This window comes from Equus caballus, chromosome X, assembly GCF_041296265.1.
Source record: "Equus caballus isolate H_3958 breed thoroughbred chromosome X, TB-T2T, whole genome shotgun sequence".
NCBI classification, from domain to species: Eukaryota; Metazoa; Chordata; class Mammalia; order Perissodactyla; family Equidae; genus Equus; species Equus caballus.
Window position 1 is genome coordinate 3,401,555 of NC_091715.1, and position 576,716 is coordinate 3,978,270.

General features: G+C 38.2%; 1 protein-coding gene across 10 annotated transcripts; it reads right to left on the reverse strand.

Moving 5' to 3' along the window:
- Positions 1–63,580: 63,580 nt before the first annotated feature.
- On the reverse strand, positions 63,581–359,132 carry NLGN4X (neuroligin 4 X-linked). 10 transcript variants are annotated; one of them, XM_023633866.2, is made up of 9 exons: positions 358,747–359,115; positions 327,685–327,852; positions 324,519–324,608; positions 285,254–286,056; positions 181,901–181,960; positions 178,136–178,288; positions 79,852–80,037; positions 74,828–75,617; positions 63,581–67,189 (listed from the first exon to the last, which is right to left on the reverse strand). In XM_023633866.2, the coding sequence occupies exons 4-9, from the start codon at positions 285,723–285,725 to the stop codon at positions 66,340–66,342; spliced, it is 2,511 nt and encodes an 836-aa protein (XP_023489634.1). In that variant the 5' UTR covers positions 285,726–286,056; positions 324,519–324,608; positions 327,685–327,852; positions 358,747–359,115; the 3' UTR covers positions 63,581–66,339. The 10 variants fall into 10 exon arrangements, with proteins under 10 accessions (XP_023489634.1, XP_023489636.1, XP_070114218.1 ...); XM_023633868.2 differs by lacking the exon at positions 358,747–359,115 and adding an exon at positions 358,218–358,508; XM_070258117.1 differs by lacking the exon at positions 358,747–359,115 and adding an exon at positions 357,879–358,026.
- Between the last annotated feature and the right edge of the window lie 217,584 nt (positions 359,133–576,716).

The window sequence follows — 576,716 nt, forward strand, 5'->3', positions numbered from 1 at the left end:
TGAAGTGGTTCCAGGACAGCAGGTGCTGTTCCTCCTTCTCTATATACATAATTTCATATTCCATGTCATCTCCTGCTCATGGACAAACAGTCTAATTGTCACTAGATCATTTTCATACTTCAATATGTAAATATCTATGGCAGAGTTCAAAGGAGACGCTTCTTGTGCAGAAACGTGTTTTCGGGGTACTGTTTTTTCCAAATTTTGAGTATACTTTCCTTTTATTCATTATAAGATGCCCATGGGTTACAAGGGCAACAAATGGCATTTAAATATGTCAGTCAGGAAAAGGCCTGACAAAGAAGATTCGTGCGTTCTTTGCGTTCATTTATGATGTTTTAGGACAAAGCTCATCTAAACATGTGTGTGTGTGAAATTTTAAGATCTTCTTGTGTATACAATTGGGGGATGGACACAAATCGACTGAGTACCTAGATAAGGGCATTATCTGCCTAACCTAAACATTTATTTAGAAGATTTTTTTTTATATAATCAAAAAACTGGTAAATATAGTGCAGTTAAGAGAGATTTATAATACTGCACAAACTTCATTTTTAAGCCTCTGTCTGAGGGTCCAGATAGAATCAAATATGTTTGCGTTCTTTGAAGAATATAAATTGTTTCCATTGTGGGTCATTCTCTGGGACTTTGTTAGTCACTGTCCAAGGATCAGAGATAAGGACTGTGGTATGAAGCTGATATGAGAGGAATGTACACTGTTGATAAAAATCAGAGTGCCCTTATGATACTAATGGTGCTATCAAGCGGCTCACTGATACAAATAGCTTCACAGTCTCTTTGGAATCAAACAACTTCACTTTCTCAGAGAGAAGTAATTATCCTGTCTGACCTTCCTTCCAAGCTGTGGCCAGGCTTCCGAATATTATGCAGTTAGCTTCTCTCGGGCTTTTAGGAGCTTTCCTTCAACATGTCTCCTGGAAACCACAAAGATTTTTAGGATTCTGCTTTGGAAGCCTGACATTATTTACCACTCAGACCAGGGAGAATGAAAGGGAACTCTTGATCTCTCATGTATCTTTCTGCTGTAGTATTTGTGTAGACATGGGTTTCAGGAGGAAATTTATGGGTGTGGATTCCTTCTAAATAGTTTCCCTCACCAGTAACGTGTTCAAACTTGATTAGTAATGAGATGACCTATAAGAGTACATTCTTAATTGTGGCCCATTCTGGCTCAAAGTGCCCTTTGCTAATCAACCCAGACTGTTTTGGAAAATGTTGGTGAGTCCCTCCTAAAGGGGAATTTAGCAAGTTTCTTAACATTTGTCCTAGTTTTCGTAAGTCATATGTAAATATTTACTTTTGTTCTATATTTACTTTTCTGACCCGGCCAATATTATCATTCCTTTGCTTACAATGAATGATGCTAAGCTCTTGAGAATTTTGTAGCAACTTGAGAATAGACACAGATTTAGATATACATTTACAAATATTAGGTGACACACACACAGTTAGGGATTTGGCATAAATGCCAAATGTTGACCCACCTCTCTCCATCAACAGCCTCAACTCTCCTGTTCTCCCATCAACCCCACTCCATATTAACACGCACACATCACTTTCCTAAGTCAGTGCCATGCCACTCATTATTTGCTTTTCTTCTCAGGCTTGTCAACACATACGGCTCATGTGGAGCCAGGGGTCAAGAGAAGTGACAGCTGGAATTTCTGAGCTCATGTAATTAGTCCTCACCCTTCAGAGGAGAGAAAAGGAAATTAGAATAATGTGTGCTGGGCCTGTAACTGAGCCCCATGGGTGAAGAGATGGTTAAACTAGAAAGAATTCTTGTTAAAAAAAAAAGAGAGAGAGAGAAGAAGAAGAAAGAAAAAAGAAATTGTCTCTGCCCTAATGGCATTGAGGGAGACAGAAAGGAAGCAAGAAATTCAAATGTAGTTTAAGTTCTAGTGTTGGGGAAATACTGGCTTTGGACACTGCTAGCTACCCCTATACTGCCTTAGTGGATCGTAGGAAAAGTTATAATCCATGCCAGCCTATATCCTCAAAATAGGCTAAAATTGGATAATGCATGTCCAAGTTGCTGCCTGGTATAAAATGGGTACCTCGTTAAAAGTAATTCCCATTTCTTTTCTTTTTTACTGATTGTACAAATTCAATAAACCATATAACCTGACCTCACCCAGCCCAATGCTCTAGTAACATAGAAATATTAGATCAGAGAGAAGGCAGACTTTCTTCAAAGATGTTGGCAACACCTGGAGGATAGTTTTTACAACCACTCCTCCATCTCCTGTATAATTGGGAGTATTTTCTATGATACTGGCAACATCCTTATATAAAAGTTGTAAACTCCTGAAGAGAGAGTTCAAGGGTGCCCATCATGTGGATGTCTGTCTCCTTCTAGGCGATAATCATATCCTGCTGGAATCCTATTTCCATGCTTGCTCATGCAGCGCATGGCTGACTAGCCCACTCAGGACGTCCACGCACATCAGCCATACTCTTGAAGTGTCCATACTATTATGCACCACAAAATAAGTTGGTAAAAATGAATGGAGAAAGACTTCCAGTTTCTGCTACGACATGTAATTAGCTTGAAAGTGTCCCAAACTGAAATTGAGAAAAGAGAATGATAAAAAGCAACAATAGAATGACCAAGAATTGCAGGACAAATCCAAAAGTTGTAGCTTACTCGTACTTGGAATACCAAAAAGAGAAGAAAGAATGGAGTGAAAAAAATATTGAAGTAATAATGACTGAGAACTTACCAAAAGCAATGACTGAGATTGACCACATAACACCAGGCAGGACAAATATCGAAAACTACATCTAGGCATTTCATATTCAAAGTTTAGAAAACCAAAAATAAAGAAAATCTTGAAATAAGCCAGAGAGTAGGGGAGAAACACTTTACTTGTATATAGACAAAGATAAGAATTAACAGTGGATTTGTCATCAGAAACCATGCAAGCAAGAAGAGAGTGGAGCAAAATATATACAGTGTTGAGAGAAAACAACCACAAATACAACATTTTATATCTGGTGAAATTACATTCCAAATGTGAAGGAGAAATAGACTTTCTCATAGAAACAAAAGCTGAAGGAATTCATCGACACAGACCTGCTCTGCAGGAAATGCTAAAAGAGGGTTTTCAGGTTGGAAGAAAGTGATATAGATCAGAACCTCAGATCTGATAAGGAAAAGAAAGCTTCAGATAAAGAATAAATGAATGTAGAATAAAATAGTTTAATATTATATGTGTAATTGAGCTAATAGACAACTTTTTACAGTAATTATAGTAATATATTGGGTGATTTTAACATGTAGATAAATGAAATAAATTATGCTATAATGCACAAGAGAGAGGAATTAGGAACACTTTGTTATAAGTTACTTTCACTCTACATGAAGTGATACAGTGATAATGACGGTGAATGTAAATTAGTTGTGAAGGTATATTTAAAATTCTAGAGAAATGGATACATTTTTAAAAAGAAGCATAATTGACGTGGTAAGAGGAAAGATAAATAGGAATTACATAAAATGCATAATTAAAACCAGAGAAAACAGGAAAATATGGAGAAAAGAAAGAACAAGTCACAAAAAGAAAACATTTACAAATGTGGTAAATAATCTTTCTATGTAAATAACTCCTTTAAATGGAGATGGTCTAAATATATCAATTAAATGACAGAAATTGTCAGAATGGATAAAAAGAAGACCCAAATATGTTGTTTTCAAGAAACTCGCTTTAAGTATAAAGACACAGAGAGGATGAAAGTTAAGGTAAGGAGAAAGATAGACTATGGGAACGATAATCAAAAGAAATCTAGAGTAGCGATAGTAATTTCATACAAAGCAGATTTCAGAGCAATGAAGATTGTCAAGGATAAGTATACGCATGTAATGACAAGGAGGCCAATTGTCTAAGAAGACATATGGTCCTTATTATGAATGTACTTAGCAACAGAACATCAAAACGCATAGGGCATACACTGATAGGACTGCCAGGAGAAAGAGTCAAGTCCCTTATAATAATTGGAGAACTTCAACACCCCTCTAGTAACTGAGAGAGCAAACAGGCAGAAAGTCAGTAAGAATGTGGCTGACCTGAGCCGGACTGTCAATCAATTTGATCTAATTGACCATAAAACACACCCTGAAAGATTTAAAATCATAGAAATCACGCAAAGTATGTTCTCAGAAAACAACAGGATTAAACTTAAAATCTACAAAAGGAAGATAGCTGGAAAATCCACAATTCAGAAGAACACATTAGTCTAAAGAAAAGTTTCAGAAAAATTAGAAAAGATTTGGAAGTAAATCAGAATAAAAAAAAACTTGTCAAAATCTGTGAGATGCAGTGAAAGCACTGTTTAGAGGGAAATCTTTTACTAAATTCATCTATTAGAAAAGAAGAAAGATCAGCAATCTGTAATCTAGGTTCCTAGCTTGGTGACCTAGAAAAAGAACACTAAATCTAAAGCCAGCAGAAGAAAAGAAATAACAAAAAATAAGCACAGAAATCAATGAACTTGAAAACAGGAAATCATTACAGAAAATCAATGAAAGTAAAAGCTGGCTATTTGGAAACATCAATTAAATTGACAAGCCTCTAGCCAGGCTAGAGGCCATAAATGTTGAGTCCATATTATGTGTATAATGTGTGTCTATATACATTGTATATATTTATAGACGTAAGTATAAATGTAGTTTTACATGACACATATTTTATATTTAATATGTATAAATATTTGTATATCATTTAGATACATAAATATATATTTATATGCAATACATTTGAATATACATACTCATATACATTGTACATAGTGTATATATACACATGATATACATATGTATACACTTGCATGTGCAACAACGAATCACACTTCATGTTTTTATGATACCACCCGGACTGCAGCCTTCTGAATTTTGTGAGGCAAATCCATTCTAACCATATATATTGAGCATTGACATCTGCCAAAACGTATCAGACAGAAAGACGAAAGGAACATTTGTGCTGATTCCAAGTCATCCACAATCCAGTGGACAGAAAGAGCCTTTTCTGTATTGTCAGGCTATGCACATAGATGGATTTCAGGTGTGGTAGAAAAAAGACTTATGAGATTAGGGACTAAGGGCAGGCCCCAAGTGCCAAGTTGAAATAAACCAATATTCAGGCCAGCCCTGTGGCTGAGTGGTTAAAGTTCTGCACACTCTGCTTTGGCGGCCCGGGTTCGCAGGTTCCACTCATCAGCCATGCTGGGAGGCATCCCACATGTAAAGTAGAGGGAGATTGGCACAAATGTTAGCTCAGGACCAATCTTCCTCAAGCAAAAAAAACAAAGAGGATTGGCAATGCATGTTAGCTCAGGGTGAATCTTCTTAACAAAAAAAACCAAAAAATTTTTAAAAACCCCAATATTTATTGATTAAGGGCCAGTTATGTGCCAAGTGCTTTCTATGTTTTATCTCATTCTATAGTTTTTATAACTCTTGGAGATATCATTACCCCAGTTTTACTGGCAAGGAAACAACCACACAGACCACTGACATGAAGCCAGGAATCAAGGATTGCTTAGTCGGGCCATTATTTAAATCCAGCTGTGCTTGCCTATAACTGCCATGTTCTTCCCTACACCAGTAGGTTCCAACACGTGTTCATGGGAGATATGATGTCCCAGTGAGGAGGGAGCCCCAGCGGCCAGAGCAGAATGAAGACAAGAACTAGCATATACCCTGATTTATCTGTTGCATGCATTTGGCTCAGCATAAAGTTCAGTTGAGAGACAATATTGCTCCTACATTTACATTTGGAATCCACCGCACGGCACAACATGAAGGTGAGAGAGACACTTCAGACATCCATCTTCACCTGGGTTTCCTTGTCCTTTTAGAATTATTCAACCCCTGCTCTCTGCATAGTATGACATCATGCTGTTCATTTTAGGAGAATATTTTTAACCTTCAGTGTCCCCACTCAATGATTTATTGTCAGTTAATCAAAATACACTTTTCCTTTTTTATTGGTTATTATAGTCATGTTTCCATGATCCCTGAGTTCCAAACCTACGCTGGAAATACTAATGACTGACGATCCTCATCAGAACTGTCTAAATGTGCACCATGGTGATCAAAATTGATTCTATGGATAATAGCATTTAAATTGTTGGCTAATTGCACTACTCTGATGGATTTTAGTTTTACAGGAAAAAAGTATGTACACGTTTCACTGGCTGCCCACTGCCTTACATGAGGTAGATTTTGGACTCTGCATTCAAAATCATTTAACCCTTATATGTTTATCCTCAGAAGAATTGTTCACATGCAATACAGTCCATTCCCACCATTGCCCCAGTGTAGAATTAAAGATGAACTCTATTAAAACAAAACAAAGAAAAATGCATTTTTTTCTTAAAGAATTGAACACTAATAATTCACTTTCACATTCTTCAGTGAATTCTCTCACCTAATCTAACCTAAATTGAATATGAAAAATGCGCCATTTACCTTGGCAGTTTATCAAATAATCTCATAGTTATTAGTTAACACAAAACATACACAAAATTATGTGGTTTAGGTAAAAGTTTCTTTTTCTCTAGGAGAGTGAAAAGAAGGAAGGAAAGAAAAAAAGATGAGAGGCAAGAGAAAAAAAGAAGAATCTCTGGAAAAATAATGAGAGAAGAAAAAACAGACACACCTGCATGTTTCTCTCCAGATGTCACATGATTTATCTGTCCTGGCTTTGTGAATGAGTTTTTAAGATGTGTTTAACTGAGGTCGTGATATCCTCCAATTGGGCTGCCGTTGACTCCACACTGCTAATTCCACCTGCCTATTGAAAAGTGATTTCTTCCGTGTCAGTATGTCTGAAAAAATACGTAAGGTATCTTTAAAAAATGTCTAAAATGTTTTTGCTGAATGAAAGGCAAGTTTACACCTACCCCAAATTATAATTCTTGGAATATCAGTTAATTTTATGGCTTTTTGATCTTTGATATTCCAAAATTATGATATAATGTATAATATATAAATTTAGGTAGAATATGATATTTAATTATAGATGTTTCATTATGATAAATAATTTATCTATCTAGGTACCTATCTATCTACCATCTATTTGCTATATGTCTACCAGCTATGTAAAGAAAATTCACTTTCGACTTGAAAGTGAATTCAGCATGCAGGTGTCCCCGGAAAGATTTTCACCCAATTTGGAGAGTGTTTGAGACATTCTGACCAAAACTACAGGAAATGTGTCACACCAGAAGCCATTTGAGGGGTTCTGAGGGGACCTGCAAGGGACATTCACTCAACTGCCTTTGCAACCGAGATGGACACAGAACAAGCAGTGTCCGCTCTGGTAGGGAGAAATGCGCCTGTTTTCAGAGAGCCTGGACGAAGAAACGAACCTGGAGGTTCTTATAGAAGCCCCATGTTGCAGGTCTCACCAGGGAGTGAGCTCTGATTTGCAGCTGCTCCTGACTGGGCTGGTTCCCTCTCTGTCCCCTCCCTCCACAGAGGCTGCCTTGGGGAAAGGAGCAACAGGATTTATTTATGAGGCAATGGCAAATGATTCTCCCAGGCAACGTTGCCATGGCCTGCTACTCAGTAAATAAAATGCAATCTTTTCAGTCTGCCGGTGTTGCCTTGCAGAACTAATATCTACCTGGAGGCTACAGACTTCTACGCAATTTTGACCAGGAGGCGATATATTCCAGATTGGATGATTTGGACACAGAATGCCATATTCATGAAATAATGGCCGGGGTTACAATGGTTTATGTTATAACTCTATCTCCCGTTGTTTAAAAAAAAAAGTCTTTCTCAAAATAAAGATATAGTAGTATCAGATCAAATGTGCCAGACAACAGACAGAAACACGCGGGTCCAGGAACAGTGACAAATGAGCACAAGAGATTGTTCAGAATTTAGAAATATAAAGAGCTTGCTTGCTGCAGATGTTCATGGATTTTAAAGCAGGAGATGAGCCTGGAAATAAACACATGAAAGCAGGGGACTTTAGCCTTCATTTGTTCTCCCCTTCAAGTGAGACACCTTCAGAATTGGTGAATTAAATTATGGGGTTGCAAACCCAAATGTAATGACATATTGTGCACCTCAAGACCTCTTGCATACAATCGAAGCAAACAAAAAGTTCAGCTCAGATTATGAAACTAATTACCGGATGGCCCCTCTGCAAACAGCCACTCTTGAGTTTCTGAATGTGAAAAAATGGGCACCAAGTTGGATTTTAGATCTGTGGGAACTCATGTTTTCAGGTCTGACCACATGCTCTTTGCTGGGGTTTTCAATTCATCTTATGAGTACACACACAGACACACACACACACGGTAATTCATATATAATATAATATGTGCTCCAGATATTTCTGCTTCTGTCCTAACAGATATTTGCCTTTAGAAATAGCCTTTGCATACTATTTGAATCTAAAGAGGAAGGAATAATAAAGACAGTTACGTATTTGTGGGAAATACTATGTGTAATTTATTTATTTTTATTTATTTTTTATAAGGAAAAGATATCTTTTTTTCTGCTTTTTCTCCCAAATCCCTCCAGTACATAATAGTATATTTTTAGTTGTGGGACCTTCTAGTTGTGGCATGTGGGATGCCACCTTAACATGGCCTGATGGGCAGTGCCATGTCCGTGCCCAGGATCTGAACCAGAGAAACCCCCGGCCATCGAAGCGGAGCATGTGAACTTAACCACTCGGCCACAGGGTCGGTCCCTAATTTATTTTTAACTAAATCTTCGCACCCTTGTCAGGTGGCAAAATTAATAAGTAGAGCACTTTAGAGTCTGGAAAGCTCTTTTGCAATGCTTATGTCCAGAATTATCTTTTCAAACGTGGGGATCTAATGCACCTCCTGTTTGTCATGACTCAGCCATAAGTCTGTAGGCAAGTTTCTTCACCCTTCTGGTGTTCCCTGTTCTTGTATATAAGGAGGTTAGGTGGATAAGAATTAACATGTGTAAAATATGGGATGTAATATCTGGTGCATAGCACCTATAAAGATGATGATGATGATAATGATGATGAAGAGCAAGAGGAAAAATATGAAGATATTGAAATATTTTGTTCTCTTGGGCTGAATTCCCTGGAATTAGCACAGCACCCGTGTGATTTATTGAGGGTGTGGTATAGTTCAAGAACAGCTTCTAAGGGACTAAGGGAAGCGAGAAGGGCAGGGCAAGATGTTAAGCAAAGTTGTAATTTCCGTTGGAGTCCAGCTTCACCTCACAGAGAGCTCTAGGGTGTGGAGAATATCTCAAGGTTGTCCTGCTTGGAGGTAAGGCTAGAGTTTGGCACCCTCTTATTAAGCAGTCACTGATTTTGGACTAACCCGGGGGAGGAGTGTATAACCTTTTAGACATTTCCAGGCAATGTAGCACTCCTCAGTCTAGGGCAGCATTTCTAAACCAGGGCTGCTTTTGCCTATCAGGGGACATTTGACAATATCTGAAGACACTTTTGGTTGTCGCCCATGAGGATCCTACTGGCATCTAGCAAGTAGAACCCAGGAATGGTACTGAACATCTTACAATGCACAGAACGGCCCCCACAACCATGAATGATTCTGCCTCAAATGTCAATAGGCCCGAGGTTGGAGAACCCTGGAGGACATTTTTCTGGAGAAGAATGAAGTTCTGTGTGTTTAGCAGCCAACACACGTGGCAGCTGGTGAATATGTGCACTGACCCAATGAAGAGAACCTGGAGGGATGATAAAAGTATCCACTGGAGTCAGTTTGTATAGGGCAACTATTTCGGAAGAGGAACTCTGTTCTACAGTGGTTTCAAACAAATCTCAAGATAGCAATTCTTTCAAGGTAATGAACTTATTTTTTAGTCCATGAATGGTTTCAAACGATAGATAGCAAGCTGATGCTAACCCAAGGTAGGCAGAAACTGCATTTTGCCAAAGACATAGCACCAACTGCAAAATTAATGGAAGTGCTGCTGGGAAATTCTGAAGGAGCTGACGTGCCTTGAGGAAGTGGTGACAACTCACTGCTGTGATGAGGTCTCTTTGTAAAGTCCGGCTGTTTAATCCCCTACTGCTTTCATTAACATAATTGAAGGGAGGATTTATATATACTGTGCTGGTTAAGTGGAATTAAAGAGAGTAATTATATGCTGCCCTTCTTGGAACATTAATTTGGTCTTGGAATTCTTAAGAGCAGTGAGGGAGCATGCTTAAATATTATTCATAGTATACTTCTCTGGTTCTCTTGAGGAAAGGAATGATGGATTCAGTGCATTTGAATTACTAACGAATCCATAGTATTTTTCTGTGCATTTAAGTAGTGAGACTATTTCCTGTTTTTCTCCAAGATTAATAGATCACAAACAGGAAAAATAAAAGGAAGAATACTTCATGGGAGGTATATTGGCAGTGACTTGCCAGAATGATGTGATGGCTTAGTTTTTTTCTATGTGACCTGGAAAATACACAATAGAAAGTAGAATAATGCCTTGATTTTTATTATTAAATGATGTTCAGGTCAATTGCCCCAGATAATTTCTGATTTCACTTATTTCTATGCCAACATGTTAATTTAAAAATATGTATTAAATAGATAATGTAAAATATATTAAAATAAAGATATATATATATATGAAAACTAATTGTTCCCTGGTTCTTAAAGGGAAATGTTTTTGTAAAAATATATCAATTTCATTAAAGAACTAAAAATGGGAACTATTACTAATGACTCTAGTTCAAGAGTAAAAAGAAATAAGTCAGCAGGAGGTAGCACGGCAGGCAAGTGGGAGACTCTTCTTACAAAAGTATTGATGCAATCCAAGAAAAAAATTTGCTTCAAATTTTATCATTTTTTAAACTTATGAGACTCGAGTTACTTGTGTCTCTCTCCAAATGACCTGGCTGTTCTCAGAAATCTAGTTATAAAAGTTTGAATTATGGTGTGTCGTTTGCTAGGATGTTCTACTCTAGACAAAATTCAAAGTGGTAGGGTTGCACAAAAAGTGATGTCATGAGATCACAGAAAAAATAATAATTCAGAAGGACTGAGATGAGAAGGATCAGACATAAGTGAAGCTGAAAGACATATACTGGGTACAGGGAAAGGAAGGAGTCAAAAAAAATAAGCCTGGGGAATTGATTGCCAAACTATTAAAGTCATCTTCCAGGGAGAATTAACACTGATTTTTTAAAAATTATTTTATTGAGGTCATAATACTTTATAATATTGTGAAATTTCAGGTGTACATTATTATTTGTCAATCACCAGATAAATGTGCCGCTTTACCCCTTATGTCTACCTCCAAACCCCCTTTCCCTCTGGTAAACACTAATCTGTTCTCTTTGCCCATGTGTTTTTTTATCTTCCACATGTGAGTGAAATCATGCGTTGTCTACTTATTTCACTTAGCATAATACCCTCAAGGTCCATCCATGTTGTTGCAAATGGGACAATTTTGTCTTTTTTATGGCTGAGTAGTATTCCATTGTATATGTACACCACATCTTCTTTATCCATTCACCAGTCAATGGGCACTTGAGTTGCTTTCACATCTTGGCTATTGTGAATAACTTTGCAATGAACATAGGGGTACATAAGTCTCTTTGAATTATTGATTTTAAGTTTTTTGGGTAACTACCAGTAGTGGGATAGCTGGGTTGTATGGTATTTCTATTTTTAATTTTCTGAGGAATCTCCATGCTCTTTTCCATAGTGGCTGCACCAGTTTGCATTCCCACTAGCAGTGTATGAGGGTTCCCTTTTCTCCACATCCTCTCCAGCATTTGTTATTTTTTGTCTTGGTGATTATAGCCATTCTAACAGATGTAAGATGATATCTCACTGCAATTTTGATTTGCATTTCTCTAATGATTAGTGATGTTGAACATCTTTTCATGTGCCTATTGGCCATCTGTATATCTTCTTTGGAAAAATATCTGTTCATATCCCCTACCCATTTTTTGATTGGGCTGTTTGGTTTTTTGTGGTTGAACTGTATGAGTTCTTTATACATTTTGGAGATTAACCCCTTGTCAGATATATGATTCACAAATATTTTCCCTGGGAGAATTAACACTTCGATTTTAACAGGTGAATTATAACTACTTAGTAGCTTAAAATAATCTGTGTTCTTGACTCAAGTCTCAATATAATCAAGCTTCTTGATTGATGTTTGATCGTCTTGATATAGTTAAGAAGTGTTTGTGAGCATGGTTGGCATATCGGGTAGCATGTGAACATCATCCTATCTTGGTGATGGGTCTGGCTCCTGACTCCTAGGTGGCAGGTGTACAAAATTGACTTCATTCATTCACCTGCACTTCATCAGATAGCAAGGGGAGAGGCAGGGGGCTTTGGGACACAAACACTGTAATTAGATTTAGAGGAGACCCGCACATCCAATAGGATGTCCTTCAAATGAACTCTCCTGGTCTTCATAATCACTGGGAAGTTAAAATAGTAATGACATGTGTATTTGCGGAGAAAAAAAACGGGGGGCCAGCCCTGTGGCGTAGCAGTTAAGTTTGCGCACTATACTTCAGTGGCCGGGGATTCACGAGTTCGGATCCTGGACGCAGACCTACATACCACTTATCAAGCCATGCTGTGGCAGGCGTCCCACATTTAAAGTAGAGGAAGATGGGCATAGATGTTAGCTCAGGGCCAATCTTCCTCAGCAAAAAGAGGATTGGTGGCAGATGTTAGGCCAGGGCTAACCTTCCTAAAACAAACAAACAAACAAAAATCAAAATGAAAGGAGTCAGATGAGACTGACCACGAATAATTGGGGCTATGGAACATTTTAAGTGGACATCGCTCAATCTACAATCATTTGTGCTTTTTCAGAGCAGGCGCCCACGCTGATGTGATGGTTAGCTTTATGTGAAACAAAAGGCTGGCTTCCGAGAGGTCAGGACTTATTTGCTTATGAGTTTCAAGTAAAGAAAGTTCCACTTGAAATAAGCACAAAGGTTTGTCCCATCATTCACAATTCTGAATAAAAGTCATAGAATTTACTGAAATAAAAGCTGAACACAACTCAATTTTGATGGGCCTTATATTTAAACTACTTTTTGATAATCGTAGTATACTCTTTTGTTATCATTTTTCAAATGGCCATAAACTTAGCAGCACCGCCCACAGGGAGCAGAGATTGATTTTTCATGAATTTATGGTTTCAATCTGAGTTTACCCACTGGATTACTGTTTACTGTCTGTTGTAATCCACAGGGAAAAAAGCTTTTATTGTTAATGATTCAGGTCACATATTTCTTGGTCAGCCGTGAAGTTTTATCTTGGGAATCATAACTTTTCATATAGTCTTTGAAAGTCACAAAATTCTGAAGGAAAGAATGATAAAGAAGGAAAATCAATAGACTCCACTAATCTTTTCAATATTTACTTAGCACCTATTGTGTGTCAAAAAACTAAGCAGTGGGGATGAGAAGAACCAGCTTCTAACGCTTAAGTTCTCATTCAACCAGAACCACTAATAGCACTCAGCATTACTAGATGGATCCTAAAAGGTATTCTAAGTTACTTTCTAGTTTTTATGAGTCCTGGCGCTCGTGTTGATATGCTAATTTGAACATGTTGGTTGATCAGTGGTTTTCTGTAGTCCACTGGGTGAATCTAGGCATGTTTTTACTTGGACCAAAGTCCTGGCTCTGGTGGGCTGCGCCACTGGATAATTTACACAGTAGTAACTGATTCGACGGCCTCTGATGCCTGATGGAGGTCCCAGGAGGAGACAGATTGCCAACTCTAGGGCAAAGGGGAACAGAAGGCATCTGAAATACATACCACAGAATTTTAATGGACTTCTCCCACTTGGAGATGTGTGAGTTCCTAATGTGTATGGTGTTGATTGAGTGGTTTGCTTGATTTTTTAATTTTCTAAAGGTAGAATTCCTCAAAGCAAAACATTATTTATAAATTGTATCTATATTAGGGAAGCTTGTATCATTTATATTTTTGAAATATCTGGTTATTGTTGAAGGGCTTCAATGTCTTGTTTAGGAGCATGGACGTCCAAGCCAAACCTCCCAAGTCCAAATCGTTGATACAACACACCCTTGCAGTGTGAGTTCAAGCCAGTTACTCCACCTCTTTGTTCCTCATTGTCCTCATCTGCAGAATCTGAATAGACCACTAACTGCCTCATAAAGGCTACTATAGAGATCAATCAGATGGCTAAATGTATGTAAAGTGCTTAGAAGAGTGACTGGCTCCTATTAAGTGCTATAAAGTGTTACCATAACCATTATTACCATCATCATCATTATCCTGTCGACACTAGGAGTAACGTCCTGCCTTGGTTCCGGGTTTAGTTCATTCATTCAACCCACAAATGTTTATTTCACTGACATTTGTGTCAGGTACCATGCAACTTAGAAATAAAATGAGGAGTTAGAACTTGCATGCTTGGAATGGCACTAGGAATGTGCTTCTAAAGAATAAAATATGAGAAAATATATGAGATATGACAACACTTCTGAGATTAAGTTATACTAGACTCTGTTTATTACTGACTATCTCTCATGGCACCCATCCTCGGCTACATACTCAGTACACATTCACCCATGGACATGTGCCATTTGAATCCTTACGTCCACCTCAATCTATCCTCTGGCTCATTTATTGCACTGTTGGCTGTTTTATCTTTCTCTCTGACTAGAATGTGATGTCATAAAATGCATGTGTCATGTATCTTTATGCTCAGCGAGTGGGCAGTGCTTAAAACTTGTTATATAAATGTGTGAATAAATAAATGAATGGTAAAAAGACAAAAGGTAGTGGAGGGCCCTCTGAAAAGCTATGTTCAGAGACGTATTTTCAAATCTTAGCCAGATCCATGCCTCGGCCACAGAGTAATAGCTGCACTTTATTGAATAGCTACCTTGTGCCAAGACTTTCAGCTTCATTAGCTCTAATTCTCACAATGGACACTCAAAATAGGTGGAGTTCAGTCAACTGGCCAAGAATACACAGCTAAGAAGTGCCAGCATTAGGCTTTGGATCCTGGACGATCTGGCTGTGAAACCTGAGGGATTATAATTCATACATGATTCTTTTAAGAGATAAGAAAATAATTCGTTTAAAAATATATTCCTATATACGCAAATCACCATCTCTAAATATAAGGCAATAGTAAGCCAACTGTAAGGAATCAATGGACCTTTTCTTTTCTTTCAATCTCAGCACCTGTTCTGACCAATATTTTTGTGACCTTATTAATCCGGGTTATACTTTGTGTGATAAAATGGCTATTGAAACGTATAGGTGTTCAAGGTCCAAGTCTCTTTTCTCACCAGCAAACATTAACACCTTACATGACAAAAGTAACAAGTAGGTTAATTAGCCAGTGTTTTAAAAATACTTTGTGCTGCTGCCTAATTCTAATTCTTTTCTTCAGTGTGTGGTGGAGAGCAGAAAAAATGATGAGTTCTGGGAACACTGCCTGGAATATTATCAAATTAGCCTTGTCCTGTTCAGTGATTTACAACCTGTGGGACTGCAAACTTTCAGACCATTTGTGTTCCAGGGATATTCCCAAATTTCCACCATTGTATCAATTTCCCTTTGATTTAAAATGTACATTGGTGTTAAAGTAAGATTTCTTTAATACACGGCACAAGCTAAAACCACCATTATGGCTCATTTTGTTTCTACGTAAATTTAGGGACTATGGCACTACCACATAATAAAGGAAGTTGGAAGTTAAAATCATGATATCTGAAATCATTCTATTTGTCTTTTAAGAGGGGTATTATAATTTATTGCATATTTATCTAATTTTCACAATTCATTTGATTCTTTCTCTCACCCTTATTTTGTTGGACTTAATTTATCTCGTATATTAGAGGCATTAGAATCATTAAGAAATAATTCACACCACAGGTAATAATGAGAAGTTAATATGCTCCAATAAATTATCTTTATTTCTTCTGAAATTATACTCAAAGATATATGCTATGTGCCACCAGTCAACAAAGTAAGAAAGATACTTTCCTCCAGGCGCACAAAACACAAACTCGACAAGCTATTGGAGTTTCATGGAAGTGAAAAATTAAAGAAGATGAGTATAAGTAAATTGTCACTATTTTTCAGCCCTTTATGAAGTAATGGATCTAGACAACGATTATCAAGGTCTTCTAACACCTCCAAAAGAGAGACAACCATGCACTATGTAGATCCTGATGGAAGAACTCAATGCCACTTATGAAGCAATCTTGCTAAAAATTAAGACTTAAATCTGATCAAAATCCTAGATCTTGCCTACAATTGCAACAGAGACTCTGTGTACCTGTTCGGGAGCTCTGAAGCTAGAATCAGAGTTCTCTCAATTGAAGTAAATGGCCAAATGCTTTTATCTTCACACCCATCCATCATTGGCCAAGATCCACCACTTGAGGGATGTGCAAACTTGAGGGTAGATAATGCTCTGAAATCTAGGACAATTTTCAGAAAGAGATGAAGCTGAGAGAAGTGAGAAGGTAAAATTTCCAGAAGATGAGAGATGAGTGTGTCACTCTGAAGATGGGATTAGTTAAGGTCACCACAGTCTCTACCACCAACCCATGATAACTCTTCCATGGGAAGCTCTCCCAAGCCTGAGATTTTCCTTAATAAACTCACGGCGACCATTCAAGGCCAATTTAAAGGGTATTCTGAAGGTTACATATACGGTATATAAGGTAAGAAGACCAAAGGAATATGAACGAAAGAAGAAGTTGGGAGAGTGTTGTTTTCGTGTTAATACGCTTTATAGTCTCGTCTAATAGTTATTTCTTCTCCATGATTTATTTCAAATTGGATATGACTTTGTTTATTCTTTGTTAGCTTTAATCAGAAAGGATTTCAACTATGTATCATCTTTTCCCCACCATCATCCTCCAGGCATTAATGATCTAGGAAGGCAAAGACGATTCTGAAAATACTAAAGAAAGAGTGGATAGTATTGTCACTATATATTAAATTTTAACACACCACCCGTATGTTTCTAGACCCACAATCCTGTGCCTATGCTCTCGAATTAAGCTGTTCAAAATAGCAGCAATGTACATTTTTAAATACTTATCTTCAACACCATTTCACTATTTTATCTCATTATATGGACAAACATAGACATTGTCAAAAAATCTGCAAAGGACCAAAAAACCCAAAGAAAAACATAATCCTCTTCTACTCCTTAGAGATAACAATTTGTTTTATATATATATATATATATACCTCCATGCTTTCTCTATGGTTAGAAACACATATTATGTGATGTTTTACCATAATATTTATATGCTCTACACATTTTTTGAAATATTCCTTTTTTCAGTTGATAAATAATATAAGCAATCTCCTTTGCTATTAGATGTTTTTCTGTATTATCACAGTAATTGATGGAATGCACAGATATATATATAGATGGAATATGTATATATAATATATACAAATAATTTATACAACTCTCTATTGCTATATATTTGGAAAGATGAAGTATAATTGTGTGATAATAAATATCTTTGCTGAAATCCTTAATCCTTCTTCCATCATTTCCTGAGAAAAATCCCTAAAATGGACTGTATCACCTATTTTTTTTCCAAATGACAACTGTGTAGAAGTCTCTTCCAGAAAGGGCAAACCAAAAAAACACAATGCAGCAAATCTCACTAAACTTGAATTAGGATAGATAGCTCTTGTCTATGAGTCTCAGGAAAATAGATGTTTGGGCTTAAAAAATTGTGATGTGTTAACAAATGTACTGGATTTTGATTATTTTGAATGAGAGCAATATATATTATTTTATGTATTTTTAATTATTTCACGGAAGTTTGGAGAAAATTAATATGTAAAATAAATTTAAGGCATTTACACTCTACTTTTCCTGTGAACATTTAAAAGGTTAAAGACCACTTACTATGTATCAGTTTGTCTGTAACAGGAAATTAACTACACACGCAATTAAGGCCTCTGCTTGGAGTTCCCTCTGACTTTGAAGTGCTAATAAAACAAAATTACTTAAGTCCAGGAAATAAATTAAGAAACGTAAAATGTTAATTAAATTCAGAAACAGAACTAATAGGAAAACCAATGTGAAATGGAAATTAAACAAGGGGAAATAAATGTATGTATATTTCTGTTTAGATCGCAGGGAAAAAGAATCCAAATGAAGTACAGAATTAAAAATAGATCTTTAAAATTGCTTCAGGTGATTTTGCCTACTTTTAATAAATTCAATCATGGTTTCTGAGAAAGTAAATAAGCACCCAATTACAATGATTTTGTGGATGTTTCCTTCACAAAACTAAAGTCCCATAATCACATCTAATTAAAACGGAAAATCAGCCTGTTGTGAGAGGTGAGTGAAGTGCCTTTTTTGGATGAAATTTGGTGGTTAAGATCATTGAATAATCACTAAATTCTTTTCCAGAAATGAGAATCATAATTCTAATTAAACAGAAGCTATGTAAGTAAGGTCTACCATGTTATCCTCTCAAGGGGGTCAATCCATGATAACAGTTCCATAAATTTATTTACTTGCTTTATATATAAAATATATATTATATATAGCAATGAGATATATATTCCAATGAGATATCTATATCCTTATAGGAATTATACATATATATATCGGTATATATGCACACAGTCATGCACCACATAATGACATTTCAGTAACAGCAGACCACATATATGATGGTGGTACCATAAGATTAGTAACATATATATATATAGCTATGATATATATGTATGTGTACATATAAAGCAATAAGATATATTTATGTGTGTGTGTATAGAGAGAGCAGTGAGAAACAACGTGGCCACCTATTACATCATGACATCATGATGTGTTTCCTTAGGAAAGTATAAATATATAAGTATAATCAATTTTTTATTCTAAAATTGTATATATTCCTCTTCCTACTGAATCCATTTCCTTTCATATTAATTTTTTAGGGACGGTATTATTTTTGTGTGTGTGTGTGAAGAGGTTTTTCTCTGAGACAACATCTGTTGCCAATCTTCCTCTTTTTTCCCTTGAGGAAGATTAGCCCTAGGCTAAAATCTGTACCAGTCTTTCTCCACTTTATATGTAGGTCACCACCACAACATGGCTGCCAAGCAGTGTAGGTCCGTACCTGGATCTGAACCCATGAACCAAGTCACGGAAGCAGAGCATGCCAGACCTAACCACTTCACCATGGGGCCAGATCTGGGGATGGTAATATTTTAAAAATTAAGAATTAAGCATACCTGCACAAATTATATTCTAAAACAAGTGTATGTGTTCATAGTGAAATTTCTGAAGCCCTGTCAATTAGTTTAGAAATACCCTCCCTTCTTAAGGATAATATATACATCTGTCAGTCTGAGAAAATGGGTGTAGGCTGAAGGCATTTCCTGTTGATTCATCATGATGGACATTCTGGGACATATCCTGGAGGGGTAGAAATAATATTGGCTCATTGAAAACTGTCGCTCCTCATTGAGGGTTCTGATGGGGCAGGGGCATATGGAACATCAGTGCTTTCTACAGTGTGTTATTACTCAGAACATTCACTTAAGGGAATTCTCTGAGGGAAAACACTAGGGGTATGTTCTGGAGTCAAATAAGATTTGTGGATTTGCAATATACATTAGAATATTAAATCTCTGAAATATCTTGCAGGAAAGAATCTTGCTCTCCTTTGTCTTTCCCTGTATTTACACACTTATTTTTAAAATGGAGAATTTTCTCCTCATTAATAAGTATGAACATACCTTTTTGAGAAATATAGTAATAAAATGAAAAAATTGCTGAACTGAGAATAAAAATAAAATGAAATATTTGTCCTCAGCTTTCTCCTGTATATATTAAGTGGGTTGGCTAAAACACTTTGTAAGTTTCCTTTTACATTTGAAGAGTTGTATCTGATGATAGTAATTACCTGATTTGATGCTAATTATTTTTTTCTACAACATAGCACATAACCACATAGCCCTAACTTTGTTTATTTTGCATTAGGCAGATTCATTTCTGATAATAGGATATGTCATCTGAAAATGTGTTAATATTTTCTTTCTTCCACATGACCATACCTTTCTCCAATTTAGTAAGAACACAATGAAATGCGTCCTTTAGAGTATCTTCAGTTGAATTTTGAAATCTATCCATTAATACTAATTTTACCAGTTGAAATTTAAACATCATGAACACACATGCATATAGAGATCTTGAAAAGATCTAAGACTTTGAAATCTCCCATCCTTCTGGAAATTGCCAAAAGAACATTGTCTTTAGTTTCAAATCTGTTTCTCTTCTGGAAAAAGAAAACTGTGAGAAAATGAAACAGTCTAATTAACTCTCAGGTTTGTGGGAGACACATGTGAAGTTAAAAAAATGTGAGACGTGGCACATTTCTGTCTGCATATATAACACATCTTGTCATCCACATGCAAGGTTAGTTATTTCCAAATATCTCACCTGGAAATGTAAGTCAGCTCTCACAAAAGTATGCAATGATGCTCAATTTAAACGTTATTTTAAGTGAAGGAGTGGCTGAGGTTTTCTTACAAAAGTGCATAAAACAATTGGTTTTACCAAGTTTTTTATTCCACTGCACACAGCATTGATTTAGATTGGTAACAATGATAATTGATTAATATCTAACTTGACTCCAAAGCAGTCTAACAATTCCAGCGTTTCCAAAAGGTTTGGGAAAATATTTAAGGGAATGTATTAGAGGCAACTGTCCATTGTTGGAGACAATTACTGTCACAGATCTATAGGCAAGTGCTGTATCATCTGATCTAGCAAGGTTGATAATCTAATGCCAAGGTGTTAAGTAGGAGAGGTGATGAAATCAACATCTGAAAGAGGTATCTGCACCCCCATGTTCACTGCAGCATTATTCATAATAGTTAAGCTATGGAAACAGCCTAAGTGTCTGGATGAATGAATAGATAAAGAAAATGTGAGATAGATAGATAGATAGATACACACACAATGGAATATTATTGGGTCTTTAAAAAGAAGGAAATCTCGCCATTTGCGACAACATGGATAAACCTGGAGGCCATTATGCTAAGTGAAATAAGCCAGACATAGAAAGACAAATATTGCATGATCTCATTTATATGTGGAATTTAAAAAATATTGAACTCATAGAAGCAGAGAGTATAATGGTGGTTTCCAGGGACTGGGGGTGGGGTAAACGGAAAGATGTTGGTCAAGGGGTACAAAGTTTCAGTTACGCAAGGTGAATATGTTCTAGTAATCTAACTTACATCATGGTGACTATAGTTAATAATACTGTATTGTATATTTGAAATTTACTAAAAGAGTAGATCTTAAGCATTCTTTGCACACACAAAAAATGGTAACTATGTGAGGTGATAGATATGTTGATTGTGGTAATCATTTCACAATGGATACATATTTCAAATCATCATATTGTACACCTTATATAGATAAAGTTTTAATTTGTCAATTATATCTCAATAAAGCTGGAAAAAAGAATAGTACATTGCACCAGAGCATCTTAGCAGGATATATGTGTCACAGATTTATATCCAAATCAATATGGTAGGAGATTTATAATAAAACACTCACACTCTGTCATAAAGGTCATGGAAAGAAAAATCCCAACAAGCAGAACAAATGGTATTTCCAAGAATTATCAGGAATCCTGATATGATTATTTGCCCATTTTGGAAGCATTGGTTCCACATTTTTGATCTTCCATTGATTCATTAAGTGACTTCAGCAAATTCATTAAACTCTGAGGGTCTCTATATCATCACTGCAATTTGTCAGTTCTTCCATGAAGTTGTTAATCCTGCTTTAGGGTAGGTGAAGCCTACAAAGTCAAGTCACCCAGATTTACTATCCTCACAGAGAATACTGATTCTCAGAGGTATAATCTGATGAAGGTAGACCCAATATCCCAATGCTCGTCTTCTGACTCTGAATTCTATGCTCCTCCTGAGATCTCACTTTTCCTTCAAGCTTCCATATTTTGTGTAAATGTATGCCCTTTGCTTGTAGATATCCCATTTCCCTTTCACATCAATTCATGATTTCCTGTTTGGAGCCATGGAAGTATCAGGCCAGTGCCTCAGTCTTGGACATTTCCATATCCAATGCCTGACTCAAAACAGTTTATTCAATGAGTTAATGCTAATCATGTCTGATAGCCCCTTACCGATCAATCTCTCAGAGCTTAAGTGTATGTTTTATATTTGTTTATCAGTGAATATTTTATTGTCCAAATTACACAAGAAAGCACTTGAGGAAGGAAGATTCAGTAATCATCCCCAATTTTTCACTCTGCTGCCATGAATTATACATCCACAACCTTGCCATATATCTTCATCCCTTTGACTTTGGGTTGGACCATACGAGTTTCTTTGGTCAATGGAACATGAGTCTATATGATATGAAGAGAGGATGAGAAAGTGCCTGCACTGGTAGGCTTATGCTTGACTTCCAGTGATATGCCACTCTCTCCTCCTCCCTGGACTCCAGAATAAATAGAGATGAAACACACCTGACACAAACCACAGCCTTGACCCTAGATACAGGCTGGAGCAGCACATTCAGGCTAGCCATATCGACCACCACTTTCAGGGTTTGAAAGTAAGGTCATGTAGGAGACTTTTATAGCACAGGTGCCAAATAGAGTGCTTATAAATGCATTCTGAGGTCATAGACACACACTTTCAAGGAGTGGCTTTTTCTCTTCACACCTTGTATAGAATATCAACCTGTACTTTTGCCCTAATAAGTAGCCGCTTCAAAGCAGGAAAACGTATTGGTGACCAGGATCTACCACTGTGTTTCCAGGAGATCTGATGAGCTAGGTTAATGTATATGTAATCTATCTGAAGTCTTCTTAGCTCTTGAGCATGTGTTAACCATTTTAGCTTTGGCATTTATAAGTATCAGCCATAAGAGAAGGGAAGAGACTTATGCATTCTTTGAAGGCACAGGCAATGAGTGTACGTAAGTAGCTCACCTAAGTGAGATATTTTCATGACTTCAGAATTGTGGCCAGCACCGGATGTCATGTTAATGTCCCTTTCCCCTCAATTATGTGGCAGCCGCTGCCTTTAGGTTCTTAAAGAAAACATCAGTACAAAATTTAGTCTGAAACATTATCTGAGAAAGCAAGTACTAGGCTACAGCACCTCCTCCTCAATTTTCCCTGGACGTGATCTCCTTTTCCAAGCAACTGCTGATAAGACAAAGGCCAACTCCTCCCCACTATCCAAGTCCGTCTTCAATTGGGCAAAAACTTCCTGTCAATGAGGCAATCTTTTAATCTACTTTGGAAGGCAACATCTGTCAATATTAGAAACCAAAATGGGATTTCTCCAAACAAAAAAAGGAATCTCTAATTCAGCTCGTCATCTACTGAAATCAACCAAATCATGCATTTTTGAATGGCGTACACATCTCTTTTTCAAGAAAACATGAGCAAGTTCATTGGAAAATCTACAACAGAATGATTCACCTAATTATCCTAAGGACGTGCGGATAACCATTGCAGAATTTCACAAAATATTCTCCTCAGATAAGAAGAAGTCACCTGTCCCAGGACAAGCAAGAAATTAGTGGTGTATAATCTTCACTTGACCACCTGTTGGGTATATAATGCTTCAGCTGTCACTCTGTGAAAAAGGCCAAAATTGGCACTGAAATCAGCTTGATTTCTCTTCCACTCAAGTACTACCCAGAGTCCATTGAAAACTGGACTTCAGTGTCAACTTGCTGTTTGCTAACACTGAACAGGTAACTAAGGCATATGGCATAAGGCATAAGGCATAAGGGTCATTTTGAGGAACAACCTCCAGCCCTTAAATAAATTTAAACTAAGACACATAGAGAAAGCTGATGAGGCTACACCATCACACTTCAGCTTTATGTGATGTGGTTCCAGTAGTTTATGCAACAATTACGCCCTTAGTAAATACTCTTTAATCCACATGATCAACAAGAGAGGGAATGCTTTCAATAACAGAGCAGCGAGCTAACCAATCACTCCCTGGACAGAATTCAAAATGGAGTCTCATGCTTTTTAAGAGCAAGTCATGAAATTATCAACAGTTTTGGTTGTCCAACTGAGGCAATGTCATTCTCTCTTCTTGGTTATTAATAAAGACAGAGAGTATCAGAGTGACAGGGCCTATTTTTTTCTCTGCCATTTTGCAATGACAGAGGCCAGCTATAATCTCTTCCATTCAAAGCTCCATACTCTCTGTCTTTACCAATGATTTGGTTTCTCTTTTTGAAATTGTACTCAATGGGAATATCTTCTTCTTGGTACTCTTTGCCATCACAGAGTAAGTTCAACAGTGAGCAGCTTAAGAAACATGGAGATTTTGGCACTTGGAGTCCCAGGTTAAAATATGGATAATTAGAATATCCATGATTAATTAAAAAGTATGTGAATTTAGTGGCTTTCAAAGAACTAGGACAATAGAGTTCAGAGTTACAAAACCTGCATGGGCCAATAGATCCCTGAAACTTTCTAACAGAAAGATGTCAGGGGTGGGCCCATCTTTGTTTTCCCTTAGCCAGAACCAAAAGACTGGAATTATAGTCACCAGTCGTTAATAGTTTCAGAAGTTCTATGATTAAGTGATTTACATATCCCCCAACTATGTACCTCAGCAACGTCCAATAGAACTTTCTGTAAAGATGGAAATATTCTACCTCTATGTCACCCATTGTGGTAGGCATGAGGCACATGTGGGTCTGAGCACAAAGTGTGGCCAGTATGAATGGAGACCTGGATTTTTAATTTTTATTTAATTTCAATAGATTTCACTTTCAAAGTAAATAGCTACATGTTGGATGCACTGGACAATACAGATTTATACTTTTTCATACTTTTTTTAAATTGCAGGACTCCTTTTTTTCTAAGTAGAAATTTGATACTAGGAATGCTTAATGATGTATTTGGAGGAATGGAAATAATTTTACATAAAGGTAAGGAATAATTCAATACATTGAAAGTCCCTCATTTTATCAGTTCCTTTCCCCCAGGAAAATCTTTACTATTAAGCTTATGGGTCCCACATCAAGCCAGTATTATCCACTTGAATTATTTCATTCTAAATCGTATATTAACTACAAGGACATAATCACTGATTATACAATTGTCCTTGAAATGGAAACTTGCACACCATAAAATCCTATTTGGGACTAGTAGGGATATATAATTTATGCCAAGGAGAGGTTAGAATAAACAGGGCAATCCAGAATGAACCAGAGCATGCGACTGAGGTAGGGAGTGACAAAGTGGAAGGAAGGAGGTAGTCAAGAATATCAGCTAGACTGAAGGAGTATTCAGCTTGGTGGATTGATTGTAATCTTGGCCATGGTTTTCACTTTTCTTTATATCCATGCCCTTCCGATGTAAATTCCTTCTATAAAGATGTGCAATCTATTTCCCCATCTCTCTCTTGAATCTGTACTGTCCTTTGTCACTCCAGACAAATTGTCCCATCTGGGGCTATCCTAGACCAGGAATCCTTCAGTCAACTGCCAGCCAGCCTCCAGGAGGACAGCCAATTGGCTTGACATGTACTGGCCAAAGCCATGGAGCAGCCCAGCCCAGAAGAACCAGGCAGCTGAACCCACCCTAATGGATAACTCAAAGAATGGCAAACTAAATAATAACGGTTGCTGTTTGAACAGCAGCAGATGTGGAAGAAACAGACAAGACTGATGTTTAGCTAGGCAAATTTAGTCAAACAAGGAATGACATTAGGCAGTGTTTGTGTTAAAATAGAACTATAAAGCATCCATAATTCAGTTAGGAATGCCAGAAAAGAGGGAAGTGTGTGGAAGAGAAGTGAATTCAACCTCTGGTCCTGGGGAAGATGTCTTTTTCACTTTTAGAGTGTCTGAGCTGGGAGGGTATGGTTTCCATCTACTCTTAAATAGAGAGGGTCATAGACACTATAATTCCCAAGAGATTCTCCTTCAACAGAAAATTCCTAATACCTTTTATCTTCATCCTACATGTGCATTCTCCAATTTATAAAGTGTTATATGCCACATTCCACTTTTGTAAAAATATAATTATTTGAACTTTTTAATATGTGGGGTTACAAAAGACTGAATGCATTCCTAAGATAGGAATTTTGAATAAAACCTATTAAAATAACTTTATGGAGACTTGAATAAGCAGGGATTACAAAATGGTCTGTGAATTGAAGCCTCTAATGTGGAAAGCTTTAAGTAGCCTCTTTCTTCTACATTGCTAGGTCATATAATACTGAATACCAATAAAAAAACTTCCATTATTGTCCTCAATGGTTAGACCTTACATTATGTCATAAATACAAAAGACTTCAGCAGGTTCACAGGTATGAATTTCTATATAAGTATACAAGCATATGTGTGTATATGTATAAGTAAGTATATACTGTATATAAGTATATACATTATAAGTATATAGATGTATATATGTAATATATATACACAAATATATATGTATACTTGTATATGTATAAATACTATATAGAGTATATACTATATAAATATATATGTGTGTGTGTATATATATATATATATCTCCATGTACTTATACCAAAAATTATACCAAAACATACCAAAAGAGAAACATAAGTTAAATATAAACTTATATTTCTATACAAGTATATAGACATATACATATAAAGTATGTATACTCACATACATTATATACTTGTATACATACACTTATAAATATGCTTATATAAAATATTCATATATATAAACCACAATTGGTTAAATGAATATCTTCCCTCATTTCCTTTTTGGTAAGCATTCAATTTAAATTTTATATTTGGTCTTCTGCTTCCATTGAGTATATAGAAAGTAACAAGAGAAAATCACTCTTACTCTATCAACCAAAACAAACTAGGTATGGTTCAAATCACATTTATTATAAACACATCTGAGATTTGAAGAAGCCAAGAAACCTACTTAAATTAAATTATAAAAGAGATGAGCTGTTTGTATGAGAGAAATGACCAATGGCTATTCTTATCCCTGATGGAATGAAAGAAGAAGTGGGAGAAGGCAGACAGCAAGAAGACAAAGGGAAAGACTCGTTCAAAAGTCAAAATTGCAACTAACTTTCTATAACCACGTAGGCTGGTGAGATGCATTAGAATTCTGAGGAGGGTCAGCCAAAAAGGGAATCTGCATTTCACACTAACTCTTAACACCAGGTCTCTGTTGAATGTACAAACAGCGTGCGCATGCCAGGGGGCAGGGGGAGACAGTTGGTATATGTCCCCTACAGGGTATTCAAACCTCTCTCAGGTATCACATAACCACACTCTGAAGGCTGGAGCATGGAACAAGAGCGTAGAGAGTTACTCCAAAGCATTCCTGATATTCAGAGATCGTAGGACAATGGTCCTCTAAAGGCTGGGGGAAAGGCATCAGTGCAAGGGAGCTCTCTCAAAAACACAAATGTAGAAGCAGGATTAGAGAACAAAGGGAAAATCCTTAGCAAATCTAAAAGCTGTAAATAAGAGAGACCACCCTGGAAAGAAGTCATGCAAGTGCTCAGCTGTAAAGTATGCTGAAAATAAAGCCTAGAGCATGCTCTTAAAACATTTGAAGCTGTTAGTAAATTAAATCAAACCAAAGCTGCAAAAAGCATAGATTTCTTTAAGCCAGAGGTCAGACTGACTCAGACTCACACTCTAGGGGCTTGATAGAAAAAATGGACACGTTTTTCCCTGTAGTAAAAGATTATATTTCACATTCTACTATTCTTTTATGCAGAATTGCTGGCATGCAAATCAAAGATCAAGAGAAATCCAAAGAACTAAAAATGTGTAACCCATTCTTAATAGAGAAGACAGTTAATAAAAGCAGACCCAGAGATGGTCCAGATATTCAAATTATAAGGCAAAGTATTTAAAATAACTAAGATAGATAGATAGACAGATAGATAGATAGATTATAGTAGATAATGTAGAAGATGAACAAAAGAATGAAGAGTGGATATTTTGATAGAGACACAAAAACTATAAAAAGTCACCACAAGGAAATACTGCAAATTAAAAACTATAGTATGAGAAATGACGTATTCACTAAATTTGTTCAACAGGAGACTGAAACAGCAAAAGAAAAAGTATATGTACTTTTGACACATCAATAGAGAAGTATTCAAACCAATAAACAAAAAATTTAAATAAAAAAATTAAAAAAACCAAAATGGAGCGTGTGACATCTGATGGACAATACTGAATGCTGTAATATATGTACATTCGAATTTCAGAAAGAGATGAGACATGGAACGGGGCAGAATAAATATTGGAAAAGAAAATGGCCAAAAAATTCTAAAGTTGATAAAATACATCACCCAAACAAGGCAAGAAGCTAGACAGTCCCCAAACAGGATAAATATAAAGGAAACTGCAGCCGCCACACCATTGTCAAACTGATGAAAACCAAAGTTAAAGATAAACTTTAAAGCTGTCAGAGAAAGAAGACACATTATATTCAGGGAAACAAAGAGGGATGAAATCTGACAATTCACCATATACAGGGGAACTCAGAAGATAATGAAATGAAAAGTGCAAATTGCTGAAAAAATTGTTCCCCAGCAGACTTGCAATGTAAGAGATGTTAATTACGAAGCATTAAAATGTAGGAAATAATGTAGTTCTAAAGGGAGAAATAGGAAAAATTCACTCACATTTAATAACAGATGGAACAAGCAAACAAATATTCAGTAAAAATATGGAAGATTTGAACTACATTATCAATGAAATTTACCAAATTGACATTATGTAACAGTATACCCAGTAACTTTAGAATATACATTGATTTTCAAGTGCACATGGAACATGCACTAAGATTAAGTGCTGCACCTTAAAAAAAAGCTCAAAGTTCATTAAAGGATTGAAATCATACTGAGTATATTCACTGACTAAAAGGATATTAAATTATAAACTAATAGCAATTAAATTGGTGAAAAGTCTCCAAGGCACTTTAACAAAGCACGAGCAGTGTATGTGGGTGTGTGTGTTTTGTGAGAGAGAAAGAGACAGAGAGAAACAGAGAAAATCGATATATTTGGAAGCAAGAAAATATTTTTAAAAACCTGGAAGTTGAAGAAAACATCACAAGAAAAATTAGAAAATATTGACCTGTGTGACGACGTAAAGACCACAAATCAAATACGTTGGATGCAGATAAATAGTGCTTAGATTTAAGGAAAAGTATTAAACAAGCAAACTCAGATTCCACATTAGCAAGCCAAAAGAAGAAAAGCAAAAGAAAACTAAAGCAAGTTGATATTAAATGATAAAAATAAATACAGAAATTAATATTTTAGAAGACATGCAAAATCGAGGTATAAAGATTGTTAAATGCTTTTCTGAAAATTTAATAAAATTGATAAACATTTACAAAAAGTGATCAAGAAAAAGAAAGGAGACAAATTTTTAATGCCAGGAATGATAAAGGGATCACAGATGTTAAAATGATGATTAGGGCATACTTTGAATGGCTTTATGATAATAATGGAGGAAACAGATAAAAATAAGCATTTCCTTGAAAGACACAATTTGTCAAAACTAACACAAGGAGAAATAAAATTGAAACAGATATATAACTATTAAGTTAGTTTGATACATAATAATAAAAAATACCATAAAAAATCTCCAGGTCCAGTTAGATTTATTGGTAAATTCTCTAAAACATTTAAAGAAGAAAGGATACCGATACTGCATAAACACTCCTGAAAAATAAAAATAGAGAACAATTTCCACTTTGTTCTAAAAAATCTAGCATTACCTTGAAACCAAAATCTGATAAATACATTACAAGAAAGGAACATTATAGAACAATAACTTCATGAATATAGATGCAGGAATAGTTAACAAAATATTAGGCAATTGAATTCAGCAACATAGAGAAAGGTTGTTGCATCACTGCTTTGAAAATGAAGAACAAAAGGCGGATAGCAAGACCTACCATACTACTACTATCAATACAGTGTCATTGTGGCATAAAGATTGATAAGTAGACTACAGGAAGAAATAGAGTATCCAGAAATAGACCCAAGCATATTTAAATGCTTTCAATAAATGATGTTGGAACAACTGGTAAACTGTAAAAAATGTGAGCCTAGACTTCTACCTCACAGCATCTAATAATTAATTCTAGATAGGATATATACCTGAATTTAAAAGAAAGAATCTGGAAGAAAATATAGGAGAGTTTCACTTTGACCATGGGGTAGCAAGATTTCTTGGACAGGACACAATAACAACCAACTATAAAAGAACAAATGGAAAAATTATACTCAATCAAAATTAATGACTGCTTATCAAAGATACCATTGTAAAAATATTTAGGCTAACCATAGATGGACAAAATTACATATATATAACATATTTGTTAATATATTTATATTTGTTATATATACGTATATATAACAAAAGACTCATATCCAGAATATATAAACAACTCTTACAAATACACAATGAAAGATAAACAATGCAATAAAATGGCTAAAGACTTGAATAGGTAATTCACAATTCAATACATAAAAATTACCAACAAGCACCTGAAAATTTGCTCAACATTAAATTGAAACCATATCTATTAGAATGGTCTAAATTATAAAGACTGACAGTTCCAAATATTGGTGAAGACCTGGAGCAACTGGAATTTTCATACACGGTGAGGGAGTACAAAATTGGACAACCTTTTTGGAAAACTATATGGTAGTTTCTTATAAAGCTGAAAGTATAAAAACCGTATGACTCAACAAGTCCAAAATAACATGAAGAAATACTTCCATATGAAAGACATACACACAAATGTTTATAGAATCTATATTTGTAATAGCCAAAACCTGGAAACAACCCAAGTGTCCAACATCAGAAGAAAAATTACAGCGTCTATTGCCCAAGGCAGTACTAACATGCAATGAAAACGAGTGATTTATTGATACACACAACATTATGATGAATCTCAAAAATGTCATATTGACTTTAAACAAGACAAATATATGGTATTATCTAATTAATAAGAAATACAAGAACTGGGAAAACTTTTCCAGGGCAACAGAAGCTAGTCAATCGTTGCCTCTGATGGGGAGTGAACTGACAGGGCATGGGTGTGTGTGAGGACCTTCTATGGTAATGGACATGTTCCGTGCATACATTGGCTAATTGTCATATGAATGTATACAACTGACAAAAAGTATCAAACTGAGTCCTTAAAATCATGTGTTTTTTGTGTGCAAATAATACCTCCATAATTACGTATACTTTAATCCACATTCAACGCCTCTTTATAAAACCTGAAAGAAAATTACCTCTCTCAACACAAGGTGATGAAAGAAAAAAAGACAGAAACACAGAAGCAAATGACTTAATATCTAGCACAAATTCTATTTAAGAACCAAATGTAAACGAGTGTATCAACTGTGATACACTTGAGATTTTAGAATGAGAATTAGCTTGCAAATACAAAAAAAGAAAAAACCCAAACCTTCCAGTCTGAACCCTACCAATATCTCTGGGGAAGTTTCCATTCTTCGTTGGGTTATATTTTTCTACAAATGATATGTAAAACATATTATTTTATCTATTGGCATGTTCTGCTGTGTTTTAGGAGTAAGAAACAAAAAAAAGTGAGAATGATTGTGATCTCTTGTTCAGCCAGTAGCCAAAAGATGTATGGAATGAGTGGCGATTGGTGAGAGCAAGTTTACTTCCAGATTCAGATCCTATTAAATCATATCCCATTTTTATTCAGGCAATGTCAGCTTCATATATTTTAATGTACTCTAATTGAATGCTAAAACAAACCACAGAATTTAAATGGTTTCTTGTTCAATTTGTGATGACAAATGTGAAATCACTAATTATTTCTGAGTAAGCTGGGTGTTCAAGGCTCCAGGGAGAACATATCCCTGACCTCCTGCCAAGTGTGGGCTGTAGCTGATATAAATAACAGACCTGTTTACCAGTGACAGACAAAAATGGAACTGCGGTCCTAGTTACAAATGTCAGAGAACAATCTGTTGAGACAAGAGACAAGCAGCGATGCAAAGATCAAGTTAAAAGGGTCTGTCACAATCCTCATCACACATTACTTTGCTAAGAAAGTATAGGAAAGCATTTCAGCCTCATTTGGAAGCATCCAAGTTTTCAGATTTAGTATGTCTTGAGAGTTTAAGGGGAAAGATCCACTTTCATGAATTTTCATGAAATGAGTAGGCTTAAAAATGAACCACTACCGATTTAACGTGGAATATCACAGAATTCTCAAATCTAAAATGCACTCAGGAGATCCACAGCATTATATTGTTTTCAAAGAGCTGAAAGTTTCACATTTTTCTCCCAAAATAATTACAATTATTTAAGATGTCTACCAAATGGAAAGATAATTTTTCTAGGCTATCATGATTTTGTAGGTAAGATAATCAAATTAGATTAACAATTGAGTCCTTACGTCATGCATTTCAATATGTATGACATTATATATGACATTTCATCATGTCATACATTTCTAAGTGTGCACTTGTGTTCATCTAAAGAGTCATTAAATCATCTATTCATGTGCCAGAGAGTCTGATGCTCTCAATTAATTTTAAAAGAGAAAAATAAAGAAAAGATATTTTCATAGCATCATTAAGAAAATAAGCAACCGGATTTCTTCTTTATTACCAGTCTATTACACATGTCTTAAGTTAGTGGGTGAACAAAATAAACAAATTTTGTTTCATTTTTTGATTAGTTCTATTCACTGAAATTTAGTTTTTTGGAATGAGTTTGATGGTGCAAACAGTGAAATTCAAATCTTTACTTCTTCATCTATCTGCAGTAAGTGTCATTTATCTGGAATCATTAATCAATGAGCTCTTCCACTCAAGTCAGTTTTCCAAACTCTAAACATTTTGGAGGGAAACACTTCTGAAAAAGCAGGTTATAATTTAATGTCTTCTTTAAATACTCAGTGCTGCTTAAGCGCGTTTTTCAAATTGTGTTTTCAGATACAATAGTCCCATAGGGTATTATCTGATGTAGAAAATTTATTGCATAACATCTATTAAAACCCTGTCGAATTGCTGCTTCCATAAATACATTTTCGCAGATGCTAACTCAACTTATTATCTTAAAAATGGTATCTCAATAAGGTACGATACATGCACAATAGAATGCATACGTCTTAAGTACGTAACTTCATGAATGTGGACGAACAGATGTATCCTTGTGAGTATCACGCAGAACAAGATATAAAACATTTCCATCATCCCAGGAAGGTTCTTCATGCCCATTTCCAAAAGATTCACTATTTCAAGATAATCGTGGATTAGTTGTGCCTGATCTTGGACTTCCTATCGCTGGAATCACTCAGTAGATACTAGTGGTGTTGGGCTTCTTTCACTGAACAAATACTTTTGAGGTTCATCTACGCTATTGTCAAATCAATACTGTTTTTGTTGGTTTGTTTAATGCCTGAGAGGTACTCCATTCTATGAACATGACACTGTTTCTTTATCTTTTTAACGTTTTTTTTCCAGTTTAATTTCACTTATTCTTGTTAACTCAGGATCACAATCGTGAAGATCATTGATTGTATAGTGTGTTATCAAACATAAAAGAAACATTAATTTTGAACCATCATGCTAATCCATCTAATTGTAACTGAATTATCTACGTGTATTTGATTTTAATATTGTAAGAAATTACAATATGGAACAACTCAAGGAAGCAGACATGAAATCTAAATGGTCCAAAGTAAAGTGGAATCCCCTTAATATTACTTAAAATATGTATTTTTTCTATTGACTGAATATTCTTAGACAGAACTTGGTAAAGAATCTGAAGTCTCAAATCAGCAACAACAAAAGCCAACTCGCCACTGTGGTACCCACCGGGAACCGACTGAAGAACCCATTGGTGTTGGATACTACTTAGGACTTTTACCTAAGAAACATCCACCTTTGGAAACTTCTGTTTGAGCATTCAGAGCTGCATATTATTCTTATAACATCGACATGAACACTAAGGCCATGAAAAATCATTTTCTTTTATGTGCAGACATTTCAAGGAATACTGGTAACACATTTTCATTGTGAATCATTGCTGGTAGTTATTTCTTTAAGTTCGTCTTTCTCCCAAATTAAGAAAGGCAGCTTGTTCTTCCAAGGATATTTTATTTTCTGAAGGGAGCATTCTTAAGCAGTGATCCACATACAGGCTGAAAATCCCTGAAGTTGTCTTACATGCAATGGCACATATGTATATTTTTCTGATCAAGGTAAATAATTTTGGTCAGATACTCATCGGTATTTGTGACTCAAAAGATGTGAATAATTGCTGCTTAAATGATGATATCTTGTCTAACCTTGCTGATATCATGAGAAATGTCAAAAAAAATAATTTCTTATAATTTAGGAAACCCATATGTCAATTCCTAAAATAAAGACTAGTAATTACTGTTTTCAGATGGTAGCAAAGATTTCTGTAAAAGCAAAGATTTCACCTTCTGATAAATCCTTTCAAGGTTCAGAGTGTTCAAAAACTAAGTAGAAAATTTAAAGAAAACAAAAGCTTTCGCCAAGTTATTGAATCCATGCAATTGCACAACCTTGGTTTCAGACTGTCTAACCACAAAGATGTACAAAGTACATCCCTAATGTGATTTTATGTTGAGACAGAGCAGAAAAGTCATATTCATAAGCTTCTTTTCAGAAGGATATATAATAGTTTCATTAATATTATAATTTCATACTTAGAAGGGGGCATTAAAATATTTTTCAATCTAATTTTATTTCTAAGAGCTAGTTTACTCTGACAGTCCACTGATTTAGGATAAAGATGGTTAAATTTCAATCTGGTCTTTACAAAAATAACAAGTGAGAACATTTGGGATTACAAATCTTGTTTCAAGAGCCGCATCACTTGAAGCTGAAATTAAATATGTACATGTTAATGATTTATTTTACACAAATCAAACTCACATAAGTGATTTCATATTAACATATGTACAAGCAATTTGTTCTTATTGACCCTAATAGGTTTATCAACTCTCATAAATGTTGACTCACTTATAGGACACAGACACACACATTCTTTTAATCATGGAAATGTAAGAAGTCTCTGAATGAATTCAATCTGGGGTGAAAGAAATGACTATAATTTTAATACTAAAATTGCATTTTTTATTTCCTAGCAAGGAGAAAAAAGATGTGAAAACAGGTATTACCTTAGATCCTTTGGTTACACACTCCCCAGGGGAGAAATAATGGGTTGATTTTGCTAGAACAAATGATACTTATTTAGATGCTCCTGAAGCATCTCAAATGCTTAAGAAATTACATGAAACATTTACTTGTGAGCAGCCAAGTCTCCTTTGTAAACAAAAGTGAGGAAAAAAGAACAAGGTATCTCATTTAGGAATAACAAACTCCTTCTGATGTGGCCATACGTCTGTAGCCCTACTTAGCTCCCTTCCTGAAGAAGCGGCTTATGTCTCAGCCATGCCTAACGGCCTGTGGCAGCCAACTTCATTCTTGGAAAGAATGTCATATTCGTGGATCCCTTCTCCTCCTTAATTCATTGTCTTTCCTCCAAATTCACCTTAGGCTCACTTTCTCCAGAAACAGTGCCCTGATCCTCTTTTCTATCCCACTCCAAGCTTTGCTAGATGACAATCCTCTGAACTTCAGTTCACACACCAGGTATACTTAAATTACGATACTTTCTCCATTGTGTTTCAACTGTTTGTTGGTTCTTAACCTTTACATTGTAGACTGTTTGAAGGCAGCCCTGTATTTCTCATCCCTTACATACTTAGTCTCAGCACAATGTCTGGTCATTTGCTAAATACTGTTGGCCATGAGTTAAAAAAACAATGAAAAATAATTTCACTATCTTACCTTCATAGTTTAAGGACATTGAGAAGATTATTTAATTTCCTGGCAATTTATCTTGTTTTTTGAAAATCTATTCCTGTTCATCAAATCCATATTTATTTACTATGTTGAAATTTTGACATCTGCATTAATAATCCTTGAAAGAAAGCAACCCTCAGATGAATGATTTTTGTTACATTGACAATTTGAGTTGCAATAAAATCTGAAGTATAGATTAGTTTCTTAAAAAAATCTATCAAGTGCTTCAATTGCTTTAAAGAAAGACATAATTGGGACCATTTTTTTTAATTAGTATTCTTTTTCTTCCTTTCCTTGATCCTGCCCCAATCTGTCTTGTAGTTTTGTATTTTTCAGTGAATTTCTCCTATAGTTTTTTTTCTTTTTTTCTAAAGATTGGTACCTGAGCTAATAACTGTTGCCAATCATTTCTTTTTAATTTTTTTTAAAGATTGGCACCTGAGCTAACAACTGTTGCCAATCATTTTTTTTTTCTTTCTGCTTTTTCTCTCCAAATCCCCCCAGCATATAGTTGTATATTTTAGTTGTGGGTCCTTCTAGTTGTAGTACATGGGATGCTGCCTCAACGTGGCCTGAAGAGTGGTACCATGTCTGCACCCAGGCTCTGAACCAGAGAAACCCTGGGCCGCCATAGCGGAGCATGCGAACTTAACCACTGGGCCATGGGGCTGGCCCCTCTCCTATAGTTTTACTTTCCATTTCATAGATTTCTATTCTGTTTCAGATTCTTGACACTTCACTTTTCAATTACTGCATAAATGCTTTTGCTCATCTCTCTATGCTGTATCTCACTCTTCACCTCACAATATGTATTCCTTTCTACATGACACTCCAATGTTTAATAACTTTAATTAGTCCTCATTATGAAATTCCTTCCATTCAAGCATTCCAACAACCTTGGCATCATAAAATGGTCTCAATTTACCACTCAGGTTACACATAATGCCTTTAATGAAACCTGTACAGATTGAAATGCCTTTGGCTGAAAGTAACAAAAATCCCCAGTTCAAAATGGCTTTAACTATGAGAATAATCGTATTATCCTACAAAGAATTAACTACCAAAGCATGAGGCTCCCATGTTGACAAATCCAGTGACTCAACAATACTTGCAAAGACTCATGCTCCTTCCATCTTTCCACTCTGCCATCTTTCTCCTAAAGGTAGCTCCTTTCCTTTCCCAAGATGGCAGTTCCAGTCCTACACACCATACTATACATCATGGAACAATACAATAAATACACAGTACACACAATAACGTCTAGTGGTAGAAGAGAAGCTGTCTCCTCTTGCCTTCCCCAGAAGTCCCACAATATAAGCTATTTAAACTTTCTATTGGTTTTAGATTCTCACTCCTAAAGAATCTCAAGAAAGAGTGGTGAGATGTCTGAGAATGACTTACACCGAGAATAATCATCCTTGGATCAAAGAATAGGATCATGATTCTTTGAAACATGTTAGGATTGGGTTCATATCGAGAAATACCAAAATTATGAAAAATATCTTTTACTTGCCTCTTCAGACCCATTGTCTATTCTTCTCTCTCCCTTGTGGCTGAACCGTATGGATTACATCAGTGGGCTCCTCAGAGAGCTGGAAGCCTGGTTGGTAATTCCAACAGAAATCTCTGGCAGGAAAAAGGGAGTTCGTGTTTCTAAATCTGTGAAGTGGCCTTATCATGATTTTTCAGAAGGTCACATCACAGCTACCCCTACCCAAAGCTTCCTCTTTCGGGCATTGATAACCTCTCTCTTTCTTCATTTCTTTGGACCTAGTGACAGCTCTGCTGCTGCTAGCCCTGGGTTCCTACACTAACATTTGTGGTTTCACTATTCCCTTAAATGATTTGTAAAGAAATCCCCCTGCAGTGCCTCCTGCTACAAGAGTTCCTCCACAAAGAGAAAGAAGAGTTTGCTAGTTGGTAGGGAACCAACAGTGTACTATGCTTCTGTCTTTAATTACAGTTTCTTGATCTTGGATTTTGTGTCTTCCCTACTAAACTGTAAACTGGAAGTTCTCTATCTGAAGCCCATGAGTGTGCACATTTTTGTATGTATGTGCATTAGGGCATTTTTCTGAAAGTCCACCTACTTTTAGTCAAGGAATAATCATGGAGATATATGCCAAGTAAGCTCTTAGCCACAAGACGGAGTTCGTACATAGTTTCTTAAAGTTTAATACCCTTTATGATAAATATTTTAAAGTCATGTATATGTGTTATACCGACTTGGCAACTGAATGGGAGTCACTTTTACTTAGAAATATTTATTTAGAAATATTCTTCACTCATTACCTTTAAGCATAAATAAGTTTCCTGTTTCTATATTTCTGAATATAATTCAGTTTAATTACCAAATTACTTACTATTTAGAAGAGCTTTCTGAACTCCTTACACTATGGCCCATAACTTAGACATGGCATTTGTAGGGTATTATAAAAAAAAAAAATTGCTATGCATTTACATGAAAAATGTTTAAAATAATTAAGAGATTCTAATCAATAGAATTAGCATTCAGAACACATTAGAACACAAAGCTTGGAGAAAATGTTACCAGAAATATATAAAGGGCAGTGATTATGCTAGGAAAACTTTCCAGTCAAATAAGTCAAGTTGCAAGGCTATACTTAGGGAATTAAAAATGCAGACAACCCTATTTTGTGAGTAAATTAAGATTAACTTTAGGGATTACTATAACAAAAAAGAGACCAAATGTGTAGACTGCAGAATTAAAGTTCATACAACAAAATCTAAACGCTACTGTCAAGGGAAATCATATAAAATGTAGCCAAATTACTGATTTTAAGGCTTAGAATAATGTAAACTAACATGTTCATATAACCAAAGCATGATTAGTTTTTGGGTCAAAAAGTTTTGAGAACCTTTACAGAATATAAGTTCTCACTAAGGAGGTGAGTGATAAATGATTTGGGAGGGTTTGGGAGGAAATTACTTTTTAATGACAAAGGCATGAGGAATGATTTGAAGGTTATTTCATGCTCTGTTCTCTATTTTGAAAATAGTTTGGAGAATAGCTTAATGGCAACACTCGACCTGATTGGACCCAGCTGTGGTTATAGATAAAGACAACACAGTAGAAAACAGCTGGAATTTATGTCAATGTGATAATTCTGAACTAGTTCCGGCGTCATTAAATGCTGTGTTAATCGAATGTGAAATGGGTCTTTGAGATGCTGTGCTGTGTTTAATTAAGACTTAACTCTTCTTTTTTCCAATGTCACTTCTGACATTCTGAGTTCAAAATATCACTCTATATAATAAATTAATCTATTAATCACAGGAACTGGTGTGGATATGTCCCAAGCCTTTATCCTTCACAGCAAAATTCTATTATACCAGAAATTACTACTGCTATTTTGGACAATCGCATTCACAAGCCCTGGTGTGGGGAAAATAATAGAACTGCCTTTTATCTAGATAGCAATTGGAATTCTTCTTTTAAGTGGTTAGATAGTAAATACATTTGGCTCTAGCTGCAAACTACTCGATTTTGCCATCATAGTGAGAAGGCTGTCATAGATAATACATAAACACATGGGTATAGCTGTGTTCCAATAAAACTTTATTTATAAAAACGGGGTGGGTTGCACTGGACACCTGGGCCTTAGGTTGCAGAGCCCTGATAGAGAAGATGCAAAAATCTACAATGCCAACATCATTTGTTTTTATGAGGTCTGGAGGTGGAATGAAGATTGCTTTGTTGATTAAAGAGAGTTGGAACTGTACCCTGTGGTCCATCAAAATGAGTGCAATACATTTCCAAAGGGGGCTTTAATCTCTTACATGATGTCCAGGTATTCTACGCTTACTCTCTAATTTCTGAAAATTCTTCAGTTCTCACTAAATTGCATTCTGAAATCATCAAATGTTAAGACTTACTTGGAAGTCCACTTGAAAACACTCCAGCGATGGGTGTACTTTGCTGAATTTTAACAATATGTTGTAACGACTGAATTGTCTTCTCAGTATATTAGCAACCACTGAAGACAGGACCAAAGCATAAGACAGTCAGTGCATTCTCGAAGACCAGATTCCCCCAGACATCATACTACTGCATTTTGAGTTTGCCAAAAGCTGTCACAAAGTTCCCATGACAGAGCAGGTAAAGCACTAAGGGATCTATTTTTGACACGGATGATCTGTCCTTTGTAAAACTTTTTTTCTTGAAAGGTGATAGCTTGTGAGCTTACATGTAGAAGGAAAACATAAAGCATTTTGCAATACCAACACTATTTTTTAATAAACCCCAATTAGGAACACATTCTTGATTTATTTTTTGTTCAAATGTCTACCATTCCAAAGTGTACTCCTTTAATATAAGGATATTATCAATATTTTGTTTAGCAAATAGTATGTGTGGAAACACAGACCCTTTGGTTTACTTTTATCCTTAAACTGTTACTGTGCACCATGACATATCGTGCGTGTGTGTGTTTATGAGTGTGTTGTGTGCGTGTGTGTTTTGTTCAACTCCCCACTTCTGTAACTCTTGAGAAAACTACTCTTAGGCTGCTGAGATCTCCATCCACAAGTGCAGAAACCCAGAGCTATCTTCGAGTTACTTCCCGTAGGGTGACCATTAGCGCATATGAAAGTCTATCCTCCTTGATTAAAACTAAGAACAATCTTGATTTACACTTCAGAGTTCCTGCAGATCATGCTGAGTCTGAAATGTTATGTTACTACCCTCCTTTCTGGTTCTCCCTGGGGCACTTCCTCAACATGACACAGGATTTCTCCTCTCTTGGCTCGCTTCTTTACTCCACCTATTATGGTTAAACCAATACTATAAATTCTCTAGTAGACAATTAAATACGAATCACCGGATTGGGTGAGGTTTAAAATTTTCAACCATGAGACATGTTGACATAATTATACTAAGCTAGAGGTTAGTTTTCTTAGATTAAAAATATGAAGAATCACAGTGCTAAAAATTACCAAATTATCATCCTCTTTTTCAACTTGATCTCTGGAATTTGGGAGATGAAGTAATCAAGTGCTCTTTCTGGGGCTGGAGTGTTGTGGTATTTTGAGGGAATAAAATGGACTCAGCTCTTTTATGCAAAGAACGCTCGTGCCTGGCTGGTTTGAAAGAACCATGTCAAAATGATTGTGTCAAATTTTAAATTTGTTCTCCTTTCATTGGTAAGACATATGGGAAACGGCCATGGTGATTTGCAGAATAAATCCACCTTTCAACTATGTCCATGTCCTAGCCTTCAGAATCTGTGAATACCTTAGGTTACATGGCAGAATGGTAGTGAGTTTGCCAATGGAATTAAAATTGATAGCTGACTTAAAGACAGGGAGATTATCCTGGATTATTTGAGCGGGCATCATGTAATCACTTCCTTAAATGTGGAAGAGGGAGGCAGAAGTTAGTATCACACAGATGATATTGTGAGAGAGATTCAAATGCTCATGGCTGACGTTGAAGGTGTAAGGGGCCATGAGCCCAGGAATGCAGGAAGCCTCCAGACTCTGGATAGGGCAAGGAAAGATATTCTCTTCTACAGACTCCAGGAATAAACATAGAACTGCCAACATCTTGATTTTAGCCTCACGAGGCATCCAGAATGCCAGAACAAGATATACACTTGCAGTGTTTAAGACACTAAGTCTGTGGTAATTTGTTACAGCAGCAACAGGAGATTAAAGCAGTCATCACTGAGCCTCGTGCAAGCCCTCACCTTCTCCCAGAGACAAGGGTTAATGATCGGACATGTGATGATGATGATGGAATGAGATGGGATGAGCTTCAGGGGTGAATGAAGAAGTTAAAGTTATTTTATACACTAGAGGACTTTCTTTCTTTTTTTCTTCCTGGAATCATCCATCCACCCTTTGGAATTATACTAGTTTCCATCTACTTACAATATTTAATTAGGAATCTTTTTTACCTTATCATCAAGGGTCGAGTGAATGATTCAGTTAGGTCAAGGTATCAATGTCTCCCATCTCACATCTATTAAATGGGTTATTCGTGGGAGCCGAGCATGGACTGAATGAAACCCACCAGAAACAAGCAAACTCTGAGACATCTGTGAGCACAGCGCCAGTGGTTCAGGGCTCCACCTGAAGGCTGCGTGGAGGAGCTTAAATTGACACCATCTGTGGAAAAAGGCTGCTACCAAGGTAAAGACACAGGAGAGATGATTCCAACTTTGACTGAAATTAATGAGTTCAGTTTTATGTGAACTTGAGGTAAAGGCAAAGCATTCACATAGAAATGTATTTTCAGCAGTAGAATGCACAGTACTGAAATCTGAGAGAATGCTGAGCACTTCAGATGGAATCTTAGGTGCCTGCTGTTTGGTGGTACTGTGAGTAGTACTGTGCTGGGTGTCAAGTTGGAGACATTCTTGGTGATATTGTTTCATGTGAGGTGGTAAATGCCTATGATAGAATTCAAAAGTTAAGCAAAAACAAAGAATACTCTAGAGTTGGTTCCTTTTTTTGAATAATAGACTTAAAATTATAGAGAACTACTATTTCCATTTTCCATGGAAAAATTACAGGTGCAACACATAATTTAAAGCAGGAATGAAAAGGTATATCTATTTTGGTCCTCGTTTTGCTGCTTTTTTTTCTTTAAATAATCTTAATCAAGGTTTATATGTTAGTCCAGGCACTCTGAGAAACAGACAAAACAGGATTAGATGTGCAAAATATTTATTAGGGGGATGCTTGTGACAGAACATGGGGAGGGGACCAGGAGGTACTGGGGGAGCCATTGGACCGTAATGAGTGTCTGACCCATGGAAGGAAGGAAGTGTAGTGGTGAGGAAATATCTTAGCTTGCAGCACAGTTGAAAGAGTTCCACAAATGTGTCAGAAGGTTCTCAAATCAGTCACAAATCACTGACAAAGGCATCCTGTGACACCCAGAAATAAGCTTGCCTTAATCTTCCTGATACTTTCAAGCACTGAAAAGAAGCAGACCCTGCAAGGCTTACATTTGATTCAAATGCAGTGGTATGATAAATTCCAGAGCTCAGCAGCTGGAACCCTCAATCAATAGTGCTCTCAAAGATGTGCCCGATACATTTTTATGGCTGCCATAGCTGGCTGCCACTCACTTTTAACTTCTCATAGTTAGTCATGTCCTATGAAACTAATTTTTATATTTTGGAAACATGAATTTTAGTGTTGCTTTGGATTAAACTCAAAAGAGTTCATCTGGATGGGAGTCAAATTATAACCACCGATGGGAGTTCTTAGCTGAGTCTCACTAAACCAACTCTTTACATAGAGAGGGTGGTACGCAAGATGTTCTCAGCAGCTCACTGGGGAAAGCCTCTGTGTCTCATCTTGGTTCTGTAAGTAACGAAAGAAGAAGTGAAGGTGAAGGATACTTAGATTGTTCCCTATGGAACACCTGACTCTCCTAGATCAGGATGCTAGCCCTCCTGTATCGGGCCCTGAGTCTCCTACCTGCGGGTTCACAAACTGGGCTCGTCTGGATTCCACAACTATTTCTAAGCGAGATTTCTATAAAGAGTTTTCTCATCCTTTATGATATGACCTTTTGAATATAGTAGAAGAAAAACCTGGTTATGTCCCTTGAAGAATCTCAATTTCTTTGCATTCAGAGAACTGTTGAATTAATTGTTAACAAAAAAAGATTAGTATGATAATGGTGATGATAGTAATAATGGTGGTTATGGTGATGATGAAGTTAATGATGATGATGATGATGGTGATGATGATAATGGTGGTGACGATGATGATAATAATGATTCCGCAAGAGAATGGGAATGTATACATATTATATATTATATATGTATACATAATATATACTGCAATATATTATATATTATACATAATATACAATATATATTATACAATATATACTATATATAATATACAATATATATTATTTATATGTATCATACATATATAAAATGTATATATATAATGTGTGTGTGTGTGTGTGTGTATATATATGTATATATATATATAGGAGGAGATGAGATAAAATGAGTAGAAAGTAATAACCAAGAGAATTTAGAAAAAAGGAGTAGAATGAAGGAGTGAGGGTCCCACATTGTTAAATATTGCTTAGCACCTAGGAGAGAGCTGCCTAGGTCATAAGTGTCGTAAGTTGCCCTGTTAATGCACCTTTTCTTTTAGTGTTTGGACACCTAGTTTTTCTGAGTGTTATTTACATTCCCCAGATGGTGGCTCGTGAAAGTTGGTATTCCAACCACAAAACTTTTGTGTTGAGCACATTTACATGTGTTTTGAAGCAAACTGTTCATCTGAGTAGAGACTCTCACAACATTCCTTGAGTGAATTACTGAGAACTTGGAGAAATTCTCTCTCTCCCCACCATTTCTAATATCTTCAAAGTTTTTGTTAAGTTGTTCCTCTTTCAGTTGAAACTGTCATTGTAAAGTCTACTTGAGAACCTAAGAGAATATAACCTAGATCTGCAGTAAAAGATCTATATGATATACAAATTTGTGAGGTGAATAGGTTTAAAAAACTCCCACTGTCTTAGTCCATTTAGGATGCTGTCACAGAATACCATAGATGGATTGGCTTATAGACAACAGAAATTTATTTCTCACAGTTCTGGAGGCTGGGAAGTCCAAGATCAAAGTGCTGACAGGTTCAGTGTCTGTAAGAGCAGAGCTTGTTTCCTGGTTCACAGACAGTCATCTTCTAACTGGGTCCTCACAAGGAGAAAGGAGAGAACTCTCTGGGGTCTCTTTCATAAGGGCACTAATCCATCATGAGGGCTCCACCCTCATGACCTAATCACCTCCCAAAAGCCCCACCTCCAAATACCCTCACATTAGGGATTAGATTTCAACATATGAATTTTCTTGGAACACAAACATTCAATTCAGTCTCTAGCACCCACTGAGCAGCCTCATTCATTTTGTAGTAATTTTGTTACATATCAAATGTATACATAATATCCTCTTTGGCAAGAAGGAGTGACATTCTCATAGTACAAATTGTCAATAAGTCCAAAGAAATTGCTTCCTTCTCAGACAACAGTGATTTCCTCAGACTTCGAGCTCTTTATTTCATGCCTTTTATATTTTTCAGAATAAACAGCTGGTAGGACAGCAACATTCCCAATCATTGAAGCTTCATCATGCCTGGCTCAACACTATTTCTTCATCTAGCTAAAGAGAAATTTCTTGATTTGTCATTTAATCTTCTGTAATTTATAATCTACTGAAAATGGCATAACTCATAGTATCTGCTAACTGTGGATTTTGTGGTATGTATAGTTTCTGCTTCCTTCCTGTATATTATAAGTAGAATTCTGGAATCTTCTTAAAATCAGTCCTGCCTTAAGATTAGTTTTTGATATACAATATGCTAGTACTCTTAAAGTGAATCAACAGATCCAGCTTTTAGGTCCTAACACAGCCTTTGAGTATCTGTGGAAACTCTTAGGGCTCTGTTTCATCATTGGGAAACAAAAGAGGTTTACGTGGCTCCAAATCCTGATATTTGAATTAATATTCATTGTAGACTTGAATGCAATGTCTTCCATGTGACTCAAAATGTACTCATTCAATCATCCATCTTCTTTACACCTTGAAACGTGAAACAATACCTAAGTAACGAGGGAATGAATTACCATAGGAAAAAGAGCAATAATTTGGGGGCGCTACAGATGTGAATATCAACCTCAAACTGGCCATAGAAGAGCTCTGTAACTTTAGGACATACATCATCGCTCTGAATATCTATTACCTCAGATGTACGAAAAAGTTAATAATACCAACATGATAATATGATGAGTGCTAGATGATAAAGTGGAAGTAAAGTTTCAGGCAAGTAATCGGAGCCTATTAAGAAGCTTTTCTTCTTATTATTGAGAAGATGAAATAATGACCTCATCATGGCTCTCCAGTTTACTCTAATGGAAATGGGGAATTGAAAGGCAAATATTTAGCATTGTCTTAAACATCTTTTTAAATTGTGAAGGAATTTAAGGATTTTGGAAGTCATGCATGCCATCAATGATTCTTTGAGGCTGTTCACTAGAAATATAAGTGAAAATTGATCCCCTCATTGAGAACCATCAATAGATACTGATAATAATTCTCATATTTCCTCAACATGTTGAAGAAAGAGTGTCATATTCCCGATATTGTTGTCTCATTGCACATGGATTATGGCCATGTTAGATTATATCATTACACAATCAGAAAACCTTCATCCAACATGTAACAATAGTGGAAATTACATAATCATCAATGCTTATTTTTTCCCTTGCAGATGCTTCAGGTTAGTTCAACAGACAAAGAAGAGTCTACCATAAGCCAGGCTGGGCAAGGCTTTGAGACAAGACATTGTTCATGGAGCACCTGAGCTCTTAGAGGACCAAATCAAATATTCAGAATTGATTTGCAGCCCAGTAGACTTCTTTTATATTTCATTAAATATAGACATGAAAATAATCTGCAGGAACAACACCACCATTCAGCTTTCTGTGGACAAACCTCAGTTTATGTGCTTCTGCACAAGAAGCCCCTTTTATGCTGATGAAGAATAGAAGAGGACACATATTGACTCATTATCCCCAGTGGATAAGCTCTCTTTATTATATGATTTAGTTTGATTATATGATTATATTGTTATATGATAAGAAGGGAGACCAGAGCTCTCTCCTTCTCCACACACACAAAGAAGAGATCATGCACATACACGAGGAAATGGTGGCCACCTGCATGTCAAGATAAGAAGACCAAGAATGAAACCCTAGTTTGCTGACACCTTGATCTTGAACTTACCAGTCTTCAGAACTGTAAGAAATAAATGTCTCTTGTTTAAGTCACCCAGTCTGAGGTATTTTGTATACACAAATTATATACAATTATATTGTATATTATATACAAATGTACCCTTCTAAATAAAAATTTTAAAACTTTGACATTTAAGTAGACTCCAACTAACTGTACGTGGCCAAGATGAAATTATGTTTGTGTTCATTGTGTAGGAACATACAAGTGGCACTGAGATGTTTGCATGGCCATAACCGACATGAAATTTACAATAATTAAAAGAGTAAATAATCATTATAATAAAATTTATAAGAAAATGTGCTATAGAATAACAATGGGACAAGAATTCTAGAGAAGGTGTCACTGTAACTTTATTTTTAACTTGAATTATCTCAGAATTGAGGTGTCTGATTATATACTGATAACAGACTTAAACTTCACTGTGAATTTTACAGAGAAGAATGAACGGTGTTTCTTTCAAATTAGACAGTGGGTAGGTATCATTTCTCATTTTTTTGTATCAATTTGTAAATGTTTTTCTTCCTGTATTACTGTGTGCATTATCCTCCAAATTTTTAGTCATTGTTACAAATTTGAAAACTTTGTTTTTATTGGTAGTATCAATAGTAAATTTCATAAGGTATTGTACATTTCAAAACAGTTGCTATCCTGCAGCTTTGGTTTCTGACAAATATATCATTTAAGATCACCCCTGAATCTTGACGCCGTTATGATTACTTTTGATGGTTGTTATTGATTTGTAAGCTCACAGGATTGATCCATTGAATTTCCATGTCATAAAGAAATGGTACTTCAGTTGGTTTCACAGTCAATGAAAATATTAGAAAGTTTTCCTTACTGTTGACAATTTTCAACCTCAAGTCTTAAAGCATATTTTATGAGATTCTTTTGAGCAATCTAAATTGAGTAAGAGAACAGCAACAATAACAATAACAAAATTATTTTTGAAATCATGTGACCAAATATTTGTAAAATTTTAATCTTAAAATAAATTTAATCTCATGGAAAGTTGCAAAAATAATATCAAGAGTCCTTGCATACCCTTCACCTGCCTGTCTCTAATGTCAACATCTTGCGTTGCATTTAGTTTGTGTGTCTTCTTCCTCTCCTCCAAGCTCTGACAGTTCCTTAATTTTCACTTGTCTTATTTGACTTTAACACATTAGAAGAGTACGGATCAGTTATTTTGAGAATGTCCCTCACTTTGGATTGTTTGACATTTCCTCAACATGTTGAAGAACGAATGTTATATTTCTCACACCATTATCTCATTGCATGTGATCCATCGGGTATTAGTTTTGGTGGCTCCAAAAGGAGCAAAAGGAGTGAGTGAGTTTACCATCAGATTTTATCTGGAAAGGGCGAAGGGCAGGATCAATTAGTTACTATCTTTACAAGAAAAGATTTGGGGTTGCGGCAAAGAATATGGAAGAACCATTCCTTTCTGTAATCCTTGAAGCATTTTTATGGGGGTGTGGTTAACATTCTTCAGCTTCTAAATTCTATATGAGTAGTTTAGAGTCCATCATTTTTATATATCCTTTGATTATCTTTTGGCCTGTGGAGATACCATCAACAGAGGATGCCAGGCTGAGAGGCAGACATAAACTGGGGGCATCCTTTATCTCTGTTCACTTCTCAACCTCACCCAGATAGTATCAAGCTGAAGGGTTTGGTAAGCTCCCTGTGGAAGTCTGATTCTAAGATAAACCTTGATGAACCCCAGATCCTGGTGTTCACATCTTCGCATAATTCTGTCCCATTGAGTGCTGGCTGTCTCAGTGATTTCCTTCTAACCTGCACAAGAGGGCAGATGTGATAGGATGTCACTTTTGTGATTAGTTCAAAAAGACTCTGATTTCTGTCTTGCTAGCCCTCTCTCTATCACCTTCTCCACTTATAAGGTTTGATGAATTAAGCAGCCATGTTAGAGAGGTCCACACAACAGGGAAATTAGGGTAGCCTCTGGCCGATTGTAATGGACTGAATGCTTGTTTCCCACCCAAATTCATATGTTGAAGCCCTAAATCCCAATCTGATAGTATTTGAGGTGGAGTCCTTTGGAAATAATTAGGTTTAGATGAGGTTGGGGCCACCATGATGAGTCACTGCCCTTATAAGAAGAGAGACCAGAGCTCTCTCCTTCCCCATGCACACAAAGAAGAGATCACGCACATACACAGGGAAATGGTGGCCACCTGCATGTCAAGATAAGAAGACCAAGAATGAAACCCTAGTTTGCTGACACCTTGCTCTTGAACTTACCAGTCTTCAGAACTGTAAGAAATAAATGTCTCTTGTTTAACTCACCCAGTCTGTGGTATTTTGTTATGGCAGCCTGATCAGGATACAACACCAGTTGAGATCTTTAATCCAACAACACCCAAGGAACTGAGTTCTGCCAACAGCTTGATTGAGCTTGGCAGTGGATCCTTCCCTAATCAAGCCTTCAGATGAGACTTCAGTTATGGCCACACCTTGATGGCAGTTTTGTGAGAGACCCTGAGACAGATGACCCAGCTAAGCCATGCCTGGACTCCTAACCCACAGAAACTGTGAGATAATGTGTGTTGTCTTAAGCCACAAATTTGTTATAATTTGTGATGAAGCAATAGATGACAACTCATAAGGATGCAGGATGCAAGGAGCAGGTAGAATCATGAGTTTCAGTTGAGAGGATGATTGCTGGCCAATGTTTTGAAAAAATAAAGTCCAGCAGATAATTGTCCAAGGCAGTAAGTCAGAACTGGAGAATGTGTTACAAGGACCCAAAACATGTCTCATTATTTGCTCAAATATCTGAGTCTCTTCCATTTCCTATTTCATTTCTGTCTTATTTGACTCATCCCCAATACTGGCAGAAGCCAACCCCTGAGTTCAAAGTATCTTGTTTGCAAATGCAGCCCTCTGGAATTCTGGTAGTTACTTAGGTCTTTCCTGCCATTCTCTTGAATATTTGCTTTCAGTGCTCTTGCCAAAAGTTAGAAAATGAAAGAGGATAGTTTTGACGCTGGAACAAAATGATTGGTCCCTACCACTGGGTGTAGAAGATGGGTCTTATATAGGAAGGAGCTAGAGGGATCTGGATTGGAAAAACTGCTACTATTGCTAGGAAAGAACTGTTCTGGAGTGCAAATCAATAATTCACAATCTTCATCTGATAAAATTATTGTTAAGTAAGTCTTTCCAGTCAGGAAGAGGAGTCATTCATTCATGAGGCTATGAATAAAATCTGGAACAAATTTATGCAAATAGTGATTTTGCTCCTTTAATCAAACTTACTCTGGTAGGTGATAGCACTCAATAAAACATTAAATATCTCCCTTCCTTCCTTTGATGTTCTAAATCTCTTGTTCGTTATGGCTATAACACGCTCAATGCAACTAACTACATGAGAATCATATAGAACTAAATTATGATAAGAGGACTTAACTCACTTTAGCCCATTAAATAGCAAAGGAGACTGTTCTCATTTATATTTCAGTGGGCTATATCTGTGCAGAGCACAAATGTCATCACCGCATTTAGCAGGAGGCTAAGAAGAGATGTTAAGGAGGTAGAAGAGGGCAGTTTCTTTCAACCATCGCAAAAGGCAGAATGAGGAGAGTTGGTCTTAAATTCAGCACAAATGAGTTAAGCAAATTTCATTAAAACATTTGGCATGAGGAAGTGTGGCCAAGTTCTGGAAATCTTCACATGGCAGAAACGATAACCCTTTCATTTTCAACTGCACATCAATAAAAAGATGAAAGACATATCATTGCCATTACACACGAATGAAAAGGGATGCTGAATGATATTTAACTATTCCATCACAGTTTTGGATTATAAACTGTAAACCTAATAAAAGAGAAAGAAAAATTAACTTATATTTCAAAGATTTAGTCGGAGAGAAATCACAGAATATGTGAAGCCTTACCTGGCCCCTACTTCCTTACTCCATTTCAATAGATTTGCTAGAAAGATGATGATAAGTTCGAAAATAATTGAAGAAATTAATTCATATGAGAATATTTTTTCCAGTAATTTTGCAACTTAAAAGAGGCCCATTGAGAGGAGGCAGTTTCTCATAAAGGGATGACTTGTTATAATGTGATTTCAGACATCTGTGTCCTGTCAATCAGAGCAGGAGATGGGGGCAGGGGTTTCTTTGGTGCTATGCCCTAGTAGCAAACAATGTGACCAAAAATACTGTTCCAAAAGAGTGACTAAGTTAAAGGAATCAGCCCATGGCCATTATAAAGAATAAAAGCAGATCATAGTACATTATTTCCTTGAGAGCATGTGTTATTCTATGGTCAAACCACAGATTACACTGTTGGTATCTGTCCAATTCAAAACTGCATCAAAACATGACATATGTTAATAACTTTGCTTTCTCAGTCCAAAAGTCCATGATCAAAAAAGGCAGGCCAGTGTACACCTTTGAAACAAAAACATTTGATTTAGGAATGAATATCCTCACCAGGACAAGGGAGGGATATCTAGCTGTATTTTACAAACATCTTTTGGGTGTTCATCTTTAATCCCCATGCCCTTTGATTTATTTTTCTTCCATCTACTTAAATTTATTTCCCCCACTATAAGAAACTTTAAGGGTAGATTCACTCAGCAATAACAAGACAAATAGCCCCATTAAAAAACAATGAACTAAGGATTTGAATAGACTTTTTTCCAAAGAAGAAATATAAATGGCTATTAAATACATAAAAAGATGCTCAATATTGTTAGTCATTAGGGAAATGCAAATCAAAACCACGACCCCAGGGTGGCTGAAATTAAAAAAAAAAAAAGATGATAACATGTGTTGACAAGGATAAAGAGAAATTGGAACCCTGATACAGTGCTGGTGGGAATGGAAAATGGGGCAGTTGCTTTAGAAAGCAATTTGGCAGTTCCTCAAAATGTTAAATTCTGGATTCTCCACCTACACATACTACTTGAACAATGCGTTTCTTCAGAAATGACGTCTAGGCACTTCTAAATCTGGTGCAACCATCCGTTCTCTGGGTTTTAAATACCATGTACTGTTGAAGCTTGCTAATTTTACCTCTTCTCTGAGCTCTGGTGTCAGACACTTGACCTAGGCACTCAGATATCTCACAAGATTCCCCGTTTCTCGTGTTCAGAACAGATATTTTGATTTCTTCACTAGAGTTCTTTTTTCCCTTCCTAATGACAAGAATGCTTACTCGCTTCTGCTCATTGAGTAAACTTTTGGTTTATTCTCTTCCATACCTGCCCTTGCCCATCCAAAAGTAAGCCCCTGAGCTTCCACGCCCAGAACACGGATGGAAGCCATCTGTTTCTCTTCTTCTGTACCATTTCATGCAAGCCACCTCCTCCCCTCTTGGCACTGCTGCCTTGACTTTAAACTGATTACCTCGGGCCGGCTGGTGGTGCAGCGGTTAAGTGCGCATGCTCCGCTTCGGTGGCCCAGGGTTCACCGGTTCAGATCCCTGGTGCGGACATGGCACTGCTTGTCAAGCCTTGCTGTGGTAGGCGTCCCACATATAAAGTAGAGGAAGATGGGCATGGATGTTAGCTCAGGGCCAGTCTTCCTCAGCAAAAAGAGGAGGATTGGCAGCTGTTAGCTCAGGGCTAATCTTCCTCCAGGAAAACAAAAACAAAAAACAACTGATCACCTCACTGACCATCTTGCCCTCCCCACTCATCCTCTGACCTCTGCATGCTTTCTTGACCTGTTGATGCATGCCTCATGTCACCATTCTGTTTAAACCAGTAGTTTCCCAGTGACTTTATAGGAATCTATCAATCTCTCACCAGGACTACAAGGTCATAGATTTGGCTCCTGCTCACATTTACAACCTCACCTTTTGACCTACCCATTCCCTCTGCATTCCAGTCCCCCAAGATTTCCTTCAGTTCTTATACAGGTCCTGACCTCCTCTAATGAGTGCTCTTCTGTTTAGACATTTCCTCCCTCCCTGCCTTTAAACATTTTCAAGATGGGCTCCTTCCCATCCTTCAGGATTCAGCTCTGCCAAACTGTCACTTTTCCTGGCCAGTTCCAGTCCAAGTATGCAGGCCACTCACCTATTTTATTCCATCACCAAATCCTGTACAATTAAGAACACCTCAGTTTGAAACTGCGATTCTTTATCCTAATTCCTACTGTATACCTTCTCAACTAAACTGTAAACTCTTCTTCTCTCTGAAACTTAGTGTGTCCCAGAAGCTAGCAGGAAATCAGGCACATAAAAATCACTAAATAAACATCGCTTAAATAGACTGATTTTAAGAAAGAGCTTTTGGTACAAATCATTTGGCACTTCAGGACATTAGTCTCCTCAGCTGTAAAAACAAGAACATCTCATAAAGGATCACGTGTCAATATATTCTAACAGTACGGAATTCTTTTAGTGGTGCCATGCAATAAATTTCATGGTAAAATAGAATTTCAAAGGAAATTTCCAATGAAAAATGTAATATAAACTAGGCATTAGAGCTTTTATGGAACACAATCTTTTGTATGATGCAAAATTCACGTGTCCCAATTGAGCATTCTACATCGCATAATTCACTTCTTTCAAGAGCCGTAGTTGAGAATGACGTAGTTCTGTATATTCCTCTTCCCATCATTTTGAAATAATTATCGTCTTTTCCTAGAACCGATTTTACAAGAACTAAATACAATAATTCTCCAATTTGTATTGAAAGCAGTAGAAATTTCCCCAGTTTGAGACGCTGTAAATTCCCAATATACTATTTTGGAGATTTTTTTTAACTTTCAGAGGATGTACCATGAATCCAAGGACATTAACAAAATAGACATGCATATACTCTTGTTAAAAGTTCCACTTCGCTGCTGATTGAGAGTAAAATCCAAGTTGGGTTGTTGCTTCTGTTTCTTCCGGGAAATTGAATGAAAGAAGTGTTCATTGAGCTGGAAAGGATTCTACAAAACCGTAGAATCTTCCTCTTTAAAATAAGTTCAACTGTCATATGGCTCTACATGCAGGATGGTGATAAGTGCCTTAATAGAGCTTTTGGAAAGATTGATGGAAAGTCTTGTCATCTGAGTTACATTTCCTACGTCAACACACTCCCTGTGTCACATCATCCACCATCCTTTTCTCTTCTTTTCCACCTCAAGCTTTCACTGTCTGCTGACATAGAGCAGACAGCACCACCTACTGGGTCACTTGCATGGCTTCACAGGACACGTTGAATTTATTTGTACTTTTTCTCTGTTAAAATATTTTTTCTGATTGTAGTATTAATATACATGCAGTTAAAAATAGGGAAACCTAAATATGTTTACATTATTATTTACATTATTTATATGACATTATTTATGTTATAATCCTAAAAACACATGAGGGAAGAAATGAAGAATGTTAAGTAATTTATCCAATGTTAAGCAGCCAGTAAGTGTGGGAGCTGGAAATTGAAATCAGTCTGGTTTGACACCAAGTTCTCTCGCCTCGCACAAAATATTGTCTCCAGGTGAGAAAAGTGGAAGATGAGAGAATCATTGTCTAATGTTCTTATAATAACACTTTTTCCAAGGACCTCGATCAACTTCATAGAAAGAATTTTTAATGGCTTAGTAAAACATGTACATATGTAAAACATATATATGGTAAAATTTATATGTGTATATTCTTTATATTTATAAGTGTATAATATACATTTATTTATATATTTACATATATAAACACATACGATATATATTTACCATATACAGTATATGTTTTACACACACACACACCCCCACACACACTTCCTTAGCCATACATAATATAGTCTCTGTGTGTGTGTACGTCCTTCAAGTAAAAATATTTTCTAAAACAGTGAGCGAAATTTAGCCTTTGATTTTCCTCCAAGAAACAATAAAGACGTAGATCCCAACTGGATTGAAGAAAATTGACCTCAGTTATAGCCTTTTTACATTTGCAAGTACTGTCTTTTATGTTGCTGGAACAAGGATGTGAAAAATGAGAGATTTGCCACATTGGCTGTCAACAGAGCTCTAATCTGGTATTTGTTCTGCTTTGATGGAGGCATAATGCCATTATCTAGACCCCAAGTTTCAACAAGATGCTAATACTAAAAGACTAACTGCACACCCCAAGTATTTCCTTTTAAATATTTATGTAGGCTTAAGTTACTTTGATATACAGGATAAAGATTGTGCTTATCTAAAGATCATTCAAATAGCCCAAGGAAAGTAAATATTTATGTTCAAATACTGTCTATAGCATTTACAAGAGTAAATCAGAGCAAATATACAATTGTTATGTTTCAAAAGAATAGTTTATATGCTCTACAGACCTTTTTCTCCCCAACAATTAGTTACGAATGTGTATATATATATATATTTATACTGAATATGTGTGGGTGTGTGTGCAATATTTACTATATATTATATACTATATATGTGTCAGTATTTTTGTATAATATATAAATATACAGCCATCTTAGATAATAAAATTATATATAATTTAATTTTTATATATTATATATAATATGCATTACAGCCAGTATAACAATATATATATATACACATGTATAGTATACTTACTACTATATATGAATATATATGTATACACACATATGTAAAGACCTCTTACTGATCAAGAAATTTAAGGAAAAATTTCTAATCACTTTTTGTTCCATAAAAATCTTGCAAAATTGCCCAAATCATATTTCTCCATGTCATCACTTCTCTTTCTCCTTGCAGGCAGATTATTAGGATTTCAACATCCTCCTGTAGTGCCTGTGAGTGTGGATATGTGTGTGATAATCATAGGGATGAAGGGTTGGCAGTTGCTCCTTAACATTCACATCCCCTGCTTCCTTTAAGATCAGATGTACCATGTCTGGGCTGCCTCCCACCTACTCAATGCAACTTTCTCTCAATTTGTTTTATGGCCTCCTCTAAATATAGTTCAGTATTATATTCTAAACGTTCTCATATTCTCTTTTTCCTTACAGTGTGTCTGCACAGTCTCCCAAGAGGTGTCTTTCCTCCTAAGGTAGATAAACAAAGCATGCTCTTGTATTTGTGTATATCCTCACAGGACCTAGTTGAGTGCTAGATGTAAAGATGCCAAATGAATAGAGAGAAAATGAAAAACAAATGATGCCAGGCTGTTAGCAGAGTTCCCAGAAGTCGGCAGGATAGAGTGATGGTACCACTTTCTTCACATACTCCCTGGGAACAAACTTGAAAAGGAATCAGATTACCCAGGACCCTGTGAGATTTATATGAGTTTATAATAAATTCTCAAATCTGCCATTTTGTTTTATCTTTAAGTGGATTCTGGGGTGCAAGCAGCAGAAACACAGTCTCTCATTAGCTGATGAACACATGGAAATTAAGTAACTTGTTCAAGGTCACTTGACCTTCATTTGGCCAGAGGAGCAGAAAAATTCAGACCTGATTTTGGTCCACAGCTCCCGATGCTTCACTCTTATTCAGACACATGGCTTGTAGGTTAACTAACCAGCTTCCTTAGCACAATGATACACAGCTTTCCCTTGGGAGGTTGAATGTGGATTTATTCCCATCAGTGACAAAGGAAAACTGCTTTTATTTTACTTATTGATGTTTCTCTTGTGATTATTCATTGATAATAAAAAATACATGTCCTAAAATTGCTGGCCTTATTTACAATTCTGCAAGAAAGTGCCTTGTCATTTACTCTTCTGTACACACATCTTAAGAAATACCAATGAGACCACCGTTGGTATCAGCATCCACTCCTCCCAAGAAACACAGTATCTATGCTCCTTAGGCTGCAAAGTAGTTTCCACTAATAGCTCAGTCCTAAATAAGGGGTCAAGGGGAAGCTGGAGCAAGGTGCATTTCCCTGTTTCCCCTCATTGGCACACTTCAGATTATATGGCCTCTACCATCTATACAAAGCGAGGAGGCTAACAGCTAGTTTTAGATTGAAAATGTGCACAGTAAAAACAGACATTCTGCATAACCGTATTCTATATAGTACTATTATTTTAACAATTGACCCTTAGTACTATATGTTCTGTGCATTAGGCTAGCAACAACTACACTTTTTTTTTCCATTAAAAATCTATAAGGTGTTGTTCAGACCACAAACTGCATTACACTTTCTCTTCAACACACTTCTTTTCAGAGTGCTGTTGACACATGTCCGTTCCAACAAATTTACAGTCCTCTCCAATTTGATTCTTCTGGCTGGAGGAAGTGGCCTTCCAGTCCAAATTGGATTTGTTATTGGAAAGAACGGGCAGGTGGCGTACCTTGCTCTCTGTCATTTTGTCGCACTATTGGTCTTATGGAGCAATCATTAAAAATTTAGGATGAAATAGAATAGGATTCATGACAAATTTATGTGTATGCCTCATATGAAACTCCCTTCTGAGGTGATTTTGCTATTACAGTTCAAAAAAAAAAAGAAAAAGAAAGATGCTATTCCAAATAGGATGTGTTGTAGGATGAAGAAAAATGACATGAAGTGCAGAGCATAGGAACATAGGTTTGGGTTTTGTGGAAGTAGAATATTCAGTGAGAAAAATCCCCATAAGATGTTCAAAGGAATGAGTACTGAGTTAATTGAAGGGACGAAGTACCACTGTCATCCACTTATTTCTAATTTCCTCTCTTATGTAGCCTTCATTGGAGTTCATGATATCCTTAATGAAGTGCCTCAATACCCTACAACAGGGCTAAAATCTAGGGGTAAGGGAGGAGTTGTGAAATCTATGGGCATCCAAATAGTGCTTGAGTCATGAAAAATCTTTGCATGTATAATGATGATTTGTCTTTGATTTTGGATGTTCTTGCAAGTTAAAGAGACCCACTAGGCAAGAGCTGTTACAAGGCTAAACTGCATCTGGAACAGGAAATTTCAATCAGGAATGTTCCTTCTCTGGCACTCTCTTTCTACTTCTTCCCTCCTTCTCCTCCCAGGGTTGTGTGCTTCCTCTCAATTCACATCATCTTGTCGTGTATTTGACTTGATCTTGCTACTGCAGGGGTCCTAAGCTAACCTCATGGAATCTCTCTGCCTTCACCTCTGCTTCAAACATGCCCATTTTGTGTTCCTTTTCTGTTTTTATTGTGAGAGACTCTCGTTCATCTGGATCGCCATTATTATTATTATTATCATCATTATTATTTTGTAATGGAGGCGTTGAGCTTTTCTTACTGAGCAGCCCACAGGCTATACTGATGGAGAAAAATTGGGGGAAAAGAATTAACATTTGAAAAAGTGATTAAATCTAAGAACCCCCCCCCCCACACACACACACACACACATTCACTGCATGATCTGCCTCTCTATCAAGACAGGAAATAAGAGAAATGACTTAAAATATGCATGAAATTGAACTATTGTCCCAAATTATATTGAGTTCAAGACAACTACTACAGCATACGACTGTGTGGACATGTAGCAGGGGGGGCTCCCATCTAAGATAAATAAAGGTGACGTGGGCTCAGTCATACACTGTTTGCTAACGGGATTATGGTGGTATTTACTTATATTAATTGTATGGTGGGTTGATATAATGAAAGTCAAATTTCTGAGGATAATTCATAGAAATCTTGTATTATGTGGTTCCAATGTTTCTCTCAACGTAAGCAGGCAATAGAGTGTGATGTGGTCAATGAGAGAATTAAATATAAGGCACCTACAGCTTCTCGGTGTAAACACCAAGATGAGAATCCATGCATTCTAGGAAACGTGGCTCCAAAGTGGATGCTCTTTCTATTAAATTATTTTTCCAAGAGTTCCAATTTTTCCAAAGAGTCCATAAACCCAAGAGTTCAAACTCCTTCGAGGACAAAGGTAAAGGTAAGATTTAATTTTCATGGCCACAGCTGAAAGTCACATTTCGTCTGACTTTGTACACTAAAACACTTACAAAGATAGCATAATTTTGAAGTCACAGACCATTTCTTCAAAATCAGAGAAGACAAAATCATCCATTTCTCTCTTTAGCCCAAGGCTGGAAAAATATTTCCAGGGGCCATTTTAGACAATAACTGTCATCTGCTAATTTTTTTTATAAAGGGAATGTTAATTTGTTTTTCCAGCACACACAGATCACCAAACGCTCACATACTTTTGCATACTTTCTGAACACATGATATCAATTGTTATTTTCTCTGGTCATCCCAATAATTAGTTCAAAATACAAAATGTTAGTTGTCCACATGACATAATATCTTATATATGCCCCCAATGAACAGAGAGACACACCTTAAAATGTTAACTTGTGCCTTATTTCTGAGAGTGCATGGGATACACGTAAAAGTGATTGCAAAACGATTTGGAAGAACAAGGTTAAAACTTCTTAGGTGATGAGTAGCATTTAGGTCTGTAATAAAAATGTACCTAAAGGGAGTCAAAGGTGACCAGATGCCCCCTTAATTTCTCTTTCTGTTAGGACTATGCCAGCTCATAAATTAGAATGGCAGAGGTAGGGAGAGACAGGATGGAAAACACCACATATAAACATGTGATAGATATTAAAGAGGGGATTAGTTTTCCTAAATGACAACAATAAACAGTAGTAATTTTTTTTCCAGAAACTGGGATCTGGTCTCAGTCAGGGTCTGGTTGTTATTCCAATGCCATGAGGGCAGAAGAAGGAGCTTCTGAAACAGCCATGCGGGATTGGCCGCTGCAGTCAGATCAGATAATGAAGGTTCCTCATGCTGCCTAAGTCTGGGGAAATGGGGTTCCTGCTGCACTTGTATGGGGACAGCTCAGTGCATTGGGGCTCACTCGGTTCTTCTCACAGGCACATATTTCACAAAACCTGTGCTGAGGCCACGCCATTTAGGTAGCGAGTACAGGAAAATCTTTGGCTACGAACAGGTTTCTCTCTGCTTTCTCGTCATTCAAACGTCGCTTCTTTCAAAACCTGGTTTTATAACACGTTTGGCAAACATTCTGCAGAGGCACCCTTTTCTTTTCCTATGTGATAAATTATTTACAATGTGTCCTTGTGTGACTCTCTCTCCTTTTTACTCTCCAACCTTCATATGCCAAGTTCCTGTTCTATGTTCACCCATTCAGGTGAGATGCAGGGAGAGCAAGCGTTTGAAAATGTTATTTCAGCAAAAATGAGATCCCAATATTTAATGACACGAAATGGACCTAACATCGTAGGAAAAACAATAAGAAAAACAGATAAGTTACTTTTTTAAAATAAACTGACACTCCTCAAGATTCTATATGCATTCTGAACCTAATCTGTTTGTGTGCACCAGTGTGGGGGGGGGGGGGGGTGGGGCGGTGTACATGAAAAGAGTTTTAAAAGTTAAAGCTATCAGTTTTCTCAAGGCATAGAGAGATGACAGTATTTTTTTATTTTCCAAAATCCCTCTAAGGGCCGTATGTTTCCTACGGACCAGGTACATCAGATGATAGCTGATAAGCACTCAAGAGCAAAACTGACTTTACCACTGAGACATAATAATGCTTCTAATATTGGAAATGGGGCACCATCTGATTTCCCGGTTATTATGGGACATGTTTAGGGGTGTATTTTCTGGTGCCAGTAATGTATCTTCCCATTTTCTTCCTACATCAACAGTAACACTCAAGTCCAAGGTCCTGCATTCAGGACCTGGCAGGAGGGGCTTAGAAGAATTTTTCTGCCAAGGCTTCTCCTAGCCCTAACCCCTGGCCATTTTTCTCAATTCCCAGCAGCCTGCGGTCAGTCCTCTTGGGAGCTAATGACTGCAGGAGCTAGTCTGAAGACTTCCCTTTAGTAGATTCCACCTGTTCCTTCGGACCAGGTTTTTCTCCTTTTTGGCCAATTGTGCACTAGAAGGCAGTGTCTCCCATTTTCCCTAAAGCTCTGGCCTCCAAAAAACACAATTATTTGTAGGTTTTCTAAGAATTTGTGCTGATAGTCACTTTTCAGAAACATAGGATTGTAAAAGACCTCTCTTTGTATATCCATTTCCATAAATATAATAATGAGAATCTGCAGAGAAAGTATCACTTTTACTTCCGTTGCAGAAGGTAGATTTTTTTCTTCCCAATCAGGCAGACCAAAATACGTGAAATAATGAGTACATTTCAAGGAAGCTCTGAGAAAGTAAAAACAGGTCTGGCATGTGTCAGCTAGTAACTAGCCTGATAATCAATGGCTAAGTCATGGAGCGGGTGGCCCGCACTACATCTAAAAATAATTCAAGACAACCTCACATGAAGGTCATCCACAACCATCAAGGGATAAGACAAAAACAGGGACAGTCTGTAACCACTAAAAGTGACCCAACATTGTCTTTTATTCCAAGATTTCTTTAGTGATAACTCTAGCCATCCTCTGTTCCTCTTACTTCCAGCTGAAAGTTATTGACATCCAATTATCCAGAAAACAACCAATCCAGAACAAATTCTTGCTCCATTTAGCCCTCCTAAAACCACACAGCATAAGCCCAAGCCCTTGTCTACCCATCTGAACTCCTCAGCCAGGTGGCTCACTGGTCTTGCGTGTGCCTTGCCTTTGCTGCAGCAAGTTACCAAACTTGACTCAAATGTGCTCAGGGTCATCTTTGATCATTGCATTTTATCACTTCTAGAATGTGCAGCTATAACTATGCAATGTTTGGGTTTTTTTTCACTTTTTGCTCACTCCTTATCCCTATTCCCACTACCTTTGAAAGGATGATAGTAATTCATTTCTCAAAGAGATTGCTCTAGCTGCCTACTTAACTCTTTCTCTGCACCCAGGACCCCCTGATTCAGACCATCCCCAAGCTGCTTCTAGAGTGAATGATCTCGAATCATGCTCCCCAAAACACTTGAGGATAGTTGGGAACCAGCAAGATCTGCATTGCTTTGAGGGCTTGTTAGAAATGTAACTGTCATCCACCCAACCCCTGTTGAATCAGAATCTGCACTGTAGCCCAATGTCCAGCACATTCTTGGAAGAGTAATCGTTGAAAAGTCCTGCTAACTATCACAAATATGCTCACACCACTTTTGTGCAATCTTTCATCGCCTCCTGCTTGAATTCAGGAGAATGTGCAAACTGTGTATCTTGTGATTTGAGGCATTTTATCAGCTGGACGATGTAAACGTCATTTCCTACACCTTTCCAAACAACACCTTCTATTTTTGAGCCCATGACAAAAAAGCCATGGTTCCCCAAATTTCCTGTCTTCACACTTCAAAGGCACAATTTATGTCTTCCAAGAGCACCCACCACCCTTGTTGCATGAGCATGGACTCCCACATATTTGGAGACACATGGCTTGGGGTAGCATCCTACAGAGCGCTCTCCATTCTTCCCAGATGAAGTTAAGGGTCTGTGTCTAGACTTCCACTGGGTACCATCTCCAACACCCACTGCCACTCTCATTGCTGTACTTCCCTGTCTTCCACTTTGAGTTCTAGAATGGTAAAAGCTGTTTATTTCATTCTTAAGGCCAGCCCCAGCACAGGGCTGGGATGAAGGAGATGCTGGGTAAAGGTTTACTGAATGAATGAATGAGTGAGCGAAAGAGTGAGTGAATGAATGAATGAATTTATACATTTTTACCATTCCTCAAGTTATTCAGAATGGCCAAGAATGCATAAAATGGTGCAAAAAATAATGACTGCCTCTCTGCCTAAAATTTACTAAAGATTCAATTTTAAATCCATGACAATTTTCATTAAACATATATGTATACTATATATGCATATAAAACATTGCTTATATATTTATAAAATATTTATAGATATGATACATACTATGTATGAGATAATATACATATATTTACGTGTTGCATATATAATGATATATATACATAGAAGTAAAATATACATATTTACTATATGTAATATATAAAATATGTATATAAATAAATGTAGAAAATATATATTACATATTGTATAATATATATGGTATATATTATACGTGATTTTATATATAAATGTTTGTTTCATGTAAATATTTTATATTATTTCTATATTTATTTCTAATTATAAATATAATTATATTTTCTACATAAAATATATTCATATATTTGTATTATAATAAATTAAAATAATATGATATATTATTATTATTTAAATAGATTATATTTATTATTATTTACATATAATATATATCCTTTGTGCCTCACATACAGGAAATGACCTGAGTCCCACATCTAAAACAATTCAGAGTTCAAATATAGTAACAGTCACAGTATTTACTGTTTTTCTTTATCTGATAATTAGCTAGTATTACCATGACGTGCGTGAACTTGACTTAGCAATTTTTGCCATATCCCTTATTGGTGAAAAGTTTGGGCTCTGAAGACACACTATCTTGCTTTGAATCTAAGTTCTGCTTCCTCAAAGCTTAGTTTCCCGTTCTCAACTTCTTCAGTTGTCAAATAGGACTAACACAGGTGCCTGCTCCTTAGGGCCACTGTGAATTGCAAGTTAGAAAAGGAATGGTGACATGCACAGTAAGGGCTTGACAAATTAGCTCTCATTGACGGGATAGTAATTTTCTGCCTCTTGAATTTTATTTGGTAGAATTTTTTGCTGTAACTTGAAGATATACTCAGATAAGGCTCTCTGAAAGCTTTAACGCATTTTATGTCAAACACAACTCAAAACCCAGCAACATAAGAATCGACTGTGGTAGAAGTAATGAATCCAAGTGTTCCACTGCAGAAAACATCTTATCATGAGTTTCACCATCCAGGGCTTCCTTTTCCAGTGTCAGGCCAGTAGAAGTTCCCCAACAGTGGCATGAAAACTGTGCCAGGACAGACTGTAAGAAACCGATCTGTTACAAACTGAGTTTTCCATTTATAGTCTATGTCAGATGTACCACTTAGCTTTTAAAATTAAAAAGGCATTCAAAGAAGGAAGGAAGCAAATGAAATAGGCCACCTACAAAAAAGAACGGACGCATAATTATCTGCACAAAGCATTAGAAAATACTGTGATATTTTATTATTAAAAATGCTGCTGAAAAGTTTATACATATGTGTCCAGCCATATATATCTTCTATCATTACTTAAGGCAAAATCAAAAACAAAATCGCAAAATAATAACCCAAGAAACCATTAAACCCTGCGTGCCTTTGAAGGTCAAGAATAAAAGCCTAGGAAAGTGTTTTTTTTAACTTATTTTTTTCTCATTTTTTTCTATTTTTTCTCTTTTTTATAGATAGCAAGTATATTTTATTCTCATAGAACTCTATGAAGATTCTATAACTTCTTTCCATGTAGAAATAAGATATTATTTAAGGTGTATTAAATTGCTTTTGAACATAATCCTCTGTAAAAGCTAAAGTTATTCACTTAACAAGAACTCTTTTTTTTTTCCTTATCCAAATATCACAAGCCTGATACATTACTGTGCATATTGCTAGCAGAAGACAATTGGAAATACTAAACAAATACTGGAATTCACATTACAAACATACTGGACCAACATTGATGCCAAGCATCACTTCCTTTGTGGTTTCATGGAGAGCTTATTTGCCATAGCCCAGCTGGGGTAATACATAGCTTGCAGAAATGGCCTGACGATAGCTTTAGAAAATGATGAATGGGGGACAAAAATCTTATCCATGACACCTCTAGCTGCAAGAAAGGAGTGTTGCTTCACTGTGTGCAAAGTTGGGATTATATTTCACATATGTATATACAGAGAATCACTCTCAAATTCAAATCAAGATAAAGAACAGAATTTATTGTGTGACTTTTATATGCATTTCTAAGACCTGTCTTGTTCTAGAGGGCATTTTCAAACACTCTGATATCTATCGCTACAGTTTTAGTTTAGGGGTTCTGTATTCAAAGGTGTGTGATGGGGCAAGGAAGTTGGACTACCTTTGTGGAGAATGCCCAACTTAGCAATGACTTTCAAGACTGGGTTTCTAGAATAACCACAATCAAGCCCAGAGACATTATCTTCAAATATCTTTGGCTACTATTTCCTGGTGTTGCAATAATTTTTAAAAGGCAAATATAATCAGTTATTATTTTTTCCTTCCATTTTATGACGTTCAAAACATTCCTTAAGGTAAATTGAAAGGACAGTGAGAAGATGACAAGTTGTCGGAGGGACAAATATGTGGTCACCAAGTTGTCAATTTAAAATAAGTGAATAATTTCCATATGTAATCCTGACAGTGAAGCTAACCTAACTTCCAGGAAAATCCATGCAAAGCACTTTAATGTTCTGTCTTTTTTGTTTTCTTTCTATAATATTCATTGATCGGTGACTGATACACAAACCCACAAAAAGCAGTATTTTTAGACAAGCATATGTTTTATCCCATAAATGATATAAAGAATTAAAAAAACCCTGCTTACTGATAAATAAGGGATTTACTGCTTCAAAAAAAAGGGAAAGACACATGGCCTCCTTCAATCTGATTAGCTAAGCTGAGCAGGTACTTCACCAGCCAAACTCTTCCGCAGCTGCTGGGGAACACAGAGCCGTATTTACTCGGCAGGGCATGGCCCCACGAAAGGCAAGCTTTCTTTCCTTTTTGGCAGGGTCCTGGGGTGGGAAGCAACTCTTCCTAAACATAGTCAGAGAACCAGGACTACAGAATGAGATTTGTATTTTGTTTTTCCTGCTGTCTCTCTGCATGTGCGTGTCTCTAATTCAGAAAGCTTTAAAGAGACTCCACGTTGGGGATCCATCTTTGTGTTGCAACTTCATGAAGGCTTAACACACAAAAATGAAAGTTTCCTAAAACAACAGTCTCCTAAAAATGCTGTCGCATGCACTTGTGCAACCAGAAAAGGGGAAAGAGCCCAGTCACACAGAGGGTCTGGGTCTGCTGTGTGACACCACATCTTCCTACAAATGAAATGTGTTAGAAAACCCCGTGTCTTCATTTACCACAAGTAATTAAGAAGAAAACCCTCCTTTGTCCTGGAGGAAACAGAGGTGATATGACTAATGTATATATATATATTTATATACATACAGACCACAATGGAAAGCACAATCTTGCTAAAAGCTCTTTCAAACTGAAAACACCAATAAAAGCTTTTTTGTTCATTTTTTGTTTGTTTTCTGTGTGTGTTTTTGTTTAAACTCACAGCTATATACATTTTTTTTTACAAAGTTTCTTAAATATAGTTCAGGCTGGCAAAACATCTCTTTGCACAGAACTATACGTATGTTACTGCATAGTCAGTTCTTTTATTTTAATAATAAAATTCTACTTTTCCTTCTCTCTAGATTACAGCTCCATATGCTGGGTAAAAGCCCATAAACTCTTTCTTCACTCAAGTAGAGCCATCCATCATATGGCACATAAAGAACTTTTTTTTCCAATCATAATTTAAAAAAAAAATTTTGTCCCTGGCTGAGTTCCAGAAGTGTCAGCTTCTATTGTTATGTTGGAAACAGGAAACATCCAGGTCCTTGAAAAGGTGATGTCCTAGTCACACTAAACATTTGCTGGAGTGGTGGAGATCTTAAAGCAGTATTATAACAGCAATGTATACTTTTCACATTTCATAGGGTCAGAAGTTGATGTTGTCATACTGGGAAATGCCAATGGGATGGGTCTGCAGGGACACAATGATGACTCTTTAACTTTTTTGTCCTAAGTCAGTGGGATGGAGAACATTCCTTGTGTAAAGATGTTGCTTCTCTCTTCTTTCTCTCTTCAATGTTGCTGAGAGGAGGAGCAGAGGGAAGGAAGGGAAACGGCAAAGCTATACTCTAGTGGTTGAATGTCCGTGGGGTAAATTTGTACTGTTTTGTCCTCCACTGAAGGTATTGAAGGTGTGCAAAGGCTGCATCCCCGTCAGTGTGTTTGGAATCATGGTGATGGTGTTTGGTGTCATAAGTGGGATGTCATCTGGGGACCTGCGCAGCGTGAGAGTGTAGTCTGGTGGACAGGTGAGCCTCAGTGTGTCATGAGCTTGGAGGGATTCACACTCATGATCGTGCTCCAGCTGTTTCATCTGCAGTGACATGATCTCTTCATTCTGGATGTGAGCAATGTCATTCGTTGTATTTCTCTGAGGACTGGGGCGCCTGTGCGTCTCATGGCGTCTCTTGTCCTTCTTGTAGTACAGCGCAGCAAATGCCAAAATGTTCAGGAAGAGTAAGGAAGCCCCTACGGCGATGGTGACACTTAATTCAGTGGAATAATCCCGTTTGGTTTCAATGAGGACGGTTGTGTCCTCAGGCCCTGTTTTATGAGGGTCCTTGGAGTGTTTGGGATTGTTAGCAGGAGTGATTGCTGGGCGTTTGGTTGTTGGCCATATCTTGGCAGGAGATCGCCGGGTTCCATAGGGAAAGGAGGTCATGTCAGGAGGAGGGACCTTTGTGGTTGTTGAAACATACTGGAATATCTCATTCAAGTTGTGCAAGTGAGGGACAAGTTCCAACCAGAAAGCCACTTTTGTAGCTCGATAGTGATCCCTCACTCTGGGTTTCAGGCCAATATGCAGATATAGCTGGTCTTTGGGGTTATACTTGGACCAGGCCACTTCCTCAAAGCGATTGGGTTTTGTGTGAATGAACTTGGTATCCTGAGGAACTGGCTGATTAGGGTCACTGGGGACAGAAGGAAGAAAAAAGAGAAAGAAGGTCACATTCTTCCACATGTGACAAGTAAATCTCTTAATCAAATAAACCAGGAAATTATGATCAGTTAATCACACATGTTTATTGATGAGCACCAAGTACCCAAGTAGCAATAGATACATCCTGCTTTCATCCAAACGAGGCTACCATTTTGTCTTTTCCCTAAAATCCCCTCTAAACTTTATTTTAAAAATAATTTCTGATGGCAGTATTATGGCGTTTTCATAACATTTCTACTATTTTTAATTGTATCAAATTATCTTCAACAATGAAGAAGGAAAACAAAATGTGACTAAGAAAATTTTCAGTCTCTCAAGTTGAACTACTTTTGAGCCATAAATTCCAACCAGCGGTGACTAGCCCCACAAGGACATTTGGCAGTGTCTGGAGATGTTTTTGATTGTCATAAATGGAGAGGAGTGTTATGCATTCATATGCATTCCACCCATTTGTAGAGGCCAGGGGCACCGCTGAACATTCTCCAATGCACAGGACAGCCCCTCACATGCGAAGAAGTATTGGGTCTCAAATGTCTATAGTATCGGAATTGAGATATCCTGATTAGAAGCTATTGTTCAAAAACTGGGGCATTCTCTTTCTTGCTTAAGAATTGCTTCCGAGGTCACTGAATAGACATTGCAGTTTTAACAACTAAAATATGTTAAAAATCCAATCAGAATAGGCTTTTGTAATTTAAAAATGCTAATAAATAGAACTATGCATTATTTGTTTGCTCTCTATTTGAAAGAGAAATACCTAAATACTTGAAAATCTTTTGAAGACTGAGTCATGTAAGGGTCAAACAACACTCCACTAATTCTAAGAATTTTGATAACATAGTACTTTTAGATGTGGTGAAGTTAACATGTTTAGGAGAAGTAACACAGTGCAAGAAATTGAGGGTTTTTGTAGATGTTAAGTGCACTTGGCAATTACGAAGAACAAAGAATTGTCTTGTTATTTACAAAAGTGGGCACAGGCAGAAGGAGAATCATCAAAATTAAAAGACAATCCACAAAACATTGTGCTTTAAACATCTTTGCAACTAACTCTTTCAAGATAGCAAACAACTCCCCAAAGATATCGAATTCTCATTTCTTCCAATTTTTTAGGGTTGGTAAAGTGTAAAACAGATTTCATCTTAATGTTTATTTGTTTAAAACAATTTGGGATTACGCATGGAAAAAGTCCCCTAGTGGATAGCATTGAACATTCAGAACGAGTTGAATTTGCAGCACCTGAATCCGGTGCCCTGGGTGCTGTACCTTCTACCTTCCAGGTAACAACTTCTTGGCTGCACTTTTCCAAGGCTGCCTGCAGCCACTGCCTATTTGCTCACATGCCAGAAAGCTGGGGGACCAGAAGGTCCTACTTGAAGATTTCAAGTCTACAGATATTACCAGGCACTGTGCAGGCTGCAAACAATATACTTGACCAACAGGTGCAACATCTGCTGAAGGAAGGACTTTAGCCCTCCATCAGAGGCTGCCAAAATCTCTTCCATGTATTAACCTCTGCTGCTTTCCCTCTTTACAGCTGTGAAATCTTGAGCAAATTCTTTGGCTTCTCATAGCCTAATCTTCCTCATCTATGGAATAGATAAGAACATTGGCATTGGAAGTGATGAAGGTTAAATAGTAACTACAAAATTCCTGGCATAGAGTAAGAGCTTCATAAATATTATCCCTTTCTGCTAATATATAAATTAGAATACCCAAAAACTTCTTAGAAAGAGAAGACTATAAAGTGTACTAAAGTACACTATAAAGTATATAGCCAAGGTATATACAGTGTGCAATACACTGTATATAGTATATGCTGTATAAAAGTATACTGGATACCACTGTATGTACAGTATACTATATACAGTATATCATATATGCTGTATAAAAGTATGCTGTGTACCACAGCATGTATGGTATACAATATACCATATATGCCATATACTGTATAAAAATATACTGCATACAAGAGTGCATATGGTATACTATATGCTGGATACATATACAGAGATATATAGATATATGATATAAAATATGATTATATATGTGGTATACAAGAAAAATAAAATTTACCTCTTAACTGAGTATGCACTAACTGCTGTGCTTTTATTTTACTAAAAGGATGAAAAAACAAGATATAAAATTACAGGTCCTAATGCCATGAAGTTTCTTATTTCTGTGTTCTACTATAAACATTAATGTATTTAAAGTAATCTGCTTTTTATTTATTTTCTAAATTGTTGTATGTTTTTAAAATATGTTGGATTCAGTACAGCACCTCATGTTTCTTTGAGTCTTCTGAAATAAATTTTTTAAAAATTCCTATTTAATTGGAATCTGCCATGGAAACACGTGTCATCAATTTTTACTGCTCTAAAAGCAACGAAAGGTAGTAAGGATTCCAACTAGTTTTCCATTGATCTGATTTCACTGCAATGGGCCTATTAGATGTATTGACCTTTTATTAAGGAGCAGGCATTTGGGAAAGAGAGTGTTCTGTTCATGCAGATATTAGGCTATTTTTGATGGAATTCAGCATATATTTGAAAGGTAAAGAACCACATTTATTTTGTTCTCAAAGAATAGAGCAGAGGATTTTGAAAATCCAAGTAAGTAAGCTTTAGCCTGATACAGTCTATCTATTAAAGCTCTTGGAGATCCACAGTCAGAAGCCGTAAACCAAGATAAACTCACGGAGCTTATGAAATCCCATCATTTTCCCTTGTCAAACACTCCAAAAACTGTATGATCTCAAAGTGGGATATCAGCATCTTGTTTCTAGACTTTACTTCAGCATATAGTATGTTTTAATTCCCATGAGTAAAACTGATGATTATAACGAATAAGGATAGAAAGAAACAGACATGTCTTCTCTCCCTACTAAAAGCTTCCATGCGTATCTTCAGCCAGATTTCCCAATGCCTAACACATACGTTTTCACCTGTCATATTTCATTTGAGACACTATCTTGGCAGCGGATAGTTAAATGTGTTTCTAAGATTTTGTGGTTCATTTTATTTGCTAGAGATAGGTAATACAATCGATTTCTTTAAATGTATCAGTAAACCCTCTGACATGCTCCTTTCAGTGGTATAAGGTTCTCCTTACATGTGAAACAATGTCGTGGTTGACTCTTTGTTACTGACCTCTAACAAGAAAATGACTTTATGCACCAAGAATATGTGTTTGGTGACTCCTGTACAACAAGTGGAGATGTTCATTCACTCAGCTCAAAAGACTTTTTGGCAATAAAGGTCACTTTTAAAACCAGATTTATGCTGCAACTCTCTCTAAGCCATCCTCCCTAAGTGTCTCTTTCCTGCTTTTTGCAAAGATTTTTCAAAGGTTGAATATAAATTAATCATAGGATACCAGCAAATTCAAAAGTAGAGATGGCATCTCAAGCATATGTACACCAAAGTCCTGTGAACAAAGTCAAAAAATCAAAATATACGTTGGATTCAGTGACCATTACAGAACTATCCTTCCATCTCTGAATTCTAGTAGCATTTAAGGCCTTCACTATACAACGCATCCTTTGATTGCTTAAAGTGCTACTCGTGACCATACCTTCTATAGAGGCCAAGTTTCTCTCTTGTTCCCTTTTTATGCACTTCTTTCCACAAAGAACTCAAATTGCATTGGTGTTTGATTAATGAGCACCTTAATTCTGTGGACCAATTAGGTCTCATTACCCAAGAGATTTTATAAGACAGATTTTAATTCTTTGTATTCCTTTGCAAGCATTGAATTAGTTTTAATTTTTCCTTGACATTACTTCTCATTTATCAAACTCTCAAAGTCAGCCTCATTTCTATACCAGTACTTAATGTTTTGGCCTACATTGTTCTTTTCCAGCATCATTTTGTTTAGTCTTCTAAACTGGATTGTTGAAACAGCCTCCAAGCTACAAAGGAACTCTCCTCTGTCCTTCCTCCCTTCCTTCCTTCTCCTTCTCTCCCTCTCTCTCTCCTCTCTCTTCCTTCCTTTCTTCTTTTTTCTTCCTTTTCTTCATTCTTTCCATGCTTTCCACATGCACATTCCCAACATTATTTTTCTGTGCTCCACAAAACACACAAAAAAGTTGGCGTAACAGATATATGTACATTTAAACCTAGAGACAAGGTCAGAACCGTTAGCTTTTGGATGTATGAAAAGAAGTATCAGTGTACACTTTGTCTTGCCAAATTTATGAACAATTAGGAACATCACGGTACTGTTTGTGAGGTGTAAAAGATTTGAAGTACCACCAAATGATAAGGCAAGTCCTGATGCAACGCAATCCTGTCTCCATAGCAATGTGTTGTGATAGCTGATAGCAAGATATTCTTATAATCAAACTCCTATTTCTCTAGTGCTTACAGGGAGCATTTGAAGTTACTGACGTGTTCCCTCATATTCTATGGGTCATGCCCTTAGTATGTGTTCTGGAGAACAGAGTTAAACATCTCACCTCACATAGAGAGATATGATCTATCCTATGCTGTTCCCTTACTGGAACCATTTTGGCTCATTCTCCTCATGTGGACTACATTGAAGCTGCCCCTTGGGGACAAGGATATCCTCCTCTGCACAGGGCTGATCATGCCACTACCCTATTTAAAATAAATAACTAGCAACTACCTTTCATCCTCTCTCATCCATTGACAAAGATCTAAATCACTAGACTCTGCCCATCAGCTCAATTCCCTGTTTTCTTACTAAACCAATTGTCATTGAAATGTTTCCCCCTATTTCCTTACATTTGCAATGCAGGTTAGAGAAAGTTCTGAGCATCTTTCTTTAAGGATGACTTGGGTCATTCCAACTACCTTCTCTGAATTAATGAAATTAAGAAAACTCACTGCACTGATATCCTTAAGTATGATTTCAGCTCTGCTCCACATGGACTGCAGGAACAAAAAGAGTTCCTGTTTGAATAAAGTCCAGATTCTTCAGACCGACACCCAAGGCCCTCCATTATCTATATCCTGTTGCCTCAGTGAGATCTCTATCTGAAGTTTTGGACGCTGGTGAGATCAGAACTATTCCTTCAAATTGAAGTCCTTTCTCCTTCCCCATCTGTTCTAGCTACTTTAACACCTTTATGAAAGCCAAATCACCCTAAACACATACCGCTAATGGCCACATGAATATGTTTAGCCAGTGACTAATCGCGGGCTATTTGACATCTCCATGTCTGTGTTCTCCATGTAAGGAGCACGAGCCGCAGGCACTAGGCAACGTGATTTTAGGAAATAGAGTTAGGGCATTAAAAAGCACTCAATAACTGAATATTGTGGTATTTTCAATCCTGGCTCAGCCTTTGATAGGTCCCGGTGAAAGTATCCACTTGGTGCTAGCAGTTCTTTACCATCTGATGACACTAATTAATTGCCTTCATCTTTTGCTTTCTTTTAACAATGAGAGAGCATCAGCCTCAGAGCCTTTGGCAGGCAAGAAGAGTTAAAAAGAATTTAATGGCTTTATTTGGATTTCACAATTTTTTTAATTGTTGAGTTAAATTGATGAATGATACCAACTTCCCATTTAAGAAAATCATATAAAGTTTATTTCCAACATATGTAAGGGGGAAAAAAGTATGTGTTAAAAAAGTTTTAACAAAAGTAAGTCATGACGGTGTGTTTAGATATTATGTAAAGAATGATATGTTTGGATGCCAATGTAGTGAGGAAAGAATGGGCGTCGCCATAGTTTGGGAAATGCCCATATGAGTCTTTTTGCTTCGAGAGAATGCCAAACTTTGCAAGAGTAGGCATCACTTATCTGAGTTCTATGACACAACTGGGCATGGTCTTGCCTCTAAAAGACGTTATGAGTTGAACTTTTCCCTCTCAAAGTAAGATATGCTGAAGTCCCACCCCTAGTACCTCAGAATATGACCTTATTGGAAATAGGGTCATTGCAAGATAAGATGAGGTCATACCGTAGTAGGATGCACTTCTAAACCAATATGACTGGCACCCTTCTAAGAAGACAACCATCTAAAGACAGACACACAGAGAGACTGCCATGTGATGACAGAGGCGGAGACTGGAGTGATGTAGCTACAAGTCAAGCAATGCCAAAGATTGCCAGTAAACCTCCAAAAGCTAAGAATTGTGAAAATATTCCCCTAAAGGTTCTAGCGTGAGCTCAGCCCTGCCGACAGCTTCATTTTGGACTTCTAGCATCAAGAAACGGAACAATAAATTCATGTTGTTTTAAGCCACAGTGTTTTTGATACTTTGTTACAGTAGTTTTAGGAGTGTTATAAACAAAAGTTACTTAAAATTACTTGTAAACTTGATTTTAATTATTTCCTTGTTGAAGAAAGAACCTACTGGTGACAGGCAAGCATCTCTCCCAAGTGGTTGTACCTTCTCCCTTCTCCATTGCCCTAAGAGCCTTTCTTTGACCAAATTTGCAAAATATGATGCTTCAAAGTAGGCATCGATACGATACATTTTCCACTCAATAAACATGCCATACTTTTGCTAAGACAAAAAAATATTCTGAAATCATTTCTCACCAAAGAATATTTGGAATCATTGTAAAGAAAGATATTGCTAAACCCCTGAGCATGGGAACCTTCAGCATCTCCCAATCCTCTTACTAGAGCTTCATAAGTTCCAGGCAATGCAGGGCTGCTGCAGTGGGGGAGCCTAACTCCGCCATCCAGCATTCCGCAGGGAGATTTACCACCCCTCAGAGCTATGGGCATCTTCATTTTTAATTCAGTACAAGAGGCTCAAGGTTAATGACAGAAGCACATGCAGGTAGAACAGAATGATACCTCATTAATTTCCACAATTATGCTATTAGACAAGAGAAAATGCAAAAATGCCATGATATTTGTAGCTATTTAAGATGTTGGGGAGCCTTTTCTGTCATTGTTTGCAGAGAATCTGCTCAGCAGAATATTGGTGGACCCTGTTGTATGTGTAGCTCTTGTATATTTTCTACTACATTTAATCAATGAGCTTTCCTTAGATGTATATAGATAGATATCTTGTATATATACATATATGAAATTTACATTTATTTATGAAATATGTATAAATGATTTATAAATGAATAAATATATTTGTAAATATATGTAGATATATGAAATAAATCTCATAATTATAGAGAAATACTATCTTGTACATGCATATAAATATATGTATACATATTATATATATACACACAGAGATTATTTCTCTATAGTTATTATGAGATTTATTTCATTCCTGTGGCTACACAATAAACACAATTAGTTATGTGGCCCGTGTATTTTGATAACCCTATTATTTACCAAATGAGCTAAAGTCCTATTTAGATTTGAAACTCTGGGATCAGCTTTCAACAGAATTGCCAAATATGTCTAAATCCTGCCCCAGCAAGTAGGAAACAGAATTTTCAATATGCAACTAGCACTCTGGTAAAAATCTGGTTTGACAAAAAAAATTTAGGAGTGAAAAAAACACAAGGGCCCCATAGATTTTGGGGGAAAGTGACTGTTCTTGTGTGTGCATGTGTGTGTGCGCCTGTATACTGTGGTGTATTCAGTCATGGAAACACACTTATATAGAGGAAGCAGACAAGCTAGAAGGAGGGAGATAACCTGATGTGGAAAACAACATACCCGGTTTTGGCGAAATTTGTCCAGTACGTCATGACCACTGCACTGAGCATAACATCATTCTTAGAGAAGTTACAGCTGAAAAGTTCAGTAGGGCCAATCATGGGGATCCCAAAGACATAGGGTACTTCGTCGCCATGGGCTGAGTCTGCCCAGCTGGGCTTCATTTCGCTTTGGCAGTGGTGGTAGAAGGCATAGAAATATGTTGGAGACCCATACTGAGCGTGCAGGTCAGCTGTGGCCACAGCGGGGGCCACCCACTGGTGATCAGTAAAGAGAGCTACCAGAGTTTTCCGTCGAGTTTCAGGGTTTTCCTTATCTGCCCAGTCTGTGTACATGAATTTGATGGTCTCCCGCAAGGTGTCTTTCCCCTCTGGATAGCCATAAAGGTTGTCCACAAAGTTGGACACAGAGAAGTCAAAGTCATTGGGCGTCACGCCATCTTCATTGTCTACAATGCCGTCAACAAACTTCAAGCCTTCCCCCTGGTTGACACCAAGCATGATGTCATAATTAAGGAATTCCCCCTGCTCCATCAGGATCTGAGGGTCGTCTGGGATGACATCCCCATCAATGACAGGGCCAAAGGAAATGTGGTATGTAGCTGGGGTGATGGTCTGCTGAATGAGCTCTTTATAGTTCTTATTCCGAAGGCATTCCACCATGTCTGTGGTATCCAGCATGTTGCAGCCGACTTTATCTGCCAATATCCGAGTGTACTTGGCAGGCTGGTAGTTCACTGCCCAGCTGGACAGGGCAGTCCCGCTCTGGATGATCGCCTTCTGGAATAGACCTGCAGGTGCAAAATTGTGGACATGCAAATGAAAACCCAAAAGATAGAAAAGCAGCTTTTACTTAGCAAAGAAGGCTCAGATTGTCTCTCAGGCATGTGAATTTCTGGATACAGTGGCATTCAGCTCTTTCAGGATCTCCTTCACTCATTTCCATCTCGTTTTCCCTACCCTCCCCCTCCTGCAGGACACTGGTTTTATGGGATGTTCTTACACACACACACACAAATGCTGTTTAAGAAAATGAAACTACATTTACACTTTCACTTCAGTAAAAGCATGCAATCTCTTTATCCTTCCACAATTTAGAGTAGTCTTTGCTTGCTCATCCCCAGATGCTATAAATAAAGCCTCTCAGAGCAGTCACATCCCCCATCCCCTAAAAATATGCTTTGTGGCAATAAGAGGTCAAAGGACATTTGTCTCACTGGCAAAACCATGTACCACTTCATTACGGGAAAAAACATATCCGCTGAAATAAATTTCAGGGTATAAATTCAGAGATGTATTTCTGTGTCCACCCTCGATATACTAGAGGTATTAACATTTTACAGTTAAAGTAAATTAAATTAGCTATTCCTAAAGAAATCCTCACTTGGATGCGCAACTGAAATGTATTTTTCAAAAAATCATTTATTTCAAAATTGATCCATCCAAAGCCTAGACTTTTGTATAATTTATTCTGCCACATATTAAAAACATATGCTTGGTGAGAAACTTGAAAAATCTTGAGCAATTTTGCAGGGGAAAATTTGAGGAGTAAAATTCTGTGTAGTTTAAAATTCTCCATCGGGTCAGTCTACCACATGAATGTCTCGAAGTAAAGAAACAAAACAAAACAAAACTCTATTTTTAACTACTATAGGACAAGAGACAATGGACTATAAAATCATGGCCTTCAGTTTTGTGTCTCTTCCTGCCCTTTCCTTGAATTCCAGCATGATCTAGCTCTGACGTCTCCTGAGTTGCTGGAAGAATAAAGCATTCAAGCTGGGAGTCCAGAAGTTCACGCCCTGTCGATTTTTAAGGTCATGCAAGCAGTCAAGTATGAGGAAAACATGATTGCAATCAGGAAGACGTGGTTCTAAAGATTGGAGGATTGCCCAAAGATGACACACAAGACTGAGACTTTAAATTGATCTGGCTTTGCCCAACACATCATCAAAGTCATTTGGGGGCCAGTTTCCCAGTGTTTATAGTTCTGTTCGAAATGTGCAAGTATTGACTTGTGTGTTTGGCTCTAAAGATTAATGTTTTAGAACACCTTAAAGAAACACTGTCAATATTTGATCTATTGAAGACACTTATAAATTAAAACAACCAGAATTAGGAAAATGTTGCTAGAGGTTACTTTTTTTTCCCCCTCTCACAACTATTGGCCATGATTGAGTTAGCAGTGTATATATATTTGTATGTTAGGGAAGTGATATAACCCAGGATGAAACTCTAAAACTTCGATAAAGAAAAAAAACTACCTATAATTCATGCTAGAAAATGCAAGTTACCCTAGCATTTTAGTATAATTCTTTCTTGGCTATTCTCCCTCACCAGATTGGTCTGTTTTGTATAACTGTGTCCAACATATGCATAGCTTTTACATTGCATTTTCCAGGCTATTGTATACCTTAAGCACAATTCTTAAAACAATTATTGTTCCTTTGAATAAATGCACATGTTCTTTATAACTTTCCTCTGTTTTTAATCTTTTAGCTTTTCATTTTACTCTTTGCTATGAGAAGACGGTGGTGAATATCTTCATGAAAACAACTTTTCCTATGTGTGTATTGATTTGGTTATACTATATTGCTAGAAATGGAATTCCTAAGGCCAACTGCCTAGGTATTTTTGTAATTCTTGATTCTATTACCGGGTTGTTTTTGAAAAGTTGCTTTGCAGAAATGACCCATGCAAGGCATTGTCACAGAGTGTAATCATTTCCAATCTGCTGATTTAAGTAATTAATAGCCTTCTTCCAATTAATTTTGGCTCATATGTGTTTGGTTATTACTGAAGTTGGTCGAGACTGCTTTCTAAATCTAGAAGTGTGTATTGATTAAGAAATGAAAAAGTCTTTTCTAAAATGCTATAGTAATCAATATTATCAATGATTCAACTGATTATTCACTTTTTCCTTTTTTTTCTAAATAAAGGGTAATATAATTATAAGCCTTTAATTCCACCTCTCCTTAGCCATTATGAAATAATCTACAGCCTTGTCACCGTGATTTGGCTGATGGTTGCTTGTCTGTTTCCTGCATGGAGCATCCTATTGAAACATGAGTTGCGAATCTCATTACTAGGGTGAAAATGTACTTGTCAAATCGGTGCCTATGACTACCTAAAATTTCTACTCCAGCTGAACATTTTTACTTCCTCGGGCCTGCTAAATACCTTCAGAGGAAATGTGAAGCTCAACAATACAAGTTGAAAGTGAAAAGGCAGTTGGTAAGTAAAATATCAAATATGAGTGGCAATCAGGGATTTCCTAATAGTTTCTCTTCACAGATATTCATAAATTCATAAGTCAGTTTATTCCACCTAGAAGACCAAGACTACATCTATTCTTCCCCAATCTTTAATAGGTAAAGAATAATGGGAATAGGTTTGAATCCAGGTCTAGGAAGCCTGGTTTCTTCCCTGGCTCTATCACTTGCTGTGTGACCTCAGGCAGGTCATGCAACCTCTCTAAGCCTCAATTCCTTTATGACAGTTTTGGGGTAGGTGGGTTTCAAGGTTCCCCTCAGTGCTGCAGTTCTTTGATTTTATTTTATTAGAATTCTACACAATTTTATTTTTTAAATCTTTTATTTTACCTTTTGTTCCCTTTTCTAAGACTCTTTAAAGAAAAAATAATTCCTTAGAGTTTCAAGTGCTTTTGATGTAAATGGTTCAAATGGGTATGGTGTAATTCTTAAACCAACCAATGACACAGAAGGAAATATAACACAACCTTGACGATTTGGATTCTTATTATGAACATTCATTTGCACTTGCCAAGGTATTCCAGGGCTGGTTTTCCTGTTTCTTTCTTTGTGGGGAGAGCCGAGATGTTATTACGGTGTTTCCAGAACCGACTGCATCCAATCCCTATTGACTTCTCTTTTAAATCTCCCATCTGATATTTCTTGGAACTTCCATCACCAATGGACAAGAGGCGATCACCGTGAGTTACCCCTGGGTAAAAACCTCAGGCTCTACTGCAATATGTTGAATATTACTTCCAAGTGTACGCCCAGTTTGAGTTTTCATTATATTCATGTATTTTTGCTTTTCCCCCTCCTTCTGCTTTGCTATAAGCAGTTCTCCCAGGATATTAGCAAGGCCGTGGTGGGGGGAGGAGGGAGTATGGAACCTCTACAGGGATAGGAATAAGGAAGGGGACCTGGTGGTCACAACCAAGCTCTGCATACTGGCCCCACCAAGCAAGCCTCTCAGCTCCTTGTACATCTGGCTTCCAGTTGGGTCTCTTGCTGTAAATTATATTTCTCAGTAAAAGAGAGAGAGAAATGGAAACACTATTGTCTACTTCTACATGAATACAACATGTTCTTAACATTTCCAAAAGATTTGAACAATGAACATGAATCAGAGAAGTGACTTTTAAAATCACATGGCCACACACCTTGTTCATTATGAAATCTACAAATCTGCATCCATTATCCAAATACTGTGGATACTCCTTCAGATTACATTTACCAAGTTGAAATTAGAAATTAATAAATTTTAAAGTTAACTAAATAAAGTCAGAAAGGCGAGCAAGTGTTGGCCTTTCTAAAGAAGTTATTTTGCTCCAATTGTTGTAACCAACATCTAATTGTCATAAGTGTTAAAATAGTTAATAATATTGTACTGTATATGTGAAAGTGGCTAAGAGAGTAGATCTTAAAAGTTCTTATCACGAGACCAAAAGCTTCGTAACTATGTGTGGTGACGGATGTTAACTTACTGTGGTGATCATTTCTCAACATATACAAGTATTGAATCATTATGTTGTACATAATGAAATGAATATGTTACGGGTCAATTATACTTCAATTTAAAAAAAAATGGAAAGAAAGCTGAGTTACGAGAATGTGAATATATGTCATTTGCAAGATTTTCTGTGGCGGTTTCAAGAGAATTCTGGCAACCTCACCATGCGCTTTGGGTATGAACCATGCACCTTGGATGTGAACTGTGTGTGTTCATTCCTCAGTCCTGGTGGTCCCTGGCCCACCATGAGGCTGACTTTATTACCTTCTGAATAGTGGGACAAGGTCAAGAGACTGACACAAGAGGCTCCCGCGCCTGAGCCGAAGATGGTCACCCTCTTGGGATCCCCACCAAAGGCGCCAACGTTCTCCTCGATCCACCGTAGCGCTTGGATTTGATCCAGAAGCCCATAGTTTCCCTTAGCTGCCTGGTCACCGGTACTCAAAAACCCTACAAGAGAACACAGGATATTTTAGATTGTCAACCAGAAAAAGTACATAAACATCGTCACTGTTTGAAAAGATACCTCATGGTTGACGTTCATTCTTTTCTTCCTATAAATGAGAAGCAACATTGAAGAACAATTTCATGGCAGAAAGGATGTAAATAGGACGTAAATAATAGTTAAAATACTTATTGTTTTTGTTGACACTATGATAAAATGTCTCATCTGTGAGTATGTATGGGGCTAACATACAAGGCAAAGTCAATCTAAAATATTTAAACCACATGACAAGACCAGGGACTCTAAATTTTACTAGATTCAAGTTATCATTCCTTTGCATATGTTCATTTTCCTTGGAAAAATACAGAAGACTCCTAAAAGAAGTTTTTCAGGGAAAAAAAAGTATATGTGTGGGGCCAGCCCCATGGCCGAGTGGTTAAGTTCGCACACCCCACTTCGGCGGCCCAGGGTTTCGCCAGTTCCACTCCTGGGAGCTGGCATGGCACCGCTCATCAAGCCGTGCTGAGGTGGTGTCCCACATGCTACAATTAGAAGGACCCACAACTAAAAAATACACAACCATGTACCAGGGAGCTTTGGGAGAAAAAGGAAAAATAAAATCTTGAAAAAAAAAAAAAAAGTGTATGTGTGTGTATGGGGGTGAGGATTTGTGTGTTGGCATCTGTGTATAAGAATGTGTACATGTATACAAACGCAGGTTTTTCCCATTGAATTTATTATCAATATTTTAATTTAACTAATTTTAATGCTTAAGTTTCAAATTACAGATATAATAAGATCTCACTCTTAGTTTAGTATGCTGTATTTAGTATATTTTCCTATATAGAAAATAACTGCAGTTACATACAAAAACATAATTCTTTGATCTTACCCAAAAGCCAATGCATATTCAAATCTCCCCAATGTCCTCAAAATAGCATAAGCTGGTACACTGAATTTTAAAAAGGAGGATTCTGTAAATTGAGGGACTAGATTTCACTCAAGGCATCACATTTTAATTCTGCCTTAAAAGCTACGTTGGGCATGTATTGTAGCAAAGTGATCGTTTTAGATATCTTTCGCATTCCCTGTTCCTCTCACTTTTAGAAAGATCTCGACCTGGAAACACTGCTTTCCTCTGACAATTGAAGTCATTTTGCTGGAGAGACATACACTCTCCTAGTCACATTCAGAACTATAAATATTTTCTAAAGCATTCTCCAAGCTTAAATTATTGCACAAACTTTAATCCGACTTTATGTCCAAATCTGCTTGGATAAAGCCTTCTGAAAAATAAAGAGTCATAAAAAGTTTTTACCATTTCACATTCTTATTTGCCCCTACCCAAAATACCCAATTATGATCATTTCTCTTTCTGTACCATTTCTTTAGTCTCAGGGGTATGCCATTCACTCATTTAAATTAAGGCTTATTAAGGTCCTATGGCCACCTACCGAAGCGTGTATATGAAGATAGACTGATTCAGGCCCTGAAATAGCATGAATCAGATCCAATTCCTTCATACACATCCCTAAAGAAAGCTGATAGCATGCCAAGAAGCTCTTGAGTGCCAGCTTCTAAAATCTAAAACATAATCAGTAAAAGATGAAGGCATATGCCAACTGAGGGGGTGAGCCTTCCTTCCCTGAGCTTTCCTGGGGACCCGTGGAAAATGCTCTATGTGAGCCAAGAGGGGATCAGAAATGAATGGCCTGACAAGAACGAAAGCAGCAGGAAGGGGTTTTTTGCTCTGAAATTACAATAATCGAGACTCACAATCTCCTGAACCTACAAATACATGCAAGATGACAACTGCCAGGTTATACATTTACGGCACATCCCACAGATCCAGCCCTCTCTAAAATTCATATGGATTGAGGTGAGTAGCTATGATTAGTGGAAATATTCGGATGTTACCAACCCCTCCCTTATTTAATTAGTGATTACTAATTAGCGTTTCATGCCAGCGAATGTTCTGTAGCTCCAGTATTCATCACTAAACCTTTTACACAGTTTCTCATAAAATAAGTCATGCTTTGCTTGGGAGAAAAGCCCCTTTCATGCGGTTTTATGTCTGAAAGGGGCTGATAATGGCAGTTTGGGTGTCGTATAATAACTGCAAGAGAAGCCTCTCTTCCCCCATTAAGGAAAGAGGTGATTAATTCCTAAAGCCTTCAGTAATTTTCTGGCAAAACTGTTCTGTCTTTAACACATTCCTCCTCCATCCGCCTCTCTCCCTCTCTCAAGTCTCTCAGAATGACTGGTGTGAGGATTTGCAACATACGGTAAATCACTGGCCTTTATTAACGCAGAACCCCTCCCTCCCTAGCAAAACGTGACTGTTGTAACCTCTCAAATGGCAGGCTAATTAATCTTATGTACCCTGGCAAATCTTAGTTCTTCTAAGAGCATCCTATTGAAAGGTTTGATCTTTGTGATTCTGAATTCCTTCCAAAAGTCCCGAGGGAAACAGCTCTCCATGCATCTCTGAAGTTTAGAAAATGAACGTGGTTCTTTTGAAGCTGGTGTTTCCATAGTTTCTGCCATGGAATCTTCATTTATTGCAACATCTAGGAATTTTCTTTTTTAATCTAAGTGATTAAGAGAGCAGAGTTTCCACTGCAGGTACAGAATGAATGCAAGCAACTTTATTTTCTCTACACGAGCACATTTCTTTCCTATTCTGATTGTCAAAATACGGTGTTTGAAATAATCCAAACATATGATGTGTGTGTGGGTTTATGAGCATGGAATCCTATGAACAACAAAATGATAGCTGCTAATCAATTTGGAAGCAGCCACACACCCTACCAAAGATGAGTGCTAATAGAAACCTCTTTAGAAGTCTGTTCCCAGGGAAGGATGTAAATTTCCATACATGTTCTAGATGAATTAATCGAACCGGCCCCTTGACTAGATAAAACCAGAGATGTCAAATAAATGGCTCGTTTCATTGACAAGCATGCTCAGCTCCAAACCCTGTAAGCATTTCAGCTGATAAAACATTTGGTTTTTGAGATTTACTGTCTCTAAAATGAAGCTTGTAAATCGGCAACCTCTCCCTCCCAACAACTGAATGATGAAGAGAGATACAAAAGAAACCATTTGAATTCAGACATATTCGTGACTAGATTGATGTGCAGTTTCATTAAATGCACTGGAAGGGACAAATATATATACACACACACAAGAGCTAAGCTCAGTCGTTGTGTGGTTACTTTAAAATGCAGTTCATAGAAAAGATGCCTAGAAAACAGAAGTCACAGACTGGCCAGCTGTCACAGTGGTTTAAGTTCGCACGCTCCACTTTGGTGGCCTGGAGTTCACAATTTTGGATCCTAGGCGTGGACCTACACACTGTTCATCAAGCCATGCTGTGGCAGGGTCGCACATACAAAATGGAGGAAGACTGGCACAGATGTTAGCTCAAGGCCAAACTTCCTCACCAAAAAAACCCCCCAAAACCCACAGAAGTCACATTCCCCCCCTGCATGTTGAATGAAATGGGTATCAAGTAAAAGTGGGCACTGTATTTGGTCTTAAGATTGCTACTAGAATAGAAAGGATCAGGTGTTTTTGATAGGTAATCATAATCTAAAGGTTTCTTGTTCTTTTGAATTGCAGGTCATGTGGCTTTCTATGCACTGCAAATCAGTGCCAAGAAACCCACTGGGGTCAGGTGTGTTTGCCATTTTGTTCATTTCTAATGACTTTAAAGTCACAATCCCTTTTCTTTTAGGAGACAATTCATTACATAAGCACAGTAGGTATTTTCTGGGTGACCATTAACCAGGAGATAATTACAAAGTGAATATAGAAGGATGCTTTTATATTTTTAGTGTGTGTATTCACCTGTAATTGGTAGAATTAATTAATTCTTTGAGAAATGCAGTGGAGACTCTAAATTAATTATTATTAACTATACCTACACATATATGTATATGTAGGTTATATATGTATAAATATACATATTTGTATAATGCATATGTATAAATATACAGACACATATTTGTATACATATACCTATATGTATAATTAGGTCACTCTGTGAGAGTATACATTTATATATAAATACATGATACATATATATATATATATATATATATATATATGTGTACAGAGTAGCATGAAAATTTGCAATATAGGGCAAATCACTAGCCTTTATTAAATCAGAACATCTCCCTCTTGTGTGTGCACTTACATATTTAATTGAATGGAGTAAAAGCAAAAAAGAAATGCTTAAATAAAAGTTCTTTAATAAGAACAGATAGAATTTACTTTAGAACATGTAAATGAGCCCGAAAAGAAATCTGTGTGATGAGAATTAGAGAAGAGGTATAAAAACAAACACCAGTTCAATAAATGCAAATCTACATTCTTTGGGGTTTATAGGAAATCCTTCACTGAGTGCATTCATTACAAGGAAAACTTAAATTTTCTTATTGGAATCATTTCAACAGATCATTCAACAAAAGTGCATATACTTATAAAGGATGGGTTGGAAGAAGAGAAAAGCTATATGTTCAAATTCTGTAGGTCTGAGAGGCAAAGCTGATTGAAATTTAATGTCTTACTTTTAGTTTTTATTTTTCTTTAAAATGACAGGACTAATAACTGACCCTCCTTCTAGTATGTCTAACTGTCACATCAATATTGCACAGGGTCAAATTCCATTTCCACTATCAGTAGGATAAATCTAAGACAAGTATGAAGGACACATGATTTCTACAGCACAAATTTCCAAAATTGGCGCCCATTAAATTATTAATGGGATTCCTTGCATTATTTCCATAAAGTGTATTATATTGCCACACAATTATTTCGAGTGAGGCTATGCAGGAATTTTAAAATACTTTAGTTGAAATTATATTGATTCACAAAAATAAAATCGATTATATTTTAGAAACAAAATATAAAATAATAAAGTTTATTACACAATATAGATCAAAATATGAAGATAATTGCTAAATAAGTTTTACAGTGATGAAAATTTGGGAATGGCCAGTCTGGAACCAAATGTCCTTTGAACCAACTTTAGATTTTTTTTCAAGGCAAAACCTCATACTTGAACATTTCTCCACATTTCTTGATGGTTTCCCTTCAGTTGGCTGTCAAATCCTTTTGGTTTTATTTCTCAAATAGGTCATACACCTTGTCACTCCTCTGTGTCCACATCCCTGTGCCTGAGATAAGAGCTTAAATTCACTCCCTCATCCTTGCTGCTTCCAATCCATTTCCACACCAACAATCTAATCATGGCACTCCCCAATGTATAAAAATTGACAAAATCCGTGAAAATGAAAACTTGAAGCCCTTTAACACAGAAGTTCTATTTCTATGACTGCTTTCTATGAAAACATCTTATTTGAATGTACAAAAATAACTACTCAGGGATCTACAATTTTTATTGACTGTAATTTTGAAAACAAGGGATAACACCTGTCTCAATGTCCACGGATAGCAGATTTGTTGCACGAATTCTGTTGGCTGAATCCATATAATGGGAGACTTTTATTTTGTATAAAATGATAAGGAGTAATTATATGTGGGGACATGGAAACACATTTAAGATCGTTCAAGAGAAAGCAGCGAGTTGCTGAATATCATGTCATATGATCCCACCTTTATTAGCATAATAAAATGAGTGTCTAAGATATAAACTCTGGAAAGAAATCAAAGAGTTAATAGTATTTCTTTCTAGGAGTGTGGTTATAGAGCATTTTCATACTTAATTTTAAATATCTGTTTGCATTCTGTTCACAATTTATAGCTCCTTCTTTAGGAATCACACATAGACACACACAACACAGCAAGTGTGTTTTAAAGTCAAATTCCCATTAGTGGGAATTCCAGGGCCATTCCTTGTGGTCCCAGCTCCACATCTCTGGCCATGCCCTACATATGTCTGTTAGTCAACAAATCTACCACATTACTTGTGAACGCCCCCCAGGATATGCCTTGCACTCTATGTCTCTTTGCCTTTTTATATGTAGTCTCCTATATCTAGGAGGCTCTTCACAGGGCTGTCATGAGCCTGTAAATTGCCTTGCATGCAGTGCCAAAATGTGCCTTCCTCCTGTAGATATGGCCTCACTCCAAGCTGCACCACTTGCCAATGGAGCACAGTGCCACCTGTAGACCAACCTCATCACCTCCCTGCTCCAAGGAACTGCCATTACATCTCTTTCCCTCCACCAATGCAGATCCCTTTTCAAAAATTTCCTGATTGTCTCAATTATCTCAACACAGTAAATGCTTTAAATGAATTTCTATTATAGAGCTTACCACTTTTTATGAAAGGTATCGGCTTGTAGGTCAATAGCAGAGTTATTGCTTGCACTGGATTCAGAGTCTATGGTGAAGCCTCAGGCATGTTACTTCGGATTTCAAAGCCCTAATCTTTTCAAACACGAAATTGAGAAGAGTAGCTATTCCATAGGAGTGCTAGGAACTCATTGGACGACACACATAGAAAAGCATTGCACCTGGTGTACAGTGTAGGCTCAAAAATGGTCACTGAATAAACTGACTTCCTTGATATCAGAAACACTGCCATTTAGTTCTGTTTCAGCTACACATGGCAAGTATGAAGAGGTGTCCTTTAAATAAATGAAATGGGTCCATAGAGAAAATTGATTACTAGTCTACGTAGACTCTGACATTAACATTATGCAGATGATAAAGAAAGCTATATGCTCTCTGACTGCAGATGCTGTTTGTGAATAATTTTGCATGAAGGTGATGCATATTTATTTTGCAAGGCAAAAAATACATCAGCTTTTACTCACGCTGTGAAAATTATGGAAATGCTTATTCAATCAACATTTATTTTGTACCAACAATGACCCAAGCAATGTGCTAAATACTGGGGAAAAATGAAACATTTGAGTGGATTTCTATGTATATCTTGAGAACTTACACAAAAATATTTTTACACTTGTAAGCTTCAATTCGTTAAATATTTTCAACAATATTTTAAGTATTAATATTTTAAACAATATTTAAAACATTAGAACTGAAAGTTATATGTTTTGCCATCAAAGTATATTTATAAAACACACATAAGATACATGTTTTGTACCTAAATGGTATTCAGGGCACTGTAAAGTGTGTATAAGAAACAAGATGACTTACACAACACTATGTTACAAATATGAAACATAATTTTCATAACTCCTTTTAAAGTGCACTAATTCAACATACATTGCTCTGTTTCCATATCCTCTTCTATCCTCAACTACAAAACAAGCATGGTGACAGTGACGGTGATTTTTCCTAGCACTTAGAGTTAGATGCTATCTGTGGACAGACAAGAATTAATTTGCTTGTTTTTATTTTTCCACAAGATAATCAGAATTGAATGAAATAAGGACAGTACATTCTTTTTCAACTCTATCAAAATCCAGTGTCATCCACCAGCTCACAGATTCCCAAGCTTTCCAACATTGGTTTTCTCTGGCAAACTTGGAGCACAATTAAGAAGATTGTTTTAGTTAAGAAAAACAACAAGAAGATCTTAGATGAATAACACACACGAGTAATAAGTAAATGTGATGTATAAAAGAGCTAAAATCCCGATGGAACGATTAGTTTCAATAACAGAAAGGTTACTGAAGAAGATGATATTTTCCAGAAATGAGTGAGGGGAAAAAAAAAAAAGAGAGACTAGACTTTAAGCAACTCTAATTGTGCTGTTTCTCCACTTAAGAACTTTTATCTCACAAACTTTTATGGACTTCAACAAAGAAATTCTCCAGATTCAAAAACATCAACTCTTCTATGTACAGACAGCATTAGAGTCATGTTTGGTCCCTTGAATTTTGGCCATTACTCTTGGGTTCAACAAAATGTCATTAATCTTCCAATGGCCAAAAAACAGAAGCAGAACAAGTTGGAGTCAAACGTGGAAAAAGTACAGATTTTAAAATAATGAAAGTGTACTAGAGATAAAAAAATTAACAGGCATATGGGGTTAATTTCAACAGATCTTTATGGTTGCCTGTAATGTTCCAGACACTAATTGTGCTTGTGAAAACACAGGAATGAATGGGAAAAACTAGATCTTTAACTGCCTGAAACTCATACTCTAGCATGGGTAGATAGATAATAAACAAGTAAAAATTAAATCATGTAGTATTTTAGCTTACGATTGCTGTTTACAGTAACAAATTACCACAAACCTAGTGCCTTAATAACATATACTTCTTATCTTAACAGTTTTGGAATTCAGAAGTCTAAAATGCCTCTGGAGGGATGGGTCCTTCTGGCACCTCTCACAGAGAATCTGTTTGCTTTCCTTTTCCAGTTTCTAGAAGCCACCCACATTCCTTGCCTCATGGTTCCATCTTTCAAGCCAGTAGTATAGCATCTTGTCTCCTCTCGAACTCTGCTTCCAACTTCAGATATTCTCTGGTTCTGACCCTCCAGCCTCCCTCCTGTAAGGATCTTTTTGATTACATTGCACCCACCTGGGTACCTGAGGATGATCTCTTCATCTCAAGAGCCTTATCTTAATACATCTGCAAAATCACTCTTAGCACATAAGTTTACGATGTAATCCCTCTTACCCCACACACTCAGGTTCTGGAGATTTGGATGTGGACGTAGGTGGTGGTGGGGGTGGGGGCTGTTATTCTGTCTCCCACAGCTTGTTTGTCTTATTCTGGCTGAGTGTGGTACATTATCAACAGTTCTATGACTATGGCAGGCAAGCTGAATCCAATCCAGCATTCTTCGAATGCCAAATGGCGGTCTTTTCCCATCCTGCCACTATCACAAAAGGAAAATGTTAGTAAAACGCCTTCAAACGATGACCTGGAATGAGAGGACGAATGTAAAAGCACTTCATTTGTTATAAAGCTCCATGTAAATGTGAGCTGCTATTCTGAACTTGCGCAGGAAAATACTTATTAAGGGCTTTGTAGTCATGATGATTACGAAAAAAGGGCCAATATCCCATTTTGTTTAATTTATCTTTAGCCAAAAGTACAATCCCTATTTTTAAAGCAGTAAGAGTTTATCCAAGTGCTTTTGTATATGAGGCATTTCAAACAAGACCATACATAATAAATGTAAAAGATATTTTAGTTAAAATAAAGAGATAGGCGTGTGGGTGTATCAAATGATTTCAAAGGACAAAGCACAGACTCATTTCATTACCATCACAACAGTTTCAAGGATGCCAAACTTGATAGACACGGGCACAAAGAGCTACAAGTAGGGACTCAGAGGGAAACGTGTTCGTTGCTTTTCCCTGGCGCTTCAGTCTGATGACTCCAAGCTGCATCTCAATATCTGACTCAGCTACAGTGAAAATGAACCAGAGAGAGAGGTGCCACTGAGAACCTCCAGGGGCAGGTGTGCCTTCGTCTCCTGAACTCATTTGTTAGGGGCAGCTCTGCAATCTGCATTGTGTTAGGTGGGTGAGCTGGGGCTATCCTCTCCCAGCCCTCATGGTGCTTAGAGTCAGGAGGGCTGGGCTATCTCAGAATGTGGGTCAAGTGTACGTCAGCATGACTCTGGGTTCTCAGTAAAAATGGAAACACGTGGGCTCCATCCCAGACCACAGAATCAGAATCTCTGGTGGTACAACTGAGGAGTAGATGCTAAAAACCAAAATCGATTCCCAATTTGAGGAGCGCTGCTCTCTGCAATTGCAGTTGGCAGCTGTAGCTATCTGGGATTGATCTTTTAAGAATAAACTTAGCACAACCCAGGTAGTACTTTCCCAGGTTCAAGAGTGTAGGCAGTCATTACACATAATGGGCAGGGTCTGCCTTTAGGGAGGTTGTCTCAGATGTCAGTATATTATTCTTAATGTCATGGGTGAATCCGTCAGGCGCTGCAGAAGAAAAGGACACTGAGCCTTCCTTCACCGCCCCCTCTTTTATCACCGACCCCATAACTGCTCTTCATAAAGAGGCAGAAGGAAAAGGGAAAAGCTTTCTCCAGCCAGAAATATAAAAATCTCGAAACTAAATGTGTTTCTCTCTTTTTTATTTTGCTTTGTCTGCCAGAAGTTGTGAAGTCAAATTTATGCTCAACTCGGGTATCTGAAAGTCTCTGTTCCTTTTGTGTCTCTGTGATGGACTGTGGTCTGTATTATTTGGGGTAAAAAATGTGCGGGGTACTATACTCTTGGCTGTCTCAAACTGTCCTTAAATGGAGCAAAAGTTATATACATATACGGAGATATAGATATGATAAGGTATATACATGTATGTGTAGGCATATACTACACATTTTGTTTTAATCATTTCTAAGTGTACAATGCAATGGGATTAATTATATTCACAATGATGTGCAACCATCACCACTGCCTATTTCCAAAACTTTTTCATCACCCCAAACAGAAACTTGCTAGCTACGAAGCAACAAGACTTCCTTGGGAAATACTTTGAATCCTGGTGCCCATATGACGTGTTACCTACACACTGAGCTAAATCCACTTAATTAGGTATGACACCTGTATTTAATGACCAATGATTTAATGACACTCCCTACCATTTCTACTTGCATTGGACTGAATGTTTTTCTTCCTCCCAAAATTTATATGTTGAAATCTGAACCCTCAATGTGATAGTGTTAGAAGGTGGGGCCTTTAGGACGTGATTAGTCATGAGGGTGGAACCCTCATGAATGGTATGAGTGTTCTTATAAAAAAAGAACCCAGAAATAGCCATGTGAGGATAGAATAAGAAGTCAGCAGTCCTCGCTCTGGACCTGCAAAGTGTCCTCACCAGAACCCAAGCATGCTGGAACCCTGATGTTCCAGCCTCCAGAAGTGTAAAAAGTAAATGTCTTGTTCGTAAATCACCCAGTCTACAGTATTCTGTCATAACAGCCCAAACAGGCAAAGACAGCATGACTGCCCTTGCTGGCGAGGAGATCTGAACATACATTTCTCCAGGGAAGAGCAAGCGTCCTTTAACACGTATGCAATAGCGTTCCACTTGGAAGACCCCTTAAAATTATTTAGTTGTTACTGTTGTTGCTCTTTTGTAATCTACATTTACGTAAGTAAAGCAACTGTGAAGTGTGTTTACCTTAAGAGCAGAGAGAAAAGCGAATTATGGAAAACAGAATACTTTTGGTCTAATTATCCAAGATGGATTTGAATGATAAAAATCAAATAATATTCACCACCCTAGTGAGACCTCAGGTCAGCCAAGGTGTTTCTCTGTCCACAGCAATTTGCTGAATGTGGAATCATGGCTGACTTTCAACAGGATGCCTATGAAACAAGGCGTAATGCTCAGTTTCCCAGAAAGGTCCTATTATATTGAACATATTTTTTTCATAGCTAAATTCTACACTCTTACACTTTTAAATATTTTCAAGGCAAGGAATAAAATGGAAAAGAAATTTTCTAATTGACCATCACATTTAAATAGAAACTTCAAATAACACCTAACCTCTTTATGCAAAACACTTTATAATGTACAAAGTCCATTTACATGTTATTTTATTTGTGCCACTGAAACTAAGGATCCTTTCAGTCACCAATATTTCTGGCTTTATAGGTTATGTTTGCGGCTGAATATATATATTATTTTAAAAGCATTGAGTAGCACCAAATAGTTGAATAATAGTGAGTTGTTTCACAAGTAAACAGCTGATTCTCAGCCAAGTTTTTTTTATTACTTCTCCCCTGAGCGCAAATTACCTATCTGATAAACTGGGTTAAAAGATTTTTTTCTCTACCCTCCCCATCCACCCTAAACATTTGGAGATCTTTCAAGAAATACTCACACCTTAGCCCCAGGGGTAGAGATTCTGAATTAGTTCTTTTGGGATAGGGTGTAGGCACACATATTTTTTAAAAATTTCATAAGAAATTTTAATGAAAAACATAATATGGTCCACACATCTAAAGAGAAAAGAAATAAAAATAATGACACTGTCTTTTCTGTAATAAAATCTTCTTTCCATTTTTTTATGTCACTGATACTTTACAAAATTAGGTAAATATTCCTGTCTAGCAGCATTTCTCAAAGTTTAGCATAAAAATCACCTGGAGGGCTTGTGAAAACATCCGACCCTGAGCAGCCCCTACCCCAGCTTTCAGACTGAGGCGGTCAGGGATAGAAACCAGAAATGTACACTTCTAACAAGCTGCCAGTGTGATGTCACTGGTAGTCTGTGAACCACATTTTAGTTATCACTTCTACAGAATACCCAGAGTTGTAGAACACACTGGATGATTCCTACTCATGTCTTGTATTTCATCCCACTATATTTCCTATAAACTAGTCTTTAATTCACAGGTTTGATTAGATTCATATAGCCATTGTGGGTAAGAATGCTTCATAGAGAATGCTCTGTACTTCATATTGTATCCCATAAGAAATTATACGGCGCCCGATTGCCTTATTTTTAGTTATCGTAAGAGTGATTGATAATTGTATTCCGGTGGTGACTAATCCCACACTTTATTAGAAACACCTCCTAAGTGTTTCAACTGATGTTTTACAAACCACTGGTGATTATCAACTTGATCTATGACTTCATTTGGGGTTTCATAAAATGGTGATTGCATGATATTCCTTCTGCATTTATTATCTGGAATTCCACTTTCACGCCTCAATGTTTTTAGTTACGCTGAAATTCAGTATGGACAAGGAAAGTGAGAAAAAAGCATGATTCTTTTATTTTTCAGTATTTAGAGAAATGTGATTGTGTCCTAGTAATATGACCAATGAGTACTTTTTTAGAGCAGTTTTAGGTTCACAGCAAAATTGAGAGCAAGGTACAGAGATTTCCCCTATACCTCCTGCACCCATACATGCACATCCTCCCCCGCTGTCAACATCACTCACCAGAGTGGTATATTTATTACCAAGGATAAACCTACATCGACACATCAGAATCACCCAAAGGTCATAATTAACATTAGGGTTCACTCTTGGTGTTGTAAATTCCGTGGGTCTTGACAAATGTATAACGACATAGATCCACCATTATAGTACCATAGAGAGTATTTTGACTGCCCTAAAAATCCTCTGTGCTCCACCTATTCATCTCTCCCTACCCCCAACCTCTGGCAACCATAGATTTTTTTACTGTCTCCATAGTTTTGCCTTTTACAGAATGTCATAGAGTTGGAACGTAGCGTTTTCAGATTGGATTCTTTCATTTAGCAATATGCAGTTAAGTTTCCTCCAGGTCTTCAAATGGCTTGATAGCTCATTTCTTTTTAGCACTGAATAATATTCCATTGTCTGGATGGACCACAGTTTATTTATCAATTCACCTCCTGAAGGACATCTTGGTTGCTTCCAAGTTTTGGTAATTATGAATAAATCTGCTATAAATATCCAGGTGAAGGTTTTTGTGTGGAGAAAAGTTTTCAACTCCTTTGGGTAAGTACCGAGGAGGGCAGCTGCTGGGTCAGACGGTAAGCGTAGGGTTAGTTTTGTAAGAAACTGGTAAACTGTCTCCAAAAGTGGCTGTACCATTTTGCATTCCCACCAGCAATGAATAAGGGTTCGTGTTGCTCCACATCCTCACCAGCATTTGGTGTTGTCCGGGTTCTGGATTATAGCCATTCTAATAGGCATGTAGTAGTATCTCATGGCAGTTTTAATTTGCATTTTCCTGATATATAATGTCATATATTGATGACATGTATGATGACATATGACATCAGATGACATCTTTTCATATGCTTATTTGCCATCTGTATATCTTCTTTAGTGAGGTGTCTGTTGATGTCATTAGCCTCTAATTGTTTTCTTATTGTTGAGTTTTAAGAGTTCTTTGTAATTAGTTTTTATATTGAGTATCATGATGAATGCATGAGTTGTTATATATTTGTCTTGTTTCAATTCAGTATACGTATTCTTCTTAGGGACGTTGAAATTGTTCCATTATGGCCAATGAGGGCCCTTGCAGTTGACTTTTAGGGTCCTTGTGCTTCTATGGTTCCCCTGTTTTATATATGTACTTATACATATACATACAGATGTACATGTACACATACATATATACATTAACAATGGTTTTATTTTGCTGAAATAATTTTCTTTTTTATGCTCTTTGAAATTCTAAATTTGTGGCATTAATGATACATTGTTTCAGTAATCAATTAGAAAAATGTAAAATATTATACCTCAAGAAAGAAGATATCATCTGAAACAGAATTCAGACAGACAGTTCACACCTAAGGTATTTTACAGTCTTAGGATAGTTTCTAGAAGCAAGAAAAACGCACTGAAAGGATTGCTGTAGAGTTTCTGCAGCCAACTTTTGATCAACTGTACTTTCTATAGCAAACCTGGGAAACTACTGGGAGCAAATTATCTGTGGAGATGTAGCATGTGTCAACAAAGTTTAAGAAAAAGTCATTGTTTGGAACTTAGCCTAAAGCAAATATTTCTGTTTTATATGTTTTTCTAACAGATGGACAGTATTGGCAAATCAATATTATTCTTGCCCATCTCCTCAAAAATGTACCTAGGGGAGCATAAAGATAGGTAAAAGAGAATCTACATGAATTCTTGCAGCACTAAAGCAAATCCTTCAATAAGGGACTGCTCCTAACATGAGTCTGTGAACTCAACATGACACATCTCTGATGCTTCCACTACCAACGATCTGATACAATTCCCGTCTGTACCTTTAAGGTATCCCTTGAGCTCCTGTTTAAATTTCCCCAAGCATAGTGCAACTTCCCACTCAGATGTCCTACTTTCCCCAAAAGCTCAAAATTGAGCTAACCACCTTTATGTCCCTCAAACTGGTCTTCTTTCTTACGTCTTGGGTGCGTATCACAACCATGTTCCTAGCTCCTGGGTTGAAACATTCTAATTCATATTTTTGTCAGTTTCTCTTTTTAAAATCCCAATATTTGGTTAACATTTGGATGGCATTGATTTTTACCCTTAAAGCATTTGTCGCATCCATCCCTTTTTTCCCATTCCCAAGCCCATCTCCAACTCCAGAGCAAAGACCTTTATCTGCAGCTTCCTAGTTATTCACCGCCCCCCGCCCTATTCTAAACTTTCCTGAATGCCTTTGCTTTGTCCTCAGGCACTAAATCTTGCTGGCAGCTTCTTTTCCTCAGAATTCTTTAATAGTTGTGTTAAGCAAACAAGGTTAAGCTCCTGGTCTTGTCTTTCAAAGCCACACACACAAACTTGTTTTCTCAACTAATATTTGTTTACTATCGTCCCTCTGTTCAACCAAGTTAGTCCTATAAACTATATGTTCTTAAACTCGTATTATGTCCATTTTGTGCTCTCGTTAAATGAGTGTCAAATGAACAAATAAATGTCCTCTTAACAGGTGACAGGTGAACCCATCTCCCTTCTAAATAATCGCTTTTCCAGTATCGGGGTAATTTGAGTGGAGGAAGGGGATAGAGGTTGATTAAGAGGATGGCAGAGGTGATTAAATTTATAAGGGCATACACAGGTGTTTGTTGTTCAATAGACAACGAATATATTTGAAATGTTATTCATTGATTGTCAACAACGTATTTGGCAAGAATGTGTGGCATAACACGTATGGCAGTGACTCCCAGCTGAAAATTATGTCTCTGAGCTCTACAGAAGCCCAAGTACCCTATCTTCCAAGCGATATGGATAGAGCTTGCGAACTGGAAACGTGAATCCCCTTTCAAAAATGTCACCTTAGCTTTGTCATAAAGTTGACAACTTTTCACCTTACGTGAGCTACTAATTAACCTGCTAGGTGGAAAATGCAATGCTTGTGATTCATCAAGATTTGTTTTAGAGACAGAAGCCTGTATTTTGAAACAAAATGTATACAAGATTTGTTAATAAACTACTGTATATTAACTTTTGTTTAATAGGTACATGTTATATATCATAATATCTTATTAGATATATAAACATATACTACAGTGATATTTTATATAATTTAACTTAAGCTAATATGTATAATCAGCAAATTGTTTAGAAAACTCATTAAGTAGGCTTTTCTTTGTAGTTATAGTCTGGAATAAATTAATTCTTTATAGCCTAATATAACATAGATATCGATTTTATGGACAGAGTGACTGGGGGGTTTACCAGCAATAAGAAGTAGAAATGACAATTCCCAATTCTTATGTTATCAGAGAGCTAAAGGCAGAACTACTATAAGAGGGTCCATGGATCCACAAAGGCCATATCGTGTGGGGACCAGTTAGATATGCAAATCCTCGGGTCACACCTCAGAGCTACTGAATCCAAATTTTGGAAGATAGGCTCAAGAATCTGCATTTCAACAAGCCCTTCAGGGGATTCTGATAAATGCTAAAGCATGAAAAGCATTCTGGTAGAATGTATTGATCATAGAAATAATTATAACCCCAAATGATCAATCTGGATAAATATATTAAGACACCTGACAAATCAATTAATTGAGTATAGTTCCGTGAACTAGAAAAAATATTTCAGCAAGAATGTCTTCAGACTTGTGAATAAATATGACTTATTATATTCTGTGCTGTTGGGGGAGGCAGGATGCTCCCTCTTCCATTTAATACCTGAAACTGATATTTGTATGAGGTCAGAGGGAATGAGCTGTGGGATAGCCATTTATCAATAAACATTTCTTAATCTGAAAAAGTTCATTTACCAATATCCTGCTCCAAATATTATACTTATGGTATAATATTAGAAGCTTTTCCTCTAAAGACAGAAAAAGTCAAAGACACACCGTCTCATTTCTAGCCAACATTGTATTCAGATGCCCTAGCCAGCTCTGTAAGAAAAACAAACAAAAGAGAGACAGGAAATGAGGATTGGAAATAGTAGCTATTGATACTGACAAATCATATTTTCTATTACAGATGAAACCCAACAGAATTGGAAAAATTATTAAAACTAATGACAACATTCAACAAGGTTTCTAGATACACCATGAACATATGAAATCCAATATTATTTCTAAATATCAGCAACAAAGTTTAGGAAAAAAAATTTTTTTAAAGATGTCATTTACCAAAGCAAGAAAATATAAAAACTGTATAGTTGTGCCAGAGAAAATATAAAACTACTTGTTAAAATTTTTCTTCAGAAAATTTTGTCAAAATATTGTCCAAAATTTTCCAAAGCTCATGGAATTGTGTACTTAAGTGGATTTTGTATGTAAATTGTATTTTTAAAAGGACATGGAAGTTTGCCGTCATCTGATTAAAAAACAAAAACAAAATTTAGACAATCCCTAGTCCAGTGAAAATAAAGAGCGATGGAAACTCACGTGCTATTCCTTGGAACATAAATGTGTCCAACCATTTAAAAAGTTTTGATGTTAGTATGTGCATCTAAACATACACATAAACTATAGTACAGTAAATCTCTTTATAGGTAAAGAGACTTGTGCACTTTTTCAACAAGGGACCCACACAAAATGTTCATGGCTGCAATGTTTACAAAAAGTCCAGTTGCAGGAAAAGAGGAAAATCCAGTGTGCTGTGACCATAGCATGGGGTTCTGTATAGCAGCAAGGCTAAGTGAACTGCGGTTTCAAATATCACCATAACTGAGTACCAAAAACAGAGTGTTCAGGGAAAATGCCAGTGAAGAAGAATATATGATGATTCAATTTCTAAAGGACCAAAAACGGACAAAACTTAATAAATTATTAGGATCATGCTGGTAGTGACAATTTTGCAGAGGTAAAACTTAGCAAAAGAAGGAAATGATGAATAAGATTCAGAAAGGTTATTATCCTTAGGGTGGGATGAAATGATATGTTTAGAAGGGAGAAGGGAGGGATCCAAAAATCTTCATTGTATTCTAATTGTACTTCAGGTTTGGTATCGGAAGATGTGCATTTAATTATTCATACCCATGTATGAAATATTCTCTAATAGTGAAAAAGAAAAAAAACATTAAAATTATCTTTAATAGCTGGAACCAGGACTGCATGCAGCAGCTAGAGATATAAAAAAGATACACCCATTTTGTACTTCAGGTCAAATCCAGCAATTCGACAACCAGCATAATCACCAACCTTAAATATTCTAATCCTAAGAAAGCAATGAGTTAAATTTGTGGTCTAGTTCCAGATAAAATAATTATTTATCTGGAATGAAGAAAATATGTATTCTAATTCTTTCATAGTCTTGTTCCAAATGCTATTTCTCATTAACTAGAACAAGGGAAGCTAAATAATGAAGTCTCGATTAGTATTTATAAAGGTATTTATTAAAATGGTTTTTAAAAGTAACGATCAACCATTCTCAGTTGCCAAGGCTGGAGAAATTATTACTTATTATAAATTTTACAAGTGGTTTCCAGACTTGGCTGAACAGCTGGGATGTATTTTGCAAGAAATTTCCCAGCTAAACCTCCTGGGGACTCTGACCTATTGACAGTGCTACTAGAACTGGTAGATGGTAATTATTCAAACTGTACGCATAGCTAAGAGAAACCATACATCTTCTAAGGGGATTCTTCTGTGTATGCAGAACTATCTTAATAGAGGCACAAGTTTACTAGTGTTTGTAACAGAGGAGTAAAACTCATCTTAGGGAAAATACTGATTTTCATAGTATTCTTTCTTAAATCACAAGTGGCAGAGGGTGAATTCCAGAAGAAGAGCAGATTATAAATCTGCTTTAGCAGGTCAGCAAGTTTGATCAGTTGGAAGATGAAATATCCAGAAGAAAATCCCCAGTTTTAGGATGTCCAAAAGGTTGTTATCAAATAGGCTAGGAGATGTTCAATTTGGAAGATTTATCTTTCCATTAGTATGCTAAAATTCTCCCAGTTTCTTCTCAAGTTATAATTTAAACCTAATAAACACCACACACACACTCCTCTCCACACAGTTGAGTGGATTTCTGTATAAACTGAGAAGTAGCTGAGTTTCTCATGTTGGTACCCAAGGTGGAAAATACACCGTGCATAAATGGAAGTAGAGAAATTGGCTCCAGAAATAACCATGTTAACCAGAGTCCCCACCCATACTCTACAAGAAATTTGGAGAAATGTTTGGGGAGGAGTTAGGACTTCCACATGGAGTGAATCTTGGACTTGAGTCAGCGCTCTCTCCATCCACTAAGGGAATGTCCATTCCACTGGGCCAGGTATCTGGGTCTCTTCTGCTTATGACTGTATCCAGGTGCCTGGCATGGTTCCTGGCACACCACCCATAGTCCATAAATATTTGTTGAATGAATGGATTTTCAGGGACACAGAAGCACACAATTATCTCTTGATCACACAATTATGTAATTGGGAATACCACAGGTCAAGTCACATGTATTTCACCTCAGAATTTGTATAGAGGTCAACCATGAAACTTTAACACCTGGTTCTCTAGGAGCTCAGCCTTTTTCCAAAACTACATGTGAGAGTTTGTCCAAGTCTGTGCATCCGTAGGGCTGCAGGGCTGCAAATCCCACATCCACCTTCCAGGACCAAGACACTCATTTGCTCACGACAGAGTTAGGGACACATTTTGGGTTCAGATTAGTGGCTAGGCAGGGTCAGAGATTGGGTTTGGATTATGATTCAAGTGAGAAAAAGGTCTTGAGTATGGATTTGGATTCCTTCCAGGTTCGTTCATTGTCCAGAATCAAGGGGTGAAAGGTAAAGGGTGGAAGATAAAGGGTCAAGGGTTAAGATAGGTTTAGAGTATGGATTCAGGTTCAAGTTAGGGTAAAGTTATATTTCTGATTGGATGTTGCCTTAGGGTCAAAGGTCAATGTTAAGATCAAGGGATCATATCCGTGTTAGGGACAGGGTCAAAGGTCAGGACTAGGACCAAAGGCCATGGATCAGAGGCTCTCTTTGGGAGCTGGGTTTGGTGTTTGAGTCAGGGGTCAATAGTTAAGGACTATGGTCAAAGGTCAAGGGTAAGTTCAAAGGTTTATATTAAAGTTAGGGGTACATGTTTGGTTAACTTTTGAGTTTGGGTTCAGGTTTAAATTCATGTTCAAGTTGGGGTAGGATAAGGTATCATATGCAGCTTCCAGTTAGAATTTGAGATTGGGATTGAGTTCAGGTCCACATTCACTCGTTGGGTCAGCTCAATGGTCAAGAATCAAGGGGACAAAGTCCAGGGCTTAGTTTCAAGATTGCATCTTCTGGTTAGGGTTGGTGTTAAGTAGAGGTTTCAGATTTGGGTTCTATGTTCAGATCAGAGGTCAAAGGTCAGGTTTCATATAGTGGAGGTTAGTGTCAAGAGTCAAAGGTCAGAGGTAGGGTAAATAACTTGCATTTAGTTTAGGGATAGATTTCACGTTTGAGTCTGGGTTTTTGTAGATGCAAATTCAAACTTAACACATTTTTTTTCATTGTAGTAAAATATTCATAACATAATCTTTACCATTTTAACCATTTTAAACGTACAACTCAGTGGCATTAAATGCTTTCACAATGTGGTCCAACTATGACCCCTTTCTACTTCCAGAACTTTTCCATCATCCCAAACACAAACTCAATATAATTTACCTTTCTGTATGTCTATACAAGTATACACATGTGAATACACTCTATATAGATATATAAACAAAATGTGAGAATATATAAGTATATACATATGCATGCATATGTATACACATATGTATAGGCATGCATATATACACATACATGCACATACGCTTATTTATTCGTTCAATCATTCATTTTTGTACAGCATGTAATGATAACAAATGACCATTTCTTTAGACAAAGACATCATTCACGTGTGTCAAGTGTTCTGCTAATGTAAACTGGTCAAAGGTCAATGTAAAGAGAAAATTTATACATGCATCTCAAGTGTCCTGGTATCAGGATTTATCTGAAAACCCATAGAAAGGGGTTTATAAGTGCCTCTCAGTTCCGTTGCTAAAGATTGCCTCCTGCAGCACTGATTATTTCTAGCTGTTGGGATGTTTGCAAACCTCCAAAGTCCTCCCAGGAGAATTCTACTCCAGGATTACAAGTTTTTCACAACATAAATGTTAAAGCTTAGTTTTTGAGTTATTCAACACACCAATGTAGAGACACAAGTGGATGTGGGTGGATGCAGATAACAGATTTTGCCACCTCTGTAAACGGAAATGCATAGACTGCAGATGGGTCCCAGCAGATGTACTAGAACACACATATGGGGCAGAGAGAGGGGCATGAGAGTCAAGGTGCTTGGGGGATTTGCAGGAGTTGACAGGAAATTTGCAAAACACTGCGCACACAGGAAGGGAAGGTGCAGTGCTTCATATGAATACGTAAATATTTAAATTTGAGAGAGCCAAAGTATTTACAATAAAGATATTATGAAAAATCTGATCACTCAGATGAGGCAAACACACCACACACACACACAGACACACATATGCGTGCACACACACATATACAATCTCTGTAGCTCCTATAGGGCTGGTCTAGGGTCAATTTTCTCTCTTAGCTACAAACAGGTCAAGACGTCCATATTCCATCAAGTAAATTGGCTAAATTACTCTATTTACAGAACGTCCATTTCCTGGTATCTTTTGTGCTCCAAAAACAAAATTCACTTTTTTAATAATCTTTCCCCTACCCTGCCTAATTATTGGATGGTTGATCTCTTTCCACTTTTCTGTTTATAGAAGTATGCAGAGGCTATTAAGCTTTTCTCTTTTCCATGCATTTTTTTCTAATTATGACTTTCAATCATAATGATGCAAGAGATAAGGATCCCGTGTGGTGTTCTCAGTTTCCAGTTATGTTCCAAAATTAAAATAACACAAGAAAAAAAAAATACCAGGAAGAATCACCTAAAATAATTTGGTTTACTCAGCAACACTGACTGTACAGGACGTGGTGCACCAGAAAGCTCCCCGTTTTTAAGTACCTGGGTGCTCTTTCTGCTTCAATGTTAATTTTTTAGTCTTCCCTAGACACCTATGTTTCCTGCCCAGGTGCGTCAGCATTGAAATACAGGTGGAAGCCCAACGTCACTTGAGAATGGCCAAGTACATGCAGAAAAATCCAAAATGTCATCTCATCACTTTTCCTACCTCAGCTCAGCCATCTGGAAGGTGACGAGACCACACTGTTGCAACATTAAATACACTGAAATACACTGTTTCTCATACCATTTCTTCTATTAAAGGCTGCATTTCATTTAGAAAAAAAACATTTCTAATACTCATTTATGGAAATAAAGTCATGCTTTTCAAGGATTAAATCAGCACCTATAACTTTATTTTAAATTTATTCTACTCTTTTATATCAATGATGGATTTAAATGTCATTTTCATATCCTATAACCACATTTTTATTACAATTTCTACTTTAGTCTAATTCTTAACTGAACTGAAATTTAAGAGAGAACTTTTGAGGGCTAAATAGATGAGGTCAAACCCTTCCTTAGAGTTTGTCTTTAATTTACTCTCTTATAAGAAGCTAATTTTGTTGCCTTTAGTAAAATGGCTTAATAGCTATTGTGCTGTTAACAAATGAGGGGAAAATGATAGAATCATATCCTTGGAAGATTTGGTGCTGCAAAGGATTTCTATTAATGTTCAATAGACTAAGAAGAATATATAACATGGGGACACTTTTTCGTTCTATTCTCTAGAAAAAAATATATTTTAGCTGAGTAAAATGGGATCTACAATTAGAAATTACTTTAAAATACTTTTCTTCCACTATTCTGTTATAATCTACCGTGGCACTGGAGAAGCTACTAAAACATGACGGACAAGAACACTAAATCAACAAAGCCCGGCTGTTGCTTGAGAAGTCTGCCTGAGATGGCACACGGTTATGGAAGTCTTACACTGAGAAACACAGATACAGTCATGTGTCGGTCAACAACACAACAGAGAGACATTCTGAGAAACGCGTCGTTAGGTTATGTCGTCACGTGCACATCGGAGAATGTACTTACACAACCCTGGATGGTGGCCTACTACATACTTAGGCTTACGGTGCTAATCTTATGGGGTCACCATTGTCTATATGGTCCATCATGGATAGAAACGTCAACGTGCGGTGAACGACTGGATGCTATGCTAACATTTTTTAAAACTATTGTTATGAGAGGCAGTTTAAAGACCATTTCATCTTCAAAGCATTTCCTAAGAAATTAAAGTACCAGAGTGGCCTAAGCAAGAACTCACACCAGCAAATTAATACAAGGGAAAACAAATATCAGGAAAGTTCTATAGGTCAGATTGAGTTTTACAAATTCTCTGTCCTTACCTAGCTGTCTCAGGTTGCAAAGACACTTGAATACCATAGGTAAGGATCCATATAGAAGATAATGGGACACTAACTATGAATTTCAGTGAGGAAACACTGTAAATATCAACAGTGTGGACATCTGGGTCAGAGCATTAGAAAAAAGTCATTGTAACTTTCTTCCTAAGAACATAGGACTTCCGAAGAACAGGATGATCTCTCAAGGTCTCCCCGTGTTCTTTGATGTGATTGCAAGCTGATTAAAAATGCAAAGATTGCCAAATGGCTGATTTATGAAAGAAAATGCATCCACCTTTGCTTCACAGCTGGAAATTGATGAAGGGAAAAAAATTTAACTTGTGATTACCCAAAGGAATGGAAGAAACAAGATGGGAATTAAAGGGAGTGAAGTTATCAAGACCCTTTAAGGTGAGATAAAAATTGCACCCTAAATAGAAATATTAAAGTACCAACTGCCATATCACTAGAGTGGGACAATTTCAGCGTAAAGAATTTTGAGAAAAAGGAAGTGCTTAACAGACAACAAAGTTAAGGGATAAAAGGATCTTGGTATTTTGAGTCTTTTAAATAAGAAAGCACAAGTAATTGGGGTGGTGGTCAGCCACATCAGAGATGAGTGGAGAATTTATTTGTCCTTGACTCTAGGTAGTGCCATCTGAGGATTATTGCTTAGACTGGGACAGGATGTGAAACTAATGGCAAAACCTTCCTCCACTGGGCTCTTCTTAGGAGAGTCTACTGGGTGAGTAGAGACCAGGCGGGTCTGGTGGCTACCTAAAGCCAGTTGTCAAAGTCATTTCAACCAACCTCAACAGTTGTTAATATAGGGGAATGTAGTAAGCAGAATTCTAAAGACCCCTCCCCAAGATTCTTGTTCCCCTGGTTACTCAATCAAACATGAATGTAGGTTGTGAAGGGACTTTGTAAATGTAATTAAAGATACTAAGCAGCTGACTTCAAGGTAAGTAGATTATTCTGGAATGTCCAAGTGAGTCCAATATAATCACATGACCCTTAAAAGCCAAAATGGAGACAGGACAATCAGTCAGAGAGATGCAATAGAAGATGGACAAGGAGAGAAGAGCCAGAAGGTAAGTCAGACTGATTCAAATCATGAGAAGCTGTCATTGTGGCTTTGAAGATAGAGGAAGGGGGGCCAAGAGACAAGGAGGGCTGACATCCTTTGGAAGATGAGAATGACCCTAGCCAAAAGCCACCAAGGAAACAGGAACCTTAACCACACGGAACTGAATTCAGCCAACAAACCAAACGTTCTTGGAAATGATTCATTCCTAGAGTCTCAAATAAGGAACATAGCCCAGCCCACACATTGATTTAGACTTTGTGAGGCTTGACATAGACAAACCATCCAAGTGACTCAGACTTCTGATCTACAGAACTGTAAGGTAATAAATTTGTGTTGTTTTAAGCCATTAAGTGCAGGGTTATTTGTTACAGCAGCCATAGGAAACTCATACAGGGAAGTGCAGGCAGTGCTAATCCCGTGGATGAACCTGAAGTTGCAAAGGATGGGATTTGGAGAAATAATTGTTAGAAATGCTCAGAAATATACTTCCATGGAGTCTGAGACTCTTAGTACCCACTAAGTGGTGAATTTTCCTTGTAAGTTAAAGAGATAATTTAAATACATAGAGTGACCAATTCTTACTAAGTCACTGTGCCTTCCCAATTAGATATCCACCCTGACAGAATGAATAACACGCGTACCAGCAGCTTGCAGTAACTGTTTGGGAACAAAACTATCCTGTTACTATATGCCTAACTGGTCATCCCTGGACAAGATCTCCAGGGACTAAAACAGGCCAGGGAGGTTTCAGAGGAAAATCCAACTGTGGGTATCATCTCTGACCATAAAGGTTACAAATTCATGATTCCATATCTTCTCTACATGATTGAGGTGACCCAGAATTTTAATGAAGAAGTCTACCTAGTTTGGGGGCACCCTGCCTGTAAGGTCAACCTTAAATCTTCACTGAAAAAGTGTGGCTCAGATCATCTGGCTTGTCCATGAAATTTCTATTTTGTTACAATGCAAAGAGTGGCTGTCAGTCTTACTCAAGGTGGAAGGCTTCCCTAACTTCTGCAGAACTCACAAAGAGTAGTGCTCTGAAACCCTTTGAGACAATTATGCATGCTTTGTTGTGGAGCAGTGAGCTGTTTTATGCTCTTGTTTTGTGCCTATCTTTTACAGGCTGCCCTCACCAGCACCACTGAGCAGCACCCTAAAGCTGCCCTTCATAATCAGTTTACATCAAAACAAATGAATAGAGCACACAAATCCACATTACTTAGGAAGACATCTGCATCAGTGGATCACCCCAATCTCAGAAGCTCTCTTGGTCTGAAAGAAGAAATCAGCCAAAGGAGAAATGCTACTGAAGCTCTTTTTAAGCTTTATTTTTAGTAGGATAATAGCAAATAGTATGGAAAGACCAATCAATTTGAAGCCAGAAGATAGAATTTAGATCCCAAGTTTTGTTGATTAGTGGCTGAGAATTCCTCGCAGGTTATGAAACCTTTTTTCATCATGTAAAATATGAGGGTAATAATAACATCTTCATCACAAAGTTGCTGTTGAGGACAAAATGAGGGAAAAAGCAGGAGAAAGCGTACTCAGTGCCATAAAGCCTTTGGAAATACTACCTATTAAAAGGAAATAAAAAGCAACACTGATAATAATAAAAAAGGATGAAAGTATATTAGAATATGTACTGGGCATCTCTCTTCACTGTCCAATATTCCAGACTCACAATAAGTAATGATAAACGCCAAATAGAGGGAAAAAGGGAAGCTCATAAACAAGCAGAGTAATGCTGTGAGAAGACAAGTATAGCAGTAAACAGTTTAGAGGATGCCTGGAGGCAGTGACAAGATTGATGGGTTATAGGTCAGCAAGCATCCTTATAAGAAACCACTGTGAGGAAGCACTGATAGTGAACTCGCTGGGAACAACAGTGAAACGGATGTAGAGCATGATTCAAACTCCCAGACTAGAATAAAATGGCATATGCTTCAGAAAGGAAAAGTGACATATGATTCATTTTGTGAAAGGTCCCAGCAGAAGAAAGTAGGCTGCCTGAATGCCTTGTTGGTCAGCCTGGAGCAATCAAATTTGGAAGTGAGTTTGACGAGGGTAAAAACATATTTGACATTAAAATGCAAGAGCATACACACAAATAGACCATTTCAGGGTCATGGTGCATGTGTTGAATCAGGAAGCAGGTGTCCCCAGGGAATGTAGTGGGCGCCATGTTGTCATTAACATGGGAGATTCTGGGGAGTAACTTGCCTGATATTCACCTCTCTGCTCCAATCAGAGGTTGCACAAACACACAGGAACACATCACTCATGAATTCTATACAACCAAGAGTTTATTTCTTCCCATGATCATTTTTAAATCAGGCATAAACCATGTAAGGAAAAAGCAGTCCCAAGCTGTACTTTGTGTTCATTAATATCGTCCTAGACCAGTAATCCTCAATGACACTAGTGATGTTTGAAGATGGATAATGCTTTGCTGTGGGGGGCTGTCCTGGGCATTACAGCAGCATTCCTGGCCTCTACCCTCCAGATGTCAGTAGTACCCCTCCTTCCATCTAGCTGGGGCAACCAAAAATGTCTCCAGATATTGACAGAATTCCCTGGTTAAGAACCACTGCCTAGAGAACTAGACATCTATTTAACTACTGTATTCCTGTAACCGACTTTCCAAAAATGTACCTATCCTTTATTGCAAGTGTTGAATACTATTAGACAACTAAAACTTTTTTTATAGTCTTGGCCCTAAAGAAAAAATAAGACAGCATGACACTATTGTATATGAAGAATCAAATTAGTAAGTAGTGCTTCTATGGTTTCTAAAGAATTCGATCAGCTAGGAAACTAGCAAAGCCGAAAGAAGTGGTGAGAGAGAGAAAGACTGATTGACTTATTATACGCACAAGTAATAAAAAAGAATTGAACATTAGGAGAGTGTCCTAAGGTGAAACTTAAAAAGAAAGTATGTAAATATAGTGGATAAAGATATATCATTTAGGATTAGGCAAGAATTCAGAAGCATAAGGGAAAATTTCCAAAGTGTTCCAGTCTGAGGTACAAAATGCATGCAAATTCATGAAAAGTTTGAAAAAGGAAATTTGAAATTTTTTAAAGAAACACAAGTAGCTTCGAGTGACTTTAGACCCTGGGGATGGTTTGATATTGGAGGCAGAAAATCTGTGTTCCATGCAGGGGAAGAAGGTATATTAGATGGATATAATGACATTTTGAAGGAGCAGGCATTTTTCAGAAGCTGATGGCATTTTGTATATATATATATATACATAATATATCACATATATCATACACAAACACGTGTGCATATGTGTTTGAGAGGGTCAAATGGGAAAATAACATACATTTATGAAAATAACATACATTCTACAAGAAGATATAGATGTCCTATCTTTATGTATGTCTTATCCTTAGAATGCAGATGTTTTCAGAATAACTTGAGCCTGAAAATGGAAATACGTGTCTATAAGTAGAAAATAAAATAAAGATGTAACTTAAATACCTGTTAGGCAGATGGAGATTGAAAAGAATTTGAAGGATATTTTCTAACCTTACAAAGCATTCAAGAATAGGTGGGGATGAACTGAACAAAAGAATAAATAGACAGACACATAGTAATAGAAATGAGAGAAAACTAGTTTAAAATTCAGTCTGAAAGGAAAGATATCAACAAACCGGGTTTCATAAATTGTTTTCTGTGGAAATATGTTTTTCAAAATTCATAATCTAAAGATAGATCTTTATGACTCAAACAATGGAAAAGGCATGGATTATAAGACAAAATAAAAATGGCATTCACGATTTACCTTTGACTAACAAACAGAAATCTATTATTATAATTTCATCCTTGACCTTTTGCTATACAATGGAGATTTACTATACTAAGATTACAAACAATATAAACCTTTGAAATTCATGTTAACTATCATGTTCTTTAGGAAGTTCTAATGACAAATATGTTCATTGGGATGCCATCTTTCTATTTTAAAAGACAAATACAAGTTTACACAAAATTGTACAATGCAAAAATCTATATTTTTTTCCTGTAAGAGTCTAGATAAATGACTCTTTCACTGGGTTCTCTTTATCCATCCCATTTTGCCAGCCTCCAATTTTCTTCCCTGTCCTTCAAGCTGGTGACCTCTCTGCATGGCCTTTCTAGCTTCCATCTACCATCTTGTCACAAAGCCAACACCATATAATTTAGGTTTTTGTTAGGACAGCACATCACTTCTGTTTCAATGTCTGTTCTGTTTAGCTAATGCTGTGTAACAAACCATCCCAAAATGTGAAGCTTAAAACAACAGTTTATGATCATTTCTCATGATTCTCTGGGTTGACTGGGCTCAACTAGGCAGTTCTCTATTGAGATCTCCTGGGTTCTTCTCATCAGCTAGAAGCTGGGGATGGAATCATTTGAGGGCTTAATGAGGTGAGATGCCCATGATGGCACACTCACATGGCTGGCAATTAATGCTGGCTGTTCACTGAGAGGGCAGCTGAAGTTATCCATGGGAGTATGACACATGGCCTTCCTATTTGGTTTGAACATCTTGCAATTTGGTGTCTGGATTCTAAGAGGAAGTGCCCCAAGAGGGAGCATTCCAAATGGCCTGAGTAGGAACTGCATGGCTTCTTATGACCCAGCCTCAGAATGCCCAGCACTTTACTTCCAGAACATCTTACTAGTGAAGAACACCACTGAGACCAGAACAAGATGCAAAGAGAGAGGGTTCAACTCCATTCCTAAGTTGGGAAAGCAGCTGAATATTTGTGTCAATTTCTATTTATCACATCCAGCATGTTAAATCTGTTTAATCATATGTGATGATTCTGATCGATGAGTAGCAGAACCTATAAGAAGAATTCACCTATTGACTCAGATAAACAGAATGCTGTGATCAATTAGTGATCTCTATCAGGTGCAAGGATGACTGGCCTATCAATTGAAGACCCTGATTTATTCTAAAGTCATCTCTTTATACTCAGGGAACTTGAGAGTGCAGATGAGTGACTGGCCCTCAAACTGTTCCAAATCATACATCATATGCGAAATTGTACACACATCGTTGATCAAGAATAGAACCCATGGGGTCAGCCTTGTTGCACAGTGGTTGAGTTTGTGCACTCTGCTTCGGTGGCCTGCAGTTCTTGGGTTGGATCCCAGGCACGGACCTATGTATTGCTGATCAAACCATGCTGTGGTGGCATCCCACATACAAAACAGAGGAAGATTGGCACAGATGTTAGCTCAGGGCCAATCTTCCTCACCAAAAAATAATCAGAAAGAAAAAGGAATAGAACCCAGGCCTCCATCAAGTAATCATGTGTGTTCAAACATACTACATTAACCATAAATTTCAACTGCAATACCGTTGAAATATTTTAGATTAATTTCCATAGTAGTAATAAGGATACAAATGGAATTTGACATTAGTTCATGACTTTTTTAAAACAAAAAAATAAATAACAACAGTATACACTGTCATCCATTACACTCGTGGATAAAATTTTTCATACTTCAACTCAATTAATGGAGTTTATCCCTGCTATGTTTTAGGCTCTGTTCTAGGCATGACAGTTGGATTGCCAGTGAAGAAGGGATGCATTATGCGTCATGGAGTTTACAACCCAGAACAGAAGCCAGATATACACTAGAGACCAAAGGCATGGGAAATGTGAAGTAGACATGCAAGGTGTTTGGAGGTTTAATCCAGAAAATCTAGAGTAATGGCACGGAAAGAGGCAGAATGGCTTGGCAAGGAATAGATCACTGTGAGTCTTGAATACCATGTATTGGAATGAGTACCCAATTATAAAGGGATTCAAAGACATAGATGAGTTTTGATCATCTATTGTTTAAAAGATCATCTGGTCATTCTAGAAGCCAATTAATTTGGTGGGACAGGAGTGTATGTCTAGAAACCAATCAAGAGGTCGTAGCTGAGGTGTAAGTGAGAAGGGATGGTCGAGAATGGTGGAAGTGTTCAGACTCTAATACCACGCTTTCCAATACGGTAGCCATAACTACATGTGTTTATTGAGCCCTTGAAATGCAGCTTGTCCAAATTCAGATGTGTTGTAAGTGTAAAATACACACTCAATATCAAACATTTGGTAAAAAATATGCAAAATATACAATTAATAATTTTGTCTCTATTACACATTACGTTAATAATATTTTGGAAATATTGGGATAAACTAAATGTATAATTAAAATTAATCCTACTGGTTTATTTGTACTCTCTTTACTGTTGCTACTAGAAAATTTAAAGTTATGTGGGTAGTTCACACAACATGCTATGGACATTGCTACTCTGGAGGAAATTTGTGGTTCTTAGATGTCTTGGTTTTCTACAGTTTGCAGAGGTTTCCATATATAAATAACTACATGTAACAGTTTAATGTATGTCACACAATGTTGGTCTATTTCCAGAGACTTTGGTGGCAATGATTCTTATTTTATTAAGGAGATGGAAGCATATAACAATGAAGGCTCCAAAGTTACCTACACAACTTGTTAACGGGAACCCCAAGCACTGAGCAAGCAGGCCACAAAGGTGCGCTGTGGAGGACGGGGGAGAAGTTCTGGAATTGATTATGCTCTTCGATCACTGTGACCTTGAAACTTCTGGTCATAGCAAGAACTATGGAAGTGACTGGGGTGTTTTCTGATCTGCCTTCACTCTGGCAAAATCTTTCCACTACTCTCAGGGGAGGATGGAGGAGGAATGCCCCCACCCAAGGTGAGTGGAAGAAGACTCAGATTGGCTGTGCTCTTTCTACTGCATTTTTCTAATGTTTCTGTCACTGCAAACCAGAACAAACTCTGAGAATTGTCATTCACTTTTAACAATTAGCATTCACCTATATCCAAAATAATATGTTTTTTTCTTTCTTGACAGTGAAATTTACAATGATTCACAGTGCTTTGAACTAATTATTCTTTTACAGAAGATGCTCATTCGCTTTGTATGAGTACTACCTGCCCCAAATTCTCAAGTACCAGGAATGTCATATTTATTTATGGCTCAATAAAACAAGAGCTTCCTCTTAGTCCAAGATTGCACCAGAGTCTGGCCCCTTGCGTTTCCTGTTTCTACTCCAGAATCCCAAAGAAGCCATTTGATTCATTTTTCTGACATTTGAGGAATTTGACAATTGATCAGATGGACCAAGAAAATTAGAAATATAAAAGCAGCTTGTTTGTCCTACCTGGTAGCCAGAGCATTGAGTTTAGACAAATGAAGCCCTGCTCTCCATAGTCCGTCTGTTGGGAGAATGAAGGTGCTGAACAGCACATGACTCAGTGTTTGTGGACGACTCCATCCCTTCCCAATATTTCCTGCTAACAAGTCCAACCTCTGCCAGAGCAAGCAGGATGAAGCCTGACAGTCAACTCCTGGATTTAGCGGCTGAGAGCCCAACCGTAAATTTGGCAAGAGGAGTTTAATGGAGTGGTGAGGGATACCTCCTGATTGGAGTAGATTCAAGGGAAGATAGGAGGAGAGTAACTGAGACCCAGGGAGAATTCTTCAAAGAGTAGGAGACTGATGCTGTAGGAACAAAGAAATTAGGCCACAGTGGGTAACCAAAGTGAGGCAAACTATAGTCATACAGCACATCATGATATTTCAGTCAAGAATGGACCCCTTATATGACAATGATACAACAACATTAGTACTATATAGCCTAATTGTGTGGTAGGGTATACCTTCTAGGTTTGTGCAAGTACAATCTATGATGTTCACACAATGATGAAATTGCCTAACAAGGCATTTATCAGAACATGTCTCCATCGCTAAGTGACACGACTGTATTTGCAAATGGGAAAAATAAGGGGATGCTTATGTGGTATTAGGTATGTCCAGTGGATATAAACAAATAGATGATGTGGGATTTGGGGGAGGATAGTGGCAGCAATGTTCTTGAGTAAATGCAAGAAGGATGGGCTTTCCTACTAAGATCATCCATGGTTGAGTGTCTTTTCCTGTATAAATTGCCTATTTTTATACTGGATTGCTGATAGATGTCTTTGTGAGTGGGTGTTTATATCTGTAACATATATGTCATACAACAGATTATATTTTAGTGTAAGTTATTCCAATTTCTCTGGAAACAGTAATATAGGAATCGCACCAAGGTGTATCAGTCAAAGTTCTCTGTTAATCTGTATTGGTTAAATTGATTAAAGCAATCTAGTTTAAGCAATTGGCTCCTATGATTGAGGGTGCTGGCAAGTCTGACATCTGTAGGACAGGCTGGGAGGCTGGAAACTCAGGCCGGAGTTGATACTGTAGACTTGAGGCAGAACTCTTTCTTCTTTGAAATACCTTGTTTTGCAATTAAGGCCTTGTCTGATTAGATGAGGCCCACCCACATTATGGAAGGTGATCTGCTTTAGTCGAAGTCAACTGATGTTGGATAGTAACCACATCTATAGGATACCTTCAGAACAACACCTAGATTAGTATTTCCTTAAATAACTGGGTACTAAAGTCTAACCAAGGTGTCACATACAATTGAGCATCACACTGGATAAAAATGAAAATTCCTTCACTATAAGTGAGCTGTCCAAACTTGCGTGCCTCTGGCAAATTACTAACCAATACTACATAAAGGAATGCCTGCTGGTTTTCACCTTGAAGTTTCCCACGACAGACCGTACATCCAAGTGCAAAGACCATGCCGCACCACACACCTAAAGTAAATTTGTATCTGGCCTGCACTCTATATTTAATTTTCATTGTTCCAAGATTAAGCTGCAAATCTGGTAAAAAATCACTGTGCCTATTTTTCTGCCAGTAGGTTAAGAGAACAACAGAGGTAACCTTGGTGTATTCATATAGATAATATAAGGTCACAAGCTCAGCTTAGCACTATTCTTTTTTGTTTTTTTGGAGGAAGATTAGCCCTGAGCTAACATCTGCTGCCAATCTTCCTCTTTTTTGATGAGGAAGACTGGCCCTGAGCTAACATCCATGCCCATCTTCCTCTACTTTATATGTAGGACGCCTGCCACAGCATGGCTTGCTGAGCAGTGCCGTGTCCACACCCGGGATCCAAACTGGTGAACCCCAGGCCGCCGAAGTGGAATGTGTGCACTTAACCACTGCACCATTGGGCCAGCCCCAGCTTAGTGCTATTCTGAGAGATCTTTTGAGTCACGAGTTCAGCTTAGTGCTATTCTGAGAGAAAGTTACCTCTTTCACTACCAAATATCTTTTAAAGCCCAGTAGTTGGGAGCCCCATCAAAAACCCAAGTCAAAGACACCATCGTGTTTATTTAAAAAGCAGCTTCTAGAATTAAAAGTTGAGAGGTTTCTTTTTCTTTTCTTTCTTTTTTTTTTTTTTGCTCAGGAAGATTTGCCCTGAGCTAACATCTGTGCCAACCTTCCTCTGTTTTGTATGTGGGTCACCACCACAGCATGGCTGATAATCCAAATCCATGAACCTGGCCACCTAAGTGGAGAGCACCAACTTAACCACTACATGACTGGGCTGGCCTGGAGAGCTTTCTATTATAACTTAAATGTTCCAAATCCTGTTGACTAGGCTGGAATATTGCTCTTCTCTCTTCCTAGTTTGGAAATGCAATGAGTGATTTTTATACTGGGAGCAAAAGGGTGTTGGACCATTTGGTGTGTGTTTCACCATGCTGTCATCACCCATGATAGAAATGTCCTGAGGAAGCCTAAAGCAGACTATAGCCTGATGGCCTCACTCCCCTTTCATGGAATGTGAACTGGAATGAAACTGAAGACACTGTCTTTGCCAACAGACTGGGCCCTGGAGAGTCTCTGGTGGATAATGGCCATATGTGCTCAACCTAATAAAGTCGCAATTTATGCCCGCACCACAGAGCTTGGAGAAGAGGAAAGTGTTGGTGTTTTGCCAGGGATTCCAAGCAATGTGGACAGCTGTCATGAAAATTGAAATTCTGAATTCCATTTTCCCCTCAATTATCTGGGAATTCTAGAGAGAAAGCCAATTTTCCGGAGATTGTGAGGCATCTGGGGAAGAGAAAGGACTGAAGAATCAGCTCATAGTAACAGCAATTCCCAGTTAAATGTTTCCATGTTACTATTTCTTGGCTTCTCTCTCTCTCGCCTTATAATGTTCCTCAACTGATAGTTGAGTTTTAAAACAAATAGCAGCTATCTGTGCCTTGCTCAGAATCTAACACTTCAAAGGTCTTTGGGGATTATTCGTGCACTTCTTCCTCCTGCTTTTTAATATCTGTTTTTATTTTTTAATTGGATATACACAGGTAATTATCACAAGTAGAGATCCAGCTTCAAACAATACTACCATAAGTAATATCTTTAGATTCCCACTGGCAGATGACCACTCTATTATCAGATAACTTCCTAGTGATTTTTTCAACCATTAAAATACAGGAATATAATTATGTCATAGGTGGTCTCAAAATTGATGAAAGTGTTGATTAATTCAATCAGGTATTTTCAATATAAGATTATTCAAAAACAAAATGTACAAACTTGCAAAGGTGCATTTTGACTTCATAGCATCTAAAGCAGACCCTACCATTATCAGCTTATCATATTTTTATAATATTTCCCAAATGAAAATACTTACCCTCTGGCAACACCTCAGAGTTTAGCTCAAAATGACCAGATTGTGCTATTACAATCCAATTAGCAGCAGAAGAAAGCCCTTTATTTCTTTATCAGTAATTGATATAGAAATCGTTCACCAATTTTAGCCACAGCTGATGTGTCAGGTAAGAAAAGAAAGGTATCCATCACCAATGAGAACTGCAAACTCCAGTCTTGTACAGACGGGTATTTAAAGCTTTACCATCGTCTAAAACATATCTAGTCATAAAAAGAAATATATTCTTTAAGAAGTAAAGTTTTCGCTGAACCAGTGGAAAAAAAAATCCAGTGATTTTTATCCTCATAGGGAAGAAAAAAAATTTAGGCTCAGGGTTAATATCTCAGAGGAAACAAGGCCAGTCAAATAAAAACCAGTTCCCTGTGCTAGAATCAAAAGAGGTTCTGAAATAAAAATACAATATAATATAAAATAATCATATAGTAAAAAAAATATTTAATCAGAACATTAACAAAATTTTCAAAGTACTGTTCTCTCAGAAATGCATGCTATAACGCTACCCTGGCAAAGAAAACTGCACTAAACTCTCGCTTCTGGTAAGACCGGTCTTAAAAATCTGAACTATTTCAATATTTATTAAATTAAAAAGAGAAATACAAGATCAAACAACAGACAAAAATCCTCTCTAGGGGCAAACCTACGCCACACTGCTCACAATGATTTTAAAAACAGTGGTTGTATAGTTACTTGTTTGAAAACCAATGCAAGATATTTGCAGACAGTCAGGACATTAAAAGCAGGCAGAGTCAAAGGAAATGAGCCAACTGTAACCACGTGCCTTCCAAATACTGTCACCATGTACCCTTTGCTGGATATCATGAATGAGGATTCCTGCCATGCTGGAAATCAAAGTGGAGAAAATAGAATGATTACTGGGCTTAATTTTTTTTTTTTTTTTTTTTTGCCAGGGAGCAAAAGTTTTAAAGATAATAGCATAAAAGCTAAACGAGGATGAGCTGGTGTTTACACCAGCAAACATATTCTAAGACATACGCACATTAGGTATGGAACAATAAAACAAGTAACAGTTTATTGGTGGTGTTTTGGGGAGGTAATGGCCATAAATCATATGTTGGGTAGAAACTGAAAGGATGAGAAAAATTAGCAGCGTTGGAAGAGACTAAGAATCACCCAAACTCTCTCTCCCCTCTCCTGTTTCTCTGTCTCGTTGTCCTTCCACCACTTGAAACGTGCAGGGAATTAACAGATTAAGCAACAACTGGAAACCATGGAGGCAGGACACATAGTTTTCTGCAGGGAAGTAGGGGAAACCTTTGAAAAACTGATATAAAGTGAGAAAACAATCCACTATGTATTAGTTTTGGATGGCTGCAAATTTAAACATGACAAACTGTATCCTGATCTGTTTTAGTCTTGTTTATTTTTGTTTATTATTGTATCTAAAAGAGAGTTGAAGAGAAAGCCACTTTGGCTAGAAAAGAACTGCCAGTTTTGCCATCCTATTATCGGCATTTCTTGTTTGTACTGTGTGTTAACACATGAGAAAAGCCAGTGTGTGTGTAGAGGGAGAAGGAAGAGAGAGGCAAACGGATACAGAGAGGAAGCTAGAGAGAGACAGAGACAGAAAGAGACAGAGAAAAAAATAGTGACAGAAAGAGAGACAAAGAAGAGAGAGAAATCGTCATTTGTAAGGGACACCTCAAAACTGCCTTCTCATGCACCCACAAGCATCCTTCCCGAACCCTGGTTTTTAACAAAGGCAAGTTACTGACAAAAATCCAATACATTTTATAACCACTTGCATTTTAATGCACAAATAAATAAAATAAGATGTGCTTTATGACTCCCTCTATTTGGAATGGACCCTGCTTTCATGTGTTGCCATCTTTAGCACCAGAATTCCTGGGGGAAACTACAGGGAAGAAGAGGGCCCAGACCAGGATTTATAAGGTTTTCACACAAGTACGGTTTCACTAACTCTCACATTTAGCGTATATGGCATTAGGATATTGCCTTTGCATTGATACCATCAGTATCAAAGCTCCCACAGTTTTTGTTTGTTTTTTTTGTTTTTGCTTAGGAAGAAAATTTGTCACGATACAAAATATTCATTCAAACCTCCTTAATTCTACACCACAGCCCACGCCAGTACCTCCCACATGTACACCCAAGCAGCCATTGGTCAGTTCCACCCCATTTTCAGATCCTGTTAGTGGACCAAACAGAGAAAGTTATTGGTGAAGTAAAATTGCAGATGTTGCAAAGATGGCAGGATTTAGTGAAGTTAACAAGAGAGCTGAAATCACCTGCTGAACTACTGAAAAGTAGAGATGTGGGTGAGTCACAAGTCACATCCAAGAAGCAAACCATAGCAACAACAGGGACGCAACAGCACTGTCACTCTGGGTTGTCGAAGAATTTTCATAGTTTCATGTATAACTTGACCTTTCTTAAATATGAGATAAACAGAGTTAGAGTTTCATCTTTTCAAAAGCGTTTAAGACCAACGTTTTCCCCATGATGGAGGAGAAGAAAATGTTGGTTCTTTTTTTTATTTTTAGAGTGAGTTCCTTTTAAATGGACTTTTTCTGGTTTTTATTACTCTGGGGTAATGAAAACCACTTTTATACATTTAATATAACAATACTTTTTGTCTTCTCTCCCACGAAAAAGTTTCTATTTAACCAATCTTATATACATCTGAGGGACATGTGGAATGCAGTTAAGATAACTCCTGAGAAACTCCCTCAAACTCTGTGTCTGTTAATAGTGGAGGGTGTGGAGTAGTGAGGGAAAAAGTTGAACATTTCAACAAAAAGAGCATACAAGCATTTCACAAGAGTAATCATAATTCCATAACTTTTACAGACTTCTGGACAAAAAGGAAGATTATATTGTTAAATTTATCAGAGTGAGTTTAAACATATTATTTTCCCTAAAATCAGTGTTATTATTTATGTATCTATCCATCCATCTATTTATCTATGTATCTGTCTATATGTATATCCACCCATCCATGCATCTACCCATCCACCCATCCAGCCATCCATCCATCTTTCTTTCCACGTATCATTAAATGGAAGCAATGGAGATTGAGGAAGAACAGGGAGAATGACTAGCAATACAGAATGATTAATATCACACAATCCCAACCTCCCCGTTAAGTATCATTAAGTGTCATTAAGTGGATAAAAGCATATTGTTGCTACCTGAGGTTGGTGGAGCTATGCTAAGGCCATGGACTGTATGGCTTTTGTAGATCACACTGAATGCTTAACATACTATTAGTATAACCGTAAACATAGTTTTCCAAAATCATTAGGCCTCCTAAATTTGTAATGGAACATGAATATTTGTACCATTTTAGCTCATATTCAACACTGCTATCTTATCCTTTCCCTGAATTTGATTTTCTTCCTGTTCTTACTTGGTCATAGTTTATTTAAGATTTGCCTACAGCAAATGTATGCAGCATTTCCCTATCCAGAAAGGATGTTGTAGAAAGCCAAGAGATACAGTATATTGCAATTTTATATAACTTGGATAAGTTTCATTAGATTTAGCCCCTGGGACAGCTGTGAGCCAAACTGTAAAGTCAACGTTGTGAAGCTGGCTGAGCCAATCTTCTTATGTAGAATTCTTAGGTTCATTTTGATAGGTAACAGAAACCCCAGAAGACAAATGACGCAAAACTTAGTTGTTCTTCCCCTCTGCCCATATTCCATCCTATAAATCTTAAATCCAAATCTGTCATACATAGAATTTAGACTCCCATTGCAGACACAAAACAGTTACGTGAATTAGTTGGTCTACAAACTTTCAAGAGGTCCAACCTCCATCTTTTAAATCCTCGAACTCCAAAATTTCTGAGGGTGGCATCAGTAGTGTTTTCCAAATATTATGGTAGACATCAAAAAATGAGAAATTTTCCTTAATCAATGGATTTGCATAGAACTAGTGGGGCTTCAAGCCATGGGTGATGGGGCCATGTCAATGATATGGGCAGCTCTGGATTTGTATACCTTGACCATGCAAAGTATGGAGATGGACTCTAAAATATTTTGGGCAATCCACATATCTTGAATATCTTTAATTTCACCAATGGAGTCCATCCTAATATTTGTCATGGCATGACAAGTAATTCATTTTGCATACAATGTATTTCTGACATGCTAATTACAAACAGTTCAGTTGATTGCACTGTGGATAGCTGAAGGACTAGGGTGTGAATTTTCTGATGTAGGGCTAGCTGACCACTCCTGGAGTGTGGACATGCCATTAAAATAATAGTGTCCTCCTTAAAAGAAGTAGCACATTCATAACATCATACTGTCTATGCTATTTTTTTTATCAACTTCCCTTTTAGCTTTGTATATACCCTGTGCTTCACATCATAAAAACTACAGGGCATGAGACAAGGGTGGGCAAAGAAAATTGTCAGATCATCCTTTAAAACCTAAATATGAAGTATTTTAGGAGGTTGGGATTCAAGACCCTCAAGGAGTGTTTAGTTCTTTGTTGGCGATACTTCCCTGTTTTACATGATTTACATTTCTACGTGAGAGCACTGACAACCCCGCATGAGAAAGATCAGTCTGCATTTATCAGTAACAAAAAGTTACTTATGGAGACCTGAGCTAATTGGCATTGTATGTCCAATCTATTCCAATGACATTATTACGTGTCGTTGAGATTACGAAAGGAAGCAGCTTCTGATTATTTATAGACTTTTCACAAAGTGCAAAAGTATAGAAAGAGGCTTTTCATTGCAACATTGTCCATAAATGCCCCTAAACAGGGAAGCTGTCAAATAAGTTATGGTACATCTATTAAGTTGATTACTATGCAATTCTTTAAAAATGATTAACGTCTATAAACTTCCCTACTAAGATATAGATTTTTATTGAATAAAACAAGCTGTAGAGTAGTATAATGTGATTGCAATTTTTTGAAGACACTGAAACCAATTGTGTATAAATGCATAAATGTGTGTCTGTGTGTGGTGTAGCTGTACAATGGCTGTATATGATTCAAGGAAAAAATATACAGAAAATACTGATGGAGGAACTTCACCATCTGTGTCATGCGTTTCTATATTGTTTGAACACGTTAAGGACTGAATATATTTTAAAGGGATATGTTAAAGGACTTAATCAAATAATGCTGTAATGGAAGTTAGAAGTAATGAGCTATGGGAATGCCAACGGATGCCCTATTTTGATTGAGAATGAAGAATAATTTATCTTTATTATGCTGTTGTCTCTTAAACATCAGTAAAATAATATAAACCATGTGTCAGAAGCTTAATTTAATATCTCTTCTATTTGCACATTAATTGGCAGCCTTCCAAAGACATGATTCTTTAAACCAAAATAATAGCAAAATTGAGGGGGAGTTCAGGTAAAATACCATCTTGGAAGGGGAGGTTTTTACAATGCAAGGGTATATTCATCTTTTAAAACATGGCATCATTTCTTATCATTCCTAGCCAGGTTGCCATCTGAACCTGGTCATATGGTCCAACAATTAGTTCATAATTAGTGTAAATGTTCTACTGTTTGAAAATTTCATACTTTACTGTGGCGTTTTCCATAACTTACAATGTCATTTCAAAACTATTTTATTCTGAAAATGCTTAAAATTTCCACATTAGTAATAAATTTCAGACTTTAGGAGGGAAATTTTATTGTATACAAATGTACACTAACACTGTAGAATCTTTCTTGTGAAAATAAGTTAAAATTTTGAATAATGATTTTTGTAACAAGAGGTTGGCTTTCAGAATCTAACAGATATTTTGGTAAACTTATAATAATGGAAATGAAAAGGTGTGAAGTTCTCAACAGAAACCTATTGTCACTTCATTAATAGAGTCTTTGACTTTTAAAGTAGTTCTTATTTAAGTAAACTATAATAATTCCTTCAGAATTTCAACTTCGTTTTCAACAGGGATAGATATGCTTTCAAAGACATGCTAAATTCTTGAATTTGGAATTCACATACGTAGAAAACTAGCATAGGCTGGATGGATATCAAATCTATATTTTAACACCATATCCCTTTAAGATCTAAAAATGAGAATGTTAACTTGTTTTATATTAGGTTCCATGACATTTTCTGGAATATTCAATTCCATAAAAGTCAGCATAGCCATTTACATAAGACACAGGAGTTTAAAAAGAAAAAGCTAATTCTGATTTACTAAAATGCCAATGTCAATTTGAAATCCTATTAAGGTTGGGAAAAAAGTCCTTTGCCATGGATACTGAAAAACATGAGTCATCTCAAACTTTAACCATGTTTTTACATTTTTTTGAACCTCTGAGGTATCTTGAGGATTTATCACCTGAAAGTCTTACAACACAAAAGTCTTAAGTTAAACTACTCAAAGGTAGTGTCCACGGACAGGCTCATTTCAACTATGGATGCACACGTAGGAACGCAGCGCCTCTCCAAGACATGTGATATGCCAGAGAAATTTGAAAGGTTTATTCTCATTTCACCCCATGCCATCTTATATCTGTTTTCTCTTCTGTTTTATATCAGGTTACTCTGTCTCCATGTTCATGTAAATGTGAATCAAATGTTCATTTTGTCTTGAGTTCTAGGGAGAGGAGTCCCCAAACAATAATATGAACAAAGAGTAGTTATCCATATTAGCCGATAAGATAATCCAATTATTTGCCATTAAGTATTTATATGTTTCCATAGAAAAGGAAAGCAGAGTCAAATGGATTATAATAATGCCTAATGCTGTGGTACTGGAACTCTCTGGTTGAAGTATATGTAAATCGGAAGGACCATTTATGCAGCATCTTATAAGGCAGATAGGACAGGAGTCATTGCAGCTGAAAAGTGGCAGAATATGTCCCCCCTAAATATGGTCTTGGGCATATAGATTATTTTGAGCTAATTCTTTTGAGAAATAGCAGACCAGAAGCTCTAAAAACACAGTATAAATTACTCTTTTGTAAAGAAAATATACATTTATAAGGGAAATCTCCATTTGTAAGGGTGTCTCCCTCCCTGTACCAGGAAGACAAGGCTGGCTCTAAATCACAAGAAACTCTCATCGATGGAGAAGGCACCAACTTAAATCTGCCAAACAAACCTCACTTTTCCTGGTCACCTCACATAACTGGCCTCCCCCACAAGCTCCTCCCCTTTGCCTTTAGCTGAGGATTGTATATAAGTCTCAATTCTAAGACACCTCTTGCTGAGTTACATATTTCCCTTGGTATCTCCCATGCATATATGAGGTATTTGTATCAATAAACTTCTGTTTCTCACCTGTTAATCTGTCTTTTGTATTGCAGTGGCCCCAGCCAAAAACTTAGAAGGATAAAGGGAAAAAAAAAAAAGATTTTATGCTCCCCCACACACTCATTTTAAGACTCAAGAGACCAAGTTCTGAGTAACTTTCCCAAGATCACATAAAGTCGAGATGAGACTGTGGGGGATCAGAACTTGCCATCCCAAAATGTGTCTCTTTGGCTTGATTATTTTCAAGAACAAAAGACTCTGAAAGAAACTCTAACCTTCCCTCTTAACTGTCTAAAAGAATTTAAGATAGAAGGCCTGTTCTAGGAAGGAGCTAATACCATAGATTAACTATGGTATAATATGAACTAAGTGTCGTAGACAGGGAAGCACTAGCAAGGCCCATTTTTATCAAAGTTCTCTCTCTCCTCATTGTCTATAGATGGCCCAAGAAACGTTTGGTTTTCAAACATTTGCTTTTTCACCTCCATATAAATTGCTTTCCTCCACTTTGGAGTCCCAAACCACTACCCTAACATCCTCCTTTGTCTTTAGCTGAATATGGTATTTAAGGTGGTGGCTTTGGCCATCTTGGCCATTCAGTTTTCCTGGGTTTCTCCCAGGAAGACATATTATTAAACTTTGTTCGATTTTCTCCTGTTATTCTGTCTCATGTCAATTTAATTCTTAGACCAGCCAGAAGGACCTAGAGGGGAGAGGAATAGTTCTTCCTCCTATAGAGATGTACAGCAAATCCAAAGCCACACTTTTGCTAGTACATCATGAGAGAATTAAATATCACTATGTACATTTGTTTTCTGGATAAAAAATAACACAGATAAGTAATAGTTGAGAACTAAAAACACACTTGAGTGCATTTTCATCAAAACAGTAGAAGAGTTTATGAATTTCCATAGCTTCCCTCGAACATCTTCTTATCTCTATAACAAATGTCTTAAAAACAAAAGTAACAGGAATTTTATCTTAAGACCAATACACATAACTGCATTTAATAGAGTGTGAGGGGATATCCTGTACAGTGGCAGAGGAGGGCAGCACTCCCAGTCCTGGATAACTTGCTGGGTATGCAAAAATAAATGAGAGGAAATCCTGTCCCTGGAGGAATCTTCAACTTCAAGGGCTGGTAGCACATTTGGCTTATGGAAGTGTCGAACATAAATCATTAAAATACAATGCAAACTTACTAAAGTAATAGTCATTATACTGTATGCATGGAATGGTACAACTTATTCTAGTCCTAGATATCCTAAAAAAGATTACAACTAAAATAAGTGCTGGCTGCCACCTAAAGAATGACAGAAGAAAAAGTGAAGCAAGCTTGAACCGGCAAATTAATGCCTCCAAAGAAAAATGCAGTCCCACCATTGTTTTTCATTTTAGACGTGGGTTTTTTTCTACCAAAATGCAAGTAAGATGACATATATAGCTCTACTAATGCAATGCAACTTCAAAAAGAAGAGGGAATTTCTAGATAAGGCATTCAGTAGTAATAGTTAAAATTTAGAAAAATGTGAGAATATCCCCATTATCTACACAAAATTATCTGATACACATAGAACACTGAATAGGTCCAAATCAATTATATGCAGCTGTGTTACGTGGACCATGAGGGTAATGAATACATACAGTGAGTTAAAGGAAGACCTAGGCAGGGATTAGTTGAAATGTCTCTTATGAACATCCTATGTAATTGCTGTAGACTGAACGTTTTGTGTCCCTCCTAAAATTCATATATTCAAACCTATTTCTCTAAGGTGAGAATATTTGGAGGTAGGGCCATTGGGAGGTAATCAGCTCACAGAGATGGAGCCCTTATGAATGGGAGTAGTGTTCTTATAGAAGAGACCCCACAGAGCTCCCTCACCCCTTCTACCATGTGAGGACACAAGGAGAAGTCAACCATTTATGAAACAGGAAGTGGGATCTCATCAGACATTGAATCTGCCAGCACCTTGATCTTGGACTTCCACCTTCCAGAACTGTGGAAAATAAATTTGTGTTGTTCCTAAGCCAACCAGTCTATGGTATTCTGTAATAGCAGCCTGAACAGACTAAGACACTAATTGAATGGTTTATCAGCATGAGAAAGAACTATAACAGGACAGGTCATTTACACACAGTGAGTGCCTACAGCAGGGTTTGGTGCATTTGACAATTAGCAGTCAATATATGGAAAGCCCATGCAAGCATCACACATCAGGCTTCTAATCTCCACATCCAACTTGTCTTATTTTGGGGTTACCCTAAAAGCATATGAAAAAAGCACCGGGGTGCAGGTACTTTATTTGGATGGTACTTTATTTGGATGGGGGGGAAAGTCAATAAAAGAAGTATGCATGAGTGTGTTTCTAACATGGCCAACTCGAGCTCAGTTCCTCTGGAAAGTCTCTAAGGAACTCTGTAGAACACACCTCAGAATTGCCCCAGGGTTTAACAAGAAGCAGGCTAAGTGAGGCATTTCTCCACCTGCACTTTTGGTTGAGAGCCATTTCTTGACCCTGTGGTTTTATTTCCACTGCACTTCTGGGTTGTGCCTGCATGTGGTATGGTCAACAGCTTCAGAGGGAGCCCTGTAAAAACAGACCACTAGGGTACACATGTTTTGTGTGTGTGATGGGATGACAGTGAAATGCTGTGTTGGAACTGTCAGCTAGGAAGGTGCTGAAATCAGGGCAGAGAGGAGATGAGTGCTAGACCAGAAGGCTTGCCTGCCACATTCCTTCTCTGATAGGCATACCTGCAGTAGGTAAGTGATAAAATGAAAGCTGGGAGAAGGTAGTCACTGATCCAAATTCAAACTTTTAGTAAGTGAGGAAACCTCATTTCAAAGTAAATGTTCTACAACTCCATGTAAATAGTGACCCCCACTAGGTGACAGTGCATTAGATGTGTAGGTATTTTAAATGCTGTCACTCAGTTTAAATGGCTTTGAATGACACTGAAAAGTCTATTTGTGTTACCTAAATCCCACAAAAATCCAAGAAGCAGCTCTTGGTCCTTGTATCACCAGACTTCAGTTTTAATATCTTTTTCAGTTGATAAAATTTAATGCCTCATTGACTGCAAGGAGCCCTGGGGGGAATGCGGCAGAGTGTGAAGGAAAACAAGCCACATGCCAGGAGCCCTGCAAGTGTTATTGATCATTGATCAGTTTCTCCCCAAAAACTGAAAAGTTATGACGTTGAAATTTTCTTCATGGTAGTTGCAGAAAAAAGCATCCAGTAACATTTGTTCATTGGAACTCTCAAAAGGGGAAAATGTGGTATATACTTTATTTTTATTGTTTGTTTTAATATGTTCTCATAAAATAATACAGACAGTTGGGAAAGTAAAGAAACAGACTTTGAAGGTGAGTAAGATGCTGAGTAATGCATCAGCTTAACTTAAATATTAATACACACTTAGTAAATTAATCATTTTGACTTTCCACTCCCAAGACTTAACTTTTCAGAGCATACTCTGCAGCTCCTGTACAAAGCTGTTCTGTTCCTATGCTTCACAGCACATGAAAATTCAGAGAGAGAGTAGATTTATATTACAATATGTAAATATTATACTTACAGCATAAATGGAATAGCCAATGAGCACACTGCACCATAGAACACGGAAAAGTGGTAATTCACCTTTTACCAGATTGGCCTCTTATTATCAATAAACAAATATACTTAAAACCAAATAAATACAGACAAACATCTACATGCTATAATGTCACACTTAATTATACTCTTTAAAGATGATTTTGTGCCATGTCAAAGAGATAAAAGCATGGCAACTATATATAAAAGTTTAATTTTGAAATGCCCCCTTCAAGACAATTTCAACAGCTTAAGTAGAAGATATATCACTTAGTAAAATGTCAAGGTTCAACTGAATTTCCAGAAGGCAAACTAAAGTTCTTTGGGAAATTGGTCATGGCACAAACTGTATATTAGGAAAAGTTGTTGAGAAACTTGATTACTTAAAACTTGGAAGGAAAAGGCAGCCTTGTAATAAAACCTACATCTGAAAGTGGATGAAAAATCTGTGGGATCATTTCCATTTTTACTATTTCCATAAAACACAGTATCACTGCACATTTTTCATCATAACTGTAAATATGGCAAGCTGATGGCCACTAATGCCATAAAGATCTCTGTCAAACCAGAGATAAATTCAGTCAGTTCTCTGAGAAAAAGTTAGAAAGGACTTGGGCTGACAGAATGAGGCCATTTTATCAAAAGGGAAAGAGATGAGATACCACTCATGTAGGGTGAGTTTGATGCAGTTGAGGTCTCCCATTCAATCTTTTCTAGTACCTTGAGCCAGGACAAAAAACTAATTTTTACAGCAAAACATATTGAGGATTTATTTAAAAATATTACCAAAACTGGTGATTGTCAGCAGAACTTTCTTTAAATCTTCATTGTGCAGTTCATTTATTTTTTTATAAACCATCTAAGAGCTCTGACATGTTTCATCATAGAAGCTCCATATGGGGGTAGGATAGGAGAGAGGTGTTTCTTTTCCCTGTGCATCCTCGGCCCCCCATCTGGTTTGTTCTGGGTGTTTCTGTAGTAGCACATGAGAGCTCCCTGACAAACTCCCAAGACCAAAAGCTAAGGAAGCTGAAGGAATTGAGAAAAAAGCAGAATCATTCCACACCTTCTCCTTGTGGGCATGACACCTCCTTGTCACTCAGTCTTGCTCACAGGAGCCAAATGTCTGTAGTTCTAAGACAAGTTTGCGTCTTTATCTGCACCAGCAGTGCTATGCCCGGGTGACACACATGGGAGAGAAGCAGACACACAGACTGACTTCCTCTCCTTCATGCCTCAGAAACATGCCCAAAGAAAATCACTTGGAATTCACACAGAAAAAATAATTCCCTGTAAGGCTTTAAATGTTAGACATGAAGTATCATCAAGCCGCTCCTCACTTCTTACTATTCCCAGGTACTGAATGAGGTATGATTTGCTAAGGACTTGGACCCCCACCCCCCATCACACAACATCCCTAGACCCTCCCCCCTTTATCTAGTTAACTCCTGGAAGTCCTCAAATTTACAGCCCAGAAACCTGATTTCCATTCTTGGTTGGCTTGCCCTTCCCTCCAGATTGCAAAAATGTATTTATGGATATGCCTCCCCATCAGACTATGACCTGAGTCTTTGAGAGGAGGAGAAGCCACAAGCTAAGTGGCTGATCAATATTTTTTTTCAATAAAGGAATCAATGAATCATACTAAAAGGAAACTGGAAAATCCCTCATATGGTAATTTATTCTGACTCTGGGCTCACTTTGCCCTCCTGTTCTAGATGTTTCATTCTTTTCTGAATGGAATGGAAATAGGAATTGACGCTCTAAATGGACATTAGGATAGAAAATAAGCTTAGTGGGAAATTGACCTTTTTCCCCACTTCCTCCATCAAAGAGCATGATTTTAATGTGGCTTGGTGTATTTTCAATTTGCTTACATGTCCTAACACTCTGTTTGGCTTGTTTGTACCAGTTGGATCTGGTTGAGCTTTCTTTGATTATGATGGGGATCAGGACATACTCCTCCCAAAATATGGCACTGGCACATTGAACATTTTAAGCTGAAAGAGTTTGAGAAAGTGGCAGAAGCAGGAAGGTCCCTCTGACCTGCCCCACCCTTCTCCTCTGAAACAGGTCATAAAACCCTCATGTGAGAATTGCCCTCTCTATCCCCAGAGGAGAGGCTCATCCTTATCGCTGAAGACAAAAGGATGCCAAGAAGAATCCCAACAAACATGTCTTGCTAAGTTTCCCCCAATTTACTACACTTACCTCTCACTCCTTAATGTGTCATATTCCTCCATGATTGCCCACTCTTCATGAAACCCAGCATAAAATACACAGGCTCAACTGTTTCTCCAGGTCTTCATTTCCTTATGAAGGCTCCCATGTCGCATAAAACTTATACTAACTAAATCTGTATGCTTTTCTCCTGTTCATCTGTCTTTCTCAGTTTAATTTTCAGACCCAGACAGGCACCCTAAGAGGTTCGAGGAAAACTTTTTCCTCCCCTACAACTGTGAGTGCTTGTCTATGTATATATGGCTTATCTAAAATTGCAACACATTTGGAAAGAAAATGAACTCCTGTGAATGAAACCATGCATTGAGTGATCTAGTAGTCCCTGAGTTGCTTATGAAATCTAGGTTCCAAACACCCTGCAAAGAACAGATTGCCATTTTTTTAAAAAGGTGCATTTTTAAACGACTAAGTTGTTCTGGACCTTGTAAGGTCCAGCCCCCAAGATTTAGAGGCACTTAAAGGACATACAGGAAGTGCCATTCTTGATTTAGCGGAATCACTACCACGGAGCTGTGCCAGGAGGACCCTCATTCACTCAACCTCTGGAGCTGCCCAAACCTTTGTGCGCTGGGCCTCTCAGTGTCTCCCTCAGCTCCATCCGCCTCTTCTCTCCACACCTAACTTGGCCATTGGTGGCAGCTCAATGCCGACATGGAGTAATTTCACATGATTGGAATGACTGAGAAAGAAAATAAACATCTGTTTTTAAGTCCTTTCCAGGTAACAATAACTAAATTGTGGGAGAAGCTTTAACTCCTACCAGTCTCAATAGGAGTTTCTTCCTCTCTCTTGGAATCAAAGTATTTTCCATCAGAATCTCCACCATTTTCACTCTCTAGCTTTCTAGGTGGTCTTTTACCTACAATTTATTATTTAGTATCATTCTAGGCTATCAATAAACATCTTATTTTGTTCCTGAAGCAATTTATAAAATCCTGACTCTTCTTTAAGATTTTTTTTCTTCTCTGGATCGAACAGGAAGACTCCTTCAGCTCTACCTCAAGGAAGGTGCTCTTCTTACCTTCCAACTTTAAGTAATATGAATGACATATTTACATCTAATAATGCATATGTCTTACCTAAGTAGGAACCTCTGCTTTCAGCTGTAGCTTTTTTTTTTTTTTTTAAAGATTTTATTTTTTCCTTTTTCTCCCCAAAGCCCCCCGGTACATAGTTGTGTATTCTTCGTTGTGGGTTCCTCTAGTTGTGGCATGTGGGACGCTGCCTCAGCGTGGTCCGACGAGCAGTGCCATGTCCGCGCCCAGGATTCGAACCAACGAAACACTGGGCCGCCTGCAGCGGAGCGCGCGAACTTAACCACTGGGCCACAGGGCCAGCCCCTCAGCTGTAGCTTTTAACCTTGAGAAGGCAGGGCCATACCTGAATTTAATTTTCAATCAATACAACTGGCAATAATTAGAGTAATGATGATGGTGGAGGTTTTGATATTAAAGCCTGGACTTAAAGAATCTTAGAATGGCAAAGAACCACAGACTCACTTCATTCTAACTCCTCGTCCAAAATGAGAATCCTCTGTGTACGATCTTGACTATTATCTGTCCCGCTGCTGTTTAAATACCCTCAGTGATAGAGAATTTGCTGTCCCCTGAGGAAGCGTATCCCATGGCTAGAGAACTCAATTATAAGAAATAATTGATAGTCATTAGAAATAACTAATAAATATTAGAAACAATTATTAGAAATTAAATTTCTATTATTAGGAATAATTATGGGAGATCTCATAGACCAGACAGAATCTTAGTTTGGCTCTCCCAAATAATGGACCAATCATCATAATCCTGCCTCTCATTTAGTTCCAAAAATCACTGCTGACTAGACATTTGGACTGTTTGTCTCACTCACCGGATCTAACTGTCTCAGCAGATGAATGTCGCCCTTCTTTCAGGTTAATAATACCAAAGCTGGACAATGACATCTTCTTCATAGGCACCCTCCTTGGCCCAGCCTCATGAGATCTCCCCAACTCAGACCCCATCTGCGCCTTGCTCTGTGCATTGCTGACCAGCTGTTGAGCTTTGGGTCCATGTTTCTTAAGTCTGGAAAAATCATAATGAAGCCTATCCACTAAGTCTTAAAAAACCATGAAGTTGCAGTTGCAAGGATTTTCAACTGTTCCTTTTCACACCAGCTATAAGAAACCTGAAGTCATGTGTGTGAATCATTACCTCATCTCTGACTTTAAAACAGTGCCTAAGAGAAGGATCAAGTCACAGCGGATCCAAGGACAAGGCACTGTACTTTCACTTCCGAGAAACGCCCTCAGAAGGTAGATGCTAATTCAGCAAATGGGAAGGGCACAGATAGTGATGTCAACCCTGAGTCCTAGCAGCCACAATTTCCTCAATGACACTTTCCTTTTTGCAAGAGGATGACACATTTCCTTAATCAATTTCATCTCAACTAGCCATAGCCTCATTTGGATATGATTTTCACAATAACAGACATAATAGGCTTGGGGGAAATTATATTAGACAGAATTGGTCTTTAAACATGGCCTTCCTGCTGTGTTTCCATTCAGCATGTTGCGTTCTGGGTCAGAGGGGTGAAAATATTAATTGAATCATGACATGTGTCCTGAAAGCAAAGATCATTCTTAGTAGGTGGAAAAGTGAAGTAGGACATTCCTTCAAGAGTAGAACTTTGATTTGTTTTAGAATGTTTTCCCCTCCGCCAGATGCAAGCTCATCCTTAAAGGAAATTAATTGATTTCTATTCTGAGAGCAATTTGAAACATCTTTTAGATAATGATAATCTAGAGCATCACATTGTCTCAATAAACACTAACAAATCATAAAATGGTTTAATATATAGAAGTAATGTAAAAGGTAACAACTCAAAGACACATTGGTGTGTGTGTGTGCACGTGAGTATATGTGTGCATGTGTGTGTCCACATGGTCTTACCCTATTCACTTGATGCATTACAAGGTCTTCAGACTCAAGAGACAAAAAGGCAAACTACCAAACTAGGAATAAACAATTTGGAACATGTACCCCATTTATCATATTGATTTGACCCAAATCTAGTCACTGTGACTTCCCAACCCAATCTCCGTGTATTGTTTTGCATTTACTCACAGAAATTGGTGGGTTTTTTTTCTTTGCCTTAAGCTAACATCCATTCCAGTTCCAGACTTCCTCTATTTTGTTTGTGGGTCACTGCCACAGCATGGCCGATGAGTGGTGTAGGTCTGCGCCCAGGATCCAAACCTGCAAACCTGGGCTGCTGAAGTGGAGTGCACCAAACTTTCACCACTAGGCTGTGGGGTTGGTCCCTGGAAACTGGCATTTTGAGACTAATTCCTTAGTATTATCTCTCCTATACTAAGAAACAAAAGTCACCAGAAGTCCAAAGAAAGAGCTTACCACATATCTAAACAACAATCCTTTACTAAACATATTAAAAGGAAAAAACTTGGCAAAATATTAAAAGTAATGTAAAATTAATAAAGTTAATATGGAATAGTCAACTGTATCTACTGCCTATTCTGGGAAAACTTGAATATATGATTCTTGTCAATTATGAAATATAGACACACATGTTTGGCAATATACCAAATTTAAATGGAAGCCCCTGAAAGGAATCCTCATTCTGTGTGGGTGGTAACATCCATGGTTGGCTGTGCCAGTGTAACAGTGAGAAACCTAAGAAATTCCATCTCTGTATGAGAGAGTACTGTATTATCTCTGTATTAGATAACCATGTCAACATGTGTTTCTAAGTTCCTGCCAGTATTTGTGTCAGCATTCATCTACCATCAATCCTCTGCCCCTCATTGTGACATCACAGAGTGGGGAAGGTAAGCAGAGGAAAAGAAAACTTTGACAGGAGCGAAAGGTTTTAAAGAGAACAGAACAGGATGGCTGGTGAGCAGGCTTTAGAAGAAGACACTTGGCTATTTGTGCAGGAATGTACCACCCTGAATGGAGTTAAGCTGTTAACTCCAGGAGAATTGGACTCATAACAAGAGGTATTATTTTAATCCCTATGGCAACCTGCAGTCACAGATGGGAGGCAGAAGAAGGAAGAGGACCTTACAAATAAAGTCCAAAACTGTGCTTATAACCTACAATCTTGCTCAGGCTACTAAATATTTCTGCATCTCAGTTTCCTCATCTGTGCAAATAGAATATATCTCAGAGTAAGATTATAAGGATCACATACAACACTCTTGCTTAAAACTTGTTAGAAAACTCTAGAACTGAACACCAATATGAGGTGCAATTATTTTTAAGAGTAAGTGCCACAAACCAAAGGGACATAAATGATTTTTACTTAGTTCTACATAAAATCGGAATTTATGGGAAAGTTAGCTGAGATAAGAGATCATTAAATTTTCAGCATACATGAAAACAATCAGATTTCTAGTATATAAAGAGCTCCCACAAACCACTAAGAGAAATTTCAATTACATTATGAAAAATGAGCAAAGGATATGAGAATTAATGGAAAGTGATACCTAAATGGATTTTAAACACATGAACAGCTTCTCCACCTAATTCATACAAAAGAAACAAATTAAAAATTGTTATTTATCTACTAAATAAAAGAGGGGTCAGCAAACTATGGTCTACAAGCCAAATATGGCCTGCCACTTGCTTTTGTAAATAAAGATTTATTGAAATAGAGCCATACCCATTCATACACAAATCATCCTATAGGGGCTATCACACTACAGTGCCAGATACGGGTAGTTGAGACAGAAACCATATGGTCCACAAGTCTAAAATATCTACTATCTGGCCCTTTACAGAAAGTTTGCTGACCTGGGATAGACACAAACTACATGTTTTATAATATCCTGTGTTCGCAACAATGCGGCCAAGATGCACTTTCACAAGTTGTGGTTAGAAGCTAAATTGGTTAAATCTCTTAAACTCAATATTCCAATATCTATGTAAATTTAAAATAGATATGAAATCCAACCCGTACACAAAGGTTCACGAAGTCTCTTTTTACTGTGCCATGGTTTACAGCAGCAAGTGTTTGGAAACAACCTAAATGTCCAACCATAGCAAGACAGTCAATGAATCGTGGTCTGTCCATACCTTGGACTGTCGTGGGACCTTTCTGTAAATGAGGTAGATTCATATGTGTCACAATTTTTTGTTATTAAGTGGAAAAGGCAAAATGTAAAGGATGGTGTATTACACTGACATTTAAATGTTATTTAGATGTGAATGTCTCCAGAAGGATCCTGTAGACAAAAGGAACAGTGGTGGTTTCTGAGAGAACTGAGTGAAAGGTGTGTTGGAGTGCAGGCAGATATTTCTCCATATGCCTTGTGTTATATTGGATTTTTAACCACGGGTACAATTAATTTTTCAGAAATAAGAACAAATACCTGGTCCGCTTAAACGAAAAACAGTTTGGATCTGGACATCTGAAACACATTTGTGGATGCAGCGGAAGCAGCAGGCTTAACAAATAGTACATTTTTAAAAGAAAGACAGTGGTCAGGGCTGGCCGGTGGCACAGCGGGTAAGAGCACACATTCTACTTCGGAGGCCCGGGGTTCGCCAGCTTGAGTCCTGGATGAGGACATGGCACCACTTAGCAAGCCATGCTGTGGTAGGCGCCCCACATATAAAAGTGCACGGATGTTAGCTTAGGGCCAGTCTTCCTCAGCAAAAAAGAGGAGGATTGGCAGATGTTAGCTCAGGGCTAGTCTTCCTCAAAAATAAATAAATAAAGACAGTGGAGTTCAATCCAAAGTCATGAAATGAGTAAACGGAGGTGACATTATAGCTGAGGAGACTTAAAGGAAAGTAAGAAAAGAGGAAAGAGAAACCATGAATTTAAAGAGAAAATGAGCACAGGAGTTTGACTGACATAACGATAAATTTAAATTTCTTCTGCATGATAATGTGGATCAAGACTTAAAACAATTAAGCTGAGTGTATGGCAATTCAAATTCACCAGAGGAGAAAAGGTGTGTTCATGGGGAACAGACCGCAATGAATCAAAATCCCCTGAAATATTGCAAGGATGTTGCACAAAATGGATTAATTATAATTTAATAAAAGTTGTAGATGTGAATATCATTCTACGTGAGCCATCTTGGTAGAAGTAATGTTAACAATTGTTTAGGAAGGCTAAATATCATATAAATTGCTTGATAAATGATAAATATTATGTGTTAAAAGAAAAAGTCTGCTATTTTCTGTTTCTTAGATGAAACTTCATATTTTTTATTTTTATTTTTTATATTAGGTCAAGACTTTCATTGAAGCAACAAGGATGTCCTAGCCTCAGAGTCCCTCTCGCTTTTCTTTTCCCTCCTCCTAAGGCTCACACTACCCACGAATGAAGCCAACTCCAGCCACTCTTTATTGAGCCCACAACTGAACTGTCCCTTTGAAGAACATCTGTTGGCAAAAGAAAGAAGGGTATGCAATTAAAAACTCCAGCAAACACAAAGCAACATCTACGGATTACCATGTAATTTCAAACCAAGAACATCTTCTGGTAGCTATCTTCCCCGATGTTAATAATTACAATGTTTCCAAAAAATATAGTCTATGATTATGAAGCCACATTTTAAGTTGTAGACACATGAAACCGTCCTTTGGGTACGTGAAAACTGACTCTGTCTTGCCTAGTTACCAAAGGCCAGCATTTTGAGACTGAAAGATCCCAGCTGTGAAGACTAAGCTAGGGCTCCTCTAGTAAAATGAGTAAAAACAAGAAAAACGTAAAGGTTAGGGTTCTTCATGCTTGTCATTCTGTGAAAATATAAGGCAGAGAAAACTCATTTGGTAACTAATAGAACTCCTTATTACAAATATGTTTCTCTCCTACTGTGAAATCACTTAACTCATTTTTTGAAATGGAGTAATGTACACTGAAGATTCTTACCCTTTCATTAATGGGTTTTTCTGCTCTCTTATTGCTCTCAAAACAGAAAGTAAATGGCCCTTTTTATGGCTGATATGCTTATATTATAGCATTTGGAATTTGAACAGAACACCTCCAAGCTCAACACTCTTTACTTTAGACTTCACAAGTGGTTTTGCTTTTAAAGATCTGTGCATTAGCATGTTAAAGATACTTCATTCTAAGTCTGCATAGCCTTTTCAGAAAGGTAAAGAAAAATAGTAAAGTCCACGCTCCCTCACTCTCCTCTTACATAGAAACGGGTCCTATGGAAGGATGTGTGGTTCTGTGTTTTCCTTATAATGATAATAGAGAGATGAACAATTCCATAAAACTTCTGAATTTTTCCCACTTGCCCATGGATACTCAAATTTTTTAAATGTGTCCAATAGCATTGCCTCATGTCTTTCTCGTGAATATGATGAATATTAGTAAACACATTTTAAAAAGATCTACATTTTTTTTCCTCAATAAGTGGTCTTTCATAGTGGAGCACTAAATTCACTCGAACAGAACTGAAGTAAAGAGAAAGGCCCAACATTCTCCCATAAATCCATTTCTGTTCCAGTGAAGTAAGATTGCCTTTTACAAGGTAAATGATTATGTCATTTAATTTATTTTCCATTTAATTGCATAGATTATACAGAAGAGAATGTAACAAAAGTAAAATTGTTTCACTGTTCATTAGTTTGTAAATATACCAGACCTCACGGGGAGAGTGAGGGTTGGGAAGAAATACTGGCCAATTTTACACCTCAATAAAGGTGAAAAAAAATACTGTTAGGAATACAAACATATATCCACACATATTGGGTAGAAAATCTTTACTCAAAAATTTAACCAATATTCCTAGATAAATAATTTTCAAATAAAGCAGATACTCTTGAATTTAAAAAAAAAAACATATTCTGTAAGAGATTCCTGATAATCACCAACTTTGTGCTATATTTTTATCCTCCAAAGATTTCAAACTATTAAAACAAACTTCTGAACCCATCTCACCTAAAAAGTCTCCAATGAATAATTACGAGATTTCAAAACAAAGTTCAATAAACAAATCAAATGATCAAACATACTATCAATAGTATGCTGTATACTATTTTTTGCATGATTTTTTTTAAAATGCTAACAAAATAGAAAATTTGATGAGAAAAATTCACCACATCTTTTTGAGTGCAAACTAGATTTAGTATTTAAGAATATTTATCTCTATTTAAAGAGACTCTCTTTATGTTGCTTTAATAGTTCACATTCCATAATTTTAGGCTAGAAATAAACACTCATTCAATGTAATTCTTGTCACATAAAAAAATAGTATAAATCCTTTCACTGAAGCTACACAGTTCCCCATCTGCCCCAAGGATATCTGACAGTGTCTGGAGAAATGTTTTATTTTACCAACTCAAAGAAGTAGTAGTGGGGTGGTGCTATTCATATCCAGTGGGTGGAGGCTAGGGATGCTGCTCATTATCCTACAAAGCACAAGACAGCTCCCACCACAAAGAATTATCCAGCCCCAAATATTAATAGTGCCAAGGTCAACAAACTACAGATTTATGTAGATGTGGTTCAAAAACTAGAACACCAGTCACAATCTTTTCAGGACTGTGCAAAGTAACTTGCTTTAAGTATCACTCTTTTCCTTGACTGCCCATGAAGGGGGAGTGTTGGACGCATCGAGGTCCATTGGGAGACCACCAGACACCACTTGTACCATGCACATTGTGGTGCTGGTTTAGCTTTCACCTCTGCTCCCTGATCATTTGTCCCAAGTGCCTTCTCCATGAAGAACAGTCCCTAGGCAAACACCTGGTGTCCAAGTCTGATCGGGCTGCTATAATAGAATACCATTTATTGGGGGGCTTATAAACAATTATCACTTATTTCTCACAGTTCTGGAAGATGCAAGTCCAAGATCAAGGTGCCAGCAGATTCAGTGTCTTGTGAGAGCTCTTCCTGGTTCATAGGTGGCTATCTCCTTGCTGTGTCCTCACATGGTGGAAGGGGTGAAGGAACTCACTCTGGGGTCTTTCATAAGGGCACCAATCCTATTTATGAGGGCTCCACCAGCATGGCCTAATCACCTTCCAAAGGCCCCACACCTCCTAATATCATCACTTTGGGGGTTAGGATTTCAACATAAGATTTAGAGGGAACACAAGCATTCAGTCTATAATACCTGGTGAGTTGCTCTTGCTTGAAGCAGATGCTCTCCAGATGTTTTCTGAAGGATGTATGCACAGATCATAAATAGGACTTCAGTAAATACTTGCCAGATTGGAAAAGAATCATTTTCAGAGACACACAGTGCTACTGAGAAAATTCAATGTAGTTGACTCTTCCATTTTTCCCCCAAGAATATTCTAGTTAATGGAAATTTTATGATGCAAGTAACCCTGTTTTTAATCAAGTTGGAGAGTAAATACTTCTCTTACCTCATTTGATCAACTTTCTTTAAAAAAGGAATCCAAATCAAACCAGTACAAAATAAACAATGTGACATTGACGCAGGCATACTGAGTGCTCCTGTCTAATTTGTATGTCAGACATGTCTTAAGCCAGAATTAATTAATAGGCAAAACAGATGTTTCACAAAATTCTACCAAAATTGTTTTTGTCTGATAAAATGTTAGTTTCCTACTATTGTTAAGGACCAATGAAAATCTTAATAACCTTGAATCATCCCATGAGTGTTCCCATAAACAGGATGCATATACGTATGTCTCCCATTGGCGTAGGTCTTCGTTAGTGTTTCCCAGGGATAGAGCCCAAATTTCAATGCACAGACTTTACACATATTTTTGTCAGATTTATCACTACAAAGTTTATCTTTTTGTGAACCAAAAAACCTTTCTGTGATGAATTGGAAATGAAAGATAAAGAACCAAATCAAAAAGTCTAATTATCCATGACAGATAGTTGAAAAGTGTTGTTGTGCTATCAGATTTTCTTGAGAAATATGAACATTTTGAAATTTTCCCATTTCTAAAGTATTTGTTAACATTCTCATAACATCTTAGTTTGCTCTTCTTTTTAGTTTTCATTGAAAAATTGATAAAATTTCAACTCCTGCTCCGCTGAGCTAGTTTACAAGTTTCGTGTGTGTGTGTCTGTGTGTGTGTGTGTAGCGTGGATGTTTTCTTTCAATTGAATTGAAATTTACCACTATTAAAGCATACTTGATACTGAAAATTTAAAAAGTTGGTTTGCATTAAGAGTAAGGCAACTAAATTTTGAAAGGATATCAAGCAGAGTCAAATATTCAAAATGATCCATATAAAAGCCTAATTTACATTCAAAGAAAATCATATTATTTTTAATATCCCAAGAATTTTAACTTTGGCATAAAACATGCCATTATTCTTTTACGTTGTGCACAGATTCCAAACGTAAATTTACTGCTATGGGACTGATCAGTAGATCTATAATCACAAAGACTGTTATTTATTGATTAATTAATATGTACAAGGAAGCTTGCTACGTTCTTTACATGCATTGTCTCATTTATTTCTCACAGTAAATCTGCAAAGTAGCTATCAACATTGCCATATGATAGATTTAATTCAGACATACTCATGAACAGCTGGCAATAACTCTGTCATTAATCTTTAAGGTCACTGATCTTACATAACATTATGTAAATGTAAACGACAGCATTTTGATGGGAAAAATTTAAATATCTGAATTTTAAACGAAACACTGGCTTTAGTAATTTCTGTTTAAAATATTCATGAGTTTATTTCAAAATAAACTCATAAATAAAATGCTTTTAATAATGCATTTTAAAAGATCAAACACTCATAGCCAAACTCAGATTTCTCAGGAAATACTCAGATACTGATTTAAAAGTATAAAGAACCTTGTGAAAAACCAAGAGTATGACTCTGTTTCACAGATAGCAGTTAATAAAAATATCTTCTCATCCATTACTCTAGCAGTCGCATAAATCCTAATTAAAATCCAAGTTGCATGTGCTGTCTTGTTAAATGATGATTAACTGTCAGAAATTTCTTTGAAGTTTGAGTTGTTAGGAATAAGACTGCCTATTTAATGCCTGTAAAATAAAATAGTAATTCCCTGAATTCTGGACTACTCTTAAGAGAATATAACTCTAATAAAATATTTTACATTATTTTGTTAAATTTATATCTCCTACCTTCTCATTTGTGTTAAAATTAGAAGAAATCAGACATCTGGATCTTATAGTGGCAGATCAGGTAATTCAAACGAACACCCTTATTGAGAATAAATTACAATTTGCATGATTAAAAAAATCTTTAAAAAAATGTCAATGCTAGTCATTCTTAGAGATTACAGCCCCAAAATTGATGAGAAAGTGATGATCCACATAGGCAGACCAGTAGGACACCCAGCACACAAAGTAGCTTTGCCCTGAAGCATTTTCCATTCTGGAAGAAACTGCTGTGTAAGGGCCCAATGTCAAACCCTAGTCTCTGTTAATGGTATGCAATCTGATAAATTCTCCTTAACATTTTCCTCCCTCTATGCATTTCACCCTCAGGACGAGCATGAAACCCAAGTAAATTCAGAATGCAGGTGCTTGTAGCCCACCTCCACAACAACTAAATGATTCAGACAACAGCAAGTCATGATGGATGAATGAACCTTGACGTGTAGAATTGTAATGGCCATGGGTTGTCTGTCCTGGAAGAAGTTGTCATTAAGCCAAGTATGAATCTATTGCTATAAATATTTTCTTTTCAAATACAATGCCCAGTTCACAAAGATGACCAAGCACATAAAGAAAAACAACAAGAAGCCACTAGTAAGACTCAGCAGAAATAAGTTACCAGAAAGAGAACCCTTAAAAATGCAATGATCAGACACATATAATAAACCAACTTTTTTGAAGAATGTTCAAAGAAGAGAAAAAAAATGGAAAATTTTCACATGGAGTGAGAAACTATTTAAAAAGAGGGGAAAATACAGTATAAAATACCAAATAGAAATTCTAGATCAGAGGATCAGAGGAATGAAAAAGATTTAAGAACTAATGGGTCAGCTTAAGGGCAGATTAGATAAAGCCAAAGAGAAAATGAGTGCACTTGAAGAGAAGTGAGAAGAAAGTATTCAGAATATATCATGGACAGATAAAAAAGAGAAAGAACATAGAAAAGAAATTTAGAAATAGGGAGAGAAAAACGTCTTCATACTAGACATTCAGAAAGTGAAACACTCATAAGTGATTGAGATAATGGAAATACAAGATACAGACTTTAAAATAACTAGGAAGAATCTATTGAAGAAAATATAAAATTGAAAACTTCAAAAACATGGAAACCATAAAGAGGAATAAAAATTAATTCTAGAAGTGTAAAGAAAATACGTAAGAAAATTATGAATTGGATGTGTTGGCTTAACTGCACATTGGATAAAGCAGAAAAGAGAATTAGTGAAATAGAATATAAGTCTGGAGAAAAAATAATTCAGAATTAAGCTTGAAAATAAAATTAGATGAAAATACAAAAGAAAGGATAAAAATGGAGTCACAGGGATAAAGTCTAAGCTATCTGCAAGTAGACTACCAATAGGAGAGAAGAAAGAAAATATACCAGCAATATTTTCAGAGGTAATGGCAAAACATTCTCAGAATTTAAGAAAAACGCCATTGAAAAAGTTGAAGGTAACCACAATGAGCTATCACCTCAGACCTGTCAGAATAGCTATTGCCAAAAAGACACGAAATAATAAGTGTTGGTGAGGATGTGGAGAAAAGGATACCCTCGTGAATCATTGTTGGGAATGTAAATTGGTGCAATCACTATGGAGAACAGTATACAGGTTCTTCAAAAAATTGAAAATAGAACTACCATATGATCCAGTAATACCACTTCTAGGTATTTATCTGAAGAAAATTAAATTACTAGTTCAAAAGGATATATGTACTCCTATGTTCATTGCAGCATTATTTACAATAGCCAAGATACGGACGCGACCTAAGTGTTCATCAGTAGATGAATGGATGTGGTACATATATATATATATATATACACACAATGGAATATACTCAGTGATAAAAAAGAATGAAATCATCCCATTTGTAACAATATGGGTGGATCTAGAGGGTATTATGCTAAGTGAAATTAGCCAAATAGAGAATGAATATTGTATGATTTCACTTATATATGGAATCTAAAAAAACCAAAACAAATGAACAAACAAAACAAAACAGAAACAGACTCATGGATACAGAGTACAGACTGGTAGTTGCCAGAGGGGAGAGAAGGGTGGGGAATGTCTAAATGGTTGAAGGGGATAAGAGGTACAAACTTCCTGTCATAAGATAAATAAGTTATGGGGATGTAATATACAGCATAGAGGATAGAGTCAGCAATATTGTAACAACTTTGTATGATGACAAATGGTTATTAGTAATATCAGGGTGATCATTTTGTAGTATAAATAAATGTCAAATCACTATGTTGTACACCTGAAACTAATATAATATTATTATGTCAATTATACTTATATAAAAAAAGTTGAAGGTAATTAGGGAATTCTAATCAGACAAATTAAAAGTATACAACACCTAGTTGTATCACAGCAAAACTGCAGAAATTCAAAAGGCAAAGAATTGTAAAAGCATCCATTGGATTGAGATGTAGAGAATGTACTATTTTCAAAGGAGGGACTCTTAAACTCATAGCTAAATTCTCTATAGCAGCAGTGTAATCCAGAGAATACAAGAATGATTTCTTTGAAGGCTGAAAGGAAATAATTGCAAATTAAATTTCAGTGAGGATATTCTTCAAGAGGAGGGTACCATAAAGACGTTTTCAGGCAAGTTAACAGAGGTTTTCAACAACTCACATGCTTTGAAAACACGTTTTAGATCATCATTAGATTTTTGTTAAGAGCAGGCTCACAGATAAAGTTAGAGGCACCAGCAAAGTGATGTAAGGATATCAAAATGAATTTTGACTAAATTAAATAAACACATATTTCCTATTAGATTCCTAAAAAACACACAAAAAGTCAAATGGCAGTAACAGTGGGTAAGTTAGATGGATGAAGACAGAGCTAAATTATACCAGTTATATAGTATTTTCAGAGAAGTGGCAATTGTGTTAATTAAAATTAGTGACTACGTTAAGGATCTGTGTTGTAATTTCTAGCATTCTCCATTAAAAGAAAACAGGCAAAAGGTTTTAATATCTAACGTAGTGGGAGAGGGTGAACAAGGTAATCGAATGATTAAAAAAAAACCAAGCAATTCACAGGAAAACAAGAAAGGAGAGGAAAACTAGAAGTGGGCTAATAAAAGCACAAAGTTAGGGTAGAAGAGTTAAACGCAAATACATCAAAAATTAAACGTAAATATAAGTGAATCTACAGTTCAAAAGCAAGGATTATCAGACCCCAATATATGCTAATACAATTAAAACATGAATTAGCACAAAGGCGGGAAGTAAAAATATCGAATTGACACACAATAGAATTACTACCAAAAACATTACAATATTAATATCAAGCAAAACAGACACTAAAACATAAAGCAGTAATAGAAATAAAAAGATTAATTTCATAATGGTAAGAAATTCAATTTCCCCCAAATTAATAAACATTCTAGATTTATACACCAAATCAATAAGCCCATAACACACACAACATAAAAGTTTAGAAAAATATAGAGAGAAATGAGAAAATCCATAACCATTCGGGGAAAATTTAATAGGCTTATTTTAGTAACTGATAGAACGTACACACTATCAATAAAATTATAGAATATATGGACAACATAATTCAACAACTTGAGTTATTAGACATACACAGGATATTGCAATCCACTTTTGCAGAATAAACACTTTCCTCACGGATGCAAAACACATTGAAAAGAAATAAACAAAATATAACTAGAAAAAAATATATTTGCAAACTAAACAGTTCTCTCTGAAAAAATTTACGAGTCAAAGAAAAACTCATAATAGAGCTTACCAAGTATCTTATCTGAACAATAACAAAAGTACCACTTATCCAATTTGTGGAATGCAGCTAAAGCATTCCTAGAGCAAAATTTACGGATATATATTAATATATTAGAAACTAGGATATTTGCAAATTAATAAAATAGGCTTCTATTTCAAGAAGATAGTAAAACAACAGTAAAATTAAATAGAAGGAAATAATAAAGATACAAACAGTAATTAATAAAAAGTTAAATCAACATATAGTAGAGTGAAGAATAAACCCAAAAGTTGGTGGTGGAAAGTATAGCCAAGGAGATAAACAAGTGAGTTCTACCCATAAAAAAGTGAAGACATATATTTTTGGAATGAAAACAAAGATCACCACTGTAAGCTTGCAGACATAGAAAGATAAAAGAGAATTATTAACTTCTGTAATTTGATAACTTTGAAATTTTAAAAGAAATGGAAATACTTCTAGAAGAATATAGCATAACAAAAGTGACTCAACACTAAATAGAAAACCTGAATGATCCTATAACCATTCAAGACTCATGCCACAAAGAAAACTCTATGCAGAAATGCCTGCACTTATTAGTTCTGGAAAACATGGAGGAAGAAATATTCTCAATCATAAACTCTTCAAGTGTGTATAAGAAAAAGATATAGTCTTCAGTTTTCTGTAGGATAGTGTAACATGCATCTCCAACCCACTAAGGAACTGGATTAAGAAGACGGTAAGCCAAGCCACTCATGAACAATGTTCAACAATATATAAAAAGCATAAGAATACACCACCACCAAGTTGGGTTTATTCCAAAATACAAAGTTGTCTTAACATTAGAATATATAAATATATTATATATATGTTCTGTAGAGAGATACAGATATAGATCAAGTAAAATTAATACAGGATCAGAGTAACAAAAAAAATATGACCAACTCATTACATGAGAAAAAAAATGATAATAAAATGCAACATCCTTTTACAAAGATTTTAGCGAACAAGGAATAGAAGGGAACTTCTCCCTTCTGATAAAAATTCTCAAGTAAAAGCCTTTGGTCGATAGCATCCCAGTTGGTTAAGTGTTGGAAACACTGTCTTTAAAGCCAGAAGCAAAAAACAGGAAATACCCGAATCATTGTTTCTATTTGGCCTTGAACTGGAGGCCTTAGTTACTGTGGCAAGGCGAGAAAAAGAAACATGCGTAAAGACTGAAAAGCAAATATCAAAATTGTTTTTACTCATAGATGATATGACTGTGCATGTAGAAAATCCCAAACAATGAGAACATTTAGTAAATTTGCTGCTTATAAAATGAATATTACACAAAAAATAGTGTATTTTATATTTCAGCAATAACAGACAGTAAAGATTTTAAAAAGATAAACATTATTATAGTTCTGAAAACTATCTGCTGTATGAACTTTTCTGTGTTATATTTCAAACAGAGTTGTTTTATTTTTAAATTAGTGTAAATCTAACTGCAACGTAAATGTTGACCAATTTACTTTTTACATCTATTGTCTAACTTCAAATGGCCTCTTTATTTGTACCTGCCCAGGGTACCTGTAAATTGTCCATCTTGCCATTGAAGAAAATACCGTTAGAAATGTGGCCACATCACTGGAGAGCTAGTCACACTAATGGAGAAATCGTGAAGTGGCAATTCTGTCCTCCACTTCCAGATAATCAGGAGACGTGTTGGGGAAGCCCCATGTCAACTCCCAGGCACTTCAGGCATCCCTAGGTTTGCATACTTTCCTACAAGGCCAGCAGCTGATTGAGAGCCCTGAATCCCCTCATCCCCAGATGTCAAACTCCACTATAAATGGAGCTGTCTATTCATACATGCACACCCATACTCATGTCTATCGTGCTGTCTGAGTTGTATATGGTAGCTATTGCTTTTCATTACATGTCTGCATGTACAATAATTGATTAGTACTCTCTAATGAAAGTCTAGACCAATTGTTACTGTATCTTTAGCGATTCATCTAGCCACATGAAATATTCAGAGTTATTTCTATGGAAATGATATTATAAACTTTTTAACTATTCAAAGCCACATTCAATAGAAAGCAGATTACCTAGGTTTTAACATTGAGCAGGTACCTTCATTGGTTATTGGCGACTGTGTAACCAGACAAAATTATTTTGTAGATGCATTGAACAGTCAGGAACCATTTCATGAAACAGCCTTTTAAAAGGTGAGGCTGCAAATGGGCCTTCTAAAAATAAGCATGGTAGGAATCGTAGATCCATCTAATGCTGTCCCTTGGAATGGTCAATTTGGAAAGCTGTTTGTGCGGTGCTGAGGTTGCTCAAAGTATTTTGATTTTCTCTTTTCAATGTTCCTTAAAAATTAGTTGAATCAAGCTTACATTTACTTATAGCTGTACTTAGTTTTTTAATTAAAATTGCATTATGCAATGTGGTCAACAGAACCTTGGCTGTTTCCAAATAGAAGTCCCTCCTTAAGGATTAAGAGCTACCTCATAGCAAGATAGTGAAAATAAATTACTATGGGCCCTGAAGCAATTTAAAGTGAGCAGAAATACAAAGTTTAAGCAATCTTTATTGCAATTAGTGTACTGCCTCCGAAGTGACTAATTTGTATATAATCATGCCCATTTAGAGTATATAACTTCTGATATACTTGCTAAATTATATCAGTCTAATTATGTAACAGTCAGCACTCATATCTTCAATATTTCACTATTATTAATTAAAATATTTCCCAACTAACATCATCTTTCAGTAGATGAATGGATAAATAAACTGTTGTACCTCAAGGCAATGGAATATGATTCAGTACTAGAAAGAAATGAGCTATCATACCATGGGAAGACACGGTAGAACCTTAAATGAATATTACTAAGTGAAAGAAGCCAATCTGAAAAGGCTACATACTGGAAGATTCCAACTATATGACATTCTGGAAAAGGCAAAACTATGGAGACAGTAAAATGATCAGTGGTTGCCAAGCATTAGTGGGGAGAGAGGCATGAACAGGCAAAGAGAATTTTTAGGGTAATCAAACTACACTGTATGATGTTATAATGATGGACACATGTCATTATACGTTAGTTCAAACCCACAGAATGTACAACACCAAGAGTGAAGCCTAACGTAAACTACGATTTTTGAGTGTTGGTGATGTGCCAATGCAGCTTCATCAATTGTAACAAATGTCCCACCCTGGTGGGTGATGTTGATAGTGGGGGAGGCCATACCTGTGCGTGGGCAAGGGGTCTGTGGGAAATCTCTGTACCTTCCTGTCAACCTTGTTGTAAACCCAAAACTGCTCTAAAAATTAAACCTTTAAAAAAGCAAACAACTGAACAGCAGACTTTGGAGAAAATGGAGATCTGAAAGAAAGAAAAGTAAATCTCAAATAATCCCTGAAAATACACTGAATATTAGGAGAATAAGAGAAAATGGTGCATCTATTATACAAACACTGAGGCGATGAAAAAAGATCCCCACAAAATGCTTAAAAATTTTTTTTAAATTCGAAATAAATTTTTACTTTAAAATAATAAAATAATTTAAATTAAATTATTAAAAATAAATTATTAAAAATTAAATGAAATTAAAAATAATAAAATAATTTTAAAAATAAACCAGAACATTTCCCAATACCACAGGAAATGAGTCTCTCAATGGAGAAGACCTGTCTGGCATCATAAATAAAAAGCTCACACCTAGGTACACCACACTGAAATTTCTGAAAGAAAGTTAAGCCAAAGATCATGAATGTTTTGAAAAAGAAAAACTACACGCAAACTAAAACAAGTTACGTATGAAGAAAGAGAACTAGAATGAGAATCATATATATAAATAAGACAAGACAATGGACATATTCCTTCTGACTTTCATGTCTTTGCTATGTCAACCATTCTTTTATTCAACAAACCTTTGCCGAAGACCTTGTAGGTTCCAAGGACTGATTTAGACACTGAGAATGAGGCAGAACACAAACAAGCATATTAACAAGCAAGTATATAGTGTGCTGCGTGTGATGGGTGCAGGGTAAGGGAGGAGAGGGCTTGGGGAGCCTTCAGCCAATAAAGTGCCTGCTGTTGGATGAGTAGAAACAGACACCCCTCTGGCCAGGTACTGCAGCCCCACAGGCACATGGGTTGCAGAGCATGTCTAGGGCTGAATATCAGGCTTGTTCCCTTAGTCTCCTGCCTTTCCACAGTGCACAAACTGCTCAGCCATGGGTGCCTGCAGGTGTGTGTGTGTATGTGAACACTTTTTGTTATTTGGAATTGCAAGAAGAGTGACTTTATTTGGGTTGCAGTATAGTTTGCCTACTACCAAAACAAGAAGTCTGAAATGGCTTGCAACAAAAACACACATGCTAGAGGCCAGCCCAGTGGCACAGCAGTTAAGTGCACACATTCCACTTCGGCGGCCCAGGGTTCACTGGCCTGGATCCTGGGTGTGGACATGGCACCGCTCAGCAAGCCATGCTGTGGCAGGTGTCCCACATATAAAGTAGAGGAAGATGGGCATGGATGTTAGCTCAGGGCCAGTCTTCCTCAGCAAAAAGAGGAGGATTGGCAGCAGACGTTAGCTCAGGGCTAATCTTCCTCAAAAAAAAAAAAAAAAAAAACACATGCTAGGGGGCAGTTCTAGAATCAGAAGACATGGCCCAGAATTTGGGGGTGAAATATATACCATTTCCCTGTCAGATCGGCACCTATTTTAGGGTGGCATCCAGATTCTAAGGCAGGAAAAACTAAGAAGGAAGTAGAAATGGTCATTCATTTGTATATTTTGTAAGGAAACAAAATCAAGGACAAGACATTGTTCCTTTTAGGGACTGCCTCCCATCCGCTCCACTCATGGCATAATATAAACAAGGTGCAATCCTCCATCTCAGAGGGCAGAAAAGTGAGAGGAGACTGGAGAAGGTTCTGATTTCTAGCTCGTTCCTAAAAGGAGAGGCAGACCTGCAGCCCCACGGTACCTGCAGCCGACAGCTATGCTTGGAGTTTCCATGAGCTAGTATGTTCTCTGATGAGCAAGACGGAAATAGCTCAGGAGAGGGCTGAAATCCCCTGGTCTAGAAACCCACTAGGAAATAAGGCATCTTCCTCAGGATGCAGTATTCAGAGGAAGACATGAAGATTATATCCCTCAGTGCTAATAACAGTAAACAAGTGTGAATGATGCCAGCCGTTGATTAAAATCCTGAGAAGACACGGAACATCTATTGTGGCTGGTAATGCCAATAAGTTATAATTGAAATTGATGATAAAGAAGCTAATCATTGCACGTCCAATGTGAAGACAGGCTTCTGACTGTTTTCTTATAGTACCTTCACTTTAATTTCCTTACTGTGTCACAATCTGATTGCACGTATTTAATTGGTCAAGGGGCAGGTAAAGAGAAATTTAATAAATTTCAACTAGTCAGGTTATTTGACAACAGATGGACTGCCTCCTGGGAGATGAAGTTTTGTGAGCCAAGGATCCTAATATGGACGTTTTCCTGCTATCTCAGTATCATCTGAGTCCCAAAGCTGACAACAGAGTGCTATTAACAGAAGTTCTTACTCTTGGCCAGACACTCCTATAAACTGCATTGTCATCTAATCTAAAGATTAGATTATCTAATCTAATTATCTTTAGTGCTGGACCTTATGAGGCATTGGGAAACAGACAAAAAGACAAAGGTTTTCCAGGCACAGAAAGATTAAGTAACTTGTCCAGGATCCAGACAGAGCTAGAAGTGCCCAAGCTAGGATTCAAATCCAGGGAGTATGGCTTCAAAATCTGTGCTCTTGGCTCCTGAATCTTCAAAGCTACCTCCTAGTAGCATCTTAATGCATATCAATAAGCATCCCTATGTCCAAACCAAGGTTTCTCAACTCAATCTCAACATTGGTGACGTTGCGGATCAGATGATTCTCTATTATTGAGGGCTGTTCTGTGAATGGAAAGATGTTTAGCAGGATCCTTGGTCTCTATCCTCTAGATGCCCTTCCTCAACTTCAAGTTGTGACAACCAAAAACGTCTCCACACATATCAAAATGTCCCCTTGGAGGCATACTTATCCCCAGTTGAGAGCTAATGGTCTAGAATAATCATTTAATAAGTGAATAAGACAATGCTTTGACTTAGAACATGTTGGCACAGTTCATTTCTGGAATCAGATAATTCTTTGTGAGGGGTTGTCCTGTGCACTGTAGGATGCTTCGCAGCAGGTGGATGCCAGTAGCCCTCTCCACTCTCATAAAGACAAGCAGAAATGTCTGCTGACATTGCCAACCTGTGGGAGGCACAATCCCCCACGGAGGAGAGCCATGGTTCTTAATCAAGGAGATAGTCCAAAGATGCAAGAACTGATAAGAAACTTGAGGATAGTTCTTCCATCATTCGCCCATCAGCCTCATTCAGGTTTTACCAGACAGAGAAAAGGATATGATAGAGGTCAAATACTATGGAGGGTTTCTGGAAAGAGCGTCCTGTGAGCTGTGATGGTGATGGAGCCAAAGATGAACCTCCTAGAAAGAAGTATTCTTTGGTCATCTAGAAACAGCCCCTGCTCAAGTGGAACACCTCTAAAGACCAGGTGAGTCCAACAGAATAGATCCGTCTGAACCCAGTCATCACGGGAGTCTTCAGTAGAAGAGACTTAACCCAAGTCAAATGAACTGCATTTGGTAAGACCCACCACAGGACCCTGGAATTCAGAAATGCCTCCAAAGTAAAATTCAGCTGTAGACATCTACTGCTCCCAGAATATAGCAGCATCAGATTTTAGCTCTACAGAGCATGTAAGTTTACCTTTTCCTCTCATTTGCACTCTGCTCTTGATGAAGGACAAAGCCAACACCACCCTCCTTTCATTGAATATTTGCCCCATCTTTGGCTGGTCCCAGAAAGGAGAGTGAAAAGAGCTTTACAGTGGAAGAGAAATTGCAGTAGAAATTGCAAATGTGAGGAAGAATTCTACAGCGTGCTTGAAATGTAAGCTATGGAAAGTGTAAATTTGGTTCCCACTTAGGCTATACTGAATAGCATTAGTTTGCACCTTAATGTAACTTGTTTATGGGTATCTACCCACAGGAGGTTGGATAACTACTGAACCACTAATGGGATATTTTATACCGGACACTTACCAAGCATTGAAGGCTGGAATAAGAAAATGCATGGAGTCCCTTGAATACCTTCATCTACTTTTAGCTGTCTTTTCAACATAATGATAATAAAGATTGTATATCCCTCAACCAAAACCAAATTGGTGGCTGTGTTCTGTCTTCTGCTATGGAAAACCTCACCATCAGACCCACCCATGAGACCTAGCAGTGCAAGGATAATTTCTTGTATCCTGTATCTCTTCTCTGAGATGCTTAGCAGATCCGGAGACCATGAGGTTGCCAGCTCAGTGGGAAGAGCCTCCAATATTCTGGTCAAGCTCTGTAGACTGCAGGGATTCCATCAAGACTTGTAAACAATTCAGACTTGTTTGCAACATGAGAATCACGATGCAGAAGCTAGGGATGGCTGGATGGCACATGGATGACACATTCACTATAATTTGGCAATCCTTGTGGGTTAAACATACTCATCAAGACCCTCAATGCTGAAGATGTTTGAAGATGTACGTATCATTACTTATAGGAAGTTAGTAAATCAGTAACACCAAAAATTATACCTTCTTAAACTTTGGTCATACCCAATACTTTTGATATTTTATAATACTTTTGATAATCCTTTTTGATATTACTTTTGCTTCTACAAGCTTTGTCACTGCTCCTCCAATGAAGGGGTAAACACTTTTAATAATCCCTCTCAATTTAGCTATATTTTAACAAGACTTTCTCCACTCTCATTTGGTAAACTGAAGCAAATCTCTTGGTTCAGTAAGTAAATCCTCTTTAACAGAAAGGAATGTCCCATGAAGGTAATGTCTTCTTCTTCCCTTGGGGACTCTTACATATGAAACTGCTTCTGAGTACAGAAGACAGTTCAGTACCACAAAAGGCTGCATCCCCAGGGGAGGGGGCACAGCAACAAATAGATGAGTCAGGGAGAAACTGGGGAGGTAGGAGATGTTGGTATCAAAGCTCTGGAAGAGCTTCACTCAGAGCATGCTGGTTATGTCTGACTTATTCCTCACCTACAATGCAAAAACAAAATGTAGCAGATTGCAAAATAACGCATTGTGCAAAGTGGAAACTGAGTTCTGTTGTGAATAACTGGAGACTTCTGACCTCATGCAGGCGAGATGTTAACCAAGAGCAAGACTTGGCAAGAGTTTTGGAATGAAGAGTAGACTAGGCTTTACCTAATGGTAACGTACAGGCTTGGGAACCAGCTGGTAAATGAACTGATGCTGAAGCCAAATGAAATAAATAAAGCTTATGTGATGTCTAAAGGTGTTCTGGAATCTCGGTTCTTCAGCCTGTGGTTCAGGGGAGCCCCTTCAAGATAAGAGTCTGATTTGGAGGCATGTGGTTGGAACCTCCCTTTTGTTCTTGCTTTTGAGGTGTTTTACTTTGCTGCCAAGTCCGATTTCCATTATTTTTCTCCCCACTCCAGTCACTTAAGTACTGGGGGATACCAGAAGGAGAAGGATCTACTTCCACAGAGTGCAGTCAGCATGGGTATAAATATATTCTATATAATATATAAAATATATACGCTTTGACATATTATATATAAATACATTATGTATGCATATATATAAATGTATAAAATATATAAAATATAAGATGTCATATATGAATTATATATCTAAAGATATATAAGAAGGCTAGGGAAAGTTTTATATATATTTATATATATTTTATATATATAGCTTGGAAAAATAGATGCATATATATACACTACATATTTGCATATATACACACTACACATTTACATATATACATATGTATACATGTATATTTAGTGCATATAGTATATATACATATATAGCATATATATTTACACACATACACACATATATATAGTATATACACTTATGTATATGTTTGTACAGTATATATAGTCTCTATTGCATAAAATTTTCCCAGTCTTCTGCCTGAGCAACTGTTTCTTCCAAGGTCTCCTGAGATCCCCTAACTTCTGCCTCCTACTCTTTATTTATTACCCAAAAGTACATCCCTGCACAAAACGATTATTTCCTTTTGCCTGCAGCCAGATCGGGAAAATTCTCATATGCAATGGGGAAGTTAGAAGTTAGAAGTTAGCATGCAGGGAACACAAGAGAAAGGTGGGGCTTGGAGTTGCAACCATGGAGGTCAAGCGTGCCTGCCGATGCATCACTCCAGTGGTCCTGTGGGGAAGAGGCACAAGAGGGATGTGCTTGGAGAATAAAAAGGACCCAGATAGGAGAATGTTGGCATTAGACTATGTGTGGGAAGATGGACAAGGGAAGAGGGCAGAGAGGGGCAGGCAGGGCAGGGAGGAGGGAAAGATTGGATGAACGCCCAGAAGCTAAAGTCAGCACTTTGGAGTTCTCTCCCAAAAGGTGCATGTGGGTTAAAAAAAAAGTTTATTGCATCTTTCTTGCTAAAGAGAATTCACAAAAAGGATAAAAGCAATATCTTTACTTTCACCCAGAGATATCATCTGTGAATACATGGATATACAGTATACCATCTTTTTAATACATATATATTATTTAAACTATGAAATTAAGATCGTATAATATACACTGTTGGTTATTTTTCTGCATTAATTGTTAAAAATTGTTTTATTGGGGTCATGTTGGTTTACAACATCGTGTAAATTTCAGGTGTACATCACTATATTATTTTGGCTTTTTAAAGCTTGGATGCATATTTTGAAAATTTTCTTTTGGTTTTCTGCCTTGATAGCCTTTCTCCAGTACAGGTCTATTAAAATTCCCTTTATCTCATGGGAAAAAATGAAATTAACAAAATTGAAGCAAGAAAAAATTAGAATACTTAAATAGTGCAATAACCAGAAACAATGTGGGATTGGGGGTAGGGAGAGTGGAATGAAAAAGTAATCAAAGAACTACCTAGAATGAATTCTCTTAGGTCTAGACCCGTTTTGACAGGTGACCCCTTTCAAAGTGTGGAACTAGAAATGATTTCCAGGCCGCACAAACTGCTGCAAAGCATTGAGAGGAAGAGGAGTTTCAACAATGCAAGAATTTCAGTTCCGTTTGTCAAGGACTAGCCAGGTATATGATTTTGGGCACATGACCATACTCTTCAAACCTTGGTTTAACCTCTGTAAAATGAGGATAATAATAATTCCTAACTTGTATTTAGCCTTTCCACATGGCAGGCGTTCTTACGAGCACTTTATGTGTAATAACTCTTGTGTTTCTCACAGAGAATTAAAGTTTTACTATCTCCATTTTACAGATGAGAAAATGAGACCCAGAGAGGTTAAGTCAATTGCTTGGCATCACATGGCTCATGAGGCCATAATACAATACTAATTTCACCAAAGGTAAAGGCATAAAGTTGGGGAAAGACACTTTCGAGCTGCCTGAATTTATCTTTGCTTGATGCTACATCTTGAAGCTCTTTGCATTTCTGCTGACAGTTTATGGCACACACTCTTGTTTAGGAATCTCAACATGTAAAATCTGATGTGCATCTTTTTATCACGTGCCCTATAGTGCCTTTTAAGAACGATTTTATTCAGACACATTTCTCAATACTAACACCACTTGTAAAGAACTCTTGGCTGACATTATTCCAAGATACGAAAAGGACTCTCTATCATGCTAAAATATGTTAAAATGTTTGGAGAATATGCCAAAAAATTATTTCCAGAGTTTCTGATGATTCAGACATACCATCAAAGCATAGTGGATTGTTTTCCCAGCAGCTAAAATGGAATAGCCCCAAGGCAGTTGCATTAAAAAAAATACAACGCAATCCCTATCAAAGTTCCAACAACATTTTCCACAGAAATAGAACAAAGAATCCTAAAGTTTATATGAAACAACAAAATACCCCGAATAGCCAAAGGATTCCTGAGAAAGAAGAACAAAGCTGGAGGTACCACACTCCTTGATTTCAAAATATACGACAAAGCCATAGTAACCAAAACAGCATGGTACTGGCACAAAAACAGACACACAGATCAATGGAACAGAATTGAGAGCCCAGAAGTAAACCCACACATTTATGGAAAGTGATTATTCGACAAGGGAGAAAGGAGAGACTCTTCAATAAATGGTGTTGGGAAAACTGGACAGCCACATGCAAAAGAATGAAAGTAGACCATTCCCTTACACCATGCACAAAAGTCAACTCAAAATGGATTAAAGACTTGAATGTAAGACCCAAAAGCATTAAAAAATATACAGAAAACAAAAATCAAAAACCAGATCATTCTCTTGGCCTAATTACTTTTGAAAATATGAGATTCTTGACTAAAAATAAATAGACAAATTGACATAGGGTGCAGTTTTAAAAAAAATTTACCATAGATAAGATTTTAAACATTTTATATGGTGTATTTGGAATCTATGGTTTTAATTGTCACAGTTCCATTTTAACAAAATGCAAGTCCATATGTCTGTGTTAAGTGGATTCTATTGAAAAATCTGCACAATTTGCTTTCTCAGTGCTGTAGAAATTAGTGTTTCTCTGCCTTCTATTCATGAACACTCTCTTCCCCCTTGTTTAGAGAAGGCTTCCTAGAAACTCTTTCTAGCACTGAGCTTTAAAGCAAACAAAAACCCCAATAGGCGCCAAGGTGGTGTTGACTCAGCCCTGACTTCTCCCATCGATCTCTCCTGGTTAGTCAGGAGCAGTTGGTTCTGCAAGAGGAGAAATATGTACATATTTCTTTCTGCTTTTTGCCAACTAGTGCTATTTGCTCACGAGCCCCACTTGCAGTTTGAACACTCCTGTGCATGCATAAGCTCTGCCAGCTGTAGTTTACATGCAATAGGGATAATTATCAAGCTAAATAAACCTAGGTATAAAGTTATGTGTCTAAGAATCTTAAAGCTGTCAATTAGCTTGTTTCCTAACCTGGTCCTCTTAAAATCTATAAACATATTTTTGATGACCTAAGCCATACTATTTTTAAAAAATAAGTATGATATTACTGCCTTTATCACAACGTTGTCCAAAATGAGCAAGAGAACATAGGATTAATTTGTTGGATAAATAAAAGTTTACTTGTACGTGCTTCTGGCTCTCAAAAACTAGAATCATATACAACGGAAAACTAAGATTGAATGTATGAGAATCAGGTCTAATGACTGAAAATAAATGTCAAGATGTTTTTTGTAATTCTCTTTTGCATTTCATGTTGCTCTTTAAACTCAAGAAGAAGAAATGCACATCAACGTATCCTTTGGCTTTTCAAGTGCATGTATTATCTCTGCATATTGCAATATTCTTGCCAGCTCTTAGTGAATGTCAGACCCTTCTCCCGAATGTGCCTGACAAGTAACAGTTGCCATTGGAAGGAAACAAGAAGTAGGAGGAAGAGGGAGTCCTACGGAATTCAGCCAAGGCTCTGCAGTTAACATGATACTTTCATCCTAGGAGGATTTGACCATAATTATCAAAATCAGAGAACAAACTGTTCACTGCGGACAGGTCTTAATCAGCCATAGAAAATATGACAATAAAATGAAAAGTCAAAGACACTGGTATTGACCATCCCCATCCAAGCAAGGGCCATGAAAGAGGTTGTCTGGGCTGCACATGGAACTCTCATGTCCTCAAAATGCCCTCATCTCTATGATGGAGGTGGCACCTGCTGATGAGCTACAGAGGTGCCTCCCCACATGCAAGTTACACACCTCCTCTTTTTTTCAGCTTCCTTGAATTCTAAGGCAGAGTCTGATTAAAATTAGAACCTGCTGTAGTATGTAATGACAATATATGATGTCTCATTTCTGCAACAATAAAATGTTGGCATTCGGTTTCTTAGACGAAAGCTAGTGGGTAATAGTCTAGGCTCCACTCAAAAATCTCTTTTGAGACTTCAGCACTGCCTCCTGCCTCCAAGGGACTTGGGGTATGTTACTCAGTTTATTCCATTCTCAGTTACCCAAGAAGGAGAAAAGCAGCCCCTGACACCTGGCTGCTGGCCAGATGTTACCACCTAAGCATGGCTGGGAGCTGGCTTGGCCCATACAGCTAGGCTGTGGTGTTCTTCGGTGGAACATAAACCACTTCATGAGCAGCAACGTCAGGCAAAACCACTGAATGATACTCAATGGTTCTTTGCCAGTTACCGCATCAGCACCCATCCAATTTTTCCTCCATTTAGATAATCAGTCACAGCACCACTCCCACTTCCTCCACTCCAAAGCCATGTCCTTGGAACCTCCCTAAAATCACTTGATGCAAGCCCACAATTCTGTAAGTCCTTCCTACCCCCTCTTATTCAACACACCCTACAGTATGCATTCTCCCTTGTTGCAAATAATCGATAAGCCTAACTTCATTCAAGTAGAGGGGTGTCTTTAGTAGTATCTGTCTGAATATACCACCTGGGAAAATAAATATAATAATAATGTCCTCATAGGGTTTTTGTAAGAATGAAATATGATAACATATGCCACTGCTGGGGAAAGTTCTTGGAAGTTACACCGCGGAGGACAAGTAAGGCATTATCCTTATTATATCAGTCTGTGGAGAAATGTGTTAGCCAGTATTTGTGTCTCTAAGTGAAATCAACTGTGTGCTGGGGACAAGAAAACACTCCTCTGGCTGCAGAGTCAACAGGATCTCACAAACTGTTGTAAACTCACCAAAAATTATGCCACTTGGTGAAGTCCTCTCACTCAGCTTTTCTCTGACATCAAACTTTCTCTCAAATTTCGACACTTAAATTAATCAGAACACGTGATCTCCATAGCGCAAAGCATCAGCATCAACATTATAGGTGACACCATACTCTTGCTAACACTAACACACGCTGGACAGCTCCTACATCTTCCAGGAGGCTCTGTAGTATTAAGGCAAAGGGCTTAACTAATCAGAGAAGGAATACAAGAGCCCTAAGATTATAAAATAAGGTTTTTTAAACTTAAAACAAGTCCTGGCTGATATCAACTACTAAGGAAACAAGTCCTAGTGGTTCCCCATGTGGCTCTGGAGTTAAACCGCTTGGATTCCAAACACATCTCCAAAGATCACAGCCAGGTTGCCCCTGGCAATGTGCTCAACCCCTCCGAGCCGTGGAGTACTGTTTGGTAAAGGAAAGGAAACAGCATCTTCTCTTTATATTGTTTTTGTGGACTGAATGGAATATCACAAGCACAGATCCTTACCACAGGACTGGGTGAAAGAGTGGAAGCCATCACTATAATTATTACTCTTAGTGTTAATATAATTATGAAACACCTAAGGCTGTAGATTTTCCTGTTTAGACTTAACTATGTATCATAGCCTTCAAGAAGGCAGATATCATCAAAAATAAGAAGAGAAAGTCCTTTCTCCTAAATAATTTTACCACATAGAAAGCAAACAAGAGTCATCATAAAGATTGTGGTTAACTAGTTTGGCTGTTACAAGATATAAATTGTAATGTTCTAATGTATTGATTTGGAATATGCTTAAAATATTTAAGAAAGTCTTATTGTTAGCATAGCAAGGATGTTATCATATTCTTGATGAGTGGAAGGTTTCTGCCTTTTGTTGTTTTAACTTTTTGTATCTCACTGAAATCTTTCTCCCTAAAAAATATTATTTTGGACATGCTATCTTTTTCAGACTGTCAATTACTGCATAATTTTTAGTAAATCATGTTAATAGTATAGTTTTTTTCATTCTCACCTATGTAACCTGAAATCTCTATGACAACTGTTTGATTTGGGCCAACAAACCGTATAGTCAGCAAAATTTCTTCACTCTGATCTTTTTCTTCTCTTTAGGTCAGACAGACATCTCAATTTTAAGAACAAAGATCAATTCCACTCTGGAATACAGTTCGGGAACTTCAAGCCTATGCTATTCATGCCCCTTTGTAGGCATTCTACAAGTTTATGTGATGAGTCTGACATATGGATTGTGTCTGAGAGTGAACATTCAAACACTTGGCAGGCACTGGGAATTTAGGAAATATTGAATGCTGACTCAGATAATATTTAAGTACACCTAAAAGGATGTTTGATCCAGGGAAATCTCCTGCCACAGCATGCCAGGATTCTTATCTATGAAATGACTTCCAGATGAATCCCCTTACTTCTGAGCAAGAAATTGTTCTAAACTTTGCTTTTTAACCCCAGAAAAATTTATGTGTGCAGTGCTATTGAGTGAAATCAGGACCATTTAGCTATGCAAAAGTGACCATGTGAACTGTATAAACCAAACCAAATGGAGTGAAAAGAAAATAGGGCTTATGGTTAATAAAGCTTCAGTGGAAACACGTGTGGTTCACTTTTCATACTTCACTAAGAAACAGCATAATTTAAAATGACTTTTCATTACGCTAAGAAAGGGACAGGCTATCTTCAGGAGGAAAGAGTCTCAAATTTCTTACAGCAAATTGCTGATTCATAGATCACGATTATAGACAGTAACGAGAAGATGTTCGCCTGCTGAACGAGGGCTCTGATGAAAGGAACATCTGCTGGTTTTAGATCCGAGAACATTGAAGTAAAAAGCCTTTCATTTGGAGGTAAAAAATCTCCACCCCTGATGTGGACCATCTCCGAAACAACTGGAAGAATGACCTGAGACCCTTGAAAGTTTTTTATGAGCCATGGTTTTTGAATATGAAAACCACTAAATCTATGTTGAGGTAAGCACCAAGTTGTACCAGAGTCTTTGGGAAGGCAAACTAGTTGCTAATTAAACTTAGTATAAGCCAAAACCCTATGAGAGAAATTAAGGACAAATGAAAAATGGAATACATTAAATTCTCTTTTCTTATAGTGGAAGTTGTAAGATTTTGCTTTTATTGTTATTTTAAGACAAAGGCGAATTTCACAAAATGGCTTACTTCTAAAGGATGTGGAATACATAAAATTAATTGGCTAAGGAATTTGTGAGGAACTAACAGGATGCGTGTTTGTTTGTTGCCTTGAGCCAGAAGCTCCCTGAAACCAGGGAGCACGTGCGATTAGTTGCCTGTTACAAACCAGTCTGGCACACGGTAGGAACTCAACAGGAATTTGTGTTAAATGCATGAAAGTAGACTTAAAAGAATTAAACATTTTTAAAAACCTCACACAAACTTTGTCTTGCACATGGAAAGTAAATACAAAACCACATTTATTGATAACAAATGCTGTCTTTCTTTGTGAACTTATGTTCGCTCACAATACAACTACATTTAAATTATAAAATTGAGAGGGATAATGAAGATAAAATGTGTTACAATGTGCTAGATGTTTCTCAAAATGGATACTATTCATTTAGATGAGAGCAAAAGTATCTTTAGTCACAAATAGAGGGCAGTATTTAAGGCACATCTTCTACTCATGGAAACAGTACAAGGTATCCTGAGAAAACGGAAGCAATAATGTTTCATTTGATGCCATGGTGGAAGAGGCGGTGCAAGAGGAAACGAGAGGAGCAGAGAGAGTGAGCAAACATGCGCTTTTCTTTCTCTATCACTTAACAGTAAGTGATGCCAATTTGCTCTTTCTGCCCAGGCCAGCATGAGATGGGCTTTAAAAGCAGAAAACTCTTGGGTCTAATGAAGTTCTCGTTCCTCATGTTTTCCGTTCCAAAAGATTTACAGAATAAAGCTCTTTATGGGTAAATGTAGACCACCAAGACGAGGGTCAAGATGAAGCATCAAGATTAAACTAGACGTTTCAGGAGGTAAATTAGATGTTGTCACATGTGTATATCAAGATGTACCCACCGTCAGGCCAGGACTGCAGTCTGGCAAAAACAAACGGCATCTGAATCAAGGGTTAGAAGTTTTACGAACCACTCAAGTTTACATATCCTGATATAATATTATAATTGCCTTTTTCAATTATATTTTACCTTCAGACTACTTGTAAATGTTTGAAAAGTTTTGTTTAAAAAGTAAATACTTCACATGAGTTATACTGAAAACTCCGACGAAGCTAGAATGGAGATCCTGTAATGATGCATATACCCTGGCTTCTCTCACTGTGTGATGTACTGCTCTGCTGCATTTGCAAAGGAAACTTGTTCTTCCAAAAAAATGGACAGAAGATTACATTTCTTGGGCATTTAAGGTCATGTCAACAAGTGGCTAAGGCCACAACACGTGTGTTGTGTGAGTGCCAAGTGTCCGAGGTACTATAAAGATATGTGAGATGATGCTGCATCTCGAAGTGGTGATCTGTGCCCTCCTATACAAGGTAGCATTTATGCTCTCACGTGGAGTCCTCAACATGCACGTCTTGGTGGTCTTCAGCACCCAATTGGCCCTGGCTAGCTCTTGTCAGGGAGGTCCTTGCAGTGTTCTCAAGCCCACAGGTTAATAATGATGAGAAAATTACTTGGGTCTAAGGGATAGAAATAAGGCCACCCTTTTGTCTTACTCTAGTGTGAGGAAGCAATTAAAAATATGAAAAAATCTAAGCATTAAATCCAAATGCCCAATAACAATTCTATTTTTTTTTTTTAAAGATTGGCACCAGAGCTAACAACTGTTGCCAATCTTCTTTCTTTTTTTTTTTTCTGCTTTTTTCTCCCCAAATCCCCTAAGTACATAGCTGTATATTCCAGTTGTGGGTCCCTCTAGTTGTGGCATGTGGGACACTGCCTCAACGCTGCCTAATGAGCAGTGCCATGTCCGTGCCCTGGATCCGAATCGGTGAAACCCTGGGCCACCAAAGCAGAGCTTGTGAACCTAACCACTTGGCCATGGGGCCGGCCCCTAACAATTCTATTAATGAAAATCATCTATTCAGTCAAGAGTCCCAAATTTTATCATATCCCAAGTAAAGGTAAGTAGCAACTTTGGCATTTGGCTCAAAGACTGAATAATCTGAGGATTACAAAGAATACATGAAGAAAAGATAGAAAATCCAGATCAAAATTGGATCTCAAATGACATTATCATTCTGAAAAGAAGTTTACCTTCCCAAATAGATTTTATTTGAATCCCGTGCTGGTGAGAAAGATTGGCCCTGAGCTAACATCTGTTGCCAATCTTCCTCTTTTTGCTTGAGGAAGATTGCTGCTGAGCTAACATCTGTGCCAATCTTCCTCTATTTTGCATGTGGGACGCTGTCTCAGCACAGCTTGACAAGCAGTCGGCACCCAGCATCCGAACCTGCAAACCCTGGGACGCCTAAGCAGGGTGTGAGAGCTTACCCGGGCCGGCCCCAATCCTGTGCTGTTTACCCACCTCTCTTCAACATGGGGCGTAACTGTGGCTTTGTAACTAGAAATTATATGGCATTAATAAATGACTAGCAAATTTCATGTTCCTTTCTCTTTATTAAAAGTTATCATTTTAACTAACTACAGTAAAATGGAAAGGAATGATGTGTTGACTATTGAAAGATGAGGTAAAACTCTTTCCCTTAAAGAATAATTCCTATTTTAAAATAATTACTTAGGATACCACTGCATTTTTTTTTTCAGAAACAGCAACAACTATCCGATTGATATATATCAGTAAATATTTAAAATCACAACTTTAGCAAGGCTGATGGTCATTTATATGTGCAATTTAAGTTGACAATGAGTTTGTTTTGTTGATTCTCAAGAACTTAAAGTGGGGGTGAAAAATACCAAATCGAAATAATAATTTGTAAAAATCTTTTTCAAACTCTGAATAGCTTACATTTAAATGTAAATTCAATAATTACATAAAGTAAAACAACACTTACTAACTAAATAGTGATGTACATGCAAAATAAAACATGCAGGTGGGAGCCGAGGGCCCCATAAATGGCATGCTTGCAACATGTAATTGCTGAATGAATGCCTGGTGGAATGGATAGGATTGACAAGTGGATGCATATAAAATTCTCTCTTTTCTGCAAGTTCACACTTTTAAGGAAACTTCTTAAAATTAAGTCTTTACCTGGTCAAAAGCATGGAAATTCAATTAGCAACTCAGGTTGTTCTGACAGCAAATTGAGACGTTGGAACGCTGAAAGGTCATGTTTGACGTCATGATAAAAATGACTCCGAATGTAGCACAAAGGAAATAAGAAATCCTTGGGGCCAGTTTTGTTTTGTTTTCTTGATTTCAGGATGTTGTGGCATGTCCGGACATGTTTTGCTTGTTTGTTATTTGGTTTATTTATATGTTCCTTTTAAGAACTGGCTTCAAATGGGCTCCTTTTACATAATTTTGAAGAGGGGAGCTCAGTGAGGCATATGCCAGCTTCAGACTTTACTTTTCTTATATTGAAGTAAAATCCACATAACATAAAATTAACCATTTTAAAGTGCCCAATTCAGTGGCACACCAGAGGTCCCTATTTCCACCACATTCAACCCTGACCTGAGGCATCCTCATCTGCCCTCTATGAACAGAATAGACACCTCTGAATCATAACTCTCCATCTGTGGTTTTCTTCCATTATATCTCTTCTCACATTTTAAGTTCCATGGGGATTTGGACTTGAGACTCAATTCCAAATGGATCCATGGATCCCATGCCTAGTTATTCAAATGGGATAGAGAATCAAGAAGTGAAGCAAGTGTGATGTTGCTAAACACAGATAAGGAATTGTCATTTCCTGTTTTGGTTCTTGGTTCAGTAAGATGAATCCAAGACCACTGATGCCAGGTGGATGTACAGGTAGGTATAACCTTACCTGTGAAGTACAGGAAAGTGAGTGCAGAACTGACACTCACCTGGCAAGTCCCAGTGCCACTGTGCTGATGGCTAGCATCACAAAAGACTTCTTTGCTGGCTGATGAATGCTACTGTCAGGAGCCCTGAGGAGTGGTTCCTGCTTGCTGTCCCCTCAAATAAGACCCCCCCACCCACTACCCCCCCAGATTTCCTCCGTGAAACAGGAAGCCAAAATGTTAACTCCTGTCTCAGTAAACCTCCAGAACTCTAAAACACAGCCTACCATCTCATAGACTTGATGGATGAGTTGGTAGGTTGGTGCACCCACTGTCTTCTGCATTAAATATTTTGATCATACTTTTTGTACAATATGAGGATCATAGATCTGTTTTTCTACATCAATTTATTGATTACTCATTTTGAGTTGCTATAATCTCTATTTCCCAAAGAAGGACAGGAAGTTTCCCAAATTTGAACTTCAAACAGATGGTCTCACGATAAATTATAAAAGGCAAGTGCTACTAACTTTACACCACTGATATCTTTGAAAGTTAATATAAACAGAAATCCCACTGCAAATTCAAGAAATAGTAAATTCTAATTGTTAGTGATATATCACATTTGTATTGTTCCATTCCTATCTTAAATTGTTCAATAATCTCTAAATCTATACTTGTACCAAGACTATTATTTCTCAATGGGTAGATCTTAAAAGTTCTCATCAAAAGTAAAAAAATTGTAACTATATGAGGTGATGGACGTTAACTAAACTGATTGTAGTAATCATTTCACAACATATTTACATGTATCAAATCATCGTGTCGTACATCTAAACTAATACAATGTAATATCTCAGAGTAATGAGGCTATCTGTGTATATTAATAAAGGAAGAAAGAAGATTAATGAATGGGCTCTTAGTACCTACTGGCAATCTTAGCCCCAGTACTCCTTACACTGAAACCAATAATTTTGCCAATTCAGGGAAAAAGAAAGCATAATTGTTGGCCAGAAGGAAAGCAAGTTTATTTCCATTCAAATGAATCCCTACCAATAACCACCATCCTAAATTCAGGAATACATATCTGTATCTCTAAAGTAGGATTCTCTGGAGTTATTCTAGGAAATAAAAAAATTAAAGTCTAAAGAATCTCTCTATAATGGACTCTTATTTTCATTGCCAAACCTTCCACTGGTGGAGCAATAAGATGATACCATCTTTCAGGAAGAAATCTCCCACGTGTGAGCAGTGGGCTAAGATTTTCATTAAAAGTCTATGAGTCACTTTAAAATTTGAGACATATTTGAATGGTTCCCTTTTTAAAAACCCACATTAATCATGTATGTTAATTTTTAGGAACCTCCATTTTGAGATGGCTTGAGGCCAACTCACAATTTCCAGATAGGGCATTAAGGAGCATTTGTAATTGGATTTTATAATAGAGGGAAAAGGTGGAAAGAATATAGCAAAGTGATAGTTTTTGCTTTATATTTATTGCTTTGTAATTGAAGAAGAAAATGTGAGATATAGTCTTATGTATTGCTGGAACAAAGGCATATGTTTTGTAGCCAATGGGAAAAAATGCTTTTGCTGCTTTTAAAACTATTGGGGAAGTTTTAAAGGTTCAGAAAATAAACTTCTTGGGGCTGGCCCCATGGCCAAGTGGTTAAGTTCATGCACTCTGCTTCAGCAGCCTGGAGTTCACTGGCTGGGATCCCGGGTGCAGACCTACTCACTGCTCATCAGACCATGCTGTGGTGGCATCCCACATAGAAGAACTAGAATGACCTACAAGTAAGATATACAACTATGTACTGGGACTTTGCGGAGAAAAAAAGAAGGAAGATTGGCAACAGATTTTAGCTCAGGGCCAATCTTCCTCATCAAAAAAGCATAAAAAAATAAAAATAAAAAAAGTAAACTTCTTGATACTGCATGGCTACATTATTTGAAAGCAAAAGGGAGCAAGAAGGTGAAGTTGTAGAATGTCCTAGGATCTTCTATGAATAGGGACTGGAGAGTCTTGAGCCAGGTTTCATCCTGAGCCCAGGGACACAAGGAATGAAAACATTGGGTACCCCTGTATCCACACACATATATATCACAATAGTGAGCCATTTCAGAAAGTTAGGTATCATGGATTGAATAGTGTCCTCCAAAAATTCATGCCCATCTGGAACCTCAGAATGTCACCTTATTTGGAAAGGGGTCTTTGTAGATGAAATTAGTCAAGGATCTCTAGATGAAATCATACTGGAGTAGGGCAGGCCCTAAATCCAATGACTGGCTTCCTTATAAGAAGAGGAGAGACACAGACAGAGAGGAGAAGACACGTGAAGATGGAGGCAGAGATGGGAGGGAGGTGGCCACCGGCCAAGGGACACCTGGAGCCCCCAGCAGCTGGAAGAGGCAGGAAGGACCCTCCCCTGGAGCCTCCGGAGGGAGCGCAGCCCTGCAACCACTCTATCGCAGACTTCTGGGCTCTAGAACTGGGAGAGAATACATTTCTTTTGTTTAAGCCACCAAGTTTGTGGCAATTTGATACAGCAGCCCTAGAAAACTAATACACTGAGATTTTGAGATTATCAAAGAAACTTGCCAGCCATTTGTAAAACTTTAGGACAGCTCTTGGAGAAATCACAATTATTTTCTTGTTATCATAATTGTTTAAAATACACATGGAAAGAGCTAAAGAAAAAATCTGTTATAGAGCTCTACTGTTTAGGTTTGTTTTTATTACTATCAAAATCTGATAAAAATATAAGGATATGCAGATTTTTAAATTTTTTTTAAACCATAGGTTTCCATTCAAGATCACATGCATGCCACAGACATAAACTGTCTCCATTCAAGCTAGCCTACACATAATGAAGATAAACCCTGAACTGGGGACACTGGCATAAGTAGATGTTTCAAGGAAAGTAGAACCTTTACTATTCGTGAAAAAAGAACAGCTGCCAAATATAAGCAGTGGAAATAAATATGGTTTACATAAAATGAAGCATTCATGGCTTTTGAAAACCAGGAATTCACTAATACTGCAATAAAAAAAAATGTTCAAGTAAATATCTTCTCTCCTGTGTTAATTAGCTTGAATTTTGCAATTTGCAATCAAAGACACTACAACAGCTAATCATCCAGGAGGTGTTTACTATCTGGTAGCACTCAGAAGACAAAGTATTGTGAGCTACGGCCCCAGCCCTCAAGGAGGTTAGAAATCTGTTCCAGGAAGTAAACATTATCCACACGAAGAAACAAAGCCACACACAACTGAGTGTGATTTTTACGGTTCAAAATGAGTTCAGTGACAGAGATGTCATGCCTGTGTGACCCTCCATTCTGAGAAGAGAGAAACACAAAAGGCAGGTGGTTCTCAAGGGGGTTGATGCTTCCCTCTCTCTCCCCTTCCCCATTAGGGGACACTCAGCAGTGCCTTGAAATATTTTTGGTTGTCATGACTGGGCGTGGGAGGCATTACTGGCATCTGGTGTGTAGAGGCCAGGGACGCTGCTCCACATCCTACAATGCACAACACAGTTCCCCACAAAAAAGAAACGTCCAGTCCAAAATGTCAATATTGCCCAGGCTCAGAAACCATGAAATCGATAATATACTTAGCATAAGAGGTTAAGCCCTTCCATGCTAAATATTTATCCACGGCGCTCATCATATCATATCATACTATGCATTTTATGATATGTGTCTTTTTGATTTTTTTTTTCTCACTGGAATAAAATGTTCTATGCTCAGGGATTTTTGTCTTTTTTCTTCACTTCTTTATTCCCAATAGAAGGAATCATGTGGCAAACAGCAGGTCTTCAGTATATACGTCTTAAATGAATGAATGAATGAATGAATGAAATCCACTATTGTCCTTGGCAAAGCTCTCTGCAGGGTAAGAAAGTGTCTTAACATCATTTAAGTTATACACACATAGCTCTTTTTCTCTCTCTCTTATGTTTTTTTTCTTTTTAAATTCAGGGCTCCCTATAAAACCTTGTGAATTTTGCTTGTCAATTCACAGCTGAAAGATGCTTTATCTTTATTTTATTGACAGTTACAGGGAGTTAGTGTCTTATGGTCAATGAAGAAATTTGCATTGCAGTTTGGTCAACGCTGGTGTTCCCCTGATAGACAAACCAACTCTGCCAAGCTCACAAATTTAGATTCCCAAACCTGCAGTGGCAGAATCAAATCCCCAATCATGGTAAACTGGTTGAAATGAATCCATATTTGGAGATCCTTCAATGGCACTCTGTCCTACATACACTTCATCCATTCTTGCATCCATAAATCGGGTTGGTACAATGATTAGCCACTCCTTAAAGATGGAGACAGTAGTGGAGCTCAAGACTGGATGGACTGTCATGATAGCAGAGTTTGTGAGATACAATAAGTGGGCCAGCCTGTTTTGGCAACAAGAGTCATTATGCAAAGTTGTAGATAAGTGAGGCTGAGGACTAAGTTTTCAGATCCATAAATGGTAAGAAAAAGACAAAGGTGAGTTGCTGGTCTCCCTATTTGCACTCAGCTTGATGAGTAATATGGAGCCTTTTTGTTTCAAAGTGCGGGTTGAAATTTCAAGTGGAAATAGCCTCTGGATGAGTAGAACAATGGGAATGAATATTCAGTGAAAAGATTAGGGTGAGAGATGTGAATTGAAGTGATGTCATCTTTGATGCAAGCATTGGATACCTGACAGCAAATGAGCTCAAAAGAAGAATGACAAGATCTTCAGAGGACTGCAAGTGAAGAAAGTGAATTAGTAATGACAACATGTTCAGCAAGGAAAATCCCAAGCCAGGATGGCTTCACTGCTGAATCCTACCGATCGCTTAATGGCGAATTAACACCAATCCTTCACATACTCTTTAAAAAGACAGAAGAGGAGGGAACAATTCCCATTCATTCTGTGAGAAGAGTAGTATCCTGATTCGTAAAGCTGACAAAGACATCACCAGAAAAGAGCTGTATAGATTCATCTTTCTATAAATATAGATGCAAAAATCCTCAAAAAAATACTAGTAAGCCAAATCCAGTAATACATCAAAAGGATTATCACCGTGACCAGGTGGGATTTATTCCAGGATGCAAGGCTAGTTTAATTTTTTACAAATCGATTAATGTAATATATCATATTAATAGAGAAAAGGACAAAAACCACATGATAATATGTTTTAAAAAATCAACTCAAAATGAATCAGATCTAAAATAAGATCTAACACTATATAATTCTGAGAAAAAAATATAGAAGTAAATCTGTGTGACCTTGGGTTAGGCAAAGGCTTACACACCAAAAAAAGAGGAAAAAAAGAAGAAAGAAAAAACGGATAAATTGAGCTTTATCAAAATTCAAAACATTTGTGCTTCAAAGGGTACCACCACAAAAGTGGGGGGAAAAAATGGGAGTAGAGGGGCCTGCCTGGTGTCATAGTGGTAAAGTTCGTGTGCTCTGCTTTGGTGGCCCAGGGTTTGCAGGTTTGGATCCCAGGTGTGGACCTGCATACCACTCATCAAGCCATGGTGTGGTGGCATCCCACATACAAAATGGAGGAAGATTGGCACAGATGTTAACTTAGCCACAATCATCTTCCTCAACCAAAAAGAATAAGATTGGCAACAGATGTTAGCTCAGGGCCTATGGTCCTCACCAAAAAAAAAAAAAAAAAAAAAAATCGGAGTAGATATTTGCAAATTCTATATCTGATAAGGAACATGTATCCATAACATGTTACCAAAAAAAAAAAAAACCCAAAACCTTGCAACTCAATACTAAAAAGATAAATACCCCAATAAAATGGACAAAGAATTGGAACAGACATTTCTACAAGGAAGATAGACAAATGGCCAGTAAGCACGTGATAACATGCTCAATATCAGTAGTCATCAAGGAAATGCACATCAAATATGGTGCTGTTTTATATCCACTAGGATGGCTAGCATCAAAAAGAGACAAGAACACATGTTGGTGAGGATGTGGAGAAATTAGAGCCCTTATGCTGATAGAAATGGAAAATAGTGCAGCCACTTCAGAAAAGAATTTGGAAGTTACTTAAATGGTTAACCAGAGTGACCATATGACCTAGAAATTCTACTCCTGGGTATATACTGAATGAAAACATATATCCACACAAAAACTTGTACATGAATCTTCACAGCACCATTATTCAAAATACAGTGATGCGTTCCTTAACGATGGGGATACATTCTGAGAAATGATAAAAATCACATTAGGTGATTTTGTCATTGTGCAAACACCATAGATGCACTTACACAAACCTAAATGGTATAGCCTACTCTACACCTAGCCTGTATGGTACTAATCTTATGGGACCACCATTGTATATGTGGTGCATTGTTGACTGAAGTGTCATTATGTGACACATGACTATATCCAAGAAGTGGAAACATCCAAATGCTCATCAAAAGATGAATGGACAAACAAACCAGGTTATATCCATACAATGGAAATATTATTTGGACATAAAAATAACAAAGTACTGATATATGCCACAATGTGGATGAATCTTGAAAATATGATGTTCAGTGAAAGAAATCAGACACAAAAGACCACATATCGTATGACTGCATTAGTGTGCAATGTCTAGAAAAAGCAAATCCATAGAGACAGAAAGCATATTAGTAGTTGCCTAAGTCTGGGGACTGGGGAGAATAGGTATTGAGTTTTTCTTTGGGGTGATGATAACGTTCAAAAATCAGATGGCATTGATGGTGGTGCCACTTCGTGAATATACTAAAGGCCGTTGAATTGTACACTTTAAATGCGTACATTGTATATACACTATTTTAAATAAAGCACTCAGACCATGAAAAAGTAGAAGTGGAAACAAACGCAATAGGTCATTTACATATTAAGTATCCCAAGAAGATTAAGTTAGATGAAGATGCAGTGAAGGCCGTTAAAATTATTTGGGAGAAAATGCTTATGACACATGAGTGGCCCTAGAGAGGACAGTTTTGATGAAATGTGATTAAAAGGGAGGAAGTTGGTTAACCAGGCATGAAAGGGGAAGAAATAGATAAGGTATAACTGAAAAATGAGCACCATGAAAAATACAGATGCAGAAGTGATGAGGCCATTTGCTCAAGATTCTTTTTTGTAAAGATGTGAAATCCTATGCATGGCTTTAACAAACAACTACTAAGGGAAAGGATGAATGATATTTCTAAATGATATATTTAGGAGGGAGAAAGGGATAGCAATGAGGGGAAAAGATTCTTAGAGATTCAGAAATATATTGAAAGAGGCCCTTGGTGGGTTTTCCTCCATGTGTTCAAAAGGCATAGAATGGAGTAAAAAATATATATATATACGTGTGTGTGTGTGTGCGTGTGTGTGTATATATTTCTTTTTAGACAGTAATTTGTATATACATATGTATATGTATACCTATATATGTATATTGGCGAGATCTCTAAGAAAAAAGAACGATTGGGTCATCTAAACAGTTTTTGGGATATTTTAGTAGAGACAGGGGTCATGATAGAATGGTAGAATGATGGAATGATAGAAAACATTTCTCAGTCCAAACTGGAAACATTTCCCCATTCCAAAATTGTTTTCCCAACTCTGGTACAAATTCTAGTTTATTGGATAGAACTCACAGCATCTCTCTTCAAGATCATGTCATATGTATCTCTATACTGAAACGTCTATCTTTATAAGAACGCATTTATCCCACCTACCTGTTTATGACTGTACTCGTTTCACAGGACACAATTTTCTTTCCATAATATCTGAACGTATGATAAAAGCCATTGTGCTGAATGAAAGAGAAATCAGCACATGCCATCTCAAATAATTAACAGAATCAACAGAGCCCTGCAATTGATTTATCTACATAAAGACCCTAGCTCACCCTGTCATGGCTGTAACAGCAAAGGATTGTGACATTTAGTGTTCTAACATATTTCTGAATTTTTTATACCAGGAATTGCATACTTCATTCAAAAAAGCCATTTTTTTTTTAATCAAAGGAAAAACTACCCTACCCATTAGATCAGACTTACCCAATCAATATGTTACAATGTCATTTCATTTGAAAAATACATTATATTGCTAAATGAACAATGTATCTGCCTTATGTGGGTTACATTTTGCTCCCTAAAAAATTCACTTTGAACCCATACCTTGCATCTTCTAGAGCTCATTTTCATAAAGTCAATGACTTACTGACATGTGATTAGGCAAAACTAGGAGAGTTACACTAGATAAGAGAATGTGCCCTCATGGTATCACTCCTACAATGTATGTGAACACATGCACATTCATCTCAGGTTTCTTGTGAAGCAGGCTACTACAGCTTTACAGGTTAATGTCAGAAAAAAATAAAAGATCTGCAGGCCAGAATTTGTATAGTTGTGGAGTATTTCAGCCTCAGCAGTCTTTAAATTTCCTACTCTGATTGCCTTTCAGGGATTTCTCCATTATCTGACTTGAAAGAACTAATTTCCTTGACTATAACAAGGGACGGAAGAAAAGGTAGATAGGAAGCATGCAGAATACATAGATACAGATTGTATATATATATAAAATATAATCTTCCAGGGATTGTTTAAAAAATATTTCTGTGGGGGCCTTCCCAGTGGCGCAGAGGTTAAGTTCGCATGTTCCGCTACTCAGCGGCCCAGAGTTCGCCAGTTCGGATCCTGAGTGCAGACATGGCACCGCTTGGCACGTCATGCTGTGGTAGGCATCCCACATATAAAGTAGAGGAAGATGGGCACGATGTTAGCTCAGGGCCAGGCTTCCTCAGCAAAAAGAGGAGGACTGGCAGTAGTTAGCTCTGGGATAATCTTCCTCAAAAAAAAAAAAAAAAACAAATTTCTGTGACAGAATTATCACCAGAATCTTAATTTCCAGCTGACTCCAGTGAAGCTCATGTATCTTGGCTCTCAATTTCAATGCTTCCCCCTGGAACTTTCAAGCTTCTCCAAACACTCAAATCCCCAGTGAACTTCTTTTCATTTGCAATGATGCTCATGTCCCTTCTACTCATGAAGACAGAGGCCAACTTATCGTAATCAACTAAAAATGCTCAACCCTTCATACAGTACGTGAGAAGAAAAATGAAAAAAAATACAAAGGAGAGAAAGTGGTTTGAATCTTTTAGAATTAGTAATCTTAAGAGACTGTTTAGAATGTAAAAATTCTGGGAAAGAACATTTTTTAAGGTACATCCTCTGTGATAATTAAGTCAAGCTGACATGATACTCTGGAATCAACTAACTGGAAATTATGTATTTATTGAATAGATTCTCCTATCAAGTGTGTCTTAACATTGTTATTTCCAAAAATGGCTAGGCAGGTAACAAAAAAATTCCAACTTCTTTTAAGAAATTCTGAATCACCCATAAAGAGATCAAGGAGACTGTCCTTGCTAGTTAATAATTTAGTGCATTTGAGATTCAAAGAAAAAAGTCTTTCGTACATTCTCTCCACTCTTCTCCTAATTTTCTTCACCCAAAAAAATCCCTTCACATCTCTCTTCATTTCCATTTGATGCAGAGTTTACTTCCCCGTGGCCCTCCGCCACCTGAGAACAAGGGATCCTCTTGGCTCTGCTGTCCACACCAACCTTTATGCAAACAGCACCTTCCTCATCATAGTCTTTATCCCACTGCAGTGTTTCTATATCAGCTCCCATCTGCTTCTGAAGTCCCAAAGACAGAGCACGCATCCCATATGAACACTCTTCCTTATTTGTTGACCAAATAATTTTAATGCAGTGGGCATGGTTAGCCACCAGGAGGCAGAAGAGGAAAGTCCAAGAAAATGACTACGGGGAACAAAACATGACCATGAACTTGTCCACTCCCAGAGTTCCGGTTCATATCAACACCAGCTACAACAAAGAGCGGATTATAGTGTTTCCACATGAATATTAAATGCATAGAAACCTATTGATAAAGAAGACAATGAAAGAATTTTTTTTGAAAAATCTCTTGGTTTTTGTTTTTTGCATAGCTTTTGGACCAGAGAACGATGCCAACCCTCCCTTCCCCGATGCATGCATCCTATACCTGTGTTATCTAGAGTACATGCTCCCCCCCGCCCCCCAGCCTGTCTTTGAGAACCATATCTGCAAACGTTGCAACAATGAGACCCAGAGCCTGTTCCCAGGCTGGCTGATAACCTCAGCCACCCACCGAAAAGGGTCTTATACGAGGGTTCCCATCCGTTCCTCCCACCGTCTTTCATTTCCTGGTTTTGAGTGCTCCCACACAAGTCCTCTCCCCTCTGCATCCCATGCTCTCACACTTCTCCCATTTCTCTTACTTCTTGACTTTTGTTTGTTTTTCTCTAAGCGAAACACTCCACCTACCCTTTGTACCCGTATAACTTTTTATGCCAGCGTTTTTTTGTAGCTTAGTAATGCACGCTTTCTCTTTTAAGACGAAGAAAGGAAACTTTTCCAGTAAGAAATCCCATCGGGGAAATCTGAGAGGAGAGGGACTACGCTGGAGTTAAGAGGGCAGCATCGAGACATGGAGATCCTTGAAAGGGGAAATAATTTTTTATTTTTGTATACACATTTATGAACTTTTGACTTGATACACAAGATGTGCTCTATTTGAAATTTAAGACAAAATTCTTAACAAAACCTATAAAAACAAAGAAGGGGGGGGAAGATTCTTAGGGAAAAAAAAAGTGAAAGCACCCAATAGTGAGCACATTTAATTCCAAGATGACAGAGGAATGCACATGCCATCTATACAGCAGCTTGACATTTTGCAGAAGAGGTGTATATGGCATATTATAGTGACCTACTAACGTATCGTTGTTGCAAAATGCTTGTGCAGAAATGCACACACATGGGATTCACACTATAGCTCTTTTCAGGAACTTATCAATCCTCAACTCCAATGATTCCCAGACCCTTTTAGTGAATTAAATCTGACATGAAATACCAATATTTCAAAGGCACAACAGTGAAATTACTCTGGCTGATGTCAAAGGGCCTCCAGATGCCAGCCATCTTCCATTTCAGATGGAAACCGAGACCCAAAAAGGAGACCAGAACAGCAAAGGCAGCCACACCATTCTAGCATGCATATAGCTCAAGTCATGCAGATTTTAATTCAAATGCTCTTCTTGCTCTGCATATAGACTGCCTTTATTTCAAAACATTGCTGTCTTATATCCAAAGTTATGACATCAATTCACCTAACTGGGTTTATACAATGGGTGACCTTAAAGAGAAAGGGAACTTCAGAACACTGCTAGTTACACAACCTTCCCTGGGAGGAAAACTTTCAAGATAGCTACAACACCTGAAAAATGAGCAGGTGTTCCTGATACTCTTTTGAATCCTTGAAAAAGTCAGTATGTAAACCTATGGGCAACATTTCCTAAGACCACAAAATACCTGTCAGGTGAGAAATCCATTGAAGACATCATTTGGTTCAACGGTCTCAACTCTACTTGAGGGCAACAGACAGGAAGTAGGCAATGGAATGGGTACTAGCAGTTAGACACTCAACTCGATGATAAAGTGTTAGAGCCACGGTGCCCAAGAGATTTGATGTGACAAATGCCATTATTGGGGCAGATACCACCATCACCATGCACCATAGTAGACTACAAATAATAAATCAGTGGAAATGAATCAGCAACCAAGGACCCGCTTTGAGGAACATAAGAATACATTGTAAGCATCATGTCATAATTTTTTATCTAGATCAACAATAAGTGCCTTTGACATTTTTTGTGCAATTACAGAAGCTAAACCTGATGCTGAAGTGGTATTCAGTTTCCTAACTCATTTTGTAGTTTACTTGATTCCCTTCCAAGGGCATTTATGAGGATTAAGGGAAGTAACATCTACAGCAATCTATTGCTGGACACACTGCAGGCTCTCAATGAGTTGGTGCCAAAGTTTATAGAGAGGATTGTTTCAAAGCAAAAATTACATAAAGCAGGCATGAGACAGCAAACTGTAGGACAACCCAAAAGGTAATACCATGTGAGCTAAACTGAGATGAATATTTGATTGGAGGTAGAATCAGCCAACTGAAGCTGCAAAGACATGCAAATTGGAAACAATTAATGAGAGAAGTGGAGGTAAGAGCCACAAATAAGTAAATCCCAGGTATTTCCATCAGGAAGCATCAGGGAGGAGATCTCTCTTTTATACCAAACGGCTTTGGACAATTATCATGACAAAAAAATAAGAGGCAGATTTGATAGGACTCAAGTTTTGGCTATATATGCCTTCCTAATGACAAAGGTGTATAGCAGAACAAAGAGGAAATACGCTTATAAAAGAGCATCTCTCCTGAAAATAAGTGGAACAGCAGTTAAATCATCGGACCTTATGTGGGTGTAAATAATTACCTTATAGCCATAATGATACATCCCAGTTTCTCTGGGACAATTCCAGTTTATTAATAGCATATTAATAACTCTCAAAGTGTCCTGGATTCGACAATAAATTATACGGTCAATGGCTAGAAGATTGTGTCGCACAGTTTTGATTAAAGAAAACATTCATATTTCAAAAAGCAAGCATGAAGATCTTCTCATTTATTTCACATTACAAGAACCTTATAATTTTTTTTTTAATTAAGATGATTTGGTTCGGATGACAGTATTGGATAGATATTAGCCATTAGGTATTTGGCCAGTTTCAATTAATTCTGTGGGTCAACAGTGCTATTAATACAATGTCCAGTGACATTAATAGCAGTGCAAATTATAAGGTGACTGGGTGTACCGGTTGCCAGTAATGGTTGTGAAACTTCACATACATAAACCCACTGGACCTTTATACCATATGTATAATAACCTTGCAGGGGAGACAATGCTACCACTTTCCATAGAGACTCAGAAAAAATGAGCTGACTTCCTCAGTGTCACACCACAGACAAGGAATAGAGGGAAGATGCTAGTTCATTTCTCTCTCGTTCTGAAATCTATGCTTTTTCCACTCCAGCATCCTGCTTCCATTTTTACCTTTTTAACCCTCTCTTTGTGGTAGGAAAATAGCAGTTGTTACTCTGTAAAAAAATAATAATTATCTCAAACAATATTTTTCATTTCCTCAGACATAAAAGTATCATTTATGCATTTATTATTTTTTGAAGAAAAACTCAACCAATATTTCAATGTTTTGCTAAAAACATATGCATTTACATCAAAAGCACTAATTGGAATGATCATCACTGTGAATATTGTGCCATTTTACTTGGTCATCTTTTAAAATATCTGGATGCCAATAGTTTAGAAATATTTTTGAGGGGCCAGCCTGGTGGTGTGGTGATGAAGTTCACACCGCTTAGGCGGCCCAGGGTTTGCAGGTTCAGACCCCAGGCATGGAACTAGTGCTGCTCATCAAGCCACACTGTGGCAGCGTCCCACATGAAATAGGGGAAGATTGGCACAGATGTTAGCTCAGGGCCAATCTTCCTCACACAAAACAATTAAAATTAAAATATATATATTTTTGAGACCAACAACAGTGATTTCCTACAAGGAAAAAGTGAATGCTGCCCAGCAGTTTTCAAGAGGACAATAGCAAAGGCAAGACCCATGATGGAGATAAATGAAGTCACATTTTAAAAACTCTGTCACCATGTATAATCTGCAATGTTGGCACGTTTCACTCCATCCAATATGATGGGGTCTGTAGTGTTCTCGGCGGTTCCACAGTAGCTCATTTGCAGGACGTAAATAGACTGGCAGAGAGATGCCAAACTGCTTTTTTAATTTCTATGTCACCTCTCTCACAGCTCTCTGTTATCTTACCATGATTTTTCTTTTAACTTTCAGTAGCGAAAGGTAGACTTAAAATTTTTCAGTGAGAAAAATTCTAAAACTAAGAACATTTTTTTCTTTTTAAATTAACATGCATATAATTCCCACAGTACTTGTCCAGATCTGCACTTAACTCACGAACAGGCCAAACTGATAAGAGATTGCCGTGTAAAGCTGCTTAATACAGTTGGGCTTTAGAGGAGAAAAATCCATTTTTTTTTGAAATCTAACCTTGTAAGTAACATCTACACATTGTTATTCCACCAAAGGAAGAACTTGATCAATGCCTGGTGCTTCATTCAGAAAACAGTGCCCAGAGTGCCTCCTCGGTCTGATGATGCTACACAGGGTCCAGCACACTGCCCTCTTTGAAAGGGCTATGTGCAGCTCCCCCCAGCCCCCGACACGTTGTCGCCTCTCCCCACCTCTTTGTTAGAATGGACCTTTTGTCAAAGATCAAGAAACACGATTTCCTGTTTCAAACACTAGTGGCCAAAGCATCTAGCCAGAAGCCTCTGAAAAATATTCGGAGAGGCATGTAATCATTACTCTGTCAAATTAACGAAAATTGCTCCACAAAGATCTGGCTCATAGAACCTACAAAATAAGAAAAAAATAAAATCATGAAATGAGAAGGCCCTTGACTTTAAGCTTTCCTGTTTACTTTAAAGTAAAAAACCAACAGAGAATTTTGAGTACTTTATTAATGCTCCAAAAGACATGCCTTTGCCAACATCTATGGATGATTTGCATTTCTCAATTAGAAATGAATTTCTACTACTCACCCTCCTCCTGGAGTCTTTTATAGGTGAATGTTTTCACATGTGAATGAAAAACAAGTGCTTGAAATAAAATTAAAACATCAAGCTGAAAAGAAACTATTCCTGGTAATATATGCCTATTTGGAGAAAACATTTTCAGTCATATTTCTTGCTTGATAGATCTTCGTTAGTCCATTTTATTTTAGTTTTTATATTTTACCATAACCATCCTGTAACATACACATCTCACTCATAACCATTGTTAAAAACTCAATTTTCTGCATAATTTCGATGTATTTTTGCCTTGAAAACAAACATTTTTTGCATAAGAATATCATTCGTGAACAGTACGACAGCAGGGAAAAAAAAAACACAGAAGGAGGCGAATCTCAAAATATTACGCTGAAATATCTATTTTTTCCACCTCCCAATTGGAAGACAATGAAGGAAACATCAAAGCAATGTCGAGCTACTCCTGAACTGCCACGCACTTAGCCAATACCCTTTAACTGTAAGTCACAAACGGTTACAAATTCAACAAGAGGTAAGTTCCATTGCACGCAAACGCAATGGCCACACGTCAACACACAACAATTCTTCAAGGCCCAACGCACACAGATAATCGGTAACAGAATTTGGTAAAATATTTTCCTACACACAGAAAACTAATTAACCTACCTACACAACCACAAAAGAAAGCAATATCTATCTCTTACCAAATTATCAATTCTTACCAAATTATCACCCATTGCCAAATATGCTACCATACACATCGCCTAGGTGTGTTCACTCCACAGAACTATATCAGCTAATGAAGTCGCCATTCTGCCCACAGAAAGAAAAGTGCTTTACAAAAATTTCATTTGAATTGACGACTTTGGAGTCTGCATTTGTTTGAGGAGGGATTGGAGTTCCATGAAATAAAATTCCTGGATTTAAAACTGCACACTAAAACAAACAAACAAACAAACAAACTGCACACTAAAAAAACAGACTGCACGTGCATGCAAGTATTAAGAGGAACAGACAAATCCTAACGTGTGAAGTGAGCACTGTGAAGTAGAATTTCCTAGGAACTGGAGGAACGTAATTCCAATCAGTGAGTCCCAACAAGATAAACATCAGAACTTCGTCCCTGCCTGTTGCACAGTCATTTGCGTGACGGAATCACTCACCTAAAATCCCCAGCCGGTAGTTAATTGTTATCACGATGACGTTCCCGTAGCTTGCCAGAATGCTGCCGTCGATCATATTGCCGGTACCCTCCATGTAAGATCCGCCGTGGATATAGACCATAACTGGCTTCTTACTGTTCTGATCATGGATGTCTGGAAAAAGAGCCAGATAAGGAAATACAATAAAGACTCATACTGATTAACTGATGCTAAACAAAGGGCAAAGGACACTGGTTACTTTTCCTAGCTTTGACTTGAATCAATCCCATGTCTATTTTTGAATTATTCACCTTGATAAGATTACCTAAGGAAAATGGTTAATGTTATTATATTTTCTACATATAGAAATTGTATTTTGAGAAGCATATACATATTTAAGTAGTACACATGCACATGTATGTTTCCATATATATCTAAAACACTAAAAATTAAAGAATTTAGATGAAATACTTTTGTTCCTAAATGGTGCTAAACCCTAAAAGGTGATTTAAATTGAAGAAGCACATGGCATCCATTACAAAATATATTTTCATTGTCTGAGTGTGAAACCAACTTCAAAATTATTGTTTATTTTTAGTATAAGTGCCATCTTTGGTCAAAGGTGAGTTATAAACTCATTTTCAACTTAATAAGGGGAACATAAGAGGAGGAGTGAAATTATAAATTCTCAATGCAGGATAGATGGTGACAAAAAACAAATCAAGGGTCAAAAATTATCAACAGAACAGAAATGTGTAAAAATGAAAACAAAACAAAAAAAGATGTCCAAGTAAGTGTTTTTTGCTCTAGCTAACTGGTTGTAATATCCCAACATATGTAAGTGACAAAAACGAAAGAGATGTAACAGAAACAGCACAAGACTGCAGTCTCAAGATCAAATTACTGAAATGCTACATATTTTCATAGGGAATATAAACTCCCATTGTGATTTGCAAACAGTGAGCACTCTTAGCAATTACTTTATTATTTTATTGAAAAATGACGTAAAAACAGTATTTTGCAATGGTCTGTGATAATAAAAATTCAGACACCATTTGTCCATTTGTGGAGCCTGCTTTCTGAAAAGTTATGATTAAATAACCTACCTAGTGTTAATCATCCCTTAGACTTACATTTAATGTTTAAGAAGACTGACTTCAGCTGTAGTTATTTATGGATATATATATATATGTATACATGTGTGTATGTGTGTGTGAATAATTTAAATATCTGTATGTTATCAAAAGAAAACACAATTTACCCATGTACATTAATTTTCACTGTTTTTTTAAGAAAGACTAGCCCTGAGCTAGCATTTGACATCAATCCTCCTCTTTTTGCTGAGGAAGATTGGCCCTGAGCTAACATCTGTGCCCATCTTCCTCTACTTTATATGTGGGATACGTGCCACAGCATGACTTGATAAGCAGTGTGTAGGTCCATGCCTGCGATCCAAACCTTCAAATCCTGGGCTGCCAAAGCAGAGCGCCCGAACTGGAGCGCTATGCCACTGGGCTGGCCCCAATTTTCACTTTTTTATTCAACGGAGTTTTTATTATCTTAATTCACCGAGACACTTTTGAAATATCAGAAAGGAATTTTAAGGAAATGAACCACCATCATATGGATTGTGGCTACTAATAAAATGAATAATGATCACGATTTCAAAATGTGGTCATTAGGTGTCACAATACAGTGTACAGAAGGCAGGAGAAACTCACTGGTCACAGTCAAGTACAGAAAAAGAGTGTCAAGCTGTCCATGTGTCTGCAGATAGTTAATCCACAGCAGAAGAACATCTCTTATTTTCTCATATAAAATTCAAATAGAAAGTAAAAATCCTTTGTTAATTAATTATTCACCATATGCTCTGTGGAATTTTTAAATAAAGCTGCTGTCTATAAGGTGTGGCGTTTGCATGTTCCACCCCTCTCTCTGGCCCCTGATTTGCTGCTTTTGCCCCTATTTATTTTGCCATTAGCTGCTGTTGGCAACTCCTTGTGGAAAGGGAATAAGTAAAGATTTTGAGGGCTGCTTTAAGGGGTTTCCTCAGAGAAAACATTAGGTTAACATCTCTTACCTTCCGAGACACATATAACAAGGTTCTCTTGAACTTGAAGAATAACCAGATGCCGTATTAAAGTTTAAAGAAAAATCACAAGTTACCGGTATTAAATGAAAACTAGATGGCATTTTAATGGTAATAAAGTTGCATTGAGAGCATTGCAAAAACAGATACTACTGATCGAAAGAAAATATACTAGAAGGAGAGCACAGAGCAAGGTGCAAATTACATCCTTAGATGGTTTACACCATCTCTTAAGAGAATAAGGAGAAGGGTTTTCTATAAATATACACATATATATTTGAATGCTGACAGAACACTACAGGTGCTGTGGGGCCCTCGCCAAAGGAGAGGCTAGCTGCTGAATCAGGTGCAGATGTGATCTTCTAACCCCATCTGAAGAGCTCTCTTGGAGAGCTACTAGAGGTAGGGACAGCCCTGTGAATGTAGGTAAAAAATAAAATAAGATAGAATAATGTTAAGAGAAGACCAGGCATGAAAGCAATGTCGGCAAAACTTCTTTTCTTGGAGAGCCATTGATTTATGAAAGACATCAAAGAGGGCAGGAAAAAGAGGCCATTGATAAAAAGGCACTTTTGGGGAGATTTTGGTGCCCTGCAAGGGTAGCTCGCTGCTCAATTCTCTGCTTTAAATAGCCTTTCAGGCTGAGAACCACAGGCTCATCAAGGGCCTCCATCCTCTAAGAGGGATAAACGAATATCATGCATTTTTCTATTCAAATGGGAGAAGTGTGCTTTCACCCAGCCTAGACAGCCTTCACAGCAAGGAAAGGTTTATTTTAGACTTTGTTTCTTTTCTTTTAAACCGTGTATTCTGGGGAGGGACTAGGATGCAGTGCGCTACTGGTCGCTTAGATGACGTGTATCTTCTACCTTTTAAAAAAGAATCAATTTACTTCTCATGTATAATCTGTCAAACAATTTGGGATCCTTCAAGAAGAAACTTTTCATAGCAACCAAACACTTTTTGGGCGAGAAATGTTTTCAGAATAGCCGTCGTGTGAACAGAAAGTTGCACAGAGCTAGCTTTTTGACCTTGTTCAGTTCTTTGCTATCCTTATTTATTTTTCTTTAAATGCTGCTAAAAGGCAGTCCCGAAAGAAACAACAACCTCTCATTAAAACACTTTTTCATGTATTTCACTGTGAGCCAGAGAAGATTCTTTGAAACCTATCTTGGAATCAGTATGTTTGAAAAAAACAAACAAAAACTGAAATGCCAGCTCCCAAAAAAGTCCTACCAAGGTGTCTCGCAGAGTTTTGCTTGCAGTTCATAGAAGGATCTAAGAAGATCGAAGCTCCAAAATACAATATTAACTTACAAAATAACATTTGGAAGGAAGAAAAGAAAGTATACATGCAAGTTTTAAAATTCCATTTGCTCTTCTGGTGACCAAGCCAAAAAAAAAAAGGAAAAAGGAAAAGAAAAAGGTGGGCTTCCTCGTAAGTAGCATTTTGTTACTCACTTCATATTTAGAAATGATGTTTATACATCTTCTCACAGGGAATTTGCAGTCATTGACATGGTCATTGAGATTAAAAATGCCAGTGGTTTCCAAAGAAGAAGAAAATAAAGAAGCACACCGAAGTGTACTCGTTTCAGAGAAGGGGAGGAAAAACAGACTGAAATGAAAAAAATAAAAATAGAGAGAGAGATATTAAATCATGCATCAGGGTCGAGCTTTGAAAAATCAAAAAATACCTTCATCTTCACCACGGTCATTACTGGTTATATCATCTGCGTTTTTCTTTGTGTTGGCTCCTGGGTCATATTGAGAAGGGAAAAAAGAGAATTCAAAAACAACAGGTTTGCAAAAAAAATCAGAAGAGAGAGAGCTACTACCCAGTAAAAGAAAAAAAAAAATAATGTCACACAAAAAGTTGAAATTTGTTACATTTGGATTTCAAAAAAACAAGGGTGATGCAAAATGCATATAAACATAAAGATGTCAACAAGAACCAATTCAAAATGTTACTTGCAAAAAATATTAGATATCCAGTGAAAATGCAGTTTGGGGATTAAAATGATACTACTGCCAAAAAAAAAAGCTAATGTGAGTTTAAAAAAAATTATTAAAAAGGAGATTTCCCACATTCTTAAAAGAAATGCATATGAAGTATCCAATGTTCCTCTAATTTTAACATGCTATAATCTAGATAAATTTTTCAAATGTCACTGATATACTTTGTTTAGGAAATTCTATAATGTATGAAGAAACACATTGAAACAGTAAACATGAAAACTTTAATTAAAATATCTTAAAATTGACATTAGTTTCATGCATAAGAACTCAAAAACATACATTTCAAATAAAAACCAGAAATGTCACTAGTTAATTTAAATCACAAAGATTTACTGAACACCAGTGGTTAGAGAAGACTACCCATTATCTGCTCCTGCTGTCTACTATAAAAAAATCTACCACTTTCAATAAGTATTTCTTAAGTCAAGATAAAACATTAAAAATCATGTTCTCTGTTCCTGAAACACTTAGTAAATATTCTTTGAATGTTATTGCTACTTGAATTTGTAAAAAAAAAAAAAAAAGAAAGAAAAACGAAGTCGCCTACCTTGATCACCTTAAACCTAAGCCTCACAGGACTTTCCACGTCGGCAAAATGCAGGGAGGGTCCCTTAAACCAGACCAAAAGACTCTCCTACGCTCTCTGTATGCAGGCTGCCACTTTCGTTTTTATATTTTTCAGATACAAGAGGCCAAAACATTTATTATCACTTGAATTCTTTAGTTAATTGGCTCAATTGTCTTCTTTTTATAGACAGGCACAGCCCAGGTGTGCATATCCCAGTTGCTATAAATGGAACTGTGTCAATCAATTAAACTGATCTTCGCCTTCCTACAGAGTGCCAGGATATGTGAACTAAGGGCGAGGAAAAAGAGGAACTGTCATCCACAACACTTGGGTCTGAAAAGGGTCCTTCAGTTCTGTATAAATCAAAGGAGCTTAAACATGTTTTGAAACCAAGATTTGAAGTTGCTGTTTTCACAGGTCAAATAAGAGTTGAATATTGTTAATTTCAGGCAGCGAGACTTAAGAAGCAGACTCGGGTGGGCGGGAAACCTGATACATTGTATTTCATTTTTGAGGTTTAAATATTCCCACTGTAAACAATTTCAAGCTAGTAACATAAGGTCATTTAAGACAGAGCTGGGAACAAGTGCCCAGGATCCCTTGAGACTCCAGCATACCACTAGTTTTACCCAAACTACGTAAAGGCAGAGTCTTGTAGGAAACAATCCTTTCTCCTTACAACCCATTCATTTCCAATCCCTTAGAAAGTATCAGGACACTGATGTGTTAATCTATTACAGTCATTAGCTTGATATTGAAATCTATTCATGCCCAAGAATTCTACCCCTTTAAATGTCTTAAAACAAACTTTTAAATAATTAATCTCCATCAATTTAACTTGAATGTCTTTTGGGTTGTTTTTGTCAGGATTTGTAAATATAAAACCTATTTCAAAGCTAACTCATGGACTGAATTTATGGCAAAACTGTGTAAAGAAGCCTAAAAGAGATGCCTTTCTTAGAGAAACAGGCTACAAGGATATACAACAAAGCTGTTTGTGTTAGAAAACAAGTCCTTCTCTTTTCTGAAAAAAATTTCAATTCATTCATGGAGGAAGATTTTAAGGTTCTATAGAAACATGTCACATCTTTCACTAAAATAGAAAAGCTATTCAAAAAATTAAACTTATACTTAAAAGACATGGAAGGGACTAGGGGAGATAATGTGTTCCCTGATTAAGCTGATTCCCTCCAAGAAAATGTGTTCCTTTAAAGTTTGACTATATCTCCTTATCACAGCCTTCCAGAAAAGATGCAGTCGCCATTGAGGAAGGTCTTTAATTAGGACTCCATACCTGGACTTTGCCTTTCCCGTGAGCCTGACCTTATATCCCTGCCTTCTTCTGAATTTTCTCCTCATAAATCTCTTTTCTCTTCCATGCTGCAGATGGAAGCACAGAAGGGTGAACACTGGCCCAAACAAAGGGCATTCTGTAAGGTCTGGGGTGAGTTAAATGCCAGAGCTCTTTCCCAAGACCCAGTTCTCAAGGTCTTCAGGCTCCCCAGCAGTGTACGACATTTGAGTACGTAATCTGAAATACTTCTGGGGGCAGGAGGAAAGGTAGTGCCCAGGCAAACTTCCCCAACAGAGCAAAATATTCTAAAGATTTGTGATGCTTTTACACTTTTTATAACATAGTTACATCACTGATTAACTAGCAATCCAGGTTAATCTACCCTCTCTTTGATTCTTTACCAAATTTCTTTGTTAACCCAAGTGTGGTTTTAAGACCTTTACTGAAGTATAATTTACATACCCTAAAATTAGCTTATCCAAGTGTAAAATTCAGTGATTTTTTTAGTCAGTTTATTGATTCGGGCAACCGTCAGCATAATCTGCTTTTAGAACATTTCTATCACCCCAAAAAGACTGTTGGTGTCCAATCGCACCTGCTCCACACTCCCATCCTCAGTCTCACTAATCTACTTTCTGTCTTTATAGATTTGCCATTCCTGAGCACTTCAAACAAATGATAAATGATAAATATAATATGTAGGCTATTGTGTCTTGTTTCTTTCACTTAGCATAATGTTTTCAAAGTCCATCCATGTTGTAGTATGCATCAGTACTTACTTCATTTACTTTAGAGTCATGCACCGCGTTAACGACATTTCAGTCCACCACGGACTGCATATATGACGGTGGTCTCATAAGAATAGTACCATAGAGCCTAGGTGTGCAGTAGGCTATTCCATCTAGGTTTGTGTAGTAGGCTATAAACTCTATGATGTTTGTACAACGATGAAATTGCCTTACTAAGCATTTCTCAGAACATATCCCCTTCGGTCATTAAGCGACATATGGCTAACATGGATGAAAAATATTCTACTGTATGGCTGTACCAACTTTTGTTTATCCATTCATCTGTTGATGGCCATTTATATTGTTTCCACTTGGTGGCTATGGTGAATAATGCTGCTACGAACATTTGTATACAATTTTTACAATTCTTTTTTGTATGGACATATATTTTCACTTCTCTTGGGTTGATATCTAAGAGTGGAGTTGCTATTTCATATGGAAAATTTATGTTTAATGTTTTAAGAAACTGCCAAAGTATTTTCCAAATCAGCTGCATCATTGTCCATTCCCATCAGCACTGTATATAGGTTCTAATTTCTCCACTTCCTAGCCAAGACCTGTATTAACTTTTTGATTATAGCCATCCTACTGGGGGTGAAATGGTATTTCACTGTGGTTTTACTTTGCATAAAGCTAATGACTTAAATATATCCAGTATCTTCTCAGGTACTATCTTCTATTCTCTAGATGTCTACTAAAATATTTTGCCCATTTTTAAAATTGGGGTCTTTGTTTCTTATTATTGAATTGTAAGATTGAATTGTAAGAGTTCTTAATGTTTTTTAGATACAAGTTGTTTATCAGAAATATCATTTGCAAATCTTTTCCCCCAGTCTGTGGTTTCTGTTTTGGTTTTCTCCGTGGTATCTTTTGAAGTGCTAAAGTTTTTACTTTTGATGTGGTCTAATTAATTGATTGTTTTCTTCTAAAGCTTGAGCTTTTGATACCCTATCTAAGAAATCCTTGCCTAGTCCAACACCCTGAAGATTTTCTCTTATGTTTTTTCCTAAATGTTTGAGAGTTTTAGTTCCTACATCTTTCATTTATTTTGAGTGTATTTTGATGTATGATATGAAGGGTTGAAATTCATCTTTTTGCATACGGATATCCAATTGTCCAGCACCATTTATTGAAACGCTAACCTTTCCTCACTGAAGTGTTGCAACACTGTTGTAGACAGTCAGCTGACTATAAATGTGAGGATTTATTTCTAGACTCTTTAATTATATTCCATTCTCTGTTTCTAACCACATGAGTACCCTACTGTCCTGATGACTATATCTTTATAGTACGCTTTAAAATAGTGACGAAGTCCTCCAACTTTCTTTTGCTTTTTCAAGATGGTTTGATTGTCCTAGATCCTCTGTCAAGTGAAGCAAAAACACCTGCTGAGATTTCGATAGAAATTATTTGCCAAACCACAATTTAAATTAATTTTATACAGCAGAGCCTGACCCAGAAACATAGATATTGCCTTTAATGTTCTATGTATATTTAATCTTTCACCCTTTTGTTCTTTTTCAAAAAGCTGCTGCAATATTTGCCCTTGCAAATATAACTAATTAAATGACCTAAAAACAAACCTAGTTCTCCAGAGTGTCTAATTCAGTTACAATCATGGACTGTGTAAATACAGGTATTAGAGGACACAGGGAAAAAGATTCTGCTGGAATTTATTCCAGAGTAAACCCATCCCACGGCTTCCAAAACAGCCATTTCAAACTCCACACAAGCCGTTAGTCCTCCCCTCCCTCTCCAGGTCTGCACCGACCCCGAAATCCGGGATAATATTCCTTTACATCTAACAATTGGCATCTCCTTCAAACCTCGGTGGGGAAACGGCTTCAAATATTAAAGGGAATATTTAAATATCTTCAAACAAAAGAATAGCCATTCCATTATTAATATTTCAATATGATTTTATAAATAAAATATCTCAAAATCCCTGGTCCTGAACGATGTCCATTCTTTTTTATACCTGTTCTTCTCATGTTTCCCATTTAGTGCTTTATCTACATCACTTTCAAATGTCAAACTATTTAAAATAGTTTTTTGTATCCTAAATTAAATGCAATAGAAACACTTTGTAGAGAATTCAGGAAAGGGGGACCACAGTGAAGGAGAAAATAATGCCAATGTCCCAGTCATGGATGCTGCTCTTTACATTTTGAGGCAGGAAAGTAATTTCTGTTTCTTCTTTTTAATATACACTAAGTTTGTTGCCTTTTATGTATGTAAATCATCAAATAACGTCATGAGACACTGTTATGTGATCACATTATCTATGCAAGAATATAAAGAAATGATAGAACCTAGAAAACTTTTAGAATTACTGCTCTTAACATGAGATCTCATATTAAAAATGTATCTACCAGTTCACATTTAATTTTTTGTTTTTGCCTCTTAAGAGGGCAAATTTCAAGTTCAACTTTGCCTTGTTATCCTAAATAGACAAAGAGCATGCCTAAGCTAAATACCTTATTTTCAATACAGAGGAAGTTGTGGAATGGTTTATGGGGAAAATAACCATTTTCTTGGCCATTACAGATATGCATGGGATTGGTTAGTTTGTCACTAGGCCACAGAGGAATATTTCTTTTTAATCTTCTAATCCAACACTGGGAGGAGACCAGTGAGCACTCCTAAACACATTCCTCCTCCAAATATGTACTGACACTGTAAATATGCTGGCCCTAGCTAGGAGAGGGGGCGGAAAAATGTATTAATTACTTAAATTAATTAAACACTTCACACATAAATTTGAACGTAAGTTCTAACCTCCACTAGAACGTTATTAACATACTGAATCTGAAAGATAACATGCAACATTTTATCTGGGGGCTTTACCCAATGCGTGTGCACCTTGAAAAATTGGCTCCCTACAAAAGAGTGCAATTTCTGCATTTGAAGGCATCAGCAAAGCTATCTATTGCTTCTTCTTTTTTCTGAATTCATAACATCTGAACAAGACCAAGTTTCACTCTTAACAAAAATATATGTAAGGCTGGGAAGCCTGTCTAATGCAGCCTTTAACAAAGAGGCTTCCCAGAAACCAGCATTGGGAAGGAACTCTCTTTTGTTCTCTCCCATGGAAATGCAGAATGGTAAGATTTGCCATAGGTAGTGAAGGTCATTCTTTTGTAATAAGGGAGGAAGGATTTTTGGTGACTAGAAAGCCTTAGGAAAAAGAACATCTAGAAGCTGAGAGTATGGAAATTGATTTCTCTCAGGTCATCCACAGAGTTATACTTGGAAAAAATTTCAGAAAGTCCTCACCAAGTTTCAAGACCTCTGCTCCAGGATATATAAAGAGATACAGAATTGCTGAGTCATAGGGTGTGGTCTTCAGGTCAACTATGATTCATCCCATAGATATTTATCCTGTGACTTACATGTGCTGGATATTTTGCTAGTACATGTAAATCACAGGATAAATATCTGTGGGAAGAATTATGGCTATTTGACCTCAAGACCACACCTACTTCAAGGCATAGTACCATCTATGTCATACCATCTATGAAGAAGGAGAAATACTGGTGAGAGAAACATAGACTCTTCTATGTAGTGTGTATAACTAATTCTCTCAAGTATGGAAATCAGATGTTGCATTCTCTTATTTGATTTTTAGAATTGATATTAGATTGTAATTTATCATCACTTATATCTCGGGTTGTCATTTCAGGAAAATTGAAGGCATATATTTGTGACTACAGTAAAAACAAGGTCTAATTCTTTCTAATTTTCTACTAGCTCAAAAATGCTTCAATGCAATAATGGAAATAATAGGGTTTTTTGTTCCTTTTCTCTGACTGGCTTTGGAGGATCGACTGAGAGAAATGTGAATAATAATTTTCCTTTCCTGTTTTGCTGGAATTAGGAAGAAGTGATTTCACACTTTCTTTGGTAGGAATCAAAATAAATCTAAAAGTTTATAGGTCTCTGATATATGTCTGTGCCTCTTATTAAAATCTCAGGCCATTGCATAGCCCTATGTAAGTATTTTTTGTTGTGAATTTTGTTATCAAAATGTTTCTGTTCTCAGGAATAAAAGACAAATCCTATTAGATTTACACGAGTCTCTCTCATTTTTATGGAACTTTCAGCTGATAGAATATATTACCTCCCTGAACAATCTCCATGAGCTTGAGATTAAATCACAATGTGTTTAAAATCTGAAACTAATTTAATATTGAATTATGCTAGATGTTTTTTATGCATCTTTATTTAGAAAATTCATATTGAAATTGAAATTGGCTTCTATTTGCCCTGAGACACCTCCTGAAATGTTATATTAAGAAAAGACACAAAACAATAACTCTATAGGTATATATATATTTTTTCCTTGTCAAGAGATTCTGGAAGATTTTCAGTTCGATTGCGTAGTATTAACTCTGATGAAAAGCTTCTTTCTGTAGTCAGAACATAGACTGCTGACTAACGGAAGGTATCTTTATGCCATATGACTTTTTGGTATGTTGGACAGGAATTATAGGGAGCTGGAACCTTGGCAGTGTCCCCCTTTTGCTGTCTATGCGAGGAATAAACTGTCCACACCTCAAAGTAGCTCTTCTATTTTTACCAATCAAATCGGTCAAGTTGCCTTTGGCTTTCCTCTTCTGTGGGCCTGACGTGGGGACCTAGTGTGCAATCATTCCTAAAAACAAAATTAGTCTAGATTAGACAAAATCATTTCAAACTTCAATTCCTGAGTCTGTCATTCCAGAAGATGCAAAATCAAATGACCACAAGGGCCCTAAAAATACTTTCTTAAAGAATCATAAGGTCACTCAAATCTTTGCAACGTAGGGTAATTCTTACTGCAGATAAGGATTTTGCCACTTTATCCACTCTTGAACTTAGCTGATTGGTCACAAGAGCTGTTCTTTGTTCTGTTCAGTTAGAAACTAAAGGATGTAGTGATATAAACAAGAGACATTTCAACGAAAAAACAAAGTTAAGGGAAATGGTTCTCATCCATCTTTCAGTGTGATTATGTTCACTTTCACTCGACACATTCTGTGCAAAGGGCTCTGTTACTGGTTCAAAATATCCCATGTACTTCCCTGGGGAAGCTTGATACCTTCCCCACCTGCTAACATCAGTCTTGGCCAACAAAATGTGAATGCAAGAGACATATGTCACTCCTGAGCTGGAATATTATGAGTCATCACATTTCTGCCATATTTTTTCCCTCCACCATCAGATCAATATGTCTGGGATGGGGTTACCTCTTCAAGCCTTGGTCTTGGAAAGAAGAGGATGTGGAGACTAACCAGTCAACCCAAAATTGACACAAACTTCACAGAAGAGAAATAAGTTTTTGTTGTTGTTGCAAGCTGCTAAGATTTTGGAGTATTTTGTTCCAGCAGCACAACTTAGCCTAAGTTGACTGTTAGAACTACTCGCTTCTCTCTGTGAGGTACTCATTCACACACACACACACACACAAATAGACACACACACTCAGCCACATGCACACTCACATTGGCACATAGCCTCCAACATCCCAACATATACTTCTATTAAAGAGATCATTTTAGATGAATGTGATGACTTTCCCTTACAGCGCATGCCTCGTTTATCTATTAGCACCATAATTTTGCTTACCTGTTACAGAAAATTAATATTTTTGTACTTGGCACTAACTTCCATGTGACTATGGTGGAACAAAAAATGAGAATGCCAACATAGAGTATGAAGTACCTAAATATTTATGATAAGTAAGCAAAACACTATCATGATTGCACCCAAAAATAAAAGCTGGGAAAAATTAAACTATTTATTTCCTTGATCCAATCTTCAGGAACTTTCTTAAGTAAGAAGGAGCTTAGAAGAATCACATATGCAAAAATATCACGCACAACTATCCTTCAAATCCGTGGGTTCTCCAGGAACGTGTGACTATTGTCTTGCACATAGCAAGGGATTCATAAATTTTGGCTCATGTTATTGCTGGGAGTCGTATTGTTTTCCCCAAATACCCTGATTCCCCAAATATTTACTGTACTTTTCTGCCTCCCAGATTTTGCTCATGCAGCATTCCCCTACTAGCTTCTGAAACTATGACTGTTCTAAACTCCCTCTCCTCAAACGCACTCTCTAACTTTGAAAACCTTTCAACATCCAGTCCAAGTGCCAGCAACTCTATGGCATGTTCCTCAGGTTCCACTCCTCAGGAGGAAATCGTCTCTTCATTATGTGCTCCAGCAGCATTTTGTGGGTGTCCCTGAGTACTCTCTGACCTGCATGTCAATTACATGGGCATGTCAATTACATGCACCACACATTTCAAAGACTGCAGGTATATGTGGATTCTTTACTGTGCAACCAAAACCACTCATCAGACAAAGACCTTGATCAGAGATGTGCCAATGTGAATGCTTGCTCTGTTAGCATTTAGCTAATCATAATCACCCCTATTCCAGATGAGTCAACATTGATAACAATGAAGGCAAAATTTTTTTTAAAGCAAATGCCATTTGAATTTCAAATTCAAGAAACTCTCAGGGCATTTTCATGGATATTACACATCAGGAGCCTCAAAGTCTCTCTAGGATTGAGAGAAGGGAGGTATGATATCTGCACTTTTTTGGTTCTTTTTAACAAGCCTAAATTTTAGGACAGCTTTAGATTTAGAGAAAAATTGTGACAGTAACACAGAGAGTTGCCATATGCATCACACTCAATTTCTTCTATTATTAACATCTAACAGTCTGGCACATTTGTTACAATTAATGAGCTGATATTGAACTGTGATAATTAACTAAAGGCCATACTTTATTCAGATTTCCTTAGTTTCTACCTAATGTCGTTTTTTTTTCTGTCCTAGGATCTTACATTTCATTTTAGTCATCATGTCTTCTTAAGCTCTTCTTGGCTGTGACAGTTTCTCAGACTTTGTTTTCAATGACCTTGACAGTTTTGAAGGGTTCTCGCCAAGTATTTTGCGAAATATGCCACAATGGGGGTTTGTCTGATGTTTTACATGATTAGACTGGGGTTATGAAATTTGGGAAGGAATCCCACAGAGGTAAAGGGCCCTGCTCATCACGTAATATCCAGGGTGCATGTCATCAACACGGCTTATCACTGTTGATGTTGACCTTGATCACCTGCCTGAGGTGCGCTTGTCAGGTTTCTCCCCCGCAAAGTTACTCCATATCTCCTCCTTTCAATATTGCACTCTTTGGAAGGAAGTCAGCATGCACAGCCAAACCTAAGGAGTATTCATGCTCCATCACTCTAAGGGAGAGATCTACATAAATTACTTGGAATGCTCTCCATGAGAGACTTGTCTCATCTCCCCCATGGTAGGAAGAATAATGTTACCCCTTCCTCAAAAGATCCATGCCCTAATCCTCAGAACCTGTGAATATGATATGACACATGGCATGGGGGAATTAAACCTGTAGACTCAATTAAGGGTTATAATCAGCTGACCTTAAAATAAGGCAAATATCGTAGATTATCCAGGTGAGCCCACTGTAATTCACAAGAGTCCTTTAGAATGGAGAAGGAAGCATAAGAAGAGACTCAGTGTCAGAGAGAGACTGGAATACGCGATACTGCTGGTTTTGCAGCTCGAGAAGGGGGCCATGCGCTGAGGAATGCGGATTATCTCTATAAATTGGAAAAGGCAAGGAACAGATTTTCCCCTAGATCCTCCCAAAGCGACTCACTCCTATCAAATTGTTCTAGCCTTGGTTAGGGAGAATTGTTAGTTGGCTTCTGTGCCCCATCCTTGTGGTTTCTTTTTGTTTTCGTTTTTTTTTTTTTTTTTTTTTTTTTTTAGCACTTCCTTACTTTCTGCTTTCTGGCACTACAAGATACCCCAGGATCATCTTGTATATTTCCTTCCTCATTTCTTGAATCAGACATTTCTCTGAAGAGCCTGGTTCTTTTTATTTGACATCTGCATTTTACAGGTCAAGAAGCTGAAGCAGATCAAATGACGATGACTTGCCTGAATGATGCAAGAACTAATTGGTGACCCAGCTGATGTTTACATAAAAGGCTTTACAGTACATAACTGTGTCTATAATACTTGCTAGTCAATGATAGAGTGAAAATGATCACTCTCCTTTATCTCATCCTACTAGTCTTTGTTACTGCAAGTGATTTCATTATGACATTATTGTTAACTAAATTGCAATATTTGCTTAATACATGCAGGGCAGGGCACTGTTCCACATACTTTGTAACCATCTGAAAAATTATCAGGAATGTTTTGTGCCCCCACTGCACAGGTGAGATGACTGCAGTAAAGAAAAGGTTAAATAACTTGGTCCAGGAGATCAACCCGCCACAGCTTTGGATTTCAAACCTAGAATCCAAACATGTCATGGCATCATAATGTCACCTTTTTAGCAAGCAAGGAAAACTATTTTAGGCAAGGTGGTAGGTTAGTCTCTGGAAAGTTGATTTTGTTTTGTTCCCCCCAAAATAAATTATAAGACACAGAGATGAGTAAGCCATTGACTGCCTGCTAGGATCTTTGGTCTAGTAAAGGAAACAATAATTATATATCAAAACAACTAAGTAGATGGACAACTGATGTTCAGGGAAAGGCAGGAACTAGGCGTTAGAAACTGTAGTTCAGAAGAGCAATGCATTCTGGAAGAGGAGAACAAGAGTAAATGAAAGAGACCTGTTTGACTGCAGGTGGGTCTCTTAATCATCAGAGTATCATTTATGAAGTATAGCTCATTCTTTAGGTGGGATTGTGGCACTGAACTTGAAGAAAACACTTGTGTTTTGGATACAGTCTCCTTAGGCAATACTGCATTTGTAAAACACTACCCAGCTTTATTAAACACTTCCTGATAATCTCTAATTTACCTTGACTTTAATATTCTTAAATATTTTCATTAGCATTATATTGCTTCAGAAAATAATACCATATCATGTGCTGATTGTACGATGGGATTTTAACACAAATGCTTAATCCCATAGGCTAAATGACTCTAAGCCATCAATTCATTCTATTGTAAATCCATCAAGCATTTACTTCAGGCCAAGATGTAAGCTTAATATCTCTCTAGGTGTTTACAGATTTATGCTAAATGAATTCTATTTTTAAAAGCACGTTATTTTGAGATCCACAGAAAAAGTCATTGCTAGCTTAATGATTTCGTTTCTTTGATAATTATATGCATTTCAAGTATTTGTGAAAATCTCTCCAGGTTATAGATGTTGTTTTTTGTTATTATTATTACTTTCAGTTGAAGAAATAGGGAATGATTAAATCCAGCTCAAAATATTTAACAGCATAAAGAAGAGTTAATGAGAAAGTGGTAAGTAGTGTTAAAATACGTTCAAATGCCAGTCTTTCACCAGGAAGACCCATGTTCGCGCCCATGGCCACAGTGCTTGCTGGTCAATATCCCAACCAGCTTTCAAGATTTAGATAAAACCTCTTCTCTGTAGGGTTCTCTCAAGTGACTTCCCAATGTAGTAAGGATGTAGCATCCTCTGATGTGAATTTCCCAACTACGATACTCAGGAAAACAAAGAAAAATACGTGAACATCACAGCAAACCCAGAGCAGCAAAAATCCTAAGGCTATATCTGTTGGGTTTCTATTAACCCCATTAATGAAGATGAAGAGAATTCAATCTACTCAAGGATCTTCTTATGGCATTACCACATTGGGAATTGCTGTATAAACCTGATAGGAAATAAATTTGGGAATAATTGGGACGCCACTCCCCACACAAACACTCAGCCACCCATCACAGAGAATACGTATCCCCCTGTACAAACTAGAAAACCTGGGAGGTGTGTTCCTACCACACGGGGTTGCCTGGGCATTATTTCAGAAAACCTCCCGACTCCAACATCTCTATGTATACATGTGTATACATACCCGTTGGCCCCCCAAAGAAGACTTTCTATTGGGAAGCATTCAGTGATCCTTCATAGAAATTAAGCGCGTAACAATATCAATACATCTTCAAATTAATTTATTACTTTAAAATACGCAGATTTTCAGTAATTGAATAAATAATTATAATAATGATTCTGAAAAAAATGCAAATATGAATAATTTGGGCAGAAGAAGGTAAAGGAGGTTTTCTGCCCTCATTATATCACTTATTGCACTAGTAATAATTTGAGTATGAGTATAATAAGTCCTTATTTTTAAAAAGTACCATTAGCTAAACATTTGTAAAAAAGGAAAATATACCAACTTCATCTTAGAACAAAACAGATTTTGGATTAATTAAATATTTATGCTTGAAAAAAAAAAGCACATTTGTGGGAATGTGTATAATGTTGTGGTTGATATTTTGGGTCTACGTATATTTATTAATAAAGAAATATAGCATTTATTAATTAAGATGATGCTTTATATATATATAATGCATATTGCTGATTATATAGTCAACTTTTACAATGACATTTTCTGAATGTGGCCACATATATACATATATATTTTTAATAAAGAATATCATCATTCAGGAAAATTGAGAAAGATGGAGAACTCCCTAACACATTCTATGAAGCCAACATCACTCTGATCCCCAAACCTGACAAGGACAACACAAAGAAGGAGAACTACAGGCCGATATCACTGATGAACATAGATGCAAAAATCCTCAACAAAATTTTGGCAAACCGATTACAGCAATACATCAAAAAGATTATACACCATGATCAAGTGGGATTTATACCAGGGACACAGGGATGGTTCAACATCCGCAAGTCAATCAACGTGATACACTACATCAACAAAATGAAAAACAAAAACCACATGATCATCTCAATAGATGCAGAGAAAGCATTCGACAAGATCCAACACCCATTTATGATAAAAACCCTCAGTAAAATGGGTATAGAAGGAAAGTACCTCAACATAATAAAGGCCATATATGACAGACCCACAGCCAACATCATACTCAATGGGCAAAAACTGAAAGCCATCCCTCTGAGGACAGGAACAAGACAAGGGTGCCCACTTTCACCAATCCTATTCAACATAGTACTGGAGGTGCTGGCCAGAGCAATTCGGCAGGAAAAAGAAATAAAAGGAATCCAAATAGGTAACGAAGAAGTAAAACTCTCGTTGTTTGCAGACGACATGATCTTATACATAGAAAACCCCAAAGAATCCACAGAAAAACTATTAGAAATAATCAACAACTACAGCAAAGTAGCAGGGTATAAAATTAACGTGCATAAATCAGTAGCATTTCTATACACTAACAATAAACTAACAGAAAAAGAACTCAAGAACTCTATCCCATTCACAATCGCAACGAAAAGAATAAAATACCTTGGGATAAACTTAACCAAGGAAGTGAAGGATCTATACAATGAAAACTACAAGACTTTCTTGAAAGAAATAGGCGATGACATAAAGAGATGGAAAAACATTCCTTGTACATGGATTGGAAGAATAAACATAGTTAAAATGTCCATACTACCTAAAGCAATATACAGATTCAATGCTATCCCAATCAGAATCCCAAGAACACTCTTCACAGAAATTGAACAAACAATCCTAAAATTCATATGGGGGAACAAAAGACCGCGAATTGCTAAAGCAATCCTGAGCAAGAAAAACAAAGCCGGCGGAATCACAATCCCCGATTTCAAAACATACTACAAAGCTACAGTGATCAAAACAGCATGGTACTGGTACAAAAACAGGTCCACAGATCAATGGAACAGAATTGAAAGCCCAGAGATAAAACCACACATCTATGGACAGCTAATCTTCGACAAAGGAGCAGAGGGCCTACAATGGAGAAAAGAAAGTCTCTTCAACAAATGGTGCTGGGAAAACTGGACAGCCACATGCAAAAGATTGAAAATTGACCATTCTTTTTCACCACACACCAAAATAAACTCAAAATGGATCAAAGACCTAAAGATTAGGCCTGAGACAATAAGTCTTTTGGAAGAGAATATAGGCAGTACACCCTTTGACATCAGTTTCAAAGGAATCTTTTCGGACACTGTAACTCCTCAGTTGAGGGAAACAATAGAAAGAATAAACAAATGGGACTTCATCAGACTAAAGAGCTTCTTCAAGGCAAGGGAAAACAGAATTGAAACAAAAAAACAGCTCACTAATTGGGAAAAAATATTTACAAGCCACTTATCCGACAAAGGGTTAATCTCCATAATATACAAAGAACTCACACTGCTTAACAACAAAAAAACAAACAACCCGATCAAAAAATGGGCAGAGGACATGAACAGACATTTCTCAAAAGAAGATATGAATATGGCCAATAGACACATGAAAAGACGTTCATCATCGCTAATCATCAGCGAAATGCAAATCAAAACTACACTAAGATATCACCTTACCCCCGTTAGATTGGCAAAAACAACCAAAACCAAGAACGACAAATGTTGGAGAGGTTGTGGAGAAAGAGGAACCCTCATACACTGTTGGTGGGAATGCAAACTGGTACAGCCACTATGGAAAACAGTATGGAGATTTCTCAAAAAGTTAAAAATAGAAATACCCTATGACCCAGCCATCCCATTACTGGGTATCTATCCTAAGAACCTGATAACAGATATCTCAAGAGTCCGTTGCACCCCTATGTTCATCGCAGCATTATTTACAACAGCCAAGACGCGGAACCAGCCTACATGCCCAGAAACTGATGATTGGATAAAGAAGATGTGGTATATATACACAATGGAATACTACTCAGCCATAAAAAAAAGACGAAATTGGCCCATTCACAACAACGTGGATGGACCTCGAGGGCATTATGTTAAGCGAAATAAGTCAGTCAGAGAAAGACGAACTCTATATGACTCCACTCATAGGTGGAAATTAGTATATTGATAAGGAGATCTGATCGGTGGTTACCAGGGAAAAGGGGGGGTGGGGGGAGGGTACGGAGGGGGAAGTGGTGTACCCACAACATGACTAACAAAAATGTACAACTGAAATCTCACAAGCTTGTAATCTATCATAACATTAATAAAAAAAAAAAAAAAGCAAAAACAAAATTTTTGAAGCAAAACAAACAAAAAAAAAGAATATCATCATTCAGGAAATATATATATTTGTGTATATATATTTATATATGTATATAAATATATATTTATGTATATATTTTACATATTTAGATATAATATATATGAATTATATGAATATATATTTATATAAAATAAATACATATATAAATGTATACATATAAATATATACAAATATGTAAAATATATGAATACATACATATATTACAAATCAGAAAAAGAAGCTCATCGAAGGGATTCTAAAGAAGAAATGACATTGTGACCATCAGTAGTGGTCTTAGTAAGTAAGGAAAAAGAAAAGAAGCAACTAGTAAAGATCATAAGAGGGGTGCTGAAGAAGGAAGACAGATGAAGACATCTGTGTGGAATCAGAAAAAGATTGAAGACAATATTTCTGAGTTTAACAGCCCTGTCATTTCCAGAAAAATACTTGAAAAGAGCTAGACTGGGAGACATATCCTGGCAACTTACCTTAAAATTAGTGAAGCAGAAAAACAAACAAAATGGCAGACATCCAAGTAGAAAACACAAATAGTCTCTCTGCATAGCGGACATCTTTGGAGGCATCAGTCTAGATTGAATATCCACAAAATCCAAGATGACGTGGGTTGTATCAAAAGGTATGCTGACCCTCCCCATCCACTACTATCCTCCACACTCCTGTCTGTCATCTGAGGGCCAGGGACTCAGGTATGTAGAGATCTTGGAGACTCATTTTCTCAAAGAAGCTGAAGGAGCTAGCCAGCCAGAAAATGCTCAAAGAGGCATGTGGTCAAAAGATGAGAAGAGGAAGCATGAGACCCGGGAAGGGCAAAGGGCATTCTCCATGGTAATGTTCCATCCCTGGTTCTTAGTCTTGTGAAGCTCCTCATGTATCCCCTCCTGGTGCTCCAATGGGCTTCCATATTCACCAGAGAATCTGGGCTGCCTCTGTTGGTTTGTTGGTTTGCTCCCCAACACCTCTTTAGGACAATTACAAACATACAAAAATCTCTCTCCCCTTAGAATTCTCTGGAACACTAAATGGAGATGATAATGGTACAATCTCTATCAGGTTTTGGTAGAAAACCTTTGTCAATCTGTATTGTCAGAAATGAAAGGACTAAGAACCTACCCTCACGATGCATCTGGTAAAATTAATATGAATAAACGCTGCAATAATCTAACAAATGGAGGAGAATTAAACTCTATTCAGCTCAAGAATTCAAGAAGAATGAAGTCAGAATGAAGGTGAAGAATGGGGAAATTATGCTATAGAAGAACTGAAAATTACACACAGAATAATCATCGTTTAAAATAACTTATCAAATAACACACAAAGGTCAAATAAATATTATATGGCAAAATAATATTTTTAACTTAATAATGTAATAAGAAACCACAGATAAAAATCATGGCTGATATTAAAAAAGAAAACAGAAAATTTCAAGTGATTACAGAAGAAAGTGAAGATAAGTGAGAGGTCACAAATTATCTCATTGAGCTCAATTGGAGAAATTAATGCCAAATATTGGTTTTTTAATCTTAAAAAATGACCACTGGTAGAATTCTGGGTGTGTTATTGTCATTGTGTTGTATATCTAGTGCTATGACTGAGGGCAGTTTTGTCCTTGGGTTCAAATACCATAGTACTTGTTGCCTTCCTCAGAGATGGTATCTTAGTCTGTTCAGGCTGCTATAACAAAATGCCACAGACTGGGTGGCTTATAAACAATAGATACTTATATCTCACTGTTCTGGAGGCTGGAAGTCCAAGATTAAGGTACTGGTAGATTTAGGGTCTGATAGGAGCCCACTTACTATTTCACAGATGGTTGACTTCTTGTATTCTCACATGGTGGAAGGGCTGAGGGAGCTCTCTGAGGCCTCTTTTATAAGGACACTAATCCCATCATGAGGGCTCCACTCTCATGACATAATCACCTCCCAAAGATCCTACCTCCTAAACCATCAACTTGGGGGTTAGGATTTGAACATATGAAATTTGGGGAAATACATTCAGACCACACCAGGTGGTTAGAAAATATTTATGTGCATGAATTTAGTTCATATAATGATTGTTTCTCCTTTAACGAATGTGTAAAATCCCCATGTCAGAAACACAACACAGAGCCAGGATCTGTGGTTTTGGAGAGGTGCCAGAGGATCTTCATTTCTCTGGCAGCAGAGCCACAGAATGCTTTTTGTAGGAAGATGAATTGGGGTTTCCTACCATCCATTTATTCTAAAATGCTAGGGCTGGGGAGAGTGATCAGAAGTAGACTCAGCCTTTGCCCTCATGAAGCACACATTCTCCTGGAATATCTAACGATTAATTCAATAATCACACTGAATTTTAAAATTCCTGCTGTGAAAATGTTATGCATGGACATGTTACTATGTGATATATATATATTTATATATACATATATTTACTGGTGAACCTGTCTCCTCCAGTGGTCAGGAAAATTTCCCCTGAAGAAGAAAAGGCTCTATGAGTTGAACTGGGAGTTAAGGAGACAAAAAGAAGTGAAAAAGCATTTCAGAAATAGGGAAGGAAAGTCTGATGCAAGATGAGACCAGTGTCAGACCATGGGCAGAGCTTGGTGGACTGCCGTGGGCTGAATAGCATCCCCAAAACTCATATCCACTCAGAACTCAGAGTGTGACCTTATTTGGATATAGGGTCCTTGCAGATGTACTAGTTAAGGATCTGGAGACGAAATCTTCCTGGATTTGCAATGGTCTCTAAATCCAGTAACTGGTGTCTTGTAAGAAAAGGAGAAGATAGAGGGAGACACAGAAAAGAAGGTGATATGAAGATGGAGGCAGATATTCAAGGGATGTGTCTACACGTCAAGGAACACCAAGGACTTCTGGCAGCCACCAGAAGCTAGGAGAGAAGCATGGACCAGATTCTCCTTCAGAACACCCAGAAGAAACCAACCCTGCAGACACCTTGATATTGGATTTCTTGCCTCCTGAGCTGAGAGAGAATCCACTTCTGTTATTTTAAGCCACCAAATTTACAGCACTGTGTTATGGAAGCCCCAGGAAACTAACATATTAGGCATTTAACAGTGGTGTGGTGAACACATCCTAAGGCAACACCTAATGAGTCATGCTTTCCTCTAAGCTCAGTTAAATGGATATCACCTAGACATGCAAAGATGACAGAAGAGTCATCCCCCTGATTACATTACATGGGAACTGCAATGGGATGCCAATCGCTTGATTAGGGCATGCTATATAAGATTCTTTCTCAGCCAACCTGAGTGAGAGATTTTCCTGTTGGCCTTGAAGATATAAGCTGCCCTGTGGTAAGGAGCTGCTGGCAGCCACCTTCACTGACAGCCAGCAAGAAAGTGGGACCTCAATCCTACAACCACAGAGAACTGAAATCTGCCAAACCTGAGTGAGCTTGGAAGAAGACCATGGGCTCCAGAAAGGAAGGCAGCCTAGCTGACACCTCGATTGTACCTTTGTGGGACCTTGAGCAGAGAATCCAGCTAAGATATCCCCAAATTCCTGACCCACAGAAACTGAGAGATAATAAAGGAGCTTTGTTTTAAGTCACTCAGTTTGGGGTAATCTGTTACACAGCCATAGAAAACTAACACACATGGGCAGCCACGGCAGTCTTTTAAAGAGGATGCATCCTTTGTCATCTATTCTCTCTCTGACTGCCCATCTCACGTTATGTAAGGAATTTGTTTAGCCAAGCCCATGAGTTCCCTCAAATTCCAGGTAACATGAATTCTGTTAAAGACCCATGAAGGAGTGCCAGCAAGCACCTGCAAGCCATCTGGAGTCCAGCAGTGTGCTTGGGCATTTGGCCTGCCTGTCAGCTGTCCTCCTGCAGTGTGGAGGCAGTACCAGAGAGAGCATTCCCGTCTGTTCAAAACACACCCCACGGGCCACCTCCATCTCTGCATGCCAAAGTGTGCATGTGCCTGTTTCTTTATTGGAGTTAAAGAACATTACATATTCCATCATATAACAATTGCTTCAAAATGCATAGCGGATAAGGGGCCTAGCCACCATCAAATTATTTCTGAGGATATGCATAAATTCCATATAAGGTGCTGACACATCCAATTACAATATTATTGAGAAATGAAAGCAGTGACCGGATTGTGTCCGAGTTATCCTTGGTGCTTTGAAAATCTTTCTGTGGTGTGCCTTGGTTCTTTTTCTTTGCCTCCCTCCCCTTTATATTCACTTCCCTCCACCTACATGGGTTCCAAGTGCTCCCCGTTGAGGTGCCGTGCTCACCAGGACGGACACCTTCCATATTACATGTGAGATGAATTACAAAGGGTGGAAAGACCAGGACTGAGGTCAATAAAGGAAAGAGATTTCCCACGGGACTGCATGCTGCCTTGTCTGCCACGCCTGACTATGCCCTTTTGGTCTGTAAAAACGGAAATCTAGACTAATGATGCTGCGATTATCTGCATCCTCAAATGGCGTGTACAAAGAGTAATAACTCGGTAAGGAGCAAGCATTCCCGCTTACAGCATGAATTCAGAGGGAACACAAATCATTCGCTTAGCAGCTTGTGAGCAATTTGGGAAAATGGTGTTTTTCCACTTGTTGTTCATGAAGCAGACTGGAACTCAACGAGCCTGCGGGCGCAGGGCATCACAGAACTGCGCGAGCATCCCCAGCCATGCACACATGGAGGCGGGCCAAGGGCTCCTTGTGGCTCAGATGGCACACAATCATCACATAAATGAGGAGAAAATGAGGGTTTTTTTAAAGGTCAAATCCCTGTACTTACAGGCGTACGACTCCATTTCCATCTAGAAAGATGGCATCCTCCCTGATTAAAGCGTAATTTCATCACTTGGAGATCATTTAGGAAACACCACCAAATTCTCTAACAGCATTCCATAAACATAATCCAAATTAATTCTGGCTCCTCAAAAAAGAATCTTTCAGTACCTGGCACCATGCTTTCCTTGTGAAGCTTTCAAAAAATGGCAAGCTAAATAAGCCATTCAAAGCAGAAATATTCTATTTCAGTTGGCTGCTTCCGTTGCTATTAAAAAGGAGCATCAGGAAATAATCGCTTCAGTCACCGCGTATTATCATATATGTTTTACGCTTCACCTGGAACCCTGCCCTTTCTTCTATCATTACTGTACAATAGGGCCACCTTTGTATTCCAATGCAATTTACAAAGAGAGAAGTGATCTATAACCACGGACACACAAAGCTGCTAAAAATCACTAGGTCCCATGTACTATTAGCATTGGTTAGGAAGTAATGATTATTTCCAAACAAAATCTTTTTGGCTGCCACTTAGTAACAAGTGAGTTAATCACACAATAATTTTTATTTTTGTCCCCAAATTAGAACCTTCTGTATTCTTTGGAGGAATAACAAGATTAGTTACATTTTAAATCTCATCACATCGAACCGTAGATCAAAAATTATGTGTTTTATTTGACCCTATTCTTTCAATAATAGTTTTAGAATTCCTGGGTGAGGATAAAGGCACAAATTTGAAAACAGCAGTGAGAGAGGAATTGAATTTTCACTGTGGATCTCTGTAGTGATTCTTTGCCAGATGAAACTGCTAGGGTTGCCTTTCTCTGCAGGCTTCTGTGGTTCTCTCACGGGATCAACAGAACAATCTTCAGTTTTCCAATGGCCATCAGCCCACATCATTCAGGATTGAGAAGGGTCAGCTACTTTGCTATCTGAAGCAGATACACGCAACAGTGATGGAAGGCTGGTGGTTAGCAGCTAAACTCCTCACTGAGCAGAAAAAACTCTCACTACCTAAAACTCTTGAGCGTCTGGCATTTGTCTTTTCTCCTCCCACCATCTTGAAAGTCCAAATCCAGCCAAATGAAAGTATCCATTTCCCCATTTTACTATTGTAGTCCTGTTTACTAAAGAATGGACCTTGTTGATGTAAATTGCCTGTTCACGATATTAAGCTTCTCAGATGCCAACACTATACTAACATGCATGATGGATGCAGTAATTTTCTTTCATAACCTATTCCTATTGAATTAAGCCAAAATGAAGAGTTTCAATGCCAATAAAAACCTATAATTTTAAGTGGACAATTTCATGTTGTGGAAAGATGGATAACTGGGATCATGTGATCAACTTTAGCCTAAAGGATTTAAAATAAAGCAAAGCTCAATGCCATCAATGTCATGCAAGTGACCACATTTTCATTTTGGTTTGTTTGGTCTAAAGGAAGAAGACTCAACATCCCTATCAGAATTGCCTGAAAATATGTGCTAATCGGACAGCTAAATGAGTATGTGTAACATGCACTATTGCTTTGAAACCAAACAATTAGGAAGAGATGACAGGAGATCAGCCAAGAATGCATTAGCATCTTTTAACCAGATATTATGAGTTGACAGGCTGAGTAAAATGGAGCAGATTGTGACCAGTCCACTGTGAAGATAAATTCTATTAATGAATCTAACATATAGAGCTTTGGATACAAAGTTACAAAATATCTTCTAAGTCACCAAGAAAAGGAGGCTATTGACAAAGACCAGCAGGAAGAGATGGATGGCCTCTACATCCAAGCAAATGTCAGCAGTAATTGTACCAGCCTACAGACCAACGAATTCCTTAGCTACAGGGGAGTGATTTCAGTGATGCGATGAATAATTTTTAATGATATAGATTTAATGAAGTGAAGCAGCACAGGAAAACAAAACAACAGTATAAGACACTTAGCATGGAATAGGTATGTTATCAATGATGCTGATTTAAAACATTATGGTTATTTGAATAAATAGATGGTATTGTCACAGGATCATATTTGAAAACAGGGAGTATGCCAAAAAGTAGCTTCGTCATGTTGAGTAACATGCATATGTAGTTAGTTTTTGCCAGCTTTGGGAAAACAGCTCCAGAAACCTGGTCATAGGGAAATGGATTTGGCTTCCTGTCTAGAGGTCACTTGATTCTGCACAATCAGGTTCAGAGAGTGCAAAGTGCATTGGGATTACAGGATTACAAACAACCCTCAAGCATGCCAAGGCTGAGATGACCAGACAGACACTCAGACGAAAAATACATTTGGGATTAAAACCATCAAGAGGCTCAAAATTATTTAGAATAAGTGACTATCATAGTAATAAGTTCATTAAGCAGATTAAATTACAAAGTACCTTTATATGTCCTTTTCATATTTAAAGATCCTTCAAATGCACATGTATATATGTAAGGATCACAGGTCTTAGGAACATTCTGTGACCATCACTGCAGACAATCAGGCTAATTCAACTTCAGGCATCCCCGTGTAGGCTCATAGTTCTTATTTTAATACAATCTACTTAACTTTTTATGATAATTATATGATGTGACCAAAGGGAAGATGTTACATAAAGTGACAGAACTATTACCCCAAAAAAAGAAGACTTTATTTCCAAATGAGTAGAATGAATAGTGGAAGTCAACAATAAAATGCCTCCAGATGATCCAAAAGCAATTTAGCAGTTAAAATGTAAGATTTTAGTTATAGACTATATCAAGTTCTTACCTAAAGAGTTCCCACTGTAACAGGTCTGATCAACTAACTCATCATCACAAGATGAAACCTGTCTATGTGGGGTAATGAACATTTCAAATTTTGAAATATCACAAAAGACGTTATAGGCACATTGAAAATGTCCAACAGGACACTGAATCTTAGGGTTTTTGGTAGAATTTTATTTGTCATAGTTATACTGAAGAGAAAAAGAGGTCTTTTAGTAAACTATTATGCTAAAATATATGTGTGTATACACACATATATGTAATAATTGAAGCATCGATAGCTTGGATATAGGATGAATTACAGCTTTCACCTCTAAGACAAATTACTTATTTATTTTTTTAGGAGGATTGGCCCTGGGCTGACATCCACGGCCAATTCTCCTCTTTTTTTGCTGAGAAAAATTGGCCCCAAGCTAACATCTGTACCCATCTCCCTCTATTTTATATGTGGGACGCCCACCACAGCATGGCTTGATAAGTAAGTGGCACACACGGCCATGCCCGGGATCCAAACCAGTGAACCCTGGGCCGCCCGAGCAGAGTGTGTGAATTTAACTGCTACACCACTGGGCCAGCCCCAAAGACAAATTTTTAATACTCACCATTTGATGTGGACAATTTTGATGTTGACAATGTGTTCAAGATATTCAACTGTGTGACTAAAAGAAAAATGAACATATGTTTCCCTAAATTTACTACAAATAGATCATTAAAAACTCCATGAAAATTAATTATCTGATAAAAACACAAAAGCAGTGGAATATGGAAGAAAATATTACTTTGTTTAAATCCTGTTGATCAAATCTCTACTTGCATATTTTGCAAGTTTATAAAAATGACCCGTTCATTGCTAGGGATTTTTATTTTTAGTATACAATAAGCAAAGGGAAAACAACAAATTAACAGTTATTTTAAAAATAAAGGACTAATACTGGGAAATTTGGTACATTACAGTTTGTATCTATAATTAAAATCAGTAAACATGATGCTAAACTACAAGTTAAATTATGAGCACTGAACTTGTATATCGTATATTTTGTCTGTGTAGACAACCTGAAGTTCTATGCCAACTGCATAACCTGTTTAAAAATAATAAAGACTTATGTGAGAATATACAATTGAACTTGCTGTGGGGTTAATATGATGGATGTGTTTAGCTTCAGTAAAGGATGGATCATTAAAGATTTAGTCTAAGTGTAATCCCAACATACCTGACCTTTGGTTTATTGAGAGAGGAATCATGGAGATATTTTACAGTGAAGAAAAAAACAAGGAATCCATATGAGATGATTTATCAAAGTAAAGCAGATTTTGAAATTAGCTCAAATATATGCATTGGATCACACAGCCACTATGGGAAACTGTATGGAGATTTCTCAGAAAATTAAAAATAGAAATACCATATAATCCAGCTATTTCACTTCTGGATATTTATACAAAGAACATGAAAACACTAATTTGAAAAGATGTTTACACCCCTGTATTCATTGCAGCATTATTCACAGTAGCCAAGACTTGGAAGCAACCCAAGTGCCCATCAATGGATGAATGGATAAAGAAGATGTGGTATATATATATACAGTGGAATACTACTCAGCCACAAAAAAGATAAAATCGTGCTGTTTGCTACAACATGGATGGACCTTGAGGGTACTATGCTAAGCAAAATTTAGTCAGACAAAGAGAGACAAATAACCTATGATTTCACCCATGTAGAAGATAAACAAACACATAAATAAGGCGGAGAGATTTATGGTTGCCAGAGAGGAAGGGAGTTGGGGGAGGGTGAAATGGGAAAAGGGGAACATACGTATGGTAACAGCTGGAAACCAGACTGTTGGTAGTGAACACGATGCAGTCTATACCGAAGCCAAAATATAATGATGTACACCTGAAATTTATACAATGTTATAAAGCAGTGTGACCTCAATAAAATAAATTTTACAAAAAAGAATGTGGGCTGGAGTCAATATTATGTATTTGGGCAAATTCGAGGAAGGCACAATGAAGGAATCAATGAATGTGATTCAATTTTGTTGGTAGCTCTACTTCACCTAGCAGTGAGATGGAAATTCACAGAATCTATGAGACAATCTCCCGATTTATGGGGTAAAGCAATTATCTGGTAAAAGAAGAGAAGCCAAAATAACCATTCCTGGGAATAACATCAAACTCAGCTAACACTGTTTACAGGGTAACCATACAAGAGAGGCACAAAGCACCCCCTGACAATTTCAGCCCACACTGATGACATTTCCTTCAATTTTCCATTATTGTGTAAAACCCACAATCAGCACCTTAAAACATCTGTGTTGCCTTAGTCTGTAATTGTCTACCCGACACAACCCGGCAGTTACTTATCCATTCTCTTATTCCTTAATCGTAGTCTTGTTGGTTTTCCCAACAAGACTTGAAGCTTCTCATGAACTGTATCAAAACCTGTGCTCCTTTTATAGCAACTGCCTTACCTGCACAGCACAATCTATTTTCAACAAATACTTTCTGCTCAAAGACAATCAAATGTCACAACACTCCATGGGTTGTGAAGAGGGCACCCCAAACTTTAGCTGAGACACCAAAATAAGATCTTGACCCAAAATGATGAGAACTTAAGCCAGCCACTTATTTACTGAGAAAATATGGTTCATGCTACTTTGTCTCAACAATATATGGTTTTGCTGTCATATCTTGTTTACCCTTTCATGACACTAAGTAAATTTTTTTCAGCATGGCACAAGGACTCTTTCCTGAGCCAAGAAATTTCAACAGAACATACAATAGTTTATCAGTCACCTAACATTATATAACTGCTTGATCTCACCACTCTCAGGCAGAAATTGAACAAATAATGAATTTGTTCCATTTGCATGTATAATTACTTGAAGCTCCAGGTTTTATTATGGAGAATACAAAACTATATCCTTACTTCTTTCTCTTATTCACTACTTTAGTTTCAAGAAGCTATATGGTTCCCATTTTAGGACAAACCTTGAAAGTTGTTCTAACTCACACATGGTGAATTATGTGGAAAACAGGCAACTCATTAATTCTTTTTTGAGCCCTAAACCCTAGACACACAAACAATCAGAATTCTGTGCAAACTGGCAAATATGTTTGTTTTGTTCTTTCGTCATTTCCAAAATGGGGATAGTGATGTCTGATCTTTGTTTCTTAGAGTTATAGAGTCACGATCTTGCATACACCCTCCATTCCTAGGTGTCACTCTTAATTCTTTATTCTTGCTTGGCAAAACCCTAATCCTGGTATAATACAACTTTCCATCCAGTGCACACCTGAACCTTTTCTGATGAGCACAGATGAAGGAAAACAGACCCATGATGACTGGTCTCACTTTAAATTCATGACCACATATCTGCAGTAGGTTCACCCTAGAGATCATACTAAATTTCCCTAATAAATTGCCTTTAAGGCTTCCCTAAATGACCAACACCTTCTCCTGCCTCCTCTAGTCCCAATCCTCCAGTCCCATCTTCACTGTTGGTGTATGATCTCACTTCCTACTGAAAAAATTGTAACAATTTGAAGAGAACATCCATAACCCCCCATCAACCAATTTGCCCTTATACCAATAACTACCCCACTTTCTGTGCTCCCCTCCTTTCATTATAGGTAAATAGTAGGAACACCATCTAAAGCTAAGTATCACACATCAAATCTCATCAACCCTTGCCAATCCAACATTAAAAGAACCCCCTCTTGCTACATTATAACTGTTTTCCTCTTGTGGTATATTGTGTTATTGTTCAAAGTACTTTCCACCCCTCTCTGTGGGAGACATATACACCAAACATGTTTGATGGCAGGCTTGGCCATAAGACTTGCAGTGTCTCCCTGGGAAGAGTTTGCCTGCCTCATCTGAATGACATCACGTATGTCTATCTGACTTGCTTTAGTCAACGGCGCACGAATGGAATTTGAGTGCCACTTCTAAGAAAAAACCCTGAGAACTCTGATGTGTTTCTACCATGTTTTCCTTCCCCTTTGCCATAAAATCAGAGATGTGTCTGTCCCATGAGACTGTGTCCTGGAATGAAGAAGATATAGAGAAGAGCCACAGCCAATCCCTGGAGAAAATGGGACATGAGAGAGAAATCAACCTTTGTGGTTGCATGTGGCTGACATTGTAGGGATATTTGTTAATGCAGTACAACTTAAACTAAACTGATACAACATGCCTCTAGATCATTCCTACAGCATACAGACATGTTGTGAGACCTTCCATCTTAAAAGAAATAGAATAATTTTCTCTTTGGTCTATATATCCCTCCGGTGATTGCCTATTTCTCTCTTCCTTTAAGAAAATCTCCTTAAAATTGCTGCCTGTACACACTGACTCCAATTCCACCACTCCTGTTCTCTATTAAACTTACTCTGACTGGGCTGCACCTAGCACTCCACCAAAATTACTAGTGCTCTACTGAAAGTTACCAATACCTCCAGGTTGCTATGATGGTGAGCTCCAGGCTCAGCTTTCTGTCATTTCTCTTCTCCATCTTCAGAACTCTCCTGGTGACCTCATTCTGTCTCCTGCCTTTAAATACCATCTTTGCTGGCCAGCCTAACATTTTTTCTTTAGCACTCACAAGTGGATTGGCAAAGAGAAGGAAGTTATCATTGCTTCTGATTTGAAACTAGCACATGTTCATTTTAGGAAATATAGAAAAGTAAGAAAAAAGACTACAGGTAATTGAACTGCACACGATGATCACTTTTACATTTTATCATCCAAGTTTCTTGGGAAGAGGGTGGAAGATTTTGGACTTAACTAACTGAATATTTGAATATGATGCCTACCACACAGCCAGGATTTTCTCTTTAAAGCTAAATCCAATATGTAATCTCTGGAAATTTTGCTTTCATGCAACAAGAAATAGAATCTTTTCTTTCTAAAAAGACCAAAATCTCCATCCGAAACATGTAAAATGGATCAGGAAAAATGGCCTCACTTATTTGGTATCTAAATTTTCCTTTTGTGTTTCTTGACACATTGAGATTTTTTGTTTTGTTTTTAAGAGTACTGTTAAAGTATTTAAATTTCTGATTCAAAAGCGTCAGCAAAAAAACACAACAGAATAAAATATGCCAAACATTTTTAACATTCACTTCAATTATATGCTCATCTAGGAAATAAACTAGATGGTTTAAACAAATGATAATAATCTGAAGATTGATAATTAAGTCTAATATTCATTTTTTTAAATGACAGTATTTATCTCAGGTTTAATAGTCAGTGTCCTGACACATCATAAGAGGTTTTAGCAAAATGTCTATGCCTTAACACTGTGTTAAATTATGATTGGTGTGTGCCATTGACACTCGGGATCGTTCTGCTAAGAGATGTAACACATTCCCTATGTTTTCTTCTTCTTCAGTGATAATCTTTGCTTATGAACATCCACTACTTTTTAGACATTCAGTGTCCTATTATTTTTATCCTTTGCAATTTTTCTCTTTTGTCCATGTGCTCAGCCCATCTTCGGGCCATACACTTTAATGTTGGCCTCACAGCCTCCCTGTTATCTCCTCTACTGTCTCGTGTGCATGCCCTCTTCAGATTCTCGCTGTTTTTTCCACATGGCTCTACCATTTTAACATTCCCTATCACTGTTTAAATACTGATCAAGACAATAAACAAGCAAATGCATACAATTTTGATTAAGTAAAATCTCAGAAGGCATGTCTTTTTAAGGGATCATTCACCAGCCCATCACTGCCATTATGGATTTATCCATAGAGGGACATAGCTTTCTGCTGAGTGATGGCTTCCTTTGTTGATGTGCACCACTTGGAGAGATCTCGTGGGCCTCCCATCCTTCAGAGATTCCCATTCTCCTTTCCATCACCCCTTTCTTCTCGGCTTTTTTCCCCCTTGCTTGGATTGTCTCTTCTCTTACATCTTACCTTTGCTCTATCATTTTCATATAATGGTGTTACCCTGGTACCTTGATCCAAGAGAGGACACACACACAAAGACAATTCCTACATTCCTTCACTCCAACATTGTAGTTGGGCTGAGCTCATTGGAGTAAAATTCCACTGCAATGTTGTGTGTTCTTTCACAATCCAGTTATACACCAGGTCATGGCATATCTCCAAGGACTTGCCAGGGCAGGCTGGCTCCGTCATACAGTTACCCCTTATCACAGACCTCTGTCTTCTCCTTTCACGTTGGTATGATATGGAGGATTTGGGACGATCCGCATCTCATGTTATTTTTATCAGTTCCATAAATTTCTAACCATCATTGTGTTTGCAAAAAATTAAAACAGATGCATACAAATGGCATGCACTCCCATGCTGGAATTGCTCATTTAAATGAACACTGCAATGATAATCTTCGTCTCCTGTTTTATTGGATTCTGCTACTCTCCAAAGCTAAGGAGAGAAGAAACTGCCTTTGGCTCCATTTATTTTGATTAAAAATTAAATCAAAAGAAATGTTCTTTTTCAAAATTCCCAAATAATTAGTGGCTCACCAATAAAGCTTTATGGCATTTTGCCCTCTCTATGATCCATGTTTTGAAATCCAGTCTCTTTGCATTTATTGTACAATTTTATGTTAGCCTGTAAAATCTTATCTCTGATTAAAGTCCATAGTCTCAGTTAGGGAGTATTTGGCAGCATGGATTGAAAAGCCCAAACTGGGAATTTTAAAAAAGAAGAAAGAGACTTATTTTTAACCTGACAAAAAGGCCGCAAGAGATGTTTGTGGGTCAGCTGCTCAACAATGCCTACAGGAGCCCAGGCCATCTCTCTCTCATCACACACCATGCTTGGCTGGTGAGTTTTCATCCTGTCCTCATGCTTGTAGCTCCTGACGTAAGATGGCCATGTAGGTCACCTACATTCAGGTAATGGGAAGGGAGGTAGTGGGTTCAAGACGGTTGGGGCCCTTTTATCAGAAGAAAGGAAGTTTGCTCAGAAACAGTCCCCATAAGAGTCCACAGGTGTCTCCTTGGCCACATTCATCTCTGATGCTCCCCCCAGTACAGACAGGTTGGCAAAGTATTTTGGGCCAGCTGATCAAGGTGTGTCTAGCTCTAAGGACTGTTTTTCTCTAAATTGGAAACTCCATTTTAATGCCTGAATGTCTCTGAACTAAGATTCAATCATTTTTTTAATTCATCACATCCTTCCTCTGAAAGCAACAGTGTAGATGAACACTCCATCACAAAAGCATAAAGCCAAATCATACAGATTTAGCTAACATCCAGCAACGAAGGATATACTATTAAGCACTAAGGAAGACATAAAAGAATTAAAGACACAGATCTGGTGCAAAGGATGGAGGGGATAAAACTAATGAAAACAAAAAGTTGATAAAAATTAAGTAAAAATGAAGATCTAGACTAGAAAATATTATGAAGGAATTAATAACTGTCAAAAGTAATTGCACAGTCAATTGCTATTACAAAGAAAGGTGAAAGACCAATAATTAATATCAGTAATTTTTTTTCCTGTAGATTTCAAATCTTGGAGATTAATGTCACAGAAAATAAAACTGAAAATTTAAGCAATGCACCAACAGTTTAAAAAAAATCACCTAGAAATATATGATGATCTAGTAGCTCATTCAGAAATAGAATCTATAAACCATCTTTAATCATTTTAGAGATTACATCAGTTACACTGATGTTATTTGTGACTATAGCCAGACATGCCCTTTGGTAAGGCGAGACAATTCACTGTGAAAATTTAGAATAACTTTATTCATGCTGAAATGTAAAAAGAGGAGAACTTTCTGGATGCCTGATATAAGACATTCCTCGAGGCTATAAATCTATGAGATAATTGAATAACTGATGGAAAATAACGATGTAGGAACGAATGATGTATGACTCTAATATAACAAAAAGCCACTACAGTAATCAACTTAAGCTATATTCATTAAGCTTTTTTCACAGGTACCTGATAGCCCACTTCTTGCTAAAATAAGACAATGTCCCCATTCTTGAGATGCTTCCAGATTAGCAGTGTACGTAAATAGCAAAAACACCACCACTGTCAAGAAGCAAACAAAAATGTATATAACCCTAAAAGGAAGCATGGGAAAGATTTTAGAAACACAAGTTAGCTATTAAAATTGCTAAAAAGCTAAAGAACTCGTTCTGAAAATTCAGTTATTTCCAAAATGTTAATACAATATATTTTAATAGTATTATTCATTCCACTCAATAGGGATTTCCAATAAACTTGGGCAGAGAAGCTATAACTTTGACGGAAAACCTTGACATATCCATATGAAACAGTTTTTATCTCAGCCCATATGAAATCTTTGCATAAGAGGGCAAGAAAACATGTGGGAACCAAGGCATCATGTTTTCATGACAATTAAGAAGGTAATAATTGTAGCCAAGAGATGGTATCTGTGGTCTTTATGGATTATTTTCACGTTTTGGATCACTGTGGTGGTGGTAGGAGGGAAAAATATGTCCATTTGAGATTAACTTAAAAATAAAGCTTCCATAACAATAGTAAAATGTACATCTAGAACAAAGTCTAAAGGCAGTGAAAAAAAGGGTGTTAAAAGTGAGACTTGGTCTTACCATGAGGAAGGAATGAATTGAGATGCATATGGCGAAGTTGCATCTGTTTGCAGCTTTGTTCTGCTTCCCATTGTAGGGAGTGGTACAGGAGAGAAGCCGTAATCAGATGGACATTGCCATGATCTTGGACACAGCCAGGTTCTCTGCACCTTGTCATATACCATGACGTCTCTTAAATGCATTTTGTGTTCATTATGGCTGGAGAAATCTCCAAATGTCTATTGAAATCCTGCTCTCACTTTGTCATGAGCAAGATTTGAATTTTAACAGGGACAACAGGGCCCCTTGGCCAACATCATCAATGAGGATACTCGAGGAGTGCTTTATAAATGATAGCTTGGCTGCTTGAAAGCATAAAAGCAGCACCCGGGAGCCTTTCACGCAGTTCAGGGATTCAGCTTGTCCATGAGACGCCTCCATTATAAATTCAGTACCATGGAGAGCTGATGAATACTCAAGAGACTACAAAACCATCTACAGCAAACTCATGTTCTTTTCTTTTCTTTTTTTTTTTTCATGACTTAAGATAAGCACTGGTCCAGTGATGTCATGGAGGGCATCTGTTTCCTTTCACTTTCAGGGACTGTGAGCGAAAGCTGGAGATAAAGTTCCCTGATGTTTGAGGGAGGTTTTGTATCTGAACATCTAGCTGTCAGGGATATTTATCTTCAGCTTGTCTTCCCCCTGCCATGTGAAACTAATGGAACTACTTAAGACCACAGATCCGGGGCTCTGGGTATGAGATTTTGAACTGAAACTAATAATCCTCAAACTGTTCTATTTCTAGAGAACTCTTTCATTTTTCTAGCCACCATGTTATCTTTACAATTTACTTTGAGTTATCTGCTAATACCAGACCCTGCTCCTAACTTGTGTGTGTGTGTTAGCCTGCCCTCAGTATCTGCTATTACCCCGTACACTCTCTTGCTGCTGTCACATTGAGTCCACCTTTGGGAGGTCCCTTGTGTTCATCCTCTCTCCCTTCCACTGTTGCCATATCCCTTATTAACTCTGTCTCATCCCTCACTGAACGTCTGCCCTAAACTCCTAAAGTGAAGTCTCCAACTCCTTCTCCTCCACCTTTGTCCATACTACTCAATGCTGATAGAATCATCTCTCTAGAAACTAGGGTCATTCACACTTACAGATTAAGACCAAACTCTTTACTCTCATAATCACTGTACCCTGGGTCATCCCCAAACCTAGCCTCAGGTTCACTTTCTGCTCCATCCTGAAACATACTCTGCTTTAGACAATAAGGTCCCCTTCTTCTTCCCAAATTACGCCTCACACTTTCTTATTTTGACACTTTGCCTGTCATATTCCCTCATCCACCATGCTCAATGGCTCCTCTCCCACATCTCCATTAGGAACCAGTTAAAACAGCACCTCTTTTATGATTCCTTTCCTAATGCTGCAATCTAAACAGCATTAAGCTGCCTCTGTATCCCCACTGCACAAGTCCAGATTCATCCCCTTGCTTTGTCTGGGAATTAGTTACATCCATATTTTATTTCTCTTACAGTAGAAATTGACTTTTTACATTTTTCCCAGTGGTACATATTGTAATGCTTTGTACAGATTTGGAACTCAATAAATATTTGCTGTTTGGATAAATTAATAAATCATATAGAATGACAACACTAGCACCAAGCTCATATATTTAAAATTGCGATAAATTAGAATTAGGCTTACAATTTATCATGGATTCTAGCATCGTCCCCGATGGTGAAATTTTGCCTAGAGGACACGTGCCACCCTTGACAAATTAGTTTCACCGTGTACAAACAAAATAAGTAGGATGCTCATGAAAGGGAATTTATTGTGAAGAAGGAAGATGAGTAAGGTATGGTCTCTATCCTCAAGGAGTACATGATATAGCAGAGGAGCAAAATGCACAAGGGTGAGATGACTGGGGGCAGTTATTAAATGATATGTAAGACTGCGTCATAAACTAGGAAAGAGAAAAACAAGACAGAGTGAAAAATTAAAAAGCGTGGAGTGAGAGAAGGTCAGGAAAGAAAATAGCAAGAGGTAAAGGTTGAGCTGGGTTTTAAAAGTGATTACCGAGGAAGAAATAGTTTCTCAAGCAGGGAAGAAGCATTGGAGAGGAAACTACTTGTCAAGTCAGTATTCTATGACAAGGACTCTGATCCGTGCTCTTTAATGCCCAGTGGGAATCTTCTTAGGTTCAAGTGAACATGTAAGATCACAAGACCCCTGAAGGTTACCATGGTGCCAGCCAACCCAGAAGGATATAGGACAGCAAACTGAGCTTCTCAGCAGAGCTGCTACAGGCATCTGGGAGCTCTGTTCAACAGCTGACAGCTCAGATGCAAAGAGGCAAGATCTCTACAAGGTCCACACCCTTGGCGTTAGGTTCTGCTTGGTGTAGATGCCTCAGGCTTCACCAGAGCCAATATCTCCTATAATTACCCCATAAGCAGAGCTTCCAGAGTCCCCATAGGGAACACGGCAGTTATAAAAGGCATTGTCCCCAAGGAAGCCTAAAATTGTGGCATCCCCATTGGGTTCTTTTAGTTCTTTTTGGTTCTTCCCAGGCCAGATGCAATTTACGAAAAGGGTGATCATCTTTACGGTAAGCCAAGGGACCAAGATCATTGTTGCCAACACCTTTATCTGGTTGAAAGGTGAACAGAGCTAGATAAACAAAGGTCAGATTCTCATGCAGCATCTTACTACCATTAAATCCACAGACACTTTGCATGTTTGAGCCCATTCAATAATCACAGAAATGGTAGACAGCAGGAACAGCTATCAAAATTATACAGATGAACAAACTAAGAATCAGAGAGAGGAAGGTGATAGCCCTGGACTGTGCAGGAGAAAACAATGAAATCAGGAACCAAGAGTCAAACCTAGATCTTTGCCCTCAGAGCTCATATTATTCCTATTGATTCAGGGAGAGCCAACGGTAAAGTTATAGAGGAAAGATACCCAGGAAAAAAGTGTGATGAAAGGACTGGGAGACCACAGCAAAGGGAGTGCTAGTAGCTAAACAATCATTTCTGGAGAGCTTGCTACATGCTGGGCACTAGACTGGCACATCACAGTCCATACTTGTATAGGCAAGACTGTCATGGAGGCAACTAGTACCACACAAATAAGAGCCTTAGGAAGGTAATGAGAAAGAGGCACTTGAGTTGACATGGCTACACCTGACCAGCATAGAGACAGAAAACTTCTAGAGAAGGTTGTATATTTTCAGAACCTTGAAGGGAAGGGTCTGAGGTCCATCAGGATGCTGACCTGGTCTTCATCAACTTGCTCACCAGAGATGGAGATTTAACTGATGCTATAAAAAGCAGGGAACCACTAAAGTGTTTTGAGCGGGAAAGAAAGGCGACCACATCTGCATTTTCTAAAGATACTTCTAGGTGATTCACCAAAGATGGAGGTTCCAGAGAAGGAAACATGGCAATCATGCAGAATGAAGACAACGGGAACTTGAACTGAGGCAAGGAGAAGAATATGGGGAGGAGAGATGATAAATGAGGTACATTTATGAGTAATCCACAACTCCTGTGGTTTTCATTCCCTCAACTAGTAATTCCAGCCAGAAACATGAAGTCTTCCCAGACTTAGCCCCTTCTTTCACTTCCAACATCCATCATTAAAATCAGTCTCCAAGCTTGGCCAGTTCTACCTGCAAAATTTCTACATAACTCTAATTCCAATATGATGCCACGATATCTGCACTACAGGTTGAAATACTGGCTTAGTATTTGAGTGTCTGGGGGAAGATGGAATAAATATTGGTTACACTTTACAAAATATTGCAATGGGAATTCATGTTTTGCATTATAGACCTCTTAAAATGCAAATATAGAGCAACAAAAGCAGCTTAATAAATAGCCCCATAAACTGGCCCTACATCAATCCTGTCAAAATCAGCCACAACTATAACAATTGCAAACTCATACATGACCACACAATAAATCAAAAGGGCTTAACGCATTATCATTTTGGATTAAAGAGGTTTTGTATAAATCTGGCAATTTTTCTAGTTGTTTTGATGTATTGTTTTAGAGTACCATGGGAGCAAGCATCTTTCATATGTAGAATGGTCCAGGTCCGCCCATTTCTTAGCAGCTAAGCTCGGCTGATCCACAATGGAAGAAATGCTCTGGGACCAGAGTTGTGATCCTCTCTTCATCAACTCCCAGATGAATTCCAGGTGAAATTTTATCACCGAATACAGTTACCATGTGATTTGAAGAAAGTTCCAGATGAAGACACTGGGCGTGCTGAACCTCACTCATTATTTCACCACGGAAATAAAATACTAATTAATTAGACTAACCCTATGGGTCTTTCTTATTTCCTAGACACAGGCGAATGAGGAAATACAAAGTCCATTTGGCTAATGCTCTTGGGTTCCTTATACTATTGCTTCCTGATGTTTAGCATGTTTACTTTGAACCAGTGCCAATAAAACTTGAGGAACTATTTTCAGCATCATCTCTGATCTGATTCTAAAAGAACAAAGTCCTAAATAATGTTTTCATATTTCCAATACGTTCTTTCATTAAAATTCAAAATTTGACAATTTTTTTTACCTTTTTCCTTTCACTCCCACATACATTTTAAATATAAAAAATGATATACCACCTGCCATTCCTGACATTTGCACAGGTGTGTATTTGAAAACGTTTATGTTCAAGTTTTGGTAACTAACACATAGAGAGAAATTTATATCATGCTGTTCAAATACATTTTTATATAATCTTTTTTCATAATTCACTTTAGCATCAATGGTATCACATTCCAAAATTTTACAGTTTTATATACCAAAATTACCTAATTTCTCCTTAAAATGTTGCCTGATCAACCTTTTTTCCTAGCATTAAATAGGAATTGCCCTTTATTTTTTTCACTCATCTACTTCCCTCCTATTTCAGAAACATCTAGCTAATTATCCACCTACCCACAGACTCAACTAAAATGGAAATCACCATAGAATTTTGGCTTATGAAAAGACCAGGATTCATTGGAAGATACTTCTCCTTTCCAGGTTCTGTGCATTTTTCTTTGCTTGGTAAATGATGATAGACTGTTGGTTGTAGTCCATCACCAGCTTTGGAAACTGCAAATGGGATTTCTAGCAATGCATCCCTTCTAATTCCACCAGCCACAAATAAAGTTGGGTTCCCTGGAGTGTGACCATGAATTCCTACTGTTAATTTTATTAAATTTTAGCAAACTTGCAAGGCTCTTTCATAGCATGGTCTTTAGCATGGCAAAAAGACCAACGTTTAGGCCAAAATATCTGTCTTGGATGTATGTGTCTTGCTCTTTGAACTGCTGTTTTTCGTCCTTCCTCTACCACCTTAAATTCCTCATCCTCATAGACACCTGCCCTGGTCACACAATCTAAAGTATCTCCACCACCCACATCAGTTACTCTCACAGTTCCTATTTCCCTCACAGTTCTGATCAGAATCTGAGATTCTGTCCTTAATGGATTTGTTTACTTGTTTATCTTCTTCCTCCCCAACTAAGATGAGGAAAGGACATGTGTGCATCCTGTTTACTACTGTATCCTCAGAGTCGGAACAATGGTTCATCAATATCCAGTGAATGAATGAGTGAAGGAGTGAATGGATCAGTAAGTGGAAGGACCTCTAAAAGACTCATTTAACTCTCTCTCATGCATCTTTGTTGTCTCCACTGTAGGGGGCTCTTCTCCTGAACAGCTGGTCCTTCTCCATTAACTTCTGATCTCTTGTGACATCTACCACCTCATTACTGAATATGTCTGTCCATCCTTGCCAAGTTGGTTGTGGTGAGAGATGAAGGGACAGGGTTGTTTCTATGGCAACTAAGAACAACTCTAACGCTCACGGCAAGGTATCCACATTAAGGTCCAGCATGTTATCCAATGAGATGAGACTCACCATTTTCTAACTAACAAAACATTAAAAGTACAGTGTTGGGAATTTTTAAATGACATTGAAACCATTCATGGTGTTTTTCTGTTGCTCTCTTGGTAATGGTTTAAGGGTAACGGATTGAGGTAAATTAAATGGTGGACACGCCTTGGTAAAAAGAACTGAGGTGTATTCTGCCTTTTCATCATGGTATAACGAATGGCATGGTATATGATGGCATGATGTTAACAGAGGGTGACTGTAGCCCAAGAGTCTAACTTTTCAAAGGCTGTTAGCCCCAGTCTTTGATGACTGCTGAGTTATTCACCTGGCCTAATTCTCAAGTTTCCATGTCTATAAAATGGAGATAATAAATAACAGTATCACCTTCTGGCCCTACTGTGAAGACTGAAAGAAATAAGGTTTACTTTTATTGTCTACTCAAATGCCACCTAGCAGAGACACCTGTCCTGACCTCATTTAATCTAGCTCCTCCTCAATCCCTGCCAACTCCCATCCTGCTTTAGTGATCATGAGTTGATTATCATCACTTGTCCCATTTATATTCCTGAGCCTGTCTTTTTGAACTCATTTCCCCAAGTTAGAACATGTACACCATGACTGCAGGGAGCTGTCTGTGCTAATTACAGTTCTGTCTTCAGTGTTGGTCAGATAGTAAGGACTAATTAGACACTTGTTTCATATGAGAATGAATATCCTAAAGCACATAGTTATATCTGGTACACAGTAAACACTCAATAGATATGAGCTGTTATTGATGTGCATAAAATACCAAGAAGACCATTGGCATCATCCTCTGTGTCATCTTTGTCACCCAAGGAGCAAGGAAACGTACATTTATTGTACAATGTACAACTTCTATGAATCCTTACCACAACCCTACGAGGTCTCATTATCCCTGTTTACCAGAAAGTTGCATTAACTCACTCTGGAGCACACAGATGAGATTTCAAAAGAGATGTGTCTGACTCAAAAGTAATCCTTCCTCAACGTGAAAAGGCTTTTTGTTCCTAGCCATCTTCTCTACAGAGTTTGGTGAGGACGTGAAGCAGATATATGCCCTGTCTCCGTGAGGACCTTTCTATTTAGGAGAAGAGATATGTGAATGTATGAAAAATATATGAAAATGACAATATTTCACAGTTTCAGGTCCAAGCAAATGGCAATCCCATATGGCTCAATCTCATATATACTAAGAAGAAATTCCTCTTACATTCTAAGTGAATGGTCATGACACTCAAAATCCAAACCAGGGATTCTTAATCTTTTCTGGGTCACAGACTTATTTGAAGAGACACTCCTCTCAATGGAAAATACATTTTTCATCTACTCAAAAAAGTGTTGCACAAGTTGGGGGGGTGGTTCTCAGACCCCTGGGCATCCGTGGCTCTTAGCTGAAGAACATCTAATTCCAAAGATGCAAAATTATCTTCAGCCTGACTTAAAAGTGATATAGGAAATGTTCATGGCCTCAGATTTTTAGGACTAAGTGGAAATTTGAAATATTAATGAAAGCAGCACATAGCTCTTTTCTGATCTAAATGTATCCTCAATGGATTGGCAGGTTTACTTAGAGCCATTCAGGCAATATTGACCAAAAGCAAACTCTCTATTATTTGGGAGGAATATATTTAGCTTGGAAACTCTCCCTAGGAAAATAACAACAATAGTGACTTTCTTTAGAAAACAAATTGACCCAGTTGCTACAAGATTATAGCATTTAATGTAATAGTCAAGCCTTGATAAACAATTGTCTGGATGCCTCAAATCTCACAGACAGAAAAAGTGGCTGTGCAGTAGAGGGTATTCTCATAAGATCTTGGGCAAGGATTTCAGATTTCAGACCAGTGGCAGGTCCCTAATCCTTCCCTTCTCTGCTACCAATTACTCATTTATCCAAAGGAATGAGCTACATCATTAAGATGAGGTTTTTTTTTTTTTTAAGATTTTATTTTCTCCTTTTTCTCCCCAAAGTCCCCCGGTACATAGTTGTATATTCTTCGTTGTGGGTCCTTCTAGTTGCGGTATGTGGGATGCTGCCTCAGCATGGCTTGACGAGCAGTGCCATGTCCTCGCCCAGGATTCGAACCAACAAAACACTGGGCCGCCTGCAGCGGAGCGCGAGAACTTAACCACTCGGCCACGGGGCCAGCCCCTGAAGATGAGGTTTTGATTAAATGATCTCTAGGGGTGTCTGTAGATGAATAATCCACCATTGAGGATCCATAGATCTGCATCACCTTTAACATAGATTTCTAGAACTATTGGACAGACAGCTGCATGAGTCAATTCAGGTTACCAGTTTCCTCCTGTTGCCCAATAGAAAAGCACCCTCTCCTCCATCCTCTCATGGCTCTGTAATGACACCCTCACCTCTCCCTCCAATACATGTTACTATTACAATGAACCACTTGGATATGCAGGTGACCAGAGTGTGGATCCTGGGCAGGCCAGAAGGGAGCAGAGAATGCAGAACCCAAGAGGGTGATAAGAATTCCTTCATTCCTCAGACCTCCTTGTCCAAGGGGAAGGGAGTGGGAGGGCATGCATACAGATGTGTGGGTTTATTAATGTTTTTAATTACCCCAGACATACACACATATATGTGTGTTGATGGGTGTGTCTCCAGATACCTCACTTAATGGGCATTCTCTTTCAAAATCAATTCCTAAGAGTAAATGTAAGAATCAGCACTAAAGCAAAGTCATCTGATATGCTATGGAATAAGAAAAAGTTATAAATGTAGTTGTAATTCTCTCTATTCAATGCCCATATGCATACTTTAACAAGCAACATGTATGGTGTCTGAATTTCTTTTCCTTTTTTCTAGGTGATATTTGTTCTGATTGTATTTACTGAAATGCAATTTGAAGTCTGTTGAGTCTAACAAAAACGTTAAGCTTATAAAAAGAAAAAGCCACCTGATAAACTAAAATAAAAACTAATTGTCACCAAGTAATACAGCAGATGTACCTTGGGCTTACTCTCAGAACCAAACCTTTTAAACTTTTATTGTATGTACCATTCCACTCAACAGAGTGGTTATCGGGGTTTCATAACCCATTTCTTAACTAACAGAAAGAAAATACAAGGAGGGCAGAGTAGCAAACATGACCGCTGCTCTACCCCATGGTAGAGAGGTGGCTGATGCTCCCTCCAAAACCCAGGGACCACTTGATACTGTTGCCTGTAGTGGAAGGTTCTGGACTCACTCCCGGCTGGTAAAGTCCAAGCATCAGGGTGAGAAGATGTGTCTGAGCAGGACCTTCTTTACATTTGGCGGGTCCACTAGACAACGTGACCCTAGCAACAAGAGGAGAGAGTTTGCATCATCCTCAGGGATGGAAGCTGGGAGAGAGGCAACTATTCAAGGAAAAGTATTGCCCTTGTCAAGAACACAAAATGATACCGGATCTGGAAGGCATGCCATCATCTCACTAGAGCAAGGATGCTTACCTCCACCCCCTGCCCATGTTCTAAAAACCAGAAACCTAAACCCAGAACAGTAAACACAAGGGGAGTAAAATGCAAGGTGATGAAAGAGAAACAAAGGAGTACGTGACCTTATTTTCCAAGATTGGGATTATGTTGCCAATGTACAGTTGTGACCACAGGAATTTTTCTTACCAAAGATTGAGAAGAAATGCCAAGAGACTGCTTACATTTCTTCAGCTGTGCTATGATGCGTAAAGCCTTAGACCATTCATGTCTCATTCTGTTAAATTCTCAACACTTTGCACAAATGGGACAAATATAAATATTTTTAATAACACATTGAAGAATTTCAAAATATAAAATAATTCCCCCTTTTTAGGCCTGAATTCACCTGTGGTTCTAATATTCTGTAATTTAGCAAAGAATCATCTCCTTCATGCATTTGTCAATCCAAAAATCATTTGCTAAGTAGTATTGAGACAGAAATGAGCTAAGCATCAGAAACACAAAGATAAGTCAAGACATTCTTATATATATTTACCCTCCAAGAAAATGAAGGAGGGAAAAACATTTTCACTGGATCTAATAAATGACCAGGACCTTCCCAGATGGAGAGTGGGGAGGAAGACATCTGGGTACAGCTTGTCAGAAGGAAGACTCAGGGGCATATAGGAGAGCAGGGTGGGCTCAGGGAACTGCCAGCTGTTCATTTGAAAGGGTGCAAGCACAGGGTACATGGGAGAGAGTGGAGGGAGCTCATGCTGGAAAGGGAGACAGGGGCACATTTTAAAGATCCTTCTGTATTGACTCAAGGATCTTGGGTTCTCCCAAGTGGTAAACAGGGAGCCACTGGAGAGGTCTGATCATGATTTGTTTTTAATTAGGAAATAAAGTCATCAGATCTGAGAATCAGAAGATGCATATGATAATAACATGAAGGAAAGATTGGAAGTAGAAGAGTGATGATTTAAGTGGCCATCCAAACTGAGATAATGAAGGCAAGAATTACAGCAGGAACTGTGGGCATTGAGCAGAGGGCACATATTCAGGGATCTTTCGCAGGGCAGAAACGATGGGATCTAGAGGGCCATTTACATATGTGGTGAGGACGGAGAAGTAAAATACTACTGAGCTCTTATCTCAGAGACGCTAGCATACGGGGTACCTTTGACCAACCTGAGGGTGCAAAGAGAGGAGTAGGTTTCAGAGGAAAATATCTGTCAACATTTGCACGTGTTGAGCTTGGAATGTCGATGCAACATTCAAATAGAGCTTTCTAATAGGAGTTAAAAATAGAAATTCTGTAACTGATGTTAGTGGTCTGGACTGTAAATAAAGACAAGAATCATTCACATAGAGATGGTATCTGAAGCTATGTGGGCAGCTTGAATCAGTCAGAGATAAAATATAAAGAAGAGAATGGAGTCCAGAAGAAAATCTTGGAGAGGCCAATATTTAAGAATGAAAAAAGAAGTAAGTGGAGAAGGACCTCTCAGAGTTGTTGAATAGAAAGAGAACATGGTGATACAATGAAAACTAAGAAAACCAATGTTTTCTAATAAAAACCAAGGTAGGAAGATGTAAAACACCTGGATAGATGCCATGGGAAATGGAAATAAAAGCTGATGAGGAGGGAGTTTAAATAGATTGCAGGCAATCAGTAAGATCTCCACTGTTTCTGGAAACTACCTATTGATAGTGCAGTCAATCCATGCCACGATTCCAGTGCCTCCAGCAGTGCTATGGGACCAAACAAACTGATATCTGGGTGTACATAGAGCCAGAGTATGGCCAGGTGAGCTCAGCCCAAGGAGAGGAAGGAGTCAAGGGTGTCCATGAGAGTTAAAGTCAGATCCTGCTTTCTATGCTAGCCATTTGGTGGCTGAAAGGAGATGCAGTTCTCAGGGAGTTGCAAGGCTTGATGGGAGACCTATCAAAGCTGGAGGGAAGGAGCCATATCTGGAAGACCAGAAGCTTCAGCTTAGGTCCAGAATTTCAGAGTGTTAAGAATTCAGAGCGGAATACGGACTTCAGTGATTACTTTCTGTGTGACCAATGATGGCTCAGCTCCACTCTTGTGTAAGGGGTTAGGAACAGGAAAGGGGAAGTTTGAGGAATGATAAGATCCTAATGATGACCTGGAAGATGGCTGTTGGATGGAGCTGAAGTCTTCCAAATAGAGGAGACCAAGAAGCTTATGTGCTTCCATTCTTTCTGGGTCCTTTCAGTTAATGCTAGTTTCGTAGCTATACCACCAATGCTTCAACAGCCATATTAAAAGACAGATCCACAATCATCCTTCAGTTGTATGACAGAAGTGCCCTCGCCTCAAATATTTATGTTATAGGTAGGTTTTTGGCATTTATTGTTACTTGGGATTATGCTAACCAGAACTCACACTGCATTCCCAGGCGGGACAGAAATTTGGTTTACTCAGACTGTGTAATGTTTTCTGATGTGTTTTCAGTATCCTTTCTGAGGAATTCCTTAGCTCAGTGGACCACAGCAACACATTGCACCTGGCATAGAGCAGAAGCTGAAATAAGCGATGGCCGATGATATGAATCAAGCCAGTGTCTTCAGGAAACCATCTATGGCTGATTCTGGTGTCCTTCTCAGGGGGGTAATTGACAGCTCAACGTCATTTTTCTGTAAGGGGTTAGAGACAGGTAAAGGGCAAGTGTGAGGGACAGCCCACACATAGCAAGGTTAGTCTGGAATAGCGTGAGGGTGGCCCTTAGGGGTCTAGAGGAGTAGCATTCAGCTTGTGCATGCTCTGTCACTTCTTAGTTCCATCACCTTTAAATTACTGTCAGTTTCCTAGATACTGCATGGGTTTACACAGGGTATCTTGTGGCAGTGTTGTAAAAATCAAGCAAGAAAACTCACGTCAACACTAAAAAAATGCACTATTTTTATTGTTTTTATCATGATTGCTATTATTTGTTGGAGGGCAAATTATGATTCCTTAAAGCTCAGACGGAATCTGTCAAACCTACCGGTCGCTGACGGAATTATGATGAGCAAGCAGATGCTCGCTTTCAAAAAGACAAATTGATCTCAAAGTTAAAGGGTGGCTTGAGTGAGGCCAGGAAATAAGGTTTAGGGAAGAAAGAAAATGTTTTCATGTGCAATAGCTGCTTCCAGGATATGAAATATAATGCTTGAAAGGAAAGATGTTGTAAATGATATAGTGTATCACTCATTTCTATGAGAGGCTTCTCCCAAGCCAAAAAAGGCAATGAATAATAAGAAATGCAACAATAAAGAAGAAAAATCTGCAAGCCATATATCCCCGTGAGTCGATTCCCAATGACCCACAGGAAAGCTTCCAGAAACTTCTGAGGTCCCTTGCCGAAATATCAAAATTAGCCCGATGGGTATAATCACTTTGACAACTCATCAGTCATTCTCCCAAATATTAAGGGGTTGGTTGTATTTGATTAAATGTGTAGCTTTCTTCCATGCAAGGCAACTCTGGCCCAATGGATTTGGGCAAAAATTATCCCATCAGTTGAGTACAAATCCTAAACTGTTATTCTTCTCTAACCTATTGAAAACATCTGCTCTCTCCATGGCTTCTATGCACACATAGATCTGCATAGCCTTTGGGATGATTTTTTTTTAAAATACTCACGCTTATTGTGAAGAATTCAAAAAATGCATAAGTGTAGGAACAATTGTAGTTTTCATGTTCTCTGCCAATCCCTGCCTCTTTGATGCACTGTACCTTACTTCCCTTCTCAGAGGCAAACTGTTAATTTGTTTATTTCTGGACTTCTTTCTAGGCAATGACATACACATGTTTGTATATATGTAAGCACACATGAAACATTTTAAATACATATGTGTGCCCACATGCACATGTATGCAAACATATAAATACACATGTGCATATTCATGTACATGTGATATGCAAGTATCTATATGCATATATAGATTTAAGAGATTTATGTGAATATTATTTATCTTCGATTTTGCTTTGCTTCTTTCCTTTTTTTTTTTTTTTTTTTTAAAGATTTTATTTTTTCCTTTTTTCTCCCCAAAGCCCCCCGGTACATAGTTGTGTATTCTTCGTTGTGGGTTCTTCTAGTTGTGGCATGTGGGACGCTGCCTCAGCGTGGTCTGATGAGCAGTGCCATGTCCGCGCCCAGGATTCGAACTAACGAAACACTGGGCCGCCTGCAGCGGAGCGCGCGAACTTAACCACTCGGCCACGGGGCCAGCCCCTGCTTCTTTCCTTTTAAATGAAAAGTAGTTTTATATGATAAGTGTACACAATAATTCATTTACTCATTCCCTTGATGAAATTCAGTAGCAGTGGGCATCTGCTTGTGTACATGCATGCTATAGACTGAATGTGTGTGTCTCCTCAAAATTCATCTATTGAAATCCTAACCCCCAATGAGATGGTATTAAGACGTAAGACCTTTGGAAGGTGATTAGGTCATGAAGGTGGAGGCCTAATTAATGGGATTAGTGACCTTATAAAAGAGAACTCAGAGAGCTCCTCCCACTTCCTGTCATGTGAGGACACAGAGAGGACTGCCATCTATGAACCAGGAGTCAGGCCCTCAACAGACACTGAATCTGCTGGCCTCTTGATCTTGAACTTGCAGCCTTCTAAACTGTGAGAAATAAATTTCTGTTGTTTAAGCCCCCAAGTCTTGTTATTTTGGTTATAGCAGCTCAAATAGACAAAGACAATGCATCTTTGTGCATATGTAGGTAGGATAGATTCCTGAGAAAGAATTGCTGGAGAGAGAAGTGAGTCTCTTTTTAAATTTTAATATATAATATCCAATTTCTTTCAAAACTCTCCATCAACTCATCCTCCAAGTATCAAATTATGAGAGGGGTCATTTGACCATGCCCACAGGTAACTGAATTTAGTTTTGCCATTCAGCCAAGCAAAAGTATAATAAAATAGAATTGATTTTCCTTTCTTTACATATGAATGTGTTTGGGTATTTCTACTGATGAGTGTCAGACATTTTATTTCACCAACTGTAAGCTTCCTTAATAGTTTTGACAGAGTAATTTGCAAGTTATCTGACTATATATTTTTTTGGTGCTATTTAATTTCTCACTTTTATTCTCAATTTGCTGTTCTCATCTATACACAATTTCCATATCTTACACATAGCATTTCCCTGCCTATGATTCACAGTGGAGCAGGCATTTTGCACAAGCCAAAATTTGCAAATCCATGAGACGGGAAAGCTGAAAAATGGTACCCTTTGGAAATTGGCCAAAAATGCCAACTAAAGCAGTTTCATTTTCTATGTGACATTTGTCATGCTCCACGCATGGAACATTTTAAATTGTACATCTGACCTTTTTAACAATAGCAGGAAATGCCAAGAGAAAATGCAAAGCTCTTCATTTTCTCTCTCAAGCCCCTGTAGAAACCATTTTTCATGGTCCATGGCTAGGGTCTATGATAAGACTGTCAAGGTGCCTGAAACAAGCCATCAATATCTGAACAGTTCTCCATCCAAGGGAACATCAGACACACGCAAGGCACTGTTGGGTGGGTCCTGTTCTCCTCTGCTTTTATTCAGGAATGGTGCTGCCTAATATTACATGAGTCTATTTGTGATAATAAGAAAATCAACTCAATATGGTATTACGTGATAAAAATCAAGCAAATCCCCCCACTACCATTCTAAGAACAGAATTATTTCCACTACAGTATTAGGTTACTAAAGGATGAGAGGGTGGCATAAGTCTTTAATCAGTGATCCTTAGGGACTAAAACTGGAAAGGAAAAAATAAACTTGCACTTTCTCCATCAAAGCACCATATCTGCTATTTTCTATTAAGCTTTTTAACCAAAGTAACAATAGATGCTATTGAGTTTTGAACATGTTTAATGCTAATATAAAAAGAATATATAATGCCAAGTTCACATAGATAATTATTTTAAATTAATGAACTCATCTCTTCAACAAATTTAAGGGAGAAGAATTCACAGCATACAGCGAAGAAAATGAAGATGTACAATCATTTACATTTGGGTACACTTCCTAAGGAAAGTGAAATAATTTCACTTTAAAAATTGTTGAGATTTAAAAAGTAATGAATTAAAATGAAGTATTAAGAAGTACCTCTCTACTCTTTTTTTAAGGACAATAGATTTCTGCTTACATGTATTAGATATTTTTCAAAATCTTAAAAAATAAAACAGCATTATATGAGATCTAAAATGTGACTTTTCTTGGGAAAATAAGGAAAACAAATATCTTTAAAATTTTTTTAAGTTTTCTTCGGAAAACATATCTTGACAATCATTTTTTCAAAAGTGTTTATTCAATATTTCTTATTCTTTTATGTATTTAAACTTTCAGTTCATGAAGCTACAGTATCAGTGGAGGCATGAGTTCCTGATTTGTTATAAACTGACCATGAAATGCAACCGTCTTGAAAATTGCAACAATTATTGCAACAATAAGAATCCCAGGGATGGAAATTCTCAAAGATAATCGGTATTCAGCATAAAGAAATAAGTCAGTCTCTTGGTAATTGGCAGGATAGTGCCCTAAGATCTCTTCAAATCAAAGCTTTAAATTATTTTTTTCCATGAGAAATATACCAAAGAGATATCACCTTGCAAAATTGAAGCATGTTGCAACTAATAGCACAGCTCCTTCAAATAAACAGGAACCTTTGTTACCATACTAACTGATAAGCATTTGTAAGTCCACAAAACATGATTTTAAATGTAAAATACTTCCACAGCCTTCGTTCCCTCATTTCCCAGAGGAAGATGACCACATCCTTATGTAACATTAAAGGGTGTACACTATCTTGCCCACGTCTACTTTGCCCACTCAGGAGCCCAGCAATCTCTCCCATCCCCAAACACGGCACACCACCACTCACTGTGCACTACCCTGTTTTTGCTGTTGTCCAGCATGGTACCTGCCGCCCATTCTGTGCTTGCCCTCTGTTCTTTCCATGGAACTCTTTTTCCACTTCACCAAAACGTGAGTCAGCCACCAAATCTCAGATAGCATATGGTGCCTCTGGTCTGTCCCTATGTTTCTTATTACACAGATTCATCATACAATTTACAATGCAATATCCAGATTGCATCATAGGCTCTCAGCTACAGGACTGCCTTGACCTATTTCATGACCAAACTTCCTGCGTACTCAGTATCTGGTTCCAAGAAAGTGCTGCAAAATGTCTGTTGTGTTTGCTTTGCTTTCTGACAAGAATTAGTCATGATATTAATTGAAAATAAAGTTACTAAGCCATCCTTCGGTTGTGATCAAAATGCTTTGCTTATATAGGTAGAAAGTAAATAAGTGTTTCCTCCAAGAATAAAATTGAGGGAATTGCTCCTTCCTGAAATGTTCACTACATGACAACACTTATGTCACATGGCACTGGGGTCCATTTCATCAGGGTCGGTGATGTAACTAATGGCAATGCCATGCGCCCATCACAGGGCATCTATGATGTATAGGGACGGCTGTTTGGCTTTATCATCTGGCCAATCTAGACGATCGCTCTCAACTCAATGAAAAATTTTGTTTAGCTCCATCGTCCAATTGCCTATTTTACAATTTTAAAGCTTGCCTTCCTACCACGTTTTTGTTGTATCCTTAAAAATATGGCAGCATGCAAGTAACATTTAGACAACTAAAAACATGCAAATTTCTGTACCCAGTTTTAGAATCTTCTATTAACTAAAGTTACCTAGCAAAAATGTTACATTTAAAAATATTATTTATCATATTATAATTTATTATATAACATTTATATATTATATAGTTGAGTTATTCTTATACACGCATTGCTTAATGTTATTATCATATTTAGATCATTATTTGAGTAATACTTTGAAATCAGAGGATGCTTACCATGAAGAAAATAGTATTCAACATCTTGTAATCACGAGAGGTTGCAAAGGCCCCTAAATCATTTCTCTAATTTTCTTTTCAAATACATATCATAATACTCACATTAACATTTAATATGTAAGATTTTTATATCAAATATTTATGTTGTTATTCATCATACCTACATCAACTATTGATGCTATCATATTTAAGTCATTATTCCTTGAGTAATATTTTATACCAAGCATTGCCCTCAGAGGATGCCTGCCATGAAGGCAATAGCTTCCAAAATCACATATCATGAGGTTGCATGTAGTAAAAGACAATGCTCTTTATAATCTCAGTTTATATGGAAATACAGAAGACAAACAACTCTCTATGTGTACCTCCACTTGTGTCACTTGTAATCATTCAGTGTTTTATATCTTAAGTATTTCTCATGCAGGTAGGTGATCTAGACAGAAACATAGGGGAGATTCCACTTACTCCCCATTCCCTTTCACAAACTCGAAATAAATTGACAACATCTCTCTGATATTCTTCCCAAATATCTCTCAAATGGCTCCATCTACTTCTCTACATTTTGGCCATTCTGGTCCAGGCTACTAGCCTCTCTCTGCTAGACAATAGTGGCTTGCTGATTAGAGACCCACTCCCTTCTTCCCATCACTCCCCATCCAGAGAAATCTATTAAGAGCAAAAACACTACAAAAAGAATATAAATTTTCATATATGGACACAATATTTAGTTTCAAAGTGCCTTTTCCTTACAGAATATTAAGGAAATTCTGTTATTGGTTAAATGTCTGCTCCTAGAACTAGGCCATCATTCAAAATCAATACTGGGTGAGTTTCATTCACGGAAAAAAATGGCATAACCATTTTAATGCCATGTTTCTTTTCATCTTCCTATTTTAGACCAGTATTCATCATTACAACATGCAGCTGCATCCCTGCCAACTGTGTAATATTGTAAAATCCCTTTTCATGAAACCTATTTTCTCATGGCCCTGTATTACAGCGTAAGAGAGAGCCCAACTCTCTGAAAAAAAGATCAGCTCATAGAATAACAACATAAGAGAATTGGCTTTCACAATTGTGTAAGATGTTTCCCAGTCCTCTCCTTCCTCCCTTCCTTTCTACACTCCTTCTTTCCCTCCTTCCTTCCACCTTTTCCTCCCCTCCCTCTCTTCCTCTATCCTTCCTTTTTTCCTTCCCTTCTTCCTTCCTCCCTTCCTCTGTTCTTTCCTTCCTCCCTTCTTCCTTTCCTTCTTTCCTTCCTTTTTTTCTGCCCTTCCTTCCTTTGCTCTATCGCCCTCTCTCTTTCCTAATATGGTGACATCTTCTCAAAGGAAAAGCTTTCACTTACATCATCAGCAGATAAAACAACACTCTGAGCAACCATCCCTCTAAAGAACAATTACATCTTGATAAGACAGACTGTTGGTGAATTTCTGGGCTTACTCAGTAAGGAAAATATCCAAGGGTGACCTCCTCCACACTGCGCTGCTCCAACAGTGTGAGCTAAAGAATGCTTGGGTATCCTATGTAATGAGAAAACTGGAAAAAGGGGTTTGCCCTTTGGGACCATGTCCATAGTTGCACTGACATCAGGCCGTGGGAGCAGGCAGCTGTAGGATAGCCAAGTCAGTAAGAAAACGCGGGCACTCTAGCAAGGTGGAGTAGTTGGACCCCTAAATTGGCTCAAATCTCACAATCTAGCTCTTGTCAAAAGGATAAAAACTTCTCTAGGAAAAGAATCATCAACTTAGGCCTGAAACATCCCACAGGTTAAGATCAAACAAACATGAGCTCACAGTCAAAGATCACTAAGCACGTGAGCATTGAGATATTAAAAATACTGTATAAAAATATAGGATAGATATGTAAGAAATGTTTAAAGAGATAAAGGATGGAATTGAAAAGGTAAGCAAGAACAGGAAATTACTGGGAAAGACAAACAAGAAATTAAACAAGTGGAAACTCTAATTGTTGAAATAAATACAAATCAATGGACTAGTCAAAGAGAAGATTAGACATGGTAGAAAAGAGAATAAATGGAAGATATCTGAGAAAGTTACACAAAACACAGTAGGGAGACAGAAGTTAACAATATCAAAGTGTATTTAGGGGACAAGGGCGTGAAAAGGAGAACATCTATCATATATCTAAATGAAATTCCAGAAGGAGAAAATAGAAAAAAAATAGGAAAGTGGAAGTACTTGAGCAGGCATTTCCTAAGGATTTTCAAATATTGACTAAATACATGAATCCAAAGATTCAGGAACCACAGGAAGAATGGATAAAGCAAAAATTGATATTGACATGAAACTGATGAATACCAACAGTAAAGAGGAGCTATCAACTGCAGACTGTGCCAAAAGACAGCCTGCAAGCAATTGCAGTTTGACTCAAAACAAACATTGCAATAGACAGAAGATGGTAGGATAGTATTTTCAAAGTGCTGAGAGAAAACAATTGTCAACCCAGAACTGAGTACTTAGCAAAATTAACTTTTTGAAGAATGAGTATGGAATGAAGATATTTTCAATCCAACAACTGGAAGAGTTTATAACAGTTGTGACACAAATTTTTAGGAATGTACCAAAGGCGAGGGGGGCGGGGAGGGGGGGATAAAAGATCCACTTAGGACTGGGATGTAAGGAGGAATAGTGAGTAAATAAAAGTGAAGCATAAATGTAAATCTTAATATCATCATTATCACCATCACTATCATCACCACCATCTTGTAGGATAAAGTAAATAGACAAAATTCAAATATTGAACAAAAATCGCCTGTAAGTGAGGAGGGAGGTTATGCCGATGCTGCAGTTTCTCATACTTCCTAAGGGTTAAGGTCTTGATTAATTTTAGACTTCATTTACTTAAATGTGAATTTTATAACTTAAATTTATCCATGAAAAATAGAGATCAAGTAAATGGTAAATTAAGGAGAAAACATAAAATAAAAAAGAATAAACTCAATTACTCAAAAGGCATCTAAGAAAAACATGAAATAAGGAAAATAGAAAGATATTAAGATATTAAAATATGTCAGAAAATATCCAATATCCTCAAATTCATACACAACCTAAACTATGTAGTTACTAGACTGAAATTCTCACCTTGGAAAAAAGAAATTGCAGATATATGCAACTGACGTGATACACCTGTAAATACCTGGAAGTACTAAAAGTGAAAATAGAAAATATTTTCCAGACAAAAGCTAATTAAAATTTTTTAAATGCCTATGATACCTCTTTTAACATTAGATAAAATACATTTTAATACAGAATTTTTAGAGATAGCAAGAATAATTACATAATGATGAAATGTTTTATTTTTCAAGAGTACAATTTGTTATAAATTTTATGCAAGATATAGTCTCTAAAAAAACAAAAATTGGTACTGTAACAGGGATAATTTACAAATTCGCTATAAAACAGGGAGACACCAATAGACATTTTTCAATTTTAATAACTCATACAGAAACAAAAGAGATACTATAAACAAAACAGTTAACCCACGATTTGATAGACAATTAGAGAACTTCGCAGCTCACCATTAGAGAATACACATAAAACATTTACAAAATTGGCTATGTATTGGGCCATAATGTGAATTTCATTTAACACAACATAGAAAAATGCTGAAAAACTATGTTTTAGAATTTATATGATGCAAGAAAAGCAGGAATAAAGAAAAATTTTTAACTATAAATATTTATATCAATAAGTAAAACAAGGGCAAAAAGTAATGAGCAAAGCATCCCTCTTGAGAAATTAGAAGGGAAAGATAGGAGAGGTAAAAAATTTAAAAATATATATACATATACCTTAATCTGTTTGGGGCTTCTCTAGCAAAATACCACAGGCTAGGTCACTTACAAACAAGAGACATTTTTTTCTCACAGTTCTGGAGGCTAGAAGTCCAAGATCAAAGCTCCTACAGATTCAGTGTCTGCTGAGAGCTTGCTTCCTGGTTCATATTTCCCAAAGTAAATACTTCATATTATTTACTTACACATACAAATCCTAGTACTAAATGGGATTTCCCCAAGGTGTTTTATAGTTCTTAAATAATGGAAATACCCTATTGAGAAAATAAAGCCAATAATGACAGAATAAAGTACTCTTATCACCATCCATGTTTTTCACTCTACTCATAAATAAATATCAAACACATTCCAATGTCCTTACTTGAATGTTACCAAAGTTTATAACTCCAGTTTTAATCAATATTCTAATAAAAAAGAACAGGCAATTGCATCAAATTTGCACTAGATAATTATTTTCAAGATTACATTTGCTCTATTAAAACATTCAAAATCACACCATGAATGGAGTTCCATGTATATATATGAGGTTTACTTGCTAAATGTTATTAAATAATGGCTAAGGCTTAAAGTCTGTGGCTGTGTGTGTAATTATGGCCATGTTGACAAATACATAAACATGTGCCATCAATTCCAGCTTTGAGCATATTGTACTCAGGTTGTACACTCTTCAGTGATGAGGGTCTACTCTGGAGAATACGTGTAATTTTATACTCTTGTTGACGCAGGGCTTTGGGTGAGAATAAAGATAGCAATGCCATTGAAAATAAATAGATTTAAAACAGCAATGCCTCACTGCTATGCATAAATCTGCATTTGTTAAATTCATAAATTGCACTTTACCTTCTAAGCAACTGCTACCTTGAAGAAGAACTAGCCTTTTCACAATACTCACTGATTAATATGAAAAGATTTTTGTGGTTTTATAATGAAGCATTATTTTCTGGGTTTTGGTAAAGAAGAGATTTCACTTTCTGTGATTGTATCATAAAATTGCAATGACTATAAATAATTATCCAAAATAATTCACATTCATGTAATACTTTAGGCAAAATCTGCCAATGTATGCTTAAAGGGGAAAAATATTGCCCTCTCCGCTGACACTTAGCAATGTCCGTAGATACTTTTGGTTGTCACAGCTTGGGGGTGGAGGGTTTGCTACCAGCATCTAGTGTGTAGAGGTCATGGATGCCGCTAAACATCATACAATGCACAGGACAGTCCCCACAAATGTCAACACTGCTAATATTGATAAACTCTGGATTTTGGAAAGAAATAAGTGGAAAAACCAAAATGGCCCCTGGCCTGACTACATGCATTCTGTGTATGTAACATCCATATCTGAACACAGAGTCCCCAGTGTCCAATGACTTGGAGTTTCAGATAGACATCTGAAAATATTCTTCATCATGAAGCTAACACATTATTAATTATACAAATGGAGGATAGTCGCCCATAAGATAGACTTGTCTGTACACACAACAGCTAGAATGGTTTTATGTCATCCACAGCAAGAAGAAGCTATGTTCCACGGTCAAATCCAAATTCCACCGAACAGGCTGGACTTACTTCAGGCACAAGGCTGCTACTGAAAGCTCATCCTAGCGACCCTCTGGAAAGCTGAGAGGACACCTAGCCACTAGTCTAAGACATTCAAAGCCTGTCAGAGGACAACTCCTTCAATCTACCTCACGCTCTTTCTTGCGTTGTCACAAAACACTGGCTCTTCCTGTCTTATCCAGCTCCAATTCCTGCATGTCTCTCTCAAGGATCAGAGACCAAGTTAGAGTTGGAAAATGAAAACAATAATTTCATTATTTGAAATTGCTAGCATCAAAAATCCACTCTGTATTGTGCCCTGATAAAATGTTAACCTTTAACATGTTATCCTCAGAATTAACCTTCAGAATATGCATCTTAAACAAAAATAATAATAATGATTTAATATCTTCCAGCACAATGATTGAATTTATGATGCAATTGGTATTCAGTTTTGGAAAGAAATGCTCATGTGTCCCTAGACTCTTCAAATGCCACTTAGAGAAGAGCAGACGGTTGTATGTCATTATGTGAGGAATTAAAGGTCAAAGATGTTAACTTGCTGAGAAGCCTCTGATTGTTTGATGTTAAAATCTTATTGACAGAATCAAGCACATGTGGATATGAGCATGTTTTCTTAGTGCGGAAGCCAAAAAGAAAACGTTTCAGGAGCATGTTTGGGTAGAACCAACCATTTCTGCCTCAGGAAAAGGATGTTCCCAAATCAAGTTATAAATAATACTAATCACTGAAATCATATATTCAACTAGCTATGTAAATGCCTCTCAAGGACTCATTATTTCCAGGAAGCTAGATTCCTATAACACATGGGAAGATTCTGTCTGAACACCAGGATCTGAGCTGTAAGTGCATTAACTAGACCTTGTATGTCTCACTCACCTCTCATACATGGTTTGCTCATCTATCAATGACAGATTAACGCTATCCATCTTATATGATGACAGTAATGCCATTGAAACATCTATGTAGCACTTTGGACATTGAAAAGTCCTACAAAAAATGTAAGCAAAGACAATATAACTGAATACATTTATAAAATGCTGATTTCGAAGGTATCTGTTCCCCTAGTCTATGAAGCTGCATAATAATGGGATCTTTCAAAATTATTTCAATTGGTTGAGGGGAAAAAAGATGCTAGTTACAATCATGGTAGACACTCGACAGAGACTCATGAACAACAAAAGCTACCATAGATTTTAAGATTTACTTTCTTCTTTCAAGAAAGGATGATTGTGTTGTCTGCAAAGAATTTTCCTTGCTCCTGAAGTTGTTGATAATAAGCTAAAGATATAGCGTAGTCTAAATAGAGGCAATGAGCAGACACCGCCCCTATACACACACTCTATAGAAAGAAAGAAAGGTGATATTTAAGAAACCAACAGATGGACATTCTCCTAGTCTCACGGGGAGATGTCAGTGTGCATTTTAACTCTGCTACATCCTATGTCTCTGTTTGCCCCATCATTACTACCTTATCGCCTTAAAAAATGTTTCTTTTGAAATTATTGGCCTAAATGTAGAAGGAAATGCAAAAGACTAAGGTTATCAGTGGTTAAGGAAGAGCTGGGTGGAGAGACAAAAAAAGTAGTTAATGAAAGCCATAGAGTGATCTACATTGTGTGATGCTGGGAAAGTAAAGAAATTGCTCAACATTATGAAAATAAAATATACGCAAACAGGGGAATGTTGAATTTGGCCATTTTGCTGTAAAAACCAAAATAAGATTTTTAAGACAGGATTAAATAAGAACTATTAAATAGTAAATAAATAAATGTTAATTGGGTGTTAACTTTTCAGAAGAGACAAATTCAGTAATATTAGCATACTAGTTTATCAATTTTATAATATTTTTTCCAGATATTATAAAATTTAAGATATACTGTTAGTTTAATTTCATATAATCAACAGGAATATGACGAGGGCTTACATATGTCTCAGAATTGTAATCCTATTGTGTGGACACATTTTCATTTAGGAATAAACCTAACAAAAAATTGGCAAGATTTCTACACTTAAAATGACAAATATTGCTGAGAAAAAATTAAAGAAGTTTCAAATAAATGGAGAGCTAAATCATGTTAAGGGATTGGAAGGCTCAATAGTCTTAAGTTGTCAGTTCTCCCCAAATTATTTATAGATTCAACACTATTTTAATATAAATCCTTAAATTCCATTCCTTTGTTAAATATGATACACATTCTGTAAATCTATATGGTCTCACATAACTTTTGCTAAACTTATTCCTAACATTTTATGCTTTGGGTGGCTATTGTTAATGGTGTATTCTAAAGTTTCTTTTCCAATGGTTTGTTGTTGAAAATAGAAATTAAAATTTGAAGGGTGTATACCTTGTATCCTGATCTTGCTAAAATCATTTATGAGTTTTAGTAGTTGTAAATGCCTTAGGAGTTTCCATATAAGTAATCTTGTCATCTGCACATAAAGACAGTTCTTCCTTTCCAAACCCGTCTACTTAACTCCATTTTTACCTTACTGCACTGGCAAAGACCTCCAATTCATTGTTGGATAAAGGTGGGAAGAGCTGACATCCTTGCCTTGTTCCAGATCTTAAGAGGAAAGCAATTAATAGTCTATGATTATCGTTTTGTTGGCTCTTCTTTTGAAAATGCTTACAGTAGGTCTAAAATGTAAGCAGTAGAACAAATAAAATCTAACAAGAAAGTCTCAATAGTATTGCTCTGGTTGTAGAAGGATGGGATTCGGAAGATTCCTTCACCCTAATTCTAGCCAGCTAGCCTCTCTATGTGACTCCAGAGCAAGTCTATAGAACCCCAGATCTGAGAGACATGGTTTAACAAGATGGGGAGAAGTAGGAAAAAAATGAAGAGAAACAGACAGAGTGAACTCTTAGCTCTTACTTAGCTCTTACACGAATGTGTACCATGACCTTTATGTATTGTAAAACAATGCCTTTATCACACGTACTTTCAACTGTAAAAAAGAATCTGTCATTCATTAGTTCAGAGATGTACACACAAAACAGCTTAGCAGTTACATACATCTCAAATCAATTCCAACTCAAGCTTCAAAAAAATGACAGATGTCCTCAAATCAGAACTCTGCAGATACAACTTTAAGAATCAACATCTAGCATTTCAAATCTGTGAGTGACAATGTTCAGTTGTTTGCAAACTAACTTTGGAAAAGAAAAAAGGGAGAAGAAAAACCTCAGCAGTGAGCAATCAGTTCTGCTAACCTAAAATGTGGGGAAAAACAAGCCAACTCAAAAGTAGAAAAGTGCAAGATATTAAGCGGAAATTGACATGCATTTGAGAATCATTATTCTTCCCCAGCAAGTGTCTTCTGACTGAGAATATAGACTCCTTAGGGCAGACACCATATTTTACTCATCTTTGCATCAGCAAGGTCTGTCAGTGGTTTAGATAGGAGTAGACAACAAAAAATGTTGACTCAAGGATTGAATGTTATTACAGAAAAATATCCAGAATGACAAAGGAAAGGAGTCCACTGAATCATATGTGTGCCCTACACTACTAATTGCTAGCACACTTCAAAGATCTGGCCCCTGCCTGCTTCTCCAATTTTTTCTCCTGACTATCTCTCCTTTGCCCTTTGCCTTTGAGCCACACCTGTACCCTCAGATCCTGGATTGTGCCAGGCCTCCCCTGACCCCAGGACCTTTGTATGTCCCAGTCTCTCTGCCCACCAAGACCTTCCTACCTATGGCTCATCCCTATCCTTCAGGCTTCTTCTTATTCTCATTATCAATGTGTATCCTGCTAACCAGATCAGAAGCCCATGAAATGAGCCCTGCCAGCATCAAAAACTTACTCCAGTTAGTAATTATCCTCGTGGGTGATTAGTTGGTTATTTTTCCTCTCCCACTAGACCAGAGTTTCTCAGCCTCGGCGCTACTGACATTTTGGGTTGGATAATTCTCGTGGGGCTGTCGAGTGTGTCAAAGGATGTTCAGCAGCATCCCTGGCTTCTACCCATCAGATGCCAGTAGTAAACCTCAATCATGACAACCCAAACTGTCTCCAGACATTGCCAAATGTCCCCTGGGGGCAAAATCCCCCCTAGTTGAGAACTACTGATCTAGAATATAAGCTACATCAAATATAAACTATGTCTGTTTTGCTCAATAGTCTATTCTCAGAGTGTAGTACCATAGAGAGTACATAGGAGGTGGTCATGACATTTTGATGGAAAAATTAATAAACCAGCAGTAACTGTGGGTTAATTTCAGATCTGGTTACAGCTGGTAAAATATTCTGGGATAGCCATTTCAGATCAAGTCTTATTTATCAACTTCTACCAAGCTTTAAGCCTAAAGGGGGTCTGAAGAATATACAATAACAAAAACAACAAAAGCCTTACTTCTTTCCTCCCATAACTTTTGTGGTCACAATTATTTTGTTCTTCCTTGCTCTCAAGTTGGCGCCTGATCTCTCTCCTTGATGGCAGAACACATTTCTTCATTTTCTCAAGAGCTTTGTCCTATGTACCCATCACTAGGCATCAGCCTTTCAAAGTTGAATGGGATGAAAAATCTACTACCCATTGTTACATCATCAAGAACTACTTACATCATAATGCATTGTGCAGAGTAAGTGCCCACTGAGTATTTGTGAAGCTGGATTGAATTGTATAAATCAGCATTAATTAATACTTCAACATGAAGTGAAGGATGCTGGAAAAATTATCAAATAACAATGTGACGTGGTCGATTTGAAGTCAACAGACTTGTGTTTGCTTACTTGCTGGGCATATAATCCTGCATAATCAGTCTCTCTGAGCTTTATTTTTCTCAGCTATTAAGCAAGGTGAAAATGCCTTCCTCACCTACTTCATCAGTTGCTGTACAAAATGAGAGAATGTCTGTGAATGGCTATGTGGAAAACAAGTACTTTGGTTTTATGAAAAGCCAAGCCAGGATCTTTGCTTAATCAAGTCTTATCATCTGGTAGGGCTGTGTTAAAACATACAGTATAATATATAGATGCAGATAAAGTTCAATGGGAGTTCAGTGGAGGAAGATTTGTCTCTACCTAGGAGCAATTGGCAAAGGCATCTTACAGAAGGAGTCATCGGCAATCAGTCTTACCAGGTGGGAATTAGACAGATTTAGAAAGGAGGGAGAGGAATCAGCGTAGAGAAATACGAGCCATACCATAGTGTTGACAGTATTATGATCCATTTCTCCATTCATGCCCTCCACAAATATTTATTAAGCAATTCATATGTACTAGGCACCACAAGTAGAGTATTGAAGAAAACAAAGTCCCACACTCTTAGAGTCTATATTCTGGGGAGGAGTGGTTGACAGTAAAGCATACACAATAAATACATATGTCTCTCAGATAGCATCAGCTCTGTCCTCCTGACCCTTACCCTACATCATCACCAGGAATATCATCTTTATACTTGACACAAGCTGAAGATTGATCATGTTTCAGAAGACAGGGTACTTGTAGGAGCCCCAGGAGGCAGGCAAATTGTGTCATCCAAAAGAGGTATTTGGAAGGAATACGAACATTCTACTAAATAAGAAAAAAACAAAGAAAGGATAAAATTTTCAAACTGTAAGTATGATGCGCTTGTCAGGGTACCCCGACATGAGGTCTGTTAGAAATGTAATCTTACTTTAAAACCCAATAAGACATTAGAAATAGTTAACAAAATATATCACACAATATTCAGGAATTGATAGATTGATAGATAAATATGATAGAATGTAGATGATAAATGATAAATAGGATAGATAGGATAGAGACAGATGATAGGTAATAGATAAATAGATGATAGACAGATGATAGATAAAGATAGGTAATAGATAAATAGATGATAGATAAAGATAGGTAATAGATAAATAGATGATAGAAAGATGATAAAGATAGGTAATAGATACATAGATGATAGACAGATGATAGAGATAGAGAGTTAGATGATAGATAGACGATAGATAGACACACCTGTATATGTGCATGTGATTTGTAGGTGATATAGATGGGCCTATATATAGAATTCTATGCATATACATATGCATACATATATACATATATTTTTATATATGTGTATATAGTCTTGCTCGTTACTTAACAAAGCCCTGTAATTCGTTTGCTCATCTAAATTAAATATATATTTTTAATATAATTATTAAAATACTTTATATATTTATAAAATATTAAAATATGTTTTTATATATATTTTTATATATATAAAGACTCGCTTCACCTATAGAGAGGCTACTTATTGCAGAGACAGAGCAAAGATATTTAGTCAATTCTGTAAGTCAGTACATCGATCATCCACATATGGCTCAGTTGACTGCATGCAAAGAGTCTGACTTGCAGCATGAGGGAGCTGCCTAGGAAGTTGTGGAGTTCCTATTTTTGGAAATTATTGAAGTTTGAAAAGAGGAGAGCATTTAATGAAAATATACAATGCTCTCCTCTAGGGTGTGTGTGGGGGGCGATCTGAATTCCCTTTCCTTTGGACATTTTCGGGTATTAAACATATACTGTATGAAAAGCAGAGAGCAGATATGCACTGAGTTGAATTTTATTTCTTTTGATGGCACACATAAAATACTCATCAATACAAGGAAAAGGAAAAGGAAAAGGAAATCAGATAGCAAAGCTCACGTGGTCGCCCGCTCCACCTGACCATGTGATTTGCCTGTTGTCTTTCTCTCCCTGGAGTATCGCTCTTGACTCTATTTCTCTCTCCCTCGGGAGTTGGTACAGATTCCAACTTTCCCTCATCCTCCTTAGAGGATGAAAATCCAACTTAGAGTAACTGGTAGCCAACACTAAATGCTTCCAAACATGGGCAAGAGCAATGAGGTGAAAGTCAAAGTGGCTAAATCTCATTCTGGACTGCCTGGGACTCAGGAGGAAGGCAAAGTTAATGAGCCAAGTGTCACCACATACAACAGCTGCCGAATGTTCTTATGACTTGCTGAACCCTCCTCAATAAGTCTAGCACAGTGCTGGTGCAGCATGCCGGGCTGCCGTTCAGAGGGTCTAGCATCATGATACAGAGCTTTCTAGTGGCAGAGTTACAGCAGGACACCTGACTACTGTTTTTTCTCGCTATAGCTCAATGCCTGTGAAACCTGATTTCAAAACAGGAACACTTAATACATCGGGGTTTTATTTCAATATGTTATCAGATTTTATTTTAAAATCTTCATACTTCATAGTATTACACTTCATAGCACTACACAGAAATCCACACCATCTCTTAAGAATATGAACTGTTAAGGTGTTTCTAAACAAACCGTAATGTTAATATGTTACACTTGTTATGGAATTCTGTGCCCATCACCAGCATAGAATAGTTATGGAATATATCTGTGTGAGGGCTGTGTGTGTTGTGTGTGGTGTGACTGTGTGTGAATGATGCCTTTGTGTCTGAGTACAACGGGTGTGAACATGCATGCATGTGGGTGTGCTTGCATTTGTGCGTACATATTTGTAGGCATGAGTGGTGTGTGTATGTGTGTATATATACACATACAAAATATATCCACATTCCCACTCACTTTAAAATCTATTCAATGTTTTCAGATACTGCATAGATCTCCATTTTAGATCCTAAAATTGCTAATTTTTATCCTAAATTTCAACTCCTCCACAAACTCTTTTATAATTGAACATTTATTTTCTACTTAGTAATAACCAGCTTAAAGCATTCTTGGAATTAAATATATCTACAAACCTCTAGAAACAGAGAAATGAAACCTTATGTTTCTAGATGAGTAAAAAGGACATATTGCAAAGCTGTTATAGCTATTTGCTTTCTTTATACTCTTCCTAAGTGAGGGCTTCCCACAGTGTTATATAGAGGGAAATATGTTATTAGCTGCCTTCACAGGTGGATAAAATCTAAATACGCACGTGTTTCTGTGTTAGCCTGGGAGGGTTATATCTCAGTGTATTCACCTGCCGTTTGTATGTCTCCTTCCCTACTGTCTCTCTCTCTATTGTATCTTAAAGGTTTCTCTCTCTCGCTTTCTCTCTCTCTCAGCTGAGACTGATATGGAAACCAAGATGCAAAAGAAGCTATTCTGAACCAGGCTTCATTGGTCTAACGGAAACGGCAGACTGAGCAGAGGACCCCAAACACAGTGGTTATTCATCCAAATGGTCTGAATGGATAACCCCAACTTCACCAGGTTTTAAGAGTGCTGAACATTGAGGAATGGTAGCTGATGTTATTATGTTAATGTTATCATTATCATCCATTAATAAATTGTGTCACCACCCAGAAAACTGGATGTGGAATCAGAAGACCAGAGCTTACATTCCATCATATCTCATTTCCGTGCTGCTCCTGGGAAAGTTGATTTTCCTAAGACCATCTCCTCCTCAACTTCGTCAGATCTATGATTCAGCACTTCTTCGGGAGGTGGTGGCAAGGAAAGGGAGCAGAATATGCATTTTCTCTCCACTACTCAAAAGTTGGCTGGGTTTTCAGAGGATATTTGAAACACTTGACAGTCAAGCAGAAATTTCATTTCTCTTTATACAAGTTGGTAATTAGAGCAATTTGAAAGGGAGGAGTTTATCTAAGGCTGGGCTTGCTTGGCTATTATTTTCGGCCATAATCAAGTAAATCCTTCAAACTAAGGTTTTCTCACTTCTGTCAAAGGATCAGTTGAAATATCGCAAGCACTTTTGATCTAGATGTTGCCCAAAACATGGAGCTAGGAACCAGCAGCTACGGCAACTTTCCGGGACAAGACGTATGGCTTTCCTAAGCAGGAAGGTAAAATGATAAAACAAAGACTCGTCAATGCCTTTCAGGCAAAAATCTGCAGACACTTTTAAAAAACTTAAGAACTCTTGAAAGTCATTGTGGTTCAGGTAACCTAAATATTGATACGTGGACTTATTTTTTGTCCTTTCCTTACTAACATAGACATGGTCTCGCTGAGTTAAGGACAAATATATGAAGAGCTTAAATTCAACACAAGAAACTTTAAGACCCTGATGTACTTTGACCCAAGCTCAACCACAGCCACCAGGGCTCTGGTGTCCCTTAGTTGTATTCAATATCTCCTGGCCACATGGCTCATTCCAGCCACTCTTGTGGTGACCAGGGCTGCCAAGGCAGCAATCAGCTTTATGTACCTGTAATCTTGCCTCACGTCTGCCAACGGGCCTGTTGTTTCAAGCCCTGAGGTTTCTCTGATGCCTCATCAGGACAACTTGCGGAAACCTACTTAGCACTCCCAAGAAGCTTGGGGAGATTACCTGCAGTGGACTAATAGGAGATGAAAGCTGAGGAGTAAATGGTTATTCCACTTTTACCCCGGGAAGGAGGTCCTGAGACACACACCATAAAGATTTTCAGACAGCTCCACTGGCTCAAGCAGCAGCCAGTTAGTCAACGCAACCCCCAATTGCTTCCCACTCCTTCCCTGCTTCGTGTCACTGATCCCTCATCCCTATTCTTGGTATATTATTCACAATAAACATGTACAACAATTTTCTTTAGGTTTCTGCTTTTAGGAGAATGTGGGCTAAGAAAATACTTTGCAAGTCGGGATTTTCAGCATGTATTGCCCTCAAAATGAAGAAACAAAGTGGAGTGGATTTTGAATGTGACGACCATGTAGCCCTGTCAAACATCCAACTCTAATTTTGACTTCAACTTCCAGGTCAACCACGGCAGACTTCTCAGTGAAATTTACTTTCCAACAGAACTTAAGTTTACTTTTTACTGAACTTGCATGATATTGGGACTTATTTTTCTCATAAAATGATTATTAATTTGTGCATGCCAAATAAGAACAGAAGTAACGTAACGCTCAGTCGGAGAAATCAATTTTCCATACAATAAAAGGAACTGACTCCAGAATTCAGTGTGTAGGTTTTCAATGCCTAGCTAGCTCCTCCCTACTCATCTCTCATGTTTTGGCCAAAATTGTGCTTCCTTTAGGAAGCCCTCCAGGCTGTCTCCTAGATCAGTTCAGATATTACTACCAGCTGCTCCCAGGACTATCATTGTTTGAAACAGCATGAGACCAACCTCACTTTAAACTCATCCTTATTTATTGGCTCTTTTGCCTTCTACCAAGAACTCTAATACCCTATGTATCACACTCACAATGTTATAAACCTTCAAAAATCAAGTAACATCTGGCCATATACTCTAAGTATGGAACAAACCACTGAATCACACAAACTACAAGGTTACATAAGGATGAGGTCAATAAAATGAGAGCAAGAACTTCATCAAGGATGGTACTAACCATGACATGATCCAATTTTTATTATGAGAGGCAGTACTGGCAGGTTTCCTGTATTAGTTGAATAGCTAATCCTAATGGACAAAAGAATATATGAATTGATTCATTGATTCATTCTTCTTTCAAATTTCCTGATCTCTACCTTTCTGGTCCACCAATTATAGACCCAGGAGCTGGCCCCGTGGTGTAACGGTTAAGTTCAGCACACTCTGCTTCAGCAGCCCGGGTCCACAGGTTCAGATCCTGGGTGTGGGCCTACATCACCCATCAGCAATGATGTTGCAGAGTCCCACGTAAAAAGTAAAAGAAGACTGGCAGAGATCGTAGCTCAGGGACTGTCTTTCTCAAGCAAAAAAACAGAGGAAGATTGGCAACAGATGGTAGCTCAGGGCTAGTCTTCCTCATAAAAAGAAATTTTCTAATTATAAACCTAGACTTTCAAGAGTGGAAACATCAGACATGCATTGATCACATATAAATCTTGGGTTTATTTCTCTGAGCAGTCTGGATGAAAACATCAACAAGAACAAGCAAATAAAAAAGCAGAGTGGGTAAACACCGTAGCTGACTCTACTGCACATTTCTCCTTCAAAACTATTGCTCTATTTTGTGACAGTAAGCCTTTTCCAAGTCCCTCGGCACTAGGTCTCCTACTTAGAGCAGTACCATCCGCAAGGGAAGATTTAAAATATGGCAGGTTAGTGGGCGCAAATTCCAGCATTCCCTGATGGGTGTATGTGTCCTGGAACTGGCCAGTCAAGCAGCAGTAAAACACTGTTCTGATGCAGAAAAGGAAAACCACAGGGTTTCGCTTTGTCAGATGCAAGGCTGCAGATGCTGTACTCTTTCTTTCTTCCTTCTTCTGCTGAGCCACATGGAAAGGTAAAAGTGCAGACCCAAGGAAGAGACTAAAAGCCTTTGGGGAATTACAGTCATATGTCTGTTAGCAAACAGATGTGTTCCAGAGATGGATGGTGCTGTCGGAAGCTTTGCATACAGGTGCAGAGCAAATCTGGGGGGAGGGAGGTGGAAGGATGTAGTCTCAATGGCGGGTTCTCCCGGTCCCATGGCACTGTAGGGGATTCCCCAGGGCTCTCCCTTGCATTCTGAAGTTCCTCTGCCATCACAGCCCCTACCTATGCAAGAGACTCCTGCCCATAAACGGAAGCCTGACAAGGAAGGAAGCTGGTGATTCTCCCACTCATAGAGAGCTGAGCTGTCAGAGCCCTGGATGTCTGTGAGTTCCTCTCCACTGGGCCGGGATCCTACAGGCAGCAAGTACCCTGGCAGCTTGATGCTTCCTAATATGTTGTTCTAGCCAGAGGCATCCTTCATTCCAGGAAAATACCTAATTGTAGAATACTAAAGTAACAAAGGAGCTGTAGAGAGCGTCATCTTCAAAGCCCTTGTTCCGTACAGGCAGAAACTGTCAGAAGAACCAATCTCACTAGGAGCAGCACATCTGGACAGAAATCCTGGAAAGAAAGAAGTGCACTTGCCCTTGGAGGTGATTGTAATGTCCCTCCAGGAGAAATAGCGTCTGTGTACCTTTGGAAACCATGGTGCCCAAGTCTTCGAGTGTCTCCTGTTGGGTGTAATCTTGAATAAAAGGACTTTGGAGGGACTGGGAATGGAAATGAAAGGCAATGACAAAGAATGCTTAGATTTGAACCTTAATATCACCAATTCTTGAGTCTGTGCAGAGGGAGGACTCAAGGTATGAATCAGAAACACCACCATTGACAGCCAACACCTCAGGGGCCATGAGGGGAACATCCCTATTCCACCTAGCAAAGAAAACACATCACAAAAACCACAAGAGAGGTGAGTCCCTAAAAAGATAATGATGTAAGTCAATGGGCCATTTCCAATCATTATTATTTCAAGATTTATAATGTCACTGACTTCTTTATTCAGTTTTATTTCAGGAAAAGTAAAAACATGTGAAAGATCTTTTGTAGATTCACTCAAGTCCAAAACGCCCTTTACCTGCTGTATGCCATTAGATCTTAAATTCATCATATATAAAATATCACACCCATGGATTTTTAAAAATCTAATCATAGCTGTTATAGGAAAGATTGTTAAATATTTGTCTAAAAATTCAGAGTAACAATATAGCTCCTGGTTTTTAGGAGAGTAATTTTAACTAAGCAAGCTGGAGTATGAGTCAGTGCATGCATAAGCTGGTTTCTTGGAAATCAAGATAAATTAGAAAATACTGATGTGGTAAAATGTGACATATAATCTTGTTTTACTGGGCCATCTCCTAGATAAAATCATGGCACATTTAACGCTCAAAAATGAAAAATTTTCAGTTCCAGATTATTTCCCAAGACCTGCTGCAAATAACATAATATTAAATTATAACCCAACGTATAAAATATCTACGAGTCCATACTGATAGAAGTAAATAACTGAACGAATAAACAAATGGGAGAAAATAGACAAGTCACTCATGAAGAATAATTTCATATAATTTATGTAGATACTCTGCCCTCAAGGAGAGAGGGCATAAATCTCCATTCCTTAGGGGTGGGCCGCACATTAGTGACTTCTGTGCAAAGAGGACAACATGGAGTGGGGGGAAGGTCACTTCGTAATGGAGAACCTAAAGGACAAGACCTCAACCATGTGATCAAGGTCAACATAATTGGTGATAAGTCACGTTGATGGTAGCGTGATCATAAGGACACTTGACCTCTATAGTCTCCTCCCCAAAACTCATAACCCCAAACTGATCATGAGGAAAACCCTAATTGAGGGACATTCTACAAAATGCATGGGCAGTCCTCCTCAAAACTGTCAAGGTCACAAAAGACAAGTAATTACATTACTAAATGTAAGGTGGGATCCTGGAACAAAACAACACAATAGGTAAAAACTGAGGAAAGCCAAATAATGCGTGGACTTTAGTCAATAATAATGGATAAATATTGGTTCATTAAATGCATCAAATGTACAATAGTAATAGATGTTAACAATAGGGGAATGCGAGGGCGAAGCACATGGAAACTCTGTACTACCTTCCCAACTTTTTGGTAAATCTAAATCTAAAATTCAAAGTTTATTTGGAAAACTACTGTAGATATTATTTTCTCAGCAGCGTAAGTCGTATATTATTTTCTCAGGAGAGTAATTTGTGTCTATATATATATATACGAATTTAAAAGAAATATATTTAAATATGTATATTCCTTTAAATTTTCAACTCGAATAATTTAGTAAAAAAGAAATCTAAAAATGGAAAGTACTGAAAAAGTATTTCTAAAGGAAATTGGTAGTTCCAGTTTTTAAACTTACTACGTTACCAAAAGATAGAAAAAATACAAGAATTTACCAGTTTGCAATAAATCTCAAATCCTGAAACTTTACAAATGGCCTAGATTTATAGCATCATCAGGGTCTTTTGGAATGTTCTGGCTTGGACTGGTTGCTAAGGGTTAATTCAGGTTGGGATATGGTTGTTTCTCAAAAATATATATATGATATGATTAACAGATGGGGTTGAAGAATCCCTCCATGTCTGAGTTATTGTAGATTTCTGCAGAATTAGAGTTCCTTCTACTAAACCAATGCATCTTAAAGTTTTTCTACATTTTCACATTCCCTGTGTTTCTTCTAGCCTATTGAATAATGATAGATTTAAAGCCTCAGAGACTTTAAATAACTTCTGGCCTGAAACATGTAGGAAGGGATAGTCTTAGCAGGATATTAGTCACTTTTATTTACTTATTGACTATATATTTACTTATGGAATCTAGTGAGACAGATTCCAATGCCTGGCTCTTGTTTATACTCTGAGACAAAAGCCATACTGTTTCGAGACATTCCCAACTGGATCATTACAATGTGAGGTTGCCTTTTTAAGCCACGTCCTCTCATTTTCTCTCACATATGCAGTCTTGCAACTTAGTTAAAGTACTGATTTAATGGAAAGCTCTTGTCAAGAACTAGACTCCGTCAAATGTCTTCCCATCCAAGTAGCAAACACACACAGACACAAAATTCCAGCATTTGATAACTTAAACTATTGAAGTTTAATTTTCTCTTAATTATTTACTTTTCTCCTTTGTTATTGTAGTAATCAGAGTCAGGTAAACTAAGCATCAAATCATAGAAACTTTTTCTGAATGCATACAATAATTAAAATGAAGGTATGGCAGTACAGTTGTCAGTGGTGACTGAGAATGGACAACTTAACTGTGAATTATTTTCTCCTAGAGGACGTTCAGTAAACATTCTTGCCAGCTTTCTAAATTCTGCCCTCTCAGAAAGCATCACTGTCATCCCGCAAACCCTCCGAACCCTGCTGATAAGCTACCACACAGCAGGTTCTCTCTTTATTAAATCCAGAAAGGCAATCCCTAACGGAAATAAACACCAGTCACCATGTCTCCAATTGTTATCGTCTATAACCTATTTCAAAAAATCAACCCATTTTCTAAAGTGGGTCTTCATCTCTAAGTGGTTTCTGGGAAGAAAAAAGAAACAGAAATAATGCCTGTGCGATAAAAGAAGGATGCTCTATTGTGAGCAATCGGCAGAGAGGACCGGTTAATAATTCAGCACCAAGTGTTCCAGGACACATTGATGCTTAGGAGGGGAGGTGGGACTGGGAGCAAAACAGATGAATTTTACATGATCACAGCAGTACACACAAAAACAAAGTCATGCTGTGTCTTGAAAATATAGGATGTGGCATGCGTCCTTTTGATAAAAAGCTGAAAAGGGAAACATGTTCAGTGTATGCATTTCTATAACAGATCTTGTGGAATGCCTGTGCTATTTTAGTTGAAGTTGGGTGAAAATATAGCCCCGTTCTCAGGGATTTAGAGTCTTGTTGGGGAGAGAGACAAGTCAAATGAAGACCTAGCATCCCAATGATGGAGGAGAAGTTGGACCAGTAGAAGCTGGGAAGAAACATTCTAGGAATAGGAACATGCAGAGGCCCAAAAAAAGCACATAGATGGGTGGTCCTCATAGTGAGGGAAATGTTTTAGGAAGTGGGGAGGTGAAGAGGCCAAGGTAGGCATTTTGGAATTCTCCAGAATATCTCCAAGCAACATTCAGAATCGTCCCAGCAACAGGCACATTCTGATCGTGTGACCCCCCCCCCCCCCCGCCGCCCCAAGACACACTGCCTGTTTGAAATGTCCAGTAGCTTCATGTAAGCTGTTAGGATGCAGAATAGGGTCTCACCCTATAGAATAGAGGGAATAGAGTAGGGTGGTCTCACCCTTCACTATAGCTCTATCATGCACTCCATCTCTCTTTGCTCAAGGAGCTAGGTGTGAATCAGGAAATGCACTTGTTGAGTTAGGGTACATTTTACAAAATAATAAAGAGGGTAATGAAAACTCTGAAAGAGCAGATGTTGTATTTACACATCCACACTCAGTCAACAAATATTTATTGGCCCTTACTAAATGCCAAAAAGTTGTCCAGTTCCTGTGGATATGAGTTTTACAGTGAGTATATTTCATCCTTCTATTTGTGTGTGTGTGTGAGAGAGTTTAATTACTATTACTGTGGTCTAATGGACTAATGCATTTATTTCTGAATGCCAAGTAGTAGGTACTTTTTGGTTTGGGTTTTTCCACACAAGAAAACCACTGACTTTTCTTTGTTATTTTATGAGGGCATTTTCACGTAAACAATTGCACAAATGCCTCAGTTTAATAATAGCCATTCACCATAAGAAGCTCATCTTCATTTCCACATCCCTTTATCCTCCCTTAACTTCATCACATCTGCCCACTTCTAGATTAGATTTCATGATCCATCCTTCCAGTCAATGTCTTGGATTCCTCAATTCCTGCCTCTCAATTCTGCTTACTTATGCAGCATCACCCGTTGCTAGTTCAACCCAACTCCTGCCTCCACAGCACCTGGGCAGGAGGACATAGCTGGAGAAAAACCCCAACCTTGGAGCCTCATTTCAAGGCATGTCCCACAGCTTATCACATTGCACTCTATCCATCCATCTCCTAGACGACAAGTCCATACATTCTCCTCTCTTTCCAGCTCCTCCACAACTCACACTTGGCTGTAGACTCGAGTAAGTAGAAGCAGTCAGAACATTTCTCCAAACTCCCACCAGCCCAGCCTCCTGCATCTCAACCAAGATTCCCTGTCATCCCTCCTTCCGTGGGCATGGACAGAAAGGTCCACACTTCTCTCAAGCTCCTTACTCCACTGGAGAATCCATCCCATTAAAGTCAGTGACAAGGCCCTGAAGTGGTCTCTTTTATCCTGTATCTTAACTTCCTCTCTTTACTTGGTCTCACACAAAACATTAACCACACAGTAACATTTTGTAACTTTAAAAACCTCCCTATCAACCCACGTTCCCTGAAGCTACTGATTGTCCCACCTCTCTGCTCCCATTTACAGCACAATTCCTTGAAAGGATTGCCTCTATCTTCTGTTCGCCACTCTTTAGAGCCCCCTTTAAACAAGATTTGGCCCTGATATTCCAGTGAAATAGCTCCTGCCAGGTCACTGTGACCTTTGACTGACACCCTCAGTGCTCAGTTATTCATGATCCTCAGACCACTATACTCATCAGCAGCATTTAGTACAGTCAATCTTTTTTTCTTGAAACACTGTACACATAGCTGCCAGACCTACTCTGTTGCTCCCTCTTGATCTCCACCCATTACCATGCTCCTTGCATCACCTCCCCCTCCCTGGAGGAGAGGACATGGTCTGACCAATTAGATGTGAGTGGATGTGGGGCATCACACATCTGAGCTGAAGCTTAAAGAACTGTCACACATTTCCCATCTGCATAAGAGCCCAGCCTCCTCTGTTTGGGCGGTTGCCCTAGCTAGGATGCTGGAATGAGGAAGACATGGAACAGGAGCAGAGCTAACACCAATCCATCACTGGTGTGTAATACTCACCCAAAATGAGCTTTTCATGTTGACCATAATTGAGATGTTAGTTTTTGGTTAATGCAGTTTACCCCTACTGTCTATCTGTCTGTCTGTCTCTCCCTTTACCTCTCCTTCCTCTTCTTTTTCTCCTTCCCTTCCTCCTTTTTCTCTTCCTTCTCCTCCTCCTCCTCTTTCTTCTACCACACTCACTTCTCTACTGACATTCATTTCTCTTGGAAATCTGATCCAGTCCCATAACTTTACCTCCCATGTACTTTCTGATGTCTCCTGAATGTGTGTCTCCATCATAGACCTCTCTCTTCATGTCCACACTCCTATACCCAGATGTCAACCAGACGTCTCTTATTGGTTGTCCTTCACTTGTAAAGCAATCTCCTTATTCCTCACCCCAAACTGCTCCTCCCACAATCTTCCTGTCCTCAGGAAACTCCATCCTTCCAGTGACTCTGGCCGTTGCAACTATAGTCAGCTTTGAGTTAACTCTTTCTCTTTCATTCCACATGCCATCTATCAGCAATCTGTTGATTCTTCCCTTGAAATATTCCCAGAATCTGAACACTTCTCACCTGTCAGCTCCCCACCATCATCTCTTTATCGCATTGCTACAAATGTTACCTAGGTGGTTTCCCTAAATGTGCCCAAACCTCCTTATCATTCATTTTCCAACCAGAACTCAGAGTGATGCAGCAGAAACATAAGTCATAACTTGTCACTCTTCTGTTCAAAATTCTGTTGTGGCTTCCCATCTCCATCATTGAAAACCTGAAGTTCTTTCAATGGCCTACAAGGTCTTGCATGGTTTGATGCCCACCTCTCTACTCTCATCTCCACCACTCTGCCCTCATTCTGTCAGCTCCAGCCGCACTAGTGTCTTTGATATTCTTTGAACACATCAAGGTCTCTACTTCTTCAAGTTATTTGCGCATGTTGTTCCCTACTTCTAAAACACTCTTCCCCTATTTCCTTCAGACCCCTCAGCATGACCTCCATTGACCTTTGCACTTAAAATAACAAGTGTGCCAGCCCATTCCTGTCACTCCCTATCTACTTGAATCTGCATTATTTTTCTCCACAACAGGAATCACTCTCTAAAATACTAGATATTCGCTTATGTGTTCATTTAAATTCCTTAAGAATAAAGTAGCTCGAAGATATAAGCTTCTAAGAAGATAGGAATCTTTATCATATCCAGTATCTACTTGGATAATTAAACATATACATTATGTCTTGATCAGAACATCAACAGAAATGTTTTCTAAGTATTCAGTGAGATGAGCTGGTTGATATGAAAATTTTTGAGTCAATACTTGATGTTGAATTACTGATTTTAAAGACGTGCAAAACAACCACATGAGAAAAAGCATAAGTTCAGGGAAGCTTTCGGAAAAAAATACAAGTCACATAAGAACATAGGAGAAAAAAGAAGACAACATACATTCAACCTGAATGTTGGGGACACATGGGGGGGGTGGGGAGTGTGGCTATGAGGCAAAGTGAATGCCACGTCTGCAGGGAATAGCCACTCTTCATGCCTAGTTGCCTGTTGGCTCAGTGTTGCCAAATCTTACATATTTTCAAGAGCTGATGTAAATGTGGATTTTCTTGCAAAACTTCCAGCTTCTGAATATGGCCAGAAATTTTAATTTTGTACAACACTTTTAAGGGCTCGCAAAGTCATAGATATGTGACCTCCGTATTACACTATTAGGGCATCATTATATTTACATTACCATTGGCAGTGCCATCCTTTCTTATGATGATAATAACGCTCCAAAAATAGCGCTACATGAAGATTAGAGCAATTAATTAACCTCTAGGAAAAAAAATATATGCATCATATCTTGTTACTGATTCTAAAAGTTGCTATGTAACCTTTGCTATACAAAACAGAGGCAAGACTCAAGACCTACAGTAAAAATGGGTATTACTGAGCAGGATAAATTAAAGGCCAGTCCCCAAAATGATGATCATCTTGAATGCAAACACTGTTTGAGTTGTCATCATACTCTCTGCACCTAACACAACTTATTTGGCATTCAAGGAAAAAGAAAATGAAAAGAAGTCATTGAACGAAAGAGCAGTATTGAAAGTGAGTGAGTTCCTTAGTAGCTCAGTCAAGTCATTTGAAGCCTCATTATGGTTAATAAAATTAGTAACTACTAGCATTAATTAAAGGCCTCCCACGAGTCAGGCACTGGGCTAGGAATTCCCATAAATTATCTCATGAATCCTTACAACAGCTCCATGAGGTAGGTGCTATTATTACTTGCCACTCTACCCATCAGATAAATGAGGCTTCCAGAAAGTAAGTAACCTGTTGAATGCCATAGCTTAAAGAACAAGAGACTATTCAAAATTTGGCTCTCTCACTGTGTTGTCCCTGCACAGAAAACTCTACTGGCTTCTTCTATTTCAAGCGAGACTCTAGTGAGCTTAATAATCAGATTTTGTAGCATAGATCGCACTATGAAGAGTAAATTGAGGTAAGCACTTTTATGAAAGCAGAGCAGCAAGGGAGAAGAAAGAAAATATACACAAAACAGGAATGGGAACGAAAAATCCACGGTTGTTTGATTTTATTTAACACAGGTCCAAGAAAGTTTAGAGAATATAGTTGGCCCTGAGGGCATCTCCAACAGTAAATAATATCCACAATGACAAACCTTTCTCAACGAGTCAAGGTCCTATATCCTTTGTTACTTCTGTCTAAGGAAACATGAGTGTATTTTTAAATGATTTACAAAGAGCTTCACCCAAAATCTTACATTAGAGGGAAAATTCTGCTTAAGGGCTAAGGCCTCTAAAAGAATCTAATTGAAATAAAAACCCTATTATTCTAAGGCTTTCAGGTAGAGGAAATCTCATGGTATATCACAGCCTGGATTTGGACATATAATATTCTAGAATGTTTAATATTCTGTCTGTTGCGATAATCATATGACTAAAGTCCATTGTGTTGTTATGTCTCAATAAAAAGACCTTCCCAAGTTAAAGTCAGGTTTTTGAGATTGTCATTATGTCATTAAATGAGAGACACATGGAAACCAGCAGGAAGTCAATGATGAAAATTCACCCTGACCTCAGGCAGACATGTCAGGTTCTGATGCAATGAAAACCATTGGCAATTGAAAAGCCCTGGACTGCTGTAGATTTGTTGGCCCAGAAGTTAACAATAACAGACGGAGATGCAGCAAGAGGTTGTGAGAGAATATTCTTGGAATCAGAAGTAATTCATTTTTTTTAAAAGACATCTGGAAATCGTTTCCTTTCGTTTACAGAAATAGCGATGCTTCAAAACCACTCCAGTCACAGAATTTTCCACTCCATTTTCTAAACAAGCTACCTAAATTCCTTTCTCTGTTTCTTTGATCAAACTATTTACTCTTTCTGAAATCACTACAAAAATTGAGAAACTGTTGGAGAGAGAAATAGGAGTTGTGTTTCTGTCTGGAAGGCACAGTAGGTCCTAGGATCTTAGCCACCCTGGTGCCTCTAACAGACGGGTGAGAATGAGCTTTCCGACTGTGTACCTTCTCTCCTCACTGTGAGTGAGTCGTTGCTTTTCCTGTCACCACAATTCTGAACCACGAATCAAGGAAGTTCATGGTGCAGACCGAGAAAGCAAAGGTCTAGAAGTTCTGGTAACTCAGTGGAGGTCTGGTTTCCCACCGGAGTGGGAACTGTATGGCAATGAAAAAGTCAGGCTGGAACATCCTTTAGCATTCTGTCTCCCTGTCCTACATCCTTAGGCTGAGTATTTACAACTGAACATCACAATTCTTAGGTAAGAGTTTGTTTGCAGATGGGGGAGATGGGAGGGGAGGAAAGAATACAAAGTTCTTGGTTCAGAAACTAGAACTAGAATTCCAGAGGCACTTCTTGGAGGGACTCCTTTCTCCCCTCAATATATCCAGAGGCATTAAATGGAGAGCAGGGCTTTTGGTAGGCCATTGAACATGAATTACCCGCCAAGACGCCTGCTGGCCCCAAGGAAATACAAGATAAACTCACAGAAAATGTGTGGGAGCCAGCCAGGATCACAAACGTTAAAAACAAATAGAATAATCTATTTATTAGAAAGATGAGTGACCCAAACAAATATAAGGGATTCAATATAAGTTTATTAAATATCCCCCACCGGATTGAGAGAGAATGATGGTAATAAGAAGCTGGGCCACACCATTACAAAGGAGGTCAAGAGAGATACTAGGGAGGAAAAAGAAAATTGTTGGATGGAAGAGCGCGAAGAACAGGCTAAAATGGAAGAATTCAGCCAAGGAACGCATGTGTGGGCTAAGAAATAGAAACATTTTACCAAAAAGTATCTGGGAGAGAGAAATGGGGACAAAACATCCCATAAATGCCAAAATATGGAGGACACAAGTGTCACCCTTGGTCTAAGAGGAGACTCATAAAGAGAGAACAGCAAAGATTAAAAGGCTGAGAAGAAGTATATTAGAAATAATGGCCAAGACTTTCCAAGGAGTAAAGAAAAATGTAAGGTTTACGATTGAAAACACTCACAAATTAAAAACACACTTATTTTAAAACATAAACAAACAAACAACTTCTGGAGCTATTGTCATGATTTTTAAGAAGATTGAAAGATACACACGAAATACGTTTGAGCCTTCCAGTGAGAAAAACCCAGATGACATGCAAAGGAAGGAGAATCAAGCTGAGATGGGCTTTTTCACACCAACGCAGGACAGGAAAAGCTACACAGGGACACGTTACTTTCAACAAGATAAAGGGAGAGGCAGCAATCCTAGAATTTTATATCCAGTGAAACTATCTTTTAAATAAAAAGGAGAACTAAGGATATGTTCAGGTATGAAGAGTATTACAAAATTTAGCATATTAATCCCTCTTTGAAACTCTTGAAATGATTTGTTTCCGCAAAAGAAGAAATAAATCCAGAATAACGCAATATAATAATATAAGTGCAGAATATAGCACATAGAGGAAAATTTGATGAATCTAAATTATAAGAAGGAAAAAAACCAAACAGAAGAAGGAATAATGTAACAATGAAGTTAGCAATAGAAACTTAAGTTTAGACAACGGAAGTTAGGAAAAGCAAAGGAAAAAAATTAAAATCCAGCAAGCATGGTAAACAGAAAATACAAAATAAAAATCACCTAAATGGCCCCTATAATAATGGTAATTGCAAAAATATAAGTGGGATAAATGGATAAAGTAGGATTATAAATAGGTTTACCAACACATTGTTGACAACACATATATTTAAAACAAAAGTCTGCATTAAATTGAAAATGAAGAGACTAAAAATGTAAAATATAGGATAAATATGATTAAAAAATATCTGGGATGCAATTTAGTATCAGACAAAATAATCACAAATGTCACAATTGGATATTAAATAGAGAGGAACAGAAGATTAAAAAGATTTAACTAATATATTTCTATAAGTCCCTAATAATAAAGCCTTGAAGTATGTAAAAAGTAAATAATACATCTGTGTATATGAAGTATATATTAAATAATAATATATTTATCATTTATTTATAAATATTTATAAATATTATATTATATTTCATATATAATTTTATATATCTTGTTTATAGTGTATGTAATATATGACATATTTTATACATAATCTATAAAACAGTTATGTTATGTATTTGTTTATAAATATTATTAGACTTAATATCATATATATTACATATTAATATATTGTATATCAAATATTTAAGATAAAAGAAATGTAAGAAAAAATAAAATGTTATAAGAAATTAAAATAGAATCTTCTTGGAACTGATAGACTTAGGAGACAAAGAAAATAAATCAAAGATATAGAAAACTTGAGTAACCCAATAAGTGTGAACTGACAGATATCTACAGAAATCTATGTCACCTAAAACACACACTCTCACACACATATATGTATTTTTAAATATGCATATGCATGCATATATGTATGTGTGTGTAAGCTTTCAAGCATATGCAGAATGTTTACAAAATGCACCATTCATAAATGGTACTTTAAAGAAGCAATATCATACAGCAATATATTCTTTCGTTCATAATTTAATAGAATTAGAAATCAATAGTTTAAAATATGCCATAAAAATATTAGAACACAAAATATATATATATGTATATATAATATATATATGTATGTGTGTGTATGTTTATGCATATATGTGTGTGTGTATGTATATATACCTTTAAGCTAGAGAAAAAACAGAAAATATTTGGAATCCAATGATAATTTAGATATTACATGTGAAAATTTGTCTGACAGGGGCTGGCCCCGTGGCCGAGTGGTTAAGTTCGCGCGCTCCGCTGCAGGCGGCCCGGTGTTTCGTTGGTTCGAATCCTGGGCATGGACATGGCACTGCTCATCAGGCCACGCTGAGGCGGCGTCCCACATGCCACAACTAGAAGGACCCACAGCGAAGAATATACAACTATGTACCGGGGGGCTTTGGGGAGAAAAAGGAAAAAATAAAATCTTTAAAAAAAAAAAAAAAAAAAAATTTGTCTGACAGGTCTAAAGAAATGTTTACAGAGATAATTAAAACTTCAAATATATTTACAAGATAGCAAGAAAGATTGGAAATAAATGAGCCATGAAAGCAAACCCAAAAGCAAGAATAATAGAAACAGAATAAATCCAAACAAATCAGAAAATAAGATATGATAAAGATAAGAGTAGAAATCTGTGAAATAAGGAACAAAGAAACAGCCAAGGTAATTACCAAAATGAAAACTATTTTATCGAAAAGCTTAATAATATAAATAAACTTCTGGCAAGACTGATCAAGCAAAATGGAGAAATAATAAAAATAATTGAAAAGAGAGGGAAATCACTTTAAATAATCCAAAATAAAATACAAATATATTTTGGTGATATAATCACTGATGTTAATGAAAACTAAATTTAAATAAACACTAGAGAAAAAATAAACAAACACAAATAGATTTAAATAAATTAAAGACTATTAATAATATGAAATAGTCACAAAAAATCTCCCATATAAAAACTCACCAGCCAAAATAATTTTCAGGCAATTTCTAGTAATCTTTCTTACCGACATTCTGTTCAGAAAATATAAAATGAAATTGAGCACCCAAAATTGTTTTATAAGATTAGTTTGTCTTAGATATCAAAAGCAAAAAAAAAGACTGTACAACATCAGAAAACCAAATCTAGAAATCAAAACAAATTCAAATTCAAATCAAAATTATAAATCAAATTCACTTATGAATGTAGATGTAGAAATTCTAATGAAATACTAACAAATGGAATCTAATAGAGCACTGGAAATTTTTGAGAGTTCACATTATGGTCAAAATGGGGTTGTTTCCAAAATGCCCTAACAGAAAAAAGCTATTACATGATTAAACCAGATGAATAGCAAAAAAGACACAAATTATATGACCAGCTATAGATATGCCAAATATTTGACAATTTTCAATGCCTACTTATGATTTTTAAAAATTTCAAAACTTAGTAAAAACCTGGAAATTGAAGGTAATTTCTTTTACCAGATAATGGCCATTTGCCAAAAATCTCTAGCAAACATCACATTTATTAAAGAGCATTAGACTCATTTCCTATGAAATCATGAACAGGATGTCAGTTTGCACCAAGAGAGTTCAATACAGCACAGGATGTCCTGCGTCAGTGCAATGACACAGGGAATAAAGGAAATGAAAAGTATAAATATTCAAAAGGAAGAGAGAAAATGGTCATTATTTGTAGATGGTGTGATCATTTTTTATGGAACCCACGTAATTTTACAGAATAGCTACTAGAAATAATAGACAATCCAAAAAAGATTGCTGAATATATGATCAATGCCCCCAAAATCAAGACAGTCTTTTATACCAGGAGTAGGAAATGACGTCAAAAATAAGATACTGCTTACAAAAAAGGAAAGAAATTAATTACCACATAATTTTAACAAAGCGAACATTAGATATCAGTAAGTGGTGAACTATGCCAATTTATGGATGGGACAACATGAATTTGGAAAGACCTATGTTCTTCCTAAGTTAATCTTTTAATTCAATACAGCTCCCATCAAAGATGGCAGTATTTTGCAGAATTTGATATGGTGATTATAAATTGTATATGAAAGAATAAATATCTACAAAAAGCAAAGAGAATGTTGAAGAAGAAAAACGTAGGGTCGTTTGTTCTATCTGATTCACATTTTGCCCTACTGCAGAAACAGACTGATAAGTGAGGGAGACCAAATAGATAGCCTATATTGCCCTATGTATATGTGGTGGATGATAGAAGTTTGTACTGCATTATTTTTTGGCAGGCTCCTTTGAGATTTACTCTCTCTCAGCTCCACACTGCTCTCTGCCCTGAACCCACAGGGAATCACTCTTGCCTCCGTTTTCTGCTGGGTTTCAGCCAAGGGAGATATTGGCAGGCAGTCTGGAGGGCAGAAGGAGAGAGTATGCATGACCTCCAGTTCCCTTCCCTGGCAGGTGGTACAATCTCAGTGGGTATCCATAACTCCGCAGAAGGGCTCCCTAATATGGCTACCCCAGGGATACTCTACCATCTGTGTTTATTTCCCTATATCCTTAGAGCCCCCACTTTCAACATACTCCTTTTTTTGTTGTTGTTGAGGAAGATTGGCCCTGAGCTAACATCTGCTGCCAATCCTCCTCTTTTTGCTGAGGAAGACTGGCCCTGAGATCACACCCGTGCTCATCTTCCTCCACTTTATATGTGGGACGCCTGCCACAGCATGGCTTGCCAAGTGGTGCCATGTCCACACCCGGGATCCAAACTGGCAAACCCCAGGCTGCCAAAGTGGAACGTGTGAACTGAACCACTGTGCCACCGGGCCAGCCCAAACATACTCCTTTTTATGTCATCTTTTCCTATCAGGACTGTGGTTGACACCATAAAAGGATATATTTTTTACCTTACGTGTTGAAAACATGAGTTCACTATTTGGAGAAAAATATCTTTGGATCCCTATCTCACACCATATACAAAAATAAATTCTGCATAGAATTAAAAATGCATGTATGAACTCTAACACTCATAGAAAAATGTGCAGGATAACATTTCTGTGATCTCAGGATGGATCAGGATTTCTTGAATATGTCCCACTTAGGAAAAGACATAAGAAAAAAATGTTGAAGGATCTTTGCTAAATCAAAACTATTGATTTTTGATTCAACCAGGGGCATCAGAAACAGTGATAATGGATGGGGGACAGATGGGAGAAGACATTTGCAATGTGTAAAACTAAAGATGATTGACTGTTTAAACCAGAGCACCCTTGCCTGTGTGCCTGGCACTCTGTATGTCTTAAGTGGGTTAAGAGAATCGAGACATGGGGTCCTGGGAAGCTGGTGTAGCCTGGCAAGCTCCTCCTACCCCTGGCAGCATCTTCTGTTTATACCACTGTAAATATTCTCAACATATAACATGCCAATCTGTCATCGTCTTCTATTCTTGTCGTAAAACGAAATAAAACTGCAAAACTCTGGAGTGAATTATCCAAGAGAACTTAAAAAGACTTCAAGTCCAATAGAAAATAATATGATTAAGATGCTTTTATCTAATAATACACTCTGAATATTTCTCCATGTCACTAAATATTATCCCATAATGCAATTTTAATGGCTGGTATTCCATGCTTGTATTGTATCTCTAATTACGAAACAAATTCTAGACTGTTAAAAATTGTTGTCTTTTTTTTTTTCTTTTTGCTATCATGAGCATTGCACAATGAAAATCCCTACACATGCATCCTTCTGCATGTGTCCAATTATCTCCTGAGGATAAAATTTCTTTAAGTGCAATGTATTCCTGGCAAATATTTCAGGCATCTGCTACTGAGTGCCATGTTTTCTCCCAGAAATATGAGGACCATTTGCAAACCCCGCAGCATTACCTGAGTGGGCATTTCAGCCCATCCAGAGCTAATGGTGTTTTAAATAATAGTGATTATATGAGATGGAAGAGGGAAGGATTCTCTAAAGTACAACAGCTGCAGAGAAAACTGAAGTCATCCTTCCAAAGAGAAAAAGAAACCACTGGTCTAATGTTTATGCTGTGATTCATGTATATTTAACAGATAAACATCGTCAGCTATACTTTGCATGTCCCTGTCCTTAGGAGCATGGAAGACTCATGGGACGTATGCAACATGTGCCTGTCCATAGAACACTACTTCTGGTGGCTCTAGAAGGTAAGCATGACACTTAATGAAAGAGGGAAGAATGAAGATCAATGTAAGGGACACTTGATCGGCAACAGAGACAGGAGGTGCATTTGAGGTCTGAGAGGCAGAGAAGGCATTTTGGAAACACGCTTAGTTGAACCCATTCATTGATGCTTAATTTTGCCCGCACACACTTACCAGCTAAATAGACAAACAGGGGTCCCTAATTATAGTCTTTCCTCCAAAGCACTCAATTCACAGATACCTGGCTGCTCTGTAGCAAGGTCTTCAGCTTGTCCTTATTTTTCGCCACATTTCTCTCTTTCCATTGAAAGACAACTGGTAACATGCATAGGAGTTGCACTTCTGTGCCAGAAAGAAAGCTGTGCTAACTTCACGGGTCTCCAGCAAGGGCAGGTGAAAAGCCAAGAAATCTAAGTTTACGGTGAGCACCTCTGAGCAAAAATATATGTCACACTTCCAAGATCCAGTGAGAGAGTATTTTAAAAAACACAAAGCAAATACAAAACAAAATCATGTACAAACACACAAGCCTGACAATTTTTTTGATATTTAAGTGCTAAAAAACTATTTTGCTATCAAATGCATGGTTTTCAGCTTCTATGCCAATTGTTAAAAAAAAGATAGCTAATCTTTAAAACATTCCCTATGCCCCGTTTCTTTCTAAAAATGCCACTCTTGATTGGAGTCTCCCTTAGTCCTTCATATAACAATGTTATTCTTTTTTACCATATTGAGATTCCACAAGAAACCTTCTGAAATGGAGAAAAGTCTGTCATGTGAACATAATATTTTTGTTGTTGTTACAAAAAAAAAAAAGAAAGAGACATCCACTGAGGCCAAAAGCTTGCCTCAAGTGAACCGCTTTTGACACTAAGCTTTCTCTTCATTTTTAAGATTTTGTGCTTTAGCTTTTTCCCATTAAACTCTGCTGCTGGTGGAATTAATTCTGTTTCATGTGCTCTTAATAAATCATTTTAGCTCCATTCTCCTGGCTTTTCTGTAATTCTGGTAACAATGATGTTAATTGTGCATGAAAAATATATTAAAACTATAAATCATCTCTATTTTCAAGCAGGAGGGGTAAAAGAAATCTAAAGTAACAAGCTGTTTTTTCTTTTGTCCGTATTTGGCTAGAGGTCATTATATTAAAAGCACAAAATTACAGCCCATTTTCATCAATTAGTCCTATTCTTTGGTTCATGAATCTAATCAAGAACATATAAAATGTATCACAAATCCCATGTTAATGACCACTGACTATTTTTGTTAATAGAAGTGAGAGGTTCTCTTTTTATGGTGCTTTCTTAAGGGTATTATGGTATGTAGACATTTTTGTACTGATTGTAGTAAAAGGGCCAAAAGGGTTTCTTTTTGATGTTTTCTTCTGGCTATAATCATGGCATAGAGGAAGAAGATCATAAGGAATTGTCTGTCATTTCCTAACAGCAATCACTAAATTCTGGTTTATATTCCATGCAGTAGTAAATAGATTATTTTTTCTACAAAGGATGAAGGATTGATCTTTTATGTTTACATGTACCTGTGGATACTCCCTTATTGTCTTGCTACACCACTCAACTTCAGACAAACAGATACAAATTTTTTACGACCTAACTTAGGAAGCAGAATGAACCCTGACTGCGTGTACCCATAGACATATTCAAACCAAAATTAAAAATAACAAGTAATGGAGACCAAGTTTTCTTATTTTGCTTGTATGTGCTACTCTCCCCTTATTTAAATGTTCCATTTCTTGATAAACTAGCTTGCCAAGCTAATCATCTGATAAACGAACCCATTGGTCAATTTGTTCAATATTCTAATCCATTCTTACTTCTTTGGTGGTTCTTGGAAATGAGATGCCACAACCTCAACAAATAAGTCTTTCATGGTCAGAAATTCAAGCAGCATGACAAGATAATGTAGGGCAGATCACCTCTCTGCAGAAAAAATCAAATTACACAATCTAGATGTTGATTTAGGCCAAACTGAGCAAGTTAACAAATAACCGGCAGTCTGAATAATTAATCTCCCAATGCAAATAAGAGTTTGTCATTTTATTGCTCAAAAGTGTTCCTTCATGGGACTCCAGCTATCAACAAGATAATTCCTAAACAGGACAAATAAGATAATACATGCAGATTGCCTTTTGTAGTGCCCAGCACTCTAGCAAGTGGACAAGAAATGTTGGATGCTCTTCCCCTCACTGTCCCGTTGGAGATTATTGCAATTTGGTTCCAGTCTGCTTCTGCAGGAATTTATCCCATTGGTCCACACTCTTCTGTACCTTCAGTCTTCCCTAAGCACTCCAGTGGATGGAGACCAGGGAGAATGTTGAACAACCTACATTGCATAGGACAGCCCCTCCAACAGATAATGTCAATAGTTCTGAGCTTGAGAAATGTCAACAGTGCTGAGGGTGAGAAAGAGGGATGGAAAAACAGATATCGCAAACACTTTGCCATCACTAAAATTTTAGGAAAGTATGCATTTATCCATGAGGAATACTGACTTGTTAAAAAATATTAGATCTAAATATATATTCTGCAATATCGTTTTTGTTTTTTTGATATGTAAAATTATATTAAGAATTCTTGCAAAGATGACTGATAAGACTGTGTTCCAGAAAGAGTGGAGTGAAGTGATGCTCATATTCCAGGTGAGCTACTCTCATATTATTTCACAGTCCCCTTGCAGAGGGTTGTGGATAAAATGCGATACACATATTTATACAATTAAGTCTCACTTGCACTGTATGTTGACCCAGGTACGAGGAATGTATACATCTTTAAAATGTGAAACAGAAGTGCCTCCTGATATCTTGTTATCCACAAAGCAACACATCAGCCCTGTAACATTCCAAAAGCCATGCTTTCATGTCAACTTCTGACATATCTTATTTAATCATTTAGAACTTAAGACTATACGACTGATGGAGCCATGGACTACACGTGTTTGAAGGGATCTTAGAGGTCATGTGACAATGAGGGAACAGGTCTACAATTGGTTCATAATGTGTCACAAGACATCCAGCCGCCAATGACTGAGGCAAGACCTGAACACAGATTTCACACTCCTCAGTTCCTTCACGGTCAAGGAATCCTAAGGAGATCCCTATGTCAACTGTCGGGAGCAGGTGTGCCTCCATCTCCCATTTTCCTCCTTCTATAGCTCCAGTCCATTACCTGCCAAGTTCTGGATTTGCTGGATCCTGTGCAGGCATCAGCTAATCATACTATGTCGCTGGGTGTAGAAGCCATAGAAAGACTTTGACTGGCTCCGGATAGACACACAATATAGAACCTGGATGCAGTAAGCCGTGGTCAGGAAGGAAGCAGAACTCAAGGCAGACTGGTTCAGTTCTCTGCCCTCAACTCTCTGGCTACGGTACACCTGCTCCTGTAGATTAGACGGTATTTGTAAGCATGCACTTACATGCAATCAATGAAAGGAGGCTGCACAGTACTTCATTCCATGAATGTATCAGAACTTACCACTCGTCTGTTTTGATTTATCTATTCTTTCCCCTATCATAAATAATTTATCTCTAGGAGCATTTAAAAAATTATTTCACTAAAATGGATTGCTTGATGTAGAACTACTGGTTCAAAGGCTCCGGACATTTTTTTTGTCCATATAGTTAATATAGTTAAAATGTCCATGCTGCCTAAAGCAATCCACAGATTCAGCGCAGTCCCTATCAGAACCCCAATGGCATTCTGCACAGAAACAGAAGAGAGAATCCTAAAATTCACATGGGGCAACGAAAGACCCCGAAAAGCCAAAGGAATCCTGAGAAAGAAGAACAAAGCTGGAGGCATCACAATCCCTGACTTCAAAACATACTACAAAGCCACAGTAATCAAGACAGTGTGGTACCGGTACAAAAACAGATGCACAGATCAATGGAACAGAATTGAAAGCCCAGAAATAAAACCACGCATCTATGGACAGCTAATCTTTGACAAAGGAGCTGAGAACACACAATGGAGAAAGGAAAGTCTCTTCAATAAATGGTGTTGGGAAAACTGGACAGCCACATGCAAAAGAATGAAAGTAGACCATTATCCTTCGCCATATACAAAAATTAACCCAAAATGGATTAAAGACTTGAAGGTAAGATGTGAAACCATAAAACTCCAGGAGGAAAATATAGGCAGTACACTCTTTGACATTGGTCTTAAAAGGATCTTTTCAAATACCATGTCTACTTGGGCAAGGGAAACAAGAAAAATAAACACATGAGACTTCATCAGACTAAAGAGCTTCTGCAAGGCAAAGAAAATCAAGAACAAAACAAAGACAACCCACCAACTGGGAGAAAATATTTGCAAATCACATATCCAACACGGGGTTAATCTCCAAAATATATAAAGAACTCACACAACTTAACAAGTAAAAAACAAACAACTGGATCAAAAAATGGGCAGAAGATATTAACAGATATTTTTCCAAAGAAGATATACAGATGGCCAACAGGCACACGAAAAGATTTTCAACATCACTTATCATCATGGAAATGCAGATCAAAACTACATTGAGATATCTCCTCACACCCGATAGAATGACTGTAATCACCAGGACAAAGGACAACAAATGTTAGAGAGGATGTGGAGAAAAGGGAACCCTCCTACACTGTTGGTGGGAATGAAAACTGGTGCAGCCACTATGGAAAACAGTATGGAGATTTCTCAAAAATTAGAAATAGAAATACCATACAACCCAGCTATCCACTACTGGGTATTTATTCAAAGAACTTGAAATCTACAATTCAAAGAGACTTATGCACCCCTATGTTCATTGCAGCATTATTCACAACAGCCAAGAAGTGGAAGCAACGCAAGTGCCCATTGACAGAGGATTGGATAAAGAAGATGTGGTGTATACACACACACACACACACACACACACACACACACACACACACACAATGGAATACTACTCAGCCATAAAAAAGACAAAATTGTCCCATTTGCAACAACATGGATGCACCTTGAGGGTATGATGTTAAGCGAAATAAGCCAGATAGAGAAAGACAAACATCATATGATTTCACTCATGTGCAGAAGATAAACACTTGGACAAAGAGAAGAGATTAGTGGTTACCAGAGGGGAAGAGGGTTGGGGTTGGACATAATGGGTAAAGTTGCACATTTATATGATGACAGACAAATAATAATGTACAACAAAATTTCACAATCTTATAAACTATTATGACCTCAAAATTTTTTTCTTAAAAGTTATGGACATTTTTTAGTCTTCTCACAGATACTGCTATGTTGCTTTTCCAAAACACTATATACTAATTTACAAAAATGCCCACAAAATAAGTCATGCATGCACACTCTCTTCAGCATGGAATATTGTTTTATTATGTCTTTCTCAGTATTATAGGTGAAGTGGTGTTTCCTTTCATTAAGTTTCATTCAATTATGCTTAAGGAAATTACATAAGAGAGAGAAAGACTTAGATCCAAATCCTGGCTTTCCCTGAATAAACTGGGTAATTTAGGGTAAAGGATGAACCACTCCTGGCTTCACTTTCCCCATTTGTGACATTGCACTTTGGAGAACTGTTAGGTATGCTCATTGATAGAAGATGCACAAGTTTTAGCGCAAAGTGTTTGCTGTAAAAAGCTCACTAACTGAACACCAACTAACGTTATTTTCATTACCATCACCATTATCATAGCCATGCTACCTCTATCACCATCACTATTCATCATTGCAATCATCACACTCATCACCATCATCAGCACCACCACCACCATCATCGTCACCATCATTGTCACTACCATCATCTTGATTGCTATCATCATCACCATCATCACTACCATCAAAATGATCATCACTTATTATAATTATTACCATTCTCATCCTCATCAATATCTATATTTATTCATCTCTGAGTTGGTTGTGTCCTTTGGCCACTGGGCTGTTAGTGTTTTATTTAAATTGATTTGCTTTTAAAGATCTATAGCTAATAATCCCTTGTTGCATGTCTTTTAATTTAATTTCACAGAAACACTTCACAATTAGCAGATTTTGGTGGTCACTCCAGAAAGTGACCCTGGGTCTAGGCTATATGGACTACAGTTTCTTTAGTGGGTTTCATCATTTTTTCTCCTATGTTTTTTCTAATGGCAGAAGGGAGTATTTGTTTATATTTGGTTTAAGAATGATGATTTCATGTTCAATCTCCTGAGGTTTTGTTTATGACCGTTATTCTTATCGTTAGTCATATCATTAATCATATCATTCATATCAATAGTTCTATAAATATAACTATTATTATTATACATAAACACATATTATTATGACTATTATATAAAAAATCTTTGTCAGCATCAGCGTCAGGGTCATTAAAATTCTGATTCTTGGGACTCAACCCCTGAGTTGATGAGTCAGTGGGGTCCTGGGTGGAATTTGGGAATCTGCATATGAAGAAGCTCCTGATAAGTTTGAGAACAACTGCTCTATGACCCGAAACTGCAGACTCTGCCATTCATGTCTATGTGTTAACTAGAAGATTCCCAAATGACTTTGTGAAGGTATGACCTTACATCAAAGGTCAGCAAACTTTTCTACAAAGGGCAAGATAATAAATATTTCAGACTTTGTGAGCCATAGGATCTCTTTTGCAGCTACTCAACTCTGCCATTGTAGTATGAAAGCAGCCACAGAAAATACGTAACTAAATTGGTGTGTTGGTGTTCCATTAACCATTTTTGCAAAAACAGGCAGCAGCCTGATGGATTCAGCTGATGAGTCATATTGTCCACTTCCGCTTCATGTCTCTAAAAGGAAATGAGGTCCTCCTTTTAGCTGAACACTTGTCCTTGTTGGGCTTCTCAATTTTCATAAGATCACATCTGTCATATTCTCTGTGGCTCAGCATGTTGCCATGCAATTAAGTGACCACAGACAGTGACTGCACTTTGGATGATTGAGCAAGGACTTCAAATTCACTCACTTGGTGTCATAAATGATACTCAGTAAAGAGAATCAATATTAACATCAGCCTGCAGGCTCCATTCTTGAACATGTTATTCCCTCCATCTGAAATCCCCCTCCCCCCAGCAATTCGGTCAGTTACTGTCCTTCAAATTACTCCTTAGCGTATTCCAACCCTCTGAGTCTGGGGCATATGGTCCTCCCAGATGTCCTCATATCTCCCCACCTTGCCCCACACAGCATTGATTATACTAAATGGTGACTCCAGTTAGTTGTCCAGCTTCCCCTATATGGTCTGCAAGAGAAGGGATGGACCACATTCAGCTAAGTGGCCTGAAAATTAGAACATGCTCAGTAAGCATTCACTGAATGAATGAATAAATTTATAAACCATGCTTTTGCCAGTATCAGGGGCTCACACAGAAGGAAATGTTCACAAACAAGCCAATGAAATTCAATGAAGTAAGGGTGCTGGTGATGCCTCCTGGGATTTACAGAGCTGCACGAGAAGTGAAGACAAGGTTTTATCATCCCCTGAGAGCCTGCCCACCTCAGACTTTCAGAAAGAAGCCGAGTGAGTGGAAGGAAGCAGCTGAGTATGACTTCCTGTGCTTCTTGCAGAATTCCCTGAGAGAGAACTGGATGCCACCTTGTCAGCCATTTGCCCAGTGCCCTACAGGGCAAGTCGTTCTTTTTTTTTTTAAAGATTGGCACCTGGGCTAACAACTGTTGCCAGTCTTTTTCTTTTTTTCCTCCTTTTATCTCCCCCAACCCCCGCTGTACACAGTTATATATCTTAGTTGCACGTCCTTCTAGTTGTGGGATGTGGGACGCCGCGTCAACGTGGCCTGACGAGCAGTGGCATGTCCGCACCCAGGATCCAAACCCTGGGCAGCCGCAGCGGAGTGCGTGAACATAACCACTGGCCACGGAGCCGGCCCCGGGCAAGTCTTTCTAAGCCCTCCCCTTGCTGAAGGCTTAGGCTGAAATTTGTTCAAATTCAATTTTACTTCCCTCAGATCAACTCTCTAAATTGGCTGATCCTTCAGTAAACATAACCTTTTTGCTAGAACTCTTAAAAGAAATGGTGGTGGGGGCGGGGGGAGGGGGGTGTTGGCCAGGTGGCATAGTGGTTGAGTTTGCATGCTCTGCTTTGGTGGCTCAGGGCTTATGAGTTTGGATCCTGGTTGCGGACCTACACACTGCTCATCAAGCCATGCTGTGGCAGTATCCAGAATACAAAATAGAGGAAGATTGGCAACAGATGTTAGCTCAAGGCCAATCTTCCTCACCAAAAAAAGAAAGAAATGGGGGGCACAGTAGGGTATATCCTGTCCTAAACAGCCTCACTCATTTCAAGTGAATTTTTCAATGTGGAGTTACAGCTCGTGGTACCCCTGCTTTGCCATCAGAAGCCAGCTCCCAGACCCAGAAGTCTCTCTGTAGTGTGATACCCTACTAGGAGTGCCTCAATGATATCTGAGTATAAAATTCTTGATCTGCTAGATGTTCCTGTCACTTGATCGCTATATGTCCCTAGGAGGTCCAGATGCTTACAAACAACAGCAACAGTAACAACTCACAAGCAAAGTTTCTCATTTTCAAACCTCCACATTCTTCTTTTTATCTGAAAGGACAGAAATAGTCTCGGTAAGCTTTTGCCACCCATACTCATCTCTTATGCCATGAAGCCATACCAATCTTTCTTGTCTGCTTACTGTCCCTAATAGGAGCGATGACAATGGACATCACTGAGTTTTGCTTGCTTAGCGTTCAATTTTCCTTTGGGGAACTGCCTTTTCCACATCCACCTCAGGCTAGTTGTGTTGGACTCACCCATCCCTCTCTCTGTCCAGAAATGTGTATCTAACCCAGGCCACGCTAATCCAAGGGATGACTCTTTCCCCTCGATATCGAAATTGGTTCAGAGTTGGCTTGCAACCAAAATTGAGCAAATAAGCATCTCCCTAGGCCAATGAGCTTCTCAGAGGTCAAGCAAAGTATCACAGGAAAGTGACCATTTATTGCCACCACATGGAGACAGCCTTGCTGAGAAGAAAGCCAACACAGATGAAGAAAGATGGACCAAAAGTGCCAGGTTACTTACGACAATGATTCAGATCCGAGAACCTTATTTCTGAAGCTTCATCCACTACTAGAATCTTCAGTACATTGAGCCAATGAATCCCTTTTTTCCTAAGTGAATTCAACTTGAATTTTTTTCACTTGCCATCAAATCATTCCTAAGTAATAACTGCTCAATAAGTCTCAAAATATATATCCTTCCAACCAGAGACATGATATCTAAGTGGAACTTGATTTATAATTTGGCAACTCTTGAAATTCCTTCATTTTACATATTATGTTGCATTAATTATTGAATGCTGTCTAACAAATTACCACAAATCTAATGGCTTAAAACTACACATTTGTTGTATGACAGTTTCTCTGTATCAGAAATCCAGGCACAGCTTAACTGGGTTCTCTGTTTCAGGGTCTCTCAAGAGGCTTCAATGAGGGTGTTGCTCGGAGCTGGGGTCTCATCTGAAATCTGAGTGACTGGGCAAGATCCCCTTCCAAGTTCACATGGTTGATGGCAGGATTCAATTCCTTGTGGCCTGCCGGACTGAATGCCTCAGTTCTTTGCTGGCTATCAGTCAGATGCAGCCCTTGGTTTCTTGCCATGGGGACCTTTCCAAAATGGCAGCTTGTTCCATCAAAGCATAAAAATCAAGAAGGCAATAGAAAGGGTTTACTTGTAAGACACAAGTTGCAAGATTCTGAAATCTCATCATGGAAGTGATGTCCCAACACCTCTATCATATTCTAGTGGTTGAAAGCAAATTCTACGTCCTGCCCACATGCAAGTGCAGGGGGTTCCACAAGACCATGCATACCAGGAGGCAAGGAGAATGAAAGGCCATGCTAGAGTCAGTCCAGCACACACCTACACTAAGAGTAGTGGTGGTGACACCTAGAACATGCCAGGGAAAGATGTTGAGAATCTTTAGGGCCTGCCAGAGATGGATTAGATGTCTCAGAGGAAACAGTTGGGCCTGCTGGATAGCCTAAAGTTGATTCTCGAAGAAGGGAAGGAGGTGAGGGGTGGAGTTGTAGAATAATTTCTTTCTCAAGAGCAAGAGTTCAGTAAAAGAATATTAAATTGATTTTGTGGTTCATTAATGCATAGAATCTTTCTACTGGAAAATCGCTGCCTTGGGTGATTGGAAGCCAAGACCTTCTCTGGTGAGCCAGGAGACCCCCAAGGGTGTCAAGAAGGCTTCCCTGAGGAGAGAGCAGAGGGCACTGACAGAGGATTTTAGGAATTAGGAATGCAGACAATCCCTATTCTGGCTTCTTCTGGCGTAGACAGGATGTACAGGCAGTATATACATAATCCATGTTGTATGAGATCCCTAGGGCTATTGTAATAAATTACCACAAACCGAGTGTCTTACAACAACAAGAATTTGTTGTCTCACAGTTCTGCAGGAGAAACATCTGAAATTAAGGAACCAGCCCTGCTGACTCCTTCAGTGGGATCTGAGGGAGAATCTGTTCCATGTCTCTCTCTGTTCTTAGTTTCTGGTGCTTTCCACCAATCCTTGGTGTTGCCTAGCTTGTAGCTGCATCACTCCAATCTCTGCTTCCATCTTCACATGATGTTCTCCCCATGCAGCTCTGTCTGTCTTCCTACCCGTGTCTCTTCAGATAAGGACACCAGTCATAATGGATTTAGGGTCCTTCCTGATACAGTAAGACCTCATCTTACCTTGATCATATCTGTAAAAACCCTATTTCCAAATAAGGTGACATTCATAGGTATAGGATGTTAAGACTTCAACATATCTTTTTAGGAGATACAATTCAACCCATAACACAGGTCAACTCAAAACCCATAACAAGAGAAAAGTTTGAAGGATTAATAGCCATGACTTTGTCTGTAAAAGTTTTTGAAAGATTCCAACTGATATTCTAAAGTCTTAGAAAAACACTTTCAAATCTCATAAATTCCAAATTCTTCACAGGCTAGTACCTCATAATACTTCTTCACAGATAATCTATTTTAAATAATGATGATGGGGGCCGGCACAGTGGCGCAGCAGTTAAGTTCGCATGTTCCACTTCAGCACCCCAGGGCTCACTAGTTCGGATCCCGGGTGCAGACCTACGCACCACTTGTCAAGCCATGCCGTGGCAGGCGACCCACATAAAAAGTAGAGGAAGATGGGCACAGATGTTAGCTTAGGGTCAGCCTTCCTTGGCAAAAAGAGGAGGATTGGTAGCAGACGTTAACCCAGGGCTAATCTTCCTCAAAAAAAAAAAAGATGATGATGATGATAAGAAACAACTACAAATCCTTAAGTTGAATAAAATGCTGGAGGAAGCTCATTTTCCTCTAAGCCTAGAGAAAGCCTTCTAAGATGATGTGCTCAACTCTTTTCAAACCTGTGAACTTCAATTAATTTTTTGGAAATGATGCCACCTCCAAAAAATCAAATTATAGTTGATTGCATTTAAAAACAGGTAACCCATCGCTTTCTCAAAACTACCAACCAATTCGTTTGTTGGCTGTTCTCTCACAATTTTATGCTGCCTTCCCTTGTGACACCTCAGGGGCTTGGTATTTCAGGGAAACACGCAACAAACAGCCTTCGGCCTGGCTGCAGTTGGTAATTGTGGTGCAGTCCACGTCCTGTGGGGAAATCTGAGCCACAGCAGCATATTGCTTTGTCCTGGGGTATGCGGACAGTTGGTCATAGGAAACAGAGGGCTCATGTTATTTTCACTTTCTAAATCATATTGTAAAATACATTTCTTTTTTTAAAAAAATTATGAAGACATGTGGCTTCAGGCTCAATATAGACGAGCCAAGAGTCGAATGTATTTGCAAAACAAAAAAATCTAACATAAACTCTGGGTATATTCACAACAGATGTTGTGATGAAGGAGAACAAATGCATCCTTTTGGTGGACATCAGTAGTAATTGTTGGTAGCAAGACATCTGCATAGGAATAAGATAATCAATTTATAGCCCATCCACAGTAAACCGGGAAGGAGGATGAAAGTGTCTGAAAGTCACTTGCAGGAGGAAATTAAGCCTGCTGAGGATATTTCCAAAAGACTGTGTGGGACGAACATAACGTCTTGTCTTCAAAGATTGCCAAAGCAATAGAGTGGGAGAGAGAAAACATTCAAAATCGCTTCAGCTCTGTTGGTAGATATTTCACGCAGACAGATCGCCAACACTTTCGCACAATGAAGTGAACTCCCTTACAAAGCTGAAAGGTCTGTATTAGCTAGATTCCAAAAAGGCTGCAGTCCAGCCAAGATCCACTCATTCATTTGTTCGAAAATTCAAGCAGATGATTCGTTCATTTATTTCACAAATGTCTCCCTGCCTTCAAAGGGTTTACAGTCTACTAGGGGCTGTAGACGTGTAAAATAACGATTGGACTGAAACTTGGGAACATGGGAGAATATTTTCTCTCTGCTTAGGGTTTCTGAGTATTGAAGAACAGGGAAATACTGCATCGTGAGAATTTGGATGAAACGACTGCCAAAGCTTCCTCCACGTGGAAGATTGTATGATTCTGTAATTAAAGTCCTAGTCAACTCCATCACTTACTCCCAGGTAAACTTTGAGTATGATATTTAATATACCAAAATCCCCATCTTTAAAAAAAAAGGTACGAAATGCAAACCATCTTGTAAAATGTGCTACGGTGGAATTTGACCTCAGTAGTATCTGATTTAGGCTCAAAAGGAAACATCTAGTCTAAGTTTACGTATTTTTAACATTTTAATTTTCTTAGAAAAGATGTAGTTTTACCTGTAAGGTTTTATGACTCTTTTTAAATCTAAACTATTTTTAAACATGCAGAATTAATATTATGGCTTGATTTCATATTAGATTTCTGGATGGGTACATTACAAAATATAGACTGATGAAAGTATTTCACTAGATAAAAAATTGGCGGGAGCCAGAAACATTTTAACAAGTTATTTTTTAAAAATTCCAGGTGAAAAAAGTACACTTGAATTTGGTAAGAATGGAAGCTCATGTTCTTTGATTTAAGCTTCCCGCACAGCCTGCTGAGAAGAAAAATATGCATTAGAATTCCTTTAGATAGAATTTCACTTATGAATCCTCCGGTGTCAAAAATGAACAATGCAAAAAATACCCAAGTGAGTACTTTGCATGGTAAATTATAGTATCAACGCACCTTTCTATAATTTTGCCATGGTTTTATCTCTCCCTCCGCCCCCATTTTGTACTTTTTATATCTTGGTCCATCTAGAGAAGCAATAAACAAGGAGCTTAGTTTTAAGGAACTCAGAAAGCATTTCCTCCTTGCACAACCAGATGTGTATCTGCCTTGTGTATTCTTTTTAAAGGTAGAAACCTTTCCCTCTCAGATCCTCAATGGAAAACATCAACTTTCAGACTCTCTTCTTTTTTATTTCTTCCTGAGACGCTAAAGTACTCCCTGAATTCTTTGCGCCCACTGATCCCTTTCTGAAACTTTAGTTTTCCTGGGGCTCATTGACTTTCCCAGCAAAGGGCTTACATTTCTTTACATCACCACTTGGACTCACCCGATGCCTTGCATATGCTAAGTGCAAACAGTGATTTGCCGATCAATAATTTTAATGGTTTGAATATTTATTAATATATTATTACATTAATTAATATATTATATAAATAAATATATTAATTTATTAATATATTATTACTTGAATTAATATTTAATTATTTGAATTATTGAATCAGCTAAAAGGGCTCTAAAGAGAATAAGAAATGGAAGAGAGAAGAAAATACATAAAGAATTGGAGTTGGGGTCAGGAGACCAATAGATTAACTGGCCTGAGTTGGGACTAAAGTCATAACAGGTAGATGGAATACTAAGTGAATATTGGATGTTTGCTCTTTTTTTGTGTGTGTGTGAGGAAGACTGTCCCTGAGCTAACATCTGTGCCAGTCTTCCTCCATTTTTTGCATGTGGGATGCCTGTCAAAGCATGGTTGATGAGCAGTGTGCAGGTCCGTGCCCAGGATCTGAATGCACGAACCCTGGGCCACCGAAGTATAGTGTCTGATCTCAACCACTACGCCACCGGGCGGCCCCAGGATGTTTGCTTCTTGATGGAATGACTGATTATGTCATGTCATAAAACTGATGGAGTAGTAGTAACTCAAAGCATCAATTTGAAGGAAGAAGGAGTGTTTATGAGTATACAATATTCAGGTCTTGTTGAAACACCACAAAAGCTCTTTTACTTACTTACTGACAAATCAGTACCTCCAGTGTTCCTCCCTTTCTGCTGGGAACCCACACTTTCCCTAGGGCAAACTTGAGTATTATACACAAAACCACATCCACAGCAGACAAGAGGGTGTCTCGATTAAGGGAGACTTCCGAGTGCTTGGGAATGCAGGGAGGAAGGGACAGTATAATCGTTTACATGTTCCGTTTGGCTTTTTCCAGAAAATTATAACACACTGGATCTTAAGTGAGTTGTGGATATTTCTCCCATGGACTTTCCTCCAACATCCTACACACACACAGACACACACACTCACGCTACAGACCATATACCAATGCCCACCTTGACCACCAAAAGTAATCGGATGTGTGACATCTAACAGGGAATTTTTCTCACCATTTTGTTTAATCTACTTCCACTGTCTATTTGTGGAAACATACTTCACTTAACCTAAATATAGAATATTCAATTGAATTAATAAGATGGAGACTACAGTGTCTGGTCTTCATTCTATCTTAACAAGTGGTTAGTACACGAATAGATAACTCTTTCTCAGATGCTCCCTCTGCTTCTGTTGTCTATAAGTTTACTCTGTGATTTGCAGTCTGATTTATTTATGTATGGCCACCGTTTTGCATCTCCAAACTCTCCATGGTCCTCAAGCTAAGGAAGGTAACGAGTTCTCTGCTTCCGTTCGCTTCCATTGCAGTTTGGATGTTACCGAACCAAGAAAAGAGACTCTTAAACATAAAGAGAGAATATGAAACTAATTCATGACAAAAACAGCCTACTTGGGGCCAGTCCAGTGGCACAGCAGTTAAGTTTGCATGCTCGCCTTTGGTGGCCCAGGGTTTGCCAGTTTGGATCCCGGGTGCGGACCTATGCACTGCTTGTCAAGTCATGCTATGGCAGGCATCCCACATATAAAGTAGAGGAAGATGGGCATGGATGTTAGCTCAGGGCCAGTCTTCCTCGGCAAAAAGAGGAAGATTGGCAGCAGATGTTAGCTCAGGGCTAATCTTCCTCAAAAAAGAAAACAACAACAACAAAAACCCAGCCTGCTTTAGGACAACCAAAAAACACTAGAAAGACACAGACTTACTCCCAACCATCACACCCGAAGAACTTAATCTTCCAATGAAAGATAATGTGAGATTAACATTAAACTAACATAAAATTAAAGTTATAAGAACATACTGATCTTTTCTATTTTATAATTATTTCTTATACAGGTGCTTACTCTAAAATCACTATAATCCTAAAAAATATTCAGAGGAGGTATAATACTACAATTATTACTATTAAAAGCTAAGGTCACAAAATATTAAAAAGGTTGAATGCCTTGGCCAAGACAATATGGACTACCAGTGTCATTTGGCAACAAACAGAGCTACCACATGTCCTGGAGGCAAGACTCTGCACAAGTAAATAATAAGCAAATTGTTGAAAACGCACAAATATTCCAGCAGACTACTTGCGCTTCATTTCTGTCTTGACCAGTAATATTGCTTATGATATGCACTGTCCAGCAAATTTGGTTTTTAACACATTCTAGGTTAATTTGCACTTGTTATAATTGTGAAAAAAAATTCTAAATTGTAAATAGAATTGAATCAAAATCCATAGTAATGGAAAATGACAAATGTAAGGGAAAATTCTCTTCTTTAGAGAACGGTTTTGCTAAATTATCCAAACAGGTATAATTCATAAAAACCAAATAGTACTATTCTAAACATACATATTTCCTAAACCCTCAATAAGATTATTATTCTAGCTTCAAATTGGTGAAATCTTTTAAGGTGGGAGAGAGATGTATGTTATCAGAAATCCACTCCGGTTTAACTATGTTCACAAAATACTAAATTCTTTTCAATTAATCCTTGTAAGGAGATATTTATTTAATAATCTTTCATAATTACCTTCACTTACAAGCTATGTCTATACAATGTCAAACTTCCAGCTGACAGATGACAAAGGGAACCATTTTTACATGGTGATGCTCATTGGTTAAAATATCTGTCTCACTGTGTTAACTTGGTTAAGTTTTAGTTTTTCACCTAGATTTTGCCGCTATCTGCATACAATTGGACTGCTTGTGATTTGACGAGAAGAGAAAGGAAATTAATTTCTCCTTTATGTCACAAAAAAAAGACTAGTACTTTTGTCTTTGGATCCTCTAAGACACTCTTCCAAGAAATGAATTTTAATGTGTTCTTGATGATTAATTTCTGTAAGTCTCATAGGATGCTAAAAATCCATTTGACAATTTAGGCTGAAAAAGACAAAGTTTAGGAATAAAGCAGAACAGAATAATTCTCTGCTCTTTGAAAAAATGCTATTCCCTCTAAATTCCCTTTTGTTAAAGCCATACTCAGAACTATCAGAAATGATGGTGTCTTGCTCCCATTTCTTAAGCTGAACCGTCTACTACCGTAATAAATAATTATGTTATAAACAATATGCATTTATTATGTACTGGATTAATATACATATTAAACCCAATATGCACATGCAATTTGGCTGAAATGTTCTGGTTCTCTTTTCTACTATTAATTATGTTCCGCTAACATCAGACTACAGAGTAGTTATATGTGCAGAATACTAGACTAACCACCTCATATGGATTAATGCCTTCAACCTCCCAGCGCACCTCCATTTTACACACAAGGAAACTGAGGCATGTGCAAGCCGAGGAACTAGCCCAGAATCACTCAACTAGTAAGGGGACAAGCTGGCATTTGAAGCCAGGCAGGCAGGTTCTTGACCATTCCTCTAAGCTGAGCTTGAAGAGTAAACCAAATTTACATAAAAAAGGGTAGAGAAAAGATATCTGTGCCCTCAAGTTCACAGCAGCATTACTCACAACAGCCAGGACAAGGAAACTGCCTAAGTACCTGCTGATGGTGAATGGATAAAGAAGTTGTGGCATACATATACATTGGAATACTATTCAGCCTGCTATTGTGACAACATGGATGGACCTTGAGGGCATTATGCTAAGGGAAGTAAGTCAGACAGAGAAACACAAATACCGTATGATCTCACTTATCTGTGGAATCTAAAAAACACCACAGAAAAAAGATCAGATTTGTGGTTACCAGAGGAGGGGGGTGAGGAAATTGGATGAAAGTGGTCAAAGGTACAAACTTCCAGTTATAAGATTAACTAGTCCTGGGTATGTAATGTACAGCATAGTGAGTATAGTTAACACAGCTATATGATGTATAGAAAAGCTGTTAAGAGAGTAAATCCTAAGAGTTCTCATCACAAGGAAAATATTTTTTTCTTTTTTTGCTTTTCCTTTTTGTTGGATCTATATGAGATGATGGGTGCTAACTAATAAACTTTTTGTGGTAATCATTTCACAATATGTAAGTCAAACTATCATGCTGTACACCTTAAACATACACAATGATGTATGTCAACTATATCTCAATGAAACTGGGGAAAAAAAGAATTGATATTCTGTCAAGAAATAAATTCATCCAAAGAATTTTTTTAAAAGGGTAGAGAACCACTTTGTCCGGAACAGATCAGACCTTGATGTCCAGAGGGAAGGAATGGGGAGCCCAGAAGATTCTGCTAACACCAGCACAGGTAGGACAAGAAGACATTTAGAGGTATGGCTGCCACCATGAGTGAGATTTTGAGGAGACAGATGAGAAAAGAGGACAATTTGGACATTTTATGTCCTTGAATGACATCCAAGTTGGAGATCCCTGGGAAAATTTAAATGTTCCTTCATTCCTTTCCTGTGTAAAGTCAGTGTATCTTTTGAATATGATATTTAGTAGGATTTGCCATAAGGCTATATTAAGATGATGGACAAAAGGTTGGGTATCTACTCTATAGAGTTTAAGCCTCAAATCGGCAAAACGTCTGCCCAACGATTACAACCGATTTTGTCTCCTCAATATGCCTGAGGGACAGTAGCAAATTTTAGCTACTCAGTGTTAAGATGAGTGTTTTCTACCAGTAATTCTTGAGATAGAGAGGGAAGCAACTGAATTAGAATCTCAGCATGCGAAAGGGTTCAGAAAGCTCAAAACAACTCTTCAGCTATAACTTTGTTTTCAATTAGTGTATATCCTTTCCTATGAATTTCTAATAATGTTGAAGGGTGGCAAAACTCTGTGTTAGTTTTCTATTGCTGCTGTAAGAGATTGTCACAAACATTGTGGCTTTGAAGAGCATACATGTATTATCTTGCAGTTCTGAAGGTCGGAGCTCCACTGGGCTAAAATCACGGTGTCAGCAGGGCTGTGCTGCTGTCTGGAGGTTCAAGGGGAGAATCCAATTCCTCGTCTTTTCCAGCTTCTAGGGGCTGCCAGATTCCTTGACATCCTGGCTTCCTCTCCTCCTCAAAGTCAACAATGGCCAGTTGCCTTTCTTACATTGCTTCACTCTGGCTCTAATCTCCTCTTTTTCCTCTCTCTTCCACAACTAAGGGTCCTTGTTATTAAATATGGGGCCCACCCAGATGATCCAAGATGTATTCCTATTTTAAGGTCAATTGATAAGCAAATATAATTCCACCTGCAACTTTTATTCCCCTTTGCCACGTGAGGTAACATATTCACAGGTTCCAAGGATTAGATTTGTGCACCTTTGAAGAGTCATTATTCTGCCTACAACAAGTGTCTGACTCTCAAATTTAGGAATTCTTGTCTCTCTTGCAATCCCAACATCTAAAGCATAGCTGGCACATGATCAGGACTCAGAAGTATCTTTGGTAGTGAAGTGAATGTGTGCCTGCTCATGACCCTCACCTTCTAATCAATGCAGAAAAAAAGACAAATCTAAAAACTGGAGGATCAGGTGGAATTTGGAATTCCAAATATCCAATATTGTTCTCCACAGTTAATTAAATGCACTGAAATGATTAAGTGCACTGACAAGACAGTCCCTAAAGGAAGGTCTTTGGAGGAATCAGCAGGACAGTGCATTTCAATGTGTTATTACGGCAGTGGAGTTCATTCATTTAGTGAATAGGCAATAGTTAAATATCTAAACCTCCGCATTTATTCTCAAACTGATGCAAATATCGAAAAAAAAAAGCACAAAACTCCCAACCCACTAGGCTGCGATTTGTTCTTATGCAAACATAAAGGCAGGTAGCTTCCCTCAGCAGCAAAATTCCAACATTTACATCTTCCAGGGAGAGAGGGTCTACCTCTTCAGCCCCTAGTGGATTTCTGATTTCTCTTGTCAAGATCATGTGAGATATTATATGCAAAAGTGCTCTAAAAAAACTAAAGAAGTAAACAAGCGGCACTGGGTTTATTCTTAAGTGTATATTGCTTTTCCATTACGTGGCATTTTCCACATTTTTATATTCCCCAATCCCTATTCAATACTGAACCACAATGAAATGGTCAAATTTTTTATGGTTTCAATTCACACAATTGCACATCTATGGTCCTGTCATCAAGGAAGCTATTGCTTTTTCTTCATAGGTGGTCTAATTTGGTCCAGCCTCTCATGGAGGGCGGCATCCTATTTCAAGTGCATTCACTGTTCATGAGGTTAGCTCCATAACGTCCCCAGCTGGTAGACATTAGCTCGTCAAATGTACTATGAAAGCAATTTTAAACCTTTATCCTGTTTTGTTTCTTTCCCCTCTCTTTCTGTCTTTCCTTCTTTATATTTTATATTTGAATAGCTCATTATGAGAAAGATCATGACCCAGGTGGCTTCTGAAATGAGAAGTCTAACTGGTTTTGGATGCGGTTATCCATCTTCTCGCATATGCACAAAGCAGCTACTCAGGGACTGTTCAGCACTGAGGCAGCTCAGCGCACTGCTGGCAAGTACAGTGGCCAAATGTCAGTTTAACTCCTTGAATCACATTCAGACCTACACTTTACAAGATAATTGTGTGATCTGTCGCCATAACGACAAGGGCCACATGCCAGAAGCTACAAATATAATGAAGCACGGTCTTTTAATTTCTTTCCCTGGGCATTCTTTGTGATTTCACTAACAGACAACCCCAGCTCGGTTTTCCATGACACTCTACTTAAACTACTTTCTAGCATTTATGTGGAGAAAGAACAATATGGCAGATGGGATACAATTTTGACGATCACTGAATAATGTGATCATGTATTTCAGACTTTCAGCCAGATCTCCCTGAAAAGGATTTTCTAAGGACTAAAGGGAAAAGAAAAAAAAAGAAAGAAAGAAATTTCTCCATGAGAGTTACAAAGGACACACTTTAGTTTCTATAGTAGGTGAAGTCTATGATTCCTGCAAATTACTCCTTAAATTCCAGTAAGATTTCATTCTATGCTTCTCTTTCTCCTTGTCTAAAAATAGCCTATAGAAATGGTAAATGAGAAATGTGATATCATTGCAGCATAGCTTTAATCTGGTTAGTCTTTATAAAAGTTTTAATTTGAAATCTACATAAACAAGGAGATACCCCAATTTTAACAGCATTGTATTAATTAGTATTAACATTATTGTTTCTACAGATTTTCACTGTTGTGTTATCAAAAGGAAATAGGCTATTTTGTTAAAGCAAGCACATTATTTTCTAATGGAGCTAGAATCATGTGAGGACATACATGTGCCATTTGACTGCAGTGAATATTGGAAGAAAACAAGGTCCACATTTATGTTAACAACATGGATTCTAAACAACAAAATCCAACCACTTTATGAAATATTCCTTGCTTGTGCATTTAAAACAATGGGGGTTCCTTTCAAGACTCAAAAAAAGAGACTGCCAAACTCTTAAGACATTAAAGCAAAAGGAAGCATTCCTTATAATTTTCAGTTTGCTAACTTGATCATGACTATGTTCTTAATTCTGTTATTTTTCTATAGATTCATTCCTTTAGAGATGATTCAGGTATAGCATATAACACTACATACTCGCACTGGGTATCATCTGCAAATAAACTCTATAACAATGCTAAAAAGCCAATATATGACAATAATTCAGTCCTTAATTATAGTATTGTCCATCTACTAGATGCTCAGTAAATTCAAGTGGAGCGAATGATAAGTTACGGCAATAACCATATTCAGAATATGAAAAAAATAAATGGGTTATGGAAAATATCATGCACAGGTTATTATGAAACCATCTTGGCAAATCCCCCAGAGACTGAGCGAGCAGGTGTTGTTTTCTGTTTAAATAAAGTACTTACCATCCTCTGTGGGCACATAGATGTTTAAGTAAAGGCAGTCTTCATTTTGATCTTGCACATATGTCATTAAAGTATCCAAATTAGCAGTAAACCATATGGGCAGCATGTCATGCAATAGAGACCTCTCATCTAGGTGTTGGGGGCACACGGCAGCAAACTGGGTGGCATTTCGAACCCCAGTCCACGAGGATGGGGGTTCTGGGGGCTGAAACCGTCTCTCTCCAGTGGGAGGCGAGGCATAAGGGACTCCCAAGTATTGCTCCACTGGACCCAAAATCTCATTGGGCAATGGTGTTCTTAGGCCCCGGATTTTGCCATAATTTGTGTTGACAACTGGATACTGTGCCTGGCTGTCAATGAGCGTGAACTTAATGGCAAGAGCAGTTATCCACAGCAGAACATTGGAGTTCAACATGACGCAGACCGGGGTGCAGAACAATGGAAGCCATAACAGTCTCTTGGGTCTCGACATTGTTCACTTCCACATTCGCAGGTGTCTATAGGACACAACTCCAAGCAAACAAAGCTGTGAAGAAAGCCCGTGAAGAGAGAGGGCTTTCAAGGGAGCAAAAGACCCAGGAGAGGCGATACACTTGCTAGGAAGCCTCTCAGATGGGTCAGAGACAGAGCCCAATGTTAAGAACAAACCTAGTGGTTTTCTTGGCAGCCCATTGCAAGAGTGCGGCCCTCCCTTAATCCTGGAACTGGATTCCAGCAAGAGCGAGGCTCCAGGAAGCAGAGACCATCCAACACCTCCCAAGGGAAACGATTCTTTATGCAAACTCCAAAGCAGAGCGGTCAGCCTAGTGGGAAAAGAAAGCAGACAAGGATAATGAAGCCAAGAGAACTGCCACCTAAGCCATTTGCTCTCTCTTCCACACAACCCTCATCATCACTCAATGAAATTCTTATTCACTGATGAATTTGTACAGCGGCTTCTCCATGTAGTAGAATCTAGCAAGAACATCACTTGTCTTAATTCTTGCTGTGTGCCCATCACCTGAAACAATGCCTGACATTTGGGAAACACTCAACAAGTCTGTGTTGAATGAACAAACAAATCCCCAAATGTTACACACCTTATCTCCCAATTTCACTATTATTTACAAGATTGGTCCATAGATAGATAGGTACTTCCAAATCACTGTTTCTCAGATGTTTAAGGAAATTGTCACTTTTTCCTAAAATGATATGCGTGAAGCTTGTTTTCTGGGACAGGGAAAATGGAAGCCTGTATTCAGGCCAATTGGCTTCATGACATGTGGATATTTATCATATAACACAAAAGGAACCTCACCTAATGGAAAGAGTGTAGACTATGGATACTAATCCTTCTTGAGCCACTCAATGGTACATATTTTTAGGCTGCATACATCATTGCCCTGAATCTCAGTTTCCTTGTAAAACACTGAACAAGATGGTGCATTTCAAGTACATGCTGTAGTGCTTGTCATATCAAGACATCATTCATAATTAAAAGTCTTGATACAGCTCTCCTGACTTTCACGTAAAGCATTGCATGCCTTCAAGGGTAAACCCTGCAGCCCATTTAAAAAGCTTATGGTACATTTGAGTCTGGGAGAATTCAACAGCTAAAGAGTCACCTCCTCAATTTGTCTTGACATAGATCCTACAACTCTTACTAGATAAATCGTTCCTCCCACGACAGTGAAGAATGTTGTGCATGAGTGAAAAGTATTGTAAATGATCCATTAGGGACAGAAAACATTTCAGTAGATACTGCAAGGAGCATACCTCTAAATACAGCATTTTTCAACTCGAAAATAGACAAGTGTGTTTGTAAGTACATTGCACATTATTCAGAGTATAACTGGATGAGAATATAATTATGCATTTCATTTTAGTGAACAGTTGAGCAGAATATGTCAAACAGCTAATTTTTTAAAAAATGAAGCATATCAGAGTCGGATCTACCATGGAGCTATACCAGCTTTGGGGGAAATTCTGTGGTCCGTGACATCTTGGGCCAAGTTAATCAGAGTTGAATGAAGATACACGAAAAATCTGGATTGTGACATTGAAAGTGAAAAAGAGCATCACGTCAAATGGCTGATTTGTGTATTTGCTTCTATCTTTGAATTCTACCATAGACAACATATGGATTTCTGCCACACTGTGATCCAAGTTCTGAATAATTAAGAGACAGACAAGAACAAGAAAGAGGTGATGACATATTTGGGAGCTTCTGTCTTCCTGACAGCCTTTCTTCTTTTGAACCAGTATTAGTTCTCCTTTCTTGAGCCTTCCTCAGTGATAATAGGTGACACGATTAATTTCTGATTCTGACAGACTTGGGTCCTCGAATGCTTACTCTGCGAGCTGAGGGAAGCAAGTCAATCTCCCTGGGCTTTAGGTAAATGGTGTGTCATAGCTTCTCTATAGGGCTGTGGCAAGCAGGAAGTGAGGCAATATGCAAAGGTGCAGGGCAGAGAAAATACCCACTCAATAAATACAAAACACTGGGATTTTGAACCTGCTCAAAAACTCCCAGGTACAGGGCCACAATGCACAGGCTCTGGAGTCAGCCCAGTGCTGGCATTGAGCAGGTCTAGAGGAAGTAATTTAAATTCTTTGAGCCTCCCTTTACTGATCTGTTTATCTGTGTGGGGATTAAATGAGATAGTCCACACAAAGCATTGCACAGTCCCTGGAATGCAGAGTTCAATAAAGTTAGAAGTCAGTTGGCGGATTTGTACCAGGGCTTACAGAGTCCACACTATGAGGAATTCTGGCCCACTCCATCAATGCTCCAACTCAATGGGGATGAGGGTATCTGCAAGTCACATACACATTAAGACTGCCCAAGCGGGGTCACACCTAGACTTCATGCTTGAGTTGCATGATCAAGTCTCTCCTTTGTCTAGACCCACCTCCCTGCAAGCTTCTGAGGGGCAGAGAGGGATTGTGAGCCAGCAGAACCTAAGAGGAAGGGTCTGGGGGCATCTGAGCACTTACTAGCTCTAGGCTAGGCATTTATAATACTCATAAGTTCAGAGTTATCTTATACATTTCCTTACTTTTTGAAATTTGGCTAATTTGCTCAAAAGTAATATAATCTAAAGCCCATGATTTCTCAACCTTGGCACCATTGACATTTTGGACCACATCATTCTTTGTGGTGGGGCTGTCCTGTGCATTGTAGGATGTTTAGCAGCATCCCTGGCCTCCACCTATTAGATGCCAGGAGCACTCCTCTCCCAATTTTGTTTTGTTTTGGTGAGGAAGATTCGCTTTGAGCTAACATCTGTGCCAATCTTCCTCTATTTTGTATGCAGGAGGCCTCCATAGCATGCCTAATGAGTGGAGGAGGTCCGTGCCCAGGATCCGAACCTGTGAACCCAGGCTGCTGAAGTGGAGCGTGCAGAACTTTAACCATTCAGCCACGAGCCGGCTCCCTCTTCTCCCAGTTTTAACAATCAAAAATGTTTCCATAGGCCGGCCCGGTGGCCCACTGGTTAAGTTCACATGCTCTGCTTCGGCGGCCTGGGGTTCACCAGTTCGGATCCCAGGTACAGACCTACGCACCACTTGTCAAGCCATCCTGTGGCAGGCGTCCCACATATAAAGTAGAGGAAGATGGGCACGGATGTTAGCTCAGACCAGTCTTCCTCAGCAAAAAGAGGAGGATTGGCAACAGATGTTAGCTCAGGGCTAATCTTCTTTAAAAAAAAAAAAAAAAAATGCTTCCAGACATTGCTAAATGACCTCAGGGGGCAAACTGACCCTAGGGTGAGAACCACAGGTCTAAGTCAAATATGGAATTACAGTGGCCACAAAAATAATTAAAGCATCTGTGGGCACATTTAAACATTATAATCAGTGGCACTCTATATGTGTTGTGTGTGTATATATATGTATGTATGCATATGCGTGTTCACGTCACATTCAAATACTTGACAAGTTTTAGCATTACAAGTAATGAAGATTTTGAAAATAAACCTATTAAATATGCATCATTATCATTTTAAAAATCACTATAAATTTAACCAACCAATATACCTGGAGACCAAAAAATAATAAAAGACTTCCCATGTAAACTTCACATACTGAAAAAGATTTCACAAGGGGTGAAAGGTTGTTATATATACATATAGCATAGGTATATCTTTAATATATATTATATGTAATCTATGTATTTATACATTACATATATTTTATATAATATATATATTTAATTTTCCCAAAATACAAAGCAGATACTATAAAAATAACACTCTGAATGAAAAATTTTAAGGAGAAAAAGTCAAAACCATAACTTTATTCAATACATACAATTTGGGAGTTAAGAAGGACTTTATAGTATGTTTTCTGTGCAAAGTTTACATGAACAGTAATATCTCAGAGTGGCATTTCAACTTGATTTATGACTTGATTGGGTATTTTAGAATGGTTCTCCACAGGGCAGTCATTCTGTCTGAGGTTGTAATTAACACGAGGCTCAAACTACTCAGGCTTATCAGACTATAAACAAGTCAAAATAAAAATTGCAATAAATATCTCCCCTAAGTGCACATCACTCAAATTGAGATTGGTTTAATTTTAAAATATCTATTTAATTAAGGTGAGCCTGATGAAATTTATTTTGGTATTTTGGCCTCATAAGGAACAAAATCCCGTCTCCTGGGTGTTCACGGTCTTAGCTTTCTGTGGCTGAGAAACACATACATTGGAAGATAGAGAACTTTGTGGATGCATCTTAAAAAAAAAAAAAGAGAGAGAGGATAAATGAGGTGGAACCACCCCTCCCCTAGTGTCGTTCTCAGCTACATTGAAGGCCTGGGACTCACTGTGTATCTGCTGCCCAGGGATTGCTGACAACAAGAAGCACTCGGAAGATTCGCTTTCCTCTCACATTCTGAAGCATCGGGCAAACGGGAACAGCCCATCCTGGTCCACACCCAAATTAATGAGCTTGCACAACAATCCCCCTACACTGTTTACCAGGAAAGCCTATAATAGCTATTCCCCAAACTCTGTGCAACCTGGAGACATCTCCGGTTTTCCTTTTCTTTTGTTTCTGGTGAGAACACCAATATTTTATGGTACCTAAGTGGAGTGTGGTTCATCTTTTGTCCTAGAACCCAGAACTCCACCCTGAGGTGGCACTGTGCACCTGTTATCTACATGCACAACCTCTGCTCTGTGCATGGGTGTGTGGGTTTCTCTCTCTCTCCCTCTCTCACACACAGCCCAGCCCCTCAGTTCCTACCCAAGATTCACTTGATGCCAGCAATCAGCAAATTAGTATATTTTCACATATATTTTAATATTCTGGTCTTGACATTATCACCTAGATGAGCAAGGTTACAATCTATTGTCTTCTCTCAAATCTTAAAATGCTTTGCATATTCATATATGTAGATTCTATTAGTTCTAAAAATTGGATCCAATAAAACTCCACTATTTTGAACCATGAAGCTTAATGTAGATAAAATAATTGGAGAATAAAATAAAGATGTCAAATTTAGTATCTTCAAAGTGGTATTGTGCCCAGTGAGGGCTCAAGGCATGAACTTATTCACCTCCCTCACAATTTCTGTTCTGCCACTGAAGTTTACCAGGTCAGGAACACATCTGAGCCACAGTCGTAGGAACCGGAGTTTTCAAAAAGAGGCAGAACACAGAGTAAACCCAGGAGAAAGACTTAATGGCTTATATGTGGTCCCGTCAAGATTGCTTGGATATAAAGATACTGATATGATCAGGAATAAAGCATGGATTTTTCTAGAGCAAACTATGTGGATAACAGGACCCTACAGTGGCCACAGGAATAAGGCAACACCAAAACTTAGTCATGAGTGAGTAAGTATTTCATAAAGATCACTATTCTAGGTTATGGGAAGACAGTGAGAAGAAATTCCGAATTCTTGCCCACTAGGAGCTTACCTTCTCATGAAAGCATCCCTAACAACGGTGCTCCTTTCCTTATTCATCTTCTGCACAGCTAGAGTTAGCGCAAGGATTGGCACATTTTAAAAGCTCATTAAATGCTTGTCTTGGTGTGTCTAATTAAACTATTATCAAACACAATCTCCAAATCTAAATCAAATAACTTGCAAATATCTCCAGGGTTTGTGTGGACCTCTCACCAAACTCAGTTGTATTTCTTCAGGTCAAACTGTCACGTCTCCAAGAATATTGTCACTTACATTGTAGTGCTTCTAAAAACCTCATTTCTGAGCCCCTCAAACTGCCTCTATATTTTTGTTCCATATTTCAATAATTAGTACCATTATTTTTTTAGTTATTCAGGCTAAGCGCAAAGTCATCTTTGGTGGCTGTCCTTCCATGAGTTCATATACAGTAAGTCCTCAAATCTGCCAAGGGTTTTAATGTGGTACAAGAGGGTTGACCTCATTCACTTTGGTGAAATATAGAAGAGGTTGCAAGGGATTAGCAAAAACTCAAAAGACTAATGGTACCAAGTATTTAGCAAAGATGCGGAGTGACTAGAACACCCATGCCATGCTGTGGAAATTAGTGCTCATAGTAATTCAATTGGAAAGCAGTTTTGTGGAACACAGGAAAGTTGAGCATGCAGAAGACTTTGGTGCAGATACACACATACACTTGCACACACATGTATATGTGTGCGTGTACATATATGTGTGTGTGTACATATATGTGCGTGTACATATATATATATACATACACACACACACACACACACACACATACTATATAGTCTACATCTCTCCTATAGAGCTTCTTGAATATTTGTGTCAGGACATATGCACAGGAATTTCCATTTGTAGCCATAGTCAAAATAGCAAAAGAATTGAAATAACCCTGAAGTCCATTAATAGGAGAACAGATAAATAAATGTTGGCATATTAAAACAGAATACTACACAACAGTGAAAAGTGAATAAACTATAGATACACGTATCAAAATGGATAAATTTCAAAAATAAAAAGCAAGTCATGGAAGAACACATATGGCGTGATTTTATTAATATGTTATGTAAAACTAAACAGTCCATTGCTTGAGCTATACATGTGCTAAAATATAAAAGTATTTTAAAATATTTTTAAAAGCAAATTGTGGCATAATATCTGCCTCTGAGAGATGGGAGGGAAGCGACTCACATGGATACACAAAGATACTGGTAATGTTCTGTTTTGTAGTCTGGCAGTGGGTATGTTTGTTTAATTTTTGTTTTTAAGTATATATATATTTTGTGCACACTTATGAGTATCATTCTTTTACAGTGCAAATTTTAATCAAGAGATGCAAGTCTATATAGGTTTGACTCAATAACTTTATTTTCCCATGCACTATCAAAACATCTTAGATTTAAAAATTGAAGGAAAAATATAAACTGCTCTCTCCAAGGTTATGTTAGAAGCCCAAGAGAGGGGGTTATCCCCCCATATACTCCATCAAAAGCAGCAGGTTCCTGACAGCATCGCTAAAACAGACAGTCAGGTCATCTAAGACTGCTACTGCCTTGGTCACTAATCAGCCAGGTGACCTTTGGCACATCACTTAGTGCCCAGGGCTTCAGCTCCCTGGACTGCACCATGAGGGCTTGGACGAAGTGACCTCTTCAGTTGCCTTCAGCCTGAGGATTCCCTGAGACCTCAGACTGCAATCCTCGGAACAGAGTGTACGTTAAATATGGAAGCCAGTGGGAACAGAAAATTCTCCAGTGCGGCAGGTAACCATAACTTAAGTGAGATAATTGGTACTGAAGAACACGAGAAGGCTTATTGTGTCAGAAGCAGGTAGAGTTAGTCTTATAGCCACATTCTTAAAAAATATATTTTTCAATTCCATGCAACCTGTATTAGCAGGCTACAAAAATGTAACCAGATTTTCATTTACCTGAATTCTACATCAAGAATCAGAACAAATATTAATTGTCTATTTCCCAATATTCATTGATTCATTGTAGTAATTGCACTATACAAATAACTCACTCCCTTATTCTCATATCTAACTATATGGAATTATTTCACAAGTGTTTGCACTTGAATTTTATGTATATGTATATATACAATTGCACATATGTTTTTAAATACATATATGTCTACATTCAAACTAATAATATAATATGATGTATATATGTGTGTGCATATCTCCAAACTGACCCACCGAAATATTAAGCTCCTTAGGTTCAGGAAGTATGCCTTCTCCATTCTCTGTATATCCCCACAGTGCCATATTCAATGCCCTTTGTGCTGTAGATAATCAATGAAACATGTTAAACATGATGCTGATTATCCATTTTCAGATAGATGGCTCCAAACACGAGCAATCTGAAGAAAAATAAGCTCAAATACACACTGATAGGCACCAAAACATTTGCTCATCCATGCATTAAGTATCTGAGAGGCACTATGGGGTAATGGTTGGGAATATGTCCTCTGGACTTGTACTGCTTAGATTCAAACGTTGAGTCTAACTTTAACTCCATCAGCTACCACACAGAAGAGTGTAAACCATCAATGCCTCTATTTTCTTATCTATAAAATGGGCATAGTAACAGGATGTAACTCATGAATATTACTGCATGTGCTATTGTATGTGTGTGGGAATATACACGTGTGTGAATACATACACATATACTTACATTGTGTATATAGACACACATAGGCATATGTATGTGTATATAAGCATATATAAATTTAGAACAAGAAGTATCCACCAAATAAATGTTAGCTGATTATAATTACTTACTGAGGTTCCACTAAATGCTTCCACTCTGAAATCCACTATGGTAAATATAAAGATACGCCAACCAAATTCCCATCTAAATGTGGTCTACACTCTGGTTGATGAGGTAAAACCTGTATTTAAATTATCATAATTAGGCAAGCATGTGGTCCATTTTCTCCCATGCCCCTTCCTACTGTGGGACAGTGGGCTTGTGCAGGATGGGATTTGGGATGGAGTGTCTAAGAGATGTGTTTAAAATCTGAGATGTATAGAGAGATTCTACATATCTACAAAGGGGTTCTGTAAGATAGTAACCAAGGAGTTAAGCATTGAAATTCAGGAATGTGAATACAAGCTCACGAAGATTTATAGAGAGTGGGAAGGATGAGACCAGAAGGAAGACTCACATTATGTCACAATTACTTGCTAAATGTTTACATTCATTGCTAGACTATGAGCAATCTAAGGGCAAAGATCACGCGATGATTAATACTTGGAAAAGAGAAGGTCCTCAGCAAAGGTTATCAAACTGAAAGGGAAAGAAAAGATGCAGAAGGAAGTCAGAAGAAACTTGGATAGGTAAGACAGAAAAATTAGCAAGGCCATGTTTCATGACGTTCTCCTTAGCTCATCTCCTGTGGGCATCACGGTAAATCCCTACCTCCATCATCAGCTACATGCACATTCCCAACGTAAACTTCCTTTGGGCCCCATCTTACACCTTATGTTTTTGCCTATAAGAATTTCATCATGAAGAGAGACTCTTGGATTCCCTCTTTGACACAGCAGTAGAAGGTGTTAGAGTCTTTGGTGCTTCCAGTTTCAATGAAACCTAACTTAAAAGAAGGGTTCAGATCCAGATCTGAAGATATATTTGTCTGCATCTCTGAAAGCAAAGTAAAGAACCCCAGATACCAGGCCCTCTTAATACCATTAATCATAAAAGGCTTTCTCACAGCTGTATAAGGTGGGCAGAAATAATCTTGATCACCGAATGGAATATTTAAGAGAGAGGGGAAGTTGAGCAAGTTCTCCTGCAAAGGAAAACTGCCAGTTTGAGTGAAAAAAAGAGTGGTCCATTTACAAACAGTACAGTTTGACGTAGAGTTAGTACCTTAGAGGTGGTGGGACGCCCTGCTTGATGGTGGGTCTGCAGATAGATGGTTGAACACTTGGACACTGTGAGGTCAGTAGTTTAGACGAGAAGAACTGTGTACTCCCAAGTGGGAGACAATGACAAGAACCATTTCGAACGATAACGGTAAGTCTCTGTGGGTCTTTTATAGGTAGTTTTGAAACTGCTGTTCAGTCTCTACTAATGAACTGTGCAATGTCCAAAATGGAGAACATCTTCAGAACAGTTCCCAAGACACTACCCATGACCCAAGGAGAAGTTCAGTCTTACATAGCCCCAGTGGGAGTGCCCCACTTCTTCTCTGAAGCCTGTATCTTATTTTCCCATAGGATACTTCATCTCACAGGGAAGCCTGTTTCATCTCATATGGAAGACCCCGTGTTTCGGAAATTACTAACCCAGTGTAACATTCACCTGACAGTTCACACTCTTCTGTCACATGTTTCTGATGGAGTAAGGTCACTGGAAATGACAAGGTGATGTGTAAGGTTCCGGGTTACTTAACAATTCTTTTTCCACACATTTTACCTCCTGAGCATGACCTCTGTACAAGCTCTCAGGAAAGGCGGGATTGGTCTTAGTCAGGAACCCCACCACTCCACCTATCCCCCAAAATGTTTTCTCTACATTCCCCCAAATGGGAATATTAATTCTTGAAAAACAGACTCTGCCCCAGTGATTGAGATACTTCAGAGAGCTTTCCTATCTTGGGATCAGAACCTAACTGAGTTGGACTTTCCATCTCTGGGAAATGACCGAGGCTTCTAAGATCTGGAAGAGAGGAAGGAGGCTCCTCTCGAAAGCCTTTGTGTGTCATATTAGCACGGGAACGGAGAAGAGGGGGGAGAGAAAGAGGTGCGAAAGGAAGAGTAAGGTTCAGGAAGGAAGGAAAGAAGGAGGAGTTTGAAGTCAAGAGACAGAATCTAGGTAAAGTCAGGAGTGTCTGCCAGGGTTCAAAGTCATCTCCTCATAGATCTACCCGCGAAGCCTTATGAACATTATAACAAGGCAAAATTCATTGAAATGAAAAACGTATTTTCCCAACAAAGGCAGTAAATAGCATTCAATGATAATTGCTCTTGAGACTTTAAAGTTTTTTAAATAAACATGATAGGAAGATTTAATCCTTGCCTTACTTACTAGGAATATTTCTTTCTTTTTTGACACAAAAAATTCTCATAGTCTGTCCTCTATATTGGGACCTAATTATTTTTACATACTGCACCTTGGGCAGAATTCCTACCTACACGTGCAGGTTTTAAAAATAAAATCTGAATAAAATAAATAAATAACTCTTTCCTCTACCTAGTTCCAAATTCAGAAGTTCTCTCCCCAGAGTCAAGGACCCCTACTCCCACCCAGATGTCCTTTAACAGAACCCATGGGTTCCATAAACTAGAATAGACAAGAAAGATTGCATCTTTGTTTTCACTAAACATGAACTGAAATTTAGTATCTGCTTCAATTATGAATGTAGGCATAACACACACACACACATATTCAGTAATATTAGAAATCTCTGCAACTTTTCCTCCAGTGGAAATCACATACATTTTTATATTCAATTAATGTGATTGCAGATACTTCAAATTACTGTTTATACTCATCACTACTTTGCAATTGTGACACTTATGAGCCTCCTAACTAGATCTGATTATTTAATACACAATAAAGAAACACCAATGTTACTATGGCACATTTAAAAAATATCTTGATAACTATTTCAACAAAACTAGTTTTCTTTTACACTTATCTTACTTTATTACTTACGCATATTCTTTTTTAGAAAGGGTATATATTTTCACCAAACTGACAAAGGGGTCTGACACACACGCACCAAGCATGCATGGCTAAGAACCCTTGACTAATTGCCAAACTGTTGATACCACCTGTATTTCCACCTATCATGACCTGGCGGGTAGAGCAAAAGTGGCAGGACAGCTTTCTGCCTGTGGGTAAGGAGGACGTGATGCTGGGTAAATGAAGACCACCTACTCAACTATCTTGCACAAGGCTTCTCTGGATCTTCTTCCCTCCCTTTGGAAGATCTGCCCTTTGCTTAAGTATTCCATGAGAACGAATGGCCCTTGCCTCCACCTGGAGGTCTTGCTTTGCTCTGGTCAGACCCTTGCAGGTCTGGGAAATCTTCCTGGGCATCACTTTCCAGAAACCTTTGGTGGCACCTGAGAGCACCCCAACTTGGCTTCCCTACAGGCCAAACCTGCGCCCACAACAAGTGACTCATAGGAACATTGGGGCTTCTCTTATACAGGAAATTAAATATCTGTCTATGCCACTTGCCTACAGAAGGGGTAGAGGGCTCATCTCCAAGACCAGGGCACCTCCAACCTCTGGAATGATTCCAGTAAAGACATGGTCTTTCTCTCTCTGAACCACGGCCACTTAAATTTCAAACCTAAAACTTGACAATAAACGAGTGTCAAATAGTAACATATCTTTCTAATCATAGATACACAGAAAACTATAGCTAATGTAAATTTCTATTTGAAATACCACAAATTAATGGAGGAAGGGAACATGACAGAAGAAGCAAAGTGAATTAATTTGCCATTGTATGCTGTGTATCCAGAGGGATTCTCTGCTCATTAAAGCTTGGAGAAGACTTTCAGGGATGAAGAGAATCTATGCAGGCATGCATCACCCCCTCCTTCTCCGTTCCCACCCTACCTATGCCCCACATTCCATTTGTAAGAGTTCAAATTACTCAAAACGCTCAAAGTTACATAATTTCTGGAGTATTTCAAAGCAAATTGCCAAATCCTGAAACTCTAAAAGGGTAGGTCTATCACTTGCCTCTCTTCTGACTTGTAACCTGTATCATATCCCTTCTGAATCTCAAAACTGCCTCTAGCTTTTTAAAAAATATACATGTGAGAAGATTTCTTTCTCCCAGTCATCTCTTTCTGTACAGGTAAGTATATAAAAAGGTGGATCTTTTTTTCCCTACAGTAATCCAATGTCACAGATTTTCTGCAATTAATGCTTTCCCTGGCTATTTTCAGACCTCCTATTAAGAGCTATTCTTTTACTCTGGCCTATTCCTCCTAAACCAATTACACCCAATTAAATCCTCTGCCACGATTGTTCTATTCCCCACATGTTTAATTATCCCTTAACAAGACTCTGTAACTGCAAGTTCTTTTCAATTGGCCCACCCCAGATGGTGTCACTGAGAGGATGTGATATACACATATATAAAATCTTGATGTTAAATTATCATCTGGCAAATTCCCCTGCATGGAAATCTACCAACAGGAAGGGTGCCATTTTAAGACTAAGTTCTTAATGCAAATTCAAATACTGGAGCACCATGGGCTGATTGCATCAAGGTTTTAAAACAACAAATACAAAACAATTTGCCTCTATGAAGTATGTCCTTCGAATTAATTAGGTCATTAAGAAAACATACAGAATTTATGGCAGCCCAGATATCTGGCTTCAGTATGTATTAGCAAATAAACTTCACTTGTTTGTGTTTGTGTGTATGTGTGTGTGTGTGTGTGTGTGTGTGTGTACCTGTTTCTCCATGATGTTTACAGACTAGATTAAAATTACAAGCGCCCTTCTAATGAAGCCGTTTTGATGTTTAATTTTATTTCAAAAATTAACAGCTTGTAGAAATACACTAAAGAACATCAAAAATTCATTAGCTTTAAGTATATTCTAAAAGAGTAAATTTAAGAAGCCCAAACTCATAATAGGTAAAGAAAAATCAAATGAGGCAGGATGGAGACATGGCTCTGCATCAGAGGAGCCCTTCACATGGAAATTGGCTGGGTTTCCAGATGATGGCAAGGGACCTCAAGGCAGGACAGAGCACAGGCATCTCCAAGAGATATGGGAACAAATGAATAAGTTCTACTGACATCAATCATCAGAAAATAGATTCAAGGATAAGATCATGTCATATAGCCAGCTCTGAATGACAGCACTGCATGGATTTAATGAGTTTGCTTCTCCTAGGATAAAAGTGACTCCACAAAAACGAATGCCTTTGTAAGCCACTGGCTTCTCGTTGAATAACATAGGGACCTACACCCTCTCTGATGTTTCTTAGAAGGTGCATTGAAGAAAGATAGACTATGCTAGCCGCAAAAGATAAAATGTTCTACTGATAATGACCCGTGTTTACTGATAGGAACTCAATCCTCCTCACTGCAGAAGCTTGGGGAAGGCCAGGTTTTAATGAAAGAACATTTGGCTTCAATACAAGCATCCTTGACCACTGAACAAATCTCTAGAGCCAGTAAAGATCTCCCTGGCCTTTGAGTTAAAGGACCTCATGGAATTAGACCAGTGGGATGCATGGAGCTCCTCCAAGGAGCCACTTAGGATGAATGCCAGGGAAATGCAAACTGAGAAAAGTATATTTAATTCAACCTCATGTGCAGTTACAGAAACAGGAGAAAGTGGAACAATTAAATCGGAATGGCACCGTTGACCACACACAATGGACATCTCGTAGGAGAGACAAAGCACTCTGAAATGAGAACATTCTGTCACTTTGGTTAAAAGAAAAAAAGTAAAACAACCAGATAATGGAAAGCTTTTTGAGAGAAGTATTAGGTCATTTTTAAGTGATTATAGCCTTTCTATAAAAAACACATCAGATAATAAAAAAAACAAGTGAATGATGAAGTTTGCTCAGTCTGCATCCTTATTTATCCTTTAATGGAAAGCACTATATCTAGGTGAAGGGAACACCGGATGAGATTTTAAATCAAAGCAGTAATCTGTGCTACTGTACATCCGTGCTTTTCAAATTCTGCTGCATATTAGAATCCTTGGGGAGAACTGAAAAAGTCTCCCTGCCCAGGCTGCCCTGCAGACCAAGTCCAGCAGAATCTCTGGGGCAACAAGGCACAGGTCAACATTGGTGAAATTCTCCAGGGGATTCCAATGGGCAGCAAATTCGCAAACCGGTGCTTTAGAGGGAGGTACTCACCCACACACACTATGAAATTCGGGCTTTACCTTTTTCTTTCTTTTACAAAAATTTTGTTTCAACACAGAAAGACTAACATGAAACCTTAAAAGCCAAACTACAAGTATTATTTAAATAGTAACAATAACATCAAACAGCAAATTCCCGCCCCAAGACACACTCCCTCGCCCCATGACCATGCTTGCCTCCAGGGGCAAACACGTTTAGGTCTCTTAGCTTTTCCTCTCAAAATATGCTCCATTATGGTTCTAAACAATATTTTATGCTACTTTTCCTTGATACACTGCTTTTAGATATTATCTAGCAATTATCTGTAGGCCACCACTTCCATGTTGGCCTCTTCACTCCTCTTCCCAATAGAGTTACAACACTATTTTAGTTATATCACTGTTTGGTGTTAGCTTTACTGTAACCGTGCAATTAATGGTCACTCTTAAACCAAGCTTTGTACTCTAAGATGTAAAATCTCCTCACTTGAATAATCCATTTTATCTGGAGACAATAACAGCCTCAGATTTTCATTTTCATGCTTTCGCCATATCTATTGTTCAATTTTTCTTTCTTTTTTTTTTTAGTGAGGAAGATTCACCCTGAGCTAACATCCATTGCCAATCTTCCTCTTTTTGCTGGAAGAAGATTAGCCCTGAGTTAACATCTGTGCCAATCTTTCTCTATTTTGTATGTCAGCATGGCTGACAAGTAGTGTAGGTTTGGTGCCCAGGATCTGAACCCATGAAACCCTGGACACTGAAGGATCTCACTGAACTTAACCACCATGCCACGGGGATAGCTCCCTTCAATTTTTCTAAGAGCTCCAACAGAACTAAAACCCATCTCAAGTACTATTTCCAATGAGATCAAATGTCTCATTTCTTTTTCTTTTATTTTTTCTTTGACGTCTCTCTCACATCCTTTCTGCTTCAGTCTGTTGTTTCCAGCACTCATCTGGGACCCAATTCCTCCAGCTATTTTCCATTAACTCCATTGTTTCTTGGAAACCATGTCTTTCCATTCATTATTCTTCTTCTATTTGAAGAAACACATAACCACACAGTTTTCTGAGAAAGGGTGTAAAAAAGTAAATGTTTGGAGACCCTGTATGAGTGCAAAGTTTTTTACTCTGACCTCACATTGATAGTTAGGTTCAGAATAGACTTCTATGTTGTCAATCAGCTTTCCTTAGAATTGTGAAAAGTTTTCTCTGTCTTCCAATCTGTGGTAAAGAATTTGAAGGCATTCAAACTCTTGATTATTTATGGGTTATTCTCTTTTTTTCTTTGCCCCTCCAACCACTCTGAGGAGCCTAAGCTTTTAGGACCTTCTCTATATAGCTGCTGTTCTGAAATTTCTTAACAGTGTGCTTGGGAGTGAGTTTCATTTTATTCAGGTGCTGAGCATCCAATGTGCGGCGTGAACCTGGAAACAGATCTTTCAATACTGGGGAAAAAATTATTTGTATGTCATTTCTGTCTCTTATTCTATGTCATCCTTTTTTGTAAGCACCACTTGGACAATTAATTCCTAGATTGAGCCTCAATTTTCTTTCTTCCCTTTTCTTTTTTCCATCTCTCTCTCATCAGGCTTTATCCATAGGAAATATCCTCATATTTATCTTTCAATATAATTTTTAAAAACATGGCTATGTTACTTTTTCATAGGATACCCATTTTTTAAAGGATTACTATTTTGGCCTATCTCCCACAAGTAATAGATTAGAGATTTCTTATTCATGTTTTCTAGTTGGTGTCATGTGTGTTTCCTCCAGATAACTGCTTCTCCATTGTTTGGATTTTTCAGACTTTATTATTGGCAGATTCCCTAGAATGTGTAGGATGTTAGGCTATCTTTTCTCATTTGAGAATAAGCTCTGTGTGGGTAGACAAGTGTCCTCAGCAGGTGGACTTTTGTATAGTGAAAAGCAATGTACTTACAAGCTTCAAATGCCATTTATGGAATACTTGTCACTGACAGTTCAGTTTCCCCATGAAAAGGAGCCTTCAAAACCTGTTTATATAAGTTCAATGGCTTTCAGCTTGGGAGGAAGAGGAGGAGAGGAGGAGCTGACATGTCGCTAGTAGACAAAATGTATGTAATACCCTAGTTTTTTAGTGTGGGCACTCAGTCCTCACTCCACTGATCCTCAAGTCCCTGGGTCGTTCTCTCCAGGGTGAAATTCTTCCAAAATAAACTTCTTCTGTTTCCTGGGGAGTAGGAGGAAGGACAGTACTTTCCCACATAAGACGGAAACCTGTCATCTAACAGAAGTTCGATTGAGCTTAGTTTTGAAAGAGGTAAAAAGATAAATGCATGTGTTCAATCCAACCTGGATAAAGAGGAACGTCAAATTCTCCACCATCCAGGAAATAATTTATTTTTCTTACTCTGAGAAAAATAGCACTACATGTAATACAAGGACCTGCATTAAAGGATAAGTTATGGAGAGAAATGGTAAGGTAGCATAAAATTATGTAGTATAATATCACCTTGAAGTGGAGAGAACACTCTCCATGAAATATAATTCATTATGTTGAATTAAATGCTTTCCAAAGTCATTTAATAAATAGCTAGATCTCATATTTTTCACGTACTATTTCATTCTTTCCTCTCACATTTCAAATCATAAAGCATTTATTTTCGGGTTTTTTTTTTTCATTTTTATCTGGCAAAGATGCATCTAATACAGTTGAATAAAAACAATTTTTAAATAAGTAAGAAATAGGACTAAAAGTGGAAACTTACACAAAAAAATAAGATGGAATCAGCAGTGAGGGCAAGTATGTGGAATGCAAGACAAAACATATTTGCCAACGTTAAGCACTAAACTTTCCTCAATTCACTTTCTCACTTTCGTCCATCTTTGTCATCCAATCTACTCAAGACCACAAGCTGTGTCTCTCCTGTCCATCAAATTTCTGAGGGGCTCATAACAGTCATTAGTGTTTCTACTCTGGCCAGGGGTCCCTAATCTAAAACTGAGTAGGAATCTCATTTCTATCTTTAGAGAGTAGAACATCCAATGGAACTGACTGTTTTCAGGTCTCCCAACAAGCTCTCGTAATTAAAGCCATTGAATATGTCAATACGCTACCTGGGTTGATAACTTAGAAGTATGCTGTCCCCAAAATTCAATGTAAGAAAAGAAAAGAATAAACATTGTTACCATAGTCATTGGCATTTTCCCACCTACAATCATCTTGTTGAGATGGTGACAAAACTGAAATTAAGCCTGGTTGGGAAACAGCACGTATGTTAAGTTGCCCTGCTTCTCTCTCTTAATTTCTATAGGGTGGGAGACACAAAGATGACTCTGAAAAGTCTAGAAGAAAAACTATTAAATATAGTTGCCTATCAAAGCAGAAGGATGCATTACAGCTATTTCGCAACAACACCAGACATTATATTTATTCAGAATTACACACATTCCCATGCCCTTTAGTCGTTGATGCAAAATATATCAGCAATATATGACAATTTCCGTATCCTCAACTTGCAAAGAAAAACTCAACAGCTTATCTAAAGAGTACTGTAGGATTAACTTTCTAATTTTAGGATTAGATATACAAAAAATTAAATCTCATATATTTTCCCCAGAAGAGACACTTACACAGGGAAAGGATGCAAAGATGAGGAGAACATTTACATTTAGAGAAAAGAAGAGAGGTGACAGGGGAGCAGATGTAATTTTCTGTAACATTGAAGAGATATTACATTTGTCTAGTTCTTTAAGCCTTTAAAGGTAGAGATGTGCTCCTCAGGCACGTGTGTTTCATGAATGTTGATGTCAATAAGTTTGTGTTGCCTCCCATACCGTCTGTACCCAAAGAACTGGGGTCAGTCGGCTGGTCTGCAGAGAACTGGGCACTTCCATATACCTCCTCCCCTTTGGTTGTTTTCTATGCTAGAAACGCTATCCTAAAAATAGGTCTGATTAATCCCTTTGGCAAACACGTTGCTACTGTCTTTGGAAGAATAATTTTGCTAAGTGTGTTCTCATTCCCAATGAATATAACTGTTTTAGGATTCAAGAAAAAAAGTAGCTCCTTCTCTTTTACAGGACGTGATAAATAAAGTATGCTCTCAGCAATTGCACTCCTTGATATTTATCCCAAAGAGTTGAAAACTTGTGTCCACACAAAAACCTGCACATGGATGTTTATAGCAGCTTTATTCATCATTGCCAAAACTCGGAAGCAACCAAAAGGCCCTTCAGTAGGTGAATGGATAAATAAACTGTGGCACATCCAGACAATAGAATATTATTCAGTGCTAAAAAGAAAAGAGCTATGAGCCATTAAGACATAGAGGAACCTCAAATGCATATGACTAAGTGAAAGAAACCAGTCTGAAAAGACTACATACTGTATGATTTCAACTCTATGACATTCTGCAAAGGGCAAAACCAGGAAGAAAGTAGAGAGATGGGTGGGTCCAGGAGTTGGGGGGGAGGAGGGATGAACAGGTAGAACACGGAGGAAATTTAGGGCAGTGAAAACACTCTGTATGATGCTATAATGATGGATACGTGTCATTATACATCCGTCCAAACCCATAAAAAGTACAACACTGAGAGTGAACCCTAACGTAAACTAGGGACTTTGTCAATGTAGATTCATCCTTGGTAAAAGATGTACCCTCTGGTGGGGATGTTGATAATGGGGGAGGCAGTGCACGCGTGGGGCAGGGGGTGTATGAGAACTCTGTACTTTCCCCCCAATTTTGCTGTGAACTTAAAACTGCTCTTAAAAAAAGGGTTAATTTAAAAAGAAACTATCATATAATTACAAAAAATATTTTTTAAATAAAAAAAAGCATTTATGTTCCCCAGAAATCAGCATTATTTTGGAGGCATTAATTACATGGCAACAGAGTTCCAAGCTGAACACATGGTTTTCTCCACAAAGCCATCGCATGAGAGCAACACCACTTTACTCATTTCGCAGAGAAGAAAATAGATAGTCCAAGAAGTTAAGACCTGTCCAAGGAGACAGTAGTCACACCATTTTATTTTTTCTAAATCCTGTGCTCTTAACCACTAGGATATACACTCTTTCCAGTATTATGGTATACTACATAGTGGAGCTGAAATGATTGAACAATATAATCCCTCAGTGTTAATTGAGCTTTAAATTTTCTGCTGCCTCTGAGCACTCTTTTCAGTTAAAGGATATTTGGCAGCATTAATATAAAGAGGTTGCTGACTTTAAACGAATCCCTCCATAATTTAACTGAGTTCTTAAAATACATCAGCAAAATTGAATATTTTAAATAAAAGTCACAATCTTCAAAACAAAAAGTATTACTGAGAAAGTTTCCATTTGCTTTGCGGAAATATTATATCCAAGTTTACGTAACCAATCAACTCATTTCTGATGCCAGGATCAAAGTGTTTGCAAAGCTGAAAAGAGGAGCTTCACGGTAAATCTTGAACATTCCATCCCCTGCACAGCCTGAGTCTGGATAATAATCAGAGGTCTTTTTGTTCTGATAATTCATGGGAAATTTCTACGTCACCTAGGGAAAAAAGAACATCCTCTAAATTCAGATTTGAGAGAAGTTGGTGCCTGTTCTTTCTGCACACAAAAAATCTATGACTCCAAAATTGTTCAAATTGGTTTCATATTTTGGTAATTGTTTCGCTGTTCATGTTAATTTCATATTGTTTTTCCCTCCTATTTCTAACCCCTTGCCTTGTACCTGTTCCTTCATATTGAAGGTCAATAAGGACCTTCTGATTTTGGGTTCACAAGGATCTGAAGTAAATATGTGCCCTCACCACTAGCCCAGCACAAAACCCCACAACACCGCACTCCTGGCTTCACTGTGTCAGCTCCAACTTTCGCATGGCTCCATCACTTAGCTGCCCTATGACCTTAAGTAAGTTATGTAAGATTCAGTGTTCGGTTTCCTCAGCTGTCAAGTGAAGATAGTAATTGTGTGGTAGATGGAATAATGATCCGCTAAAGATGCCTGAGTGTTAATCCCCAGAACCTGTGAATATGTTACTTTGCATGGAAAAGTGGAATAAAGGTTGCAGATGGAATTACAGATGCTAATCAGCTGACCTTGAGATGGGGCGATGATCCTAGATTATCCAAGTGGACCCAATAGAATCACATGGGTCCTTATAAGTGAAAGAGGGAGACAAAAGAGAAGCCAGAGAGATGGTAACATGAGGACACAAACCACTGGCTTTGAAATTAGAGGAAGGGGGCCATGAGCCAAGGAAAGCAGATAACCTCTACAAGTTTGAAGAGGCAAAGAAATGAATTCTCCCCTAGAATCTCAGCTGGAATGCAGAATTGCTGATGCATTGAATTTAGCCCATTGAGACTCATTTCAGACTTCTGAACACCAGAACTATAAGATAATAAATTTCTGTCGTCTTAAGCCACTGAGTTTGTTGTAACTTGATGCAACAGCCATAGGAAACTTAATACTAAGGGTAACTACTGGATGGAGTGGTTGAGATGATTGAATTAGTATATAAAAAGCACTTGGAACAGGTCCCAGCCCAGAGAAAAGCTATATAATTGTCAGCCTATGTTATGATTGATAACCCAAAGGCATAATGCTGAATGCATGAGGCAGAATGCTAGGGTGGCAAAGTGAAAAGGGAAATAATGGTATTTCTGGGCACACATCTCCCCTTATATTGTACATTTAAACAATATCCTATTCTGTCTATCCATTACACAAGCATTATAATATATCTAAACGTGTTTATTTTTTATATAGGATGGTCAAGATTTATTTATAATTCTAGCTAATTGTCAAATAACAGCAGACTACTCGCACAGAATCACGTCCTTTGAACACAAAAAATTGCTTATTGATAGGAGGAACTCTAGAACTTTCTAAAGAATATCAAGAAGCACCTCAAACTTCATACATCCAGAAAGTGAAAAGCGGGAAGACGACTGGGGATGACAGAATTCAGATGATTTCATGGAGCTAGCAGGTATTAGCTTTCTCCCTATGTGTTTTCAAATATTACTATGACTTCCATGACTGCCTGACATAAAATGCAAATACCCATCTTTTGGTCACACAAATGTAGAGAACTGGTGACTCCAAAAAAAATGGCTTGGGTACAGACGAGGATATACAACCAGAATTCTATGCTGAAAAACATCATAAGAAGTTGGGGCTGGCCCAGTGGCACAGCAGTTAAGTTTACATGTTCCGCTGCAGCGGCCCAGGGTTCACTGGTTCGGATCCCGGGTGCGGACATGGCACTGCTTGGCAAGCCACACTATGGTAGGCATCCCACGGATAAAGTAGAGGAAGATGGGCACGGATGTTAGCTCAGGGCCAGTCTTCCTCAGCAAAAAGAGGAGGATTGGCAGCAGTTAGCTCAGGGCTAATCTTCCTCAAAAAAATAAATAAATAAATAAATAAATAATCATAAGAAGAGTGGTTAGCCCATATTGATTATATGGCATAATTTAGTACAATCAAATGCTATCATGTTTACCCTAAAGTTGTGATACTTGACTAAAAATCACCAAGTGTTTGGCTGTGAATAGAAGTGGATTCATATCTGCATTAATATATTGATTTTGTCACCTGAACTCCTTATGGGAAGGCACCATCTCCTATGATCCTTTTGTATACAATGGACAAGACAATCATGGAACAAGAGCCCACAGTGATTTTTCCAGTAATCATTCCACTCCTTTACACCTCAGTTTCTACCCCTGGAAAATGGACAGGATATGTCTGCCTAACTTGTTGGCAGAATCAAATATTACCAGGAATATGAAGGGAAGTTTGAATTTTGTAAAGCAACAAGTGCATGTATAGTTATTCCAGTGGGCACTGACTACTTCATTTATCTAAAATACAGTATCGTAACATACTGATGAGCACTGTCAGGACCATGGTGCACATCATTCCACAACATGCACAGAGTTCAAAAGAGCATGAGAAGAAGACCTCCCTCACTGACTTATCCTAAAAATGAGAAAAAAATATAGAAATGCTAAGCTTGTATTGACCTTTTTAGTTGTGTATCTGTGTATGTGCTGAGCTAATTCACATAACTCCTGTAAAACAGAGGAAATCTAAATTCCATGGTACTGGCAAAGATACAACATCAACTCAATCCTTTGAAGTCCTGAGCTAAGAAAGACCTATACGCTAATACCTAAAACACACCAAACCACTGTTTATGGCATGACAAGGAAAAAAGGCATATTTCTTTTCACAAATGTTACAAAACATTAATAGAGCCAGGGGGAAAGAATACGGCTTCAGGTCACGTCATCTTATTAACATCGAGATTATTCCAGACACATAGGACTGGAGTATTCTAAATGTCAACCATCTCCTGTGAGTGTCAAGGACTTCGAGTAAGTCATTTACTAAAAAAATGATAGGCTAAAGTTTAGAATACTGCTACTTAGATCTTTTTATTTTTAGTATTCCTAAGAGGAGAGAAACCTAGATGTGAGAATTTCATGGTGTGCATGTGGACAGCTTGGTCTGATACCTGGATGGGCGTGTGCTGACTTTGATGTCCCAATGTGATCAGTGTTGGGTTCATACCAAACTGTAGAGCTGTCACTGATTTCAGTTTTCTCAGTATTGACCATTTGCCACCTGAAGTCCAACCTCTCAGGTCCATCAGTTGGAGCAAGAAAGTGCTTATCTCAACTAAAGGGCAATTCCAAATCACAGGGACATCACCAAAGTTCAGGTTGAAGTCACATGCAGAAACAAGATGGAGAAGGAGGTGGCTTATTCCTCACTTGCAAGGATGTGATGTGGGGTCTCTTATCCTCTCCTCCTGTCTAAGCACAATTCCTTATAACTCCTCCTGATCCAAGATTTATGATGCTGAAGACAAGGACAGCAATTATCTTTTTAGAGCATGGGAAGTGACTGATGAGTTAATGTCCTGTCACTAAGATCCCATTAAGTTTTCAGTAAATTTACCTCATTTCATCTTAGAAAAATGAATGTTTAGCTTTAGGAAATACATTCAGCTTAGAAGCCTTTAAAACAAGAAATCTTTGAGAGAACAAAAGCAGCAAGTGATTTCCACAGGAGAGAGCCCTAAACTAAGTCTTCCTTTATGAGACCGCACGAAAATGCAAAGACCAAAGTGTCCAAATGTACTGTTGGATGCGTCATTTTATTGTAGATAACGAACACTGAACACATTAGTCTATTGTTTATAAACATAGAAATTAGCAGCAAAACTGTGTTAAGAAAAAAAACGTGTTTGGCTATGCCATTCCTCAAAAAAGAAGAAAAAGTGAGATCAGAGTTGCTATAAGCTCCAGTTAAGTCATTCTCCCCATGACCTTGAGAAGGTCTAAATTGCTGACAACATTTTTTCTTAATGTTCACTTTCATCTTTTGGTGTTATTTTGAAAGCATTACTCTTTAGTATCTTCCCTGGAGCAGAGTCATGTCCACCACATAAGGTTATCAGTTCATTTCCACCACGCTGGGCTACAATTGTCTTTAAGTAAAGGGAAGGTAAAGCACTCTTGGGAGAAAACAATATTGCATTAGGAGGCATCAATATTTTGTTTTTCTCCCTCTAGGCAACAGCAATGATAACTCTCTGTGCTCAGGATGGAACTTAATTTTCACCCTTCTTTGGTGCATCAACTGCTCTCAGGAACATGAGGATGGGCTCCTGTAGAATGAGCATCATTCAGGTCATTTGGAACACTTGCCCTCTTTTAACAACTGTGTGTGGATGATAATACATTTTAGCAGATGGTACAAAGAACCCTCAAGCATTTCATGATTTCCTCTAAACAAAGAGATACACAGACTATGAAGCAAATACAAATAAATTTATAAGAAATTGACTACAAAATAGTGAAACCATCTCTAAGCACAGTCTTAATCACTACTATTTTATTATAATATGAATTCAATAAATAATTTTTGACTCTGTGGGGGTACTGCATCAGATGGAGTGGTGGTCACAGTAATACGCAATACTTCCCACATTCAAGGAATTTTTAGTCTTGGAGGGAAGTCAGACATTTAAATAAACAGGCCAGAGGATGGCTACAGTGGAGGTGCCCTCTTCAATAACTGATTATAGAGGAGGAGGAAGGCTTCCCTGAGAAGTGGCGTTCAGGGGGTGTGGAGTCATAAGGCTGAACTCAATTTTTTCAGGAAGTCTGCTCCAGGAAGGAAGTTCAGCTAAGGGGGGGGGGGGGGGGGTGCAGCATTGCAAGAGACATGGAGGTCTGAAACTGAACACTGCTGGTTCTGGAAGGTTCTGAATTGTTCAATATGCTCACGACAGAGCATATGTGGTGGGATGCCAGAAACGGTATAGAGCAGGGAGCCTGGGGCCAAATCACCAAAAGCTGTTCCAGTGGCCCCCAGTCTTTTGTTTACAAAAGGGAGGGTGTTCCAGACACACCCTCCATCAAGTAAAGGGGACAAGATTCCAAAGGGAGATGGAGCAAGGTAGAAGGAAGGGGTAAGGGGAAGAACGGAAGTGAAGAGGACTCTGGGAAACAGACTAGAGACTGAGAAGCAGCCACCAGGGAGGTAATGAAAAACAAGAGTGTTGTCAAGAGATGGAGGAGAGCATTCTAAGGAAGGGGATGGTAGTCGTAGAGGTCATTGAAGAGGACAGCTGAGATGCATCTCTGGTCTGCACAAACTCAAGATCACAGCATACTAAGTGTGGTATGCTGAATAATGGCCCCCAAAGTCATCCACTTCTGAATCCCCATATTCCCTGTGAATATATAACCTCCATGGCAAAGGGACTTTGCAGATGTGATTAAATTAGGGGTCTTGTGATGGGGAGATGATCCTGGATTATCTGGGTGAGCCCAGTGGAATTGGAATCCCAGTGGAATCCTTAAAAGAAGGAGGCAGGGGTGAGAGTCAGAAAAGGAGATGTGACAATGGAAGCAGAGAGAAAAGGTGATGTGATGTGGAATCACAAGCCAAGGAATGCCAGCAGCCTCTAGAAACTGGAAAAGGCAAGGAAAGAGATTCTCCCCTAGAGCTTCCAGAAGGAACCATCCCCACTGACACTTTGGTTTTCGCTCCGTAAGACTCATTTCAGACATCTCACCTCCAGAACTGTATTTATTAATGTGTGCTATTCAAACCATTAAGTTTGTGATCATTTGTGACAGCAGCAATAGGAAACTAATACACTGAGGAAAGAGGGGAAAGTGAGGAAAACGAATTGTGACTACTCCTTCCAGAAGACTGGCTAAGAAATAGAGGGCAGACATGGGCATCGAGCTGCAGAAGGGTGCCTTTCAGATGTGAAAGACTGAAATTGCATTTCCAAACAAAGGGGCCCTAAGAAAGAAATCGATTTGGAAGGTTCTCAACAAGCAGCTAGCGGAAAACATTTGTGAGAAAGCGTATGCTACTGCAGCTAGTTTGTTCTCTAAGCCCTGAAAACTCAAATCATTTTGAAATTTCTTCCCAAAGCAGTTTAGCCATTTCAATACCAAAGAGAAGTACTCCAATTTCTCCTTAAGACACATGATCAATTAATTGATCTTCAACTATGCAAAAACGAGATGGCATCACTGGTGAAAATGAATTCAAATGCTGGCTGTGCACTTTGAAAGGCAATGAGATTAAATTGACTTGATCCCTAAATCATTCCAATTCTGGTCAGATATTCTGGAATCTGAACTCATTTCGTGCTATTTTACTTCTTTTACAAAATTTTTAAAAATGTTTGGTGCCACATCATTTCAGAGACCAGTTCGAAGACTGAACCAGAGAAAGGGTCATCATCTTAAAATACTTGAGAAAGTTAAGTGGTACTAAAACATGTGATTACACTTTAAGTAAAATGTTCAAACTATAATCTGATGTTCCTAAGCATAAAATAATAAATGACAATTATTCAATTTTCAGCTCCAGTTCCCCTCATTAATTGATTTTTGAGCAAGTATTTGGTTTAAACGTATTTTTAAAATACAACTTATGATCTCTTAAATTAGTTGAAATTTTTAATTAACTAATGATTATAAAAGGCTAAATGCAAATACTAATAAGAAAAGAGACCAAAAACACACCTATTGTGAAATTCAAAATCTGTAGCTGACATATTTTCAATCTTAAAGTTTACCTTCATTATGAGGCTGCAACTTTCGTGAGGTGAGAAGTTAATGAGGACACGGATCCTGGATGTGGAGAGCGCTTCATTCATCTGACATCATTTGCTTATTACCTTGCCAGCTTTTATTTGTTAACCTTCTTCCCAGAACAGCATAATTTGAACAAGCCAATCAATTACCATTAAAAGGACAAATGAAAGACTAAGCATTCCCCAAGGAAGGCTTAAATTTTCTAAGTAAGTGAGAAGAAAATATGGCAGCTAAAATAGTAGTCCATTTAGAAGGCTTAATTACAGATAAGTCTATGCTAAATAATTTATATTCTTCTGTGCCTATATAAGACCAGAACAAATACTGGAAAAAAATCTCTAGAACGGTCATTCCATTGCTTCCAAGTTGCTATTACCTATAGAAAAATGCCATAAGACACTGCATTTATTTTCTTCTCCACTCAGTCACAAAATCCAAGGAAGAAAATAATATATATTCATCATTGGGTGAAAATAAAATGTTTGCTTCACTGAAACATAACTAACACGGACCAGAAGAACTTTATTCTTTCCACCTAATGTTAAAGCATCACTGAAGGATTTTCTGCACAACAGGAAAGAACCACATCCACTCAGAGGTTGGTCACCCTGGACCAATATGCAGGGAAGCTTCAGGTACAGAATGGTGTCTTCTCAGAGTTGGACAAAAGTGACAACTTCCAGGCTCAATCCCTTCACTTCTCAGCTGAAGGGACAGGAGGAGGTAAGAGGACTAGTCTAACCTCACTAACCTACTTGGGCTGCTCAGGCCGGACTAGACTTTATGGCCACTGGTTTCCAGGTGGTGCCTTTTTCACTTCCTGTCAAACTACCATGTGGTGCATGTTGACCTGCATTCACCCAACATTAATGGAGAATCTTCTACATGCCATGCACTGTGATCGATACTGGAAAGATGGAAATTTCTCTACTTAAATTTCCAACCACAAAGAATGATGTTGGGCCGGCCCGGTGGCACAGTGGTTAAGTTCGCACGCTCCGCTTCTCAGGGGCCCAGGGTTCGCTGGTTTGGATCCCGGGTGCAGACATGGCACTGCTTGGCAAAAGCCATGCTGTGGTAGGCGTCCCACATAGAAAGTAGAGGAAGATGCGCATGGATGTTAGCTCAGGGCCAGTCTTCCTCAGCAAAAAGAGGAGGATTGGCCGCTGCTAGCTCAGGGCTAATCTTCCTCAAAAAAAAAAAAAAAAGAATGATGTTGTGAAGGTTCACTGAGGGAACAATGAGCACCAACAGTTTTCATGTGGACTGCGTTACATTCTTCCTCACTGAAGTCCAAAGTGTCACATTCTCCATCACCCCCACGTCATGCTTAAATAAATTAATATTTAGGAACACAATTGCAAATCATATTTCAGCAGTCTCCACGGAAAGGAAAGGAAGTAGGGCATATTAAAGGAACATTTTTAGGCCAAAGAGCCTTAATCATCTACAACTGAATATATTTTGTTAATATTTACTACAGGTCCACAGCACACCAAGTATGACATCCAACAACCTGCCAGAGAAAGACAAAACAACTCCCTTCTCTATTGATGTTAATTACCCACTTCAAGGAAGCATGCCGAGTCAGAATTACCTTGTGCTCAAATTCTCATACACACACAAATGGAATCAATGAACTCCCTGGTTTTAACTGTGTAAAATACACTTCATTAAAAAGTTTAGTGAAGCGGAATAAAAATCACCATAATTGCTTGCACTTAATCAAGCGTTCCTTTCTTCTAGATCATGGAACAAATGGACTGGGGTTTGGCAAAACCAGCCAAGTTGGCTCTCCATGGTCAATCTGCTTAATTATGAACATTTGCCCTAACAATTGGAGAGCCGTCGGAATCCATCACTGGAAAAGGTAGAGGGCACCCATGCTAATGGATGTGCATCAGCTGCATCCCATTCATTTTATTGTTGATGGACAACGAATCTCTCCCTGGTGCATATACATTTCACATGTGAAATTCCAGGGTGTTCCCAGACCCTGTTGATGAATGTTACAAATACCAGGTTACAAACACACGCTCTCTGTTTAAGAGTTACAGAGGAAGCACTAATAGAATTCCTAATTTGAAAGCATATAACCATATTATTAACAATTTGTTACATGTTAATATTCATTACCAGTTTTTGGATCTAAGACGTTCATCATGAACTACCCTCCCACCCCCCAAAGAATCACACCATGCCCTACAGTATGGATTAGCAAATTCGTTGTAAAGGGTCAAACAATACGTATTTTAGGCTCTGCAACCTATGCAGTCTCTGGCACAACCTTTCAACTCTGGCACTGTAGTGGAAAAGAGCCACAGACAAAAATGTAAATAGAATGGTGTAGTTGTGTTCCAATAAAATTTTATATTAACGGGTGACCCACTCCCAGGCCACAGCTGGCTCACCTTACCCTAGGACATGTATCATGGTCATTTGCCCAAAGTTGAGTTTCTTTATGTCCTCCAGAGAGCAAACAAAAGCTTATGTTTATAGAACTCATAAACAGTGTAAGATGGGAGGGATCTCGTCAAGATGGCGATGTAAGCAGACTCTGAACTCATCTCCTCCCAGGAACACAACCAGGATCAACTATTTTTGGAAAAATTACCCTGGATTGAAAACTGAAAACTGGAGAAAAAGAACCCTAACAACAAGACTCAGTCCTAACTAAGGCGGAAGAAGCAGAAATTCCTGCTGGAGAGGAAAAAAGCCACCTTTGGGAGCAGCGGAGCTTCTTGGCTGGCCAGGCAGGAACCACCCTAAGGTACGCAGCCCTCCCTGGAGGAGTGAGGTCCGGAGGGGGGCCGATACTGCTATAAGCACCCTTCAGACTCAGCCCAACTGAGACGGGGGTCTTTCTGTCTGGCTTTGCTAGCTATTAACTGCTGCGAGGATACCCCCAGAAAAGCTATCAGCCGAAAGCCGAAAAGACCCAGGTCTTAAAGGGCTCACGCACAAATTCACTCAATGCACCAACCTAAAATCACCAGAGAGAAGGCATACAGTCGTTTGGTGAACCAAGACTCACCTGGTGGGCTCTGGGGGCATCTTGGTGAGAGGAGGGACCTCTCCGGAGACCGAGACATTCGTGGGGGCCATTGTTCTGAACTGGTCCAGGCATGCTGACACAGACCCCAGTGGGGTCATTGACGCTCATCCCTTGGCCTGTTAGCCCAGGGGTCTGCCACGCCCACTAGAGCACAGATTTAATCCAGTTCAGCCAGGGCAGGCAACCGCCCTAGGGATCGGCCCCACCTAACAGAAAGCCCTCAGGCTACTTTTCAGCCTGCATTGACTGGGCACATTGATCCTCTATAGGCAGGCAAGGGTGTCTGCCTCTGTGGGGCAGGGCCTGTGTGAGGACCAGCTGAACTGTGGGGGCATTAGTGGAGAGGTGGGGGCCTCTGCATTGCGGTGCCAGGGTACACTCTAGGGGGCTAAGAAATTTGCACAGACCAGGACTGTGTTGACGGTGTGTGTGGTCCAGTGGGGGGTGAGGCGCAGCAGCAGCAGCAGACCTGTGCTTCACAAATAGCCACAAAAAGGACCAGCTGCACCTTCCAAAGCCTGAATCAATTGAGTGCTCCTGTGCCTAGGGCCAGCCCCACTCAGTGCACTCCTAAGAGAACTGACAACAGCCTATAGGCCTGAGGCCTATCACAACTATAAGCCCCTGAGCCTAGCAACCAGCTACACTGCGTACCTACCCAATTAAGACAAAAACTGCAATGGGAGTGTGCTGATAGACTTTGTAGCCAACAGCGCTGAGGCTCCCCAAACCAGGTTTACAAACAGCTGGCCAGGGAAGGAAAGACTAAACTCCCTGGATACCTGCAGTGGGAGCAACCCTGCCACAGCAGAAGCACACAAGTAGCCCACATAGGGGTCAGCCCTGGATCTTCTGGACTGGTGACGAGAAGGAAGCACATTGCTGGGCCTCATAAGGCATCTCATACATAAGGCCACTTCTCCAAGATCAAAAGACATAGCCAACTCACCTAATACATAGAAATAAGCACAGAGGAAGAGGCGTAATGAGGAGACAAAGGAATACTTTCCAAACAAGGGAACAGGACAAAACCCCAGAAAAAGGACTAAATGAAACAGAAACAACCTACTTGACAAAGAGTTCAAACAAAATATTATGAGGATGCTCACAAATATTGGGAGAAGAATGGATGAACACAGTGAGCTCATCAGCAAAGAAGTGAAAGATATAAAAAACCCAACCAGAAATGAAGAATAAAATACTGGAAATGAAAAATTCACTAGAGGGACTCAATAGCAGGGTAGAGGATGCAGAAGAATGGATCAGTGAGCTAGGTGAAAGACTAGAGGAAATCACAAAAACAGAACAGAAAAAAGAAAAAATAATTAGAATGAGAACAGTCTAAGGGAACTCTGGGACAATATCAAGCATGCTGACATTTGGATTATAGGTGTCCCAGAAGGAGAAGAGAGAGACAAAGGGGCAGAAAATTTATTTGAAGAAATAATAGATGAATATTTTCCAACCTGAGGAAGGAAACAGACATCCAAGTTCAGGAAGCAGAGAGAGCTCCAAACAAGATAAGCCCAAAGGGGCCCACAGCAAGACATATTATAATTGTCCAAAATTAAAAATAAAGAGAGAATCCTAAAAGCAGCAAGAGAAAGGCCACAAGTGACATACAAAGGAAAGCCCATCAGGCTACCAGCGGACTTCTCAGCCAAGACCCTACAGGCAAGAAGAGAATGGCATGACATATTTAAAGTGCTAAAAGGAAAAAACCTACAGCCAAGAATACTCTATCCATCAAGGTTGTCATTCAGAATGGAAGGAGAGATAAAGAGCTTCCCAGACAAGCAAAAATTAAAGGAGTTTATCACCAAGAAACCAGTTCTGCAAGAAATGCTGAAGGGACTTATTTAAGTGAGAAAGCAATGACCACAAATAGAGATTAAAAAGAGAAATTATCAAATAAAACAACAACAACAAAAACAAGCAATAAAATCACATCTATAGGTAAAAATATAGTAAAGGTAGCAGATTAACTACCTGTGAAGATAATATGAAGGTTAAAAGATAAATGTACTAAAATCACCTATTTCAGTGATAAGAGGGTAATGGATAGACACACTCTAAACAAGAGACTATATATGATTTGAAAAACATAAAATGTGGGAGGAGGGGAGTGAAAAAGTAGAGCTTTTAGAAAGAGGTCAAGCTAAAGAGTCTATCAACTCGATATAGACTGTTATATGCATAGAATATTAAATGGTATCCTCATGGTAATCACAAATCAGAAACCTATAACAAGCAGGAAAAAAAGTAAGACAAAAGAAATCAAACATATTACTAAAGCTAGCCATCAAACCACAAGGGAAGAGAGCAAGAGAAAAGGAAAGGAACAGAGAAGAACTACTAAAACACCCAGAAAAAAAAGGGACAAAATGGCAATAAATACATATTTATCAATAGCTACTTTAAACATCAATGGACTAAATGCTCCAATCAAATGCCATAGGGTGGCCACTAGGATAAAAATACAAGACCCTCGTATATGCTGCATACAAGAGACACACTTCAGTACTAAAGACACTCACAAACTGAAAGTGAAAGGATGGAAAAAGATATCCCACGCAAATGGCAAAGAAAAGAAAGCGGGGGTAGCAATACTTATATCAGACAAAATAGACTTTTAAACAAAAACTGTAACAAGAGACAAAGACGGGCACTACATAATGATAAAGGGAACAATCTAACAAGAAAATATAACACTGGTAAATATCTGTGCATCCAACACAGGAGCATGTAATATATGAAGCAATTATTAACAGACTTAAAAGGAGAAAGAGACAGTAACACAATAATAGTAGGGACTTTAACACTCCACTTACACCAATGGAGAGATCATCTAAACAAAAGATCCATAAGGAAACACTGGCCTTAAAAGACACATTAGACCAGATGGACTTAGTAGATATATACAGAATATTCCACCCCAAAACCACAGCATACACATTATTTTCAAATGCCTATGGAACATTCTCCAGGATTGATCACATATTAGACCACAAAACAGGCCTCAATAAATTTAAGAAGAGCGAAATAATACCACACATCTTTTCTGACCACAAAGGTATGAAACTAGAAATCAACTACAGGAAGAAAACCAGAAAAGCCACAAGAATGTGGAGATTAAACAAAATGCTACTGAAGAACGATTGGGTCAATGAAGAAATCGAAAGAGAGATCAAAAAATTCCTGGAGACAAATGAAAATGAAAACATGACACGCCAAAATCTGTGGGATACAGCAAAAGCAGTTCTAAGAGGGAGGTTTATAGCAATTCAGGCCTACCTCAACAAAGAAGAAAAATCCCCAATAGACAATCTAAAAGCACATCTAAAGGTACTGGAAAAAGAACAACAAAGCCAAAAATCAGCAGAAGGAAGGAAATAATAAAAATCAGAACAGAAATAAACAATATAGAAACTAAAAAAAAAATAGAAAAAATTAATGAAACCAAGAGCTGGTTCTTTGAAGAGGTAAACAAAATTGACAAACCCTTAGCTAGACTCACCAAGAAAAAAAGAGGGAAGGCTCAGATAAATAAATCAGAAATGAAACCTCAACGGACACCTCAGAAATACAAAAGATAACAGAATACTATGAAAAGTTATATGCCAACAAATTGGATAATCTAGAAGAAACGGATAAATTCTTAGAAACATACAACCTTCCAAAACTGGACCAAGAAGAAGTAGAAAATTTGAATAGGCTGATCACCCGTAAGGAGATCAAAAGAGCAATCAAAAACCTCCCAAAAAATAAAAGTCCAGGACCAGATGGCTTCCCTGGTGAATTCCACCAAACATTCAAAGAAGACTTAAAACCTATCCTTCTCAAACTCTTCCAAAAAATTGAAGAAGTGGGGAGGCTTCCTAACTCATTCTATGAAGCCAACATTATCCAACTGAAACCAGACAAAGACAACACAAAAAAAGAAAATTACAGGCCAATATCACTGATGAACATTGATGCAAAAATCCTCAACAAAATATTAGCAAATTGAATACAACAATACATTAAAAAGATCATACATCATGATCAAGTGGGTTTCATTCCAGGGATGCAGGGATGGTTCAACATCCACAAATCTATCAATGTGATACACCACATTAACAAAACGAAGAATAAAAATCACATGATCATCTCAATAGATGCAGAGAAAGCATTTGACAAGACACAGCATCCATTTATGATAAAAGCTCTAAATAAAATGGGTATAGAAAGAAAATACCTCAACATAATACAGCCCATATATGACAAACCCACAGCAAATATCATTCTCAATGGAGAAAAAGTGAAAGCTATCCCTCCAAGAACAGGAACCAGACAAGGATGCCCACTGTCACCACTCTTATTTAACATAGTATTGGAAGTCCTAGCCAGAGCAATCAGGCAAGAAAAAGAAACAAAAGGATCCACATTGGAAAAGAAGAAGTGAAACTGTCACTCTTTGCAGATGACATGATTTTATATCTAGAAAAACCTAAAGAATCCGCTAACAAACTTTTAGAAACAATAAAGGAATACAGTCAAGTCGCGGGATATAAAATCAACGTACAAAAATCAGTTGCGTTTCTATACACTAACAACAAAGTAGCAGAAAGTGAAATTAAGAATACAATCCCATTTACAATTGCAACAAAAAGAATAAAATACCTAGGAATTAGCTTAACCAAAGTGGTGAAAGATCTGTACAGCGCAAACTATAAAACATTGTTGAAAGAAATCGAAGAAGACACAAAGATATGGAAACATATTCCGTGCTCTTGGATTGAAAGAATTCACGTCGTTAAACTGTCCATACTTCCTAAAGCAATCTATAGATTCAATGCAATCCCTATCAAAGTTCCAACAACATTTTTCACAGAAATAGAACAAAGAATCCTAAAATTTATATGGAACAACAAAAGACTCAGATAGCCAAAGGATTCCTGAGAAAAAAGAACAAAGCTGGAGGTATCACACTCCCCGACTTCAAAATATGCTACAAAGCCGTAGTAACCAAAACAGCATGGTACTGGCACAAAAACAGACACACAGATCAATGGAACAGAATCGAGAGCCCAGAAGTAAACCCACATGTTTATGGACAGCTAATATTCGACAAGGGAGCCAAGAGCATACGACGGAGAAAGGAGAGTCTCTTCAATAAATGGTGTTGGGAAAACTGGACAGCCACATGCAAAAGAATGAAAGTAGACCATTCCCTTACACCATGCACAAAAATCCACTCAAAATGGATTAAAGACTTGAATGTAAGACCCAAAACCATGAAACTTCTAGAAGAAAACATAGGCAGTACGCTCTTTGACATCAGTCTTAGCAGCATATTCTCAAGTCCCATGTCTGACCGGGCAAGGGAAACAAAAGGAAAAATGAACAAATGGGACTACATCAAACTAAAAACCATCTGCACAGCAAAGGAAACCATCAAAAAGACAAAAAGACAACCCAGCAATTGGGAGAAGATATTTGCAAACCATATATCAGACAAGGGGTTAACATCCAAAATACACAAAGAACACATACAGCTCAACAACAAAAAAAAACCAACGATCCAATTAAAAAATGGGCAAAGGATCAGAACAAAGATTTCTCCAAAGAAGATATACAGATGGCCAACAGGCATCTGCAAAGATGCTCAACATCATTAGCTATCAGAGAAAGGCAAATCAAAACTACAATGAGGTATCACCTCACTCCCTTCAGAATGGCTATAATTAACAAGACAGGAAACAATAAATGTTGGAGAGGATGTGGAGAGAAGGGAACCCTTGTACACTGCTGGTGGGAGTGCAAACTGGTGCAGCCAGTATGGAAAGCAGTATGGAGTATCCTCAGAAAATTAAGAATTGATCTACCATATGATCCAGCTATCCCACTGCTGGGTATTTATCCAAAGAACTTGAAAACGCAAAGGCATAAAGATGCTTGCACCCCTATGTTCATTACAGCATTATACACAATAGCCAAGACTTGGAAGCAACCTAGGTGCCCATCAAGGGACGAATGGATAAAGAAGATGTGGTACATTTACACGATGGAATACTACTCAGCCATAAGAAATGATGAATTCCGGCCATTTGTGACAACATGGATGGTCCTTGAGGGTATTATGCTGAGTGAAATAAGTCAGAGGGAGAAAGTCAAATACCGTATGATCTCACTCATAAGTAGAAGATGAAAACAATGTCAAACGAAGACATAGCAATGGAGATTGGATTGGTGGTTACCACAGGGGAAGCGGGGGGAGGCAAAAGGGGTGATTAGGCTCACATGTGGGGGGACGGACTATAATTATTTTCGGGTGGTGAACATGATGTAATCTACACAGAATTCGAAATATATTATGATGTACATCCAAAAGCTATATAATGTTATAATCCAATGTTACTGCAATTTAAAAAAAAAATAGCATAAGTTGATCTATTTAACTAGCTATACTTGTCCTTTTTTTCCACCGAAATATATCCTTTTGGCAGAAAAGAAGCACTAAACTAGGAAAATATAGTTTCTCAAACAATATGGATTTGAGAAACACTTGAAAGGAAAAGGATTAAGGAGGCCCATGATCAAATTATTTATATTGATGTATTATACTATATTATATATTATACTTATATTATTTATTATATTTATATTTTTATATTATTAGGCTTAAGTCTATATCCCAATTGCTGTACAAAATTGATTAATATATTTGTGTGTCCCTCTAAATCACAAGCTATTTAATGGAAGATTTATTTGGATAATATGTTCATAACTGTGTAGAGTATAAACAAACTATTTCAATGTTGAAATTTATTAGCCCCTAGGATAACCCTAATCATCATGACTGTCAACATACTAACAAATTCAGTTCCATATAATACTGAACTTCTTAATTTCCGGTTCACCCCTTGATCCTTTCACTTAGAAATGAAAATTGTGGTCTCAGGGGTGCCATGAAAGGAAGTTTTCCTGGTCATCAGTTTTGAATTGAACTAAGCCGTCTTTGGAATAAAACAAAGAAATTTCTAACATCAGTTCATCAAGACCATCCCAGACAACTAGGAAAATCTATTGCAAAGAATTTCCTTTAACAGGAGTTACAGAACCAGAAAGTGTTCAGTCAACATTGTATGGAAAATTTGATTAAACTGGCTTAAGTTGAAATTTCCAAGTATTAAACAGGCTTAAGGAATTATTTGTACTTCCTAAACAGCTGGTTTTCTTCATTTAGAATCACAGATTCTTCATAGTGAAAAGGGAATGAATGCATACCTCTCTAATTCTTTAAACACATCAGAAGCCTGATCATCAAAAACCAGCTACTTCACAGCAGACTAGATTGCAACTTAGATGCCCTAATTCACAGGTTCGTGTATTTTTCCACCAAACCCTGTAGCCCTCATAAATGACTATGACTCCAGTCAAAGAGTCACAATGCTTTTAGTTCTCACTTAGGGTCTTGAGAATGCTAGGCAAGGTAAATTCTTTTGTCAATGTTTTTTCACCCAGCCAAACCACCCTTGGGATACAATATAGGAAGTTGCAACATAGGATCACCACTCATCAAGGGCCACCCCACAGTGTCACTCCAAAGCATTCCCCTTATCGGAGGGGCAGCTAGACAGACTCTTGCAGAAACATGCTGATAATGCCCAGTGGTTTCAAATGTAGATTGAACCTCAGTGCACATGGTAAAACAGTAAGAAGTCTTTCTAGATTCAGAAGTTCTCATTTTCTTCCTCTGATTGTGCACTTTCTATAATGTTCCCTTTGGGTTTCACAATGCGAGCTGTCTTACTATGCGCTGTGACTCTACAGCTCTGAGGCTGATGCCAGCCCTATTACTACTGCTTCTCCTTGGAACTAGGACAGCCTGATTATATTAAAGTGAGTGCTCCTTGCACTGTGGCTTCTGAAATGATTACAACCCAAGCTGCATCAGGTTGCTGTTCTAAAGGCGGGTCGTGAGAGAACAAAGATGAATACATTTGAGACCTCAAGCCTCAGTTATATATTAACGCTCCTGCAGATTGAACAAGGAAAATGAAAATGAAAAAAAACAGCTGTTGCACAAGTCAGAAGGTGAAGGGATTTACATAATGTGTTGCTATTGATTATTTAGCTGTGTATCCTGATGAGCAATGTGCGTGTGCATTGAACATCTTTGATGAAATAGATAAATGTATAGTAGATAAAAATAGCAAACAATTGATCATTCATTTTCTCAACCATGATCATCTTTCAAGTTTGCATGTTAAAAGGTGGATAGTATTAGTCTTTCTTTATTAATTACACATCATCTTTAGAAAAAAAACAACTGGCATTTTTTGTGGAAGGAAATATATAGAGAAGTTTGGAAATCAAGTTTGCTGGAAACGAGTTCAACAAAGGACACGACCTTGACAATCCTCTAGAATCCAGGAAAGCTACAGAAGTTTGATACAGAGTAAAGATATGGAAATTATGTCGTCAACTGTAAGGAGATGCTCAAAAGCTATTTGTGGTCTACATTTTGACAAATGTTGGGAGGCTACAGCACTCAAATTGATAAGAAAATCAGTAAATAACTCATATTTAAGTAATATAATCATAAATAATGCCTCAGCAGAGCTTGAATTGACAGCTGAGCCATGAAAACATGTAACCGTTTACTTGAAATGTATTAAAACACACCCTTTTTGAAATTTAAGTAGGGAAGGTAAGGGTCCAGTTGTGAATTATGAAGTGTCTTCATTAACATGTGCTTACAACCATAAATCATAAAATATTCTACCCATTTCCTGTTCCTTGGAATCTGCTCTATTATTGGTTTCCAGAGAAAGAGAAGGATCCCATGGCCTCAGTGGGCCCTCAGCCTGCACTAGAAGCACATGTGTGACATTTTGGATCCCACTCTATAGGGGCTACAAACAAAAAGGGTAAAATGTGATGCTGGAGCCATTTCAAATGTTCCAATAGCTTGAAATGCTTATTCTAGAATAGAGAGGGTCCAAGGTAAGTTTCAGAGGGGTTTACACAAGGTGAATCAGATAGCTGACCCTCTCATTTGTGTATGTCTAATTTATGAGACATAGTCTGCATTGTGGCTATTTGGAGGAACAAATAACACAAAATCCTAAATTTCCAAGGCATGCCATTATGTGCACTCCAAATGAGCTGGAAATCACTCCTTTGTATTTCTGTCAATTTTAAATAAATTTTAAAAAAGAAAACTATTTTCACACCAAAGTAATCTGAAAGCACTTCTAAATTTGATTTAACCAGGCTGTAAATGTGTCAATAAAATAAGTCAGCCAAGGTCAATGATTATTCTTGATACTTACCATTACATTGTCCTTCTAAGAAGATGCCTTTAAAAATGCCTCCATGGAAATCTACTTGATTTCTTTTCCATCTCAGCACATTTTTCCCTACTGAAATAAAACAGAGAGAGAGACATATTGCTCCACTCGGTAAAAGAGATGGCACTATTGCTTCAAAACCAGTGTTACATTCCTTATAAGTTTTCTTTTGGGTGGTTACAAGAACCAACTGGTAGTGGCATAAAGTAATTCTTAACTAGTTCCCTAATAATTCAAGCAACTAATCAAGAGAAGACACACAGGCACAGCTAAATGTCGATTCTGTAACCAACCGTTTTAGTCCACGTGCAGTTTGAGAATTCAGAATAAACAAAGACAAGTTTGAGGTTACCAACGTATGTCTCAGCTGCATTCATCTGGGCACCGTTAAATTTTTGTTGAAGGCAACCATCAGCTTAGTGCATGTCTATGTAAGATCTAGCTTGTTTGAATTAAGAATTTAAAATCCTTGCAAAATTTAATTTGTGAAAAAAGCCAATCAACATTTTAGAAATCATTCATTTGCAAGAACTAATCCTCGGCCAACAGAAAGATTATTTTCCCCTACAGCGGTGGGTGAGAATGGACAAGATCCAGCCGTGCCCTGTTCTCTTGGGTCTACGACAACAAAACTAGTCTCTATAGGATCAGTAATCATCCCAGGACCATTTGGCACTTATCTTGTCATCTCACCATGGAATCTTCTCTTTAAAGGACGACTCTCATGCAACACTGCTCCCTCAACTTACAAGTGAGGACTGTAACAAGGCAAGTGCGTACTTGAGACATTTGACAGAACACCCATTTGTCTTTGACACTCAACATTTTACATCTCTAGGGAAGGTAGTAAGCAGAAAAAGAGGATAAATCATTTAATGCACTTCTCGAGTTACTTCAACACTTGAAGAATATTAGTACTAAGTACATAAAGTCTTTGGGTTTCATAGTTAATGAGCCAGCACATTATTAAATTATAGGCAGGTGGGGACATATTTTAATTACGTTTTTCATTATTCATGGTATCTAGCACATTTAGTAATTTGTATGTATTTCATATATATTGTTGATTAAAACATATTTGTGAAAATTAATTTATATGTACCAACAGTCATAATTGCATTCATTATTGCTGATCCTTTGATAGCCATGCAGGGTGGACATCATGACATCTATTTTCCATTTAGAAAAACTGATATTCAGATGTTAAGTCACACAGCTCATCAGCTCTAAGGCAGAGAATCAGATCTAAGTCAATCTTGACTCCAAGACCACACGCTTTTCACAATGTCAAGCTGCCTCCTCACCAAAACAAATAAAATAGTAACATTTATAATAGGTAACATGTACATAGGGGGTCGATATTTAACGTGCTGAGTGCTTTATATACTGACTCTTTTTGTCTTCTCAACAAGCATAAAAGGTAGGTAAGAACATTACCACCATTAGTGGAAAAAATTAAATCAGGGAGAGATTAGCTAACTCAAGATCACAGAGCTGTGAAGGGTGGAGGTGGGGCTCAAACCAGGTAGTCTGGCTTCCATCTACCATGCTACGTTGGCTCAGGTGGCGCCATTCAATCTTTTCTCTCCCACATCCTTAGTCCCCAGACTGGGACTCTACACCTAAAATGGTTTTCATCAGTGACAAAGAGGTTATTTGATATTAATAGCAAAGAGAGCGTCCTTGTAACGCATGAGTGCTTCACATAGTAGATGCTCAATGAAATCAGCTCTCCTAACATCGTATTATCACTATTACAACTTTGAAATTGGCTTTATTTCTATTTAACTTGATCAGAAGTAATATCTTGGCTCAAGTTTTAAATTCACAATTATAAATTTAACTGTATATGTGCGGTTCAGAAAAGTTCTAGAAAAATTAGTGTGATTTATGTCCAGCCATACTTTACATCTTGTGACAGGGTAAAGAAAAATGTTTTAAAATTATTATGGTAGGTTTGAGTTTTTGTTTGTTTCTTGGCTTGCTTGATTTTGCTTAGATTGTTTTTAGGTACACAAGCGAGAAGGAATTATTAATCGTATTTGCTTGTGTTTCTTTTATTTTCAAATCTGATATTACTAAAATCTGATGAAACGAAATGTTCTCATCCTATCATGTTAAACGTGTGGTCGTCCAGCTTTATTTAAACTCCCTGGAAAGAACTCTGTTCATCTATACTATTCCGTCTGGGAGGACTGTAATTAAAACTGGTGCATTCTGTGTCAGGACTGTTTTCACCCATCCTGCCTGCCTCCCTCACCATCTCCAGTTCTCTTACTGGGCCCTAGTCACTATCCTCAACACGAATGGTACTGTCTTTCCTGCTAGGCAAGGTGAAATACGCTCTACATATTTCTTATTTCTTCTTAAAGGATAACCCTTCATGTGTGAACGCACCACAGAACATTCTTCCAGACTTGTTTTTATGTCAGAAACTCCCAAACCCCAAAGAGTCAGAGAAAGGCAGAGGTTCTCCGCTACCCCGGTATCTGACGCCATTTTGGTGCTAAATGTTGATATCGGTGGAGAATGCACATCCTCAGCACTTCTCCTTCAAATAATCATTTCTTCAGCTGTTTCATTTATTGTCTGCTACATGATTCACTGTGGGCATCATGTAGTAAGCTTTTCTTTTCATGTATTTAAAGTTAACTTTTAAGATATAGTCATGTGGCTAGTAAGACATTTCAAAAGTTAAAGAAAATTCTCTAGATTAAAATACTTTTTGATTTTACCATTAAATTTGGACTGGATGACCTATTATAGAAGGCCTTAAGACAGATAAATATGATTACAAATAGCTGATTATTTGAAAATTAATATGAAATTACATTTTATAATCTGTTTTCACATAAAAACTATAGCCTACCAATTACATATCATTTGTAAAGACTTATACCATATTTAATATGTATTGATTTACATGTAAAAGAATCTTTTAAAAACATACATGACCTGTGATGATAGATTTTACACAGTTGAGGTGGATTAAACAGGGGAACTTACTAATTAAACCAATATTTAGGAATTGCTAATATATTAGCGATATTATACTTCACTAATATATTAGTGAATGTTACAACAAATTATTACATCATTTCAATAGAATCTTAGCATATGTAGAATACGTTATTCAAAGCATACAAACCTTTTGAGGAATATCAGATGTGGAAACTAAGGATGATCTATTCCACACTATGACAACGTTTCAAGTAGGACACTCCATATAATTTCATCTCTACAACTGGAGGTTTTGAGGTTCATAGAGACATTCATAGCCATTCCAATGTGCCCTGGTCATGAGTCAAATGGATACCTAGAACACAAGGTACAAGGATATAAATATTTTCACAGAGGATGGCATTGATGCACCTCTGATTTTTCAGTATGGTACTAATATGATTTTATTCCTGTGTATCTAAATAATTTCCAATAAATATTGTCTAGCAATCCAAAGTTATTTCATTTCACAAGTGTTTGTTGAGCACAAGTCCATTAATGAGATATGAGGACAGAAAAGGGATTCCAAAGACAAATGTGACACAATCTCTGCCCTCAGAGCAGCTTGTGGTCTTGAGGGGCAGAGCCTCATCAAAGCAAGGGCTTATATATAACTACACAAGATCCTGTATGGTGATAAGGAATAGAGTGCTATGTCTTAGGAGATGGCATTGAAGATGACCTTGAAGGAGGTGGGAGAGAAGGGCCACATTTGTCAGAGTACAGCCTATGGAAAGCACAAGCTAGAAGCTATGCCAGACCCTCCAGCATCTTCAAGAAGTCTGGGCCATGATTATAGCCAAGAGTTCCCAAGACTTTGATATCACTCATTCCTAATGTCTGCGTGTAGACTTGCACAAATATACACAAAAACAGGACAATAAAGACCTATTTTTAAAACCTAAAGATATTTCAGAGGTATTTTTTTAAAAACCCTGGGCTGGCCTGGTGGTGTAGTGGTTAAGTTTGTGCACTCCCCGGCGGTGGCCTGGGGTTCACAGGTTTGGATCCCAGGTGTGTAGACCTAGCACCACTCGTCAAGTCATGCTGTGGCCGCATCCCACATACAACAGGAAGATTGGCACAGATGTCAGCTCAGTGACAATCTTCCTCAAGCAAAAAGAGGAAGATTGGCAACAGATGTTAGCTCAGGGCCAATCTTCCCCGCCCCCCCACACACACACAATCCCTAGCATCATTCATCATGTATTTAGTTTTCTTTCTCTTTTTTTTAAAGACTGGAACCTGAGCTAACAACTGGTGCCGATCTTTTTTTGTTTCTGCTTTTTCTCCCCAAATCCCCCCAGTACATAGTTGTGTATTTTAGCTGTGGATCCTTCTGGTTGTGGTATGTGGGACGCCGTCTCAGCATGGCCTAATGAGTAGTGCCACGTCCACGCCCAGGATTCAAACCTGTGAAACCCTAGGCCACCAAAGCAGAGCGAGAACTTAACCACTCAGCCACAGGGCCGGCTACTTAGTTTTCTTTTGTGTCACAGTGACCCATTAAATTTCTAAAAGAAAAATGAGAGGAACAAGTTTAATTTTGGTAGATTTTCTTGTGTAGCTAAAAGAAAAAAAATTCACGCTCAGGTGAGAAAAGAACTTATCTCTAGGTTTCAGCGGGGTCATCCCAGATATTTCTAGATGTGTATGTAAATGTTAAAATTAACATAAATGATCTTAATTTGCACACTAATTTATCTAACCCAAATTTTGTCTTCCACCTCTCAGATAGAATGATCTTCTAGACTATATCCACTTTGTATAGGATGCATATTTAATAAAACATTTGTTTCTGTCTTGGATTTGCTCCGTATTTTTTTATGCAATGTTAAAATGGCTTAATTTTTAGCATTATAAAAGTCAAGGAAAAAAACAACAAAGAAAAATTTCAGTTTAGAATTTAAAAAGAGTCACTTAAAATATATATAATCAATTTTACACAATACTATTCCTCCTGAATCATCCCATAATTCTGATAAACTCCCAAGAAATTCATTTCTTGTCTACATTGCTAATTTTGACACAAATCTTTACAACAAAATTAAAAAGTACATCGAATCATCCATCCAGCTAACAGTGAAAATAAACAGTGCTGCACAGCAGATCTATAACTTTAATGTAAGACTTTAAAAGATTAAGCTCCAAAATTCTTAGCCTTCCTAAAATTTATCACTCTCAATTTTCTAGGCATGGACTAGAATGGGAAGTTTGACAAAGCTTTTCTATGATGTTTAAAAAAAATACAGAAAAAAAATTATAAAAGCTCTAGGCACATGAATACTCACAAAGAAGATTTTAGAAAATAAATAGGCATTTAGAAATAAATCACGTAAGTATATTGAATGATCCATACATTTTCAGTAAATCATGCTAGTTTATAAATACCAAACTAAACAATCAAGGAAGGCTCATTTTCCCTTAAGTTAAAGACAAATTTCATTCTACAAGAAATTGGTTAAATGATCAAAGATGTGCTTCTCTCAGAGCCTCTCTGGTTTGTCTACATGTCTAAGAAAACTGTGATGGCTGGGTTGTTAACACTTGTCCTTAACATGCAACATTTGACTTTCTCATTCATTCAATGAATATGCACAGAGTGTCTTATAACTACAGTGATGTGTCACATAACGACAGGGATATATTCTGAGAAATGCATTATTAGGCGATGTCATAGTTGTGCAAACATCACAGAGTATACTTACACAAACCTAGATGGTATAGCCCACTACATACGTAAGCTATATGGTACTGATCTTAGGGGACCACTATCGTACATGCAGTCCATCATTGACCAAAATGTCGTGATGTGGCGCATGACTGTCCTCATTTCTTCAACAAATACCCAATGAGCACCTCATCTGTGCCAGACTCATGAAACATACATTTTCAGGGAAGGCAGGAAAACATTAAAAACACACACACACAAGTAAACAAAAAATAAAAATGCTTTCCGATGTAGGTGAGCACTGAGAAGGAGGTAAACAGTGGATTAAATATGAAAACAATAGAATGTGAAACCCATTTTAAGTGGGAAGAGGGCAGGATGTGCAGGCTGGGGAGGTGGCATACGCAAATGTCCCAATTTGGTACATGCTTAAAGTACAAAACCGGAAGACAACTGGTATACCAGCAGTGCAGTAATGAGCGAATGCTGTGGAATGGAGTTGGGGAGGTGAGCAGGAGGCTCATTGTTTAAAGCAAAATAGGCCAGTAAAAGGAATTTGGAGTTTATCTAAGTGTAATATGAAGCCACCCTTTGTAAAACATTTTAGACTCAGAAAAAGGAACATAAGGTCAAACACAAATAATATGAAGAGCCTGCCTTCAATACCTAAGATGAGCCCATATTTTAAGGCACTTTACATGCATAATTAACTTGTTTATTTTGCAAACATCACTAGAGGTAGGTACTCTCTTCAAAACTCTCTTACAGATGAGAAAAGTGAAACATGAAAAATCAGCTATTGAAATCCACACAGGTAGGAAGTTTTAGTGGCCTGGCTCCTCTGGTGGAAATTGATGAGTGGCAAAGAGGAGTGTGGATAATGCATGTTGAAGTGAGGAAGGCAGTGAGTGGAACAGAATCTTAGCCCTACGTGATGGATAAGGTATGGATATGTGTGAAATGATAGAAAATGTATACATTGGTCTCTGCCTGGAGTTCCTGGCTAGAGCTCCCAAAACCCTTGTAATTTCGTAAGTGATAAAGGCACTAGGAGCATCTTCTGTTCTAATGTTTGGTCTTTGATCCTGGTTCCTGACACCCAGCTCCTAAATCCCTTGGAATTTCCTGGGTGATAATAGTGTCTTTTGTTCTAATGAGATGACTCTTTGGGAGGTGCTCGTGGATAGCTTCAGAATGGGGGCTGGTAACCAGAAAGACTAAGCCATGGGGAGAAGTTTGGAAATTTCAGGCCCACCTCCTATGCTCTGGAAAGAGGAGAGAGGCTGGAGACTGAGTTAATGATTGGTCATGCCTGCGGGATGAAGCCTCCATAAAAATCCCAAAAGTACAGGGTTCAGGGAGCTTCCAGATTGGCAAACACATCCACATCCTGAGAGGGTGGCACACTCCAATTCTATGAGGACAGAAGCTTCTGCTTTCAGGACCTTCCCAGACGTCGCCCTCTGTATCTCTTCTTCTGGCTGTTCATCTGTATCCTTTCTCATATCCTTTCTTATAAAATAAACTGGAAAACATTAAGTAACATTTCCCTGAGTTCCATGAGTTGCTCTAGCAAATGATGAAATCCAAGGAGCAGGTGGTGGAGATCTCCGATTTGTAACCAAGTCTGAGAGAAGTTGTGGGTAACCAGGGGACCTACTACTTGCAATTGGCTTCTGAAGTGGGGGGGCAGTCTTGTGGGACTGACTCCTTAACCTGTGGGGTCTGTGCTAATGCCAGTTAATGTCAAATTGAATTGAACCATAGAATACCCAGCTGGTGTCACAAAGAATGGCTTGGTGTGGGGAAAACACTCACACATCTGGTGTCAGGAGGTATTGCTGACCGTGTGAGTAAAGGAGAAACACAGGAGTGTTTTCCCCAAACGATATGGTAGAGGGAAATACAATAGTGGGGTTGAAGGAGAGCCTGAGAAGAATGAGCGAACAAGAAACTAAGGAACAAGAGCAGTGAATCCCAGTAATGCTCAGTTTGGATGGAACATGAAGTAGCCAGAGAGTAAAAGCGATGATTAAAATCGTGAAGATGTGAGTGGGGCAAGGGATGGAGGACTGTGGATGCCTGTTGATGGTTTTGGGATGGGATAGTCATCTTATGCAATCTATTATTTAGGAAGACGGAGCAGGAATAGTTTTAAAAATAGATTGGAGAGTGTGAAAGGCCATAAACAGGATATCATTAAAATAGTAAAGATAAAGCATAAGGTGAGAAGATGCCAAGGAAAGCGGAAATGCATCACAATCAAAGAAATAACAAGACATGGAAATCGACTTACACTGGGGGCACTGAAGAGGGGATTTAAAGTGTAAGATGTACAACCGAATGGAGAAGATGCTGGACATAGGAAAAAAGAATGCACAGAATAGAGCAAGCTTGGGAAGAGAAAGGATGGGCCAGTTTGGGACACACTGAAATGGAGTTTTTGGCAGAGCACTAGGGTGAAGTTGTCTAAAAGGCAACTGTAAGGGCAGGATGGAACTTGAGAGAGAAGTCAGAGCAGGAAGCAGAGACGTGTGGGTCTCCTGGGTGGAAGTGGTGGTTAAACCACAGGTAGATGCAGAACTATATGGGATAGTATGGAAGCATGAGAAGTGGCCTGAGGCTGGAATTTAGGAAGCAACAGTAACAGAAGAAGCAGGACGAGCAGAGAGTCAGAAAAGCAAAAGGAATCAAAGGCAGTAGAGGAGAACTAGAGAGCAGAGCGTTTTGAAATTCAAGGAAGGAAAAAGGCCCTCCCTCAAAGGAAGGGCAATGAGCATGTTAGAGTCTATGGAGAAACTGAAAAGAGAATGTGGGCTCTGTTGAAGGGTCAGCCCCTCCAGTGGTCAGCTGGGCAACCAATGAGATCCAGGGGTACTGTCAGAAAAGAAGGCAGAAGCGATATGTGAGTAAATAAAGAAATCTTTCTTATTAAGGGTTCCTTCTCTTAAAGTACTACGTGTCGGGATATAAACAGGTTTTTAGAAAAATAATTAGAATCATTGAGAAGGTCTTAATAATGAATATGTCAGACTAGATTCAGAAAGAAAAACCCTATAACAAGATAATCCGGGATTGAAAAATAATAATCTTTTTAAAGACCATCAATTTCCTTATAACCACCAAAAAATAACATGTTCCCTGTCAGTCTCCTAGATCTCTGAAGCATATGGCAATAATGACCTGCCCACCCAACTTCTGAACCCTCTCTCTTGCCCTAATTAAACTACCTAAAATATAACCCCAACTTCTGGTAGCTACTTCATTGTTTTGTTCTCTATTCAGTAGGTTGCCAGGTCCCATCAATACCATCTTTCCAAGGCATCTCAGGAATATCATGCCTTCTCCATTTCCTGTCTCCACCATCACTAGATCTCAATTTACGCTATTAGCCTCATGCCTTCGATCTCTACCTCCACTGCTACCTGCCTCCATCATATTCACTGCCAGAAAACTGACATTCCGTAAATGATTCAGTTCTGGCAAAAAAAAAAAAAAAAAAAGTCTCCTCCGGCACCTACAGAATAACATCTATCAGCTTTACCCTTGGGTTCCACCACCTAAAATGCTCTAATTTCAATTTAATCATCCACACTCAAAAACCTGCACTTGAAATAGCGCTCAACCCATCAATTCACTCCACACTTGATGCACCCACATATTTACTCATTCTCCCTTCTGCCCTTCTGACAAAACCCTATCCATCCTCTAAGACATAGATCACAAGCCACCTCCTTTGGAAAAGCTGCTGTGATGGTCTACCATCCAAGATGGCCCCTAATGGTCCCTACCTTCCTGTATTAACATCCTCCTGCCATCCCCTTCCAAATTGTGCCAGGTTTTGACTGTGTGACAAATGGCATGCAGCAGAAGTGAAGACGTCACCTTCAGGATCAAAGTATAAAAGACTGTGGTTTTTGTCTTGGAATCTCTCTCATCCTGTCTCTCTTTCTCTCCTCACTCACTCTTGGGAAAGCCAGCTGCCAATATTGTGTAACTGGCCCTAGGGAGAGGCCCATGTGGCAAAGAACTGACGCCCCCTGCTATTGTCCACATAAGTGACATTCTCTGACACCTTTGTAAAACTGCAACCCCAGTCTATAAGTGGACTGCAGCATTGTGAGAGACTCCAAGCCAGAACCACCAAGCTAGACAACTCTTGAATTCCTGACTTCTAGAAAATCTATGAGCTTAAAGCTATGTTTTAGGGCAATTTTTTACACAGTAATAGACAACAAACTGGCCCAAAGGACACGTGTAGAAACTAAGATGCTATATTCCCAGATCTGTGTTTTTACCCTCCTTAAGGAAGGTATGACGGGCATGTCTTATAGTACAGATATTTCATTGATCATTTTGTCTTCTCTACTGGGACTGTGATCTCACTGGGATCAGGGGTTGAATCTTATCTGTGTTTCTATGTCTTGAGGTATCTAGCCTGGTGACCTTCTCAAAATAAGATGTGAATACATGGTTATCAAGTGAATGAATGATGCTCTATTCATAGTTTCTCAGTCTCTGAAGGAGGAATAGCTCCCTGCAGCCTGGAAGTACAGACCTTTGTCTGAGACAGAATGTGCCCTTAGAGCCCTGGAATGGGAAGCAATCTGCTGCCTTCACGTTACTCTAGTGTTTTGAATTATGAGCCAAGCATTTAGAGGCCACGGAGGAATAAATAATGTCTAACATATCTATGAGTTTTTATGGAGGTTATTATTAATCTTTACATCCCTCACAGTCCATAGCACATACTAGATGCCCAATAAATATGCGTTGGCTTGAACTGACCAGGAACCTGAAAACAGAGATAACTTATAAATCAGTCAAGCAAGACTGAATACCAAAAGCAAGCAACGTGACCCAGAAGTACTAAAGCCACCTTCTAAACAGGAAAGATCAAAATAGGATGTGGAATACAAAAATCAAACAGGCTGTTTGTGGAAACAGAACCTGAAAAGACTGAAATGCAGTGGTTCTCAGAGTGTGACCCCTAGCCCAGTAGCAGCAAGTTCAGGTGGGTTCCATCTGGAATCCACTGACCTAGAAACCTGAATGGGTGGGGCCTTGTGTTGAACAAGCCCGCAGGGGATTCTGATGCTCAAGTTTGAGAAACACTGCACTAGACGCTCTGCTTCAAAAACAATAAATACTTAGGATGTAATGTCTCCTTCCAGTAACAATCTTCCTGATAGTATTATTTGGAGAAGGTCTTTAATAAAGTGGATGGGAATTTAGCCCCAATCCACAGATCCACGGACAAAGCAATGAGGCAAATAAAGAGACCAGAAGTCAACTCTTCCATTAATTCACATCACTTAGGTTTTGCAGCACCAGCTCTGAACTCCACACTTTTTAGTCGTCATTCCTTTCTCTCCCCCATCATTTCTTTAGGTTGTTTCAACCTCTTCCCAATTTGCAGGTCTCACTTCCTTTGGAAGACCTCCCATGAACCCGACTCTAAGGCACCATCCCCTATTAGGAATCCTCACAACCTCTCAGCCCCATACACACTGACAGCGCCACCCTTATTAAAATAATGATGTCACATGCATTTATGTCATCATATGAGTAGTGCCTCCACCTTCCACCAGACCACACACTCCATGTGGGGGCTGTATCTCTTCCTTATCTATGCCCCAGAGGAAGTCCAGTGGCTACCAGGACAGGGACTCATTGCTCAAAGTGTTAAACATATGATTGTGTTTCCAAAGGTTCTGCCATTCACACCAACAGTGAGATTAAAGAAGATTCCATTAATCCACTTTATAAAGGTCGATAAATATCTCCTCAGGGAAAAGAAAGATGAGGGCATGAATAACTGGACTGCATGTCCCCTGGCCCATATAAGCAGAGGAAAGACAAAAGGTTTGCTCTTTTGCTTAATTGTTTACAGTCCAAGAGTCAGCAGTTGAAAATACAGTGGAGAAAACCATTGTTGCAGTTCATATTTCCTGAGTCAGACACAGTAGGAAGAATGAGGCAGAGATAAAACACAAAGAATCGTACCCCTCTTCCAAGTTTAATTTTAGTGCAGTTTATATTTTCCACCATAAATGCCACACTGTGTTTTATGATCCAGCCAGACTTTTGACAGTCCAAATGCCCTTCGGTATGTCAATACCTCTGAATTTGTTTTAAATTACACACTGTTGAGTTGCAAACTCCCTCTTCCGTATTTGTATCAGATGTTTAATCGGGTCATGATGAAATTTATTCAGAAAATACATGGAGCATGTTGTATCACTAATCATGGTTTCAAATGAGCAGTATTCAAGTCAAGAGTCTTAATTACAATGATCATGGCTCTCAAATCATGCAGAATTAGAGCTGGGAAGGACCTGGAGATTGGTCCAACCTACTCATTTTACAGTTGAGGGGTGTGAAATCCTGCTGTTTCCCTTAGAAGGACTGCAATTAAAAGGGGACCCCCCACCCCTACTCCAGAATGTGTGGATGCTGTGATATGGTGCCCTGGCATCTATAAAAATTGGATGTAACAGAGATGATCATGGAAGACAAGTGTCCTCCCACTGCTGGAATGTATTGGAGAAACAGAGGGAAGCTGAGGAGCAAGCATCGGGGTCTGCACTTCACCCCAGTTCTACCCGAACCTGGCTGCTTCACATTGGATAAGTCCCATAGAGAGCTCTGCATCTTGGTATATGGGATTCCTAAGGCTGCTGTAACAAAGTACCACAAGCTTGATGGTTTAAAACAACAGGAATTTAGTCTCTCACGGTTCTGGAGGCCAGAAGTCCTAAATCAAGGTGTCAGTAGGGCTGCGCTCCCTCTGAAGGCTCCAGGGAAGGATCCTGTTCTCTTCTAGATTCAAGTGGCTGCTGGCCATCCTTGGTTTTCTTTGGCTTGAGCTGTATCACTCCACTATCTCTGCCTCCAGGGTCACACAGCTATCTTCTCGCCATGTGTCTCCATCTTCGCTTTGCCTTCCCACTCCGTGTGTATGAATCTTCACATGGCATCTTCCCCTCTTAACAGGACACCAGTTACATCTTATCACATCTGCAAAGACCCTATTTCCAAATAAGGTCACATTCTAAGGTACTGGGGGTTAGGACTTCATGACGTGTTTTTGGAGAACACAATTCAACCCCCAACACTTAATTTATTTGTAAAATGAGATGGTTGGACTCGTGGTGTTTTTGCCTTAGTTTCTAGTGTTAAACCTAGAGAGAAATAGAATGAGTAAATTGCACTAGATCTCTTTCTTTCTCTCTCTCTCTCACACACACACACACAAGCACACACAGTATTTGGAATTGTGGAAGTAGAACTTTTGGATGACAGGTTGGATGTGTTTACTTTCAACCAGGTATTTTATCATCATACAAAAACCACCTTGCCACTTCTACATGTTTGCATCATGTTGATGAATGAGGCCAGAATGTGTGCTATCAGCATAATTCCCATTCACGAACGCATCCACCATAGACATGAGGACAATTGCAACTGAATTGCGTTTTGGAGAAATTTACATATATGTATCAAAACACTGTTTGTAATAATTGCATAATTAATGGACTTTTCCTTTTCAATTATATTTTGCTGGAGCCTAGCTTATTTACCTGTTACCTTGTGGAGCAAAAGTTTATTTTACATCTGTTCCATTAATTAGAATATTTTAGCCATGGCATCAACATTTCAAAAATATAACCGAAGTTTTAAAAATGCAGACAAGAAAAAGTAAAACACTTATATTTATGAACCAGGAAATGAATACAATGAAATGATATTTAATATAGCAAACATAAATCCTGAAGAAATGTGCATAGAAAAAGAACCGCATGCACGTCCACAATCCAATTTTACAGAATTAAACTCTTAGTAATTACTCGGTTCGTATCATTCAGACTTTTAGAAACTGTACGGAGTTGAGGTCAGCACTTTAAATGAAGTAGGGCAATGTATTGCTATTTTATTACCATCTGAATAAAAGTAACTGGTTTTGCATTTCCCTTTATCATAAAAAATGTAAAAGGTGTCCATTTATTATAGAAATTAAAAACAAGAGCACAAAATAACCTATTATGAAGTCATTTATGACAAATCATACATTGCATTTTGTAGGGTTAGTGATATTAATTCTGAATCTATGAGGCTAATAATACATCTCTTAAAAACACATTTGTTCCATATAAATCCGTCTTGTATTCTCTCACAGAATATTAAGAATTCTTGTTTTGTTGGAGAATCTAATTTTAATCAATCAATGTAACAGTTCAGAAAATATAACACCATTTTCATTGAGTCTTAAATTTAATTTTCTGTGCAGCACATTTCTAGTGTTTCCATTGACGTTAATAACTTCTAAATAACTGACAGCTCTCACCAATTTGTGCACATCTGTAGAATTGTAAATCAGATTCTGTGCATCAAATGTTCAAATGCTGTCTTCCCATCTACCGCACTTTCATTTGCAACGCAATTTTGCCCAATTTTAGATAAGCTGGCTGCATTTCGTTCTGCACTTTGTTCTGAAAGATACTTATCAAGGATTTTCTTTTCTTTTCTCACTTTTTATTTTCTCTAAAGCTCTCACTTAACATAAATCCATTCCATCTTCCTTTTCTATAAAGTGCATTATAATGACTATCTCCAAACGTTGACCTAATTCTCATTACAACTGATACAATTCATAAAGTCGACTGTTGCTATGAAAAAGTGCTTCTGAAATAATGTGGTTACTATGTCTCGTTGCACGGTTTGCCCAGTTTCTCCGGTCATGCCCAGCATACATAACGGACTAATAGAGTCCCAAAGACTATGAAATTCCCTGTGTAAAGTCTGAGATAGGTACACCTCACTGTATAAGAGAGGTTCCTAAAGAGGTGGGATGGATTTTATCCCCAGGGGACATGTGGCAATTTCTGACACATTTTTGGTTGTCACAACGGGGGATGCCTGTGGTACCGGCATCTGGAGGCTTCAGGCCAGGCTTACTGCTAAGCATCCAACAATGCACAGGACAGCCAACTACAAAAAAGAATTATCCATCCCCAATATCAATAGTGCCAAGGTTAGTAAATCTTGTTTTGTAAGAAAGATGTATTTCTGAAAAATATCTCAGTGAATCAAATCACATTTTAAATATTACACCACACTTACTTGTTTGCAAAATTCTCTAATGCATCATTCTGTAATAGATTCCAATGATCTCTTACTAATTATTGCTTAATATTCCTAATCTGTAGTATAGACATTTGGATTTATCAAGTACACACACACACACACACACAGAGTCACACATGCAAACATGTGGGGCATACCTGCTATTTATAGCAAGATCATTTTTTTGAGAGGTTGATAAGTCACTTCTCTCATTTTGCTTTGCAAGTTAAATATCTAATATGTATCACTTTTCTCAAAAATGAAGCTATTTATCCAAAGGTTCTATGTTATTGTGCTGCAGGATGAAATAAACTTAAAAACAGAGAGTAGAGTGGTGGTTATCAGGGGCTGTGGGGTGAGGGGTTGGGAGAGATGGGGAGATGGTCAAAGAATGCCAACTTCCAGTTAGAAGATGAATAAGTTCTGGGGCTCTAACGTACAACGTGGTGATTATAGTTAACAGTAATGTATTATACACTTGAAAATTGTGGAGAGTAGATCTTAAATGTTCTTACCACAAGAAAGAAATGATAACTATGTAACATGATGTTAGCTAACGCTGTGATGGCAATCATTCTGCAATATATAAGTGTATCAAATCAACACTTTGTACACCTTCTACTTACACAATGTTATATGTCAATTATGTTTCAATAAAGCTGTTGGGAGAAAGGGATAAAATAAATCAAGAGTGATGAGAAACCATCTTCCTTAGCCATCTGTTTGTCCCTAAGCTGTCTTAAAAGGGACATACTTACATTAGCATAAGGAAAATGGCCAACAATATGGTGGGATTGTAAATTGGTGCAGCCACTATGGAAGACGGTGTGGAGGTTCCTCAAAAAATTGAAAAGAGAGCTACCATATGATCCAGCAATTCCACTTCTGGGTATTTATCCAAAGGAAATGAAAACACTATCTTGTGAGGTATCTGCACTGGCATGTTCACAGCAGCATTGTTTACGGTAGCCAAGATATGGAATTAGCCTAAGTGTTTATCAACAGATGAATGGATAAGAGAGATGCGGAATAGATATACAATGGAATATTATTCAGCCATAAAAAAGTAGGAAATCCCACCATTTGTGACAATATAGATGAACCTTGAAGGCATTATGCTAAGTAGGATATCAGACAGAGAAAGACAAATACTGTATGATCTCACTTATATGTAGAATCTTAAACAAAAACACCAAACTCATAGTAAAAGAGATCAGGGGCCGGCCCAGTGGCGCAGCAGCTAAGTGCACACGTTCCGCTTCGGCAGCCATGGGTTCTCCTGTTCAGATCCTGGGTGCAGACATGGCACCGCTTGGCAAGCCATGCTGTGTTAGGCATCCCACATATAAAGTAGAGGAAGATGGGCACGGATGTTAGCTCAGGACCAGTCTTCCTCAGCAAAAGAGGAGGATTGGCAGCAGTTAGCTAAGGGCTGATCTTCCTCAAAAAAAAGAAAAGAGATCAGATTTGTGGTTAACGGAGGCAGGAGTAGGCAGAGGAGGGATTGGAGGAAAGTGGCCAAAGGTACAAACTTCCAGTTATAAGATAAATAAGTACTAGGGATGTAAGGTACAGCATGATGACTAGAGTCAACACTGCTGTATGGTGTATAAGAAAGTTGTTTAGAGAGTAGATCTAAAGAGTTCTCATTACAAGGAAAAAAACTTTTTCTTTTTATTGTATCTATGTGAGATGATGGATATTAACTAAACCTACTGTGGTAATCATTTCACAATATATGTAAATCAAACCATCATGCTATACGCATTAAACTTATGCAGTGATGTTTGTCAATTATTGCTCAATAAAACTGGAGAAAAATAAAATAAAATGGAGCACACTTACCTTAGCAATAAGAACAATGGCTAACTGTAAGTGTATAGATTAGGTTGCTATTCTTTAGTCTTTATCTTTCTAAATATAATACGCAGCATAGACTTCAACCAAACTGACATAATTTAGTTAACTGTGAGTTGGCACAGAGGAAAAGCTGGCAGTTGTGTGTGTTTGTGTTTAATGACGGAACAATGGCTACCTTCCTGCTGTCTTTTTCTTTGCCTCTCATCAGTACTGTGTATCTGTTAGGTACCAAATAGAATGAGATTGGGTGAGCCCAAAGAGCCCTCACACACACACCTGGCTTTCCTTCTGCAGAGAGCACTGCAGGTTTCCTCCCTATGGAGGTGGTAATCTAAGACTGACTACTACGGAAAACACTCCCGTTCCTTTAAAAGTAACTTGAGTACTACATTTTGCTGATTCCATAACCTGCGTGCATATAGAATAAAAAGAAATAGCAGTTTTTTCAGCAAGAATTTGCATGAAAAGAAAAGGATCGAGAGGGAGATAGATGGAGGAAAAGAAATTCAAAAGACAAATCAAACTTTGCAATGCATAGACATTGGGTGAGAGAGCAAACTATTAAAAAATCATTTTTGACTTTGATGACTTGATGATTGATGATACTGAGGAACTGTTGACAATTTTAGGTGTGGTAGAGATATGATGGCTACATAAAAAAATAGTTCTTATATTTTAGAGCAATATACTGGCGTATCCTTAGATGAATGACATGGTGCCATGAGAATGAGAGGAATGGTTGAGGTTAAATACTAGAGATTCAGCTATGCATTCATAATTGCTGAAGCTGATGGATGGGTACATGGGATTCATTATTCCATTTTCTTCCTCTTTTTGCATGCACTTGAAATTTTCAATAGTAAACATTCCATAAGATTGCAAGTATACATAAAAGTATTTTTTTTTAAAAAAGGACACAAAAGAACAAAGTTTACAAATCGAAACGGTACACAAAAATATACAAAAAAACCCAAGTTATGCCCTTTGACAAAGTATGTGGGATTTACATGGAAGAATTTGAAAATAAGTTACAGGATCAAAACTGTAAAATATCCTAAGTGAAAAAAATAAAAATGATAGTTAAGTCATAACCTTCTGAGAGAATTAATCATGAAAAATAATGCTTATAGAAATTTGTAATAATCTTAAAGATTTGTGGGAAATATAAAGTTCAAAATGGCATAGATATAGATATTTACAGAGAAAGAGATATAGACATCAAGAAAGGTATGGATGTAGAGATATATATGTGGATATAATTCAAATATAGACAGAGATAGGTACAATATGCTATAGGTATAGTCACAGATATGGTAGAGTTATGATATTAATAGCTATAGATACTGGTATTGGTATAGATATACAGATATAGATGTGCTATATATGCAGATATATACATATATACACTTATGATATAGGTACAGATAAAAATGTAGATACAGATAGATAAATATCTATGTTTAAAATATTCAGAGAATTGTTGGCAGAAGCTATATAAATTCTTTAACCACTGGCTTAAAGAATGATGATTGATTTTTACATTTTTTCAAAATTTCCGTATTTCCTGTAATACTCCTCCTCCCTTCTCTGTGAGGAAAAACACATTGTCTTTAAAAAGCTCCTTTAAAAAGCTAGAGTTTGTTTGTATGACTTTTCATAAAATGGATCCAGTTTCCAGAATTCAAAAAAGAATGCTTCTTAAGATATACTTAAGTGATAACCACTTATATGCATATTAAATTTTTACATCAAAACATACATCACAACGTTAAAAGAATGAGATCATTTTTTAAAATACCAATCATGGTGAACAGATGCACAGGGCCATGCATACGGCCATTCTGAAATCTAACCTTCTCAATGGAATGTCACTGGAAGTCTCCGGTCAATAATACGTTCCTTCAACTTCCTACCTATTTATTGAAAAATACAAGGATGAGTTGTGGGAAGGAATGATCCCCATACCACTCTGAAGCTGTAGCGTGGGCATTTTGCTTGCTGCATAAAAAGGCTGCAAATTAATGCAATGAAGCACTGTCAAAGACACTGAACTTTGCCAGTCTGCTGAGGTTACCTGATGGAAGGTAGTAGTTTGTATGCTGGACACCCCTGGACCAGCTGGGTGAGCAGAGTTGACCAATGCAAGCCAGACTCTGAGTGAAACATCAAAGTCACATCTAGGGTCCCACACCTTTCAAGAATAGAATCTTCTAGGGCTGGCCCCGTGGCTGAGTGGTGAAGTTCGCACACTCCGCTTCGGCGGCCCAGGGTTTCACCGGTTTGAATCTTGGGTGCAGACATGGCACTGCTCATCAAGCCATGCTGAGGCGGCATCCCACATGCCACAACTAGAAGGACTCACAACTAAAAATACACAACTATGTACCAGGGGGCTTTGGGAGAAAAAGGAAAAAAAAGAAAAAAAAGAATAGAATCCTCCTTCCAAATCCAAACCCTGGATGGGATTTTTCCTCCAGTGGTTCTTTAATGTAGAAGCTTCTCATTTACCACCTAGCAAAATGAAAAGACTTCTTGGTGTCCAAACCATGGCAACATACTTAAATATGTAACAAAATAAGTAACAGTAATATAATATTGGAAGTATACACTGAATATCCATGCATCTATAATTATAGAAATGAATGATTGAATAAATAAATAAATGAATGTGGGAGAAGGGACAAATAAATCCTTCTTACAGAGGAATTCTAAATAACTGATGTCAGTACTCCACCATCCAAGTCGTGGAGCTGAATTCTCCCTCCTCCTCACCTTGACTGCACTTTAAGTGACTCGCTTCCAAAGAATAAACTATTGAAAGGGGAGAGGGCATGTAACATTACAGTGGAGAAACCTGGCAAACACTAATACCTCAGCCAAGTGACCAAGGTCAAAGTCAAGAGTGAAGGTCATATGGATAGTACGTGCCCTTGATATGATGATGAGAAGGACAAAACACATACCCAAAACACATACCCTAGTCTAAAACGTCAAGCAAACTCCAACTGAGGGACAGTCTACATAATACCACAAAAGCATTAAAGTCAGGGAAAACAAGGTCATGAAACTCACAGAACAGAGGAGACTAAGGAAATATGAGAACTACTTGCAATGTGGTATCCTGGATGGGATCCTGGAACAGAAAGGGGGCATTTCGTAAAAACTGGTGAAATCCAAATAAAGTCTTGGGTTTAGTTAATAGTAATGTGTCGGTGTTGGTTTGAATGTCCCATGGTAATATACGACATTAACTGGGTGGGGGATAAATGGGCACTCTGTACTATCTTTACATTTTCTTTGTAAAACTAAACCTATTTTAAATTGAAGTTTATTTTTAAAAATGAAAACAGTATTCTAAAAATGTCCTAAAGAATAAAAACACAGTTTTATATTTTGTAAAATTAGCCAACATGTAAGAATCAAGGAGTCAGCATTACTATCCCAGTGAGGCGGGTCTGTTAGCTTCTTACCCTGAAACTTTCCACCCAACGGAACCATCAGCTCCTGGTTTTAATCCTGTGACTCAAAGCTCTGATGCATAAAAGTAATAACAAAAAGGCTAAAACTTTAAGATTCCATTCACTGGAAAAAGAAAGGATCCATTTTAAGTGTACTTATATTAAGGCATCATGGAAAACTAGCATCAGACATGGAGAGAGACCTTTACTGACAGCTCCATGTGCACGCTTTTAGACAGGTAATAGAAAAAAGCATAAAAGACCCATGACAAAGCAGCAGAGCTGTTTGCCAAACAATAACTAATTCTCAGGTACACAGAAAGCATCTCAATAAAAGCTGTGACACTGTAATACTCCAGGTTTCTCAGGTCCACATTACAACAAACCCCTGTCCAAAACCATGGGGGTCAGGAGTGGGCTTTGTTGATGCACGAGATGGATATTACGCTCTGAGTAAGCCAGCAATTCCTTACCCTGCTTTCTGTTACAATTACAAAACTGTAATAAAAATACTGATTTTACCAAGTCGCCTCCTTATTGGACAAATCATCGTAAAAATGCATAAGAATCGTCATCAAAAATACCGATTTCACCAAGTCACTCAAGTCACCTCCCTCTGGAGAATCGACAGATGATATGCAAAGCCCAAAATGTGACGAGGCACTCATAGACCAGCCCTTATGCTTGAATTTCATGTTCTGCCTTCTCTCACTCCACGTAGCTAAAGTCCTCAACATTCACCTGAAAATGTGGCTCCTGGATCTTTTTGCCTCTAGGAACCTTTTGTTTGTCTTTAAATTTAGGTGACAGATGTTTCTTTCCTTTTGATTACATCTCACAGTACTAGAGATAGACAGAGAAGTAGAATCCACTAGTGTTTACAGAGATGAAAGACATAAAATGCCCATCTTGGACAAAACTCTGTGGGGAGAGAGAACGCACTCCTGAAAAGGTTTCCTCCTCTCCTAAGAATGTCTGAAATGCGGCAAGGTATAATAAATAAATGCCATTAATTTACATTTCAAAAATGAAAAGATACTGGCTTCTTATAGAGAATAATGAAGAATGAAGAAATAAAAAAGAGATCTGAACCAGCTAAGCTGCTTTCCTAGTAACTCAGGAAAATAATGGGGCTCCAACTTAAGTTCTGCTTTCAATTTTGGAGATTTTTTTTCTGCTTCCTCCTCTAGTTCCTTTCATCAAAATGACTTATCTTTTTAAATCTCTGCTGCACAATCAAGAAAAGTAGGTTTTGAAAATGAAATCATGTGCCTGTTTTATCAGCCTGTTTGGTGATTCCACTAATTTTGTATGCTTCTCATAAACTGGCAAAAACAGATATATCAAACCCTGAAATTGCAAGCGTTCACTCTTCATTTCGCAAATAGTGTTTAAAAGTACTGACCAGCTGTGCAATCTGAGACAAATCACTGAAGCTCTCTGTGACTCAGTTTCCTCCTATGTAATTGAGGGAATACAAATGATTGTTCCGTTACTTTCAATACCTAACAACCTGTGATTCTAAATTATTTTCCATTTTTATCATGAATATTCCAACCAACTATACTTCATAATTAGTATATGCAATTTAATAAGCATTTAAGCACATTTTTATATTCCCGGAATTAAAAGTGGATAAAGATGTATAATTTCCTGGAATCATTGCGTGCTGCTCTCCCACCCCATAAACTGAAATAGCCAAAAAATTTATATGGCATATAATGTTCACAATTTGAAGACAGGATTTGTCTTTCCTGTCAAGTAGATTTGGAAGGATATCAGACCAGAGGAGGAGGAGTGAAGGAGGAAGCAGCGGCAGCAGCTGCTTCTGTTCTGACCTGCTCTGGTGAGAATCCCAGCACCAGCAAGACCAAGAGGGAGCCAGCTGCGCTATCCATCCCAGCCAGCTTTCAACATCATAAGAAACAAGTGGTAAAGGAGAAATTCCTTCTGGTGAGAGGCCACCAACTGGCACGTTCAAGAAAACCAGAAGAAGCAATGACCATTGCACGGGAATAGACAGCTGCTTCAACACCAGCAAAACCAGGGATGCCGACCAAAGGTAACAAATGCCCCTGGGCTCAGCACCACGCTCCAGGGATGCCCTGAGACCCCGTAGATGCTGTTAATTTTCAGATTGTACTGTGGTTTCTTTAAATTAAACAGAATATTGGGAGGAGGGGTATAGTTTACGTTTAAATATAATATTGCAATCTCCTTCCCTTTTTAGTTTTCTCTTCCTTGAGCTATGTTTAAAGTAAAGAGAGAAAAGATCAACACGTATCTTGGAACAATTTATCAATAGAATTGTAATGATCAAATTTTGTCAATAGAAATAACACATTTGAATTTTTTACTGATTCTGTTATGGTATTGCACGATGCAGAGGAACTATTGTCTTTTAAACATCTTCAGGAAGATATGTTTCCCAATAAAAAGTAAATTATTTATACATATGTAAATACATATGTATGTGTTTATATAATTTATAGATGTAAATTATATAGACATATATAAATTATATAGACACACACACTTAATCTGGTCACATCCAAATTAACAAGAAATCGTTCAGCTCTACGAAAGCCCAACGTGTATCCTGACATTTTACATAAACTTGTACAACTGAACAATTTCCTGTTAATTCGGTGGTGACCAGATTAAATACCCCAAAATTTGTGAAATTAATACATGTGATTATTTATGTAATTTTCATGCAATTTTGATAAATTGTAATGCCTTATTCTTGTTATTCATCAAAGGGAGACTTTTTAACCAATATAATTATCACACAAATTCATGGACATTACTTTGTGAAATTGTCGTAGCCGACTGAATCATCATAAAACACCTTGGCACAAATGTTAAGCGAAGTGATGTGTGAACTACTGTCTTATTCACATAACTCGCTACTGTGTGACTTCCACTACGAACCTAAATTATCAGAGAATTTTTGCTGAGATGATATTTTTCCCATGTTATGAATTACGACTCTCCTGCATCTTTATTTTTTTATAACAGCTTTATTGGGCTATTTTGCATTCTCCACAATTCACCCGCCTATCACGCTTTCGCTGAGATTGGTTGGTTTGTTTTATGCTGTAACAAATTCAGATTTCTCCCCCTTTCTGCCATGCCATTCTAGTCTCTCTGCTTTATACTTCCTTTCTCTGCACATTTAACTATTATTTAACTTGAGTGTAACTGTTAACATTTTCTTCCCACTTCTGTTTCACTGGTGTCCTGAGCAAGAAGTATTTTCCCCCGCCTCACCTGCTGGGTTACATTTCAGCTCCTCACCCTGATGTCTCTGTGCTAATAGGCAAAGATAAATCCAAAAGTAAGCTTTTTGCCTTTTTCCTTTTTATATTTGTTTTTCATTTTCAAAATGTCTTGTCTGCTTTTCAATGATTCTGTATCTCCAACGACATCAATTTCAAGTAATTCTCCATACTGTCATCTAAACTATTCCAGTTTTTTGCATTACATAAGCTTGGCATGTGGTAAATTTATCATCCACAGACGCATGTCGATGCTTCTGCAGAAGACAGATGCAGCCTGCTCACTTAGGCCTGGGACACAGGTGCCGTCCGAGCATCCCCTACGACAGGCATCCTTTCCACCTAGGTTCCTGGTCACCTCCCCATTCCTTATCAAATGTCTTCATCTCCTTCTCATCAATCCTAGTAGCCTGTCCTGTTGAAGAAGCTAAAATTTAACAGTGTTGCATCTCCATCTGAAAATTACAAAGTGAACCTAACTCCATATTGAGCTATATGGCCCTGGTGATCTTGCCTTTAACTATTTAAAAAAGCTGTATGAACTGTCGATTGGGCTGTTATTTTCCTTAGCTTTAGACATAGGACATGAGAGATTAAACACAAACACACAAATGGAAAGGAGATTCTGATATAAAACTTCTTTGTCCCTAATTACAAGAGTCTGGCTCATGCTTTGTTGTGCCCACCCCCCCCCCACCGACACACACACATACACATACTTATTTTTTTTTTACTGCTACGAAAGAGGTGCAAAATGACCTTGTCATATGGATAATACAGGAAAAATAAACAACTTATATATAATATAAACAACTTCATATCACCACTTCTTAGCCCTCAACAAATGTTGAATAAATGAAGAAAGAAAAAACACCCAACAAGTCCATTTCTCCAGATTACCTTGGCAATTTAAACACTTTCAAGTAACCTTAGATTCTGTTAGCTCTTCTTTCTGCTCTGTGTCAGTAAAATATAACAGATGTATTCTTAACATAGTTTTATGATTATAGTTATGTAATTTAGGTAACACTCATTACAAAGAATCTCAAATTATCTGTCGTGTCTCCTGAATCCACTAGTGTGGAGCTTCTCAGGTCCTTAAAGCATCTGTTTTCAGTGTAAAATTCAAGAGAAGGGTGTGACACATGAGGTTCTCCAAAATTATTTGATCGGGGAGCCTCTTTAAGAGAGAATCCCTGATTTGGGAGTTCTTCCCATCAATTGCTATCATGTTTTCATATTTTTTTGAAGAATCGCCATGATGAATTTTCCTCTGAGACAATGCAATCTGTACTCCATATTTAAGCAATCCTAGCTTGCCTGTATGAGTAACATTATCTATTTTCATGATTGTTTCATTAAGTTAAAAAACCTAAATGGTTGAAAAATAAATTATATGAGGAATGGTGGAGTTTGAGACAATTATATGTGATTTTACAATCTTTGAGACTCAGAGACATTAGAATTTAAAATATTATTCATGCTTTCAAAAAAAAAAAAAGCCACAGTTATATATTTCTCAAAGATTGGCAAAAGATGTTAGCTCAGGGCCAATCTTCCTCACCAAAAAAAAAAAAAAAAAGCCACAGTTAGATATTTCATCATTTTGGTGAGGAAGATTGCCCCTGAGCTAACTCCTGTGCCAATCTTCCTCCATGTTGTATGTGGGATGCCGCCACAGCATGGCTTGATGAGCAGTGTATAGGTCTGTGCCTGGGATCCAAACCCGTGAACGCTGTTAATTTTTGATATGTTTATATCAATTTATTATATGTTATATATTTATTATACAAATATATAACATATAATTATACATTTGTAATATGGTAGTCCCCCCTTATCCGTGGGGGATACATTCCAAGACCCCCAGCAGATGCCTGAAACCAAGGATAGTACCAAACCCTATATAGACTATGTTTTTTTCCTTTGCGTACATACCTATGATAACGTTTATTAGGCACAGTAACAGACTAATAACAACAACAATAATAAAATAGAACAGTTATAACAATATACTGTAATAAAAGTTACTGTAGATCTTAGCAACCTCAGCATGCGATTTTATTTCTTTCCTTATTAAGTCAAGAACTTTTACCTTTTCACTTAAAGGAAGTACTTCACAGCTTCTCTTTGGCATATCTGAGTCATCAGCACCACTACTCTTGCGCTTTTCAGCCATTATTAAGTAAAATAAGGGTGACTTGAACACAAGCATTGCAATATATCGGCAGTCGATCTGATAACCCAGAAGGCTACAAAGTGACTAATGGGTCGAGGGTGGCATCTAAACTGTGGATCTGCTGGACAAAGGGGTGATTCACATCCTGGGAGGGACTAGGCGAGATTTCATCATTCCACTCAGAATGGCACGAAATTTAAAATTTATGAATTGTTTATTTCTGGAATTTTCCATTTAATATTTTTGGGACAGGGTTGAGCTCAGTTAAGTGAAACTGCGGAAAGTGAAACTATGGGTAAGGGGGGACTACTGTACATTATGCATCTAAATGAACTTTATTCATTATATATGAAAGCTTTCCAATGAATTTTGAAATATAACAAGTTTAGAGGATGAAAGCTTTCTTCATCAATTGTACATAAATGCAATTATATAAATGTATATTATATAAATATAATTATATAAATGTATAAAAGTGCAATAATATAGTAGTAATTATATTTATATATTTAAGTGAAATTTAGCTAGTTTAGATGATGAAGCCTTTCTAGATATAATTTGCCAATAAAACTATTTTATGCAAGAAACAGCTTTTAGTTGTGTTGTAGCTGTCCTGAGACGACTTGCGTCTACATACCAGCATACTGATGCGTCAGAGATCTAAGTCTTTCTGCAGACTTATGATGTGTAATCCCATTTCTAAAGAACCTTTGCATGGGGTGAAGTGACAACCCAGGATAGCAAATCCTCTTGCACTAATTCACCTCTGCTGTGGCCATCAGCCGGGATTTTCCAGTGCTTCCTGGTGGGGGCAGTATGAATGAGTAGTCCAGGGTGAATCTGAATGCAAAGGAACTCTGCAGGAAGAAGGGACCCAAGACCATAGAGAGATTATTATGAGTTTCTCAAGTTTTGTGACTCCAAGGTTCTTGACTCTGCTGATACAACGCTCCTGTGACAGTGCCAGGTTTCAATGAAACAGTCTCTCAGCAGAGCTCGTATGGCACCAAGCAAAAGAAAGGCATGCATGCCCTACAACGCAGGTAAAAGGGTTATGAGTTTTAGCCTTTTAAAAAGAGTGCCCAGGGGTCAGCCTGGGGGCGTGGTGGTTAAGTTTGCGCTCTCTGCTTCGGCTGCCTGGGGCTTGCAGTTTCGGATCCCGGATGTGGACCTACCACCACTTGTCAAGCCACACTGTGGCAGCATCCCACATGAAATGGAGGAAGACCAGCACAGATGCTCCCTCAGCAACAGTTTTCCTCAAGCAAAAAGAGGAAGATTGGCAACAGATTTTAGCTCAGGGCCAATCTTCCTCACACACAAAAAAAAGAGTGCCCAGTTTGATCCCTGTAAAAATTGTCAATTTCTCCATCCCTGTATGCAACATGGCACAATAGTGACGTACACGAAAGGGTAGTATTTTATCACATCTATCATATAGATTATTTCACTGTAAACATGGGTGATGATATCTTGTTAGAAAAATATTACTCAAATTAGAAGAGAACGCTTCAAGGAAACTTAGAGAAAATGGGTGCCTGCCCCTAAACCTATACTCTCTATTGATTTAGGTCCCGTTGCTAATGAATGTCTTCCCCCTCACATGCGGAGTGCTCTCAGGTCAATCACAGGTAACTTACATTATGAATTTTAAAAAATCAGACTCGCTGGGTGAACGCAAAGGAAAAGGACTAAGGCTAAAATCACATTTTTCATTCTGGTATTTTGTTTTTTGCTTTAATGGAATGTGTTGCAATGGCTGAGAAAAACATTTTAAGCAAGAAATAGCTCTTGGCTATGCTTGTGCATATGGGCACATCTACGTACATAAACAGACACAGACACACACATACACATTTCAATTCTTACCACATGCCTTGAGGCCAGGAGGGCATATCTGGCTGACTTAGAAAAGCAGTTAAAAATGAAACAGTTTATTTGTAAAAAACAATGCATTTATTTTTACGTTTTCCCACCTAGCTCATTCATAGAGTTACGCTTATCTTAAGTAGGAAAAATATGAAAACAATACAAGCACTTGATCTCAATGGATTCTGGTCTCCACCCCCCAACCCTCCACCTTTCTGAGACCACAGTTCCACTCTGCAGGCTGAGCAGCCGAAGCTGGCTGACCATCAAGGTAATGTAATATGTGTCCCTCTCACTGTTCTGAACCAAACTTTGGTGACATTGAAATATGAAACGTGGAAAATGATACCTCGTGCAAAACCTATCACAGCTGTAAGAACAGAGCAAAATGCGAAAACAAACATCAACTCGCTGTGGGGTTTCTTACTGGTATCAATCCCAGGTAACCCTGGTTCTTTTTTAAAGGATCCAAAACCTTATCAGGTAATGCAACTTTAACCAAGTTTCTTTTCTTTCTCATGTAGAAAAATAGCAGGTGAAGTTCCACTCTTTAAAGAAGTACACTTTGCAAAATATGTATCTTCCCATCTCACCCACCAAAAAAACCCCCAATGAAACAAACAAACAAAAAAAAGGAAAATGAGCCTGGATGAGGGGTCGATGCTTGCAGATATCTAAAACAGTTAAATCCATAGACTCAAAGAGTGAAATGTTGGTTGCCAGAGGCTGTGGGAGGGGGAAATGGGAATTATGAACCAATGGGCATAAAGTTTCAGTTAAGCAAGATAAATAAGTTCTAGAGATCTGCTGTACAACATCGTTCCTAGAGTCAACAATACTGAGTTGTACACTTAAAATTTTGTTAAGAGGGTACACCACATGTTACATGTTCTTACCACGATGAACTAAAATAAAGACATACACCTGGGATGATGACTTCAGGATCCAAGGTCTCATCATCTGATTAGATATTTGCATCTTGAAACCAAAATGATCACCAATATCAACACACAGAGTCATGAGGGTCCAGCTGTCACCTAAAAATAGCACTCTGGGGGACAGCCCAGTGGCGCAGCGGTTAAGTGCACCCGTTCTGCCTGGGTGGCCCAGGATTCGCCAGTTCGGATCCCGGGTGCGGACATGACACCGCTTGGCATGCCATGCTGTGGTAGGCGTCCCACATAGAAAGTAGAGGAAGATGGGGACGAATGTTAGCTCAGGGCCAGGCTTCCTCAGCAAAAAGAGGAGGATTGGCAGATGTTAGCTAAGGGCTAACCTTCCTCAAAATAAATAAATAAACAAATAAAAATAGCACTCTGTTACTGTGGCAAAGCACTATTTATACAACAAACATTTTAAATAAAATCACCCAAAGTTCTGGGTTATTTCCCCACCTTCCCAAAGAGCTGTGGAAGCACATGCCATTCATTAACACTATCCTGAGACAAAGATTTGTCTCCTTGAGATTTATTCCAATGTAGCCTTTAGGGTTCATTTTTCCTCATTTCTATACTCAATTATACAAGGACCACTCTTTTCTCCTGTGGAATCAAGTCAATAAAACCTCATCTTACTACATATTTTTTATTTGTTGGAGTTTGTTTGTTTTCTTTCAGGTACCACTTCTGGGAGGAAGGATGGTGGCGTGGGCCAGAGAAGAGGATCATGCTGGAAACTTATTGGCCAACTTCCACAGGCAAGTGGGGCTCGGGCGTTCTGCTGGCACCCGGGACAGGTGAACTCAACACTGAGCATCTGAAGTTTGGAATCAGAGCCCTAGGTTATTCTCCACTACCAACCTTCCATTCATGTGCTGATTCTATGAGCTTTTTATTTAATTTGTGTTTAGTAAAACCACCACAGAGAGAAATCTTTATATATATATATATACATTTATTCAAAGCCCATAAATGGCAAAATGGCAAACTTCTCGGTGGGACCATTTTTTTTTCCTTGTTCATTTGTGCTACTTTGCTCCTCCCCAAGAAAAATGAGGAAGGGTTTCCCATTCTGCCATTCATTCAGTAAAGAACAGTGGAGGCTTTGAACGGCCAAATGAAGGTTGTTTAGAGAAAAATGACAAAACTGGAAAATATTCATTGAGTGAATGGTCCATGAACGGTCACAGCGCACAAGAGATGACCTAATTGCCTAGAACCACAGGGGCTTCAATCTCCAAATCCTGACTTCCTCTCCTTGGCGAGGCAAAAACTGTCTGATTGGGAACTGGTAGCTGAGAAGTTTAAGAAATCATTTGTTGCTACATACGAAGGCATACTCTGTCATAGAATTTTTTAATATAACTAAGTAGAAGATGTCTCTCTTCTAAAAAGATACAGTATCCAGAAAGAACAAAAAACATGGGCAACTGATTTAAATGAAACCCTGAACATATTTTTCTCATTTGGGAATAAAATGTACATTGTTAAGAGTAGAAATTATTATGGAAAGAATGCAGGCTGCTTTATATACTAAAAATCTGTTCCTTACATGTGACTTTCAGATACTAAAATCAACTCTCACCAAGTTTGGAATCTAAGTATGTTTTAATGCGACAATCCTATCTTCAGAGTGAGGGTGTTAAAGGACTTAAAATATTTTTATATCATCACTTCATTTGAATAAAATAATTCTATCAACAAGTTGCATTATTGACAATACTCAACAATGTAATAAAGGTTTAAAACATGGAGTACCAATTAAAATGGAAAAATGTTAAACAGAGGCCAGACCCCATGCACTTGAACGTTTACTTTTATTTGAACGGTCTCTAGGTTTTTGTTGTGATCCAGGCATAAGAGCACTACATATAAAGAGTTCTTAAAGAGACCCTTGCACAGTCTGAAAACAACGGAACGTGCCTGGTTAGTAAGCACTCTCATCTTTGTGCAGAAACCAGAACCTTTCCACAAATTACTACAAAGAAAAAAAAATAAAAAGGCCAAGTTCAGAAATTAAAAAAAAAAAAAAAACCCATATACTTATCATTAGTCTGTGTCCCAGGCCCAAACAATGAACTTTCAAATACCCTCAAGTCTATTCACCTGTAAATTTAATAGCATCCCTATACCTTCTCTATCCACCTTAGGCAGCAATCGATTACTTATCAAGTATCTTTTATATTCTTAGATTTGGGTAAAAATTAACTGGACCGATAGTTTTAGGGCCAAATGTACATTCAGCATTATTTTCTTTTAAAAAATTACAAAGGAAAACAACAATTCCTCCACCCAGGAAAAATATGTGAAAACACCTTAAAAACAGCATCAAAGCACAGTCATTATTAGGAAAATGTAATTATCATTAAATCTCTGCTCGAAATCATTCTGGTTTCCAAAAAATCAAACGTCTCATTTGAATCCAGTGATTAAAACTGATGAAGTAATTTTCCACTTGTTACAATTGGCTTGATTGTTTTCTTACATGTCAAGGAAGATACTTTTTTAAATTGCCATATATATATATATATATTCAACTACATTTCCTAGGGTAATAGAACACTGAACTTCTAATCTGGAAAAACATATATTTGCAGACGCCTCTGAGAAATTTTTATGTTTTTAATTTGGGGACAAATTTTAAAAATCTAGATTTTTTTTCTGGAAATAAGGGATGGATGCAACCATGTGCCATTATCCCCCTCCCAACCACCTTCTGTCCATCTACATATGGATGTTTATCCTGAGGATTTTCAGGATTGCTGTTAACCTCTTCCCACAGCCAACCAAGGCATGAAATAATTCTTCACTCCCCTAATCTGGCCCTACAGAAATGCAGGTTTCTGTGCAATCTGATCATTTCTCCCGGCTTTGCTATCCTCTAGGAAAACGCTAAGCATCTCCATTCAAAGCAGGCAGCTCTCTTAGCAGCTGAGGTTGCTTTGTTCTGCTGGAAAGTCAGGTCTTTACATGCTTACCTAATCTAGCTGAAGAAAGTACCTAACGTACTTCTACGTGGCCTGCAGAACGCCTGCACAAACTGGAAATTCTTCTTCAGGATAACTAGGTCTCCCCAAACTTTTTCTTTTTTTCCCTCTGCATCCTTCAAATCATAGTAAGTGCTAACTCTGAGGAGGGAGCTAGCTCGTGCCACCTCCCAATAGAAAACAGTTAAATGCAGTGCGCTCTGGATGTGGAAGCCCTGGCAGCACTGAATCCCTTCAGAAAGCATAGGCTAGGAGCACAGACACCCGTTCCCCCCAACTGACCAAACAGAAAAAATCAAATCAAAAGAAGAATCCATACCACCACCTTGTGGATTCTGCTCGCAAGAACAGCACCTGCTTACTTCGATAACCCCCACCCATCAACCCTCACCCCAAATTTCTTAAGTTGGATCCAAATGACAGATTGGGATCCGCCGTCCTCGTTCACCCTAGACTCGCCCTGGCGCTGGGTTTAATTCATTACCCGCACACCCAGCGGTGGCGCAAGCTGCGAGCCACCGCCACCCCCTGGACCCCCAACGTTGCCTCTCGCACCCCGACCCCGCCAGCTCTGAAATAGCAACCCAGTGGCTCTGAAAATAAATAAAAAGAGGCCCACACTTGCCAGTCGGTTCAGAGGAAGGAGTCAGAGAAAAGGAAACCTGCAACCAGAAAAAAAAAAAAAAAAAAAAAAATCCGTTGGGATGGAGCGGGAGGGATGCAGAGAACGCTCTCCAGGCGCCCCTGGCCCTCCAAGCGGGAAATCTGTTCCCAGGGTGGTCCCAGCCAGGCCCCGGAGGTGCAGGGGTTGGAGTGACCCTCGGCTCCGGCCCCCGCCGCGCCGGGAAGAAAGGGGGCTGTGTCTGGCGGCGAGCAGGCGGCGGAAGGGTGCGCCGGGCCCAGGACTGCGCCGGGCACGGCGATCCGCGGGCCCAAAGGCCAGGGTGCTGACAGGAGACCATCTCCCACCCCCCCCCCCACTCCCGCCGAGGAAACCGAGCCTACCACTTCTCTCAGGGGCAAAAGAGCAGAAGCAGGCTGGGGGGCAGGAGGGGAAAAAGGGGGCGTCCAGGAGACTGAAGGATGCCAGCACGCCCGAGAGAGGCGGCTTCTCCTGGAAGCCGGAGCAGGAGAGAACGACCGTGGGGTGGGGGGGCGGAGGCGGGGACCTCGGCCTCTCCTCCCACCACAAGCCCTCGACCCCCGCATCATCTGCAGTAGAGCGAGACATCCCCCCCAACCACCCGCGCCCGCGCGTCCGCAGGTCAGGCCCCGCGAATGCGGGCGCAGGCCAGGGGCGCCTCGACCGCGGCCTTGGGGAGGGGGCGGGACTCAAGTTCACTTGTTTTTTCCATGATGTCACAGCCCCTCGCCCACCCCCCTTCCCCCATTGCTCCCCCGACCCCAGGCTGCGGGCTTGGCGGACCTTCGCTATCATTTCTGCCCACTGGAGTGTGAGCGGGCCAGGCCGAGCCACGCGGGAATGGAGGTGGAGGGAGGTGTCGAGATGAAATCGGCCGGGTAAAGCATTGGGGTTCCGGGGGGTGGGATTTGAAGCGCGGGACGGCAGAGAGCTTTGGGATCGAGGGGATTGTTTGTTAGGCTGCCCAAGGCTATGGGGGTGGTCCGCATATAGGAACTGACTCCCCAGACCCCCGCCCCCGCCTCGCTCAAGGGGACTGGTTGGCCGTACGCCCTACGGGCTCTGCTCCCGGGAACGAGGGTTCTCTGTGGGCACCAGCTGGGGCTTCGCAGCCCCTGAGACCCGGGCTAGGGCGCCCGGCACCCGTCGCCGCAGCCACCAACTTTTGTGGTCCTCTGGAAAAGCGGGCAGCTCGGGGATGGTTCAGGCGGCAGCCGCGTGCCACTCGGAAATGTCCAGGCCAGACCCAAAGGCTCCTGAAGAAGCAAAACCACCAGCCCCCAACCCCCGCCGCCTTCCGCCGCTTGCCTCCCCTCTAACCCACACGCACGGGAAAAGAGGGGCAGGTAGCCCGCTCCCCAGCTTTGCAGAAACAGCGCTAAACTACCGTCATTTCGTCTTCGCCCGGGGTCTCTGGCTCGCCCGGGTTGCTCTCCTGCAAACCCAGCCAGGTCCTAATCAATCACGTGCGTTATTTCGTGCATCACACAAGCCGTCATCTTATCCGAAGCCAGCAGAGGAAGGAGGAGAAAAAAACCGCTTAATGCAACCCCAGCCAAGCCTGTTTTCCTTTTTTCTCTCTGGTTAACCCAAAAAAAGCACCCCAGGAGGTGGTAGCTGACAGTTTCCTTAAAGCAGAAGCAGGGAAAAAAAGCCCCTGGTTGCTCACAGTTTGCAGAAGTCGTCCTGCCTTCTCCATCGCCAGTCCCGGTTTGCAGAGAACTGGCGCTTTGCTCCTTCTCTCCCTGTACTGCAGATATATTTTTTTTCCTCCTCTCCCCGCCACACTCTTCTGTTTATTTGTATGTAAGACAGCGCTACTTTGTAAACATATCACACACGGCCCCAGAGCCGTTCAAATAGCTGATTGCAGCAAAACGCTTCGAAACCACGGTGGTCCCGATTTTTTAAGTCCAAAAAAATATCAAATGGTGTCTGTCGAGACGTGCATGAAGCTTGCACAGGACACACCGTACACACATGTCCACACTCCCACCCACACCTAAAAAATGGAGCGACAGATGGGAGAAAGTCCCATCCAAATTTTTAAAATAAAAGAAGAGAAAATGTCAGATTAAGTGAAGCTCAAACGTTTGCAGCCAGGCTTATCACCTCTAGCTGGGGAGCACAGACAAGTCAAAATGTTTAAAAGGCTTAAAAATAAATAACCCAGAGGCACATCTTAAAACAGCACCTACCTCAGCTGTGGAAAAGCTGCATCGGCTGCAAATGTTCCTTTTACACATCCAGCTTTTTCTAGGGAACCCAGATGGAGGGTATGATTCAGGAGGATGTATTTAGTCCAGGCACCTTTGCTTTCTCGAATCCCAACTAGAATTGCTCCTCCAAAGGAATGTGAGGACCACCGACAGCGACCCCGCCGTTTGGAGGAAACTCGTTGTTTCTGTCGTAAATAGTCTTCTGGTCAGGAAGAAAAAGGAACACAGTCGGAGCAGGAAGGGCAGAGCTAGGTCTGAATAAGAGCTCTGTACTGAGAGACAGAGACGGGTTTGGGAGGAAGAGAGACTGGAGAGAGAGGTCCTGATGTCTCCCTGCTCCCCTCTGCTATTGGACCAAACTGAATGAAATTTACAAAGCCAGCAGCCAATAGATCTCCGCAGTCGGCTTCATCACTACAGAAACCACATCCACAGCTACAAGCGAATGGAAAGAGCCGCTAATCCCAGTGCAAACCAGCTGTAACAGAGAGATTCCTCGTGCCAGGATGGGGAACAGGTGAGCGTGGCACACAGGTTCACCATGCCAGAAGCACACAGGGGAGCTTCTGCTCTGGCTTCTCTGCACCTTTTCAATACCCTCGACACCAAACAGGCTACAGTATTTGCAAACATCTTTAACTCTGTGAGGTCGTGCTCTGAGTGCCAGCAATATAGAGCTATTCCCCAGCGGTCAGGCTGACAAATGTGTTACTCTTTCTGGGTGTTACTGAGGTTATATTGCAAAGCGATGTGCGTACATATACACATATATATATTTTGGCAGCAAAATTAGAATGAAGATCTGTAAAGAACAGGAACCTCTCTTAAGCCCAGTTGTAGGGTTGATGTCTTTGTTTCTTTTCTTATACAGTAGTGGTTTTGATGAATACAATATTGCAGATGTTGCTAGGATTGGCCAGTTATTTTTAGATACCCCTCTTCACTTTTGGGGTCCAGGAGTTTATCTTTCCTGGTCAACTTTAAGTTTGTAACATGACCCGGTACTGATCATTGGGTTGGAGGGAGTTGGCTTTAAATGGGCAGTGTCTGAAGTCCCTAACTGATAAATCAGGGAACGGTGTATAGTGTTGTGGCAATATGAACATAGATTCTAAAAGTAGCTCGCTTGGGTTCAAGTTGCATATGACCTTAGGTGTGTATTTAAAAGCTTTGTGTCCATTTCTGCATCTGTAAATTGGGCAAGATGAAAGTAATGACCTCATAATATTATTGTGATATGGGCTGAGGTAATACAGCACTCAAAATGCAAGAAGTTCTAAATAAATATTTGCTTTTTTAAGAAATTATTTCACAGGGCTATGAATTTATTTATTGAAGGAGAAGGATAATGCCGCCTACCCATAGCACATTCTCACAATTGCTTCTCATTAAGGCAGCAAACAGGCCTCCAACGTGCTGCAATTATTTGTTGTGATGGTACAATTAGAGATTTTTCACATGTTTTAAGAGACAGATTCCTGGGGGACATGACCAATAATGAGGGATGTGATGAACACTGGAGCAGGGGACCTAGTTTCATGTCAAGTGTCTACTCTTGCTAACTTTGGCTTGTTGGAAAAGCTGTAGCGTTCTGTCCATCTTAAGCAATAGATCTTTTAAACAGTGGTTAAAATAGCTCTCTTGTGGGTTCCTTGGGATGATTAAATGAGATAACATGTATGAAAACACCCGTTACCAAAAAGAGATATATATAAACTCATATATATACATGTAGATGTGTATATATTCATCAAAACCATTACATATACATATGATAGAGAGAGCTACCTTTTTTTGTTTTGAGGAAGATTAGCCCTGAGCTAACATCCACCACCAATCCTCCTCATTTTGCTGAGGAAGATTGGCCCTGAGGTAGCATCCATGCCTATCTTCCTCTACTTTATATGTGCGTTGCTTGCCACAACATGGCTTGATTAGTGGTGTGTAGGTCCGCACCAGGGATCTGTACCAGTGAACCTTGGGCTGCTGAAGTGGAGTGTGGGAACCCAAGCACTACGCCACCAGGCCAGCCCCTAGAGAGGGCTACTTTTAATCACTCTTTACATATGTATAATATATACACAAAATAGATACATATATCAATAATAAAAGAAACATATATGTTTCTTGTCCCTGGATATTTAAAATCCACTAACATAATAGTATTGTTGATAAACAGCTTTTCCCCCAAATCACTGACTTACGTAGATATAGATGCAAAAATATAGATATAGATATAGATATTTACCAAAGTAGAGTTTAGAAGCAGAGCCTTAACTTGAACACAATAATTTATAGCAGGCCAGAAAGTCATAGGCTTTGCCAAGAATGAATTAATTGACTGATTTATAAATTCATCAAGCAGTTTTTGAGCACAGACATAGTCCTAAGCACTGAAAATGCATTTGAGAGTAAGATACATCCATTTATTTTTGAAGAGCCATATAGTCTCATGCATAAGGTAGCCAAGAGCATAAGAAGAAAAATGCAATTAAAGAAGGTGTGAAAAAGTCCTGTAGTATGAATTCCTAGGGATCCACGGAGGTGGAACTGATGAAGCAAGCATCTTCAGAGGAAGTGTTCTCAGCAGAGAAAGAATGGTAAATAGATATTGATCAGATGCAGAAGTTGAGAAAAAAGCCATGGCAACAGTCTGGATAAAGGCATAGAAGCAACAATCTGTATGTGGGGATTTGAAATACAGAGGGTTTGGTATGAGCAGGGCATAGAGTGTGAAAAGACAAGAAATTACACAAGATGGGGAAGAAGTGTTCTGAGACCTGTCTGTGAGGACCCTGAATGCCATGTGGAAAGGTGGAATTTATCCAGGAGGCAGTGGGGAGCCAATCATTTCTTTTAAGCAGGTGATAGGGAGGAATAATCAGATTTATTTCAGGACAATCACTCTGGTGGCAATATGGAGAATGAGTTGGAGGGGAGAAGATTGAAAGTGAAGGAAATATTTTCTGAGACTGTTGCAAGGATGGACGTCCCAGGGAAATGACATCATGAATAAAAGAGAGAAAGAGAAGAAGAAAAGGACATGGCAATTGGTATGGGTAAGAGAGGTCATTTCTAAATACATTAAGGCAGCATAAAAAAGTGAACTTGGGTAGGGAAAGTTTAGGTTCACGGGCAAAACCTTCATGTTTGTCTTAGTATATGGGTGGTTTGGTCGAGTAGCAGATCTCTACCGTGAGATACGCTACCTGGGAGGGGGGGCAGGCAAACACATTTTCATTTCTGTCTGAATGATCTTATTGAGATTTTTAAAAAAATACTCAAGCAGACAAAGGAATTATTTTAAGAAAAAGTGAATGTATAATTTTAGGGGTTTATAATTTTCTCTAATCCTAATTATACGAGACCAGGATTGGAAGAAGGAGAACCAAACACATCATTTCATAACTATTGGGAGAACAGGTTGTAATACAGTGAATGGAGTTATAAAGTTTTAAATCCGGGAATCTTGGAAGAGATAGGGGACAATTCTTCATGCTTCCATTTGAAATCTAATTATGGAGCATGGCGAGATGGAGAAACATGTCATGAAAAGATAGAAAACAAGAGAGTGCGGAGAAGGACCCATTGATATATGAACTGGGTTTGGTATAAGAGAACTGGAAGGCATCTGAGAAATACTCTGTACTGTACTACTGCTCTCTCTGATGAGTCCATCTTCTTATCTCCATCGACCGCATTCTGATATAATGTCCGTGTTCCTGTGAGGATGACACGATTAACCCTAATTGCAATATTGGTTAAGCCAGGGAGGCTTTGGGGTAATACTAACTCGTATTGGCTCTTTTGATACAATGGTTAAAACAAAACAGAAATACGATTAAGTAGAATAATCCTTATTAGTACAATAGTAATATATACTATTTTATTAATCACCACACACTCTTGGAGATATAAATATGTTTGACATCCAAGGTGCTTAAAATTTAATAAGGTGATAAATCAAGTTCTTCAGTTACTAAAATTCAAGGTACTATAAAGTATATGCCATCTTAGAAGCATACGAGAGGCATAGTGTGTTTCCTATAGAGATGATGAGAAAATCCGTCAGAGATAAGGTTTCAGAGCAGAGATGGAAATCATTCCAAGTAAACAAATTCTGGAAAAAAAATAAATGAACATTGAGTAAGGTAAGAAAGTTCCATGTGCCTAAAGTTCAGCCAGGTAGCTTGCTAAAACAAAAAAATCTATGCTCTTGGAACTCAATAGGAGGACTCAGATTTAGCAGGCCTTGTGTTCTGGGAATCTGCATTTGTAGGGACACCGTGCTAAGTGAGTCTTTTGTAGGTAGTCCTTAAACGCTGAAAGTGCTAATGGTGATGAGTTGATGGTAGGTTCATAGTATAATGAAATCCTCGTGGGCTGGAGTCTGCTCCTGGTCTCTTGAAGCCTTTGTCCTTCCGACTCTGTTATTTCAAACCCATCAAACACCATTAATTATGTAACAGGCATACACTGTACAGAGAGATGCTCTGTGCTGACTCTCTATCTGATTATTGTAAATTCTTTCCCTAGTTATTATTTCATCACTGGGCATGATTAGTCTAAATGACTTTTAAATGGCCCTGATTTTTAAAAAGTATTCAAGATCCTGAACTTCACTACATTCATTGAGGATGAGAAACCCATTAACTATTGCTTTTGTGTGAAAACCAAGGATATTGAATCCCAAATAAATGGCCTCAAAGAGGTAGAGTTCCTTTTTAAATGACATTTTGAAGCAACTGGTCCACTGGTATTGCCTAAGACTTTTTATGAAAATCTTTCACAATGTCTATGTCCCTTTGACAAATAACTACACATAGTACACTTCAAAATTATGAAAACTAAAATTTCCTCTCTCCATGTTACTTAGAAAAAAAAATATATATATAAATATACACACGTAGTACACAATATTGAAATATATATTTATATATAAAATAGAGAGGAATTACATATAATATATATTATATATAATGTTACATATAATGCTGTATATTATATATAATACATAGATATATATTATATATAAATATTATGTTATATATTTTTATATAACCCCTGTATATTTTATGTATAAATGCTGGTTGATTCATACCTGATTCTGCCCCTATATCTTTGTCCTATGTATGAACACTACTTCACTTCCTACTTTCATACTTTACACTTCAGGTAGACTGTATTTAAAGAGAAGGAAGTTTTGGGCCAGCCCAGTGGTGTAGTGGTTAAGTTTGTGCGCTCCTCTTCGGCGGCCCGGGGCTCGCAGGTTTGGATCCCGGGCGCGGACCTACATATCACTCATCAGGCCATGCTGTGGTAGTGTCCCGCATACAAAGTAGAGGAAGACTGGCATGGATGTCAGCTCAGGGACCATCTTCCTCAAGCAAAAGGAGGGAAGATTGGCAACAGATGTTAGCTCAGGGCCAACCTTCCTCACAAAAAAAAAAAAAAAAAGGAAGCTGAATATTGGGAGAGGGCAAAATAATAAGTAGCATAGATGAGCTTTGTTTACTGACTCTCGAGCAAACAACCCTCTCTCTTGTTAGTGACCTGTGCCAGCTGTCCCGGTAGGGAAAGAGAACATCTCTGGTGAATGAAACATGGTTTATAATTTTAGTGTAAATAAAATGAGGCTGACAAAAAATTATTAGGACAATTGCTCTCTTTTCTCCTTTCAAACGCTAGGTTGATTTTGGAATCTATTTTTTAAAATAAGCATTTCAGTTTTTTATTATCATTCATTGAGAAGAGAGGGAAAGTATTGCAAATAGTGCTTTGCTTGTGACATGTACGCATATATGTAGGAAAAGCAGTAGGAAGATATGTATTAATACCAATGGATTTGTTTTGAAAGGGGATTAACTTCTGCTATAAAGCATTGTTATATTAGTAAGAGGGGAATATTGTCCTGGAATAGTCATGACCAAAATTATGAGGGGAACAGATGAACCTGTGCAATATCTTCATGTCAAAAAACTTTTGATAGTGCCTTTTGGCCAGCAGCCGGTGAGGAACTGAAGTCCGTAGTCCCACAGCCTTTGAGAAACTGAATTCCACCAACAACCGTGTGATCTTGGAAATGGATTCTTCCCCACTCAAGTTTTCCAGAGACCCCAGCCCTGGCCAATACCTGCATCGCAGTCTGTGAACATCCTAGAGCAGAGGACTCAGCTGAGCTATGCTCCAGCTCCTGATCCACAGAACCTGTGAGATAGTCAGTGTGTGTTTCAGCCTCTAAATCTGTGGTAATTTGTCATGCTGCAGCAGATACCTAATATATGTAAGTACATGTGTATGCATGTATGAATGCATGGATGGATACGGATATGGATATGGATGGCAGTAAGCAAGTTGTAGCAAGCTGTTTTATAGAAACATAAAAGAACGTTGACCAAGTCAAACCAATATGCTAAATATTTTATAAGTTGCAGAAGGGTTGCTACAGCTCTTTCAGACACACCATAGATGAATGAACCAGACTAAGAAGTACATCATCGGCTCGTAAAGCCTGCCAAAAGGTATCAAATTAGGGGAGAGGCGGAACTTGACAACCAAATCTGTAATTCCTGCATCAAGCAAAATAGATTTTCTTCACTCTGGCTGAGAATTGTATAGCTCTCATCAACAGCCTTGATCTTTTTACAATTCATCACATCAAGGAATGATTAGCGAATCTACCTTCTCTCTGGTCAGCCCTGTGCTAACCAGGGTGTGATAGTCTTGGAAATATTATTTAATTCCAAAGGACTTATAATTTCCTGGTGTAACCATCCACTCCCCCCACAGCCTCCCTCAGAAAAATTTGTCATTTTACCTCCTGTGCTCTCCAAGCACCTTGACCTCTGACAGTACTTAATCCACCTACTTCCAGTGGCACATAGGGGGTGTGTGTGTGTGTGTATACACACATCTTGTCCACTGGACTGTAGGCTCCATTTGTATGTCTCTCTGTAATGCCTCACTTTTCAAATGTTTATTATTTTTAATGTAACAGAAGTTGAATTTTGTTTCATTATCTTCAGTTAACCTTCTTCTCATAAGTTGGGCAGATTACTCCAAAAACATCAATGGAAATTTACCAGAAAGAATGGATGTTACTTGGTCTTCCTACTTATATCGGCTCATTCCTGAGGGTTGAGATTTCTACCTTGGGCAGACCATGATGAAGTCATCTGCAAATGTGATCTACTCCAATCTTAAAGTCATGAGCCTTCTGGTATAAAATGAAGTAACACGGGTTTTTATTAATAAAGTGAGAGGGTTGAAGTTACAGATAAACACAATCCTCAAGCCCATTGCATTGTCATTCTCAAGTCACCCTCGCTCATTACTAGCATAATTGAGCTATCTGTCCATAAGTCCCTGACAGCGGTTGTAGACAAGACCTCTTTGATAGCAATTGAGGACCAATACACACACACACACACACACACACATACATACACATACCCATATACAGATTTTGTTTTCCCTGCACAGGACTGGGCAGCAGGAAGCAGGGACCACATACTTCAGCAAGTTCTGCTTCTCACAGGGACCTCACAGGCCTTTGTGGGCTTCAAGATGCACCCCGCTTTCTTCTTGAGAAGCCCTGAATGGACTGAGACCTCAGACTCTCTCAGACCCATCCATACCTGGATGGGCACTTGGGGCTGCCCCTTCCAGAAGAGCTTCCCCTGGCTGGTCTCCAGGCCCCTGAAGCCACCATCCCAGCCTATAAGGGAAGGGAAAGGATGACAGTCAGAAGGTTAAGAGATCATGTGTCCAGGGGCTTCAATCTGAGAAATTTTTGGCCTTAAATAATCACTGTTATTTTCATTTTTTTTTCATGTGCTGGAAGCATCAAAAGCATCAATTATTTCAATGTATATAATCTTTATGTTAAACGATTATATCATTTATGTTAAAAGATTCCATGATTTCATAACTTTTTTTTGTACATCTTCGTTTATTTTTACGTACAACTGAAGCCTCAAAAATGTGAACATTCTGAGCCTCTGATGCTTCCTGGTCATCCCCACCTGGCTGGTTCCCCGGCGCTTTGGGGGAGCAATTCTAACATTGCAGAATGATTGCCATGGAGGAATTTCTCCTTTAATTTCTCTACTCCATATGAACAGAAAGGCTGCACAAAAACTAGGCAGCCATTTGCAACCCATGAGATTTTTGCTAATCCCTGGGTTGGCACTTCAAATCAGAGGGGTAAAAACATGATCACTTCATGCAATCTTCACTGAGCTGTGGAAACTTGGTCCTCCTGGGGTTCCTAGGTCTGTACCATGCCTGCCTTATCAGAGTAGCAGAGCTGTCTTCCCTCCAATGGCTCATTCCTCAAGCATCTGACTTCTTTCAAGCCACCTTTTCTTAATTAATGAAAATACACTTTCATTTCTCATTGAAGTCAAAGACTCAACATTGGCTTAGAAGCTAAATAAGACTGAGAATTCCTAGAGAAACAAGTTTCCTCCCTGCATTTCATGAAGTTGCCAGTTATTCACCATGCTTTCCCTTTTACCTTATTTCCAATTTCAGGTTTTTTGTCATTATGGTAGTCTGGGTATTTTAAATCTACTTACTGTTGTTGTTATAGGAAAGAAAGAAAAAGAAGGAGAGAGGAGAGAAAAGAAGAAAGGAAGGGAGGAAGAGAGGAAGAGAGAGAAAGATTTCCCTTGGGGAAAATGATTCTTTTCCAATGAAAATGTGGAAAATTGTTTTTGACATCCTGGTCTAGTTGGTCTCGTGCCAGCTGATAGCAATACCTTAAATACCATTTATTAACTCAGTCTTATATTGATCCCATGAAAATATTTAACCTTGCATCAATATCTTAAATTTCAACATGAAATTAATAATATCTAATTACTTGAATATAGCAGAGTCTTAAAGAAGGTAGTTAATCTGCATGATATGACTATTTTGTGTCTAATTTCTGATCTCTCTCCCTAAGAAGAGGTCAACGCCTTTTCATTTGGACTAGTGAATAAGAAGAACCATGACTCCCACTCTTATACCTATTTTGGAAAAATATGAACCAGGATGAATCAAACTATTTCTTGTCTTTGCTTTTTCTATCCCTCCTAATCTGGCTCCATGCATTTGTAGCACTTGGAAGCTCAACAAGTGCCTACATCTTCCATTTCAGTATAAACACTCAGTGCTAAAGCAGTTGCTGGAATTGGCAAAAAAATTTGACAGGATAGGCAATAGGGAGACCATGATTAGTTCTTTCCTAAATTTAGCTCCTGCTCAGGATGCTCATCAAGAGCTGGGATCACTGATGGCTCTAACAAAGTGGAAGGCATATTGATTTTCTTGACATATCTTCTGCTTTGCAAAATTCATAGTGCTTTGGGTTCATCATAAACCTAATGGGTCCTTAGCTGATGTATGTTGTGGGACACTCTCCATAGGTCTCTTTTGTCCTGTATGACTTTAGGGAGGCCTAGCTTTCATCTGTTGTGCACTCTTTTTTCAAGAACATTTGCACAGTCAATAGCCTTGGAAGATAGAATAGGGTCTCTATTCAGAGCAAAAGGCAGATTTGCTTGCTGCCCATTATACAATATTTGACTTTCATAAGCCCAGGATGCATGTGGAGCATCAACCTGGGCCTCTGAGCGACACCCCTTTGGAACTCAGAAGGCAGAGGAAACTGATGGCAACAGACTGAGTATGCTGCTTCCTGTGCTGTGAATAATAATGTTCTGTCTCTGACCCAGGGGTTTTTTGTCTTCTGCCAGCATCCATGAAACTGTGGCAGGCTCTCTTTTTAGCTTCCATATTGACTAAAGTCTCAGATGCTTCCTAGTTCCTGAAAATGCACCCAGCAGTACCAAGAAGTAAAACCCACCACTGAGTTTGGCTCAGTGGGCAGCACCATGTACTGTGGTGTGCTAGATGATAGAGAGGTGACCTAATCAGGAAGGCCATTGTTTACTTTAGGAAAGCTGATATTTTCTTATAAATTTGTCATCAAGTTCCAGGAAAAACACAGCATAATAATATAGTGACTCTGACTTCGTGTCTTCCAGAATCATCTTCCATTTCTTTTAAAGTCTCATCAGCATCACCCAGTCCTAGAACATAAACATGCTAGCAATGCTCAAAGGCTGCTCGTCAGAATGCAACTCAGTTGATGTTTATGCATAGTGGCATGCTGGAAGTGGAGGGAAGGCTTGTCAGAGAATGGGATAGAGTATTTCACATACATTATCTTACTGAATATTTTCTAAAGTGGAAGAAGATGGTGTTTAATCTCTCCATAACACAGATGAGGAAGGTGAGGCTTAGAGAGTCTAGGAAGCATGCTTTTGATTCATATAGTTAACAATTCTGGTCACTAATTCCAATGTGTGAGTTTTTCCCCACACCACAAAGCAATTCTGGGACACTAGCAGGGTGTCCCAGAATTTAACTCAATTCTGAAACTGTCTATTCAGAGATAGCATCAGATTTCACATCTTAAGGGCTCAGTCCTACAAGACTGCCCTCCATTTCAAATGCCAATTGAAAGTTCAGGTTGTCACCCGTGCTTCTGATCAACTGGCTGTAGATCAGAGCTTCCCATGACCCCCTCCTTGAATTTGAGTAATTTGCTAGAGTGGCTCACAGAACTCAGGAAACTAGTGTACTCACTAGATTACTAGTTTATTACAAAGGATATTAAAGGATATGAATCAACAGCCAGATAAAGAGATACATAGGGTGAGGTCCTGAACTAAGGATCTTCTGTCCTCTTGGAGCTTGTGGTTGGGCACGGAGGCACAAGGAAGTGTTCTGGTTCACCGACCCAGAAGTTCTTTGAACCCCATCCTTTTGGGTTTTTATGGAGGCTTTATTAAACAGGCATGATTGATTAAATCATTGGCCGTTGGTTGTTGATTCAACGTCCAGCCCTTCTCCCCTCCCTGGAAATCAGTGGGTGGGACTGAAAGTTCCAACCCTCTAATCAGGGTTGGTTCCTCTGGCAACCAGCCCCCATCCTTAGGGGTTTTCCAAAAGTCACCTCATTAACATAAACCCAGTTGTGGTGGAAAGGGGCTTGTTATGAATAACAAGACACCCATTTCACCTTTACAGCTCTGAAGTGGTTTCAGGAACTGAGGACAAGGGACCGAATATTATAACAAAAGACCTCCCATTCCTCTTATTCTCAGGAAATTCCAAGGGTTTCGAGAGCTGTAAGCCAGGAACTGTGGATGAAGACCAAATATATATTTCTTATAAATCACAACATTGCAGCAGCTAATAAAGCTATGGGCAGGACTTCAAAGAGCATTGTTTTTCTTACACAGAAGCAAAGACAGTAAAAGACATAAGTAGAATACTGAAGAATTTCATGTAATATGGCTTAGCTAACAAGGAATGGGAAATGACAGTGACAAATAGTAATGTTAAACTATAAGACTTGTATTCTCAACAGAGGTGATACCACCCTCCAAGGAGTAAAAACTGGTCCTTGAAGGACAAAATAATCTTAGTCTTTTTAGGTATAAGATGTATGCATACAATACGTAAGCAAATGCAGAGTACATCAGTGGTATTAAAATGAGGAGGGGAACTTAGGAAAACATGTGTGAAAAGTCTCTGTGGGGACCTGGAATTGGCCACCCCAAGGTATGTCTCTTTGGCATCAGGATTATTTGAGGCTGATTGCTTTTGATAAACTCGGACAGGGAAGGAGGCTCTGAGGAGTGGAACTTGCCCTTTGTTAGGACACATTTACATTTGTAAGGTAAATCTCTATCTGTAAAGGTGCCTCCCTCTCTGTACCAGGAAGAAGAAAGGAGATGACCTTCTCTCTAAAAACTCTTAATCAATGCTAAAGGTAAGGACTTAAAATCTGCATTTTATTGTGCTAGTCTGGTAACCTCCGGTAACTAACTTCCCTCCCCCTCCCAACGCTGGCATTTCTTTAAGGATTAAGCATCTTTCTTTAGGCTAGGAACTGATTGCTGAGCTCACCTGTGACCGCCCAGCTCCAGACAATCGACTTGCCTCCGGCTATGCCCTCGGAGACAGCAGACCACTACCTGCTGTGTCCATGAAGCACTGTGCCGACGGGGCAATCTTGTGACTATTGTGGGAGGGACATTTCAATCACATGTGAAACACCCCTTTTGGGGGTATATAACCACTGTGTGCACCCCACTTCTTCGGTGCCCTTTCTTCCTTCGGGAAGAAAGGCCCCGGGCCATGGTTCCTCATAAAGCTTTGTTTAATTTTCTCTTGCTATTCTGTCTCATGTGAATTTAATTCGTTCTCCGGCCAGACGAACCCCCATTTGGGGAGAGGAAATGTCCTCCTCCCCTACATCTCCCTGGGGGTGGGGTGGGAGGATAATGAGCAATAAGTTAGTAAATATAGCTATTAGGAACTGAATTGAGGAGTTAAGGAACAAATTAAAAAACATTACTATTTCTTCCAATAGCATCAATATCCACTCACCAAAAGTAAGTAAATAAGAATTTATTAGTGTCTATGGGTTCAGAATAGTGCAGGGCACTTTAATGAGTGAAATACATGGCATTAAGGCATGGTCCTCAAGAAATATGTATTTATGGCATGGGAAAAATATACATGAAGCATCATGTCATGCTGAAAATATTCAACAATCCAGTCTCTGGTTCAGGGGAAACCCTGAGTTGGAACATTTTCTGATTTCCATGGTGAAATAGTTGGATCCTGGCCAACATCCTAGACCTGGAACGGGATTCTGGACCTAGATTCTGGAACGGGAAGTTCCAGAACATGGAAACTGGAAAACATGTGGGGGTGTATGATGATGTATGATGTCCACCATAAAGATACCATAGCCTTAACCTCAAGAGCGTAGATAATAGCAAAATGAAGTAAAGTAATTAGTCAGTGATGAGTTTCAAGCATTTATTAGCTTTTTAAATAATGTGTTTAATTTTAAGATTATATAATTAAATTGTTAATGGGGCCTATGTTTAACAACTGCATTTCAAAATTCCTGGAAAGTGAGCCATCAGAGATCAGGAGCCAGCGTGAGCTGGGTCCGGAGTAGCAATGCAGAGACTAGAGAGAATCAAGGATGTGGTGTGTGAATAAGCCTTTGATTATGTAGGATGCCCTTCAAGAATTCACAAATTAATTGATGCATCAACTGTTCCAATTAATACAAATGTTAAACATCGTCTCTCTTCACTTTTCTTTTGTCCTATGTGTGACTACCTGTTAGTTGACTTTAACTTTTCCATCTCTGAGTTTCTTTGGGTCTTGATGGCTTTTCACAAACTCACTTTGTTCAGGTAGGTTTATTATTCTGTGTAGAATATTCAAGTTATTGTGACTAGTCTAACGTAAGTCTTTTTAATATGATCCCTGTGTCCTTTCAGTATGGATCCAGAACTTTTTAAAGCAACCATGCCTTCTGGTAAGTGATTTTTTGTATTTAAAAAGTTAATGTCTCTTCAAAATGAAACTCTATCAAACATACCATGTGAAAATGCAAATTTAGATTTAAATAAAAATGAAAATTTGGTTACACTGCAATTGGTGATTGGTTACTGTCCTGTACTGAGATTCTGCTTCTCTGAAGGAGATGAGGTCAAGTTCTCGTGATTTGGGGTGGGAGTGAGGACGGTATGGGCAAAAGAGAAGCTGAGGCGTGGGATTTTATTAATAGGGTTGTGCAGACAGGTATTAAAATTGGTTGCATTGATACTTCACCACATTAGATAATATTTTCCTAAAATTTATAGATTTTATTTGTTCTTTTTACTGATAATGTTTGAAGAAATTATGAGAACTTGAGAATTTTATATTTGGACAAATTGACAATGAACAAAACGCAAGCAGTAATCATTCTCGGCACACAAAGCTCCCTGGGTATTAAAGATTCCAGCAACAGCCATTTACCCCAGTGACCCAGCAGAAGACTCAGAGAAAGCTGACCTGCCTTTCTTAGATCGGGGATGAATCCGGCACAATTCCAGTAGATATTCTGACTCGACTGGAGTCGTCGAAAGATTATTCTACATCTGTCAATCTATAGCAAGGATTGGCAAACTTGGATTTTTTAATCATAAGCCAATGACACATTAAGCTATAATTAAAGGATATAAAATTAAAAGCACTTTTTTTTCTGTGAGGTTATGGAGGTTTGTTTTGTCGAGGGAGAGGAATGTAAACATTTTTCTCACCTTAAAAGGGGTTAATAATGGTGACACAAAATTCCAGCTGGTTTTAGTAAAACCTTTTATAAGATTTAGTTCTTATAACATCTCCTGCTTTCACTTATAGAAGTTGACATTTCAGTAAAAGTAATATGGTGATTGAATTTGAACATTTTTGATGGATGAATATTTTATTTTATGAGGGAAAAAAAGACAAGCAGGAAACAATTTGTGAACTGAACTATAGGAATGTGCTAAATTTGATTTCTTACATTCGGTTATGGGGAGGTTAAAATGCAGGAAGCTTTCCCGGGGAATACTAAGGCTGTTATGCAGATTGAAATGCATTACTCCTGCAAGGTCATTCATATTTACTTTCACAGAGTGCCGGTCGAAATGTTTTGTTGGTCAAGTCTGATGTTTAAAAACACTTATGAAAATGATGTTACATTTTTTAAAAAGCTCTGCAAAGCTCTTGGTTTTTCAACTGGGGATATTTCTGGGAAAGCAAATAACTGATATCAAAGATCTTTCTGCTGGTTTTAATGGCAAGCTTATTGTCTCTTTAAATGTGTTCTCATTTAACTGTGATTCACAGGGTATGGCTAACAATTACTGGGGATGAAAATCAGAGCTACAGTTAAGATACTCTGTGAAAAAAAATGGACTAAAGGATACTTTGGCTATGTTTCCACAACAGTGCAGAAGCACAGTGAATTATATGTTTGGATTGTAACAAAGTCAATGAGTTTCTGGTGTCAAATTGCTTACGTTAAGAATAGATTGCTAATATTCAGTGTATGTGTTTATTTCAGAGTGTGGGTAATTTTTATGGATCAGCTTTTTTCCATCAAAAGAATCCAACATGGTATATTTCCCCTGCTTCCCAAACACTGGGACCTGGAACCACCCTGAAATAATGAGCTCCTTATTAGTGTAAAATCAGCTCCCTCTTTGCAGATTGCATTTGTAATAGAGCTTAGGTTTGAGAGGTTCCCTCAAATGTATGTATAAGGTAAATTTTAATTATTAACAAATGGATTTTCCTAATCTGCCTTGGTTGCTACCATTTGGGCGAAGTTAGCTACATCTGCCCTGAGAATTTAACTGTCTGAATTCTACCTATTTTAAGGGTGTGCAAATACAAGGACCCAGAGGGAAATTAACTAAGGAAAATGGTGTCATGAAGCCTGAATAGCCTCCAGGAACCCAGCTTCATTTTAATGCTTGCAAATCCAACTGGAGTTGGCCACATTGCTTTTTGAATTTGCATGGGACCTTTTTCTGTCTAAATTAAAAATATGTAACTTAATATAACCATTTGGAAGAGTATCTTCCCTTGAGATCTTTTCATTTGGAAACTGAGAAGGAAAGGACAAATTATTACTTATATTCCGATCTCATGCTTAAAGAGTCTTCTTGCTAAACCATGTGTTGAAAAACTCAAGTGTTCATCTCCAAACAAATTCATATGCAGCCAAAAGAAACAATCCTGTGAAAGACTCTGTGGATTTTTCTAAGAAAACCTGAAACCATAGACAGTTGATTCTGTTTCTGGGTAAGTCAGAGGGAACACAAAGTTGAAATTAAGAGGTTTTATTTAGAAGTGGACTGGCTGTCCTAATGGTTCTGCAGTCATCTGAATGGAAAACACACTCAATTTGTTTTGGTAGAACTTGAAATTGAACAACCAATTTGGTCTGGCCATTACGTCAGTCTTGATTTGGTCTGGGCATTAAGACAAGCTTCAACCAGTTTGAATGATTTTTTTTTTTTTTTTTTTTTTTTTTTTTACTTTTAACACTGGCATCATTTAGGCAAAAAAGTTTTGGTTTCAAGACTACAGAAAGAATAAAGAAAACATATTACAGCTTTTCCACTGGAAACTAAAATATAAAGACTGTGTGAAGAATTCAGTTTAAGAATGTTGATCTCCACTTTGATACAATGGGATTTTTCCACCCCATATTTATGCATTTCTTCCTCCCATTTCATTCTTAAATAAATCTAGAGACAAGAATAGAAGAAGCCTCTTCCATAGTTACATTGGGCTTTAAACAATGACGTCATTTATTTAAACTAGGATTATTTTTGTTAAGCACGACAGGATTACTGTATGGGTAGTTGCTGCATTTATTATTTATTATCATATCCTGTACTAAACACAATCCTGCACTGTCTATCTTAGTTTCATTCTGCAGACAAAACATTAAGAGTGAGAAATTGAACACTCTCATACTTCTTCAATGGCCATTGAGCATTGCATTTAACATAATTAACATGCATTTCCTGGAAGGATGGCTTTGCTTAGTGCCATAAATTCCAATATAAAGGGTCTAGATTAGCATAGTTATTTGGAGCAGTACAGTTAAAGATGTGCATGCCTAAAATACCTAGGAAAGTTGATTGTGGGATCGGGCATATGTATTTTTTTCTGTCAAAAGGTAAAAGAGTAATGAAAAAATTTTTAAGTTAATAAAAAACATTAAAATACTTTGAAACAAAAATAGCATAAAGAGAGACTGGGCATCACAAACTTTGAAAGTCAACAGATTCACTAGAATCATACTCAAACTACCTGCCTGTTGACCGTTAGCAGGGGGATGCTGGCCAACGGGAATTGCTTTGGAAGCCAAGGATGGAGCAAGTAGGAGAAAATTGTGAGGCAAATCCACTTCCTTCAAGTAGTTCTTTGGCCAGAGCACTACAGAATGACTTTCACCTTGGAGGTAATCCCATCATGGTGACTACATTGTGGAATGTGACTTAATTGATACCGTATCTATTAATTACTTATAAAAAGGCAGAACGAAGAAGAGCAAATATGGTCAAACTCTATTTCTTTTTCTGAGTGTGATTCTCGCCATGCTTGCAAGTAATTCGTTTCCTCATTCGAGGACCAAAGAATCAAATCCTAGCCACATAAATTCTCTTCCATATGATCTGCATTTGTGGGAAAGAGTACACAGTACAGAGAGTGTCTCTCTTTATGTTTCTTTATGTTTGCTGCTCAAAAATCCACAGAATTGGGCAAGAGAGGAATTACTATTCGCATATCATCGTGCACAGGTGTTGTTTCTTGAAGTTGCACAATAAATGTGAGTGAGTTAGGTCTCAAATTCAGGTATTCTGATTCCTTCCTCTTGATGTTATAAAAATTTTTTTAATGTTATTTAAAAAATCAGCCTGCTGCAATTTTCACATACTAAGTAAGTGTCAAGAATCATAGCAACAGGAGAATCTCATCCTGAATAGCAGGGTTTAGAAAACTATAGTCTCTGGGCCAAGTCCAGCCACCAACTGTATCTGTACAGCTTGCAAGCTATGAAATAAATGTATATTTTAAATGTTAAAAAATAAGCAAAAGAAGAATCTTTATTGACACGTGAAAATTATATGAAATTTAAATTCCAGCATCCTTCAATAACATTTTATTGACACACAGCTACACCCATGCCCTTCTGTACTGTCTGTGTATGCCTTCACGCTTCATGTTGCACCAGAAGGGTTGAGTAGTTGCGACAGAAACTGTCTGCCCTGCAAAGCTTAAGTTATTTACTATCTGTGCCTTCATGGAAAATGTTCACCAAATCTTGCTTTAGGGAAATTCCTTGAAATGTCTCTTTAAGATTTATATACCCCTATGTTCATTGCAGTATTATTCACAATAGCCAAAACGTGGAAGCAACCCATGTGCCCATCAATTGATGAATGGATAAAGAAGATGTGTGTGTGTGTGTGTGTGTGTATATATATATAATGGAATACTACTCGGCCATAAAAAAAGAAAAAATTGTCCCATTTGCAACAACATGGATGGACCTTGAGGGTATGATGTTAAGCAAAATAAGCCAGACAAACACCTTATGATTTCACTCATATGTGGAAGATAAACAAACACATGGATAAAGAGAACAGATTAGTGGTTACCAGAGGGGAAAAGGGAGCAGTGGGCAAAAGGGGTAAAGGGGCACAGATATTGGGTGACTGACAAATAATAATGTGCACATGAAATTTCACAATGTTATAAACCATTATGACCTCAATAAGATAATTGGGAAAAAAAATGTCTCTTTAGGTGTGAAGGGTGATATCTCTGAGCCTGACCTGGCAAGAGATGCTAAAAGAAAGAGAAAGACCAACTGTTCTGCATCATTGAGGAATTTGGGGTTTCAAAGGACAAGTCTGGTGAGAGGGTGAGAGCTGGGAAAAGCTATGTCAGAGATAAGAATGAAAGTGGAGGAAGAATGTGGGAACTTGCTGAACTAGAGTGAACACTCCAGTGTAGAAGAGGGGGGCATCTTAGCAGTTCACGGTCAGCAGCAAATTCCCCGTGTCACCAGGGCACCACCAAGGATTGTTAAGATCAGAACTTCCAATACTTATTTTAAAAGAATTGCTCCTGTTGTCATCTCCATAATCCTTTCTCAACACCCTACACTTTCCATGGTCTTGTAAGAGTGTCCATTGAGGTCTGAAGCCATTGGGGTGGGGGTCGGTCAAGGAGACCCAGAAGGCAGTGTGAGGGATCAGAATTTGCCACCTGAAAATGTGTCTCTTTGCCTTGATTATTTTCAAGAATGAAGGACTCTGAAAGAAACTGACCTTCCCCCTAACTGCCTAAAAGAATTTAAGATAGAAGACCTGTTCCAGGAAGGAACTAATACCATATGATAACTATAGTATAACGTAAACTAGGTGTGGTAGACACAGAGGAAAATAACAAGGCTTTTTAATCAAAGTCCTCTCCATCTCTCATTGTCTTTGCAAGGCATGGTCAACATTTATTTATCAAACATGTGCTTTTCCATCTCCATGTGAATTCCCTTCCTCCCCTTTGAAGTCCCAAACCACTACCCCCAACATCCTCCTTTGTCCTTAGCTGAAGATGGTATTTAAGGTGGTGGCTTCTGCCATTTGGGCGAGTTACTCAGTTTTCCTGGGTTTCTGCCATGTATACATGTTATAATTTGTTTGATTTTTCTCCTGCTGTTCTGTCTCATGTCAGTTCAGTTCCTAGACCAGGCAGAAGGACCTAGAGGGTAGAGGAATGGCCCTTCCTCCCCTTCACCAGCATGACACTTGTAGTAGGAAGAAACCATGGAAGGTAAAGCCCCAGCCCAAAATGCAGACTGACCAGAGTTTTCAAGCCCTCTGGTCCCCACAGGAATGGTGATAGGCCACCAAAGCAGAATATGGGATGAGCCCTTGATCTTTTAACAGGTGCCTATTACAAGAGGGCATCAAAAGACAGGATTTAGGGGCATGCTTGTGGCTGACACTTGGGTTCGGTTCTGTAGTTACAAAGTGGAAAATGCTTAGGTGCGCGATCTACATGATTGCAGTTATCACCCGACATCATTCCAATCATTAACTGTAATTTGACCTATTCTCTTAGCTATTAAATGTTCGAATATCTATGCCTGAATCACCCTCCAAATATATTTTTGGGAACAGGAAGTAGGTAAGAAAATAATAATGTCTTCAAAAAGTGCCAAACGCATTCTGAAGATAGTCTTATTTCAGAGAAAATAATTAAATGAATGTTGTTTTCTCTTTAATTGCTTCACACGTAAAATCAAAGTGCTCGGGTTAATACTTTTCTACATATAATTGAATTTTCGTCGTTCCTTTTATTGCAAGACTAGGTTATATGGAAAGGTGATGACTTTAATGTGATTATTACATTGTTATACAAAATTATACCATCAAAGAAGATGCAGCAACAGTACATTTTTTTCTTCTTCTTGTGGAATTTCACTCAGTATAGCAATGACCTCAGATGTGAGCTGGTGTACTCACCCAGGACAGTAGTCAATTTCTATTTTTAAGTTATAAACAAGTCTTCAAAGAGTTAAATTGTAGCTACAATGTTAGCAAAAAGTTAGAAATTTATCTTATCTATTTAACTATTAACTTATTCAAGGTGTGGTTTTAAAATGAAAGATGTTTCCAGCACATTTATGTATAACGTTACATCTTTTTATTGACTTCATTAACCATAGTTTTGTTTGATGAATTGCACTTTTTTCTCCTGGATGTTTAATGAGATCCACTGTTCTAACAAAGGCACTTTAAATCCATTGCCACGTTAGAATGGTTTTTAAAAACCTGCACCTGAAATTTCAACATCAACATAAAAAAATCATAATTCCTGATCTCACCCTATTTTTACCTTTTGTGTAATATTTTTTCATCCTTCATCTCCTGCCTGGATGCTTTAGGGAAATTGTAAATCAATATATTTTTCAGGTACCATATGGTTTCTATCTACTATTAGGCAATATTGGAGTGGCACAAGAGATGTTTCTAAGACTAATGCTTGTTTTGAAATGGAAAGTTCTAAATTTACACGTATTACAAACAGTAATGAAGAGCAAGTGCTCCTATAGTAGAAGAAAATGAATAAACAATCTAAGCAGCAACCCTAGTCCCAATTATGATTTCAATATTCAGGGCCCAGGGAAAGAAATAAAAGAGGCTGACCATGCTATGCCATGCTCGGTATAGACAGTCACATTCCAAAAACAATGATCCGACCCCTGGAAAATCAGAATTTCTGAAATAACTTGAATAATTTTAGGGTCTGTATGAACAATAATAGTAGGTAGTCGCTATAATTAGGCTGAGAAATCAGTGGGCTTAACAATTCCGGAAGGCTTGTCCTTAAGCCAAGGATTTCAAGTCATTCTTCCATGTTTTCCAAGAATGGTTAAAATTTTTTTTCTCAGTTCCATCTTCCATCTAACGAGTCTTGTGTGTTTTGATATATAGCAGTTGCACTATCGTATATCTAGATTCCACAGATATTTTATACTTTAGATTCCACATATATTTTATCTAATATAATTGCACAATGGACAGCAATGTCTTGATGATATTGATTCTTTGGAAAAATTTTTTGAGATTTCCTTTGCAACACAGGTTAAAGTTTGTAAATGATTTGGATGCCCTGCAAAAATAATGCATAGTGTCTTTTTGGTTATATATATTTCACTATCTTTTTAGGACGTATCAATTAGATCAAGCTTGTTAATTAGGATTTTCTAGGTTTTATTCTTGTTTTGTTTGTTTCCTTTTGCAATCTTGACAGAGGTTCACTCAATTCTCCCACTACATATGTGATTTTAAAATATCTTTGGGTAATTCTGTCATTTTAGGCTGTATATATGCCAAGACCCAGTTGTTAGCATTAGAATACAAGTTCGAGGTTATCATGGATTTTTAGTGGAATGTTTTTCTGGTGATGAAATATTCCTAACTTCTATTTATCGGTTTTGTCTTCAATTCAATTCCATGTCAGCTTCACTGTAGTTATTGTTTTCCTGGTGTGCAATTTTCATTTCTGTTATTTTCAAAGTCTTTTCATCATTTTGTTATATACAGATGGGTCCCTGGTAAATAGTGTAGGGCTGCGTTATTATTTTATTTAGTTGGTTTTAATCCACCCTGAGTGTCTGTGCCTTTTAATAGGGGAGATAAGCCTTTTATGTCTACTGTAATTACTGATATAATTGGCTATATTCCTACATCTCCAACTATATTTCCAGTTCTCATCCTGCCCTTTATCTGGCTTCTTTTTTTCTTTTTTTTTTTCTGACCTCTGGTGATTTTATTCATTGTTGGATCAGTTTTCTTACTTTCCTCCACTTGCTCTTTTAAGTATTTGTATTTTCAATTTCCTAATGAATTTTAAAGGTCTTAAGTATCTTTATCCTCTTTCTGCACAAGACAATGGTGCTAATGTACCCAAACTGATCAAATACCTTCCCCACCCCCCCGTTCCTTATTCATGTTGTTTGGCATTTCTATTGCAGCTTACTTTTCAGCAAAAATTTTAATTTTGCATTAAAATTATTTTTGCAATTAATATGTATTTATAGATTTACCAAACTGGCTCATAGTGGCCTTTACTTATCTTGTATATTAAATCCTAGTACATCCTATTGGATTTAGTCTCTCTGTGCTAAAATATATTCTTTCATAGTATCTTTATACAGGGTCTTAGAGTAAGACATTTTTGGAATCATTTATGCCTGAAAAATATCTTTGTTTCTTTTATTCACTGAGGCATCATAGATGGCTGTGATTGGAATTCTATATTCTCAGATATTGTGCAGAAACACTTCAAATATACTGTGACAGACAATATATTTCTAAGGTGAGCCAAATGATCCCCACTTCCTGGTGTTCACATCTTTGTGTAATTCCCTCCCATAAAATGTAGGTGGGACATGTGACTTGTTTCTAGACATAAACCATGGAAAATTTTAAGGGAGATTACACAAATAATTTACGGTTCCAAATTTACTGATTTTGAGTTCATCTAAAGGAAGTTTATCTTGGGTGGGTTTGACTTAATCAGATGGAAGTCCTTAAAAGGGGGACCGAGATCTCCCTGAAGAAAGCTCTCCTTGTGGGTTGATGAAAAAGCAGCCATATTCGAGAAGCTGACTTGGCCTTCACCCGTGTTGGACAGATTTTAAGGTGACCCCAAATAAGCTCCATCTTCTGAAATAGCACCTTGTATATGCCCCTCTCCTTGCCTGTGCCCAGGATCATAGGATGTCACTTCCATATTTACTTATACAACATAAAACCCCATCTTGCTAGCAGACTTTCTTAGAGACTTTCTCTTGCTGACATTGAAGATGAAGGTAGTCATGTTGGAAGTCCTACCTGGCTAGCTGTTGAGGATGGCCCTGAGGATAAGAGAGTGGCCTCTGCCTAATAGCCAGAAATGGCCAGAGTGCTCAGTTCTACAGCCACAAGGAACTTAATTCTGCCAACAACCTGGATGAGTTTGGAAGAGGATTCTTCTCAGCCAGCCAATATCTTGATTGCACCCTTGTGAGACCCTGAGCACCAGACCTCCCTAAGCCAGGCCCAGATTCCTGACCTACAGAAACTGTGAGATAATAAATGTCTTAATTTAATAAATGTTTTAAGCTGTGATGTTTGGGGATAATTTGTTACATGGTAATAGATAACTAATACATGTTTGATTCCATTATGAAATCAGGGAAGCAGAGAATTTAAGACTTTGGTTCTGAATCCAAACAGACTTTGTTTCTCTCTGACTCATTTTATTCATCTATTAATTGGGCTAAATATTAGCCCTTCCAGCATAGAGTCATCATGTGGATAAAGTGGTGATTTTTTAGAGCCCTTTAGCAGACTGAGTGACTTAGAGTATATGTTTAATAATCCTGTCTTTATTATTGTTGTATTTCTTATTAATATTCAAAGAACTGATCATGCTGAGAAATTAATATTGCTTAGCTAGTATTTTTTCTAGTTCTTAGACCAAATATGGAATACTACTTGGACAGAAAGTACTTGCCTGAAGAACCCATGCTTTCAGAATATCTGACCCTCTCTTGGTTGTGTGACATGTTTAAAAATTAAGTCTCTCCTCTCCCAAGATCTCTGTAATTATCTGCTTTCTACACTCACCCCCAAACCTCAGCAATCTATTGGTTTTTGAAGTGAACACATTGATTTTTTCTCTCTTATATTACAATGCCAAAGGCTTTTAATCAATGAGCAGTAGCCTTTATGTGAACTAACAGAAGCCCCTCTGATGGAGCTGATATTAAGATATCATCCAGACATATAAGCAGAATCATTGATAAGGCTCCGGCAATGAAAGTCTTGGTCATGATATGCTGGTAGATGCTCAGATGGCAACCCCCAGCCAAAGTCTAAAATAGATCACTCTCCTCTGGTTATGTAGCTTTCAACATCATAATAGTCACAATTTTAAAGGTATTCTAATTTTTATGCATTATGGTTCTAATAAACATTACTAGCCTTTTGTTATATGACAATTTCTTATTGGCACCCAAGTTATTTGATTTTGTAAAAGGAAATATCAACTTTCCTCAAGATTGTTTAATCTGAATGGATCAAATAAGAAAACTGACACATAAAAGTGAAAGTTAGATTACTAATGCGTAAAAAGCATTATTTAGTTTCCATTCATCCTGTCTGATTTATTCTCTCTCCACAAATGCTTTACTTGAAAGAGAGTCTCTAAAAAGTTAATAAATGGTTCCACTGCTGTGAGGAAGTGATCAGTTATCAATAGGGTACATTTGGTGGAAATTTGGGAACAGATATTGTATTCATTTTCTAGTGTTGTTTAACAAATTACCTCAATTGTCGAGGCTTAAAACAACATATGTTTATTATCTCATAATTTCTGTGCCTCTGGAATCCAGGTATGGCTTAGCTGGATCCTTGCTCAGGATCTCAAAAGGCTACAGTCAAGGTGGTGGCCATGCTGTGTTCTCATCTGAAGGTTCAAGTGTGGAAGAATCGATTTGCAAACTCATTCAGATTGTTGGCCGAATCTATATCCTTGCAGCCATACGACTGAGGGCCCCCAGCTTTAGCTACCTCTTGGCTAGAGGCCACCTGCACGTTGTATAGGCTGTCCACAATTCCTAGAGGCCACCTACAGATCCCTGCCACTTGGGTTTTCCAACATGGACACGTCATCAGGCCTCTAAAGACAGTTTCTCAGCTTCAGTGAGGGCTCATCCATGTTAAGGGCTTCCATTTGACTAGATCAAGCCCACTTAGGAAAATCTCCCTCTTAGCAAGCTCAGAGTTGACTAATTTGGGACATTAATTACATTGGAAAAATTCCATCATTCTTGCCACATTTTTGGCTGGAAGCAAATCAGAAGGCCTGCCCATATTCAACTGAAGGGGATTGATTATTGAGGGGTGGGAACCACCTTAGTGTCTGGCCACCACAGACAGTTTGAATGGTAATCTCAAAGAAAGACATGCTAGAACACACTAGTAGTAAGGAAAAAATACATGAGAATTAAATGTAAACTCACACACAAGTAGAAGAGGTACCAACCTGGTGCTGAGAGTTGAATCTTATTCCTAGTTTTCTCATTTATTTTTGTGACTTAGACAAGCCTGTTAAACTCTGTAAGCCTTAGAATCATCACTGGTAAAATGCCTCTTTGGCCTAGAAAATATTTATGGTCCCATCTATCTCTAACCTCCTGTAATACCTAGATATCTATTACTTATTTATAGGTTATTGATTAGAGAAAAATATGATTAAGACGTTTGCTGTACAATATGATACCCACTAGCCATGTGTGAATGTGAGCACTTGAAATGTGGCCAATCTGAGATGAGCTAGAAGTACCAAATGCACATCAGATTTCAAAGACTTAGAACAACCACACACAAAAAAGACAAGAATATGAGATATGCTATTAACATTTTTATATTGATCACATGTTGGAATGATAATATTTTGTCTATATTGGGTCACATTAAATATATGATTAGAATTGATTTTACCTTTTTTGCTTTACTTCTATTACAGTAGTTTCCAGAAAATTTGAAGTTCCACAAATAGCAAGCCTTTTATTCCTACTGCACAGCCCCGATATAGAAGTTCTTTTCTATTTACATTCCCTTGCTGGATTTCTTGTTTTTGGAGGGGAAGGAGTGCAATTGAATGACTCTAAAGTTATATCTACATGAGTCCAAAGTTCCTAAATATGTATTTTGGCATTTCAACTGATTCATTTGGCAGTATATTGAAACTTCTCAACAGATTAATAGCAATTATCCATTTTAACATAATGAGTCACACAATACCATCTTATTCACATACCAAAATATAACACTTACATCAGATTGAAGGAAATATCACGTTACCATATTTAACCAAAAATTTTGTTATGAAGATTTAATGGAATAAGTTATAAATTACTTACCTTCTATTACATATTAAATTCTGCCTATTTTATTATTTTTAAATTGTTACATAGTTATTTAAAGCAATGAGGATCTTCAGAAATATTTTCTATACCATTCATGCATTTTTGTGGACAATTTTATATTAAAGATTTGATCATTTAGATTGCTAAAATTAACAAGTTAGTCAAACATGTGAAATGAACACCCATTTTACAAAAATATCCACCGCTCCACTGGTGCAATCTTACCATCCCTTCAGGGGCAGACAAACCAAGCTGATTATTTTTGGATCAGCAATTTGACCCAAAGGATTTGATGTTGCAGCCCAGACATGATCATAGACATAGAGGTCACGGGACTTACCTACTATCGGCACTGAATGAGTTGTGAGTTCAATTCCTGGGGGCCTTCTGCACCTCAGCTGTGGGTTTTAATCACTGGGCGTTGTTTTAAGAACCACTCTCAGCCAGTAAGAATCCCACCTGCTGCCACATGAACTGGGACGTCCGTGAATTGGATCTGAGCATTGACATTAAAAAAAAATGTTATCCAGGTCAATCCAGCATTGGTATCACTAAGTCACAGATTCTAATTTTTGGCCTAAATATGTGTATTTGGGACAACTTAGGAGTGAACCAAAAAAAAAGAAAGAAGAAAAAATATAAATCATGCTATATTATGTCTGCAGCTCTGACTTTCTCTTTAGCTCTTAGTCATTGCTAAATTCTACATCTCAGACTCTTTTTTTCTAAAATACTGATATTCGTGACCTCTGACGTACCTATCTTTTTCCCTTTTTGTCCTGAAGAGGATCCAAAAAGAGTTACATACATCCATTATACACAGGCAGACATCCCTTCTGACTGTGAAGATATAACAATACATTGGGTGGCTTATGCTTTCACTGAAACTGGACCCTAATAATATCTAAAACAGTCACGGCCCCAGAAGGGAGAAAAAAGAGCCGTTTGAAAGATACAGGCATTTTTTTCCCCTCTTCCTGAGTTGGTGGAGCCTTAACTTCTCATTTGATGAAAAACAGCTCCTACTTTGGAAAAACAGGCATGCCTTCTTGGATGGAAAAGCTTAAATAAAAGGATACCGGGTTCGTTTGGATTCCCTGATAAGGAGACTCCAAGATGGATCCTTGGAGAAGCAGACCAGATGTGATTAAATGGAAAAGGATTGCGTTAGGAGGAATACCTGTGTGAGGGAATATGGGGCAGGATCTGGGTGAGGCTAGGAGACCCACCTGAGCTGAAAGCAAGTCTGACTTTGAGTGAAAGAGAGAGGATGGGAATAGGAAGATTGGGAAAGGCAGTTTGGGAGTCTTCAAGCCAAAGGTGATCGTCAGCGAAGTCTTCTGTCTCCCAGGCATTCACCTTTCCTCGTATCACTGCCACACTCAAACATTGTCACTGTGGGGGATTAGTCTATGAGAAGTACAACCATGAGACAAATGAGGTGATGGATTTCAGAGCACGGCACCTTGGGCTCCTGGTAACCACATTCCCTGCAGTGAAGGGACTGGGAAGTACATTTTTATGGCTACTCCAGGGCCATGTTGTCCAGGGGTGTTTCTCCAGGACGCACAGCACCTGATTCCAGGCCCCGGCATTGCAGAGCAGACATACCTAGGAACCTGTGTCAAATCCTCTTTTTTTCTGCGTTGTCACTCTCAACTGCTTTACAGTCAAGTTTTGCATAGTGGCCCAGCTTGGAATTTGCTGAGCTGTGGGAGATGGAGGGTCCGGCATGTGCCCAGGTTTCACGTAGCGGCAGCCCAACGGATGCCAGCCCAGAGAGGGCAGAGTGAGGTGCCACTAGGTGAGTTCAGGGCTGACTACTCAGCCGTCATGCTGACAGGGGATGGGGAAGATGGAGGAAGATCTCCGAGGAGGGGTACCCACTCTTTGGCTGTGAGTAGAGATGCTTTGGCAGAAATGCAGGGAAACGCTGGGCTTCCTGCAGGCATAGAGCACGGAGGCTGGGACCTTCATCTGCCAGTCTCCTGGTCATATTTTGTTTTGTCCCCCCTTTTTTCCGGAAGGAGAAACTCACACATGTCAGCTGGAAACTTCACCTCATTCATGCTCTAAAATTGTGTCTACTAGAAGGAAGAAAATCTTACTGGGGACGCAAATTTAAATTCTGATCTCTGGCCATGGTTTTCTTCTAGGCACTGCTGTGCTACATTCCCAGCTTCCAGAGGGCTTGGTTATAGGGTCAATTTAAACCTTTCAAGTTTAAGTCTGATCTAATACAATTTTCCTAAGAAGGCTCAGCACATTTTACCTGAAATTTCTTGAGTTTAGTCTAGTCCTGCAGGTCAGATGTTCTGCCCATGACAAAACAAATCAATTTCTCTTTCCTCATTGCTGGTCGTAGAAGTTCTGGAATGACAGAAGAGTGCTGGCTGAAATTTCTTCTCTCACAGATACAGAGGATAGAAGTCGAAGATCAAGGCGTTGGCAGGGTTGGTTCCTTCTCAGGGCTGTGAGGGAGAGTCTTTTTCATGCCTTTCTCCTTCTGGTGGTTTGCTGGCAATCTTTGGCATTCCTTGGCTTGTAGAAGCACCACACTGATCTCTGCCTTCATCCTCACGTGGGCTTCCCGCTGTGTGTGTGTCTGTTACAAATCTGCCCCTTTTATCGGGCAACAGTCCTGTTGGATTCGGGCCCACCCTAATGACGTCACCTCAGTTAAACTACATCTTCATTGATCCTATCTCCAAATTAGTTCTCATTCTGAGGTACTGTGGTTGGGATCTTCAACATATGAATTTTGAGTGGACACAATTCAACTCACAACAAGAGTGAATCCCAGAAATGAATCTAGATTTCAGGATTCTAAGTTCAGTGCTCCTGGGACTGTGGGTGATGCTCAAAACTTGGCCAAAGAGTGACTCAATTCGAAGACAAAAGCTGGCTCAGCATTTCAAAGAAGCATCCCACTTCTGCCATGTCAAATTGTCATATTTCCCGAATTCTGCAGAAGAAGCTCCACTGTTAATTTGATATCTATACATTTTCTGAAGTCCAGCTGATCAAAGAAGCTTTGTTAAATGCTAAAGTAATGAGTTCAAATTTGTATCTCATTGTTGCACACACACTCTGTCTACTGATCACGTCTACTGATCATCAGAACGTCCAGTTTGGCAACTATTCTTTTTTTTCTTTTCTTGGTGAGGAAGAATGTCCCTGAGCTAACATCTGTTGCTAATCTTCCTCTACTTTATATATGGGATGCTGCCACAGCATGGCTTGATGAGTGGTGAGTAGGTCTGCACCCGGGATCCGACCCTGTGGACCCCAGGCCTCTGAAGCAGAGACCATGAACTTAACCACTACAGGACAGTCCCTGGTAACTGTTCATTTTTTAACATAGCACAATTAAATAAACGTCAAGTTCTTTCTTCTCCATGCGTTCCACACGTGTTCTTAACAATTACAGACTGTCTGCCCAGCAGCAGCATTGAAAATTGTTGGCCATAAAAAAAGACGAAATCATCCCATTTGCAACAACATGGATGGACCTTGAAGGTATAATGTTAAGCGAAATAAGCCAAATAGGGAAAGACAAACACCATATGATTTCATTCATATGTGGAAGATAAACAGACACATGGACAAAGAGAACAGATGAGTGGTTACCAGAGGGGAAAGGGGGTAAGAGTTGGGCAAAAGGGGTAAAGGGGCACGTACATATAGTGATGGATGAGAACTAGACTACTGGTGGTGAGCACGATGCAATCTATGCAGAAACTGATATGTAATAATGTACACCTGAAATTGCACAATGTTGTAAACCAATAGGCCCTCCATAAAATTTTAACAAAAAAAAATTATTGACACTTGAGAATCTTTTAAGTTTGTCGTAATTCTTGGCAGAATTTTGAGAACCTGAATAGAAAACTGAAAATCTGAAATCTCAGGTTTCTCCCTTGGTAGCTATTTAACGCAAGTTTTATGGTGCATATTCTTATTACTACTAATGATTCCTTCTTTATTTATAAGCGCAAAGCACAGATTTAAAGATGTACTCAGTCATTAAATCAACCATTATAAGAACGTCTGCATGGACATGGCAAATTCTAACCCAACCTGCAGTATGTATGTTTCCTATGTAAAAGGTGGAAGTTATAATGGATGATCTTAAGACATGGCTGGTTTTTTTTTGTTTTTTTTTTTTATTTTTTTTTTTTAAAGATTTTATTTTTTCCTTTTTCTCCCCAAAGCCCCCCGGTACATAGTTGTGTATTCTTCGTTGTGGGTTCTTCTAGTTGTGGCATGTGGGACGCTGCCTCAGCGTGGTCTGATGAGCAGTGCCATGTCCGCGCCCAGGATTCGAACCAACAAAACACTGGGCCGCCTGCAGCGGAGCGCGCGAACTTAACCACTCGGCCACGGGGCCAGCCCCAAGACATGGCTGTTTTAAAGATGTTTTGTGCCTTCAAAGAAAGGTTGACACTTTCTTTGTCCAGAAATGAACTCATTATTAATCCTCTTTTTACAAGGAGTTGCATGTGAAGCAGCATTTAACTTTAAAGCACTTCCTGGGACACTGACGTGAACGAGCAGAGTCCACCTACAGAATCCAGTGTCCCCAGGTCTCTTCTATAGAGTGCCAGTTGTTCATCCAAAGTCCATGATTATTTTATAAAAATGGGGCCCAGTCAAGCATTGTGTTAATGGAAACAAAGGAATTCAACAACATTTAATTGATGGTTTTAACAGAAAGTCAGAGCACATACGGAAAAATTAAAAATCCAAGAGTACACAAAGATACACAAGTAAGAATTAATTGTTCTTAGAGCAGATTCTGAGCCACTGTTACAAATTTCTGCTCTAACCTTCTGGAAATAGTCTAGGTTAGTACAGGAGTACACATACATACAGTCTTTTTCATGGCTGCCTAATATTCCATTTATGAATTACTGTCATTTAACCAACCTCTATCAATGGTCTTTTTAGTGTTTTTGTCCTATTTCTGTGCTATTACAAAACAATTATGCAGGATACATAGCCTAAAACATAGATCTCTCTGCGAGGAAGAAGTGTGTATCTCAGGGTGCATTCCTAAAAGTGTTTAGTAAATGCTGGGTCAAGGCCATGTGCATTTTAAGTGTGGGTCTGCTTTGCCATGTTTCCCTCTCAAGAGGCCACCTGATTCACATGATCGCTATCAAACCACTTGCCATGTGTTGTCAATGTTTTACATCTCTGTCAATCTGAAAGTTAAAAATCTAAGTTCCAATCACTGTTTTGATTGGCATTTCTTTTTTCTTTTTTTCTTTTTTTTGGTGAGGAAGATTATCCTGAGCTAACATCTGTCACCAATCTTCCTCTTTTTGCATGAGGAAGATTTACCATGAGCTAATGTCTGTGCCAATCTTCCTCTATTTTGAATGTGGATTGCCACCACAGTATGGCTGCTGACGAGTGGCATAGATCTGCACCCAGGAACCAAACCCAGGCTGCTGAAGTGGAGCATGCCAAACTTAGGCCATGGGGCCAGCCCCTACATTTCATTACCTATGAGGCGAGAAAAAGAATTTTCATTTATTTAAATTTATATATATGTATTATTTTATTTATCCACATTTATTTATTTTATTATTTTATTGAGGTCACGTTGATTTAGAACATTGTGTAAATTTCAGGTGTACATCATTGTATTTCAGCTTCTATATATTTCCGTCCTTCTCAAACTCTCTGTTCAGTCTTTGCTGTTTGTGGTTAATGTTCTGGACGTCCTTTCAGCATAGTAGGCCGCGGTCTGTTCTATGTTGTAGTGGTTGGTCTTATGTGTGTGTTAGTTTGCTAGAACTGCCATAACAAAGGACCACAGGCTGGGGGGCTTACATAACGGACATTTATTTCGACCAGTCCTGGAGGTTGGAAGTCTGAGATCCAGGTGTGGGCAGGGTTGGCTTCTCCTGAGGCCTCTCCCCTTGGCATATAGACACCATCTTCTCCCTGTGTCCTCATGTGGTCGTCCCTCTGTGCCTGTCTGTGTCCTCATCTCTTCTTATAGAGACACCAGTCCTATTGGATTAGGGCCCACCCTAATGACCTCAGGGCACCTTATTTACTTCTTTAAAAGCCCTATCATCTCCAAATACAGCTACATTCTGAGATGCTGGGGGTTAGAGCTTTAACACATGGGTTTCAGAGGGACACAACTTAGCCCACAACATGTTCACTCTGCTAGGCTGTTGTGGCCAGTAGTTTAATCAAACACTAGTCTAAATGCTGCTGTGAGGGTATTTTGTAGATGTGGTTAACATCCATAACCACTAGACTTTAAGTAAAGCAGATTATGTTTGATAATGGAGTGGGCCTTGCCCAATCAACTGAAAGGCCTTAAAACCAAGATCTGGATTTCCTGCAGAAGGAGAAATTCTGTCTCAGGACTGGAACTTCGGCTCCTGCCTAATTTGCCATTCTGCTAGTCTGCCCCACAGATTGTGAACGTGGCAGCCTCCACAATTGTGTGAGCCAATTCCTTGAAATAAATCTCTTTATATAGAATATAATACATATATAACATACAAAAATATATTTGTATATGTTTATAACATAAATATGTGACATATATTTAAATCTTTGTGTGTGTGTATTTATATATAGCCTACCAATGGATAAATCATATATTTTATATCTATAGATCAAGGTGTCAACAGGGTTGGTTCCTTCTGAAGGAAGGATCTGTTCCAGGTGTCTCTCGGTGGCTTGTGGGTGGCTGTCTTCTCCCTGAGTCTCCTCATATGGGGTTCTCCCTGTGTATGAGTTTCCATATCCAAATATCACCTTTTTATGAAGACACCAGGCACATTGGATTAGAGCCCATCCTCCTGTCCTCATCGTAAGTCCATTACATCCTCACATAGGGTCACATTCTGAGGTGCTGGGGGTTAGGACTTCAACCTATAAATTTTTGGGGGGACATCATTCAGCCCATAGCAGAAGAGAGAGCAGTCTATTCCGTCATCAGTGAAAAAGCATAGCAAGAAAATGCCAGCTCTCTCACACGGAGTGTGAGCTTTTGTCCCCCCAGCTATAAGCAGGTCTTCATGAGGCACTTGACGAAATTGGGCGAGTTTCAACATTTTACTCTGCCCATTCCCATGAGGGGGAGTTCAGCCACAGTGAAATGCTTCCTCTTACAATTGACAGCTGGAAGCCAGTGACAGCCCAGAGGAAGAAGTTCGCAGAAATTTTCCTGACACTAAAGATTGCCTCATGTGCCATTTTCTGTATGTCTAAAATCTGAAAAATGTAACCGTGGCTCACAGAGACCCCTTCTACCACCAGTTCTTAGCTGCTCCCGATGCTTAGAAATGATGACATCTTTTAAATAATCTGCAAAGAGTTTTAAAATTCCAAAGGTCTGCTCTGAAGACCACGAAGGAGAGCACACACTGTTAAAATGAAGTGGAGAAATGGGAGAATTATGAATGGGCCATGAGAGAGGAGATAATTCAGGACAAGGCTCATAGACCTATTTCAGGAAGAGATATTAACGTTGGTGGCACACCTTCACCCAGGACCCAGTGCTAGCACCTGATTTAGAAAAGAGGAAAATGACAGAGAAGGCATAGAGCAAGGAACTGGATTTGGCCACCAAATCCTTGTCACCTGGGCCATCACAGGTATTTTGAAAAGACTTTCTGAAATCCTTGTGGTATGCACCTGGACTTTTTATACAATTCAGGGTGCTGGCATGGGTGACTCATTTTATTGATATGCTGCTCAAAATGCCTTTCATACAAAAGTTCTCCTACTCACATCCATGATAAATGGACAAGTTTTTTGTAGATTTGCAGCAGGACAGTTTTTTTTTTTAAAAAAAAATCATTGTATTGAGATGTGATTATTTAATGTACACAACTTAATGAGCTTGGAGATGGGAAAACACCTATGAAACGATCAGATCACCACAATCTATGCCATAAGCATATCTGTCACCTTCAAAATTTTCTCCTGCCCTGTTCATTTGTTATTACTATTTTTTGTGTGCAATCATGTTTAACATAAGATCGACCCTTTTGGCACATTTTTAAGTATAAGATACTGTGTTGTTAACTATAGGCTCTATGCTGTACAGTAGATCTCTATAACTTAACTAATTGTGTACGACCAAAACTTTGCACCCTTTGACCAACACCTGTCTCTTTCCCCTTCTCCCCCAGCTCCTGGCAACCTTCATTCTTCTCTCTGCTTCTATGAGTTTGACTATCTTAGATTCCACATATAAGCAAGATTACAGTATTTGTCTTTTTGTGTCTGGCTTATTTTGCTGAGCATAATATCATCCAGGTCCATCCATGTTGTCACAAATGGCAGGATTTCCTACTTTTTAAGGTTGACTAAACCCCTGTTGTATGGATACACCACAATTTCTTTACCCATTCATCCATCGATGGACATTTGGGTTGTTTCCACATTTTAGCTATTGTGAATAATGCTATAATGAACGTGTGGGGTACAGATATCTCTTCGAGACCCTGATTTCATTTCCTTTGGATATAACCCAGAAGTGGGAGTGAGCAGCAGAGTTTTAAAGTCACTCAGCATTCATTGAGCCCCCCTGGTGCAGACCTCTGCAGCTAATACGGAGCTTCTTCCTTTCAGGACATATAAACCCAAAAGTCTGCACTCCCAGAGAAAGAAGAAAGTAGGTCTGGCATCCCTAGTCCCCAGACCTCCTGAGCAAATTCGCTTTGGTCTGTGGAATCAGAGAAGGGAATCATGCGCCATAAAAGTCCTCTGGAGTCTCCCCACGTCATCAAGACACACCCACTTCTTTTGTAATGTGCTCATCTCCATCCTCAGCGGTGGAGTTAACGTTCCTGGAATTTTTATGAAACATTAAGGATGGTGGTTATGGTTGTGTCTTTTTTGGTGACATTCTAAAAGGCACGGTGGCCGTGGAATAGCTATGTTGATTGGCTCATGACTCCTGGCTCAGAAAGAAATCAGGCTTTTGTCAAAAGAAAGCAGGCTCTGGGGAAAAATTACCTTAAGGACAAAGTGAAATGTGAAACTGTGCTGGTATTTAGAGATTCTCTACCTTATCTTGAGAGCAGTGAGAAGAGTGAATGAAAGACAGGTAGAGAAACTGTTGAAAGCAGAGCAACATTGGTTTGGTATGTATGCAAGAAAAGACAGATTCTGAGGACTCCTAACCGGTGAAGAGAAACCCTTCTGGCAATTATTGGCAACCTGAATCAGCCCCTCCCTCTTTTTTGCAGTGAATTCCAAGCTCGAAAATAAGAGATGAAAACAGCACCATATTTGCCATGCGTTGTCAGACGTGAAATGTTGGAGCAAGGATAGTCTTCTGTAAGATTTTTCTCATAGATACAGGGCAAGCACACCCCACTGCTCAGAAAGCTCAGTGTGTTACTAGGAAGCTAGACACACATTATTAATGTAATTCTTTCCTCAGTTATTTTTTACACCATGGAAATGATTCTAAAAATAACCTACAGAATTATGTAACTCCCTTTGCTATTATACTTTTCTTTCTTTTTTTTTCAAGAACTTCTAAGGGATCTGCCATGAGCTGTTTCAGCTGGAAGCAATATAAGAGATATATATCTCAGTGGACCCTTCTCCTTCATTAAGTTCTAGACCAGTGATGCCCGTGGGAGTTATGATTTAATCTCTGCAATCTTGGCAGTGCAATTTAAGCAGTGGCTTAAGTTGTAAAATAAGTGTTTCAACATCTAGTGCTCCAACAGTGAGATGTAAATGTTTTTACTGCATTTCTACATCCCAGATTCTCTAAGACAGTAATAAAAAAAAAAAGAGAGACAATGAGCTTATAGTTTTGGAGATGGGCTAGACCAATCTAGGTTCACAGGATAAGACAGATTGCTGCAGAAAAGCCCCCAAGCTAAGGAGTTGGAGAACTTTGGATGGACTGAAATTCTTTGAGTCTAGTCTTTGATACCAATTAGTATTAGTTACAGAATTTGGGGGCCCTGTACAGCTTGGAAGTCAAGATTAACATCCACCTCCCCTCATCATTGTTCATTTTGTTTCCAAAAGGTTTCCTTTTTTTCCATTTTAAGGAAAGGAAAATAGTTAACGGCATCTTATTACAACAATGAAATCTCAAACTGCCATTCAAATATATTCAAAAGTACATTGTGCTGTGGACTTAAGTCATTAATGGAACAAGAATGTTCTGGTAAAACAACAACGAGAAGACCCAGGGGTGCCTCGAGAACTCCAAACAAGATAATTTACCTTTTCTATTTTTCAGTGATGGAGAATGTGAATAAATGTGAATTTCTTTTAAGCTGTACATGAAATGCTCTCGTGAACATGCGATTTCGGTTAGTAGAGAGCTGATTTATGATTTCTGTGTTTGCTCAGTTTTACTTATCATTGGAATTAAATAGCTCGATGGAAACTATTTCATTTGGTGAGAAACAAAAACAGATGGAGATAAGAACATGCTCAGTGTTGGAAATCTATCTTTTCTAATGATTTAGAGTTACAGAGTCCCTAAATATATCTTGTCAAGTGATTTTTGAAAAATTCCCATCTATATTTAATGTTTGTTTTTAATGTAAATTCCTTGAGGGCAGGACTCTGCTATTTTTCAGCCATAATAAATGAATTATTCTCATTCTCCATCTTGAGTGAACCATGATATCCATCGAATTAAGTTGATCCATTTACACATAATTCATCAAAAGTTCAGTGTAAGGAGTTAGATGAAAGTGGACATGTTGTACTAATCTTTTGGAAGTATCATCTTTAAGAGCACATATTCCAAAGTAAAGTTAATGGGAAAAGTCATTGAATATCCATGAGAAATTTGGCCACAATGATTCAGAGCAAAAACTGGGAAAATATGCAAACCATCTGTTTTCAATTCTTCCTACAGGTATAGAAAGATAGGGTTTAATCTACTACAGTATTGTTCATCTTATACTTGAGAATGATGCCTAGGTTCAGATTACAGTAGCATGCTGGCCAGCTGTGGTCTGACCTTTATCAAATATGCTGCAGAATTTTGTTGCTGATACAACTAGAGGAAATCAAAGTGGAACCTTAAGTCTTGGAATAACGGAAAGCTCTTTGAAGAATTGTAGTCTTTTTTCTATTTGTTTAATCCTCAGAGTCTGTTATGGTGTTGGGCATAAATGATGTTCTCAGTATATATCTATTGGATGGATGACTGAATGAATGAGTCTAACCCATGTACAAAATACTGTGTCTTGCAATTTGGAAGACCATCAGCCATAGAGAGAGAGAGATCTCTCCATCTACTGAAACCCTCCTCGTATCAGGGAGCTCACCATCTGTTGCCTTTCTCCATGACAGTCGTAAAAATGATAGTAAGAAAAACAATAGGATTCATGGAATAGAATGCACCAGATTCGTTTTGTTTTCAGGACAACCATAATTAAGTGCTGGCTGATTAATAATGTTCCTTAATACTTTTTGGAAAAAACAAAGGGAGTCAGATCCCATTGATCAAGTGCCTTGGATATGGAGAACAGCTTTAAGTGCTTTCAGAGGTGTCTTTCCATTGCATACTTTGGTTAATCAATTCCCTGTGAGGTATTATTATCTGCACCATTCAAATAAGGAAGTGAGACTGAGCGAGGCTCAATGTGCTGGCAGCTTCAAGCAGTTGATAAATGGAAGAACTGGGCTTCTAAACCTTATCTTCCAAGTGCAGGTTCAGGGCTCTTCCATCTGTACTGATATCTGTTGAGTCAACATGAATTAGTTCATGCTACAATTGTTGTAGTTTAAGAGATCGCTCGAGCATCAGAAAACATTCAGCAAGACAAGACTAAGTCCTTCCCAGAATGCAAAGCCGTTAGTTTCCAATCCATAACTTTTCCTTTCTTTCCTCATTAAAGCCATTCTTCCAGTCATTCATTGAAGACATCATCATTAATATCCCCTGTGTTCAGTGCCATACAGTGAACTGAGCGGGTAGCAGTGAGCAAATCAAATGCTCTCCCTGTCCTGATACAGATTGTGATTTACCACACGCTTAAAACAATGCCCATTTATGATCTCACATTTTCTGTGAGTGAGAGGTTCAAGCACAACTGAATCCTCTTCTTTGAGGCTATTAAGGCTTCCAGCAAGGTGTTGTCCGGGCTGAGTTCTCATCTGGAGGGTCGGCCCAGGAAGAATCCACTCCCAAGCTCAGGCAGGTTGTAAGATTTCATTTCCTTGTGGCTGTGGGACTGAGAGCCCAGCTTCTTGCTGGCAGTCATCTAGAGGCCATCCTCAGCTATCAAGGCCCACCATCAGCTCGACATGACCTCTGACTTCTTCAAAGTCAGCAACAGAGAAAGTCTCTTGAGAGAGTCTGTTAGCAAGATGGAGTTTTATCTCACTTAGAGTAAACACAGAAGTGACATCCCAGGATTCTGAGCACACTCAATATGAGGGGGTAGACATGGATATGAATACCAGAAGTCAGGGATCTTTAGGGGGATCACTTTAATGTTGCTTCGTTTGTTCAGCACAGGAGGCGGGCTAAAAAAGTGAGGGACTACGTGTTGTTACACATCTGTCCAAACCCATAGAATGTACAACATGGAGAGGGAATCCGTTAGGATCCATAAACTAAGGACTTTGGTTGATTATGCTGATTGTGCCATGTCAATGTAGATTCATTGATTATAATGAATGTCCCACTCCGGTGGGGGATGTGGAGGTGGGGATATTGATAGTGGGGGCAGCTCTGCATGCTTGGGGGCAGTGGATACATGGGGAATCTCTATTTTCTCCTTAGTTTTTCTATGAACCTAAAACTGTTCTAAAAACATAAAGTCTTAATTAAAAAGTTATCAGATAATATGTAATTAGAAACCATGGTTAGTGCTTTCGATTGTTGTATCATTAAGCATGGGCCAAATGATATTTGCTTATCCTCATAAACTAGACAGATCTTATTCTATACATAGTTAACAATCGAGTCTCTACTTCATAAAGTGTCCTCTTGCTTCAAGGATTAATGCTGTATTCTACACATTTGTCGTGACTCTTATTTGTTCTTCCTACTTTTGTGGCATCTGCCATTTTCCCTCTTTTCTTGCATTTAACTTTTGAAAAAAATAATTTTTCCTTATCTTTCCATTAGATTTTGTTTCTGATAAGTACAACTGCAATTTCTTTCTTTTTTTTTAATTAAGATTATGATAGATTACAGCCTTGTGAGATTTCAGTTGTACATTATTGTTAGTAATGTTGTGGTTATACACTTCACCCTTTGTGCCCTCACCCCACCCCCCCTTTTCCCTGGTAACCACCGATCCGTTCTCCATGTCTATATGTTAACTTCTACCTATAAGTGGGGTCATATAGAGTTTGTCTTTCTCTGTCTGGCTTATTTCGCTTAACATAATACCCTCAAGGTCCATCCATGTTGATGCGAATGGAACAATTTGGTCCTTTTTTATGGCTGACTAGTATTCCATTGTGTATATATACCATATCTTCTTTATCCAGTGGTCAGTTTCTGGGCATTTAGGTTGGTTCCACGTCTTGGCTATTGTAAATAATACTGCGATGAACATAGGGGTGCATGGGATTTTTGGGATTGCTGATTTCAGGTTCTTAGGATAGATACCCAGTATTCCAGTATTGGGATAGCTGGGTCATAGGGTATTTCTATTTTTAACTTTTTGAGAAATCTCCATACTGTTTTCCATAGTGGCTGCACTAGTTTGCATTCCCACCAACAGTGTATGAGGGTTCCTTTTTCTCCACAACCTCTCCAACATTTGTCACTTTTGGTTTTGGATATTTTTGCCAATCTAAAGGGTGTAAGGTGATATCTTAGTGTAGTTTTGATTTGCATTTCCCTGATGATTAGTGATGATGAACATCTTTTCCTGTGTCTATTGGCCATACTTATATCTTCTTTGGAGAAATGTCTGTTCACGTCCTCTGCCCATTTTTTGATTGGGTTGTTTGTTTTTTTTGTTGTTAAGCTGTGTGAGTTCTTTGTATATTATGGATATTAATCCTTTGTCGGATAAGTAGCTTGTAAATATTTTTTCCCAATTAGTGGGCTGTTTTTTTTGTTTCAATCCTGTTTTCCCTTGCCTTGAAGAAACTCTTTAGTCTGATGAAGTCCCATTTGTTTATTCTTTCTATTGTTTCCCTCATCTGAGGAGTTACAGTGTCCAAAAAGATTCTTTTGAAACTGATGTCAAAGAGTGTACTACCTATATTCTCTTCTAGAAGACTTATTGTTTCAGGCCTAATCTTTAGGTCTTTGATTCATTTTGAGTTTATTTTTGTGAATGGTGAAAAAGAATGGTCAATTTTCATTCTTTTACATGTGGCTGTCCAGTTTTCCCAGCACCATTTGTTGAAGAGACTTTCTTTTCTCCATTGTAGGCCCTCAGCTCCTTTGTCGAAGATTAGCTGTCCATAGATGTGTGGTTTTATCTCTGGGCTTTCAATTCTGTTCTATTGATCTGTGCACCTGTTTTTGTACCAGTACCATGCTGTTTTGATCACTGTAGCTTTGTAGTATGTTTTGAAATCGGGGATTGTGATGCCTCTGGCTTTGTTTTTCTTACTCAGGATTGCTTTAGCAATTCGCGGTCTTTTGCTGCCCCATATGAATTCTGTGATTCTTTGTTCAATTTCTGTAAAGAATGTCCTTGGGATTCTGATTGGGATAGTGTTGAATCTGTAGATTGCTTTAGGTAGTATGGACATTTTAACTATGTTTATTCTTCCAATCCATGTGCATGGAATGTCTTTCCATCTCTTTATGTCATCGTCAATTTCTTTCAAGAAAGTCTTGTAGTTTTCATTGTATAAATCTTTCACTTCCTTGGTTAAATTTACCCCAAGGTATTTTATTCTTTTCATTGCGATTGTGAATGGGATTGAGTCTTGAGTTCTTTTTCTGTTGGTTCATTGTTAGTGTATAGAAATGCTACTGACTTATGTATGTTGATTTTATACCCTGCAACTTTGCTGTAGCTGTTGATTGTTTCTAATAGTTTTCCTATGGATTCTTTGGGGTTTTCTATATATAAGATCATGTCGTCTGCAAACAGTGAGAGTTTTACTTCTTCATTGCCTATTTGGATTCCTTTTATTTCTTTTTCCTGCCGAATTGCTCTGGCCAACACCTCCAGTACTATGTTGAATAGGATTGGTGAAAGTGGGCATCCTTGTCTTGTTCCTGTCCTCAGAGGGATGGCTTTCAGTTTTTGTCTGAGTATGATGTTGGCTGTGGGTTTGTCATATATGGCCTTTATTATCTTGAGGTACTTTCCTTCTATACCCATTTTATTGAGTGTTTTTTATCATAAATGGGTGTTGGATCTTGTCGAATGCTTTCTCTGCGTCTATTGAGATGATCATGTGGTTTTTGTTTCTCATTTTGTTAATGTAGTGTATCATGTTGATCGACTTGTGGATGTTGGACCATCCCTGTGTCCCTGGTATAAATCCCACTTGATCATGGTGTATAATCTTTTTGATGTATTGCTGTATTCGGTTTGCCAGAATTTTGTTGAGGATTTTTGCATCTATGTTCATCAGTGATATTGGATTGTAGTTCTCCTTCTTTGTGTTGTCCTTGTCAGGTTTGGGGATCAGAGTGATGTTGGCTTCATAGAATGTGTTAGGGAGTACTCCATCTTCCTCAATTTTCTGGAATAGTTTGAGAAGAATAGGTATTAAGTCTTCTTTGAATGTTTGGTAGAATTCTCCAGAGAAGCCGTCTGGTCCTGGAGTCTTATTTTTGGGGAAGTTTTTGATTACTGTTTCTATTTCTTTACTTGTGATTGGCCTATTCAGATTCTCCATTTCTTCCTGGTTCAGTTTGGGGAGGTTGTAAGAGTCCAGGAATTTGTCCATTTCTTCTAGGTTGTTCAATTTGTTGGCATATAGTTTTTCATAGTATTCTCTTATGACCCCTTGTATTTCTTTGGTATCTGTTGTGATTTCTCCTCTCTCATTCCTAATTTTATTTATTTGAGATTTCTCTCTTCTTTTCTTGATGAGTCTGGCCAAGGGTTTGTCAATTTTGTTAATTTTTTCGAAGAACCAACTCTTTGTTTCATTGATCCTTTCTACTGTCTTTTTAATTTCAATATCTGCTCTTATTTTTATTATTTCCCTCCTTCTACTGACTCTGGGCTTTGTTTGTTCTTCTTTTTCTAATTCCGTTAGGTGTTGTTTGAGGTTGCTTATGTAAGCTTTTTCTTGTTTTGTGAGGTGAGCCTGTATTGTGATGAATTTCCCTCTTAGGACTGCTTTTGCTGCATCCCAAATGATTTGGTATGACGTGTTCTCATTTTCATTTGTCTCCAGATAATATTTGATTTCTTCTTTAATTTCTTCAATAATCCATTGTTTCTTCAGTAGCGTGTGGTTTAGTCTCCACATTTTTGCACCTTTCTCTGCTTTATTCTTGTAGTTGATTTCCAGTTTCATAGCATTGTGATCAGAAAAGATGCTTGATATTATTTCAACTCTCTTGTATTTATTGATGCTTGCTTTGTTTCCCAAAATATGGTCTATTCTTGAGAATGTTCCATGCGCACTTGAGAAGAATGTGTAGCCTGCTGTTTTTGGATGAAGTGTTCTATATACATCTTTTAAGTCCATCTGGTCTAATTTTTCATTTAATTCTATAATTTCCTTGTTGATTTTCTGTCTGGATGTTCTATCCATTGGTGTTAATGGGGTGTTGAGGTCCCCTACTATTATTGTATTGTTGTTGATGTCTTCTTTTAGTTCTGTTAAGAGTTGCTTTACAAATTTTGGTGCTCCTGTGTTGGGTGCGTATATATTTACAAGTGTTATGTCTTCTTGGTGGAGAGTCCCTTTTATCATTATATACTGTCCCTCTTTGTCTTTCTTTACCTGTTTTGCTTTGAAGTCTACTTTGTCTGATATTAGTATAGCGACACCTGCTTTCTTTTGTTCATTATTAGCTTGGAGTATTGTCTTCCATCCCTTCCCTCTGAGTCTGTGTTTGTCTTTGGGGCTGAGGTGTGTTTCCTGGAGGCAGCATATTGTTGGGTCTTGTTCTTTGATCCATCCTGCCACTGTGTGTCTTTTGATTGGAGAGTTCAATACATTTACATTTAGAGTGATTATTGAAATGTGGGGGCCTACCGCTGCCATTTTATGTCTTGTTTTCCGGTTCTCTTCAATTTCCTTTGTTCCTCGTCCCATGGTTTAGTCTGTTCTGCTGGAGAGCTGCTACTCTCTGTTGTTGTCCTTCTACTTATCTCCTTTGCTCTTGGTTTTGTAGTCCCTTCCCTTTTTTTGATTTTTCAGGAATGAGGGTTTTCCTGAGCATTTCTTGAAGAGGAGGTTTGGTGGCAATGAACTCCCTTAATTTTTGTTTATCTGGGAAAGTTTTTATTTCTCCATCATATTTGAAGGATATTTTTGCTGGGTAGAGAATTCTCGGCTGCAGGTTTTTGTCCTTCAGATTTTTGAATATATCATTCCACTCTCTTCTAGCCTGTAAAGTTTCTGCTGAGAAATCTGATGAAAGCCTGCTGGGGGTTCCTTTGTAGGTTAATTTCTTCTGCCTGGCTGCCCTTAGTATTCTCTCCTTGTCATTGACTTTTGCTAGCTTCACTACTATATGTCTTGGGGTTGGTCTTCTTGCATTGATAAAGTTTGGAGATCTATTGGCTTCTGTCACATGAAGTTCCATCTCTCTCCCCAGGTTTGGGAAGTTCTCAGCCATTATTTCTTTGAATAGGCTTTCTGCCCCCTTCTCCCTCTCTTCTCCCTCTGGTATACCTATAATCCTTAGGTTGCATCTCCTAATTGCGTCAGATAATTCTCGGAGAGTTTCTTCATTTCTTTTTAGTCTTAGCTCTCTCTCCTCCTCCGCCTGCAGCATGTCTATATTCCTATCTTCCAAATTGCTAATTCTTTCCTCCATATTATTGGCCCTACTGTTCAGTGCGTCTAGATTTTTCTTAATCTCCTCTATTGTGTTCTTCATTTCCAGTATTTCTGTTTGGTTCTTCTTTATAGTATCGAACTCTTTTGTGACATAGCTCCTGAACTCGTTGAGTTGTCTATCTGAATTCTCTTTTAACTCATTGAGTTTTTTAATGATGGCTGTTTTGAAGTCATCATCATTTAGGTTGTATATTTCATTTTCTTTGGGATTGTTTTTGGTGTGTTTGTCATTTTCCTTCTGTTCTGGAGATTTAATATATTTTTTCATATTGCTTGATGGTGTAGATTTGTGCCTCCGCATAGAGATAGAGTTTAGTTACTGCTTCCACTTGTTTCTACTGGTGTGGTGGGGGGACAGCTGTTTATACTGCTCCAACCAGGAACCCTATCAGCTGTTGCTAACTGGGCCTGGGCCCCTCCTCGCAGTCACAGTGATCCTGTGGGTTCCCTCTTCAGCTGTGGAGGCCATCACAGGGGGGCTTCTGACTGCTGGTGCCTACTGTTGCAGACCACCTAGACGTGCTCCCTCCTTAGGGTCTGCAGTGGTGTTATGGGCTTTCCCAGCGGCCAGGGGCAGGATCACTTATATTTGCAGCTCTGTCACTGTCAGCACCCACAAAATCTCGCTTGTCCACTATGGGTCACAGCAGAGCTATGGGCATTTTCTACAGTCTGTGGTTAGCTCACCTAGCTATGCTACTTTTGTCCCAGGGTCTTCCAGCCTTGTGGTTGCCGGGTGGGTGCTCTCTACTAGTGCTGTGCAGAGGCTATTGCTGATGCTTCTGTGAGACTGTAGAGTTTCCCCCTGGGCCACAGAGCCAGGTCGTTGGAACTCCACCCAGCCCCAGTCCTCTCCCCTAGGATCTTGGGGAGCCCATTGCACTGTCTGGGGGATAGCCAGATACCTTGAGTTCAGTGGCAGCTGGTAGGCTGCTGCCCTGCCTGGGATTCTCCTCTTTGGGACCCTCCCAGCGTTGTGGATGCTGGGAGGGGCCTCTCCAATAATGGCCGGTAAAGACTCTGCCTGCTGCCGGGACAGAACTCTAGAGTTTCTCCCCCAGGCCGCATAGCCAGCTGCTGGAGCTCCACCCAGCCCCGGTTCTCTCCTAGGAGATCTCTGTTAGTCCCGAGCCCCTCCCGGGCGAAAGCCCAGTCAGTGGAGCCGGTGGCAGCAGCTGGCGGGCCGGTGTGCCATTTGGGATTCTCTCCAGGAGCCCCCAGGCATTGTGGGTGCTGGGCGGGGCCTCTCCGCTAATGGCAGGCAAAGACCCTGCCTGCTGCCCAGACGGGACTTCAGAGTTTCTCCCCCAGGCCGTGTAGCCAGCCGCTGGAGCTCCACCCAGCCCCGGACCCCTCCCAGGAGATCTCCAGTAGTGCCGAGCCCCTCCTGGGTGAAAGCCTGGTCAGAGGAGCTGGCGGCAGCAGCTGGCGGGCTGGCGTGCCATTTGGGATTCTCTCTGGGAGCCCCCAGGCGTTGTGGATGCTGGGCGGGACCTCTCAGCTAATGGCGGGTGGGGGTTTTCCCCACCGCCTCCAGTGTGTAACTCTAGAGCTTCCCTCTGGGCTCAGGTGTAATTGCGGGGGGCTTAGGTAGGGCTCTGTTCACCTGTTTCCACCATCGCTCCTCTGGTGTGCACTCCCTCCTGCCCTTGGCATGCGGCAATGTTCTGGGGGCGTCCGCTGGAAGAAAGCCGCCCGCAGGCTCTAGGCTGTTCGGGGGTCGGAGTCGGAGAGTTTTCACCTGTCTCCACCTCCTCCCGGAGGGAAGTCCATCCGCCTTCCGATGTATAGCAGTGTGGGTCTCTCTGACGTCCTGAGATGCTATATAGATATCCTTTGTCAAGCGATGAATGTCCAATTAGTTGTAGATTTGAAGGGAGAGAGACAAAGAAGTCTGCTCATGCCGCCATCTTGGATCAACTGCAATTTCTTTTAAGTATGGAAGTCACGCCTCTGAGTTTGTGTGCATATTGGCTTACAAATCTCTCTGGGTATGTTTCCCAAGGGATGGAGATTGAGAATAGAAGTTAGGTGGGTGTGGATAAGAGAACAATGCCTGTCTTGGGCTGGTAAGGGAATATCTATCCTGGACTGCAGATGGTGAAAAAAAAGTAAACATGGTCACGTGTATTAGAAGTTATATTTGGTATGATCTGCCTTAAAATAGACCAGATACCAAGAGATGTCTAGTTGGTCATGTAGATCATTTCTTTGAGAGAATCCAAGTTGTTCTGCCATCTGACCCAACAGTATCATAATAAAGTGATTTTTTGTGGGGGTATCTTGTAATCACCCCCAAAAGAGACAAGGTAATCAGAGACTGAGCTAATCCCAGCTGAGTCACAGTTGATTTCGAAGCTGTGGCTTTCCTCACGCAGCAGGGTTATAGTTTCTGCAGTACGACTTGTAAAGACAATGACTCGCATGCGGTGAATCTCCCAAGCTCAGTTTTCAGTTCTTCTATCATCTGGCCTTGATCCACATTTCCAAGCTCTCATTGTGGCTGAGACACTTCTTTCCTGCACACGTCGTGTATTACTCACCTCTTGCTTCTGATCTTTTGTTCATGGGGTTCTTTAATCTTCAATGCCCTTTGCCTTCTTCCAACCAACAGCTGCAGGTTGAATTCAGAAGACATTTTAATTTCTTTCAAATCAGAATTTATATGCCTTTCAAAAAATTTTTTCTGACTCATCCTGAGGGTCAAAGCATCCTCTCAATTACTTAGAAGAATCAAAGAGTGATGTAGCCAACGTGACCCCTCGACCACCTACGTGGTCTGATAGAACTCTCCACTCTTGACCTGAGCAGGACAGAGGGTCCATTGTATAGGTTATGTGGTGTAAGGGACAAAATTCTACATGTCAAGTTGGTGGGTTTGCTTCCTTGTCCTGTCTCTGTCACTAATTGGTTATGTCTGGTGGATACCTGTTTGGGTTCCATTCACTTCATTTACTCTCCTCCAACTGTTTCTCTTTGGGGGACCAATGGGTTCTTCACTTTCAGTTCAACGTGGGTCCAACTCAGACTCCACAGTGGAACTCACAATCTAGATTTTAGTCAAGCAGGAGATTACACTTCCTGACCACAGAGATTGCTTCAGTGTTGTCACATGACCCAAAGTCAAAAAGACCCAATGAACATTTGACTGGATATGCTGAGATATAGATCCTAATTCAAGTATGAAAGGATATAGCCCTTAATGCGGCTGGTATCCAGAATATTAATAATTTGCTGTTAAATCTGAAAACACTTTTCAAAATATATATTTATATATAACATAGAATATATTAATTATATATGTTTAAATACCCACACATGTATCCATATGTGTTTATTTATATGTGATATCTATATTTTTACATGCATTATATAGATATCACATAACTAAATTATTTATATATTTATAAATATATATAAACATTTATGCATGTTTCCCTGTATCATCTGTCAATTGGGAGCCATGAGCTCCTATGGAGCAGAATTCTCTATCAGTCAGTGATTGTTTTTTTTGTTTTTTTTTTTTTTAAAGATTTTATTTTTTCCTTTTTCTCCCCAAAGCCCCCCGGTACATAGTTGTGTATTCTTTGTTGTGGGTCCTTCTAGTTGTGGCATGTGGGACGCTGCCTCAGCGTGGTCTGATGAGCAGTGCCATGTCCGCGCCCAGGATTCGAACCAACGAAACACTGGGCCGCCTGCAGCGGAGCGCGCGAACTTAACCACTCGGCCACGGGGCCAGCCCAGTCAGTGATTGTTTTTTAACAGACGTCATCTTTGTACAATGATGCTGATATGGTTATTTGAATATCTGTCTGATTTTTCTCTCATTATTTTATTTTTAAAAGGGTAGAAAGTGGAACAATGAATGTATTATAATATGAAACACATGTTTCAAAAGTTAATGAGATTGATGGGGCTGGCCCCGTGGCCGAGTGGTTAAGTTCGCGCGCTCCGCAGCAGGCGGCCCAGTGTTTCGTTGGTTCGAATCCTGGGCGCGGACATGGCACTGCTCATCAGACCACGCTGAGGCAGCGTCCCACATGCCACAACTAGAAGAACCCACAACGAAGAATACACAACTATGTACTGGGGGGCTTTGGGGAGAAAAAGGAAAAAATAAAATCTTTAAAAAAAATAAAAATAAGAAAAGTTAATGAGATTGAATACAAACGTGAAAATCATTCAGTGAGGTGAAAAACAACGAATCTTTAGCTTCTTGGGTTTAAGATTGCCAAATGCATGTGCCATTCTGAAGGAAAAAAAATAACAAAAAAAAAGACCAAGTAAGAAATGCTGGACTAGTGTCATCAATGATTTTGTCTAAAAGAAATATTTTAGGTTCATTTTTAAGAATCTAAAATTCTCCTTTTAGCATGAAAGTTATTTGTTTTTCTCGTATTCCACTATAGTATTAATTTTTAGGAACATGTCGCGTACAGAAGGAAAGCCTGCCTACGTTGGCTAGAAATGCACTCCTGCCTACTCTACTCACGCACTAGACCATTCCTAGGATTTTAAGAGAATACGTTTTACAATGTCCATGCCCTACGGAAAAAAAATCCTGGTAGGGGCCGGCCCCGTGGCCGAGTGGTTAGGTTCGCGCGCTCCGCTGCAAGCGGCCCAGTGTTTTGTTGGTTCGAATCCTGGGCACGGACATGGCACTGCTTGTCACGCCACGCTGAGGCAGCGTCCCACATGCCACAGGTAGAAGGACCCACAACGAAGAATATACAACTATGTATTGGGGGGCTTTGGGGAGAAAAAGGAAAAAATAAAATCTTAAAAAAAAAAAAAAAATCCTGGTAAAGAATGGAACCTAAAGTTTTTCTACATTGGGCCATTTTCCTGTGGATTTTTTTTTTTTTTTTAAAACGGCATTGCTTCTCATTTTCTTCCTGTTCCTATTTATTTTTCTTCACAGGAGACTGAGTGATCTGAGCTGTCTTTAATTCTTTGTCCCAACAAGGGTTGCTTCCTTTTGGCTTTGTCAGCCTGAAGTATTATCAAGAAATAAAGCTCCTCCTGAGGGTACGGATCGGCTGGTAGCTGGGATGCAAGTTTCTTTCTAATGCTTGCCACATTACAAAACTCGGTCTGGGTTGGATACAGTTCGTCCCTGAATTTTTCTCCATTTAAAGTAAGTTCAATCTGCTCTTCACCTCCTTAAGGAGTGTATTCTTCTTAAATGATTTAGCCACTTGCCTTTTTATAAAAGTTCCCTAAAACGCCTCCCTTTTCACCAACATTGCCATCCTCAGACTCCTTGGGTAAAGAAACCTCTTTTACTGGAGGAGAAAATGAGTCTGCTGTAGTGCAACAGACTTTTCAATTAAATTTCTCTATATGTCACAGCATGTGGAAGCCATATTTTACCTTTTTAAAGCCACTAGATTGTCTGCCATGTGGCTGAGTTCCTAAACACCACAGGCTTCGCTCACAGACGCCGCCTTCATGGGATATGAAGTTTGATGCCAAGTTTAGTGGATACCGAAGGATCCCATACCACACGATTTCTCATCACATTTGATTTACAACAGGTTTCATAATAACCTCATATAGATGCAGAAATAGTGTACTCTGTCCCGCCATTGTTGGCCATATGGTTTCCATGTTACAGTAAATATGTCAAGGAGCTATGGAGATCCTTGAGGGTGTCAGCAACTTAGGAACCAGTCACTTACCAGAAGTGTGTGTGTGTGTTGTATGTATGTCCATATAGCCTTCAAAGCAGTAGTCAGAAATAGGCAGCACATACTATACAGTTTAACATCCCTCCCTCAAGCTCAACTTTGGATTTTCTGACTGGAAATTTTGTAAAAGTGTAAGAGTTGTAAAGCTTGGAAAATTGCCTGGTTAGAAATCCTTCAACTTTATCCACGTATTATCTTTGCAGTATTTCTTTAAGGAATAAGAAAATAAGAAAACTAGCCAAGGATATAGTAATTGCATAACAGCAGACAACAAAGTAGATAAAATTTTAATCAAATCTTTTGGTGCTCAGATAAGAAAATAAAATGTAAATCATTCAAAGCTTTATTTTAAAAAATTTAGATGTAAACTGCTCTCTTTAGAGACCATCCACATTTAATTTTTATGTTTTATAAAATAGAACCATGTTTTTCATCAGTCATACAAACACGGATTAAAACAATTTTCTCGTGTGGCCATTCAAATTCCTTTGGCTTGTTTATTTTGCATAACAGACACCTAAAATCCCAGTTCTTGGCACTGAGACAAAACCTGGACTCTTTTAAAGGAAATTTTCTGGACGTATTGAACGCTGTGGAAAATTTTGTGAGCTTTGACTGAATTCCTATGAGGCAGGTCTTACAGTTTTAAGTATAGCAGTATTTTATTCTATTTTCCTTAGCTACCAACATGAAAATACAGAAGGTTTCACAACTTGGACAAAATGTCCTTTCAAAGCTAAATGCACCTAACACACCTAAGCTGAAAAAAAGACCACAAATAAAAATTAATATGCAAGCATCTACGTAAGGCATGAGCTGGCTAGGTTCCCGCTTTCTCCTCCTGGGAGCACAGCAAGACCCCGCATAGCAGAGACCCGCACAGCTGTATTCATAGCCTTGATACTCAAATCCTGGTCCACAGCCTGCAACATCAGCATCATCTGGGAGCTTGTTAAAAAATGCAGAATCTCAACCTTACCCTAGACTTGCTCAGTCAGTCTTCATTGTGACAAGACCCTCCCTATGATATGCATGCACATGACAATGCAAGAAGTCCTGTTGTAGAGACAAGCCACGCAGAGCCAGTTGACCAGGGACATCTTTGCATAAAGGAGAAGTAAAGGTTTATTGGGTTGAGTCACTGAGAGGTGGAGTTGTCTGATACAACAACTAGTACTGATCATACTCACTAATGTTTGGTCAAAGTAATATTGTTAAATGGATTAGCAACTCTATACCCATAATTATCTTACTATTATATATGTGTGTGCAGAAAAATACACATTTATGCACACATGAAATCCTATCCCCTTTCGCTTGGTATGTACACATTTCAGTTCACCTAGTGCTTTCTCTTGATGTATTATTATCATCCTTACCCACTTTTCTTGAGAACACAGAAGAGAAACAGTTAACTATTCTGAAAGCTCTATAGCGTGCGATTTGTGTCTCTGAGATTTAGAAATGATGGAATATCCACAGCAAAGAAGGGCAGTGGACTTCCTCAAGGTCATGCCAGGGTTCATCTACAGATTCTCCAGTCAACACAAATCAGCTCACTGAGAAAGTGTTTAACCTTTCTCAAATTTTTATTTTAGGGGACAGGCAGGAGGCAATATGCTCTACCTCAGCAGTCTTCAAAACTTTTTGTCTATGGACCACTTTGCCTTCTTAAAAATGATTCAAGACCTCAAAGAACATTTTTAATGTGGATTATACTTATACTTATCAAAGTAGAAATGAAAACTTAGAAGCATTTAAAATATTTACCTATTACTCTATTTAATTTATAAATAATATAACAAATGCTTTGCATGCTAATATAAATAAGTTTTTTTATTAAAGTGACTATATTTAAAAAAAATAGTGATCAAGATCTCATTGTTTTGCATCTGTTCAAGTCTGCTTAGTGAGCTTGACAGCTGGATTCTCATATCTGTTTCTGCATTCAATCTGTTATAATATCACATGTCATGCAGCCTCTGGAAAACTTTACTGTGAGTTCATGAGGGAATGAGAGGGGAAAAAAACAACAACATCTGAGAGTTATTATGAAGAGAGTTTTGGGCCTATGGACCCCTCCAAAAGGTTTTGCAGACAGTCTATGTTTCTTAAACCACAGTACAGAAACCTGTGCTCTAATTGGTTGAATGCTGGCTCTCCTGTGTAGAATAATAGAGATCAGGATCATTTCCACCATTTTCAGGGACTGGTGCAAAATGAAAATGCAAGGCCCATTGATGAAAACTTATCATGAATTTCAAGATGGCAACAGCAGAGCATGAAACCAAGTGGGGGGCCTTCTATGAGTGGGATGCGTGGAAATGAAGCTTGACCTGGTAAAGACTGATATAAATTGTATTTTCCCCTGTGATGTCGGGGTTCAACAGAGCTGGGTTTGGGTTAACTTCAGGACATAACAAGCTTCAAATTTGTCCAGTGGTGGGGGACGTTTACTATGTGCTTTGGGTGGAGTCTGAAAGGCTGGATGGTTTTCTCATGGTTTGTGGTCTCCCCTCAGCTTTCGACGTTCCCTACCCTCCTTCCTTCCACAGCAGGTGGTCTCCATGCTCTTTCATCTTCCAGAGCAGTGCACTGATGTTGCTGGTTAATTGACAGGAGGCTCATGGCAGGGATGGGCAGGGCGTGGGGGAAGTGACGCTGTGTTCTGTCTTCCTAATCTGATGTCAGATTTAAGCTGGTCTCATATTCCCAGAGTTAGGTGGTGGGACTTTCTCAGCATCCCTGGCTTCCTTCCCATGGCAGCCAAATATGGCCTGGCATTGATGTTTGGTTGTGCGTGGGAGGGAGTTTATGCCCTCTTCTAGGAGAGAGCAGAGTTCTGCTTTTTATCAGCATAGGATCTTAGAGCCAGAAGAATTTTCTGCTCCTCTGCTAGGAGTAGAGGGTTTGTCTGCTACTCTTGACCTAGCTGCAAAAGTTCTTTGCCTGGGCCCTGGAAGTGGTAACATTTGCTGCACCTCTTGTCAGTGGTTGAAGGATTTTGTTCCTTTGAGAGAAGGATTCACGGAAGCCTGTGGGTCTTTCTGTGTTTCCCTTGATGGCTGTTGGTCATTTCCTTCATGCCTGCCCCACTGAGGTGGGCCGCTTCTCATCTCCCACCACGCCTCCAATCTTTCTCTTGAAGACACAATGAGACCAGTTGAGAGTTCCTAAATAAATGTGAACGTCCCTTGTGTCTGGGGTCCTAAGGACATATGAAAAGTTAAAAGGTAAATCCATGACTCTAATTAAGATATAAAATGTGGGCCAGCTCTGATGGCCTAGGGCTTAAAGATTGGCGGTCTTACCACTTCAGCAGCTGAATTCGTTCCCGGTCGCAAAATCACACCACTCGTCTGTCAGCTGCCATACTGTGGTGGGAGCTCACATAGAGGACCTAGAAGGACTTAGAACTATGATATACAACTATGCACTGGGGCTTTGGGGAGGGAAAACAAAAAAGAGATAAAACAAGCATGAGCAAATATTTTATTTAACTTATTAATTGATGAGGGAAAGAGTAAGATATTGTTGGGGTAGGGGAAAATCTCCTTTCTTCTTTTCTTGTGTCCTTATGGCTGAACTAATAGTAAAACTGACACAAGACCAGATTAACAGGAGAAAAACCCAGTTTAATACATATAGTTGGAGACCATAGAGAAATGATGTTCGGAGAGTGAACAAAGCAGGCAGTATATATATCCTTACACAAAGAAACAATAAATTTGTGAAGAATTGACAAGATGAAGAGACTCAGGTTTGGGGTACGTAATTAGAGAGGAATTTCAGCAGCCTCTAGGTTGGAGGTAGTAAATTACAAGGTTTGTTTACACAGCTTCTGGGTCCGGAATCCCCAGCTCTGGCGATGAGGATGCAGGGAGAGTGCCTTTCACAGGGGAGATTGATTTCCTGCTTTCAGGGGAACAGAGACAGAGGGTCAGAAAGCCCTTTCTGCTTTTTAAGTAACTTTAATTCAAAATAATCAATATGCTATTGTGTGTTATTTTTGGGTGGTCTGCCCTGGGCCCCAACAATATACAATCAGTTTGCACTTTTACAGTCCAATAAGGAATGTTTAAATGAATTTACAAACAGGTGTAAAATTGACCAACTGCTTATATTCGTTCCCATAGTGTTGCCTAGCCAAGTTGACACATCAAAAAGACATCACACTGGCAAAGTCTAATTGGGGAAAAGCTGTTGCATTCCACTGCACATAGTTTGCATTGCTTTGGACAGGAATTATTTTCATTGTTATCAATTTGTTATAACTTAGAGAGTTCTAAATAGCCTAGCCAAAGGCCAGCAAAGGAAGAAATTACCCGTATGGATGAGCTAGCTAGGATACCCATTATATTTCAGTCTTTCAAAAACTGTCCTTAAAGGAACATGAAGTTATTCCAGACTGACACAGTAACCTAAAGTTGACCTACAAAAATTGATTCAAATTTCAGCAGAGTTTGTCTTTCTTGTGAGGGGAACAGAATACAAAACCCCAAAATATGCCTTTTTGGTATAAAGATTATTTCAAGCTGATTAGTTTTGAGAAGCTGCTAGACACAGGAGAAGCTCTGAAAACTGAATAGAAGTTGCTGTTTTGTAAGGGATATTTACATTTATAAGGGAAATCTCCATTTATAAGGATGTCTCCTTCTCTGCACCAGGAAGAGGAGGACGACTGTAACTCTCTAGAAACTATTATCAATGGAAAAGGCACCAACTTACATCTGCATAATAAGCACACCCTTGTCCTATTAATCTATCTTTTATTACAGGGGGTCTCAGCCAAGAACCTAGAAAGGTAGAGGGAAAGTTACTTTTCCTCTTCTGCAATTGCTAGGGTGAAGGATGGCTCTTCTCCTCATTTTGATACAGGTGAGAGAGCTCCCATATCTCATCTCTCTTTGGAGGGTCTCGCCCATTTTGGAAGGCTCAAGGCAAGTTCAGATTTTTGTAAGTTATCCATCTCTTTCTCTCTGTAAAGACAGGAGTGACATTTGCTATCTTTTTCGACAACTTCAACAGATGTGGAGGAAAAAGAAGTTGTTAAATATTTTGACTGTCAGGTTACATGGATCAGCATTGTTATGGAGGTGTGTAGAGCAAAGGAGAGTGGGATGTGTTCACACGTGGGTTGATCTGGTTGGTAAAGAAAGTGGTAGTATAAAAACCCCTCAAGGAGACAGCCATAGTCAGTGAGATGGAAGCTGGCACCAGGGGTGAGAAGCACCCTGAAACCCCTTTGCTTTAATTGGAACTCCCTAATTATATGCATCTCTCCCTCTCTTTGGTGGAACTTATTATTCACCTCTTTAGACAGGTCCTTTCTTTTTTAAAAAAATTTTTTAGTAATTGCTAATGGTTTGGGGCAAGTGTTAATTGAGCTTGAATATTCTCACTGTATGCTTTCAGGACAAAAATAATAAAATCAGTTGTATTTTAAAGAATGAAGTAAATAAAAACAGTCTGAGTGAAGTGGAATGACAATAGCACCCATAGTTGTGTGGCACTTTACAGTATTCTAGGGACTTGCACCAAGAAGATTACTTTCCACAATAAATAGCTAAGTTAGAGGTGTGGGGGATCAGAATTGGCCACCCAAAAATGTATCTCTTTGGCTTGATTATTTTTAAGGACAAAAGACTCTGAAAGAAACTTTGACCTGCCCCCTAACTGCCTAAAAGAATTTAAGATGGAAGGCCTGTCCCCAGGACAGGCCATCACCCTAGACAACTCTGGGTACAATAGAGTGGCAGGATCCTTGCTAAGTTCATTCTTATCAAAATCCTCTCTGGGGTCATGTTGTCTATAGATGGCCCAGAAACATTTGTTTATCAGACACTCACTTTTCCATCTCCATGTAAATTGCCTTCCTCCCCTTTGAAGTGCCAAACCACTACCCCCAACATCCTCCTTTGTCTTCAACTAAGGATGGTATTTAAGGTGGTCACTTCCACCATTTTGGCAAGTTACTCAGTTTTTTCTGGGTTTCTCCCATGTATACACGCTATTAAACTTTGTTTGACTTTCTCCTGTTATTCTGTCTCATGACAATTTAATTTTTAGACCAGCCAGAAGGACCGAGAGGGAGGAGGAATAATTCTTCCTCCCCTACAGATGCAAAAACACTAGAACAATAAAAAAGGCATGGAATGTACGGCATAGCCACGCAGCTTCCCTCCTTCTACCATGACATGGTTATGCTTTGATTTACTAACTATAGCTAGTTTTACATTGTATTTACTAGTATAGGCAAACTTAAATCTGATTTTTTAAAGACTCTGTTTTTGTAGAGCAATTTTAGGTTCACAGCAAAATTGAGAGAAGGGTACAGTGATTTCCCATACATCCTTTTCCCCCAACACATGCACAGCCTTCCCTACTATCAACATCCTTCCCCAAAGTGGTACATTTGTTTCAATTGATGAACCTACATGGACACATCATCATCACTTAGAGTCCATGGTTTCCATTAGGGTTCGCTCTTGGTGCTGTACATTCTATGAGTTTGGACAAATGTATAATGGCATGTATTCATCATTATAGTGTCATACAGAGTAGTTTCATTGCCCTAAAATCCTCTGTGCTCTGCCTTTCATCCCTCCCTCCCCCAACCCCTGGAAACCACTGATCTTTTTATTGTCTCTATAGTTTTGCCTTTTCAGAATGTCGTATAGTTGGGATCATATAGTATGTAGCCTTTTCAGACTGGCTCCTTTCACTCAGTAATGTTTTTCGGCTTCCTCCATATCTTTTCATGACTCCATAGCTCATTTCTTTTTAGTGCTGAATAATATTCCATTTTCTGGATAGACCACAATTTATCCATTCACCTACTGAAGGACATCTTGGTTGCTTCTAAGTTTGGGTAATTATGAATAAAGCTACTATAAACATCCATGTGCAGGTTTTTGTGTGGGCATAAGTTTTCAACTCCTTTGGGTAAAACCTGAGAAGTGTGATTCCCGGATTGTATGGTAAATGTATGTTTATTTTTTGTAAGAAACTGCCAACATGTTTTTCAAAGGAGCTGTGCCATTTTGCATTCTCACCAGCAGTGAATGAGAATTCCTATTGCTCCACACCCTCACTGGCACTTAATGTTGTCAGCATTCTGGATTATGGCCATTCTAACAGGTGTATAGTACTATCTCACTGTTATTTTACTTTGCATTTCCCTGATGACACATGATGTGGAGCATCTTTCCATTTAATCATTTTTTTTTGTTTTATTGCAAATGAACAGGTTAGCAGTACCAAAAAGTGTTATTCTTTGGTTACAGTTACAGAGAAAATTGGACTCAGATTGCTTATTAAGCTCTCTCAAGGTTTCACTTTTGCAAACGGTAGACAAGGTATTAGAACTCAAAATATTTCTCATCCTCCTGCTCTTTTTAATTCCAGAACCTTCACTTTCTCATAAAGAAAACAATTTACAATAGATCTAGGTTGCTGAAAGAAGAAAATTTCACATCTGTATGAATGTTTTATTTTCTTTAATTCGAGATAAAACATGCCACATTCAAAACATGAAGTGGCTAGTTCTGGTGAACGTGTTAGTGTTTCATCTGAATTATTGGATAATTGTCTCCAATTCTGTACAGTTTATGCACCCACAGAGTTTAATCGCAAATGGTTAGCCTTATCCTCTGTACTTGGGAAACTCAATCCTATTCCATTTAGCTTATTTCTGCTAATGTTTGTTCAGGTTGTTAATTGACATTTTCTTCAATGGATGATATGGACCTGAAGTAGTACGTTGTCCTTGCTTCGAGTTATTGCTTTTGCTTTATCATGGCATTCTCAGGCATGTGTCGCTATGAAGGGAATTTGGAAGAGTGAAGATAAAATGATGAGAGCCAGCCCCATGTACTTACAATACACTCTCCCTTTTTATGAGCATCAACGAGGGCACATAAAGATATGGAGAGGAATTTACGTCCATCTTGATGTGTATGGCTAATTACTATTCTGCCTATGTCTGTAACTCACATTTAGGTTCTGTCATCTCTCAGTCTCTGCAGTGGATCCAAATCATACAATATTTTTTTCTAGGAAAGTCATTAGCAAATTCATTTCCTATTATCAGGAGCGCATGGAAAATTGAGGAAATCTAATTTGTGCCTGTCTCTGATATTAACGTGTATGTGTTTTGTGCTATAATGTATTCTGATGGCAAAGGCATGGAGGGACCGTGCTTTGGAAGTTAACCAAGCCTGAGTTCTAGCCGTGACTCAGTCATGATGATAATACTACTAGCCTTCTAAGACTGTTACAGTAATTAAATGAGTGACAAGCACATGGCACATTACTCAATAAAGAGTATTATTATAGCTATTTTCAGCAATTCATGAATCTAAAAAACATATGCTTTTAAACAACATCCAGTGGCTTCAAGGGAAAACAAGATGGGAGAAGAGAAGTAGATGGGATTTGAAGCAAGGATTAATTTTCGTCCTCTGCAGTGTGATGCCTTCAGCAGTGACAGGATGATTCATGTTGAGTGCTGGCAATTAACTAAATGTCTATTATTAAAATGGTCAATGGTTTTATCTATTGATTTTCAACCACAGTGACTGCTGTGCTCTCTGCCCTGTCCACACCTCCTTGTGAAGGAATTGATATGGAGAGTCTTATTTTCATGTTCTGAATACTGTTGGTTGGACCAATAGAGGGAACCCAACCCAAGAGAAGGAGAGAGGCTGGACATCTCAGATGTGGTCTGCTGTGTAGGGATGACACAGGCTAGTAACAGGCTCCTTTCAGAAATCTCAACTAAAGAACACTTAGAAAATGAGGTCTGAGAGAATGAGAGCTGAGTCTGAAAAAATGCAGAAGCAGAATGAGAAAGGAGAAAGAGAACCCACATGAATCATGGCACTCAGCACTGTGAGGAAGCCCAGACTTATGTTAGCAGCAGGAGTTATGAGCTGGAGAGGAGGGGGAAAGATAAGAAGAAAACTTGAGCTGGTAAGCAGAGAAGAAAGAATCAGACACAAGATAGAAGAGTAGAGGCTGGCAGAGTAAGAATGAAGGAAGGAGTAAGCAGGCATCCATGGAGTCAGCCTGGGGGCAACCTGACATCCAGGTCTGGTTTCCCTTCCAGTCCATGAACACCTTGAAGGTAAATGATCTTTATTTTTAAGATTATTTGAGTAAATACCTGTTAACTGCTGATGAATAAAACATAAATCAATTATTAAAGTTTGGTTTTCCTGTATTAAATTAACGCAGGCTAAATATAGAAAGCTTTACATTTAAGATAATTAAGAGGAAATTAAAAAAACATCATAAGTCTTCCTAAAAACAATTGCTATGAATATGTGTCTGTATTTCATCACACAGACTTTTCAAGTATATTTTGACGTATTGTGATCATATTTATATCCAATTTAATTTATTTGTTAATACTTAATAGAGTATATTACGTTTTCTAAATTTGCATATGCTTTTCATAATCTTTATTTTTTATATAATAGTCCATTGATTTGATGTGATCTGATTTATTCAAACATTTGCCAACAGTAGATACTTAAATTATTGACCCTTTATGATTACTGACTTTGTGTTATTTTCACAGATGAACGGAAACTACAAATAACATCCCCAAACCATCTTCCTTAAAGGCTCTGCATTATTTTTAAATCATCTTATATGGCATTTGTTGTGGAACACCCCCTGAGGATAATCTATGTTTTTCCTTCCATTTTTCAGGTCACTTATATTTCTTGCTTGAATGCATAAATATGATTCTTTCATTTTCCATGAAATTCTTGGTCAGCCCTCTTAGTCATCAAACTCAATTATTCTCTTGGCTTAGGAAAATATTTTCTATGATGTTTTCAGTATTTTCCTCTCCTCCATTGGACTTTACTTCTCTAAATTCCAACTATTAACTGGAGTTTAAAGTAAGGTTCTAGAGGAGCCCTTAGCCTCAAGAAATTTAATAAATTCTCTCATTAAAAAAAAATTGTATCCCTTTTCTGTGCATTCGTGTCCACCATCTCAAGTTGTCTTCCATGTTATTGAGTTGATTTCCATAAGTTTCGCCTCCTTTGTACAGATTGCAAAGCAGATCTTCATCTTGGTCTAGCATTTCTGAACTCCACAAAACATTTCTCTACCTCACCCCGTCATTCATCCATCTCATCTTGTAACCACAGGCCATCCAAGACCGGTCAACTCACCCTATCTTATCAACAGGGTAATTAAGAAATTGTCTTTCAGGAAATTTGCAAAGTCACATAACCAGAGCACGCACAGAAGAAGAAATCTTGGCCTGAAAAGACTGAGGAACCAAGGATTCTCCTTCTCACGGAACCAAAGGACTTGGACCTGACTAAAACTTAAAAGCTGTACTCTTATCAGAAAGGAAGGGTCCCTCATTCAGGAAGATTTGGCATTAAAGTTCCTTCCCCACATCCTCATAAGTGTTTAGAACCACACCACAATTGTTTAGAACCTTACCATAAATGCTTGAAGTCCATCAATCAAAACCTGTCCCTCCAGCATTTCCTTGTGCCAGCCTGTTCTCCCTAACCTTTTAAATTTTCCCCCAAATACTGAACTGGGGAGACAGATCTGAAGGCACATGCCCCCTGTCTCCCTGCAGATTGATCTCAAAGAATAAACCTTAACTCTTTTCCCAAAAGCTGATGCCGTAATTAATTGGCTTGTTTATGCACATTGGGTAGGAGAACCCCATTTTTGTGCAGTAATAACCTCAGCCTACTGCTTTCTTGCCTGTTTTTTTTTTCCACATGAGCAATGTAACTCTATATTTAATAACTCAAAGCTGTAATTTTCCAGTGGTTTCTCTTTTTGTCATTCAAATCCATTCATGATGAATGCTTTCCTGCATCCCTCTGAGAATTGCAACCCTTCCTTAATACTCAGGAATTTCATCCTAATGCCTGAGTTATTCTCCAATCCCAGCCATTGACTCATTCACCTTTGTATCTCTCCAGCTTCACCTCCTATGGCCCTTTATCTCCCACTCCACACTTCAGACATTCTTAGCTACAGGACTTACAGTTGGAAAAGATACCACACACAGCATAGTGACTACAGCTAACAATACTGTATTGTATATCTGGAAGTTGCTTGGAGAGTAGATCTTAAAAGTTCTCATCAGAAGAAAAAAAATTGCAACTGTGTGTGGTGATGAATGTTAACTAGACTTACTGTGGTGATCATTTCACAGTATTTTCATGTATCAAATCATTATGTTGTACACCTGAAATGAATACAATGTTATATGTCAATTATATCTCAATTAAGAAAAAAAGAAGCCAAAACTTTTCAGACCTTCATCTTGGACATTTGGCTTCCAGATTTACAAAAAAATAAATATCTATTATTTAAGCAAAAAAAAAAAAAAAAAAAAAGAAGAAGAAGAAAAGAAAAGAAAAAGAAAAAAGTAATTTGGAGCCAAAAAAAAAAGTACACCAGGGTTCCTTCTACCTAGACTTTGGCACACTTTTGCTGCCTACGTCACCCTTCCCTCTCCCCACATCCCACACATCCCTCCTTATCCTTTCTTTTCGACTGATACATCATCTGTCACAAGAAGCCTTTCCCATTGTCCTAGGAAATGGGATGTTCCCAGCCCTCTGGGTTAGGTGTTCCTGAGTACTCTCTGCTTGTCTTAACAAACCTACTTTAAGCCATATAAAGGCAGGGAAAATATGTTTTCTCCACCAGTTTGTTTTCATTGCAGAGTGCATTATCTCAGTGCCTTCTAAACAATGATGATTCAAGATATCTTTTGCATCCATTAATTATTTAAGAATGTCTCCTTTGAATAAGTGAAGATCTTGACTCAAGTAAAAGCAATAAAAGCCTGATGTTTGCAGAAAGTGTGTAGAGTCAGAGCCTCGTCATTGGAAGAATTGGTTTCAAAATCCAATTAGTATTATAAAATTATGACATGTCACTTCTAACAATAGGCTTGAAGCAAGTCAGCACTTTTGAACCAAGTTTCAGGATGCTGGGACATGAGGCACCTCTACTTCCTGAGCCATTGATGTATATCGGAAGCTTTTCAAATATTGTCCACTTCAATTGTCACAAATAATTTGTAAACTAGATATGAGTAGCCTCATGTTGAAAATAAGAAAACTGAAAAATGGGAGCGGTCACTCAGCTACAGGTAAGTTGCACCAGAATTTGACTCCAAGTGGTTCTGAGTCTGAGTCTGTCGGTGTTGTCTTGTTTAAATTTGAAAACCAAGATTTTGCACGTCCATGGAAAGCTCTGGCTGCACATTTTTGAAGAGCTTTCCTTAATTTTGAGAACTGTGCCTCCCTTACTTTCTCTTCCCTCAACTCTATATCCTTCCAGGTTACTACTGGTCTGAGGGCATATACTTAATTTTGGCTCCAGTATCATGTAACATGGAAGGTGAAGCTCATGGAAGGTAGAAGAAATTTCACTCTCCCTCTCTTCCTTGATTACTGACAATATTCCTTCCAAGGGCTTGTTCTTCTCCATGGAATGGTGTCCTCTTTGCTTCCAATAACCCCACCCCCTCTAAGAATTATGCTGTGCAAAGTTAGAAGTATTCTACTTTGCCATGAATTTCTTAGTTAAATTCACATGGAATAGATTATCATCTTTCCAGTGAGTGACTATTATGCCACAAAAAGCAAAAACATAGCTTTTTTCAATATTCCTTAAATTTTACACTATAGTCTCATCTTTATAATTACTACATAGAGCCATGGAAAACATCTATTGTGAAATTAAAATAGTTTTCTTCTTGAACTTGCTGTTCATAAGCAATTCTAGGAACAAAACTTGCAATGACTTTGGTCACATATTGGCATGTATCTGAGGAATAATAAAGTGCTCATAATCAACCAGAATGAAAACAAATGTAAGACTACTGTAGTTGTGGAGGTGATGTCCAGGACTCTCCATTGCTCATGGTAGAAATGCTATCCACTATTCTTCCTCCTTCCTCATTTCATCTTGACTTCGACCAGACCTTCTCACTACTCCTTCAGTGTTGAATTATCAACTAGAAAAGTCTGGTTATCTGAGTTTCAAGTTCAGTTTAAAACCTACTGAAGGTTTCGCCACTCTAGTTCCTTCCTGATAACCTAGAAAGATCTAACAGATATGACAAAACTGATCTGATAGATATGATTCCTTTAACCTAAGGAAAAGGAAATAGTCACCAAGAGACACCGAAGGACTAAAGGACAAAGAAAGCTTCAGCATGATGTCCATTAATCCTTTCTTCTAGGATAGTGTAACTCCCAGTATATTTTAAGTATTCAGTAAGTATAGTTACCGTCATGACTTACTTTTTTTTTCTCTTTAAAGTTTACACATTTGACACTATCTAGATTATGTTGGTTTCTAAAGCACATTCATTGGAACGGCATTGGCAAGAAAATAGACAAGGTCATATGAGTTATCTTTCTTATCATTCAACTCTGAGATTCATTCCAATAAACAAGTGGGTGTGAGCTACCAGAAATTTGCCTTTACCAGGAATCTACACTTTTGATAGTACTATTTTTAGTGAGTCTTTGAGTTAATGCAAAATGAATTTGTTTATACATTTTTGTCAAGGAGCACTTATTGAAGTTTCTGACTTTGGTTGAGTAAAAACATGTATACTACACTCTCCTTCCCCAAAATTCACCATAAACAAGTGAAATAATGAAAACTAGAGGGAAAAAATAACCTCTCTCTTTAATAATATATGAAAATTTCCACAGACCCAATCACAATGAGTCATGCCTACTGACTGAACATGAAATCTGAATTTAAAAAGAAAATGATGGTCCCCTGGTTCTTGGAGAAGGAAACAGAGAAAAGCTAAGTACCTGCTCCAAGGGAATATTGCTGGCAAGATTATTCATCAGGTAGCTTGACGTCAGGAAGAAGCTGGGGAGAAGGGAATGAGAAAATAAAACACCAGAGATGAAAGCCACCTTAGAAGAAAAATAGAATAAATGTGACTGATATGACTGAATACAGGCAAGGTAATGGGGAACGGGCTTGAAGAATTGCAGGCACATGAACACACACCTTGATACTATAAGAGCAAGGTTGGTCCCTTGATAATAGTGTATCATAAATTTTTCATCATTTAGTGCCCATACGGCAATCTCCATTTGAATTGTGGTATACTCTGCCTGGCAGAGACTGGTTAACTGTTTCCAAGTCTCTTTCCTTGTTTCTTGGACACGTCAACAGCATGTGTCCAACTTGTGTTGTAGTGAGGCCCTGAGTTATGGGATATGAGCAGAATTCATGGAGGCCACTTTCAATCCCACTACATAAAAACCTCCTGATGATAGACTTCATTCTCTTTCCTTTCTCAGCTGGCTGGGATGGAGACAGGCATGGTATCCTGAGAATTTGGCTATGAAAAATTATGACAACAAACGATGGACAGGAACTGGTGCCTGCACCATTCCTTAGAGGGGAGTCATTTGTTAGTCAAGATAACCTGTTTTAGACACTATGCAAGAGAAGCTTTTCCAATGTTTGAGCTACTATACAGTTTTGGGCTTATTTAATCAGCCAGGGTTACCTTATCTAGTACAGTCCATGATTATTCCTTTGCTGTGGAAAATAGAGTCAAATATTTTCTTCACAGGTAAGACCAGCCTTAGGTTGGAGTTAAAATATTCCGCGAATTCTCTCATGTCCTCGTCTTCTTCCTCCTTTCTTGATCAATTCAGTCCTAAATCCATAGAGTGGGGTTGAGAAAGACTGGTGTCCACACCAGGGTGGAGAGAGAGCCCAGTGCTCCTGAGTAAAATGTCAGAGGTAGTGCAAGGAGTGACCAGATAGGAAGGCTGCCTGGTGGAATGTTAAAGTCCAAACAAAGGGACAAGGGATGTGGGTCACTGTGGGGGTGAGCAGCTATGAGTGATCGGCTACATATAGAAAGGATGAACAAATAAGCACATATATTAGGAAAAATGGGAGCCAAATTTCTCATGGTCAGATAAGGGAATTAAAATTAAAGATAGAGAAAGCTAGAATGAAGACTGTGGTGTGGAAATAAAATTAGAGGCATCAGTGCTAACTCGTGCTTTTTGATGCAGTCAGAGACATAAACGAATGTAGCTATAAATGTGTGCACATATTCCCTAGTTCTGTTGACTACGAGGGTCTGGGAACATGGATCATCCAATGGTAATGAGCACGTCAAGGACCCGGATTTTGGCTTCTACATACCCTTCTTCATTCAAGAGATACCATAGTTCCTTGGAAAAATGGCAGAGTCCAGCACTGGGTCAGGACAATTACAAGATGAGACAGGAATATCTTGTGTCAGAGAGTGTCCAAATCATGAGGTCATGTCAAATGACACCAAAGCCAATTTGAAGGAGCTTTCACTGGTCAGATTGGGGACAGTTTGAGTATCAAAACAACCAACAATACTAATGGATTATAAGCCATTGAATGAAATGAGAAACCATGAATCCATATTGATATAAATAAATGAATAGAAAGTTTGATGAAGAATAGGCTACGTTCATAGTTTGAAAGAACTGCCCAATGGATACTTAATTACAAAGGGCAAATGAGCGATTTTAGAGTGGATCATGACAGAGGTCACTTTAACTGAATGATCAAGGTGACCATCATCAATAATGGCACTATTAAATATTGTTCACCATATGATTGCATCAAAAGAGAATACCTCGTTACTTCCGGGATAGTCCTGCCAAAGATACATAACTTGAGTAGAATCATACAGAGAATCAGACAAGTCCAATTTGAGGGCCATTCTACAAAATAACTGGCCCAGGAACTTCAAAATTATTAAGCTTGTAGGGGTCAAAAAGAGACCTGAGGGACTGCTCCAGACTGAAGGAGACTGGAAAGATACCATAACCTAAATCATTGTGTGAGTGTGGAATGTATTCTTTGACTCCAAAGGACATGATTGGTATAATTGGCAAACTTGAATAAGGTCTGATGATTAGATGGTAGTAATGGATCCAGGTTAACTTTCTTACTTTGGTACAAGAGAGTTTCCCTGTTTGTAGAAAATAGGTAGTAAATTTTCAGCACTAATGATGCATCGTTTCCATTTTACTTAAAATATTTCAGGAAAATAAAAATAGTTCTTTATGCTGTACTTAGAACTTTCTGTATGTTTGAGGTTTTTAAAAATATATCAGGAAAATGAATGATCAGCTTCTTTGAGACTTCTGAAAAGGATCTGGACCTGTTTTCCCCCATGAAGCTCACCACCTAAATGAGGAGTGGGGGTCTCATGTAGGTGAGACAGTTCAGGGAGGAGCAGACAAAACCATAGTCATGGAAGATATCTGTGAACCATTATCTCCATTACTGGAGTTGAGCCTGATGCCCTCCACTGAGGAATGAGGGGAGGTGCCCTCCCAAAGCTACATCTCAGCAATTTTCTTCCAGGGCTAGTTAATACCACCACAGAGGCCACCTAGACCCCTGGGGCAATGTAAGTGCAGTTGTGCAGGTGCAGCTCCCTGGGGGACTGTCAAGAGTTGGCTCATTTCAGGCTGGTGGGACTCCTGTAAAATCCCCAAAGAGCCATGGAGGGTCAGAGTTCTTTCTTGTGCAGAAACACTGATCCTCGTTCTTTTGTTTCTTCCTGGAACTTCACCAGTTTGCCTGTTTTTTTCATCTAATTCTATCTTTTCTGTCTTGAGCCTTCAAGAGAACACATTTTCTTTATTTGCTTTCAAGATTTCCCAGAATATCAATGCTTTATATTATTCTAGAATTACTATCTAATGCAATACATAGGAGAAAGAAATAAATTATATACCTATTATAAAAGATAAGGTGGACTTATTATGTTTCAGGAGGGTTAGCTTTATAACTAAAACCTAAGAGAATCAACCAGAAAATAAAAATGAAGACATTAAGGGGCTGGCCCCGTGGCCGAGTGGTTAAGTTCGCACGCTCTGCTGCAGGCAGCCCAGTGTTTTGTTGGTTCGAATCCTGGGTGCGGACATGGCACTGCTTATGAAACCACGCTGAGGCAGCGTCCCACATACCACAACTAGAAGGACCCACAACGAAGAATATACAACTATGTACCAGGGTGCTTTGGGGAGAAAAAGGAAAATAAAAAATTAAAAAAAAAATGAAGACATTAAAACATTAAAGTAACATGATTGTTTATGAAATTCACACATAAATTCAATAATTTCCCCACATATGAATAACAATACGTTAGAGAATAAACTGACAGGAAGATAACTCACCTTACCAAGTAATCAAAAAATAAAGTGTCTCAAAATGAATTTAGCAAGCCACGTACAATATAGAGAGAAAATATTGAAACGTTGACAGATATTAAATAAGAATTAAATAAGTGGAAAAATGTGGGTTTTTTTCTTGGTGAGGAAGACTTAGTCTTGTAAAGATGTCAATCTCCTTAAATTAATTTGTAAATTGAAGACAATCTCAACATAAATGCCAACAGGATTTCTTTGAGTACTAGAAAAACTGATTTTCAGAGTAATGAGGAAGGACCAGCCCCTCTAGATATTGAGATATATTATAAAGCTGCAGTTTTTAGAGCTACTTGGCATTGGCACAGGAATACACACAGAGAGCAGGACAAAGAGTACACAAATAGTTTGATTTACAGTGAAGAATTTAGTATATGACAAAAAGAACATCCCAAATCAGTGAACAAGAGATAGTACACTTAACAAATAGTTCTGGGAAGGTAATATGGTCATTGGAGGGAAAAATATTTAGGTGCATACGTACACACATATATATGTGTATATATGCATATATGTATATATAACGACATATGTTACTGTATATAGTAACTATATACTATATGCATTACAGAATATATACTAAATAATATCTATGTGTATATAGAGAGACAGAAAGAGATAGATGATAGAAACAGACGATAGATAGAAAGATAGATAGCTTAGATAGATAGATGATAGATAGACAATAGATGGATAGTAGATATTACTATTTATCTACTTATGGCTTATTTTATTCCTTATATAAATTTAAATATGAGTGTAGAAAGTCTAGAAGAGAATAGGAATCATTTTACAAGTAGAGTGCTAAGTGGAGATGACTTTCAAAGCAAGACAGAAACCTGAGTGCCATATAGATTTATTGATTTGGCTACATGTAAATTTATAATTTCTGCCTTCAAAAATACATTATAGGGACTGGTCCAGTGGCGTAGTGGTTAAGTTCACATGCTCTGCTTTGGGTTCATAGGTTTGGATCCCAGGTGCGGACCTACACGCCACTCATCAAGCCACACTGCGGTGATGACTCAGATCCAGAGATAGAGGAAGATTGGCACAGGTGTTAGCTCAGGAACAATCTTCCTCACACACATACACAAAATTATATATATATATACTATAAATGATATTAACAGACAATTTTTTAGGAAATCTATCTCTTGGCCTAGGTCATACTGGATTTGAGGACAGAGATGCTTCCACTTGCTCACTTATTTAGTATCATCAAAAGTCCAGCATTAACAATTACTCTAGACACATTAGATTGATTATCAGTTGCTTGTGTTAATCAGAACTCCATACTTTCAAATATGAAATTTTTCTCCAAATCCACACAAGAAGGAATTAATTCACTTATCCTAAGGAAGTAAAATAAGCCGAAGTTCCCAGAGTTTGCCTTCTGTCTCAGCTCAATATAGACTGTGGGATACAGGAGGAAAAGTACATTAACACCCTGAGAATTAACTCAGTTATAAAAAGTGGTGCAAGCTACGGAACTCAGGTTTCCAGAGGCTTTTGTTTTTCTGTAACTGGTTTATTGAGAGCTAATTCACACCTAATTCACATACCACACAATTTGCCCATTTAATGTGCACGATGGTTTCTATTATATTCACAGAATTATATAATGATCACAATAAATTTTAGAGTATTTTCATCATCTCAAAAGGAAAACCTGTACATTTTAGATGCAATTCCTTAGGACCCCTTCCCCTGTCCCAGGCAACACTAATACGCTTACTGCGTCAACAGATGTGCCTGTTCTAGACATTTCATACAAATGCACTCACAAAATACATGGTCTTTTGTGATTGGTTTCTTCACTTAGCATTCTGTTTTCAAGAATCATCCACGTCGTAGCATGTATCAGTACTTCATTTCATGGTTGAAAACTATTTAACTTTTCCATTTCTGAAACAGGCCATTAGCATTTTGATGGGGATTGCAATGAATATGTAGATGACATTGGTGAATATTGCTATCTTAGCAATATTGTATCTTCGAAATCGTGAACATAAGATGTCTTTCCACTTATTAAAGTCTTTTTTATTTTCCTTCGGCATTGTTTTGTAGTTTTCAGAGTATAAGTTGCACTTTTTTCAAATAATTTATTCCTAAGCATTTTATTATTTTCACTGCTATTGTAAATGGAACTGTCTTCTTAATTTTATTTTTGGATTAGTGCTTGCATGTACAGAAATTTGATTGAGTTTTTTTAAAGATTTTATTTTTTTCCTTTTTCTCCCCAAAGCCTCCCGGTACATAGTTGTATATTCTTCGTTGTGGGTCCTTCTAGTTGTGGCATGTGGGACACCACCTCAGTGTGGTTTGATGAGCAGTGCCATGTCCACACCCAGGATTCGAACTGACGAAACACTGGGCCGCCTGCAGCGGAGCGCACGAACTTAACCACTCGGCCACGGGGCCAGCCCCTGATTGATTTTTCATATTGATCTTATATCCTTAGAATTTCGTATATACAAGATCATTACACCTGAAAATAAAAATCATCTTCTTCTTTTCCTATTTGCAAGCTTTGTATTTCATTTTCTTCCCTAATTGCCCTGGCTAGAATGTCCAGTATAATGTTGAATAGAAGTGTCAAGAGCAGAAATCCTTGTCATGTTCCTGATCCTAGGGGGAAAGCATCCAGCATTTCACCATTGAGTATAATGTTAGCTCTTGGTTTCTTGTTGATGTCCTGCAGAGGTTTTTCTTGGTCTTCTATACATGTAGGAAGAGTACTAAAACTAAGTTAACAGTCTGTGTTCAAATTTTGACATATATACTTTCATTCATTGTTTACAAAATATGGCCAGTGTGAGATGTGCTACTATTTAATAAATGATCTTAAACTTGCATTAATAAGAAAGTGTTAATTCCCAAATAGCACTGGCAGAATTTAATATTAACGAAAATTTGAAATCAATTTTAACATTTCCCCCAAATAAAAAACAACAACAACAAAAAAATAGATGTCAGATTTACCCCATGACATACAAATTTTTATAACAATATAGAAATGCTAACAAAGTTCTGGGTAATAATCTTAGAAAGTATTGAAACTATGTAAAGAAAAATGTACTTTTAAATTATACTGAGCAGTTTACTTAACTTAGTTTTAGGTTAAACACAATAATGCTGTCTTACAACCAGAAAGCACTTTGTGGATTACGAAGTACTTTCATAACCGTTATCTCATTTTAATCCGTTAATTTTGAGACATATAAAATGTATATTCATTCGAGGAATGAGGAAACTATGTTTCAGAGGCATCTACTGGTTTATGTAAAGCACAGCTGTTTAGCAGTGAAGCTTGTCCTAAAAGTTAAATTTCGTCATCCACTTTCCATCATTCTCATCTCCACTCAGTGCTCTCTCTATATGACGTGACTCTTGCAGAATTGGTTGTCAATCTTACCCCCACCTGTAGCTTTCAGCAGAGGGCAAAAGTGGGAAAAGCTGAATCAACTAAAAAAAAAATGAGAGCACAGGAACTCAAAAGAGCATTCAAATGTCACATGACATTGGAAAATAAAAGCTATATTTAAAAATATGATTATGGGCTGTTGGCATTAATTAATGTTAATTTACTTTTGCTATTCAAGTGCTTAACTTGGGTGAGTTAAGTGATGTGTGATGCCAATTCAAAACTTTTCTAAATATATATTTTAAGGTAAAAATGCTCCAATTTCCAGGACGGGATTTTATTTTCTCAAGTTTGAAATCAACAATCCATAATTAAATCAATTTAAAAATATTTAAAGAGATAGCAATCATCTCTCCTCTAGTTCAGCTAGAATTCAACATACTGCCCTGTGCATTTAGCTTCAAGAGATCTGTAACACTCAAGAATTCTAAGATAGTAAAAAGAGAGATGTTTTTCTGAGAATTTTCCTTGTAAAGATGGGATTTCATGAGCTACAAAGTGAAAATGATCCATCCAGTCAATAAAAAAGGGCTTAAAAGATGAATTGTAATTCATCCATGATGGAGGGATTTTCAGACTGAAGTCTAGGAGGCATTTTTCAAAGTTACACTGCATGGAGTGGGAATGTAAGAACATGAGTCTGTTTAGTGGAAAGGCAGATAACGGCCCTGCAAACACCTTGACAGTTCTTTTTCTTTTTGGCTGAGAAAGATTCACCCTGAGCTCACATCTGCAGCCAATCTTCCTCTTTTTGTATGTGAGCCACCAGCACAGCAAGGCCACTGACAAACAAGTGGTATAGGTCTGCGGCTGGGAGCCGAAATTGGGCTGCTGAAGTGAAGCGTGCCAAACTTAACCACTAGGGCACCGGGGCTGGCTCCAAATTGTTTCCCTTATTTATTTATTTATTGACAATCTTTTAACTGTGATCTGTAACAACATGCCCCTAAACACGTTCGCTTATGCCTCTGGCATTATAACAGCAGAACGTCTTCCCACTACTTAGCCATGCACACAGGGCAAATTCTTCCTTCATGCACAATTAAAATGGCCAGAGAACTTATGTAGCACCTGGGGAAATTGTAATGCAATTTTAAGAAGCTTCAGTGACAGTCAATGAGCTCCTTGTTTCCACTGAAATTGTCTACACAACTTGCAGTCTACACATGCCCCATCACACCTTCATTAATCGCCTGATGCATCTCTGACTTGCTCTCAATGCCTGGTTTTACTTGGAAAATATCGTCAGAACAGGTGAAGAGTCATGCCTGGACTGTGCTTTGGCCTTTCCGTCTGTGATCTGAGCCGGTCTGAGAAAATAAATGGTGAAGTTGGCTAATGTTCTAGTTCATTGTTCTGCAGGTCTTGCCTGAAGTTTATTCCTTGGCGTACTTATGTCATGCTAGGGTTAGGTTAAAAAAAGCTTTCAGGATGTTTCGGTCAGGATGCTCCAGAGAAACAGAACCAATAGTATATATATAATGTGTGTATATACAAATTCTCTATATTTATACAATATATGCATCTGATAATATATATACTATATTAACATCAAATATTGGTGGCATCCATGGGAAATAAGCATACTTAAGGGCTTCCGATGGGAGGTTATTTGTTACAAACTTTCCAGAAGGAAATATGGCAAAATATAGAAAAGGCTTTAAACAAATGAATATCCTTTGACCTAGCAATTCCATTCCTAGAAATACAGCTTAAGCAAACAATCATTGATGTGTGCAAAGATTTAATTGTATGCTCTTCCAAGTTCTGTTTATTAACAGTGAAGAGATGGCCAGAAGCTAAATGCCCCAAATGGAGAACTGTTCAAATAAAAAGGAGTTGACTTTCAGTGCAGCTATTTAGTGACGGTGTTCCAGGATAGCTAATCATAGGGACAAAAGGTGCAATATATGAATTAACAAAGCAAGTTAAACTATTGGATACATATAAATATAGCTATAGATATATACAGATGCAGACATATAGATATAACTAAAAGAATAAATATAATTCAATGTAATTGTACAATGATATGTTTACAGCTAATTTAAGTTTTCTTCTTTGCACGTTTTTGTATGTATCAAATTATTATTAAAAAAAAAGTGGGTTTACAATGGGGAAATCTAACAAATACTACCTTGGTCAGGGGACCAAGTTCAACACCAACTGTGGTGTCATGCTGATAGAATGTTCCCTTGCTAGGATGTGATGAAAATGGTACTTTGCCTCTGTCTCTCTTCCAAAAACTTGTAACCTCATGTTTATAACCTAAACATGAGAAAAGCATCAGACACATCCCAATTGAGTGACATTCTCCAAAACACCTGAGCAATCGTCCTCCAAACTTTCCAGATCATCAAAAACAAGGAAAGTCTGAGAAATTGTCACAGCCAAGAGGAGCCTCAGATGACAAGAGGACTGGAAGTAACGTAGCATCCTGGATGACATCCTCAAACAGAATAGGGTTGTTAGGTAAAAAGTAAGGGAATATGAATAAAGTATGGACTTAAGTTAATGATAAGGGATCAATATCAGACCATTAATTGTGACCGGTGTACCATACATTTGTGTATGGAGATGAATTTTATGAGGGAAAGGGACTTCACCTAAATGAGTCTGGTTTCTATGGTAAAGAGTTTTCAAATTCTAATCTTTTCATCCACGTCTTCTCACCTTTGGCCCACTGCCAAGACAGACGAACAAGGGGAAGGTCTCATTTGAAGTTAAGACCCTTCTCGGTCCAGAATAAGCATCTTTAAGAGAATCGAGTCTGGAATGTGTCGTCTTGGAACCGACCTCCATCCCTAAATAGTTTCTTTCTAGTAAGCTTCCTCCATTTCTGTGCCCCCACAATCTCTACCACTAGCCATGGGACAGAAAGAGTGGGAGAGACTGCTTGCATCTTACAATGATATTTTTCTATAATATATCCTAGTACAAACCAGGTGGCGACTGTCCTTAACCTTCCTCTGGCTGGACAGGACAGAGGCTCGCATGTATCTCTCGCTTCTCAACTAGTTCAAGACCCAGCCCACGATGACGTCACAGTGTTGTGACTCCGCCTGTTTGTGACGTCGAGAGTTTCTAGGAGATGGGCCGTGATGTTCCCTGTTCTGAGGGTAGGCACCTTGATTCATCTAGAATGTTGGTTGTGAACAGTTTCACAGTTTTTGAAGCATATCGCTGAAATGCTTTCCCAAAGAATGGTGCCAGTTTCTACTCTAATCAGTAATAGAGGTAAGGGTATTTTATTTTTCTTAAAGTGCATTTTTTAAACTGTCTTTTAGTATATTTTGATCATTTGTTTTTTGGTTGGAAGGTATGAGAGCTGCATTTTCCTGGAGAGGCTTTTTCTGGTTTACTTAGTACGGTGGGGTTGGGGTTTGGCCGACATAGTAGTTACGGGCTCCTCGCAGCACGTGTAGGAGTGTACAGGAGTAGATGAGAGAGGGAAGGCTTTAGAAATGGGAGCTGAGAGGGCTCTCAGCTGTGGAGTATTAGAAAGAACATGGGAGAATGTTCTGGGAATGGACTTCAGTCCTTGCACTATCTGCACCTTAATGATATCTTCAGACCGGAAACTGTGGGGCTCAGCTTTGCCTCCCTGCAATGTGGTGCCTGGACTGGATCTCTCAAAAGTCACTTCTGGTTCTAATATTTTGTGGCTACAACTTTACGACAAAATTCACAAAGCTGCCTGAGATTGGCCCTGCCAAAGGGAGAGTTAGATGATTATTAAGTACAAAAGGCTGTTAAAGGCATTATCATGGGATTTGGATTATCTACTTATTATCTGTACCTTAAGTGCCTGATTATATGAGAGATGACTGGATCTGAAATTGTGACAATAAAGTAAAAAAGTCATGAAAGATAGTGGGATGAGTTAGACAATCATGACCTGCCGGGGTCCCGCCCCGGCGGAGTCCAGGTTCCTGAGGGATGGACGGCGTCGGCGCGATGAGGGAGGGGGAAAATAAAGGGGACGTGAGACTTGGGTTGGTGTTAGCAAGTCCGACTTTACTGTGCACAAGTGTCGTTTATATATTTTTCAGGATTAGTACAGAAATAGTTTTACAAATATTCTCAGAGAGATAAGGAAGTAAGAAACGAGCACAAGAATATTTATTAGCATTCCATACTATAGAGCATAAGGTTAATGATCGTCTTCTCTGCAATTAACTAGTGTTTGTTGTCTCTAAGCTAAAGGAGATAGGTACCTAGGCGTCTGTTGTAATTCATGGTAAAGTTAAATCAAAGAGAGAAGGTCCAGGCCTCCGGACAGGACAGCAGCCCGTCTGGTTACATCCTGGTGGAGTCATCCCTGCCTCCCTCAATCATTTACGCCATTAGTGTAGATGGTTAATGGGAACAAAAGGCGACTCCAGGGTGTCTTATCCCCAGGGCTATCTGCATTCTCAGCGGGCAGTTAAACATCTTTACTTTTTCGCTCCCTTTAGGGGGTGGAAGCATTCCTTTGTCTTTTAGATTGTAGAGCTAACGGTCCCTTAAGTACACTGCCGGAGAAAGTATCATATTGTTAGTAAAGTAAAGGGCTGAAAAGCTAAACTAAACTATATATCTTCAAGAATAAAAAAGAGAAATAAGTATACACATAACCTTGATAGAAAGCATGCATATAATTCAGAAAATATCGGGGGTGTTGGCCGGCCATCCTTCACCGAGGGGCATTCTTGCACCCCTCGGCCCTTCTACTCACCAATTATTTATTATTTATTGCTTTTAGGAGAAAACCTCTATAACATTTTAACAGAAAGCAGAAGGTCAAGAATAATATATAGATACTTCTTGATCATCCAATTAACCAGCAAACTTAGAAGGACGATGCATATGTATATTTAGACAAAGAACTGGAGGGAGAAGGAAACGTTAACCAGATGGAGGCCATAAACCTAATTCGACATCTTATCTGGGCAGGATTCCTTTCTGATTGTCTCAAATGGGACTGTGTGCTCCTCCATTAATTAACTGAAAAATATCTTGAAAGTTACCTGCAGGTGGTCACATTCTCTTACTATATCTAATTTTCCCGGGAGGTAGTGCCTCCCAAGCAGCCACCCAAAGGAGTGAAAACTGGAGGTTAAGATAGGAAGAGGAATGAAGGGCAATTAGAAGCAGCACAGGTTTCAGAACTATGTGAGGGGCTGGCCGGTTATTCTTCACCAAGGGGCGGCCCTGCACCCCTCGGCGTTAATCGGCTGGACCCTGTCAAACAGCCGATCAAATGATGTAGCCACGGCTCCCAGCAATGACCGATTTGTTCATTCAACAAAAGCAGATCAAGAGCCCACGCTGCAGCAGTTCCTGTGTTAGGAGTTGAGGTTCCATTGAAGGAATGGGAGAGAGAGAGGGAAGTGAAAAAAAGAGAAGACAGGAAATCGAAGCACAGTGTGGAAGTGATATAGGAGAAATAAAAGGGCATGATCAAGTCTGGAAGAAAGTAGAAAGTGATTTGCTCTGATTCAGGGGGCAAAAGAAGAATTCATACAGGATGGAACAATGGAGGTGAATCTTGATGAAGAGGGGTCGCTCAAGTGGAAGGGTGGGAAAAATGTTTTGTGGTCCATTAGAAGAATTATAAATGTGCCCATAAGTTTGAGAGTAGGATTCATGTAGAGGTTGTCAAGCTTGAAGGTCAACCTGCAGGTCAGGTCAGATCAGAAAAGATAAGGCATATCATACTGAAGAATTTAAATTTGTTTTACAGGAAATGGAGAATTTAAGTGTATTACCCAGGATCAGTAGAATTCTGTTAAGGTTTCTGAGAGATGTGGAGGATAAAAAGAAGTGGGGCTGGAGCGAAGCTGCATATTAAAACTATCAATAGACCAAAATCAACAATGTGAACAGTTTATTTTCAACTTACAGATGCGGGGGATGTGCTCAGAGGCAAATAATACAGCTTCAGATTGGTTTATTACTAAAAATAAATGAATACGAACAATTTAGCATTTACTTAAGAACTTTAAAGATAGACCAGAACAAATGAAAAAGATTTAATAAATAATAATGAAATTAGAGAAGAAAATGCATTTTTATAAAAGCATACTAGATGTGATTTTCTAGAGAGCAAACATCAAAATGTAATGTCAGATGTATAACTATGAGAGAAATTTTTAAAACTTACAGCTATCCAAAGTGAAGGAAGAAAATTATGTATAGTCAAATATAGAGAAATTAAAACACTTATCAAAGATATATATATATTTCACACACATGTAACATTTGAAAATGAGAATGGAGTATTATTTTTGCGAAAACATAAAGTATCAAAATTTACTCAAAAAGAGGTAAAAACTTTAGACCGATGATTCCAAAAGACATTGAGGAAGTTGTCAAAGAATTATGCCATAAAATGCAATGAGTTGTTTTAAATTATGAAGAAGCATAAGATTCCTGTGTATTTATAATTTTCCAAGAATAGAGAGAGAAATCAAGATATTAAAAGAACACTATGTCATTACCAAATATGATTTATTTCAGGAATGCAAGACAGGTCAGGATTATAAACTCCAAATATATAACTCGTATTAATGGCACATGGCAGAAAGAGTAAGCAATTTTGTTCATAAATAGCATTGACGAATTTGCTAAAATTCAACATCCACACCCAATACTGATTCTTAATAAAATAGCAAGAGAAGAAAATTTCCTAACATGAGAAAAAAAATACTTCCAAAGTATAGTCATGCTAAAGGTGAAACACTAGACATTTTCCATTAATGTCAATCAATGATATAACAAGAATTCTCTCTCCATTTTCGTTTAAAATTTTTCTTCAGAAAAAGATAATGACATAGATTTGATAGAAGGAGGCAAAATTATTGATATTTGAAGATGGTCTGATAGTTGACCAAAAGACTTAGCTTAAAATAAATAATACTACAAATTATATAAGTTCATTATGAAACTTAAGGATAAAACAGTTAATTTAAAAAAAAACTGTTGCAAAATAGAAAATCAATTTGTGTTTTATGTTCAAGTCATAACCAGTTAGGAAACATAATGTTATAATGTTTGCACAATAGCTATAAACTTAGGGAGGACCAAAATTAATAAGAAAATTTCTGGATCTGTATGAAGAAAAATGGATTTACTAAACTTAGTGAGAGGACATTAAAAAAAAAATAGACCTGATTTAATCAAAAGTGACTAAGTAGGGAGGCATAACTCGTGCGGGTCTACACAGACAATATTATGAAGACGAATTCCACTTGATGCAATCTAATGCAAATTCATTCAAAATATCGACGTTTTAACTTGAAGAAATGGTTTCAAAATGCATTTGGGTGAGTCAATTTTGTAGAAAATTTTTGAAAAATAATGCAATGAGACGTTTAAGATATTAAGATATTTTGTAAAGTTAAAATAATATGTATAAAACTACTTGTGTGTCAAAGAGGAGGGGATATTTATTTCCTATGTAACCTACACAAATATATAATAGAATACTGTGCACCCATTCCAGTGCCAATGGAGATCTAAATTGAAGAGGAAATCAGAAGATATTAAGTGAAGAAAACAGAAGCACAATATGTACAGTGTTGTCCAATTTTGATTAAAAATCCATCTATGCACAAGACCATGTTTACACAGGAGTAACTAAAAGGCTCGAAGTTTATACATGAAAATGTTAACAATGGTTATATCAGAGTAAGGTCAAAGAACTTAAATTTTAATTGATTTTTATTTATCTGTATTTCTTATATTTTCTTGTATAATTATGGCAGCAGCTTAAAAAAAATCTTAAAAATAAGAGTGAAGAGAATTTTGTGCAGTCTCTTCTCAAAAGCATCCAAAATGGAAAGAAGTCAAATAAGGTAAAAAGTTAGATGTGACCTCTCATTTTGCCTACTAGTTCTTTAATGGATTTATGGAGCACCATTTATGAGGTGGCAAGGCAGACAAAAATAAATTGATGAGATAATGTGGGGCTTACAAATCCATTTAGCATTTTCAAAATCCTGCCAGAGCCTACTAGAATCTGTTGGAAAAGGGATGAGATTGAAGACACTGGATTATTTCCTTCTTTGAGAGAAATTTCTTTCTGGAGACTGGCTGGTCATGTTTTAGTTCTTGGTGGTCAGGAAAATGAGCACCCTAAAGATATCCATATCCTAATCCTGAGAACATGCAAATATGTTACCTTAAATGGCAAAAGAGACTTTGCAAATGTGGTTAAGGATCTTGAGATGAGACGGACAGATTTTCCTGGATCATCCAGGTGTTCTCAGTGTAATCACAATGGTCCTTATAAATGAAAGAGGGAGACAATGTGAGAAGGAATCAGCCCGATGTTGCTGGCTGTGAAGGTTAAGGAAGGAGCCCAAGAGCCAAGGAATGAGGGCAGCCTCTCGAAGCTGGAAAATGCAAGAGAATAAATTCTCCCTGAGGGCCTCCAAAAGGAATTCAATCCTGCCAACACCATGATTTTTAGCCTGGTAAGACCCAGTCAGAATTTTGACCTCCAGAAATGTAAGAAAATAAATCGGTGTTGTTTTAAATCGATAAGTTCATGGTGATTGGTTACAGGAACTATAGGAAATGAATAGAGTGTAATTTTCTGATAAACTATTTCTGTCTACCTATTAGAACACTCCTATTTCTGTAAAGGAGCAAAACTCTAGCAAATCAGTCTTGATAAGGACTGATAAAGCAGATAGATGGCACTGGGCGTGTCCTGACCAGTGTTGCTCTGCAGGGCAAGTGCTTGGATACGAACCCTGCTTGGGCTTCTCTGGGGCCAAGGGGCCTCTGGCATCGGAATTTGCTGGCCCTGATGGTGCCTTGAATCACACCACATTTCTTCATTGAGAATGAAATATTTTAATATCAAAAGTTGTATGATGTCTTGTAATCTACCCAGAAATCAACATATAATGATGTACACCCGAAATTTATATAATGTTATAAACCAATGTTACCACAATAAAAAAAAATTAATAAAAAAATAAAATGAAATCTAAGAAAAAGAAATGTATATGCCATTTGAAATAATAATTGCACTGTTAGAAATTTGTTTTATACGTGCACACATTTCAAAACTGATTTTTGTACTTGAGTACGTATTGCACCAATATTTGTAATAGCTAAAGAGTTAAATAAACTAAAGTTCATAAATTAAAAAGAAAGTGGTATGTTAGAAGTGGTATCATTGGTGCGCTTTAGAATGTAATAGAATCTTGAGCATTTTTTTCTTAAGTGACTACAAATCCGCAAAGTTTTTCTACGTTCTCTTTCTTTGACAGACAGACTTGGCTACAAATTTATGTAGTATTTCTAAAGGTTTTTCTTTATAATGAAGTTTTTTCTTTTTCTTTTTCCTTATGTACATATGCGTTTTATATGTGTTTATAATTTGTATTATACAAGAGTAAGAAGAGGAAAATTGAGAACTTGTAATTGGTAACTAATTCCTACACACACAAGGAAAGGGAACTGTAAATAACGAGTTGGAGACACCATGATATAAAATAGTAGTTCTCAAACTGTGGACTTTAGACCAGGAAGATGAGAATGTCCTGGCAACTTAGTGAAAAAGCAAATTCTCACATCTCATCCCAGACTTACTGAGCAGAAGTCACTGAATTAAGAGATAAACAGAACCTTGGCTGTTATGCAGAATGGTGTGATTGCCTGAAAGATGAGAGGCAAACACATCCTCTGTGGTTTGGGTGGGGTCAGACTAGTAAAGTGATCTTTAGTACCAGGTCTTTGATTTGTAAATCTTCCACCCACATCCCCAAAATGGCTGCCATACTGGAATCTCTTTTTCTTTGTCCTTTAAAAAGAAAAAATATATATATATATATATATATTTTATTTATACAGCACAGGTTCTTTGCTCTTTCTGATCCTTTATGAAAGGTAAAAGAGAATTAATTAATAACATCTTCAATTCAATTATTATTTTACAGACTTGAATATTGTTCCCGTTTTTTTCTTTTAGAATTTTTTTTTCTATTTTGTGTCTCCTGCTAGCAGCTTGCAAAATATCACAGAAAATATAGGCCTCCCATAAGTATTATATTTTCAAAAAAAAAAAATGACAGGGAACATCCATATTTGCAAAGGAAATTTGAAATTCACTAGGTTTTTATTTTTAAATGTAAATCACCAACAGATTATGGAAGCAGTCTGCACTTGATCCATTTTTATTCTTAATCTGTTATCTTGTTTCTAAATGTCGTTATTGTTTTTGAATTGTTTTGTCTCATATCCTTTATAAACAACTTTCGTTTTCTTCCTCTTTGCTTTTCCATGGCCAATCTGTTGCTTTTCTTTTTTATGCTTCAGCTGTTAGTTTGTTTAGTGTCAAAATAGCCCTACCACACAGTTCAGGACTCATCCCGCCTTTGAATTAGAAGGATAATTGCTAAATTTCCATTTCACTTTGTGGTGTCAGGATGTAACTAAATCAAGTGTTTAGTTTCAAAATCAAACATGTTTTGTGGCCGTTCCTTTTGTGGGGACCTGAAATTGGCCACCCCAAGATATGTCTCTTTGGCATCAGGATTATTTGAGGCTGATTGTTTTTGATAAACTGGGACAGGGAAGGAGGCTCTGAGGAATGGAACTTGCCCTTTGTTAGGACACATTTACATTTGTAAGGTAAATCTCTATCTGTAAAAGGTGCCTCCCTCTCTGTACCAGGAAGAAGAAAGGAGATGACCTTCTCTCTGGAAGCTCTTAATCAATACCAAAGGCAAAGACTTAAATCTGCATTTGTTTATTCTGCTTCTCTGGTAACCTCCTGTAACTGACTTCCTTCCCCCTCCCAACGTTGGCATTTCGTTCAGGATTAAGCATCTTTCCTTAGGCTAGGAACTGATTGCTGGGCTCACCTGTGACCACCCAGCTCAAGACAATAGACTTGCCTCCTGCTACGCCCTCCGAGATAGCAGACCGCTACCTGCTGTGTGCATCAAGCGTTGTGCCGACAGGGCAATTTTGTGACTATTGTGGGAGGGACATTTCAATCATATGTGAAATATCCTGTTTGGGGGTGTAGGGGAGGAGGACATGTCCTCTCCCCAAATGGGGGTTCGTCTGGCTGGAGAACGAATTAAATTCACATGAGACAGAATAACAAGAGAAAATTAAACAAAGCTTTATGAGGAACCATGGCCCGGGGCCTTTCTTCCTGAAGGAAGAAAGGGCACCGAAGAAGTGGGGTGCACACAGTGGTTATATACCCCCAAACAGGTCGTTTCACATGTGATTGAAATGTCCCTCCCACAATAGTCACAAGATTGCCCTGTCAGCACAGTGCTTGATGGACACAGCAGGTAGCGGTCTGCTATCTCGGAGGGCGTAGCAGGAGGCAAGTCAATTGTCTGGAGCTGGGCGGTCACAGGTGAGCCCAGCAATCAGTTCCTAGCCTAAGGAAAGATGCTTAATCCTTAAAGAAATGCCAAAGTTGGGAGGGGGAGGGAAGTCAGTTACAGGAGGTTACCAGACAAGCACAATAAAATGCAGATTTTAAGTCTTTGCCTTTGGCATTGATTAAGAGCTTCCAGAGAGAAGGTCATCCCCTTTCTTCTTCCTGGTACAGAGAGGGAGGCACCTTTACAGATAGAGATTTACCTTACAAATGTAAATGTGTCCTAACAAAGGGCAAATTCCATTCCTCAGAGCCTTCTTCCCTGTCCCAGTTTATCAAAAGCAATCAGCCTCAAATAATCCTGATGCCAAAGAGACATATCTTGGGGTGGCCAATTTCAGGTCCCCACAGGGGTATATAACCACGGTGTGCACCCCACTTCTTCTGTGCCCTTTCTTCCTTCGGGAAGAAAGGCCCCGGGCCATGGTTCCTCATAAAGCTTTGTTTAATTTTCTCCTGCTATTCTGTCTCATGTGAATTTAATTCGTTCTCCGGCCAGACGAACCCACGTTAGATAGAGGAAAAGTCTTCCTCCCCTACACTTTTAAACCTTGGTCCTGAATATTCTGCATGTGATGGGTTGGTAAACTGGCTCTTTAATTGAAGATTACGTTTTACCATCACCTACGTATGAAGCTTCACAATGCACGTCTAAGTCAGTATGTGGAAGAAGTAAACAATGTCCAGGCTATTCATCAAAATCACACACCTCGTATTGTGGAGTCAGTGAGAAAAACTGGAAAACCTTCACAAAGGCAGTGACACCTCACATTGGCGGATAAATATGTCCTGATGATACTCCGGTCTTTATAATATAATTGAGTCACTGTGCCTCTCACTTAAAAAGAAGTACATTGAAGGAATTTGGAAATCCATGGTCTTTAAGGCCTTTTGATTGGGACTGTGATTCTTGGACCACTAACATCCTCTTTGCCTGAGAGCGTGTAGGAAATGGAGGATTTTAGAACCCAACCCACTCCCAGAATGGAATTTGCATTTGAAGAAGTTTCCTAGATGACTCTTACACCCATTAAAATTTGAGAAGCATCACTTTAAGAGAAACTACTCCTTGCAACATTGAAGATTTGGGCATCCCATTCTTCAACATCCTACTAGTTAGGCTGCTAACGAAGCAACTGTCCTGCATATTCAAACTTACTCCATTTTTGGTGTTAGGACACGTGGGTAGTGTGTCGGGATGGAGGAGGAACTTTGGTCACAGAATGGCAACAACAAAAAGAGAAAGGCATTGCCTTTCTGAATCCCAGACAGGAGACTCCCCCTGTTGGAAATGCTGTGTGGGCTCTGGTAAGAAGGCTGCATAGTCATCTTCTATCCTTGCCTACTTCTTGATCAAAAGGTATGTGCATCTCTGTTTATTTTTATTTTATTTTTAAGAAATACAAAAAGAGAAAAATCTTTAAAGACAGTCATTCTCATTGTCTGATCTCTGGCTCCTTTAAACAAATCTATAATTCATTATTTCATTAGTTTTATTATATATTTACTTTTAAAGGAGTAGAAAGAAAATCCTATTTTTTACCATTTCATATCTAGAGAATATGATGTAAAGTTAAAAAAAATTATTCTTCAGACGCTTAAAACCATTACTCCTTACATTAGTTATTAAACTAAAGCATACCAGTTGATATCTCCACTGATGATCATTTCTTTTTCCAAATTATAGATGAATAAACTCACTCTGGTGAACACGTTTATTCAGTGTGTGGAGTTTACAAAAGGCTCAAGTCCCATCACGATGAAAGGAGGGTATTTATTCTCACCATTTTGTCATCAGGCTCATTTATACATTTTCTGGGCCTTCTACTTTTTTCCTATTCCTCATATCAATCAGGGTGTTTTCATAGATGCACAACCCCTAGAAGATGTATATATCTTTGTTACAGGGATGTGACTTTACACATTTGTGGAGCTGGCTGAGCAGGCTCCCTAAGACTGTTGTCTTTGCGTCTGATGCTGGAGCTGGAAGTCCACAGGGTGAGTGGTTGGGAAGGGAAGGGGAACATTAAGTGGGAGGGCTGGGGAGCTAGCTGGAACGCACAAGCATGATCGAAGGATGGACTGAAAGTTGTATCTATTATTGTTGCCTCTAACCTTGGTGATGAGAGCATCCTGCAGAATCCAGGGGCCTTCCTCATGGAGCTAATAGACACCCATATCTAGCCTGCCAGTTGGAGAAGGTGAAGAAGGAATGGGGAAAGTGGAGCACTTGCAGACCCAGCCACTGCTTCATGCCAACAAAGTGAGTCAACAGATCAGAGACATTGTCTGTGATCTGCAAAATGGCAGCTGTTTCTCTCTCACCCTCCTAATCCCCCAAGGATTTCCTCTGTGGAGATTCATATGGGGGAGGGAAATATATAGGAAAAGCATTTCAGGGAATGTAATTCAGCAAAGTGGAGGTGACACAGTACAAAGGCACACCTGTCTTCTCTCCTCCCTGACTTCTCTGAATTCGTGCAGCATTTAATGAGCAGGATCTCACCACTTGAGACTGGTGAATTGGAACTTAATTAAACCCAAACTTCCTGGCTCCAAGTCAAGTGACATTTCAGAATACAAACAATATGAAATGCCCAAATAAATGTCTATTCACAAGCTTCCTAACTCGTGTACCCAGTTCTGATTATCTAATATAAGGTTCTAAAACTCATGTCTCCTCCAAATTCATAAACATTCTACATGTTGATGATTTTGTCTTATTACTGTTGAGTTGGAATTATAAAGAAGTGATGGAGGTGTGGCAGAATAAAGCTTTATATGCAAAAATGTCCCACGTAGAAAGTGATTGGGTAATCAGAATGTTACCCTTGGTCCTGCCCACATTTGGATTGAACCATCACAGTTGGGAACCCTGGTCAATCTGTCCTGCTCTCCTGAAATATACATCACATGTGTATATATGTGTGTGTGTGTGTGTGTGTGTGTGTGTGTGTGTGTGTATGAGTATATATACAGTTTTAAACAGCAGATCTCAGGAAATGTGCTCCCCTGAATCCACCAGACCTTTGAGTTTCTGGGCACTGACCTAATTTCTTCCATCAGATCATTTAACATTTCCCTTTTAAGCACATATTTATCCTTTTCTTCTAAAAAAAGAACCTTTTTTACTTTTGTTAGTGAGTAGCTGGAGGGCGGATAATTACTCTGTATGTATTAGTAGCAAGTATCATTAAAATTCTGAATTAAAAATAAGATTAATGATTTAATTTCAATCTTGTCAGGATGACCCATTTAAAAAAATACGGATGTGATATAATGCTATAAAAGATTTAAGCATAATTTATTGATAAAACCATTACAACTGGAATGAGAGAGCTATTTGTCTACATAATGGTTCCTGAAATCACAGATAGTACTTTCCCATTATTTCACTGCAACATTTATAATTCCTTTTTGGATTTACCATTTTTTTTTTTAACAACCACATATGGTGCTTCTTATGCCAGCCACTGTTCCAAAGGTCTTATAAATACTAGCTCATTTAGTCCTCACAATGACCTTACAAGGCATACTATAATCTCTACATTATCCATAACAAAGTGAAGGCATGGAAAGTTTTGGAAACTTCTCCAATGGAACATAGCATATGAGTCTGGGAGCCACAATACAAACCCATAGATTCCAGCTCCTAAGTGCAGCCTCTTAACCACTGCTCCGCATTGTGTCTCCATTATAGAAAAAGCAATGAGAACCTGGGCTGAGACAGTAGCAAATGCACCCTTGCATTTGGGAAAGTAGCCGGGTGGCAAAATCATGGGTGTGAAACAATGCTCTCAAATGTAGAAGGTCAGTATTTCTCATAGCCAGATCAAATATTATAGAGATTTTCTCATAACAAGGAATTACATAACTTTAGATGTAAAAAGTTAAAATTTCCACTTCTGGCAAAGAAAGAGCAATAGGGAATTACCTTCCCAATAGAAAAAAAAAAGCAAACAATGGTTTTTAAGACATTGGATATCAATTAACAGATAACAGTGATTCCAGAAGGATGGGTAACGTGGGGGACTGGCATTGGCCACCCCAAGATATGTCTCTTTGGCATGAGGATTATTTGGGGCTGGTTACTTTTAATAAACTGGGACAGGGAAGGAGGCTCTGAGGAGTGGAACTTGCTTGTCCTTTGTTAGGAGACATTTACATTGTAAAGGAAATCTCCATATGTAAAGGTATCTCCCTCTCTGTACCAGGAAGAAGGGGGGGGGATGACCTTATCTCTAGAAACTCTTAATCAATGGGAAAGGCAAGGACTTAAATCTGCATTTGTTTATTGTGCTTGTCTGGTAACCTCCTGTAACTGACTCCCCTCCACCCCCAACATCCTCCTTTGTCCTTAGCTGAATATGATATTTAAGGTGGTGGCTTCAGCCATTTTGGCGAGTTGCTCAGCTTGCCTGAGCCTCTCCCACGTATACATATTATAAAGCTTTGTTTAATTTTCTCCTGCTATTCTGTCTCATGTGAATTTAATTCGTTCTCCAGCCAGAAGAACCCAGAGAGGGTAGAGGAAATGTCTTCCTCCCCTACAGTAACAAACGAGGTGAGTACTAGGATTACACAGCTGCTGTACTGAGGGAGATTCTAGGCAATGGTGCAAGAGGGGGACCCAGGTGGAACCCAGCAGACTCTGATTTGAGGTGAAGGATCTGAGAATTTAGAGAGAACAAGGCAGTTAGGGTTTTCAGGAGAAGAGAAGGCTGCACAGAGAACCCCAAAGAACTGCAGGGTGTCCTCTTGGCGCATTTAAGAGATTACTAATCTGGGCATGCTTATGACTAATACAGTGCATTTGTATGACCCACGGTTTGGGATGTGGGCATCCAAAAGGATTAGACAAAACACTGCTCATTGCTCAGAGAGGGCTATAAATAGTACCTGTTCCATCAGTCAGAAAGAAAAAAATCTCATAATACATAAGACATTGCATGGAGTATTGAGGCAGTTCCCACCTTAGTAAGGAGGAAATCGTTCAGCATAGCCTGAGTATGCTTGGGTCTTGCCTACCAAACCTTATAAGCAACACTAGAAGAGATCAGTCTCCTTCCACATAGCCTAACTAAAGCCCAGAAGAAAGCCTAGGAGTTTTTATAGGAATAATAATTACTCAACCCTAAAGTGGTAAAATTCACAATATTCTACATTTAAATATTAGAGAATTTGAAGCATAGCAACAGAAACTATCCAAAAATTAAATATATAGTGAAAAAAATAAAAAGAGGATAAATGAACTGTGGTACATCAAGTGTCCTAATATGTGGGTAGTTGGAATACCCAGAGGAGAGGAAAGAGAAGAGGACAGAAAAAAAATTGAGTATATAATGGCCAGAAATTTTCTAATCTTAAAAAAAGCTATAAGCCTATAGATCCAAGAATCTCAACAAACTCCAAGCACAGGAAACATGAGAAAAGTTTTACCAAGTCACATGGTGATCAAATTGCTCAAAACCAATCATAAAGATAAAATCTTAACAAGCATCTAAAGGAAAAAAAGAATATTTTGTATAGACAGACAAAGATAAGAATAACTTTAGATTTCTTGCCAGTAACAATGTAAGCAACATGATGAAGAAACATATTTAAGGTACTAAAAAGAAATCACCTAGAGTTCTATACCCAGCAAAAATATCTTTAAATCAAACAAAGGTGAAGAAAAGACATTTTCAGACATATGAAACCTGAAAGAATTCATGACCAACATATCTGCACTACAACGAATGTCCAAAGAATTCTTTCAGGCAGAAGGAAAATACTATATGGACATCTGGATTTACAAAAGAGTGAAGAAGAGAAGCAGTGATAGCTCCTTGATAAAAATATATTTTTTTCTCATTTAAATATCTTTAAAAGATAACTGATAGTTTAAACAAAAATAATAGGAATGTATTGGGAAGTTTATAATATAGGTAAAACTAAAATGTGTGACAATCATAGTATATGCTGAGGGGGAAAAGTAGAAGTACACTGTTATATAAAACTGGATGACATGGGCATGAGAACAGGAAACTACAGACCAATATTCCTTATAAACATAGAGTCAAAATTCTAAATGAGGGGGCCAGCCCCATAGCCAAGTGGTTAAAGTTCCACCCCCTTGGCTTCAGTGATCCAGGTATGAAGGTTTGGATCCTGTGTGCGGACATAGTCCACTTATCAGCCGTGCAGGTGTCCCACATACAAAGAGGAAGATGGGCACCAATGTTAGCTCAGGGCTAGACTTCCTCAAGCAAAAAAAGAGGAAAATTGGCAACAGATGTTAGTTCAGGGCGAATCTTCCTCACCAAAAAATAAATAAATAAATAAAACCCTAAATGTTTATGTGTTTAGAAAATTGTATCAAAACTAATTAAAAACGATAATACATTGTGACCAAGGGGAATCATTCTAAAAACGTAAGGTTGTCTTAACATTCAAAATCAATGCCATAGTAACCAATTTAAAAAGAAAACATGATCATTTCAATATTTGCAGAAAAAATTTATTGGAATTCAACGTGTATTCCTGAATTAAAAAGAAAATATGCTCAGCAAAATAAGAAAAGAAAGGTATTTCCTCCATCTGATAAAGGGCATCTACATAAAAATACACAACTAATAGCATTCTTAATGGTAAATTCTTCCTCCCTAAAATCAGAAGCAAGACAAATGTCTGCTCTCAGCTCTTCTAAGAGCCATTGTACTAGATTCTAGCCAGTGAAATGACGAGAATTTTTTAAAAATATCCAGATTGGAAAGAAAGAATCAAAACTGTATTTTCAGATGACATGATCGTTCATGTAGAAAATCCAGTGGAATATATAAAACAACTACTAAAACTGTTAAGTGCATTTAGCAAGATAAAAGATCAATATACAAAAATAAATTGTACTTCTATATACTAGCAACAAATATTCGAAAATTGAAATTGAGAAAACACCATCAATAACAATAACGTCAAATGTACCAAGTATTTTGGGATAATCCTGACAAAAGATGTGCAAGACCTTTGCACTGAAAATTACAAAAAAATGACTGAGAAAATTTGAAGACCTAAATAAATAGAGAGGTATGCTTTGCTTATGGATTGGAAGACTAAGTATTGCCAAGATGTCAGTGCTCCCAAATCAATCCAAAGATTCAACACAATGCCAGTCACAATCTCAACTGGGTTTTTGGCAAAATTGATAAAATTATTCTAAAATTCATATGTAAATTTAAAGAATATAGACTAGGAAAAAAAACTTTGAAAAGAACAAATTTGGGAGTCTCACACTACCTGATTTCAAGACATACAAGCTGTAGTAATCAAGACAGCATAATGTTGGTATTAAGAGAAACAGAACAACAGAACAGCATAGGGACTTGAGAATAGATTCACACATATGTGACAAACTTCACTTCTACACACACATACGCACACAGTTAACATTTAAAGATCATTGGGAGCACGTATTTGGGACACATGCCACTAGACCATCTTTCAGCTTCCATGGAGACTAAGTGATCAATACTATTCCCAGCTAAGCCTTCATTCCTTCTCAACAAAGAATACAGTGTAGCTGTTTTTAGCTGATGACCAATCCAATCTGCCGTTTTGGATATTGACCAACTCACATCTCACTTTACAAGTGAGAAAACCAGGCATTGGCATTTGGGGTAATTAGAGGCTGATCAGAACGAGCAACCTGTTGCCTAATTCTGATGCAGTCCTCTATATGACAGGCCACAGGAAGGAATAAATGAGTTGAAAAAGGTGTGGGTCAGGTGTAGAATATGTGCAACTAAAAATAAAAAGCTAAATTGTCTAAAATTAGACTTGTGCCGTAGGATACTTTTATTTGATCTGCCTTAAATCTGTTGACTTAAGATATTTATGACCTAATAGCAGATTTAATAGGAGTTAAACTAGGAATTTTAGTCATATTTTATCTGAAAAGGTACATAATTGAAAATATGCTTACTTTTAGATTCTTATTGGTTTATTATGCCATCTAAATGATTTTCCACTTCTGTAAGACACATGCTTAAGATTCACTTGTTTTTATAAATATATTTTTACTGATTAGACTACATGTCACTAATATACTTTTTTTTGTAAAGATTGGCACCTGAGCTAACAACTGTTGCCAATTTTCCTTTTTTTTTTCTTCTTCTCCCCAAAGCCCCCAAGTACATAGTTATATATTCTAGCTGTGAGTGCCTCTGGTTATGGCATGTGGGATGCCGCCTCATTGTGGCCTGATGAGCAGTGCCAGGTCTGCGCCCAGGATCCGAACTGGCGAAACCCTGGGCCACCCAAGCGGAGCGTGCGAACTTAACCACTCAGCCACGGGGCTGGTCCCAACATGTCACTAATATATTTTAAAACAATGTATGTAGATCAAATACACTTAATTTCATTTTAGAAAAGAAATTAAGATATATTTATTGAGAGAATATATGACAATTCTGTATGTACTGACAATTCATTACCAATTTATATCCATTTGTGGTGTTTTCAGAATAAAATTCAGTTTCAATTATTTATTATAGTAAAAAATTGAGAAGACTGAGAAGGACAAAATATGCATTCTGTTTTTTTTAGGGTCTGATTTTACATTATTTTATTGAAATCATAAAGGTTTATAGCATATAATTTCGAGTGTACATTATCATTTATCAATTTCTGTATAGACTGCATTGTACTCACCACCAATAGTCTAATTTTTATCCCCGTCACCATACATATGTGCCCCTTCACACCTTTTGCCCACCCACTAGCCCCCTTCCTCTCTGGTAACCACTAATCTCTTCTCTTTATCTGTGTGTTTGTCTATCCTCCACATATGAGAGAAATCATATTGGGTCATTCTGACAGGTGTAAGGTGATGTCTCATAGTAGTTTCAATTTGCATTTCCCTAATGATTAGTGATGTTAAACATCTTTTCATGCACCTCTTGGCCATTTGTATATCTTTGGAAAAATGTCTATTCATACCCTCTGCCATTTTTGGATCAGTTTGTTTGTTTTTTTGTTGTTGAAATGTATGAGTTCTTTATATATTTTGGATCTGATTTTTTTAAACCAGAAAGATTTCCCTCTTCCTCGTAAAACTCTTTAAAAAGAAAATATTTCAGAGTTTGATCAGTGGCATTTCTGTAGTTAGAATTTTGCTATATTTATGTATTACTAACCATTGTCAACAGAAAGTGTATCAGAAAGCTTTTTATAAAGCATTGATTAGGACAATTAAAAATGAGAATTAAAACACCTTAATTGCAAGGAGATTTTCAAAATGATTTACTAACAATTCATTATCAATTATACCTATGGTAATAAACTGATGAGAGTTTTTAAGAGAGTATATTTTACATTGAGAACCATATTCTCTCTCTTACACATTTAAAAATTCTTACGAAATATCTGGATTAGACATATGGGCTACTTGGAGGCAGAATGTTTGGCTAAAAAGGCACTTTATTACAGTTCAGATCAGGTTATTGCTTGATACAACAATACATATAAATTGGTATCAGGGGACTATGTGAGACAGCTTGTCCCTCCTCTGGAGATTAATTGAACATTAAATTACCTTTGTTTGAGAGCGAAATATAATATCAAGCCTTCATTCTCTATTGAGTCTTCGTTTGTAAAAGACAATACTAAAGCATTTCCATTTAAAACCCTAATGCTCATTATGTTCAATTACAGAGGAGATAATTTAACAACCTATGTCATCAGTAATGAAAAATCAAGATAGCCATGTTCATTTTTGCAATGCAAATTTAGAACATGCATATCTGTGTGTTCTCATCAATGTGCAAAAAAACGTATTCATTCAATGGATTGAAGACTGCTTGGATAGACTGACACCTCTGAAAGATTTTAAAAATGCTCCTCAGGTCAACAGTGGTATTGGATGGAAAAGGTTCTACCAATTCTGATGGTTTTCATCAAAAAAGCATGTTATATACTGAAAAGGATGATCTATGAGGGGAGTATGGTCACACTGGCAAAGTCTTTAATGAAAACTATGTTGAACTGGCATTAGAATGAAGAAAATAATACAATAGAATAGAAAATGGAGAAATAGACTCAAGAATGTATAGAATGTAGCATAAAGTTAGACCTCACATCCTTTGGGAAGCAGTGGATGTTTTAATAAATGGCATTATGACAGATGTATGCAGCCGTTTGAGAGAAGCTGAAATTAGATCCATTCCTTTATACTGTACCCAAGAATGAATCCCCAATGGACCGGGGACCTAAAGGTCAAATAAATGAAACTACAAAAGTACTAGGAGAAAAACTGGGCAAAAATCTTCTATTACCTCGGTGTCGGAAAGTGGCTTCCTAATGATGCCACACAACCCAGATTTAATAAAAGAGGAGATGGATAAATTTGTATACGTTAAAAAAAAACCTCCATGTCATAACATTCCATCAATAACATCAAAAAAAAGATAAATGATACATAGTACAAATGATAAATACTGTAGTATTTATCGCAGATGACGGGCTAATATCCCTAATATTTAAAGACTTAAAAAATGAGGGGAGAAGCTACAGAGTTTTTAAAAATAGGCAAAAGGCATAAACTCTGATGACTCTCATACACAAAAGATTTTTTTAAATGACCCTTCTGTGAAAAGATTTCACATCACTCTGAACGAGAGAGATGCAAGCTAAAACAACATTGGGGTAGCTTTCCTCTCTCACTGGCAAATATTAACATCTTGGCAATACAATTTATTGGCCAGGCTGTTGGGAAATAATGCCCGTGGCTACCAAATGTACAATAGCTACAGGGGAAAGGTGACAATATGTAACAGGACAGCACATGCCTTCACGATGCAACCCAACAATCCCATTTCTAGAAAGGTACCCTTGTGAGGGATACTCCTCTGACAACATGAAATCCATCTGTACAAGTTTATTTGTAAGGCATGTTTGCCCTGGGAAATATCAGAAGCTACCTAATGTCCAGAAGGAGGCAGCTGGTTGAACTAATTATGGCACACAGGAGTGGAATACTATAGACCTATGAAAAATGAGGACAATCTTTGTGATCTGATACGAAGTGATTTTCAGGATATAGTTATTAAAAAATCAAAATGCGAATTCTCATATATATATGTCATGTTACTATATAACAAAAAAGTAACAAAATGTGTATATAACTGCTATCACCAGGGGGGAGAAAACGCCACCTCAGTACAGTAAAGAATTAAAACTCATTAAGAATCAGTGAATCTGGACCAACAGTAAATAAATAAGTAATCAAATGGGGAAGAAAAGACAGAGCTTGTTTCCAGTAGAATGTGGAATGGAAGTGTGGAAGGAGTGCTGGCGGTGGAAGTCATCATTTTGCTATCATCCTGGCAAAGATTACGTTGAGCAGGAATCATCAATGAATGTTACAGCTGTGGTGGAGGAGATTACATGAGGAGCAGGGTATATAGATGGTCTGAAAGGATTTCCCCACATATTGACTATGTGTGGCAAAGGTGAAAGCAGAAACCGTATAGTGGAGAAATTGGACAATTCGTGACCAGGAAATCAAAATTAGCATTCCCAGGCACAGATGGATATCATGTCATTTTGAATAGACCCTGCAAAGGACACAGCATCATTTAGGAAATATTCCATGTAGAATCCGTAATGAGGACTGAAACATGGGGAACACCAGACAAACTCAATATGAGAAACATTTTATTAAAAAGGGTGCTGAATTCAGCAAAATGTCAGTGTTACCAAAGACAAAGAGAAGGACAGCCTCTTCCAGATAAAAGGGCTAAAGAGAGACTTGGTGACAACTGCAGTTCCTGATCCTAGAGTGGATCCTTAGCTAGAGGGAAAACGCTAAAAAGACATTATTTGATTGAATAAAAAACTGGAAATCAGATGGTACAATTGATAATATTAATTGTTGAATATACTGAAGTTGAAAACTGTTATGTGGTTATGGAAGGAATAGTCTTTTTATTAGAAAATACACGTTGAAATACAAATAGATAAAGGGCATGATACCTACTTTTTTTTTTCTTTGAGGAAGACTAGCTCTGTGCTAACATTTGCCACCAAACCTCCTCTTTTTGCTGAGGAAGACTGGCCCTGAGCTAACATCCTTGCCCATCTTCCTCTACTTTATATGTGGGACGCCTGTGACAGCATGGCTTGACAAGTGGTGTGTAGGTCCCCCCGGGATCTGAACTGGTGAACCCCAGGCCACCGAAGTGGAACGTGCAAACTTAACCCCTGCTCCACCAGGCAGGCCCTGATACTTACTTTTAAATAGTTCATCAAAATTGTCTATCATCTATCTATCTATGTATCTATCTATGTATCTATCAACTATTAATTAGTCATCTATCTATCATCTATCTACCTACCTATCTGTCTACTGAGCAAAAGATATTGAAAGAGCAAAAATAAAACAAATGGGGCAAAATATTTTCACTAGATAAATCTGGATAAAAGGTATGCTGCTTGTAGTATTGCAATATTTCTATGAGTTTGAAATTACTTTCATATAAAAAGTTACTTTTAAAACACCTTAAGCGACATAAAAGAAAGCCTTTTTTTAAAATTACAGTTTCCTTAGGATTAGCACAGAGTAGATACTCAATAAATGTTTCTTAAATTAATTAGTATTGTAAAACTAATAAAATTTATATAAAATTTAAATTTACATTAAATTTATATAAAATTGATTTGAAGTATGCATGTCATAAAATAAACTAGTCTTCCATAATAAGTTACCATTTAAATTTTCTTAAAGCGTGCATTTGTAAAGGAGCCTCTATTTGCATGTTATCATACCGATAAGAATCAAAGCCATGAGCATTCTTATTCTCCTCAAGTTAGCCTTTCAATGTCTGTAGCTGTCTTCAGAATTCTGTGATGTTCTGACAACTGGATGTCCTGAGGTTTGAATTCCTCTAGGACGTGAAGGTCCAGCAATTTTAGGAACCCCCTTGACTGCAAGCTACTTTCCCAAATTTTGTATCAGACCTCACAGTTGGGGTGAAGTCGGAAGTGCTTCAGCGTCACTTACAGGAACACACACGACTCCAGCTTACGGAAATGCTCTCTCACAGCAGACCGTCACCATTATTGGCGAATGTCCTATTTTACATCCTTAAATGGTAATCATCTGAGGCTTTGCATATCACTGCAGCCTGCCTTCAACTGGATTCTCTTTCCCTTTTGCCAGCATCCCTTAGTAAAATACGATATAGTGACATCATGATTAAACGTTACGCAGACAGCCTGTACCTTCTAAATGCTTAGTAGACCTGGAGGTGAATGGTGAAAGAATCGGACTGTCAGTGGGTAGTGCTGAGCCTTTCTCAATTGAGGGAGGCAGAGAGGAAGAGAGGAGAAGGAAGAGAAAGAGGGGGGGGGGACTGAAATTAGCCACGTGGAAAAAGTTCTATAATTATCCGTCAGATATCATGCAAAGTCCATTTGGAGATTCATAGTGAATGAAATAACTTTATTGTCTTCCTGGCTCATTTCTTAAACTCTCTCTTATCAAATATTATTTCGGAAATACCTAGCTTCTCCTTTTCATGACTTCTGCAGCTATAACATTCCTTCTGTGATAATATCAGAGGAAGGAGCAAGATTGCCTGTTGCCTGGTTTTATACTTTTTAGCTAAAATCACAGGAGACACTTTGAGTTTTACCTATTTGGATTCTCTCCTCAAATACTGGACATGATTTGTGTTTAGAGAAGCACCGTCTTTCAAAAAAGGAGAGATTTGAAAGGTCAGCCAATGAAACTGCGAACACCTGGAATTCTGGCTTCAGCAGGTACGTCTTTGCTGTTAGATGCTGTTCTCAAGAAACCAGAAAAGTGGGACTCTGCAGCAGTGTTTGCCAGAGATGCTGTAGGGCAATTGCCACATTGGGGTTTTGTAGAAATATTGTTGTCCTGGTGTTTCAGAGGGGGTGGAGGAGCTGGAGAGTTTTGCTACTTTGGTTTTTCTACATGGAGTCAGAATATTCATCCGTTGCTCTGTGTTTAGTTTTCTTTCGACGGTAGCTTTGAGTGTTTACATTTTTTTTCTTCCCATTTCTTGGCATTTTGTGAACACAGCTTCTAGTTCAAGACTTTCTTCGGTTGCTAGTAAAGTTGAGACTAGTAAGTGTGGTCTTTTTTTCTTTTTTGTCTTTTAAAGTGTGGTCTTTTTAATGGATGATTTTGCTGGTGTTGGTGTGGGTTGGGGAGCTGAATCTTAATTTTCGCTCCTTGTTTTCTTCTTTCCCTACACGGCCATGTCTCTAAGGGGACGTGATTCTGATTGTTTCCCCAAAGCAATGCTATCCCAGCTGCTACCAGCTGTCCTCCTCACTTTAAAGTCTGTTCCCTCCATCGGGTTTTGTGAGCCACCAACACTCGTGCTCAGTATTTTGGTGCTAATAATTTTTATAATTTATATGATGTTTATCTAAAATCTTTATAATGCGTATAATGTTCATATAAAATGTAATTTTTATAAGTGATATGTTAATGTTCACAAGCACGTTGTGGGTTTCGATCTATATCGTAACGGTGAAGAAATTTAGCAGGAGTAGAACTAACACACTCTCAAATACCAAATTCTTTGATAGCAAAGTTGTACAACCTTTTTTTTTCCTCTAAGAGTCAACAATAAAATCTCTCATTTTAATGAAAACTGAACCTGGTAGATTACAATGCTTGGATCAATAAAATCCATTTTTGATTCAAGATTGAAATAAAAAAATCAGTGAATTCGATTGGTGTGAGATTATTAGTGTGTTTATGGGTTTAGCCAGGAATGGGGAGAAATACATTAAGGAATGACATCAGAGTGATTTATTATAACCCATTCTTTGGGAAAGATGTGGAAGAAAGAAACTCATTTAAAATAGTGAATTTGAAGTGACTTCGAAGGAAGAGCAACTAATTCCACAGCTATGAGAGTGAAATAAAGTACACAGCATAATATGAGAAGTACAGAGTTAGTCTTTTCCGAGTGAAACATTCCAGTAATATTGTGTTCCAATATTTTGACAACTGCCAGCCTATAAAACTAGAAGAAGTGTTGTCATAATACAGTGCTGAAGTTCTGTATTTTTTCACAAATTAGAAATACGTTGGTATTTTCTGAACGGACAGCCAAATATTCGTCAACCGTACAGTTCACCCTACGAAGAACAAAGTCACAGCTATGCTGCAGAGAGTATTGATCTTGAAGATGGCAACCTCAACCAATGAGGCTCTTTGCTTCAAAGTCTCTGGCTCATCAAATGAATAATACATTAATCAATGATCCTGCCTTATCACGTCCACTTCATAAGCCTCACGTACTGATTATTCCTGTCCTCATCCACCTTCCCTGCTCACACTGGATTCCAGTGTATCTGAATTCCAAAACCTAGTCCTAGTTCACATACCCAAGACGTTCCATAATAAAATCAGTAACCCTTGGCTGCACCTACATGCATAATAAATATCATCCCCAGCACAGCCAATCAGTAGCCCCTTATAAATAACAAGGACTGGCTTAGTAGTCAAGGAAAAGAAGATATTTCTATCATTGCATCTCTTTCTTGACCTTTTATAGATCTCTTCAGCTATAAAATATGACTGAATGGATGCATCCCTAACCAATCCTTTAGCTGCTATTTTGTACAGATCCCTGCATTGCTGCAGGAGGCCAAATTCATCTACCTGTGGTTGTGTCAGTTAACTCCCTCAGGAGACTATTCAGGGATTTTAGGAAAAGAAATATGGCGGACACAGACATCAGAGAAACGACCAACATTTACTTTAAGCTACAATGGCTCTTATTTTGCAAGAGGTAGTTCATGAAAGATCCGTGTAACCTTTTGGTATTTCTAGAAATTATTCTTTGCTGATGCAACACTCTCAGTCAGAGGCTAGAGAAGTTTTCTTCCATACTACCTTCCTCCGTGCACATCCACCACCACCTCACCAAAATAATTTCTATCAGGCACATAAAATATTTTCTTAGCTTCAGTGAATTAGAGCTCATTATATTTTAAGATGATTTCAATAATTTGTAAGGTCCCTTGAGTTAATTGGCCATGGCCAGCTATGTTATAGAAATGGGGGTGAATAACTGATTTGGGGGAAAATAGTGTTGCCATGTGAACCAATGATTTGAAATAATGTCAAGTTTAGTGTTCCTGAGAGAGAGAAGAAGCTATCTTCATCCAAGTTGTAATTACTCCAAACTAGCCTTCAGATGAAGGGGAGATAGGTATTTAATTCAGTGATTCTCTTTGCTCAGAGTAGGAAAGGTGTGGGGGTCACTAGAACCCTGAATATGTGGAAGAAACTGATGTTATGAGGATGAGAGGGTAGTGCCACTAAACACATGGTCCTTCTATCCCATTTTCCAGATAAGCCGAATCATTTAATCTCTCCACAGTCTTCCTCCCTTCTTCATTATTTCTTCTCCAACATTCCCACCTCTATCCAACTCCCTCTTCATCCCTTTTCCCATCAATTTCCTCTGGAATTCGGTTTTAAAACTCCTGTGAAATATCACGTCTTTGTTGAAACATTATTAACCTGCTCCAGGGATGGCTAGTTGCTTCTTTTGATCCATGTGCTTTGTTTTTGTTTTGTTGTGTCCACTGCATTTCCTTTCCTTTCCTTTTATTTTATTTTGGTGAGGAAGATTGGCCCTCAGCTAACATCTGTTGCCAATCTTCCTCTTTTTGCTTGAGGAAGATTATTCCTGAGCTAAAATCTGTGCCAATCTTTCTCTATTTTGTGTGGGGGATGCTGCCACAGCATGGCTTGATGAGTGATGTGTAAGTCCATGCCAAGGATCCACACCTGTGAACTCTGGGCTGCTGAAGCAGAGTGCGTGAACTTAACCACTATGCCACAGGCTGGCCCCTGCATTTCCTTTTATTTTACTTTCCAATATCAGTCATTCTAGGGGTGTGTGTGTATTAGAAATACATATTTATGCATGAAGACTAGATGCAAGGGAAAACAAGAAAATGACGAATATATGATTTAGGATAACAGCTTCCCTGGATAGAAGATTGCAAGGAGATGAGGCAGGGGAACAAGATAGCAATACCTAGGTTATTTCTAAGTTCCTGTTTTTGTGTGGGTGGCCATGAGAGGATTATAAACACACAGAGAAATACATGCACTGTTCTCGGACTAATGATGAGGGTATGTCATGAGTCAAGACTCATATTTTTGGAACTGAGGCTCAAACAAATAAGGTGTTACATTTCATCCTCATCTTTATATGTTCTCTACTTTCCCATTGATCAAGACTCTTCAAAGGTGTATGACACTAATTCTATGATGTCTTCAACATTCTCTCGATGTCTCAGGTGGTAATTGTTGGGGTAAAAGTTTTGAGCACAGTCAGAATGCTTCAGGTCCTCTTTTGTTAGTGTTTTACCCCGTGTGGACTGGGTCTATTAGAATAACATCCAACTGTGACTCTCGGAGCGCCTGACTCAGTGGTGGTTTGGGGATGCAGTGTAGCCTTGTGGAGAAGCCTGTGACCTCCAGAGCAGAAGCCCTGCACTATGAATCCTCACTCTGCCTCTTAGTGCCTGTGTTAATGTGGACTAACACTGCATTTCCTCTTCTGTAAACAGGCATCATCATGGTGTTACTTCATAAGGATGTTGTCAGGATTAAATATGCTAGCACAAGGGACAGTTCTAAAGAAGAACCTGACACACAGTGGATGCTGAAGAAATGTTAGCTCTTGTTAATGTGATTATTAAATGAATTCTGTTTCTGTTGTCATTTAACAAGAATTCTGGAGGGAGACAAGCATCTACTTTGGCTCTGGGGTTCAGGAGTGTCAAGCTACATTTGGTACTATTCTCTTGGGCTCTCTTTCCTTGATGGTCACAAATGGCAACTGTAGCTCTCCCTATCATGTCTCCATCCCATACAGGAAGAATGAAAAAGGAGAGAATAAAAGGGACAAGCAAGCCAAATCCGTTTCATATCAAGGAACCCCTGTGAAAGCTGATGAGGATTATTTTAGGCTGGTTACTTTTAAAAACTGCAGATGGGAAGGAGGCTCTGAGGAGTAGAATTTACTTACCCTTTGTTAAGAGACATTTACATTGTAAAGGAAATCTCCATCTGTAAAGGTGTCTCCCTCTCTGTACCAGGAAGAAGGGGGGATGAGCTTATCTCTAGAAACCCTTAATCAATGCCAAAGGCAAGGACTTAAGTCTGCATATTCTTTACTGTACTTGTGTGGTAATCTCCCATGATCGATGCCCTCCACCCCCAACATCCTCCTTTGTCTTTAGCTAAAAAATAATATTTAAGGTGGTGGCTTCAGTCATTTACTTAATCCAGTTTGATTCTTACATAAAAATTATAGGACCACTCAATAACCAGACCCCACCTGCACTGATACCATTTTAACAACTTGTTTTTACATATTCTTTCCTTTGTCTTGTAAAGAGATAACTCACATACCTATGCCTTAAATTTAGTCCTAGTCTCAACCCATGTTTTAAGCAGCAGCTCTTACTTCCCATGGGTCTTCTCCCCATGGCAGCAGCTCTTCCTGCCCATGGGTCCTGTCCCCATGCTATTCCACACTATTCTCTGAATAAAGAGCACTACTGCCAGACCTTGAGAGTCCAAGAAATCTTTCTTTTGACTCCTTGGCTCGCCGACCCCGCATCAGAAGCCAAGGCATTGATTTCCACTTAAATTCTGTTGCCTACACCCTTGTCATATGACATCACCCAGCTTCAAGGGAGGATGGACCATGGAGTCCTCTTCTAGTGGGATACATTGCCAGTCAGAACAAAGCAAGAGGACCATTCAGTTTGAAAGAAAGGACAATGAACTTTGGGAAGGCAACCTTCAAGATCTCCCAAAGCTCCATTCCAATCTAACCATGCTGTTGTATTCTGTCCAGCCTAACAATCAGTCCCATTGAAGGGAAGTAGAGGGTCAGTTGAGTTTTTTTTTTTTTCTCTTTAGCAGCAATGAAAAGCATGTCTTCTGTGGCAAGCAATAGGTTGTGTCACTCTGGTCAACTAAAAAATTATAAACGTTTTCTGTTTTACTTCGCATTTTTTTAAGTGCCAACTTATTGTGAAACAACTTTCTTGACATTCGTCTTACAGTCTGTGCCTCTTTTTTGTATTTTCACTTGAGGGCTTGTCAGATTATCTGGATGTATTCTTCTAATGTTCTAAAGTCAGAAACCTCCCATTGTTTGCCTAAAATGAAGTGGGCACATCCAAAGGGCCCCCTTTTATGAATAGAAGGGACTCCTCAAAGAGTGAATTGTGTCTACCTCCAAAATGTTACTGTTTCAGTCAATTCTTTCATAGTTGGTCAGAATTATGTCCTGAGTAGTGAATTTCTACTAGAAATCCAGTAGTTAATAATTTAATTTATATCTTTTTTTATCACTTTTACATACCACTTTTTAAATTTTAAATTTCACATAATATTAAAAGGAGTAAGACGTTTAGAGAATTCAAAACTCAAAAATGACATAACAGGTATGCATTGTGACATTTTATGGTCACATTTCATCTTTTTTTTCCGATAAACATTTATTAGATTTTTGTGTATCCTTCTAGTGTTTTCTTTATGCAAATAAAAAAGAAATATATAATGCTTGTAACACCTGTCTAACACAAAAGTAACCTTTCTATATACATTACTTTTGTGCCATCTTTTTCCATCTAATATATCATAAAGTATCTTTATATATTTAGCATAATTCTTTTTGATAGTTTTCAATCTATTTTATCATTCCAGTCCTACTCTGCTAAAAATCATTTACCCATTTTTCAACTTCCATGGCATTCCCTCTCTTGGGAATTTACTTTGCATTTCTTTCACCTAGAACAGGTTCCAATACCTTTAAAAAAGTGACAAAACTAGGCTATACATTGCCTCTTACTACCTTCAGCAAGTTCTGCAAGAGATAAACTTCACAAAACTCCATAAGTGCTTAAAGAGCCATCTTAAAAATCATCTGATAGTATTCTCAAATCGAAAATGTATGTCAAACATCAAAACGTATATGATTTCAAGGTTCTCTGTATATTAACGAATCGCAAGCCAAAGTTTATGTCTGCAGCATTCAAGATCTGAAATCAACAACCTCAAGATGTCCAAATGCCTTTGCATCAGTTTCTCCCTGGGAAGGATGATAGAGTAACTGAAGATTGATTTTCTTTTACTGATTCAGTATAAAATCAAAAAAGCAAAGATCATGAGGGAATGCTAGGTAAGTATGGCTTGTTCTGGAAAGTTTAAGGAAACAAGAAGTCATGACTGACATTTACAAAATCATCACGTTGTAGACACATATTTTCTTGTTCATGTATTCCAGAGCACCAGAACCAGGACACATTCCTGGAATGTTCTGGAAGTCAGAGGTGATAGTTTTATGACAAATAAAAGCATTCACTCCTTACATACCAGGTGGGAAGGTTGTAGAAGTCATTTCTGGAAGGTCTGTATTAGTTGGAGGGTGTAAATAGGTACAAAAAGATGACTATAAAATCTGAGATGATGAATCACAAAGGAAATAGAAAAAATTACTGATGATTTATAGTTGTATGATTTATATTCCTATTAATAGACACGACGTTTTGTAGGGCGTTTGCTTCACTTAAGCAAGAGTCTTTACACAACTGTCAAAGATGGAGCATCAGATGTGTTTTATAGTGCTCTGAACTGGTACTTGGTGGGCTAGGTTCTCATCCTAGGTGCATATCTCCCTTTAAGGCTCTGGAGGCCTCTCTGGCCCAATCATTGAACTAGGGTTGTGGCTTTGCTGGGCTTCTTTAGGAGTAGCTAGATAAACAGCTCATCTCAGGATGTGTCCCACCTTGGTGTTCAAAGTAAGAAGGGCTGGACCAAGGTAGTGAGGTGATGAATGGAATGAAGTTGTAGGAGGGAATGTGGTCCCAGCAGGTATAGCTGCCTCAGTCATGGAGTCATCCCTGGGGAAAAATAGTTTATTCGGGATGGGATGATAGAGGATAGTGTAAATAATTTATTGGGGATAAGATGATGGAAATTGTTGTAAATAGTTTATGGGAATAAGATAATGGAAGAAATTGATATAGATAGTTTATTGGGGACAGGATGATGGAAGTTGGTGTCAATACTTTATTGGTGAAAGGATGAAGGAAGTCAGTATAGAGTTTATTAGGAAGAGCACAAATGGAAGTTAGTGTAAATATTTCTTAGGTACAGGGTGAAGGAAGTTACTATAACTTGTATAAAGTGTAAACATTTTATTGGAAATAGCATGAAGGAAGTTGATATAGTTTATTGGGGATAGGATGATGGATGTGTAAATATTTATTCCTTAAAGACCTAACCTGCTGTTTGCTTCTATAGCTAACTCTTGTTCTTGGCGACTTGTTGCGTTGTGTGTTTTGTAATTTGGGTTCGTGCATTTGTGTTAACATGTGTTTTATCTGTGAGAATAGTTCTGCTCATTTTGAGGGTGCCTTGCTCCAAGGAAGGACCATCTTCCAGGTGCCAGGCACACTGTGTGCTAACAACACTACGTCATTTTTTTTTTTTTTTTTTAAAGATTTTTATTTTTTCCTTTTACTCCCCAAAGCCCCACGGTACATAGTTGTGTATTCTTCGTTGCGGGTTCCTCTAGTTGTGGCATGTGGGACGCTGCCTCAGCGTGGTCTGACGAGCAGTGCCATGTCCGCGCCCAGGATTCGAACCGACGAAACACTGGGCCGCCTGCAGCGGAGCGCGCGAACTTAACCACTCGGCCACGGGGCCAGCCCCAACACTACGTCATTTTAAGGTAGTCATTTATTGTCCTGGGTTTTCTTAAATCATGCAGCTAATGTGAGGTCTAACCCCCAAATCTCTGCAACAACAGTTCTACAGTTACGAATTCTTAGAGGAGACATTTTTCCAAACTGGATTTCAGATCAAAAGGGTACATTTCCTAGTATTAGCAGGTTTTTTTTTCTACTGCAACTTTTGACTGGCAGAGGAGCCTTTTGAGTTCTTGGCTGTGGGAAGGGGTCTCAGTTTTAACTTCATCCTCAGTATACGACCATGGTCTTGTGTACTCTCTGTCCTGGAAATGACTAATCCCTTCAGAGGAGTATGGAGCCCTCTGAACATTCTTTTTTCCTGTCCTATTACATTTATATCCCTAGCAGCTAATTACTTCCACTTCCTTATAATCAGCTATGTAGTTAAAAGAATGTTAGCTACACTATCTAGAATTTCTATATATTTTCTAGTAGGAATGTTGCTTTGGCACAACTAGCTTGCCATACTGGTGGAAACAAAAATTTTACACGTCTTCCTTTCCATTCCTCCTGCCTTTGCGTCTCCCACTCACCTTCTGAACTGCACAATGCCAGCAGCCTACCAGAGAACTGCAGACTCTTACTGACTGGAGACTCTCTCCTATTTCTGTCTACTGGCAATGACTTCTATGAGTTTAATGTTATTTAATTGTTTTACTTATCCCAATTCTCTGCTCCAAACCTTAGTCTGCTCTTCCATTGTTCAACTATAGATCTAAATTTGTGGATTTCTAGGCCTCTTCTAGTTTTTCTCTCTCTACTCATAGAAACTTGTGTTGACTATCCCCATTGAGCAAACTCTACTTTCATCAGTCTGATTTAAGCACGGTCTCTCAAAACACTCCCTGCTAACTATCAGTGCATTTCCTCATTTACCCTTTTCTCTTATGGAATGCCTTCTCTTCCTCCTTATTTTGCGGGTAAATCCTAATCATTCTGCAAATCCCACCTTGCTAATGAAGCTTTTTAGTCATGAAGGTACCTCTGACCCTAATAAAACCCTGAAGCATTGGTTGTAATTGCTTCGAAGTAACAGGTAAATACACTCAGACTTTTATTGTTCATTGTTTCATGGGCATTTGCTTTGTCTTCCCAATTAGTTTTAATTGTAACAAAGATTTTTAAAAATGATCCATTAATCTCAAAGTGCCTAGCATAATGTTCATTGTACTTAATAGAATAATCACATAAAAATGCTTTGAGAATGGTCTATTTAAAGCCAACATAAACTGATGTTCATTTAATTATCTTTTCTTCTAAGAATGGAGAAAACATGGCATCATTCCTTCAATTAATTAGGATATGGCCTGCTAGGACTGGAGACCACTGAGTTCGTAGCAGATCCAGTGTGGAGGGGGTAAAGCGTACTCCGTGCTCCCAGTTCTATGTCTGTACTTCTCTCCAAGACCAAGAGCTCATCCAGCAGATGCACCATGTCTCATTTCTCTGTTTCCCTGGTACTCAGCATTGTCTGTAGCCTTACTTAGAACTTGATAAATCTTCATTGAGTGTATGACTGGGATCTTTACAGCTAGAACTCCCGACATACAATCAGAATCCATCGTGATGTTGCTCTTTCTGCCCCTTTGAACACATTCAGTGAGAGAGTCTGTCCCTTTAACTGATTTTGGCCACGCCATCCACTCTCAATTCAGTAGTTTAAGTATCAAGTTAGAGACAAAAAAAATTTAAAAAACAAAAAACACTCGACTTAAATTTAAAACTTCTCTTTTTCCCCAGCTGGGCCTTGCTGAAGACTGCCCAGTTAAGGAGTATATAGCCAGTATCTGGAGGTGATGGTAGCTAATTTATTTGTTTGTTTTACATGGAGGTCTTCAGTGAGGGAGGAGGGCTAAGGGTCTCAGGATGTTTTTATTTGGCACATACTATTATACTCTGTTTTTTTGCTTTCTGGAATTAGCTGGTTTCAGGCTTACATTTTCTCTTGTGGACATATTTGTGGGTTCTTTGCTAGTTCCTTTCACTTGTGACAAGAGCAAGTATGTGTCTCTCTTTAGGATGGAAACTCTGAAATCTCCTCAGCTTCTGCTTCTGAAAGTATGGGTTGGGGAGGGAGGCTGGCTCTGCACGTTGCTGTCTCGGGCACCAATGGCTTTAAAATGATCTCAAGCCAATGTGGATGTGTGGGACTCACATTGGTCCTCACATGTGGAGCCACATGGCTTTGCCCTGATGTTGCAAAAAAGTGAGATAAATCCCTAGACCTCAGTCCTGTGCTTTGCACCACAGGGCATTTTAACCTTCTCAGGAGAGAGTCCGGCCCTCCCATCTTCAGGGCATGCACAGCAAGCATCAAGAAAAATACTACAGAGGAGATTGTAGGAGGGTGCTGAGAAAATAAAAATGTTAAATTAACGATGATATTTCTTACACTTATAGCACATATGCTCAAATGTAAAAACACATATGAATAAAAATCAGAATAATAGAAAAAACATAATAGAGTCCATAAAGTTAATAAAATTGAAGAACACTTGACTTTCCATTAAAAAAAGTCTATTAATTCGTTAAGAGAAGCAAACATTGTTCTGGAACGTGAAGCGTCATTTGTTTTTAAGAGGGGTTTTAATATGGTAATGTTAAAAGATGGACTGGTCAACATTTCCCATGCCATCTTTGCAGTCACTGAAATGGCAGGCTGTAAGGATGCTTTTGTGCTGTATCCTCAACACAGGCAGGTGAGACAGCATCCAAGCTAAACTCGACTGCCATTTGGTGCTGTCCGTGAAAATGTCCAAATCAACAGATGTCACAAATTCCTGATGTCTCTGGAATCTGGAAAGTAGACGGGCTGTTTCTCCTTCAATTAATCCTCATTAAGTTAATTCTTCAGACTGGGTTTGATGAGAACTTGGGTAGGAGGTAATGTGGAATTAGTTTTTTCTGGTAAGTAATTGCAGTTTGCTCTTCCCTGATATTGAAAGACAGTGGATCTGCACACTTTAAGGATCATGAAAAACAGAGCAGTATCCACATCCTATTCTACAAGTTATGGATGCCAAAGAAGTCTAATTTTGTGGGTGGATGAAGGGCAAATAGGCATTCCTTAAGCTGGGGAAAACCAGAGAATGAGAAAAAAATGTAAGCAATCTCTATTTCTTCAGGAAGGTGAATATACGTACCTAGTATGCTTCTCTGGTTCTGCTCCCTAAAACAGAGCCAAGAAAATAATACGTGATATGACTTATTACAGGAAGGTATTAAACCCATGCCATTTCTCAGAATCTCTTTGGTCTGACGGCTGCCAAGTTTTACTAGCAGAAATCAAACATCATATTTGCTTCTCACAAGACACCCTCAGCAATAGCAAGATGCAATATCACCATCTTGGTGGAGTTCAATGCATTGGGGCCTCTAGGGAGCAGAGAGGGAAAAAACGGTTGATTATAAGCAGTTGTTGACGGGTGAGATTGCAATCACAGTGCGGTGTGAGGTCAGCAGATGTGATAACCAGAGACTTCATGAAGAGCCACATGAAGGAAAATGGCGTGGCCATTGTTTGCAGTGGGACTCCATGAAGTTGCTTTTGTTCGAGTGAAAATGTTATTCAATATTGGAGGCAAAAGACATCTCTGCAAATGACAATCCTTTCAATTCTTGAATGTGAAGGAAATGGACTCCATGGAGTGAGTGAAATAAAGGAAGAATGATCAATTTATCTACAGTTGTAAGTATGATTAGGATTTCTTTTATAGGTTGGGGGAGCATTTCAATGATGTCAAGAACAGGGCAAATTTCAGGAAAGAGGAGTAAAACATGCCCATTTTTTAAAACATAGAGCTTAAAATTAAATCTCTCGCTTGAAGGCAAGTTTCCTAAAACCTCTCAACCTGGGCTTACGTAAATTTCTAGAACAGTTGTTCTAAACTGTAAGAGGCACAAATTTCCCACTTATCTAAGAATACTTTATATATGCTTATATATTATACAACACATATTTAAAATACACCCCTTGTTCTCACACATGTATGTTAATTAATGATGATGATAATGATAGCTAACTTTATATAGTGTTTACAAGGTGTCAGGCACAAATGCTTTACACACAAAATCATAACTTAATTCTCAGGAGCTCTATGAAGCAAGCCATTTTTATCACTATTTTACAGATGACACAACCGAGGCTCAGAGAAGTAAATAACTTTGCCCAAGACTGCAAATCTGATAAATGATGAAATATGAATCCAGCAATCTTACCCATTATGCTATAACTTACTTACATATGCAATTTAATAATAATAATAATAACAAATTCCCGAACTGCAATACAAAGAAGAAAGAAATGGAGAGCAAAATGCAATAATATAATTTGTATTTTTACTACGTGACGTAATGAAGTGATCCCAAGATTTGGGAGTGAGTTGCTTGTGCCAGTGACTCCAATGCATAAGCAGTGTTGGAATTTTTCTGAAATTGTTAACAACTCTTGGTAAGTTTCCAAACAAATAAACTATAATTTTCCCTCTAATTACTTGGCAGCTGTGTTCCTAGAAACTTCGTTGCCTGTTGAAAAAAATAGGCGTGTGAAAAAAAATACTCCTTGTGTGTAGATATTAAATGGAGTTAGGTCTGGATTCAGATAATTATTGAGAGCTTTCTTTTTATGAAAATGAATACCAGGTGAGGCATTTCAAAGTTGTGTGGAAAATGGTACAATTCTTTTTTGTTGGTTTTATTTTGTTTCTTTGAAACGATGTTATGCACGTTGCTGAACTTTTTATCATTCCTGACTCCTGCCCACTAAACGACAGTAGTGACACTAAATTGTTATAGTAACTTTAACAATAACTAAATCCTGTAATCACCATTGAAGAGTTACAGTTCTAGGGAATCTGTGGATAGAATTCGGGATCGCCTTGAACTCTGAACTTCTAGCCAAAATGTCGAGTATAGCTGCATTCTCCTGGGGAGGCTGTCAATAACTTTCAGCAAATTCTCAAGTCGCGATTATCATCAATTTCTGCAAAGGTTAAGAACCATTGTTCTTGGGTTCTCCATGACATTCTAGACTATTTTTATTCAATTCTTTTTTTTGTTTGGTAAACACGCTTTCTGGTTTGCATGGAACACTAATTGCATGTTCAAAATTTGCATGATTTTGCCTGTCACGTCAGCATCCTTTTCAATTTGGCATTCCTCGTGGATTTTTTATTTTTCGTTAACTGTGTCATTGCTCAGAGTTGCATTAAAATAAACCAAGACAGGTTGGGTAGATCTCCACTCTGAAGTCCCACATTCCTGCTGTGTTTTTCTCTGGTAGTATGTGCACAGTGGAGGTGGTCTGGAGAGTTATCGCTTAAACATGTAGTTACATGTGAAATGCAAGCAGCATAACCTTTTGTCCCAACCGTTTCCAGGTGCAAAGTAGTTAACGCTGTCCTTCAAGTGTGCAGGGTGCTCACTGAAAATGCCGATTGTGTTGGAGCGGAGGAAGCTGGGTACTGCTGACTCTTTCTGGTCTCTGGTGATGTTGGCCAGTGGTCCTGGCCTTTTGGTGTGTCAGTCAGTTGAGCCATAGCTGGGGCCACTACGCAAAATATATACCAAGCCATCAGGGCAGGGTTCAGTGTGACAATAGAACACTATTGGTTAGTTGTATGGCAAATATGTGCTGAACAAGAAGACTCAGTGGTGTTGCCTTATAAATAGTTGTCTGATTGTCTTGTCATAGTAGCTTCGTTGTCATTGTCACAGTATAAATCTACAATTATTTCTTTATGTTTGTGTTGGATCGAACCTGAAAAATTTTGCAATACTCTTTGACAAGAATGAGCTCAAAAAAGATAACTAATGAAATTAAATGAGTTAAATTTTCATTTCTCAGGAATTTAATGTTGAAGTTGTAACCTGCCTGGAAAGTTTGTAAGCTTTGTAATTCATGAATGCTGTTGTGATATCACAACCCACAGGAAAATCAGGACACCAATCTGCAGGAGAAGTAGCACCATTTATTTAAAAATTTAGTGGTTACTTTGTAAGCCTGCTACTACAGACACACAAATGGAACTGCAGAAAGTGAATTTGCACACCATTTGGGGAAGCATGACCTTTCATTTAGATCAAATGATTATTTGAAATTATCCTTTTTGATTGCAAGTTTTCTTGTGCATATATTAAAGGTGAAGTGAAGGCTGTAGCATGTTGTCTCTCATTAGCAGAAAATCTTTACCTTCCCAAGCAGATGAGTGATGTCAGTTTTATATTTGCAACATCAGATGATTGAAACCGGATGTAAATTAAGCTAATTCTAACAATGGTGCAATTTTTCAACCAATTCATGGAATAAAGTAGAGCTTTTACAAGTTCATCCTGTTTTAGTTGAAACACCTGGATGATTGTGAATGCAGTGTTCAACACGGAAGATGGAATTCTTCGTTTTGCAGTCATAATGTGGATACAAATTTTAGTGAAGCACACATCTCAGTAAAAATGATGTTCTTAGTAAATTGAGAAGCCAATGGGCAGACATGTACTTGAGAGCAATGGTGGTCCACAAATCGTTCATAATTGCAACAAGATAAGCTGTTCTATCAAATTGTATTAAAATCAAACTGCAATTGTCCACAATTACAGTGTATATGCTAGGCTAGAGTAGCAGTTGTCAAAGTGTGATTTTCAGACCTTTGGGGTCCCCATGAGCCAAGAGGGAGTTCAAACCAGAGATCAAAACAATTTTCGTAACATAATCATGTTATGTGCCTTTTTCTCAGTGTTGACACTTAAGGTGCAAAGTAATGGTGAATCAAACTACTAGTGCCTTAGAACAAGTTAAAGAAGTGTTAACAAAATACACTAGTAGTCATCATGGTATTCAGCTCTGTGCATCCTCAAAAACAAAGGGGAAAAAGGCAACTTCACTTAAGAATGACCTTTATGACACAATAAAAACTATTGATTTTACTAAATCTCAACCCCTCAGTATATGTCTGGTTAATAATCTGCAGGGTGCAATGGGAAGGCGGCATGGGGCACTTCTGCATACTGAAGTACGACTGCCGTCTTGCAGAAAAGCAATTCTGCACTTGCTTGAGTTCCAAAGTAGTAAAGGCTGTTTTCATGGAAGAAGACTTGAGCTCAAAAGAATGTCTGATGGACCCACTGTGGTAATTAAAAAATGAACAAGTGAGCCTTTCACTTCTAGGAAAAACCTAATTTTTATCTGCTACTGAGAGCTTCCTATACCTAAAATATTTTCAGACTGGATCAGTGATGTGATTGACAAGTGTGGTTTTGGAAATTATGAATAAAGCTGCTATAAACATCTGTGTGGACATAAGTTTTCATCATCTTTGGGTGAATACCAAGAAGCTGGATTTCTGGATCCCATGGTAGGAGTATGTTTAATTTCGTAAGAATAAAGAATTGTCTTCCAAAGTGGCCATACTATTTTACATTCTTATCAGCAAAGTATGAGAGTTCCTGTTACTCCACATCCTTGCCAGTATTTGGTGTGGTCAGTGTTTTGGGTTTGGGGCATTCTAATAGGTGCATGGTGTCCGTTTCATTTTTAGGGCCCTCAAATAGCTGCTCCTGCGTCCTGTCCAGGTTTTGTAGCTGCTTTCAGTGGGAGAGTTAGGGTACAACATAGTGTCCTCATTTGTTATAGACTGAATTGTATCCCCTCAAAATTCATGTGTTGGAGCCTACCTTGCAATATCACTGTATTTGGAGATCGTGCCTTTGAAGAGGTAATTAAGGTTAAATGAGGTCATACAGGTGGGGCCCTCATCTAACGTGACTGATGTCCTTATAAGAAAAGAAGATTCTTAGGACACGGACATACAAAGAGGGAAGACCAAGCGAGGACACAGGGAGAAGACAGTGTCTACAGGTCAAGGAGAGAGGCCTCAGGAGAAACCAACGCGGCCTGCACCTTGATCTCAGATTTCCAGGCTCCGGGATGGTGAGAAATAAATGTCTATTTTTAAGCTGCCCAGTCTGTGGCATTTTGTTATGGCAACCCAAGCAAACCAATCCGCCATCTGATCCACAACCAGAATGCAAGAAATATTTTTTTAATAATGTGTATGTGTAGAAATGTTTCTTGACAGAACTAATGCATAGCTCTGCCAATTCAACATGATTTATTTTTCAGTCAATAATTAAAAAAATTAATTATATAGCATAAAATTATAAATTTTTGTGTCCCCATTTCTCTTTAGTTCTGGTTGAATGATGCAATTATATCGTCATGGTATTCAACATCCTCCTAACCGAGTCACTCCCAGCTTGCGATTCCTCTCCTTATTTCGTCTTTTTAAATGGTTAGTTAGTCATTTGTATAAAAATATTGAACATCTTTTCTCTGACAGTTCTCTTGCATGCAGCTTCACATTAGGGCATTAATCATTGATTAAAATTTTAAAACCTTACTTTAATGTTTAATAATATTAACAAAGTATTTAATCCCTTTTTGAAAATTAAACCCATATTTCTTTTTTACAGCTGTATGACAGCTGTTGAACCAGCTCCCCAGTTTCAAGGCTAACGGAATTCCTCAATGGGCATAACTGTTGGTCCATGTCAGCCATAATAAATGAGTCCTGGCCAATGTCCTCTGGTAACTGACAGTGCATATGATGCTGAGAGAAAAGTTGCATAACAACTTTGAGTGGTTTGTGTTGACAGTGAGTTGTTTAAATGTTGCCCCTCCCATGATGATGGAGGAAGGTATAAAGGAAAGAAATTTCAGAGTTTTAACCTTAAGTATGATTCTTTGTGTATGGAGACTTTGAAGAGAGAGATCGAAGTGGCCACGGAGAGAGTCTTTCTCGTGATCTCCAGACTGTCTCAGTGGCGTTGGGTAATAAATTGAGTGCCTGAGCCCTGATTTCATCAACTTACTTGAAAATAGAATTATATGTACCCTGCCTATTTCCTAGTGTCAGAATAAAATAAAGAAGTAGGCATAAAAGTGTTAAGTCAATTATAAAACATTATACAATTATAAAGTTGAATGATTACCATGTAATAATAATTACTAAATGGTGCCTTTTGAAGAATGGAAGCTGAGTTAGTTTAAATTCTGCCTTATCCTTTACTTATGGGATTCAATGTTATTACTGTGCGTTTTTCATTTATTCTCATGGTGATAGCATTAGTTGTCCTCTGTAACTGTTAATATGCAGGCAGGCTTCCAAACCCCTCCAAATGCGTGCATTTAGCATACCCATAAATCGACAGATATTTACTGAAATAATGAGTTTTAATTATGAATATGAAATGGAGTAAAAGACATGAAGTATTTACTCAACAATTGACCAGATTAGCAAAAGAAAAAAAAAAAAATAGGACTTTATGGATACTTATTCTCATGATTTATTGCAAGGATACATAAATCTGTGCTTTTAGGAGTTTAAACTATATATTTTGCACTTGATTTATAAAACCTGCTAATAAATCCAGTTCAGCTTCTCATTGAGAAATCATTATTCTAAGTGTCAGCTCTAGCAAAGTATGAGGATTTATAAGTCAGGAAAATATGTGTACGAAACAAACCAAAGATTTTGAAATCATACCAATAAATCTTGTAAACAAACAAAAAAACCCCAACCTTTTATTTACAAATCCTTACCTTACACTTTGGGTGTAAGTGAAAGATCTAGAAACCATGACCTTAAATACGTACCATTATGGCCCGCATAATAAGCTATTATCTAATCCGAATTTGACAGGTTAAAATTTCCGAGTGGCACCTAATAGGAATGAAAGAGTGAAGGGGAGTATTATTTTAAATGGATGCTTGAAGACTTTTCTACTTGCAGGAGTTACTAGGTGTGGTAGATGCTGTTTGGGACTTTGCAGACCCTCTTTATAGGGCCAATGCAATCTTTCAGCCGCAGGAATTGGGCGCTAATAACAGCTCACAGCTGGCCTCCTCTCTAGAGAATTGGCCTTCTTGACAATGAGTTGCCCGGCCTGGAAATTTACCCCCTACCCCTCCACCCCTAGGACTCCACAGCCAAAGACCTCTTGACACGTGGGCAACAAAGGGTGGCTCTCCTTGCTTCAAAGCTTTGTGATGGTTTGTGCTCCAGTGGCCTCTCCACATGGTATCAGACCAAAGCAAAATTCTTACTAGAAGCTGCTTCTTTCTTTTTTCTCCCCACCCTTACAGCCTGCTCCACACCTTCCTTGCTGGTTTCGCCTTCAGTGAATCAATTGCACTCAAATCCCTGCCTCAAGTTCTGCTTCTAGGGAACTCAACACAAGACTCTATTTCTAACAATTCTTGATTTGGACTACAAACTCCAATTTAAGATAAGCAGGATCTCCTTTAAAGTTACAACTAATTATATCTTTTACAGTGAAGCTCCTATGTCAGAGTCTCAATGTCTGGATGCATCGGCAATATCTTATTTTTCCATTTTGTGTTGGCTCATACAAAAATCAGAGGGGAATTTGCGAGATAATTTTAAAAAGGATATTGATATTTCATTTGGTTTCAATGACTGAAGTGAAGTCTTGGTAATTTAAGTTGTACATATCGATGTCTCTTGTAAGATGGGCAGGGATATCTCCACTTGGAGAAGAAGCTGCAAGGAGATCCTGGCGTTCTGACTTCCAAACCCCCTGTTCCCCATCACTACTTGGAACCATCATTAAGAAATGCATTAAGAGCACAGGACGTTCTGAAACGAGCACACAGCACTTTGGGAGTTAGCAAAACATTTTCCATTACTTGCCGATGATGATGAATGTTGTTGTAGATGATGATGATAATAATGGGGCTTAAAATATTCAATACCTAAAGAATGTTCCATACAGGAATTACTTAAATAGATCCAAGGCTGTTAGTGACTCTTTTTGGTGTTAACTTAGATGCATCCAAACTTTTCCTTTGCAATATCTGTATCCCCAGCAAGAGAACACAATCTACAGAGAATCCTTCATCTCCCTCTTTTGGCCCGGAGGTGCAAATGCAGCTATTATAGGAGGAGATTTGGTTCAGTACATATAAAAGCAAGAATGGATGTTGAATTCATCTGGTGATGATTAATCTTGAAGCTATGATACTAAATTCAATATGACAGATTTCTGTGGCTATTCATTTCTTCTTGAGGTGCCATCTTGCCCTTGGGGAAAGGTGGAAACCAATGGCAACTTCCAACAGGGCATGCTGCTTGGGAAAGGATCTCTGGACCATATAACCTACAATCGAATCGCTGCTTGAACTCAACACTTCTTGCTTGTTATGGCACCTCAGGTAACTTGCCTTTTGGGGCATCAGTACTCTGTGTAAAATGGGTATTAGAATACCATCTAGCCCATGGCTGTGGTGAAGATTAATTTGTGAAGTTAACAAATGAAGCACATGTAGAAAGCTCCCTGACATAAAACACTAAAAAATTGTGTGCTAAGATATTATTAATATAACACAAATTAAAATTAATAAAATATATAATAATATAAAATATAATTATATATTATAATATAGTAAATAATTGTGTGTATGTATAGAAAGAGAGATAGAGAAGGAGAGAGATATATAGGTGTATATATAGACATATTAGACATATGTGTGTATGAGTGTGTGTGTTGTATGTGTATAAATGAGGCATTTAGTTTAAAACATTGACAACAAGTCTCTAACCTTCTTCCTTTTCAAGCAGTAATGACCTGACACGGGCCCATCCCAGCTGGCACCATTTCTCTGCTCGTGCACACGAGAGGCCTTGAGCTGTCTTCCCACACTTGCTCCCCAAAACATCAAATTTTATACGACCTTATACTGTACGAAACATTGGAGATTTTAATTACCCCACTTTCAAGATTACCTCACTCAGAGAAAAGAACAGAAAGTCCAGACTAGAAATTCTGATCATGGGAAAGAAAGAGACTTAGCAAGAATAGAAAGAGACCATGAACAGGGATACAGGTTTCTCAAATTCAGGGAAAATTGACACTTAATTCTTGCAGCTGATGCTAGGAATGAAAGAAGTGCAACCTAATTGCCATGGCTGAATCTCTTTATCTAAGTATATGAGCGTATGCCCATGTGTTTTAACATATGATTCCCAGGGGCCTTATTTAAAAGAAAAAAATTTGTATTTTTCAAATGAGAAGATCTCTACTATTTGCTGCTGGGTACAGAGTTTGCTAATATATAAAAAATCACATTTAAACAGAAAAATAAAACATGGAAGGAATGAAAAAGGAAGATAAAGAAATCATTCATTAATTGGATTTTTCTCATTATACCTTAAACTTATGAACAACCGTTTCACATCAGGAAAATAATGTGTGAGATTTTCTTCATGTCCTAAAAATATATTTTTGAAGAGATAATGTTAGCGGTTTGATGTTGTGGAATGCAGCCTTGCAGCTGGGGGAAGGGGTTTGTAAGAGGCGGGGCTGGTGGAGGAGGGAGAGAAAAAGAGTGGTGTGAACAGCTTCGCCATGTCTCTTTCATGCCTTCTTTATGTTGGTTTTTAAAACATAGTAACATATTAAGGAAATGTTTTGAAATCCTCTATGTATCTGCCCTCAATTTCTTTTCCCTCCCTCCCTTCCCAGCAGATTCTACTCATATTCTTATATGTATGAACGTATTATAATACATTCTTATATTCTTGATATTAATCATAAACATTTGGGGTAAACTGTGTTCCTACAATCTTCACACATCCTTGGCTTTTCTCTTTGTTGATGGTGTCTTTTACTTTTAGAAATATTAATTATATGTGTATTCAAATTAATTTGCGTTGTTTTAAAATAATTGTGTTTTTTTGTGTCTTACATCCGAGATGGGCGGCACTTTAGAGATAGTCTAACCTGGTGTTCTCCAGACTACACTGTGAGGACCCCCAAGGGTGGAGACGAGCCCACCAGGAGTGGAGAGGGGAAGTTATGAGTGGCATTAGTGCTTTTGAGTTGTTTTATGGATTGCTCACTTTCTGCTTTTTGTTGTTGTTTTTTTAAAAAAACTGCGGTTTCAGCTACAACTTCATTTTAAGATTATGATTTACCCACGTGGCTCATTTCACAATATGCAGAAAAGCCACACCTCTCATCCAAAGTTGTGGAATTGGTGAAGGAGCTCTAACTAAAATACTGGTGTCATGATTTGTTACACATCAGTCCCCTTGACACTGCTGCATGGGTTTACCCCACTGTGTGAAGGCAAAACAAACACATTATTCCTCCAGGTGACTAACCTTAGGACACATTCTCCTTAGCAAATAACACTTTCCTGATACCCCAAGTGTGACACTCATTGCCCCTTAAAATCAATAATCAAGGGCCGGCCTGGTGGCGCAGCGGTGAAGTTCGTACGTTCCGCTTCTTGGCGGCCCTGGGTTTGCCAGTTCGGATCCCGGGTGCGGACATGGCACCGCTTGGCAAGCCATGCTGTGGTAGGCGTCCTACATATAAAGTAGAGGAAGATGGGCACGGATGTTAGCTCAGGGCCAGTCTTCCTCAGCAAAAAGAGGAGGATTGGCAGCAGATGTTAGCTTAGGGCTAATCTTCCTCAAAAAAAAGAAAAAAAAAATCAATAATCAGAGAAGAAGCCATGAAACAAGAAGAGGTAAAAACACACAGGAAAGAATATTCTTTCGGAATGCCACTAAACTCTAGCTGTTTCATTTCTTTCTTAAATAGCGTGCCTAATGAGGCTTTCCGTATTACATAATGACAAAAACGGGATGACCATTTAAGAAGATAACCAATATTAAAAACACGTTACATTGTTGTTCTAGATTGAGCACATTTGGCTATTATTGGAAACAATCACCCCATAAACACCGAAATCCCTATTATGACTTTGCACAAATATATCAGGGTATGTTTCCAAAGGACTTTTAAATCATTTTCATTCGCTATTACCCTGTGTCCTAGTTTTTTAATTAGAAGACATTTTCTCTCAGTCGCACTAAGTTTCTAATTAAATCCCCAGACTGAACTATGAAGCCTGCCCCCATCTTTTTATAGGAAGTGGACACCATTTGAAGGAGGAATACATGCATTTTAATTATGCTGTTCATCTTTGCATAAGTAGGAAGCAGTCACTGGATTCGAGAAAAATAAATTCTCCCCAAGCTTGTTCTAAAGGTTCCTAAATTGGGGTTATTGTATTCTAAATTCTATGTCTTGTGAAACAAGCTTTAAAAAACTCCCTTTGCTGGGCCTGAGGACATTATGCTAAGTGGAATGAGCCAGTCACAAAAGAACACATTTATATGATTCCATTTATATGAGGTCCCTAGAGTAGTCAAAATCATAGAGATAGAAAGTAGAATGGTGGTTGCCAGGGGCTGGGGGGAAGAGAAGAATGTGGGGCTAGTGTTTAATGTATATGGAGTTGCACTTTAGCAAGATGAGTTCTGGAGATGGATGGTGGTGATGGTTGCTCAACAATGCGAATGTACTTACACCACTGAACTGCACACTGAAAAATAGTTAAAATAGTAAATTTTATGTTATGTGTTATTTTACCACATTTAAAAGAAAACTAAACTCCCTTTACTTAAAAACTAATAAATACATCTTCGTCATTCAGAAATAGTGCAGGTAAGCAGAGAAGGATGTGATGTTGCTTGGAGTAGTGATTTCCACCGGCCATTATGGCGCCCTTGTGATTTGTGCTGCTCCAGGTTTATATGAGCCACAGGAGAAAACATGGCCATTGTCAAGATATTTCCTATGAGTACTTTTTTAATTGAAATGCATTTGACATATAGCATTGTGTAAACCTAAGGTGCACAATGTTGTTTTGATACATTTATATAGTGCGATATGATTGCCATTGTACCAATAGTTAGCATCTCTATCAGATCATATAATTACCATTTATTTTCAAGATATTTTTTGTGCAGTAGTTATAATGGTGGTATTCCAAGAAACACGGGCCAAGTCATAAGAATCAAGTAGTTTTTGAGCTCATTCTAAAAGTGAGGGTTGGAAAAAAGATAGGTGTCGTAGAAACGTTTATAGCTGACCAGCATCTTAGAGCTCTTCCCATTCAATTTCAAACTCTTGTGTGTGGAGCAGAGGGTTAAACAGGTTAATAACTACAGGATGATTGTTGGTCAGTGAAGAAGCTGGAAAGCTGGACCTTCTGACCTCGGGGGTTGAACTTACTCCACTGCATTGTCAAGAAGCGAGTCACGCATCTTCCACCGTGATATTTACTGATTTCCTGCCTTCTGGTACTTTGTGGAGGTGACGTTGGGCATCCTGTCCGTTATTTTTCTCTGTAACATCTCTTATGAGGTTGAGCAGGACCGGCAGTCCCAAGTCGACTACGTATTTTTTTCTTTGACACTTGATACTTAATTGGACCATGTCTGTCATCTCATACCTAGGGATGATTTTTGCAAGATGAATTTGGGCTTGCTTTTGTTTGGGCTTCCACAAAGTGGATGGTAGTTTCTCTGATGGAAATTGCATGTGCTCAGCAATAGTTAAAACAAGCTACTCAGTAGAGGACCATAGATGCAAGCAGGTAAAAGTCCAAAGATCATACTGGAAACTTGGCCACACGTCTTTTATCCTCGAAAATCCTTGTGAGGATTGAGTGGTATTGTGCATTGCCTATTGCTTTTCTCTAAATCTTGTCTTGTTGAGGGCGATGTCAATAAAACAGTGCACAGAGCTGCTTGGCCATCGTTCATGCGCCAGCTGATTCCACAAATCATGTCCCTTTTATGAACATCTCAGACAAAAGGTGATTCTGTCATTGAATTAAATCAAACTGGTTCCCTCCTCAAAAGTCCCAGGGAAATAGAACTTGGAATGATATCTGGCAAGCAGGAATTCAGATAAATCAAACAAGACAATGATGTGAAATGATTCCACAAGTTTTAACATATACTTTTCAGTGATTGTGACTGTTACTATTATTACTATTAAAATCACTACTAGTAAGATAATTTAGACCATTTTTGACGCTTTAGAACAGAAGTTGGCAAACTATGGCCTATGGGCCAAATCTGACTAGCTGCCTATTTTAGTTTGTTTTTTTAATAACTGGTGAGTTAAAAAACGCTTGTATGTTTTTAATTAGTCAAATTTTGAACAGTTTATTTACCTACATAATCTCAAGTTTGCTTCTTGGTTCATAAAATCAAAAGTCTACAATATTTACTATCTGGCCTTTTTTTTTTAACTTTTCATCAAGATTATGATAGTTTACAACCTTGTGAAATTTCAGTTGTACATTATTGTTAGTCATGTTGTAGGTGCACCACTTCACCCTTTGTGCCCTCCCCCCACCCCCCCCCCTTTCCCCTGGTAACCACCAATCAGTTCTCTTTGTCTATATGTTAACTTCCACCTATGAGTGGAGTCATACAGAGTTCGTCTTTCTCTATCTGGCTTGTTTCACTTAACATAATACCCTCAAGGTCCATCCATGTTGTTGTAAATGGGACTATTTTATCCTTTTTTATGGCTGAGTAGTATTCCATTGTATATATATATATATACCACATCTTCTTTATCCAATCATCAGTTGATGGGCACTTAGGTTGCTTCCACGTCTTGGCTATTGTAAATAATGCTGCAATGAACATAGGGATGCATGGGACTTTTGAAATTGCTGACTTCAAGCTCTTTGGATAGATACCCAGTAGTGGGATGGCTGGGTCATAGGGTATTTCTATTTTTAATTTTTTGAGAACTCTCCATGCTGTTTTCCATAGTGGCTGCACCAGTTTGCATTCCCACCAACAGTGTATGAGGGTTCCTTTTTCTCCACAACCTCTCCAATATTTGTCACTTTTTGTTTTGTTTATTTTTGCCATTCTAACAGGTGTAAGGTGATATCTTAGTGTAGTTTTGATTTGCATTTCCCTGATGATTAGTGATGATGAGCATCTTTTCATGTGTCTGTTGGCCATCCATATATCTTCTTTGGGGAATTGTCTGTTCATGTCCCCTGCCCATTTTTTGATTGGGTTGTTTGATTTTTTGTTGTTGAGCTGTGTGAGTTCTTTATATATTATGGAGATTAACCCTTTGTCAGATAAATAACTTGTAAATATTTTTTCCCAACTAGTGGGTTGTTTTTGTGTTTCAATCCTATTTTCCCTTGCCTTGAAGAAGCTCTTTAGTGTGATGAAGTTCCATTTGTTTATTCTTTCTATTGTGTCCCTCATCTAAGGAGTTATGGTGTCCAAAAAGATCCTTTAGATACTGATGTCAAAGAGTGTACTGCCTATATTCTCTTCTAGAAGACTTATTGTTTCAGGTCTAATCTTTAGGTCTTTGATCCATTTTGAGTTTATTTTTGTGAATGGTGAAAACGACTATCTGGCCTTTTAAGAAGAAGTTTGCAGAACCCCACCTTACAATTTTGGTTTTATACATACATATTTAATTCACAATGGGCCTCAAAGGATTTTCTAAAGAACTCCCAAGAGTAGGGTGGATATTGCACCCAGGTCAAAGATCATTTTAAAATGAATTTGAACATTTGGACAGTAGGGCCAATGCCACTGAATGGTTACAAAGGAAATCCCCAAGTATATAAATGTGCTTTTTTTTCTGGAGTCTATAAAAAGCATGTTGTAACTTAAAGAATTTCACTTTTGTTCTGCACTGGTGATAATTTCCCTCTTAAAAAATTACTAGTAAAGCACCTTAGTTACACAGGAGTTAGTCTTCTGCAGGAAACAATTTAAGTCTTTCTCCTAGTGCTATTTACATAGTTCTGATTAAGGTATCAGCTTAATAACTTTCTAAAGAGGGTGGTGGGTAATGGGAGGACGATTTCTAATTACTCAGGAGCATTTTGGCTCCTGTGTGCATAAAAGCCTAGGGATGCGTTACTTAAGTGGTTGTGGAGAAATTTCCCTAGGTTCCAGGGGATCCAATTTTCAAATATTCTCATATGTCTGTTGATAAACGTCTTCTCTCACTGCACACTTTTACCCCCAGAAGAAGTGTGCACACACACTCACAAAAGGATTTAAGCAAGAAATCCGTTTCTAGAAAAAGCAAATGTCTGGCAATTTGCATCGATAGCTTCTAGATACTGCATTTGACCAGTCGAAATGAAATCTATATGAATGTGCATAGCCTAAATGAAGGTCCATAATCCATGAAATTCTCTTTTACTCATTTTTGTGCAACTACTCTTTTACTAAATGTCCATAGCATTTTGATCTGAGCTGTTAATTGCTACTATCGCAACGGTGTAGTCAGGGTGTGCTATGTCTTAGCGCTGTGCCATAAATGCAGACACATGATGTTAAGGCTCCGAGGAACCCTGTGACAGGACGAGTGAGATGCAGTAGGAAGTTGATAAGGGGTCAGCATGAGAAGACTGACTACGTTCTGCTTTTGTCCCTTACCATCTCTGCTCCTGGATGAATTTTCTCATGTATAAAGGAGAGAACAAGAAAGAAATGATGGTGTTGATAAAAATATCACCTAGTTTAAGCTTAGACACATATTGTAAGAATAAAATGCAATGATGTATATGAAAGCTTTGAAGCCAGACTAAACTAATAGAAAGTGAACAGAGGGCGTGTCGGGATATGTAGTCCCAGCTTCTCTTGGACAGTACAGTACAAACCCACCCATACAGGGCTTGGACTCTGATGGTTAATTTGATCTATCAACTTGATGGGACCAAAGGGTGCCCAGATAGCTGGTTAAATATGATTTCTGGATGTGTCTGTGAAGATGTTTCTGGAAGAGATTAGCATCTGAATTAGTGGACTGAGTGAGATGGTCCTCCCTAATGTAGGTGGGCAATATCCAATCTGTTTAGGGCCTGAACAGAACAAAAAGGTGGAGGAAGGTTGAATGTACTCTCTGCCTGGCTGTATGAGTCGTGGTATCCATCTCCTGCCCTTGCCCTGATGGACTTAAACCATCAGCATTCCTGGTTCTCAAGCCTTTGGACTCACACATCTCTGACTTCTGTCTAATCGCCTCACTGTCAATTCCCCAAAGATGCCCCGGGCTTCATCACCTCCGGCTCCATCATCCCACTTTTCATCCCTCCATCACCTTCCCTATATCTTATCACTCAACTTTTGAAATCTCAAGGCTCTCCCTTCCTACAAAGGAAGGGTTCCCATTCTGAAATGAAAGCAGAAGAGGTCTGTCATCTATCAAAGTCTTCATAAATGCTGTTAAGAATAATAGCTCGGGGCTTTTTATCTGCAATACCCAATATAGGATTTGGACTTTCACATCCATTGTCCTTGAGCTTTTTTGTATGTGTTCATCTCATCCCTGTATCCTCACGTGAAGTTCCTACATGGCAGGGTCTGTCAGTTCTGCGTTCTCGTATCCCCTGCTTTCTGCACCTTCCATAACCAAAAGTTACACTGTATGTGCTTGTTGATTAGACTTGATTCATGGAGTAGTGGACTAGATCCACTGCCTGGTAATAATTTAAGGGCACTGAATCTTTCCTTTTTTAGAGGGCCCTTCAAGAATAATAACCAATCAGTGGAACCCATGAATCACTCCTGGTATAAATATTTCTCTACATGGCATTTTTGTGTCACATGGCATGCTTCCTAAGGCAGAGCCACCCAAAACTCAAGGACACAGGCCACAAAAGGCAGAGTGTGAGCCATGAGTCTTAATTTTATTTCATTGGCATATTTTTCGATAGAGTCTGCACTCTTGGGTCTTGTTACCCTTCCTACAGGGTCTGAGAAATATCTACCTAGGGCGGGATCATGATTCCTATTTTAGGGATGGTGAATTGAAGGGCAGGCAAGGTGATTGCCCGAATTCATGATCTCATAAGAATTACAGACTGGTTGTGATTCAGTGCCTTCCATGTAAGCAATACTAATCTACTTCGACTTCTACAAATGCGTCTTTCTCTCTCTTTCTATCCTGCTTTTGTTCCTGCGTCTCCATCTGTTTGGACTGTCCTTCACTCAGCTCTTCTCAGCCTTGCATCCTGCCCATCAGGGTTGAACTCAGATGCACCTGCTCTGTGGATCCTTCCCTGCTGCCCCTGAGACAGAGCAGGGGTTTCCCATAGCACCTGTCACATATCCCTGTCACCCTGTTCAACACTGAACCATACCAGTTGTTCCACTCAGGATAACAGTTGAAATTTTATGACTTTGGTGTCTTACCATGTTGTCATTTTTTCTCTTACACTCTTGCAGCGTGCGTCTCCTAGGAATAAGGACTTTCTCCTACTTCATTTTCACACTTATGAAAAATAATGATAATTCAATAACATCGTCTGCTATATGGTGCTCTTTTAAATATCCCCATTTGTCCTTAAAATAATGCCTTATATAACCCTCCTCCTCCTCTTCCTTCTTCCTTTTCCTTCTTCTTCTTCCTCCTTCCCTTCTCTTCCTCCTCCCCCTTTCCAGGATCCCGTCAGGATTCACATATTGCATTTTGTCATCTCTCTTTTGACCTCTTCATTTTGCTATTTTTCCCAGTTTTTGTTGTTGCTGTAGTTGCTTTTTTTTTAATAACTTATTTTTTTGAAGAGACCACATATATGTATTGGGTGCTACACATGGCAACGTGCATCCTAGTTTTATTTATATCCACCATTCCTAATTCTGGTACCCTCTTAACAACCTGCTTAATCATTAAACAGTATGCAATAGTCTCTATATATTTATCTACTTGTTTTATTTTTAACGATTCCAATTTTTGACGATGTCTGATTAGCCTTTTAAGATAATGGTAGGTGTGAGAAAGGAAAAGAACTTAATGGTTTGTAATTGAACATAAAGGCTAGAATATTTCCTTCTTAGTTTCCACCCCGCGCACCCGACAGGCATATTCTGGGTAGAGCAGTTATTCTTTAAGATTTCCTTTATATTCCATCTTCCAAAGAAATGCCGATTGAAAGCAGAAATGGTGCCTGAGCAGAAACATCTGAAACAGAATTTTGGCATCTCACCTAACACCCAGAGATTGGGTCCCATCTAAGATAAACTCGGCTGTAGTGTTTCTTTCTGTCCTTTTGAGATCCTATTGTTCTGTCATCTCAAAGCTATTCTCACAAATAACAAAAGGACCATTCTTTTTGGTGCCACTTTTCGAATTGCTTGAATCACTCCTTTCTTCACTTAATGTTTGAGAAATCGTGCAGTGGTGGACAAGAGCTACGATATGGAAAGTGTAGTGTTTGCTCACCCCTCCTTGCCACAGTGATTTTTCTTATCTAATCTTTTTCTGGGCACCAGTTAGCAGAACAGGCTCTCTTCACTTAATTACTCCAGGCTTTCTGGAAAAACTGCCTTGCCATGATCAAACTTCACTTGCTCACAGGCTGCGGAGACAGCACAGGCGGTCTGGTCTTCATGCATTCTGTGCAGGGCTCTTGTGATGCACAGTGTGTGCAAGGACCCTCCAAAGGGGGGTGCCCTAAACTTTAAAATAGGGAGTTCAGGAAAATGAACTGGTCACTTGACATTTAAGAAATGATCTCGTGAAGATATTGATCGGTCAACTGATCTTGTTGAGAGGCAGTTATTGATCTGGCAGCTGTTTATTGATTTTACACCCATCTTGCTCTAAAATAAAACAATCTTCAAATAACTAACTTTATCTCATATGCTAATAAAACCGATGTAAAAAATGGCAAAAGCAAAAAGCTTCCTGTGACTCAAATTCTTCACTTTTGTTCTATTGTTGCTTTCCTTTATATTTTTAAAGGCAAGCTGATTTGCTTAGGAGAAGGCTGTGTATTGAGAGTAGCAGCTTCCCTCTCCTGTAGGTTGGGATATTTGTGACATGCAGTCACGTAAAATGTATGAGAATGGAACCGTGTACTGTCAAACTGCATCACGTCCACGGCTCTCTCCTGGATATCTCTTCTTACCTTTCTCCAATATCCACAGAACACATTGGGGTGGGTTCCCTACACACAATACCAGTCTCAGTGGACTAGACGAGGTGCTTTCTAGAAGGAAGTGGCAGTCTTTTCCAGAGGCACTTTGGAGTTTTCAGATATTGGTGGAGTTTCAAGTTTGAAGGATCCAGCTTCAGTGAGTAGAGATACTGATATCAAACCAATGGCTTCCCGTAGTCACCTGTTCTCAGAATGTGGCTGCTGTTGCTCCTGGAAACCCTGTTGGTGTCCAGACATCACAATGGGGTGCTCTGCCCACTCTAGGGATCCTGTCCTGTTGGCTGGAGAGGAATTGGCTAGTGGGAAGGTTAAGGTTTTTAACTCTCTCCACCAAGAACTCAAATTGCTGATTTGTCCATGTAAATCAGAATGTGTTCGTCTAGACTGGAGTGCAAGATGCCTTGATGGAGTTCAAGAGACTTCAGAATGAATTAGGGGTGATGGGGGACTGCAGAGGCTGGGAGTGCTAAGCCGTAATCAGAGATGTGAATGTTGCCAATCTCATTTAAATGCACTAAGCATTCAGGGATTAAAGGGGTGACAGAAGCAAAGTCAACAAGCAGTATTTGGGGTGCCAGACATTTTCATCCAGCTCTAGGGCAGGGAGAAGTGGGGAGGGCACCCAACTCCATTGCCTTTTACAAAATCTAACAGACCTCCGTGGTGCCTAGGGGATGAAGGGCTTTGGCATCATCCCCAATCTTCTTCCAAGAGAAGGATTGATGATCACACAGCTCAGTATCTCTAAAAGAGAAAGCACTTCCACATCCCAGATGTAAATCAAAATCCTTTTAACCCCATTCCCTGACTGTATATGCAAATGACCCTAGCTCCAGAAGCATTTTTGTATCACCTTAGCATGGAGCAGACAATCAGTGCATAATTGTTGCTTACTGTGTTGGTGTAGTTTATGGAGCGCTTGGGTATACTCTCTAATTGCAGAGCATCTTCGATCGATGAGCAGACACAGAAGGGTGTTCTCCGGAGCTGAGTAGCCTTGACTTCAAAGATCCCATTTGGCACAGTGATTTGTTGTGCTGTCTGGTGTTTGAAGGGTCCTGGATAGCTTTGTTTTATGGGGGAGGAGAGAGAGGAGCTTAATAGGCCTCCCTATTAAGCAGGAGAATCTTCAGCATTTAGGTCTCTTACCTCCTTGCTTTTCCAGGAAAAGGAATGCCCTGGAATCCTTTGAACACTCTGCCAGTTTCAGAGCGCCCTGCTTTTCATCGCTCCACTTCAATGAGCTCATTCACGGAGGCATTCCCACAGCTCAGAATGCGATTCAGGCGGGCCTGCTTGGGTTTTAGTCACCTCTGTGCCGGAAAGGGAAGCGGCACGCAGCTCTGTTTGGCTGCTGGCAGCATTCCTGGGCCTGTGCGTCACGGGGTTGAGAAAGTGCTTCAGAGGCTCATGGTTAAAGCATTCCACCCAAAACACAGAGGCCCGAGAACCACCTTTGAAATAAATCTCTGAAAATCCTACAGGATGGGGAAAACAATCATTTCTGAGAGTTAACACTGTTTTTCAAAATGTTGTTTATATTTGGAGCAGCTTGTATATACTTTATTTCCGCTGCAATTTTACTTCCCAAATATTGATGGAGTGGGTAGGGATTTTCTTGCATAACCCGGGCCACCTAGTAGAAAAATTTAATACCCCTACATTTTCCAAATTATCTCTGTGTTCATAAACTAGTGGGAAACGGGGAGCCTAGCATTTAAAGCTTAGAGTCACCATTATTAGGAAAACAGCTTATTCGTTCTTTCTTTCACTCATACAAACGTAAGGTGTCTCGCTGTGCTTAGCTGCTAAGGGGGGAACCAGCAGCAATTGGGCCCCCAGGAGTTTTTGACAACATCTGGAGACATTTTTCATTGTTCTGATTCTGAAGGTTGCTTCTGGTTTCTAATGGGCACAGACCAGTGATGCTGCTAAACATCCTACAGTGCACAGGACACCCACAGCAAGGAAGCATCGGACCCCAGATATGGGTAGTGCCGAGATGGAGATGCCCTGGGCAGACCAAGGATGACATTGTAATACGGAAACTCAGTTTTCATCTCTGTTGAGAACTGTGTGAGCCATGCAAAAGAAGGATGCTCTAAATATCCCTTATATTTAGCAGTAGGAGATGCAAGAGGTAGGTTTGAAGCAGCTAAAACATGGCCTAATATGCAAGGTTAGGGACATTACTTTTTCCTCTCAAATCTTCTCTGGACCACCCCCCAGGGCAGTGCTAGCTGAATCACAGGAGTTTCGTCTCATCACTTTTTATAACATTTGCATGTATTTTTTCTCGTTATAATGGCGCTTCCATGAGGAGAAAGGCCCTAAGACTAACGCATGGTTCATCTTTGTTATTCTGTTGTCAGCATTCAGCCAAACTTCCTCTAAGACAGAGGAAGATGAACCTATCAAGTTCTTATTGTTTCTGGGGCACAAATATTCCGTTTGTTCTCTTGGTGCCTTTTTATGTAATGTCTTTCTGAACCTCTGCAAATTCAGCTGATACATGTATGCATTAAGCATTGCAATTCTGCTAATTGCTAACACCCTCCCCTATTCCAAAAGTACTCCTTCACCTTTTAGATACATTTCTAAATTTCTTGTCTCTGTCTGTATAAGGAATCCCATCTTTTTTCTGTATACTTTTCTCCTGGATAGTATGGCTGCCTTCAAGCTAACAGACAATTTAAAAATGGCATAGTAAATGACATCTCCATATTGTCCTCCCTTCTCCATACTACACGAGTGAATTTTAATTGCGCTATAAATGGCATGACTTCCTTGCTATTCCTACTTATCAAGAAGTAACCTGTTGACATGTCATTCAAGGCCACGTGAAATCTTTCTAATACATTTGTGTCCTCCTTTATGGCTTTTACCTCTCAATGAACGCCCTCCATTGAACCGAGACTGTCTTATGGTCTCACAAATAAATAATTCTTCCTTATCTCTTTGCTAATATTCTCACCTACAGAATGACCTCCCCACTTCCCTCTGTCCCTCTACATCCTAGATAGAGCTTTGAGGGCCAAGTAAGACCTACTGACTCTGAAAATCATCTTTAACTGGGCCAGCCCTCGTTGTTTCCTTCTCTTCTGAGCTCTCACTATAATTATATGCCTTGTGTGGCCTTTGATTATCACAGAATTTTAGAGTTGGGAGGGATCTCACAAGTGGTCTGCCTCCATTCTTTCATTGTATGGGTGAAACAAACTGAATTAAGAGAACTTTATAACATTGTCAGATACAAGGTTTTAGTATTAATAGCTTTTGTCTCAAGTTTATTTTTTTCTGCTCTACTAGATGACAAGGGTGGGGTCATACCCATCTACATTGGAAGCTACATCTTGCTGTGCTGAGCACATGATACAGTGCTGGTCATCAGACGCAGCGACTCTTTTTTAACATATATTTTATTCTTTCACGCATGCTTCTGCATTATGAGATTTGCTTTACAAACCTCATGTTTGGCAGCTCTTGAAGGATTTGGAAATAAACAGAAAATTTAGCCATCAAACATCAAGTTTAAGATGAGGATGCAAAAGAGTCCTCTTTCAAACTATTGCTGTTTTGTCTCAGCAGACACCTTCATTTCTCCTGCTGTGGAAAGTACCTTCATTTGCGTTGATTCTTATTACTTTCCACAGGTAAACAGCCAGAGGCCACTGTCACCCTGAGATAGACTTGCCTGAAAGCATGCATCCATTTTACAACCTCCTTCACAATTCTTTTTTTTCTAAACCCAGCTATTTGCAACTTCTTCCATTCTCCAACACTAATTGCTTAATTCTGTAAACACATTCAGTTATCAATTATGTCCTTGTGTCTACAGAGTTGGCCTTCTCTTGTCCAAGAGTCTTTCTCTTAAATAATGAGTTTTGACTCATTATTTTGTTTTCTCAAAGAGAATATAGGGTTCGTGACTCAGATAGGGTCATTCTGGTATAATAAAATCAATATCTCATTTTCTAGGTCTTATGTCTTTCTGATATTCAGTGCTGCTACAAGCACACTTGAGAACTGGTTTATGGGTGTAAGTATTATTCCATCCAGAAATTTAAAAAAATATTTTTTTATCATCTTTAGGGGCCATGGCTTCCAGTTTCTGCACAGCTCCATCCCCGGCCATCTTGAATCCCTACCTCAGATGCTACAGACTTGCTCTTTCTTGAGGAATCACAGAAGAGAGAGACAGGAGTTTTCTCTTTCCTCTCATTCTGGATAGCTCAATCTCAGTGGTGCTCCTCCCAAAGTCTCAAGGCAGAACCACGCTTTCAATAGCCACCCTCATTGGGGAGATAGATTTCCCTCTGTGCACGTTCATTCTCTTAAAAACCTGCCTTGACATGCCCTTCAGCAGAAGGGACACCATTTGAAGCATTAATATTTGTAGCAAAACCTCCGCTTTGAAGGAGTGGCCCACAAAGATGCAATAATCCTCAGCAGCTAAGTTTTATTTTGATCTGTCCTCCAAGCCTCTCACATAGTAGGTCAAAATCCATGACACATCACTTTCCTGTAAACATTTCAATCCTGGGATAGGCTGCTACTGATGTTCTCCTTAAACTGTTAAAGCTAAAAAGGCCTAAGTGGCTCATTTATAAAAACACCAGCAAATGCAATTAAAACAGAATCTATCAGAAATCCATGTGTCCCTCCTTCACCATACTTTACAGAAAATGGCATCTTTCTCTAGTTTTTACCCTTTTGTCCACTGACACTCACTTCATCTAACACATCAACCATCTAGTATAAATGCTTTCTACCATTTTATTGTGTGTGTGTTTTACATCTAAGCAAATATAATTTCCAGGTAAAGTATCAGACCATGTGAAATGATGAAGAAAAAGAACATGGCATGCTTGCTACCAATCTTGCTAACTTAGGCCCAAATTTAAAATGCTACTACTAATAATACTTAAAAACTATACTTTCATAATTAAGCTTCATCTGTACTTTAGCATGGGCTCTACATTTTTTCATTAGGTGTAAAGTCAAGTTTGCCAGTCTATTAGTAGGGAGCCTCTCAACTCTTTTTCAATACAAGAGAAACTATTCCCCTTGTCGGAATTATACTTCTGAGTATTCCACATATGGACTGGATTCAGGAAGCTCAATAAGTATTGAAAACCACACAGACGTGCAGTAGTCTGCAATTACAAAGAAATAATGCAAGATATACAGGGCTTGTACTAGTCAAAGAAATAGTGACATAGTTGTGGTCTTATCTGTTCTTTGTCCTGAAAAAAAGACAGAAAGCCAGTGGTGATAACAACCTAGGTCCTTAATATCATTCAGGCCACCCCACTAAAAAGGCTCTGGTGACAGGGCCAATGCACATTCTTTCAAGAAAACTCACAATTGGACTCCCAAAATTGTACAAACACCATCACTGTGGAATGAGATATGCCCAAGCTTGATTTTAAACTGTGATGCAGAATGGAGTAAAATCTGGATACGTAGATCCAAATATACCCAAATATATCTACCCTGAGGTGAAATAAACTAACCAACGTAGTTACTGAAAACTACAGTTAATAAAGTCCCTTTGAAAATATATGGGGAACAGAAGTGCATAAATAAGTACATATGACATTTTATACTGAGATTAATTTCCTTTCAAAATTTTCTCTGTATATGTTTTTATATTAAATCAACTTAAGATATTTTATAGGAGGAACATAGTAAGTAATTAATAAATTTGGTATTGACTGAAAAATTAATAAGCATATGTAATAAAGTTGATTATTTTGGAAAATATGATCATTCATTTTTCTCAAAAATTCACAAAGTGATCATATAAATTCCAGTAATGGGATTTTCGTATGATTACTAGATTTTCTATTATTATAAATTTGATATGTACTTAGTGTTAAAAAACAACCCCAGGGAAGTCATACATGTTCTTTCTAGAAATAAATAATTATTAAAACATAGTGAGTAAGTTCCCTCAAGCCAGATATAAAATGGGACAAAGTAAAAGGTTAAAATCCAGTTTTCTATAACCAACAAAAAAAATTAATGGATCAAAATAAAAAGCATGGGCCCTCTTACATAATAAGAAGAGTTGAGTCCTAAAGTAAAGTAGAAAAAATAAAATAAGTGGAAGTAATTAAGGATGTGGGGTTACATCTTTCTCGTATCTTCATGAAGAGCAAATGAAATGGCATTATCATTGTATAATATCAGTCAATTAATTAAAGATCCAGAATCCAAATAACTTAACAAAAGCTTAGGAAGATTGATTACTACTATTGTCTATTTATAATTACTCTGGAGCATTTTTAAATTATTATTTAAAGTAGCTAAACTTCTTGTAATTCCATTGGGTGATCTAAAGACAGATTAATTTTTCAATTACAAATATAAACATCTGTGTTAGAAAAAAACACATCGTAGTTTATGCTTTTCTTCTTTATATAGGGTTGATTATTTGCCTATTTCTATTTTGAGAATATTAACGCTTTTTTAAACACGACCAATTGAATTAAATCTTACATGTGCTAAGATTATCTGTCAACAGCAATAAGGCATGATGTCTTTAAACTGCAAGTTCAAAGAGCCTCGGCATTTTGCCAAATTGAGTATTGAAAGGAACATGCTTTATGCCATTAACAACACTGTGCGAAACCTCAAGAGAGGTTAAATTTGGTAGGATGGAGATTAATGAGTGTAGTCTGACCTTACCGTCTGATGGATAGATAGGACAGCAAACATCCTCCAGCACCAACACCCATATAACAGAAATTATTAGTAACAGCAAAGGTTGAATGAGGAGAAATCTGTGTATGTGCCTTACAGAAAGAACCTCTCTGTGGCACCAGAAAATTTCATGCCCACAGAAGCCTCCCTGACAGATAGCACAGAAGGCTGAACACAGGTAAGATGGACAGTTCCATACTAATATGGCTACTAATATAGAAAAAAGACGGAAACAGAATAAGAAAGAGTCAAGAGTGTGTAAATGTGATGCAGCAGAGTTCTGCTGACTCCAGGTGCTGGGCACGGGTTCCTGCAGCATTAGGAACTGAAACAGCCATCCTGAGCTGTTCATGCAGGCTACGCTCAGGAAGGGTCTTCTTAAGTTGTTGGTTGTCCGTCTGTGATTCATAAATCCACAGGGACCAAGGGGAATTTAAGCTTGCGCCTCCCACAGTCATCTCCACCAGAAAAGAGCGTGAGCCAATCCGTGCGCATGCATTAAAACCAGGCACCCACGCCCTACTTGCTGACAAATGTTTTTGTCTTAGCCAATACTCAAACCATGCCAATTTCATCAATATTCGCTTCCCACTGAGGCAGGTGAGTGCTCCTCCTTACTGATTCCTTTGAGAAAATTACGTGGAGTTGTTCTCAATATTTGTGGCATCAGATTGGCTGATGGCACCCTCTTTTTGTTATTGGATAGGTTTGAAGAGCCCTCAATTCTTGGACAACCTGTGGCACCAACAGAACACAGAGCAATGAACGCTCATCCTGCTCTTAAACAGACATGGACTCAGTCATCTGAGGCTAACACAGATCTGCTCTTATACGAAAACGAATCTAAAAATCTTCAATGATTTTCCTTCAGTCTTTCTGATTTTTGTCAATTGCACAAGATCAGCACTTTTTACTTGCTGTACAATTCTCTCTTCATCCCTAAGGATTATTCCTATATTTCTATGTATTGTATAAGCTGTGATACATTCATCATTTTCTTGAACTTTTGATTTCATTACCTACTTTTACTTCCATCATGACCATAAGCCTCTTCCAACTTGCATTTTCAACTGTCTTGACATTGTGTTCTACTTCACAAACATATAACCAAGTTAGTTTTGTTCTGAAATATCTCAGAGTAACCCTGAGCCAGGAGTCTCAAACTTAACTGCCGCTGGGGTCCAAAGGGGAAAGTGGATGTGAAAAACAAAATGGATGTGAAAAATTCGATGGAACAAGCCCAGAGAAGAGCAGCCCCAGAACTGTGGCAGGAAAAGAACAGGAGTGGTGAGCCTCAAGTGCATGACCCCTCTCTCTGCATGAGATTAGCCATGGCATAGACATGAGATTACTTCTGGTTGAAAATCTTACAAATCTCCATGTCTCTTTGATTTGCAATCACATAGAACCAGAGCCTGTTTGCCATGTAAAAATATAGGTCCCGTGTTGCCAGATCTTCCAATTTTTAAGGGAAACAGAAAATCAAATTCTAAAATCAAAATATAACCAATTTTAAGTGCTCAATATATCACATTTAAAAAGATAGCAGTTACCATTAGAAGAAAATGGGTGAAAAGTACACAAAATGGCTCTCTACTCTTTAAGGCAACTGCATGTGAATTTATGATTGTTTCAAAATAAAAAGTTTAAGTAAAAAAACAACAAAACGCTATGCAGACCAACTCAACACGGTGAGCTGGGCATTCTGCAGCCTCTGTCTTAGACTGCTGTATGAAATGATGGCTGGGGCTGAATGGCTGGGATATGGTTGTTTTCTTGTTTGTGGCTACTACTGACATACATTTGCTCTGGAAAATGACTTGACCTCATGAAAAGTCTTGTATGTAAATTTGGCAAGGAGAAGCATGTTTGTAATGTATGCCTGTGCTTCACTGAATGATAAGGTGTGTGAGTCGTGAAAGTTCCCTACTGGTTTCTAAGGTGGCATATCCTTTGACATGCTGTAACAATCTCTTTAACAAAAACGTGGATGCTGAGCATGAAACGGAACTCGGGCTGTGTAGGTGGAAACCAGAAGAAACTCTTATCAAAGATCCAAAAATGCATACCCAAAGTTAACTGTAAAACAAAACAAAAACAAATTTAGAAGAGAAACTGTATTCGAATTACAGACTTTAAGGGTCATAAAGCAGAATTTGGGATTCTACTTTACCATGCCAACTATAAACTCTGCTTTCTGTTGTGTTTAGGTAATTTTCATGAAGACACATATAATACATTTTGCTGATCTTTCTGAGAAACGTCTGGGCATTACTATTTGTTGAGATAAGTTTTTGAAGTCCCAAGTTTGTTCGTAAATATGTGGGGGTTCCACGGTTTTGATGATTTGGATTCAGATGGTACATATCTTTATTTGTAGGATAGAAATAGCAGTTTTATCAGTTTATTTAGCTATGATTAACCTCTGGGCAATCAGGTGCTATTAGCTAGTCTCAAAAATGTGATTGATATCCCGAGCAGAGCACAGGAGATGGGCTATCAGGAGACGGCACTCGGCAGCTAGCTGTACCACTCTGTCTTGGGTTAAGGTAACCTGGATAAAGACAATATTTAACGCTTACTGAGTAAATACTCTACTGGGCTCCTTGTTACTTCCTTTTATCAGCTCATTTTATTCTGTTCAATCCTGAGAGGAAAAACTGTATCCTGAACTTTCTCTCACTGAGTGGATGAAGACATTAAGATTCAGATGGATTATCTGACTTTCCTAGACATTCTGTGTGGCTGGAATTGGCTCCAAAGGTATGCTCTTTAATGCTCCAATAAGCTGCCTAAAATTTGTTTGTTCCTTGAGCTCCTTCTTTATCAAAAAATAAAAAACAAAAAGAAAGAAAAAATTCTGCTGTCTTTCATAGAATTTTTGGGATCAAGGAATATTTATTAAACAAGGTGAACTTCAAACCACTATAACATGAGGTGTTACATTTATTATTTTAAACTTACAGGCAAATTGTTTCATTTATATTGGAAGATGTGTTTTGTAAAAGAACCAGGACTGGACCTCTTTCGGAGCACTCTTCCTGGTTGGGAATTCCACCCAGAAAACCAAAATAAGATGCTGGGAAAATTTGATATGCAAACAGAGGTATTTGGGGGTAAATGGATATTTCTATTAATTAAAGCACATTGGTGTGGGGTGATGTTTCCAAAAGGATATTCATTAGAACAAAAGTTTCTCAAAATTATTTGAGGTAAAAGGATCTATGGCCAAAGAAGTTTGGAAAACATTGCATATAATAATTGTTTCTTAGAGATTCACAGCACACAATGCTGTGCAAAGTATTAATGTGGAAAACGTGTGTTTAACTATGTTTTACTTGGTCTTCCAAACCTTCCCTGGCAATAGGGGTTATTTTTTATATAATATTTTATTAGTTCACTAGGGCTGCCATAACAAAGCACTGCAGGATGAGGGCTTCAACAACACATATTTATTTCTCGTAGTTCTGGAGGCTGGAAGTCCAAGATCAAGGCGTGGGCAGAGTTAGTTTCTCCTGAGGCCTCTCTCCTTGGGGTGTAGATGGGCGTCCTCTCCCCGTGTCCTCACATGGTCTTCCCTCTGTGTGTGTCTGTGTCATCATCTCCTCTTCTTATGAGGACATCAGTCCTATTGGATTAGGGCCCACACTACTGACCTCATTTTACCTTAATCCCCTCTTTAAAGACCTTATCTCCAAATACAGCCACATTCTGAGGTACTAGGGGCTTGGGCCTCAACATATGAATTTTTGGGGGATGCAATTGAGCTCATCCATCACAAATACCCACCAATACTCTGTAGGAATAGCAGTCCTGAGAACACACTGGAAATACTGATCTTGAAGACAGTCAAGACTTCCCATAGTTTCTCTGAGAAGGATATTCAAGAATTTGAATTGAGTACAGTGGCTTCCTCCACTATGCAAAGTCATCAGTTCCTCTTGGAGGTAATTTCCAAGAACATTAATGGGCTCCAATAGCATTCCCTAATCCAGTTGGTGTACTTGTTCTTAAAAATTTATTCTTTAGGAAATGGACCTTTCAAACCCATCTTAAATTTCATTTAAAATTAGAATCTACCATCCAAATATTCACAGCCATGCCGACACTTTCCTTGTGAACTCATGATCACAAAAGTCTCCAGCATATCCTTTGCCCATTGAGTCAGCCCTTGTGATTATAATGGTCTTTACGTCCTGAGTTCCATGGAGCTATCAAAGGGAGAGAGATGTTTGAAGATGTGCTCTGAATCCTGCACTGCTATTAAACCAATTATTGGATCAACTGTAAATCCATCTCGATAAACTCTGAAAGAGAAAATCCTTTTAACTTCCCTTTGCGTATAATGAGTCCACATGTCTTTCTTCCTTGAGCTCATATTTACCTGACAGAATAATGCTGAGAGCTGGCCAAGCTTGAAATTATTGAATGGAAACATCTCATTCTGAAAATCCACAAGACTGATTCTCAACAAAAGCCTTCTGTGTGAAATCACAGTCCATCATTCAGACATTATGGGTGAAAATAAAAGCTGTCCATGTGACTTAACCAGGCTACTTACTGGTGGACTAGTGTGGTGTGTGGATGGGTGGGTGGTGGCATAGGGCGGAGGGAGAGGAGAGCACTTTCAGTAAACTGTAGGAATTTTTTTTTTTTTTTTTTGCTGAGGAACATTCGCCCTGAGCTAACATCTGTTGCCAATCTCCCTCTTTTTGCTTGAGGAAGATTGTCCCTGAGCTAACATCTGTGCCAATCTTCCTCTATTTTGTGTGTGGGACACCACCATAGTGTGGCTTGATGAGCAGTGTGTAGGTGCACACCCAGGATCTGAACCTGAGAACCACAGGCTGCCGAAGTGGAGCACTCAAACTTAATCACTATGCCACTGGGCTGGCCCCACCGTAGGAAATTTTTGACAAGAGGAATCCCTTTCTATGTGTAGGGGCTATGAAAGCAAGTTAAGGAATGTCAACTTGTTTCTGCATTCATAAGGAACAAAATAGAAAGTCTGAAATGATTGTGTGGTCCAGCAGGGGACCGGCAACAAGCGCTCGTGTCTGCTCATCTTGGGCAGCCTGCAGCAGGAGGTGAGCGCTGCTGCCTGTTTCAAGTGGTGCGTTAAGAACCCTGCGGAACACCAGAATCGCACGCCTTCTTAACTGCCCCAGCGTATTCCCCTTTCCTGGAGAACCCGGATCTTTAAACTGTTTTCCTTTTGTTTCTCAAAGAACAGGCTCACTCTATTAGTAGTTAAGTGGAGAATCGAGAGTGCTTTTCTTTTCTTTTTTTAATACTTTTTACCGAAATGTTGATACAAGAAGCTGAAATCTACTATTTATTCGTGATTTTCTCTATAAGTTTAAAGCCTCAGAGGCTTCCAATATCGGGAAAACGAACTTATTTTGTATAAAATGATCATGTATCATGGAAAATGCCTGGAATTTCACATTCTGTTTTCTGAAGAACATCAGATTGCACAGTACCACTGAAATTGTTGAATGTAACAATTCTCAAATCATTCAATAAGCCTCTACTGTTTCACCATTTATTTGAATCCATTGAATATTCATATCATTTGTTTAGCATATCTGAATAAACACGTAGGATTTAGTATGTGGAAAAATAAAGTTAAAGCAAATAGTTTCTTGTTCATTCTTTTTTGTTTTTTAAGATTTTATTTTTTCCTTTTTCTCCCCAAAGCCCCCTGTACATAGTTGTATATTCTTCGTTGTGGGTGCTTCTAGTTGTGGCATGTGGGACGCTGCCTCAGCGTGGTTTGATGAGCAGTGCCATGTCGGCGCCCAGGATTCGAACCAACGAAACACTGGGCCGCCTGCAGCGGAGCGCGCGAACTTAACCACTCGGCCACGGGGCCAGCCCCTTGTTCATTCTTGAAAGAATATTTTCTTGCATGTAAGTCATTTGAAGCAGTGCACAATAAAGGAAAAATATACGTTGCCTTAAGTGTTATAAAACTGGGGGCACACCAACTGCAACAAGTACTCGTTGTTTAAATCAAAGGTGGTACATTTGGTGTTAAGTACCATGCAATGTTAAGTATAGTTATGTGCCGCATAGCAACTTTTTGGTCAAAAATGGATAGCATAGATGATGGTAGTCCCATAAGATTAGTCCCATATAACCTAGGTGTATAGTAGGCTAGACCATCTAGGTTTGTGTAACTGCACTCTATGATGTTCACATAAGGAAGGAATTGCCCAACAACACATTTCTCATAACGTGTCCCCGTCGTTAAGTGATGTATGGCTGTGTTAGAGATAGTAGTAACATCACTAGGATCTTCGCAATCTTCTATTCTCCAATTTACTCTTCTTGCCTGTGCCATGACAGCAAGAGTTAGGATAATTTACCCTCTACCTTCTCTAATCAGTAGCTCTTCTTTTCATTTTCAAATCTCTCTCTCCTTTTCTGTCTCTTTCTGTCTCTGTCTCTCTCAGACACACCCTTGGTTATTGTTATTCTCATTCATTCACATATCTATCCAGTCTTCCATCTGTCCTGCTTCCTATCATCCATCTGTTTACCTGGCATTTATTAAGCAATGTCTTTGGGCTAGGCATTTTATTAAGTCCTGGATAGATAGAGACGAACTCATTCATTCAACAACAGCGCCGATGTTTTAAGCACTGGAAATGAAATGGTAAAAAGTAAAACAAACAACAAAAAAAGTTCTTGCACCCATGGAGTTAACATTTCAGTTTGATGACCATGCTGACATTTTCTTCCTGAGTTCAAAATCCATTTGGGTTTCCCTTGCTCAGCTCAGAACTGAGCATAAAGAGTCCAGCTATTCACTCCTCTCTCTTCTCCCCTCCCTTTTTCCCCTAGTGGGTCTTAGTCTCACGGTTCTCAATTGTTGAGCATCTACCACCTGCCAGTCATAGACCAGAGTATACATTCCAACTATGTATTAAACAAAACTGCACATTGTCCAATACAGTATTGTTATCTGTAGGCACTATGTCACACAGCAGATCCCTAGAACTTATTCATCTTGCATAACTGAAACTTCATACCCTTTGAACAGCAACTCCCCATTTCCCCCGCCCCTGAGTCCCTGGCAACCACCACCCTGCTCTCTGCTTCTATGAGTTTGACTGCTTTATATACCTCATATAAGTGGAACCAGGCAGCATTTGTCCTTCTGTGACTGGCTTATTTCACTTAGCATTATATTCTCCAGGTTCATCCATGTTGTCACAAATGGCAGGATTTCCTTTTTTAAGGCTGAATAATATTCTTTGTATGTATACACCACATTTTCTTTATACATTCATCCATCAGTGGACATTTTTGTTGTTTCCAAATCTTGGCAACTGTGAGTAATACTGCTATGAACATGAGAGTGCAGATATCTCTTCAAGATCCTAATTTCAATTCTTTTGGATATATACCCAGAAGTGGGATTGCTGGATCCTATGCTGATTCTATTTTTAATTTTTTGAGGAACCTCCATACTATTTTCCATAGTGGCTGCACCATTTTACATTCCCACCAAGAGTGCACGTGTTCCCTTTTCTCCACATCCTTGTTACCAAGACTTTTTACCTTTTGGGTTTTTGATAATAGCCATCCTGACAGATGTGAGGTGACAGCAAAGGTAGATCTCATGTTAGGTGTTCTTATCTCTCTCACACACAACAAAGAAACACAAGGAAACTTTTGGAGGTGTTGGATATGTCTATTACCTTGACTGTGGTGATGGTATCATGAGTGTTTGCGTGTATCCAAACTCATCAAATTGTACACATTAAATATGTGCAGCTTTTTGTGTGTCGATTACACCTCCATAAAGCTGTTAAAAAACACGTGTTATAGTCTTAAAAATGTTCTTCATCTATAAGAGCCCTTTTAAGGGCTTATTTGTATCAGGAATTAGCTATATCAGCATAAAGTTTCTACTAACATATGACAATTACTTTTCAGTTTCTACATGACAATATAATTTCCACACTGCAGCAGAGGGACTGAGAGTCCAAACAAGTATTTTGGTGTCCGTTTATTCAGAAGATATTTCAGTAAACATTTTGCCTTGATAAAGTACAGTGCTATTACAAGCACATACCATAAAATATTTCACAATTTGAGGGAAATGTTGCATATTTTTGTACTTTATCCCTTGGTCATTTACAATTTGCGTGGGCAAACCCCTTTTATTCTCCTCTATTAAAAGGTTTAGGAATTTTTGTTAAAATTTTAACAGGAGTTTATTACGTTATCTGTCTTAATTCATAGGTCTCAACTTAGAAGCTTTTTTGTTAGCCCTTTTAAAAACCACTTGAGTATTTAAGATTTCACTTCATAGAGTCACTTGAAGAAAGTTGATTCATTTGTGTTATTGCTCAAAAGAGGGAAAAATACACATCTGAATCTAACAGACTCAGCTCCCTGCAATGGATTTATTTAATGTCTATATCCCTCCATTGCCATCCCACTGATCATGGAATGGTTCCTAAGATTAATGACGCGTACTTTAATAACTTACATACTACTGAGTTGTACTGGGATTTTTAAAATCCTATTGAATTCAGTAGAGTTTGTTGGTAAAGGCACTTTTTTCCTTTTTTTTCTCAGCATCCTTGGCTATACTTTCCAGATCAGTAATCATGCAGTTTTCTAAGAGCATATTTATGACTGCTTTCCTCATTAGACGGGAGATCCTTAAGGACAAGGCCCAAACCTTTGTATTGACTCACCTGTATGTTTTGAGCACAGTAGTTGTTGAATAAATATCTGTTAGATGAATAAATGAATGAGTTGCTGAGACTATCTTCAAAAGCATATTTTCTAGGGAGAGGCAAAGAGCAGGACATCCTTTCTAGCGGTTGAGTTTAGAAAGTTTTCTTGGCATAAATTGGCTTGAGACTAAACGATGGCTTTCATATACCTTTAGAAGGTCAATGAAGCAGAGTGATGGTGAAATGGGGGCAGTTTCTGCACCACGAAGAGACCTTACCTTCCAACAAAGCTTCTCCTATCAGAGGACAGGACACTATTCTCTGAGTCGTGAAGACAGATGCTTCTGTGAGTGCTCTGTATGGGATGAAACACACACCAGGAAGTAGAAAAAATAGGGGCAAATGCAGCTCACCCAGAAGGCAATAATAGCTGTTTCAAGAGTAGAAAAGATAATTTCTACTTTTTGAGTTATTAGACTAGCTGAGAACCTCGGCTCAGGTAAATGACTGAGTAAATACTAGCACCGTGAACTTGGATAAGGTGTGTGACCTTTCTGACCCTCCGTTTTCTCATCTGTAAAGTGAGAAGAACCATGTCTAGGGTTACTGGGAAGATAAAATAAGACAGCACATAAATTGTAAGCTGTGATGATTCTGCACCAAAAATCTTAGCATGGGGGCATTCAGTCCAGGCACGAGGTTTGAATTAATACTTCGACAGACTTAATCTGCTGGGACGAACTGTTTGCCATTCTTTTACATTTGAGTATATGAAAGGCATAACATGTTTTGTTTATCTCAACTCTTTGAGGATTGACTGTGACTTTTCATGCAGTCTCATCGTTTCAGAATTCCTTCAAGCAGTTCCAGTAACAACAGACATTTAAAATCACTTACCCTTTTCTCAGTTTCTCAAGGTTTGACATTCGCATTAATCATAATAGAACACAACATGGTTTCCATGGAGACTGAAATGTTCTTTTCATGTTTCCATACAATTAACCATCACCTATGGAATAAAGCAGGATTATTTAGCTCTTTCTTGCCACAATTCCCAATTCTCCTTTTAAGCTCTTTGTAGGAAAGTAATATCTGTTCGTTACAAAGTAGTATCAAGTTATCTTCACCTTCCATTTTACTAGATGCTCAATAAAATAGATGAAGTGCTAGCTGAGACCTGAAGTTAGACCACAATCCAAAAACTGACTGCTTTTATTTAAACAATTTTAAATAGAGACTTGTTACTGAAAATTCAAATAATTTCAATAATTCTAAATTGAAAAAATTTAATAATTCTAAATCAAAAACCCTTGAGGGTGGCTGTCAGAGACGAGGGGTAGACTTTTGTTTCTGGTAATAAAACTAGACTTGGATTTACAAGAACTAGGTCCCACCTCTGTCTGTCATGATCTATATTTGTGACTTTCGGCGAATCACTTTAATTCTCTCAGTCTACATTTCTCACCTTTCAAAGGACTAAACCTGTCTGTGAGCTATTCCTCCTCTGGGACTTTTTAGGCCTATATTTCGGACCCTATTAATTCAGAAAGAGTTTGCTAAATAAAATTGAAGAGATGAAATTGAGCTAAATTTATAGTACAAATTGTATTGAATTCATGGTGTTAGATTGTTTTTTGATAATTCACTTTAAAATGCCTTATTATAAACGGAGTGATAGTACATATGTATGAAAATCATCTGTGTTTGCAGCTTAGTGTGGAAAGTTAGCATTTTAAGTCCCTAATCAGAAATCCAGCAGTATCCAAAAGAGAATATATTTCAAATATCCTTTTGGAATCTATAACAGAAGTTCCTTATTTATCATAAGGTACACTATAAATAGTTCTTCTCTGGTGACATGGGTGGAGACAAGACGTGGGACTGTATAGTGTGGTAGGCAGAAGAACGCCACACCCCAAAGATGCTCATATACTAATTCCCTGCACCTGCGAATGTTCCCCTCCCCGACACAGGATAATTAAGGTTGCTAATCAGCTGACCTTAAAACAGGGAGAGTATCCCGGATTATCCAGGTGGTATCAGTGGAATCATAAGGCTCTTTAGAAGTGTGGGGGGCGGAGCAGAAGAGGTCAGAGTGGTGTGACATGAGGACTCCAACTGTTATTGCCAGTTTAGAAGGTGAAGGAAGGGGCCACAAACCAAGGAGTGGGGCAGCCTCTAGATGCTGGAAAAGGCAAGGAAACAGATTCTTCCCTAGAGCCCCCAGCAGGAACCGAGCACTGCTGACACCTCGATACCAGCCCATTGAGACTCATGCGGAACCTCCTCGAACCTACAGAGCTTTAAGGTAACCAATTTGTGTTGTTTTAAGCCCCCAAGTGTGCGGCAATATCTAAAGAACTGATACCCGGAGGAAGCTTGTATGGGTCTGGGAAACTGGCCAGCTCAGCACCCAGTACTTTCAGGACAATGTTCTTGGTCTACGATCCCATTAGTTTTGTGTCACCTTGCCCCCCACATACACACACACACTTCAAAAGGGAGACTTCTGTCCAATCCAACCTAACGCTTCTCTAATCCTACCTTCAGAATATTGTTTTGTCTTGATGCGTCTCTTTTGTGAAATGGGCTTTGTTTCTGAAGGCATAGAGACTTCTTGAGTTCATCAAAATGTGTGCGCTGGGTAATAAATATTCATACTATTGGCTGAGTCGGCCTTCATTCTAACTCAACCACCTGACAGCCAAGTTGTTGGCTTGATATTAGTTCCAGAGACTCCTGATATTTACCAGAAGTACCTGGGAATTGCTAAGCAGCTAAATTAGCCTAAGTCAGGTGAGGAAAAAAAAAGACAGGCAATATATTTGACCATACTTAATTTAATAATGACACAAAAGCATGCTTCGTTCATTATCGTCAGCCCTATGGACAAATTTTGCAAGCACGTAATTTGTAAATGAGCATTCTAGAAATTCCCTGTTTTAACTAATTTAGACTGACCTTCTCCATCAGTTAGCCCTAAGTCATTAATATTATATTGTCACTAATTTGCTACAATACTAATCAGCCTAGAGTCAATTATAAACATCAGGGAACTCACATGGACATTCTACTCATTATGGGGACCCAAGTGCACATTTATTGAATGATAAATTGTGACAACGTGCACAGTAATTGGGATAAGCTACAGTGAGATGAAAGGGGGGCATATCCCATAATTTATTTATGAAGTGATGGTCTATCCTATTTTCTTCTAGATGTAAACTCCTTGATTGCAGGGACTATATTTTGCTTGCCTTGGTGTCTTTCAAAATGCCTGCTACAGTGCCTTGGTTAGCCATGAAAATATTTAAATTGAATTAATCAAAAGCACATGTGGTCCTTTCCGAGTTGGAATAGAGTGGGAAACACATGAAAATAATTTTGAAAGGTAATTTCTGATGGGAGGAGGCAGAGGCAGAGAAGGGAGTTTGGGTATATATGCTAATGATTAGAATGAATAATAAAGATGTATCCTAGATCTAATTTAAATTGCATTCAGCGTAATGAAAATGAAAGCTACAAGTTTTGCCCACTAAGGAGGTTACAGTCCTCTGGTACACGTGTGCCTGAGATGCGTTTGTCCAACAAGAAACTGAAGAAGTCCCTATATGCTCAGTGATGAGGTGAATAATCCTCGTGGCTTCCAAATTTGATTCATATCTAATGTTAGGACCCCTTCTAGATTAAGGTGGCTAAAATTACTAACTTAATTTTAATATATTCAAAAGTAATGGCTTTGGTTCTGAGAAGAAATATGTAGGCAATGGAGATTTTTAAAAATATATAAAAGAGTTGAAATCTCAATTATCAAATTATATTCTCTCTAATGAGAATTTTAGATACTATGTATTTAATTACGTGAAAATGAATGTATAAATGAGAAAATTGAAATAAACCAAAAAATATTTGTCCTTTATTTCCAAAAATCCAGGAGTTGTGGGTGACTACGTTTCTGCCTTTTTCTCTTTTCAATATATTTCTGTAGGTAACTTGTATTGTTTGACAAAGAAAAAAATAATAAAAATTAAAAAAAAAATTTATTCTAGAAGTGTGAACATGTATTTTAAACAATCCAGGTCATTATATGAAGGAATAGTACAACCTATATTATTTGCTTAGCCTTAATAAATTTTGCACAACTTTTCAGAACACATAAAAAAACCTCTGATATTGACTTAAATATCCATATTTAATTTGATAAATACATTTTTTCTTCCAAATATCTGTGGTTTGCACTTTCACCAACTAGCAAACTAATTTGGTTTTCCAGGAAACCGTATAGAACCTATTTTGTGCTCACAAAGACTGGTTGTAAGAGAAAAAGTGAAATGCACGTAATCACACATATTGAAAATAAATACTTTGCAAGTGCTTGGATTAACTGAATTCAATTTACAAAGAAGATGAGCACTTTGAATGAAAACATATAATTGTAAGTATTTCAATCATTATACACTAATTCGGGTTAAAAGAAGATAACCTAAGGTCAAATTCAGTATGAATACCAAGGCGCAGTATAACAATTCATTGTCTCCAAGTGTTTTCTCAGGTCTTTCCTTTCTTTCTTTCTCTGCGAACACACTGGCAATGAGCTGAGAAATCTTACGTGCATGAGCACCCATCAAACACACCAGAAAGACTAACAAAAGGAATCAAGAAGTTTTCACATTATCATGTGTTCTCTCGAAAAGTTAGAACTTTTCCATATAACTATGGAAACTAGATCCACATGACTAGATCGAGCAATTTTTCCAATGATAAACATTATTGTTTTTCAGACATTTAAGATCCAGATATGTTTCTTTGTAGAATGGCTTGCTCTGGAGTCTGTCACTGATAATTCTAATATTCTCCAGAGATGATGTAAAATGGAGAGAATGGATGCTAAACTTGGTTCTTCCACTTACTCACTGTGTGACCTTTAGTCTCTTGAGCTATTTCTTTCTCTATAAACAAAATGGTGGACGACTCATAAAGATGATTTTACTTACTAATCAGACACATATTATGCACTTACTACTATATACCACATATTGTATCATGCTCAGCAACTATAAAGATGAGTAGGGCTCCTTTGCTGTGTTCATGGGGCTCACTGTTTGGAAGGGAACCTAAATATGTAAATAAACTCTGCATTGAATTTGTGTAAGAGACAGAGGCACTACAACATAAGACTTGACTGCCTCTTGGTGGTGTGCATCTCTTGCTAGAATATCGGCTTCTCTACAGGCATTTTTCTGTTTTGTTTTCTGCCATATCCATAACTAGAGCAGTGCTTAGAATATAGTTCAAGAAAAATATACTGAATGGACAAAACCAGTTCTGTCCAATAGAACTTCCCCCAGAACCTGGAATATGTTTCCTTACATAGCGCAAGGGACTTTGCAGATGTGATGAAGTCTCTGATTTAGGGATGAAGGGAGTATCCTGGAATATGCAAGTGGGTCCTTATAAGAGGGATTCATGGGTATCAGAATCAGAGAAGGAGGGGTAATGGAAAAAGAAGTTGGAGTGATTCAGAGCCACGAGCTAAGGATTTCAGGCAGTCTCCACAAGCTGGAGATGACATGGAGCTAATTGCCCCATAGAGTCTCCAGAAGGAACCAGCCTTGTTGACAGCTTAGTTTTAGGACACTGACCTCCTATACTATAAGGGAATAAATTTGTGTTATTTTAAACCACAGAGTTTGTAGTGATTTTCACAGCAGCAGTGGAAAACTAATGTGCCCTTCCTCACCTAAAACCTTTATCTCTTTGCTTTCTCTTATCTGGTAGGCTCTCACCTTTTCTTCTTTTCCCGTTTGTGCAAGGACGATTAGGTCAAGGTAGTATGTGCTAGAGGCAGCTCTTGGAGGCTGATCATACCCATCTCTTTCCATCTCCACATTCAATGGTTTCATTTGGTAACTTAGAATCAACCATGGTGGGAATATTTACACCACGGAAATTGGCAAATGCTACAATTTAGTACCTTGAAACACTATACTATGACACTTTTCAATTGTCTTGGAGGTCCACAATCATCACGACTGGCTTGGACAATGGATTTGGAAACATCAGGAAATTTGAACTTTGATGACCTTGCTGGGCACCCAACCGTTTTCCGTTATAATGTCAATACAGCTGGTTGGACATAAGGTCAGAGTAGAGGGCCTCAACTGACATTCATCCATCTAACACAGCTCCATCAACCACCCAAAGGTCTCATGCTGTGGCAATCTGATTTTCCCTTGGGCATCTCCAGCTTGCCATTTCACTTCCTTTATGTCACAACTCTTCCAAAAGTCAGCCATACACTGATAGCACTTTTCACATCTGCTGCCACTTTTCAGATGGAGTAGCTATGGGTGGGAAAATGCCACCTGTGCAAACATTCAATTCAGTTCCTAATATAATTAGCCACTCAGACGCAAGATGACTGAATACCTTTGTCTGGATTTTTCCTGGCATCTAGTCCCTTGAGAAGATGTATGACATCTCTTGACACTCTTATTCTAGGCTATTATCTGACTAAATTGTAGGAAACAGCCAAATTGTCGGTATAACACCACCTTTTAGTACTTATGGTTTACATCGCAAATGAAGAGAGCTTATCATCCATTCACTTCTTTCCAGAACATGTTTACAAACATCAGGTTGTCTTACTTTTGGAACAAAACTCTGCATCTTCAAATTTGCATCCTCAACTGGTGTCTCCTGACTGCAATGTAATACCCTTTTGTCTGAATGCCTGAGGCAGAATTTGGTTAAAGGTCTATGCCCCAAATTCCATTTACCTACAAGTACAATTCCATGTGGAGGGAGAGAGAGTTGATTTACTTTGTATAACACATAAAATATACCTAATAGTAAGAGGTGTATGTAACATATTTTAAAGCAAAGGAATAAACTAGAAATAGAATCCTCATTATAGGTAGACTAGGTGGGAAGAACAGAACAGAAAATAGACCTTAAGAAATAAGGGAGAATTATATGTAGAAAACTTGACAGTCTATATGAACAGAATGAGAAGAGCAAATAGAGGCACGATGTTGTTTAAAGGAATTCAGAAAGAGGAATGAGTACTGGATAATAGCAGGTCTGATGGTGTCCCCATAAGTACTTCGATATTCACTAAATATAAGCATAATACATACAAACTACATAATGCACTGTTAGTATAATTCAAAATAACTGATTGTTCATGCATGAAAGAGAGAGGGCACTGCTTCCACAAGTCTGCGCAGACTGCAGGAAATGTGGGAGCATTGACGGATGCCTCAGCACCAGATCAGGTGAGAGGTACATTTTGGCCCTGAGGGCTTCCTTTGAGTGCTGCCTCTTGAATCTCTGTGTCTTTCATCTGTGGCGATGTGCCCTTTGGGGGCACTCAGGGGAATTCTTGAACTTTTACATCTTACCATTTCATAAATCAGCACTGAGGATTTCAGCTGCATGTCTTAGTCAGAACCCCAGTCCTCTTGTACTCCCATGCAAGGCTATATTTGCTTTTGGCTTTATTTTTATTTATTCTCGATGTGTCAGAGATGTAGACCGTAGAAGACTAGCAAATGCTTAATAAGTGACTCTCCAAAGGGGGCAGAGGAGAGCTCTGATTTGTAGTGTTTGTCCATTTCTATGGTGTAAATACTCCCACTGTGGCTGATTTCAAGCTACCAATGTGATGTCACTCAGTGGGGAGAAGGGAAGAGATGAACCCAGTTGAGCTTTTGGGGACCAGCAACAGTGCACTACTGAAAGCAATACCAGGCATCATTGACTGAAATCAAATAATGCAGCGCTTGTCAGTAAGGTGAGTTCTAAAGGATGTGGAAATCTGGGAAGCCTCCGTAATCTCTATTACAAGTCCAATAAAGTTATAACTGTGAGGTTCTACAGTGTGTGTGTCAGTATATAATTTGGACACCAAAAAATGAAGCTCACACAGCATAGTCTCGTACTAGTAGGTTTCAAATCTGCTCCTGTACACCCACTAGCACTGATTTGCATGAGATTTACAGCTTTTTTGATGCCAAGAAGGAGATGGCACTTGCGATAGTACAAATGAAGAGAATGAAAGGATTGTGGAAAATACCGAAAGCTGTATAGCAGTCTACTAAATTCAGAGCTACAAGAGGCAAAAGATAATTCATGCGTTAGAGTAAATTCAACTAGGGTTTCACTGCACAGATAAGAGCATCCATGAAATACATAGGCTCGAAACACCTCCAGCTTTTATCCTCTAGGGAAAAATTCAGCGTCAAGATAAGCATTGGTGTTTGTTGTGCAAAAGGAGAAAAGTCATGTTTCTATTACTTCAAACGTGTTTTCAGGTGACTTTAAAAAACCCTTAAGAAAGACATCAATGAGTTGGATTATTCCTCCATTTTGTTTCTTTCATTAAAATAGTTGCTTGGATAGATAAGTTTCTATTTGAGGATATTAAAACAAACAAACATACATCAATAACAAAAACACAGCATGGTGGAATTGAGGTGGGAGCAGTGACAAGGGTAGTTTTAAGAAGTTATCATTTGGAGTTGGCAGCAATGGGTTCTGATGGTTGATTGCATTGTGACTTGAATATGGTAGCTAGACACATGAATTTTTTTAATGATAGAAATGTTTTCTTTCCCTCCCACTCATGTAACGTTCTTTGTACTCTGTACAGAAGATCAAGAACTAAACATTTTACTTTTATGTCCTTCCCATGGGGTACTTTTTAAGTTAGTCTCCAGCTATTGTATTTATTTTAATCTTCTGAGTTTATTTTTCCCAACCATAAAGCCTACAGTTTACCAAAGTACTGTAACACGATGTTGAATAATCAGAAGACAGAGCCATTATCATACTCAGCAAATGAATTTTCTCATGCCTAAGACAAGTGGTTAGATCTGTAAGCTTTTACAGCAACTTGTTAGACTTTTCTTAGGAAATCTTAGGGATTGTTTTTCTTGTTCATTTTCAAATAATATGAAATGATGGAAATTAAAAATCAGACAAAATTTTAGACCTAGTGTCTCCTAAAATTAGGTACTTAAGACCAAGATCCAAAGAGATTTTTTTAAATGTATATAACCAGTGTCTTAGGTCAGGTTTTATGGAAGAAAAACTTGTGAGAAACATTCTTGTACATGTGAATATTTTTTGGTGGGAGGGGCTCTCAGGAGAGGGGCAGGAAAACAAGATAGGGTTGGAGTGGGAGTCTCTGGGGTCCCAGATGAATGTGTACTTCATCCCAATTCCACAGGGAGGTCTGGCGCATGACCTGCACCTCACAGTACCTTTCACTTAGTCCATCCAGGCTGCTATAACAGAATAACATAGCCTGGGTGGCTTATAAACAATAAACGTTTATTTCTCACAGTTCTGGAGGCTAGAAGTCTGATATCAAGGTACTGGCTGATACGGTGTCTGTTGCGATCTCTCTTTCTGGTTCATAGATGGCTGTTTTCTTTTGTGTCTTCACATGGCAGAAGGGCCTAGGGAACTCTCTAGGGTCTCTTGTAAGGGCACTAATCTCGTTTGTGAGGGCTTCACCCTCATGACCTAATGATGTCCCAAAGGTCCCACCTCCTAATATCATCCCATTGGGGCTTAGGTTTCAGCATATGAATTTTGGTGGGACACAAACATTTATATAGCACCCACGTTGAAGCAAAAGGCCCAGGCTTCTGTACTCCAGGTTCAGCCTGGAGTCATTGGCTGCAGGCAGCAGATGTTGGTTGACTGTGCAAACCTCCACACTGAGATGATGTTCATGAAGGATTTCAATGAAGAGGAAAAATGGTTGTGATGCCTGTTAAGTAAACCAGAGTATATACAAGAATCTACCAACAGTACAATCTTAATCATGCACAAAAATGTGCTGAGCCGAGGCAAGAGAGAAATACAACAAAGTGTTATTATTGATTGTCTCTGGAAGATGGATGAGAGTTGTTTTCTATAATTTTCTATAAATTTCTAGTGTTTTCACAGTGGACCTTGTGTAGTGAGTAAGAACTCGTGAATAAGTGAATACTCAGGATGTGTTCAAAATCTTGCTCAGCAACACAACTAAGGTATGACTGAACAACTTACCATCCTTTAGCAAAGGAGTTGGCAAACTATGATCCATGGACCAAATCTGGCCCACTACTTGGTTTTGTCAATAAAGTTTTATCAGAACACAGACACATCCATTCATTTAGTATTTTCTATGGTTGCTTTAGAACAGCAGTAGAGTTGAGTAGTCTCAATAAAGACCAACTGGCCCCAGTGACTCCTGCTTTAGAGCTACATTTCTCATCTGTAAAGCTGAGTAACAATTCTAACCTCATAGAATTTCTGAAAAGTTTAAAACAGTAAATGTAAGTCAAGAGCTAACTCAACTTTCACTATGTGGTAGTCACGTCTACAACTGCCTTTATCTTCTGTCAGAAGCACAACTAGTCCTAGCAGCCTCTTGTTACAAAAAAGAAAATGAGACCCAGAGAATGAAAGTGAATCACTTAAGTCCCCATAACTGTCTTGAAGCTTATGGAACCAGACACACATCTGATTCTCAGTAGTGCATTTTCAGTCGATTCATGGCTCCCATGCACTAAGTGGGTTATCTCTCCCAGGCTTCCAGAGTGGAACCAGGGAGCATGAAAAGTTGCATATATAGGTTTGTTAAATTTTAGTATCATTATGTCTTTCATGCAGGATTGATTTGCTAAAGCATTTTTTTTTTAAATCATTGTGGGCAATGTGGTTTTTAAGGTAAATCCTACAAAGTGATTATGCTAACTCAATGTTTGAATGCATTTCTTCTGTATATTGTAAATAGATATATCTTATGTGTGGCATGTTTGTGTGGGAATTTTCTGCTAGATGTAAGACTGTAAAGCACACCAGAATCCATTACTTGTATTCCTCAAGATGTACAGTATCATGCTTTTGGATTCTCTTGCATAGTGCTGTGCTGCGGAGGAAAGGCAATCTGTAACAGACGTTTTATTTCAGCTGTTCTTACTATAATCACTGTAGTCTTATAGATGTAGGCTGGAGAAAAAATCAACGTAGCTGAATGAAGTGTATTTTCTATGTCCTTATTTTTCATGTAAAAAATTCATCTGGGGAATCCTTAAGAATGAAAAGTGGATAGTTCTAAAACTATGTGAAAAGCTACCTCCCAATATTGTTTCTATTTCTGTTCCTCCAAACAACTGTTATCTTCTCAAATAACTGAGCATCTCAGGAATGGTAAATTATAATAGCTTAGGCTGCACGAAAAGAAAGATGTACCAGAATTATGATTCATTCTGACATGGACAGCAGGTAATATTTAGAAATAGGCTGCCCATTTATAAGCAGTTAATGAATGCCTCCTATATGGAAGCCACCCTCTAATAAATGTGAAAATAAAACAGTCCCGGTATTAAATGAGGTTAATAATTTTGTAGAAGGGATAAATGTTTTAGGTAAATAGCTAAGGTACACATAATAGGTGATACGTGTGTTCAACAAACACTCCTTCAGTGTGTCCAATGAACAGGATTGGGTATTATCCATTTGTCAGGTCTTTTACTAGGAAGAGCAGCAGAACACCGCCTTCACTCTCCTCTGCTTGATATTACAAATTGCCTGCCTTAAAAGAGTTCAAAACTAGAAAAATTAATCAATAAATAACTGAAGAATTTCTCTCCAGGGTGATGGGGAGAGAAGCTGAGCTTTGAATCAACCACCCAGATGCCAGTATGATTTTGGATGTTGCTTTGTCCTCTGGCTTCTCAAGTTAGAGGTGACGAGAAAACTGAACACCTCAAGCCACATCATTGGCTAGGTGAATTCTCTACAGCAAGCTGTCGTCCACACTTTCAGAATATCTTGAAAGATTCTATTGAGATCTCAGCCTTCTACTGCGTAAGCGATGGAACCTGGATGCTAGGTTAATAGTGAAAGGGATATGTAGGCAGGAGAAACTCTTATTCCTGAGATAATTCTATCTTTGGGTGATACTCATGAATTGGCTACGACAGTGGGGAGTCCCTCCTTCACGTTTTCCATTTCACCCCTACAGTTTTGCTTTGGACACCTGGTCTAACTGTGTCAATGTCATTTAGAGAGAACAGTATCTGAGGGAGCCATACTACTTGGACTGAAGTCTCCCAATAACTTCTGCACCAGGGCTTAGAGTTAAAATAGATGAAGACGGTCAAGGTGAGCAAAAAGCTAAGTAGCCTAGGCTGACCTAAATCACACTGGAGTAGGAAAACCTAAATCCCCAGAAGCCCCAGTCTTAGTTCATAAAATTCAGAACCTGGTTTGGAAGAAAGACTCTTCCTCAGACCTCAGACCATCTTCTCAAAAAGAAATACTAGGGCATTGTGATTGGCTGAACCTTATGCTCTAAGAATTAGAGACTACCATTGCGCTCATTCTTGTAGTCTGGTTACTCCATGTTGAAACAAAAATATCTCAACAATAAAAAGAAGACAACCTTATTTTCGCAAGTTTAATGGTCAAACAGGGGAAGACAAACAAATCACCAAGTGCTTTATAGAAGCTTGGAGAAAGGTATTCTGTATTCTGGCTGTAGGGAATGGGAAAGTCTGTTGGGATGAGAAGGCATTTGATCTGGTTTCCAACGAGAGCTGTGAGCTCACTATGGGTTGGGAGAAGACAAGGTTTCCACGAGAAGGTCATGTAAAAGGTCAAAGACATTAAATATTTTGAAGCTTATTCTCCAAACCCTGTGTTTGTTTGAAACACAGAAGATGTGAGAAAAAGTAAAGGAATGTGAGTTAGATAGGGTAACCAGATGGCAGAGGGTTGTGAGAGCTCTGCTCAGGAGTGTAGATTTTGAAGAGTCAGAAACCATGCTGGTTAACCAATCTGCCCCTCAATGAGGTCAAGGGAAAACAAAAAGGAGAAAAATTCCAACTTAGTTCTTAGAGGTGACCTCTAAAATATACATTATTAAGATTATTGAATATTTTGGAGATTATCCATAATTGTATTTAGTAAGAGAAAAGAGTACAGTGGTTCTAAACATTTTTGGTGGCATGGACCCCTTTCATGTATTTAGTGAATGATTTCATGTTCTTCCAGGGGAAAAACTCATATACACACAGACCCAACATGGAGACTCCGATTATAATATGCTTGTGGACCCAGGTCAAAAATATAATTTTATTTTTGAAGATGAGAAAAGTCGTTTCTGCTGGGGCAGAGAATTGCCCTGTTCACCATAGTGAAACAGGAGAATGTTGAAAAGGAAGCAAGGAAAGAATACATGTTCCTTAAAAGTGGGTCTCTTCAGTTGCAGGATGTCCAGAAATGACTGCATTCTGTGCACAGTGAGGCCAGCACAGGCCAGTGTCCTCCATGACACTCAGGTGCCAAGCCCTGTGCTGTGCTTTTTCCTGTGAGCCATCTCGTTTGAATCCCAACACACCAACCTGAGGTAGTTTCCAACACACTCATCGTAGAGACAAAGATACCGCTCTTGAGTGAACTGCCAGAAGATCACAGAGCTGGCAGATGATGACTCTGGAATTCAAACCTTAGTGTTTGACAAACAAGATCTTCTTCACTGTACTGCTATAATTCATGTTCTCCTCTTCCAAAATTTAAGAAAGACGTGATGAAATTGCTCACATAAGTCTACTTAAAAATCCCAACAGTCAGTGTTGCTCAGAGAATGGGCCAGGGTAAACTAAAGCTGTGAGGGCCCCCAAGTACCAAGCGTTCCTTGTAAACAAAGGAAGCGCGGGGAGCTGTTTCTGACATAGTCATGAAATATAAGGCAAAATACATTCAGATGGAATTATTCAACACAGAGTTTGAGTTGCCTGACATAGGATACAAGAGAATGATGTTCTTCAGATGATTATCCGACAAGAAAAGTGCGTTCTGATGCTTGCATTACAAATTGTGTACCAAAGTTGAAAATACCAATTTTTGATGACTGCTAGATGAGTCTCCAGTGGGGTTTCTCAGCGCCTAAACTCTTGGCTTCCCAGTCAACCTATGATTCCTTCTATACCAGGTAAGTAAAGCATACATTTTGAGGAGAGTGGTGGTCTCTGCCTGTCTACATTTTGGACATAACACTCTAAACAAGATTGTGTGTCATCTTATCTCCCAGAGTCTTTGACCATGGTAAGCATTTCTACCAAATTCAATTCAACAAATAATTATTGCACAGCTACCATGTGCCAAGTTGTGTGTTAGACACTGTGGAATATACAAACATGGTGAGATACTGATTATGTCCTTAAAATGCTTGTGTGGGGGGAAACCAGGATTATAAGATCCTTATAGGGAGGAAAACCAGAAAATGCATCCAAATGACTATCTTAAAAGTAAGGTGGTGATAAGAACCTGAAATCAGCAATTCCAAAAGTCCCACGCACCCCTATGTTCATCGCAGCATTATTCACAATAGCCAAGTCATGGAACCAACCTAAGTGCCCAGCAACTGATGATTGGATAAAGAAGATATGGTATATATATACAATGGAATACTACTCAGCCATAAAAAAGGACAAAGTTGTCCCATTCACAACAACATGGATAGACCTTGAGGGTATTATGTTGAGTGAAATAAGCCAGACAGAGAAAGACGAACTCTGTATGACTCCACTCATAGGTGGTAGTTAACATATGGACAAAGAGAACTGATCGGTGGTTACCAGGAGAAAGGGGGGTGGGGGGAGGGCACTAGGGGTGAAGTGGTGCACCTACAACACGACTAATAATGATGTACAACGGTAATTTCACAAGGTTGTTAACTATCATAATCTTAATAAAAAAAAAGTGAAAAAAAAAAAAAGTAAGGTGGTGAATTGTCAGGAAGCAGCCAGTAACAGTGTGTACCAGAGAGGGAATTGAACATGGGAGATCTGCAATGCAAGTGATCTTGAGGGATGATGGGGAAACTCAGAGGCTAGTAACAGCAGAAAGCCACTCCCACCCTGAGGCTGGAGGGCCAGAGGCAGAGAGTGATGTTAGTAATCCCAGTGGAGGCTGCAACCATGGAGGGGGCAGGATTTTGATCCATGGAGGAGATACCTCAGGAGAAGGGTGAGAAATACTCTGGGGTCCCCATTGCTCCCATCAGCTAGTCTCCTGTTGGTGTGATCTCGTAGGAAGGCTGGTGATGTGGATCCTGGAAAACACTGCCTGCAGGGTTCAGCCTCCCTGCAATGGCCAAGAAAGCAAGGAAATGGAGAGGAGGGGGTCTGGGGCAAAGAACCCCAAGGCAGGCAAAGATGCTCAGAGACAAACTAATACAGCATGATGGAGATTCATAGTTAGAGAAGTCAGACAAAACGAGAAAAAGACTCCAGGATCCCAGATTGTGGAGAGCTTGGGGTACTTTATGACATTGACTTAGAAATATTCCCTATATTGCAAGGAAATTTTACTTTATTTGAATCTCCCTCCAGGAACCAGGAAAGCAAGCATCTTGCACACGTGTCTTAAGGACAGTTTTCAATCAGAGATAAATTTACCATCTAAAATGTTTAGTATTTGCCTCCTCTGCTCTTCTCCTTAGCCTTAGGTCATGTCAAATGTCATTCATCCTGATACAGGAAAAAATGGTACAAAGATAAACCAGATAAACGAGCACCCCGGTTGGTTTCATCTACCATTTAGTTGAGTCTTCTCTTTCAGTATGTCCAGTTACTTAGTTCTAGGCTGAACCTACACTGTGGCGTTTTCCTCCGTATAACTTGTCCAGCTGGAGGAGATCTATTTTAGTTTATGTAACGATCATAATCATTTGGCTTGGTTTTATGCTGTCTGTTTTCCTTATCTGAGTGACTCAGAGTGTCCTATATTATTCCCATCAAGAAGGAAACATCTTGAGAAGAAAATCTTGTCGACATTCCAGATCAGGGGTTGGCAAGATTTTTCTGGAAAGGGCTAGATAGTAAATATTTTTGTCTTTGCAGGACATAGATTCTCTATCGGAATTACTTAACTGTGCCACTCCGATGTGAAAGCAGCCATCGATGACACATAGAGGAATGAATGTGGCTGTGTTCCAATACAATTTTATTTGCAAAACCAGGCTAAGTTCTACACTTTGATAATCACGGCTCTACATGTTATTCATTAACTGCATGTACATACATAGGTGTATCTGTGGCAAATATCCACGATCGAGCCTTACTCTAACAAAAAGGAGGGTAAATTTGTCCCTGTTGGCTTTTCATAAAACCAATAGTGTTAAAAGAAGCCATCTTCTGTGGACTTTCATGGCCTCTGGTTAGATTAAAACTCAAATGGGACATTCTTTAATTGATGCTGCTGCATTATGGTGTTTATTCTTTACTTGAAACACATACATTTCACAATGATACTAGTCAGTAATAACAATGGGTGTCATTGTGCTCATGTTACATGTTGGAAACTAAGGCTCAAAGAGAAGTGACTAATTTGAAAACTCATTAAAGAGTAAAATTGGAATTTGGACTCAGAACCATGGACAGAAAGTTTCTATGCCTACTACTATAAAAATACTAGTAAGGCTACATTTGCTGGTAAACCATAGTAAGCATTTTCTAAGAAACAATTTAAGATCCCCTCAATTTATAATAATAATAAAAGAATAGATGGAAACAGACATAATTCTGTTTACAAGTGTCCTTAAAATGGACAGCAGGCGCCAAATGCTGGGATGGATGCATAGGAAATTCATCACTCAGTCGGTTTCCACTTTGAGGAAAATTAAGTAGATACCTGAACTCTGGCAGTTTGGATTTGATACCCCATTGACGCCAACTCAATTACCTGCCTTCTCTGTTCAAGAATTATGTGTTCAGAAAAGCTGGTAGGTCGAGCTGTGTTTCACCACTTAGCAAGATCCAATACTCAATTCAATGAGCTGAAATTAACTGCCTCTCCCCAGCTGGTAAAAAAACAAGCCTCCCAGACCGTTTCTACAACAGTAAAGTGGATTAATTTATTTGCACACACTCTGGAGAATCTGACAGTCTCTCTACCAGCCCAGGGTTTCCTTGGCACAGGGACCAGATTCTCTCTCCTCAGTTGACTAGTTTTTACTTAAAGGAACAATGTAGCTTAAGGACAAATGAGGAATGGTTTATCTAGAAAAGAAACTGAAACCAGGGTTATCTTCAACATTGTCAGAATTATTGAGTAACTCAAGGTCTGGATATGGGAGAAGAGAAATGATACATTACTTGGCTTGCAATTATTTAAGAACTTTTTAAAGAAAATCATCAAGAGGTATTATGGGGCTGGCCTGGTGGTGCAGTGGTTAAGTTTGCTCGCTCTGCTTCAGCGGCCCGGGGTTCGTTGGCTTGGATCCCGGGAGCGGACCTATGCACTGTTTGTCAAGCCATGCTCTGGCAGGTGTCCCACATATAAAGTAGAGGAAGATGGGCACAGATGTTAGCTCAGGGCTAATCTTCCTCAAAAAAAAAAAAGATATTATGAATGCTGTAATCTGTTCTGCCACAAGAACTTGGGTCTTACAATTGATAAAGGAGATGACAGATTTAGGTTTCTTTTTATGCAGTTTGAAAAATTGATAAGACATAATTTACTGGGTTGGTGTTTAATCAGTTTAAAAAATCAATTGATGCAACAACATATAATTATCATGTTCCCTCTGTCTTTATAGCATTCTGCAAAATGTAAAGGTAGGTGCAATTTAGTCTTCTAAGGAGGAGGACCAGGAACAATGTTTTGTACATGGGAATTTCTTTACATATATTATTTGATTTATATACCAACTCAGTGGTTGAGCTATGATTCAGAGTCTGACTTGCTTGACTCAAGAGCATGTGCTCCTTGAGTGACATCACATGGCTTCAAGGTGGAGAGGAAAATGCATGTGTGTGCTGGTGTGAGGATACACATGCAATGTACATATACAGTGTGCACACATGCACACATGCACAAATACCAAGCATAAGGGACAGACTGTCAGTTGGGTGTGCTATGGCAATACTCCTATCTCAGCTGGCTCTCGTGAGTGGATGGAGAGGGATGAGTACAGGAACCAGTGTGCCTCAGTTATAAGGAGTGGAACAGTAGGATTTAGAGGCAGTAATGCATGGGGCAGGAAAATTGAAACTTTGTGAAATTGACCAGTTTAATTGGAGCCAGGATCTGTCTTGAGATATAATCAGAGGTAAGTCTGGAAGAGGAGAGGGATTTGAATCTTAAGCAAAAAGGAGATTGGGCTTTAGATAATGAGAATGTTGGGAGGAATTATCAAAATCACACCCTTTAACATCTCCTTAAGATCTTTAAAGGGTATATTTCAGCTCACAGAAAATCTTACTTTTGTGCAATACTATTCCTTAATGATGGTATGAGCATAGAAAGATCCATTCTGTAAAGTCTAAATCTTTGAATCCACAAATGAAAATGTCTTATTTCAGAGAGTGCAAGGGCCTTTATATTATTTGACGGAAAAGTCTTAGTTAGACCCTTACGGAGCCTGAAATGAAGAAAAATTCCAGTCTAAATATACTGAAACATTTCCAATGTGGGAACTAATTGTGGGAATTGAAAGTCTTATAGAAAGTAAGAGAATTTGTTTCCTCAAGAGCAAAAGCGGTAAAAGAGCTTTTGCGTTAGGAAAAGATTTCATCCTGGAAAGGTAGCCCCATCCTCCATTATCAACCTGCTAGGGATGCTGTAGGATGAAGACCCATGGCTTAGAGATCAAAAGCTAATTCTTACGACTGAAAAAATAGTATTCTTCACAAAAATATGAAGATACTGAAAACTACTTCGTCTATTTAATTCTTGAATAAAGTTGACCTTCAACACAGAATGCAAAACTCCACTACACAAGTGCTACTGGAAAATCAAATAATACACAAAAATGAATCATAGGTGCTATTGCCTGAAGAAGGTATGTGATTTAGCAAGAACTGTGGAGCCCATTGTGGACAGCCATTCCACATTTTCACTGGGAGGAAATCATAAAGGAAAAGAAGACTGAAAATTATGACATGCTGAAGGCTGTGACACAAGAAATGAGCTTTAGAAAGAATGCATTTTCTCTTTCCCAATCTCTTTAATAATTCAACCACTGCTATCTTCAGTCTGGAAGGTGTTTTAATGTGCGACTTAAATGAATGCTCAATAATCTCTCTGAGTCAAAATTGGTTGTGAAAATAAATGCATGACGATAAGTGTTTAGGAGGAATATATCATATCACACAAATTTTTGTAAGTTTAGACTTGCAGGAATTTCTGCACTTTTATTATGTATTTATGGGCAAGTCTAGACAGAATGCAATGTGAAATACTTCTATTTTTATTTTTAAAAATGGAAACAGAGAAGTTATACTTGCATTTGAATTTAACCTATTTGTAAGAAAGCTACAATGTAGATTGTGGGCAAAAAAGACTTTGTTTAACTGCTTAAGAGTTAAATTTTCTAATGTTGTCTTTCTTTGTTATGTGAATATTGTGAGTGAATCCCCAGATTTTTCTTGCCCAACATTTTTGACAGACATGTTGATACATTATTAAATGTGTTAATATATCATCTTTCATACAAGGATAATAGGTTTCAAACTTTTGTGCTTGATTAGAAAAACCAAACATGTTTCTTTTCTCTTTTTCACTTTGACTCCTTTTGACATAACTTGCATACTCTCTGTGAATGCTACAGATTGTAAAATGCCCAAGAATAGATGCTTCAAGCATGTGAAAAGGGATAGGCATGTAGGATTGAGTCCAGGTTTTCAGCCATCTACTGGGCTAGGCTCTTGATGTCCATTGATTTATTCTTAAATCTTTATAGCTATCTGTAAGGTAGGTCAAGTCAGCAACCTTCAAAGAAACGTCAGATTTCAGGTTGGTCTATAAGAAAAGTCCTATTTTGCTCTGTTTTGTGTGTTTTGGAAAATTCTTAGGAGTGTGGTCAAGTGTCACTTAAGTCTCACAGAAAATTTTAGCAATTTAGGGCAATTAGAGTCACCTAGAGACTTGAGGTTTCTAATGCGGAGCTACATGTTGAGTGGATCTGCATGTCATTGCCAAGTTGATACTCTAGTGCTTTTTAGATTTTGATTAGAATATGTTGGAACTTGTTCCAGAGTTAGTAATTAACCTAAACTGCACCAATGTGTTATTTAATTAAAATACCTGGTATATATTTTCTTTTCCTTTCTTTATACTTTTGGAAGACAAAGTGATAAGACCAAATAATTGCATTGGAGCCTAATTCCCACATCTCTTTCTCCAGTTGAGTGGATACATACCTTAGATCAAAGAGAATCCTTTAGAACAACTGTGGAAACTGACATTATCTGACTCCCGATAGGATTTGCTCAAAATTACATAAGTAATATCTTGCCGAAAAGCTTAACCTGCGACTAATCATGAAAAGGAAGCAATAAACAAATCCAGATTGAGGAGCAGTCTATGAAACAAGCAGCATGGACTCTTCAAAAATGTCAATTTTTTTAAACCAACAAACCAAAAAGGTGAAGGGGCAATTAGATTTATAGTTGTAAAAAAAAAAAATGACGACCAAATGCCAATCATGATTATTTATTAACTGAAGACTGGGTTTACATATAATATGTATTTATACATAAAGATTTTGTGACAGTTGGAAAATTTTAATATGGGATGGTACATTATATGATGTATCAATTTTAAATATCTTGGATGTGATAATTGAATTACAGTTATGTAGTAGAATGTCTGTATTCTTAGGAGATGCATACTGAAGTATTTATCAGTAAAATGTCATTACTTTCAAATGATCCAGAAGAGTGTGAATATATATATTTGAAAGTATGTATATATACACACACACATATATATATACACACACACACACACATATATTCTGAGGGGCCAGCCCAGTGGCATAGTGGTTAAGTGTGCACACTCCACTTTGGTGGCCCAGGGTTCGCAGGTTTGATCCCAGGCACAAATCTACACACCACTCATCAAGCCATGCTGTGGCGGCATCCCACATACAAAATAGAGTAAGATTGGTACAGGTGTTAGATCAGCAACAATCATCCTCAAGCAAAACGAGCAAGATTGGCAGCAGATGTTAGCTTGGGGCCAATCTTCCTCACCAAAAAAAAACAAAAAACCCAAAAAACAAAAAAAACAACTATTTTGGGTACATAATATGTTATCTTTTTAAAACAATTTCAAAAATAGTGGGGGAATGACAACAACGCTGACAAATAACACTTGGATTCATAGGTTGGGTCCATTATTTTAAAAGAGGTACATTAAGTGATCCATCATGCATTTATGTAGAATTACATTTGTAGGTACATATGCACTTATGTTTACAGGACTAAAAGCTTCAGTGATTTCCTAGAAGTTGCGAAGAAGTGGGATCTCCATGAAGTGAAGTGAGGTGAAATTAAATAAGAGCAAATACTGATTCAATATTCTATGAAATAAAAATGCAATTTTCAGTGGATAGATTTGGGCAGTGGATGAGATCTTAAACAGAAAATTAGTACATGCAAACTATTTAAGGATTTGGCAGGTCATACAACTAAGAACTGCAGAAAAATCGCCTTTCGAGTGATAATAACAATTTTCATCTTCACTAACAAATTGCTTGTCTAAAGGTAATCTTCTCCATAATCATCAATAATACCTCTATCCTTGAGTCACAAGAACCTTATGAATTAACTTTTCTTTTTTTTTTCCTTGAGGAAGATTAGCCCTGAGCTAACATCTGCCACCAATCCTCCTCTTTTTGCTGAAGAAGACTGGCCCTGAGCTAACATGTGTGCCCATCTTCCTCTACTTTCTATGTAGGACGCCTACCACAGCATGGCTTGCCAAGTGGTGCCGTGTCCGCACCAGGGATCCGAACTGGCGAACCCCAGGCCTCTAAAGCAGAACGTGCGAACTTAACCGCTGCACCACAGGGCCAGCCCCTGAATTAACTTTTAGTTTCCTGATAGGAATAGAAGTGCACAACTTAGCCACATTCTTTCCAGCTTCTAGTTCACATTGTTATTTTCAAAATCATCCTCCCATCTTCACCCTCACACCCCTAAATACGTATGTAACAGAAGCAGTATATTTTAACTTTCCCCTTCTGTCATATTTTCGTTTCATCCAATCTCCGACTCTTGTGTGCAACACTCTCCAAGTTCTGCGCTCAGGGTCTGATTCTGTTTTAACCACCCACATCGAGAGAACTCCCTTCTTCCCATGGCTGTGCTGTTGCCCTCCTTGAGGGAGAGCACACGGACCATATGAGGAGCTCATGCATGGCGAGCTGACCTGGAGCTCTCTGTAGCTTTCCAGTCCTCCACCCTCAAGACCGTGTGCATTTTTCTGAAGACTGACGGGACACCATAGCAGTAAAAGCAGGCATGGTGACTCATGTCAGCAGGGAGAGATTTCTACTAAATTAAAAAACCATTGTTAAAGGGAGATGTTCATCAACTGATGCATGGATAAACAATATGGTGCATCCATACAATGGAATATTATTTGGCCATAAAAGGAATGAAGTACTAATAGATGCTACAACATGGGTGGACTTGAAAACATGCTCAGTGAAGGAAGTCAGTCATAAAACGATGGTATTGTCTGATTCCATTTACATGAAAGGTCTATAATAGGCAAATCCACACAGACACAGAAGGTAGATGAGTAGTTGCCTAGGGTTGGGGATGCATGAGAAAGGTTAGAGCAGATGACTAAGGGAGGCAGAGCTTTTTAGGAGTGATGAAAATGTTCTAAAATTGATTATAATGGTGGTTACACAAGTCTGTATTCTGAAACTATTAGATTGTACACGTGGAATGGATGAATTGTATGATTTGTGAATTGTATTTCAATAAAGCTGTTACCCCCAAAATATTGAAAACAGGCTTTGAGAAAATATAAACGGAACACTGGAAGTAGGAATTGGTGATGTTCTTCAGTCCTGATTTTTTTTTTTGTGGCAGCCAATGACTTGGTGTGCTAACACCTGCAATTTATACACCTGCAAAGCTTATAAAAGGTGTTTATGGCATGGGATAAATGCCCACTGCTCTGCAGGGACTCAGGGTAATCCACACCCTGCTATTCCAAGCAGAGCTGAACATTCCAGTTTACTGTCTTGGATGACTCTGCACAGGCACTGGGAGCAGTGGTGCCTGGGAAAGCTGCGTAGCTCTGGCGGTGTGTGTCTTCAGGTGCTGCAAAATGAACCCATTTGCATATGCTCAATATGTAAAATAGTAAATACAGTATTTTGTCCATGCATTTTTTTTTTTAGTTTAAATTTATAAATGGTGGCTTAATAAAATCGGTCAATGAAAAGTGGTATGGTTTTTTTGACATATATGGAAATTAGAAGTTTGAACAATGGGTGACAGGTGAACTCTTATTTCAACGTTAGTTTTCACAAATTTGCATCAAATGCTTTCAGGACACCTGAAATACCTTCCTAAAACAAGAGTTCTTGGGAGCAAGTTGGAAGAACACTGTTCTAATTGGCTCGTTCACCATTTAACTTTTGAGTAGCTCAATTTCAGTTTCCTTGTCTTTAAAATCTGCTTCTAGTGTGCTGACCTGATTTTTAAACTCCAGTTATATATACGTAAACCATACATACGTGTGTGTACATTTTATTTCATCTCCCAGGAATGTACCCTTTGACCATGGAGCATACGATAACAGGAAATCTCGTAGAACACGATATTGTGCTATCGGTAATTGTACTGTTCTTCATTTACACCTAGAACTTTGCTATAGAAAATTGGATTTACTCACCCAGAATTAAAATGAATCCACTAACCGTGCTGAATTTAACCACCATGAATTACCCAGCCTCTCGACCTCTCTCTGCACACACTTGCCACATGTATGCGTAACTTTTCTTGTTGGTCAGAATTTTTCAAAATCTCTGAATGTTGCCTTCTTCATGCAGATAACTTGAAATAAAGCAAGCCACTAGCTGATTCAAAGCCAAGCACATTCAAGTTTTCTCACGTCTGAGTTGTCCTCTCCCTTCTGCTGTCACTCTCATCACTGGGGTAGTCTCCCTTTCCCTTTGATTTCTCGGGTAATACAACAGACTCCTCGATCTTCTGCTTATTTTCCATCCTGCCTGATACAGTCCATCCTGCATTCCACAACCACACAAAGCAACTCTTCTGAAATACATATTTCGGTGAATCACTTGGTAGCCGAAAGACTTTCTTTAGTTTCTCATTCTTTTTCTCTAGGGACCTCCCCAATCCTGCTCCAGTTACAGTTCCAGCCCTCTGATCCCCACTGGCCTTCTCACAATATCTTCATTTATCTTGAGCTTTTCCTCTAGTTCCAAGCTATTGTCCCTGCTGGTAGTGGTGTTTTCACTCTTGATTGGGAGTAGAAATCCCACCTAAATGTGAGCCTTGACTTTTATCTGTCTCAGGAAGACTTTTCCATCATCCCCCCATTTCCCTCTAGAGACAACTCCAGTCCTGAATGGCCACAATGCCCATTAGCTATTTGCTGTGTGCTGTTTTACAGTTAGCTGTCTTTCCAACTGACCTTTTGTAAAGACAAATTTACGTCCCGTTATATGTGAAAGATCCATGACCAGTGATGATTTGCTTATGTTAACTGCATCCCTTCTATTTGTGCACAGAGTACGCACCCATCCACATCTGTCAATGTGACCGTGGTAAACATGGAGTTATCCCCAAGCCGAGTAAGGGGAAATGTTCACATGATGTTGGTGTCATTGCAGTGGAAGAATAAGGCATGTTTAGGCACAAGTCTATGTCACATTCAGGGAAGTCTACTCCTCTGAAATCTCTCATGTTACAAAAGGTGGCAAAGTGGCAAATTATTGGGTCCACATCACATTTTCTTTTTCTCAGTGTTGTGCTGTTATGTGAAACCACTTTCGTCCAACGTAACCAGGGATCTCCATGAGATGGAGTATTCCTTTTCTTTGCTTCTGTGACAAATTCATACAAAGTTAGCACCTTAAAATGATGCCTATTTATTAGCTTGTGGTTTCTGTGGATGAGATTTCCTGGCACATAGTCGCTCAGCTGGTTCTCTCCTTTGAGTTTCACAATAGTAAAATCAAAGTAGGCAGGGCTGTGTTCCCTTCTGGAAGCTCATGGGGAGAATCTATTTCCAGACTCGTTCAGACAGTTGGAAGAATACAGTTGTAGGATGGAAGTTCCTGTTTCCTTGAAGCCTTCTCAGCTTTGACGGGTTGTTCCTATTCCTTGTCCTGTGGCCCTCTTCAATGCCGGTTATGGCATATCGAGTCGTTATGATTTGACTCTCTCTGTCTCGTCCTTCCTCTGCCTCCCTCACCCACACATCTCCTTGAGTACCTCTTCCATTTTTAAGAGCATGTATTATTTCATTGGGCTCACCTTCATAAACCAAGATATTCTATTTTAAGGTCAGCTGATTAAATCTTACTTCCATCTGTAAGATCCCTTCACAGCAGTGCCTAGATTAGTGTTTGAATAAACAGGAGATACAACTCTTGGGGAGACATCTTTTGAAGTGCGCAAAGATGGAGAAGAGTAAGCCATGTCCAGAGACTCGCTAAAGCCAAAATTAAACCATCCATGGAATACTAGCAGAAGCCAGAACCAAGATGGGGTACGTCAGTAATAAGGGTTAAGCCACAGGATCCTCAGAGTGAGAAGAAATGCAGATCCACAGCCTTCTCGTCTGAGCTAGAGGGGAAAATACAGAAAGTATCTTGAGACAGTGGTTGCACTGACCTTCCTCACTGATCAACTCTTTTCCAGCCGTATGGAACTTCAAGCCGTGTTGTGTGTTCTTATATCTCCCAGTATTTTGCTTTGCTGTTCTGTCCACCTGGGCTGTTCTTTCTCCTGGGATGATCCTGGGCATCTCCAACTCACTCTTCAAGACCAAGCAAGCTAGGTCCTCTTCCAGGACACCTTTTCTGTTCTTCCTGGGGCAGAGTCTGCTGCATCCTCTGCAATGCCGCCCGGCCAGGGGCTGCCCACCTCGTTTCCATATAGCATGCATTGCCCCCTTGTGCATGCCTCTCTCCTCTACTGGACTGTAGCTCTTCCCTCTTTATTTTCCATACAGCCTTTCAAAGGTGACTGAGATAAGGGAGGCACTAAGTCAATACTTGTAGGATGAGCGTTATTATTATAAATTAAATAGCAGGTTGGTGACAAATCGTGCTGCTGAACGTTGGGCGAGAAGAGGGCAGATAATTATTATGTTGTAGCTTTAGTGATTTTATAGCGAACTGAGAGTTTCACTCATTTCTTTAGGGATAAACGATTTGGTTAATAACAATGGCAGAAAAATACAATTAAATTTAAATATTTACGATATGTTAATGTGCTAAGCCTAAGCAGTCAGAAGAGGAACGCCTGAGAAAGCCACAAGTCCACCCCAGGGGGAAATAAAAATCAGCCCTTGCTTTGTAGAGTTGCAGCTAATTTGCTGTAACTAATACAATGACTTACATTGACAACGCCAAGAACAAAGGATATTGCCAAGAACAAAGGATATTGGAGTCTTAGACCTTTGAGGGTTGAAGAGATTTACAACACACTCTACCACGAAGGCTGTGTGGGTAAATCAGCTTTTGGAAACTCTCCCTGTAGGCACCCTAGGTCATTTTGAGTCGGGTCCTTGACAAAAGTAATATTTTACCCAGAAGAGGTGCTGACAACTGCACAAAACCATTTTAAGTACCTTTGCATCTGCTTTGTCTGTTGGCCTTTGGTCTCCTTTCTATCTCTTTAAGTACAAGGAGGAAACATCAATGATTTCAGCACTAAACGAGGAGAATCTCATTTCCCTCAAGAATTTGCCTACTAACTAGTTTGAGGGCTCCATAAACTGTGGGTACCAGGTATTATTATTATTGAATGATAAAGATGATACAGGTGCGTGTTTATTTTCTACTGATGATGTAACAAATGGCCACAAACTTGGTTTAATTCAAATCCCATTTCTTATCTCACAGTTCTGTAGATAAGAAGTCCAGGGGGTTCAACTAGGTTTTCTGCTCTGGGTCTGGCAATACTGGAATCAAGGTGTTGGCTGTGTTGGCCTCTTATCTGGAGGTTCTGAGGGGATGGAGGGGAATTTGTTTTCAAGCTCAGCCAGGTTGTTGGCAAAATACATGTCCTTGTGTAGAACTGAGGTCCCCCTTCCTTACTGGCTGTCAGCTGAAGGTTGTTCTCAGATTCTGGAAGCCACCCACATTCCTTGGCTCATAACCCACTTCCTCCATCTCCAAAGCCAGCCACAGGTGACTTAGTCTTTCTCATGCTTCAAGTCTCTCCTGCCTCTTCTTTGGCCACATTTCTCTGAACACAGCCAGGAATGGTTCTCTGCTTTTATGGGTTCATGTAATTAGACTGAGCACACTCAGATAATCCAAGATAATCTCTCCATCTCAAGGCCTATGGCCTTAATTTAATCTACAAAGTCCCTTTTGCCATGGCATTAGTTTCCCAGAGCTTCCATAACAAAGTACCACAGAGTGGGGGGCTTAAATAGCAGATACTCATTCTATCACAGTTCTGGAGGCTGGAAGTCTGAGATCAATTTGTGAGCACGGCTGATTTCTCCTAAGGCCTCTCTCCTTGGCTTGTAAACAGCTGTCTTCTCCCTGTGCCCTCACATGTCTGTCCCTCTGTACATGTCTGTGTCCTAATCTCTTCTTCTTATAAGCAGACCGTCTCATTGGATTAGGGCCCTTATGATCTCATTTAACCTTAATTACCTCTTTAAAGACCCCATCTCCCCATACAGTCACATTCTGAGATACTAGGGGTTAGGACATCAACACAGGGATTTTGGTGGGGACACAGTTCAGCCCGTATCAGCCATGTAACATAACATATCCAAAGGGTCCATGGATTAATACTTGTACATTGGGGTGGGGGAACTATTTAGCCTACCTCAAAGTTGTACTCTTGAAAACCAGCAAATAATTAGGTATATAGTGAGAGGTAAAGCCCAAGAATTCCTGTCCTTATTTTGAAGCAATGATAAAAGTTTTTCATGGGCAGCTTCATGATACATGAGGCAATCTTGCATCTTGAACCTCCTAACAGAAGGGCATCCCCATATTTATGTGGGTTAATGTGCAAATTTAGCTGTGGCTCATAATGTAACCATCGCTGAGCTCAGATATGTTCATGTACATAAAAAATCATGCCAATGTTATTATTTTTAGTTTTAATTAACAATTTTCACCTCATTATTCAGGCTAATACCATCTGGTAAAGATATCCAGGTGTCCAATACAGCAGCATGAGCTATATGTGACAACGTAAGCTAAAATTGGGATTAAGTACAATTAAAACTTAAAATGAAGTGTTCCTCAGACATACTAGCCACTTTTCAAGAGCTCCATAGCCACGTGTGCCTGGTGACTTTGATGCAAGGCAGAAGAGATAGAGAACACTTCTATCATCAGAAAGTCTTGTTGGACAGCAGTAGTCTAGACAGTAATCTTATGATGATCTTTTTATGATGTGATTCCCTCAAGATTATGTAACGTGATTAAGGGTATTTAATCTGGATGTTGATTTCTTATTATGGCAATATTTATGATGATTAATTTATATAAAGGAGTAATTATCTATTAAATACAAGACTAAAGAGACTAAGACTGCCATTTATATTGAGCATGTCAACCAACAAGGAAATGCAATTGCCAGAAGATATATCTGTCTGCCTCATGCATTTGGTTCAATGTCCTGACAGATTTCCAGAAACGTAATGCTGGCTTTCCTCATTAATGATGGATTACACCCAGGAGACTCCCAAACTCTTGGTTTCCAGATGATTGTTTTCAGACCTGATCTTTCTTTAAAACAAAGTTCAAGTAAGAGTTGAGAACCTGTGAACATTACCTCCTGATATAGACACAGTTATCACTGTCAATAAAGAGAAAAAACTTGCATCCAGAGTTCATTAGTACAGGCTCCAACTTTGTGTATTTACTAGATGGCCAAGAGCTGTGAACTGCCGTAAATGTCCTTCATTTTCATTTCATATGGACCCACTATATGCTTAAGTACACTTTGTTTGAATTCACATACCCAACAGAAGTTTTAGAACAATTTTTAAAGTTGGACAGCTCTTTGAAACCAACGACATTTTTGTGTAAGTCCTGGTGATAATTTAGGGTGACAATATGTAGATTCACCATGCATATCTAGAAATGAGAATTACTTGAATAGAAACAGAAGATGAGAGCTCTGGAGAACAGCCTGTTTGTATTGATCTGTGTAACATTGGCAGCTCATGGCCAGATAAATATCTGTGTACCTGTATGTTCGGTTAATGCACTGTTGGTATTTATAAAGTAGGGGTACCGACAAAATGTACAAGCACATTTCAAGTGAGCAGCAGATATGCAGACAGGCCTGTACCTATTTCCCTGCATGCATTACCATACGTGAATAGAACTGGTGTATAGGTATCTTCTGCTCCATTTACACGGGAAGTCCTTGTTTATCATTATTCTGCCACGTCTCCATTTCTTAGACAGCTATAGCATTGATGCCCCTTACCACCTCCAACTTCTCTCAAGCCCTGAAATCCATCTAACACCAGAGGATCCCTGATTCTGCAAACTCAAGTCCAAGCAAGATGTCCTTCTGTTCTCAGAGGTATAGAAGAAAGCTTCAAAATTAGAATTCCAGGACCTCAAATTGTAACACAACTGACTCTCTGCTGTTTGGTGTTTGGAAAATCATTTAACTATTCTGAGCGTCTGCTAAAAACTACAAATACCTATCGAGCAGGTTTTTCAGAAGCACTAAAGATACTATGTATAAGGCACAAATGCTGCGTGCTCAGAACATAGGATTACTTATAATAAGGGTCGGTGGACATTCCCCGTAAAACACCAGATTGTAAATATTTTATGTTTTGTGGGCCATTGGATTTCTGTTGACTACTTAACTTTGCTATTGCCATGTGAAAGCAGCGATAGACCATATGTAAACAAATGGCAGGTCTGTGTTTACCTTCTGTGGGGACCAAATCAAAGTTCTGTGACCATCAATTTGAATCAAGACTAAATCCTGGAATGTGTTTGCCTCCACCGATAATGCACATTCATTGTACACACCACAGAAAAAAATGACTCCATGATAAGTATAGTTAGGATGATTTTTATTAATATCCTCCAAATGGTGATGATGATGACAATCATGATAATGCTTATTATGCTCTTAATACTCGCCAAATGTTAATCTCACCAACAACATTATGAAGTAGATACTATGTCTTCATTTTACATGTGCATAAAATGAGACATAGAGAGCTTCAGCCTCCCTCTCGAGTGGAGACAGGCAATCCGTGGAAATGATGAGTTGGTGAGTCAAGAGCCCAAATGCAGAAGCCGTTACACAACTCTGCTGGTTCGTTAACATTAGCTAATAGTGAAAACTGCACATTTTTGGTGCAAATATAAGAAGCATCAGTGTTGTCAATCTCTCATCTGATGTATTTCCTGATCCTTTATGTGCTGCTGTCTGAGCTTGGGCGAGGACCTAACCATCCTCTCTGTTTCTCTATCTGGAGGATGGGAATGAGTAACAGTATGTACTGCCTGGGACTGCTGTGAACTGGTTAGTTTTATTTATTTTTTTTATTGAGTTAATGATAGGTTACAATCTTGTGAAATTTCAGTTGTACATTAATGTTTGTCATTCGTGTTGTAGGTGCACCACTTCACCCTTTGTGCCCACCCCCCCACCCCACCTTTCCCCTGGTATCCACTAAACTGTTCTTAGTCCATAATTTTAAATTCCTCATATGAGTGGAGTCATACACAGATTATCCTTCTCTAGCTGGCTTATTTCACTTAACATAATTCCCTCAAGGTCCATCCCTTTTATTGCAAATGGGATGATTTTGTTCTGTTTTGCAGCTGAGTAGTGTTCCATTGTATATATGTACCACATCTTCTTTATCCATTCATCTGTTGATGGGCACTTAGGTTGCTTCCATGTCTTGGCTATTGTAAATAATGCTGCAATGAACATTGGGGTGCACAGGACTTTTGGGATTGCTGACTTCAAGCTCTTTGGATAAATACCCAGTAGTGGGATGGCTGGATCGTATGGTAGTTCTATTTTTAATTTTTTGAGGAATCTCCATACTGTTTTCCATAGTGGCTGCACCAGTTTGCATTCCCACCAGCAGTGTATGAGGGTTCCTTTTTCTCCACAACCTCTCCAACATTTGTTACTATTAGTTTTAGATATTTTTGTCATTCTAATGGGTGTAAGGTGATATCTTAGTGTAGTTTTGATTTGCATTTCCCTGATGATCAGCGATGATGAGCATCTTTTCATGTGCCTATTGGCCATCCGTATGTCTTCTTTGGAGAAATGTCTGTTCATGTCCTCTGCCCATTTTTTGATCGGGTTGTTTGATTTTTCGTTGTTGAGTTGTGAGAGTTCTTTATATATTATGGATGTTAAGCCTTTGTCAGATATATGACTTGCAAATATTTTTTCCCATGAACTGGTTAGTTTTAAAAGATGCCTATAAAAACCACTGCACATGGTCAGTGCTTATAAGTATTAACTATTAGAAAGCAATCCGATCCATGTGTCTGCAGCTTGGTGAGAGAAACACACTAGAGATATAAATTTGGATATCAGCACAGATGGATGCTGTTAAAAGCCGTTAGCCTGGGTGACAATTCCTCAGGCAAAGGTGTAAATAGTTTCTCCATTAGTGAAAAATAGGAAGACTAGCATATGATTGGGAAAAAAAGAGAAACCTGAGGCTTAAATTGTATTGCCCAGCATCACAAAATCATGCCTTTTCCAAATGAATGTATCGTCTGGGAATAAAATGGTGAGTGTTTCTCCAGAGCTACCGCATTCAATGTCTGTGAACCATGGTCCTTTTCCCAAGTGTATTAGTTTCTTAGGACTGCTGTTACAAATTACCACAAAATCAAGGTGTTGGCAGAGTTGGTAACTTCTGAGAGCTGTGAGGGAGAGTCTGTTCCAGGCCTCTCTCCCGGCTTCCGGTGGTTACTGTCAATCTTTCACATTCCTTGGCTTGTAGATGCATCACTCTGATCTCTGTCTCCATCTTCACATGGTGGCCTCCTCTCTGTGTCTCTGTATCCAAATATCCCTCTAATTTCTCTTATGAAGACACCAGTCATTGATCTAAAGACACGCTCTAATCCAGTGTGATTTCACCTTAATTACATTGGCAAAGACCTAACTTCCTAAAAGGACATATTCAGGGGTGCCAGAGGTTAGGGCTTGAACATTTAGGGGACACAATTCAACCTATTACACCTAGAAATCACCAGTTGAGATAATGTTTTGAGAAAACATGAACAAGTGGTATAAACATGAACCCAAATCCATAACCTCAAGCCTCACTTTATCACCAGAACATCACCACACCTGGGGACTGGATGGTCTAGTTCTTGGCAGTTAACCAAGGAGTAGAGGCGAGAGCTAAGGCATGGAGTTAGACTCTCCCCATACTGGACGGCCAGACAGGTACAGACCCAGCTGCCTTGCTGGGAGGAGATGGAGGGCCTGAAACAGAGTAGGGTTCATTAATATCAACAGGCTTTGAAGAACGTGGTTTTTGGAAGATGGGAGGGATGCTATCTTGGGGACGCTGTAACAGCTGCACTTCACAAGCCCAAAAGAACAGTAATGTGTGCTGGGAGTTAGCAGGGCCATATGCAGTGGGCCACGTCCAAGGACCAAACTCAATTGTTGTGAATGAAATGGAAAGATCAAGGCAAGACCTCTGTCCTGACAGGACTTGGATACCATGCAAAGAAGCAGACAGGGCTTGAGCAAAGGTAGTGTTCTCCAGGCTTGGAGCATAGCTGGGGGCAGGGTCTTGAGCCAGAAGCCAGTTGTCAGAACAAGAACAAAGGTCAGATAGGGTGACAAGGCTGAGTTAGCATCTTGGTGAGTCTTTTAAATCCTTCTATCTAAAGTGGAAATAGAGGAAGGAGGCAATGGGGAGAAGCAAGTGAAAGTTTGTGCAAGTCAAGAGCAGGCAAATGGCAGGGCTGAGGAGTTGGAGACTTTGGGGACAGATACGGCTTGACATGTCTTCATTTGATCACCAAAAGTCCCTGGAAAAGGCTTCTTTGGGGCTCTCCTGACATCCTGTGAGAAAGTCAGAAGACCATGACCCCTCACTTGGCTTGGGCCCTTAGAGACCAAGATCTGGATGTCAATCTGCAAATCAGCATGGGGGATAAAGGCATTGAATAAATTCTTGAGCAATGCTCTAAAAATAAAATGAAATAGAAGCTCATGTTTTAAACATCGATGACTCCGGCACTACCGCAGTCCTTTGATATAGATGTTTTGCTGTAGGCTGAATTAATTAATTAATTTGCATCAGGCCTCCGAACCCAATGTGCTTCTTTCTAAACTAATATGCATTTGCACAAACACGTCTGTAAAACAGAAGACAAAGTAGGACAGCAAGTTCCATCTTGTTTTGAATCCATCCGATGGCTTCTGTTCAACAATCCTTACTAAATCTTCCGACGCAGCCGATATTTTTAATGCCTCATTGAGATACGTTTCAGAAAATTTATTTATCACTGTGAGAGGTCTAAAATTCAATATTGAATATCCCCTTAAGCTATTTACATTGCATTGTGGTACATTTGGCTTATGGTGGTGCAGAAATTTCTTTTCAACTTTGTTGTAGGAGAAATTTGTGGGCATTCAAGGTCATTTGGGACTAGTTATCACTGATGAGAATGCGGATTTTTATTCCAAGTTTTCTTCTTTCTGCTAATAATTATGCCTGGCACTATGCTAAATGTTCAGGATAGGAAGATGAATCTGAGCCAACTCTTACCCTCAAGAGGCTTAAAGACGGGGAAGGGAAACACACCCAAACAAGTATTTACACCATGTGGTCTAGACCAGGGATCCGCAAACTATGGCCCTGGAGCTGAATTCAGCCTGCTGCTTATTTTGTACTGCCTGTGAAGTTGGATTTTGTTTTTAATATTTTTACTATTTGGAAAAAATCAAAAGAAGAATAGTATTTGTGACATACAAAAATTATATGAAACTTTACTCTTAATATACAACCCCACAACCATAATCCCTGGTATTTACTCAAATGAATTGAAAACTTATGTTCATACAAAAACCTGCACACAGATGTTTATAACAGCTTTGTTCATCACTGCCAAAACTTGGAAGCAACCTAGATGTTCCTCAGTAGGTGAATGGATAATAAACTGTGGTTCGTCCGGACAATGGAATGTTATTCAGTGCTAAAAAGAAGTGAGCTATCAAGCCGTGAAAAGACATGGAGGAAACTGAGATGCATATGACTAAGTGAAAGAAGCCAATCTGAAAAGGCAACATGTTGTACGATTCCAGCTCTATGAGTGGAATAGGCACTATGAGTGGAAAAGGCAAAATGGTGGAGACAGTAAGAAAATCAGTGATTGCCAGGGATTGGGGGGAGAGACAGATGAATAGGCACAGCACAGAGGATTTTTAGGGCAGTGAAAATACTCTATGTGATATTATAATGGTGGATACATGTCATTATACATTTGTCCAGACCCATAGAATGTACAACACCAAGAGTGAGCCCTAATGTAAAATGTGGACTCTGGGTGATGATGACGTGTCAATGTAGGTTCATCCGTTGTAACAAATGTACCATCTCGTGGGGGATGCTGATAGTGGGGGAGGTTGTGCGTGTGTAGGGGCAGGAGGTATATTCTCATATCTCTATACCTTCTGTTCTATTCTTATGTGAACCTGAAAAGGCTCTAAACAGTAGTCTATTGAAAACTATATGAAACTCAAATATTAGTGTCTGTAAATTAAGTTTAATTAGCGTAAAGTCACAGTGATTCGTTACATGTCTTTCACTGTTTTTGTGCTATGGTGGCAGAGTTGAGTGTTTGGAACAGAGATCATGTGACCTGCAAAGGTGGAATTAAGAGTAGTTGGCCCTTTGTAGGCAAATTGTGGCCACCCTTGCTCTGGACTATACTATATTTATAGATAAGTTGCCATTATGTCAAAGGCAGGAGTAATGAGCTCTGCTTTCCTGAGATATTGAGGGAAGTGTTTGAGCTGGATCTTGAAGAATGAGGTGGCATTAATGTTTCAAGGACCTTCCTCTTGTCTTCCCACATTTGCCTTGCATTCATAGCATTAATGGGACTGGCATGCATTCCTGGGGGCAGCAGAAGCTGCCATCACAGAGAATCGACATAAGACCATCATTTCTCATGTTGATATTGGAAAGAGAACCTCACCTGCATGGCTGAGTTTTTGACATTTTTAAATTTTTTTGTTTAAATTAGCAAGTCTAGTTTAGAATTTTCATCCTTGTGCTACATAAAGGCATATGTATATGAAGTCAATCTTACAAAGAAAGGGACAGATTTTGAAGATATTACCTATCAAATTGTTCATAGACAGAGACTATTTCAGTCATGTGATTCTATAATGTGTTGACCAGGCTAGACCAAATTACTTTTCCCAGAATTCCCCAACCTGTGCACGTCCAGCCATCGTTTGTGATAGCCCTGCTGGTAATGACATCAAGGGCAGAAGTGAAGCAGCAGCCATATCACTTTTATCAGTCAAGAAAGGGGCACCAAGAGGTGTGGTGGCTCAAGCACGTTGTCCCTTACCTGTGGCCTCACCTGCTTGGCAGGGAGCAGCTGTGGGACCTAAAGCTGCTCTATATTTCCCTGATCCTCCTTCAAGTATGGTATCAGATCCTAGAAAAAAGGCCCCAGCTTGTCCTGCCTCAAAGTCAAAATTTCCTGACCTCTGTTGTCCCTTTGATCGCTGACTTTGGTGTTCTCCTGCAAACAAAATATGGTGGACCTGCAGATGTCTCTGTGTCAGCTCACGTGCATCAGAGCACTAATTGTCCCTGTAGTAGAGCTGCCTATTAGAGAAGGTTCACTGGAGAGACTTAAAAAAATTGAGCAAGTTCCGCATGCCAAATGGTAGTGAAAATGTTTAAAGGAGGCTAAAAGGCACACCTACCTTCTCCTCTTTGTCTGTGGCATCAGTAGTTAAAGGGTTTCCAACAGAGATGTCAAGCACTGCAGAACCTACTTATCCACAAAATGTGACGAAGACTTACAACCAAGTTGCAGAGAAACACCTTGGGTTTCTACCTGGTCTGATGTAGAAAGAATATATTGAACCACAAATATGGATTAATGGATTCTCTATGGTGCTCCACGAGATGACTAATGACAGTTTGATTCTGCAGAGGGAGTTACTTATGGATGCCAGCTAATCAGGGCCTGAGGATGTGGCCCTCACTGCCTTTTTCTTGTGTGTGCTCAGAGGTGGCCAAATTTCTTTCTAGATGATGAATGGGCCGTGCCAAGGAGCATACAATGTACAGGTTTGAAATGCTCTTGTGCTGTGCTGGCTCTTTTGGAGGAAAGCCTCAGGCTGCAAGGCTGAGCTCTCCATGTGTCCTTTCTTTGGGCGCAGATGCTGATGTAACTCTGTGGTAAGGGGCTAGCAGGTGCAAATAAAGGTGAGGCATTTCTTTCTGGGACTTTGACAAAAGAGAAATGACTTTAATCTGATATTCATAAACCATAGCCACTGGCTACTAAGGAAAATGATTTAGTAATGGAAGTCAACTTGGTCAACAGAGGTCAACGAAATGGAACACACTGAGATGGACATGTTATGGAGGCAGGGGTAATGCTGGTTCCCCTGAAATATGCGCCTATCATTACTTCCACGGTGAAGGTGTCTCCAAAACAGAGGCATCTCTTAGAACACAATGTTGACAGGTGTCATTGCAGTTGGCTGGGAGGGATAGGCAAGAAACATTGTGGAAGCAAATGCTTTCTACCTAAAAAAAAAAAAAAAAAGATTCTGGCCCTTCCCAAATCCCCTTGTCGCATTATTAAGTCCAGATGAAATTTGCATTTTAATGATGTGGTTGATCGCCCAAATGGGATGAGGTTGTTATCTATAAGTTACAAAAGCTCTGTGTTTCCCTTCCTGAACGGGCCAAGCAAAAGTGAAAATTTGATTTTGGCTAACGTATTATTTTTAATGACAAAGGAAAAAGGCGGGAAATGAGTGTCTTAATGATAGAGGAGCCTCCTGTGGACATCCTGCCACGTGGAAATGGATATGACTGCAGAGGTGTGATCGTCATGTGGCCCATCCTCTGTTTCCCCCCCTCAACCAACTCTTCCTGCTATGCCATCCATCTCTCTCTCCTCTTCTTACTTCTGTGCTTCTATCCCTGCTGTGTTCCTGCTGCTCCTCCTAGGTGCACACATTCATTTATTTATTCAGCAGGCACACAAACGGTGTACCCTGAGTTAGCGGGTAAAGCAATTATATTCCTAATCAAATAAAGATGAATGAACTCAGGAAATAGACTAGATAATTTCTTGTTAAGAGCAAGCATTCCTTCGAAAAAGACCATAACATGTCTCCAATTTTGTATGCCAAATGGCTTTTTGAGTGAGTCTAACCCATTCAGCTATTTTCTGAAAATGACAAGCACTGCTTCTCCAAATAATTCAATTTATTGGGGGAAAAAAAGAACTTTAAATCATCTGAACGAGTGTGTCAAGCATATTCCTTGAAATCTGTTGAAATGTTCAATTCCAAGGTATATTTTTGTTTTCTTGGAAAGAAACTTAAGTTACTCTTTCAGTTAATTTTAGCATTGTTCACTTGCAATGTTGAAATCAATTTTTCATCCTTTATACGAGTTGGACTAACTTTCTCCTTCAGATATCAAATATTTTTCAAGAAGCCTTTTACAATGAAATAATGATGGCTATAAATCCTCTTCTCTAAGAACATATTGGGATTTTGCATCCTCTTCAATTTAAGATTTGTGGGCTATCTCCATTAGAGATGAGTTATTCTAAATAGGATCCAGGCAGGTAATCAGTTGCTATTAAACTGGAGTAAATTGTACTGTGCTGGGTTGTAATAGTGCAGATTTTTATACTGAAAAATCAACCCTGCTAGATCTCTACTCTGTAGACCATTGATGTGGTGTCCGTTAATCAGCGCACAGAGCCACTTCTTACATTTTCAATACGATATTCAGAAGTAAAAGGTTTTCATTAACAGTGCCTTGGAATATTTTAGTCTGAATACCACATAGAGGGGGTTAGAATTCTATGAAAAGATCCACTTTTGAAGGCACACACAAGCAGAAGGTAATATTTCATTCCTATAGTGAACATTCTGATGGCTTTCTTTGGAATTTATGTTTTATTTGCTGGCGAGGAAATGCCTCTCTAACTATATTTAAATGGAGGTTGCATGAATATTTAAAGTGATGCTTCCAACCACAGGAAAATTTTCCTTATAGAATAAACAGCAGAAAAATATTCCACTCAACTTTCTCCATAGGGTTGCAGAGCTGTAAACCCATTCTCTTGAAACATTGATATTCACCACTTTAGCGACTGAAATAAATAGATTTGGAATAAATAGCCTAATGCTGGTCTTTTATACTACTGCATTAAAAAGAACATTACATAGACCCTCACATATGTAAACTATCACCTAAAGACTGAAAATGAATTTCGTATAATGACTATGATGATAACTAGCCCTTGCTTAGAACTTTATATGCACTGCATCCTCACAAAAACCCTGCAAATGGGTGGGGGCAATTACCTCTGCTTTGCAAATAAGGAAACTGAGGCTTAGAGAGGTTAAATAATTGCCTGCAATACAAATGTAAGTAAGGCAAAGAGATAGATGATGTACCCAGGTGTGTCTACGAGTGTGGGTCATAACCACACACCCAAATTTAGAGGTTTCTCCCTTCCTCAGGGAAGGAGACTACTTACAAATCCGCAGGACAATATCAGGAAATCTAATTGTAGCAAACATTTAATAAGCATGTGCTGTGTACAAAAGCACAGAGTACTATGAGAAGTAAATTGGACAGAGGTGGACATCACATAACCCTTTGAAAAGCTTATGATGCATGGGAAAGAGAAACAAATAATTGTAGAATAAAATCTTGGTTAATAAGAAAAAGTAAGTAATTTTACCAGGCTATTATATTCTCTAAGGATTACCTTTAACTATTTTTTGTTTGTTTGTTTTCAATGAGAACCTAATAACCCTGTCACTTCAATATCGATTACGTTTTATACTTCTATTCCATCGAATATAAAGTTTAATTTTAAAGGGCTCATTGAATTTATAGTTGACAAGTCTTTCTTATCCCAATTTACAATTCCTGTCTCTTGTATTAAGAACTGGGTTGTTTTTTACAAATCAAAGGGATTAATGCCATTACATAAAACTCTCCAGAACTGGCCAATGTCTCTCTTGGGTGTTTTTCTGAAATTTATCATAACTTCCAGTCAGCTCTACTGACGGATATTTTAACATCTAAAAGAACACTGGACTAAGGGTCAGGAGATAGGGGAAAATATTTAAAATATTAGAAATATTACTTGACCCCAGTTTTATCAATCTTCAAATGGAAATTATAATATCATCACTTAGTTCATAAGATGCATACAATCATAGGTAGGGTTTGTGAAAGTAATTTGCTAGTTGTAGACAATCAAGTTGACACATAAAACTAACCATCACCTTGAGGAAGAAGCTCTTAATTCGCAAACATTTTCATCCCCTCACATCTAGTATACAACCTGGAATAAAACAAGTGGTCAATAAATATTTGCTGAAGCCGTGAATACACATCAGTGTCCTACTTCTCCAAGAAGTTTACTTCTGATGTCTTGAGATTTTTCTCCAATGCTGAAGCACTGTGTCTAACCTTTCCTGAATCTTAATCTATTGCAGTTACTCAATCACTTAACTCCTGTTCATGGCTTGTTTGTCAGTTTCAACTTGTCCATCAGTTTTACTGACAGCTTCTTGAAAACAGAAATTAGACCCATAACATTCACATCAAGTAAGAGAACAAATGAAAATGCTTAGTAAACAGTGAAGACTACACGAATGATGATGACCACCACCAAGCTGACATTCTACATTCAGAATAAAAGCTGAGCTCACAGGCTGGCTGACTTCTTTACCAGAGGCTGGGTCACATTTCAAGGTCTATGACTATGCATGGTGGAGGAAAGTCATCATGGTCAATTCTAGTTTCCAGAATTTCTGAAACAACGATAGCTGTATTGTTTGATCACCATCAGATGTTATCCTAGTTGGAGCTTGGGTGTCACATAGACAAAGAAACCTAAGCATTTCCATCTATAGTCACGTGCCACTTAACGAAGGGGACACATTCTAAGAAATGAATTGTTAGGCGATTTTGTCATTGTGTGAACATCATAGAGTGTGCCTACACAAATCTAGATGGCGTAGCCTACTACACACCTAGACTCTGTGGTACTAATCTTATGGGACCACTGTCGTATATGTGGCCTGTCATTGAATAAAGCTGTCATGCACTGCGTGACTATACATCTCAAACTAGTGTGTAAAAAGAGATTCTAGTTTGAAAAAGTCTCATTTTGGTGGACTCCATGGTATAAAATATTTATAAATAATATTTTTATTAACCCAGCTCTTTCATCATTAGTCAGGAAGTGGGTTAGGTAGAGGTAGGTGCTCCTGCAATGTTCGTATTAAAGTATGGATATTGTAATTTAAACTGACTCTTTGCTCCTAATATGTCACTAAATCTTATAGCTATATATTTAACCATTATTTAGTTTACAGAGGTTCAAAGATTATACAATGACAAACCTCTATCCCCACTGCTCCTGATTTTTTTAAACACAGAATTAAAGGGAGAAATCTTTGGGGTAGATATCCATTGAAGGCTGTAACCATAGGTCAAAACCAGAATAATTTGAATGTCATTAGGAGCAAGTGTTGGTAGATTGAAAATCTTTAACAATGGTGGAATAATTTTAGGAAAAAAACGTACAGTGTTATCTTCTCACTTTGAGGTTAACTTAAAGATATGAATTGGCATGTGTAGGGATATATGACCACTATAACTAGCAATATTGCAGATTTGCAGGATGTAACAATTTATTTAAAAAATTGCAAGGTTAAGTATGAATTATGGGAACGATATAATTATTAGCTCTTCTGTCAAATGTACTATTTCTTCAAATAAAATATCATATTATTTGTGTTCTATTTTTAGCACTCCTATATCTGCTTTTGTGATGTGATAATCATTATTTCTCTATCATTGAAAGCTTGCATGATTTATCTCTCTCACCCCCAATTTCTCCTGACCTACTTTTTCCTCTTCCTTCACTTTCTTTCTTGCCTCATTGCACCTGAAACATGACTCTCTGGGGTTAAAACATTGGAACGCGCAAGTGCCCATCACACGAGTAAGGCTGCAGCCTCTAAACACAGAGGGAGGGAGGCCCCAGAGTGGTACCTGGGATTTCTTCACTTAGAAAACAAACCTTTTCTTAAAGGAAGTGAGCGGTTTTCTAGAAAATCCCATGGATAAAGTAATGCCTGAAGACTCTTAGTGAAAAACTAAAAGAAGAAATTTCAGAAACTACACAATTGATGTATTTGTAATGTGCTGTGAGATTCACTCAGGTATAACACCATGTTCTGCATTTAACAGCAGACCAGTTCTGCATTGGTCAGGCATTGCAATCTGAAGGCAAATTCTTGGTATTCATAACACCAGTGAATTTTTAAAAGTTGAATTTGTAAACTTTTGAAATATGTGAGATTTGAGCTTAATTTGGCAAAATCTTGATTATTATCTAGTATCTAAGATGATCTGTAAAGTAATGATGTTTCTTAGGATACATTGATAGATAAACCATGCTGAAGTCATGCTGCTGAGGAAAGAAAGTGTGTTGCCTAATAGCAAAGACACAGTTGATCTGATGGCATTGCTCCTTGGCTCTTCAGTGAAAAACTCTTCTCATATGGATTGTTCTTAGGATGAACGTTCCAAGAAAGATTAAGTGTTTTTTTGTTGCCATTAAATTTCTAGTTCTATATGAGAAAATTACTCTGTAGTATAAACATTAATTTTGGAATCTTTCACCTAAGAGACACTCAGAAACTAAAGATATTAATAAATATAACCCATAAAAGATGGCCTGTTGGCAATGAATGTACTCACAAAACAAATAAAACTGGTCTTTAGAATAAGATAGATTGTCTCACTGTGGGCACAGTTCTCTATAACAGGACGCTCTGCGAAAGTACATCTTGGCATGGAGATTTCTTTCATTACGACATTTTAAAAATACTATGACTTTGTCAACCAGATGGAGATAACTAGAAGCAAAATTCATTCTTTAAAACAGCTCATGCACGTACATTTACTAGAGAACTAACCACTATCTGAAATGTGCCCTGTTTCACCCGATGATGATGATCACTGCAAACTTCCAGCCAAACACCAGAGACATTATCTGCATCGATGCAATGCATGTTATCTCATAAAGTGTACAGACACATTTTACTCTCCTTGTTTAGGATAATAATCCGACAGCAATGTGCTCCTGAATCCAGGCAGTAGACATACAGAAGCTGGAGGTAAGTGATGCAATCTAGTCATCAGATACCACACTTCCTTCAAACCACTCATGGCCGACCCAGGATATATTATGATGTATTTTTCTTCAAGACAAAAATCAATCAGTCCTCATGTAACAAGTTATGAATCTATGGCTAGTATGTCAGCTAGTATTTCTTCTAACATAGATTTCCAAGGAGATCGTATGTGCACTAAAATTTGGAAAATACTGACTAGAATTGCAATACGAGTTTAGTTCCTAACTTTTTTTTACTATATTTGTGGCATTCCTAAAGATATCACCCACTCAGAATGGATGGCTTATTTTATTAAACCATTCCCTACATGAGAAAAGTGGAGTAGTGGATCCGATGTAACATACTACATCATTTTTCACTCCCAAATCACATTAAAAAAGACCTTAAGTGGTTTAAATATACACACACGCCAAAATGGCTTGTGCTGAGAATCTCTGCAGTATCTGCAGATGCCGTTCACTGAGAATTTCACAAACGACAGACAGAAAGAAAAACATCTCGAAATGGACTTGTTAGAGGTGATCACAATGATCTTTGGGAGGAGGGAAGTAGATTGCTCTGAAATTAATCAGCTTTTATCAAAATTTGTTCCCCTACAAGCTTGACAGACTGCGTCAGTTTAATTTGTTTGTGTATTCATTTGACAATTATTGAGAATCAGTATTGTGCCATAGAGAGCACTAAGCTTGTGAGATAAGAAAAAGTTCCTGGGTTCAAGGATCTTGGACCTAAAAAGAAAGACAGATAAATGAATGAAGGAATGGTGTGCTGCAATGGCGCCAGGTGGAAGAGTTTGCTATGACAAAGCTGGCATGAAAACTTAAGGATGTTGAAATGGGTGCTAGTGTCACTCCATATCCTCTGAGGAGCAAATGCCAAGAAAAGAATAGATGTGCAAACATTTTGTTAAGTGAAATGCCTGTGTGAAAAAAAATGGGAACAGAGCTATTTTTCTATTCTGCCCGTTTCGTGTAATGGGACTCATACAATTGATGGCAATTTGTGACTGACTTTTTCATTTTGCATAATGTTTTCATCCTTCATCCATGATGTATCATGTAGGAGTACATCTTTCCTTTTCATTGCCAAATAATAGTCCACGGTGTAGATGTGCCACACACTATTTATCCATTGATCAGTTGATGACCTTTCACTCCACGTTATTAGTGCAACTCAATATACAATCTCACGTTTGTTAAAGAAAAGATCTATTCCATTGCACTTTTCTTTCTCAGTCCTCATGGCCCCCTCCCTCTGAAGTAATTCTGGGTTTGTCCTCCACGACCATGACAGGTGACTGTGCAGATTAACCTTCACCTCATTTTGCCTTGCATTTTCAGACATAAGATCAAACCCTACCCAGCCATTCACATCTGGCTTCTTAAGAGCATGATCTAATTCAGTTCTTAACATCTGACTTCCCAACTCCATGAAACCAAAGCAGACCACCATATTTCTTTCATTGGTCATGGAGCACACTCTCACTGGCCCCAGCATCTCTGATAGACATGTTTCTCTGGCGTGTAACGCATCCCCTTCTGCTTCTCTTTTACCTAAGTGTCAAATTCCTTAGAAGTCAAGCTGAAGAATTTCACTTCTGTGGGGCCAGTTAAGACTCTACTACACCAACAAATGTCCAGATAACAGGAATAGACTCAAAACAATATACACCAATAGACTACTTGAGGTTAGAAGAGAGTAAATATAAGCAGGCTGATTCTGGAGAAGAGTTGACACTTGGAATAAGTGAACCACAAGTTTGAGTTTTCCATCCTTATACATGTTAGCCTAAGAGTACGTCACAATTAGTACTTCAGCTAAAACTTTAATAGAGATTCCGCGGTTATTCTGGTCAGAAGAAACAGGAGAATAGATTATTGAGGTGAGGGGAGTTAGCTCAAAGTCTACTTTTTATTTGAAGCCTTCCTTCAAAATTCTGCTTGCTTCCCTAAAACTCTGTCATTTCCTTTCATGCCACTGCCCACAACTTTGCCCCTCTTTGGCACACTGCATTTGCTAATCTGTTGTATGCATCCTTCTAAGTGTGTCTTCTGCTCTCTTAAAGTGGTAGTAAATCAATCTAAGAAGGAAAACAAAATATTTTGGTTCACTCTTTTTCTAGTACCTAGCATTCTATATCCCCCAGGCTCTCTACAAGTGTGCATTGATATTAACAATGGGTTTACCTTACTCTAGAACAGGACAATTATTACAATTACCAATTCATAACTTAAGTAGAGAATACATAATTCATTTAAAAATATCATTACAATTTCTATAAAACTTTACAGTTGCAGGTAAGTTTAAATGTTTTTTAAAGACATAAATTTAAAAAAAATTAATAATCCCAGTATTTGAGACCAAAAGTAAATTTTGTTGGATAGGAAATCGTGATGCATCGTGAATATACAAGCCAGTTTCCTCTGAACTCTCTGTGGCCCCTGAAACTTTGGGAAGACTAGAGATAGCACAAATTGGAACTTCTCCTTTGGGTTACCATTAAATTGAGTCATCTCACTAAAATTCAGAAGCTTTCTACTTTTCCATAATGTGAGAACCAAGTTGTATTTTTCCATGAGAAGCTTATCCTGACTCACTGAGATCATTGCCAATTGAATGGTCCTCTGTGGTCATATAAAACCAAATGACCCCACAGAAAGAGGGAGTGACACACATCTTGTCCCAGGCAGAACTAAGAATCATGATTTATAATTTTACTGGCAAACACAAAGGCCAGGAGGATATTTACAAAGGCCAATACTCTGTAAGGAGTTCTAAGTTCAGTTTCTTGCTTTTGATTTATTTATTTTTCCTGTAAATAGCACACACAGATGTATACTTTTGTATTCATTCAGTATAGCCCTGTACTAGAACATTTTTCCTAAGGCTTTATTTATTTCTCTTTCATTTGTTTCTCAGTGATCTTAAACAACATTGGAAACACTATGCCTTTGAGTTTAATATTAAAAACCCCGAGAAAGTGTTTTTCTTTTTTACATTATGCTACTTTCTATTGTGGATTATATTTGTGAGCCTTGATCTTTGAATGTTCTCAAAGACACAAGATCCTGTTTTGCAATTTTATATTTCAAGACTTTTTTTCCCCAAATGACTGGTATAGTTGAAGCATCAACCAGCTCACCAATTGAAATATTTCTTTGTCAAATGTCAAATAATGATCTCCTTTAAACATTACTTACGTTTTTAATGGAGGACTGCTGATATCGTAGATCATATCCTAGGGAAATTTTAGTATGTCCGTAATTTACAAAGGAAGAAAAAAAAAAGAAAATCCACTGCCCACAATTAAAAACAAAAAATGCCTTTCCATGAAAAGTTGAAAGCATAATGTTTTCCGAGTTGCCTTTTGTATCCTTCCTTGACTGTCACATGATTGTGACGAGTCTTAGAAGTGAATAAATCCCTATGTTATACTACTGTTTTATTTTAGGGATGGACAGTGCATCTTCAAGCTAATTAACTTTCTTGGACTTTGATTATCTGCCACCATATGCAAGGAGCTCTGCATATGGTCACCATCAGACCCTCATCTTTCCACGGAAGATCCAGTACTCAAACATGAATGACAGCTGTATTGCATTTGTGCATGGAGTCCTGTCTGCTCTCTCTGTACAATGAAACAAGGACCCCTGTCTCCAGGTCTGCTATAAACAGAATGCTTGTGTCCTCCCAAAATTCACATGTTGAAACCTAAGCCCAAATGTGATGGTATTTGGAAGTAGTGCTATCTCTAGTCTTTGGGAGGTGATCAGTTCATGATGGTAGAGCCCCCATGAATGAGATTAAGGCCTTTATAAAAGAGGCCCAGAGAGCTCCCTTGCCCCTTCCACCATGTGAGGTCACAGTGAGAACATGGCTGCCTATGAACTAGGAAGTGGATCCTCACCAGACACTGAATCTGCTGGTGCCTTGATCTTGGACTTCCAACCTCCAGAACTGAGAGAAATAAATCACTGTTTTTTATAAGCCACCCGGTCTTTGATATTTTGCTATAGCAGCTCGAATAGACTTAGACGAAGCCTGACATTATTTCCAATGTTCCTCCATACCTGGTTACAACCAGACACCAAGTCCCGCCTGTTGGCTCTAAAGGTCCTTCCTCCCTCTCCACAAAAAATGGGTTTCTGGACATCAATACCAGTTTTATGAACTGAACTCACCTGGACTCTGTATAATCCCAAATCATTCCAATTTTATCTGATTGTAGGAACTGACCTTGACGACTTTGCTTCCTAATGTCTCCCACACACACACACTTTGTCTAGAGGAAATAGCAAGAGTAACCCTCTTTATTTAATCTCCTGTCTATATGCCAAACCTCCCATGAACATTTCCAGGCAGCACCTTCCACCCACAGCAATTGGCCCCAGCTCCTCTTCTTGGCTTCCTCCTTCTTCCTCTGGTAGGAGAAAAACCTTTTAAGCAGCATGTACTTCACAGAACAATGTTGTTCACTGGCCAACTCTTGTCATAAGTCCTTGATAATAATTACCCATTTCATTGTTGAAGACTCATATGCCAGTCACTACATTCAATGTTTTACATGTATTACCTTATTTGTTTATACCATCCACATTGTGGGAGTTTCTATCTTCTTTTTTCTTATCTTACAGTTGAGTCCATTGAAACTTAGAGAGGTAAAAGGCACCTATGAAATGACATAGCTAAAGAATAGAGTTGGTATTTGACATCTGTTCTACAGTAGTCTGCTACCCACCTTCCTTCATAGGGTGCCCCGATGACATGAACCTCTGAATTTCAATTGACAAATTAAGCTATTCACTGACAAGGATATCTATATTATTTTTGGGAAAAGATTGTACATCCCTTATTGCAACTTTGTGTCCTCCTGTGTATATAGCTAAGCGATTCAGGAACAATCCCAACTGAATTCGGAAAATTTTGAGTTCACTCTCTTTGTTTCTATTTTAGTCATTATCTAAGTTTACCACTGCAAGGTTTTGGGTATGTTCTTTAATTAAATATTATATATTAACTCACCCAAGTTTCAGATATTGTGTAATTTCCAGAAAATGAGATTTTCCCCCATCTTCATTAATCCAAATAAAGCCTCCTTTTGAACTTTACTAATTCTTCCATAATTGACCATCTTTAGTTAATAACTTCACTGTTTTAGAGGAGTGGATAGTTCAATAACATTCAAAACATTCTCAAAACATCATTATGAAGCAATGATGTTGGCTTTATCTTTATTATAAAAATAGCTATGTGTCCATGGCAACTCTACATCTCCTCTTAGACTAGATTTTAGATGTTGATTCATGAGGAAGAGAAAGTCATATTATGTTTATTTTTTCACTTCACTTTGAATTCATCTTTTAACCAGTCACCATTTAATATACGATCCACATGACACAGCCTCACTTTTCTCTCGTAGGCATGTAATATTAATATGACAATGACTTCTAAAAATGTATAATACCCTACAACAATTTTTATATTTTCAAGCTATGGTATTCTGATAAAAAATTTTATTATACTAGGTCAATCTAAACTATCAAATGGACACTTTGTTGAACTATTCTGTAGTGTTTACACTGTTTTCATATTTTTAACTTTTCCTTAGAAGTTATGTAGGTTAAGAGATTAGACATCGTTAATACTTTTTATTAACTCCATTTAAATTTATCCAAAGAATGCATTTACCTATAAACTTAAGTCCCTTTGAAGATTGAAAAGTACAGAGGTAGTATTCTGAATCGGATTTGGGAATCAAATTGCCTTGAAAATAAATATCAGCTAAACTTGCATTTTTGAAATGAAGATGTTCCTTAAGGTTTAGACTTTCAAAAGCACTGCAGATTTTGTTGTTGCACTCTAGAAGGGAGCAGCCTGTGACAAGAATACTGAAAATATTTTAAAAAAACAGAATTTTAAATACTACCTAATGTTTTTACCCTATAATAACAGAGTAAATATTTTTAATCTGAATATCAAGAGTATTGAGATGACATATAATGCAAATATGCATCTCTTGTTACACCAATGAAGCAAAGTACTTGTTTAATAGCATTAAAAGAAACATGCAATGAAACAAGAAAAAAAAAGCTCATAAACCTTTTTTTTGGCTCAAATTCTGAGAACAGCATTGCCTTGGTAAGTGCTGCTAAGCAATTGAAGCGTTTTACTCCTCTGAATTTCACTATTTCTGCTCCTTGTGCTGAGTGTCATCACTTTATATTATATAACATTCAATCCAGATAGCAGAGATGGTGTAATATCATGGGAAAGATGTACAATTTAAGGTCACAATAGCTCGCCCAAATCCCACTGCTTTTTAACATCCATGTAAGTGACATTGACCAGTTCCCTGAAAACACTGAAAGATCATTTCCTCTTTTGTAAAGTCTAGGTAATAGTATCTGTACCACCTGTACCACATATTTGTTGTGAGGATCACAGGACAAAATATATGTGAAAAAAATTTTTGTGAACTGTATACTCTACATTTTACATACCCCAAACCTGGGTAAGTGGTGGAGTGAGCAGGAAGAAACATCCTTGACTCTCTGAGGACAAAAGCTTTGGAGGGGAGCGGGGAGAAGCTATGTCTGAACAGAAATGTTTTGGACATAGAGCAAAGCTCAAGCCCAACTTTACTCTTTGAGGAATTAAGCAAGAATCACAAAGCTTTCCCAGAAAACATTCCATAGATCTACACTGCACTGTCATCAGTAATACGGCATGAGCCTACCTCATCATCCCAGCTCATGCGGTGAACAGCTGTGGTAACTGGCGGTTCACCTTGCAGCATTAGGGGAAATGCTCAGATGTAAACCTGTTATTACCCAAAGGGAGTCGTCATTATTGAGATCATATGAAGGATCCACTCAGAGAGCAAAAATAGTCTTGTCTTACAGTGCGTGCATAAATGAGTCCATACACGTGCTTCAAATTACCTCCAGGACTCCTGAGAACTAAGAAAGATGTATTGAGCATTGCATAGTAAAGAGCTGCCTTGTAGAAACCAAGAATTGTAGGCTGCTCTCCTTAATATAACCTGGGAGAAAAATGGCGTCCTGGGGCTCTGTTTCTGGCAGACGAATGTGCCTTGAGACATTTTATGAGAAAGTAAGTTTGCTTTCAAAAGGGTAAGAGAGAACCTCAGACTGAGTTCCTATCAGCCAAGCATTTATGAATGATGTATCAACCACAAATTTATCAAAATCTTAAAATTCACTGAAATCTTCTATTTCCTGCCTGGCTGGACCACCTCCTATTGTGAGGAATTGCATAGTTTTACCTATTTATCTGAAAATAGGTCTATTTTTTTGTTGTTTCAACATGACACCTTCTCATTTGGTAAATGCGATAATAGAGTGCATTACTTAACTATTATTGCATGACAAATTATCCCAAACTGTAGTGGCTTAAAACAATTCACATGTATGAGCTCACAGCTTCTGTGGTCAGGAATCTTGGCACAACTTAGCTGGATCCTCTGACCATATCGTCTGACGGCTCAGCAGGGGAAGGGCCAACTTCCCACTTCATGTGGTTGTTGGCAAGATTCAATTCATTGCAGTTTGTTGAACTGAGGGCCTCAGTCCCTTTATGACTGTTGGCCCAAGATTTCCCTCAGTTCCTCCCACACATATAAACTTGTATCATCAAAGTTTCCAAGCCAAGAAGGCAATAGAAGTAGTCTATGACCAAGATGGACGTCACATACTTTTATGACCTAATCATAGAAGTGACGTCTCATCACTTTTGCAGTATTCTATTCATTACAAGGAAGTCATTAGGTCCCCTACACACACAAAGGGAGGGCATTATACAAGGACATAAAAAGTCAGGAGGTAGGGATCATTGGGAGCCAGTTTGGAAGCAGTAGCACACAGACCTGCCGCATAGGACTCACAGGGTATTCAAAGGGATAATAAATGCAAAATGCTTAGGACAAGGCTGAGTAGATGATAGTCAATCAATTAATACTGTATGCTAGACTCAGATCCTCTGCGTTTTCATGAGTTCTTTCTCAATGTTTTAGATTGCGTTGTAAGCAAAGTTAGAAGAATATATTGTGGAATTATTTCCAGTGCCTAGTTTGTCCTCTCAATTGATTTCATACTCATCATGGCAATTAGATTTGCTGACATCTGCTTATAAAGTTTTGGCCTGAATAGGATAACAGCAATGAAAAAAAAGCAAAAAAGTTTCTTTGTCTGTTTAGCTGTTAGCTGTTTAGCTCACAAGAATGATAAATCCATATCAAATTGTGTATACTTAGAAATAAATTCCAATAGTGGAAGACGGACCAGCATATCTGCTATACAGTTGTTTACTACATGTATTTTTAAATTGGAGTCATTATTAAATTTTTAATAAGACTTTCTAATTATAAAAAAATACATGGTCACAGTAGAAAATATCAAAATGTTTAATGAGGCAAAGAAAAGTCTACAATATAAAGAAAAACACTCACATTTTTTATTTTATTTTTTTTTACTGTGGAAGATTCACCCTGAGCTAACATCTGTTGCCAATCTTCGTCTTTTTGCCTGGGGAAGATTTGCCCTGAGCTAACATCCATGCCAATCTTCCTTTATTTCGTATGTGGGTCACCGCCACAACATGGCTGCCAACGAGTGGTGTAAGTCCACTCCTGGGAACCAAATCCAGGCTACTGAAGTGGAGTGCACCAAACTTAACCACTAGGCCACGGGATTGGCCCCAGGGCTTACATTTTTTAACAGCTTTATTGAGCTATCATTCACATGCCACACAATTCACCCACATACCTTCAGTGGTTTTTAGTGTATTGGCAGAGTTGTGCCACCATCATCACACTCAATTTTAGTCAATTTACATTTTAACACAAAATGCCCTAGCCTTTGCACTTAACATGTTGTGAATATTTCCCATATCCATAAATATTCCTCAGGTGCGTGCTTTATAACAGGTACTGTCATTTAAGAAAAAAAGTTACTTCTCTTGATGGTTTACTTTCTGCCAGGCACTTTGTTGAGTAATAAATTATGTCATTTAATCTTCACAATACCCTTAGGAAACACTTGCTCTTATTTACAGAGAACTGAGCATCATAGAGAGGGTTAAGATTCTTGGCCACAGTTTTCAAGGCATTAAGTAAGAGAGTGGTATTCTCACTCAAATGGTCTGACTTTCTTAACGTTCTTAACATTTCTTATCATTTGGTTGGCCAAGACCCTTGTGTTGAAAATTTAAATAGTTTCCAATTTTGAGATATTATAACTGTATTAGTTGTCTAACGGTGCATAAAAACATCCAAAATTTTAGCAACTTAAAATGGTAATAATTTATCTCATAGACTCAGGAATCTAGGAGTAGCTGAACTGGGGTCCCTGGTTTAGGAATTCCTACAAGGTTGCCATCAAATGTCAGCCAGGGCGAGGGTTTTATCTGAAGACTCGATTGGGGAAAGATTTGCCTCCAGGCTCACTGACATGATTTTAGCAGGTCTTAGGTCCTTATTGGCTATTGACCACAGACAGCATTTATTTTAAAAGTCATCTTCTCCATGGGACAGCTCTAAAGATTACGGTTGGTTTCCCTTACAGCAAGCAAAGGAGAGAGGATGCCCAAGATGGAATCTTAGTCTCAGAAGTGACATCTCGTCATTTTGCCGTATTCTATTTGTTAGAAGAAGTTACTTGATGCAGCCTACACTGAAGGGAGGCAAGTGCAGGGGGGTATGAATATCATGAGATAGGGATCATTTGGGCCATTTTAGATACATCCTACTATAACAGCTAATGCATATTTGTCAATAAATATTTATGCTCACATGTGGTTGTTTAGAAATGGAAACAGCCAAATAGTGCATGTTTGTGATTAATATGTATTAACTAAATGTCTGTAGAGCTCATATAGGTTGCTTGTCCACATCCATTTAATCCCCTTCTTAATATCATCCACATTTTTATTTCAGTATCCACCTCTTATCCACACAGCCCATATACCTAAATGGAGGTTGAACCTAGTCCCACTACTGCTGTCATGTGCCTTAGATTGAACCAATCAGCATATGGTGGGCATGTGACCCAAATGGTCCAACAAGAGCTAATCTTGGGACTCTAGCTTATTATGCTTAAACAGTATCACTTCCTGTCTTCTATGGACACAATGGTCTACAGGTGTGATGGCTGGAATGCTACAGCCATTTTTGCACTCCAGAAGGGAGCAGCCTGAAAATGAAGCCAACCCTTAGAAAAAAATAAAGCTAAAGGAATCTCAACAGAAAATGGAACAAGAACGGCTGGTTAAGCCAGCCCTGAAAATTGCCCTACATCAGAATTCAAGTTATACACACCTATATACATCATTCTTTTTAAAGCCAGTTTGAATAATTTTTCAATTCATCTTGCCATCCAAAATCATCTTACCAAAGAATAATGTCTAAAGAAGCAGTGTGTCACAATTCACACATCTAAAATGTTGGGTGGGCTCAGCCAATGATAAAGATGGAGAGCGATGAGAACTCCTCTACCCAGGGCTGGGAACTTATTAGCATTAATATGTAGTTGCAAAACACTAGTTAAATTGCCACCAGCTATTTCTTGGGACTCAGATTCTGTGCCTATCATGGCCTAGGGGAGCTGGGAAGAAAAATTCATGGTATTGGAGTAAATTAACTCCTTCAGAAGCTCTCGGTATTTCCAACAAGCAAGAGAAAAGGTTATACTCAAATAGGGCCGTGTGAAATCACAGTGGGGGAAATACAGCTTTATAAGAGAGACGATTATGCCTATTTTGAATACAACGCAAAATATCCTGAAAAAGCCAAATTCTCTACCTCAAGATCTGGTTTGTGCAATAGATTTCCCCCTCACTTATCCCCTTCACCCCCTCATGCTGCCCCATCTATTCCTCTCAGTCTTCCCCATATCAGAGGAAGGCAACTTCTTTCTCAAGGTTATGAGATCAGAAATAGATAGGGCTATCCTTATCTCCTTTCTTTCTCACACACTCTTCAGCCAAGGTAAAAACATACCCAGAATATGACTGTTCCTCACCTCCTTTTCCATCCTGACCTGGTCCCTAACCTCCATCACATCCTCCCCAGGTTACTGCAGCCATCTCCGTAACAAGTGTCCCTCTATCAACCTGTCACCTGACAGTCTATTCCTAACTCAGCAGCCAGGTTAATTCTTTTAATATGTAGGTCCAGATTGTGTCACTTCACTTCTTAAATCCCTTGAATGGCTTCCCATCTCACTCAAAATAAAAGTTAAATTCCTTACAATGACCTGGAAAGCCCTACTTGGCATGGAATCCTAATACTTTTCTTGTCTTATCTCCAGTTGCTGACTTTGCTTATTCTATTCCGTCTATAATATCCCCATGCTTTTTTGTAAACATGTTAACTACATGCTCCTTCTGTGAATTGTGCTTGGGGTCCTTATACTGGAGTGTCATCTCCCAGATATCTGCATGATTCCCCAATGATATCTGTCTGATAAATTGTGCCCTCATAGATTTGTTCATGAGGTTATTTTGGATATACATCAACAAATTTCCTATTGTGTCACTTATAAATCTTTATAATTATGGGTCTATGCTATGGTTGTATGGCTGCAAATATTTCTCCTGAACCTGGGAACAGATAATCTATATCGTTTTATATCTGTATTAGAGCATTTTATAATACGTTTATTTGAAATATGTTGAAATATTTCAGACATGCAAAAAGTGCATAGACTAGCTTTGTATCAAAGGCCCACTAGCATTATAAAATGAGTTGGGAAATTTTTACCCTTGTTATATTTTTTAAAGAGTTTATAGAAACTGAGGGTATTCTCTTTATTAAAATTTTACTAAGATTCACCTATAAAACTGTCTGGGCACAGGGCTTTTTAGAAGGGATAGATTGTTTTTGACTACAAATTCAACACAATGCAGCTCCCGGTCATAGTTACCAAGGTAACCAATCACTTCCTGTCTCTAGAACATCACAGTAAACGAGGAGAGAAAGAGATGTGTTAGAGCTGGAAGAAGTCATATTCTACACCTCATTGAACACTATTACATTTGCAGTTCAATATTGTGTGATATCTTGCAGTTAACCATGAGATGGGTATATTGGAGTTCCAAAGTTGGCTCTAACAGTTTAACTTTGGGATATCTTTAAATAGTCCCCGTTATTATCAGTTATGTAGACCAGAGTTTCCTCAGGGTAAAATGGATATTTGGATAAAACTACACTTCATAGTTTATGCCTGTTGTCCTAACACAATTTTAAATAGCATCCCTTTTCATTCCTGAGAGCACCCTCATTTGTATAATCAGCTACATGTTGTATGAGTCCCCTAGAATTGGATGACTTCTAGGATTCTTTTCACACGCACATATGAAAAAGCACCGTTAACTAACTTCATGTTTGCAATCAGAAATTTCACATTGTATAAATCATTAATCATTAACAAACACCACTGGTTCTTTATTCAAGAAGTTCCAGGCAGTGGGTTGCAAAGTGATTGAAGTTTCATGTGTAAAATTTCTATATTAATTAGGCGGGAAGTGATTTTATAATTTTATAATTTATAATTTTATCTTTGTACAAAAATGTCATTAGGTAAATAGGACACACATTGCACATCATTTTATAGAAGATGAAAGGTAAAAATATTAGTGTCTGACATCAGACAACAAAAGAGTGATCATCTACTTCTGATTCTAAAGACATTAGATTGCTTCGTAAACCAAAGAGACTATGAGAAAAATGACCTCCTTTGGAAAAACATGTTGCATTTCCTTGAATGAGAATACAGTAACCAATTATCACCTTTGAATATTTTCCTGAAACATTCTGAAAGAATGTCTCCTGATCTTAGTAACTTTGACAGAAATAATCATCCACCTAAACAAGATTTTCTACCTAAATTTTATATTTCCCTGCATTATCTTTCATTCCTTGGGCTTCTCTAATGGAACTCATTAAAATATGTATCTGTTGTTCTTGAGTGTGTGAGTTGTCAATCCTGGGGTCAGGAAGTGAGAGGTAACAAGGAAACGAAAGATCAGTTTGCATTTGAAAGTCAGCATGCTCTATTGTACGGTAATAGCTACCTTCGTTGTAATAATATATCGTGTTGGTGATCACTGAAGAGGAGGCATTCAGTTATATTAAAATCACAGGGACTGCAGTCCCCAACCCCACCAAGGGAGACTCAGTCTATAAAAAAGATAAGAGGAATCAATGTTAACTGTAAAATTTGGTGCTTTGTCAACCTCTACTAGAGACGCTACTCTGTGCTCTAATGAAAACTTGTATTTTATCTATTGTCCTTTGCCTCAAAGGCTAGCAGTAGGAAATCATGAGGACAGTCCCACTGAATTCACCCTGTATAATAGAACTGCTTTCTTATGAGTCACCCTGCACTGGAATGCACTAGATATTGCATATATAAATATCCCGTGTTCTACAAGATTCAGAATGTGGATAATTCTGCTCTATTCTGTCCTTTTCTGGACAGTTAAAATAACAGTATCTCATTACATAAACAGCTGTGACTATAACTCAGTCTCTTTAAATGAGGTCACTTGTTCTCTGCGTTCTAATATGTGCTTAAGCCTCCCTTTTTTAAAAGCGCCCTTAATGGATGAAGGCAAAGATGCCTCCTTCCATAAAGCATTGCTGTTGTATAAAGTTCAGGCGTAGACTAATTGATAACTCACACTCCTTGTGGTCACATCCAGATTAACTAGACTTGGCTAGCAGTGATACCGGTCCCTCTTTGATCCCAATGGTATCTTAAAGTCTGTGTTCAAGGTGAACAAACTGAGTTTACATTTGAAAAATTACATTTTCATCCTAGATTTTACAGGAATGGATGGCAAAGTCACCAGCCCTGGATTCTTCCTGGAATGATGCTATTTAGCATTTTTTGCTCCCAAAGGCTTATTTCTTAAGTCATTCAAAGTATCAAAGCCATACTTTGCTGCTAAGATGTATGTTCTGGGAAGTATATCAAGGACCACTCGGATCACCGTCATCTGCAATTGCTAAATGATTTTGTTTGAAGGAAAATCTTACAGTTCTGAGACAAAGTATGAGTTCAAATTCAGAGGAGGGACATCATACAGGAAAACAACTGTTTCCCAAGGAACCATGCCCAGGGTGTTAAAATTGATATCATCTGATCAAACAGATGACGTGGATTTAAAAACAATTTGCTGATGAGGGAAATTACATCTTTCTCTCTTTTTTGTGGGGTGCTTTAGAAATAGCTTCAGTTTAGGAACCAACCAGACTGATTTCTGCTCCCTCAAAACTCAAGTGTTTCTATATCTAAATATCCTTCTGCTTTCCAGAGATCAAGACAAGTGTCATGTCATTTATGAAGCTGTCCTTGATTTTCCCATTTAGAAGTAAACTTTTGTTCTCTTAAAACCAGTTTTCTGCTATTTCCCTTAAATCACATGCTTCATACTTTATCTTGAATTATATTTATTTGTGTGTTTGCTTTCTAACCTTGATTATACTATCCTATTCTACTTTTTACTCCAAAGCTCCTAGGATGGAGTCTTACATGCAATACATGCAAAGAAAAATAGCTGCTTAATGAATTAATAATTTGCCTCAATGGATCCTCAAATATAAATTTGGATCAACCGGTAATTATCTTCAAGTTTCTCAAATATTATAAGGCCACATAAATAATTGAAAATGTCTACATCACAAAGAGTTTCTTCTATCATTATGCAAGGTCTCTCCCTCTAATAATGAAATTGCATACTTCAGGTCAACTCTGCAGAAATTCAAACACTAGCAAATTCACTCGTTTCTGTTTCTACCCCTGCACTCAAATTTAGCAGCATCAATAAAGACTCTGCTTGATGCACAATGTTGTTGCATTAACCCATTTACAAGGCTCCCTGCTCCAATATTTTGCAAAAGTATTCGTGAAATATAGGCTGCTTCCACACAGAAGGCATTAATCCAAGCAGAATTCTTCATCTAAGACAACAAATTATCCTTAAGACTAAAAGCATAAGCAAACAGTTAATGAATTTGCTAATTGCTTTTCCATTCTTTGCACCTTTATATGGTCTTTGGTTGTTAAAAATACTGTAATTAAAGGGAAACAAAGAACAGCTAAGTTCCAATATTTCTTTTACTTTTCTCTGTTTCTTTGTCTTTTCTCTACAAGTCAACAGAGCATATGAAAAAGTAAAAAAAAACTAGGACATGATTTAATTCAGTGAAAAGATGTATTTGTACTTTTTCAAGGTGATGCATAATAGATCTACATTTATGCATCAAATGTTAATGGAAAGGCCGGCACCAATTTGACGATCATGACTCCATTCTTGAAGTGGTCTTGAGGGGTCTACATGCCAGTAGGATACAACAGGGAAGTAATCTAGCTGCCATGATAAAATGGGATGGTGGTCCAATGGCAGTAAGTGCAAGAAGCTCTCTGTGGATGTATGCAGAAAGAGTGCGCACACAACCTACATGCAAGAAAGGGACAACATCTAAGGCATAACTGCAGGGTGAGCATGACTTATGGGAAAGAAGAAGTGGAGTAGGGGATCTGGAGCGGGGAGATGTACACCTGTCCAAGGGAATAGCATATGTAAACCCTGAGAAGAAGGACAAGATAGCACGTTAATAATCAGAGTTCACCGTGCCTCAAAACGTGATGTTTGTGGAAGGAAGAGTAAAGAGGCAGAATGGGGATATGATTATCACAGAAGGACCAGGATGGAATGGATAGAGAGGCACTGAAGGAGTTCAGGACATGCCACCCCAAAATGTGGTGCCTTGGTATATTGATTATTTTGAGCTGTAGGTACTTGACAATCAGCGGATGCAGGGAGAGGATTTCTCTGACCTCCCCTAATCTGCCTAATAACAGATCTCCAAAAGGAACTCAGCTGACATCAGTCCCCTCCCCAGGGGTTTCATCAACCAGGAAGACTGACTGTTGTCACAGGAGAAGGGACTAGAAGTGGACACCACACCCAGACAAACTTTATCACAAGTTACCATACCTCCCATTTATTCTTTTAAGGGTCCATTTGTCTTTCCAAGAAATCATTTACTCTCCCCTAAACTGCCTACATCTCGCCTCCCCTTTGCCTATTAAGATAGTATGTAAGCTCTCAAATGTCATCGCTTTTTTGGATATTCACTTTTTTCCCTCTGATGCCCCTATGCACACAATATTAAAAATTAATAAATTTGTATAACTTTTCTCCTGGTAATCTGCCTGTTGTCAGTTTACTTCCAAGACCCAGCTATTGAACCTAGGAGGGCAGAGGGAAAGTTTTTCCTCCTTTAAAACACCAACAGACATGTCTGAGGGTATCAACTTATACTTGTGACAAAGATATGGAAAGATGCCTGTTCAGAGGTAGCCATACAAAGCTAGTCACCACTACATGGGATCTTTACAAGGGAAGTAGAGGTGCCTTGGGGCTCAAAGAGTTCCTACTGAGATTGTACTGCTCACTCATGCTGAGTGTGGACTCTGTCTCGTGGTTTCCTATCTATCAGGCTGAACTTTAGGTGGAAGCAACTGGCATGTAACAAGGTCAACATTCTTGACGTGTCCTCTAAGACTGGGAACACCAAAGTCATTTGCCGAAGCCAGCACCTCCTAGCAGATCCAGGCTTCAGGCTTTCCTGAGGCTCATTTCTGCAATACAAAAGCCAATAATGTCAGGCTATAATTGCTAATAATTAGATAGGACTTACCATGTGCCAGGAAACTTTTGTTTGTGTCAGACTAGGACAGGTAATAATGCAGTGACAAGCGACCTTTACATCTCAGGAGCTTCGTGTATATACAGTCATGAGCCACATAAGGACATTTCAGTCAATGAAGGACTGCATATACGATAGAGGTCTCATAAGATTAGTATGTTATAGTGTAGGTGTGTCGTAGGCTATACCACTTAGATTTGTGTAAATACGCTCTATGCTGTTTGCAAAATGACGAAATCACCTAGTGACACATTTCTCAGAATGCATCCTCGTCCGTAAGTGATGCATGACCCTGTAAGCATTCTTTTCTGCTCCTCAAGTCCACTGAAGATCAAGTAGCTCTCTAGAAGTGACTCAATGTTGCCATCTTTTGGGGAAACCATCAAGAATATGTGGCCAGAGGGTCAGCATAGCAGAAGGAAAGATTGCGGAAACTCACTTCTGCTCTTAAGTGCCTTGGACTGGTCATATTGCTTGTCACTTTCTCCCACAGCTCATTAGAGAGAACTAGTTCATGGCCACTCCCAACTACAAGGGAGGCTGAGAAATGTGAAGAACCTGGTTAGTGCCCTTGCCACCCTGCTCGATGCACTGTATATTTTACCTTATGTTAGCCCTTGTGAGATAGTAAGGATTATTTTTCCTATTTAATAGATGATGAAACTAAGACAGTGAAATTGAGGCAGCTACTCAGGTAATATGGTTATTACGAGAAGGAAGTATGCTCAAACATTTATGTTAAGATATTTGGAATTTTTATTGAGGGCAAAAGTGAGCCATTAAAAGGGATTAAGCAAAGAAGTACCAAGATTGTATTTATGATTTAGAGATATCCTTTGGCTGTGGCTGGAAGAACAGATTCAGGAGGACTAGTGTCAGGTCAATTAGGAGATTGTGGCTAAAACTGGGAAACGAGACCATGAGAGAATGAAGAAAGGGTACCATATTAATCAGGAATATATTCATTTTACGTGGCAGAATACTCACTCAGACTGGTTTAAATGAAAGCAAGTTGTCTTAGCATCCAAATGTCAGCATCCTTATATTCCCCTCTATCCTGTGAACATGCCCGGGATAGAATTGTGAGGTGACACCGGAAAGATTGCAACTGCTAAAATGAAATGAATGCACAAACAAAATCTCTTCCTTAGAAAAGGAGAGAATAAAAAGGAAACCGGGATAATATTCCCAAGTCCATGGTACATGTCCCATCCTAACTGATCAGACTAATAAGAACTCCCTACCTTGGCAGATCGCTTGATCATTTAAGCTGGTTGCCCCTACTCTTCCCTTTGGGGGTACCTCTTTTCCACTTGATCCCAGGTCCGTATCTAAGCTATGCATTAGGAACATAGCCCTTTCAGGAGACTGCAGCTCTTTGCCAGTTCACCTCTACCTGGTGAAAATTTGGGAACAAAGACTGCTTTATGGGTTGAGCAACACATGCTGTTGTTAGCCAGCGTGGGATATCATTGTTAAAAATTGCCTACACTATACATATATGCATTTCGTGGTTATATGCATGTAAGCATATATAAGTATCTTAGTACTTATTTGCTTCTGATTATTTCCATGAATTAATACTAGCAACCAGAGTTTTTACTGCATCATACTTCTGGAGTCTAGAACTGAGTGCAGGCATTATTGACTCCTAGCAATGGTTCTCTGAGCTCTGCCCATCACTTTTGACTCATTGAAGAGCCTCCAACTTGGTAAGTATTTAGGTGCAGCATTAGAACATGGTAGGGGTGATACCACTAATCTGCTTATCCCAGAAGGTTGTATCTGAGCTGTGTCTTCATATTGGAGCAATTATGCTCTTTGTTCCAACAGAAAGCAAATAAACAAGAAGTGCCTGGGGTAGTATCAACTTATGCTATGCTCTTCTCTCCCTATCCCCTCTAGCTTTGGCCAGACTATCCCCCTCCACATCCTTTCTTTGCCCTTCCCTGCCTGCTTCCTCTTCTAGGGGCTGACTTATGTGGGCTTTTGTGGGAAATAATCTTCTGGGTTTTAGGCCCCCAAGTCTGTGGTCCTTTGTTATGGAAGCCCTAGTAACTAACACGTTTCCCTAGGTGGGTGTTACATACTAAGACCCTAACTGCCATTGCTTGTCTCAAGGCCAATCTAGGACTCTCATTCTAGATTCTTCTAAAGCCTCCCTCCCTTTGAATCTAGAGGTGATACAAGCTTCTCCTCGGCATAATACACTAACCCAATTGGTTCCTTGACACCCTGCCCACGTGTTTTATAAATGCCCCTTGATAATTAGACCCTCCAATGATTATCTATATTTGAATGTGACTTCTCTTTTCATTGGAATCCTGACTCATAGACTGAGCACAGAGCAGAGCGTTGGCTTTTCTAGCTCTGCTGGGCTCTGGAATATAGGTATCTCAGTCAACTTGAATTGCTAGACAGACGCAGATAAGACCTTTACCAGAAAAGCCACTCTAATTGTAGATGGGCAAATTTCAGCCTATGCGTCTCTCTGTATTGAGAGACCTTACAGTAAGCCAGACTACACACTCCAATATTCTGAATCTCGGTGCCTAGCTGCCTAATGCCACAGCCATGAGGGTACATGGTTGGTATCCCAACTAATTCACAATTCTCTATGAAACAGGATCAAGACTGCCAGTAACAGGGCTTACCATAGAAAATAAAATCTAAGCTCCATTTTGGGGGTGGGTGTGGATTGCATAACTGGCTCCTTTCCTAGTTTTCACATTACATCCAACCATGCTTCTCCTTGTTCACTGTGACCCAGTGACACCGATCTCCTTTTTCTCTTTGCTAAAACAAGAAAGCTCAGCTCTTGGCATGATTGCTCTGTCTACTGGCCAGATATCACAGCTCTCATATCCTCCTATGATGGTTCCTGCTTAGCACTGGGTTTCAGGTACAATCTTCAATGAGCTCTTGAGCTAAATGATCCCTCACACCCACCTTACCTATCCTCACCCAAGTGCATTTTCCTTAACCACACTTAACATATCTAAAGTAGCCTTGTTCATTTAGTTGTTTGCTCATCTACTGCTAGAACCCTCCCCACAACACACACACAGACACAGACTAGAATATAAGATCCATGGAAGCAGAGGCCCTATTTGTTTGCTCATTGCTATATCCCACTACCTAGAGTGATGTCTGGAACTTACGAGGCATGCAATGAATATTTGTTGAATTAATTTATTGCTTTGCCGTAGACCATATTTAATAGTCTGTGCACACATGCATGTGCATGAAGCATTTATCTAAATAAATATACAAAACAAGATCAACAGATTGATAAATCAATTGAATGTTTATTGAGACAACACTGATACATAAGGGATGTAGGGAAAGTGCTCTTTGATTCTCCGTTGTTCTCTTATTAAGTAGGCTCTTCATTTGAACCCTTCTTATATTGTAGCCTGAATCATAGTGGAGCTACATTTATTGATAAGTGGTTTAATCTAAGTTGCAATAGTCCTCCCTGAGTTAAATTGCATTTCAAGATTCGCTTCTTAAAAACAGTGCGTAATGCTTCATTAAAACACAACGCTTTACAGATAGACAGTGTTATTTGAACCTGCATCATTGAAAGTGATCTTAGACGGCTTCACAACACAGAGATTCAAGTGTTCAAAAGGGTAAAATTCATAATGATTGTACTTCCTAGGTATGCAGTTATTGGGGTCATACATTTACTTAAGCTGTGAGAGCAATTCCTTTGTGGTGGAAATTAACTTACTTGCAATTTTATAAAAATGAACATTTTATCCTCAAAGTTCTCTAATCTCTTTCCAGGAGGACCATTCTCTAGACGCTGGAAGTTGAGCAGCCTGGTGTGATACTTGATTTATGCAAAGCAGTTGGTCGTCCTGTCCAGTCTCACACACGATAGAGAGCATCAAGCCGGAGGTGGTTCAATAACTAATTTAACCTCAAACTGAATTCTTTTAATGATGTGTCAATCACAGCCCCTTAAAATGCTCATGTCAAATGAAAATATACACTTTGGTTTGGATTTAATTAATTTATACAGCATTCATTTTACCTTAATGAAGACTCATATAGGTGGACTGAATACTTATGAATGTACACAAATTTCAGGTCCAATATTCTCTATCAGTGAAAAAGAAAGCCAAGTGAATTAAAGAAAAAAGTCATCCACCCATTAAGATAGGTGATATTCTCTCCTATAATGGGGTAGGGTCAGGGAAGAGAAGATGGGAGAAAAGGGAGAGTGAGAAAAAAATAATTTAATATTCCTAAGATCTTATGTTGGTTCTTGGAAAGGGAAGGTGATTTCTACTCAGATTTGCTTGGTTTTGAATGGATCCCCTTTTCTTTCCATTAAGCCACAGTGCCACTCTCCAGAGATGGGACATGTAAATGAGTATAGAGAGGAAATCAGTTCTCAAAGTGATGGCTGGTAGAAAGATCTAAGTTCTGACCCCAGGTGTGTTGATTGAGTGTGTGAGAATCTAAACTTTGTGGACCCAGGATTTTGCCCTTATTTACTTAGACCTTTAATCAGAATGGTCTCAGAGGTTAAAATTCAACTCCCATGAACCAGAGGGTCTTGAAATCTGTGTGTTGCTGTTTTCTGGGAGTTAGACCATAGTTCTCGATTTTAAATCAGGACAACTAAAATGGTCTTCCTTGGTTTTTACTTAATAAAGACAGACATTGTCAAAGTGATGGCATCGATCCCACAGAGAGCCATATAAGAATATGTAGACCTCAGTGTGATGGAGCAAAAAATGTGTGTTCATGCAGGAAACATGTCATAACTTAGAGATTTTTAAAAACCAATGTATGTCTTTTGGATGAACACATGGTATTTGGAGCTTAGTAACTAGGAGAAGTTTCGAGAACATGTATTTATTCATGTTGGTAGTTTAATTTATATCAGTTTGTTTTTTAAGATGAAGAAAAGGGGGAAAAATGAAGGATTTAGTTTCATGTCCTGGACTGAATATACGACTTTATGGTCCCTGGTTGTGTGTGAAGAGGAAGGGCTCAAATACCTTCTCTTTCACTCACAGTGAAGCAACAGGATGTCCAAGAAAGTCTGCACAGGTGGGCAAGAAGCTCGGGTAAGTCTATATTTCACACTCATAATTTTGGTTAATGGGACATAAGTTGCCGAACTTTGAAGTTGTAGATGGATTTATTTTCATTAATTTATTACGTTTTTTCTTCAATGATAATTTTCCATTTTTTTAATAGTCAAAATATATTAGTTAAATAATGAATTCAGATAATACAGAATAATAAAGAGAAGATTCCAAAAAGTCACCTAAAATGAGCCTAGTCAGTACCATCCCTGGCATCTCTGTAAACATATACACAAGCAAATGTAGATAAGTAGATTAAATGCATAGAATTCATCTTTTAAAAAATGGGGTGTGTCATATGTTCATAAAATAAAAGATATATGATTTATGTTGAGAGAAATAAATTAAAAAGTTAAGCTGAAAATATTACTGATATTGAAGAAGATGTTTCTTCTATAAAGAGTCCTCTAATGAAAAAGAAAGTCTTTAAAAAGGTTGGAGGTATTATGTTTTTCTTAATGGCATGTTGTTTGCTTTAGGGGCATCAATTGACCCCCTGCTGTGAAAGATAAAGGACTTTCTACAGATACTTGCCTGGTACCATCTCTCTCCTTGACTTTCCAGTTTTATTTATATTGTTTTGGAAAGGGTAAGTTTTATAACAATTCAGTTCAGTCAGTTTCCAAAATTCCCTCCATAATTTTATCTTAGAACTATATTGCAATGGATTCAGTACACACTGGCATGCCTTTTGATCAAGTCTTCTTGATTTCAGATTTTTCCATCATTTGTTTGAATGGTTTCATCCTTAAGTAGACTGTCTTCAAGGAGTCGTGGTTGCTGTCAGATGTCTTCGTAGTCCAAGGACAATTTCAAAGAATATATTCTTTCAAACTATAGCCATAGTTCCATTACATTCTGACATCAAGCATCTCTGTGAAAATGTCGAAGGTCAACCTGTTTTTTCTCCATGTTATACTGGACTTGTTTTCCTCTCTAAATGCCTCCATGATTATCTCTTTATTTTTCACATTTGGCAACATCACTAAGCTAGGTTTTGATGAGCAATTCATTGTGTAGCAGCTTTACCCAGAACCAACTTTTAAGTACTAGATTCAAGTCTTGCTCTCTCTCAAGAAATTTCTCTTCTATCATATCTTTGAATGGAATTTTCCTTCTGTTCTCATCCCCAGGAATGCCAATTATGTAGATGGTTTATCCTCTCTGTCTTTCATTGTTATTGTTCTCCTGATTCTCAGCATCATTATCCTTTCTTATTTCATTTTGATTGATTTCCTCAAAGCTACCCCCTGTGTTTCTGGTGATATTTTACTCCTTTTAAGTCTATTTTATGATATTCCAAATGGCATTTTCAACCCTTTTAACCCTTATTTTTCTCTTTTATTTCTTTCACTAGCTTGATGTACATATTTCTCTGTTGTTTGCTATTTCTTTTTTTTTGGGGACTGAATTAAATGTTGAAAATTTCTTGTAGATAATGAATTAATTATCTGAAATCATGGTTTCATCATGTGAAGTTAATCCTTCATTCTTTTTGGCTATGTTCCTTGTTGCCCTCCATGCCACTTGCCTTCTTTGCAGTTTAGGCAACAATTTTCTTTTGGCTCCTCTTTGATTTTTACTTACCTTAGAACAGACAATTGGCAATGTACAAAGATTGAAATGGAAAGGATCTGCTCTGTAGCCTTGATTCACTTAGTTACTTTACATGCCTTCTTGTCAAATCAGTTATTCTTTGCCCTCAGGAGCATGTGTCTTCTCAGATTCAAGAGTTCAGGGAGTTGGTATGGATTATTGTGAAACCCCTCATCCCCCAGTTTCTCTATTGGATTCTCAAATTTGTTTAACTTGCTTCACCTCAGGCAGCTTCACAGAGTTAGGAGTCAAAGTTATAGGAAAACGATGGAGGTAACAGCTTTAAAAAAATTCAAATGCTTTTCTCATTTTTATTCCTGTCAACATGATTGTATCCTGAGCCAGTCCTAAGCATCTCTCTGCTAGGATGAAGTGGAGGGAGGTTTACAGTCAGGTTTCAACACTGAAAATAGTATTTTGGCTAAGCAATATAGTTTTGATAGATAGGCTTTGTCAAGAGAAAGGATTTGCACATGTCCATTTGCATTTCTTTTTAATAACTGGATATGCCTTTTAGATCTCTGATGCTTTTTCCTGGGAACTATTTATTCCGATGGAGGACAGGCTTTCTCCTCTCCCTGTCCCTGAGTAAAATTCACAGTTAGCCAGGAAGCAGCTTGGATAGTGGTCTGGAGTTGTCATCATTTCTTGTTTTCCTTGAAGATGAAGTTTTCTTCCATCTACTTTTTGAGAACGAGATTGAAGCACAAAAATGCCTTTATCATATTTAACAGGAATATTGGATATTTTAAACTTAAATTATTCATCTTAGAGTAAATTCTGTAAAAGCTTGATTTTTTGCCCCTAAGGATCATTTTAAAGGGTTTAAAACATTTATAATAGAAGTATTTACAACGATGAACTTGTGATTGTCCTGAATGTGTATCAATGAATAAAAAAGTATGGTCACTACTTTTTTTTTTTTTTTTGGTGAGGAAGATTGGAAGAGCTAACATCTGTTGCCAATCTTCCTCTTTTTGCTTGAGGAAGATTGTCCCTGAGCTAACATCTGTGCCAATCTTCCTCTACTTTGTACGTGGGATGCCACCACAGCATGGCTTTATGAGCAGTGTGTAGGTCCTTGCCTGGGATCTGAACCTGTGAACTCCAGGCCACCAAAGTGGAGCATGCAAACTTAACCCATACACCACTGGGCTGACTTCTGGTCACTACCTTTTTAGAACTTATAATCTTAATTTGAATGGCATCTCCACAAATTCCAGTATCCCTTATTTCCAGCAGAATTAGCTTTGTAAGCTAATTTGCCATTCTAGGCACAAAATATCTTCCTTCATTTGAAACAGAATTGATTCCTTCTTGAACTGAAATAACCAAATCTATATTTGAGTGCCAGTGATGTTTAATGACCTTCTCTTTTCTTCAGTCCATTCTAGACTCCTTTCCAACTTTCTGTCCTTTCTCATTTATGATCGGATATATATCATTTTCAAATCACTTATTTACATATTTGATTCTATTGAATGGATTTCTTCATTTATATTTGTCATATATTTTTCATGAATATTTGGAATGTATGTAGCATTAAGCATGCTTGGCTTTTAGCACTGAGCTCAAAGTGCATCAGATACTCAATAAATGTCGATGGACACTATACAGTTTTGGTGAAGTCTCAATGTCCAATTTGGGAGAAGGAGAGAGTCATTTTTCAGATGCATTTTTTTCTTTCTAATTTAAGGTCTTAACAACTGACGTGATTAGTCTAGAATAAAGTAATTAAGATTGATTTGAGTTACTTAATAGTCATGTAAGCACCAATATTTTCTGTTAGAAAATTAAGCAATTAAGATTACTATTGATCATTACGGATGACAATATAAATGCTTATTTCCAAGGGGAAGAGTTCTAAATATTTCATCAATATGCCTAATCATTTAAACTAGAATCTTGTCTACTGATAAATTATGCTTAAATAATGCAAATATAAATACTTTGCATTGTTTGGAAAATTGAATAAATGTTGAATTTGAGTTTTTAAGTTGAAAGAAAACATTCTAACTAAACAAAATGACTAGTTACTTTCTAAATTCCTCAGGCATATCTAAAAAGACTGAGAAAATGAAATAGCATGCTGTTATTAGGGCTGAGTTAAGTTGAGTCTGGCATACATTCAGGAAAAGAAAACAGTATAATTTAAAAACAATCACAATTCCATTATTTGGAATTTATCCTGAAGAAATAATCAGATTTACAGAAAGAGTTATGTATGAGGATGTTTATTACAATTTTCCTGATAGTAGTGAAAATCAGAAAACAAATACAAATGCTCAACAAAATGAAATTAGTTGAATAAATGCTGTGGTACTATTCAGCCATTAAAATTCAGGTTAGTATATATTACAGTGGAAATTTTTGAAAATATAGCATTACTATGCTTTTAAAGCAGAATACAAAATTATATACACAGTATGATCCTAAATTTGTAAACATTTCATGAAACATACATATCGCATATCACATATAAAATGTGCTTTATAAAAATAATTTAAACATTTGCCAAAATATAGACAGTATTCGTCTTTGGGAAGCAGGAATATCAAAGAGGCTAAATTATTCCTTTTCTACATTTTTCAAAAATTTTTGCAGTAAAACTGTACTACTTATTTAAATGGATAACAAAAACCAATCCATATTATTAAACATACACAGTGCTACTTTCTCAGGTCTAAGAGAGCAGAGTCTATAAACACTGTTGACCAGGTCTGAAATCCTGAGGCAGGCACCTCCACTTATGCATAGATCTCATCTCATCTCATCTACCTTGCTGAGGGAGACAAGCCAAAAAGGAAAAGAGAAAAAATATGTATAATATAGAGTATTTTAGAGTATGTTAGAAAGTGAAAAGTCCTAAGGATAAACAAAAATAGAGCTTGAAAAATGGGTATGATGTGTTGAGTGGGGAAGGTGGGTATAGCCCACCTATTGGGTGAGGAGGGGTGGTCTTAGAAGGTTCACTAAGAAGGTGTGTTTTGAGTAAAGATTCAGAGGGTGATTGTGAAAGAGAAAGAGCACACTAGGCTGTTGAGACTGCACCTGGTGTCCAGGAAAATCATGGAGCTTGATAACAATGGGAAGTCTTCTGCCATTTTGAACAGATGAGTAAAATGATCAGATACATGTCTTCCTAAGATCACTCCTAACATGCTCTGTTGACTCTATTTTGCCTTCAGGATAAAGTTTGCACTTCTTAATGTGCCTACCTGTCCCACTCTTTCACAGTTGCCCCATAGTCAGTATATTCTCCAGCTTTTTCCAAATTATTCCAAATAAACCTATTGTGCCACTCCTTGATAAGCCAATTTTGAACTGTGCACTTATACCACCAGTTTACTGTTGCATTCTCTGTTAAGGCACCAACTGAGTTTTATTTTAACATCTTTCAATTTGTCTGCCTTTTGCCCCAGATGGTGAGCATCCTGAGGACAAGAACCCTTCACATAAGAGCTCATGGTCATCAATGAATTAAAAGGAAGAAGATTTGGAGAAGAAAGCAGAAATCCCAAAACCATTTGGAAAACGACGTAACAGAGTGCCCAATGAGAAAAGAGTAATGCATTAGAAAATGAGACCAAAAAAAGGTGAGATTAAGAGTGAAGCCCCTTCTTAATGTCACAAGTGGAATAGGCATTTCTCTGTCCCCATATTGCTCCATTGTCATATCACCCCACACCTACCTTGTCCAAATTGCATATATCATTAGACTTAGGCCAGGAAATTTGGTAGGAAATAGGACTGTGTAAGAACTAGGATTAATAGGTCTCTCAGAGATGTTTCTATTGGACGAATTTTTGAAGACTTTGAGGGGCTTTTGATTTTTGAATATATAAGGTCTGTCAACTAGAAGGAGTCCTGACTCTCACTTTTCCTTGGAATGCTTAATGCCTTCTCCTCGGAAGGCAATCTGAATTCATGAGAGTTGGAGAGCTGAGGACATAACTCAGAGCAGAGAGATAGGGTCCAATCTCTTTGTTCAAAGCTCTAGTCCTAATTAGCAAATTGTCTTCTGTGCACTTAGTCCAGTTTAGCAGAAATGGAGGCTGCAATTAGAGTACATGGGAGAAATAAGGACAGTGTATTGTGCTGGTGCTTCCTTTATGGTGCATCACTTTTAACATGACATGGTAGACGTTTCAGGATATTGAAGAATCAGGAAACATAATGTAAAGGAATATCAAGCATGTTTCCCATGGAATTCCTATACAGAGACTTCCATTTATGGATTATGGAGTCCATAAATCAAAGAATGACCCAACAAGATGGAATATTCTGGAAGGGTCTCAGTATACACACTGAGTTTCTTCTATTAAGAAAACATTTCACAATATAACTGAATTAAAAGTAGCAAGTTTTTTAAAAATTTTATTTATTTTTTTTTTTGTGAGAAAGATTGGCCCTGAGCTAACATCTGTTGACAATCTTCCTCTTTTTGTTTGAGGAAGATGGCTGCTGAGCTAACATCTGTGCCAGTCCTCCTCTATTTTATATGGGGTGCCTCCACAGTGTAGCCTGACAAACGGTGCTAGGTCCACTCCCAGGATACGAACCTGTGAACCCTGGGCTGCTGAAGCAGAGCACGCAAACTTAACCACTACACCACTGGGCTGGCCCCCAGTAAGTTATTTTTTAAGATGTTCATTATGAATATCAATTTGGTTGATTTTTTTAAGATAGCAATTCATGGGGAGTGAAGGGGAATTTAGATTTGTTTCCATACCTGTACATTCTTGTGAATTAAATTTACAGTAACTCAATAGATGTTTAGAATTTTTGAGATGTATGTAGGAAATAAAAAGGGAGGGAGTTATTCTAGGAATTACTCCTAATAAACTTTTACCTAAAAATGTCCATGATGTAATTCATAGTGCTTTCAAAAGATTCATTTTACTGACAAGTAGGTTCAGATTTTTAAAAAACCAATTCTGAATTAAAATAAATTCACTCAGTAAGTTCATATTCCACGATGTCCATAAAGTCCATTGGCATTCGTGAAAAATAAAAGTGTTTTAGAACACATTCAAAAAAATGGGTATTGAAAATGAAAGTTATGGTTTGCAGAGTCGTCTCGAAGTATTTCATTTAATCAAATGTTTAATACTGGTAAGTGCCCCTGTTCTCTCAGCCATGAGGCTGCTCCTTTTGCTGCTTCTGGGCTCCACCTTTAATCAGTTCCGGGCGCTCAGCATGTGCGCTTAGGGACATAGGGAAATAACTTCCCTATTTCTATTTCCTCCTGTCGTGGTGAGAGAGGAAATGTTTCAATTTCTGAAAGTTATTTGGAATGATCTCTAGTGAAGTGGGTTGTGCAGATGTATCGAAAGTAGCAGTATTTGCCAGGGCAAGATCATTCTAAACAAACAATTACATTTTCCCATTGTTTTACAATTCTCAAAACCATTTCACGTATATTATCTCATTATGAGATTCAACTCACTGAGAAAATTAACTGGAAGTACAGTGATTTCTATGATTTGAGCAACTCCGTTATTTTGGTTTATTCCTCTGTACCAGTAAACCCAAAGAGTAGAAATATAAGTAAGCATTTTACAAATATTTTTAAATGCCTACCATTTAACAAAAGAAAATTTTGACTGATTCTCCATAATCCTGTTTCAAAGCAAGATTTTCGTATTTTATTTTTGACTTTCAAGATACATGTAAGCTGTCTCTATCTATCTATATTATGTATATTTTGTATATAGGTTATATATATATAAATTATGTGTAGATAGATTTTATATAAAGATTATATAGAGAGAATTATTATTATATAGAGATTATATATGTTTATTCTAAATTCATTAAAAATAATAGGCAAAATATTCAAAACAAATCTGAAGAAGAATAAGGAAGGGAGGGACTTATTCTGATTGGAAATATACATATATGCTTGCATATATAATGTTTTACTGGAGAAAATTTAGAAAAATCCCTATTAACCAATTTTCAAAAAAAACAGCTATTATTCTATCACACTAGAGATAAGAACTGTCAGCCTTATTTAAAGCTCTATTCTTTTCTAGTCACTAAATAATGTGTTTGATTATATCTGTGTTCATAATCAGATACAGTATTCTGTTATATGGATGTGTCATAGTTAATTAGCCAAGATCTATCATAGGAAAGTAAATTCATGCTGCTATTTTGGTACTGTAAACTTCCTTGGGATTATGTATTTCCCCATTTGTGTTCCTTTTCCTTGGGCTAAATTCGTAAAATTATGTTCACAGAGACAAACTTAAGACATCTTTAAGGCTTTTATTATACATTTCCAAATGGCCAACCAGAAAGGTTATTCAAATTTATTCAAAGTGTCCAAGAGTGCTCCTTTATCTATGCCCACATTTTCTATTATTCATTATTATATTTGTCAATCACATTATGGAAAATTTATACAGTGTTCAAAAATAAGCATTTTTCATTTACTAGTGAATTTAAACTTTTTTTTATGTTAATGGTCTCTATAAATGCTTTTGTAAAAAGTTTTTTTAGCCTCAGCTATCATTTTATTTTACTAATACTTTTAGTATCAATTTTAAGAGCTCTTTATGTTATATTTGATATGTTCATGTTTTATGTGTTAAAAGCTATTCTCTGCATATTTGTCATGTACATTTCCTTTATAGTGTACAGAAGCTTTTTATTTGTATAGTAAAATCTATAAGTTTTTTTTCATCTAAAAAATATTTTTGAGCCTCATATATGGGAAAGAGACACTAACACTGGGGTATTAATAGTGAGTAAAATACATCTTGTCTCTCTCCTGGGGACCTTAATGTATTGGAGGAAAGAAAGATGCTAATTCAAAAAACACCCCACAGAAATGAATATGTGGCTGTCAATTGGGTAACTGCTGTGAAGGGATATCAGAGTTTCTGATTCAAGTGTTTCCCAGGTAGATCTGATCTATGAAGTGGGTGTAGGTGGGCAAGAAGTGATGTTTGAACTACTACTTGAAGGATGACTTGGTGTCCATTAGGTCTGTGTGGGGAGGAGTTGTGGGGCTTGGGGGTGGGAGGAAGGAGAGGTGGATGACAGAACCAGATGGCTATCAGGAAGCAGTTTCCTTTCTGACTTCTATATTTAGAGTCAAGCTTAGAAAGTCTTTCTACATCTCAAAGTTGTATCAATATGTTTATATTTTACAATATATTTCTCTATTTTTTCTCTTTAAAGAACATCTTTTGTCCATCTGAAATTTATTGGGCATAGTGTGTGAGGTAGGGATCGAGTATAGTAGCTGTTCATGCTAATGTTGATGTTTTCCCACCAAAGGGTTAACTTGTTCCATTGATATTAAAAGTCAATGTTATCATATATTAGATTCAGATAAATATTTTGGTCTCAAGTGCCTATAAAATAATGTCAAAGAAACTAGAATTGACTTAGAAATCATGCCTATAATTTTAATCGTAAAAATGCAGAGGTATATCAAAGAATGATATCTGGGCTTTCATAGATGCCATGGGTATTCTTTCTGAACATATTACTAGAATGAAATATTTATACTATTATACTCTTTCTAGAATCTCAATGGTAGGATTCTGTCTCCACCAAGGTGACATATTGTTGGAGGTCCTTCTGGCAGAGTTCTATCTATATCCACCTTTCTTTTCTTCTTCTTCTCCCCAAAGCCCCCCAGTACACAGTTGTATATTCTAGTTCTAGGTCCTTCTGGTTGGGCTATATGGGTTGCTGCCTCAGCATGGCTTGATGAGTGGTGCCATGTCCATGCCCAGGATCCGAACTGGTGAAACCCTGGGCTGCCAAAGTGGAGCATGCAAACTTAACCACTCGGCCACAGGGCCGGCCCCAGCGTATCTAACTTTCTTATTCCCACTGAATAGCTAACAGCATTCCTTTTCCTACAATACCCATTAATGTGTCTCTCTCAAGAAACAAAATGCCTAGTGTCCTTGAGGTAGGCAAAGCTTTTATAAACAGCACACAAAAAGCATGAGCCTTCAAGATTGTAAAATTTTCCTGCTTTATAACAAACAATGTCTGTTCCACAGGAGTTGCTGTTAAGTGAGTACAAGGGAAAGCGGTACATGGGAAGAGTTATTTGCAAAACATAGAACTGAACAAAGAGCTTGATATAGCAGAATATATAATGGATGGCTTCAAATCCATCAGCAAAAAATACAAAACACAGACAAGAGTATAAAAATACAGAGAAGGGGCCAGCCCCATGGCCAAGTGGTTAAGTTCGTGCACTCCGCTTCAGCGGCCCAGGGTTTCACCAGTTCGAATCCTGGGCGCGGACATGGCACCGCTCATCAAGCCATGCTGAGGCAGCATTCCACATGCCACAACTAGAAGGACCCACAACTAAAAATACACAACTATGTACTGGGGGGCTTTGAGAGAAAAAGGAAAAATAAAATCTTTTTAAAAAAAATACAGGGAAGACTTTAAAAGAATCTCTAAGTGGTCAGGAAACATATGAAAAGGTATCCAAACTTATGAGCAACCAAGAAAATGCAAATTAAAACCACAAAGTGATAGCATCACACACTCTCCTGAATTTCTAAACACAATACTGAATGTTGCAAGCATACAGAATGATGCTACCCAATGGAAATTTTTTTTTTTTTTGAGGAAGAGTAGCCCTGAGCTAGCTGCTGCCAATCCTCCTCTTTTTGCTGAGGAAGACTGGCCCTGAGCTAACATCCGTGCCCATCCTCCTCTACTTTATATGTGGGACGCCTACCACAGCACGGCTTGCCAAGCAGTGCCATGTCCGCATCCGGGATCCGAACCAGCGAACCCCAGGCCGCCGAAGCGGAACGTGTGCACTTAACTGCTGCGCCACCGGTCCAGCCCCCAACGGAATTTTTTTTGATGATGAAAAGGTTCTAGTCTGTGCTGTCTGATATGGTAGCCACTAGCTGCATGAGGCCGCTGAGTACATGACATTTGGCTATAGGACTGAGAAACTAAATTTTTAATAACTTTCTTTGATTTTCAGTAAATTTAAATGATCACATGTACCAGTGGCTATCTTGTTGGATAGCACAAATATAGAGAATCTTAGGGGGAATGTATACCAGCTCTTTGAAAAGCGTACATCATTGTCTGCTATAGTTGAACATACACGCACTCCTAAGACCCATCAATTTCACTTTTGGGCTTATATTCATAAGTGTGCTCACCAGTATTATTTATAATGACCCAAAATGGGAAACACATCAAATGTCCATCGATGGCAGAATCAATCAATAAAGGACAGTATGTTTATGCAATGGAACACCACATAGCCATGACAGTGAACTAACCGCTACTCGGCAGAACAGCACTGGTGAATCTCACAAACATGTTAAGCCGGAGAAGCCAGATGCAAGGGTAAATATTCAGTGAGTCTAGTTTTAAGAATATTAAAAGGAGCCTATAATAATCTGTCCTGCAAAAAGTCGTGATCAGGAGAAGTGGGTGAGGGGATTAGTGGTTGGGAGAATTTGCTTGCAATGGTCAACTTTTTGACCAAGGAGAGGCATACACAAGTGTACTCACTTGTGAAAATTCAAGCTTCATATTTATGATTTGTTCACCTTTCTGCATATATGCTATAATTCCATATAAATAGTGAATACAAAGAATGGCATATTAGCAACATAGTAATGACATGGAAAATTATACCATAATGCTGGAAGACTTGACCAATATGTAAAATTGTACAAAAGTTTTAGAGACCTTTTATCTAATTTGTTTTGTATCTATTTTCCATTTTATGTATACACAAAAGTGGTATAACAAAATAAACAAAAAAATATTGCTTGAATAAATATAAAATAGAAATTATAAGTGATAAGAAAACATTGTCATCACTTTTATTGGCAATGTTTTCTTTAGGAGACCCATAGAATAGTGGCATGTTGTACAACCAAGTTTTCTTAGATTCAAGGAAATATAGTATGTACTCCATTATTGAGGTTTCCTGGAGTAATGTAAGGCACCTCTACAGGGAGGGCCCCACAATTACCAGAGAGGTAATAAATCCATTGTAAATTGGATGCTATTCCCGTTGTGGGCAGATGGGAATTGAAGAATTAAGAAGCAAAAGAATTGATTGAGGAGGCATAGAGTAAGCAGTGGTTCCTGAAGGGAATTTGACAGGTACATAAACAGGAATAAAAATGAAACTTCTCTTGCTCATTCCATCAAAACTTTCAGGGAAGCTTCTCTCCCAAGTTTTGTCACTCCTAATGAATTATGGTAATTTAATTAACTATTTTGCTAAAAGGAGTGTCTTTGTCTATGAGTGGGTAAAGTCAAACAAAGATATTTAGTGTAAAGAAAAGTTATTAAAAACTAGATTTACATGTGCCTTAGTAATTAGTTCAGAATAGCCCATTTAAGTTGTCATACATCTAAAAATATTACTAAGATTTCCTGGAAAGGATCACCCCTCTGCCATGACCCAATGTATTTTGTTTGGTTGATGTGTGTGAGCATGCTCAGGAGTTCTTCCCAGTCCTACAGTGCAAATGGAATCAGAACTCCAAGTTTACATTTTAAACATCGGTAGGTTTGGATTGGAGAAAGCAGGAATGCCCTGAGACTCTTTCACTTGAATTTATAGTGCTTTATTTTATTCATCCTCAAATCAAATGGACTGTCTTTGACAAGCTTTGCATAACTGAGGATTCTGTGTAGGGACTTTTGAAATCTTGAGTCAGTATCTTTTATGAGATAATTACAATGTCCGAGGCATTTTCAGGATGGGAAGTCGTCAGGTATTATTTCAGCATTGTAATTTCCATTCTTCCTCCAACAAGAACTTTGCTGTATGAAGAGCACTGTCGTCTTTGAATTCTATCATGTTCAGCAATGAAAATCAAATCCAAAGAATGCATAAACTTTATGATAGTTTTTTTTCTGACCCAAAGGCAGGCATTCATAATCTTATACTCTCAGAAATGTTGTTCTATCAACAACAGAAGCAATAGCAAACAAACCCTCCTAGACATGTGTGTTAGAAAACCAGCATTTGCCTCTCAGAATGTATTTCCTCATTTATACTTCAATTAGACGTGTGATTTTCTTCACATCTTTGTCCCCCAAATCTTTCCCCAATGAAGCACAATGTCCGTGGAAAAGCTGATGCCACCTTTAGCTCCTTGGAGTATCTGATTGGACCAGAGGCAATGCCTGTAATCTTGCTAGTATCCAACTCAAGAATTGGGCAGGCAATCTGATTCTTGCTAGTAAGATGAGGAGGGATGGCTTCTTCAAGGCTCCTGGGAGGATGTCCTCCTAACTAGCAGAGATGCACAGGAAGAGATGGTCTCTCTGCCTCTACAGAGACAGTTCAGATTTGTCTGTCCTGATGCCATGCCCAGAGCTGCATAGAAATTTTGCCA

Bases quoted from the DNA above. Each gene is read 5' to 3' on its own strand.
- NLGN4X (XM_023633866.2), bottom strand. From the start codon at position 285,725: ATGTCGAGACCCAAGAGACTGTTATGGCTTCCATTGTTCTGCACCCCG. The intron at 181,961-285,253 runs GTAAGTACTTTA...AATATGACCCAG, and splicing joins CTATGTGCCCACAGAGGATG to GAGCCAACACAAAGAAAAAC. The intron at 178,289-181,900 runs GTATTTTTTGAT...CTCTTTTTCCAG, and splicing joins TGACCGTGGTGAAGATGAAG to ACATCCATGATCAGAACAGT.